This window comes from Podarcis filfolensis (assembly GCF_964270895.1).
Source record: "Podarcis filfolensis genome assembly, chromosome: 12".
Lineage (NCBI taxonomy): Eukaryota > Metazoa > Chordata > Lepidosauria > Squamata > Lacertidae > Podarcis > Podarcis filfolensis.
In genome coordinates, this window is record NC_139614.1 from 10,039,180 (window position 1) to 10,517,646 (window position 478,467).

At 42.5% G+C, this 478,467-nt stretch overlaps 10 protein-coding genes and 3 long non-coding RNA genes across 31 annotated transcripts; 7 read left to right on the plus strand and 6 right to left on the minus strand.

Annotated features, from left to right (window-relative positions):
* Positions 1-398: 398 nt before the first annotated feature.
* Positions 399-24,070, minus strand: CRTAP (cartilage associated protein). Of its 3 annotated transcripts, none has more exons than XR_014540131.1 (8): positions 23,360-24,045; positions 21,666-21,815; positions 19,592-19,763; positions 17,053-17,181; positions 16,394-16,539; positions 11,213-11,296; positions 4,286-4,928; positions 399-4,147 (listed from the first exon to the last, which is right to left on the minus strand). XR_014540131.1 is itself a non-coding variant. In XM_083578165.1 (7 exons), exons 1-7 carry the CDS (start codon positions 23,876-23,878, stop codon positions 4,872-4,874), a joined length of 1,257 nt encoding a protein of 418 aa, XP_083434291.1. In that variant the 5' UTR covers positions 23,879-24,070; the 3' UTR covers positions 399-4,871. The 3 variants fall into 3 exon arrangements, 1 of the variants encoding a protein (XP_083434291.1); XR_014540132.1 differs by having other exon boundaries at positions 399-2,173; positions 2,996-4,928; XM_083578165.1 differs by having other exon boundaries at positions 399-4,928; positions 23,360-24,070.
* Positions 24,071-26,526: 2,456 nt separating this feature from the next.
* Positions 26,527-32,886, plus strand: TMPPE (transmembrane protein with metallophosphoesterase domain). Its single transcript, XM_083578148.1, has 2 exons — positions 26,527-26,666; positions 30,914-32,886. The coding sequence occupies exon 2, from the start codon at positions 31,049-31,051 to the stop codon at positions 32,384-32,386; it is 1,338 nt and encodes a 445-aa protein (XP_083434274.1). The 5' UTR covers positions 26,527-26,666; positions 30,914-31,048; the 3' UTR covers positions 32,387-32,886.
* On the plus strand, positions 26,530-66,472 carry GLB1 (galactosidase beta 1). Its single transcript, XM_083578013.1, has 16 exons — positions 26,530-26,666; positions 35,195-35,364; positions 37,428-37,578; positions 39,970-40,030; positions 40,641-40,735; positions 43,436-43,616; positions 44,982-45,040; positions 48,568-48,689; positions 48,772-48,812; positions 49,536-49,648; positions 53,452-53,526; positions 54,377-54,466; positions 56,211-56,321; positions 59,730-59,861; positions 63,411-63,635; positions 65,973-66,472. The coding sequence occupies exons 1-16, from the start codon at positions 26,616-26,618 to the stop codon at positions 66,231-66,233; spliced, it is 1,938 nt and encodes a 645-aa protein (XP_083434139.1). The 5' UTR covers positions 26,530-26,615; the 3' UTR covers positions 66,234-66,472.
* A 22,587-nt stretch (positions 66,473-89,059) lies between these two features.
* On the minus strand, positions 89,060-92,860 carry CCR4 (C-C motif chemokine receptor 4). The gene is made up of 2 exons (XM_083578206.1): positions 92,722-92,860; positions 89,060-90,445 (listed from the first exon to the last, which is right to left on the minus strand). Exon 2 carries the CDS (start codon positions 90,429-90,431, stop codon positions 89,355-89,357), a length of 1,077 nt encoding a protein of 358 aa, XP_083434332.1. The 5' UTR covers positions 90,432-90,445; positions 92,722-92,860; the 3' UTR covers positions 89,060-89,354.
* Positions 92,861-109,951: 17,091 nt separating this feature from the next.
* On the minus strand, positions 109,952-128,075 carry LOC310745502 (CX3C chemokine receptor 1-like). Of its 3 annotated transcripts, XM_083578220.1 has the most exons (4): positions 124,570-124,633; positions 123,952-124,177; positions 122,876-122,942; positions 109,952-112,503 (listed from the first exon to the last, which is right to left on the minus strand). In XM_083578220.1, exon 4 carries the CDS (start codon positions 112,488-112,490, stop codon positions 111,438-111,440), a length of 1,053 nt encoding a protein of 350 aa, XP_083434346.1. In that variant the 5' UTR covers positions 112,491-112,503; positions 122,876-122,942; positions 123,952-124,177; positions 124,570-124,633; the 3' UTR covers positions 109,952-111,437. The 3 variants fall into 3 exon arrangements, with proteins under 3 accessions (XP_083434346.1, XP_083434345.1, XP_083434344.1); XM_083578219.1 differs by lacking the exons at positions 122,876-122,942; positions 124,570-124,633 and adding an exon at positions 127,921-128,075; XM_083578218.1 differs by lacking the exon at positions 122,876-122,942.
* SLC25A38 (solute carrier family 25 member 38) lies at positions 127,265-142,860 on the plus strand. 3 transcript variants are annotated; one of them, XM_083578255.1, is made up of 8 exons: positions 127,302-127,584; positions 128,109-128,474; positions 132,972-133,093; positions 133,819-133,903; positions 134,669-134,848; positions 134,993-135,161; positions 136,424-136,590; positions 139,322-142,860. In XM_083578255.1, the coding sequence occupies exons 2-8, from the start codon at positions 128,406-128,408 to the stop codon at positions 139,442-139,444; spliced, it is 915 nt and encodes a 304-aa protein (XP_083434381.1). In that variant the 5' UTR covers positions 127,302-127,584; positions 128,109-128,405; the 3' UTR covers positions 139,445-142,860. The 3 variants fall into 3 exon arrangements, with proteins under 3 accessions (XP_083434380.1, XP_083434381.1, XP_083434382.1); XM_083578254.1 differs by lacking the exon at positions 128,109-128,474 and having other exon boundaries at positions 127,265-127,584; XM_083578256.1 differs by lacking the exons at positions 127,302-127,584; positions 128,109-128,474 and adding an exon at positions 128,581-128,695.
* Positions 142,861-147,075: 4,215 nt separating this feature from the next.
* RPSA (ribosomal protein SA) lies at positions 147,076-153,448 on the plus strand. Its single transcript, XM_083577522.1, has 7 exons — positions 147,076-147,230; positions 149,293-149,459; positions 150,907-151,025; positions 151,260-151,505; positions 152,041-152,169; positions 152,913-153,084; positions 153,299-153,448. The coding sequence occupies exons 2-7, from the start codon at positions 149,327-149,329 to the stop codon at positions 153,391-153,393; spliced, it is 894 nt and encodes a 297-aa protein (XP_083433648.1). The 5' UTR covers positions 147,076-147,230; positions 149,293-149,326; the 3' UTR covers positions 153,394-153,448.
* A 2,180-nt stretch (positions 153,449-155,628) lies between these two features.
* Positions 155,629-201,121, minus strand: TMC2 (transmembrane channel like 2; the record flags this gene model as incomplete). Of its 5 annotated transcripts, XM_083577912.1 has the most annotated exons (18): positions 155,629-156,189; positions 157,700-157,820; positions 159,544-159,622; positions 160,336-160,461; positions 162,932-163,171; positions 166,380-166,447; positions 168,581-168,709; positions 172,975-173,127; positions 175,022-175,201; positions 179,887-180,075; positions 183,113-183,260; positions 188,057-188,202; positions 191,835-191,933; positions 195,166-195,272; positions 197,352-197,433; positions 199,106-199,196; positions 199,285-199,377; positions 200,882-200,922. In XM_083577912.1, 16 exons carry the CDS (start codon positions 199,118-199,120, stop codon positions 155,954-155,956), a joined length of 2,118 nt encoding a protein of 705 aa, XP_083434038.1. In that variant the 3' UTR covers positions 155,629-155,953. The 5 variants fall into 5 exon arrangements, with proteins under 5 accessions (XP_083434038.1, XP_083434035.1, XP_083434037.1 ...); XM_083577909.1 differs by lacking the exons at positions 199,285-199,377; positions 200,882-200,922 and adding an exon at positions 200,931-201,121; XM_083577913.1 differs by lacking the exons at positions 155,629-156,189; positions 199,285-199,377; positions 200,882-200,922 and adding exons at positions 162,348-162,381; positions 200,931-201,121.
* On the plus strand, positions 159,564-166,404 carry LOC310745601. The gene is made up of 5 exons (XR_014540215.1): positions 159,564-159,606; positions 160,310-160,477; positions 164,937-164,985; positions 165,525-165,641; positions 165,981-166,404. It is a non-coding gene; the product is annotated as an uncharacterized lncRNA (long non-coding RNA).
* On the plus strand, positions 175,753-184,044 carry LOC310745610. The gene is made up of 3 exons (XR_014540225.1): positions 175,753-176,162; positions 179,463-179,527; positions 183,899-184,044. It is a non-coding gene; the product is annotated as an uncharacterized lncRNA (long non-coding RNA).
* On the plus strand, positions 201,014-461,278 carry MYRIP (myosin VIIA and Rab interacting protein). Of its 9 annotated transcripts, none has more exons than XM_083577737.1 (18): positions 201,014-201,136; positions 266,126-266,236; positions 332,611-332,761; positions 382,170-382,391; positions 414,816-414,952; positions 418,783-418,866; positions 419,671-419,768; positions 420,904-420,984; positions 423,447-423,599; positions 433,416-433,593; positions 436,388-437,034; positions 439,635-439,868; positions 449,802-449,996; positions 452,115-452,276; positions 452,687-452,791; positions 453,121-453,181; positions 456,163-456,284; positions 457,669-461,278. In XM_083577737.1, exons 3-18 carry the CDS (start codon positions 332,652-332,654, stop codon positions 457,699-457,701), a joined length of 2,622 nt encoding a protein of 873 aa, XP_083433863.1. In that variant the 5' UTR covers positions 201,014-201,136; positions 266,126-266,236; positions 332,611-332,651; the 3' UTR covers positions 457,702-461,278. The 9 variants fall into 9 exon arrangements, 8 of the variants coding, with proteins under 8 accessions (XP_083433863.1, XP_083433858.1, XP_083433862.1 ...); XM_083577732.1 differs by lacking the exons at positions 201,014-201,136; positions 266,126-266,236 and adding exons at positions 311,956-312,569; positions 441,985-442,047; XM_083577735.1 differs by lacking the exons at positions 201,014-201,136; positions 266,126-266,236 and adding exons at positions 316,651-316,672; positions 441,985-442,047.
* Positions 202,902-207,394, minus strand: LOC310745561 (uncharacterized protein). Its single transcript, XM_083578372.1, has 3 exons — positions 206,899-207,394; positions 206,544-206,591; positions 202,902-204,331 (listed from the first exon to the last, which is right to left on the minus strand). Exons 1-3 carry the CDS (start codon positions 206,951-206,953, stop codon positions 204,006-204,008), a joined length of 429 nt encoding a protein of 142 aa, XP_083434498.1. The 5' UTR covers positions 206,954-207,394; the 3' UTR covers positions 202,902-204,005.
* Positions 308,781-311,943, minus strand: LOC310745611. The gene is made up of 3 exons (XR_014540226.1): positions 311,714-311,943; positions 310,902-311,415; positions 308,781-310,782 (listed from the first exon to the last, which is right to left on the minus strand). It is a non-coding gene; the product is annotated as an uncharacterized lncRNA (long non-coding RNA).
* Positions 461,279-478,467: the final 17,189 nt, after the last annotated feature.

The window sequence follows — 478,467 nt, forward strand, 5'->3', positions numbered from 1 at the left end:
CCAAGTGGGCAGCTCGGTTTGGAGGCGGCTTGTGGGCCGGTTAAATGACCCCCGTAGGCTGCTTGTGGCCCATGGGCCTTAGGTTGCTGACCCCTGTGTTAGGTGGTCATTTTTCAAGAGCTCACGGCCTCTATACACACTGCCCAGGCTTGCACCTCAGAGAGGTGACTTCAGTGCTTCTAATGCAGCAAAACAATGCAGGAGGAGCAGTTACAAGTTACCCGTTTCTGCAGCCACAGCTGGCGCTGTGATTCTCCCGCGGTTTGACTTCACACCCAGAGATGCTCTCCACCGTCTCTCAAGACAGACGGATGCCAACGACAGTCACCCAGAATACAAAATGATCAGATAAAACACACACCTAGTCACTCATACATTGTAGAAAAAGGGCTGATAAATAATTCTTTAAGGCACTTTATTGTTTCAGGAAGCGGCACTTGGGTTGCCCGAATCAAAATCGGGCACAAAATACAGCACCAATCTCACAATGAACAGGGACCAAAACTAAAATGAAATGAAACAACATTCCTACTTTAAACAACTCACAGTCTCTAGATAGCAGATGAAATGAAAGAGCAGGATGAGAGAAAGCCGGTTAATAATAAGAAAAAAATAACAGGCATAGTACCGTATCTTCTGAAAAGCCACACACCGAATATTTTGAAAGGTAAACTGAAATTAAGAAGAGTGTAAAAATATTTAGGAATCTCAGTGACTTTTCCGCTAGTGATCAAAGAGTCACAAGATCTTAAACACCCCTCGTTACTAAATTCATTTACAGTGGTACCTCTGGTTAAGTACTTAATTCGTTCCGGAGGTCTGTTCTTAACCTGAAACTGTTCTTAACCTGAAGCATCACTTTAGCTAATGGGGCCTCCCACTGCCGCCATGCCGCTGGAGCACGATTTCTGTTCTTATCCTGAAGCAAAGTTCTTAACCTGAAGCACTATTTCTGGGTTAGCGGAGTCTGAAACCTGAAGCAGAAGAGTTTGGATTTGATATCCCGTTTTATCACTCCCTTTAAGGAGTCTCAAAGCGGCTAACATTCTCCTTTCCCTTCCTCCCCCACAACAAGCACTCTGTGAGGTGAGTGAGGCTGAGAGACTTCACAGAAGTGTGACTGGCCCAAGGTCACCCAGCAGCTGCATGTGGAGGAGCGGAGACACGAACCCGGTTCCCCAGATTACGAGTCTATTGCTCTTAACCACTACACCACACTGGCTCTATGTAAACCGAGGTACCACTGTATATCATGCAGACTACATGCTCTTCCTTTTCATCTTTCTGCAAGCTAGCAGTTAACAAACCAGTTTCCTCCCTGCAAATCTTTCATCTTTAACTGGCATATGAGCAGATATTCAACAGGTGAAGCTTACCCCTCCGTCATTGTATTTACACATCAGGAAATTTTTTGGTTGAATTCTGCAGTAACCTCGGCCAGAATAACTGTTGGAAATTCTAGCGGGAGCCCTCTGCAGATTAAGCAAGATTAATGTGTCTTTGAACAGTAACTAGAAATGATGTTTTACCGGAATGGGAGCTGAGCCCTTAATGCTACAGTGCCACACAGAGGAATGAGAATTACTTCTGCCTAGCTTAACATGTCTGATAGCCTGCATTCAAGGCTATAGTCAATATTAGTTCTACTTACAGCAGACCCACTGAAATCAATAGGTGTAAATGAATCTGTTAATTTCAATGGGTTCACGCTGTGTATTCCTTAGTTTCATTTCATCCTCAATCTCCAGCTCTAGTTGCACTCATCTTGTGGAGTAGTGTTTCAGAACAGGTGCCAACAGTACTGATATTTCATCAGCAGGTAAAAACTTACATTCATTCAGGCCTTCCTGGGCCTTTGATATTGCTTTATTGCTCCTTAGATATGGCAGGCATTTTATACTCTAAATGCCTACGGAAATTTCTTTTAGTGGATTGTCTTACGTTGTTATGCCTTACATCACCTTGGTAACCTCTGTTTGGAATGATTTATTTTAACAAATAATTAAGAAACAGACTCTACCAAAAGCACAGTTGCTGTTTCCTGAACCAGAGAATTCCATAAAGCACAGCAAAGTGATAATTTCACCAGCTGCAATTAAAAATATGTTAAATTGTTGTACTCTAATGCAACTTGTTTGCTGGGTTTTTGGTTTCTTTTTCTTTTCCATTTCCTCTTTAGCACATAAATTTGGGATAGCCAGATGCAATAGAGAACAGAGTTCCTATACCTTTTATCTCAAGATTAGGAGAGGAAATCTATGCAGGTGATATTTGCATGATAAGCTACACCTTTTAATTTTTATTATTATTAAATTTGTTAGTCCTTTTATCTTGCCCAAGGCAACCCAAAGTGACTTACAGCCAATCCACCAATGAACTCCCCCACCACATAGCGACATTAAATCCAGGGGGGGGGGGGAGAAAAATAGCATTAGAAACCTCCCACTTGCTTCCAAAAGGCCACAGATAGTTGAAGGCCAAAGGCCTGGTTATAAAGGAAAAGTCTTGCCTGGCAGCTAAATGATGGCGCCAGGTGAGCAGCCCTGGGGAAAGGATTCCACATATACCTGTTGAAATTCCTCTTCTACACAACTATTAAAGGTGCAGAATCCCAGTCCTCCTTTGTTTCTGACCACCCTACAAGCATTTCAAATATCAAAGCACAAAAAACAAAATGTTGCTTAGGCATGAGAGGTTCTGATGAAAATGTTAATAGCTAAGCAGCTACTGTGGTACCTCTGGTGACGAACTTAATTCGTTATAGAGGTCTGTTCTTAACCTGTAACCATTCTTAACCCTTTAGCTAACGGGGCCTCCCGCTGCCACTGTTGCACGATTTCTGTTCTCATCCTGAGGTAACGTTCTTAACCCGAGGTACTACTTCTGGGTTAGCGGAGTTTGTAACCCGAAGTGTTGGTAACCCGAGGTACCACTGTATAATGGTTGTTCAACTGGCACTAGAAAAATGAGGGGACATGGGCCTAGATATATATACAAAAAAGCTCTGTACGCAGGCTTCCACTAGGAGGCACTGTTAGGTTTGCCAAGCAGCCAGAAAAGAAGACTGGCCTGCTGCTGTGCCTTTTACAGCAGTTTGATCTGCAGAAATCAGTAGGTGATGTTTTCAGAGTTTGGAGATAAACATTATCACCTAAAAACGCCTCTACATCAAGCTGGAGTTAAAGGCAGAGAAATAGGGGCTAGGGTTTTTTTTAAGTTAGCAACCCTGGGTGAATTTCCTACGTAGTTAAAGAAATAAAGTAAATCCACACACAATATTACAATAAATAAATGTTTGCACCATAATAATTACGAGCATAGGTCTGTAACATGTTCCACACTGAAGCATCAATAGGGAGGGGACTTAGATAAATGGCATTGTTTCTGTAGGGAAACCTGCTAGGATAATTACTCCTAAACCTGTTATTTGCTCTGGTGTACCCGAGTACTGAATTTGGTCCCATAGATGTAACTGATTTTCGTTCCTTATTCAACAAGAATCACCATTCAAATAAATGGACAGGTATAATTAAGGTGAACCAGCCGTGCAAGTAAACAATTGTTTGCAGGACTAGATCCTAACGGAAGTTGCTCCTGCCACGATAGAGTCCAAACAACTCTTACCCATAAGGACAGATGTGTTTCTGTGCATTTGATCCATGAAAGACAGCTTGGTTCTAACTATGTTAATCTCCAGCAGCTAAGAAGGGCCAGCATGGGATTTGTTTGTTAGTTCCCAAGCGGGGAGGAGAATGAGTTTTGGTGCTGTATACATCCTGTGAGGGGTGTGTGAGAGAGATGTATACATATGGCAAGTATGTCTACGCATTCTGTCATTCTAGTCACACTCACTGCTCAGGATAAATAAGGTTAGCCACTCCTGGTTTAAACACAGTACGGTCACAATCTTGTTTTCTCCAGGGATCTCGCTAAGTCGATTTTTCTACTTCAAAGTACGTGCTTTCAGCTGAAGGGCGATTTGAGACTTCATAAACCATGGTTAATCTCAATCTCTAGCCGTGGTGCTCTCATGGTTTATCACAAACCATGGTTTATGAAGCTGGGAGTGTGTATCAGGATTCCATAGTACAGTGGTACCTTGGTTTACGAACTCAATCGGTTCCAGAAGTCCGTTCTTAAACCGAAACTGTTCTTAAACCGAGGTGTACTTTCCCTAATGAGGCCTCCTGCTGCTGGTGCCCTTCCACCGTTCAGATTCTATTCTTAGACCAAGGTAAAGTTCTCAAACCAAGACACTATTTCCGGTTTTGTGGAGTTTGTAAACCAAATCGTTCTTAAACCAGACTGTTCTTAAACCGAGGTACCACTGTATGTTCTAATTCAGGCTGAATGTCAATCAACAAACCAGAATAAGCCACCGTGAGATCGAAGCAGTGGAGGGGTGATTGAGGAGGGCCTAGTTTATGGAAAGCCATGGTTTGACTGAGGTTATGAAGTGGCCCACTGTGTCAATTTGTCAGAATAAAAAAATAAAAATGCTACGTGTAAAACAACATAGCATCCTTTCAATGCTACTCCTTTCTCGTATTATTTGATTATATTCTATCAAAATAACGTTTGTGCTTCATCCAAGCTGCAATGAATTTGCTGAGCTAAATGAACAGAAGGGATCTTTGTGATAGCTCAAAAATAGCAACAATTTTTTTTTTTAAATCATGTTAAAGATGAAGGGGATGCAGGTGCACAACATGACGGAAAACTCAAAGGAGGATGCAAGTGGCAGAAGAGCAAGCTTAGGAAATATCTGAGGTATTTTGAAACTCCTGAGTAAAGGTGACACATGGAGATATGAAGGAACAAGGGTGAGCATTCACTTCTTAAATCTCATTTGCCTTTTCAGTTGTTAAGAGTCACTGTGTTCCGCCATCCACGTCCAAGAGTTCATCAAGGTATTCTACTACTTCACCCTAGAAGAGATTACAACAGAGGACAGGTTAATTCTGTGCCATGCAAACCTATAGAGATAATTCCTTTTTTTACAAGTATCAGGTAGAGTTGAAAATGTAGCCAGCTGAGCCTAGTTCAACAGGATAGAAGTTTCTCCTAATGAATAGCTCACTTGCTTCTGATGATGGACCTGAGTGGATAATATTTTCCCAACCTTTAGGAATGAATGAAAAAATAAAATTAATAAAATAACTTTCAAGATGGTGTGACTGACAGCTGGTCTTTGCGATGGATATGCCCTTTTACAATAGCCTACTGCTGAAAACAGAATTGCAGCTAATTCCTGGAAGCCGCAGACACAAAACACAGGATTATCCCGGCTTCCCATTGGAATCACTGGAATGCCAAGAGAGAGCAAAAAGGGCAATATTTGCATCTGTATTATAGACAGATACATAGATATAAGTTTTCACATTTTGGTTTATTTTATACCTGCAATTGCTTTTAATTGTTGCATATCTGGAACTGTTTTAACACTTTTTTTTGTTTTATGGTTGTAGCTTTTTTTGTTTGTTTTATAATTGAATATGCTATAGTTGTAACCCACCCTGGTAAAGGGCAGCTAACAGTCTAATAAATAAAATGTTCATTCATTCATTCAATTTATAGGCCACTTCATATAAAAAGATCTCTAAGCAGTTTATAAAGTAAAAACCATACAATCACATGGCTGAATGAAATACGTATGATCAATATCACAATAAGACGGATGGAATGACATGCTGCTTTCACCACAAGCTTGTTGGCCCTTCGGTAAAAGTGCAAAGTGGTTTCAACAGCTTCTGGAACGACAACTGTTTGCTTTGCGTTCAGCTAACTTGAAACCTTTTAAGAAGTTAGGTCAATAAATATTCTCATCGCCAAATATTACCGTATTTTTCGCTCGATAACACGCACCTGACCATAACACGCACATCGTTTTTAGAGGAGGAAAACAAGGGAAAAAACATTCTGAATGAAACAGTGGATGTATCATTTTTGTGCTTCATGCTGTGGCCACAGACATGTGATCTGATGGTGAATTTGGGGTGACCCAATGCAAAAATCCTGAGAATCCCTGTGGATCCATGCTTTGTAACCACGTTTTTGCACCATTGCAGCCCCAGGCAACAGTGGGTGTGTGATTTTGGGGGGGGGCAGGCTGTAGCCATGGACATGCTATGTGCTCTGATGGTGAATTTGGGGTGACCCAATGCAAAGATCCTGAGGATCCATGTTTTGTAACCACGTTTTTGCACCATTGCAGCCCCAGGCAACAGTGGGTGCGTGATTTGGGGGGGGCAGGCTGTAGCCATGGACATGCTATGTGATCTGATGGTGAATTTGGGGTGACCCAATGCAAAGATCCTGAGGATCCATGTGGATCCATGCTTTTTAACCACATTTTTGCACCATTGCAGCCCCAGGCAACAGTGCGTGTGTGATTTTTGGGGGGCAGGCTGTAGCCATGGACATGCTATGTGATCTGATGGTGAATTTGGGGTGACCCAATGCAAAGATCCTGAGGATCCATGTGGATCCATGCTTTTTAACCACATTTTAAGTGGGGAAGGAAGGAAAAATACAGAATGGACAAGGAGCACGAGAGGGGTGTGCAGAGAAGCAGCTGGCTAAGAATGCAGGAGAGGGGTATAACGGGAGGGAGGAAAGGAAGGCAAAAGTTTTCCCTCACCTACCCACCCAAGCCAGCCAGCTCTCTCTCTCTCTCTCTCTCTCTCTCTCTCTCTCTCTCTCTCTCTCTCTCTCCCTCCCTCCCTCCTGCATGTTTTCAGCAGCACCGGAGCACAGAGACGACACTCTGCTTTCCCCTCTGCTTGCCTGGAGGGGAGGGGCTTTCCCTGCTCTTTGTTCCGTTTGAGCAAACACAGCAAGGAAACAGAGGAGGGTGGGCAGTAAGACCCTGAGGCAGAATGCAGGAAAGCAGCCACTTCCTCTTTTCAGGTTTCCGTTCTCCGAGACGCGCGATTTGATTTTTGCCTGATTTTTTTTGCCATTTGGCTCCAGGGACCACACATTCGCTCAATAACACGCACAGACATTTCCCCTTCCTTTTTAGGAGAAAAAATCTGCGTGTTATAGAGGGAAAAATACGGTATTTACCAAAACTAAGCTGTTTGCCGTAACAGAAGCGGCCTTCCTAACGCTGCAGGCACGCATAAATATTTGTGGAAAGAGAGATTACTGTGAAAATAATGAAGCTTTTTTCAAACTAGTGAAAATAAGCACTCACGTTCTCATTCGGCATGACTTTAGGAATTCTACAGGAATTTCTCATAAGGTGCTCTTGCAATTCTGTACCTGTAATGCAGTTTTTCCTGGTGCGACTGATCAGGGGAACCAGTGTTCCAGTCGAACCAATAACCCGGTCGCTACATTCTTAGCAATGTACCGTATTTTTCGCTCTATAGGACACACTTTTTCCCCTCCAAAAATGAAGGGGAAATGTGTGTGCATCCTATGGAGCGAATGCAGGGTTTCGCTGAAGCCTGGAGAGCGAGAGGGGTCAGTGCGCACCGACCCCTCTCGCTCTCCAGGCTTCAGGAAGCTATCCACAAGCCTTCAGAGCGCGGCGGGAGTTCCCGCCGGGCTCCCAAGGCTTGCGGATAGGAGCCTGCAGCCCAAAGCCTGGGGAGCGCTGCGCTGCGCACCCCGGGCTTCGGGCAGCTATCTGGCTGTCTTGGCTTCTTTGCTCTTTGGAGCTGCGGGGGGGGGGTAATTTCCCCCCCTTTATTTCCCCCCCAAAAAACTAGGTGCGCCCTATGGTCCGGTGTGCCCTATAGAGCGAAAAATACGGTAAGCACTAATGTAAAAAATCAGAGCAGACCAAACCATTCACACTGGGATATCGCTTGTTGTGAGCCGGTCAAATCAGGATGATACAGATAGGAGGGTTTGCTGAGGACCAGAAACGCAGAGCAGCTTGATAGTGAGGATCCTGAGCAGGGGGACCTCTTTTGCCTCACCTGTCTCTGCAACGAGAGCTGCTCACTCCCTAGCTCTGCCACCTAACCTGGCGTCATCAGACATTGGGAATAGCTCTGCCTCTCTGGCCCTGCCAGCTTCTCTGGGGCAGTGACAGCTCCCTTGTCAGCTAAACCCAGGAAGTGCCAAAGGAGAACAGAAGGCTCTGCCTCCTAGGCGTAGTAAGAGACTGCAGAAAGTTGAGGCTACCCCTTTACTATATATAGAATAACAAGGGTGTGTGTCAGTCGGATCCATGTCTAAAGCATTGGTAGTTTGATCACCTGCCTTTGCTGCAGTTGTACTTGGAATGAGCATGTGTATTGCCTGCAGTGCACATGATTTGCATATCTTTCATAGCAATCTAAACATTAAAGCCTTTCGAAAGAATCCTCCTTTGAGTCTTTGTTCTCCAGCAAATGCAAGCACTGCTAGACAACCCTGTTTTTCCTCTTTTCCCTGTAACGTTTAAGTACAGTTACCTGTGTCATTTCCTCATATTTTCTTGACTGCAGCAGCTATTAATATACGGAAGCAGGGAAACACATTATGTGACAATGTAAAAACATAGGCAATTCTGCCAAAACTTTACGGAGAGGAGGTCCTGAATTCAAGGGAAGGCCTGTGTGAAGTGTAAGGTCTAGTCCTGCCTTCAGAAATTAAAAGTTTTCCAACAAAAATACTGTATTTAGTTGGGATCTGTTGCTTTGTAAAACAGTTTCTCTGCTCCATATATTTTCATAGATATACAGGGTGAGTACTTTAAAAGAGGCCCTGTGGATACAGAGTACAGTGGTACCTCAGGTTAAGTACTTAATTTGTTCCGGAGGTCTGTTCTTAACCTGAAACTGTTCTTAACCTGAAGCACCACTTTAGCTAATGGGGCCTCCTACTGCCGCCGCGCCGCCGGAGCACGGTTTCTGTTCTCATCCTGAAGCAAAGTTCTTAACCCGAGGTACTATTTCTGGGTTAGCAGAGTCTGTAACCTGAAGTGTATGTAACCTGAGGTACCACTGTACACATGTTCCACGGGGCCTCTTTTAAAAGACTCACCCTGTATATTCTGGGCCACAGATAGTATCTAGATGAAAATGCTACTTTTGATTCATTGATATGGTAGTAGAATCAATCCCACTCCCTCATTAAAGGATGAGAATTTGCCATCATTTTCCCATTAGCACTTTCATGATGACGCAACAAACACCACCCCTCTCTTGGGAATGCAGAATGGAAACCGAGTAAGTAATTTGCAAGGAGCCAGCAAATACTTCACAAGTATCGACTGCAGAAAAACAGCAAAGCCAAATTTGCTTGGTGCCGATTGGCCAGCCATTTATATCAATCACAAAGTCGTTTCACCCCACTCAGAGTAGCCGCAATGCTACACTGTGCAGGTAACAGTGCAGGAACACAAAGGGAAGAACACACACTACAAACCAAAAGCACACTGGTCAGTTAACCTTCGGCATGGGGTGGTGGACAGCATTGGTTCTGGACACTCTAAGTGTGCCATTACAGGAACAGAAAGTACCCTGGAGCAAAAAATACTAGGCCTGTTCCCAATGTAGATGGCTGATGGGGGGACAACGACGACACAGTAGTCCAGGATGATGTGCAGGTCCCTATTCACAGAGAGTGGATGCACATCACTGATGTGTGTGGTGATGGTGAAGAGAGTGTCTGCTGATAGTAATTCTCTTGCTGGTGGTAGTTGGTGTATGGCCCTGAATTGACAAATTCTGGGAGCAGAAATGGGCCAGCCATCTACGCCCCCCCAGCACCACCGCATCTTCTACCTGGGCAGCAGGGCTTCAACTGCAGTAGCGGCTATGCCACTCCAGGCTGGCCCTGGGGTGGGTTAGAATTGTTCAAACACAACCAGGTGAGTGGTATTTATGAGCCTAGATCACGGGTAGGCAAACTGAGGCCCGGGGGCCAGATCTGGCCCAATTGCCTTTTAAATCCGGCCTGCGGATGATCCGGGAATCAACATGTTTTCACATGAGTAGAATGTATCCTTTTATCTAAAATGCATCTCTGGGTTATTTATGGGGCATAGGAGTATATTCATTATTATTTTTTCAAAATATAATCCGGCCCCCCACAAGATTTGAGGGACAGTGGACCGGCCCCCTGCTGGAAAAGTTTGCTGTCCCCTGGCCTAGACTATGCCTCAGTTCCTCTTCTCACAGGCATTGCTACCAAGCTGGTGAAAAACCCCACACTCCGTTGTCAACCTGAGTGCATGTGGAAACTGCTTTCTTACACCAAACCTGAAACTCTGATTGCTTCCACCTACTCCCCAAAATGCCAAAAATACTATGCAAATCAGGACGAGTGCGCAATTTTAGCTAAATGACAACTGCGCTAGCTTTTTAGTGAAGCGAGTGCTACTGAAACAAAGATGAAAGTCCGTGTCTCACAGGGATCCCTTAGGGTAGGGCCCCCTGGCATGCCAGGAGATGCTGCAAACATGGCCCTATAGGCCAAAACTGCCCTTGCTGATTCATCTCATCGGCAGAGCCACTGAGGAGGCTAATGGAGAGGGAGAATTAGATGACAGGGAGTCTGGTTCCATTGCCATGGCAACAGAGACATTTCCTCCTCTGCTAGGATGCCTGGATAACTCAGGTGGGGAGGGGAGTCTGCCAAGCCTATAACCAGTTGTTCATAAGCCAGCCAGGCACAGGGGAATTTTTCCTTATTTGGAGATATGACAAAAGTGTCACACGCTTAATTTCTGCATGTCAGGCTGCTTTTGTCAGGTCCCAGGTCGCAAGGTGGTTAGATTGGTCTCAACTAGGGCCAGGACCTTTTCAGTACTGGCCCCGACTTGGTGGAACACTCTGTCACAAGAGACAAGGGCCCTGCGGGACCTGACATCTTTCCACAGGGACTGCAAGACAGAGCTGTTCCGCCTGGCCTTTGGTTTGGACTCAGTCTGACCCTTATGTTTCCCTCCCCTTATGGTCTTGATCTATGGGCTACTTTTAAAATGAGACTGCATTTTAAATTGCATTTTAACCTGTATTTTAAATTGGTTTGTTTCCCCCCCCCCCCCCATTATGTTTTTACTGTAATTTTACTGGTGTTAGCCGCCCTGAGCCCGGCTCTGGCCGGGGAGGGTGGGGTATAAATAAAAATTGTTGTTGTTGTTGTTATTTGAAAGCAAAACAAACTAAAAAAAAAGACAACCCTACTATCACATTACAACTGGCCTAAAATATCCTTAAGCCGCCATTAACTTTTACTTAAGAAAATGGTATTGCGCTACTCGACTTACTTCATCATCATCCATCACGTGCTCTTTAGCAAATTCATACATTTCCCTCTGAAGTGTTGTTATGTTGTAATACCGAACAGCTTCCTAGAAAAAGATGGGCGAAATTCCATGTCACATTAACAGCAGAACAGTGCCTAAAAGCTCCTTTTTAGCACAGCCTCATGCATTGCATGGAAGAAACGTTTCTTACAGAGTCATAGAACCGTAAGAGTTGGAAAGGACCACGAGGGTCATCTAGTCCAACCCTCTGCAATGCAGGAATCTTTTTGCCCGACGTGGGGCTTGAACCCGACCCTGGGAATAAGAATTTCATGCTCTACCAACTGAGCTATCTTTTCCCAGCACATATAGTACCCTCAATGACTATCCCAGAGAAGGCTCTACAATTTTGGGGCTAGCCTGGTTTCCCCTCTCCCCGAAGAAGCCTTTACAGTGGACGCTCGGGCTGCGAACGTGATCCGTGTGGGAGGCATGTTCACAACCCGCAGCGCTGCATTAGCACACGTGTGGGTCGCGATTTAGTGCTTCTGCACATGTGTGAGCGCCGAAACCCAGAAGTAACCCGTTCCGGTACAGTGGTACCTCGGGTTAAGAACTTAATTTGTTCCGGAGGTCCGTTCTTAACCTGAAACTGTTCTTAACCTGAGGTACCACTTTAGCTAATGGGGCCTCCCACTGCTGCCGCGCCACCGCCGCGTGATTTCTGTTCTCATCCTGAAACAAAGTTCTTAACCCGAGGTACTATTTCTGGGTTAGCGGAGTCTGTAACCTGAAGCGTCTGTAACCTGAAGTGTTTGTAACCCGAGGTACCACTGTACTTCTGGGTTTGGCGTGGTGCGCAACCCGAAAACGCGCAACCAGAAGTGTCTGTAACCTGAGGTATGACTGTACCTCTTTTCAGCAAGACAGCATTTTGCTGGCCTTTTCTACAGGAAAAGCCAGCAGGGAGCTTGGTGGCTTGGATACTCCAAGGCACCTCAATTTCAAGCAGTCAAGGAAGCTCCTCACCAGCCCCTTCTCTAAGAAAGCTGGCAGGGAGCATGTTGGGCACCCTTGCCTCTTGAGCAGCTACAGAAGCGATTTGATCAACCATGAAGCTGGAAGGCATTCTCACGCAACTATTGGGACAGACCCCACCCACCCGCACAGCTTCAAAGTCGGAAGGAAGGTTGGTTGCTCCTCATAAAGGCAATGGCACAGCTCCCATGGCAAGCGTAAAGACTGAACATGTTGGTGTTACGAAAAAGGAGCAATGCTGAAGAGTGCTCCAGATGGCTGGAAAGCCAAACAGGATGTTGATGTTTTGGGACTGTACCGTGGGAACAAGGGACAGTCCATTATGTGCACTGAGCACCGGATGTTAGCTCAGAGTGTCACATGACCCTGTACTGGAAGTACATGGGAGGAGTTATTCTCTCTCTGCTGTTGGTGTTGAGAGAGTGCAGACACGTTTTCTCTGCACTGCTGGAAAGACAGAAATAAAGGCATGTAAATACATTTCTGTCTGTCTCTCTCCCCTCCCTGGGGATGGCAGGGGGAGTGGTTGTGTTCTTCTCACGTTTGAGAAGGATCGGCCGATAGAGATCTGGCCTTGTCTTGCCGGGAGCCGAGACGGGGGAGATCAACAAGGAATCCAAGCCGGGCACCTGGAGAGTGGCCAATTCCTCTGACTAAGGCTTGAATTCGACAGTTGGGGTAACTAGTGGGATGGCACCAAAGATAAAGAAAGTGGAAATCTGCCCAAAGACTTGCTCTGACCATAATGCTGTAAAGATGGAGATGAACTTAACAACAGCTGGTTCCTTCAGATGGAGGATGAATGACTCTCTATTTAGAGATGAAGAGGTGTACAAAAAGGCCCAGAAAGCGGTGAAAGATTACTTTGAGATAAATCTGAGAACAGAGGTGGAGAAAAGAGTAATTTGGGACGCAAGTAAAGCCGTTATGCGAGGATTTTTAATACAGCAGAACGCTACAAAAAGGAAGAGACAGAATGAGAGGAAGGATAAGATTCTGGAAAGGATAAAAGAAGGAGAAAAAAAACTGAGATCAAAGCCAAAGTCCCATGAAATTTTGAGAGAAATTAAGTTTTATCAGAGGCAGTACATGGAACTGATGAATCAGGAGATAGAATGGAAAATAAAACAAATGAGACAAAAGACATTTGAATCGGCAGACAAATGTGGGAAACTTCTGGCATGGCAATTGAAGAAGAGACAAAAACTGAATATGGTTACAAGCTTAGAAGTTGAAGGAAGGAATATTTATAGACCAAATGAGATTAGAAACTGTTTTCAGAGTTATTTCAGGAGACTTTTTGCACAAGGGCAGGTGAATGAAAAAGAGATAGAAGAATTTCTTAAAAAATATGGATTACAAAAAATTTCTGAACAAAGCAAAGTGACTTTGAACCAGAAGATAACTGAGCAAGAAATAGAGGGAGCCATTCAAAATATGCAATTGGGAAAATCTCCAGGACCAGATGGATTGACTTCCAGATACTACAAAGCTCTGAAAGAATGGCTGGTACAACCGTTGAAGGAAGTCTGTAATGAAATTCTAGAGGGGAAGAAGGCACCCGAATCGTGGAAAGAAGCGTATATTACACTTATACCAAAATCTGAGACTGAGAAGAACCAGATTAAGAACTACCGCCCTATATCATTACTTAATGTGGATTACAAAATTTTTGCAGACATTTTGGCAAAAAGACTGAAGAGAGTTTTGGTGGGAGAGATTCACAAAGACCAGGCGGGCTTTCTTCCAGGAAGACATTTATCTGACAATGTGAGAAACATAATAGATATTATGGAATTATTAGAAGCCAATATTAATACTAAGGCAGTATTAATATTTGTGGACGCGGAGAAAGCCTTTGACAATATCTCTTGGAGTTTTATGAAAAAGAATCTTGAAGGGATGGGGGTAGGCCAAGGTTTTGAGAATGGTATAGGTGCAATTTATTCTGAACAAAAAGCAAAACTAATTGTAAATAATGTGGTTACTGAAGAATTTGCTATTGAAAAAGGGACACGACAGGGGTGCCCAATATCCCCATTACTTTTTATATCTGTCTTGGAGGTTTTATTAAACATGATCAGAGGGGACCAGCTGGTCAAAGGGATTCAGGTCGGAGCTAAACAATATAAACTGAGAGCGTTTGCAGATGACCTGGTATTAACTTTACAAGAGCCAGACACTAGTACGAAAAGAGTTTTAGAGCTAATACAAGTATTTGGTCAAGTAGCAGGTTTTAAGCTGAATAAACAGAAAACGAAAGTACTGGAGAAAAATCTAACAGTTGCTGAAAGAGAGAGGTTTCATAGTGAAACCGGTTTAATGGTAGCAAAGAAAGTGAAATACCTGGGGATTAATTTGACATCTAAGAATGTGAACTTATTTAAAGACAATTATGAGAAATGTTGGACAGAAGTTAAGAAAGATTTAGAAATATGGTCAAATTTGAGACTTTCCTTGTTAGGCCAAATTGCTGTTATTAAGATGAATGTTCTGCCGAGAATGTTGTTTTTGTTTCAAACATTGCAGATTGTGGATAAAATGGACTGTTTCAAGAGGTGGCAGAAAGACATATCCAGATTTGTCTGGCAGGGCAAAAAGCCCAGAATAAAATTCAAGATATTAACTGATGCAAAAGAAAGAGGGGGGTTTGCCCTGCCAGACTTAAAATTGTATTATGAATCAGCGGCTTTTTGCTGGCTGAAAAACTGGCTACTTCTTGAGAACACAGATATTTTGGATCTGGAAGGGTTTAATAACAGGTTTGGTTGGCATGCATATACATGGTATGACAAGGTAAAAATTCACAAAGGTTTCAAAAACCATATTGTTAGGAAAGCATTATATAATGTTTGGATTCGGTATAAAGATCTGTTGGAAAACAAAACCCCTAGGTAGCTGTCACCAATGGAAGCTAAGGAAGTGAAAAAACTTAATATGGAATCTAAATGGCCAAAATACTGGGAAATTATAGAACAAGAGGAGGGAAAAGTGAAACTACAGAGCTATGAGAAATTGAAGTCTAAAGTAAGAGACTGGCTTCATTATTACCAGATAAATGAAGTATTCAAACAGGACAGGAAAATTGGCTTTCAGGTGGAGAGATCAAAATTAGAAACAGAATTGTTGGAACCCAATACTAAGAATTTGTCAAGAATGTATAACTTGCTGTTGAAATGGAATACACAGGATGAGACGGTTAAATCAGCTATGATTAAATGGGCACAAGACATTGGTCATGACATCATGTTTGCTGACTGGGAACAGTTATGGACCACTGGTATAAAGTTTACGGCATGTAATGCCTTAAGAGAGAATATTATGAAAATGATTTATAGGTGGTACATGACCCCAGTCAAGCTTGTAAAAATCTATCATTTGCCCAATAATAAATGCTGGAAATGTAATGAAACTGAAGGTACTTTCTACCACCTTTGGTGGACGTGCCCAAGGATCAAGGTCTTCTGGGAAATGATCTATAATGAAATTAAGAAGGTCCTCAAGTGTACCTTTCATAAGAAACCAGAGGCCTTTCTCCTGGGCATGGTAGGCCAATTGGTGTCAAGGAAAGATAGGGCGTTCTTTATGTATGCTACAACAGCAGCAAGAGTTCTTTTAGCAAAGTATTGGAAGACACAAGAACTACCCACGCTGGAAGAGTGGCAGACGAAGGTGATAGACTATATGGGACTGGCTGAGATGACTGGCAGAATCCGCGACCAAAGAAAAGAGACGGTGGAAGAAGATTGGAAGAAATTTAAAGTTTATCTTAAGAACTGTTGTAAAATCAGTGAGTGCTAAAATGTCATGGGTAACGTAAAACAGAATTGCAGCGATAAATGATTGGGTAAGAGAAAAAGGATCAAAGAAATTGAATCATAAGTAATTGAAATTAGGGGTTGCTGAAAAAGTTTAAAACAGGGATGCAGAAAAGGGAGGTATGGGGAAGTCGTTGAAATAAGACTTAAGGAAAAAAGGTTATGAAATTATACGTGTTTATATGTTTGTTTGTCTATGTATTGTTAGTTGTAAAGTGTCTTAATTCATGTTGGAAAATCAATAAAAATTTATAAAAAAAAAAGACTGAACATGTTGAAGCATATCTATCGAAAAGGCTGCAAGGCTGAATGCACCGACTGTGACCGGTTCAACAACTCAACTTACAGGTCTAGGCTGGAAGTCTTCATCTGTGAGTCCCCATTTGTCTTTATGGTACTGATAATAGACTAGATTCTGTTTCATCACTCCGTCCGTCTGGTCAAAGAGCAGGTAGCTAACAACGCAGGAGGCGGCATTTCTCAGATCGTTCACTGAATGAAGATTAAACAAAAGAGTCAGCTTCTCAGGAGACCGTTAGGAAACAGCTGTTGCTTCTTGCAATCTGAGCATGCAATATTTCTTAATTCATAAAATCTATACACTTGGCGAGCCTCAAAATCAGAATGCAAGGATTTGTCTTCCTTTCCCTTCTTTCTTGAGTATGCAGATAGAGATAGTGGTAAACCATTTTCTCAGAAAGCGTTAATTCCCATTCTTTGTGTAATATGTGTGCCAGAAATGGGAAAAAAGAGCCTTTCTGCTTCCAGTTTTGCAAATCTAAAAATAATTAGCAAAGCCAGGACTTGGTGAGGACTTTCAATGTCCTGTGCAGATGCTGGACACCTATTTTAATTATATTATAACGATGCTAAGAAGCAGCTTTGCTAGCACAGCTTTTCTTCTCCAGTGAAGAGAAACATTTTAAATAAGTGAAATGGGCATATATGTTTTTTAAAAGATAGAACCAAGCCCAATTTCAGGAGAGCGCAAAACCTCTTACTTACGTTTATAATAGGCAAACTGCAAGTAGTGATACATAGTTGCTACAAATTTCTCCACAACATAGCCTCCTATGACTGGCGTGAGATCAATTTCGCACTTCAGTTTGCACTCCAGAACTTCAATGTAGTGATCTGAAGAAGAATGCACACACGTTCTGAGCATTACACAGTTGTTTCTTTAATTCAGTTTAGCAGCCGGCAGTCCTGCTGTAGAAATCTGTGCGCTGAATTTCAAGAGTCTTCTGCTACTTTAGCTCCAGATTCAATGCGTACGTTTTTCAGCATGCAGGAAGAAACCGCCAACAGAGAACTATTTTATAATAAAAAGTTGCATACTGTTCCCAGTAAAAAATTCACTTGACTGTAGTGCCACCTACAGTAATTGCTAATTTATTAGCATCTTGGCGTTCCATGGCTTTGTTTACTAATTGGGGTGGGAGGATAAAATAGGCTATCATTCTGTTTAGCCACAGAGAGTATTCTAAGAAGCAGCTAGGTAAAGGCAAAGGGACCCCTGACCATTAGGTCCAGTTGTGGCCAACTCTGGGGTTGCAGCGCTCATCTCGCTTTATTGGCCGAGGGAACCGGCGTACAGCTTCCAGGTCATGTGGCCAGCATGACGAAGCCGCTACTGGCGTACCAGAGCAGCGCACGGAAATGCTGTTTACCTTCCTGCCGGAGTGGTACCTATTTATCTACTTGCATTTTGACGTGCTTTCGAACTGCTAGGTTGGCAGGAGCTGGGACTGAGCAACGGGAGCTCACCCCGTCATGGGGATTCAAACCCCAACCTTCTGATCGGCAAGTCCTAGGGTCTGTGGTTTAACCCACAGCGCCACTCACGTCCCTAAAAAGCAGCTACATGTTATCTAAAGTGTCAATGCAGGGTTGCTGCTTCTGTTTTTTAAAATAGGAAAGTCATCTCCAGGCAAAGTAGGCAGGGGCTGCTTAAGCCTTTCTCAGTCCATTGATTGACCATCTGTATCAACCCTCATATGGCTCTTCTTCACAAAGGTTAGGCTATGTATTGAACTGCAAGGGAAAAGCCATGGGGGTAGAATATCTTGGGGGAAGGATTAAACCCATCATCACTTTCTCATCCAATCTTCCATCCTCTCTGCAGCGCCTTTCTTTAAAAACAAAACAAAACTTATCTGCATTTGCACATACCACAACAGGGCTGGGAAATTTTGGGCTCCACAGTCTAGATCAGCCTCAGGTGCCAAATCTGACAGGTGGATGTATCCCTCTTCCATTTAAACATGGGACTGAGAAGGCAGGCAGTGGCAGGGTGGAGCAATATTTAAAGGATGGGGTAGGTGGCTTCAAAGAACACCTTGCAGCTTTAAGACAGTACCCATGCTCCCAAGGGGAATCTGGAGACTGTCTTAGAGTGCTTTGCAAAATCACCTTTTGAAGCAGCTTCCCTACCCCTCCTTTAAGCTATCCGGCAGACAGCAGTGAGGGTGGGAGTCTCCCCCATCACTCTGATGTTTAAAGTAGAATGGGTGGCTGCTTCAAATAGCACTTTTGCTGCACTTCTCCTTTAAGTGGGCAAGTGGCAATAGAAATGTGGCAGTCCCCCCCCCCGCCTCCCCCCACTAAAAGGAGAAGGCAAATGGCTTTAACTTTGTTCACCTACTGTTGAACAGAGGGACTAAATTTTTCTGCCTAGGCTGCATGATCCTGTTCCCAAAAGGATGTCAACCTGGGATGTCAGCTTGTGGGTGGGTGGGGTGGTTTGGGGAAAATGGCCTCAGGGGCCAAATCAGACCCTGGATGGGCAAAAATTGCCCCATGGGCCAGAGGTGCACCCCCAGACTAAATAGTTAGCTCTAGGGGCTGTGTAACAAGGCTTTCTTGCTTTAATGTCATTGTGTTTCTCAGTTTGATGTCGATAATTATATATTACAATGCATAATTTCAATTATTATTGGTCAGAAAACAATGAAAGGTTTGCTACTAACTTCAGTCAAGGACTGATTTCCCAGATTAATTTCCTGGGTGAAAAAACTTCCTAAATTCAGATTTACAGACATTAAACCACTTGCTGCATGGTCATCTGCTAGTCTTGCATGACATCACAAAATTTGTTTATCTACAGAATCGTCAGGATGAAGCAAATCAGACACAGAGCAACAGGATATGGATGTGTTAGGGGAACACCTATCAAAGAAAACAAAACATGACGATGCATTGAATATTTATTATGATGTATTATGCAGAAAGGTGATTTAATATAACTCTGAAACACACATTCTATCCATTTTCCCATAGTTTATTATTTCCCATAGTTACCCATCTATATGATCATCTGGAAAACGAGCATGTAGATTTGACACCACCTGCTATGTTATGAATTCTCTCTCTCTCGCTCCCTCCTTCCACAGCAATCTCCTACTGTTTAAACACACACCTCTGACAGCTAGCATTATCAGAAAGGACATCCACAAACAGCACACGTCAAGCAAAATTATTTTAGGAGACCAAGGTATCCTTCAAGAACCCCTTCCCAAATGCTGGAACCCAGCTCAACACCTACCTGCTATGGACAGATAGAACTCTTTAAAATCCGTGATTTCCCGGGAGCCTTCACAGGCAGCTATGCAATCATCATAGGCTTTGTAGAAATCAGGAATTGCCAGCTCCATGTCTGTGATGCAAGTCCTCCAATTTTCTCCATTGTAGGCCTTTACTGCCCTGATAAAGAGATTCTGAGGAGACCGGGGGGGGGGGGGAATGTAAGGAAGTAGCATAGGTTTGATTTGACTTGATTCAAGGCTGCATTGCTGTGTCAAAATGGACAGCAGTCCTGGATGGTTAAGTCCAGTTGAAGGCAACTATAGGGTTGTGGTGCTCATTTCACTTTCAGGCTGAGGGAGCCAGCGTTTGTCCACAGACAACTTTCCGGGTCATGTGGCCAGCATGACTAAACTGCTTCTGGCGCAGCGGGACACTGTAGCGAGTGCCAGCGCGCACGGAAACGCCATTTACCTTCCCACCACAGCGGTATCTATTTTATCTACTTGCACTGGCGTGCTTTTGAACTGCTAGGTTGGCAGGAGCTGGGACAGAGCAATGGGAGCTCACCCCGTCTTGCCGATTTGAACTGTCAACCTTCCAATCAGCAAGCCCAAGAGGCTCTGTGGTTTGGACCACTGCGCCACCTCTTCCTAGTTTCATTGCCACCACCCAGTCAGAGTCCTTTTTTAGCTGCATCCTCGAAGATACATTCTCCAATTCAATGTGACCCAGTTCACACATAATGCTAAGCCAACCATGGATTAGCGTGAACAAGCAAAGCTGCAGGTTCCCAGAGAGAAGACTGGGGCTACCTCTGTGGGGCTAAGCTATGGTTTGGGCTTGATGTTATGTCTGAACCCAGACTCATGGTTTGCCTCACTCCAGACAAACCGCGAGCTGTTGCCACAGTTTCTTCCTGGTTTACCATTCACGCTTTGCCTGGGGGAAACAAACCATGAGTTTGGGTTTGGAGCAACGCTAAGCCAAACCATGGTTTAGCCCTGAATGGCGTGTCAGCAGCAGGACCAGGGTACAGAGCACACCAGCTGTGTGTGGTGGTGCAGAGCAAAGGGAGGAAAGACTTTCTCCTACTCTATTTATTCTCCTCTTCTCTGTGAGTGGCAGCAGGATCTTAGGACTGGCGTGAGTTGTGAAGGGATGAGGCAATATGGGCAAACTGTGTGGGGATGGGGATTGGCAATGGGGTGGCAGAACTGGATAGGCAAGATGTGGGGTTTGAAGGAGCTGTAAGGGGATTGGGGGGTGAGGTGTAGAGGACTGCTGAGTACTGCAAGTAGGGGTGACAGCCCCTCGTCTATATAATAACCCAAACCCTCATTTTCTTCAATCTCCCTATTCACTCTGCCACAACTTTTTTCAGCTGTCACTTCCCAAAAGACTCTCTTGCAACTCCTCCCAAGATTTTAAAAGCGCTTTTGATACTTCAGTTCAAAACTATTACTTTTGCCAAACAGGTACATGATTCTAAGTTATTTTCCCATGAATACAATACTCCCACAAATAAAACGTTAAATATTTGAGCTTCCTCGGTCTGCTCATATGTAGTCATGCACAATAAATGCAAAGATTTCCATGTGCAAATATAGTATCTAAAGCATTTGTCTTTGTGAGATAGCTCAAAAAGTGGCACATTTGTAAACAGGCTGTCTATACTTTATTAAGGAAGGGTGCAATCCAATCTGAAAGTCGTACTGTTCGGTGGGATAGGAGAAATGCCTACATTCTCTTGCATTAGCACAACACTTCAACAGCGGATAAGAAGTGATGTTCTACTAAGAAATTGGGCAGAGAAAGGAATATTGTGCAGAAGGAGCAGAGGAATGGCTAATATGATTGGGACGCTATAAACAATGACAGAATCTAGCCCGCTCCTTACATTGGTACAGTGCTGAGCACTGAATTCTTTAAGATTTATTTCCAGGTAAGCATAGTTAAGACTGAGCTGTAAGAGGCACAGCAATAGAACGGAAAACTATAGGTAAAGTAAAATTAGGAGAACAAACAGACCTCAGCTTCTGGGTTGTTGCTTTTTACAGAGCTCTTCAGGAACATAAATAGGAGGGGGAACATACCTCATATGATTTCATTTCCAAATCTTTAATATGGTCCTCAGCATCAGGCATGCTTTTGTAGTATGCCATATTCCTTTTCATCATCTCATCTTCAGGGTGTTTCAGGAGAAATGTGTGTGCTGCTGCAATGGCTTTTGGGAAGTTGTTTGCCTAGCCAAAAAGGATCAAGAAAGAGAGACTTCTGAAACCATCACTTACATTTTATAATCTTTTCTCCTAGAGCTTTGATTTCATGGCATTGTTCTCAAGAAGACCGATGTCACGAGCCTAGGTGCCAACTCCTAAGGGTCAATGACCCTTCAGTTTTCAATAAATTAAAAGGTGCCATGGGCTTTGAATACACTTGAACTCAGGATGAAAGGCAGAAATGTGCCTAGAGGGAAGGCACACTTGGGTGATCAACTCCCACCCGGAAACCTATGTCCCTACTGTGGAGGGATGTGTGGATCCAGAATTGGCCTCCACAGTCACTTACGGATCCACTGATAAAACCTTGTTTATAGAAGACAATCTTACTCGGCTACGAATGATTGCCAAAGAGAAGAAGTAATTTAAAACTAATAAAAATTATTATCGACATATCTATGATGTCTTGATGATTCTTCTGGAAATGTATTATAGGAAACTTTATGGGAAATTTTGGGAAGCTTTAAAATACTGATAATACTGATGTAACCATTGTTCGGAGCTTCATCTTTGTGGCAGTGGGAAGTCTTGTTGCAACAAGAAAGATCAGGCTTACTGGCCACTGTTTGCTTCTATCTCCTGGCTGAAGTCTCTCCCCCCAACCTGAACCTATGGGATCCAATTGCAGGGTGCTCAAAAATTGGATTTTAAAAAATTTAAATCAGATTTTTAAATTAAAATGCTTTTGGAGGAAAAACCTTTCTAAATATAGTTTTCTACTTAAGTTACATGATAGTCCAAAGGCTATTCATCAGGAAATAAGGATTTGTTTTATGTTTTTCATGTGTGCTAAAACTCAGTCTAAGGTTTTGTTTTTTTAAAAAAACCGTTTGACCACATGAGTTAACAAACATGGATACATATGCTATAATGTTATTGTTTTAGTTAAATAAATCATTTAAATCATTATTAAGGAAATGATTATTTTTCACTTTCCGATAAAGTGCAGCAGAAAAGTTGCCCAAATATAAACTGTTAACTTATGAAACCTCACTATAATTTCATAATTACCTGTCTATGTATTTCTAACTAGTACAGTGGTACCTCGGGTTAAGTACTTAATTCGTTCCGGAGGTCCGTTCTTAACCTGAAACTGTTCTTAACCTGAAGCACCACTTTACCTAATGGGGCCTCCTGCTGCCGCCGGAGCACGATTTCTGTTCTCATCCTGAAGCAAAGTTCTTAACCCGAGGTACTATTTCTGGGTTAACGGAGTCTGTAACCTGAAGCGTATGTAACCTGAGGTACCACTTTATAACCAAATCGGTAATTTTTGATGTGACTGTAAAAACGACTTTGAAAATTTATCATTTCAAAAAGGAAAACGTTCCTCTGGTTGTTGCAAATATTAAGATTATACCAGCAGGAATGCGACTTTCTGTTAAATCGAGTCTTACCGACTAGTGATTTAAATCGTGATTTAAGATCGTGATTTAAATCGGTTTGATTTCAATGGAATCCACCCCTGGTTCCCACCGCCCGGGCCCCTCGCTCCGAGGAGGCGCTACCTTGAAGTAGGCGAACTGCAGGAACTTGTAGGGCTCCCGCTGCTGGAACTCGGCCAGCACCTCCCGGCTGGGCTGCGACTGGCGGAAGGCCGGCAGGCCCTGCTTGCAGCGCTTGAGGCACTGCGCGCGGCGCAGCAGGTCGCCGAAGAAGCGCAGCTCCGCGAAGCCCTCGAAGCGCCCGGGCTCGCCGCCGCCGCCAGCGGCCTCATAGTCCCGGGCTCGGGCCGAGCTGCAGTTGACGTGGCAGAAGGCCTCGCTGTCCCTCAGCAAGCGGTGCAGCCTCAGGCTGACCTCGAGGTAGCTGACGCTCTCGGGCCACTTCTCGGCGCCGTACTGGTCCAGGCCGTAGCGGTAGGCGGACTCCAAGGGCATCAGCTCGTCGCGGGGGAAGCTGCGGAAGCTGTAGCGCTCGAATTGCGCCCGGCAGCCCGGAGCGCGCAAGCAAAGGAGCAGCAGCGCCAGCGCCGGCGCCGTCAGAAGCAGAAGCGGCGGCCGCCGCGCGCAAACGAGGCGCCACATCTCCCTCCTTGAAGCTGGCGGGGAAGGCGCCGGACACCACGTCGCAAAAAGAAGGGGGGAAATTGGCGAAGAGGAGGAGGAGGAGATGGCGACGCCTCTCTCCCACCAATTCGGAGGGACCAGGCGGGGAGAGAGAGGTCTCCTCCTCCTGCCCGGCTGAGGGGCGGCGACGAGGGGCGAAGGGAAGCCGCTTCCTCAGGGAAGGGCAATATATATATATATATTTGTTTATTTGGTTTTTCACATTAAAGTTTCACAATCACACATCCAACCAACATGCAGCATTAAAAACAAGATTCCAAAGAATCTCCTGGACTTCCCTCCTCCCCTTCGTGGGTCTCTTGCACATCATTTCCTCCTGCGTCTTTTATAACACTCCGGATCTTTTACATCTCCGTTATATCCAATATTCACCATTAAACGACAAGGGTTATTCCAATCCTACTAATGGTTTTTGCTGTTTATGATTGTGTTTAAGATAAATGATAAATTCTCCCCCATTCCTTATCATAGCTGTCAACATTTTCCTTTTTTAAAGGAAATTCCGAATAGGATTCCTTGCAAGAAAAGGGAAAAGTTGACAGCTATGTTCCTTATTAAATTTTTGGTCTTCCTGATTTCTGATTCTTCCAGTCATTTTTGCCATTTTGGCATAATCCATCAAGTTAATCTGCCATTCTTCTCCGGTTGGGACTTTATCTTCATTCCATCTCTGGGAAGTGCTGTTAAAGCACAGCCACTTCGGGCTGAACCGACGTTCCCAACTCACTCGACATTTTGACTGCGGACATTAAGAATGCTTAGGTTTCAGTGTAGTAATGTTTAGCTGTCTAAGAGGCATGTAGCCTGGGAGAGCACCTCTGTGGATTTCTGCAGAAGGCCCTGTGAAGTGTTCATCCTGGTGTGCAGAGGGTATGTTTGGTAATCAAGGATTGTTCAGTTACTTCCGGATTTGGAAGGCTTTGAATCAAATCAAGAATACACTATAGCTGAGTTTCTAGACTGGTGACCAGATGTGGCTGCCAGGACCATATAACACCGGTCCTAGAGGATCGTCATTGCCTCTCAGTGCATTTCCAAGCACAATTCAAAGTGTTGGTGCTGACCTTGAAAGCCCTAAATGGCCTCAGCCCAGTATACCTGAAGGAGCGTCTCCACCCATTGTTCAGTCCGGACACTGAGGTCCAGCTCCGAGGGACTTCTGACGGTTCCCTCACTGTGAGAAGTGAGGTTATAGGCAGTGGTGTCCAAACGTTTTTCAAAGAGGGCCAGATTTGATTAAGTGAAGGGCCGTGAGGGCCAACCAAAGATGTTAACCTTTTTTAGGATTGAAGTTGTTGAGGGTTTTTTTTTAGGAAATAAACTGCTACAGGGACCGGATTAAACCAACCGGCGGGCCGGATTAGGCACCCAAAATGGACTTTGGACATGCCTGCCTTCTCGGCAGCGGCACCCTCCCTGTAGAACAACCTCCCATCAGACTTTTAGAATATGGTTACCAGATTTCCTTGTTTCCCGGGGACAGTCTCCAGATTTACAAATCTGTCCCCGGACAAAATCCGTCCCCGGATTTCATTCAATGTCCCCAGACTTATATTTTAAGTGTTGTAGATTTAGTAGTAGGGAATGAATGTTGTGTAATTGGTTCAACAGCACGAGACACATCATATGAGGACTTCCGGCGAAGCAAAATGGCGGGCGCAACGGCAGCAAGCAGCTCCTAAAGCCAGCCAGAGCCAACTGCGCTACCAGGCTGGCTCCGGGCTGCTGAGACTGCCGCTGTTGAGGGGGAACCGGGGATGCCCGGCACGTCATCTGGGGAACCGCTGACACCACCTCGCAACCAAAATCGAGCCAGGAGTGAGAGCACCTGGCCACCCGGCCAACTGCCCAGTGGTGCTCCGGGAGGGCCAAGAAAACCCTGGAGCCAATGCAGGGAGAAGGAGGAGAGGAGGAGAAGGAAGAGAGAGAAAGAGGAAGGAGAAAAAAGAGGGGAGCCCTGACCTTGCTGCACTGCTGCTTCTGCCACTGAGGAGAGGTAGGAGAGCGCCAGGAGGGCAAGGACACATGGCTGAGCCCAGGCCTGGTCTGAGCCTACTTCACGGCACCTAGCGCTCCAAGAGAGCAAGCTGGGGCCCAGAGGAAGGCCACACAACAGAGGAGACCACAGAAGAGAAGATATTACTTCTTAATCTTTTTAAAAAATAAAAAAACGTTTTTCTTTTCAAAAAAAAAGTATCCCCAGATTCTTTGAAAAAAACATGGTAACCTTATTTTAGAAGATATCTGAAGGCAGCCCTTTATCAGGAAATTTTCAACGTCTGATGTTTTACAATTTTACACACACACACATCAGAGCAATGCAGGAATTTTATTGCTTTCAGTTGCAGAATAAAAATGTGTTTTTTCCCCTTAATTGCAATGGTATTTTATTGCAATGCCTTATGGGTGATTTACGTCCTTCAAGAGCAGCATCGACAATAAATAGACGCGATGAAGAAAAATAATGAAGCTGGCAAAGGGTTTGAAAACCGGCGTCACCTTTTTCTGAATTCATTTTCCTCCCTCTCCCCTCCCCATCTCTTCTTTCCTTTTTTTCCCCGCATTGCAATTGGCTGGTTGGGGGAACCCGAGGCGGAAGCTCCAGTCAGCTGACTCCAAAGTCAGGCGGTCTGAGGGCTGAAGCTGAAACGACCTTCCTTTTCCCATCATCTGGGGTTTTTTTTTGGTTGCCGCAATGTTTGCTCTGCTCTTACTGCAGCTTCTGCATGCGGGATTTGGATCGACTGTAAGTTGATATTGCTGCTGCTGTATCCCCCTCCCCATTTCCCCGATCGTAGCCTTGGTGATTTCTTGCGCAGGAGAAAGGCACTCTTTTGCATTTCCGCAGTGGGCTCCCCGGAACAGTGGAGGGTTGTGGGTCTGCTGCGTTATGGTGAGCGCAGTGCAATTCAATTCCACGCACCGCCATCTCTGAATGCAAGTGGGTCTCCTGTACGATGAGGGCTGGGTCGGGTGTGTGAAGAACAGGAGGGAACCGAGCCTTAGCAGAGGGATCTGCGAGGACTGCATAGGGTTTTGAGCAGAATTCTGATTGAGGAAGCGCACAGAAAATAGCCAGAGTTGCAAAAGGGTGTGTTTCGCTTCGGCTGCTTTGCTCTGTGTACATGTAAAGACCCTTATCTTCGCCTAGCCCAGAGATCCACACAAGATTGAGGCCGTGAGCTCCCAAACAGCGTTACAACACGAATTGCTCCTACTGCTTTTCCTCTGTTGCTGAACTCCCAGAGTGCTCTATAAAACGAATTTACTCCCCTGTCTCTAGCAAAGGAAGGGAGTGAGCCACGAGTGGAAAGCAGGTGACAGGTTGAAAGACTTCCTGTTGCATTTTAAATGAAATAAATCAATGCTAGCCAGTATCACATTGTATAAGGGACGGGGTGGCGCTGTGGGTTAAACCACAGAGCCTCGGACTTGCCGATCAGAAGGTCGGCGGTTCAAATCCCTGCGACAGGGTGAGCTCCTGTTTCTCGATCCCTGCTCCTGCCAACCTCGCAGTTCAAAAGCACGTCAAAGTGCAAGTAGATAAATAGGTACCGCTCCGGCGGGAAGGCAAACGGCATTTCCGTGTGCTGCTCTGGTTCGCCAGAAGCGGCTTAGTCATGCTGGCCACATGACCTGGAACAATAAAGCGAGATGAGCGCCGCAACCCCAGAGTCGGTCACGACTGGACCTAATGGTCAGGGATCCCTTTACCTTTTACCTTATCACATTGTATGGTAGTCTGGGAGAGAAGTTCTGGGACCCTTGAGCTTCATGTAATCTCAGGACTTACAAGTGGCTGGGTGGTTTTTTTCCTGGCAAATGTCACGTTTTGCAGCAGGACTGATGGATCAGCAAAACCACGCAGGGGTTGTCAATTCCCCATGTGCTTTACTAATCCAGAGGTCTAGCTAGGTAGTCTCAACAGACTGACCAATGTCGTTCCAAACACCTTGCTAGGAAGTACCCCTTCTTTAAGCTGCTCCCCCCCCCCCAGCTTCCTATATTGGAACTATGGCTGATTGAGAAACTACCTTTTGGAGTTGCATTCTTTCTTAGTTCTTCACCTGTAAAATGATTTTATGGCCCTTTGCACATTCTGTATTTTTTGTGATGTCACATACTTTTAAAAAATTGAGGTAAATTAGGAAACTTTGAGAATACGTTCTACCTAAATTGTAGCTTTTCCTTTCTAGAATTGCATGTCTGCGATAGATTCTGTGATGTTTTTATTTGTTTAATTGTTGGTTAAAATCTAGCTTTTTAAAATACTGAATTTTGTTTTATCCTTCTGTATTTGTGTAGTCCTCCCTGATTCTTTGGTGCAATTTATTTTATTATTTATTGGATTTATCTACAAAGGTCTTTATCGTTCTACTGTGTTGAAATATTTAAATAATAATGCAGCTCATTAGGTAAAGGGACCCCTGACCATTAGGTCCAATCGTGGCCGACTCTGGGGTTGTGGCGCTCATCTCGCTTTACTGGCCAAGGGAGCCGGCGTACAGCTTCCGGGTCATGTGGCCAGCATGACTAAGCCACTTCTGGCGAACCAGAGCAGCGCACGGAAACGCTGTTTACCTTCCTGCCAGAGTGGTATCTATTTATCTACTTGCACTTTTGACATGCTTTCGAACTGCTAGGTTGGCAGGAGCTGGGACCGAGCAATGGGAGCTCACCCTGTCGTGGGGATTTGAACCACCAACCTTCTGATTGGCAAGCCCTAGGCTCTGTGGTTTAGACCACAGTGCCACCTGCGTCTAATGCAGCTCATTAGCAGTAACATAAAAGGAAACAAGATATCTGTTCACCTGCTACTTTACATACAGTATGCATTTTAAAATCCAGTATTATGTAACCTTTTGCTAGAGGCTATTAGGTGTTGCTGACAGTGATTAAAATAAGAAGCAGACAGTGTTGTAGTTTTTAACAGCAACCAACTTTGACTCTTAATAGTATTTGATGTTGCACATTGCTATTTCTAGCCAGTTTACATGGACGCAACCACAGAATAATTTTTTCCTACATTAGTTTTAGGAACAGGAATTGCCGCTTTGTTAGTACAAGTGCATGTTACATTATCTTGCTTTCATGAGCTTTGCTACAATGGAAAGTATAATTTTGGACAATCCAGAAAAACCATTGGCATGTTTGGGTAAAACAGTAACTAACAAACAACGTTAAGGTCCCCAAAGCATTACGCATGGGAAACAATAGCTTAAACAAGGCATCCTTGTTGAGAAGAGTGGAATCACAATGGCTACAACCATGTCAAAGATCTGAACTTGTGAATTACAAGCATACTCTTGTCTGCTATATTGCCTAATTGTAAGGAGCAGTCTTCTTGTTCAGAGCCAGCCCATTCACGACACTAGATGAGGCAGCTGCCTCAGGCGGCAGAAATGGAAGAGGCGGCGCTCACATGAGCACATCGCCCCACTGCCGCTGCAGAAGCAACCCAGGTAAGGGAGGCTTCAGCAGTGGCAAAGGGGCACTGTGTTCTCCTGGAAAGGAACTTAGGAAAGTACTTCTCCTTAAAGAGCAGCGCTTTCTGAAGTTCCCCACCCCTCCCTGGCACAGCCTGTTGGGAAGGCAAGGCTTGAGGAGATGGAGAGGGGCGTGCAGAGCCTCGTGCCCCCTTCCATCATGGGGGCGGCAGGGGAAGTTCTGCCTCAGGCATAGACGTGCCTTGGACCACCCCTGGTCATGTGCCACAAACGAGACCACAAAAAAGTTCACAATTACAAGATTTTGTCAAGATTATACTGGCCAGGGTGGATAACATAACATTTGTGTTTGTGTGACTGATGTGTTCGTGATTTTTTTTTTTTTTTAGTTTTCTGAGTTTGTGCCAGTTAGGATTGTGTTTGCTGATGCTGCAGCTGCTGTGGGACAAAAACATCATGCAGGAACAGGAATTGACTCACCCTGTGTAGCAATCAGCCCTTTCCGTTCTCGCCTCACCTAGTTGTGATGTGTCATTTTGGTGCCACTGCTAACCAGGACCATCTGAACAATATAAGATGCATTCCTAGAGCATCCATTGTATCTGTATCAGTTTGTGGTGCTGAACCCACAAAATGAGACAATATTTCCGAAAGCTGAGTAAACTTTGAGGTTGGGAACACTACTTATGAACTGCTAGCTGTAGTTGAATTGGTTCAGAGAAGGATCGTTTCTGATTCTTGTGGAAACTGGTTATACACCTGATGCCTATAATTTACAAAGTAAGAATACATTGTGGACATAAATGTGCTGCAAAGAGTCGCTGGAGGCCTCTTCTCGGAAGCCGGCTGGTACACGTGAGTACTTCTGAGCCCCAAGGGAGGACCGGGGGAGGAGATGGCTGAACTCCAGGATGTGCCGTTCAGGATGTGGAGTTCAGCCATCTCCTCCCCCAGTCCTCCCTTGGGGCTCAGAAGTACGCACGCGTACCAGCCGGCTTCCGAGAAGAGGCCTCCAAGGGAGGGAACATTCCAGAGCCCTGTGGCCAAAAACCACCCCCTTGCTCTTCTGGACCAGATCTCCCACTTCTGGCCGGTGAGCTTCTCAAACGGCACAATAAATGTGGAGGTTTTTGAATTGGACGGTTACACTTTCTGAAGCTCAAAATTCTGCTGCTGCATATGCAGTGGTACCTCGGTTGTCAAACGTAATCCATTCCTGAAAACTGTTTGACTTCCAAAATGTTCGACAACTGAGGCGCAATGAGCGGTCGGCAAATTCCATTGAGAAAATGGAGAAATGTGCCTCAGAAGTTGTTCGACTTCCAAGGCGCGTTCAAAAATGGACGCATTCACTTCTGGGTTTTCGGCATTCGTGTTCCGAATCGTTCGGCTTCCAAGATGCTCAAAAACCGAGGTTCCACTGTACTTCTAATTCATCGTGTTTTGAAAATATTTTCGAGACAGTAATAGTTTTTTTTTTTATCATAAAATGTAGTGTCGCAATTGCTGTGTATCATTGGTTCCTTTTTCCTGGTTTCTACACTAGGGAATGTTCTTTATTATCCAGAGCTGATGGTATTACTGGATTTCAGACCAAGAAATCCCTCCAGAGCTACGTTGTTGCCTGCTGGAAAATATTGTAGGAGAACAAGGAAGAATCTGGGACCATTCAAGAATAAAGATGATCTTCAAACAGTTGTCCCTTAAAACTAAGGCTGCAGCAGTTGCTGGAATTGTCTTCTTCTCCATGATAGCATCTCGGACATTTTTGGCTGACAGGATTGAGGAGAAGCGTTTGAGGTGGCTGGTCAGACTGCAGATGTTACTATTTGCTAACGCCCTGATGTTCATAGGATCGCTTCACATATGGAGAAGCCTTGTGACTGTGTTCTACAGATCACCAACTCCCATGTTGTCCTGTTTCACCTTATGGAAAACAACTGTGTTAATGTTCCTGATTTTGGCACACTCAAGCTTTTTTACAGTTCTGCTGCTTGTTGCAGAGGAACCATATTTATTTTCTTTAGCTGCTCATACCTGCCTTGGAGGGTACATTCTCCTTATATTCTGCCTCTTCATCCTAGGCTCCTTGGAACAAGTTTATAATCTCTTGCTCCAAAGACAGGCAAAGATGGGCAGTGCCAGTAAAAATGCCAAACTGGCAATAAAGCCAGCTCTAGCGGTTGTGTTGACAGTTGTGTTGACCGTTCTGGGACTCCTCAATGCTTCTCAACCTCCTGCAGTGAAGTCAGTAGCGATTCCTCTTCACAAACTGCCACCATCTATGGACCAGTTGAAGGTGGTCTTGCTTTCAGATATTCACCTGGGGCCAACCATTGGCAAGACCAAACTGGAAATGGTTGTAAAAATGGTTAGGGCCTTGAAACCGGATATCACGGTGATTGTGGGTGACTTGACTGATTCTGACGTGAAAGGCCTTGGGCATGCCGTGAAACCTCTTGGCATGCTTAACTCCCCACTGGGAACTTATTTTGTTACAGGCAATCATGAGTATTATACCTCTGATGTCAACAGTTGGTTTGAAGTGCTGAGATCACTAAACATCCGCCCTCTGCATAATGAGAACATCAAGATTATGTCCCCCAATGGTAGGAGCACCGATTGGTTTTGTCTGGCAGGGGTAGACGATATCGAGGCTACTGCAATGCATTACCCTGGCCATGGGATGGATTTAAATAAGGCTCTTGGAGACTGTGGCACAGATCATGCCATCATTCTTCTTGCCCACCAGCCACTTGCTGCTAAATGGGCTCTCCAAGCTCGGCCAGATATAAATTTGATCTTGTCTGGGCATACTCACGGAGGGCAGATATTTCCTCTGAATATTGCTGCCTATTTCTTGAATCCATTCTTTGTTGGCTTGTACAAGGTCGGACAAAACACTTTTGTGTATGTTAGCCCAGGGACGTTTTATTATGGAATGCCAATGAGATTGGGAAGTAGAGCAGAAATAACTGAGATAATTCTGCGTTCTCACTCATCCATCAGTATAAAATAATTTATTTCATTTGGCTTGTGCAGTGCATCTTCTTGTTCATAAAATGCCACAATTTCTCTGGAATACTGCTGAGCAGGTGCTTAGACCTGCAAGTCATGGAATCTTCTATTACTTCTGTTACCAAGCCCTGTTTTGAAAAAGTGGTGTATAAATTAATAAAGAATAATTATAATGAATAAGATGAAGTACAAAATTTAATAGCTTTTTGGGATGCTACCTTTGAAACTCCCCTGAAACTTTAATGAAAACTCTGAGAATAACCTATGTTTGGGGTGTGTAACATTGCCCCAGGTAAGAAACTGTGAAACAACAAGGTTGTGAGACAAGTTGTCAAAGCAGAATGTTGCGTTTTTGAAAATTCCTATTATTTTCTGCTTTTGTATGGTGGCACTTTCGTATTTATCCAGAGTTCTTGCATTGATTTCTGTATTGGAATGTTATGTTTTGATCTGTGAATTGCTGTTGAAATTGTTGAAATGCATTAAAAATATTAAATTAAATTAAAACATACTCATTGTTGTGGCTTTTGGCGTGTTGTGTATTGCTGCTTCTGCTTTGTGTATTGTGACCTACTCTGAACACAATCTCCTTTTGTGGAAAGTGGTATACAAATTAAAAGAAGACTCAAATCTAGCCCTGACTACAAAGAGGAGTCTCTTCCCCAACGACATACATTCAACTTATTACTAAACTGAAAACTATGGAGAGACCTGGTCTGAATAGAGTTACTGGATATTGGATTCTTGTCTCATGACATATGCTAAAGCTATTTTTGGTCGCCTGCTTACTATCCCTTGCTTTTTCCCCACAGGACTAAGTGTAGTTAACAGTCCAACAGTTTACCATACCCATTGAGTCAATCACCCATCTCCTACTTCTGAGAAAAACCCCACCCCACCCTCCCACTATCTATAAGGGTCTAGTGACTTCTCTTTCAGTGTATCTGAAGAAGTGTGCATGCACACAAAAGCTTATACCCGGAACAAACTTAGTTGGTCTCTAAGGCGCTACTGGACGATTTTTAAATTTTTAAAATTTTTATTTATTCTGTCCCTGCTCATCCCAAGTGGACCTTGCGGTAGGATTGCTATCTTGTCATGCTGTGGAAGAACTAATTCATGCTGTGGAAGAACTTAAATAAGACTGTTTTGGTGGAATTAAAATCTTATTTTAGTACACGACCCAAGGAAAGAACTTGCAACTTCTGCCTGAAATAGAGAAGTACGGTAGAGTGATTAGTAAGTAGATATTTAATTATATAGCACTGTCCGTGTGCATGGTGGTGGATGGAATGCAAGAGGAGGACAGGTCCCTGACTTGAGTTTGCAGTCTAAAAATCAGTACAGGGACCAACAAAGAAAGCAGTTGGGGAAATGGGGAAGCAATCTGTGATTATTTCAGTTATGCTTATGCTTAGCTACCTGTAGGGCATGGGAACTAGGGGATTGTTCCAAAGATTTCATAAAACAGTTGGCTTTTAAACCGTGAGAGGTGGCATCAGCAAGTGTTCTGAGAAATGGGTTCAAGCTAAACTGGGCAGTGAGGGCAGAGCTTTTAAGGCTGGTGGGATGTGAAGAGCAAGAGATCCAAGACAGAAGACGATCAGGGTTGGGAGAGAGAGGACGGCTAATATAGACCTAAAGGCATGCACCTATAGAATAGGGTTATGAACGAAAAATATTAAAATAAGAGGGTTGAAAGAAAAAGCGGAAGGTAGCAATGTACAGTGGTACCTCAGGTTACAGATGCTTCAGGTTACAGACGCTTCATGTTACAGACTCTGCTAACCCAGAAATAGTACCTCAGGTTAAGAACTTTGCTTCAGGATGAGAACAGACATTGTGCGGTGGCAGTGGGAGGCCCCATTAGCTAAAGTACCTCAGGTTAAGAACAATTTCGAGTTAAGAAACGAATCAAGTTACTAACCCGAGGTACCACTGTAATTCTTTTTTTTAAAAAAAGAAAGAAGTGCTGATTTTGTAGAGAGAATTGATTTATAGATGTTTCTTTTAGGATTGAATATTTCAGTGCTGGTACAGATAATCAAAACGAAGTGAATGATTTGGCAGAAATAATAATGCCAGGGCAGGGTTATAATAAATATTCCCTAGCACAGGGGTGACTAACCTGCACCACCTAGATATTATTGGACTCACAACTCCTATTAGCCCCAGCTTGCATGTCCAATGTAACATTCGGAGGGCTGCAGGCTACCCACTTCTGCTGTAAAGGTTAAAATTGTAATTTTGGTAACGTTTGATCAGCACAGCGGTGCGTTTTGGGTCTTGTATGTGTGGTGGTCAGTTCTGTTACTGTTTGCCTGAAACGAATAAATTCTAGACCGGAGGTGGGAAAATGTTGGTTAGAGGAAATTGTGCCTCCCTCTCCTAGCATGGAAGGGCCATGTCTCTGCTTGTGTTAAAAAATAAAATAAAATAATAATTGGTTTAGGATTAAGATATGTTGAATTGTAGAATACTATGGATTGAGATTATGATGAAAAGGAAGGAAGTTAGTAATTTGAATTAGTTAATTGTATTAGAAAATGAGTATTGGAAAATTGCTAAATGAGATTTAATGAAAATCAGTTAGGAAGGATTTGAGGAAGTCACTTAACAATGGAAATTAGCTTGGATTTTGATTGGAAGAAATTGTCTATGTTTGTCTGTTTTCTATGTGTTTTGTTTTTTATGTTATGTTGTATTTGTTAAAAATTTGGAAATTCAATAAAAAAAATTGAAAATAAAATAAAAACTTCTGTTCTTTCCCGAAAGCTAAAGCTCCTGTCCACCTAACATATCTTCACAGGTCACATCCCAGAGAAGCTTTGGGATCGATTATGTCCACAACTGCTTCCTCAAGGATGGGAAACCATTCCGTTACATCTCGGGCAGCTTCCATTACTCCCGCGTTCCCCGGTACTACTGGAAAGACCGCCTCTTGAAGATGAAGATGGCAGGTCTTGATGCCATCCAAACGTAGGTAGCAAGAGTGGTTGTCAGGCAACCATTAAAAGGGGTGAGGCATCCTCTGAAGATACGGCCGGAGTTATGTATTGACTTTATTGGCAAAGAGCCAGAAGGTGTAGCAATACAGGAAACTCATTACAATTGTAGGAGAAAAATTGGCTAGAGTCCAGTTCACGAGATCTGTTGCCCGTTTTCCCAACTAAAAGGTAGCTAGGAACACATTCTAAAAGCGGTGTAATACAGTTGTTTACTCTTGACTTCTGTTTATTCCAGAGCAAGGTACTGCTACCTAAAATGAGCAGATATATATGTGCATCCAGCTTATTGCTTCTGCCTTCCTTGTGCTGCGGCAGTTCAAGAGGTATTGGCGCAGTCATGCATTTCTGCCTGCTTGCTTCTTCAGGGGGGAAAAAAGCAGAACAGTATGCTGTGCTTTAAAGTATGTCAGAATGCTTCTCTGGGGTAAAAGTTGCTTTCTGCAACTTGCATAAACTGCAAATTAAGCAAAGCTGGATGCACTTGATCATTCTGCTTATTATTTTTATTTTTTACTTCTTCTAGTCATGGGGAAAGTCTATGCCATCTATCAAGATTTTACCAAGCTTTGCCCATTTGTTCTCCAGGCTATTTTTGCAGCTTCAACAACTAGAAACTTGCTGCATCAAAAAGAAACAATACAGTGGTACCTTGGGTTACATACGCTTCAGGTTACAGACTCCGCTAACCCAGAAATAGTGCTTCAGGTTAAGAACTTTGCTTCAGGATGAGAACAGAAATTGTGCTCCATTGGTGCGGCGGCAGCGGGCGGCCCCATTAACTAAAGTGGTGCTTCAGGTTAAGAACAGTTTCAGGTTAAGAACGGACCTCCGGAACGAATTAAGTACTTAACCCAAGGTACCACTGTACTGGTGTTTGTGTGAAACTGAATTCTATGTCCCATCACCTTTCCTTGGTGACAGATTTTGTTCTGATACCTTCTCCATGAGTAACGGCATTCTTATTTAGAGCAGATATAATGACAAACCTTTTTCAGTGTTATGCTTTTGTGAAAGCTTTGCTGCTTTTGCATCTCTAAAACTGCAATATCCCTATCAACTTAGCCCTCCCAAAGTGTGATTCTAAGATAGAGCCACCAGAGAGAGCTAGATTCATGTGCTCTGACGTGCTGAAAAGCTTGTCAGAAGTAGCCAGCAGCACAATTGCTTCATCATGCATGAGAAAAGCACAGTCTATACCAGGGGCCAGCAACCTTTTCCAGCCGTGGGCTGGTCCACCATCCCCCAGACCATGTGGGGGCCGGACTATATTTTTTGGGGGGGAAATGAACGATTTCCTATGCCCCACAAATAACCCAGAGATGCATTTAAAATAAAAGCACACATTCTGCTCATGTAAAAACACCAGGCAGGCCCCACACATAACCCAGAGATGCATTTTAAATAAAAGCACACATTCTGCTCATGTAAAAACACCAGGCAGGCCCCACACATAACCCAGAGATGCATTTTAAATAAAAGGACACACTCTTACTTGTGTAAAAACACATTGATTACCGGACCATCCGCCAGCCAGATTGAGAAGGCGATTGGGCTGCATCCGGCCCCCGGGCCTTAGGTTGCCTACCCCTGGTCTATACTGAAAGGTTCTCCTGCGCGAGCCTTGTCAAAGTGAATGGCAACCGTACAAAAGCTTTGCTCATGTTAGAGAACTTTCCCCCAAGTTGTGTTAAAAATCTACGGAAAAACAAATCCTTTAGCTTGGATCCAAAGAGCTGCAAGCAGAGGAAAAAGTATGGTGTGCAGTTCTGTGCACGTAAGCACAAATCAAAACACACCAGATTGGCGCACAATTAAGAGGGAGAGACATGCTTTTCACATGAAGGAGAGTCTTTGCATGATTCCCCACTCAACTCTGAGCCCTCTGGTGCGAAGGCCTGTTCATGCATTCAGAAAAGGAACACCTGCACTTCATATCCCACCTGGCTGTTAGGTGTAATTCCTTTGGGTGCAATTATATTGCTGCTTGTGTCATTTTTGTAATTCTAAAGTAAGAGTCGTATGTGGTATTTGCAGGTATGTCCCGTGGAACTTTCACGAAGCTGAGCCAGGAGTTTACAACTTCGCTGGTGATCGAGACCTTGAGAGTTTCCTGCGGCTTGCCGATGAGATTGGCTTGCTCGTCATCCTGAGAGCTGGGCCATATATATGTGCAGAATGGGACATGGTAAATATTTATCCACATTTGTTGCGGCCAGAGGGCATTGCACGAGAGGACGTGTTATCCCATGCTTTCCAGTGTATTGCAAAAAGTCTGATCTTTTGCAGAAGCAGTTGTGTTGCAGGTTTGCTGCGCAAGCTTTCCCAATCGGCTATAACTGCACAGCCTGAATTTGCCAGGGTGGGATAGAATCCCAATAATAATAATAATAATAATAATAATAATAATAATAATAATAATAAAAAATCTATTTATACCCCGCCCATCTGGCTGGGTTTCCCCAGCCACTCTGGGCAGCTTCCAACAGAATATTAAAACACAATAGTCTATTAAACATTAAAAGCTTCCCTAAACCCAAGAATAGTGACAGTCTGGAAACGCTCTTGGTTTTCACGTTTGACTGACATTCACAAGATACTGGACATGGAATACCGTGATGCCCTAAATGCAGCTTGTCTGCTCATTTCCATCCCAAAACTGGTCCAACCCCACCTGCTCCTTCAACTATAGTCTTGGTTCAATTCCTTGGCCATGCTGGAGTCCAACAAAAAGAAGAGAATCAAGAAAAGCCATTTTAAAATATGGTGGTTTTAAGTCAATATTGGAATCAGTGCTTATATAGTTGCTTATATGAGTTTGGGTGCTAGGATTTTCCTGCATAATGTGATGCTATCATCAATCATGGTATTGAGCAGTAGGGCTGGGCGATATCTGGTTTTCAACATCATGATGTATTACCAGCTAAACATCAGAATACTCCAGTATATATCACAATGCCTGAAATAAGGATAGAGCTATGTAGAGGCATTGGCTGGCTTCACAGTTTTCCCCACATTGTGATTTTTGCATAGTGCGCGCGCGCACACACACACACACACACACACACACAGTATATTGCCAGGTCAAAAATTATATATATAACGATATGGACTTCAAACCAGTTTTGGAAGATAAATTAATATATCACCCAGCTCTAACACCCATCATGATTTGTGATATATTGCCAAGTCAAAAACTGAAACGGATATAATGATATTATATGGTATTATATATGATATTATATCCAGTTTTGGAAGATAAATTAAAATATCTCACCCAGCCCTATTTGGCAGATTTTAAAGGATGTGATCTTGATAATGTCAAAGGGAGCAGAGGCAGGCCGTTCTGCTCCACTTGCCCCTGATAGATTTTTAAGACCCACTTAGTACCAAACATGGAAGGGTCATGTTTGACCAAACATGTTTGACCAAAGCCTTCCTTACATCGGTTGCATGGTAGTGCCCACAAAGTGACAGCAGCAGGTTCCCTGCAAGATCTCACGAGACCTTGCGAGATTTGGGCGACATATTGGTGAAAGCTGGCACCACTTCGCCGGTGGCAGAGGTGCCTCTTAGGCTTCTGCTGCCCAAGGTGGCAGCCTCGGCCTGCTTCGTGTGTGTGCCAGCCCTGATACCACCCCCCCTCAAAGTGTCGTGCTGTGCCACCTCTGAGGGTATGGAGCCATTTGGATGGCCCTCAAAATCCTTTGAAGAGGCCACTGTGGATGAAGGTGGTGCAACACAACTGTGCTGGGGGCAGAGCCATGGCTTCATGTTGATTTTAGGGTTCTTTTACCCAGCTCTGAGCACTAGGTCAGGCCACGCAGCTCATACACCTGCATTGTTGAGTAGTAGATGAGGACTGTGAATTCAGCATAGTAACCCCAAGATTGTGAAACTCCTCCCAACTGAGATTAGAAAGGTTCCTTCCTTCCTGCACTTCAGATGCATGACTAAGACTTCCTTCTTCCCACAGGCATTTTAAAATAATGTTTGTTTTTACGATAATAATAAAAAATTGCCTTGTTGTCCCTCTTTCTGTGGATTGTCTTAATGTACACCACTTAGAGTTAATTTGGATATGCAGAAAATATTAAAAATAAATTTAAGGAATTTAAGGAACCACAGAAATAGAGGGAAGGAAGTCAAGTTTTGAAATGTTAAAATGACTGTAAAATTATTGAAATGTATAAACCTGAAAATCATAAATTATACACACACACACACATATATAAATAAATATAAAATGAACTCTGATGACAAAAAATGTACACCACTAGAAATTTGAATAATTTAATTAAATTATAAATATATAAATATATAATTTATATATAAATTATACACACACACATATAAATAAACATAAAATGAACTCTGATGACAAAAAATGTACACCACTTAGAAATGTGAATAATTAAGGAGTATAAAAATGCCTTAAATGAACAAATACTATTCCTGCTGGCTGGCTATTATAGTAGATGCTTCCAGCGGGTGGAAATCCATCTATTTTCTGAGGCAAGTATCTTTATATGGTTTTGCTTTCCAAGTATATTTTATAGTTTTCTTTTTTCCTTTCTAGGGAGGTCTACCTGCCTGGCTATTAGAAAAAGAAACCATCGTCCTTAGATCTTCTGATGCAGGTAACGAGTTCAAGAAAATGCGCAGTGTTGAATATGATTACTTAAAACGACATTGCTAGAAGTCAAATATCAAGTTCATACCTGTGAGCCGGTTGTTATCCTCCCTCCCCCATGTGCCCATGTGATCTCATGGCTTACCTCAGGTATGTGATTAAGTAGAGAAAGGTAACTTTATAGTTCTCTAGCCTATATCCAGGGATAGTTGGAAATGATGGCATGAAGGGGGGCAAATGGAAGACACACCTTGAATGTGTGAATCAGCCCATAAAATGCTCTTAACACATTTTTGGGGAGCAGTGATGGAAGAGTTTAAGAGACAAGCAAGGGCTACTCCCATTTTTGAGCATATAAACCATGACTGTAACTCAGTTCTGGCCCACACTAAGCAAAACATGGAGGTTTCTGGTTTGGCAGAGAGCCGAAGTAAAGAGAAACATGGCGGCCTTCATGTTAGCAATTCCAGGGATTTGAATGATTATTTATATTTGTGTACATTTAATTATTTTATAGACATGCAAGAACTAAACAACAGGGAAATAAACAAATTTTTCATAAAACAATTAGTGTAATAACTTCCAATGTATGCAATCTCTCTTTTATATTTTTCCAGATTACTTGGCAGCTGTAGAAAGATGGATGGGGGTCTTACTACCAAAGATGAAGGTTCATCTTTACCAGAACGGAGGCCCAATTATTATGGTGCAGGTAAAATTATGAAATTAAAATAAATACATGCATGGAATTTCCTATAATATACATGAAAACAGAAAAAAACCCCAAAACCTGAATGCTGTTAGTGCATTTATTTAGAAATGTATCTTTTAAAAGCATTTTCCCACTTGAAAGGTTGTTCATGGTATACAGTGGTACCTCGGGTTAAGAACTTAATTCGTTCTGGAGGTCCGTTCTTAACCTGAAACTGTTCTTAATCTGAGGTACCACTTTAGCTAATGGGGCCTCCTCCTGCTGCTGCACCGCCACTGCATGATTTCTGTTCTCATCCTGAAGCAAAGTTCTTAACCTGAGGTACTATTTCTGGGTTAGCGGAGTCTGTAACCTGAAGCATCTGTAACCCAAGGTACCACTGTACTAATTTTAGGATAGAATAATACAGCAATGTCCTACTGGTCAACCACGATCAACAGGTAGATTGCTATGGTCCTCCACGTCGATCACGGGACTAAAATAAGAAACACCCCCGTTGCTCCTGAGTGATCATGACACGCCTTGCCCCCATATCCGCCTCACCCCTGAAAAACATCTCAACAACTCTGGTTACTCCCCCCTTTAAAAAGTTCAACAACTATGGGCAATGACAATGGGTGGACCACTGCCAGTTTTATTACACTGGGAGTAAATCGCAGTCTCTGTAGAGTTGGACGTGCCTGGAATAATATATTCAAGTGATGCGGGATTAGGGGGGGTTTTCAGAAACCATATGGTACTTATGAACAATTTCAGAATTGTTCATGTCCAAGAAACGACTTGCTTCAAATCTCAGGCATAAAGGACAAGACTGGTGGTTGTGTAGCATCTGCAGAAGCTTCTTTGACTGACCAGATTGGGGTGGTTGACCAGTGGCTCTTTAGATGGTGCTGGTTTATAACTCCTTATCCATTTACCATGCTTGCTGGGCCTGATGGGAGCTGGAGTCTAGAAGCATCTGGAGAACCACAGGTTAGGCACCCAAGAGATGGAACATTTACACCAGTCCTCCTATGTCCCCAGGACTGGTATTGCTTCATTAGTATAGTCAGGACTTGCCAAGAATTAGGAAAAAAGATCTTATTTATTGACCGTGGCGAGAACGACCATAGCCAGTACATGGAAAACATTACAACTGTTGAGCATGGATAAGTGGTTTGAAGCAGCCTGGCAGACAGCTTTGTTGGAAAAGCTAACATGGAAACTGCAGATAGCAAGAGGCCAAAAGAAAAACGATAACTTCTATACAGTATGGGGCGATTTTATTGAACACACAGGTAGTGGGCCCATAGGGGAGTAGTGTTTGGGGTGGGTAACGCAGTTTGGAATACATGAAGCATATGTTTTAACCTTTCAGATTAAATGTGTTCCTTCCTTTTAATGAGATTGGACCACACGATGTGTTATTTTATGGTTTTTAAGATTATGAGAAATATATGCTACTTCAAAATTTAAAAAACAAGCAAGAAACAGTCCTCTTGAGAATGTGGGCCACACCGCCTCATTCCTACAATTTATTTCATTCATATATGTTTAGATCTCATTGAACAAATGGCTCACTTGCACATAGTGGCATCTAGATGGTTAGGATACTTCGCAGTGTGTTTGAGCCCTAAATTAACATACACCTAATCTAAGACTCTGGTGAGTAAAGAAGACAGAAGAGGGACTATTTCTACCTATCCTCTCAACCTCAAAATGGAGGCCTCAGAATGTGGTTAAGCTGCTTCCAGGCAACCCAGGGAGTTGAAACTTGCTCTAACAGCAGCCTACGTTTCACTGATTACTAGGAAAGCCTTAAAAAATGGAGCGTTTTTTGCGTCTAATAGTCAAAACCTGAGACACGAAGTTTTCCTCACCAGGGGGCCATCACTCCAGCACATATTGAGTCTAGCAGAACCTGGAGTGTTTGGTTATGAGACTCCATTGGTTTTTCACACACTTCAGGCCGACCAAGGCTACAATCCTATATACGCATTTTCTCGAAAGTAAATATCATTGGCATGCATAGGTTTGCAGAGAGGGTTTAAAGAACACACCCAGAGGTAGCTTGGAGCCTTCTTACAAAATGCAAGCTTCATTTACTAGTAGCGAATAAGCTTTTTACTTTTCTTCTAAAATGGCTCCACGTTAATGCAATGCAGTAATATGTATCACAATCAAATACGGCAGCAGCTCTGATAATTCAATATAGGACTTTAAGAAAATAGATCATACTGAAAATTACTCCAGATATAATTGCTACTGCTAGACATCTTCCTGGGTCCACTATTATGTGAGTGGCACAAATTGCTTGCAAGGCAGAAGGCTGATAAGGAGATCACTACAAATTAGTATTAAAAAGCAGTGTTATTGAATCAGTATTTTAAGCTGCTTGCATGGATTTAAGTCAAGATTTTTTGTTTCCTATGAAAAGAGGGTATTTAAAGCAGTTAGCATGTCTTGGGGACATCATAATAAAGACTGCTACTTTGGAAAAATGTTCCCCCAGAATTCCCAAAAAGATCTGCGGGAGAGGTTTTTAATTGTGGAAATATGATCTTATTTTAGTTGTTTTTTTGTGGTTTTTTTTGTATGATTATTTGAACTTCTCTTGTTTTTCTACACATTATAATATTTCTATTTATCGGTTAACTTCCACGCTAGTTGACGGTTGTCAGCTGTTTTTCCTTACTAATTTTATGTATATGTTTGGTTTAGGTTGAAAATGAATACGGGAGCTACTTCGCCTGCGATTTTGATTACCTTCGTTACCTGCAGAGCCTTTTCCGTCAGCACCTGGGGGATGATGTGGTGCTGTTCACCACAGATGGCGCAAGCAAGTTTTTCTTGAGATGTGGGACTCTTCAAGGCCTTTATTCCACTGTGGATTTTGGACCAGGTTGGTTGCTGTCTTGGGCAGCACAACTAACTGGAAGCCAGCTTGTGGGAAATTTACTCGCAAGTACAGTGGAATTTATTCCCAAGTAAAGATGCAGAGATTTGGGCAGATATATATATTTTCATTATTATAGGAACGTAAGAAGCTACTGAGGCTAGTGGGATTCAGTTACTGGTGTGCTGAAAATTTAGATCATGCAGTTATAGTCGATGGGGAATTCATACACAACAAACCTACTTCTCCCAAAGAGTGGTATTTCTATAAGGAAAATAATGGGGAAATGCACATTTGAGCACCATTTAGATGTTCATCTGCTTTTCCTTTATTTGAATTAGACCAAAGTAGTCCACACCTGCACACATTTGAATCGGTGCACATTATTATTATTATTATTATTATTATTATTATTATTATTATTATTATTAAATCCGGCAGGTATGGTGGTTTCTCCATCATGGATCCTCCATTTTAGGATTGCTTTTCCTAAATATTTTTAATATCTCTGACCCCTGCCCCCTTTTATTTATTCAGTTTATCAACTTTGGCAAGATGTGCTGGTCCTGCTGTTTGGGTTTTCTCTAGAGACAGGGGCTGACACTGGGGAATTTTGAAAAGCGTAGCATGCAGAGTTAAATTATTATAATACGCCTTTCTCCAGTATAATCCTATGATGTCATTCTGGGGTGGGTTTCTTTGCATTGAGCTTAACTTTGTGACGGTTGTTTAGGTCCCATGCTTGATAAACCTATGGCTAGATACCCAAACGAATGCCCCTGTTATGAATGAGTGTGCTTTTTGTGTTCTGTTCAACAAACCTCAAATATGTCTCTGTTGTGTTCAATTGTGCAAGTTTTTTTTTTAGGTTAACATATTCCCAGCCTTCTCTTCTTCTTTAATTTGCTTTATGTAGTTATAGCCAGGCTCCCCTCTCATTCTTCTTGCACCTAGATTCTGTCCATAGTTTTCTTTAGAAAGTTTCCTGTCATAATTGATGGACTCTAGTTTCCCTTTTGCAATTCTCTAGTGAGTGTGGAATGTAAAATGCTTCTTTATTGACAGCACATGTGACTTTGTGTAGATATGTTGTGCACAGGGCTTTTCCCCCAGCCGGAACTTGCCAGAACTGAGTTCTGGCACTTCTCAAGTGGGCGCCATTGCTATTGTAAGAGAACGAGGCAGACATTAATGGTGAGTTCTGGCACCTCTTTTTCTAGAAAAATAGCACTGGTTCTGCATTAAGAAAGGCACGCTTTTCCATTTAAACAGGGCCAGCTGCCGGGTGTATTACAGATGAGGCCTGTAGTAGCAAAGAAACGGCAGCATAGGAATCAGTTTTGACATCCTTTTTTCTTCATTTCTTTGCAGGTGCTAATGTCACAGCGTCATTCTTAAATCAGAGACACGCTGAACCTAATGGCCCCTTGGTATGATTTCGCCCCTTCCCCTTATGTTCATACAATACTGCTGATATGAGTGCATAATAATACAAAGGTGGTTGTAGTAAGTTGTTATTAGTAATGGGTTGAACTGAAGTAGGGTATACCAGATGCATAGGCATATTTAAGTGTTTCGTTATTCTTTTAAATGCCCCAAAAGAACTTGTTACGGACAAAATACAAGGCAGCAGGGATAATAAACTGAGGGAGTTCAACATATGTAGATGGGGAAAGTTTATGGTGGATGAGGAAGAACTGCACTTCAAACAAACAAGCAAGCAAACAAACAAACAAACAAACAAACAAACAAACAAACACAAAGCTTAATGCATGGGATTCTTTTGTATCTTCAGCTTGACGTAATCTTGGGTCCCTTTTGTCCAGATGTTGGGCAATTGGGTAACTGGTTTAAGTACAGTGGTACCTCGGGTTACATACGCTTCAGGTTACATACGCTTCAGGTTACAGACTCCGCTAACCCAGAAACAGTACCTCGGGTTAAGAACTTTGCTTCAGGATGAGAACAGAAATCATGCTCCAGAGGTACGGCGGCAGCGGGAGGCCCCATTAGCTAAAGTGGCGCTTCAGGTTAAGAACAGTTTCAGGTTAAGAACGGACCTCCGGAATGAATTAAGTACTTAACCCGAGGTACCACTGTAGTCTGAGAAAGCAGGGGCTTGCTTGATGGGTGGGGGGAATCACCTATGGAAACGGATGAAGCGGCAAGCAGCGATCAGAAGTTGATTTCCTTCATCTCATGACATCAAAGTCCAACGCCTTGTCACAAGAAAGAGCCGACTAATATTCAGATTCTGCACGGTCCAGTGAGATACTGCAGAGATATGCAGGGTGGAATGGAGTGGCCGTTGTCAGAGTTTGGAATCAACAGGGATGACTGCTTCAGGTGGCCATCTAGAGCCAATGTAGTATGTGACTTGGACCAGGGGAAACCAGGTTCAAATGCTTGCTCAGCCATGAAGATCACTAGGTGACCCTAAGTCAAACACAGTTCTGTGCTTAGGCTGCTATTGTTTGGGTCAGGGTTTCCCAAACTTCGATCTCCAGCTGTTTTGGGACTGTAACTCCCATCATCCCTAGCTAGCAGGACCAGTGGTCAGGGATGATGGGAACTGTAGTCCAAAAACAGCTGGAGACCCAAGTTTGGGAAACCCTGGTTTGGATAAAGCAATATATAGGTGTGGACTAGTTTTCAGACTTCGGGAATCTACTTTCTCGTTTACTGTAGCACCAAGGTTCACAATCTCAAGTGAAATGCAAAGTAATGGTCAGGAGGTTGGTGCTGATGCAGAATGGTGATTTGAGTGGGGTGGGGCATCAGTTACATGCGACACCCTATGAGGCATAAAGTTCAAGGACTGCCTCTTCCATATAAACCTACCTGGACCCTCAGACCATCTTCTGAGGCCCTTCTTCGTGTGCCTCCTCCTTGAGAGGTCTTAAAGGTGGCAACACGAGAACGGGCCTTCTCTGCAGTGGCTCCCCATCTGTGGAATGTCCTCCCAGGGAAGTTCGCCTGGTGCCATCATTATACTGGGTACATCTTTAGGTGCCAGGCAAAATTTTTACGTTTTAACTAGGCCTTTGGTTGATCTGATTGACAGCCTATGCCCTTTTATAATGTGGCTCTTTTTGGGGGTGTTATTGGGTTGTTTATTTTGATCATATATAGTGTGGGTTTTATGTTGATCTTTTCTGTGAACCACCCTGAGACCTCCGGGTATAGGGCAGTACTGTGTGTGTGTGTGTGTGTGTGTGTGTATAAAAATAAAGTTAGTGTTGCCTGCATTTGCTAGTAGAAATATACATCTGAAGAAATACAGGTCAGAGAGTCTAACAGCTTGATATAGAGGGGGCAGAGCACTATTTTGCTATTGCTATTTTAAACCATTGGGAACTAGAAACCCATGTCAATCATCCTGTCACGGACCAGTTGATCCTGATCTGCTTACATCTCACTGCCCTTTCCTTTCCCCTTTGGTCTTGTAAGAAAGGCAGGAAACGACTGATAAATGGTGGTGATAAATATGAGCCAAACCACAGGCTATGCCTCAAGCACAAACACATCCTCTTCATATGGTCATTGGTCAGATCTTTAATATTAGCAAGTTTTCTTTGCTCATTACCACTAGTGGTAACATGGCACATTGTGCCGGCGGTGGGCACCTCAGTGTGCATGGCAGCCAACAATGTAAGAAAAGGCACAGCAGTTGTGGAAGAAATGTGAAGGAAACTTAATAATCGTTAGTGTCACCCTAACGAAAAGCATTTTGCGCTTGTGCTAGCAGTACACATGAAAAGGATCTAGGGATCTTAGTAGACCACAAGCTTAACATGAGTCAACAGTGTGATGCAGCAGCAAAAGAAGCTAATGCTATTCTCGGCTGCATCAACAGAAGTATAGTGTCCAGATCAAGGGAATAGTATACAGTGGTACTTCTGGTTACATACACTTCAGGTTACAGACTCCACTAACCCAGAAATAATACCTCAGGTTAAGAACTTTGCTTCAGGATGAGAACAGAAATTGCAGTGGGAGGCCCCATTAGCTAAAGTGGTGCTTCAGGTTAAGAACAGTTTCAGGTTAAGAATGGACCTCCAGAACGAATTAAGTACTTAACCCGAGGTACCACTGTACTCTATTCTGCCTTGGTCAGACCACACCTGGTATACTGTGTCCAGTTCTGGGCGCCACAATTAAAGAAAGATGCTGACAAGCCGGAACAGGTGCAGAGGAGGGCGGCCAATATGATCAGGGGTCTGGAAACCAAGCCATATGAGGAATGGTTGAAGGATCTGGGTATGTTTAGCCTGGAAAAGAGGAAACCAAGAGGAGACGATAGTCACCTTCAAATATGTGAAGGGCTGTCACATGGAAGATGGAGCAGGTTTGTTTTCTCCCGCTCTGGAGGGTAGGATTCGAACCAATGGTTTCAAGTTCCAAGAAAGGAGATTCTGACATCAGGAAGAACTTTCTGACAGTAAGAGCTGCTTGACCGTGGAAGAGACTCCCTCTGGAGGTTGTGAACTCTCCTTCCTTGGAGGTTTTTAAGCAGAGATTGATGCTCATTTGTCATGGATGCTTTTGTTGGGATTTATGAATTGCAGGGGTTGGACTAGATGACCCATGGAGTCCCTTCCACCTACAATTCTATGATTCTAACATGAACTTTATACCTACATTGGCAGAATCTATTTTATGTACCATGGGTTGGGTTCGCTCAAAGATGTTGATGTGGAAAACATGTACAAAAGCTTCTCTTTCTGTTGAGTAGCTTGAACATGGTAAAAAAAAATAGCTTTTATCACTGACACGCTGCTGCTTAGATGTCTTTTTAATTTTTAAAAATTCTTTTTTCCCTCATTCTACAGTGCAATGTAATTTTTAAAAAATTAAATAAGAGCCGGATAGATTTTGTTAGCTGCTTTTTACTGCACAAGCTATATAATTTCCCTTAAATGCAAAACTTCTTCTATTGTTTTATTTCTTCTTTCAGGTCAATTCTGAGTTCTACACTGGCTGGCTGGATCATTGGGGCCACCGTCATTCCGTTATATCATCATCACTTGTAGCTAAGACTCTTAGTGAAATGCTGGCGCATGGAGCGAATGTTAACATGTAAGTTCATCAACATCTATTTAAATGAGAGCTTGGGTTTTTAGTACAGCATCTTTGACTGCCTATTTGCCTTTCTTTTCAGGTATATGTTTATAGGAGGAACTAATTTTGGTTATTGGAATGGTAAGAAGTTTGTGTTGCGTGTGTGCGAGTACTTATTTTTTTTTATAATAACAATAGCTGGTTTTTATTTTATTAAGCTGTTTTGGGTTATCTCAAGTACTGGATTATTTTTTAATCTTTGAAATAAAGGAAAAAGGATTCGAGGAAGGCAAAACGGGACCTACTTTTCTTCCTTCCTTGAAACAGAGGGAGCAAGGAAACATTATATGCTAAAGTGGTAGAAGGAGGTCTTACCATATAGTGGGTCATCATAGCCTCACGGCCTACTTTCAGTAATACAGTATGGGTCAGATAAAACAGAGGAATAGCCAGACAAGTTAGACGGCTGTATTTATTGCCAGCTTAATTTATGATAGTGGCTTGGGAGAAAGAGGTCCTTCAGATTTACATTCAGCCTCTGAATACTTGGGTCATAGTTTAGCCTTTCCATACTGGAAAAGCCAGCACCGTCCACTGTTGGAAGACAAGACAGCGGTGCATATGCACCACCTTTGAAATGCAGGAATGCAGCTGATGTCCCTAAATTTGCACATCTGTTTTATTAGGCAATACAGATGTTTGGGCTTGAGAAAAACAAGCCTGCTTTGGGATAGTTTTGAGAAGAGCAAATGTATTGTTGGGAGCCGCCCAGAGTGGCTGGGGCAACCCAATCAGATGGGCAGCATATAGATAATAATAACATTATTATTATACTTCCTCCTGTGTTCATTTTCCTCCCTGCAGGAGCCAACATGCCTTATGCATCACAGCCTACTAGCTATGATTACGACGCCCCGCTGAGTGAAGCCGGAGATCTCACGGAGAAGTACTTTGCTATTAGGGAAGTCATCGCCATGGTGAGTTTCTCCTAAAGCATCCCCAAAGTATCTTTTCCTGCATTAGCCTTGGGTTCCAAGGACTGAAAATGATGGCTGCTGCTTGATGTTTTTGAACTCTGTGGCGTCCAGATTCAGTGGAGCAGGAATTCCCAGATTTGATTACACATCTGAGAGTTAAGCAAAGTAGAGCCCTTGGAACATAGTCTAATTTTACCAATTAATTTTTATTGGTTTTCCAAATTTTCAGCAAATCCATAACAAATTGAGCAAATTTAATGCAACTTTTTCAAAAAACAACTCCTCGCCCCTTCTTGGATGTGCCCATAATTAACCTTTATTGCTGCTTATATTTCATAGTTATCTTTACTTCACATTCCTTTTTTTTCTTTTGTCCTTATCCATCAACTATCTGTTTGTTAATTCCTGCTCGTACCTTAGTTAACATTTCCAATATTATCAAGTGAGGATTACGCCTCCATTTTTTAATCCACAGTATTTCATTAATATTTATTTCTGAAATAAAACTTTCAATTCCCTCCATCTGTGCATATCCTAATAATCCTAATAATCCCCCCTCTGTAATTGTTTTCCGTTTGATTCTTAGCTGCCCAGATCTTCATTACTGTACAGTCCATGTATCTCTTCACAACTATTGTCATTTGTTGTTGGTTTTATAGTTTTGGGGTTGGGTTTTCAAGGACAACCATCTTGCTCGGCATGCATTCCCACAGGTGGTGTCTTAACAACCAGCCCATAAGATCAGGGAGAGGTATAGATGGAACATAGTCTAACGGCCAACATCCCCCTTTTGTATGGGATTTTGTGTGGGCTGGGTTGAATACCCTTGCCAAACTCAATACAGCCCACAGTCTATAACTTTACCTACTCCTTTGTGGCTTAGTGTGCAAGAGGACCGTACTGAGAAGTCATACGTTATCTAATCCATATAGTTTTTTATGCCATGTAGAGCAAATGTCACTGCCTGAGGCTCGTACAGACAATAAATGCAGTCTACTGTAGAGTTCTTTTGCAGTGCTCCCATTTCTTTCAGTGGCGTTTGTGGTGTTTGCCCATTGTTTTGAAAATGTCTGTACAGGGGGAGAGAAAGGGTTAATAGGTAGACCAATAGAAAAGCCAGAGGCGGAGACTGCCTGTTTATAAAAGGGCTTAGCCCGAGGTTGGTTTTAGTTGGTTGGTTGGGAAAAGGCAGTTGGGAAAGCAGTTGGCAGACAGTTGGAATTAGAGAGACAGTTAGTGCAGTTGGTTCTTGTGTGAGGGGAGGTAGAAGAGTTAGAGACAGAATAAAACAAGACTAAGAGGGTAAAGAGTAACAACGTTTTGAATGCAGTTAAAGTTTATTTGTGTTTGCAATAAACTGCACTCTTATTTGTTAACTTAAGAACCTGACTGAGACTAAGTGATTTACTGGGGAGGACCTGCTTGGTGGTGTACGGGTCAATAGTCCGTGAGACGACCGGGAGCTCTGTACGAACGCCACAGAGTTGTGCAGCACAACTGTAGCCAGTTGTGCTTCTGAAAAACTGCATGTGGGCAACCACCGCTTCTCAGCTGAGGGAACGCTGCTTCCCAGCGATTTGACTTTTCCCACGACGCTGAGCAGGGCAGATTGGCCGCAGCGAACAAAAGCAAATCCTTCTGTTTTGTTTTTTTTTAAATTAATTTTTATTAAAGTTTTACAGAAAAGAAAAATAGAAATTCTCAAAATAAAAAACCATAAGTTACAGAAAAGAAAAACACACAGAGATACAAGAAAAAAAATCACAACTAATTAAGAAAAATTAAATTTAAACAAAGAACAAAAAACAAAAACAAATCCATTTTTCCCAATGACCTCGAATTCATATGCTTATGTTCTTGACCTCCTCACGCCTCCCCCCTTTTGTATTCCCGTTTAGATATTTAATTCAGCAAATTCTTACCCTTTTTCAAATATTTAAACTTTATACCATAACGCATTCTATATCAATATTTTCAGCCAATCATCAATGCCTTTTTTTTTTTGCATATTCTTATTAACTTTTATCACTAATTACCACTTATTACCAATCCAAGCACAGTTTTAGCATTCATTAATTTTATAGTATTTCTGAAGATAGTCTTTAAATTTCTTCCAGTCTTCTTCCACCAACTCTTCTCCCAGGTCTCGGATTCTGCCAGTCATTTCTGCCAATTCCATATAGTCCATCACCTTCATCTGCCACTCTTCCAGGGTGGGTAACTCTTGTGTCTTCCAATACTTTGCGATAAGAATTCTTGCTGCTGTTGTTGCATACATAAAGAAAATTCTGTCCTTCTTTGGCACCAATTGGCCCACCATGCCCAGGAGAAAGGCCTCTGGCTTCTTAAGAAATGTATATTTAAATATTTTTTTCATTTCGTTGTATATCATCTCCCAGAAAGCCTTAATCTTTGGGCATGTCCACCAAAGGTGAAAGAATGTTCCTTCATTTTCTTTACACTTCCAACATTTATTATCGGGCAGATGGTAGATTTTTGCAAGCTTGACTGGGGTCATGTACCACCTGTATATCATTTTCATAATATTCTCTCTTAAGGCATTACATGCCGTAAATTTCATACCTGTGGTCCACAACTGTTCCCAGTCAGCAAACATAATGTTATGACCAACATCTTGTGCCCATTTAATCATAGCAGATTTAACCGTTTCATCCTGCGTATTCCATTTTAGCAGCAAGTTATACATTCTTGAAAGTATTTTAGTTTTGGGTTCTAACAACTCAGTTTCCAATTTTGATTTTTCCACCTGGAAACCTATTTTTTTATCCATGTTATAGGCTTCTCTTATTTGAAAATAGTGCAGCCAATCTCTCACCTTATCTTTTAATTTTTCAAAACTCTGCAATTTCAATTTATCTCCTTCTTGTTCCAATATTTCCCAATATTTCGGCCATTTGGCCTCCATATTGGACTTTTTGAGTGCCTTTGCCTCCATTGGTGACAGCCACCTTGGGGTTTTATTCTCCAATAAGTCTTTGTATCTTAACCAGACGTTGAACAATGCTTTCCTGACAATATGATTTTTAAATGCTTTATGAGCTTTAACCTTGTCATACCACAGATATGCATGCCACCCAAAAACATTATTAAAACCTTCCAAATCCAAAATGTCTGTGTTTTCAAGAAGCAGCCATTCTTTCAGCCAACAAAATGCGGCCGATTCATAATAAAGTTTCAGGTCTGGCAGGGCAAATCCACCTCTTTCTTTAGCATCAGTTAGTATTTTAAATTTTATTCTGGGCTTCTTGCAAAGAAAAAGCAAATCCTTCTGAGTCCTAAAGAAAACTAGAAACCAAGCGAAGCAGAGGAAAACCGCAAAGCAGACAGGCAAAAAGATCCGGCGAGGAGGCGAAAGAGGGAAGCCTCTCAGCTGTGCCGCAGTTTAAATCTCCCGCAGTCACGCCCCCTGCTGGTACTGATTGGCCAATGGGGGGCATGACGCAGCTGGGGCTTAGCGCGAGGGGGGCATCACCACTCCACCCCCTAGCCAGAACACTGGGAGGACCCGGGTGCCCGGCCGCAACACCACCCCCCCCCCGGGAAGGTGAGCAGACTTCCCAAAGGATTGCGCCCCAACCATTTAACTGTGCCAGAAGCAGAAACTGGTGAGAAATTCAAATCGCCAACACCACAAACCAAACAAGCCCCAGGAGCATTAGTGCAGTAGATTCAAAGCAGTGTCTCTTCAATGACATGATGCATGTGCCTGTGGAATGAGGCAGGTGGTTCTTTAAATCACAAAGCTTGCTTTTTTTAATTTTAATTGCTTGTTCCTGTTTCAGTACAAGACAATACCACAGGGCCCTATTCCTCCCTCGACCCCCAAGTTTGCCTATGGAGAAGTTCCGCTGAAAAAGGTAGGTGGATATTGTATATTGTATAGTAGATTAATATGCCTAGGGCGGGCGCTTCTGCCTTGTGTTTATTAAGGACAATTTTTGCAAAAGGCTAAAATACCCATTTATAATATAATAATAATAAATTAGTATTTGTATGTCACCCATCTGACTGGGTGGCTTCCAACAAATTAAAACGCCAAACACAGAAAAACATCAAACATTAAAAACTTCCTCAGCAATTTTGTAAATGTGATGGGGGGTTGGGGTGGGGAAAGTACACCTCTAAGTTGGGGGTTTGATTTTGAGCTCGGAAATGGGTATTTGTAGCTTTGTGACTGAAGCTAAGGGAATTCATTTAAGCTGTTCCTTACGGTGAAATTTGCAACGTATAGTTGAGGAATACTGCTGAATGTTCCATTAGGTGTAGCAATTTCTGGGAAATCCGGTTCTTGGAAGGAAGCATGTCATCAAGTTCGTAGAACCATAAGAAAGTACACCTATGCTATGAGGGTGGCTATAAAGTTGATCGTAAAATTTGGGTTGCTTTTATGATAAGCAGACTTTCTCACCATATGCATAGTTGCTATATTAATGTGGGATGGAACTGGCTGGTGATAGGCAGTTGCGTTGAATCTGCGTGAGAACAAAATGAGGACAGCAGCAATAAGCAAATGGCTTAACTTTCTCTTCTTTCACCTCTCCCACGCAGTGTTAATAGATGGCAGTGTTAATAGTTCTATTTTTGACAATTATTTTTTTAATAAAAACCAACCCCACAATGCTATGTATTTTCCTGTACTGCCTCTTTGAGCCCAGCTTTGGCTGGGGAAGGCAGGATATAAATAAAAATTTATTATTATTATTATAGGTGGGGACCGTAAGGGATCTTCTGAAGGACCTTTCACCATCGGGACCAATTAAAAGCACCTACCCTTTGACATTTGTTCAAGTGAAGCAGGTAAAAGTTGGTCATGAAGGAGTTTTGAGTTAGCATTTTGCACATTGTGTGTAATTGTCACTACCCCCCGCCCTCCCCGGTCAAATAAACTCTCTTATGTCAGTTGTGGATTTTGCCCAGTGTCCTGCTGTAGCTCTTTCAGTGATGTTTGTGAGCATCTTGAGAAGAACCATTCCATTTGTATACGCTCTGCTTTCCATAGTTTGAACCATGAAGTAGAACCTCCAAGCTTTCAGGCGGACTGAACTGAGCAGTTCTAGCTGGGGAGAAAACTGTGAATTGTTTCAGAAGGCTTTGGCGATTAAGGCGGGTGCCTGGGGCACATGTGTGAGGTCCAAGCAGCTAGATGAATAGAAATGAGGATGCAGAGAATAATTGCACCAGAGAGAGGGAAGAACAGATAAGAGGAACTGGCAGATCAGTATAGAAATATCTCATCAGTTAAATGTATAGTTGAAAGAGAGGCAAAAGGACAAATCTATCTGACTTTTAGAAGACATCTGAAGGCACCCCTGTTTAGGGAAATTTTTAGTGTCTGAAGTCTTATTATTTATTTTAGTCCTCTGTTGGGAGTGCTCAGAGTGGCTGGGAAAACCCAGTCAGATGGGCGGGGTATAAACAAAACAACAACAACAACTATTATTATTATTATTATTATTATTTAACATAGCTCAGCATCTGTCAGAAGAACTTTAGTGAAGGGAACAAGAGGATGTGTCATGGAGGACGATTGTTTAGTGGATGGATGAGGGTGCCTCAGACTGTCACTATTTTGCAGAGGAGATTCAAACATATACTGGAGCTTTAGACTTGCACAGTTAACGTGGGTTAAAGGGCTCTATCACCCTAGTGCTAGTCCACCTTTAAAAAGGAATCTGATCTTTTGTGATTTGGAAAGTGACACAGCAGTGCACTGAAAAGCGTGGAATGCACAAACGACTAATGGGAAGAGATGTAACCCCCCTGCAAGCAAATAAGAACGAATGGTCAATAAACAGGATGGTCCCTAAGAAAGTGTTTGGCAACTTGATGTATAGAAATATTAGTCAGCAGGAGGTTTGGGGCATAGGAAGATAGGTTGCAGCTGAATCATGAAAACCTGGTTTATTAAGCCAAGAAATGCCTGAGTGTCAAGCCGCCCCTTTGCCCGCTTGTGTGGTGGGAGTGGGAAATAAACCTGGAAGACACAGTTAACCATGGCTTCCGACATATATATGAACTGGAAACTATGGTTAATGGCTTCCAAACAAACCAGATTTGGAAGCCTGTTTGAACCGTGGCTGGTTTGGAAGCCATTAACCATAATTCCATAATTCCCTGATCAGGTATAGCAAGAAGCTATGGTTAACTGGCTTGTTTCCTTGCTTGCATGAAGGGAGCAGTGAAGCAGGAGCAAAGAGGCTCATTGAAGCAGAAGTTGATCATCCATGTTGGGCCATGGAGTCTTTTCTCTGTAGGTGTCATCTTTTCATTTCACTGGATGAATCTTTGAAATTAAGACCTTTTAACAGCTAGGTAAGCACTAATACAAACTTCGAAAGCGAGTATGACTCACCTAATCTTAACCAAAATAATTGAACTTTCAGTAGCTAATGTATCATTTTTTGATTTTTAAACTTGAATTCTTGAAGCCCTTGCATGAAATACATAGAGATGTTTAAGTTAGAGGTATTTATAATCCGATTCTGACCTTTCAGAAGTAACACTTTCTTCTCACGGCTTTCTCCCCACTTTCTTCTTCAAGTACGTTGGGTATGTATTATACAGAACTAAGCTACCAAGAAACTGTACTGAAGAACCGCTGTATTCAATACTTAATGGAATTCATGATCGTGCTTATGTCGTTGTGGACGGGGTAAGCGAAGAACTTCCAGCTTTCTTGTTTACCTCAGCGACGCTAGATACTGTGGCTCAGGGTCTCCCAAACTTGGATCGCCATCTGTTTTTGGACTACGATTCCCATCATCCTTGGTCACTGGTCCTGCTAGCCAGAGATGATGGGATTTGTAGTCCAAAAACAGCTGGAGACCCAAGTTTGGGAAACTGCTGTAGTTGTTTCTTCGGCTTGAGTTTTGTTTTGTTTTGTTTTGTTTGTATGATCGGGAGTTTGTTTCCCACTGTGAGTATCCTACACCAGCCCATCTTGATGAGCAGGATATGCCGAAAGAACAAGCCTATGTCTCTGTCAGGAGCTCAGCCTACACTCGAGTAGGACCCCGGCAGAGACACATGCCTGACTGGCATGTTCTCTCCCTCCTGGTCAATCGTTCGGGAGCTTCAAAAGTTTTCTTCAACCCGAACATCACAGTGACCAATGCCAACCAACACGGGCACACTTAAGGATCCGCAGAGTCTTTGCAGCTTTGTGTACCAGACCTCAGCAGCTCAACATTTTGGCTAATCTACTTTATTTATATATAAACACACACGAAGCACTGCAACATGGCTCCCTCTCTCTCTAGCATCAGACAGCAAAGAGAAAAGAACAAAGGACAACAGTCCCACTTCATGGAACACAGTAACACAAACATCCCGTCTTCGTCACTTCCCACTCTGTGGAGTCAAAACACATACCGTCATGTGACAGACAACAATCCCATGAATGCAACCATGGAGCAGGAATTCTAAGAGTCTCCCTCTGTGAGTTGAAGCTGCCGAGGTGGCAGAATGTTGCCAGCGCAGCTGTGCTGTGCTTCTGAGGGGCTGTTAGCACCTTGAGAAGCACAGCATGAGAAATACACACCCCAGCTCTCCTCTCAAGCTTGGAGCTAGAGAGGCAGTGTGGGTGGAAGTGAGTTTCCCCCCGCAGTAGAGGTTGTGCTTTGGAGGTGGTTAGTGGGCCTTCAAAGCACCATGCCACTTCAGAGGTACTTCAGAAATGCAGTATTGCAGCATGAATGATCCCCCTGCGCTTCTCTCTAGGTCCAGACTTGTGCTTAAAAGTGCATCACAAGGTCAGGACCAAAACACCATCCCTTGAGAACGAGTTAGGTAGAACGAGTTAGGTTCTTTTGAGCACAATGCCCGCCAACATTTGAAGGCACCTGCGTCTTATGGTCGGCTGGGGCGCTTACCTGGCCCCTTGTCACTGGCATCACTGCAGTGTGTCTGGAAGGTGAGGGACAAGATCAGTGTGTTTCAAACGCACTGTTGGCATTTTCACCACACAGACCTCAATGCCACCTTGTACCTTTTCCTCTTGGTAAGGCGCAGCAATGCTCGTGATAAGAGGTCAGGTACATTGTACATGCACACAGCAGAGCTCTGCCTCTCTCATGTGTACATGAGTATATCTCTTATGAGTATATCTCATCAGCTGGTGGCTTAAATTGCAATTTGTGAACCATCTCCATTGAAAAGTATTGCATGCCAAGTGATGTTAACCTGAGAGTTTTGTCTCCAGTGTTGGAGATGTGAAGTCTGATTCATGCGTACAAATAATTAATCTGATGATGCAGCCACTGAGCGATGTATGAACTCCTTGTCAAATATATTCAAATACCTTTTAGGTTTCAGATGGTTAAACACTAGTGAGGGCAACGTGCTTCAGCCCATTTTGTTCCACATTACCATGTGCACAGTAAAATTAAGAGGCATAAAGACTCACTATGTATCTGTCTGCTTTGACTTGCCTACCACAATTCATAATAAAAACCCATGTGGAATAAGGTTGCCAGAAGAGCCAAAAACATACCAGAATTTTGAGCTAGCATAAACTTAGACTTTGAAAACTTGCATTGTTGAACAGTTCCCAGGCTCTTTGCATAACCATGCAAATCCGTACTATGAGTTGACTGCAAACTATTGACCTCAGAGCAGCAAAAATGTTTTTACTCCATCTCTCCAAAGACTCGAGGTAGCGTATAAGAAATAAAGCCTAAAGTCACACAACCCAAATACCAGTCAATAGCATTGAGCTGAAAATATTTTATCCACACAGTATCACTTCTGTTGTAAGCAGATACCCTCATGAACAGTTAAATTTTGCACCTGCTCCTCAAAACTTGGAGGGGTGCATTTAAAGAATATTTTATCAGAGGTTGTTTCTTCACTGCCATGGGGTAAAGCCGTGCTCTTCAGTGGCAATGTTCTAACGTCACAACTTTCCTGCTTTGCTTCTCCTCCTGAAATGTGGGTGGTTGGGGGGCACACAATCACTGGCTTATAATTGCGTCTGAAACCAGAATCCATGTTTTGGTTGACTCCAGAAAAACCACAATGGTTAGCCAAGGTTTGTTCTTTGCTTACCAGTTGTGATTTGCTTGCGTGAAACAAAGCACAATTCCTGCATTTGACGTAGCAGAAGGACAGGGATCGTGCTTTGCTTCCTTTGGGGAAGAACAGAACAGAACAGCATGAAGCTGTACATTCAGTACAAACCATGGTTTATTGTCACCTGCGAATTGAGCTGATGACAAAGTTGTAGCCTTGCACATCAAAGGCACACAAAGCAGATAATCTGCGGTTTGCCGTCATGGCTAGAAGTGAGTTTTCAAGCTCGTTGAGCCTAGCCATCATTAACGTTGGCATCAGTGCCAATTTAGTGTGGCACCATGGTTGGCTCTGAAAATGGAAATGGAGTTCAGATGGAGGGGAAAGGAAGGCACGTGTATGCCTGGGAAGTGCTCATGCTCCTCATATTCTAAGAATGGTTGAAAAAGTTATGTCTGCACTGGGCCTTGGAAGACCATGTACAGTAGTGGAGTGGGAGAAGATACTGGGGGAATTTAAGCACATAATTACATGATATACACTAGGGATAGTATCTAAAAGGGCTGGGTGAAGCAACTCTCTAGCTTGTGATTCATTTTGATGTGATTCCATCTAAGGGGTTCACTCTCACGCTACATTTCACCTGCGTGTTTAACTTTTTTTGCAGACGGGGAAAAAACACCATCAAGAAAACAATGAATTGTTTCAACACTTACTTGACTACATTACAAATCTTACAAGCTTTAAATCAGCCATTTAGACTTCCTGACCACAGAGGGTGGGGAAATTTTAAACTTCACGGGAACTGGTTGTTCTGTCATCAGGGAGGAAAAAACCCTGAAATGTCTTGAATCACTTTGAATGAGAATTACGAAGTTCAGCTGATTCAAATTATGAGTTAACACGGGGGAAATTGAATTCTTACTAAATCCCCTTGCAAAAATACAGGGAAAAAATCTAAAAATAGGGACTTTGTAAAATGCATTAAAGTTGTTTGTGTTCCGTACCCTGTTTCAGGTTTAGATTTTAAGTATTGATATTATTTGTGCAGATTCCTCAGGGAGTTCTTGAAAGACGCCGTATCGTAGCGCTAAATATAACTGGGAGCGCTGGAGCGCATTTGGATTTGCTGGTGGAAAACATGGGCCGAGTAAATTTTGGAAGATACAACAATGACTTCAAGGTACATCTCCGTCTTCCTTAATTATACAGCAAAATGTAACATAGCCCATGAATCGCTTTTTGAGGGTAGAATAGGTGACTTTGTGCTAATGCAAGCAAAACCTTTACATGCAATGTATTATAATTAATTAATTAGTTCAATTTATATACTGTCCTATACCCACAGGTCTCGGGGTATTGAAATGAAAGATCCTTTTGAAAGGGGCCTCTCTTTAGGAGGTGGGAGTGCTGCTTGGGTAGTTTGGGCTTCTCTGTGGACTTGCTGGGGTGGTGCAAAAGGCTTCCTGTAGAAATATACATTTATCTATATATTGAGATCAGCCACAAGACACAGTATGGACCTTTGCCCTTCTTCTCCACTCTAATGAATGTAAAATGGGAGGCTGTGCTCTTCCCACTGTTGTTACTGACTCGCTGCAGAATAATTTTCTACCTCTGGGCTCCTTAACACCACTCTTTAGGGAACATTATGAACCCATGTTGATTTGAAGACCGCCTAAGAGCGAGCTGCCTCAAGGATTCCTCTTAGCGTCAGCTCACACGATCTCTTCCGCACGCGATCTCTCGCATATGTGACATTGTCTGCTTTGCCACGAGCAAGTAGCCTGCTGGTGCATACTGCTGAATGGTCCTCATTTTGTTCATCCCTGCTTTGAGCCAAGGTCTGATTGGTAAATCATGGCGTATTTGGAAGAAAGGAACCACAAATGCTGGTTGGCTTGCCACATTAAGCCCAGGGTTCATAGTGTGTTGCTTCCAGCTCAGCAATGGGAGCACAGAAGAAGTGCTGCTCATTCATACTGAGGAACAGTTTATGGGTTATTGAGACATGTGAGAGCTGTAAATGTGTGTGAAGGCTGCCTTTGTTTGTTTTGTGGTTTATTACTTACACCTATAGTCCACCCTTCATCCAACGGTTCCAGGGCAGGTTAGAAAAATACCACAATAAAAAACCCAGGTTACATTATAATCAAAACATGAAACCACAAAACCTCTGTGTGGATTGACTGTACATGTATGTAGCCTGCAGCGGCCATTAGCCCAATCTGTAATTGTGGCAGCATTTCCCCCAAAAAAGCAATGACAAACCTAGACAGCATCTTAAAAAGCAGAGACATCACCTTGCCAACAAAGGCCTATATAGTTAAAGCTATGGTTTTCCCAGTAGTGATGTATGGAAATGAGAGCTGGACCATAAAGAAGGCTGATCGCTGAAGAATTGATGCTTTTGAATTATGGTGCTGGAGGAGACTCTTGAGAGTCTCATGGACTGCAAGAAGATCAAACCTATCCATTCTGAAGGAAATCAGCCCTGAGTGCTCACTGGAAGGACAGATCCTGAAGCTGAGGCACCAATACTTTGGCCACCTCATGAGAAAAGAAGACTCCCTGGAAAAGACCCTGATGTTGGGAAAGATGGAGGGCACAAGGAGAAGGAGACGACAGAGGACGAGATGGTGGGACAGTGTTCTCGAAGCTACCAGCATGAGTTTGACCAAACTGCGGGAGGCAGTGGAAGACAGGAGTGCCTGGCGTGCTCTGGTCCATGGGGTCATGAAGAGTCGGACACAACTAAACGACTAAACAACAACAACAACATCACCAGTTTAATTCTATAGAGCAGGGTTTCCCAAACTTGGGTCTCCAGCTGCTTTTGGACCAAAATTCCCATCCTCCCCAAAGACTGGTGCTGCTAGCTAGGAATGATGGGAGTTGCAGTCCAAAAACAGCTGGAGACCCAAGTTTGGGAAACCCTGGTGTAAAGCAGCGATGGGAACCTGTGGCCCTCCAGATGATGTTGCAGTTGAACATCCCCAGCCAGCATTACCGATGGTCCTTTGAAGCCACCACAGATTCCACTTCCCTTGTGGAAGGTAAAAAGGTAGAGGACCCCTGAACGGTCAAGTCCAGCCAAAGGCGACTATGGGGTTGCGGTGCTCATCTCGCTTTCAGGCCAAGGGAGCCAGTGTTTATCCACAGACAGCTTTCCAGTTCATGTGGCCAGCGTGACTAAACCGCTTCTGGTGCAACGGGACACCGTGACGGAAACCAGAGCACACGGAAACACTGTTTACCTTCCCGCCACAGCGATACCTCTTTAACTACTTGCACTGGTGTGCTTTCGAACTGCTAGGTTGGCAGGAGCTGAGACAGAGCAACAGGAGCTCACCCCATCGTGGGGTTTCGAACTGCCAACCTTCTGACCGGCAAGCGCAAGAGGCTCGGTGGTTTAGACCACAGCGTCACCTGCGTCCCTTGTGTAGAGCCTGTCTCGCACTGTGGTTTCTCTTTAAGAACCCATATGCCAGAGGGGTCTGATGCAGAAAATCAAAATATCTGAACTGGTCTTTAGTTCAATGAAGGGGAGTGGGGCAGTCAAATGCAAAAGAGGACAGGTTTCCTGTGCCTGATACATTCCCTCTTCTACACGCCATCAAAGGTGAATTCTTTTGCATCTGGAAGTTACCTTTGGTGCTTCATTTGAGAAACCCCCCTATGATGTTACAGTGTGTTGCAGTGGAAAAACCTTTTCAATCTATTATAGTTTTTTAAAGAGGTTTAAATAGAAGTTCTTTAGTGTCTAAAGCTTGCATACAGGATGTGGAAACTTGTGCATGTGAAGAATTATGTATCATCATGTTTAAAGGTGAGATCAAATCCTAGATAAATTTTATCTTGCAAAACATCTCTAAAAATGGAGCTTCAGAAAGGAAGTTCTCAGGTGCAGAGCTGAGAGCTTTAGAACTTGGTTCTTCTCTTTGTAGATCTTTGAGCAGGTCACTTTCGAATGTTCATCTTGACACCTGTATTTGCTATTCAAATAATGCAGCTTCTGAGTTTGTGATACTGACTTCTGGTTTAATTTGCTCTTAAAAGTGAAATGAAGTTGCTACAAGTTTGAGAAAGGTTGATGAAATATAGCCCTGGTGTTTTGTTGAATGGCAAAAAGAGGTGTTTTGCTGCAATTCTTGTTGAATGGCAGAAAAGAGGAAGATCTGCTTATGTGACAAACCTGTATTAGCATTAGCAAGAGAGTGTTTGGTCTGACACAGCTTTTGGATATACAGTGTTACTTCTTAGATTCTAAATCTATTTCCTGGAGCAAAACCTGGAATTCATTGCTGGGACTAGCTTTTCAGTAAACATGTATAGAATTTCACTGGTTGTGTAGTGCTTTTAGCTGATGACAGCATTCAGACCTGTAAAGTTCTGAAGAATAGCAATAATTAGCTGCAAAATAACTTTGTAAGCACACTGCAAAATTGAAGTAACTTGTAGTTTGTTCTAAAGGTTCCCTAGGATGGTTGTTTCTGCTTTTTAGTGTATAATTTGAGTTCCCAGTTTAGAAACCCCTCATGAAGTACAAAAAAATAAAACAGAAACAGCACAGCGTAAGGCCGATTAAATCAAGACAACCTTTTATTGAATGAAGTAATTTCTCCTTTTTAAATGTTATTTTATAGCCAACACTAACAACAGCGAGAATCTTTTTAAAGGCTCATTTCTGCTTTCCCCTCTCTGATTGTATTTATGACCAATCTGTTTGCAGGGCTTGGTTTCGAATTTAACTCTGGGCAATGAGACACTTGCCGACTGGGAGATATACCCCCTGGACATAGACACAGCCGTGAGCCAGGGTCTTAAGAACGAGAGGTCTGGTGGAAACGGATCGAGCAATGAAGAACCTTCTTTTTATACTGGCAGTTTTTCTATTCCTAGTGGAATCCCTGACTTACCTCAGGATACGTATATTGCATTTCCTGGGTGGACAAAGGTACTTTCCCCTCCCTTTCTTTCACGAACAGTTCAGTAAATATGGTTGCTAACTTCAAGGCCCTGTTACTTAATGAAAAGTTCTTAAAAGATACAGCGAGAGGCTTTGAGTCAGAGTTTGTTGACAGAGTTGATCAGGGCCAGACCTTCCATTGGGCAAACTGGAGTGACTGCTTCAGGTGTGGCAAAGGGGCATCCCTCCCGGCTCTCCAATTGCCTTGTCTGGCTTTCTTTGGCCCTTCTTCCTATCTGCCTTGAAGTGAGGCTCCCCACCTCCTCCCCCCTTGCCGAGGGGGTCCGCAAAGCCAGACATTCAGGGTGGGATAGCTGCGGAAGTGCCTGTGCCACAGTTGCACTTGGCCGCAGCAGCTAATGATGCCTAAAATTGGGCAAAGGGGATTGTTTAAAGTTACAATCATACCTTGGTTTGAGAACGGCTTAGTTGATGAACAAATCAGCTCCCAAACGCTGAAAACCTGGAAGTAAGTGTTCCAGTTTTCAAATGCTTTTCAGAAGCTGAACGTCCGACGCGGCTTCTGCTTGAGTGCAGGAAGCTCCTGCAGCCAATCGGAACCCATGCCTTGGTTTTCGAAAGTCTCAGGAGTTGAACTGACTCCTGGAACAAATTAAGTTTGAGAACCAAGGTACCACTGTATTGTACAGTGGTACCTTGGGTTAAGAACTTAATTCATTCCGGAGGTCTGTTCTTAACCTGAAACTGTTCTTAACCTGAGGTACCACTTTAACTAATGGGGCCTCCCGCTGTCGCCGCGTGATTTCTGTTCTCATCCTGAAGCAAAGTTCTTAACCCGAGATACTATTTCTGGGTTAGCGGAATCTGTAACCTGAAGCGTCTGTAACCCAAGGTACTACTGTAATTCCACACTCCCTGCACCCTAATTTTAGGCGTTGTCATTATTAAAAGCAGTGCCAACCTTCACCCCCCACTCCCTGCAGCTGGATATAAAAGCAACACAAAATGAACATCTAACGCAAGAGGCCTTTCCCTCCAGTTGGGAAAGCTTGTTTTTTTAACCACAACAACAACTTTATTCATATGCTGGACATCTGGCTGGGTTGCCCCAGCCACTCAGGGCAGCTTCCAACAAATTAAAGCACCATAAGACATCAAACATTAAAAACTTCCCTATACAGGGCTGCTTTCACATGTCTTCTAAAACTCAGAGAGTTGTTTATTTCCTTGACATCTGATGGGAGGAAGTTTCTAAGAAGATCCTTTGCTTGGTTCCCTGTAATCTCATTCCCACAATTGATCCCTGTCAGTGTAATTATCTGAAACAATTTACAAAAGGTTCACAGGGCTTAACTTGTTAATTCCTATAAACGAGAACAAATTCTTATTAGAGATGTCCTCCTCCTAAATGTACCTCCCAGGGCCCCTTAGATTTGTGGGAGAGGTCCTGGGCTGCCGCTTTTCCATACACAGGTGAGGGCCACAAAATTTTCGGTCCGCCGTGTAAAATGCTGTACCAACACTATAAAGTGCAGTCCTGACAAGGGATGGCAGCTTCTGTTACTGCCGATCTGGTAAAAAACTTGAGCTTTAAATAATTTTTCTCCTGCAGGTAGATTGGCTTTTAAATGGCTGTGTTGTTTTTCTTTTACAGACAGACTGGCTATTCTTATGACTTGTGTAGCTGTGGTTTTTATTTTTGCTTTTTCAGTAGCGTTGTGTGCCGAATGCATAGCACAGAATGCAGCATACTTTAGCCTTGAATACAGAAATAAAAACTGGCGCTGCTAAATATTTTCCTCAGAAAACCTCTTCCTGCAGAAGAGAGAGTGGTTCATTTTAAGCCTTGGCAAAGCAAACCACAGCCAGAGATGCTTTTGATAAGGATGTTTCTGAGGCTAAAACCCATTCACACCTTGTGGAAAGTAACTGATAATTATCTCAGCCCAGAGCTACACACCTAACAACTCGGGCTCTTAAAATGTACAAATTAAATGTTTGGGCAGAGTGGTTTTGGAAAATAAAAGTGAGTGCATTTTGCAGAGGTAGATGTGTAGCATAAGTTCATCAGTGGGATACATTTTTAGACCATGCCAAGCATGACTCCATATTTCCTCCCCACTTCGCATTTTACCTAATTTTGGCCTGAGGCGGTTATGCTGCAGGCTTGAATACTGATGCCTAAAGATGGAATGGACAAAGCTATTCTGCTAGCATTCATTATAGCAGAGCCCTTTTAATGCCACACTTGTGTCAGTGCAGTGCAAAATGAATTTTTAAAGACAGCACTGAATTCTCAGTTAAGGATGTCAGGTTTGCCAGATTTCCGGAGTCAGTTTCTTCTAATGGTTTGTTTCTTTGCAGGGACAAATCTGGATCAATGGCTTTAACTTAGGGCGCTATTGGCCAACCCGTGGACCTCAACTAACACTGTTTGTTCCAAGCAACATCCTTGTTTCATCCTTTCTAAACAACATTACAGTTCTGGAGTTGGAGAAGTCTCCATGTGGCGCTCAGAAGTGTTTTGTAGAGTTTGTAGACAAACCCGTTCTCAATGCAACTCTTCACTATGAAAGCAGTACCGAGAAACTGTTCACTAAAGATTTATGGCCGAACCATATATGATTGTATTAGAATGCCTCTTTACTTAGTTTATTCTGCAGATCCTTCATTTCCAATGCTATTGGTTGTGGGGGGTGGAAATCAGTGTTTTTAAAATCAGTGGAAAGTGTCAAATTTAATTCATTATTTTGAAATTGAAAATAATGCCTTTTTTATCTGCAACAAAAAAAATCATTCCTATGCATGCCAAAGGGTTTCAACAAACAAACAGGCGATCAGTTTGTTTAATAAATTGTTGAACATGTATCAGAATCAGATCTTTTTTCCTTATGAAATTTGGGGTGCTGCAATTTTACCTATTGCCTTTGCAGTCAGACCACTAATGCTTAGATTCATAACTTAATGGAAGTTGTGAAACGCTGAACGACTTTTACTACATGAAAGTGAACAAAACATTTTAAGGGCTCCTTTGACCACCATTTTGTTTAGGGTCACAATTAATATTTTTACCAATTTTTCCACATTTGAAAGAATATGCATAAGAAACACTTGGCATTTCATAGGAGTCGGGCTTCAACATTTGGGCAGAAGCTGGTTTTAATCACCCAAATTTCAGCATCTTTTTTTTTTTTACTCCTGCCACAAAGTTTGGGCCCCACTTCCAAAATTAAAAATATTATAAATATTTTGGAATATTTATCATATTTGGAATAGCTTTCATAGAACTTGGAATAGCTTTCATTGGCACCCCAGACCCCAAGCTTTTGTTTTTTTAAAAAATTAAGTCTGTAGCCCTCCTAGAACAAAACTCATGAAGCAAAATGTGAAGGTCCCCCTTCTGTGAAATGAGCCTGCCTCACTTCCACTGTGTGAAGTCAGAGCTGTGATAATGAGTTGTTTGGATGTCAGGTTATAGGAATCTCTGGAGTCCTAAAGAGCTGCTGTTTTCTCCTCTGCATTGATGTACTTTTCCTGCTTATGTCTTTATTTTCTCGTGCTTAGCATCTCTGCCATTTCCCCTCCTGTTTTCCTGAGCAACTAGGCTGCATCATTCCTGCGGTGGATTTTTTTCTGACACCAATCCCTAGAAGTTATTTTCTGCAAATATCACCACCGAATAAATGTGGATGTTAAAGCATCCCCCTCACCCCAAAATGTGAATGTGAAAACTTTTTGCGTCACTTGCTATGCAGGAACTAAAGAGCAGGCACTCCTTAGGGATTCACTGTATAGTAAACTTACACTACAGTGGTATCCATGTCTATGCAAAAGTAGCTCAATATTTAATGGGACAGCCTAGGCTTTGGTTTAGGGTTTAACGATAAAGGAACGAACAGGGTGGTGATACAATGACTACTGCAATCAATGCAATATAATATCACCAAGGCAACTATCTGTAAAGAACCAATAAAGGTCCATAAAAATGGTGAAAGTGGTTTCTTTCCCAAATCAGTTTTATCTGAAACAATAGCAATCGCCGTAAATAAAGAGTTCACTTGCAATATGTCAGTGGTTCAGTGCTCATTTCTTCTCTTTCCAAAATAGATTTTATCTTGAACAATTGCAAACACAGTAATAAAGAGTCCATCTACTGTGTTTGCTGTTGTTTAAGAGAAAACTGATTTGGGAAAGAAACTACTTTTGCCATTTTTATGAATGTTTATTGTTTGTTTACAGATAGTTGCCTTGGTGATATTATCTCGTGTCGATTTGGTTTAGGGTTAGCGTTGGGTGAAAACAGAGTTCTTGCGCCTTTAACAGCTGTATGGCAGGCAGAAATTCATCATATACGTCTGGAGGGCAGCAACACGAGGATGGGCCTTTTCTGTGGTGGCTCCCTGCTTGTGGAATGCCCTCCCCAGAGAGGCTCACCTGGCACCTTCGTTACATATCTCTAGGTGCTAGCAAAAGCATTTCTCTTCTCCCAGCCTTTGGCTAATTAAATCTACAGCCTTTTGAACTGCGAGGGGGTTGTTGTTTTTGTTTGTTACAATGGTATGCATTTTTGTGTTTTTACATTGTAAACCGCCCTGCGATCCTCAGGTGTATAACTTTAATAAATAAATAAAGCCAGGCTACACATTTTCCAATATGGAAGTAGAATTATGGGGAAAACTTTGCCATGACTGCTCTGCCTCATGTTGTATTATGTCATGCCTCCCACAGTGGCCATGTTGAGTGGGAGCCATTTTTTGACTGGCGCCCAGAGCGCACTGATCCAAAAAGATTGATGGCCCCTCATCTAGTTTCAGAGTACAATGCTGTGCCAATTTGAAGTTTTGAACTTTGTTTTGAAAGTTTAGTATTCATTAGTATTTAAGTGAGTAGTATATGTGACTGTGCATCCAGTAAGCATATTGGATACAGTCATGTGTAAATTGGGGTTTATTTTAGGTGGTTCCAGACTGCCTTATTGCCTGACTGTGAAATAATACCCTTATCTAGACACCTGTTTCCCTGTTTCCAGAATAAGTCGCTCCATATGTTATCTATCTGTCATGTGCTGCAACTGAGGTATTAGTTACTGTTCCACACAGCAGTGCTCCTCTGTGGCCTTTCAAGTTCAAATTCCCTCCCCCCCAAAAAAGTACACATGAAACCAACTCCAGTATAGGGTCCAGTTCTTGGATCTTATTCTGAAGCTGATTGTGTGCCTCATTTACCATTTAGACAATACATTTTTTTTCTTTTCTTTTTAGACATTAGAGGACTTGGCATAGCATAATCTCCTGTAGTCATAATGTGAACCATGGCCCTTAGCAGACAAGCATTGCATGGCCAACATATTGTTGTTTGTGTAACTACCCAGGTGGATTCATAGGGAAACTTGAGTGGTTGTTATGATAACTGCACATTCCTGGAAGATGCTTTTTCCAATTCATACCAGGATTTCCGAGACAGGGGGACATTCCCTTTCTTGCCAGCCTATACATTTGCTTAGCTCCTTGCTGGACGGTAAAGATGGCTCCATTTTTGCAGTGCCTTAGCAGTGCTAAAGGGCTCTGGTATGGAAACAACCTCTGTTTCTGTCCGGATAATATCAAAGTGCCTAATCATCATTGCTGCAGGAATTTGTATTGTCCATAATCATGGAAACTGTCTATCTTTTGCACTGTTGTTTTTTTAAATTACTGTAACAGCTGTTGGCTTTTCTGGCTTTTATAAGGCGAGTCTTTGCATAATAATAGTAGATCAACACTGCGACAATAAAATATTTTCGTAAGAGTTTCTAGTCTTCTGGTTTGAATTTATCCAAAACGGCAACATAAATTGTGGTGGCTTTCGACGGAATGATTTCCAACCACCCCATAGTAATAATGCTGTGGGTTTTTATATATCTATCTATCTATCTATCTATCTATCTATCTATTAGAACCAGGCTGCGTAAAGTGAGGACACAGGGAATGACCCTCTGCACTTTTAAGAAGCCTAAAGCCATTTCTGTTATTCCTTACTATGCAGAGTTTATTTTCCAATAACAGAGATGGACATACCATGTCCCAGAAAAACGGTCGCTTAAATCAGTTAAGAATGCACATGCACCTTCCCCAACAGCTAGGGTAATGTTATCAACCCTAGACAAGTGCTATAATTGACAAAGGAAACAACTACAGAAGTCTTTTTTCCTCCCTCTTCCCTGGATATACAATGGAAGGAAAACTGAGCATCACTGCTGTCTTTGATTCTTACTGTGTGTCCAGAATCCTGATGGACAGAATCACTTTTAATGAACCGAGCAACTGGCTAGAATATTGCCTACGTGGTCTTTCCAAGCTAAACTAGAGACATAACAGTGTGAACCTAACCCTTTCTACTCAGAAGTAAATCCTTTTTAATTCAGTGTGGTTTACTCCTAGATAAGTGGGGAGTAGGATTGCAAGTCCTAATCAGGTTCCTCGGTTATTGTAGCAGCTGTAGACAAGCTTGTGAGGCTGCCAACTCATGCGTGATGTTGGTTTCTGCTTTCCTTCACTGTGCAGCGAAAGGGCTTGTCACGAGACAGGTGTTTACATTCCACAGTCTGTACTGTTGGAGTTTCTCACGGGAAAGGGAGACTGGATGTGACGTACACTGGTTTCCTGTTTTTCACTGTTCTTTGCAGTTTCACTTTGGTGATTCTCTCCGAGCTGTCGAGGAGAGAGGATGCATCCCTGCTCCGGCAGAGGCAAGATGTCTTTCTGTAATATACTTGCTTTGAACTATAAATAAAGCAATATAGAGTATGCAGCACGTACTCCTCATCCTTCTGCTGTGCACGGGACTCTGCTTTGATCTAACACGTGGTTATGGGCCCAGAAGTCGAATCGGAGTACCGGCAAGGGATCGGAATGCAGAGGGACAGATCGGATCGGAATCTGCTCTGCGTGTCAAGATGATTGATGAGGTATGTGCTACTGCTCCGGGCAGCCTGCCAGCTTCTAGTTAATGGCCTTATGGCTGGACTTTTAACTTTAAAGCCGTTTTGCTGGGAATAGGCAAAAGGCTCCCAGGCACAAGTTACTATGCTGGGGAAATCGAAAGTAACTTTTAAGTGCGCTTTTGGAATAAGGCAGCTGCAGCAGTGACGCAGCAAGATTTAAAGCAGCATATATGACGCTGAAGGCTAATGCCAGAGTCATGATGGCCCTTCAGGATGCTTGTGGGATTCCAAAGCTCAATAAGAAGAATTACGCGGACTGGGTTCTGTATGCAGAGGCAATTCTGCGGAAAGAGGGTTTGTTTGAGGTGATTACAGACAACCCCCCAGCTCCAGTTACAGATGTATGGGCAGCTAAGGATTCCAAAGCAAGGGGAACTCTTACATTGATAGTATCCCCGGAAGAGCTCTGTCTATTGCGTGATAAGACCTCAGCCAGAGAAATTTGGGACGCTTTGAGAGAGGCTCACTTAAGGACAGAAGCTGGATCCACTATGTTTTACTTCAACAAGCTGCATAATATGGCTCTTGCTGAAGGTGGAGATGTGCGTTTACATCTGATGGAGATGCGATATCTGAGACATGAGCTGCAACAGAGAGGACTCAACTTTCCAGAGGCTGTGTATTCTTTCATGATACTACAATCTTTGGGTTCAGGTTGGGAGTCTGTTGCAACCCAGATTGCTGTGCAACCAACAGCTCAGCTAACAGTGGATTATGTTACTGCCGTGATTTTAAATGAAGCAGATCGCCGGGGTGCTAGCTGCATGGGCAAGGGGGAGTCTTCACAGACGTCGTCCCATAGTGCAGTGGAACCACCAGATGGCGCCAAAGCTTTGAAGGCAGTGAAATGCTACTCGTGTGGACGTCTAGGCCATATGAAGAGGGAATGCAGATATCCCAGGGCCAAGACAGAGCAGCGCAGCGAAAGCTCATCGCGCGGAAAAGGCCGAGGCAAAGGCAAAGGTCCGGTGTCAAGGACAACGCAGCACAAGGCTATGGTTTCACGCTTCACTCCAAAGGTTGCAGAGGTCCAGAAGACGTCTAGATCTTTCTTCGTTGTTGATTCAGCGGCGACCCACCACATGTGCAACGATAAGAGACTGTTTGTGTCTTTTACACCGCAGGAAGGTGCGATTCACCAGGCGGATGACCACACAATTCCCAGTAAAGGCTACGGAACTGTTGTTCTTCACAGTTTGGACTTATCGATACAAAATGTGCTTTACGTGCCAGATGCCAAACATAATCTGCTCAGCGTTGGACAGCTGAATGAGCGGAACATTGACGTTTCCTTCAAGAACAGGAAGTGCATCATCACAAAGAAAAATGATTATGTATTGCATGCTGAATATGTTGATCGTTTGTTTGTTTTGTATTATGATGATGTTGTGCAGGATGACACTTGTTGCATTGCAGGTTCTAACAAAAGTTTGCATGCAGAATGTATTCATGATTTTCATAGAAGATTTGGTCATTTGCATTTTGAGGCAGTATCTAAAATGCCTGCCTTGGTTGAAGGTATGACTATTAAACCCTGCAGGTACCACATGAAGTGCAAAGCATGCGCAGCAAACAAGGTAAAAATGGCTGCGAAAGGTAAGGTGTCTAGTAGGCAAGCTACGGAACCATACCAGATTGTTCATGCAGATTTGGTTGGACCACTAGCGCCCTCTTTGGGTGGCAATAGGTACTTCATGGTTCTCATTGATGCATTTTCCAGATATATTTTTGTGTACAATCTCAAGCAGAAATCAGAGGCTTTTCCTAGGTTCAAGGAATTCTGTGCTTGGTTGGAAAATGTGCATGGTAAGAAGATAAAGACTCTTTTCAGTGATCGCGGGGGAGAATTCACTTCTCAGCAGTTTGAAGCTTTTCTGACTGAGAAAGGAATTCAACACGATTTGTCTAGTCCTCGCTCGCCATGGCAGAATGGACTTGCGGAAAGGGCAAATCAGACATTGCTTCAAGGGTTAAAAACCTTGCTGCATGATGCCAATCTTCCAGAGAGTTATTGGGCCGAATCTCTCTCGTGTTTTGTTTACAGTTACAATCGCAGGTTATCTTCAGCGATTGGTTGTACCCCCTATGAGAAGATGTTTGGCAAGAAGCCATACATTAAACACATGAAAATTTTTGGTTCTGACATGTGGGTTCATTCACCACAAAATTCCAAGTTAGACAAGCGTGGATTGCATGGTATCTTTCTAGGTTATCAGAAAGGGTCTTACAGAATAATGATGACTGACTCTAAGGCAATTAAGCTCACGAGAAGTGTTGAGTACAATGCAAAGTGGGGGGAGAATGTGGGAATTTTCCAATGTTATCCTGATGACGGTGATGAGACTGAGGATAGTCAAAAGCAGCCACAACAACCCACACCCACTGATGAAGGTTCTGAGTCTGAATCTGAAACTGAATCGGGTGATTCAGAGGATTTCAAGAGTGCGAAAGCCTCTATGCGACCCTCTGAAAGCTCTGATCAAGAATTGGAGGAACCATTGTTCACAATAGGTCGTTTTTCTCCTAAAAAGGAAGAGGAGAGTGTTGAAGACTTAAGGCTAATTCGTAGGTCACAGAGAGCCACAAAAGGCAGACCTCCAAAGAGATTTGCTGATGAATTTGCTACGGTAGCAGTAACAGCTGTTAAAAGCTCCAAGAAGGTATTTGAACCTTCTAGTTTCCAAGAAATCCAGGGTTTGGATTCAAAGGAAGCTGAGCCATGGTTAAATGCCATGAAAGCTGAACTTGATTCCTTAGAAAGGAACAAAACATGGGAGCTAGTTCCAGTAGTTCCAGGAATGAAACTGCTTGGAAGCAAATGGGTCTTCAAAGCGAAGACAGATCAAAATGGCAAGATAGTCAGACACAAAGCCAGATTGGTAGCCAGAGGTTTTGCACAGGTACCAGGTGAAGACTATCACGAGACCTACTCACCCACAGTGAGGTATGAAAGCATAAGGCTTATGCTCAAGCTAGCTGCAGAGGAAAATCTACACATTAGTCACCATGATATTAATACAGCTTTTCTGTACGGATCTCTAGATGAATCACTTTATATGCTTCCACCTGATGGCGTACAGGTAAAACAGGGATTTGTTTGTGCTCTGAAGAAATCCCTTTATGGTCTCAAACAAAGTGCACGGTGTTGGCACACAAAACTCACTGAAGTATTGTTTTCTCTAGGTTTTCAGCAAGGGAAAGCTGATCCATGTGTATTTGTCAAAGAGGAGGGGCAGAAGAAACTGTACTGTTTGTTTTATGTTGATGATTTATTATTCTTTTGGAAAGATGTCGCAATGTACAATAACGCCCTAGCTCAACTGAAAGAGCACTTTGACATGAAAGATCTTGGTGAGGTAAACAACTACCTATCTCTGGAAATAGAGAGAGATCAAGATGGTAACATTCTAGTACACCAGTCACGGAAAATTGCTGATGTGTTAAGCAAACTAAATCTGATGGATGCTAACCCTGTAGACACACCGATGACAACAGGTTATCAGATAGATGACACTGAAGAAGCATTTTCTGACACTACATTGTACAGAAGTGTGCTAGGCAAGCTAAACTTCATTGCCAGATGTTCAAGACCAGACATTGCTGTTAGCTGTAATTTGCTGAGCAGACAAGTCAACAATCCTAGTATCAAGGATTGGAAAGCTCTGAAACGCATAGCGCGGTATTTGAAAGGCACTATGCATTACAGACTGAGATTTAACAATCGAAAGTCTGGTGGTCTTGAGATATTTGCAGATGCAAGTTTTGGAAGTGACACTACAGACAGGAAAAGTACGTCTGGAGTTTGCTACATGTACAATCAGGGTCTGTTTGATTGGTCATGCAAGAAGCAAACAACAGTTAGCTTAAGTTCTTGTGAAGCCGAACTGAATGCACTGTCTTATTCACTTAAGGATTGTGAATGGTTAATACAATTGTGCAAAGATATGAAAATTCCTGTCAAATGTCCAATCCGGGTTTACCAGGACAACAAAGCATGTTTAGCTTTGCTGAAGTCTGAAGGTTGTAAGCAAAGCACAAAGCACTTGCAATTAAAGTTGCAGCATGCTAGGGAATGTATTCAGAAGGGACTCGTAACGGTGTCCTATATGCCAGGTAATGAAATTCCTGCTGATGTATTGTCCAAGATTGTATCCAGGGATCAACACTGTACCTATGTGCAGAAGTTGGGTTTGTACTGATATTGTACGAACACGCTGCCCAGTGATGTTCACAGAAAGGGGGAGGATGTTGGTTTCTGCTTTCCTTCACTGTGCAGCGAAAGGGCTTGTCACGAGACAGGTGTTTACATTCCACAGTCTGTACTGTTGGAGTTTCTCACGGGAAAGGGAGACTGGATGTGACGTACACTGGTTTCCTGTTTTTCACTGTTCTTTGCAGTTTCACTTTGGTGATTCTCTCCGAGCTGTCGAGGAGAGAGGATGCATCCCTGCTCCGGCAGAGGCAAGATGTCTTTCTGTAATATACTTGCTTTGAACTATAAATAAAGCAATATAGAGTATGCAGCACGTACTCCTCATCCTTCTGCTGTGCACGGGACTCTGCTTTGATCTAACACGTACATCCCCACCCCTGTATTTGAATACTGCACAGGGAAAAGTTCCATTTTCAGTGAAGCTGGGTGGGTTCACAAGAACGCTAGAATAACCTTATTTGTCTGAAGGCAAATTTGCTACAGAAATCCATTCTCTTTGTCAGCATTAGAGTAGTCCTCAGCAGTGGAGCGGTACATGCCATAAATACTCCCATGTGGTACCTTTTTTTTTAAAAAAAAAAAATCTGGCTACAAAGAGTTTCATGTACAACCATTCTGTGTTGCACCTTTAGCTTCTTTGTGGAACTGCAAAAAAGAAAAGAAATCAGTGGGGTAGAGGGACATTAGTTACTTCACCAGTGCTATTTTTCTAGAAAAAGAGGTGCCAGAACTCACCATGAACGAGGCCTCCCTTGTTCTCTTATAATGCCAGTGGCACCTACCTGAGAGGTGCCGGAACTGAGTTCCAGCGAGTTCCAACTGGGGAAGAAAAGCCCAGGGAGATTTCATTTTATGCCGGTTTTACACACTTGATCACAGCTTTATGTGGATCGCAAGAAAATGTAAAAATAAGAAGGGGCGGTAAAGCAGGGAAAACCCACAAGATCTTGTGAGAAACCCTTGTGTGATGTTCCCAGAGCCTGGCAAGCAAAGCAAGGGCCTTTAAAAGCTCTCCACCTTGCATGGGGGGCAAAGCCCGCTAAGCACTGGCTTTGGACAGGTGTGTGTGTGGGGGTCACGTGGGACCTTTCCAAGGGTTATCCAAGCTTTCCACAATTATGCCTATACGCTTGATAGCCAGGAACCTAATGCTAGCATAAGATGAGATCTACCTGTATTGTTACAATAGTTACAGGTCTGTTTAGGTGGCAGGTTCTGGAAGGGAAAGAGAGAGCAGGACTGCTTTAAGATTTAATAGGCGGGGCTTGGATCAGGCAAATTTGAATCTGATAGGCTGGAAGTTCCTATCAGTTGGTCAGTTAACTGTCTGGGAGAGACCTTTGGAGAGCAATAGAGTGAGAGTTAGGAGCTGGTTGGTGAGAGGAGGTGTGGAAGTAAATTGGACAGGGTGGAGTATTAGAGAAATTGGCTTGTGATGTAGGAGGAGTGGAAGGAAGCCATCGATGGAGCGATGATGTGGCATCCTGAGCTGGCAGAGATAGAGTTGAGAGAGAAAGGACTCTGTGTACAATTTGGAGTGAATTTACAGGGGAAAGTTATCAAAACTCTGGCGCTTTTCTCGAAAACAAAGAATGGAAGAAGCGTAAATGGTAGGGATTCCCCCCCCCAAAAAAAAATCAAGATGGAAAGCCACGTCAAATACAACAGGAAATGGGATCAGAAGATACGGAACTAGGGCAAATTAATGAATGCATAACAAGAAAAGAACTGTGGAATAGTGTCTCGACGTATGATCATGACAGAGAGGCTATTCTGTGGACAAAGATGGAAAGATTTGTTGTTCAGTATTGAGAAATGGTTGTCGAAGCTATTGGAGGCAAAGCTGGTATGTTTGATTGGAGAAAAAACAATGCTGACATTTGTTAACAACAACAACAACAATTCCACTCATAGTTGTCATGTACAGTCGATGTTAAACAGCATGGGAGATAAAATAAAACACTGGGGCACCCCGTACTGAAGGCTCTTGAGGGCTGAATAACACTCCTCAGGCGCAGTTTCTCTGAAGACGATCATCCAAGTTGGACTGGAACTATGGCTAAGCTGTACTGTCAACACCCAACTTGGACAGCTACTCCAGAAGAATATAATGGTCAATGGTATTGGAAGCCATTGGGAGAACAAGGAAAATTAATAGGGACACACATCTCCTGGCTCTCTCAAGAAAGCCACCATATAGGCAGTTTCCATGTCAAAGCCAAGCCTAAAGCATGAAATGGATCTAGAAAATCAGTTTCATCCAAGAAAGACACTGACCACGCACTCAAGAACTTTGCCCAAGAACTAGTCACTGAAAACCTTGTTTCTACTACGTTCACGAGACATGTACAAGGAATCCTACTCCTGACACCACCATGAAAATGATTTCTTGGTAAGGTACAAAATGTTGCTTCCTCCCAAACTAGCTATATGTTAATTCAATAACAGGGAGGTTTCTCTGAAAGCTGCTTGTAATGGTTTAGTGTTGCCAATATCTGTTCATCATTGTTAATGATATGAGCATACAGCAAATCCTACAGCAAAACTGGCCCTATGTGTTATTTTAAATAAACAAGCTCTGAATAGCGTTCATTGACTTTCCCCAGTACACAGACATTACAATGAAGTTTTACTGAAAACCAGTATTCGTGGCAACTGAAAGTGCATAGTTTTAATTTAGCTTTCTAGCACAACTGTATCCAAATTTCAAATAATGAAAATCAGGCATAGGCAAACTCCGGCCCTCCAGATTAGGACTACAATTTCCATCATCCCTAGCTAACAGGACCAGTGGACAGGGATGATGGGAATTGTAGTCCCAAACATCTGGAGGGCGGGAGTTTGCCTATGCCTGATGAAAATAAACTCCAGATTGAATAACAAACAAAATGCTTAGATTATAAACGTGTAGCTACGCTCCAAAGAATTAGAGAGCTAGAGCTCTTCTTGGAAGCAACAGAGCACACCGTCTCCACCAAGGAGGAGACAGGGGACTCCCCTGAGAAGGAGGCTAGTTCACCAACACAGGAGCCAGATATATGGAGAAACGTGACTCAAAGAAGTAGGAGGCCCAGGGTTCGCTCTGATTGTTTAGAAATACACAATCGCTTTGAGGTCCTCTCCCCTAGCATGGAAGACGAAGAGCAGACTCCATTTGAGGATCTCTCCCTCATTACAGTCGATCAGGTATATGAAGACGAGCAGCAAAGCCAGTCCTCAGGGAATGTGCAGGTGACCTTGGAACGGACAGCTCACGGAAGAACCCCGACCAAACCTAAGAGGAGGCGTGTAGTGGTGATAGGGGATTCCCTACTGAGGGGAACAGAAGCAGTGATCTGTGGGCCTGACAAGATGTCTCGGGAAGTGTGCTGTCTCCCCGGGGCTAAGATCCAAGATGTAACTGAACGACTGTAACGAATCATAAAACCCACTGACAAATACCCCTTCCTCTTGGTTCATGTGGGAGCCAATGACACTGCAAGCAATAGCCTCCAGAAGATCAAAAGAGACTACGAGGCTCTGGGCAGGAAATTGAAGCAATTAAATGCACAAATTGTCATCTCATCTGTCCTCCCAGTTGAACAACGTGGCCCAGGGAGAGAGGGAAAAATAGTGGAAGTGAACAGCTGGCTTCGCAAATGGTGTAAACAGGAACGGTTTGGATTCTTAGATCACGGAGTGCAGTTTCTTGAAGATGGACTTCTGGCAAGCGATGGGCTGCACCTCACAATGGTTGGGAGAAATGTTTTTGCCAAAAATCTCAGAAACCTCATCAGGAGGGCTTTAAACTGACTAATGTGGGGGAGGGAGACAGTGCTCCTGAAGGTAGGAGTCTATCAATTGATGAAGATGATCATCCAAATGTCATAGACCAAATGGAGCAAACAGCACACAGACCTAGTGGTGGGAGGAAAAAATCCTTAAATAAGAGACACGGGGGAATGATTAATGGACTTCAATGTCTGTACACTAATGCGCAAAGCATGGGGAATAAACAAGATGAGCTTGAGCTCTTGGTACAGCAAACTAAATATGACATAATAGGCATCACTGAAACCTGGTGGGATAAGTCCCACGATTGGAATGTAATAATGGAGGGATACAATCTATTTCAGAGAAACAGACCAGACAAGAAAGGAGGAGGAGTGGCCTTATATGTCAGGGATGTGTATACCTGTGAAGAGATCCAAGATTTAAAACCTCAAAGCCAAAGTGAGAGCATTTGGGTCAAAATTAAGGGAGAGAAGAATAACAGTGACCTCATTGTGGGAGTTTACTATAGATCCCCAAGCCAAACGGAGGACATAGATGATGCCTTCCTGGAACAGATGGCCAAGCATGCAAAAGGAAGGGAGATAGTAGTAATGGGGGACTTCAATTACCCGGATATTTGTTGGATGTCAAACTCAGCCAAGAGCATAAGGTCAAACAGATTCCTCACTGGCCTTGCAGACAACTTCATTGTCCAGAAAGTGGGAGAAGCGACAAGAGGAACAGCCATTTTAGATCTGGTCCTAACCAATGTTGATGACCTGGTTAGTGGGGTAGAAGTGGAAGGAATTTAAGGATCAGACTTGTGCCGGAAAAGGAAGGAGACAACTTGGTGGATTATTTGACAAAAGAATTTTCTGATTTTTGGAAGCAGGAGTTGAAGAAAGAGGACTTTAAGATAGAAAGTGCATTTAGATTGGGAATAAGACAGAAGAAGAATCGACCCAGAGATTGTCTTATTACTTTAAGATCAAAGGAGGAGCGAGATAAAATACAGAACCTGCACTACCAAACAGCCCTTCGAATTGAAGACTTTTTTATTGAGATTTTTAAAGACATCCCTAAGAGTATCTTGGACGCAAGAGGACATTATAAGGACCTGGTGACACTGCTGAAGAAGAACTACATACCATTCAGGTGGGAATTTCCCCAAGGCTTGTCTTTTAAATATAAGGGAAAGAAGAGAAGAATAAAGACTGTAAGTGATAAAGACAAGTTCTTGGGAGAGCACGAAGAAGACCTACAGAGAGAGACATTTCCAGGACAGGGGCATCCATCACTGGACACGAACACGGCACCACCGACGGACGAGGAACAAAAACAGGGAGCTGTAGGAGGAAGGAGTAAATAATCCCATCATGGCTCTGCAACTTCTAACCTGGAATTGTAACGGCTTAAACATTCCCAGGAAGAGAAAAAGTATATTTCATGCCTTAAAGAAAGACCAATTGGACTTGATTTGCTTACAAGAGACCCATGTGACAAGAGCACACAGAAAATTACTAATAAATAAAAGACTGGGACAGGAATTTATATCCTCAGACAGAGTAAAAAAGAGAGGAGTGGTGATTTATGCAAAAGAAAAATTGCAACCGAAACAAATCTTTAAAGATGATCAAGGAAGATATTTGGCAATTGAAATTCAATCCCAAGGAGAGAAGTATTTGATAGTGGGAATCTATGCACCAAACAAAGGGAAAGCTGAATTTTTTAAGAAGTTGCATGAAATCTTGATGGACCATATGGATTACAACTTAATTTTGATGGGAGATATGAATGGAGTAGTTTCAACAAATATGGACAAGGCACAAAGACAGGCAATAACAAAAGATGGAAGACTACCAAAGACTTTTTTTGAAATGACTGACAATATGGACTTGATTGATATTTGGAGAACAAAACACCCATTAGAAAGAGAGGGAACCTTCTTTTCTGAAGCCAAAATGACATGGACAAGGATTGACCAAATCTGGGTGACTAGCAGTATGGCTCCGAACATAAAAAAAGTAGAAATCTGCCCAAAAACTTTCTCCGACCATAATGCTGTAAAGATGGTGATGAGGCAAACAACAACTGGTTCCTTCAGATGGAGAATGAATGACACCCTATTCAGAGATGAGGAGATCTGCAAGAAGGCCCAAAAAACCTTGAAAGACTACTTTGAAATCAACTTAAGGTCTGAAGTAGAAAAAAGAATAGTATGGGACGCAAGCAAAGCCGTGATGAGAGGGTTTTTGATTCAGCAAAATACTTTAAAGAAGAGAAAGCAAAATGAGAAGAAGGAGAGAATTTTGGAAAAGATAAAAGAAGGGGAAAAACAATTAAGATCAAAGCCAAAATCCCAAGAGATTTTAAGAGAAATCAAATTTCATCAAACACAATATATGGAACTGATGAATCAAGAATTAGAGTGGAAAATTAAACAAATGAGACAAAAGACCTTTGAATCTGCTGATAAATGTGGCAAGTTACTGGCTTGGCAAATAAAGAAGAGACAAAAACTCAACACGGTAACAAATATAGAAGTGGAAGGAAAAAACATAAGCAACCCAGCGGAAATTAGGAATTGTTTTCAGAACTACTTTAGACAACTTTACACACAAGGGCCGCAGAAAGAAATGGACATACAACAGTTCCTCGAGGAAAATGGGCTGAAAAAGGTTTCGCAAGAAAGTAAGACAATATTGAATCAGGAGATATCAGCACAAGAAATAGAAGATGCCATTCAAGGCATGACGCTGGGCAAATCCCCCGGACCGGATGGACTGACTTCCAAATATTACAAAGTTTTGAAGGAAGGGTTGATACAACCTTTGAAGGAAGTCTGCAATGAGATTATGAAGGGGAAAAGGGCACCCGATACGTGGAGAGAGGCCTACATTACACTTATACCAAAGACAGAGACTGAAAAGACCCAACTTAAAAACTACCGACCCATCTCGTTATTGAATGTGGATTACAAAATCTTTGCTAATATTTTAGCAAAGAGACTGAAAAGAGTTTTGATGGAGGAGATTCACGGGGACCAAGCGGGCTTTCTCCCAAAAAGGCATTTATCGAACAATGTAAGGAATATAATTGACATTTTGGAAAAGCTGGAAGTGAACATAAACACTAAAGCTGTTTTGATATTTGTGGATGCCGAGAAAGCCTTTGACAACATTTCTTGGAGTTTTATGTTGAAGAACCTCCGGGGGATGGGGGTAGGCCAAGGGTTTGAGAATGGTATAGGTGCAATATACTCTGAACAGAAAGCCAAACTAATTGTAAATAATGTGGTTACAGAAGAGTTCAAGATTGAAAAAGGGACACGTCAGGGGTGCCCTATCTCCCCATTACTTTTTATATCGGTCCTGGAGGTTTTGCTTAATATGATTAGGAGGGACCAGTTGGTTAAAGGGATTCAGGTCGGAGCTAAACAATATAAACTGAGAGCATTTGCAGATGACTTAGTACTTACATTACAAGAGCCAGAAGCTAGCACGAAAAGAGTTTTGGAAATAATTCAAGAGTTTGGTCAAATGGCAGGATTTAAATTGAATAAGTCTAAGACAAAGGTTTTGGAGAAAAATTTGACACAGATAGAAAAGGAAAGGTTCCAGAATGAGACAGGGTTAACTGTGGTTAAAAAAGTGAAATATTTGGGTATAAATATGACAGCTAAAAATGTGAATTTGTTTAAAGATAATTATGAAAAAACTTGGAGAGAAGTGAAAAAAGATTTGGAGATTTGGTCCAACTTAAAGCTTTCCTTGTTAGGCCGTATTGCAGCTATAAAGATGAATGTATTGCCAAGAATGTTGTTTTTGTTCCAAGCATTGCAAATAATTGATAAAATGGATTGTTTCAAGAGGTGGCAAAAAGACATATCTAAATTTGTCTGGCAGGGCAAAAAGCCCAGAATTAAATTTAAGATATTAACGGATTCAAAGGAAAGAGGGGGGTTTGCCCTGCCAGACTTTAAACTTTACTATGAAGCGGCAGCTTTCTGCTGGCTGAAAGAATGGCTACTTCTTGAAAATACAGACATTTTGGATTTGGAAGGTTTTAATAACATTTTTGGGTGGCATGCATATTTGTGGTATGACAAGGTTAAAGCACATAAAAGTTTCAAAAATCATATTGTCAGAAAAGCACTATTAAATGTCTGGGTCAGATATAAAGACTTGCTGGAAAATAAAACTCCAAGGTGGCTGTCGCCAATGGAAGCTAAGGCAGTTAAAAAGTTAAATATGGAGTCCAAGTGGCCAAGATACTGGGAAATTTTGGAAAAGGAAGGGGACAAATTGAGATTGCAGAGTTTTGAGAAATTAAAAGGGAAGGTGAGAGACTGGTTCCACTACCATCAAATAAATGAAGCGTTTAAACTGGACAGTAAAATTGGCTTCCAGGTGGAAAAATCAAAATTGGAGATAGAACTGTTAGAACCCAGTACTAAGAACTTGTCAAAAATGTACAATTTGCTGCTGAAATGGAATACAGAAGATGAAACGGTTAAATCAGCTATGATCAAATGGGCTCAGGACATTGGTCATAATATTTTGTTTGCTGACTGGGAAAAGTTGTGGACCACCGGGATGAAATTTACGGCATGTAATGCCTTAAGAGAAAACATTATGAAAATGATATATAGGTGGTACATAACCCCAGTCAAGCTTGCAAAGATTTACCATGTGCCTGATAATAAATGTTGGAAATGTAAAGAAACTGAAGGTACTTTTTTTCATCTTTGGTGGACTTGCCCGAAGATTAAGGCATTCTGGGAAATGATCTATAATGAACTTAAAAAGGTATTTAAATATACTTTCCCCAAGAAACCAGAGGCCTTTCTCTTGGGTATTGTCGGCCAAGGGGTGTTAAAGACGGATATAACTTTCTTTATGTATGCTACAACAGCAGCTAGAATACTCATTGCGAAGTACTGGAAGACGCGAGAACTACCCACACTGGAAGAATGGCAGATGAAGGTGATAGACTATATGGGCCTGGCAGAAATGACGAGCAGAATCCGAAACCAGGGAAGAGAAGCAGCGCAAGAAGAATGGAAAAAATTCAAGGACTATTTAAAGAAATATTACAAAGTTAATGAAAGTTAGAATGATGTTGGATTGGAAAGTAAATGGTTACTATTAGCGATGGTTATGACAAGGAGAATAAGGAAGAATAGTCTAAATTTAAATTAAAATAAGGGAAGATTTGCTGAACAATCGACAAGAATTTGGAATACAGAAAGGGGAGGCATGAGGAAGTCGGGGAAGATAGGATATGAAATTAGGATATGAAATGATACATGTTTTTTGTTTTGTTTTTGTTTTTGTATGTTTATGTTTGTTGTATTGTGTTTATATGGAAAAATAAAAATATTATAAAAAAAAAAAGAAGTGGAAGGATCATTAGGCACGAGTGATCATGCTCTTCTGAAGTTTACTATACAGCGGAAAGGAGCAGCCAAGGATACTAGGACTCAATTTCTTGACTTTAAGAAAGTCGACTTCATAAAACTTAGGGAAGTGCTGGGTGAGATCCCATGGACAGTAATACTAAAAGGAAAGGGAGTTCATGATGGCTGGGAGTTTGTTAAGAGGGAGATAGTAAAAGCATAACTTCAGGCAATACCAATGAGACGGAAACATGGAAGGTGCCTAAAGAAGCCAGGGTGGCTATCTAAAGAACTTTTAACTGAGTTAAGATTAAAAAAGGATGTGTACAAAAAATGGAAAAGGGGGGAAACCACCAAAGAGGAATTCAAACAAATAGCCAGCACGTGTAGACACAAAGTCAGAAAAGCTAAAGCACAGAATGAACTCAGGCTTGCTAGAGAGGTTAAAAGCAACAAAAAAGGCTTTTATAGGTATGTTCGTAGCAAAAGGAAGAACAAAGAAACAGTGGGGTCACTCAGAGGAGAAGATGGTGAAATGCAAACAGGGGACACAGAAAGGGCTGAACTCCTCAATGCCTTCTTTGCCTCAGTCTTCTCCGATAAAGAAAACAATGCCCGACCTGAAGAATTTGGAGCAAATGATTCAGCAGAGGAAACACAGCCCAGAATAACTAAGGAGATAGTACAAGAATACTTGGCTAGTTTAGATGTATTCAAGTCTCCAGGGCCAGATGAACTGCATCCAAGAGTATTAAAAGAACTAGCAGATGTGATCTCAGAACCACTGGCAGTCATCTTTGAGAATTCCTGGAGAACAGGCGAAGTCCCGGCAGACTGGAGGAGGGCAAATGTCCCTATTTTCAAAAAGGGGGAAAGAGAGGACCCAAATAATTACCGCCCAGTCAGTCTGACATCAATACCAGGGAAGATTCTGGAGCAGATCATTAAGCAAACAGTCTGTGAGCACCTAGAAAGGAATGCTGTGATCACCAATAGTCAGCATGGATTTCTGAAAAATAAGTCATGTCAGACTAACGTGATCTCGTTTTTTCACAGAATTACAAGCCTGGTAGATGAAGGGAACGCAGTGGATGTAGCCTACCTTGATTTCAGCAAGGCATTTGACAAGGTGCCCCATGATATTCTTGTAAAGAAGCTGGTAAAATGCGGTCTTGACTATGCTACCACTCAGTGGATTTGTAACTGGCTGACTGACCGAATCCAAAGGGTGCTCATCAATGGTTCCTCTTCATCCTGGAGAAGAGTGACTAGTGGGGTGCCACAGGGTTCTGTCTTGGGCCCGGTCTTATTCAACATCTTTATCAACGACTTGGATGATGGACTCAAGGGCATCCTGATCAAATTTGCAGATGACACCAAACTGGGAGGGGTGGCTAACACCCCAGAGGACAGGATCACACTTCAAAACGACCTTGACAGATTAGAGAACTGGGCCAAAACAAACAAGATGAATTTTAACAGGGAGAAATATAAAGTATTGCACTTGGGCAAAAAAAATGAGAGGCACAAATACAAGATGGGTGACACCTGGCTTGAGAGCAGTACATGTGAAAAGGATCTAGGAGTCTTGGTTGACCACAAACTTGACATGAGCCAACAGTGTGACGCGGCAGCTAAAAAAGCCAATGCAATTCTGGGCTGCATCAATAGGAGTATAGCATCTAGATCAAGGGAAGTAATAGTGCCACTGTATTCTGCTCTGGTCAGACCTCACCTGGAGTACTGTGTCCAGTTCTGGGCACCACAGTTCAAGAAGGACACTGACAAACTGGAACGTGTCCAGAGGAGGGCAACCAAAATGGTCAAAGGCCTGGAAACGATGCCTTATGAGGAACGGCTAAGGGAGCTGGGCATGTTTAGCCTGGAGAAGCGGAGGTTAAGGGGTGATATGATAGCCATGTTCAAATATATAAAAGGATGTCACATAGAGGAGGGAGAAAGGTTGTTTTCTGCTGCTCCAGAGAAGCAGACACGGAGCAATGGATCCAAACTACAAGAAAGAAGATTCCACCTAAACATTAGGAAGAACTTCCTGACAGTAAGAGCTGTTCGACAGTGGAATTTGCTGCCAAGGAGTGTGGTGGAGTCTCCTTCTTTGGAGGTCTTTAAGCAGAGGCTTGACAACCATATGTCAGGAGTGCTCTGATGGTGTTTCCTGCTTGGCAGGGGGTTGGACTCGATGGCCCTTGTGGTCTCTTCCAACTCTATGATTCTATGATTCTAAACCCAACATTCCAGCAAGATTGAAACACTGTCCCAAAAGGGAATGCCCCACTAGAGAAGTCATTCCTTCTCCCTTCCACTAGTCTAGACAAACCAGACTACCTCCCCTCCTTCCTAAACTGTAACCTGAATTACTCAGCCAGCCTGCTTTTACAGTAAATGTTTGATGGCTGTTGCTTCTCTGACTCAAAACACGTCTTTCACTACCAAGGCGTTGCCTGCTCTCGAAGAAACAAAATAAATGCCACTGGTTGTTAGTATAATTATGCTGATGTATTTCTCGAATAATGTTAGTGTGTCTAGTTCTGTCTATCTTACATGGGTAAGACCACAAGTGATGTCGGTTGAGATACTGTCAGGATGCTGTTGGCGGTTCCTGGCTGGTTGCCCAGGAAAGTATATAGACAAGGAAAAGTTCCTTACCGTTTTTTCTTATTTCAAACTCAGAGAGACTATAGAACCCAGCCTCTTGGATAATAGTGTTGTCCTGAGTGAATTTCCACCCGCTGTCTCTCCCACTTCCTCATTCATCATTCTCATCACCTCCTCTACGGGTACCACTAACTGCCCTCTGTCTTTGAGCTCTTTGCTCTCCTACTTTCAAGGCTCACCAGGTTTTGGGAGATGGAGGGTCTGGAATGATTTCTAATGACAACGTGTCAGCCTGGTGTTTCTGGCTCTCCCATGATTTATTCCCAACTTTTCCCCTCATCTGCCTCTGAGCTGCCACCTCCCTCAAACCCCCCATTGTAAATCCACACTGTCTTCCTCTTCCCTGGAAGGGTCAGGATGGGGAGGTGGTCTCCACCATTCCTCCTCCTCTGTGCAGTCCCTGACATCACCCCCCCTCCAGCCTCCTCCTCAGCCCAGTCCCAGACAGATATTCTTGTTTAAAAGATTTAATACATGGGATAGCACAACTATCATAGCCCTTCATATTTATTTCCTTAACTGATTTTCCTTTGCACTGCATAGTACTAATATAACTAGTACGCGGGTGGCACTGTGGTCCAAATCACTGAGCCTCTTGGGCTTGCTGATCAGAAGGTTTGAATCCCAGTGATGGGGTGAGCTCCCATTCCTCTGTCCCAGCTCCTACCAACCCAGCAGTTCAAAAGCATGCCAGTGCAAGTAGATAAATAGGTACCACTGCCGCAGGAAGGTAAAAGGTGTTTCCATGCACTCTGGTTTCCATCATGGTCCTCCATTGTGCAAGAAGCGGTTTGGCCATGCTGGCCACATGACCCAGAAAGCTGCCTGTGGACAAACACTGGCTCCTTTGGCCTAAAAAGCGAGATGAGCACTGCAATCCCATAGTCGACTTTGACTGGATTCAAAACACCAACCTTCTGATTGGCAAGCCCAAGAGGTTCAGTGGTTTAGACCACAGCGCCACCCACATCCAGGGGCCTGACGCAGTCGAATATATATATATATATATATATATATATATATATATATATATGTCCAGTAGCACCTTAGAGCCCAACTATGTTTGTTCTTGGTATAAGCTTTTGTGTGCATGCACTATGTATGAGAAGTCGCATAAAGAATCATGGCAAGAAAAATTGATGGACTATGCAGAACTGGCAAAACTGACATACAAGCTACGGGACAAGGATAACTGTGACTTTAAAGATGAATGGGAACCCTTTACAAAGTATTTGAAGACGGAACAAAGCGAACTGGACTCTTTGGCTGGCTTTGAATAAACATTCACAAACTTTTTATTGATAATAATCCCTTAAATAGTTTGAGGATCTATACAACTTTGTAACATGCAGAAAACAGCATTCTCTGAGAAACAAAAAGCTGGAACTGAGGGAAGCCAGGGGGTGGGGGTGGGGTTGTGTGGGAGGGTGGGTGGAGGGAGGAAAAATGGGGGGGGGGGGGAATAAGGATGATATGTTTTTGGATAATATGTTTTGTTTTAATTTTGAATATTTTTTTCAAAAAAAGAGAGAAGTTGCAGTCAGTGTTCTTTATTTTTTGTACAAGTTAGTTGAAAGTCAGTACAATTTAGTTTAAAGTTTTAGTACAAGTCAGTTATTTATAATTTTTTTTAAAATGCTTAAACTTGTAGCTTATTTTTACACCAGATATTAGGAACTGTTGGCCCTCCAGATGTTGCTAAACTACACTTCCCATCTGCCCCAGCAAGCATGACAAAGGGCATGAGTTGGTGGGAGTCCAACAACATCTGGAAGACCAAAAGTTCTCCACACATCCTATATGGGGTTCACAGGAGTTTCTTATACAGTGGTGCCTCGCAAGACGAAATTAATTCGTTCCGCGAGTCTTTTCGTCTTGCGATGTTTTTCGTCTTGCGAAGCACAGTCTGTCGCAACTGCGCCTCTTCGAGCGGCTTTAAGAAAAAAGGGAACAAACTCGCAAGACGTTTTCGTCTTGCGAAGCAAGCCCATAGGGAAAATCGTCTTGCGAAGCAACGCAAAAAACGAAAAACCCTTTCGTCTTGCGCGTTTTTTGTCTTGTGAGGCATTCGTCTTGCGAGGTACCACTGTACAAGTGTGCAGCTAGGCTCATAGCTCCATAGCTTCAGCTTTTCATCAACATCAGTTGCTCTCATTCCACTCACCCAATGCCCTTCCTTCTCACGAAACAAAAAACTATGCTAGTCACTTAGTTCAAGGTGTCTGTAATTCATTTCCCATTATTCTTACACAACTCTGGACAAATTCATCCATGAATCTAACTTTTTCAAGGCGTTTACTTAAGAGAGATGGCAATTATAAGTAGGCAGAAGCACAAACATGTGTGAATAGATGTTCATTCAACTTATACTTTTCTTGTGTTATCAGTTCATAGGTTAAAATAAACATTTCTGTTGAACGACAGGAATGCTGGCTATGAGGACTTAAGATAGGAAAAACAATAAACAGATATTGAGAAATTTGCCTATCCCTAATGCTCAGGTGCTTAAGTTGACTGCAGAACTGAAATGGAGTAAAATGAGAATTCTTGTTCCCAAAATGGCTTCCTCCTTTTTCTTTTCCATGTCCAAAGCTTTACGATTAGGCTGTGCTTATTTGTCAACACACAGCCTCTGGTTTCCGGCAAAACAAACTCACAATTGTTCTGATACCTGAGATAGCATCACATTTTGGCCTGATCTCACACGAGACCACCTCAGGCTTTTCAGAGGGGCTCTTCGTCACTTGTGGACTGAGTGTAGATTGAGCCTGATGACTCGGAGGTGAATGTATCGGGGCGTCCACAAGATTTGCAAAATATTTTCGAGAAGACACACTTCTTAAAGAACAATCTGATGTACTTCTTGAACTTCTGTCCCATGAAGAAGTAGATAACAGGATTGAGACAGCAATGGAAAAATGCTAGAGTTTGAGTCACCTGATCTGCGTAGTCCAAGTTTTTGCCGGTCAGGCAGCCTTCCAAAATGCCCACTCCAACCAAACATTGTAGGAATTGTACAATGCTATAAGGGGTCCAAAACACAAAAAACACAATCATAACAGCAAAGATCATCTTTACAGCCTTCTTCTTCTTTTCATTTCTGCAGTGGAGCAAGGTCATGACTATCCTTGTGTAGCAAAATAACATGACAATGAATGGCATCAGAAGGCCTAAAATGTTGATCTCCAAGGAGGTGAAAAGGTTCCAAGTGGTGTCGTTCCTAGGATATTCTGCCGTGCACGTGGTGTAGTTATAGTAGCTCACAGACTTGCTAAATATCAGCTCTGGGACAGACGCCGTGATGGCCACTAGCCACACAACAACACTGGCAAGGCTGCCGTAGCTGACGGTTCTCGCTTTCAAGGCAAACACGACGTGAACAACGGCGAGATACCGGTCGATGCTCATGAGCATGATGAAGAAGATCCCACTGAAAAATCCAATCTTATACACCCAAGAGACAAATTTACACAAGCCGTCTCCAAACACCCACATGTCGGCCACGTAATACGACCAGAAGGGAAGAGCAAAGACGAAAAGGAGGTCAGAGATGGCAAGGTTGAGCAGGTAGATGTCCGTCATGCTTCTGAGCCTCTTGTATTTGAACAGGACCAAGACAACGAGGGCGTTCCCTGCCAAGCCAAGCAGGAACACGAGTGAGAAAAGCGTGGGAAGGAACCAGGACTCAAAATGCCTCACTTCATCTTTGCTGCATGGTTCAGGATCATCCTCGTAGCTATAATAGGTGGTAAATGATGTGTCCCACCCTGTGGCAGCCAATGCTTCGTCAGTAGAGGTCATTTTCTTTTTGGAACCTAAATAGAAGGATGAAGTGAGTCAAAATTGAAAGGTTTTTTCCCCCCTATCCAGGGTAACATACAGCACAATCCTTGTCTGTTCAGAAATATAACCTTATTGAATGCAATGGGGCTTACTGCTAGATAAATGGGGTTATGGCTACAGCCATAAATTGCAATTCTGTGCACACCTATCTAAGAGGTAATCCCATGGAAAGTGGAATTTACTTCTGTATAAACTTCTAAAGATTGCACTATTAATGATTATTTTGAGCAAAGATTTAAAAAACAGAATGAGAATGCAGGAGTGAGAAGCCTATAGCTCCAAAGAGAGCTGATTGCCAGGGATTCTTAAGGATTTCTAAAAAAGAATTTAGATTTTTTAAATGTTTCTTTTAAATAAAACAATAGAAACTTGGCAATAGATAAATGTCTCTTTGCGCAATGGCCAGTTTTTGACCAAAGAAGGGCTAAGAAACTTTTAGCTTATCTTTCTTAATCTTATGCTTCTCGTTGCTTTATAGGTTTGGCAATTATTCTCAGGAACTTTTCACCTCTTTCATAAATATCTAGAGCATAACTATTTCTAGTGCTGAATCTTACTGAGAGATAGAGCGTATGCAATGGCTAACCCACACAGACTGCTTCCAGCTGCTCCTACTTGAGCTTGTTTCAGGGCTCGCAATTTTGTTTTGAAGGGTTCTGCCGGACAGAGAAACAGTCTGATGTCTGTCATTAATTCACCTTGCTGTACTCACAGTTTTTACCACCCAGCAGTATATCCATTCTATGAAATAAAGAAATAAAGCTAAGAACAGACGGAGATAGCCAATGAAACCAGTAAGGGCATGGTCTCAGCAGTGACCTCTTCATATTACCATATGGTAAGGATGTCAACAGGTCAGATAAAGGATTTCTCCAGAGCCTGTAGCAGACGGCTGACATGCAGGACTCTACAGATCAAAACTTTTAATGGCACGGAAATTGACATTGTCACATACTAATATTATAAGCATGTCAACCTGCTACCACAGGTGTAGTTCAGAAACCAGAAGCAGAAGCTGTCCACCCGCTGCATGGGGGAAATCTGTGCCTGATAATCCCCTCCTTGTGAAAAGGACGTCATGTGCATCCACTGCCACATACAGGGTTCGTGGGTGTTTGGAAAACACTGTTTTCTCCAGAAGCTAAAAATCAACTGCTATGCATGACAGTTTATGCACATGACCAGGTGAGTACAAATGGTTCATCAGAGGTTACGGCTACCATGTGCAGATTTTTCCAAATGCTTTTTTTGTGTGGATACTCACAAATCACCCACTTATCAAGTGAGTAGACTTAACTGTCTTTTTCCTTGCATGCACATTTTTATTTTATGAACAAAGAGGACCAATGTACATAGAAATTAAGTAGTTGTTAACCTTGAGGAAGTGGCTCTGTAAAGGAGCTTTGCTATGCTGAACTGAACTGTGTACCTACTTAATTCTCAGGTTTTGTCCACTTAGCCTTGTGCACACTTACATATGAATAAGTCTGCAGTTAGGGATAGAAAGATCTGCCAGTTTTAGTACTCTCAGTTTCTCATTTCTCTACATTTTAAAGCTTTTTTTTTAAATGGCCATGAAAATTCACCCATTTATGGGTTTGAATTTCTCCTAATAAACATTTTTATATGCAGTTTTTACTCATGTGCACATTTTTGCAAGCAGTTTTTGCTAATCTAACACATTTTTATACACACCTGCCCCACATATAGGCATTTTTGTAAGCCTTGTATGCTCCGAAAACTGCATTGCAAAATTCAGATAAGTGTGACTTTCGAGGGATAGCTCTTCTTTCAGTTGGCGTATTGTCTTGGAAAGCGCAGATTTGGCAGATTTGACTTTAAACGCATCCCAAATCAAATTTATATGCTATCCCTAGCTGTATACCTTGACATGCCTACCTGGAGAAATAAGTCTGACTGATCTCAGTAGGATTTATTTCTCAGTCAACATGCATTGGATGGCACTGAAAACCCCCATATTTCCAAAGGAACATGCATAGAGTCAGGCCACAAACAAAAAATAAAGATCCATTTACATACATTTCAGTTAATACAATTACAGCGTAAATATCCCTTACTGTAAGTATATTTGCATTTGCTAGCTTCCCTTGCTCCATCACACATTATTATATACAATTATGTGTGTGTCATTCTTTTAAGTAATTAAATAACGCAGCAGCATAAAAATTGTGCAATCATCTTATGACAGCAATGGTCAAAGTACATATGAGGCATATTTTACACATACCTTTTTGCCTTTCTTAGATGCTAAGAAGTGTCTTGCCTGAGGGTGATGTACCTTCTGTTCTCTAAGGAAGTGGTGTACTTCGTGAGATAAACAGAAGTCAGCGAATGAGGAAGTGTAGTGGCATGGAATGATCCACGTAATTGCTTCTGGTTCTTGTGAAGATTAAATTATAATCTGACCTTTTAAAATTAGTCGTCATAGCAAGCATCACCGCCCACCTCTGAGCCTGCTTCTTCAAGCCCTTTAGCACTGCGGAGGCACTGCTTTTCTGAAATTGGCAGGAGGTGGAATGAAAACAGGGGTTCAATAGGTTGCACCTTTGCCATGAGTCCTGTTGCCTAACATTTTCTTATAGCATATATTCAGAAATAGTTGAATTGAACAAATGAAAATGCCTTATAGTTCACAGCCTTCACCATACTCCTTTGGGTGCCTACTGAAAACATTTTTGTTTAGACAATCCTATCCAGATAAGCATGTTTCAATCCTTTTTTTGTTTATGGATGATTTTATCTTTCAAAGAATTGTTTTTTTAAAAATTGGTAGATTGAGTCGAGCTGGAACTAATTAAGGCTTTCTCTGAGACTTTCCAGGGCTTTCTCTAAATCTTTTAGCTTAAACTTGTGAATATAAGAAAAAGATACCGAGCAATAAAATACTAGAACTGATAAAAGCTAATAAAAAGCTGATAAAACTAGTAAAAACTAATAAAAACCACATAACAGACACAGAGCTCAAATCGATGCTTCCTCTAACGATCCCAATTAATTATGCAACCAATCTGTTTTTAGTTTATGGATGATTTTATCTTTCAAAGAATTGTTTTTTAAAAAAAATTGGGTGTTTTTAAAAAACATTTTTTACTGATGATTTCATTCTTTAATTCTCTCTGAGGGTTGGTTGGTTTGTTGGTTTGTTTGACAAATGAATGACTAGTTAGAGCCGTTAATTTCCATCGGTCACCTTTATGTGCTGTGATCATCAAAATAATAACGATGAAGAGGATGACAAAACATTCATTCAACACCACTGTGCTTTATTGTCCGATGACGATAATGATGGAACAACAAAAGCATTCAGCAAAGCATGCAGACCGCAGTACTACAATGATTATTGATTATGATATTGGTGGCAATTTCTCCAGAGTAAATGGGGAACTGAGAAACACACACACACAGAGGCTGCAATTCTAACCCTACCACTACAATGATGATGATATTGTTAAAGAATCTCTTTCAAACTAAACAGGGAATTGTGCAACTCATATCAGAGAGCAACAGCAGCCCTGAGCAAGGCACAACCACCCTCTCATTTCAGCAGAAGCCTCCAAAATTATCTCTCCTCCCACCACAAGTATTCTGACATAAGTGGGTGGTATTCAGTGCTACTTCTAGATCCTTTGATGTCAACAGTGGTGTAGTGTGGGGGAACCCACAGGTAAGGTTATAGAATCATAGAATCATAGAATCATAGAGTTGGAAGAGACCACAAGGGCCATCAAGTCCAACCCCCTGCCAAGCAGGAAACACCATCAGAGCACTCCTGACATATGGTTGTCAAGCCTCTGCTTAAAGACCTCCAAAGAAGGAGACTCCACCACACTCCTTGGCAGCAAATTCCACTGTCGAACAGCTCTTACTGTCAGGAAGTTCTTCCTAATGTTTAGGTGGAATCTTCTTTCTTGTAAAGAAAGTTGTCCTGGGCGCGAAATTGTTAGGGGCACAAAACTTCAACAGCCGGTGCTACCTCAATACAGCTGAGCGATTCCGTTGCTGGGCTCCATTCAAAACTATTTCAACATATGAACCAGGAAGTGACCTTTCCAGGCAACAGAACAACTCTTCTTTTCTTACCTCTGTAGCTGTGATCTCCTGGGCGACATGGACACCGTTAAGCAGCTGAATATGCATGTGTACTCGGTCCGATACCGTCCCTCATGCACAGCTCTCTATGCAGCCCCGGGAGCTGGCAACACACGCTATATCACTGGACGTTAATAGCCACGAAGTATGGCATCCCGATCAAGGGAAAATATAGTTCCTCTCTGTTCTGCCTTGGTCAGACCACACCTGGAATACTGTGTCCAATTCTGGGCACCACAGTTTAAGAAGGATGTTGGCAAGCTGGAATGTGTGTAGAGGAGGGCAACCAAGGTGATTTAGGGTTTGGAAACCAAGCCTTATGAGGAACGGTTGAAGGATCTGAGTATGTTTAGCCTGGAAAAGAGGAGACCAAGAGGACATATGATAGCCATCTTCAAATATCTGAAGGGCTGCCACATGGAAGATGGAGCAAGCTTGTTTTCTCCTGCTCCGGAGGGTAGGACCTGAACCAATGAATTCAAGTTACAAAAAAGGAGATCCTGATTAACCACCAGGAAGAATTTTATGGCAGTAAGAATGGACTCTCTTGGGACTCTCCTTCATTGGAGGTTTTTAAGCAAAGCTTGGATGGCCATCTATCATGTATGATCTGGTTGAGATTCCTGCATTGCAGGGGTTGGACTAGATGACTAGGGTCCGTTCCAACTCTGCAACTCTATGATTCTCATAGGTTCATTAATTTCAATGGATTTTCCCCAAGGACTTAGTATAATAGTACAGTGGTACCTCGGGTTAAGTACTTAATTCATTCCAGAGGTCCGTACTTAACCTGAAATTGTTCTTAACCTGAAGCACCACTTTAGCTAATGGAGCCTCCTGCTGCTGCTGCGCCGTCGGAACACAATTTCTGTTCTCATCCTCAAGCAAAGTTCTTAACCTGAAGCAATATTTCTGGGTTAGCGGAGTCTGTAACCTGAAGCGTATGTAACCTGAAGCATATGTAACCCAAGGTACCACTGTATAGGAGACCTCGAAATTTCAACAGCATTCCCTTCCTGCCTTCTCCATTTGGAGAACTGTCCATTTATTACTACCCATTGCTTGCTGAAACTTAACCAATTCCTGATCCACAAGAAGACCTCTCCTCTTATTCCTCGGCTGCTAAGCTTACTCAGGAATCTTTGATGAGGTACCAAGTACTATGTGCCAAACCAATCTCTTGTATCTGTATGTTTGCTGATACCCTCAAAGAACGCTAATAGCCCTTGCAGAAGTCAAACTGCCTCTGCCTCATTAAAGGTGGTTCTTCAATATGCATAGTTATTTTACCTTTAATAACCAGGGCCTGCTTACCCATGAGGCAAGACGAGGCAACTGCTTTGGGCAGCAGGAGGCATGGGGACAGCAGATCCAGCCTCCAACGAACACCCTGACCACTACTGCTCCTGCTCCGTGGTAGCCAGATCAGACCCCCTGTTGGTCTTTATTCCACACAAACACACCATGATGGAGATCTTTACTTTCCTCTTCTTTGCTGGAGGGAAACACACTTCTGTGTTTTGCCTCAGGTGCCAAAACGTCTTGGGCTTGCTTTGTTAAGAATATTTTCCACTAGTTTTCCTGGGACAGATGTTCAACCAACTGGCCTGCTAATTCCAGGATCCCCCGATCCCCCCCCCCTTTTAAAAATGGTGTTACATTGGCTGCTTTCCATTCCTCAGGTATAGAGGCTGATCTGAGAGGTGAGTTGTTTTTCTTAGAAGACAAGCAACTTCACACGTACGAAACTATAGAACACTGAAATGCTATGTGAATGGGTTCTTTTAAAAACTCTGCGATGCCTCACTTTTTGGTTTTTGTCTTATTATGTCTGTCAATTTGGCTAAACCAAAAAGTGAAGTAAAAAAAGAATGGGAGTGCCTAAATGAATACCTCAAAAGTCAAGGTTCGAGGACAGAAACCTGGCTGAGATTGGAATAACCTTGTGACGTGAAAGGATAAGAAAGAGGGATTTATATCTACATGTTAGGATAGAGATAATAAGGAAAACAGGAAAACAGGAAGACACAATGAGAGATAAAGGAGGTGCTGTGGGATTGGTGGAAGTCAATGTCTTGTTGTTTTAGTGTTTATAGTATTAACTTGTAAGATATGGATTTTTTGTTTTTTAGTTGTTGCTTTCTTTAGTTTTCGAATGTTGGTTTTTGTGTGTTGTGTATTGGTATTTTTCGATATTTTTCATGTTGCTGTTGTGTGGAAAATACTAATAAAATTTATTTAAAAAATAAAAAAATAAAAACTCTGTGATGCTGGATTAGCTCATGGAATCATACAACTGCTGAGTTGGAAGGGACCATGAGCGTTTTCTAGGATCTTTTGGCTCAAACCCACAACCCTGAGATTAAGTGTCTCATGCTTTACGAGCTGAGCTGCTAGATATTTGCAGATTGTGATGTGTCGAAGAGAGGGTTGAATGTTCTCTCCCTTTGCAGGATCCAGAAGGCCAGCACTGCAGTGGCTTTGGCATCACGCACCATTACCATTCAGACCGAAAATTTGTGCAGCGATGAGAACCAGAGTTGGATTCCTGGAGTACCTCCTTCAACACAAGAGGTGTAAAAGCCAAGAATGTAAGCATCTCTTGCTTTGATTATGCTGGGTAATGTGTGGTATGAACTGAGGTTGGGTAGCAATGGCTCAAGCGTTCAAGCAGTGCGCCTCGGATGTTCGGATAAATTGTACTGCATTTTTAAGAACCACAACAAAAATGATTCAATTGCCACTGCGGGCCATTGAGGACAGGGGCGGAGGAAGGGGGTGCGGTGGGTGCGGTCTGTCCTGGGTGTCACCACTGAGGGGGGTGACAAAATGGTGAGCAGCACTCACTCCAGGGCCTGCAGCGCGCCCGAGCCACGTGTCTCTCCTGGGAGTGACGCGGTGGCTAGGGCGCCCACAGGCTCTGCACTGCCCCAAACGGTCCACCCGCCACCTCCCCCTCAGGTGTAGGGCGGCTGAGTGGGAGAAGGCAGGCAGACTCCTTGGAGGCCCTGCTGAGCGTCCTGTCCTGGCTCACCCCACCCCACAGACGGCTGGCTCCGCCCTTGCAGGTGGCTGGCTCCGCCCCTGGGTGCAGGGCACAGGGCACAGGAGCTGCCCCATGTGCCCAATTGGCTTGCTCCACCGCTGATTTAGGAGGCAATGACTCACCATGGACCATAGCTGGCTCCATTCTCTGCTGTTTGAATGCTTTGGAGGAAAGCATGCATCCAAAAGCAATTGCAGCGGAAATGCACTCATCCCTCGAACGGAACAGAAATTAGAAGCGGTGCTGCAGATTACTTAGTAACATCCCAATTTTCTTTGTGGTTTGCCAATGCAGAAGAAAAAATAAGGAAGCTATAATTATTTGTCCTGTAATTAAGATGTCCATTTTTCCCCTCCTTAAAGAGATCTACCTGTGCATTGTTTGTACATTATACAATTAGATGGCATTTTCTATCCTAATGATGACATTTATTTTACAGGACACATTTCTGTTGTGTTAAAAATCGCCTGCTCATGTGAATGTTTTTAGTACAATTTGCAAGATGAGGTTAGCTTTTCTTTCAACGTTGCCTCAGAATATTTTTTTTAATAGGAAAAAAAATGAAGTGTGGTCACAGGGCAAGGTGCTGTGCAGTAAGTTTGCACTTGTTTTTTTCCGACTTGATCAGGATTTTTTGTTGTTGTAATTTTTATTATTATTTATCCTTACCCCTCAACCACCCCAAACTGAGTGAAACAGCCTGGAATTACAGAAGTCATATCAGCTTCTAATTGGATCCCGGAATGTCCCATTTTTTTGATCCGGCACTCTGGCACAAGTCAACTGGCCAGACCAAAAGACACTATTTTTTTGTCTCACCCTCTGGTGTGCGAGTGCCAGACCAAAAGACACCCTTTTTCTGTCTCGTGCTCTTATGCGAGTCACATGGTTCCCATGAGAGCTAGAGACGAAAAACGAGCATCCCGATTTTGATCAGTGGGATGTTGGAGGGTATGTTTGTCCAGAATTGGGCTTTTAGGACACAACATCCATAGCTGAGCACTGAATGGATGTTAATTGTAACCTAACTCTTTGCATGTACAGTGGTACCTCAGGTTAAGAACTTAATTCGTTCTGGAGGTCCGTTCTTAACCTGAAACTGTTCTTAACCTGAAGCACCACTTTAGCTAATGGGGCCTCCTGCTGCCACCGCGCCGCCGGAGCACGATTTCTGTTCTCATCCTGAAGCAAAGTTCTTAACCTGAAGCACTATTTCTGGGTTAGCAGAGTCTGTAACCTGAAGTGTCTGTAACCTGAAGCATCTGTAACCTGAGGTACCACTGTACTTGCAACCCCATAAGTAATAATGTGTCATCAAATAGTGTTCATCTGCATTGGAGAAATGTAGTTGACAATTCTTTGAAGTTATTTTTATTTATGATTATGATTATTACTTATTAACTGAATTTACATATTGCCCTTCATCCAGAGATCGCAGGGCAGTAGAGAAACACGCAATTCGTAGTGTAACAACAACCCCACCTTTCCTCTAAGGAGCTCAAAGTGAGAAATACTGATCTAATCTGCCAATTCATACCTAGGCTCCAGTATGCCTTCTTCTGCCCCTTTAGCTGGAGGAACTTTGTGAAAAACACGATCCCCGTTCTGCAAAGCTGTACAAATCCCGAGGCCCACAAAAGACCCACAAAACCACAAGGTGTTTTCAAGCAGCAGAAGAGCAGGATGGTGTGCTTCCTGTTATTGCGGCTTCCTCTTAGCAGCAAAAGTCGTAACACAGCAAATGCAGCTCTTTGAGCTGTGTCCACTAGATGGGAGGCTTGCATCACACCTGAAGCTCAAGCTACCCCCAGTTATTTTCTTTCATTTACTTCCAAACCATTACAGTTCTATATTTAGGCCATGTACATATTAGTTGCTTAATACACAGTGAGCTCATTCCCCCCCTGTTGTGTTTTAAGCTGCATTAGCACATTGCTATGCACACCAAGGGACGCGGGTGGCGCTGTGGGTTAAACCAGGGTTAAACTAGGACTTGCCGATCAGAAGATCGGTGGTTCGAATCCCCGCGATGGGGTGAGCTCCCGTTGCTCGGTCCCTGCTCCTGCCAACCTAGCAGTTCGAAAGCACTTCAAAGTGCAAGTAAATAAATAGGTACCGCTCCGGCGGGAAGGTAAACACCGTTTCCGTGCGCTGCTCTGGTTTGCCAGAAGCGGCTTAGTCATGCTGGCCACATGACCCGGAAGCTGTACGCCAGCTCCCTCATCCAATAAAGTGAGATGAGCGCCACAAACCCAGAGTCGGTCACAACTGGACCTAATGGTTCAGGGGTCCCTTTACCTTTATGCACACCAAAGAGAGAGAAGGAATCTCTCTCTCTCTCTCTCTTTTTGCCAAATCTCCTAAAACATTAAAGTTTTTGAGCAACTTTTTAGGAAATTCACCAAAAAAACAGCACTTCCAAAATGAGTTGCCATACGCACAGGTTTTCCCAGGCATTTTTACCAATTTTCTGCCCCGATGCTATTTCTTTTTTCTTTTTTTTAAATTCTTTTTATTGAATTCTTTTAACCAAACAGAAACAAAAAAAGAGAAAATAAAAGAGCGTACAAAAAAATACAAAAAATACAGCACATACAAAAAACACGAAAACAAACACTAATTCATAACATAACACTAATTGACTTCCCTCCATCTCGGTTTTGGACTATATAACAAAATTTTCTTTCTGCAGTTTCATTTTACAACATCTATACATCGCAGGATTTATGTTACGCCTACTGTGATTTTAATATTTCCTAAATTTGTTTCAATGTATGTTATAAATTTGTTCCAATCATTAATAAACTTTGTACCTTTTTGATATCTGATTTTTTGTGTCATCTTTGCTAATTCTATATACTCAAATAATTTAATTTGCCAGTCTTTAACAGTTGGGATATTTGGGGTTTTCCAATTTTGTGCTAACAATATCCTGGCGGCTACCGTTGCGTATTGAAACAATGTTTGGTCTTCTTTCTTAATCTCATCTCCAATCATTCCCAGAAGGAAAGCTTCGGGTTTTGGGGGGAAAGTGTATTTCAATATTTTTTTTAATTCATCATATATGAGTCCCCAAAACCTTTTCATTTCTTCACAGGTCCACCACATGTGATGGAAATTACCCTCTTTAGTTTTGCATTTCCAACATGTTTTGTCTCCGGTCTTATACATTTTTTCCAATTTCACGGGTGTGATGTACCATCGGTACATCATTTTCCCCATATTTTCTCTAAGTCCAACACATGCTGTGAATTTCATACCTTTGTTCCAAAGTTTCACCCAACTGTCGTACTCTAGATTGTATCCAAGATCTATTGCCCATTTAACCATAACTTCTTTTATCTCTTCGTCTTTAGTATCCCATTCTAACAGTTGGTTATACATTTTAGATAAAAGTTTGGAATTACCTTCTAATATTTCCACCTGATATCTAGACTTTTTTTCATTCATCCCTGTCTTTTTATCTTCGTTCCAGATGCTATTTCTGATGGCCGAATTCCGGCTACGTCTGAGAAATTTCAGATGTATGACAACCCTAGGTTCACATACCTGCTGCAACACTGCTCTCAATTCCTATCCATGAAGCTGCCATCTCCACATGTGCACCTCAGGTGAGGTGTGTACATCTAAGACAGGACACAAAGTGATTGTGGTTTACATTTTCAAAGCATATGGAAGCTGATTGGGAGGGGGGAATGCATGTAACAGCAGTATTTCTCTAGAAACTAACAGGGTAGATATAGACTGTGGTCTAAAGTCATGTGTACACAGTTTTAAACACCAGGTGGGAGTGCACAGGAACCAGAGTAAACAGAAATGTGAATATAGCCATGATAAATATATCAGTGCTCTAAGTACATAAAATATATTAAATGTACATTTTAATTACATAATATAGAACGCTGCAGAAATGTCACTGGAATTTTAATGAGATGCAATCTGCCAGTGCATTGTTGCAAGTAAATTACATATTTGAAACATGAAGGATGCCCAAGTTTAGCAATACATTTGATTAGGAAAAACAAAATGGCGAGCAAACTTTTCACTTCTCCAGAATGCAGCTGCGAATATAATGTTTTAAGTGTGTTTTAAGTGCATTATACAAAGGCGACTAGAAGCGATGGTGAGCCCTCTGGGAAGCAGTCGACAGCCGGTGTCATGGACATTTAGTGGTCAGAGAGAAAACAGAGACAAGTTCAGAATCAGAGGCAGAAGTTGAAGCAGGAGAGTGGGAGGAGACAGGCCAAGAGGCAGAGATATGCCGGGCTGGTGAAAAGTTGCAGGTGTCTCCCCCTCCTGCTGTGAACAGCTCCCTTCCCCCGGTCTCTCAGAACCAGAAGAGGTATGAAGAGAGCAGAGAAGTTAACTTCATGCAAGTGTAGTCTCTGATTTCTTGAGGGAAACCCTGGAGACGAGGGGACTTAGGACTCAGCTACATTAGTAAAGAAACTGCAATTTGAATGCTCTATAAACATGCAACACCAGATGGTGCCAGAGAGCAGGAATTTTAAAGTATGGTTTTCCATAGAGATTTTTTTCTTTTGTTAAAATGACCTAATTTCTGACCTATTTATAGTATCCCCGCCCCTGTGCTTAGATCCACCCTTAGACAACTGTGGGGAGGTGGGGACTGTCAGTCTCAGCAACTGATCCATGGGGCAAGACCTGCCGGGGGATGGGATGCTATGCTCCTTAGGCCTGACACTTGGCCACATCTGTGCAGATCATGTTCTTGCTAATAAAGAGTTAACTTGCAGGGTGTGATTTACTGCTGGCTCGCTCCTGTCAGATGGGCTGACTGAGCGAGAAATCACCCAAAGCCTGAGCCAAACCTCATGCTCCTGTAATCAATAAAGTTGTGGCCTGTTTCGATCCAAGAACCTTGTACTGTGTATGCAGGGGTGAGGCACCAGGCAGTGACTTGAGCGTGCAACTGATGCTGTTTTCAAGGCAAACACAGTGTCTGGATCTCACTCCTTCCTTGTGCTCAGCTTAAATGCCTGTAAATAAACAGAATGTAGAAGGATGAAAATTGCTAAGTCTCGTGCACTTGCTGCTTGACAACTTTAATAGCCTCAGTACTTCCTTCTGCCTGGGGAAGTGGAAGCCCTCGAATAAGCTGCATTTTCTGGAAATGTTAGTGGATTCACAACAAAGAAGTTAAAACACACACACACCACACCCATGGCTGACGAGAAGTCTTTGGCTATCACACTTTGCAGAACTCGTTCAGCAAGTCTTGCTTGGGTGGGCCTTCACTGGAAACCTCAAAGCTGAAGCTGGGTTTATAAATAACTACGAGCTGGTGGCACTGGGTGTTGTATGTGTGAAAGCAGTGCCAATATCTGCATCTTGATGTTGACACTTCTGCTTATAAGACTGCTGACAGATCTGCATGAAGAAACAAGGAGAACATTTCTGAAAGTATCAGTAAGCTGTTTCCTAGTTCTGCTGGATCTCTCAGCGGCTTTTGACACCATTGACTCTAACATCCTTCTGGACCATCTAGAGGGTCTGGGGGCACTGTTATACAGTGGTTCCGCTCCTTCCTCCTGGGCCGTGTTCAGAAAGTGGTGGTGGGGGATGAGTGTTCAGACCCCTGCGCTCTCTCTTGTGGGGTGCCTCAGGGTTCTGTCCTCTCCCCCATGCTTTTCAACACCTACATGCAGCCACTGGGAGAGATCATCAGGGGGTTTGGGCTGGGTGTTCATCAGTATGCGGATGATACCCAGCTCTACCTCTCTTTTAAATCAGAACCAGTGAAGGCAGTGAAGGTCCTGTGTGAGTGTCAGGAGATGGTTGGAGGATGGATGGTGGCTAACAGATTGAGGCTGAACCCTGACAAGACAGAAGTACTGTTTTGGGGAGACAGGAGGCAGGCAGGTGTGGAGGACTCCCTGGTCCTGAATGGGGTAACAGTGCCCCTGAAGGACCAGGTGCACAGCCTGGGAGTTATTCTGGACTCACAGCTGTCCATGGAGGCGCAGGTCAATTCTGTGCCCAGGGCACCTGTTTATCAGCTCCATCTGGTACGCAGGCTGAGACCCTACCTGCCCGCAGACTGTCTCGCCAGAGTGGTGCATGCTCTAGTTATCTCTAACTTGGACTACAGCAATGCGCTCTATGTGGGGCTACCTTTGAAGGTGACCTGGAAACTACAACTAATCCAGAATGCAGCAGCTAGACTGGTGACAGGGAGCGGCTGCCGAGACCACATAACACCGGTCTTGAAAAACCTACACTGGCTCCCAATACGTTTCCGAGCACAATTCAAAGTGTTGGTGCTGATCTTTAAAGCCCTAAACGGCCTCGGTCCAGTATACCTGAAGGAGCGTCTCCACCCCCATTGTTCTGCCCGGACACTGAGGTCTAGTGCCGAGGGTCTTCTGGCGGTTCCCTCGCTACGAGAAGCCAAGTTACAGGGAACCAGGCAGAGGGCCTTCTCGGTAGTGGCAGCTGCCCTGTGGAACGCCCTCCCATCAGATGTCAAAGAGAACAACAACTACCAGACTTTTAGAAGACATCTGACGGCAGCCCTGTTTAGGGAAACTTTTAATGTTTAATAGATTATTGTATTTTAATATTCTGTTGGAAGCTGCCCAGAGTGGCTGGGGAAACCCAGCCAGATGGGCGGGGTATAAATAAATAAATAATAATAATAATAATAATAATAATAATAATAATAATAATTAGACACTTGGTCCATATGATTGACTCTACATGCTGTGGTTGTAGTGTTGTAATTCTGGGTAATGTTAATGACCTACCAACACACTTGTCAGCATAGTGGAACCTTGGTTTTTGAACCTAATCCATTCCAGAAGTCCGTTCAACTCCTGAAACGTTTGAAAACCAAGGTGCTACTTCCAATTGGCACAGATGCCCCAGAAACAATAGCTGACAACCACATCGGACCTTCGGCTTCCAAAAAAGTTCAAAAATTGGAACACATACTTCCGGGTTTTTGGCATTTGGGATCCGATTTGTTCGTCAACAAAGCCGTTTGAGAACCAAGGTTCCACTGTAATGCTTAATTGTGGATTGTGCTAACCATTTACACACAGACACAACTTCCTGCCTTCAGTTGCCTTTGAAACAAGAGCCCTCTGATGTGCTAATTTTCTTACATGATACTTTCATGTTGCATTGAATTATACAGGTAGAAGATGAATACTAAGAAACAATGAGCACATAGTAGAATGAGTGACCACTGTTGAAATAACTGGGGTTGCATTAAAGCACCTGTACACTTTTTGTTTTGTTTCTATCTGAGAGCATTACCCTCGGTTCTTGTCCGGGAAAACAGTAGTTTAAATATACCCTCTTCCAGAACCTCCCTTCTGCAAGGAACTCTGCCAGTGCCCTGAAAACCTAGTCTATGCTCAAGCAGGTAACTAACTACTACAATAAGCTTCATTTTAAGTTTGTGTGTATGTGTTCGTGTGTGTGTATGTGTTGCCTTCCCTTTCCCTTCATTTCCCCCAATTCTCCAAATAAGTTTCCTTTTATATTTGGACATTTGGCTTCATTGGTTTCAAAAGGAATTTCTCATTCAGACCTTCCCCATGTGCTAAAACCACACACTAATAGTTAAAGCTGCTCATTGCATCCTAAGGTTGTTTCAAAGGGTCTTGCAAAGGTCTGCCTCATATGGGCCTTGGGAAAAGACATACAGTGGTACCTTGGGTTACATACGCTTCAGGTTACAGACTCCGCTAACCCAGAAATAGTACCCCAGGTTAAGAACTTTGCTTCAGGAAAAGAACAGAAATCGTGCTCTGGCGGTGCAGTGGCAGCAGGAGGCCCCATTAGCTAAAGTGGTGCTTCAGATTAAGAGCAGTTTCGGGTTAAGAACAGACCTCCAGAATGAATTAAGTTCTTAACCCGAGGTACCACTGTACTGTACAAAGCTTCTTTGTTTGTTTTCTCTAGAGGTGGGTGAAACAGAGGAGTACCAGGCAGTTGGGCTCAAAAATTTCAGAAACAGCTGAACAGCTTGGTCCAAGGTTGTAGGTAGATGCTCACCCTGTCTGGTACTAGCCCATGGTAATTCATTTGGGGAGAACTCTTATACAGGGAGTGGTCTGCCAGTAAGCCAAAGCTCTCTGCCTCAGATCCATGCCCCTACAAATGCATTTTCAAAGGGGGAAGAAAGCTACAAAGTGCCCTGTCATGAATACAATGCTTGCTTTGAGCACACCACAGTGAAACTTGAGGCATACCTTTACAGAAGGGGTCAGCAACCTTTTTCAGCAGGGGGCCGGTCCACTCTCCTTCAGGCCTTAAGGGGGACCGGACTATATTTTGAAAAAAATAATGAACGAATTCCTATGCCCCACAAATAACCCAGAGATGCATTTTAAATAAAAGCACACATTCTACTCATGTAAAAACACGCTGATTCCTGGACCGTCCGCGGGCCAGATTTAGAAAGTAATTGGGCCACATCCAGCTCCTGGGCCTTAGGTTGCCTATCCCTTATTTACAGCATAATTTTCTCTTTCAAGAGCTTGACCCCAGTTTGTTGGCGAGGCCAGAAAAGAGGAAAGAGATGAAGAGAGAGAAAGAGAGGTTGGGTGGCCTTATGCAACATATGCTTTCTTCGTTTTCTGAAGCCAGGTTCCTGCGTGCAGCGGTTTCAAAGCGGAAGATCATTATTAGTCTGCTACGGGACAAAACCAGAAGTGGTTGCCTTTTGTCTTGTCTACCCGCTTTGTTCAGCAGTTGCCAAAACCTCACACACATGGTAGGGGCTCAATGCTTGCCTAAGAAGTTTGTTTTGTTTCTCCTTTTGCTGACTTCCTTGGTTGTGGCATGGATGGGACTTCTGCCTTTGTCTTCCTCTTTCATTTTATAAAAGTAACTATGTGTGTGTGTGTGCGCGTGTGTGTGCGTGTGCGCACGTGTGTGTAGGTAGGTAGGTATGTAGATAGATAGATAGATCTAGATAGTTACATGGCACCCTGATCTCTACAGCTGTGTGACATCCCAGGGCTGCCTGTGTCTTACCCATGGGTTGTGTTTCCTTTGGAAATGAGACACAGTGCTGGTTTGGGTTGGTTGTTCATTTGGTCAGTGTCATTTGGCTCTGTGCCCCTTTCTTGAGGTGTAAAATTTTCCACTAGAGTCAGAAGTAGCCCATTTGTTATCGTTAGAAATTTTTTTCATGCTGGAGATGTCCGTGCATATCAAGTGGAACTGGTTCTGAAGATAGCCGTCTCTCTTTCCTCTGTTTGAGTACATTTGGAAGTAACCTGTTGACTTTGAAAGTTTTTTCCAAGCTCAGAAGGTGGCCTCTGGGTCATTATATCAGTTATATTTGCCTTATAGGATTTCTCAGCTAAGGCCAGTTCTTGAGCCAGGCTTGTTGGGTAGTTAATATTTTCGGAATCTTGCCGGAGCCCTTTAAGATGAGTTGACCAGTCCAGAACAGTGGAAGGAGGAGGAATGGCCTCATCTAGAATTAACTCATTCAGCTCCCTCTTACTCTCCTCCTTTTGGAGAAAATAATGTGTGATTTTGCTCTGTCTCCTTTGGGGTTCCGGGGGGCTGATTAACGAATCTGGCATGATTCCCAGATCTTTGCAGTTCTTTCTAGTAAGTACCATAATAATTATGATTATTTGTCAGCAGTTTGCAGAAATCAATTATCTCCAAATGTGGCAGCCTTGAATTTATGAGTCCAGAGCCAGTGCCATCCAGCAGAAGGGAGCGTTTTGGAGACTCTCTGCAGCTGTCACCTGGGCTCGCTCGTTAACAGTTCTGATAATCAAGGTGTTTCTCTTCCTTAATTGATAACTAGTATCATGTATCTGGCTCGACCTTGCATTTGGCACTGCCTAGCAAAGTGCTCAGCCCAGCCCAGCTTCATGCAGCCTCAGAGTTTAGGGGAGTTAGAACAATAAAACAATGAGATAAAACAACAAATTAAAACAACAAAAGGAAGCACTAAAAGGAGTTAAGAAATAAAATGGAAGAGGGGATAAAAACAAATGCTAAGGGTCCGTTATAGAGCAGAAACTTGCCTTAGAGTTGGCCTTAGAGCTCAAAACCCTGCTTCAAGCATTCAGCAGCCATCTTCCTACCCAATGTGGTTTATTTACACACCTGAGCCTACTGTGAAGGGGTTCAAAGCATTGCACCCCCAATGCTCTCGCACTCCTTTCTGCAGCACCAAAGCAGTCTGCCCTCCTCGTGCTGTGACCTCCGCCACTCCCGCTTGCCACTGAGAAGAGACGGAACAGGATTTTTCTTCACCCTACCAGGCAAACTGCAATCCTGCACATCTCCCTCCTGGACTTTTGTCTTGCTTCACTAACTAAATCCAGGACTCAGGGAGGGGCTTCCCCCATTTGGCTGTATGGCAGTTTTGTTAGGTTAATGATTTTGGCCATCATCAGGCTTTCATCCCATTCGGTGAGCTATTTTGAACAGAAGCTGTTTGGCACAGTTTCACTCACCAAACATTGATTAATTCTAACTTTCATCAGACCAAGGAATTTAGGGTGTCTCGCATCGAACAAACCCATCTCTCTCTCTCTCTCTCTCTCTCTCTCTCTCTCTCACACACACACACACACTTGCTGACTTGCTCCTCTTTCTTTCTCTTCCCTTTTGGGCACACCGGTGCAAAGTTTAATACTGTTCTGAGCTGGGTCAGCTTAATGGCTGCTATTTATTTATTTGTACGGCTGTTACGTGGAAGCAGCTCAGGAAATCACTGTGTCCTTTAATTCGCAGGCTTGTGGCCTCTGGTCCTGCCAAAAGGAGAAGGGATGGAAGGAAGGCAAACGCTGCACCTTATCCCTCCGAGGTTTGGGCGATTTGCAGCATGGCCAGGAACTGGTTGACAGGGAGTTACTACAGCTCTGCTGTAGCCGCTGCCTTCCCTCCCTCTGTTTGCGCTGCGGCTACCATTTTGCGATCCTAGAGGTTCAAGGATAGCGTCCAGTTTCCCTTTGAATAAGATATGACTAGAAGAAATTGTCAGACAGGAGATAACTGCTTTAAACAACCTAACATTTATTCGTCGGAAACTACAACTAATCCAGAATGCGGCAGCTAGACTGGTGACTGGGGGCGGCCGCCGAGACCATATAACACCGGTCTTGAAAGACCTACATTGGCTCCCAGTACGTTTCCGAGCACAATTCAAAGTGTTGGTGCTGACCTTTAAAGCCCTAAACGGCCTCGGTCCAGTATACCTGAAGGAGCGTCTCCACCCCCATCATTCTGCCCGGACGCTGAGGTCCAGCGCCGAGGGCCTTCTGGCGGTTCCCTCATTGCGAGAAGCAAAGCTACAGGGAACCAGGCAGAGGGCCTTCTCGGTAGTGGCGCCCGCCCTGTGGAATGCCCTTCCAGCAGATGTCAAAGCGATAAACAACTACGTGACATTCAGAAGACATCTTAAGGCAGCCCTGTTCAGGGAAGTTTTTAACGTGTGATATTTTATTGTATTTTTGGTTTTTATGGAAGCCGCCCAGAGTGGCTGGGGAGGCCCAGCCAGATGGGCGGGGTATAAATAATAAATTATTATTATTATTATTATTATTATTATTATTATTATTATTATTATTATTATTTGCAGTGCCGGATTTACGTATAAGCTAAACAAGCTAAAGCTTAGGGCCCCACTCTCTTGGAGGCCCCCCAAAAAATTAAAGGGAAAAAAAAGGGATGTACATTTCCAAAATATAAGATAAAAAACAAATAAAATAAAACCTACATACAGCAACAGTGTTTTGTGTTGTGCAGGCTCCTATGATGTAAGTAATGGGCTAGCCTGCTCCCTAAAATATAACTGGTTTGCTCATTTCTGGACATATAAAGGACCCCATCACCATTACCTTCAGTAGCTTAGGGCCTTATCAAACCTAAATCTGGCCCTGCATATTTGCTATTTGTTATTCATTGTAAATACATAGTCCCGCACTAGTAAGTAAAGCAGGTATTAGAAAAGTGTTGAATATATTTACAACACGATAATATAAAGACGAAGGATTTATTGACTATTCTTTTAGTGGCTGCTCAGCTATCAGTAGCTCAAACCTTGAAGGCTTTACAATGATTATCCATGGAAAAATTTTATGCAGTATGCTGGCCAATTGGTTGGTTAGCATCTGCCTGTCTTGGGAGACAACAGAGATGTGTGCCATTTATCCAATATACAATATGAAACTATCTGCCGATACGGCTATCTTGAACAGTACGGCTTTCACTATATTCTTTCCTGGTAATGACTGACTATGATGGCTAAAACAAATTTTACAGGAATCCTGCATAGTTCTTTGTTTGTGTGTTTTGAAATAATTTTTATTAAAGATTTTCTTGAATTGCAAAAGAACGTGCAATGTCTCTTTTCTTATGCTGGATAGTTGAATAATTCGTATGGCTTAATAAGAATCCTTTATTTATTTCATAAAATGTATACATCTCTTGATTATAAAAACAACAACCTTCAAAGCAGTTTACTAAAGGATAAAACAATAAAAATGAAGAAGAATTACAACCATACTTCAAAACCTACAAAAGTAAAAATACTGAAATAAATTAAAATTCCCTTAACTTTCTAAGCATTCATGTTAATGCACAATCAGATACCTGTTTGGGGGGGCATGCTATGTGTGTGTGTTGTTTTTGTTGTTGTTAAAGATTTTATTGATTTTCCATTTTCAAAACAAATATCCACTATCAATACTAAACATTAGCTCTTTCACCCCCCCCCCCACATTGACTTCCCTCAGTTTCCATTTCCGGTTTATTACATCAAATTATACGTTCTGCTGTTTATATACAATACTATGTTATCACAGTGTTATATTCCTTGTTTTATGTAAATCAAATTGTAAATGTTTATTTAAATCCTGCCAACGAGTCCATGTTTTTTTGGTGTTTCTGCAAATATATTGTAATAGGTTCCCATTCTTTTTCAAAGTCCCTGCTGTCCTTTTCTCACAGTTTGTCCGTTAACTTTGCTAACTCTGCATAGTTCATCAATTTTTCTTGCCATTCTTCTTTAGATGGTACTTCTCCAGTCTTCCAATTTTGTGCTATTAGAGTTCTTGCTGCTGTTGTAGCATACATAAATAATGTCCGTTTTTCCTTTGGCAGCTCTTGTCCTAAAATACCTAACAAAAATGCTTCTGGTTTTTTAACAAATGTTATTTTAAACATTCTTTTCAGTTCATTGTATATCATTTCCCAAAATATTTTGATAATCTTGCACTCCCACCACATATGATAAAATGTACCTTCCCCTTCTTTACACCTCCAACGGTTCTTTTGTTCTATTTTATACATTTTTGCCAATTTTACTGGCGTGATATACCATCTGTACATCATTTTTATGTAATTCTCCTCCAACAATATACAATTGGTAAATTTCAAATTCACTTTCCACAATCTTATCCAGTCCTCAAATATATATATATATATACATTTCTGGTTCTTAGTGGCAGAACATGAATTTTGAAACCTATGGGATGTATACAAATGAATCCAGAGATCTGTCCCTAAAAGGGGGCAGCTAGAAGTGACATTTCCTGCTCCCTCCCCCCCCCTCTCAGCCTCCCCTCAACTTGCAACGAATGGTTCCCAGAGATCCAGAGCCTCTGGCAAGGAGCAGAAGGGGAAGAAAGCAGAAAATTGGACAGAAGTACTTTTTGCTCCCTTCGCAGGGGAAGCCCATGATGCTTCCCCCATGGGCGGATCTTTGGACCCAACCCTATTCACTCACTCACATCTAGGTCAAATTGTAGGCTAGCATTCAGTATACAAAATATTCTTCTGGGCTGGCCTCTAGGGAGCAATTACAGAAGGATGGAGCCATCTTGGTCACTGGTGTTCTGCGTATGGTTGCTGGTTATGGTGACCTCTGGAACAGGAACGGGAGCTCTATCGCAAGGCACACAGAAAAAAAAGAACGAGAGACATCTGAGAGCCAAGCGAGAAAGCTTCTTTCTGAATTTTTCACCGGCAAAAGCATAGATGATGGGATTAAGGCAGCAGTGGCTGAAAGCCAGCGATTCGGTGATTTGCATGGTGTAATCTAAAAGCCTCCTTGAGCTGCAGCTCTGAAAGAAATCGGAGAGCCTCAATATCTGCAGAAAAAGTGATATGTGGTATGGAGTCCAGAACAGGAAGAACACAAGCACCACTAATAAAATCAGCTTCATGGCTCTTCTTTTCCGGTGATTTTTACAGGACATCAAGGTTTTGACGATCATCAGGTAGCAGAAACTCATGATGCACAGCGGAAGAAGAAAACCAATGATGTTATATTCTATGTAAGTGAAAATGGGCCAGATTTCCTCAAGGTGTTCTGGATACAGAGAAGTGCATTCTCTACCTATATTTCGGATGAACACGAAATGGGGAGCTGCAAACAAAATGGCCAGGGTCCAGACTGCAAGGCTAGTGAGAGATCCATGTCGGATTGTTCTGGCTTTCATGATGCAAGTTGCCCGGACAATAGCAAAGTATCGATCGATGCTTATGACAGTGATGAAAAACATCCCTCCGTACAAGCCCACGGAATAGAAAGAGGAAACGATCCGACACGGAATGTTCCCGAGTGTCCAACCTTTTACGATGTAAGAAGCCCAAAAGGGAAGAGAAATGACAAAAAGGAGATCACAAATGGCCAAGTTCAGGAGAAATATGTCAGTGACACTCTTTTGACGCCCACCTTGCACGATGGTCAAAACCACCAGGCCGTTTCCAACTAGCCCTACGGTGAACACAAGGGCATACAGTATTGGCAGAAAGACTTTGCCAAATGCCTGGATGTCTGTTTTCTCGCACATTATGGCCTGCTCTTCATAGAGATACTCAGTGACCACTTCCAGATGGTCCTCAGCCATGATGAATACTTGCCTGAAAAAGGAAAAGGAGAAGCACAGTTAGCCGTGGAAGAGAGACATGGACTTCTCTCCCATGGTGGCTGGTGTCCATTGGAATTGGCAGGGAGGCCAACAGTAGGTGGCGCTAGAGCCAATGGCAGGCAGAGCTAACTAATTCTAGAGTTCATATAATCATAGAGTTGGAGGTGCCCCTGAGAGTCATCTAGTCCAACCCCCTGCCATGCAGGAATATGCAGGTGGTCTGTATGGGGATTGAAACTGTGACTTTGGTATTACCAGTATCTAACCAACTAAGCTAACTGGAGAAGGCAGGCAAGTGTTGGTGGATCAGCCTCTGGTGCTTATTTCAAATGCAAAGCAGCTGTGAACCTGACATTAAAGTCCTACAGTTGTGTTAAGTCACCTCTTTTTTTATATAAATTTATTTAATCATTTTTTCAATACAAACAACAACCGCAAAAGACACATACAACAAATACCATAATAGCACTAATAACACAATTTGACAATTCAGATTTGAATACGCTGATATACCTATGACTACACCTTTTTTAACAATATTTTCCCACCTCTCTCCCCTCCCCTACTTCCTACCACTTTCCACCTTATCGCTTAAATATTCCTTCCAGATTTCTTCATACTTATCCATTCTTATTTTGAGTCGACATGCAATTTGTTCGTATGTAGCTAATCTGTCCATATTATCAATCCATGTTCTCAATGGAATCTTTTTGTGACTCTTCCAATTAACCCAAACAAGTTTTTTTTTTTTTTTTTGCTTCTAATATACCACAGTACATCCATATTTTTTTACCCCTTGTAATCTCCCACGTTTCCGGAATATAAATTGGAATTAAATTCAATTCCCCTAAATAACAATTTCTTTTTATTACTCTTGCTATAAATATCCTCACCTCGCACCAAAATGATCTTATCATCAGGCAGTTAATCATCAGAAGGGCGAGGTATCAATAATAAATTATTATTAAATTATTATTATCATATGTTAAGTCACCTCTTCACATTTTAAGTAACATTTTTGTTTCTTGAAGAACATTTGCGTATCACCCGCCTTTTCCTTTTTTCCAATCAATTTAATTTTTGCATTTTCTATTTTACATAAACATACATAAACACATAATCCCTTTTGACTTCCTTCCCCCCTCCCATTGTGGATTTCCCCTTCTGCATCTCTTTCATAACTCTATTTTTTTATAAATCCTTTGTCAATCCATAGTTCAATTTTTTACTACAATTTTTCTGTCAATCCTACCAATGTATGTAACTGTTTGCTATAGCTTTTCAGCAAAAGTTTGTGAGTGGATCATAAACTGCACAGTTTACATTTGCTTCTGACTGCACCCCTATGCACCTTTACTTGGGAGTAGGTCCCATTGAACTCAGTGGGACTTACTTTTCAGTAGACATTTAAAAGAGTGCAAGCCCTGCTGGTTTTAGTGTGACTCTGCTGCAACTAATTTTTGCACTAGAACAAGGTTGTAGCTCAGTTTTCTGGCAGCTAAGGCAGTTGGTGCTCTGTGCTATTATGGTTTGGCTGGAAGATACCAGCAAAATTTAAAATTAGTAGTAGATACCTATTTACACAAATGCAGTCCTTTATACTGTAACTGCAATCACCTCAACAACATACATTTAAAGCACATGTCTCCCCCCAAAAAAACAAATATATCATGGGAACTGTAGTTTATCCTTTACAGAGTTACAATTGCCAGCACTCATAACAAACTGCAGTTCCCTGAATTCTTTGGGCAAAACCCTGTGCATTAAACGTTGCAGCATGCCACCATTTTGAGGGCTTTTGTTTTTTAACGTCTGCATTATTGTTTACAGTTAACTTCCTTAAAATTTTGTGCTATTTCTAGATAGACCCAGATTACCGGAACATAAATTAATCTTGTTCCTTTTTCTACATCACAACCCATGTGTTGTGGTACCAATCCAAATTGGGGCTTGTGGTGGCAGCTTTTTACCAAGAAAAAAAAAAGACATGGCAGATCAAATCATGGATATCTTGTTATTTGACATATTCACAGGTATTAAAATGCTTGAGTTTGTTCAGTCTCCAGACTACCATATGTACATTTGTGCCATTTAAGTGGACTCCCAAGGTAACTACCATTTTCTCTGAAGAGGTAAAATTTGATTCTTTACTATGATAAGTCACCCTGGATGGAATCTGTCAAAAGGTGAATCAAGCCAACTTTCCAGTTGACAGCAGAACAGTTTCATCAGCCTAAAGTGGTATTTTAAATTTGTGCAGCATGACCAAGACTTGGCGAGTGTGTGTGTGTGTGTTCCTTTTGCAATTCTAGGGTGATATGGGGCTGCAGTCCTACACACACTGAATTTGAAATAAAGCGGTTTAAATCAGTAAAAGGAACTTTGAGTAAACATTTACAGATGCTTGTCATTTTACAGTGGAAAAACCAAGTACAGCAGAACCCTGGAAGCCAGTGAGACAAAGGAAACGATTGGAAAAACAATGTGCAAGTGGAACGAGGTTTAGTGGAGAAACAGTTTTTGGATAAAGCTAGAAGCTGTTAAGTCTGGAGGCATCCTTAGATGTTACAAGAAGAGAGAAAAGCCTGTCTTGCGTTTCACATGATGCGCAGTTGCAGCCTCAGCTATCAGAAGCCTGGGAAAGCCTTTGGTGCCCTCTTCTCTGAGGTTCACTCATATTCACTGAAAAGCAGCTCCTCTGCCACAATACGGAAACTTCAGCAGTCTCATTTTTATAGTTCCCACTCATGGTGTTAGTTTCAAGCCAGACCTGATAACCAGATATTAGGTCGCTCTAAGCTGGTGGTTCTCAAAGGGTGTGGCAGGCAAGAGTTGATGGCAAGGGTGGCAGGAAGATTCAAGAATAAGAAACAGGCAAACATTTCAGTGTTTTACACACACACACACACACACACAGAGAGAGAGAGAGAGAGAGACAGAGACAGAGAGACAGAGAGTGACACACACACACAGAGAGAGAGAGAGAGAGAGAGAGAATATGGGTTGATAGCTTTTCAAAATGCAGTGGTACCTCGGGTTACAGACACTTCAGGTTACAGACGCTTCAGGTTACAGACTCCACTAACCCAGAAATAGTACCTCGGGTTAAGAACTTTGCTTCAGGATGAGAACAGAAATCGCACGGTGGTGGCAGCGGGAGGCCCCATTAGCTAAAGTGGTGCTTCAGGTTAAGAACAGTTTCAGGTTAAGAACGGACCTCCAGAACGAATTAAGTTCTTAACCCGAGGTACCACTCTAGCTTTTTTGACAAATATGAAAGATCGGGAAAGGCTTCTTTGTGTTGTTGAGGAGATGAGAGTTTGTTTGTCTCAAATGAAACCAAATATAAATGAGATCATCCACACCTCTCATTGAGTTTGTATATAGCCATTTATTGTAATAATTTTATTATTTGTACCCCACCCATCTGACTGGATTGCCCCAGCCACTCTGGGCGGCTTCCAACATGTATAAAAACACAATAAAACATTAAACATTTAAAAAGCTTCCCTATACAGGGCTGTATTTCAGATGTCTTCCAAAGCTTGTATCTCCTTGTCTCAGGAGTCACATAACTCCATACCCTCCAACATTTCTCTGACGAAAATAGGGACGTCCTAAGGAAAAGCGGGACATTCCAGGGTCAAATCAGAAATCAGGATGGCTTCTGTAAATCTGGAACTGTCCCTGGAAAATAGAGGCACTTGGAGGGTCTGGACTTAAGGTACATATGTAAGAGGCTCGTTTATCATTATATTTTGGGAACGATTCCTGTTCTTATGTAGCTGCATTGTTTTATACTACCTGGATGTCCCATGATCATATTATAAAGCAGTTGTGTTCCGTGTTATAAATCAAGCACTGCAAGAAATAGTTTCTTATCATTTTCCAAAGGATATTTTCTCAATAGAAAACTTGGTGTGGCGTGAGCAAATTTTTATTCTGAAAGGGTGACCCAGGGAATCTTTTGTTTTGTTTTGTTTGAGAAGCACTGTTGTAACCTGTTAATCCAGCCTTTCTCAACCTGTGGGTCCCCAGATGGCAAGGCCAGAGCTCGGGGATGATGGGAGTTGTAGTCCAACAACATCTGGGGACCCACAGGTTGAGAACCGCTGCTGGTTAATCCTTAGTTCCCCTCCTTGGCTACTCCCTTTGCACAGAAGCAGCCTGCTGCTATCTTATCTTGCTGGCCCAGGCAAGGATGGTTGCAGAAGCCCAGAGACAACAGGATGAGGCTTCCCAAGCAGATGGGGCAAGAAGACAGGTGGAAGTGGTAATGCTGCAAAAGGCCTGCATCTGCTGACCTTTGTGGGAAGAAGATGCATATTGCGTTGAGCTCGCTTTCGTTGTGCTTCCGTCCCTCTCTCTTCCCACACAGCAAATGCCACCTCTGCCCCTCTCATCCCCTCTTGCCCACAGGGGACAGTCCATGTCTTCTTTTGTATAAATTGGGGTGAGGAGGAAAAAGGAACACAGAGTATTGTAGGGTTGGATGCACAGGAAAACCACACCGTGTTGAAACACCCAAGACTTAAATGTTTCACCATACATTTGAAGCACCGTATTTTTTGCTCCATGAGACCATAAGACGCACCTATTTTTTAGAGGAGGAAAACAAGGAAAAATATATATTCTGAACGAAACAGTGGATGTATGATTTTTGTGGTTCATGCTGTGGCCACAGACATGTGATTTGACGGTGAGTTTGGGGTAGCCCAATGCAAAAATCCTGAGAATCCATGTGGATCCGTGCTTTGTAACCACATTTTTGCGTCCTATTTTTTTAAAAAAAGCATGATCTGCTTTTTGCCCCTGGGCAATTCGGCTCCAGGGACCACGCATTCGCTCCATAAGACGCACAGACATTTCCCCTTACTTTTTAGGAAGAAAAAAGTGCGTCTTATGGAGCGAAAAATACGGTACATTGAAAACACACGACTCTCTCTCAATGCCCCCACCCCACCCCAAAGAATCCTGCGAACTTGGAAAAGCACAGAGCTACTCTTCCCAGTAAACGCCATAACAAATGACAGTTCCAGGATTCCCTGGGGGAAGTCATGTGCTTTGAATGCACTTTAAATGCATGGTGTTTGCAAAAGCTCTTTGCAAAAGCCCTCTTCACACGTGTAGCCGATGCATGAAGGGCATAGCTGGGCCCTGCGGCTGACCCCACACCAAAGGTATGCACACTTTTGAGTCTCACCTTGACCCCACGATGTCTGTTCCGAGAGAGGACCATCTGGAAGAAGAGACTATGCGCATCAACTCCTCTCCCACATGCTCTTCTCAATGTGCGTGGGGTACAAGCATTTTGGGGGCAGGGGAGAATGGGCACTGCCCGGCTCTGCCCTCAATGTGTATAGCATATGTTGGGGTAAGGCCTTTGGGGTACGCAGCTAAGTCACAGAGCACAGGTTTGAGCCCCAGCATCTCCAGATAGGGCTGAGGGAAAACCCTGGAGAGAGACTGCCAACCAGGGTTGCCATATTTCAAAAAGTTAAATTCCTGACACCACCAAACCAGCAAAATTGTTGAAGGGTTTTTTTTAAGAAACCCACCCAAACTGTTGAGCTTAACTGGGGAACAAACCCAAATTGTTGGATGATTTTAAGCATTTGGAGCTGCTTTTTCCAGCACATTGCCATACATCTGGGTTTCCCTGACATTTTGCCAGTTCAGCAAAATTCCTTCCTGACGCCATTTTTACACCCGAAAACCAGGACATGTCATGAATTTTTGTGACACAGGGCAAGCCTATGGAAGTGAGAGCTGGACCATAAAGAAGGCTGATCGCCGAAGAATTGATGCTTTTGAATTATGGTGCTGGAGGAGACTCTTGAGAGTCCCATGGACTGCAAGAAGATCAAACCGATCCATTCTGAAGGAAATCAGCCCTGAGTGCTCACTGGAAGGACAGATCCTGAAGCTGAGGCTCCAATACTTTGGCCACCTCATGAGAAGAGAAGACTCCCTGGAAAAGACCCTGATGTTGGGAAAGATGGAGGGCACAAGGAGAAGGGGACGACAGAGGACAAGATGGTTGGACAGTGTTCTCGAAGCTACCAGCATGAGTTTGACCAAACTGCGGGAGGCAGGGGAAGACAGGAGTGCCTGGCGTGCTCTGGTCCATGGGGTCACAAAGAGTCGGACACGACTAAACGACTAAACAACAACAGGGCAAGCCTACTGCCAACCAGTGTAGATAAGACTGAGCTTGGGCCTGCAAGGCAGCTTACTATGGGTAGAGATCCTATAGGTCAGGCCAACATGGGAACCTGCAGATGTTGTTGGGCTCCCATCAGATCCAACCATCAGGTTCAGGGGTGATGGGAGCTCTGGTCTAACAACAGCAAGGCTACACCTTCTCTAGATTCAGAGAAAAGGCTTCCTTCTTCACCTCCAAGTCAGTCCTTTTATCAGCCTTTTGAGGACAGGGAACCGTGTCACAGCAATCATGCTTTCCCCACTTCACCTATTAAATGCGCAGCTAAGCTAAAGACCGTCTCTCTGACTACAATGGCTGCTGGATCTTTCTTGACAGTAAAAGAAAGGGGCTGGAGGCCCTTTGATGGAACTGATAGATTGCCAGCAACAGCTTAATAATGGCTGCTGTTTGGAAGAGTCAATTGTTACGAGAGATTGAAAGCTTCACTTCCCGTGGTGGGCTCATTTATTGGTTTTTATTAAAATAAGTGATACAAAAAGTGGAAGAGCATACAAACGCCACAAGCCACAATACAATATCCTGTCTCTTTCAAGCTACCTTCAGTTCTCAAAAAGGTACACCCCCATCTCCAGCCTGTCACAAGCATCTACTGTTAAATAGTTATTCGGAGCCAGTCATTATCATGTATGATCCAGCTGAGATTCCTTTACTGCAGGTGGTTGGACCAGATGAGCCTTAGCATTCCTTCCCAAGTCTGCAATTCTATGATTATTTCATTGGCCTGCATCTAAGGATGCTTCCAGATGGGACTTAACACTGAAGACAGATTGCTGGGATTTTGCAAATGGGTAATGCGCACGACAAGACAAGAGAAAAGCTGTCCCAAGTGGTGTTTATTGGAAGGCCGTAATACCAAACAATTTTCAGTCGATGCTAAGGAACTATGATTACCTGGTTATACCTTAACACCAAGAGAATGTAATACTATGATAAATTGTCATGTTAAAGATGATCTGTAGATGGTTCTGATCCATAGGTTCTGATCCTGAGACCACGGAAAAAGGACAGGGTTTATAGGGTTGTTAATTTTGGTGGGCAAAGGTGTGCTGTGATCAACATGGACTTTTGCGTTTGTGGTGACATTGCCCCAAATTTTCAAACAATCAAGGTAATGCATGGAATTCCAGTTCGTAGGGCTGCCATCTGCTACCCACTTGCCTGAAAGGGAGTCCCACTGAACCCAGTTTGAATTACTTCCGAGCAGACATGCACAGGATCACATTGCTAGAAGAGATTTTGCTAAATTTAATTCATATGATTTCCGATTAGGACGATGAAGAATCTCCTAATGGCTGCAAAAATTTGCATCCCAGGAACTGATTGTTAAACACTGTTACAATACAGAAAAAGTTCTTGGAGGAAGCCTAGCAAACTACAGAAATAGGAACACTGCCCTATATTAGAGATGCTTTAGAAAAGGAGATATCCAATGTCAGTCAAACCCACATAGAACCACTAAAATCAGTAGACCAGTTAAGTCCATTGATTTGAATTGGTCTACTCTTAGCATGACTAATGTTGGCTTATCACCCCAGAGTTGTAGCTGTAATAATATAGTTTAGTGCACAACCACAGGTCGTAAAACAAATTATCTTCCACACCTGAACCCTGCAAAAATCAGAATACAACTCCCTTCACATCAGCTGGGATTCCACCCTGCTTGGATATTTCAGTGCAAATCATTCTTGATTCTAGAGACTTTGGGCAAGATAAGGGAGGTTTGAAAAGCATTCTTTCCGATGCTTTTAGGGTATTCAAATACTTTTAGGTCACGACCGTGCCAAAGCATGTTTAAGTTTCAAATGACACATTGTGCTAATTGCATAAAAACAATTACTGTGTGCAGTTTATAAAAATGTCTACAACCACCACAGGGTGGGTTGGGCAGGATTAGAACCACCGCCATCCCACAGTCCCAACAAAAATCTCTCCCTGGAGAGGCTATTAGCCTCAGGAAAGAGGATTCCACTGGCGACATTGGAAAGGTAAGCATAATCTTAATTGTGCAACCGTAAAGGTAAAGGTATAGGTACCCCTGACCATTAGGTCCAGTCGTGACCGACTCGGGGGTTCTGCGCTCATCTCACTCTATAGGCCGAGGGAGCCGGCATTTGTCCGCAGACAGCTTCCGGGTCATGTGGCCAGCATGACAAAGCCGCTTCTGGCGAACCAGAGCAGCGCACCTTCCCGCTGGAGCGGTACCTATTTATCTATTTGCACTGGCGTGCTTTCGAACTGCTAGGTTGGCAGGAGCAGGGACCGAGCAACGAGAGCTCACCCCGTTGCGGGGATTCGAACCGCCGACCTTCTGATCGGCAAGTCCTAGGCTCTGTGGTTTAACCCACAGCGCCACCCGCGTCCCTTGTGCAACCTTACACATGCCTAATCATAAGTAAATAAAATAATATAGAGGTCATTTTAATCTGTTTCAGTATTTTAACTTTTGCATGCTTTAAAGTATGGCTGTAGATTTGTCTCGATTTTATTATCTTTCTGCAAACCACTTTGAGGTGTTTTTTTCTCTTCTTCTTCTTCAATCAAGCGGTGTATAAGTTTCATGAAATAAATGAATCGTGAAATAAGTATGTCCCACATAGCTTGATGGGGCTGGCTCTGAGGAAGCTGCCCAAATGATCACAGCCTGAAGCGGCAAACCTAAATGCACTTGCTAGGGAGTAACTCCAAATTACAACTACTGGGACTTAATTCTGAGTAAACATGCTTATGCTAACACTGCAAAAGAGAACACTGGAACACTGGAACACTGGAAAGAGAAGCTGCTGAATTGCAACTCATTACCAAACTTAAAACCATGGAGAAACCTGGTCTGAACAAAGACATTGGATTCTTATCTCATTATACATGACAAAGCCATTTTTCACCTTCTCACCCCTTGCTTTTTCCTGTAAGACCTATTGCAGTCGTTAAGAGTCGTCAACAGGCTCATCACAGCTATCTGCCAATCACCCATTCCCACCACCCTTCTGAGTAATACCCCTCCCCACCTTCTCACTATATAGAAGGATCTGGCAACTTCTGTTTCAGTGTATCTGAAGAAGTGTGCATGCACACGAAAGCTCATACCAAGAACTAACTTAGTTGGTCTTTAAGGTGCTACTGGAAGAAATTTTTTTTTTTGTTTTGACTATGGCAGACCAACACGGCTACCTATCTGTAACTGGAACTGCAAATCCCGTACACTGAAATGAGTGGAAGTGCTTAGATGTGGCTGAATTGTGGCCATGTTGTTGTCTCTAATTTCATTAATAACCAGGGGACTCTGCCCCCCACTCACTCCACATGTTAACCTCCCCCTCATATTAACTCCTAGAGTTTCTCCTTCCACTCCATGCAATACTAACATCTCTTTTCACCAGCTGCCATCCCGTTATGCAGCCCAGTGCACCCCCTAAGTTCTTTTCTACAGCCTCCCTTTGCACCCCTTATTTTCACCATGTTTCCACTCCTCCCCCCTTTTTTCTCAGCTCCCCCTTGCACACAGATCTCCCCCATTTGCATGCCGCCTGCTGCCTGTTCTGCACACCATTGTATATTTAAGATGAATCGACTCTTAAGAGCAATCTTGTCAGTTAAAGAAGCTGATGGATTTTGTACACGCAACAGGCATTGGCTTGTTAATGAAATATCTGTTTTAAATTGCTACATTCAATCATGCTGAAGACAACACACGGTGTCAGAAGTGAAATACATCGTGTGGAGGTACTATCTCTCTAACATGGGGCAACTGCAGAATGGAGGGGAAGAATTCAGTGATTAGGGAAAGACACTGACAGGGAAATTGTAGTATTAAACAATAATAACATTATTATTATTATTATTATTATTATTATTATTATTATTATTATTATTATATTATTATTATTATATATATATTTAGTTATTTATACCCAACCTTTTCCCCATCAGAGACTCAAGATGCCTTACAGATAAAATAAGAATAGCTAAAAACATAGGAAGAGGTTTTAGTGAAGCAGGAATGGATAGAAATTGAGAGAGGGGAAAGCGACAGTCTTAAACAAAGGTTTGATTGTTTTTGAAATGGTGACTTAGGTTGGTTCACATTTAAGTGTGAACTGAATCAAATTTCTCCCGATTCCAAAATCTGATACATGCTTACCTAAGCTGAGAGTAAGTCCAGTTGAGCTCTTGGGGCGAACTTTTGAGCAGGCATACATAGGATTATGCTGTTAATATAATTTTTTAAAAAAACAACAACACATGATTTCAAGGTTTAGCCTTGGAAGGACTTCTCCTGCAGCTCCTTCCCCACTAACAGCAGTCGATATTTCCATGCCACAAACTGGAAGTGATGTTTCAAGTCCACTATTTTGGCACTGTTGAAATCTCTGCGGCAAAGAATTTGATTTTCTGACTGCTTGTACAATGAGACAACCCCCTCCGCTTTGAAGATTAAAATGGAATATATATATAGTTGATTTTTTAATAAACAAAACAAAGAAAATATATTTCACGCTGCAGCCAAATCTCACATATGATGAATCTAACACATCCTTAATCAGTTGTCAGCCTTCATATTTACTGTCGTAGCTGTTGGTTGAGAAGGAGATCAAAATTACATGAGCTAATATTGTGAACTAGAATGGCCAGGTAAAAAGGACATTGGGCTCTTGCACCTTTAATAGTAGTTTGTCATGCAAAGTAGCCTATTGAAATGCCCTCTCCTATACATTAAAGGTAGTGATGTATAGAAGTGAGAGCTGGACCATAAAGAAGGCTGATCTCCGAAGAATTGATGCTTTTGAATTATGGTGCTGGAGGAGACTCTTGAGAGTCCCATGGACTGCAAGAAGATCAAACCTATCCATTCTGAAGGAAATCAGCCCTGAGTGCTCACTGGAAGGACAGATCCTGAAGCTGAGGCTCCAATACTTTGGCCACCTCATGAGAAGAGAAGACTCCCTGGAAAAGACCCTGATGTTGGGAAAGATGGAGGGCACAAGGAGAAGGGGACGACAGAGGATGAGCTGGTTGGACAGTGTTCTCGAAGCTACCAGCATGAGTTTGACCAAACTGCGGGAGGCAGTGGAAGACAGAAGTGCCTGGCGTGCTCTGGTCCATGGGGTCACAAAGAGTCAGACACGACTAAACCACTAAACAACAACAACAACAATACATTAAAGGTGCAGGAGTGCTATGGCCCTTCAGATATTATATGGTGCTTCTTGTTCTTACCTTAATAGGCTCTGTCTTGCTTTGAATGAAAATGTGCTCAAATCTGATCAGGGTGATTGCTCCCTCTTCTGCCTTAGACTGATGCAGCCAGAGCATAGACTGCAGACGCTGCAACTGTTTCCTCAATTGCAAGCCAGCTCTGCAAGGGAAATGAATTGCTTCTTCCGAGAAGATCTTGCATAGGCTGACCAGGACTGCATGCATGTTTAACTGGGCTCTTGCTGGGCTGGAAAAAAAAAATAGGGTGGGATTATGACATGAACACCCACCAGATTCTGAGATGAATGAATCATGTGACATAAAGAGTGTCCCCTGGAAAGTTAATTTCCCCAGGGTGCCATGGATTTGACTCCCAACAATAATTTCTCATTTGTTTTGTAATGTTTATGTCATGTGTTGTGTTGTGTTGCAAGCATGCCTCTGCTCCGCTCTGAAAGGAAGGGTATAAAAACTTTTAAATAAATAAATGTCATTTTAGATAGATAGATACAGTGGGTTTTTTCCCCTTAAAATGTTCAGGGGTACTCTCATTTTGACTCAAGAAAATTACCATTTTATAGTTCAAATTGGGGGAAATAAATACAGTAAATGGACAAAAGTACAAAGAACATGCATTACCTCATATTACACAGCTGACAGCTGACAGTAACTTCCACATTGGCATGAGGTTGTGTGCACTAACGTTTTCCCGATAATGGCTTGCTGTTGGTGTCTGTTGCCAGCCCCTTAGTGCAGATGTTATAAGAGAAACCATGATCAGAAAGGGGAATTAAAGAATGACACTATATTCGTATTTGCTTTATATTCTTTATTGAGTATATGTATGCTATCAGAGAATGTCGTTTTCTGAGAAATAATGTACCTTTGACTTCAAGAATGACTCTTTTTACTTATACCTCTTCATTTCTATCTTTAAGGTTGTATTTTTTAACTTGTACTTTAAAGAATGTATATTTTAGAACATGGGTAGGCAAACTAAGGCCCGGGGGCCGGATCTGGCCCAGTTGCCTTCTAAATCCAGTCCGCAGATAGTCCGGGAATCAGCATGTTTTTACATGAGTAGAATGTGTGCTTTCATTTAAAATGCATCTCTGGGTTGTTTGTGGGGCATAGGAATTCGTTCATTTTTTTCCTCTTCAAAATATAGTCCGGCCCCCCACAAAGTCTGAGGGACAGTGGACTGGCCCCCTGCTGAAAAAGTTTGCTGACTCCTGTTTTAGAATGCATCTTTTTACTTGTATTTCTTTACCTTGTATCGCTCCTTAAAATGTAACTAAAGAACGTAACTGTTGACTTTGTACTGCTGTATAGTTTAATGCCCTCATATCCTGTATTCCCTGTTTTATGCCTCTGTATTACTACATTAGTGTATAACCAATCTGTGAATATTATTGTCTGCTACTCACAAACTGTCAAACTCACAAACTGTCAAACCTTGTAGCACCACAGCGCCACCTACTGAGTCTACAAATGAACCCAAGAATACACACAAAATGCAAACATAAACCAAGTTTAATTAATAAAAGTATGCAGAACAGAACTTCACAGCACCACTGATAGCCATTTCCCAAAAATCCAGTCAATCATGTAATCTGCATGCTGATCACCCCAGAACCTCCAGTATTCTTTCCTGTAAATAAAGGAAAAACAGAACTATTAGCCAAGATCTGCTGAAAAGGAAAAACAGCTCAACACCTTTTGCTCCCAATCTCAAACAAACGACATCTCCATTAGCACCACTCAAGATCTTACAACAGGGGTCAGCAAACGTTTTCAGCATGGGGCTGGTCCACTGTCCCTCATACCTTGTGGGGGGCCGGACTATATTTTTTTGGGGGGGATGAGCGAATTCCTATGCCCCACAAATAACCCAGAGATGCATTTTAAATAAAAGCACACATTCTACTCATGTAAAAACTCGCTGATTCCCGGACCGTCCGCGGGCCAGATTTAGAAGGTGATTGGGCCAGATCTGGCCCCTGGGCCATAGTTTGCCTACCCATGTTCTTAAAAGATACATTCTTTAAAATACAAAGATACATTCTTTAAAATACTTTCTTAAAGATACATTCTTGAAGGCAGACAGCAGGCTACAGCTTGCAGTTTATTTATTCTTTTATTTCATACCATTTATATTTAGGCGACCACCCATGAACACGTGTTCAATATGTGTGCAACTGTGGACACGCACATAACTCAGAAGTGACTGATAAATGTCAAAAACGTCACCCAGAGGGGCAGAGCGGGGTGGGGGCAGAACAGAGGGTTGGGGGGCTTTCCCAACGGTCTTTCAAATACACACAATTTCATTGATGCACGTGGTGCCTCAAAATGTAATGTTAATGGCGGGTTGCCTGTACTGCTTAATTTTTAAATCCACGTCTTTGTGCTTTGCAAAAAAACACACACAAAAGAATAAAATTATCAGTAAAAGCAGTTTAAAACAACTATTTAATTAAAAGAAATAAGAATTAAGGATTAACCAAAAACAGATTTAAAAACACACAGCAACATTATGGAAGAGGGCAACCAAGATGATCAAGGGTCAGGGTCTGGAAACCAAGCCTTATGAGGAATGGTTGAAGGAGTTGGGTACATGTTTAGCCTAGTTAAAGCTATGGTTTTCCCAGTAGTGATGTATGGAAGTGAGAGCTGGACCATAAAGAAGGCTGATCGCCAAAGAATTGATGCTTTTGAATTATGGTGCTGGAGGAGACTCTTGAGAGTCCCATGGACTGCAAGAAGATCAAACGCATCCATTCTTAAGGAAATTAGCCCTGAGTGCTCACTGGAAGGACAGATCGTGAAGCTGAGGCTCCAATACTTTGACCACCTCATGAGAAGAGAAGACTCCCTGGAAAAGACCCTGATGTTGGGAAAGATGGAGGGCACAAGGAGAAGGGGATGACAGAGGACAAGATGGCTGGACAGTGTTCTCGAAGCTACCAGCATGAGTTTGACCAAACTGTGGGAGGCAGTGGAAGACAGGAGTGCCTGGCGTGCTCTGATCCAGGGGGTCACGAAGAGTCGGACACGACTAAACAACAACAAGTCTGGGAAAGAGGCTAAACTCGTGTGTAGCCTGGGGATTTCTTTTCAGTACCAGAATTAGGCTCCAAGTTCTTTCCCAAATCCAATTGTTTTTCCTAAGCTTTTATAATGTGCTTTCATCTATGAAAACTAGCTGAAATTCAACCTATGGAGATGCGTGACTCTATACTTTTCCCTAGCTCCGCGGTAATGAGCTAACCACCCGCCTTCCTTTCTGTAACCGGGCTCTTTCGTCATCTCCAAGCGACGTGCTGGGGATGATGGGAGTTGCAGTCTGACAAGATCTGGCGACCCAAACCGTATATCGAAGCAGAATTGACAGAGAGGAGCTGAAAACGGCCAAGGTCCTTAGCAATTTTTAGGTTTAATTCCAGATCTTAATAATTTTTAAGTTTAATTCCTGGATCCTCAATCATTTTTAGGTTTAATTCTAGGATCCTTAATAAAGTTTAGGTTCAATTCCTAGATCCTTAGTAATCTTTAGGTTCAATTCCACCAGCATCTGCCGTTAGAGTCTTAAATGAAGCACCTGCCATGTTCCAGGCAAACGCGAAGCAGGAAACAAGGTGGAACTCTTCAGCGGTAAGAAAAGTAGGCAGGTTCCTAAGATCGGGCTGCTCATCACAGGTATTTAAAACACCGTTGTAAATTCCCCACCAAGCCTCGGCTGCGCTGCAAAGGGATTAAAACCCCAAATACATTTTGTCTGCGGAGTTGCGATGTTCATGGAAACCAGCTTGGTACCTAGAAATAAAATTTATTTATATAAAGCACGTGTCAAGAAAATAGACGCCACCAAATACGTTTATTTGAGAGATTACATAGAATGTGCAATTATTATTATTTTTAAAAGGGTGCAGATATACATTTAGAATTAAGAGAAAGTGTGATTATGTATGTATGTGGTTATGTATGCACTCATCAGTCTGGGGATTTGCTTCCAGTGCCAAAATTGGGCTCCCACCAAAGGTTGGGCTCGGTGACCCTCGGGATCCTGTCCAATTCTGCAGTTCCGATTCTAGGATTCTATAAAGTGAGTTTAAAAAAGGCACCAGCGTGCTGCTGGCTGCAAACCCTCCTTCCTTCACCCTCTTTTTCTTTTTCAGGGGGGCTGCCGGTTGCAAACCTCCTTTCTCTGCTTCGAGGCTGGGCGCCCGTGTGCCAGGCGTCGCTTTAGCCGCTTGTCCTGCGCGCGGGGTTGGACTAGATGACCCCGGGGGTTCCCCCTTCCAAGCCTCCGCCGCGGTCACCGCTCTTTGGCGCGCGGTCCTTTGGCCTTGGGGGCGGGGCGTCAGGCGAAGCCCCGCCCCTCCCTTCACGTGGCCAGGCTCCTCCCCTCGCCTCGGATTGGTCGGGCGTCGGAGGCGTCGGCGCGGCTGGGCCCCGGCGGCGAGCTGCGTGGGATGCCCTCGGCTGCGGGACCCGAGGCGGAGCTGAGGAGAAGTTGGCCGGGGGGCCGAGAGGTCATGGCGGTCAGTGGGGGGGGGGGGCACGCCATACTCAAACGGGGTGAGGGGCTGGGTGTGGGGAAAGGGGGGGCCTGGCTTGGGCTGGCCGGCATCCCGCCCCCCGCAAGAAGGGGGCCGGGCGCCTCTGCCGGGTGGTGGTTTGGCTTGCTCCCGAGGAAGCACGGGCAGAGTGGCAGCCCCTCACAGCTTGGGTGGGAGGGGGCCCGCTTCTGGTCTCTGGCTGGGTGAGTGGGACTCGGGACAGGAGCCTTTCTCCATTGTTATTTATTAAACCACATAACACCGGTCCTGAAAGACCTATATTGGCTCCCAGTACGTTTCCGAGCACAATTCAAAGTGTTGGTGCTGACCTTTAAAGCCCTAAACCGCCTCGGTCCACTATATCTGAAGGAGCGTCTCCACCCCCTTCATTCAGCCCGCGAGCGCCTTCTGGCGGTTCCAGTCATTGCGAGAAGTGAGGCTACAGGGAACCAGACCGAGGGCCTTCTCGGTAGTGGCGCCCGCCCTGTGGAACGCCCTCCCATCAGCTGTCAAAGAGATAAACAACCACCTGACATTCAGAAGACATCTTAAGGCAGCCCTGTTCAGGGAAGTTTTTAAGATGTAACGCTGTATTGTTTTTAACACTTGATTGGGAGCTGCCCAGTGTGGCTGGGGAAACCCAGCCAGATGGGCAGGGTATAAATGATAAATAATAATAATAATTAAACTTGTATACCTGGGGGTGTAGGAGGGTAGGGGGTAAAGGGAGTGGGGGTATAGGGGCGTGGGGTAGGGGTTGGAGGGGGGTGGGGTGTATGGGGTGGTGGGGGACCGCTTCTGGTCTCTGGCTGGCTGGGAGGGACTCGGGACAAGAGCGCTTCTTCATCGTTATTTATTAAACTTGTATACCTGGGGAGGGGGGTGTATGGGGGCTGGAGGGGTGTATGGGGGGTGGGGGACCCTTCTGGTCTCTGGCTGGGGGGAGGTGGGACTCGGGACAGGAGCCTTTCTTCGCTTATTTATTAAACCTGTAAACCTGGAGGTAGAGGAGGGTAGCATGTATAGGGGGTGGGGTAGGGGTTGGAAGGGGTTAGGGTGTATGGGATGGTGGGGGCCCGCTTCTGGTCTCTGGGAGGGGAGGTGGGATTTGGGACAGGAGCCTTTCTCCATTGTTATTTATTAAACCACATAACACCGGTCTTGAAAGACCTACACTGGCTCCCAGTACGTTTCCGAGCACAATTCAAAGTGTTGGTGCTGACCTTTAAAGCCCTAAACCGCCTCGGTCCAGTATACCTGAAGGAGCATCTCCACCTCCATCGTTCTGCCCAGAAACTGAGGTCCAGCGCCCAGGGCCTTCTGGCAGTTCCCTTGCTACGAGAAGCCAAGTTACAGGGAACCAGGCAGAGGGCCTTCTCGGTAGTGGCGCCCGCCCTGTGGAACGCCCTCCCACCAGATGTCAAAGAGAACAACAACTACCAGACTTTTAGAAGACATCTGAAGGCAGCCCTGTTTAGGGAAGCTTTTAATGTTTAATAGACGATTGTATTTTAATATTCTGTTGGAAGCTGCCCAGAGTGGCTGAGGAAACCCAGCCAGATGGGCAGGGCATAAATGATAAATAATAATAATTAAACTTGTATACCTGGGGTGTAGGAGGGTAGGGGGTATAGGGAATGGGGGTATAGGGGCGTGGGGTAGGGGTTGGAGGGGGTTGGGTGTATGGGGTGGTGGTGGACCACTTCTGGTCTTTAGCTGGCTGGCTGGAACTATGGAGTGAAGCCTTTCTTCATTTATTTTATTTTATTTTATTTGTATACTGCCCCTCGGTTCAAAGATCTTGAGGCAGTCCACGAAGTAGAGAACGAAACCCATAATTATTATTATTATTATTATTATTATTATTATTATTATTATTTATACCCCGCCCTCCCAAGGCAAGAATGGGCTCAGGGCGGCTAACACCAAATATAAAAACAATTGATTGAAATACAGCTTAAAAAACAAAAGTAAAATACTACATTAAAACATTAAAATTAAAATACAGATGGGAACCACCAAGTAGGTAATTTGCAGCCTTGTGTTGTGCGTTGAGGAAAGGGCATGGAAAAGGAGGTGCTAGGCAAGCGCATGGACGACACAGGCTTTCCGTGGCTCCTCCTTAGGGTAGCGTATAATGGTAGAGTTGGAAGGGACCTCCAAGGGTCATCCATCCCAACCCCCTTGTAAGGCGGGGATCTTTTGCCCAATGAATCTGCCACCCTGAGATTAAGAGCCCCGTGCTCTACTGACTGCTTTATGGAGGGGTTATGTACTACTTTTAGGATCAGCCTCTGAATAATGGTTGCTGGGGAGTGTTGTTATGTTCATATTATTATTTCTATTATTATCATTCTGTTGATTTATACCCTGCCTTTTGCCTTGACAGGGACACAAAGCAGCTTATGAATAAAATAAGAACAGCAAAAAACATGGGGGGGGGGAGAAGAAATCATTAACAAACAATTAAACATTAATAGAATTAAAACTGTGTGTGTATTAAAAACAGATAATAATAAAAACGGCATAGCACCAGCCCTCTCATTGAAAGCAGTCAGTTCCTCAAAGCCTGCTGGAATATGAAGGACAGCAGAAGGACAACAATGAAGGATCCTGCCTAACCTTGCTAGGGAGGGAGCGCCAAAGTCTGGGAGCAACCACCGAGAAGGCCTTGCTTGTGGACTTCTTGTAGGCATGTAGCTGGCCAGGAAGTTTGAAGGGCAGGCTTTAATCTGATCCAGCAGAACACTTCTTATGTTCTTATGCTTTTAAGTCAGCTGGAGAGTCAACTAATAGTCAGTTGCTGGCCTTCAGTTGTTCAGCTGCTGCTTACTTATGGACAAGTGACCTTATTTCAAAGCCAATGCCACTTTATTCTCAGAGATGCTACAGTGGCAATGTTGCCACTGCTGTTGGATGGGTTGGGTCTGGAACGTTCCGTGATCTTCCGTTGACTGATTTCTCAATACTGAGAATGGTCAGCATTTTGTGAGAAGTGCGGCTGAAGATCTGATTGTTTCCAGACATGAAATTGCAGCAGAAATCTTGATTTCCTAGCCATGTTCCTGCCAATGACAAGCACTTCTGAAGTCCCAAAGGACCCCCTTAAATATCTGAAATGGAAATTAATGGGATTTAAGGCACTGAGCCTGTCAAAAGCAGCGTTTCACATGTACCGGTAACTAACAGCACAATTCTACATCCTTTTTGGAAGTGAATTCACTCTCTTCAGTGGAATGATTCCCTAGTAAGGGTATTTGAAGCCACAATAATACCTGGATAAGTCACTGCCATTATCCTAGCGCAGGTTAATTTATAGATCGAAAATCCCATGGGTTTGCGTTCTTAAGTATTTGAGTGGCTAGTTTGTGATGACAACATTAATTCATAATATTGTAATTTAATAATTATGTTCTTCATTGGGATTTTAAGCTGTGCTTATCTAGGAGTAAGCCTCATTGCATGCAGCATAGGATTGCAGTGTCCGTGTACCGAAGACGCAATGTAACAGACTAATGTATTCGGAAGGTACATTATGTGTATGATATTTTGTGAGGTTTTACATGAGATTCCCGAGATGCTCATTTAAGGATGGTGACGTATAACTGAGGACACCCATATAAATATTCTCTTGAGAGATTTACTGCAAAGTAGCACATTCCTCAAGACACGAGGAACAACTTCATGGTAGTATTAGCAGTTTGACAGTGGAAAAGATAGCTTTGGAATGTTGTAGACACTTTTTCGGTGAGATTGATAAGTATTGGCATGAGGGATGCTGTAGCTGTGGATTTTCTGCACTGACGGGGTTGGGCTAGGTTGCCTTTGAGGTCCCTTAAAGGTAAAGGTAATGGGACCCCTGACCATTAGGTCCAGTCGTGACCGACTCTGGGGTTGCGGTGCTCATCTCGCTTTATTGGCCGAGGGAGCTGGCGTACAGCTTCTGGGTCAAGTGGCCAGCATGACTAAGCCGCTTCTGGCGAACCAGAGCAGCGCATGGAAAGGCCGTTTACCTTCCCGTCGGAGCAGTACCTATTTATCTACTTGCACTTTGAGGTGCTTTCAAACTGCTAGGTTGGCAGGAGCAGGGACTGAGCAACGGGAGCTCACCCCGTTGCGGGGATTCGAACCGCCAACCTTCTGATTGGCAAGTCCTATGCTCTGTGGTTTAACCCACAGCGCCACCCCCATCCCCATTGAGCCCCTTTGAGGTCAATTGACTCGCATTGAGGTCCCTTACATTTCTATAACTAGTTGAAATCATGCACAGTTGTCACAAGACTTCCAACGGGCTTAAACATGTGAGAGGCATTGCAGCACATTGGCGTTAAATTGCAACTTGTTGAGCATTTTGACCGATACCATTTATGAAAGCAAATCCTGAATTGAGCATCAAAAATATATATTATGTCTTTGCTGGGGATAATGTGTCTCATTTAAAGGCTTTTTCTTTTAACATTGCACTGTTTTCCTTTGAAGATGCACCCTGTGCTGAAAGCCTTTGTTTGTGGCTCCATCAGTGGGACCTGCTCTACCCTCCTATTCCAGCCTCTAGACCTGCTTAAAACCCGCCTGCAGACCCTACAGCCATCTGTCAATGGGTAAGCATTTGATACTTCAAGAAGAGACGCTTATGCCCTTGGTGTTAGAGGTTTGGAATAGAGACAGAATGAGAACAGAAGAGGGTGAAAAGTGCTTGGCAAATGAAGTAGGAAAGGTCTTCCAAAAGGTGTTGCAAGACCATGAGGGGAAAGAGCATATTTCAGCCTCAGTTTTTAATCCAATAAATGCATTTATATGGTGGTCTCAGTCAGTAGATAGCCAGGATGATTAATAATTAGTAATTTTGATTATGGGCTGTGACTGTGTGCAATCACCTTGAGTTACAATGAGGTTTCCATACTTAAAAAATCATACTGATTGTATGTCTGAGCCAGTCCTGTTTTGAGTGACTGATCTAGCTAGAACTGTCTTAAAAAGCATGGATAATTTTTACTGGAAGCCATTCCCACTGAAACAGCAAGTACTCTAGATACCATGAACTGAAATGCCAAAGTAGTGTATTGGCCTTTTCATGTAGTTTTACCGTAAACTAATATGTTAGTGGTCAATAGAGAAGAATGGCAGGATTCCAACCTCTTTGTGTATTAAATGGACATCGAATAACTTGTTCAGAGAAGCAGGAATGGCTTGGTATACCTGCTCATCTCTGGAGGGCTTTGGCCAACGGAAGGAGGAAAGGATTATTTTGCAATGTGTTTCCTATCAACAGACTGTTGTGATTATGTGTGCCTGCTTTTCACCTCCGATTTGATTTTCCTTGCAGATCAGGCCGTGTTGGCATGGTAACTCTGTTCTTTAAGGTGGTTCGCACAGAAAGTATACTGGGGCTGTGGAAGGGTGTTTCTCCGGTAAGTAGCCTAAATAAAACAGTGTTTTTCTTTTCTTTTGGATTCGTTGGAGTTAACCTCATTTGTCTCCTTGTGAGACGAACACCCTATTAACAAATAAATGAACATGACTAACTTAGTTCCATTAATCTCCATGGCTCTGCTCTGAGTAGGTCTAAGATTGTAGAAAATGTAGCCTCACGTTTATGGTGTCTTGAATTGTGAGCCGGCCACGTAGCTTGAAAAGAAATGCCGTATTTTTCGCCCCATAAGACGCACCTAGTTTTTAGAGGAGGAAAGGGAGAAAGCCCCGGTTTTTTTGAGGATCAGCACAAAGTTGCGCAGCTTCTTTTGCAAAGGGGAAAAGCCCCTTTTTTTGAGGATCAGCTCAAAGTTGTTGAGCTTACTTTGCAAAGGAAAAAAATCCTGTTTTTATGGGGTTCAACTCACAGTTCTGCAGCTTCTTTAGGAAAGGAAAGGGAGCCATTTCTACAGTTTCCAGGCAGATAAACTAATCAGCCAGTCACATGTCACTGTGGAAACAGCCTCCGTCTGCAGAACATTCAACAATGGAGGCCTGGGCAAGGAGGCGGGGCCGGAAAGGGAGCCAGCGATCGACCACTCATTCGCTCCATAAGACGCACAGACATTCCCCCTTACTTTTTAGGAGGAAAAAGTGCATCTTATGCAGTGAAAAATATGGTAAATATGCAATAGAATTTCTGTTGTGGTCTTACCACTAAATATTTTCTCTCTCCCCACTGTTGCCCTTTCATCTCTTCACAGTCCTTTGCAAGATGCATCCCAGGAGTAGGGATTTACTTCAGCACCTTATATATGATAAAGCAGCATTTTCTGCTGGATCGTTCTCCTACAGCCCTGGAGTCTGTTTTGCTGGGTGGAACCTCGCGTACTGTAGCTGTGGTTTGCATGTTGCCTATCACTGTAGTGAAAACACGATACGAGGTGAGTTTTGTAACTTTTTTTTTTTTAATGGCTGTACTAGTCCCTCAACCGGTTCATATAGGTCAAATGCTGCCCTTCAACTATACAGCCCGAGGACACTTTCGTTGTTAGGTGTTCAATTTTACTTTTGTGTTTGGTTTGCAGTGTGGAAGGTACGGCTATGAAAGCATTTATGGAGCCCTGAGGAGCATCTATCGGTCAGAAAGTGTCCAGGGCTTGTTTAGCGGTCTGACTGCAACACTCCTGCGTGATGCACCCTTTTCTGGCATTTACTTGATGTTCTACACGCAAACCAAAAAGATAGCACCGTATGGTAAGGGCGGTTGTAATGTTGTCCTCACAGCTTCCCGTTCCTGGAATTTAATTTGCAGGGTTTAGATATGGTATACCAGGCTTTTCCAACAGGATCAGGATGAGCCACTGAAGTATTTATTCACCTGGTTGACCAGAGCATGAGCTGCATGACTGAATGGTGGGTTGACAGGCCACATTTCAATATTTGTAGCAATGTAATTTTGCTTGGAGAATATTTGCTATTCACCAGTCGTTGTTGGTGTACATAACTGCAGATTGCTACACTCAGAGAGTTGGCAGAGTTTTGGAGACGTGTCATCTTCTTGTCACCTGATAATTGAAGAATATTTCTATGCATGATTGTTTCTGTGACAGTTGTGATGTCACAATTTAGTTGTGATGGATGCTGCTTCTAAAACACTCCTTTTAAACATAGTCCTTTGCCTATAGTCTATTTTATGCCTGGTCTCTTTGCAACCCTGTCTTAAGCATGTTTACTTAAAAGAAAAAAAAGTCTGTTGCATAATAGAATTGTGGCCTTACTCTGCAGGGGGAAAACACCATGATGTAATCTGCTGAGTAATCTGTTTAGACAGCTACCTAGCAGTGCCAGATTAGCACTGAACACTGTAAGGTCCAGGAAGTTACAGCAGAGCACATTTCTGAGTCAGCAATGGGATGATGCCACAATGAAGTTGAATGCCATTGAAGCTGGCTTGGCAGACACTTCTTACTTTATTTATTTGTATGTTTTAATAGGACTGGGACAAACGCTCAACGCCGGTTAGTACTTGTTCGAAATGTCAGAGCCAGTTTGAAAGCATGCTGCAGGGAAATCAAACTAGAAAGTCATAAGGACGGTAGTCAGCTGCATTTAATGAACAGGACTATGTTAGGTTCATTTATTCCAGTGGGTTTGCTTTGAGTAAAAACTTGCTCAGAATAGAGCGAGGCACGTGGCAAAGTTTGGGAGGAATAGGCAAATTTGGGTAAGGGGACTGGCTAGTTTTGGGATAATTTTAAAGATAGGACAAGGAAGATGGAGCAAGCAGCTCTGTATGTAAAATGAGGCTCGATTTAAGTGGGGGAACAGTTAGGCAAATGTGACAAGTTGCTTAAGGAAGCTGAAATCTCCTTTTATCCAAGTATTTTTTGGTTGAATAAGTGGCTGTTACTGAGTTTTTAAGATGATTAAGAAAGATTTGGCGTAAGACTTTGTGATCCTTCTTTTCTCCTGCCGAAAGCTAATTGTGAAATGGTTTTTCGCTCGTTCTTTTCCAGACCAAGTGGACCCAGCACTCTCACCTTTAGTGAACTTTGGCTGTGGGACTGTTGCAGGGATTCTGGCATCGCTGGCAACTCAGCCTGCTGATGTTATTAAAACCCATGTGCAGGTGTCATCCGACAAACACCTCCGGATGCGCCAAGCCATTGCCTTAATCTTCAGGGTAAGGTTGAGTTTGCCCATTAACTAATCACATTTTTATAATGTTATTTTTTTCTAAGGCGTTGAAGGCTTTCCAGCTATGTTTGAGGCAGGAGTAGACTGGCGTCATCGGCTGTTCTTATTTTTATCTGTAAGCCTCCTTGAGTCCATGTTAGGGGGGAAAGGCAGAATAATAACAGATTCTCAGAAACGCAGTTTGAGCTTGGATAGGACTTTGGCCTCTCAGCTTGTTCTTGTCTGTAGCCCCCCAAAACTGCTAGTGAGTGTTCAGCGATGTGAGCAGCTCTCTTTCCAGAAAGGTGCATTATACCACTATATCTGACCATTGGACCTAGAGCTCAGTATCGTTTATGTACTGAAACTGGGAACTTCTACATGCAAACCCTGTTCACACATTGTGACCCATTCTCTAGGCTTGCTATCTCCTCACTCTCCCCTCCAAAACTATACTGAATTTTACAGATATATAGAATCACTGCACGTCAACCTTTTGGACTTAGCATACATTGTTCTGAGTTTACAACTTTGTTTTGGTGTTGCAAAATTGTGAGAGTGTTGTTTTGTGTATGCATAGACCTTCCCTGACATCTTCCTACCTGTAGAGAGATTGCCCATTACAGTTGTACCTTGGAAGTTGAACGTCTTGGCACTCGTACGTTTTGGCTCCCAAATGCCGCAAACCTGGAAAATGGTGTTGCGGTTTGCGAATGTTCTTTGGAACCCGAACATCTGCCACGGCTTCTGATTGGCTGCAGGAGCTTCCTACAGCCAATCGGAAGCCGCACCTTGGTTTCTGAACGTTTTGGAAGTCAAATGAACTTCGGAATGGATTCCGTTTGACTTCCGAAGTACGACTGTACCAGGTCTGAAAGAGTACTTTGGCTCTTAAACTGGCAGAGCGTACTTTGATGACAGATATGATTTCATGAACTAGCTAAATTATAGGATCTGGATGTGCTATTTTCAGGGTTTTTTATCACTCTTGGCTTGCTTTCAGACCGAAGCAATTCTGGGCTAGCTCTGCTCTGGGAACAAATGGTTGTAAACCATATCTTTGTCCTTTGGACACACAATTAAAAAGGAGAAAGATAACACAACCCTTCCCAAGAAATTTATTTAGTTTAGAAATATTTCATTAAGCTAAGGTATCACCGAATGATGCACTTGGGTCTAGATGCACAAGTATATCCTGTTGAATAATTCCTAGCATCGTTCAAAAAGTAGCTATTGAACAGTTTCTTTTGTTAGGTTTATATGCTGATCAGCTGGACCCATCCAAAATGTTTTTGTCTTCGCAAGTGAGAGAATCTGTCAAGTTCCTTCATCAGCATTTGTGCCTAAGCACTGCTGTGTCCATAAGGCAAATGCTTGCCCCTTTTTTTTGGTAAGCATTTGGTATATGTTTTGCTTATCATCCTGCAACATGAGAATACCTTACTTGGGACTCTGATGTTATGGTGCAGACACACTGCTATCTAGGTTAAGGGAACAAGAGCAGGACATAGGGTTGGCTCAAAGGACTACCTGCTTAATGAATGCACACATGAATTTCCTTCCTTCCTTCTCACCTGCCTGGCTAGGGTCATAATTATATTGACCATTCTGGCTGCTTCCTGCTGTTTCTGTGGGGTGGGTGGAAGTCCTGTTGCAACAGTCGTTTGAATAAAGACCAGGCCTACTGGCTGCTGTTTTGCTCCTAATAATAATAATAATAATAATAATATTGACCATTCTTAACCCTGACGAAAATATACACAACTCCGTTTCAGAAACCTGGATTTCCTTTAAACACGCTTCTGAAACAGTTTGAGCACCCCCATATTTCTTTCATCCAGCTTTAGTAAGAAACTCAGGGAAAGGAATGTGGAGCGTTGTTAACACCTAGTACCATGTGATAATTTTCATTACATGATCCTTGCCTAGCTAATGCTAAACCCATAGGTAACAGAGGGAGTGTCTCATTATTATTATTTTTATGATTTTATGATTTTCAATTTTATATAATTCAATAATTTTATAATCATTTTGACATTTCAAAACTTGACTTCCTTCCCCCTCTTTCTGCGGTTCCTTAAACTTATTTTTAATATTTTCTGCATAACCAAATTAATTTAATTTACTCATTTATTCATCTACATACTTTAAATATAAAATTGTAAAGAGAAAAGAACATTGGCAGGATTACTGTAATAACCTGCAGTTTTATAAAACTGCAGGTTATTACAGTAATCCTGCCAATGTTCTTTTCTCTTTACAATTTATTTGTAAATATTCACTAAACCATTTCCATTCTTTTATAAAAACTTTGTTATCTGGATTCTCCTTTTGCTAGGACCACTTCTTCTTTCCATTTTTGGGCAAGTAACATTCTTGCCGCTGTAGTCACATACATTAATAAATTTCTGTACAGTTTAGGTAGTTCTGTCCCTATAATTCCCAAAAGGAAAGCTTCTGGGTTTTTTTTTACAAAGAGGGAGAGTCTCTAGACAGAATAAAAACCCGATGCAGAAGCAGATAGGAGAAATGATAACAACTGTGACAGCTTTGGAAAATGTTGACCATTCATTCAGGTTTGGGTTTTTTTTTCTTAGAAAATCCTTTAACCACCCTAACCTTTAATTTCTAACTGAAAATCAAACTTGGTGAACATTTGCTGCAGCATCAATGTGCCTTGCTGAAGTGTTTGCATGCTTAAGAGTAACAACGACACTTGCTTCTTTCTCCTCCTACAGGATTACGGATTAATAGGCTTTTTCCGAGGTGCCGTCCCAAGAGCTTTGCGACGAACACTGATGGCGGCCATGGCGTGGACTGTCTATGAACAGATGATGTCTAAAATGGGCTTAAAATCCTGAGTGAGTTCTGCCGGAGAACAAAGCGGCCTAATCCAGTTCTTCCACTCGCTGCGGTTGCTTTGTGAAACTGGTGGTCTGAGCCATATGGGAGGTGACTTGCACCCGTTTGTGGGGAAATGCCGTCCAAGCCTGTAGACCAGGCTTTTATAAGTGAGACTGAGGGGAGCAAAATACTGCTCTGGTCACGATGGGAAGAGCATTCCAGGGAGACTTTGCCATACCTGACATACGAGTGCACATCTTGGTGTCGGGTGCATGTGTCAGACGTGCTGCTAAAGCCCACCTTCTTCACAAGAACCCTTTTCCAGAAGTCCTCTTCAGCCTGAGCCGCTTCCAAAGAGAACACAGGAAAGACTCTCAAGAAAGCGGTGTTGGGGTGGCTGAACCTAGCACCCCGAACCGGTGACTCCTAAATTGTGTGCTGACTCTCCTGCCTGCTCTCCTCTTGAGTAATGTGTTCTGCTTGTACACCCAACAAAAACAGGGTAAAGAGGAGAGGCGACAGGAAGCATGTCTGTTTCAGAGCTTGTCTGGTGCAGTTGGTAAGAAAGAACAAACAGTGCCATTGCTGGAAAGCAACAGTGGGACGCAGAATTTTTGCATTCCTTATAATAAGGGCAGGGAGTCTGTAGCCTTCTAGCTGTTTGTTGGACTACAAATCCCATCATCCCTATTACCAGAAAAAACAAACCTGTCTATTTATTACCAGTGTGGGCTGAGGCTGATGGGAGTTGATAGTACTAATGGAAGGATACAGGTTCCCCATCCTTGCCTTGTGGGATTGCTTTAGTGTGCCAAACCCTGTAGTCAGTGAGTTTAAATGGTTGCCATTAAGCACTCCTGTGTCTCTTCAGTCTTCCTCTGTGTGCACGAAACAGTGGAAGAACAAATCTACTTAAGGCACAACTCAGGAGTCAGATGCTGGGACAAATCCCTCTTAAGCTATCTGTTTAAATGTTGCTGTTAGTCCAGCTGCCTTCAGCAAGGGGGACTGTCCTATCTTGCTGTTATTTAGCTTTCTCCTAGCTGAGTATTGCCTGACTTTTCCCCTTCTTTGCACTCCTTGCTCCAGCGATCAGCATCGGAGGCCATGCTGCAGTTGTCTTTTGTGTGAATAAATTAGAGTGGGTGAAAAGCAAACTGGGGACAGAATGGCATTTAAAATATATTTGTGTTGTCATATGTCTGTACTTTCCATGTTCATAAGAAACCTGATCCAAAGATCTGTGGCCTTGGAAGCATGTTGAAAGGACTTGGTGATCTCTTTGGCCTCTGAAAGGACTGTGTTTGACTTTGGAGTGCTTGGAGAAACTTGTTTTGGCCATTTATTTTATTATTGGAAGCACTGAATTTTTAAATTGCTGATTAAAAAGAAAAAGAAAAAAGCTTGCAAGCATAATTTTCTTTCCAACTTAGATTCTTCTAGTTCAGTTTTGGTGGTTCCAATACTTCAGCAGTTAAAAGCTTGACAGTTATAATGCCCTAAACAAATTAATAGTAAACTTGTGAATCACCTGCGAGGCTGAACAATTTTAATTGGGCTTAAGGCTGACTTTCAAAGGCTCATCTGGCCTTCAGCAATGTGCATGCATAAGTCAAAGCCCTAGCAGTCAGAAAATGTATGTACCAGATGTGAAAAATCAAGTGAGTTTTCACAACTAAATATCTCATCAAGGTCCCATGGACTTGAGTTCCAGAACAAAATTATTTATTTTATTCTTTTCAACAATTTATAAATTGTTTAAATACAATAATCTGCATGTGGTATACAACAGTACAAAAAAGGTATAAATCCGTTAAAACTATAAAAATCAAACTACAGTATAAAAGCAAACTATAAAAATCAAACTTCCGTTAAAATTCCTTCTGGAGTTTTTAAAAAATGTCTCCAATAGGCAATGGAGATTCAGCAGGGTCCAGGGTGCCTGTCTGACCTCAACTGAAAGGGAGTTTTAGAAGTTTGGGCCTACAATACTAAATACACGGCTTCCTAGATATGAGCCATGCCTCTGATGACAAGATCTAATCAATCTGGAGTTTATTATATTGGTTGCAGTGAAAGATGCACTCTTGTGTTCTATACGTGCACAATCTTAAGAAGGGAAAGGAAAATGCAAAACTTGGAAAATCTTAAAATGGAAGTCACATCCATAGAAATAGCAACAAAGCCCACATATCAGCTTATCTATTTGTTTTCATGAAATTCATACACTGCTTGCTTGTTAAAAAAACATACCTCGAAGCAGTTTACAAAAAGATAAAACAATAAAATTGAGAAAAATTCACAACCATACTTCAAAACAAGCAAAAGTTGCAATACTAAAACAGATAAAGATTACCTCTTCACAACCTTCCCTCTCTTATACATTGTATAGAGTGGGGTTGTGCTGTGGATTTGAACTCAGGGCCTGCTGCATGTACAGCATGGAGTCGTTCTCTGGGGTTGGGGGAAACAAATGCCCCGTGATGTCTCTGTTATGGGTATGTGGTTAGGGAACTAGGTGCTGGAGGGCTTAGAATCCTAGACGTTCCCTCTTTTGCTTCTGCTGTGTCTGTTTTTGGCTATCCATGCAAAACATGAATGAGGCTATATTGCTGTAACTGCTCTCTACGTTGCTGAAATGAGTCATTGATTTTGCCGGTTCATGTGATTCAATCTTACTTTAAGTGGTGAGAAAATCTGCCTGTGGTTGTCTCATAGATGAAACAATGGATAGCTCAGTTGGTTAAGAGTGTGGTGCTGATAATGCCAAGGTTGCAGGTTCGATCCCTGAATGGGACAACTGCATATTCCTGCACTGCAGGGGGGTGGACTAGATGATCCTCAGGGTCCCCTCCAACTCTGCAATTCTATGACTCCTATAGCGGTTTTACATCGAAACAGCCCTAGTGTAATCAAGAGACCTGTGGTGGTTGACTTTGCAGGTTCTACTTGTGCTTTATGTGTTCATAAATTGCTTAAATGCCAACCACACATTTGAAATGGGAAGGGTTTAACAGATGGTTGTAGAACTGGGTGATCATGGAGCTGAATTTGGTAAGGAAAGCTTCAAACACAATCTGCACTGCAGCTGATGGTTGCTAGCATACTGTTGAGGAAATAGTGCTTGCATGATGGTAATGGTGCATTCAGCTCTTTTCATCCCTGGGATTAAGAGCTTCATGCCATATCCTCCGACATTTCTCCAATGAATATAGGGGCCTTCTAAGGAAAAGTGGGACATTCTGGGATCAAATTAAAAATCCCAACAGAACAGCAACAAGGCAGGCTGGACGCCTTATCTCGACTTAAGTATAGAAGCAGAGGCGGTACATAATATTATTTTTGAGGATCTGATCAAACAGTTTGCAATTAGGAAAAAGTAGGAGGAAGTTTTTCAAATGTAAATAAAGTGGAAGTATACAAAAATAATCATTTTCCATCTTACTAGGTTTTGTTTCATTTAAAAAAAAAAGTTTATTATTTTTTATATTTTGAAGTTGATATATATGGGGGCAACAAAATATTTTTAAGTCCTTAGGGCCTCTAAAGGTCTTAATCCAGCTTTGCTCTGCCTAGGGGCAGCTGCTGAACAGGCTGTCTTATCTGTCTTATCGGAAGGAAGTTGGGTGGAGATGCTTTTTGCTTATCAGCCCCAAACAGCCGCAGACCGCAGGAGAGGCTATAGCAACAAACAGTCAAAACAGCACCTTGCACCTAATGGAATATCCTGTGTTTTTGAGGGGAAGATTGGGGCAAGTGGAGTATATCTGTGGCTATATCTTGAAAGCCATTTGCCCCACCCCAAAGAATGGTGGGCACTTTAGTTTACCCCTCACAGAGTTAAATTTCCCAGCAACCCTTAAGAAACCACAGTACCCAGATTTTTTTGGGGGGGGATGTGTTTTGAATGTGCTTTAAAGATGTAGCCTGTATTGTGTGTCCTTTTTGATTGGCAAACTGCAGTACACATCCTCGTTCCTTACACAGCAGAACTGTTGCAGTTAGCTGACTGCCTCAGCATTTATTTTCACATACCTTTATATGATGATTTGCGTAAGCTGCTTTTGGAGCAGGGGTCAGCAACCTTTCTCAGCTGTCGGCTGGTCCACCGTCCCTCAGACCATGTGGTGGGCCGGACTGTATTTTTTTTGGGGGGGGGGGGAATGAACGAATTCCTATGCCCCACAAATATAATAAAAGCACACGTTCTACTCATGTAAAAACACCAGGCAGGCCCCACAAATAGCCCAGAGATGCATTTTAAATAAGAGGGCACATTCTACTCATGTAAAAACACAATGATTCCCGGACCATCCGGGGGCCAGATTTAGAAGGTGAATGGGCCGCATCCGGTCCCCGGGCCTTAGGTTGCCTACCCCAGTTTTGGAGAGTCATCATTTCTCTGACCAAGGCTGTTTATTTTATTTTATTTTTTCAAAAAAATGTATTCATTTTATAACACAAATAAAAAACACAAACAGAAAAGACAGACAATACAAATTCGTGTCATATCCTTATTTTCCTAAACATTGTTAAGTGGGCTTCCCCAAGTCCCACCTATCTGATTTTCATTTTACTTCATCTTTAGCAGTTTACATATATCATAATTTCTAACCATCTCCCCCCCCACTTACTTTAACCATAAAAACTTCACATTTTATCATTTATAAAATACACTATCTTCTACTTCTAACCCTACCGCCTATATCCACTTCCAAAGCTATTCTAAGATTTAAATATTAACATATTTTTTCAAATATTCCTTAAACTTCTCCCACCGTCTCTTGTCTGTGGTCTCGGAGTGTCCCGGTCAATTCGGCAAGTTCCATATAGTCCATCATCTTGAGAAATGCTGTTTAAGGCCTTTTTTGCTCATCACAGACACGGAAAAGGCTGGAAATGTTTGCCCCTTACTGATGTTGTATGCACAACAACAATGCAAAATTTAGACCGTTTCTGCTGGTCTGCTTCTTAACTTTTGTACAGACAGAGCAATCCTAGCTATAGGAAACTGGCATAATTTACACAGGTTTAAGGTGCCCCTATTCTAAACTCCGTTCAGGAGTCTCTGGGAAAAGCTACCATTGGCTGGCGAGTGTGACATGATCAAAGAATCACCGGATTGTAGAGTTGGAAGAGACCTTGAACTGCCCACAGCAGTTCCTTCTGGTTAACAGCCAGACAAACTGACCCACAGCACCGACTCGTGTTTTGAGGACTGGGCCCTGGGTCACATGACCCAGTGTAAATCTCTCCTTGCCTGTTCTGCCCACGGCCACCACTTTTTGGACTTTGCTGGTGCAAGTTACGGTGGTGTGCGCTCTGCTAGCTGAGCCCTGGCTGAACCCAGGTGATGGACTTCTGCTGGTGTAGCCACAGCACACCTGAGAAAGCCCAAGATCTACTGGATCCAAACACGTTTTTCCCGTTGGCTCTTGGGTTTGGATCTTGTAAGACAGTAACTAACATGAATTCTGGCACCTGCTTTGTTCATAACATGTGCTGAAAGGATGAGGATCATTCACCTTGTAAATATACCTGTGGAATTTCAGGTGGTTGGGAAGATTGCAGTCCTAAACGCAGGAGTGAACAGAGCCTGTGGCCACATCACTCTGAAGTTACCAGGGCCAGATTTAGGTCTGATGAGGCCCCAAGCTACTAAAGGTAATGGGGCCCTTTATATGTCCAGCTTTCCTTTGTCAACAATTGTTGCTGTTTTTTGTCCTGAATATATGCTGTGTGGTAATTTATGGACCTAATAGGTATCTAAAGCCATTGGTACATGTTGCCATGCAACCAGTCCATGCAGAATGTAGGCACCCTATATATAAAGGTAAAGGGACCCCTGACCATTAGGTCTAGTCGTGAGCGACTCTGGGGTTGCGGCGCTCATCTCGCTTTATTGGCCGAGGGAGCCGGCGTACAGCTTCCGGGTCATGTGGCCAGCATGACTAAGCCGCTTTTGGCGAACCAGAGCAGCGCACAGAAACGCCGTTTACCTTCCTGCCGGAGCGGTACCTATTTATCTACTTGCACTTTGAGGTGCTTTCGAACTGCTAGGTTGGCAGGAGCAGGGACCGAGGAACGGGAGCTCACCCCGTCACGGGGGTTCGAACCGCCGACCTTCTGATCGGCAAGCCCTAGGCTCTGTGGTTTAACCCACAGCGCCACTCGCTTCCCTACCCTATATATAGAAATGAGCAAACCAGTGATATTTTAGGGAGCAGGCTAGCAGGCGATGCCCATTCTTTACATCACAGGAGCCTACACAACACAAAACACTGTTGCTGTCTGTAGGTTTTATTTTATTTGTTTTTTTATCTTATATTTTGGAACTGTACATCCAGGTGTTTTTTTTCCTTTAATTTTTTGGGGGCCCCCAAGAAAGTGGGGCCCTAAGCTATAGCTTGTTTGCCTTATTTGTAAATCCGGCACTGGAAGTTACACACACTTGTTTGGGAATAAGCCTTACCAAATGCATGATCTACACAGAATAGGACCCACACACGGCTGCATGGGGATTGGATGAGTGATGGAGCTTCTCAGTAAACAGGATTAAGCTACACAGGTTCAGACGTATGCCCTTTAAAAATATTTATATTTTATTGCAGATATTCCAGTTAAAGTGATTTTTAAAAAAGGGAAACAAAAAGTGCTTTTAAAATACAAAAGCCTTCCACTAAAATTCCTCACATACCTGTCAAATGCAAACGTATATAAGTGAAATTATTATTCTAACAGATATACATTTATTTATTTTTATAAATGCTTTCCAAATGTCATTATATTTGCCCACAGACAATCTATGACTTCAATACGACTTGCTTCCTGTAGGATTGCAGTCTTATCTGCCTACCAAAAAACGCCAGCTACTTTTTATTCAAGGCTGTTCCTTAAATGAGGTGGAAGAAGGGAGAAGCACCACTTGCAAAGGTAAATATTGGGAAGGCGAACAAGTGGCCTCTGCTGCCACTCACAGCCTGGTACTGGTACTCCACGCGCCTCAGTGCTGTTGCTAAACCCTAGAGATACAAAATATGTAAGGGGGACTTGCAACAAAACGTTTCTCATGGATGCTGCTGCTCAGGGTTTGAGCAGCTGCCCATGCCCTCTTCCAGGATACTCCATTCCGCTTCCCGCCCAAGGCAGCATTCTGTGGCCACTGAGCATGCTCAGTCCTCACTGGATTGTTTAGACTCCCCTGCAATTTTTCTTTTTTGTCCTTTTGCAAACTTTGGGATCCTCTGAGGCCTGGTGAGTCTATATGTTCTCGAGTTTTAATAAAATAAATTAAAATTTAATTTAATTTAAAATTTAATTTAATTTAAAATTTAATTTAATTTAAAATTTAATTTAATTTAAAATTTAAAATTAATTTAATTTAAAATAAAATTAAGTTAAATTCAAATTTAATTATAACCCCTCTTCATTCATGCCCCGCCTCCTCTTCCTCCAGCGCGCAAGTGGGGCGTGGATTTGACTGTGCAAAGCGCACCGACGAGGGTGAACAGCTGCGTGGCTCAGCGACGTCTCGCGCCCTTTCCCGCTTTCCCCGCACATGGCGGCGCTCCAACAGAGCCCCGGAAGTGAGAGGCGGCGCCGCCGCGTGCGTGGCCGAACTCTTCCCTCCTGGCGCGTCCCGCTTCCCCCCGCCCCGGCGCCGAGTCCCTGACGTCACCACACCTTTCCCGGCGGAAGCGCCTCGCGATTGGCGGGCCGGCCGACTATATATAGGCGTCACGAGGCGCCGCGGCCTTCTTTCTCTCCGACCCCAGGGAGGCCTCCATACGGCGTTGTAGCCGCGTGAGTTGGCGCGGGGAAGCGGGCCTGGAATTTGGGGGGGGGGAGCGGAAAGGCGTCTTCGGGGGAGGAAGAGGGAGCCGGGGCGGCAGCGTGGGGGGCCCTTGGGGGAGAGGACGGGGCTGGTTCCCCTTCCGCTGGTGGGCCCTTCGCTCGAGGCCTCGCAGCTGCAGCGAAATAACCCGGCCTTGGAGGCGCCCTGAGAGGCCCCCAGCGCAACCCGTGCAGAGGTTTTAACCCAGATCAGGAATATATACATTGCTATCACTGGTTTTCAGTACCGCCCTTCATCCGCAGAGCGCTTTGCAATCTATCTATCTATAGTAACACAAATATAGCACAAATGTATATATACGTGTGTGTGTGTGTGTGTGTATATATATTGTGTGTATATATATATATACACACACACACACGCACACACACACACACATATCACAAATATATAAATATATAACACACAAATTCGTTGCAAGCAAGAGCAATAACACACCCGAACACTGTTTAAATGGCCCTGGACGGTTCAGTTAGCCAAAAGTCATGGAGAATAGGAATAATTTTTCCTTGGTGCCTAAAGGTAATGGATGCCGACGATCGCTCCTTGCTTCACCTCTAGCTGAAGCAATTCTGAATCCTGACGTCGTTACATGGTTAATTTGATGTTCCTTGCCATCCCCCCCCCTTTTGACAAGGACTCGAGGCAGATTACAGATAAAATAGGGACATAGATGCGGGGGGCGATTGTTAGAAAGGACAACACATTAGGTGTATATACATGATATTGAAAAGGACGGTGAAAACGGTGCTGCACCAGCCTTTTCATTGCAGTCAGTTTCCAAAAGCCTGTAAGGTCTCTCTAAAGACTGCAAGGAGAGAGCCGGTTTTAAGTTCTCTAGGAAGGGAGTTCCAGAGTCTCGGAATAACATCTACTGTACAATGTAAATAAAACACAGAGAAAATGTTAATTTGCCTCAAAATATCTGCTTCCATTTTTTTTTAAAAGAGCTCCCAGATGAGTAGTCTTCTTTGGCCTTTCTAAGAAATATTACTCCATTGCAAGCATTGAATGGTTTCCCCTGAATTGGAGACCATAGTTGCTTTTATATGATGGTTGTGTATATTTTGAGCTTGGCAGCAGAATCATGGGCTTTTGTTGCTTAATAGCCTCCCCGGAAGGTCGAAACCCTTTAGAAACATATAAAGAAAACATAATTTTGATACCAATTTAAACTTAATAGTAATAAATTTTATATAATAGGCTTAGCATAAAGGTTGCGATTTTTCATTTTGAATTGCTGCAGTTTGTTGTAAGGTGCCCTATTTATTTAAAGCACTTTTATGATCTTCCAGCCAAAAAAGGTTCCCAGAGCAGGTTGCATAAAACCAATGATAGGATCACCCAAGTTTGCATGCTTCCAAGTTCTTTAAATGACCAGCATAAATGGAAACGGCTGAGAAGAGAAGCCCAACAAAGCTGATGCAGGGATCCTATTTCCAATCTCTGCCTCTGCTGCAGCCTAATGGCTGCTTTTAGATGACGGTTTTAGGCCAGACATGCGATGAGGTTGCCTCTTCAATTGCCACTATATAAGATCTTATATAAGACCTTTTTCCTGCCCACCTAGCAGTTTGACATCACGTCAAAGTGCAAGTAGATAAATAGGTACCGCTCTGGCGGGAAGGTAAACTGTGTTTCCGTGTGCTGCTCTGGTTCACCAGAAGTGGCTTAGTCATGCTGGCCACATGACCCAGAAGCTGTCTGTGGACAAATGCTGGCTCCCTCGGCCAATAGAGCGAGATGAGCGCCGCAACCCCAGTCGTTCACGACAGGACCTAACGGTCAGGGGTACCTTTGCCATTAAGATCTTTCTTAAATCACAAAGTTACTGTAAATCACATGCAGAATCCAAGGTTTTTTATCATTCTTGTATTGAAGAGGACTTTGCAATCATATATTTGCCTCTGCAGTGACAGTAGTTCACTATTGCTCTTATTTTATAGATTGGCATGGAGACCTGACAGTGATGTTCCTATCCCATACTAATATAAGCTGATTCTGTTTTAGGTTTCCTGTCGTTGCTTTAAAAGGAAACTTCACAATGTCCGGAGGTCTTGATGTTCTGCAGATGAAGGAGGAAGATGTCCTCAAATTCCTTGCTGCAGGAACCCACTTGGGAGGCACCAATCTTGACTTTCAGATGGAACAGTACATTTATAAAAGAAAAAGTGATGGTAAGAATCTTGTAGAATGTCAGGGTGATTTTTTTAATAGTCTGTTGTTTGTGGCGATGCTAGACTCAGCAGTGGCTTATGAGTGCAAAGTAGCATTGGATTTTACATTTTTCTGTTTAGTTATTTATATATTCAGTTATATACTACTGCTTAGTGCTTTTCACTTCCTTTAGTCCTATTCCTTGCCAAGAATGCACATGCTGAACTTGCCTATTCAAATAAGTGAATTGCTTTTGTCAATTGTTCTATGTCTAAGCCAGGGCTGGGAATTTCTGGCCCTCCAAATGTTATTAGGCTACAACTACCACCATCCCTGTTTATTAGCCATTTTTGCTAGGGCTGATGGGAGGACTCTTAACAATATGTGGAAAGGGTCACAGGTTCCCTGTTCCTTGTCCTGGCCTATCTTGCAGTACTCTAGGAGTAAACTGACATCTAGGGGTTCTTTACATTTCAGGACAGGTTTTTTGTACTTTGTTTTACTTCGTGTTCTGATGTTTATCATGGAGACATGTCACAAAGAATAGCTTTGGTGGCTTGAGTAAGATTCGATATATTTCAGGCAGCTTGATCTACATGTTTGGTTTTAGCTGCACGCTATTAAAGCTCAGAGGTGAGGTCAGTTTCTGGCCTATGAACTCTTGAGTGTCGGAAGTGTGCTACAGTAAACGCTGGCAGGATTTTCGCTAACGCCAGGAGAGCTATGCTCTATGACTGGAGTTTGATAGTAGTCACTGCCACATCCATGCCAAGCTTGGTAAAGTGAAGGGGCATGTTTAATAATACAGTGGTGCCCCGCAAGACGAATGCCTCGCAAGACGGAAAACCCGCTAGACGAAAGGGTTTTCCGTTTTGGAGGTGCTTCGCAAAACGAATTTCCTATGGGCTTGCTTTGCAAGACGAAAATGTCTTGCGAGTTCCTGCGGGTTTTTTTTCCTCCCCCCCCCTTTTTCCCAAGCCGCTAAGCCGCTAATACCGTTAAGCCACTAACAGCGCTAAGCCGCTAATGGGCTTGCTTCGCAAGACGAAAAAACCGCAAGACGAAGAGACTCGCGGAACGGATTCTTTTCGTCTTGCGAGGCACCACTGTACTTGGTAAGCATGCACCTCTGCATTTACTGTTGAGTCACTATGAGTGGGAAGGAAAGCACCCCCTCCTGCAAAATTGTCCTCTGAAGTGTAACCACGGCAAAGCAGTAAGTGTAGGAACCCTCATGCCACTTGCACATCCCTTTGAATCGTCACTTCCCAGATGAAGGCAAACCAGAGGATGAAATCAGTACTTCCCCATGTCTTTTTGGAGCCATTTTCCATTCTCGTGCACTTGTATCTTTTTAACAAGAGGGAAAGAACGAGTGCAAACAACTGCAGTCTGGAAGCAAGATTCAATACAAGTGCGTCCAGTTGCCAGTTTCTATTATTTAAAACACTGTTACGTTTTATGTAGGTATTTACATTATCAATCTGAAGAGAACGTGGGAAAAGCTGCTTTTGGCTGCTCGTGCCATTGTTGCCATCGAGAACCCGGCTGATGTGAGCGTTATCTCCTCCAGGAATACTGGACAGGTATGGGAGTATGTCTAGGAATGCGAATTGTGTGGCTTCTCGGGAAAATACATAGTATCACGATAGGGTTGGCTCTAGTATTTTTGCAGATCTGTAAATTGAATAAAAGAGGAACCAAATGTGTCAGCACTTGTCTCAAAATAACCATGCAAGCCAGGCCTCTGTTGAAAATGCAACATAAATTGTAGAAGAAATTCAACCATTTCAGCCTTGTTTGTTATCTCCCCACTGTAGCGTGCCGTTCTGAAATTTGCTGCTGCAACTGGAGCTACACCAATTGCTGGCCGTTTCACTCCTGGCACTTTCACCAATCAGATCCAGGCTGCCTTCCGTGAGCCCCGCCTCTTGGTAGTCACTGATCCAAGAGCTGACCATCAGCCACTGACCGAAGCGTCATATGTAAACATCCCTACCATTGCCTTGTGCAATACCGATTCTCCCCTGCGCTATGTGGATATTGCAATTCCATGCAACAACAAGGTAGTGTATTCTCTTTATGTCTATCCGTGGTTTTCTTTTAAAGGCATTTTCTGGGTGTGATTTTCAAAGTTTGCAGTCAAAGCTTACTGCTGTGTTTTGATAGAAGGCAGCAATAAGTTTTGAAGGAGGGAAACTGGTTGTGTGCACATAGTTAGAGCTCAGAGCTGAGGTCAGTTTCTGGCCAATGAACTCCTGAGTGTAGGAACTGTGCTACATCAATCTTGGCAGGATTTTTCGCTAACGCCACAAGGACTTTCACAGTCCAATGAGTGGAGTTTGATAGTGATTCTTGCCACACCTTTATGAGAAATGATAGAGGTAGTTGAGGGACGTACCTACCTCATTTTTAATATATTTTACCCCATTGTTCTGCTTTTGAATTTGCTGAGCAGTCTTACCAAAACTTGATTGCCTGTGTCTTTTAATAAAATACGGGGTTTTTTTTTGCCAATTTACCCTATTATTTCCTGATTCTTTTTATTGTTGTTGTTGAGAATCTTGGTCCTAATGGATAAATATCTAATCTGTGCTCCAGGGGGCTCATTCAGTTGGCCTGATGTGGTGGATGTTGGCTCGTGAGGTCTTGCGTATGCGTGGCACTATTTCCCGTGAGCACCCATGGGAGGTCATGCCTGATCTCTACTTCTACCGGGATCCTGAAGAGGTAAGCTCGGATTGGCACACAGTATTGTGTTGGTATTTTAGGAGGAGGAAGGAAAAGGAGAGAATGGCTTTGGCAAAGCAGCACGACCCACACCCTGTCCTCGCAATCCCTACCCAGAGGATCACAGTGTGAGGAGGCACTTCTGGAGCAAAATGTTTCTTTAACGTTTGCACCATGTGTGATTGACACCTTATGGTTTCTCAATAGGGGGGCACCAAAGTTAGTCACAGACATAAACTCTTCGCAGAGGAACCTTTCAACAGCTCTACTGAACCAAGTCTTTGGTAGACCTTTTCCAGCTATAATGGCTATCAGTGTTCTAACCAGCAACACCCACTCAGCCCCTTCTGGGATTTAATTTCCTCTGATGGGATCAAAGCTGGGTTGCCCTGCCTAGCCATCCCCACTCAGATGCTTCAAACCCCAATTGCTGACACTGACAGCCCGACTCCTACGGGGAGAGTCAAATACCTATCTGCTAGGTCCCTGTCTAACCTGCAGACAATCTGTTGCTGCCCTCTCTGACAGGTGCATGGCCCGGTTGATTAGGGCGTGGTGCTTGATAATGCCAAGATTCTATTGTGACTCTTAAAGCTCTGCATCTAACTTAAATACTGTTTTCTCCTGATTGGCTCTGGGTCTCTCCAGCTCTCATTGGTTGCCGCTTCACCAGTAGGCAGGCCCATAGCTTGTCCATCACAGAAGATATCTGTAACATTAGCTTGCGTTAATCTCTCTCTCAGATTGAAAAGGAGGAGCAGGCTGCAGCTGAGAAGGCGGTTACAAAGGAGGAATTCCAAGGCGAATGGACTGCGCCTGCACCCGAATTCACTGCTCCGCCGCAGCCTGAGGTGGCTGATTGGTCTGAAGGAGTGCAAGTGCCGTCTGTGCCAATACAGACGACATTCCCAGCTGGTAAGTATCTTGAAAGATGAAACTACGTCTCTTGATGACAGCGAACTGTAAAATTATTTGGGCACTTGCGTCAATGGTGTTTCCATCTTCTCCAACAGAGGTTTCCGTGATAAAATCTCGAGATTTATTAGTTCTCAGACGTGACAGGGAGGGTTGGGGGTGTTTGCCTGAGTTTAACATTTCTGATGGTGGTTTTACATATGTTTTTTTCCAGAGGACTGGAGTGCACAGCCTGCGACTGAAGACTGGTCTGCAGCCCCCACTGCTCAGGCAACTGAGTGGGTAGGGACTGCCACGGAATGGTCTTAGTACATCTACAGGAATTCAGGAGTACAGTGAAAAATAAAGATCTTTCTTAATACAAGGCTTGGCTTGCTTTTCTGATATGTAGTGTTGTCCTGGTGTGCTCTGAGATCCATGTGTTACAGAATCTTACAATCTGACATTTGATAAATTTTAGGAGTTTATGCACCAAGGATGTTTTATAGTGATTGTGTATTTTACAGGGCATGTTTGAATAATTTTGGTCACATCCATGCTGTGATGCCTTACCGTGTTTTACACAGGGCAGGGCCCACTGTGGCAGCTGATAAAATTTATCAGCTAGTGGTCATGTTTTTGAATTAAGTAGACTTTTGGGCCAGCACATTAACTTTGAGCAGTATGTAATTTCTGAAAAGACACATCAAAGTGCTTTTTAACCCCTTTCTCCTCTGTGTGAATAGCATTGGGGGCTTTTTTAGAGCTGAAGCTGGTTTGTTCCACAAAACGAAATTTAAAAAATTGTTTCGAGTACGGCAGACCAACACGGCTACCTACCTGTAACGTGTTTCACAAAAGTTTAACGTCATAACCACTCAGAAAAAAAGGACAATACCTTTATTAGGTCAACCAAAATGTTACAAAATAGTGTGTAAGCTTTGCTGTACTTCAGAAATCTTCACCCGCCTGTATGTTAAAAATGGGGAGAAAAGGGCAGCTTATGTGCCTTTGCTGAAAGTCTTGTGAATTTGTGTAGGAGCGGTTAGCAGATAAGCAAAGGAAACCTTTTCAGATACTGTAGGTTTCAAATAGCACCCTGGTCTTATGGGAAGGAGCACTCTAGAGACCAATAAAGACAATGCTGCTCAGAGATCAGTCGGTCAGTCTGGAAAGTGGGATGGCTCCTGCCACTGGAGAGGAGGCAAGAAGCTGGGACCCTGCCTGATCCATACTAGATAAGACCTTTATTAGGCTTTCTCTTGACTTTTTGACAAGTAATGGTATCTAGAGGTTCAGGCAGGGTTGGTCTGGCTAGACGAATGCTTCTTCCCCCTGGTATGGAGGCAAAAGACTTGAGGACCCGACCCAAGCTCTCCAATAAGAAGCATCCCTTTACTGGGAATGTCTTTCATCGATAACTGGCAAAACTTTGAGTTTTTTTAAAGTTAATTATAGCTCTATGCCAGTTCTTTTACACAAACATGCATATAATTCACACATACTTTCACTAATGGGATAATCGGAGTCCGAGCAATAGCTAAATGTCAGTCGTGGTTTGGAAAATAAACGCAAGGACATACTATAATATACAAATTCCAAGGACCTGTTACTACAACAACATTGTTTAATTGCATGCCACCTTTTCATAGTTAAGCCATGCTGAAGGCGGCTTGCGACATGAAAAGATTTACAAAATATAACAAAAGTCATAAGCAATAAAAGTCAAAGGCCACAAAACACACCTGTTCTTAAACCTGCCACAGTGAGGTTTGGAAAAAAAATTCCTATGGGATCCCGCAGGATGCTTTTTTCAAGCCAAAATATGGGACATTTTTGCTGGAGAGGGCTTGAAGTGCACAGGGAGGGGAGAGTTGCATCAATTCACATATTTTGCTAGCATTTGAACCCACCATGAAAGGTAGGTTAGAAGTAATGTTATATTGCAGATTGGTCATGGTGAGAATGCAGGGAGTGGAATCCTTGGAGTAAAGTTTTGAAGCAGTGGCTTTTACGTCACTTATTTTGCTCTTAACAGTTCTTAAAATGTAGCTGCTTTTTATTGGAAAACTTACAACCTTTAAAGAGACATTCAGGGTTTTTCTTTCATGTAAATGCATCTAAAGATAACTTCTTAAAAGCCTGGAAGTGAATGAAAACATAATCATTTGCAACCTTATTTTTCATGCTGCTTGACCTCAGTCCTAGGTCTATATTTTCAAATAATAATAAATAATATTTTTTTATTTATACCCTGCCCTTCCTGGTTCAGAAAACCGGGCTCAGGGTTTAAACAAAGGTTTAAGAGATAAGCAAAGGTTTCCTTTGCTTATCTGCTAACCGCTCCTACACAAATTCAAAATAAACAAAACAAAATAAAACACTTAATTGATGCAACAAAAAAGCATAAAATACAGTATAAAATGTGAATAACAATAAATTCAGAATTCAAAAATCAATTTAGGGGGGAAATCCATCCAATAAACATTATCTAATCACCAGGGCTAGCTGGCGAAATTACTCCTATTTGGGCCAGCAAGGAGACCAGGGGAGAATAAGCTGTGGGATCCCAGAGCGGGTAATCATAAAAAGGGGGAGGGGGAGGGAAGGAAGGGGAATAAAAGAATAAATGGGGGACCTGTTGTCTTAGCATTGCTCATTCTGAACCCACCTCAAAAAAGACATGCTCCTGATGGTTTAAGCACTGCATATGCTCAAAAGGAAAAGGGGGTTTGGAGAAGTGACCACAGAAGGCTGTTTTTATATGATGGACTTTTGACAGTGATGTACTTTAGACCTCAAATGTGGATGTGTAAAATTTCTACTTGCAGGAATTGATGTGCAAGCATACATTTCCAGTACACATAGATGAGTTGTATTTTAATGGTAGTTAATGAGTCTTACCCCTTCCCATTCCAGGGGGTGGTCCCCTAGGCTGTGGCATCTTTGGATTTGGTCTTGGTTGGTTAGGCAGCCCGCCTCTTGGGCTTGGTGGCCGAGTCACTACAACAGGAGGCTGGAGTGTGGCTCCTCTTGCAGGGTTCTCAGGATTACTGTTTCTGGTGGTGCTTGCTTCTTCCTTCATTGCAGGAGTGTTTTTAATGTTGGCAGACTCAGGCTTGTTATCTTGTAAAAGGAAAGGAACATTCAGTGCTTTTTCGCATATTAACTAACCCATCCATGCATCCTTCAGATCTCATTTAGCTGTTATTTTTGTGCACAGCAAAGCCACTGAGGCAAGCAGTTAAATTCCCCTTGATATCTCTATTAGTTGTTGCATTAGCTAAACTTCTATAATAGTTCAACATCAACCTCCAGAGGGACTGCAGTCCACCGTACCAGATGCATGCATTCATCCTCATGAATACACAGGATTTGGCTAAGTGTCTTATCAGTGAGGTCAGAGGGCAATGAAACGCTAACAAGTAAAACCTGAGAATTACATAATTAACAGTGGTATTTTACATAATTAGTAGGTGTAACAGACAGCCTGGCACTGGAAGCTAATACAATGCTAAAAATCCTTTGTTTAGTCCAGAAATGATAGCATTGAAGTTGTCACCTGATGTCACAATGATGTTTAAAATGATCTATGTCAAGTGAGCCAGACTATAAGGTAAAAAGGGTAAAGGACACCTGGACGGTTACGTCCAGTCAAAGGCGACGGGTTGCAGTGCTCATCTTGCTTTTCATGCCGCGGGAGCCAGCGTTGTCCATGGACAGCTTTCTGGGTCATGTGGCCAGCAGCACTAAACCGCTACTGGCACACGGAGGACCGTGACGGAAGTCAGAGCACATGGAAACACCGTTTACCTTCCCACCTCAGTGGTGCCTATTTATCTACTTGCACTGGCGTGATTTTGAACTGCTAGGTCAGCAGGAGCTGGGACAGAGCAATGGAGCTCACTCCATTGCGGGGATTCGAACTGTCAACCTTCTGGTCAGCAAGCCCAAGAGGCTCAGTGGTTTACACCACAGCGTCACCCAAGTCCCATGCAGGTGTATCCTCATGAATACACAGGATTTGGCTAAGTGTCTATCAGTGAGGTCAGAGGGCAATGAAATGCTAACAAGTAAAACCTGAGAATTACATAATTAACAGTGGTATTTTACATAATTAGTAGGTGTAACGGACATCCTGGCACTGGTCAGCTAATTAATACAATGCTAAAAATCCTTTGTCCGTGTTTAGGCCAGAAATGATAGCACTGAAGTTGTCACCTGATGGCATAATGATGTTTAAAATGGTCTTTGTAAAGTGAGCCAGACTATAATCCACTCATTGGTCAAAAAAAGGTTTCTCACCTTTGAGAGAGAGAGAGAAATAGTGTCACCAAGAATGCTGATTATATTTCAAAGGCCTGGGTAAACCTAGTTTTCACCTAGTGCCTAAATGAGAACAACATGGCACTGAGAACACCCTGTCTCATGCAGTCACCTGTCCAACAGAAACTAAAACTGGAATAACAGCCAGGGCATCCTCAGTAAATCTTAGTCCTTTTTTCAGGTTTTTGATTCCCAAGTTGTTTATACCTTTGTATACCAATACCAAAACACTGAACTGAGCCCAGGGATTTACCAAAAGAATTACATTGGCTAGCATTGATTGAAGGCCAGTGTGTTGGCCTGTTTTTACCTTCTGTTGGTTTAGGTCCATCCATGGCCTTTGCACGTGGAACAAGCAAGTCTTCCAAATCTTGCATTGCGGGATTAGTGGAAGCTTTGTTATTCTTCTTGTTTTTCTCATCTTCACGTTGCTACAGAGCATGGCACATAAAAACGTTAGGGTCATATCCTTTGCAATTAATGGACCTCAGCTCGTCCTGCTGATTAATTTCAGTTGGCCTACGCCGAGTAGGACTAGCATCAGACACAGCTCTCAGGCATCATCATCATCATCATTGTTTAAAAAATAATTATGGTAAAAGCTACAAATTAAGGCAGAACTAAAACAGAGGACGAGACTTGAATGTACTCAACATAATCCTGATATTTTGAAAACTGGAAAATTACCTGAAATGCAGCAATTATCTGTTTATAAATAAATAAATAAATAAATACACATACATACATATGAGAATGGAGAAACAGGACAGGATAAATTGTTTAAAACAACAGCACAGGTTTGAGTAAAGCAGGGATGGATAAACATTGAGGGGCGGGAAGTGGGAATTTAAAACAATACCAGGGTAAATAGAATAAGCAGGATGGGACAGTGGCAGTTTAAAACAAGGTTTGGGTATAGCGAGAAGGGTGTTTGAAAAAGCTCTGTTGTGTTAGCTTTTTGGTGTCAGCTTCTGTGTTGTGCTCATCTCTGCTATTTCTCCTCTTAAAAACCAATTTGTTCATTTAAAAAAACGACCTCTCAGTGTCCTGCCATCCCTGCTTTTCAAACCTCTGCCAGTGTTTAAAACTGCCATTTTCCTCTCAGAGTTTCTTTCTCCCCACTTAAACTTCTGCTGTGGTAAAAGAGCTACTGAGAGGGAAATTGTGGTTTAAACAGCAGCAGAGGTTTGAATTAAGCAGGGATGGAGGATCATGGAGAGAGAGAAAAGTGGAATTTTAATAGTAATAATAATAATAATTTATTTATACCCCACCCTTCCTGGTTCAAAAACTGGGCTCAGGGCGGCTAACAACAAATTTAAAACACTTTAAAACACTTAATTATAAAAGCAGCATAAAAAACGGTATAAAGACACGAATAACAATAAAATTCAAAAATCAATTAGATAATCCCCAGGGCTAGCTGGCTGAATTGGTCCTACTTGGGCCAGCGAGGAGGCCAGGGGAGAATTAGCTGTGGGGTCTCAGAGCGGGTAATCTTCATAAAAGGGGAGGGGGAGGGAAGAGAAGAGAAATAGAATATCAGGCTGAATTCAAATTAAAGGCCAGGCGGAATAGCTCTGTCTTACAGGCCCAACAGAAAGAGGTTGAAATATACTCAGAGTTTAGAGTGGATTTCATGCTCTTTATTCAGCTCATAGTGGTGAGGAGGAATGAAAGTTTCCCCAAAGTATCTGCTTTATATACATTATTTACACAATGGGCTGCACGTGATTGGCTAATTCCAGAATTCTCCTGTAGGCCAATCAGGTTGTGGATTCACTTCCATCTGTAACTGAATTGGGTGGCTCCTGCAGACCAATCATACTGCTGCATTGTTCTAGGACCAATCAGACTGCTGCATTTTGGATCCTATTCAACTCAGTACATAACAAAAATATTGCAGCATTTTTTAATATCAGTGTTAAGTGCATCTTAAAAAGTTAGGAATATGAGAATTTATTATGTGGTTTTAATATATAAAGAAGAAGTAGGTAATTCGGGATGAGCTAATATGTACTTAAGGGAATGCTAGGAATGTAGCAATTAGCACATGAACTGGCACATGGATTTTTGAACCATGTGGTTCAACAATGGACCAAAACACCTGTGGTGTTTTCATTTGCAAGTTAATTTGTTAAAATACAAACATACCATTTGCATTTTCTTCTTCAGCTCCGCATTGGCGTGTTGATAAGCTTCAGCCACAGCATTCAGGTAATATATAGCAAGGCTACAAAATCAAATATCAGTTAAATTTCTGTGACACCTTACGATGGCTTAAAAGTAGACAAAAGAGGCAGGTTTAATTATTTGGGAGACCAAAACACATTGCCTCATTCATGCATTCTCTCAATACTGATCTAAGAAATGCAGTATCAGTTAAACACTTTCATGAGTGTTTTGGTTAATATCCACATTTTCCATCAGTTATTAACAAAAAACAAAAACAAAAAAACCTCTTTCTTTTACAACTCTAGCAAAAAATATCAAAGCACTTTAAGAGAATCTATATATAATAAAAACCACAGCAAAATTTAAAATCAGAGACCATCAACTATTAAAGAAATACATTGTCTTAATTGCCTGGATAGGTTTGGCAGCATAGAAAAGTTTTCAGCAGGTGTTTAAAGGTTAGAATATTTATAATATATATATAACCATATCATTAAAAATATCAAAGTGGCTTACAAAAACATATTGTTGTTTTTGCTGCAGTGGAAAAATAATTTGTATTACGGATATAAGGAGTGAAGATGATTTAGGGTGAGAAGACATTTTTGACAAGTTCTGCATAATCCATTAATGGTTGGTTTGATTTCAGGCTACACACACAGCACGACATTTTAAATCCTAGCAAATTTTAAACCAATAACCTAAGGATACCTCTTGCTAAAATAAAACTCTTCTTCGTTCTCAGGTCCCCAGGCTATTGGAACAACTTACATCATAAGTAGAATGGCGGGTATAATTAGTCCTGGATTTGCCACATAACCGAAGATCTTGGCCACAAAGGGTGGGAAATCGTGTTGGATGGTCTCTTGGATTACATCGTACATTTTCTTTTTCCCACTGGAATGGTAAACAGGTACATATAAATGACAGCATGCAGTACTCATTAGAGGCCATTATCAACTTCTTTCAGAAATGCACCATTCGGAGGAATTCCAAGACTGTGTAGTTCTTTTTGAGTATGTCAAGACGCAGGTGCATGCATCCATTTTGTCTTTTTCCCAAACATAATATTTAATTGAAATTTGTTTTCAGTTACATAAAAGGTAGTGAAAATTCCATGTACACAGACTTAGGGATGGGGGGCAGTATTCGATTTTCTTTTCTAAAGGGAACATGACAAGCAATCCTCATCTTTGGAAACTTTTGTACAGTGTGTTGTGTTCAGCAGGAGCTGGATCAAGAATGTCTTTTTATCAACCTAAACCATTTCACAACTATCAAGAGTGTGGTAGGTTATTTACCAGCTGGGATTTAACGCAGGCATCTAGTTACTTCAGGATAGCAGACATTATACAGTACCATATTCTTCATACGTGCAAGGTCAAGTGGACCACAGACCAGTCTGCCGTGATGCAGTCTTAAAGGGTAGAACAGCTACATGCAAAGAGACTTGTCTAAAATAATCTAAAGAAACTTTGTACGTTCCTCCTTCCCTCAAAAGTCTGAGAAGAGATTGCTACTGACACCGCTTATTAACAAAAGAATGGTCCGGACAGTGGAGCAAAAGGAACAATTTGTTCTGAACTGGCTCCACGCTGAGTCAGAGCCAGCAGTGCAGCGAGAAACAGTTACTAAATCAAATTAGGGCTCATTGACATGTTAATCCAGTCTGTGGAGCAATTTGTGTGGAGCTGATGCAGAATGGCAGTAAGAAATGCTTATTAATACAGCGATAGTGGAGAATATTCTGAAGAAGTCAGTTTCTGTTTTTCTTTTACCATCTACAGTCATATTACATTGCAGATTTTGGATGGGGAGGCGATGGGAAAAGTTGCTTTGGAAAGCAGGGCTTTATTTCTGAAGCTTGTGTGACTTCTCTGGTACTTTGAGTTTTAGTCTATGTATTGATCCATTACATTGCCATCTTCCAGGTTAAGTAAGGTAAAGGTAAAGGTACCCCCACCCGTACGGGCCAGTCTTGCCAGACTCTAGGGTTGTGCGCTCATCTCACTCTATAGGCCGGGAGCCAGCGCTGTCCGCAGACACTTCCGGGTAACGTGGCCAGCGTGACAAGCTGCATCTGGCGAGCCAGCGCAGCACACGGAACGCCGTTTACCTTCCCGCTGGTAAGCGGTCCCTATTTATCTACTTGCACTTAGGGGTGCTTTCGAACTGCTAGGTGGGCAGGAGCTGGGACCCAAAAATGGGAGCTCACCCCGCCGCGGGGATTCGAACCGCCGACCATGCGATTGGCAAGTCCTAGGCGCTGAGGTTTTACCCACAGCGCCACCCGCGTCCCTCCAGGTTAAGTGCACAGTCTTATATACAGACCCTCCAAGTGTCCCTATTTTCCAGGGACATCCCTGATTTAGAGAAGCTGGTCCCAGTTTCTGATTTCACCCCGGAATATCCCACTTTCCCATAGGATGTCCCTATTTTCATTGGAAAAAAGTTGGAAGGTTTGTAGATATCCGACTGCTGAGCCATCTGAAGGCAATCCTGTATAGGGAAGTTTTCCTAATGTTTAACATTTAGTTATGTTTCATTTATGTTGGAAGCTGCCCAGAGTGGCTGGGGCAACCCAGTCAGATCTGTGGGGTATAAATAGTAAAATTATCATTATGGAATGGGATGTCCCTATTTTCATTGGAGAAATGTTGGAGGGTATGTTATATAGTTCCCCATAGGGCGGCTCCCTCTGCAACAAGGGAATATCAAGACTCCTAGGGCACACCAGACTGCTCACTGTCCATGGCTTCTCCTTTAATATGTCAGTTGCTCACCCTGGATGCTGTCCTACTCTTCAACAGCTCATCTCTTTTCATAGAGGTAAGGCAGGGAAAGGAAAGAAAGAAAACACTGGTCAGGAAAGTCAGGAGAGACAGCAAGTGTCCAATGTGCTAGCAGTAGTTGGAGTAACAGAGTACACTTAAAACTCTTTAAGGTTACACAACAATTGACGCTCCTCTACCTATTAAATATGTAATTACGGGGCTGATAAGAAAATCTAGGGCAATAGCTAACATTGCACCAGCACATTTGATAGGACTATCCCCTGTAATTCACGCACACACTCAAGGTCTGCTTCAGAGGGTCTGCAAAGGTCTGGAGCAGATTTAGGAGGTAGGCATGCTGCAGGGGAGAGGAGGACAAGGAAAGCCCCATTGTGGAAGCAGCACGGCATTGTTGGCCGTCACCCTGAAGATTAAGAGAAATTCTTTATTATGTATGTTCTTCCATGGAAATAAGGCCCATTAAACACAGCAGTAAATGTGCATAGGATCGGGTCTAGTGTGCATGGTAGGACAAATGAGCAGGAGTCTGGTCTCATGCTAAGGAGGTGTTCTCCACCAGGATCCCCCAATACCTGAATGGTCCACAGTCGAAGGAGGGAGGCAGGGACATTATGGTGTAGGCAACCGGCAATAGGCTTAGGAACAGGATCAACAGCAAGAGCCCCATATAAAAATTATTGGATTTGGAGGCCTTGAACACGCGCTCATGGGGAACATTGCTACTCATAACAGCCCAGCTCTGGTAATACATGGAGGTTAACAGACGTAGCACATTTATGCCAACTAGTCCTGGTGCATAAAAGGATCCCATCCTGTAAGGAAGGAAGAAAAGAGAAATATAGAAAGCTTTTCAGGAAGGCTTTAGCTGCATCCACTTCAGAAACAGTGAACTATAGAAGAGCATAGGAGCCTGGTATTAAGGATGGACTCAGAGCAAGTTCTGCCAGGAAGGAAGTACTTAGCGACAACAATGTGATTGTACTATAAAGCAAACTCTTTAAAAATAGAGCTTTCCCCTGCCTGGCTTGCAAAATGGAACCATAGCTACTTCTTATGACAGTCCCTTCGGTTTCAGCATTAGGGATACATCCAGATGAGCTGTCTCCACCCACTACCCAGATCAGACAGGATAATAATGTGAGATAGCTTGGGTGACTTGAGCAGGCAGAAGAGGCTCCAGCTTAGTTCCTTTGTAGTGCATAAGACAGTAGAAAGGTTGGATGCTGAAGCGAAAAGAAGGTCAGCATACGGATAGCCTCCTCTGAGATAGCATGGCAGAACCAGACATCTTGAGCTCTATCACATCAGCAGCCACCTACTGCAGTGGGACTGGGTGTCTCCTTCATGCTGGACCAGAACTGACTTTCACAGTAAGTAGCCAATGTCCCATTCAATGTCCCAGGATGAGAGAAACATCTAGGTGGAATGTGCACCAATAAAATTGCCTTGGTGGGTGAGATGAAGGAAGGTAGCCATGTGTTTTGGATGGATGGAGGACATGTTGGAACACCAACAGGAGCTTATAGAAGGTGTGGGCATGGAACCAAGCCTGATAAGGTTTCCACACCCCTGTCTGTTTCAAAATGAACTCCCTGGTGTTGGAGTGACAAAGTGGGCTGCAAGTGGCCTTTGAATTGTACCTATGGGACCGCCTCTCCTGGTATGTCCCACGGAAGACCTTACGGTCTTCAACTAAAAACATCTTGGAGATCCCGGGCCACAGGGAGGTTAGGCTGGCCTCAACCAGAGCCAGGGCTTTTTCGGCCGTGGCCCCAATCTGGTGGAGCTCTCTGTCACAAGAGACTAGGGCCCTAAAGGGCTTGACATCCTTCCGCAGGGCCTGCACGACAGAGCTGTTCCACCAGGCCTTTGGCCAAGGCACAGTCTGACCCCCTTCTTCTGTACTCCTCATAGAACTCTAGCCCAATGTTGCCATTAATTTGACTCTGAATTGATTTTAGAATGTATTTCAATTAATTGATTGTGATTTTATGTAAACTGTGTTATTTTTACTGTTGTTAGCCGCTCTGAGCCCGGCTTCGGCTGGGGAGGGCGGGATATAAATAAATTATTATTATTATTATTATTATTATTGTTGTTGTTGTTGTTGTTGTTGTTGCATAACTGTGAGCTGGAAGGACCTCTGGCCTAATAATAACCATAATTTATTATTTGGACCCTCCCCATCTGACTGGGTTGCCCTGCACCTGCCCTTGCCTTGAGAATAAACAGAGACTGGTTCAGGAGGTCCTCCAGCTGTGGAATTTGTCTGGGCTTTAAGGAGAACTTGATGGAGTAGCTGCCCCAGATAGTCTCTTACAAGAGGCAATGTGGTTGTTTAGTGGGCTTACTGGACTTGTAGGATTCCACAGACTTTCACTGGTATATCTGGGGCAGGCACATGGGGGTCTGTGAAACTAAAGCCCTGGGGTCTCTAAAAAAGGGCCTATATGAAGAAAAATAAGGGGCTGTTTATGAGGCTGGCTCCTCTCTTCCTTATTTGAGAAGAAAACATTGCCTTCTTGTCCTTTGCACCAAGCCTGACTTTTGACTTCTTTTTTCTTTTGTAATTCCCAGTCCCATGACTGAGCAGGGGAGAGAGGGAGATTGAACAGCTAAATTCAAGGTATGAGAACTCCTTTTTCATTTCTGAAATAACAGAAAGTAGGACAGAGAGTGGAGCTATCACTTGGGTGAGGCAGGAGAAAAAACAGCGCAGAGCCTGCTCAAGTCACCCAAGCCGTGTCACGTGATCCATCTCTCCCTCCCACTGGACTGAGAAAGAAGAATCTATATCACTTGCTCAATTTCAGGTGCACAGGCTAAAAAATTTTAAGGAGCATACGTGAATGGGGAAAAGAGGGAAGGAGTATTCAGTGAGTATCAAGGAACGTAGGATGATGGAAAGCTGCCTTGTAGACCACTGATCAGTTTAGCTCTCTAGTCACTGGCAGCAGCTCTCGTGGGCTTTAGATGGGGGTCTCTTCCAGCCCTGCCTGTAGATAATGGAGATTGAATCTGGGGTGTTCTGCATGCAAAGCAGATGCTCCATCAATGAGCTATGGACCTTCCCTGGGCTGCAGAATATGGAAAAATGTAGGCTCTTGCTCATCATTCATATATAAAATGAACCCCATGAGAATGGGTTCCACATTTCTGTTTTAGTGACAAACTGAACAGGCAGTTCTTCCTCGCCCCTGTTCTTTGACGGATTCTCAGCTTGCGTAAGTTGACACTACATCCTATGGACCTGTGTGATTATCCTAGAACCTTTTTAAATAGGTAGTTCTAAAACCACCGTTCTGAGTAAAAGTTACCAAAATGTGTCTAACATGCACTTCTGAGTGATTAGAAGAGTCATCATAATAATAATAATAATAATAATAATAATAATAATAATAAAAAACCTTTATTGTCACTACCCCACCTGTGTGCAGTGAAATTAAACGAGCCCCTCCTCCCCCCCACATATACTCAGTCTTGTTCACGCTCTGTGTGCTTGTCGGAAGTCAATTACACCACTATTTTTTTTCCCATTCAGCAGCCCAACAGCCCATGGATAAAAACTCTTCTTTAACCTGTTGGTGTGGCTGACTATACTTCTGTATCTCCTGCCCAAAGGCAGGAGATTAAAGAAGTGCTAGCCAGGATGTGAGTCGTCGCTAAGAATTTTCCTCGCTCTCCTGAGGTAGTGGTCTCCCGCGATGTCATCTAGCGAACTCCGAGGACAACCCATTATGTCACGTGCTGTATTCGCCACCCTCTGTAGGGACTTCCTGTCCGTGGCTGTCAAACCAGCTTGCCACACTGTTATACAGTATGAAAGGACACTTTCTATTGTGGCCCGGTAGAAGGAGATCATCAGTTTTTGTTTGACACTGCTCTTACGCAAGACCGTAAGGAAATGGAGTCTCTGTTGGGCCTTCAAAAATGCACAGCAGACCTCAGTCTGGTGCATTTCTTAAGTTTTAATTTAGCATTTTCTCTAGCAAAGGGCTACAGTAGACAAGAGTATCTCACCAGATCATTCCTTGGTTGAAGATCAAACCGAGCACATTGCCACTAATATCGAACTCAGCATATGAAGGCTGTAATGAAAAAGAGGAAATATGACTGAATGCTAAATTTTGGTATTGGAGGACTACAGAAATATCAAGGGGAAAATAAAGCATTCTCACCTGAAATAAAACATTGGGTTTCCATTCACTTTTACCCTTTGGATTATTTGAATAAATATAAAAGGGGCCTAGAGATCGCTGATATCTCATTTCAAAAAGGAGTACCCTAATTCAACTATTGTTGCATTAGATATAAAATTATCACTGAATGGCTGTAAAAAGCTTTCTGTACATTTATCCTCTTTGAAACTAATACCTGTAGGGTGGTAACGAACACACAGTAGTCATTTTCTATCGCCAACATTATGGTCTGTATAGATATGCACCAGACCATTCCCTTGTCTCTCAGATTCTGCATTTTTGATCATTTTTTTTAAAAGTGGATTAAAAAAAATAATTCCTTCAAATAGTGACCTAGCGAAATGCTGACTGGATGCAGCATATGCTACGTTTGTCGGATCCCTTATTTCTGCATCTCAGGTAAAATGAATTCTACTTGTATTTCTGCAGATAAGTACATAAAGACACACAACCCTCCATTCCCATCTGCTGGTAGGGTTTTATGCATCCTCCTGCTGAACCAAGCCGCCACCTTGTTAGAGAAACTGATGGCAGCGCCAAAACTGGGGAGTGGGTGGAAAGCAGCAAATTGGGAGTACAATAATAGGATTGCTGAAACAATATGCGTGACTCAAGACTGCCTGTCTTCCGCTGGAATGACAAGCGGGAACAATGTGACCCCATAGATGGAGAATTATATAATGTTGGGGTTGTCAGGAAAGAAGAATTACAGATGCTGTGTAAAAATTGGGAGATATAATGAGCTGTCTAATAATGACTCAGTTTTTTCTCTCTAGCCTAATGTGCTAATCAGCTCTCATATATTCCATCTGTGTACTTATTTACAGGAGACAACTTTCATTCTTTGGAAGCTGTTGCTGGCAAATATGTGCTGCTTCTATTAGTTGTTGTCCCAGTTTTTGCCTTGGGGGTGGGAATGCCCAAATGTTGTTAGTGGGATGGGAAAGATGTAATTAGAAGCCACATCAGTGTTTTGTTTTTTAAACAGCAGACGTTGGAAGGCTGAATTTTATTATTTAATATTATTATTATTGTCATATTTACATCCCACTTTTTCATCAGGGAGCTTGGTGGCACACATACACTTATCTTTATAATAACCCAGGGAGGGTAGGTCAGCCTTCATGACGGGCCCAAGATCACTGTGATCCCAATGAAAATCCCCCACCGTGCTGTGGTCATGAGCCTTAGGGGGAAATGTTCCCATTGACAGCACTGGGAGTCGTCCCCCATAAGACTTATAGCAGGAAAAGGGTCCCCCCCCTCTTTAGATCGTGATTGTGGAGGGAAGGGTTAAACTTCTCCATGGGCTGGGCTCCCAGTTAAAATTGCCTCCCCACACTTCTGCCATTAAATTTTAAAAACTGTGGGCATGGTTTATCGTGATGCATTTGACATCAAATCAACTCGGGCAGTTGGTAGAGTTCAGCTTCCTCCGTATCCCTGCAAGTTCCATCTTTGAACGGGGTGGGGTAGGGCGCTGAGAATAATCTTGTCTTTCTTATATATGCGCATTAATGGTTCCACATGACAGTACCATGCACTGCACAGCCTGATGTTCTGGTGAGTCCTGGACTATTGATAATCTGAGATTTTGGGACTTTTAAGTTTTTCTAGCATATCTTTACCTTCCTGGCTTTTAAATCCATGCAGGATAGATTGCTGCAGACTAGACAAAGCCTTTTGCCAACTTCAACTGCTGCTGGACAGACAAGAGCCTGGCTATAGCGATCAATGCATTGGCAATCTCAAGGCTAGGTTACCGTCATTTGTTCTGTATGCCACTGCCCTTAAGGCTAGTTCAGATGCTGCAGTTGTTGCAAAATGGAGTGTCATGACACATTTATAAGTCATAACATGCCCCAGCCTGCCTGAGCAGTTACACTAGCCTTATCTGCAGTGCGGGGATTCTAAATCTACATTTCAGTGGGGGGGAAACCAGAATTAAAATGTGGCTCAAAGCATTGGTTAAACTCTATTATAAGACAAGAACTTTGCTTCATCTACAGTTCATTTACTTACGAATCCAGCCTCCAGGTCCCAGCACCAGCAATAGTTGACAAATCTGACAAAGCAAGCACGGAGGAAATCTCCTACAAGTATGGTTACAAATGTCACAAGTATATCAGACACAGTGAGCCTCACAAATTCCTGGGGGGGGGATGAAAAAAAGTGATAAGTATTTAGCTAGCATGTTCTAAGACTCCACCACCCGCCATATTGTATTCTAAGACTCCACCACCCGCCATATTTATTATTTTAAGAGGAAATAAACATTAAAAACAGAAAATTGCCTTTCAGAAGTCACTAATTCAGTAGCCACAAATTTCCTGTATAATCTTCCTTAGAAAGACTGTGTTGGGAGACTTGTAGGCCAATCTAAGTGTCCAGTCATACCTGGTGCTGAACCAAGCTCACTTTTTACCTCAGAACTCCTTTGCCTCAGTTGCATTTGTCCAAGTTGCAGCCCGGCCAACTGGTTATTCAAGTCCCCAAAGGCCTAGCAACACTCCTCGGGCAGAGTTGAAAAGATATTTTAGGACTATGGCACTGGAGGGTTTTACAGCAGAAGCAAAATTTGGAATTGGAACCACTCTTGCCTTGAGATCTTATGACAAAGGGCACTATATAAATCTAATAAATGAATATAAACACATAAAGAAATAGAGCTGGACCAAGACTGTGCTGGCTTTCCAATGTTCCTCCTGTTTTCCTGGCCAAGGGAGCTGGCCAGCTTTTGTGTTGTTCAAAACATCTGCCTAGTTCTAACTGAGGCAGTAAACCCGTGTGCATGCTGTAGCACAGGGGTCAGCAAACTTTTTCAGCAGGGGGCCGGTCCACTGCCCCTCAGACCTTGTGGGGGGCCGGACTATATTTTTTGGGGGAAATGAACGAATACCTATGCCCCACAAATAACCCAGAGATGCATTTTAAATAAAAGGGCACATTCTACTCATGTAAAAACATGCTGATTCCTGGACCGTCCTCGGGCCTGATTTAGAAGGTGATTGGGCTACCCATGCTGTAGCACTTCAGTCTGTAGGTGAGGGTTCATTTGATTGACTGCTGCAAGTACAGAGTTTTTCTTTCGATGCCATGAGAGACTTCTCCATGACAAGCTCCCTCTCGCTGCCTGAACTGGCACAGCCCAGATGCTTCAGAAAGAGCCTTGAGTCTACTGCTTCCATCTCTTCCTCTTCTCTCGTAGACTCCCATGTCTTTCCTTTAGGTTAAGACACATTTTGTGTTTCTCAAGCAAAGCATCTGTCTGATGGTGACAGGACTATAAAGTAGCAGGACAGTGGTGTGTGTGTCTTTTTGGCGTCTCCCTGAAATACGAGCACCATGAGCAGGGGGGACCCACTTGAATAAAATATTGGGGGGTCGGCAAGCCCCACGCCTCATAATTGATCACATGATGCCGCCATTTGAATGTCCGTCAACGTTTTTTTGGGGAAGGCCCTCAAATATTTTACTGGGCGGAGCCAAAAGGACTTCGGCCCCTAGGAGTTGGCTCCTCTGACCACCATGAGGCAAACAGGAGACTAAGAACCCATGTTTATTTCATAATCCCTTAGCCCTCTTCCTCCTGCTCCTTCTCCCTTCTCCAACTGTCTTTTCAAGTGTTCTTTTCTTTTTCAAATCCCCAAAGTTCTGAACTTCTTCTGCTTCAAACCTGCTCCCTCTTATTGGTCAGGAAAAGAAAGATTCCATTGCAGGAACCTACTTCTCATTTCTGTTGTGACCACTAGATGTCTCCTGTACTTTAGATTCACAAAGCTGCATTGTATCTCCTGCCACTCCTTTGTTCTTATGGAGAAAAAATATATATAATTGAAGGGAAGTAATTTTATAAACATCTTCCTCCCTCCGGCCCCCAAATGAGGAACAAAAACTGATCCAATCAGGGGCACTTTGGCACTAATCTTCCACCTGCACTGTTCCAAGGAAGCAATAAAATGGGTTGAAGCTGCAGGGGGGAAGCTTTTAATTTAAAGGAGGAATTCCTAATGGAGCCTGCAGACTCTGCCTATTGGTGGTTGAAATACAGTGGGAGATGGTGCAAGCTGAAAACAAAAGACACACACACAAAGGTAATAGCTGGGGTGCTATGTTATATTCTTACACATACCCGAACCGCTACATCTCTGTGGTGTTAATTTCTGTGGAAAAGCACATCTGTATCCAATGTCTTTAGTTATGCGACCAGGAGAATGCAAAGGTATCAGCCTTATAAGTTTTTCTGTTTGTCCTCTTTGCTGGCTTCCCCTAGGTCATAGCTGTCAACTTTCCCCCTTTTTTAAGGGAAATTCCCTTATTCCGAATAGGATTCCTTACAAGAAAAGGGAAAAGTTGACAGCTATGCTCTAGGTATTTGGTTGGCCACTGAAAGAAGCGCTCCACCATTGGAGATGGGATTCCAGAACATTCCAGATCTGCTGTTGATATAAAGGTCCGAAGTGGTCAGTTCGTTCAAGAAGAGAATCTCCATTTTTTTGTGCTTCCTAGTGTTCTTTGCATCGGATAAAAGCCGTGGTTGGGATGAAAATGCTTTTTTCAAAAACGTTTTAAAAAATACATTGAATTTGGCATAGCTCACTGTTGCCGTCTACTGCCACATTTGTATATTGCATTTAAAATGTTTTATTTGCAGCTGTATAGCTGAGTCCCAGGTCTACAAAGTGAGGCTGCTACTTTAGGCTGTCTTGAGGGGTTATTTGTTATTATTGTGTTTTATTCCTATGGAGAGGCCTTGTCTGTGGTATTTTCCAAAATAAATTGGCCAGCCTTAGTATATGCACTTTGAGAAGGGTGAGAAGGTTTTATTACTTCTCCTCAGGCACCAAAACAACTTGTGCCAGTCCTGTGGGAGGAGAGTTCTTACTTTAGAGTAGTCATAGGGTTGCTATCTAGAAAACCATGGGCCCTAAATGCCCTATTAAAGAAGGGCTGGATGTTAGGTACCCTGAGGAAAGAGTACCAACAAGGAAGTTACTGTTTTGCTCCTGCAGAAGACCGTGATATAGATTTCATCTGTTGTGAAAGGTGAGTCATGAAGTTTGATTTTTGATTCTTAGACTATTTGAATTATTGATTGTGTTGGACTTAGGTTAGGATAACCTTTGCGCACTGAACACTTGACCCGGTAAATAAAGAGCCTTCGTGCAACTGCTGAGACTACGAGGTCCTTGAAAGAGATAGCTCTGAACAGGAGAAGGAACAGTTTAGATCGGACAGTATTCTAACTTAAGAAGCTGGTGACAGCGGTCTGGTTATTGCTCTTAACTGCAGCCTGTGGTTAGTGAGGAGAGAGCTGAACCATGAGCCTGGGTCCAAATGGTATGCTAACCTTGGTTTAGCTCTGTGTGGCATGGGATTAAATAAAATTGGGAGGAGCAAAGTAACTGTGAGATCTCCTCTAGGACCTCTACATTTGGGTGGTTCCAGTGAGTCACAGTTTGGCTTACCATGTTGTACAAACCTTATGTTTCCTTGTGCATTTCTGTTTTGGAATCGTATAAATAAAGCAGAAAAAAATACTACTGCTGACACTTTTTTTATGTACCGTCAAACCTTGGTTGTCGAACGTATTCAGTTCCGAAATGTTTGACAACCAAGGCGAGGCTTCTGATTGGTTGCAGGAGTTTCCTGCACTCAAGCGAAAGTCGCGTCAGACGTTTGGCTTCTGAGAAACATTTGAAAACCGGAGCATTTACTTCCGGGTTTTCGGTGTTCGGGAGACAAAACGTTCCAGAACGGAGGCATTCGGGAGCCAAGGTTTGACTGTATTTGGAAACCTCCGTCTTTTGAGGAGGTGCACCGGGCTCTATGGCAGAACATTTGGTCCTCAAGATGTTGCTGAACTACAATTCTCATCAGTCCCAACAAACATTTGGGCCAGTGACCAGGGATGATGGGAACTGTTATGTACTAAGCTGAATAGGATCCAAAATGCAGCAGTCTGATTGGTCCTAGAACAATGCAGCAGTATGATTGGTCCGCAGGAGCTACCCAATCCAGCTCCAGGTGGAAGTGAATCCACAACCTGATTGGCCTGCAGGAGAATCCCGTAATTAGCCAATCACGTGGGGCCCATTGTGTAAATAATGTATATAAAGCAGATATTGTGGGGGAACTTCCATTCCTCCTCACCACTATGAGCTGAACAAAGAGCATGAAATCCACTCTCGACTCTGAGTATATTTCAGGAACCTTTGGCCCTGCAGATGCTGCTGAACTATAACTCCCAACACCTACACTATGAGTTCAGGCTACAAAATGGTACAGAAGTCCCATGGGTGCACAACACAATTCAGTTTGACGGATTGTGTAGCTCTGATCTCGGTTAAACAGGGCTCACGCTACCAGGCCCTGTCTGAGGCATGCTAAGATAAGAGTCTCATGGAAGGACTTACTATTCCCACAGTGGTTTCCCAGCAAGGTCCTCGAGGGACATCGGCTGGATCCATGGAAGGTAGAGAAACAGCGCTTCCATTCGCCACAGACGAATTGTGATAATTTAGGAGGGTCCAATGTGTTATGTTCCTGATGCTGACTTCTTCAACCAGCTACAACAGAAGACATATTTATATTAAAATAATCATATTTAATTCTCATAAAATGTATGCTGTGTAAACGTGCATCCTCATAATGGCGACATAAATGATCTAAACTTTAAATGGAAGCAGTTAAACGTTGTTAACAACAACAGAGAAGCTGTACCATCCAGGATAAGCACCTGGGAAGCATTTTCCAAGAACTATTTATTGAAGATATGCCAGAATGGACAAGGCAGTCCAAAGGCACTGGTTGAGAATGAAAATCAGCTATCTACATTACAGTGCACACTTGGACTGTGAGTGTGGCTGAGAAAAGGGGTCAAATGTGGGTGTCAAGATGTGCAAACAAGTATTCAAATTCCAAACATTGCAGCTCTGTAGGGCTTCTTCCCTCCAAAGCCTGGTCTGTTTTGTTTTAAATCCCTTGTTTCATCTCCTATAGCAAGACTGAAGTCATACAACATTTCTCGGTAAGGGTGTATGGAGAATTAACCAGTTTTGAAGGGTGCTAAACCTGACTCACAGCCACGGGGGTCTGAATAATTCACCCTCTTTGGGGTAGATTGTGTAAGAAGCCTAAGAGCTAGACCATGTAGTGAAGCCTTATTGGAGTTCACTGATTGGGTCTGCGTTGCTCTGGGACAGGAGGAAGGAAGTCAAAATGACACCGAGGTTGGTTCAAAGAAAGAGTTTATTCTGCTCTCCGGATAGCAGAAGGCACCTGCGTGGTGAGTCCACAGCAAGTACAAAGAAATGACAAGTTTCATGCAGTATATATATCCTCCAGGCACCCTCTCCCTCCTTCCAACCACGTCAGCTTGTATACGTAGGTTGACATCACATATGTTCCTGCTCCGGCACTCTTAACCATAAAAGGGAGTTCCTTCCTGCACTCCTGACCATAAAAGGATATTCCTGTTCCTACTCCTATCTTGGAGCAAGAGGTCACTACTTCCGAGAACATGCTCTGGCGTTAGTCCCAGACTTGGGTCTCTGCGTCATTTGTGGTCAGGACATAAGATATGTCTGTGTCTGTTCTACTGGTAAAGTCAAGGCCAGTCTTGCCATCAAACTGATAAGGGAGAGAGCTGTGTTCTTGTTTTGCATTTGCTCAACGGCTAAAGTTTATGCATTTTAGCTAAGGAGAAATAGGGATTTTGGTGCAGTTTAAAAACTGCCTGCACAGTCAGTTTTGGGTTTTGGAAACCCATTCCTTCAGTAGAATAGCTGTCAAGAAGTCTCCTTCCTTCTTTCCAACCATTTCTCTGACATGTCATGTTGAACGGGGACAGACAGACCTTCCAGGGAATCTTTTAGTCAAATGCAGTACACTTCCATTTGGGCCTGATGGGCACACTGGCTAATATTTCTACAGAGGAGGAGTCTTGACAAGGCCTTGGTTTTGCTCGAGGGTTTATTTGCCTCTCATACGCCCCCTGCCTTGCTTGATGGACTCTGACTCATGAATAGATCTGATTTTCCAATACGCTCAGTCTTTTCTGTGGCTCAGCCCTGTCAGCCACTTCCAGATGTCATTGACTCCTCTGCAGCTAGACCTCCACACCAGCCTACAATTTTTTGTAATTGCTGATTCAGCAAAGACTCTTTATTTCTAACTGACTGATTTCATCTCCTCCGGTGAGCCTGGCTGCACTTTCTGCTCCAGAGCAGATAGATCTGTCTGGATCTTTTCTCCTCAGGGAATCCAAACCACAGAGTAAGAGTCGATATAATATAGTGGGAAGAGACTGGTTTGAATCTCACCACAACCGTAATAAACTCACTAGCAGGGGCAATATTGGCTTTACTTAGGTGCCACAAGACTCTTCTGTTTTTGCCACAGCAAACTAATGCAGCTACCCCTCTGGGAATTAATGTACGAATATTCTTTTTAGATTCCCACCTTTTCTTTGACATCATCCATTAAGGCCAGCAAGAAAGTATAAAGGTTCCCAAGGAAGAGTGCAAAAATGCGTCCAAGTTGCCATTTCAGTCCAATCCGAGGATGATACTCCTCTAAGTTCGCAATGGTTTCAAACAGAGGAGGGCAAAACATTCCTAGCAAGGACATAACAATTTCAACCTGTCACACCGAAAAGAGAGCTTTGTTATTTTGCAATGTTATTAATGAGCTGACGCCCACCCTTGGCACCAGTTCTGCCCCTCGACACCCATTCCCAGCCTCCAGCATCTCCTGCCTGAGGTGGCTGCCTCCCTTTGCCAAATGGTAGGGCCGGCCCTGTGCATCTCCTTTGGCTGTTCCGATTTGCGGGGATGGAGGCAGGGCAAAGGCTGCCTTTGTCCTTCTGTGGGCAAAGCAGGATAGATCTCTCACACTACCAAGCTGTTATAGGAAAATCCTTGGGCTCACTTGGTTTGCCAAACAAAGACACCAGCCAGGAGTATAAGGAGCAAAACAGCAGCCGGTAGGCCTGATCTTTATTCAAAGACTGTTGCAACAGGACTTCCACCCACCACATGGAAGAAGCAGGAAGAGGCCCTGAATAAAGGGATGCTTCCTCTTTTATAAGTTTCCCCTTTTCCCATAAACAGCTTTGTTGAAGCATCACGCATACATCACAGATACATCATACATATGTCACAAAGAACCAGTTCATCAGGTTTGCCCCCATCTCTCCCTTGCTTTCCACCTCACACCCATCAAGTGATACAAAGGAAATATTTACAAGCTCCTGGGTTTCACACTTCTTTGTCCTGACTGGGAACCCAATCCATTCCTGGATGGTTTGCTATTGTCCATGGGATGACTACCTGTCTGGCACGCATTTGCCAGGATGCTAGTGATTATCTCTTGTGCAAGAGGCTGCTGTGTAGTTATCACACGTTTCAGGGATTATGGCTGCCCTCACTCATGTCCCAAGCTCCCCGCTTCGGTAGTCCTTTGTTCCCTGAGTAAAATGAAGTTGGAATGGTGTCGATCCGGACGTAGGACTGATTTTATATGAATATTTGAAGGTTTTGCTGCGCAAGGGACAGGTGAAGGCTATGTGACCTTGAACAAGACACAACACAGCAAAACTGTGGTGAGTTTTTTTATGGGGATACAGTGGTACCTCGGTTTACGAACTTAATTAGTCCGTTCTTAAACCGAAACCGTTCTTAAACCGAAGCGCGCTTTCCCTAATGAGGCCTCCCTCCGCCAGTGCCCTTCCACCGTTCGGCTTCCTTTCTCAGACTGAGGTAAAGTTCGCAAACCGGGACACTACTTCCGATTCTGCGGCGTTCGTGAACCGAATAGTTCATAAACAGGGCTGTTCTTAAACCGAGGTACCACTGTATTTACAAAATTGAATGGTGTTAGTTTGGGGGATGGACTGGGGGTGCGGTGTCCCATTTAACTGGAAACAAATCATTATAAAAATTCCAGTAACAAAGCTATAGCAAGATGGCCACATTAGGTCAGTGTTTTTGAGTGTTATGGAAGAGTAGAAATTACTAGTTAGAGCAAATTTGTTATTGTTACATTTTTGCTGCCAGAGAGGAGGAGTAACCCTTGCTGGATTTTCTGCCTCAGGTACAGAAAATAACTTAGCAGGCCTTGAGGTGACTAGTATGCACCTTGCCTTGTGTGCTGGTGAAGAGCTATAACCTGCTTCACCTCAGTTAGCAAAATCTTGGGCCTTGTCTCCAGGCCCAAATATTTTCTCTCAAGAGATTCAGGAGGGGAGCAGTTTCACTCCCATGCTGCCGGACATTGACAGAATGGATTGTTCTGCTTCAGCCTTCTCTCCCTCAGGTGAATATAGGGAAAAGGGAAATTGCACCAGAACTTTTTGAATATATTTAAAAATGGTATCTTAGAATAGTATCCAATATCTATATTGTTTTGGATGCTTGCTGAAAACGTTTCTGTTCCGATACGCCCAGGCACCTGATTTACTTATCTACATTTAAAGTTGTGTTGGGTTTTTAACTTGGAGAAAACCACCAGTGTTTGTGGATTTTGCTGTGTTACTTTATTTGTAACCTGCTTGGAGAGCTTTTTAATTTTTTTATCAAGCAGTTTATACAACAAACAAAATGTGCCTCAATACATGGGCTAAGCTTTTCGTGAATACAATGTGGGAGATATTAATAGTTGCAATGCTGCTCTGAAAGCATCTGTATCCCTTTGCAGAAAGGCAAGGTGTAAATTTAATAGGAACAACAAAAAAGTGAACCAACGAAGTAGAATATTATCAGGTTTGAGGGTCTGGTGCCTTCAAAGGAGACCAGTACAGTAGTATGACTTAAATAAAAATACAGAGTAGTATCCAATGTGAGTCCTACTCAAAGCAGGACCACCGAAATTAATGGGCCTGACTAACCTTGTCCTATTAAATTCAGTGGGTCTACTCTGAGTAGGACTAAGTTGGAGACAATCCACATGGTTGAATTGCGCAGGAGCATGTATGCTCCTTAAAATGAAAGTGTGAAGCCTGCTGTAGGAACAATGTGAAATCACTTCTTACGCCAAGTGGATACACGGCTTAATCTTGCTGAGATGGCAAGGGATGAAACCGACAGTAGGGATTTCTGTGTGAGAGCGTAAGAACACAAACGTCACAAATATCTGTATCTTCAAATGAAATTATTGACTCGGGGAATAAAGTTGTATACCTTTTATAAGGCAAGTGGGGCAATCCCTGGCATAGCTCAGTTGGCAGAGCAAGAGACTCTTAATCTCAGGGTTGCAGGTTTGAGCCCCATGTTGAGCAAAAAGATTCCTGCTTTGTAGGGGGTTGGACTAGATGACCCTTGTGGTCTTTTCCAGCTCGACAGTTCTGTTATTCTACCTGTGTACTGAACTCCTATTGTGGCTTGGTCAGTTTGGCGGGTGGCGGCAGGAAAATGGAAAAAAAGTACTTTGGCTTTGCTTAAATACACACAGGACAATTCCCAGTAATTTTTTATTGTTTGACTAGGAGGGTGTGTGTGTGTGTGTGTGTGTGTGTGTGTGTGTGTGTGTGTGTGTGTGATGAGAGCTTTCCCAGGGTTGCTTAGCAACCCTAAACCACAACGTGCTTATTTCCTTCTAGGTCAGATCAGGATATAGGCTGATCATTATCAACAGAACAGAGCTGGAGGAGAGAGCAGAGAACCAGGATGAGCAGATGCTAAACTAGGTTTCTATTCAGAGAACTCTAAATCTTGGGTCTGGCTTGTGATGCACCAATCTTATTTTTAATAGGCCAATAAATTTTGCAGTACAAAAAGCCTAGCCATAAGCTGTGTTAAAGAAAATTAGTTTTTTCCTCTTGAAATGGGCACCTTAAGTCATCATGTGCCTTGACCATGGTGTGGTGTGGTGTCTGAATTGTGGCGATGGCTTCCCAGAAACTAGGGAATCATGAGAGGAATGTGTCTGTAGTGAGGGTCTGGGAGATTTCAAACGGATAAAGGGTGTTACTGAATAATTACAGTACTGGTTGCCCCATACTGACTTGATCCATTACATGAAGCGACAGAGGATATAAATGATAGTTAGCAGGGGAGTACTTTTCCGTTTGTCAGGTTACTACAGACCAGAGTTCTTCAACCTTGGGTCTTCAGGCATTGTGGGACTACAACTCCCACCATCCCTGGTGATTGGCTCAGTTGGCTGGGAATGATGGGAGTTGTAGTCCAACAACATATGGGGCCCAGTGTTGGAAGAAGGCTGCTTATCATAGGCCGTGTGCCCACTATAAAGTACATTCAAAGCACATTCTTTCCCCTCAAATAATTCTTCGCACTGTAGTTTGTTAAGGTTTGCTGGGAATTGCAACTGTGTGAGGGGTAAACTACAATGCCCAGAATTCTTTGTGTTAAGTTGTGGGTGAACATATCAGACAACACAGCGATTCTTCAAACAGCTCTTGTTTATTCACAGGCCAGAACAGGACTGAACTGAAGGGTTCAGCCAGCCTGCTTATATAGAGCTCCACTAGAACGTAACAGTAACCACTTTCTGTAACTATCCAATCACTGAACGTCACTTTCAATCCCTTATTTGCATATGCGGACCTGAGTGAAAACTATCTACCGTATCCCCCTGCTGGCCCAGGGTGAGAACTTCAGTACATAACACTTTGAAGGGGGAAAATGTGTTTCAAATGTGCTTTAAAAGCATAGTGAGCATACAGAGCAAATTGGTCAAAGCTCCCACTATTCTCTTTGTGGTGACCGTGCACTGCTGCTGAATATGTGTTTCTGAAGAATGGGATCGAGAAGGAAGCTTGATAACTTTGCTTTCAGAATGACGCCATGGGCTTTATAGCAGAAAGGTTTTAGGAGCAAAGAAAAATACGTGGTTCTACAACTTTTAAATCCCCACCCCTCATAATTATTTTGCATCATTGCAGGTTGTCCATTTGAGGGTTTCACTAACTGATTTGCCAGATCCAAGAACAATTCTGGGAGAAAGAAGGTAAGCCTATAGACTGCAATCAGCTGTGAGTTGGCCCATGTGTCCATTGTGGCAACAAAGGGCACACAAGAGGCATGTTTTTATCTTTGCGTGTATTGCTATAAATGTAAAAAAAAAAAAAAAAAGGCTGAGCAAATTCATATGTGGTTGGCCACTGGGAGAACAGCATGCTGGACCAGATAGGCCTTTAGCCTGATCCGGATTCTACCCATGTCTGTGAGCCATGATAGCTAAATAGAACCTGCACATTCAGAGTATATTGCTGAATACCAGAGGTGGGGATCAACAACAGGGAAATGCAGCAGAAAATTGACTTTGACTCAGCTGAGGCAGTTTTAAAATGCTTGCACTCTTCTTACCTCATTTCTTTCATACCAGCCAATGTTTTCCATTTTTGAAAAGGCCTGGGAGCGCTTAACGACAAAGTAAATAAGATAGCCACTTCCACATAAGCAACATATAATAAGTACGTTGGCCAGAACCCTCAGGAATCGTCTCAGATGGATGTTCTCATCTTTGTTGCTTTCTTGCTCATCTACAATTGACTCCTTAAGAAATGCAATAAACCACAAGGAGAGATGATTTGCAGCCCCATCATATATATGTGCTTGCTTGGACACAAATCCCCACCCGTTAGTGTGTTTTGGATTGTGGAGCCGCTTGCGGAACAAATGCATTGGTGGTTTCTAAACAAAGCATTCCATATGCCCCAAAGATGCACTGAAGTGTTGGATTTAAGCTTTAAAGTCTGGAATGGTTTGGGTCTTTGTTATTTGAAGGACTGTCCACATCCAAATCAACCAACCCACACTTTGAGATCAGTGATGGAGGCCCTCCTTGGTTGCCTGCTGCAATGACTGGTAAAATTGGTGGGCACAATGGAGAAAGGGACTGTTTCATGGTGGCCCAGTGGCTTTGGAGGCTCCTCAAGACAACCTCTTTATTGAGCATTCATCTTGATTTTTGCACAAATCTGATGTGGACACTGGACAATAACTGGTCCTTAATGAGGATTTGTTCTGCTTTGTTTGTGAAGAAGCTTCCGTTTTCTTTTTTTTTTTTTTTTTTTTTTAAATAATATTTATTGAAGTTTCCAAAATACAGAAAGAGAAGAAAAGAAATTATGAAGATACATTCAGAACCTTATTTTCAAACATCCACTTTCTGGGACTCCCCCCTTCCCCCACCCCTACCGTATTCCCCTTTCATATTGTTGTTTCCACAAGTTCTATTTCTAATTTAAAGCACAATTTATATACCCCATTGTTCAAATTTAAATTTATACAAACCTTATGCAACACCCTTGATAAAAAAAAAAAGCAAAAGATCTCTCCCCATAGCCCACCCCCTTTTCTTTCCACAATGTCCCCCTTTTTTCCCATTAAAGTAAAAGCACACAGAATAAAAGTATAAAAAAATAAAAAATATATTAGAAAAAAGAAAACCAATTCAGAAAATAGTTGCAAGCCTTTGGATTCTAATTCTCCCTCCCCTTCCCCGGTTTAATTTCCCTTATCCTCCAATCTATGTTTCCAGCCTGGAAATCTTAAGTCCATCAATCCCATTTTTCCCCCAACTCCTTGCAGAATTATTTCCCATTTTTAGGATTACTTTTTTTTAAAAATTAATTCCTAAATCTTTAAAAATGTCAAATTATAAAATTCCCCCCATTGTTCTTTCAAGGTTATAGTCCAGCTTCCTCTTGTTCCGCTGCTAAAACTTTCTTATTCAGAAGTTTAGTAACTCTACATGGGTTGTTGTTATTCAGGAACAAAAACTTGCGTTCAGTCCCTTCCTTCTTCAGTAAGGTATTCTGTTGTCTCCTTTTAGTCTAAACACCCTGTAGACGAGATTCAGTTTCAGTTTTGCAGCTTTCCCAGGAGATAACCAGTTCTGTGAAATTCCGAAGTGTTGTATTTTTCCCGGCTTACGCCCATCTTTGTAATGTCCCGAAGCTCCTCTAGGGGGGTTGTTGTAACTTTGTTTCCAAAAATCCGATTGTTCTCCGTATTTTCGCCATTTTGTATTCAAGTCTTAACAAATTATATCAAGTTGTAACAAATTTGACCAGCAAGGTCCTTGTAATAAAATCCTCTTTAAAATTCCGACTTTGACAGCTACTTTGACAGCTGTCAAAATCACCGGCTCTTTTCACCAGGCTCACTCCTCAATCGCCCCGGTTCCCAGGGAGGGGGGTGCATTTTCCTTCTCCTTCAATTCTTCCTCCAGCACAATTCTTGTACTTTCCCATCATGGAATTCTTGATTTTAGCAAAGATACCGTTCTTTTTGGGCCTTGGCTTCCCAATCCTTGTTTTAAAATGTCTACAATAGGGAGGGGGACTGACTTCCTTTTTAGATCCCCCCCCGCTCGTCTCAAATCCCAAAAATTTTTCTTCTTTTAAACCCGATTTCCAATTTACTCACGGGTTGTTGTTAAAAGTCCAAATTCTCAATGGAAGAAGTCAGCGCTCTCCGCCGGATGGCATGCGGCTTCGCTCGGCAGGGATGGCAGAGGACTCAAAGCACCACGCTTCTCCCCGGCACCCGATCCGTAGCCTTTAAAAAGGCTCCTTCACGAGTCGGGAGGGCGCTAGCGGTGCTAGCCGAGTCTCCAAGTCCACGGCCCCCGTGGCCGTGGTTTCTAAGGGTCCCCGCATCGCCGGTGCGGTAAAACCCAGCCCCTGCCGAGCCGGCTCCCTCCGGAGCTCGGAGGGAGTCCGCCATTCGGCGATGGCGCCAACCCGGAAGTCCGAAGAAGCTTCCGTTTTCATCCCGATTTGCTTGCACTGTGGTTATACGCTGTCCCATTAATACATTTTTTTTAATCCCACACTTTTTAGTGCATTTTCCATCACTTTTTTTAAAAAAGCTTCCTCACTCTGGTCTTTCAGGAAGGCTTTGACGATCTATTTGTTTTGGATAACCAATGCATGTGTGAGCGATATTTTCAGCCTGTTATGGCATTCCTTTTAGCTAACATCATATTATATATTCTGGGCAGGTTGTGTGGGTTTTTTTAGTATTGCCGGTTTATTATGTAAGCTACCTTGAGAGAGTTTTACTCTGAAAAGCAGCCCTATAAATATTTAAAAATAAAGTTAAACTTTAGAAAGACTGAAGCTTGTTAAGGAGAAGCTAAAGTTTAGTAGTGTTGGGCATTGTCCCTGAGAAAGCAGGAAATATCTGAATCAACTGCATTATTATATGGGTTGTGTTCAGTTCAAGAATCATAAACTGATTTTTTTTTTTAAACCCACAAAGAATTTAGGATGTTTCTAATGCGTCTTTTGGGTTTTCACCCTCCACTGTACAATGCAACAATACTGTCAAGCTTTCCTTTGTGGAATGGGATAACTAGAAAGTGCAAAAGAAGAGACGGATGGATGATGCCAGTAGCTGGGATGTGAAAAGAAAAAACACCATTAAGCTTTCGATACAATCACAAAAGTGTGTCTAAACGTGACTCCCTAGCTATATAAAATGAGTATTCTTCCGTCATTGAAATTCTGCCAAAGGTGCAATGCAGCAGCATCTCGAGAGACAAGGATCTTGCTGCAGAGAGGAAAGTTAAGGTGGTGATTACCTTGAAACTAGTTGTAATGGATGCAAACTTGTTGTCGGCTGTCTCTGGGTTGCCTATGAGGTAGTCCCAACTAGTGAACATTTTCCAGCTAAAAATGAAGTTCTCATCATCCCCATCGCCCGTGTCTTCATGGGCATTCCGGGCCATTCTGCAGATCAACAAAGTCATATACGGTTGCTTACAATCTGCTATTCAGCCGCTAGATGCCTCTCTTCTGTGAGCAGAGAGGTCTGTGTTTTCCAGGGCAGCACAGCTCTTTGAGACTTCTACGTTGGCATTTCAGGCAGCAAATATATATAATTTTGAATACACATCAGGGTGAGCTGATTCAGGAGTCCTACATGCATGCATTTATGATGCCACAAAACTGTCATTTGGTTTTGCCTCTGAATGTGAAGATTCCATTTTAGGCTGCTACCAGTAAAACAACTTTGGTTAAACTGGATTTTTTTTTAATCACAATTTCATGTTTCATATTCTTAAGAGGGTCTCTTCTCCAGTCTTCAGAGAGCAGCTGGAAGTGGGGAGGCAGAAAAAGGCCCTCCTTTCCTTCCACTCTGCAGTTTTAATCTGAAATCTTAGGCCCAGTACTGCGCCCAGAAACTCAGAAACTGCTCGCGCTAATGAAATCCCCTGTCACAAAATGCGCCTAGAACAATGGGAGTTTCAAATGCTAGGTTTGTGGGATTAAGGATTGGAATGAGAGTTGTAAGATAAAGAATCCATTCCTGGCTTTGTTTATGGCTCATGAAGCTCACTTTAAATGTTTGATGTTCCTTTTTTTAGCTTTCTGATAGCCTTCAATGAACTTGCAAGCCAGGAAAAATGTTCCCATAGTGTGCTGAGGGCATCTTCACATGCTATGTAGAAGCATTAAAAAAGGAAAAAGGATGTGTAAGTGACCCAGGCATGCTTTGTTCAGAATTCCAGTGTGATGGCCAAAGAGAAAATGTGTGCTCCTTTGCCATAATGATAAGCATGAATGTGCATCTTGATTTTCCACTTTGTTGGGACTAAGTTCCCTCATTGCACAAAGAATCCACAGGGGGTGGGCGTAAGTCGCTCAAGGCTAAACTCCCACAGGACATTAAGCGTGTGGTTTCATACTGCACACATCTTTTCAAAAGTTCAAAGAGGGTCAGTCCAAGATGTTTTGCTGCCTGAGGCAACGACAAGAGGGCACCTCCCTGTTTGAACCAGACTGGCCGATGAATTTTATGTCAATGCCAATACTAGGCTAGTACACCTGAAGGCAGCATGCTTGCTTAGGGGGTATAGGGCAGGGTGTGTGACACATCCAGGTCTGTCCTCCAATGCTTTCCTGTTGCTCCCCATCCCCTAGCACCTGCTGTCTGAGGCTACCATTTCATCCCACCTAATAGCAGCCGCTGGAACCCCTAACCAGGACCACAATGGTCAGGGAGCGGGAATTTAAAGATTTCCTGCTGGGGCTTCCACAAAAACTTTCTCCCCCTAGCTGCTATTTGCACATAGAGGGTACTATCTATGCACCATGTTTTGGAGCACCATAGTGACACTTTCTGTTTCCTTGACAAACTTGGAGTTTTCAAACTTGTGTTTGCAGCTTAACTGTAAAGGATGAGGAGGCAGTTGTGGAGGGCCGTGGGGGGATGGGGCAGGAGATGCTTAACTCTTTCCTATAAAGGTAAAGGTAAAGGGACCCCTGACCATTAGGTCCAGTCGTGACCGACTCTGGGGTTGCGGCGCTCATCTCACTTTATTGGCCGAGGGAGCCAGCGTACAGCTTCCGGGTCATGTGGCCAGCATGACTAAGCCGCTTCTGGCGAACCAGAGCAGCACATGGAAACGCCGTTTACCTTCCTGCAGGAGTGGCACCTATTTATCTGCTTGCACTTTGATGTGCTTTCAAACTGCTAGGTTGGCAGGAGCTGGGACCGAGCAACGGGAGCTCACCCCGTCGCGGGGATTCGAACTGCCGACCTTCTGATCGGCAAGTCCTAGGCTCTGTAGTTTAACCCACAGTGCCACCCGCATGTCTGAATCGTTCATTACACGCAAATGCCGCACTTCAATGCACCACAGGCTAACCCATATTATGAAAATAAGTGGTAGCGCTGTCTCAGAGTGCAAAGGCACTCCACACTCCCCAAATCTCTCTCAGAGCTCAAAATCCAATTGAAGAGTTGGAAGGGAACTCAAAGAATGTGCTGGTCTCTTATGACTCTAATTCTAAACTTTAAGTCGTATTAATTCCAAGTGCCTAGCTAGACACAGGGGGATTCTAGAATCCTGATGTTGGCAGTTGCACACAGTTCAGCGGTCAAACTGTGAAGCTGTATTTGAAATGAAACGTCGGGGGGGGGGGGGGCGGGAAGATAGGAAGTCAGAACAGAATACAAAATAAAGGAGAGCATTTTGGCTCTAACACTGGACTAGCCCTAACCCTAGCTGCTACAATATGATAATCCTAGTTGTTAGGCAGCAAGGATAATCAGCTTCCTGGTGATACGGCAATCGCAGTCTGGACCCTGATGATAGGAGGGACCTAGAGGCAAGACAGCTCAGCATTTGAAAGGCTCTCTCCCCTGCCTTTTGAGAGAGTGACCTCTGACCATTGGGGCACCAAAGCCAGTTGGCCAGGTCTTCTTTCAGGTAGGCATCTTAAGTACCCTTTTTGCAGCATTTGTGCAGGACTGTCTTATCAAAATAGTAGGGAGCTGATCAGAGCCTTCCTTCACAACCTTAATGTAGGATTTCTCAGCAGGTCCCAACCAAATGGAAAATCTGGAGGGGAGAGTTCAGGGTTGTGAGTCTGGGGGTCTACCTTGTGTTTTCATCCCTACATCCACTTTTTAAAGCAGCTTGTTCTTAGGAGCGTTTCTTCACGCCGTGTACCTGGTGCGGTTAAAATAGAAGTACATCAGCTTTATAAACTGCTAGGGGTTTCAGTGCACTTTCCTGCTTGCTAAAATGATGCCGTTAAAAAATTATTACATCGAGTGACAATGGAACTGCTTTGTTAGCACTCCAAGAAAAGAACTGAATAGATGAGAGCAGTGACTTGCCCTGTTTCAAGAAGCTTCTCAGGGACAGAATTGGAGAGAATTACGGATAACAATAAGCAAATTGTGCCAGGACAGAAAGCACTGCTTGGAAAGAATGATTCTTTTGTGGGAATTGTAATTAGGGGGCTTTAATGTGGGCCTGTCCTTGCATGCATTTGAAGATGTTGCTTTTAACTAAGGTGCAACCGCATATTTTCATAACATGGGTTACCCAGTGGTGCAATGAAGCGCAACATTTGCGTGTAATGAACAATTCATGGGGTGGGGTGGGTGCCAAGCTGGGTCTTTGAACCTGGTGAAATAAAGCCTAGTTCTGCCCCTGCTCTGCGTAATTTATAAGGGACTGTCTGGGAAACACAGGGTGTGTTGGCCTTAAGAGTTCCTAGGTTTTACGAAGTTTAGAGGAGGGGGTCTGCTATGTAAACGAGCAAACTGCTTTGATCTCAGAGTAGCAGGGGCAGACTTTGTTGCTATGTCACCTGTTAGCTCTCGGATATGGATTATGAAGATCCATTATTGATTAAAACTTATCTTTTTCCCTCTTGGGTTGGCACCCTTAACCCTACTGCATTCCTACCAATCCAAATGGAAAGCTACACCGCACGAAAAGCTAAGAGGCTTGGGGTTTCCCCCACAGGCCCTGACAGCTGTAGGTTATGAGAAAGCTAGAGCAATAATCCGCCAACAAATTTGGGATGTGGAACTGCAATGCCACGTGAGCGAGATGAATAAACACCCAGAAAGAAAAGATAGTGGGAGAGGATTTACCCCAGCAAATTATTTGTCAAAATTACAAATACCTAAATACAGACGGTCATTTACCCTCGCTAGATTCAATGTGCTGCCATCTGCCTTATTGCAGGGCAGATTTGAGGGCAAACCATACGCAGAACGAGTCTGCCCCTGCGGCTTGATGGAGGTAGAAACTGTCTCTCTTGCCTTGTTATGCTGACATTTCTACGGGGATATACGCTTGGTATTGATCACCCCTGCCATGCAAAAATCTCCAAATGAATCTGAACTTCAATGTCTAAAATCCCTGGTAGAGAACAAGGATCCTGAGATCACGTTAAGGGTAGCCAAATTCTGTGCGATTGCCATAAAACTTAGGGAACAAGCTGTGCTATCATAATGATTAAGGTTTTAAATGATAATTTTAGGTTATATGTTAGTGACTAAGTTTTAATTTATATATTTTTTAACTGTTGCTATATCTGTATTGTCCCTGTTATACCCAATTGCAAATTCAAATGTATCCCTATCGTGTTTTATGACTTCCTTGATATTGTATGTGGGCTGGAACTGGTCTGTGACTGAAATAATAAAATTCATTTAGCCTTGTGCGAGGCCAAAATTTGACGCCCTCTGCAGCCCTCATCCTGCCTTCCCAAAGTCAGGTAAGAGATGCCAGGCTTTGGGAAGGAGGAAGGAGGGCTCCAGCACCCTATCAGAGTCCTCATGCCTCCTTCCTGAATCTGGGAAGCACTTAATGGGCTTTAAGAAGGTGCCCTCCCTGACTCCATACCCAATGTGGGCAAACCGCTGGCACTGCCCTAAAACCGCCTCTAGGTGTACGATACGGCAGCTGGAAGTTCTACCTGTGTCCCCTAGTGAGTTGTGGGCCAAGGAGTGTAATGAGCACTGGCTCAGAGCCTTTATTTGTAAAAAAAATAATTGCTTTGGTGCATCCCAGGTTCCCTCCCACCAAGGCTGCAAGATTAGGGGGTGTTGGTGTTGGCAAATACCACAGAAAACTCAACTGGGAGCGTTAGGGCAAGGAAGGTGGGTGACAGGCTTTTCTGAGCATAACCTGTTCACCACACAAGGCAAGAATGCACCACAGGCTAACACTACCAGTTTGTCAGAAAAAGCCATGCTAAGAAAGAGCTGGACTTACGATCTTATGACAACCATTATACTGTATCCGTATACACCGACAACGCCAACCATGAAATATGCCATTGGTAGCCTGTACTTTAGCCAGCCAATTGTCCTTTGGTTGTTGTAGTAGCCATAGAAAACAGCAGAATACTTAATGTAGCCCTAGAAGGGGAACAAAACAGCCTAAATCAGTTTGAGCATATTAAATGTTCATTTTTATGCATATCAGATCTAAACATAACTTCGTAATCAGTATTGGATGCAAGCCTAGTGAGGGCGACAACCTGAATTCAGTTTACTCCTCATTGCAGAATGAGATGCCCATTCAAGACTTTGCTGGTGTGCTGATTGACGCCTACCATTGCGGCAGGCGCTTTTGATTGGGCACAAGAGATCATATAAGCAGAAGCTTTAGTTGCATTTCCTTTTGGGCTGTGCTAAGCAATTTTTCAGCCCATTGCTTATTCAAACTTCCCACTGAGTTCAATGCGTCTTACACCCCAGGAATTGTGCTTAGGGTGGCAGCAGTCCTAGTCTGATGAGCAACTCCTCAGCATTAGGACATGAAATGTATTGCATTGCACCTCCCTCTTGCAGGGATCAATTTTTCACTCCTGCGTACAGCCCCAGTGAAACAGCATCCAGGAAAGGCTGCTAAAATTAATTTTCATTATCCCTTTGCAAGTTATCTGTGTGCTGCTACCTCTGCTGTGTGTGCGAGAAAAGAAGCAAAAATAGAAGTCGAGCAGAGAGGTCTCAGATTGCTATTTCATAGACGTTACTATGTCAGACAGAATTCTCGTACAATCTCCAGATCAGCTCCATTGTCCCCGAGACAGACAGATAGATTTCCTTTCCCAAGTTATGCCTTCATATCTCTATGAGTGTGACATGTCTGTTTTCTGAAACAATATTGGAAGAGACTCTAATCTCCCCCCTACACCTTCAGTCAAAGGATGATACACAGAGTAGACTCACTAAAATCACTGGGCTTAAGTTCAGTGATTTAAATGGGTCTGCTCTGAGTCCAAGGGCGTATCCACATTTATTTTTCCTTCGTTCTTTCCAGGCATGGTCTATGCTTTAAAATTCTGGGTCCGGGTGTTCTTTTTTTTTTTTTTTTGGCCACAGAGCTTTCCCCACAATGCCCACTCTTTAAAGCTCAATTGGAGCAAACATCAATTCATGGAAAACCCAAATTCCCATGAGCTGGCAGGATGCTGGTGAGAAGGAAGAGGAAGAGGATCCCAGCAAGGGATGTTGCCAGGACTGGGACACACTGGGGCAAGCAGGGGACAGGGAAGGAAGTACTCACAGGGTGACAGAGGATGATGAGGAATGGGGGTAAGTGCACAGGAACCAGAGCAGCAGGACCCATCATGGGCCAAAGGGGCCCATGTCTCCATGAATGTGATGGAGCAGGGAGCAGCGGAAGGGGTGCTCCAGGAGGCTGAGCAGACAAGGGCCCACAGACCATCTCCCTAGCTGGCCAGGTAGGGCTTGCTAGCTCTGGGAAGATGGGTGTGATTCCTCAGCTCACAACAGGTGAGGGTCACAGGCCTCATCAAGCCCAGGTGCTGCAATCAGCAAGCAAAGAACAAACTGGAAGTAGAGCTGAGGTCATGTGTCTGCTCAACTGCCCATGCTGATGAACCTTGGCTTGGATGCTCCAAGACTATGTTTTGGGTTTGACTCTGGACTGTGTCCTGACTGCTGGACTTCAGACTTGGCTACTTGGATTGACCCGGATTGCATTTCCTGACTTTGCTCGTGTGACTTGACCCCCGGACGTGCTGCCAGGTAGGCCAGGGATTCAGGACACATATTGGCATTTGCTAAAGAGCAGTTTTTCACAGGGAAAGCTCAGGGGCAAACCCTCCCCCCACCCAAATAAAAGACCCCCAATTGGACACAGAGCATTTAAGCACAGACCTGTGCCTGGAAAAAGTGGGGCAAAAGTGTGGATAAGCCCTAACTTGATATATTTATTTTATTTTATTTATGTATTGAATTTGTATACAACCCTATACCCGGAGGTCTGAGGGCGGTTCACAGAATAAAATCAAAATATAAAACCACAATATATATAGTCAAAATAAAAACAACAACCCAATACCCCCCCCAAAGAACCACATTTTAAAAGGGCGTAGGCTATATCAGCCAAAGCCTCTTTTATTTTTGCGTAAGTTGTTTGGAATATACAGCCATTTCAGTATGATATCTACCAGTGGCTGCATTCAGACCTAACACTGGTCTACGAAGCATTGCTTGTTGAACCATAAGCCGCTTGCTGGTGTATGCTTGAGCTCTCGCACTTTATGATGGAATGGCTGGCTTAGTGTTACATCTGAACCAGCACTTGTGGTCGGTTTCTCCCAATCAAGCAAACCATCACTGGGAAGCAAAAAATAAACCTTGGTTTCAGTTTGTGGTTTGTTCGGAGAGGAAATGAACCATGATAACTGCACATAATACGAAAGTCAGCTGGTCTATGGTTTGTTCTCCCCCCCAACTAAGGGAGGAGCAGAGCAGGAGCTGTGTGGACCATAGTTTGTTGACCTAGCATGATGTCTGAATGTACTCTTGCTGTGTACAAAAGGCTCTTTTTGTTCTTCTCTGCCTCAGCAGAGTCGCTGCTGTGACTGAGGCCGTGGGAAGAAGGCAAATAAGGGGCACCATGCAGCCCTGTGGATAGACGGTCAGAATCTATTGTGTACATTGTTGGGACAGCTAAAGGCAAAAAGCACAACGGAAAGTCAAACACAAACGAGTTCTGTTTCGGTGTTCATTAGAAAGTTTATTTTCAGCTTGGGGTCTCGCTCTGTGCTTACATTTTATTTTGCTGGTTTTCCCCACTGAAAGAATAAAATGAAGATTATAGCCTCCAGAACACTCTGTCAGAAATGGTGTCTTGAGCTCAAATGAAGCCTATTCTTTTTCCTCCTCTGTCCTCTTTTATGTAACCCATTTGTTGAGAAAGTCTTACAGTCTCTCTCCGATACACACTTTCAAAAGCAGGGTCTGCCGGGATCAGCGCTACTGACTGTTCATCTACTTCCATGCTTAAATCTCATCTCAGCGTTTCCCAGATATTATGCTTATGGTGCAGTTCGTGCTGAGCTTCAGTGCCTTTGCAGACAGATTGGCTCTGTGGACCTTTGAGGCAGCAATATGGTGCATGGATCCCTACTAGGGGGAGGGCTAATGTTTAGTCCACCCATACACATGGGGAGGATTCTTGGGACTGGTTCACACATACATCTACATTGCTTGATTTGATTTCAGCCCAGACACTGAGATGCTGCTCCAAAGGTCTTCTGGCGGTTCCCTCACTGAGAAGAGTGAAGTTTCAGGGAACCAGGCAGAGGGGCTTTCTTGGCAGTGATGCCTAAACAGCTTGAGGCCATGAGACTTGAAGGATTGCCTTCTCCCTTAAGTACTTGCCCCAACCTTAAGATCTTCAATTGATCCTCCACACCTAGTATCTAGAGAAATGCCCTCCTAGAGAGAGGTTTGGCTGATGCCCCACACTTTGGTCTTCTTGGACCTTGGTGAAGACATTTTTGTCCTTGGACTTTCAATTATAGTAGGCACATTTATTTTAGTGCTTTCAGATCTTTGCACTACGTTATTCCCCTTTCTGGTTTTATATGCTGGTTTTAAATGGTTTTTGTATCATTTAAGTGTTGCGTTGTATTTTGTATATTTAATGGCCTGCGAATCACCCAGAAAATCAGTTCTATGGGTGGTATACAAATGAAGAAAATAAATGAGACAAATCTGAAGACACCTACCTCAAAATCCCAAAGAACAGAGAAATCCATGGCAGTTTTTTGCTCAGCCCTGGGTACAATTTTTCTTGGTATGCTTCCATATGGTGCTCCCATTAATATCTGGAACAAGTTAATCATAAATTTTTTAAAAGATAATTTCTGAAGCATTGAAAATGTCCTTTCATTTCCTGACCCATCAATAACAACACAGCAACTTGCCTTTCCTGTTGGTAAGGTGTGTTGTTTTTAAAATGTGAGACAAATGGGCTGATTTAGATGAAAAGAAATATCCGTCCCTCTATCCAGAAAATAGTCTGCACTCCAGCTGTAATGGATGAGGAAGGTGGGTTTGGGGCTAGCGATAAGAGGTGGGAGATTGAGAAGGTCTAAAGGTGGAGCTGGCAAGCAATGTGAGCTTGGGGTGGCAGCCCCTAGTCATTTTTTAAAAAGAAAGTCTCTAGCCCTCCTAGAAAGGAAGTTTTGAGGCAAAATGTAGAGAGTCATTCTACGCCAGTGTTATCCTCAATGTTATCACCAATTACTGTTGGTGTGAATAGTCTCTTTACTGAATTGTGAGGGGCTGTGCTTTTTTGCATTTTGTTTTCATTAGACCCTACTTTTTACAGTTTTTCTCTAGACCCACCTATGCCAAAGTAATTGTGTTAGTCCAGTGGTCCTCAAACTTTTTCCCCTCTGGGCCACACTTTCAGAATAAACATTTGCTTGCGCCACACCAACTTTTCTATTGGTAAGAAATACATTGGAAAACAAAGAGGAAACAACTAGCAGTGCTTGATTCATAACACAGAGCGCAACTACTTTATAATATGATCGTGGGACCCCCATAAAATATAAAACAATGCAAATACATAAGAACACGATCCGTTCCCAAAATATAATTATAATGAGCCTCTTGCATATGTATCTTAAGTACCGTATTTTTCGCTCTATAAGACGCACCAGACCACAAGACGCACCTAGTTTTTGGAGGAGGAAAACAAGAAAAAAATATTATGAATCTCAGAAGCCAGAACAGCAAGAGGGATCGCTGCGCAGTGAAAGCAGCAATCCCTCTTGCTGTTCTGGCTTCTGTGATAGCTGCACAGCCTGCATTTGCTCCATAAGACGCACACACATTTCCCCTTACTTTTTAGGAGGGAAAAAGTGAGTCTTATAGAGCGAAAAATAAGGTACGTATATATAACTCAGTGAGAGGTGTGAGCTTGCTTTCGTTGGCTAATCTCATTTATATCAAGTCTAATTTGAGACAAACAAACTCTCATCTCCTCATCAACACAAAGAAGCCGTTCTCTTTTCTAATCTTTCATATTTGTCAGAGTTGAAAATCCCTGTTCACAACAATTTGTCATGGAGAACTGTCAAAGAATACACAAAGCTCTGGGAGTGAGGCATGGATACTGTTTCTTGGTTGTATATCCATTCTACACAGAAATGTTCAAATGTTTCTTTGATAGTTCTTGAATCTTCCTGCCACATTTGCCAATCTCTCTTGCCACACCAGTGCGGCATGCCACATCCTCCTTTGAGAACCACTACTTTGGTGTCACAAGACTGTAGTTTTTGCTGCAACTGACTAACACAGCTGCCTCTTAAATTATGCTTCTTACCCTTCCCCTGTTTTAAGCAGGCTTAGTTGTGAAATATTCACAGTGGCAAAATTATATCTGGGCACTGTAATCCATATAAATATGGAATTTTACTTGAATACATTAAGGGAACTGGTAACCATTATTTTATGAACAGATTTCTTCTGATTTTTTAGCAACAAACCATTTTACAACATCGTTTAAAACCAGTTACACACCAGAATGGTATTGTGATGTTGTATATGGATGCCATGTGCAAATTAACAAAATCTATTAGAATAAGGGTGGGTAAAAATCCAAAGGCTAATTTTTACATGGAGTTCTTTGCAGTATATTAGACTAGGAACCAGAGAATGAGAATGATGTTTCCTATTAGTTAAGAAATCTTGTGATTTTACAATGGTCTCCCATTTCATATAGTTAACACTGATCTGTTGCTTTGCATGGCTTGTATTTGTACTGTCCTTCCGGCTTGGAAATAAAATAAAATATTGAAACTAAGATAATTCAGAATAAAACCCCAGTCACCCATAGACTTAAGCATTCTCCTTTCACAACTAATGTGTGAAGATCATATTTTACATAGCAGTAATCTGAATTCTGCTCATTTTCGGCTGATGGAATTCTTGGGGGATGTCATGGGTTATATTTCCCCTGAATGCCGTAAAAGGATTATGTTTATCTCTCTATGCAGCACACATTCCTCTACAAAAAGCTGGATCAAGTTGGGGGCATTGTTCATGCCTGGAGAGAGGCTTTGTAGTACAACATCCCAAAGATTGTGAAGTAATCTTTGTTTGTGCTGTGCTGTGTGTGTGTGTGTGTGCGTGCATGCGTGCGTGCGTGCGTGCGCGCATGCAAGAATTCAGGATGATGGGGCTGATAGATGATAGCAGCAAGATGCTAGGGTGAATTTGATAGCCCCATGCAGAGAAATGTGCTGTTGCTGCCTGCACATATTAAAATTAGGAAGCAATGTAAGGTGGGGTCCAGGGTCCAGACTAAGGTTTGTAAGGGACCCCTGGACGGTTAAGTCCAGTCAGAGGCGACTATGGAGTTGCAGCACTCATTTCGCTTTCAGGACGAAGGAGCTGGCATTTGTCCATAGACATTTTTCCGGGTCATGTGGCCAGCATGACTAAACCACTTCTGGCGCAATGGAAAACCGTGATGGAAACCAGAGCACACGGAAATGCCATTTACCTTCCTGCCACAGCAGTATCTATTTATCTACTTGCACTGGCATGCTTTCAAACTGCTAGGTTGGCAGGAGCTGGGACAGAGCAACGGGAGCTCACCCCGTCGTGGGGATTCAAACCGTTGATCTTCTGATCGGCAAGCCCAAGAGGCTCAGTGGTTTAGACCACAGCGCCACCCCTGTTTGTATCCAGTGCTGTGAGAGCAGAGTTCAGCTTTCCTCTCCTCTTCCTGGGCACTCCAAAAACCTGCTTTTGAGGGTCCCCATGCACATAAAAAGCTGTGCATATATTGTCTACATGGTGTGGCAACTGTCCCAGCTTTCGGACTGGGGTCTCTCAACATACATGGAGAATGAACCTAGAACCTTCTGAATGCAAAGCAGATGCTTTCTGCCCCTGAGCGACAGCCCTTCCCTAGAGGTCTGCCCCGGCGTTCTATAGGCCATGTATTAAATAGCCCGTGTAGATGGTATGGCTTATTGCAACATGAGCTGATGCAACTCAATGTCTTCTGGGTCCAAATCCAATTATTATTTCCATACTTACCTCTGGAATTATAACTAATCCAAATATCAAGCCAAACAGGACCAAGTTCACTCCATACATCCAACGTAGAAATATGAAATAGGAGGCCACTGAAGAACCAAAATGACCTTTAATAATGAGAAGGCGTCATTAGAAAAGTGTTGAGTTCAGACAGAATTTTCTGTGGTACAGGTACATCGTTCAGCCTGGACACTGAGATCCAGCACCGAGGGCCTTCTGGCGGTTCCCTCATTGCGAGAAGTGAGGTTACAGGGAACCAGACAGAGGGCCTTCTCGGTGGTGGCGCCCTCCCTTCAGATGTGAAGGAAATAAGCAGCTATCTTCTCTTTAAAATACATCTGAAGGCAGCCCTGTTTAGGGAAGTTTTTAATATTTAATGCTGTATTGTTTTTAACACTTGATTGGAAGCCGCCCAGAGTGCCTGGGGAAACTCAGCCAGATGGGCGGGGAATAAATAATAAATTATTATTATTATTATTATTATTATTATTATTACACACAGGGCTGGCCCAGGATGCTTTGCCACTGGAGGCAAAACCTCGCCTCTGCTCCCCACCATAACTGTGTCCCTCTGCCATGTCCTGCTCCTTGCTGCCTTTTCTTCAGCCTGCCACAACAGCATACCAATTTATCTCACAAACCATGCCTGGCTCTGACACACTGAGCAGGTGGCCATCCTCTTATCGCTGGTGAACGTTCGACACTCCCGTGTCAACCTTCATTCTGTCATTCTGCCTTTGGTGCCGGGTAGCTCTCTTCACTGTAAGTAAAGCCCTATAACAACGGAGGCACCTGCCACTTAACGTTCTCCTTGCCTGATGCTTCTCTGCCTAGAGCTGTGCCTATAAGAGAGAAAGAAACTGTGCCCACATGGTTCTACCTGCTTCAGAGGGAAAGGTTGTGCCCACACACTTTCTGCTTCTGCTGCCTGTATCAATGAGAGAAACTGACTGGTCCCTGCTGATGCCTCAAGGGAAACTGACTGGCCATTGTGACTGCATTCAGATGCAGTCCAGATCAGGAGTGCCAACGTGGCCCTGTGACCGAGGGTGCCAGGGGCCATGGGTGTCATGCCCTGGCACCATAATTTATGGGTGCCCAGCCCCTTCATGGGGAATTTTGTGGGTGCTCAGGGCCCCAGGGAGTTGGCACCTATGGTTCAGATGGAGAAGAGACAATGGTGACAATAATGCAAGAAATGAACCATAGAATTGTAGAGTTGGAAGGGACCCCGAGGGTCATCTAGTCTAGGCTTCCTCAACCTCGGCCCTCCAGATGTTTTTGGCCTACAACTCCCATGATCCCTAGGTAGCAGGACCAGTGGTCAAGGATGATGGGAATTGTAGTCTCAAAACATCTGGAGGGCCGAGGTTGAGGAAGCTTGATCTGGTCCAACCCCCTGAAATGCAGGAATTTGCAACTGACCCATACAGGAATCAAACCTGCAATCTTGGTGTTATCAGCACCACAAAACTTCTCAAAACACAAGTTTGGCGTCTCCTCAGGCAAGCACACACCATACTCATGTTTTTGAGCACATGGGACAACTGCCCGTGCTGGCTTCAGTGAATAAATGGAAACCATTGATGAGGAATAAGCAGCCAGCATGTGAAAAACTGGAGAAATATCAGGGAGTCAACCTGAAGAGGGTTGTAGTTATTCCCATAGAACTAAAATTGAAGTGATTTTTTTTTTTATAAAAAAAACACCTTAGGACTAATATTAAAATGTTGTTTCCTGCACATCTTCAATTACCCCTGTTTGTACTGGACAAGCAAAGAAATCAGCATATGCTGAAATCGTTGGTGCATAGTGATTGGACGTAGACAACAAGTTTTTAAGTGGTCAATAAGTAGCATTCTCCTTCCACACTGAGAACGAAATTATTAAGTCTCTTATCTTGAAGTTCTCCAAAATAAAGCATGCAATGTAGCTTTGAGGCTTGCTCTTTTAATGAAATCTTTTTTATCCGTACACTGCTTTGGAAACAGAAGTTGAAAAGCAGTGCTTAAACTTAGTAAACAAAAGAAGTGTTTTGTGAAACAGCGAGCATGGGATGTTTCAAATGAGGGAAAGGTCATTATGTTTGGGTTGTGATGTTAAGGTTGGTCTATGAAGATTCTTTTTAGGGATTCCAGAACAGTATTGACAAACATTCTATTAAATAAGTAGAAATGTTAACTTACTTTCCACTTCTTTTATCTTCATTTCCCATGGTATACATTGTGTCTTAAAATTGTCAAAATCTCTCTTGAACTTGACCCATTTCTGGAAATAAACACAGGAGAAGGTAACGTTGCTCTGGTGCTGCAGGCAGAATTGTGGAATTGTTAAAATTATTTATTGCTGTCCTGAAAAACTAAAGATGAGCCCCTCATCTAAAACTGCTGGATTTCAACTAGACAGTGACATTGAGCTCTTTTGATCGATGACAGGGAGAACAAGTGGACTTTACTTTGACTTTTCTTTCCAGCAGTATACTTTACCATTAGACAGAGTGAGGCAGCTGATTTCTGAGTGCCAAGAAAGGGCAGCAAATTGGTTGATTATTATTACTATTACTCTCAAGGAGAGGTGTATGTGGGTTGTTGTTTTTTTGTCAAAAGTGCCAGAATAACTTAACTGGCCTTGGATACTCTGCACCTTGACCTGAAAGAGGCCATTTGCTTCTTTGCCTTTGGCAACAAAATATGCTGGGAAGTCCTGTTTAAAGTGAGGAGACGCCTAAGTACTGTAAGGAATCATTGTTCATACTGCCTTCCCTATCTTCCCTATTTAGCAGCGGTTTGGTTCTTCCATTTATTTCAACATTGACAGTGCTTGAAATATGTATTTCAAGTAGAGTGGTACCTCGGGTTAAGAACTTAATTTGTTCCGGAGGTCCGTTCTTAACCTGAAACTGTTCTTAACCTGAGGTACCACTTTAGCTAATGGGGCCTCCTGCTGCTGCCACCGCGTGATTTCTGTTCTCATCCTGAAGCAAAGTTCTTAACTCGAGGTACTATTTCTGGGTTAGCGGAGTCTGTAACCTGAAGCGTCTGTAACCCAAGGTACCACTGTATGGCTTTAAAAACTCAACTTCAACATTTTGAATTCCTGTGTTTGCATTTTCTTTCTTTCTTTCTTTTTCTTTCCTTCTTTCTTTAAAACAATACAAACAATACAAGAATACACAAGAATACAAAGGGGGCACAAAACCAAACCAAAACCAAAAAGATAATATAAATAAAATTACATATATAATTCCACCACCCACCCTTGACTCCCTTCCACCACATCCTGATTTCTGTTATCTATTATATTGAATCTTTACATTTAATTCCTTATCTGAATTATCTTTCATATCTCATTTCAAACATCATTCTTCTTGTAAACTCTACAGTCTTAATCTATACATTTCAACATATTGTTCTGTGAACAGTGTTTATCTATATAATCTTCAAAGCATTTCCATTGTAATCTTAACTGTTGATTACAGTAACCTTATGGCTGCTGTAAATTTTGCCAGTTGTATATAATGACTCATTTTACATACGCTTTGGAGGGAATTATTTCACTTTTCCATTTACTGGCTAATACGGCAGCTGCTGTAGCATACAGGAAAAATACTTTCTTTTTTTGTGGAATATCTTTCCCCAAAAGGCCCAGTAGGTAAGCCCCAGGTTTCTTTTCTATGGGGCTCCTAAGCATCTTTTTAAATTTCTTCATGTATAATATTCCAGCAACGTTTTACCTTTTTGCAGCCCCACCAGACATGGTACATCATCCCTTCCAATTCTTGACACTTCCAACATAGGCTGGATTTTAATTTGTAAATTTTAGCTAATTTCGATGGTGTCAAGTACCATCTAAAAACATTTTCATGAAGTGCAGCAGCAAAAATGCACCATACAAATTACGGGAAAACCTTACACTCATCAGAGTTCCTCATGTCGCTTACCTTTGCCATCATCATTTTGTAGGCATACAACTTTTTTCCTTTGCCTTTCCCCAAGGCACCTTCAAACTTTTCAACAAAAGCTTGAGCCTCCCTAATTTAAAGTTTGAAAAGGTGGTTATATTAACGACAACAGCAATAATAATGCATCTCTGGAAGTTGGCAGAAGCTTTAACACTTACCGTTGTGTTGACCACAAATGCAGTACAACCACTGACGTCACAGTGCTTGAGTTCTAAAGCAGTGCCAAGGCCTGAGTTTCATCATGAAGGAATCTGAAGTCATGTCTGCTATCATGTTATATAAAGGGGTTCTTATCCAACATATCTCCTCCGTGATGATATTTACACTATAAATGTAAACTGGTTTAATTGCCATGGTTTCTTCTCTCTCAACATAGTGACTTGGTCATTGTTGCATCATTGTCCATGAACAACTTTCTTAGTAAGATGGCAAGCCACATTATGTTGAGGTAGTCCTCTCTGTGTCTCCCTCCCTAGTTACGTCAACTGTCAAACTCCAAATGTCAGCTGACCAGTTTACTCAGATTTGGAGCTTTCCGAGAGTACTAAAGGATGTATCTTCATCACAAAAGCTACATTTTTTTCATGAGGGGTTACTGATCTACATGGTTCTCTGTGGTGCCTTGAATTGGTGGGGGCATTGAAGTTACTGGACATGACTCACTTAAGTTCACTAATTTCAGTTGGTTTACTCTGAGTAGGGCATAATTAACTACAACCCTAATTCCTTCTGTTGTGTTTCCTTGATACTTTAGCATCTAGTAACTTGCCCTGCTTTCTCTTCTAGCTCTACATGTGGGTCTTTGTATGAAATAATTTGGACATCATTTTGCACTATATTATTATTATTATTATTATTATGAAAAATATACTGCCCATTTTTCAGTTGAAATTGATGGTGAATATAAAATAACTCACAGTTCAACGGAATCATAAATCAAAACATTAGCAGAAAAATCAAGACTATAATAAAACAAAATGATTATCAGATAAAACATAAATATGCCCAAAAGTGAAAATAGTCAGCCAAGGGCCTTCTTAAACAGCCATAATGAACCATTAGGTTTTAAAACAGTTAATGTACACATGAAGCCTTATACTGAACCAGACAATTGGCTCAGTTGTCTGGTCTGAGTGGCAGCAGCTGTCCCAGACAGAATGTTCTTCTCTCACCTGCTGAGATGCCAAGGGCTGAACTTGAGACCTTCAGCAAGCAAGCTGTATGCTGTACCATTGAGCTCTAGCCACTCCCTGATGCTGGCCAGTAAACATTATTAGCTGAGGGCACATTGCGTCATTCGCTGGAAGAGCCTGGCAGCTGTACTCCACAAAGCAGTAATTGGTGCATTATGTTTCTCCTAACTGTTTCCAAATGTCTAACACCTGAAAGCTCTTGGGAAAGGATCACTTTGATTCGTATTTATAGCAAAAAGCATAAATAATCAAAGAAGAGCAGAGAGCTTACTTCAACAAGGTTTCTGAAAGCCAGGCATTTAGGCCTGTGTGTTTTAATTGAAGCAATAAAATGAGCCAAAGCTGGGTATCAGTCGAAGAGATTTCTACTCATCATCTGGCCTTCAGTTACAAAGACCGATAACAGATTCCTGCTTTCAGTGTTCTTCTTGTTAAGGCAACCGATATGGCAAACATTGGTTGCTTTCCCAAAGTGATATAGTGGCTGCAGGGCAGTTTCTGCCGTTTTGAAAGAGAAGCCTAAACACATCATCATTTTGTAGGCATACAACTTTTTTCCTACCTATCCCTTGTGAAAATGGACATCACTGGGGGTGTGTGTTGCAGGTTACCTCAGCACAGCTAATTTCTTTGCCATCCGCCAGGGTTTGTTTCTCATGATCGAAATGAGTTTCTTCTTCTCCTCCACTTGCTCCTTTAGCTTGGCCAGTTCCTCTTCGCATAGAGACTCATCGTCTGAGGAGTTGGGAGATGAGGAAGAACTAGGAGCAAAAAGACAAGACCGGGACCAGGGACAGTTCATTCCTTTGTTCATGTGGTGAGTGCTTTGAAACCTTGCATGTATCAGCTCATCAAATGCGTTCAGCTCACCATGTGCAGTCATTGCTATGCACAGGGTCCATTGTTTTGTGTTCCATTGCAAAAACAGGGGTAACACGTGCAAAAATACCCTGCATTTCATGACAGGTGTTGACCATGGATAGCTTGGTATGTGTCACATACTTCGTGGCTATTGTGTGTTCAGTAAACATGTGATTTGGCTATAAACATGTGATGTGATGGTAGATGTAAGATACTGGGTGACTTGGTCAATATTATCCATTATTGATAAAGGATGGAAATGAGGATGAAAAGTGGACACTGATGCCTGAATACACAATAGACTACAGTGGCACCTTGGTTCTCAAACGCCTTAGTTCCAAAACGCCAAAAACCCAGAAGTGAGTGTTCTGGTTTTTGAATGTTTTTTGGAAGCGGAACGTCCAATGCAGCTGTCAGCTATTGTTTCCGGGGCGCCTGCACCTATCAGAAGCAGCACCTTGGTTTTCGAACATTTTGGAAGTCAAATGGACTTCCAGAATGGATTAAGTTTGGCGCTTTTGCTATTTATTTTTTGTTTTTGAGGCTTTTTTGGTTGTTTTGTTTTTGTGACTGTGTGGAACCCAGTTCAGCTACTGACTGATTGATTTTGTGACTGTGGAAATGCATAAAAGCCCCCCATCCAAACAACGACTATAATCAGTGCAGGTAATAATTTTTTTTTTAATTTTTTTAATCATCTACAATACTGTCTTACTTATTTTATAGTACAGTACATTGATTATTGCTTTCATTTTATGGATCAATGATCTCATTAGATAGCAAAAACCACAACAGACTACAGTGGTGCCTTGGTTCTCGAATGCCTTGGTTCCCAAACACCAAAAACCCAGAAGTAAGTGTTCCAGTTTTTGAATGTTATTTGGAAGCTGAACGTTCAATGCGGTTACAGGTAGGTAGCCATGTTGGTCTGCTGTAATCGAAACAAAATAAAAAAATTCCTTCCAGTAGCACCTTAGAGACCAACTAAGTTTGTCATTGGTATGAGCTTTTGTGTGCATGCACACTTCTTCAGATACACTGAAACAGAAGTCACCAGACCCTTATATATAGTGAGAGGGTGGGGAGGGGTATTACTCAGAAGGGTGGTGGGAATGGGTGGTTGGCTGATAGGTGTGGTAAACCTGTTGACGACTGTTAATGACTGCAGTTGGTCTTACAGGAAAAAGCAAGGGGTGAGACGGCTAAAAATAGCTTTTTAGTGGTTAAGAAAGCCCAACAGACTCCATCTCCTCAGAGTATTGCGAAAGAAAGATGTCAATCAATATTTGATGATCTCCTTCTACCGGTCCACAATAGAAAGTGTCCTTTCATACTGCATCATGGTGTGGTACGCTGGTTTGACATCAACTGATAGGAAGTGCCTACAGAGGGTGGTGAATACAGCACAATATATTATGGGCTGTCCCGTGAATCTGCTGGATGAAATAGCGGAAGAACGTTGCCTCAGGAGAGTGAGGGAAATTCTCAGAGATGAGTCACACCCTGGCCAGCACTTTCTTGATCTCTTGCCCTCAGGCAGAAGATATAGAAGCATGATTAGTCGCACCAACAGGGTAAAGAACAGCTTCTATCCATGGGCTGTTACAACTGCTGAATGAAAAGATAACAACAGGGCAACTGACTTTCGGGTTTGGTGGGTGTGCGTCAGTAAATGAGGGGAATTAAGACTAAGAGAGCTGAGTGGGAGGTGCTCGTGTACAAGTGACAATAAAGTATTTCAGTTTCAACAATGAGATAAGAATCCAATGTCTCTATTCAGACCAGGTCTCTCCATGGTTTTAAGTTTGGTAATAAGTTGCAATCCAGCAACTTCTCTTTCCAGTCTATTTCTGAAATTCTTTTGTAATAAGACAGCTACTTTGAGATCTTGTATAGAATGGCCTGGGGGACTGAAGTGTTCTCCTACTGGTTTCTCTGTCTTGTGATTCCTGATGTCAGATTTATGTCCATTTATCCTTTGACGTAGGGTTTGTCCTGTTTGTCCAATATAGAGAGCTGAAGGGCACCGTCCAATAAAGTTGTCGGCTATTGTTTCAGGGGCCCCAGCACCAATCAGAAGCCGCGCCTTGGTTTTCGAACATTTCAGAAGTCAAACAGACTTCCGGAATGGATTAAGTTTGACACTTTTGTTTTTGCTATTTATTTTGCGTTTTAGTTTTTGAGGCTTTTCCGGTTAATTTGTTTTTGTGATTGTGTGGAACCCAGTTCAGCTACTGATTGATTGATTGATTGATTGGGTGACTGCGGAAATGGATAAAAGCCCCCCATCCAAACAATGACTGTCATCAGTGCAGGTAAGAATTTTTTATTTTTTTAATCATCTACAATACTGTCTTATTTACTTTATTGTACAGTACATTGATTATTGCTTTCATTTTATGGATCAGTGGTCTCGTTAGATAGTAAAATTCATGTTAAATTGCTGTTTTAGGGGTTGTTTTTAAAACTCTGAAACAGATTAATCTGTTTTGCATTACTTTCTATGGGAAAGCAAGCCTTGGTTTTGGAACGCTTTGTTTTTGGAACGAACTTCCAGAATGGATTAAGTTTGAGAACCAATGTACCACTGTATTTGCATTACTCCTGAAAGGCACACATCATTAAATCTCATTTTATCTTCGTGGAGTACACGGAAGTGGTGCTGGGAAAGCAATGGACTCCACAGATGTTTATTTTGCTAAGAAAAGCAGTGATTTAAATGTTTGTGTGCCACTCAGAACCGATAGAAAAGCATAGACTTTTTGTAAATAGTTATCTGTACCCAATGCCCAAATATCAAAGTCCTTAAGCATATTTTATGGTCTTTACCTCTCATCTGCATTTTTCTTTTTCTTCTTCTTCCCTTTTGTTTTCTTGTTTGCAGCATCTTTTTGCTCTTTGCTGGAAACAGTTTTTCCTCCCTTATTCTTGCCTTTTGCTGTTTCTTCCATTTCACTTTCTTCATCTCCAGCAACATCATCCCCCACTTTCTGATTTTTCTTTTTATTTGTTTTCTTCCTCCTGGAACTCTCTCCATCATCCTCTTCACTTTCATCGTCAGCATCCCTCTCATTTTCTTTTTTTGTTGCCTTAGCAGTTTCCTTTGTATTCCTCCTTCTGACTATCGTTTCATCCTCTTCCTCATCTGTATCTAAGGGAGCAATGCTTGTTTTCAATAAAATTCCCTTCAGTTAATAAGAAGTAGCCTACTAGTACAGACAAGTAATTAGATGCATGAATATACATCCTCAATGACTGTCGTGGTTTCTGGATCAGCCTTGTTTTTGTATCACACCACTATAACAGACTTGTGCATCTATCGTAACAGTCAGTCAAGTGCCCTAAAGGCTAATAATACTATTATTTCAAGTATGTTAGGAGAGACTTTTAAGACATTCACACAGTAGGCAATACCATGGGTGATTCCCTTATAGGAAATTTGTGGATTATTTTTTAAAATTGCTAATTACAGTAGCTGAAAACAAACAGAATAGACAACATCAACAAAACAAAACAGAAAAAAACCAGCCACAAATGAAAAAGGAAAAATATCAATCCATAATACAAAAGTCCGAACAAAATTACATATAATCTTGACTTCCCTCCACCCGTATATGACTTCCTTCTCTCATTTTAAGTTTGATTGTTGTGTTATTAATATTATTTTACCTTTATACCTCTTATAACCAATTCCTCCTTATTTTTACCCTGCAAACTTTATTCATTGCATATCGATATATTTATACCAGAACAATATTTTTTCATATCGTATACCCTTGACTGAAGAACGGTACACTCCTTCTATCTGGGATGGTCGTCCTCTTCCACTGAGCGTGCAGCTTCGAGAGGGACGCACATGGAGCGGTGAGGGAGGAAGGGGACACCCACCTAGCCATCCAGATCAGCCGAATCAACCCTGGCAATCAATGGGGTGACAGATGTCACAGCCAGATCGCCCTCACATCCATATTTTTTCATATACTCCTTTACACAATCCCACTCTATCGGTTTTTGGTCTGTTTCTCCTCTTATCACTGCCGTAAGTCTTGCCAAAACTATAAATTTGTGAATTTAGTACTCCACTGCAGCTCCACTCCCATGCTTAGCCCTCCAGTATGGGTTTAGTAGTTCACCAGTGCCACAGCACAAAAGTATCAATGCAGTATTACAAAGAACTCCCCAACTGTAAGTGGAGTTCATTGGAATCAGCTGCCTTTGAGTGGTGATGGAATCTCCTTGCTCTCAGGGTGAACGTGTGGGCATGCATCTGATAGGATGCTTCAGGTCCAGCACACTTTGATTCTTCTTTTGGGATGAAGTACAGTAGACCCTCTACTTACGGCCGCCTCTACTTGGGCCCGATCCAAGTTGTGACCGTGGCAAACCCAAAAGTAAATACCGGATTTGCTGCAATTCGCGCACATGCATAAGTGGCTTCTGCTGTTTGTGCACACGCAGAAGCGGCTGCCGTTGTCTGCACATGCACAGAAGCACGCTGCCGCCGAATGCGCCTGCACACAATGGCGCTTCTACTGGCGACCCGGATCGACTTATGGACAGACCTCCAGAACTGATTATGTCCGTAAGTAGAGGTTCCAATGTAGATGATCTGCTGTACCCCTTCCAAACCATTGACATTGTCAGTTACACAAAGAACGTTTGACTCAGCCCGAGACTGTGTATTAAGGCAGAGGTAGCCCATGGGCTGCATCTGGACCTGCAGTTTATTTTTCTGCTCCTCCAATTTGTCATTTTGATTACGCCTATGGTCCTGAATTGTTATGCCATAATGTCAAAAGGGTGTGTGTTTTTGTAGCCTTCCAAGAGCCTTCCACCCCAGTTTTTAGTTTAAAAACCATTTCCATTTAGACAAAAAACAAAAAAACTTTATGGGTCTTCCATTATCATGCCATGATGCCAAAAAATTGTTTTGTGGGCTCCCAAGGAACTCCCAAATTTGTCCGTATTTTATAATTCTTATTTCCCCCCTAATAATATATATATGTTTATACTGACCACCCCACGAGTTCCCAGCTGCAATTGTGTGACGCCAAAACATTTTCATGGAAGGCGAAAGATTTATATGATCTGAAGAGAAACCAGAGTATTTTTGGACGCACCTCACCGCCACCCCCAGTTCCTTTTGGTCTCTCTTTTGGCCCAAACCATCAGCCTGAAAAGGATTAGCCACCCATTTTAAGGCAAGCACACCCACACCCACCCACACCCCGACATCTGGCAATCACCGAACAATTGCTTATGTCACTGCCTGTATGCATCAGTTTATACACACTGCATGTAATTCTTGGGAAATTAAATTCTTTAACACCATTAAAGGCAGCTGCTATTAATCTATCATTTACCTTCACTTTCTGAGTCACTCTCCAGTTGGCCATCTATCTCCATCCCGACTGCAAAACAGCAAATGGAACGATCATGTTTATTGTTGGTACTTCAGCATAACAGTAGATAACTCATAAAATGGGGTGGGGAAAACATCTCCTAACTTTGGGCTAGAGAAAAGTAAGTTTAAAACCATGCACAATTCGATTTTTTCCTGCTTTGCTATTCTTAACAGTGTGCAAATTACTGATTTGCTTTTTCTTGCAAAGGAATCTCAAATACATATTCATTGAGCATTCGGTAAGAATTTAAAGCCAAGTTATTTCTCACAAGGTCCAAGAAATGGTGACCAAATACAGGTGATTCCATACAAACCATCTTCCATAATGACCTCTAATTCACATTTCTCCTTCTTCTTCTTCTTTGGCATCTTTTTCTCTCTGGCTCGAGGATATTATGGCCACCCGTTATATATATGCAGTTGCGTCCTAGGCTGCCTTCTTCGGCTACCTACTGCTGTTCACAAAGCACTGCCGTCAAGTCAACTTGCCACTACTAGTTCTCCCAGACATTGTTCTTCTGTTACACAGCCGCTTCAGCTTACAGACTGCCGGCTGAGAGGAGATTCGCGGTACCAATCCTATCCAGCCACTTTCAGCTCTGATCTCTTTTCGACACGGAAAGCACCTGTTGGCATTACATTGCACAACATTACTTAAACATGAAGGAAAGCCCTTTGGAGAATGCTCTGCAATGTCTTTGGAGAGCAATGCAAATTCTAGTGTACACAGCACTGTGATGGCTTGAGGATCTCATTTGTGGCAGAAACGTTTGCCAAACCCTTTGCCAAACTTGAGGCGTTCCTAGAGGGGCTGGGCCCATGACGCACAGGCCCCAGATCTTTTTGTCTAAGGGTCTCCAATATTTCTGGGTGAATTATGAAGAAATGGAGCATATGGAGGGTATTAAATGAGCGTAATTGAATTGTTCCAGAGCAGAATCTGTTGGAAAATTGGGAGCAAATGAACAGATTTGGGGTGATCTGGGTGGCATTCAGATTAAAAAAAGAGCTTAGTGGACCACAAGAGTACTTCAACACAGAACCCTTGGCCCACACACTGAATTAAATTTCTGTATCACAAATTAAAGTTTTTGTAATATAGTTAATATTGAATATACACAATATATTTAATTGAATATATATAATTAATTACAAAATATGAAAGCAGGTGAAGACTCAAGTGATGTCATACGTATATGTAGCCATCATAGGAGCCAACTCCTAGCTGCTGAGGTCCCTTTGGCTCCCCCAATAAAATATTTGAGGGGGCTGCCCCCCAAGTTGATGGGCATTGTCATTCAAATGGTGTGCGTGCACCGCATCTTGGGATCAATTATGTGGGGTGGGGCTTACCTGCTCCCCCCATATTTTATTGAAGTTGGCATCCCTGGTAGTCATGCCATGTTTCAGTGCCATCTGTTGGCACTGAAAGCTATTGCTTCTGATACCGTACTCAAGGTATCCAAAGATGATCATACTTACATTTTTTTCTAATAGTTTACGTTGTTGCTGAGGACTGCTAAAGAATAGGCCTTGTGCAGCCCAAAGGCTGTGGGTTGGACCACTCTGTGTTACACCATCCTTGTGTGGCCTCCTGGAAGCAACTGGTTGGCCTCTATTGGAAACATATTGCTGTGTGGTAGATGGATTTTTGAACTGATGGAGCAGGCAGGAATCTTCTTATATCCTTTAAATCAGGGATCAGCAACATTTTTCAGCAGGGGGCCGGTCCACTGTCCCTCAGACCTTGTGGAAGGTATTTTGAAAAAAATAAATAAAATGAACGAATTCCTATGTCCCACAAATAACCCAGAAATGCATTTTAAATAAAAGCACACATTCTACTCATGTAAAAACACCCTGATTCCCGGACCATCTGCAGGCCAGATTTAGAAGGCGATTGGGCCAGATCCGGCCCCCGGGCCTTAGTTTGCCTACCCATTCTTCAAATGATGCATCCTTTGTATGGTAGTCCTTCCTTCACGGCACAGATAGATGGAAATGTAAATATTCTGTAGAATCTGTCCAGGCAAGATAGAAGACATGATGGTGCGTGAGAGCAGGAGAAAGAAAGGGGCATGATTTAGCAGGGGCCACTGAAGCAAAAAATAACCACAGGCAAGACAATAGCATCTGCATTAGAAGATGGGACATACACACTAGGGATTGCTTAATTAGAATTCAATGAACAATTCAAAATAAGATAATTTCTTTCCTATTTTTTCTCCCCCTCATCAAGTACAGACCTTGGGGTCTATGTAGACCCGCATGACAGAGAAGAGGCCATGTCTGCAGTACTGAGGGCTAGTGGTTGTTTGTCAAAGGAGACCTAGAAGATCGATCTCCTAAACCACAGGCGTCCATGAGGTCTCTCACCTTCATTTTTATTGCCTCACACACCGTCCAAAGCCGAACGTGGCTTTGTGAAACGGTTCCCTGTTTATTCGCCTGCTCAAAAGGAGACCCTGCCCGAAACCTTCCACAGATAGTTGGTACAGATTTATGCCTTCAGTGTGGCTCATAATTTTACTCACCCGTTTGTTAAGCGGCGAGCATTTACATCTTCTGTTTTTTCCACTCAGCATATGGGATTAGTTTACCCAGGAGGATAAAATGTCTTGCTGCCTTTCTTTCTTCCTCAGAGTTATGGGCTGATAACTTAACAGATTGCTTTTTTTGCCTCCAGAGCTTGCTCTGTGCAAGATATAAATTAGTAATGTGCAACTGCGAACCTAAACAATTACTTATGTAAATGTCAGACTAGTGCGCAGAGCATGAACAATTTGCAGGGCTGTAGCAAGGCATTGGGGATGACTGGACTGGATTACATGGTGGGTGGATCGGAGGGTGGCAAGAAACCACCTCTCTTTTTTAGTGGACACCAGCACTTTCCAAGTTACCTTATGATTTTTAATAAACTTCAGACATAAGGGTTTTCTGACAACTTTGTACCCCCTCCCCTTTACGTTGTGTTAGCAGAGAAACTGCAACAGGATCCTGAAAGCACACACAACAGACTCCTTAATATTTAACCAGATAGTGTTGCCTTTCTTTCTTCGTTTTTGGTTAACATAAGGCTTTAGCTAATTAATCCTTGGGTTACGTTTATTCAACATTCAGCTTGTCTATAAATAATCCCTAGCTGAGCAGGTTTCCCAGTGCTAATACTTGATTCCTGCATATTCAGAGAAATATGCAGCTCCTTTTTTCCCTTTTGCTCATTAGACTTTCAGTGGTTGATGGTAGCTATATGTTCCAAGTACGCAATCTGAAGTGCAGGCATTTGCCTTGAAAGCCCTACAAGGCTTAAGATCTATGTAACAGATGTTAGAGTGGGAGGTTGTCCTCTAAGTCCCTGAGATAAATTGAGACAGAGAGCCTTCTCAGTGGTGGCGCCTCATTTTTGAATTTCCTCCCTAGAGGCACCTTTGTGGCACCACCATTGCTACCTTTTCAATAAATATTATATATATATATATATATATATATATATATATATATATATATATATACACACACACACACACACACACACACACACATACATATGTATATGTATACACACACACCCCTTGCTTTGATTGATCATTCTGGAAGCATTGCCTGACTGTATATAAATCTTTAAATTGATTGATCAATTAAATACTTTGCTAGGAAAAAAACGAAGACCAGTTTGGAACGAGTCAAATTTTCCAGTGCAGCGCCATCTGTATGTGCTTAATTGGTTTTAAAATGAAAGTGCCATAAATCAAGGAGGCCCCACAAACTCGTTCCCTATCCTGGAAGCCCTGCTGTCATATGTGCGTGGACAAAGGGCTAGTTGTGGTAAAGGCACTTTTCCTGTTCCCAAAGTTCCTCCATATTATTTCTCCTCTTTCAGCCTTGCCTTAGCCACCTTCTGTATAGCTCCCACGAAGCCTTGCACATAGAGAACAATTCCTAAATTTGTCTCATGAAAACCATGGGACAAATTTATTAGATTCTGGCTATGTTCATGCACACAGACTGATGCCTATAAACAAGTGTGATGCTGCTGTCAGTGGCATCCCTGTTCTGAGACCTGTTTTGAGAACTTAAGATGAAAAGTGCTGCTGCATCTGATCAGACTTGATCCGTCCGGTTCAATATTCTTTTTACAGTTATGGCCAACCAGATGCATTTGGGAGCTCACAGGCATCTGGAGATACTATCATGGACTATAGCCAGCGACAGACAGCTACCTAACGGCTTTAATAAGGTCCAAACCACATGTTTACTAGCAGTCCCTTCAAGTGCCCCTATTTTCCAGGGACAGTCCTGGATTTACAGAAGCCGTCCCGGTTTCTGAGTTGATCCCTGAATGTCCCGCTTTTCCTTAGGACGTCCCTATTTTCATCAGAGGGTTGGAGTCATGCTGGAGGGTATGGAGTTTTGCCACCCCTGAGCCAAGGAGATAAGTAACTATACAACCTTTAGAAGACTTCTGAAGGCAGCCCTGTGTGGAGAGTTTTTTTTAATGTTTTATTATTTTTTATATATGTTGGAAGCCACCCATAGTGGCTGGGGCAACCCAGTCAGATAACCAGTGTCAGCCATGAGTTGTGAGTGCTACCGAAGATAAGAGTCCAGGAATCCAGCCATATTTACAGGATTTATTGCTCCTTTGAAGCTATGTACAAGCAGTTCAAAAGTTCGACTCATTCATGGCGGGTCAGTTGTCCCGACTAAACTTCCTTTCGATTTTCCCCAGCATAACCTCCTTCTAAGCCCAGCCCCCCTCCTTCCTCTCTGACGAGAGTGGCTTGTCCCCAGAAGTGCTGCCCCCTCTCAGATTCATTACCTCCTGACAGTTCTTCGTCACCCTCCTCGTCCGAGGAGGAGCAACTACTTATTAAAGGAGCTTTCTCCCGGTAAGTTCCCATTCTCTCCCCCTTCTCTGGCTCCAGTTCCCTGACAACCAGTGTATAAATAATAAAAATATTATGATGATGGAATAGGATGTCCCTATTTTCATCAGAGAAATGTTGGAGGCTATGTGCTGGATATCTAGCATGTATCTTCATAGGTAGCTTTTTCTGACTTAAATACAAAGGCATTCGGGTGCGTGTCTTTTCCCCCCTAGAAAGACAGAATATGGCTATACCATTGTTATAGACCCGTACTTATGTTCAGCTGGAGAAATGAGAGAACACTAGAGTATCCGTTTCTATGTAAAAAACAAAACATTTCCCCTCCTTAACATAGGGAAGGAATGCTTGAAGGCACACCCTGAACATATGCCCACTTCTGTAAAGTGAATTTTGGGTGGTGTCCCCTAACAACAGTCAACAGCTTTAAACTACAGTTCCCAGAATTTCTGGGGCCCTTAGAAAACGTTCCATATGATCTAAATCACCCACACTGGGCAAAAAAATTCCTGCATTGCAGGGGATTGGACTAGATCAGCCTTTCTCAACCTTGGGTCCCCAGATGTTGTTGAACTACAACTCCCATCACCCCTACCTAGCAAGGCCAGTGCTCAGGGATGATGGGAGTTGTAGTCCAACAACATCTGGGGACCCAAGGTTGAGAAACATTGGACTAGGTGGTCCTTGTGGTCCATTCCAGCTCTACACTTCTATGATTCTGTGATTCAGGCACTGGATAGAATGACTTCACCAAGAAAGCAATTAAGAGCTCCCTCTTGTGATGGCAAATTTACATAGCAAAGACCTGCTTGCAAAGAACCCTGTGTTCTGCGATGATAATCCTGGATTTGCCCCCTCTTCTTGCAGAGCAAGGTGTTACTCTCCTATCAGGACACCTACTGGGTGTGTTAGAAAGTTGGTGGGGCTCCTTAGGTGATTGACAGCGGGGCAGCCAGGGGAGAAAGTGTTTTGAGCAGCTGGGAGAATCAGTTAAGCCCTATTCATGCATTGAAAGCTGCTGGCAGAGCTCACCTGCCTCAGTTTCGAACATCCACATGTTGAGCGTTCATGTCTGAGCTAGAAAAGTTTGCATACATAGACCTCTCCATGAATTGGGGCCCTGTACAGTCAGGGGTTCAGCTCACTGGAAACCCGTGTGTAGACAGCCCCCCCCAGTTCAACCGTCCACACCGGACCCATGTAACCTTAAAGGTATGGCCAACTCTTTGACTCCACTGCCCTTTTCACAGTGTGGACCCATTTTATGAATTAACATATTTGAGGTGGGAATCCATGATGGAAGTGAAGTTAGAATCTGGGGGGAGGAGAAAGAAGAAAATAGATGGGGACTTTTCAGTTGTTTATAGTCTCAGAATTTACAGTTAACAGGTTTAAAAATTCTGGATTATGTGTTTGAAGGGAAGAGTTAGGCAAGCTGTCTTATTTTTCTCCCAATATAAATAGAAACTTCAAGAGCTGGGAATTTTGATCACAGACTGAGACAGATGTCACTTCCTGGGCATATATTCAGAATGCCTTCAAGCATTCATTCCCTATCTTAAGGAGAGAGAGAATTCTTTTTTTACATGGAAACTGAGACTCTAGTATTCTCTCATTTCTCCAAGCACAAGTATGGATCTGTAGTAATGCCCATTCTCTCTCTCTCTCTCTCTCTCTCTCTCTCTCTCTCTGTGTGTGTGTGTGTGTGTGATATAACCTCACTTGGAGGTTTTAAATTATATATCTCAAATAACAAATAACGAAAACCTCACAACTTAGGGTCCCACAAGAGTTTTTTCTTCCAATAACTGCTACAAATAGTGTGAGGTCTAAAAATGTCTTATATATTGTCGTCCTGACCATAATACGATGCTTAGCTAGATTCTTAATTCTGTGTGTGGATCATGTTTTTGTGATGCTTAAGTCCAAGGTCATGTAATTTTACCCAGTAGTTTTACTATCCACTCTACACATTAATCACAGGTAAGCTGCCCTAGTCAATTTCTCCTAGCCACTCCAGAGTTAGCATCTTTGCTCAGACACAAATATATATATATATATATAATGCCCAGTATTGCCTGCTTTGACTTGCAGTGGCTCCGCAAAATCTCAAGTAAAGAGCTCTCACATCACTTTCCACCTGGTCTTTCCAACTGGGAATGCTAGAGATGCTTACTGGGGACCACTTTCTGGCAAAGCATGTGGTGTATTACTGAGCCACATCTCTTCATTAGAAGGGGAAATTGCCTATTGTATATAGAAGTCAATTCTTGGATATGTGACTCAAGGTAAAGGTAAAGGGACCCCTGACCATTAGGTCCAGTCGTGGCCGACTCTGGGGTTGCGGCGCTCATCTCACTTTACTGGCCGAGGGAGCCGGCGTACAACTTCTGGGTCATGTGGCCAGCATGACTAAGCCGCTTCTGGTGAACCAGAGCAGCGCACGGAAATGCCGTTTACCTTCCCACCGGAATGGTACCTATTTATCTACTTGAATTTTGACGTGCTTTTGAACTGCTAGGTTGGCAGGAGCAGGGACTGAGCAACGGGAGCTCACCCCATCGCAGGGATTCGAACTGCCGACCTTCTGATCGGCAAGTCCTAGGCTCGGTGGTTTAACCCACAGCGCCACCTGTGTCCCCTATGTAACTCAAAAGGTAGACACAAATTAAACCCTAAATCTGTAATTAAATTGAATCTCGACAAACAAAAATAACTCTGATATTATGAAAAGTTGCAATGAGACTGGTTGAAATGTTTTGTCATGGAGTTCTACCCAGGGTTCATTTCCTCCAAAGCACTTACAACTGGGAATGTTTCTGTTCTTGCATTTCATTCTCCCTCTGCCATTTGTTTATTGCTTTATTGAGTTACGCAGTTCTCAAACTGACCAGCCCATCTGAGTGCTCTTATTGCTAATCTCATTGAGAGAAGCATCAGAATCTCTTGCCCTCTGTAGTTAATCCAATTCACTGAGGGAAATGTTGCTTTCTTTTTACCAGCCAATCAAATATGTATGAAATGACAGGATGAGAAAGCGTTTCTTACCAAGTAAAGCATACTCCCGTTTGGTTTTTTTATTATTTTAAAGAAGACTTTTCATTCTGTGAATATATGAGCCAGAAATGCCTGTGGAGATGTTGTGATATAAGCAGTATGAGTTTTTGCATGGCCTGCAGAGTATCGCCGATGTGACTGGATTATCAAAATCCTCCCCTGTTCTCCACATACAAAACCCAGAATTATCTTAAAATGTGCTCATTGCCCTTCACTCCTTCTTCATATATATATATAATTAGAACACTACAATGTTATTAATAATACCTTGGGATTAACACCTTTTGTGTAGAAACTTCAAAATCATATACAGAGGAAGATTTACCAGGCCTTCTGGGTAGAGAAGAATTTACTAAGCAAATTACCCACAGGTTCCTGTGGAGAGTGACAGAAGAACTGATGAAATAATCAAGGATTCCACTCTCAAAGATCTAGTAAAAAAAAAAGTTATTAGATCACTATGTATTGTAAACGGAGAAACAAACAAATATAAAGATAGATTATTGTCCCTGAATAAGAAAACATTCTCTGCTTTCTAAATGCATTCAGTAGGAGGCATATATATGTATTTAGGAGGCATATATATGTATTTAATTTTGACTAATTGTTATAATTGCGTACCATCTGGCAAGGGATGGGTGATCAGGGGCTTAACAAAGGGGCTTAATTTTTTTATTGATTGGAAATCTTTTCTCAGTCTTCAGCTACTGGGCGGGGCAGAAAAATAGCACTTGAAGTTTGACTGCAGACAGAGTCCAGAAGAAAGAGGAGGAGATAGGAGGGTCTAGTTGGGCTTGGCTTAATTGAATGAAGCATTAGGGGAAAATTATGATGATGATGATGATGATGATGATGATGATGATGATGATGATGTATTATTTGTACCCCATCCACCTGACACAGTTGCCCCAGCAATCTAATGATGATTAGTGGTTATGCTGTTTTCTTTAGGAGTCTGCTTGCTTCCAAAATCATTCATTTTGTGTGTGTGTGTGTGAACAAAAAGATAAAGACGCAGAATTGGATAAGATGATAGGAAGGATTCGAAACCTGCGGTACCAGAGATTCACAGAAGATTGGAATAAATATGCAAACTATTTGAAGAACAATTGTAATCAACAAATTACGCTAGTAGTTTTGTAAGGAGGAATATATGAAATATTGCAAAGAAGATAAAGAAGAGAGACATTAGTTATGATATTTAAAAGTAATAGTGAAGTAAGAAATGTAAATAAAGTGGAAAAATTTGAAAATTTTCAGATGTGACTGATGGAAGTAAAAAAAATTGTATAAGATATAAAAGTATGTTTTACAATGTTGAAAATGATATGCTGGAAAAATATCAAAAAGATAAAAGACGCCATAGTACATTCTCATCAAAAGGAAGATTCCGTAATGAGGCTACCTATGAACCTTCTAACTATAGCCCATTTTTGTATCTATATCAGGAGGCATGAGTTTTGCATATCAAAATCTGCATTACGGTACATTTAAAATCCATAACCATGATCCAGCCTCCACTTAGGCAGAAGAGGAGTAATATAAATTCCCAAAGCTTGGGGCAGATACCCATGCCCATCAATAAGGACTGCTTTGTCACCATCTAATATCAGGTTATTAGAGAGACAGGAGAGGACTTGGGTTAACCAACGGGCATCTTTGCGTCACCAGTCTGACCAGATTTTGTGTTTGGAGGAGTACAGACTCCAATGCATAAATAAAAGTGAACCCTACCCCCAGTAATCACAGCCTTCCTTGCACCCATTCAGAACTTGTGGAAATGGGGGTGACACTGAATTAAAAGATGCAGACTGAAAAAGGAAACCAAGAGGAAAAGGCTTTTTGCCGCAGACAAAAAACAAAATGACATGTTAGCAATCAGATTCGAGTCAATCATCAGACAAAGAAATCAAATTTGATACTCTGCCAAGCTGTACTAGGAGGGGACTTTCAGTATTTCATGTGCAAAAATAGGCATTTCAGCGTCTGCTTATACACAATGGAATGCCGAAAGGAATTGCTTATCGGCTTCACAGTCCCCGTTTATCCCTTTTGTAGACCGCAGCTTTGGCCTATTTTTATCTTACCCTGACATTAGAAACTGCCTTCTTAAAAATGTAATAAATGACGTATCTGAACAAACAGCACCAGGGAAATTTTGCATTTCTACCCAACAAAAATAGTACCTTGATATGAGGAACTTGGGGGAAAAAACCAGCGTTGCAGTGCGTCCTCATCCCCCCAAAGGAAAGCTCCTGTTCAGGGTTCCAGCCAGCCAGCCAAGTCCTCTTTCAGGATATTACAAGCTCTGAGGCAGGTATAGGGAACCTTGGCTTAGCTTAGTGTAGCAAGGAAGTAAATAAGGAATAAAGCATCTCCTGGACATCAGGAAATAGCACTATTTTACATAATAATAATAATAATAATAATAATAATAATAATAATATCCTTGCTACTTGTACTTATGCAAGTGTTCTCTCCACTGCTCTCAACAAATGCAGATAATACTACCTGCTAGTTTCTGGGTTATGATTACAAAGAATAAAATGACGCAATTTCCTTCGGGCTCCATGTTTGGAGTTTGTTATAAATGCAGATGTCGATTTGGAGGCTGAGTAAGGATCATATAGAATTAGTTCATAGTTAGAATTTGGAAGCCTGTCTGAGGTTGGAAGCCTCACCGATCTGCCTTCCATCTTGATTGATATTTCAAATTAATTCCAATATAAGGCAATACTGCTTGGTGCGGATGTTGGTGAAACTTGAAAGCTGGCATATCCTTGGGTCAATGAATGTGATATACATTTCCAACTGCTTTGCATCTCCTACGCTTTGGAACTGATATGGCAACGACTATCTACTGATTCATGGTTTTGCATTAAGAGGCAGCCCAAAAACCTGTTCTGTATTTATCATGAACCAGGGCAACAGGCTCATTACGGACAATTGTAAGGATATAATTTAGAGTTCCTGCAATCATCTGAGAAACAGCAGCAGCAGCAAGCAGCTGTGCTAAGCAAACTTTAGAGAATACTTAGAATTATTCCATGTAATCATTTCCCATTCATAGTCATTCTGATGAATGAGCTACATCCTATTGAAGTCAAATGGTAAATAAAACCTTTCATTGATTTTTATGCATATGGATTGCCCCTCCACTTCAGATTTGGGCTCTTGCATAAGAGCACCAGGTCTATGCAAGCGAATTTATCTGTTGCCCATTCAGAGGCCCAGTAACAGCACAGGGGCGGGGGGAATAATTTTAAAAAATAAGGATAGTTCTTTTATTCTATTGACATATATTTCATCTCTCTCTGTTACCAAAGAAATTTGCTTTTATGTTACCCCATCATCTTGATAAATGTGTGTGGTGGTTTAGATGTATTGGCAAGCCACGTTTTTAATATTTTGCAAATAAACCTTGAAAGACTCGCAGGCACAGACTTCTTCTCTTGTGCACAACAATTCCTCACCATTTCCTGATTTGTGGCACACAAATGTTTGTTGTACAAACTCTGATTTGTACTTGACCTGCACACAGGGACTGGCAACTTGGTTATGCTCACTCACTGTATGAACAAAACTGCAACTTCACAACCAATATAGCACATGTATACAAAATAAATTTTTTTAGAAACCTCCGAACAATACAGGATGAGATCTCCAGGACTGGAACTCATTTTGTACTTCTTCAGCAAAAAGAGAATATGCATGGCTTTGTTTCTGGATTTTGCTTTTTTTCTTCCCAAGTGAACATCATTGCTGTGAGCCCTGTTTCATCCTATTGCATGCCCCTGGGCACCTAAAAGCAACCAAGAAGGTTATAACTGCAAGCACTGTAGTCCAAAATTGAAGTATTTTCATTCATCAAACCAAGGTAAATATATAAAAGCTGCTTATCCAGAAAATTATGCAGAGGCCTTACATACAGAAGCAAAGTGGCCAATTCATGCATTTACAACAGCTGTGATTCTAACAGTTGCCTCCTCCAAAGAGCAGCTTCTTCTGCTTTCTCTTCTTTGTCGATCACTCGTAGCTGAGTAAGATTGTCTTCCATAAACATGGTTTTAACAATGAGTCCGTAAGTGACTGTGGAGGCCAATTCTGGATCCACACGTCATTCCACAGTGGGGACATTGGTTTCTGGGTGGGAGTTGATCATGGTATGGATTTGCCAAGCATGACGTCCTCTTAGCACTTTTCTTCCTTGCGTCCTGAGTTCGAGTGTCTTCAAAGCCCATGACACCTTTGGTAAAGGCTGTTCTCCAATTGGAGTGCTTGCAGGCAAGTGTTTCCCAATTGTTGGTGTTTATACTACATTTTTAAAGATTTTCCTTGAGAGAGTCTTTAAACCTCTTTTTGTTGACCACCAGCATTACGCTTTCCATTTTAAAGTTTGGAATAGAGTAGTTGCTTCGGAAGATGATCATCAGGCATCTGCACAACATGACCAGTCCAGCAAAGTTGATGTTGAAGAATCATTGCTTCGACACCTGTGATCTTTGCTTCTTCCAGTACACTGGTATTAGTTTGCCTGTCTTCCCAAGTGATGTGTAAAATTTTTCGGAGACACCGTTGATGGAATCTTTCGAGGAGTTGGAGATGGTGTTTATAAGTGGTCCATGTTTCACAAGTATACAGTAAGGTTGGTAGTACAATAGCTTTGTAAACAAGCATTTTGGTTTCCCTGCGAATGTCCTGGTCCTCAAACACTCTGCACTTCAGTTGGGAGAAAGCTTCACTTGCAGAGCTCAGGCGATGCTGGATTTCGGCATCAATGTTGGCCCTTGTGGAAAGACATTCTTGGAAATGAGACGTCTTGAGGGCGCAAAGGGATTCTCTGCTATGAGTTTAGAGCATCGACTGGCAAGTCCCTGCATGCATCAGCACTGCTGAGTCAAGGCCATTAGGTGGCAGCAAGTCCAATTACTTTTTCACATAACATACTTCCTATTCTGAGAGCAGATAACCATTCCAGTTTTTAATTTTTTCTCCTCCCCCACCTTCCAGTTGTACTGTTACCAATTTTGATTTAAAAAATCAACAGCTTTCAGACGCAGGAAGCAAAGGAGATACACTAGAAAGGAAATGCACATACTCTTTGAGATTGTGCATTGATGTTCTTCTGGAAAACAGACCCCAGACAGGCCCATACCACAAGAAGGGAGGGTAGCTGGCTGCCATAGAGAGTGAATTATGTGTGTTAGCGATAGGGAAAGGGTAGGCTGTGTATTTAAAAAGATGGACTGGCAAAAGAAATGGGCAGCGCAAGGTGTGGCGGGAAACAATGGGAGGCATTTGGGAAACAGAGGGAGAATTCCTATTGGAATACAATGCCCAAAGTAACCCATCTCCACTTCTCCCATCCCAATCCAAAGATGCAAGTGACAGTGTGGCCTTCCAGGGCCTCAAGCGGCCATAGTAGAAGTGCTGGAATCGAATCCATTTTTAAGGACTTGCCTGCAATTATGTGGGTGACATAAGAGCATATTAACAAGAAACAACATTGTTTTTAACTTCATCCATTGACTGAAGAGTGGTATAGAAATCAGACATGGTATAGAAATGTCTAAAGTTATTAGGAAAGTAAGAACATAAGAAAAGCCTGCTAGATCAGCACCCTGTTTATATATATATATATATATATATATATATATATATATATATATATATATATAATATTAGTTTTTTAACCTACCATTTTCAACAGTAATTAAACATACTTTTACATCTTATTCAATTTTTTTTTACTTCCATCAGTCCTGTCTGAAAATTTTCTAATCTAATCTCTTAGTATGCATTTCTTAGTTTCCCTATTACATTTCAAACTCATAACCAATATCTCTATCTTTTTCTACTTTGTAACACTCTGTATATTTCTCCTTACAAAACTTCTTGTAGTCCTACTAGCGTAATTTGTTGATTACAGTTGCTCTTCAAATAATTCATATACTTCTTCCAATCTTCTGTAAATCTCTGGTTCCTCAGGTTTTGAATCCTTCCTGTCATTTTGTCCAATGCTGCATAGTCAATAGCTTCCATTTCTGGGCTAACAGTACTCTTGCCGCTGTTGTTGCACATAAGAACCATTTAACATTTTGCCTATTAATGTTTTGGCCTATAATACCAAGTAAAAATGCTTCTGGTTTTTTTTTAAGAATGTATATTTCAACATCTTTTTCATCTCATTATATATCATTTCCCAGAAGTTCTTTACTTTCTTACATTCCCACCACATATGATAAAATGTTCCTTCTTTTTCTTTACATTTCCAACATTTATTATTTTATACGTTTTAGCTAATTTCACTGGTGTAATATACCATCTAGACATCATTTTCATTTTATTCTCTTTCAAAGCATTACAGGCTGTAAATTTATTCAGCACCCTGTTTTCACACCCAGACACCTGCGGGAAACTCGTAAGTGGGACCTGAGCATGAGAGCACACTCCCCTCCTGCGGTTTCCAGCAACAGAAATTCAGCAACATTACTGCCTCTGACCATGGAGGCAGAGCATAGCTACCATAGCTAACAGACAGTGTTAGCCTTATCCTCCATGAATTTGTCTTATTCTCTTTTAAAGCCATCCTGATTGGTGGCCATCACTGCCTCTTGTGGCAGTGAGTTCCATAGTTTAACTGTGTGCTAAGTGAAGATGTGCTTTCTTTTATCTGTCCTGAATCTTCATCATTAAGCTTTTTGGCATATCCGTGAATTCTACTGCTATGAGAGAGGGAGAAAAGTTTTTCTATTTCCACTTTCTCCGTGCCATGTATTATTTTGGACTTGGACTTGATATCCCACCTTTCACTCCCCTTAAGGAGTCTCAAAGCGGCTAACAATCTCCTTTCCCTTCCTCCCCCACAACAAACACTCTGTGAGGTGAGTGAGGCTGAGAAACTTCAGAGAAGTGTGACTGGCCCAAGGTCACCCAGCAGCTGCAGGTGGAGGAGCGGGGAAGTGAACCCAGTTCACCAGATTTCAAGTCCAACACTCTTAACCATTACACCACACTGGCTCTTTTTATAAACTTCTATCATGCCACTTCTTTCTTGTTTTCCTCCTCTAAAATAAAAGCTCCCCAATACTGCCATTGTTCCTCACAAGGCACTCCCTTGATTGTTTGGGTTTTCCAACTCCACAATATCCTTTTTGAGTTTAGATGACCAGAGCTGTACATGGTAGTTCAAATATGGCCACACCATAGATTTGTATACAGTGGTACCTCGGGTTACAGACGCTTCAGGTTACAGACTCCGCTAACCCAGAAATAGTACCTCAGGTTAAGAACTTTGCTTCAGGATGAGAACAGAAATCATGCTCTGGTGGCGCGGCGGCAGCAGGAGGCCTCATTAGCTAAAGTGGTACTTCAGGTTAAGAACAGTTTCAGGTTAAGAACGGACCTCCAGAACGAATTAAGTTCTTAACCCGAGGTACCACTGTAATGCCATTAGGATACCAGCAGTTTTATTTTCACTTCTTTTCCTAATTGTCCCTAGCATGGAATTCACCTTTTTCACAGCTGCTGCACACCAGGTTGACATCTTTGTCGAGCTATGTGCTACGACCCCAGGGTCATCAATTAAATAAGCCCACAAATAAATAACATGTTAGCTAAATGGGCATTTTGTCTCCCTCTGCCTTTATTTATTTTTTATAACAACCTCCAGCAACTTCTAGTTAATTTCTTCTACCCATCATTGTGGGGGTTTTACAGTAGCGCAAGATGGATGAATAAGTTAAAGATGTTTCTTGCTTCTCCACTGAGGAAGAAGGAGCAAACTGATGGGCTCTCCAAGCAAGAGAGTTTCCATAGATGATATTGCCTTGTACGTGCTTGCCCATCTGGCCATTGCTTTTATTGCATTTGACTTTTATTCATTGATGAAGTTAAAAATAAAGCTCTCCTCTGAAGCTATTCTTCTGTAAACAATATAGCAATCATATTCCAAGGCAGAGAATTTGTATTAGCCACATGAAAGTTCCTGCATCAAATTTATGACAACATTCTAGCAAGTAGATGTCTTGCACAGCTTTGTTTCCATGACACTAGCCAGCAGAAGGCTGTGTTCTGATTAAGATCCTAAACAGGTTCCCCATCCCCTTTGGCTCAAACACTCTTACTTTATAAATGCATTCCTAGAGAACTATATTAATGGTACATCCATTCCAATTTCAATGAAATAGGTGGTGTTTGAAGAGTTACCAGGGGGTTCAGAGAAGCCAGGAATATGACTTCTTCTCCTTTATAATCAGGTAGGCTCTCCTACCACTAAATACTGTTTTAGGGAAATGCAGAATTTTTTCTCAAACGACAGGACCCAAGGAATTCCTTGCAAAAGCAAAAAAGGCTGTAGCGAGGAGCTTCTATTCCCCCACCTCCAGCTGTGTTGAATTTCACACCCCCAGCCTTTAGGAACAGCTTTGGGAGGCAGGGATGCCGTGGGAATAGGGGAACTGGAAATGTCCATGTGCACATGTGAAAACCACATGTGACTCTCTGGAACCTGATGGATATACTCCATGTAAAACATGCCAGATTACAGCTCATAGACTGCTTTTACATGGGGTGGAATTGCATGCCTGTGGGTTTTGCAGAGCTTCAGAATTACTGAAACGACAGCTGGCTCACACACAGCCCCGGTGTGTGGCATGTGTACATCCAAGAATAAGCCCTGGATTCATGCATCCTGCCCAATGTAGAGGAAACCTTTAAAATGAACTAGAACTCACATGTAAATGCTGTGCGAGTCAGCCCTGCTGGAACAACCTGTGCACTGCATTTTTTAAAAAAAATTGAGTGAACAAATATGAGTGAGGCATAATTCATAGGGTTTAGTTCATAGCAAAGGCTTTAAGAACAGTGAAGCAGAACAGGCAAACTTGAGGATCACTCCCAAACCTGCTCTATGGATGGTAAACAAGCCAAGCCCACGCTACTTTTTAAAACACTCTTTAGAAGGTACAGTACTAAGAGCTAATGACTATTATGTAACCAGGGAGCTGTCCACAGTGCTGAAAAAGTAAGCGAAAACTATAGCACCCCACCCAACACATATCTTGATTTAACCAGAGCTGCCTCTACAAAAGTTCCATGGGGTGAACAAGCAACAGTAAGGATATACAATTGGGGTTTTTGGATCTTGGTTTGTCTGCTGTTCCACGTTTCTTAGTATCAATCTTTTCTTTCGCCTTTTAGGTTTCTTGTTTTGGCTTCTACCCAGCAATAGCTTTGCTGTTTGCTGTTAGCTCGGATTTCATCTGTTAGAACATTTGCCTTGGCTCTCATTATTGAATTTATGACTCCGTTACCTCCACTGACTTCTCGGTTTCTGATCTGAGTTTGTCTATAAATTGCTTTGTCTTCTATATAGCTGTATATTATGCACTTAGAAACCTTCTGCCCATGTAGCAGAGAGAGGGTCCACTTCAGCAGTTTGGGAAGGGAAAACTTTATTGAACAGACAACATTCCAGAAGCCAGAAGTGGATTTTATTGTATAGCACAACACTGTTCATATGTGATCAGGATTTATAATGAAGGTGGACCTTCATTGCATTAAGTTTTAAAGTATACAAGCTTCCATATAGCCAGGGCATTATATCAAAAACCCAAGCAGAGAACAAACATTAATGTTTGGATTCTTTTTCAGATGTGCAACTTGTGAAAGCAATATTATTTTCATAAGTGAACTGATGGGTGACACTTTTTAGCCATAGTTTAGATAAAATTAGACAGAACCACAAGATGGCAAGATAAAATTGCTTCATAGACCTGCTGGTCATCCCTACTCTAGAAACTATCACTATGATGACATTCTTTTTAACTTCTCTTTATCTGAAAATTGGTGAGATTCTGGTAACTTCCCTTTATTTAGAATTTGGTGAGGGTTTTCCAAAGACATCTAGTTCTTATTAAGGGACCAAAATAAACAGAAACATTTGTAAGTATCCATCAGTTCATTAGTATTGATAGATTTTAGGGAACTGCATAATAGTAACTGGAATCAAATGCTTTGAAGCTCTATTCCCTAAAAGCACTGAATAAGCTCACCAACTCTTAGCTTTCCTTCGCATGCTTAACTGCCAAGAATTGTTGCTATATTAAATTCTCTCACAAATACATCTTATGTTGAAAATATCTGTGTTTGTTTCGGGGCCAAAGTTAAGCTCATTTTGGCAAGACCGGTTTTTATCCTTCTTATTTGACTATGAAAATATGTTCGCTTGTCATTTGTTCTGCTGGATCTTTGATCCTCCTACGGCATTATCAGAAGGCTGCTGATACTGCTTATCAACATGTGCACATATCACCACACTGTTCTGTGTGGCCTGTAGCATATCATTTTTGGAACGTCACAGGCCTCTGGGTGGAGATAAAGCTGTATCTCAAATGTAGTGTGTCAGCTGTGATGTGGGTTGTGGCATTCCTTCACAAACGCCGGCAAACCAAATGTGTTGTGCCTTTGAGAGTTGAACATACGTACCCTAGGTGCATCTGGTAATCTCCATGCTAATAAGCATTTGTTTTAATCTCCGCCCTAGGAGTTCCTTAAAAATGTGGCATCAGAATAGTGAAAGGAACATGGAGCTGAAAAACATTGACTCCCCAAATATGTATCTATAGATATATTATCTATCAACAGGAGTAAGAATGGGGAAAGAAAGATAACAACAAGAACTACAACTGTCTCAAAATACTTTCTCTCTGTCACCTCTCCAAAGGTGTTTTCCACAATCCAAGAACAGCGAATCCTTCAATAACAGTCTTGGCTGACCACTGGAATCCAGGGAACCAAGGGTATGGTAAAGATGTCTTCTGTACTTGGTGGTGTAAGAGAAACTGCCACTTTTCAACATGACTGCAACTTTATTGCAGCTAGGTGTTGAAAAGGTGTAGAAAAGAGACACATGTTTCTAATGTTTTTGCCACCAAGGAACCCTGGAAGTAGTGGTTTATAGAAACAAAAATTATAATATTCAAAATTCTTCTTCAGCGATCACTTGTAGCCGAGTAAGATTGTCTTCCATTAATACGGTTTTAACAGTGAGTCCGTAAGTGACTGTGGAGGCCAATTCTGGATCCATACATCCTTCCACAGTGGGGACATAGGTTTCTGGGTGGGAGTTGATCATGGTGAGGGCTTGCCAAGCCTGCCTTCCTCTTAGCACGTTTCTTCCTTTTGTCCTGAGTTTGAGCGTCTTCAAATTCCATGACACCTTTGGTAAAGGCTGTTCTCCAACTGGAGTGCTCGCAAGCCAGTGTTTCCCAGTTGTTGGTGTTTATACTACATTTTTAAAGATTTGCCTTGAGAGAGTCTTTAAACCTTTTTTGTTGACCACCAGCATTACGCTTTCCATTTTTAAGTTTGGAATAGAGTAGTTGCTTTGGAAGACGATAATCAGGCATACATCAAAAGAAAACAAGTATCAAAATATCAGAAAAAATAGGCTATGCAACCCAACATTAACAATGAGGAAATGACTGAGCAAAGAGGTAGGGTTTCAACAGATTTAGGTTTACTAAACTATATTATATTTCAGTGTTTGCCCAGAAGCAGATGAAAAGCCTAGTAAAATAGAATTACTCTGTGATCCTGACCAATTAAGTCCTATTGAATTCAGCAGGACTTATTCTGAGGTAAATAGGGTTAGTAAGTGGGGTAAGTGTTAGGAAAATATAGGAATATTTAGGATTCATTAAATTAATTGTGATGTTAAACAATCAAAGTAAATCTAGAGAAATTTTAAATAGTTGGAGCCCACTAATATACCACATCAGGTTTGGGATGGAATATGTGATGCTGTAGCTTAGAACATTATTTACTGCGTAACTGGTGGAATTGTGGATACAGTATAAACATTCGTGTACAAGAGGGATGGTAGAAAACTGTATTTTGTTATGTCCCTTTAATATTTCCATGTGTTTTGCAATTTAAAAAATGTATTCCAGCTTCCACGGGAGTAGCTGTGATGCATTTAAAACCAATTACATTTAGTACTGTAGTTCTGGTGGCCAGATCTGGTCTGGGTTTGACTCTCAGAAGAGTTCTGCTGCACCAGCTGAGATTAATCTTTTCGTGGCAGGGTTATATAAGAATTACTGAACCAGAATAGAAAACCTCTATGGGTGAGCTGGGAGCCTCCTTGAATTGTGAAAGGAGTTCTCAGATGTCTTCCTCGTCCCATCTTGGCAGCTTGCTAGTGACTTAACCTTTTGTTCTCTGATAGTGACAGCATTTGCTGTATGAAAAGCTGAAAAATTAGAAATAACATATAATCCGAACCAGGAATCTGATGCTCTGTAGCCATTTTCCTTATGGATAAGTTTTGTATGCACAGAGTGAACTTGAAATGCTTTTTAATAAGGGCACAACTTTGTATTAGATGTGTGTGCCGTGTACATCTCTGAACTGGGCTGCGGTCAGTGGGCAGTGAAAGGAACTCACATCCTTTCATTTCTTCATGGCCTTGCTTTGAGAGTGACTGCATATTTCTTCAAAAATGAGGACTAAGCCTTTTAGAGCAAGCAGTGCTGTACATACCGAGTCCTGAGCTAGTTGCTATGGTAACAATCCTTTCTACTTCAATAGCAAAATCAATAATTGCCTAAAACCTGCTAAAAGCTGTTTTAGGTTTTTGAGTTTTAATCTAGTGAGATGCCTCCTATTTTAAATATAGGTTCAAGAGGAAATGAAAGTGCAATAGTAGAGCAATAAATAGTACATTTTTGAAATTTCGGGGCCACATGATTTCCCCTATATTATAACACTTTCCAGATAGAATGGTTAATTGTGCATTTTTATTATTTTTAGATAAAGAAAACGTGATTATGTCTTAGCAGCAGGTTCATAAGTTATAAAAAGACAATGACCCTAAGTTTGCATTATACAATGTAACTTACATTAGCATTTCTGGGAAGTCTGGTTTTATTCATAGATGCAAGGCCACAATTTTAAACCTATTTACCTAAAAGTAAGTAAGAGTGGAAATAAGTCCTGTGGGAGTACATTTTAAATAGAATTAATGAGATCTGGGACTTGGATATCAAATACAATGGTACCTCGGGTTACAAACTTAATTTGTTCCAGAGGTACATTCTTAACCTGAAACAGTTCTTGACCTGAGGCTCGCTTTCGCTAATGGGGCCTCCCACAGCCGCTGTGCCACCGCCGTGCAATTTCCGTTCTCATCCTGGGGCAAAGTTCGCAACTCGAGGTAACTACTTCCAGGTTAGCGGAGTTTGTAATCCAAAGCGTTTGTAACCCAAAGTGTTTGTAACCTGAGGTACCACGGTATCTGGGTAAAGGTAAAGGGACCCCTGACTATTAGGCCCAGTTGTGGCCGACTCTGGGGTTGCGGCGCTCATCTCGCTTTATTGGCTGAGGGAGCCAGCGTACAGCTTCCGGGTCATGTGGCCAGCATGACTAAGCTGCTTCTGGCGAACCAGAGCAGTGTACGGAAATGCCATTTACCTTCCCGCCAGAGCGGTACCTATTTATCTACTTGCACTTTGACATGCTTTCGAACTGCTAGGTTGGCAGGAGTTGGAACCGAGCAACGGGAGAGCTCACCCCGTCGCCGGTATTCGAACCGTTGACCTTCTGATCGGCAAGTCCTAGGCTCTGTGGTTTAACCCACAGCACCACCCACGTCCCCTGTATCTGGAACTATGCTTTTTTAGGAAACTGCAACATTCCAGGGTAGTAAATGTCACAGACTGGTTTGGATGCAGAGGAATTGTGGGAGGAACAAGCTAGGGAGTCCCCAAGAGAAAAGGTCTCAGAGCCAGGAGACTGGTGCTGAGATGACAATGAGCAGTCAGAGTATAGTTTAACTTCTCTCAGGGAGGGAACTACCAGAAACCCCTCGGAGGTGGACCTCAGTGTCCGGACTGAATGATGGGGCTGGGGATGCTCCTTCAGGTATACAGGGTCAAAGCTGTTTAGGACTTTAAAAGTCAATGCGAACAATTTGTATCGTGCTGAGAAACTTACTGGAAGCCAATGCAGATCTTTGAGGACCCGTATCTTATGATTTGGATGACACTTCGCAAAGTGACCTTGAGTTTTGCGCGGCAGGCTAATAAATATGCACATTTTTCATGTTTAAACTATATGATGCATTTGGCAAAAAGGTTTTAATGACGACTACAGGGTATAACTCCTCCATATTTGCCCCATCAGCTGATTTTAAATAAACACTGACCTTTGGGTGGTGTTCCACCTGAGGACCCCAGGGAGAGTCTTAATCATTCTGCCACTTTCAAACTGAATGAGCAGCATGCTAAACAAATGCCATCTCTCACCCCAGTCTTTAATTAGGTTTTAAAACTCTATGGATCATGGCACTGCCTGCGGTTCATCAAAATATATGGCAGTGTCTCATGATTCAAAACTCGGCGACAGCACAGCTGCATAAAATTTGATTTATAACTCTTATTTATCAGTTGTCAAATGGGAAAGTGACTGTACAAAAAAGTTAACTTTTATGATGATAAATGTATGAACCTGTGAGATTGCAAATCCTGGAAATACGGCTTCAGAAACACTCCCCTTGCTGTCTTCGACCCACTGGGAGTTGCTATGGGTGTTGACAACAGCATCTGTATTTATTACAGTTTTATCCACACTTCCTCCAAGGACCTGAGGCTGGTGCACATGGATCACCTTTTCATCATCACATGAAGTAGGTTAGGATGAGACTTGGCAATGGACTTGAGGTTACCCAGTGGCAGGGGCTGAGATTGGTACTATGGCGCCCTGAGCTAAGCCAAAATTTGGCGCACATACACACCCAGAGCTCGTGCCATGTCGGGCCTTGGCAAGGAGGTGTGAGGGCTCTAGCAGGGTCCTAGAGCTATCCCACCTCCTTCCCAAAGCTGGGCATTCTGTAAGTAAGCTTTGGGAAGCAGACAGGAAGACTCTAGGACCCTGTCAGAGCCGTCATACTTTCTTCCCATAGTCGGGCAAGTGCTTACAGCAGGGGTCAGCAAACTTTTTCAGCAGGGGGTTCCTCAGCCTTGTGGGGGGCCCAAACTATATTTTGAAGGGGAAAATAATAATGAATTCCTATGCCCCACAAATAATCCAGAGATGCATTTTAAATAAAAGGACACATTCTACTCATGTAAAAACACACTGATTCCCGGACCGTCCACGGGTGGATTGAGAAGGCGATGGGGCCGCATCCGGCCCCCGGGCCTTAGTTTGCCTACCCATGGCTTGCAGGGTCCCCTGTCAGCTCGGCTCCCAGTGGGGAGAAATCAGTCACACTGCTCAGGTCTTTCAATCATAGTCTAATGCTCGAGCTTCCATCCCCCACTGACTCAAATGCAGAGTGTGCTAAGTAGCATCCAGCAAGTAGGAACACGGGAGAATTTTCATTTGGTTGCGGTTTTAATGCAACCCCCCTCGGATTCACACTTTCTGAAACAGTTCAAAAACTGAAATGTAGCCCATCATTCAAAGTTCACACTTCTCCAAATGTGCAATTTTGCATTATACAAAGGTCACCCACCCACCCTGCATTTAAGGCACCCTTATCATTCATATATATATATATATATATATATATATATATATATATATATATGGTGGTCTAAACCACTGAGCCTCTTGGGCTTGCCAGTTGGAAGCTTGGCGGTTCAAATCCCCATGATGGAGTGAGCTCCTGTTGCTCTGTCCCAGCTCCTGCCAACTTAGCAGTTTGAAAGCATGCCAGTGCAAGTAGATAAGTAGGTACCGCTGTGTCGGGAAGGTAAACGGCGTTTTTGTGCACTCTAGCCTCTGTCATGGTGTCCCATTGTGCCAGAAGCGGTTTAGTCATGCTGGCCACATGACCCGGAAAGCTGTCAATGGACAAACACCGGCTCCCTCGGCCTGAAAGTGAGATGAGCACTGCACCCCATAGTTGCCTTTGACTGGACCAGAGGTCCTTTACCTTTACCTTTTTAATCCTACTTTAGCAGTCACAGAAAAACCTGGGAACAGTAGTTTGCTAAGGGAACTGGAAATTGTAACTCTGCTACAAATTATAGTTTCCAAGATTATTTGAGGGAAGTCATGACTATTAAAGTGCTGTAAGAGTTATTTAAATGTACAATGTGAATGTGAGCAAGGGTTTCCTAGAACATCTGGTTTTGGACAGCAAAGTTGAATAAACCACTAACGGAAGCCAGTACACAATGCTCAGGCCTATCTTGCAGGCAGTTTCCCAATAGAAACCACTATAGCTTGGCGGTTGAGCTCATGTTTAACTTGCAGAAGTTTCCTAGTTCAATTTCCGGCATCTCTTGTTGAAATGATAGGGGAAACCTTTCGTTGCCCGAGACCCCAGGGAACTGCTTCCACCATTCAGAGTAGATAACACTCAGTTAACTGGACAAATGGTTGGACTTGGCGTAAGGCACATTTGCCACACCTACCAGCTGAACTATTTCGCCTTCTGAACATTTCTGATTTTTAAAAAATAAAAAAAAACTGGCTAAGCATTTGCTTCGGTGGCTGGCAAATATTTTACTAAAATGAGCAACTTTCCTGAACACCAAAATCTCATCTTGGACCTGATGCTCTCTACTTCGGTCGTCCATGTCTCCTTTTCATTCTCTCAAGGAATACTGTGTGGATAATGAGCATGGCCTCTAGCCGCAGAATGTGGCTCTCTGTGACAGCTTTGAAAATATATATGTTTTCACTATCCAGCTGTTATAAAATCTGACAAGCCTACTGGAAAACAAACAAACAAACAAACCCTCTGACACATGAGGCATAAAACTGACAAGCGGCGAACTCCAGCCAGTACATAAAAAATGCAGCCCTTGTTGGATGTCTGGATGTAATTGAGGTTTTGATGGATGGAGCGTGTTCTTCTCAGCTCGTCTTCCAGAACTGGTTAGCCTGCTTGAAATTCATAGAATCTCCTATCACTGAAACCATTTACTCAGCAGTGATAGATATAGTTCTGCCTTGCTCTTATGTGTTGTCATGAGCTTCTTAGTTTTGCAAGTTCTGTATACTCTTTTTATTTTATTGTGGGAATGGGCTTTTATTATTTCCAGTGTTCGGGATTGGGATAAGCTTTCTGTTCTTTCCGAGTTGCATCCCAAGGTCCTCTCCACATGTCAACTACATGTCTTCAGCAGTGTCAGTCGCAAGGTTGAGTAATCCTTGCATGATCAACCCTCTAGTGTCTTCAGTGGACAATCTTGCTGTCTACTTGATTGTTACCCAGAAACCGGATAGGCATGAGGAATACTGTTTTCAAAAATAGAAACAAGAAAAAGCCAATATGGGGAAGAAGAATTTCTCATGTGCTCCATTTTACAGGGACCTAATCAGTGCCCTTTCCCCCCTTTTTCTTTTTGGGTGAAAGATTTCATTTCATTTCACTTTTAATCTGTATACCGCCTTTCTATATCACTATGCACAAGGCGGTCTGCAAGCTGAAGAAACAACAAGATCACACTCGCAACAATCTTATCCAATACAAAAAAAGTCACAATAACTTTAAAGTGAACAACTTATATCAAATAGAGCAATATTCAATAACCCATTAGAATATAATGTTAAATGGTAAAATTATATATCAGCAAATAATAATTAAACAGTTTACACCTAACAATTACAATAGTTACTACACTATAATCAATCAAAATAATGCCCAGTCTAATGCATAAAATACCACAAAACATACAGAACCATCTAAAAGGATCAAACTGAGAAACAATAACACACATAAATTATTATAATTTATTGTATTTATTTATTGAAATATCCATGTACTCCTCTTCTCTCTTCCCAGCCACTTCTGTTGTTTTCAAAGTCATGGTCTGGGAAAGGCTCCTAGAGCTGGAGGATGGGGCAAGGCAGGTGGAAAAAGCCATTGCCTGATGGACAACAGTACTCATATATTGACGAAAGTGCTATGGGTGCCAACACAAAATGTCTGCCATGGGTAGCAAAAAGAAAAGAAAAGAGGTGATAGTACTCCATACCAATGAATACTCTCTCTCTCTCTCTCTCTCTCTCTCTTCCCCCCCCCTCTCTCTCTCTCTCACACACACACACACCGGCCTAATATTGCTAAGGGGGTCAACAGTCATTCCTTCTGTCTTGAGAAATCCATTGTAAAGAAATGCCATTTTATTTCAGGACAGGAAGATTTTACAGTAAGCTTAACATTCAATCTACTTAATTCACAGAAGTTCATACAACGAACCATACTGGAAACTTGATGTTTGAGTTGAGCACTCCCATCTATTTTGCCAGTCCTCCGGAGAGGACTTCTTCCTCTTCTTCTTCTTCTTCTTCTTCTTCTTCTTCTTCTTCTTCTTCTTCTTCTTCCACACTTTGGGAAAATGATCGCTAACTACAGGTATTCAGCCGTGTGCAAATATGCGCATTTTAAAAAATTACAACTGACTGCAGCCCCGAAATGTGAAAAACAACCATATAAAGAAGTAGGAAGTAAAGTGAAGTGTCTTATGCCCAGCTTCCTCCCTCGGAGAGTGCTGTTTGTATTCCAGGAAGGCAGAGTGAAAGTCTCTTTATTTCAAGGTACAGCTATTCTCTTTAAGAGCTGCAGGGAACAGTGCAATCAGGCCTGTAGCTCTGAAGCACCAGTATTGCCTTTGAAAAAGGGGGGAAAAGAATGTTTGAAGCACAGCTCTAATGACTAGCAGTGTCAAAGCTCTCTTTGCCGTGGTCTCTGGCATGCCGTCTCTGCCGAGGCATTTTATGGTAAAGAGCAAGCCTGTGTCAAACAAGAAACGCCACGGCGAAAACGGCGATGTCGAGGCTGAAGTGGAGGGCGCAAAGGTTTGTCCTGAAGCCCTTTGAGAAGGAAGCAGATGCCACTTCGTTCTGAAACAGCAGAAGTTAACATTTAATGATCCTTTTTAAATGGATTTCAACTGATTTGAAGCGGCACCCTAGTGTGAGGGAAGTGGGGAGCTTGACCCTTTGCCATGCAGCGGTGCCTTTGCATACCCTCCAACATTTTTCTCTGATGAAAATAGGGACGTCCTATTTCATCATATAGTCTGTATAGTTAAAGCTGTGGTTTTCCCAGTAGTGATGTATGGAAGTGAGAGCTGGACCATAAAGAAGGCTGATCGCTGAAGAATTGATGCCTTTGAATTATGGTGCTGGAGGAGACTCTTGAGAGTCCCATGGACAGCAAGAAGATCAAACCTATCCATTCTTAAGGAAATCAGCCCTGAGTGCTCACTGGAAGGACAGATCCTGAAGCTGAGGCTCCAATACTTTGGCCACCTCATGAGAAGAGAAGACTCTCTGGAAAAGAGAGCACGACATGGTTGGATAGTGTTCTCGAAGCTACCAGCATGAGTTTGACCAAACTGCGGGAGGCAGTGGAAGACAGGAGTGCCTGGCGTGCTCTGGTCCATGGGGTCACGAAGAGTCGGACACGACTAAATGACTAAACAACAACAAAATTCCATCATCATCATCATCTATGGATAATTCTAGATTAGATTTAACCGGCATCAGACCTGCTTACTTTTCGGAGCAATGGATGGCTCAGTTACTGAAACAGTGTTTTTCGATGGGAGAAGGAGAACATTTCTATCACTCTTGCAAGCAGCTCTTTAAATAATGTGCCCATTTAATTTGTCCCCCTCCAGTGTTCCATCTTCTTTCTCTTTGCTGCTCCCTTTTCTCACGTTCCTGAGGCTGGCAGATTGTACGCTTATTAAAATAGCATTCTCCCATTGGCTGTGCCTCTGGTTTGCAACGCATTCTGTAAAACCCCAGAATTTAAAGGGGATTTAAATTGTTCTATCTACTCGGGAATGTCTGTTATCTTGAAAGAGGAGCATGCAGTCTGCAATCTAGATGCCTTTCTTTGATGGCATGGTAAGAATGTGCAGAAATGGAAGCATCCTGATTTGAATTTGCTGTTTTGAGTTTTGCATTTTAATTACACATCCCTGTATCCTTCAGGCTACCCTGAATCACACAGAAAGTATCTGTAAATTGCTCAGTATTCCATGAAATGTTCTACTTGGCACATTAAGCTCCTGTTGTTCCAATATATTTAGAAAGGAGGGGAAAAGGAAGAAAATATGGATCAAGAATATGCAGAATTATTATTTTTTACTGACTTAAGAAAATGCAGGAAATCATGAGTCACATTTGAACTGAACAGGGCTGATCTTCCTCCAATGTCTTCTTCAAGCTAATGGACCTTCTCATTGCTTCATAGAAGGCTGCCATTTTAAGGAGAGCCCATATCCTCAGCAGGCACACTTCACCATTTAAAAATGTTATAAAAATAAAAAAGCATAATACAGCCGTACCTTGGTTCTCAAACGGAATCCATTCCGGAAGTCCATTTGACTTCTGAAAACGTTCAGAAACCAAGGTGCGGCTTCCGGTTGGCTGCAGGAGCTTCCTGCAGCCAATTGGAAGCTATGGAAGCCGCGCCGGATGTTCAGCTTCCAAAAAATGTTCGTAAACCGGAACACTCATTTCTGGGTTTGCGGCATTTGGGAGCCAAAACGTTCGAGTCGCAAGGCGTTCGAGAACCAAGCTACGACTGTATATATATCAGAGCTCCCATGCCCATAAAAAGCAGCCAGTCAGCCAGCACAGAAAACTATTTCAGTCCCTTCCCCAATGCTCGACTCCCAAAATATAACACAATGTTAGCACAACTAAAAATTAAAATAAAATAAAAACTCCTTTTTTCTATTGACGCCACTCTTCACTTTCATTCCCCCCCCCAAATATCTGTGTGATACTACTGTGAGCATAATTTTGCCTCTTTTAGAAAGATGTCAATTCACTTTAGCCAGTATGCTCATGACACCGGAGGATTTGGCCTAAACCAAAAAATCCACCAAAATGCTCAGAAAATGAATATTTTCTTCTGAGCACTTTTTGGCACCTGTTTGGTTTCTACTGCTACCAGGGATAGCCATTGGATTCCTGTTTGCCAGGAAGCTATCGCTGTTTCATAGAATTTGTTGTATCAGCAGAGCTGCTGCCTCCATCCCCCTGACAATTTATATCTAAACATGAAAAAGCCAGGTGTGTGCTGGTCCGAATGCATAAAACAGCAGCTACAGAAACCCATTTCTAATGTCAAGCATGTTTATTTGCATAGTGTCAGCAAGCCACTGCCTTAGCAGAAGGAAGAGGCCTTCTCATTAGGAACAATGAGATGTTGCTAGACAACAACTTCCACCATCCCTGACCATTGGCCATGCTTACTGGGACTGATGGGAGTTGGGGTCCCACAACATCTGGTGGGTACCATATCAGCTACCCCTGAGGCACAAGCTTAGCACAGGGGAGGGCTGGAGAAGAGGGCTTCCTGTGCTCTTTATCCTGAGCGCTCTCCATGTGACAGTTCTACAGATAGCAGGAAGATAAGGCCATTTTTGTTCTTGCCTCCCTAGACTGAATAGTTCAAGAGTGAAGGACAATGCAAGAAGCTCTTATTTTCCAAATCCACAAGGAACTACAGAAGGAAGTATGAAGTCTAAAGCAAAAGGGGACTTTCTCTGAGGTGGGGATTTCCTACCAGATCTTCTCGTGGGTCCCTTGTAATTCGCCTACTTTTATATTACCAAAGTGTTACCAAACTTTTTTTTTTTAGCAGAAATTTTAGACATCTGTAACAAGGTTAATGGGGAACTTTCATCAGATTTCACTTAATGTGTAAGAAAGAGTTGGAGACTTTGTAGGAGGAATACTCCTTTTAACAAACAAAGGGTATAATTTTAATTCAGAGATTGTTCCCCAAATGGGGAGTCATTCCCTCAGGTCTCTTCCCCCCCACCTCCAATTTTTGCACAATAGAAATAGCATATTGCGGAACAAAAGAAACCTTAGATTCTGAGCTATCTCAGACACTATATTGGGGGTACTGTGGGAAATTTAAATACTGAGCATGAGGGAGGGGGGAATCAAAGCAGGTATTAGGAGCCTGGTAGTTGTCTGATCATGCTGTGTGATGACTCCAGGCCTTGCTGTCGGCGTTATCATTTCTTCTTTGACCAAGCTACTATCTCACAGCCTTCTGGACATTCATCTGCAATCATCATCTGAAGCCCTTCTTCATGTGTCTCTTCCATGAGAGGCCTGGAAAGCCGGCAACACGAGAACGGGCCTTTTCTGTGGTGGCTCCCTGCCTGTGCAATGTTCTCCCCAGGCAGTTCGCCAGGTACCTTCATTACATAACTTTAGGCACTGAGCAAAAACATACCTCCTCTCCCAGGCCTTTGGCTAATTATACAGTCTATGGCCTTTTAAACTGTGTGTGTGTTACAGGTGTTGTTTTTTTGTTACTATGTTGTATGTTTTTACATTGTAAACCATCTTGTGATCCTTGGATGAAGGGCGCTAATGAATTTAGTGTGTGTAAATGGATGGATTACCTACTGAGGATCACAGATTAAGAGCAGGGGTCCTCCTCTTAGCATTCATCCTGATTAGCTTGCGCAAAGCTATGCCCAGTTTTTACTTAGGATTTGTTCCAATTTGTTTACGGAGTGGTTATATGGCCACAGCCATTCATCCTACCCTCATCCCATTGTGCTTGTGGGTTGTTTCCATCATGGCTTCACCCCACCCTTTTCAAAACATTGCCATGTGACTTTTCAAACCACAAGAAGCCTGCTTAATTTTTTTTAAATGGATTTTCGTGCTAGAATGCTTTAGTTCATTTAAGTGCGTGAACCTAATGTTTTAGTATGTGCTTGAATGCCTGCCATAGAACACTGTCAGTCTGGAGGCCTCTATAAATAACTTCTTCTTCTTCTGCAAGAGACTCCTGGCCATTCTTGCTACCAGTTGTTTCTCTTCTGGTGTAAAAAAGGTAAAGATAAAGGTAAAGGACCCCTGACAGTTGTTCAGTCACAGATGACTCTGGGGTTGCGGTGCTCATCTCGCTTTACAGGCCGAGGGAGCCGGCGTTTGTCCACAGACAGTTTTTCCAGGTCATGTGGCCAGCACGATTAAGCCGCTTCTGGCGCAATGGAACACCGAAACCAGAGCAGCACACGGAAACGCCGTTTACCTTCCCACCAGAGCGGTACCTATTTATCTACTTGCACTTTTTGGCGTGCTTTCAAACTGCTAGGTTGGCAGGAGCTGGGACTGAGCAATGGGAGCTCACCCCGTCGCAGGGATTCGAACCATCAACCTTCTGATCGGCAAGCCCAAGAGGCTCAGTAGTTTAGACCGCAGCGCCACCCGTGTCCTCTCTTCTGGTGTAGTTCTCATCAATTTTGAACCACGTGGGAGACATTTCAGGTGAATTGCTCCCCTTACAGGTGTGACACTTTCTACAGAATCACAATGGAATCACAATGCTCCTATGAATCCGGTCACCGTTCTACTTATAAATATCAACAAATATTTTCTTACTAGATAGGTTCCTTTCTAAAATAACCATCCTTCTGTACTCTTTCCTGACCATTTCCCTTCAGTCTCTTTAAAAGCATTGCTGATGTTCTCCCCCCCCCCCCACCTTAGTGGGTTTAAAACATCACTATTCTGGGTCACCACTGCATGTTTCTTGGCTGCAACAAATGAAATTTCATTATCTCTGGTCACTGATTTGGCTGTCTCCCAAAGCAATTTTACATCAGTCTCTCCGAATGGCTGCGTTGCCCATAAAAAGTACAAATTTAATGTGTTTGGAAACATTGTATATTCATGGTTACAAAGGAAAAGACAATGGAAATGAGATAGCTCTTAGCTCCCGGGGTGGCTTTAAAAATTTATGTGAATCTAGACCTATCACACGAGCATGGAATAAAAACAACACTAACTGCACCGTTGCATATTTTGGAATGCACTTATCTTTTTTTCAGGCTTTAATGGCCTTTGCAATAAGTAAAAGACAAAAATTAAAGTGGTCAGCCTGAATGTGGAGAGCATTGGGGGAGAAATTTGGGTCAGTTTCCATTTTAGTGCAAACAAACCCAGTTTGCAGTTCCTGAAGTGATAATGAACCAAATCTCCACCATCCTTTGAAAGTCACACATGTCTGGATTGTGTGGTAGAGTTCTCTAACCAACTTGTAAAAATGCATTCATCAGGGGGGAAAAGAAAACTAAAATGCCACTGAATTTTCTGGAATGCTTTTCTTTTTTCATTTTTAATACGAAGTCATGTAGAAATGTGGCAAACTAAAACTTAACATAGGAAAAATGAGAAACAGAAACCAAAATTAAGAGATTTGCGCATCTCTAGGGTGGTAATGGAGAGGCCTACTTGAAAGTCCTATTGTGCAGATAGCAGCCACATGCTACGTGCCTTGGTGTTATCCATGTACTTTGGAGAGCCTTCTCCCAATTTTAGTCAGAATGCCAGCTGCATCGCCTTCTGGGAATAAAAAATGGCCTTCAAGCTTAGTGATATCTAGGCTTAATTTCCATTCTGTGTTATATGTGAGGGGGCCTTGGGGAACATCAGCTGTTACAGAGCCCTTCCAAAGTGGTAGCTGTGTTAATCTGCAGCTGCAGAAACAATAGCGTTCTATAGCAAAGACTAGCTGTCCCGGACCTTGTGCCCTCTGCGAGATCTTGAGAGATTTCAGTGAGATCTCAGCAGGAGCTGGTGCCACTTCCCTGGGTGGTCTGCCCATGGTGATGCTGCCTCTGGCACTTCCGCCACCTGAGGCAGCTGCTTCACTCTGCCTCACGGGTGGGGCAGCCCTGCGCTGGTGCAGAATACACAATGTGACAAAACAGGATTGAGCTGCAAGTTTCCCCACTTGACTCAACTGGCTAACACTTGTGAGGGCAGTGAAACTTGCAGTGCAATGATATCCCAGTACAGTGGTACCTCGGGTTAAGAACTTAATTCGTTCCAGAGATCCGTTCTTAACCTGAAACTGTTCTTAACCTGAGGTACCACTTTAGCTAATGGGGCCTCCCACTGCTGCTGCACCACCACTGTGTGATTTCTGTTCTCATCCTGAAGCAAAGTTCTTAACCTGAGGTACTATTTCTGGGTTAGCAGAGTCTGTAACTTGAAGCGTCTGTAATCCGAGGTACCACTGTATGTGTCTTACACTGTGCAATGCTACTGGGAGAGGGAGGAGCAGGAGGGGTGGGACATTTGCTTTTGTTGACACTTATCACCATTTTGACAGCTCCAAATACCCACACACACTGGTCTTGCATCCAGGCAGCAGTTCCCAGATCTGTGCTCTATAGAGCAGTTGCAGGAACAAGGCCCACTTCTCCCCCACCAGTTTACGTACCTCCCCCCAATGGGCTGTGTGTACACAGCTGGTAAAGGTACAGGACCCCTGCACAGTTAAGCCCAGTCAAAGGCGACTATGGGATTGTGGCGCTCATCTCGCTTTTCAGGCCGAGGGAGCCGGTGTTTGTCCACAGACAGCTTTCTGGGTCATGTGGCCAGCAGGACTAAACCACTACTGGAGCACGGAGGACCATTACGAGTGCCAGAATGCACAAAAACATCATGTACCTTCCCGTCGCAGCGGTACCTATTTATCTGCTTGCACTGGTATGCTTTCAAACAGAGCTGGAGACTACACCTGCGTGGGAGCTGCCTCAGCTCTTCCCTCCTCAATCTCCTCCTGGTTTTGGGAGACAGTATCACGGGGGAGGGCAGGGAAGCTGCTGGCCCTTCGTTTGCCTGCCTGCCTCTTCCTCCTCGTCTTCCGACCAATCCTGGGCACCATCCTCCAGCTCTGAAGCTTACCCTGTGTTACGTACTGAGCTGAATCCTAGAACAATAGGATCCAGAATGCAGCAGTCTGATTGGTCCGCAGGCGCCACCCAATCCAGCTCCAGGTGGAAGTGAATCAGTGACCTGATTGGCCTGCAGGAGTGGACAATCAGGCTTCTGGAGGAGGTGAATCCACAACCTGATTGGCCTATAGGAGCAGCCTGGAATTAGCCATTCACACGGGGCCCATTGTGTATATAATGTATATATAGCTAGATGTTTTGGGGAAAGTTTCATTCATTGCTACTACGAGCTGAATAAAGAGCATGAAATTCATTCCCTGGAATGATGGGAAGAAGGCAGGCAGGTGAGGGCTGGCTGAGAACAGGCTGAGGCTGGTATAATGGGAGAGTGTTCCCCCCCCCCCCGGCTGCAGGCAAATCCTTCTTGACATAATCTGTATTGGATGTCTCATGTTGTTGTTTTGTATTGGGGGGGGGGGGGGGAAACATTTCCAAACATCTCAATACCTTTTAATCCTGTTAAGTGCAACCATGGGAAGTGTATGGCAACACAGTTGGTATAATTGTGCTAATGCCACAAATGGGGGAAATGAATGTCCTGCAGCTCTAATCACAGAGCAGAGGGAATGCTGAAAAGGTGAAATGCACAACTGAAGCAGGAGTGCTGCTTAAAAAAGGAGTATGTTGGGTGTTTTATGCAACTCGTTGATACAGCCTGTGTGGTTAAGCATGCGCGTGCACACACACACGTCATCCTGTTCCTATAACTTTTTGTTCTTCTTCTTGTTGTTGTTGTCATCTGTCTGTCTTGAGAGGCAATGGAGTGTGCCTCTGGGGGTGAAGTCAAACCACTGCATTAGCAGTACCAAAGTGACCTCCCTGGAGCGCAAGCCTGAGAAGTGTGTGTGTAGGTCTTGAGCTGCCCAGAAGATATGACCTTATGATCTCCCCTCTCAGCCTCGCTGATGTGGTCCAAAGGAAAGCAGAGCGATATGTTTGCCACCAGCTGAACCGTGATAACTGTCCCATTGGGATCTCCTAGCTCAATAACTTCCAAGGAACTTGAACCCAATCCCATTCCACTCCACTTCATAATGAGGTCTGCCCATTTTACCAGTTCACTCAGAGTCTAGTAAGCATCCTTGGCTCTCTTGACATCTTTGGCTAAAGAAGATGGGCTTTATTCTGGCTATCCTTTTTGGAAGCCATTTCATTATTCTCTGCCAGAAGTAAACCAAAGCGAGCCATCAATAAATCACACTGATTAAGTGAACTTAGAAGAAACAGGAACTGCACAGCAACTCTTCTTCAATAGATTTAGCCCCTATGAGTTGTGGAGCCTGAAGGTCCCTGTCTTCCCACAGCTGCCTAAGTCTCCTCTTCCCCAGGCTCTTCTTCAAGCAATCTGAGACTATGCCAGTGTGCCTGTCTGCTGCTCCCACTTCATACCTCTCTTGGTCCTAGGAGGCTGGGTTGGGGAGAGGAGCTTGTAAGAAAAGGAGGGGGAGACCTTCTGGCTTCTTCACCAGCCTGCCTCATCTCTGAATCTTGGATCCGCTCCTCTCCAGCCTCTGCTTCTGTCTCTGCTTCTGGGCTGCTCTCTGCCACAGCCTCTTTCTGCTCACCAAACCTTGTTATCTCTTCAGCTTCTGACACCACCTCTTCCCAGTCTTCTCCCTCTGACCACTCACCACTGTCCCACCACCAATCCCCAGGCTCTGAGCCTTCTTCCCTTGGGGGTTCCCCAGCTGCTTCCCCCCAACATTCCTCTGTGTCCAGCTAGTCCATGACATCCTCGCATTGTTCCTGATGGCTGGGGACAAACAAGTTCCAAAGACTGCTTAGAGCAGCTAATAACCCATTAATTATTTTCATTTACCATATCAAGAAGAAAGCAATTTCTCAATTCTCCATGACGGAAAACCAGAGTGTTTCTGGAAAAATCAGGACATGTGTGCAAAAACCAATAAAATGCCAGTTTATAAATTTAATTGGGGGGAGGGACTCTTTAATTGTCTTTTTTTCCTAAGTAATTTTCCCCCCCCGTTCCCTGGGAAACCAGGTCAAGCTGCATATCAACCATTTCCGTTACTTGCTCAATTTAAAAACCAATACGCTTTGCCCTACAATTGCTGGTTTAGCTGCTGGACATGTGTAAATACTACGCTGGCGAATGCATGAGATGAGTCTCGCAGCAGGGTTCATAAACGGCAGTGACAGAGGGACCAATTTGGTGTCTTCTCTTGTATTGAGGTTTTGAGGCTGGCTATTTAGTTCCCATGCTTCCTTTTTAAAAATAAGGATGTTGCTTGTTAGGGGAAAATAACCGGTATGAGAGGCTGTTTATTTCCCAGTATTAAACAGAAGCACATGAGGGGAAGGACAGTACTCAGGTAAGCAAATAATAATGGGAGTTTGATGTGTGATGTGAACAGGATCATACCATGGCCAAAGAAGGTGTGTGAAAGACACTTCAGACACCTGCATTATGCTGAAATGTCAATGACAACCAAATCATTCCCAATAATTTGTGTGAAAGGCAAGTCAATTCATGTAACACTTCTAGCTTATATTGCAGTTTGGCATTCTGCAAATTGAATTTTACGAGGCTATTAAAGAGAAGTGCCATTTCGGAGGTGCAAAGTTATTTCTGTGCAATGCCCGGGGGGAGGGGAGACTTGAAATTGACAATGGTTTGTGAGGCTGCATTGTAGCCCATGGTTTAACTCTAGTCTAGGGCAGTGTCAGGCTTCTGGGAATCAGATCCTTCCCCCAGTGGCAGCAAAGAAGCAGATAAAAAGGGGAAGAGTTCTTACCAATTAGTTTATTCTAATTGGCGAGCACTTAATGCTCCCAACCCCACAGTTATAATTCGTAGGTTGCCATATGATTCTATTTTGCTTTTAACCTAATTTTAAGCTGTGTTTTAATCGATTGTTTGACTTAATGTTTTAGTGTATTATATATTTTGATGTTAGGGACGCGGGTGGCACTGTGGGTTAAACCACAGAGCCTAGGGCTTGCCGATCAGAAGGTCGGTGGTTCGAATCCCCATGACGGGGTGAGCTCCCGTTGCTCAGTCCCTGCTCCTGCCAACCTAGCAGTTAGAAAGCACGAAGTGCAAGTAGATAAATAGGTACCACTCCAGCGGGAAGGTAAACAGCGTTTTCGTGCGCTGCTCTGGTTCGCCAGAAGCGGCTGAGTCATGCTGGCCGCATCACCCGGAAGCTGTACGCCTGCTCCCTTGGCCAATAAAGCGAGATGAGCGCCGCAACCCCAGAGTTGCCTGCAAGTGGACCTAATGGTCAGGGGTCCCTTTAGCTTTACCTTTTATATTTTGATGTTAGCCTCCCTGAGCCCAGCCTCGCTGGGGAGGACAGGATATAAATAAAATTTATTATTATTATTGTTATTCAATAATCACAGCGAGAAACAAAGGAATGCGGTCTCTCTCTAGAAATGGCGTTGCTCCAAGTAAAGCCCCCCCATTCTACATCAGTCCTGTACCAGCTGATCTGAGCTTTCTGTTCTACTGCCCTCAATGCCTGTCTGGTCCTGGGAGAAGCAGAGTCAGGAATGCTTCCCAAGGACACTGAGTCTGTCAGCTGTCTCCCCCCGGCGCTTCTTCTTCTTCCTGCTGTTCCTCTTCCAATATTTCCCAGCTTCTGCCCTCTGTAGCCTCTGAACTATGCCCTTCTGCAAACCACTGATCTAAATCTATACTGTCCTCCTGTTCTTGGGAAGGTTCAGGAGAAGTGGGGCAGCCCCCACTGTTCCTCCTCAGTCCAGCCCCTGACAGGCAAGTATCTCCAACCTTTGTAGAACCAGGGCCCACTTTTAACCCAACCAAACATTTGTGGACCCATTTCTTAATCTGTTCTAAATTTTTACATGGTGGTAGGGCTAGGGTTGTCATGCATCCTCTTTTTCAGCGGTAAAATTTCTGTCCGGGTGGATTTTTTAAATTTGCCAAAATGTCTCTGGCTATACTTTCTGGATGAGACATAGACATAACTGGTGGCTGAAGACCTGCTTTCCTCTTCTCTTCTCCTGCCCCTCTCAGCAATATATCACAGCTTCTATAGCCTACATATTGTAGAGGTATCTAAAATGAGAGTCGTCATAGCACCCTCTTTTTTTGCTCTTCAAAGTATGGCAACCCTAGATAGGGCTCTTGTTGAGAATGCTTAGTGCACAATTTATATTCAAAAACATTACTTGGGGGGGGGCAGGTGGGGAGGAGAGGCTGACTTAGGCAATTAGTTACCATGGTCTCACAAAGCTTTCCATGGTTTCCTAGTTATTTAGCAACTATGCATGACACCTAAATGCATTTTTAATTTTAATTTTTAACCAGATTTCAAACATAATCCTGGGCTTATAGATGCTAAGATCCAACCCAAACTATATGTGAATAAGCCCAATAAACCTGTTGGAGCAAACATAGTAAAGCAACAGGTGGGGAAAAGCAAAACAAAACATTGGCACTCTGAGGCACGAATCTGGCAACCAAGCCACTGTGCAAATGATTTGAAAGCAACTGTGTTGGGCATCTTGGGATATGAGTTAAGGTGAACGCGAGTGTCTGGGCTGAGATCCAGCGTTGGCTCATTAGTATTCCAATATCACATCCAAAAAATGAAGGAGAATAAAAGATGAGACCAGAGTGGGAAGAAGAGTAATGACAATAATAGCATGCTGTTTCTTCAAGTATTGAGCAATTTGTCCTGCTGCCCCCCACCGACCCAAATCCAACCTCAGACTAGTTATGGTAAACAGCCTGTTGTGTTCTTTACATGCCCCCACGCATGGTATCAGAGTAGGAAACAGGAGTGCATTCTAAAGACGGGGATTGCAACCAAAGCGGCCCATTCTCCAGCCGTCTCCTGCCCCAGGTTGTTTTCGCCTGTTTTGGAGGCTAGAACCCGAACCAATGAATTCAAGTTACAGCTAAACACCAGGAAGAACTTTCTGACAGTAAGAGCTATTTGACAGTGGAACAGACTCCCATGAGAGGTGGTGGACTCTATTTCACTGGAGGCTTCTAAGCAGAGGTTGGATAGCCACCTGCCATGGATGCGTTAGTTGAGATTCCTGCATTGCAGAGGGTTGGACTAGATGACCCTCAGGATCCCTTCCATCTCTACAGTTCTACAATTCTTTTCATATATACATACATTTTTATTAATTTTTTAGCATATCATTTCCAACAGTCATTTAACATACATTCTTATCTTATACAGTGGTACCTCTGGATGCGAACGGGATCCGCTCCAGAGCCCCGTTTGCATCATGAGCAGAACGCAACCCACGTCTGCACGTGTGCGGGTCGTGATTTACCGCTTCCGTGCATGCCCGTGACGTCATTCTGAGCATCTGCACATGTGTGAGTGGCGAAACCCGGAAGTAACCCATTCCGTTACTTCCGGGTCACCGCGGGACACAACCTGAAAAGACGTAACCTGAACCAAACATAACAAGAGGTATGACTGTACAATATTTTAGACTTCCGTCAACTACCTCTGAAGATTTTCCGTTCTTTATCACTTAATCTGCATTTCTTAATTTCTCTATTACTTTTAATTGTCCTTAACTAATGATTCTCTTCATAATCTGCCTTGCAATCTTTCACATAATCCTCCTTACAAAACTTTTTGCAGTCCTACTAGCGTAATCTGTTTATTACAATTGCTTTTCAAATAGTTCAATATTTACTCCAGTCCTCTAAGAATCTCTGGTCCCGCAGGTTTTGAATCCTTCCTGTCAGTTTGTCTAATTCTGCATAGTCCATTAATTTCATTTGCCACTCTTCTTTTGTCGGTAATTCTTCTTGTTTCCATTTTTGTGCCAATAATAAGCTCTACGGTTCTACCTCTCTGGTATAATGGTCTGGCACACTGTCTATCTGCATAGACCTAGAGGAGGAAAACAGGGCTGCATTGAGAGAACTGAACTTGTGAGAACTGAACTTATTGAAGGTCTACATCAGGGGGAACCTGCAGCCTTTTAGATGTCCTTAGACTCTCACTCCCATCAGCTCCAACCAGCATAGCCAATGGACAAGGATGATGGGAGTTGTGGCTTAATAACATCTGGAGGGCCACATCTTTCCTACGCTTGGACTAGAGTGTGCTCCTTAGCTTTTGACATGGACTTTAGAGACAACTTCTGCAGATTAATTTATGGTCTCACTGTGTTTTTCTTTTTTCTTTTTTTTTATTGATACAACAAAAAAAGGAAAACACAGATACAGAATTACACACAAGAATAACAATGAACACAAAATTTTCTTAACAAACAATAAAACATAAGTTGGTCTTAACGCTATAGATCTGACCTCCCATCTATTCCTTATTTCAATTTCATATTACTTATTGCCAATACACACTTTTATCATAATTTAACTTTTTCTTAATATATCTTAACTCTTATGCCTAACTTGCAACTATTACTGAAGTTCCTCAAATGCTGCAACAGAGTTTAAACTACTGTAATTATATTTCAAATATTCTTTGAAAACCTCCCATTTTGAAACAAACTCCTGTTTTGGTTTATTCTTTATTTTTTCTGATAGATCAGCTAATCGTGCTTGTGTTTTTCTTTGGTTTCCATTACGTTAAAAAATGCAGATGTGAATGATGCACCCTTCCTGGCACTAATTTAAATATTGTAACTCATTCTCAGAAATGTGTAATGACCTTTCCCATTCAGAAAGGTTTTGCTATTGGTAACAGTTCATTGGGGGGGGGGGATGAGAAAGGGGTGGAAGATACTTCCTTGTTTGCTCAGTTGATACATCTGGCAGATTCAGCCTATCATTTCCCAACCATTTTGTAAAACGTTGTGGTTGCAGACAAAGGTCAGCAGCTATTACTGTTAACCATTATAGTGATGAATGTGTATTTTTATTTGCATCTCATTAAAATGGTGTTCAGAAGCATTTACCCTATACTAGATGACAACGTAGCATGACATGCTTTATTTCAGGGGCATATGTGGAGCCTGGTTTGAATTATAAGTAAGGATGTTATAAATTTTCTGCTGCATCCAGCATTGTTGATTCATCTGCCCCTAGTAAAAAATGGCATTATGGAAATAGCTTGGTCATGACTGGCACAGATTCTGTAAGAGAGGAATTTCCCTTGCTCTTAATAGGTGTGCAGAACAGAGAATCTTGGCTAGGATCCGAAAGCGTGATCAAATTCCAAACCCTAACCATCATTATCATCATAATAATTTATTTATACCCCACCTACCTGGCTGGGTTTCCCCAGCCACTCTGAGTGGCTCCCAACAGAATATTAAAAACACGATTGTCAGGGAATCAGGAGCAGGAGCACTGGGGAGAGAGGATTGGGAGAGCAAAGGGGAAGAATCCGAGGGCAGCGTAGGGGAGTATGACAGTGGCCCGAGAGATTCCATGAGCTTCTCCAGTGAATCAGAAGATTCCCAGAAGGGGGCGCCGATGGTCAGGGCAAGGGGGGTCCCAGGGGGGACGCACCAGAAACAAGGAGCCAGAGGGGAACCCCAAAGCAGCAGTGGAGGATCGGGACCAGTTTCCCCACCAGAGCGTAGTGGGGGGGAAGAGTCACATGTGTCAGGGGCAGTGCCTCCTCCAGAGAGGGAGTCAGGGCTGACCACGCCTCCAACGGAGGGGAGGTCAGTTGCAGCTAGCCCCCCCCCGAAGGGGGAAGCAGTGACAGCAGCAGTGGAACGGTCAGGAGGAAAGCTGCTGGCTGGGCGCGCGCGCCAAGTTCAAATGTGCAGGCGCACGGAACAGCAGGAGACCCGGATGGGGAACCAGCTCCTAAAGCCCGCCGGAGGGAGGGAGAAGGCTCAGGGGAATCAGCGGGAGAAGAGGCTAGAAAGGGCGGAACCCCGGCGGGCAGGCGGACCCAGAGGAGGAAGGAGCAGCGGAGAAGGTGGAGCAAGGCTAGAATCTTAAATTGGTGTCAAGGGGGAGGAGACTCAGACGGAGCATCAGTGGTCTGACACTTAAGACGTGGAGCTGCGCGCTGCGGCTCTGGAAGTGAATCTGAACTTCAATAAAGACTTTTATACTTAACAACGAAGCAGCGTTGGTCCTTTGTGAGCTGGGACCTAGGGTAGCTCTGACAACGATAAAACATCAAACATTAAAAACTTCCCTAATCAGGGCTGCCTTCAGATGTCCTCTAAAAGTCAGATAGTTGTTTATTTCCTTGACATCTGATGGGAGGGCGTTCCACAGAGCAGGCACCACTACCGAGAAGGCCCTCTGCCTGGTTCCCTGTAACCTCGCAGTGAGGGAACCACCAGAAGGCCCTCGGAGCTGGACATCAGTGTCCAGGAATTTGGGGTTCTCCTGCTCAAACAGCAGCTCTCTATCAGACAACCACCTTTGGAAGTGTGGAAATTTCCAAAGCAGTTCACAGTATAGCATGGGGTAGGGTTGGGCGATCCCTGGTTTTCAACATTGTGATATATCGCAATGTCTGAAATAAGGATGGAGCTATGCAGAGACATTGACAAGCTCAATGCTTTTCCCACATCGTGATTTTTGCTGCTGGCTGCTCCTGTGATTTGTTCCTGCGTGAGGCAGGGGAGAGCTAAGCTGGCAGAGTTCACAAGGGCTGCAGGAATTGAGAGAAGCATTGGCCACCTTCACGGTTCTTCCCACATTCTGATTTTTGCATAGCACACACACACCATGACTTGTGATATATTGCCAGGTCAAAAATTATGAAACCGATATCATAATATGGACTTCAAACCGGTTCTGGATGATATATCGATACAGTCAAACCTTGGTTCCTGAACGGCTTAGTTGCCAAACGAATTGGCTCCTGAACGCCGCAAACCCGGAATGAAGTATTCTGGTTTACAAACGTTTTTTCGGAAGCCAAACGTCTGACACGGCTTCCGCTTGAGTGCAGGAAGCTCCTGCAGCCAATCGAAAGCCACACCTTGGTTTCTGAACGGTTTTGGGAGTCAAACGGACACCTGGAATGGATTAAGTTCGAGAACCAAAGTACCACTGTATATCGCCCAGCCCTAGTGGTGCATGAGAAGAAATGCTGTTCAGTTAAAAGAGACAAATCAAGAAATTCACTCGACATACCCAAGCACTCCACAGTTAGCTTTCTGGATCCTGATGCCTGACTGGTTAATTTCATCCATCACAGAGCAACTTCAACTTAGCCAGAGTAGAGCTTCAGTGATATGAAGGGTCACACCAGGCACTAACTTTTCCACAATTATTAAATGCATTATATTGGGTGAATCTAATTATATCTCTATGTCGCCCTTCTCCAACCTTGCGGCCTCTAGATGTTTTAGACCACAATCCCCAACACTCCCTTCCAAAACAGCCAATGACCAGGGATGGTGGAAGTTGTAGTCCAAACATTTTGAGAGGCACCATGGCATGCTTATTCGCCCTCCCCCTGGAAGCATGCCAGGATTAGTGTATATGACAGTAATGCCATGTGTCAAACACCAAATGTACATAATATCTTCTCCTGTCCACTGGGATAGTTTCCTTAAAAATGTGTAGCATTACATATTCTCTCTTAAGTGGCTCATGCAGAGATTATTAAAGCACAAATTAGAAATATACCCTTTGAAAACATCCTCCAGAAATAAATTGTATACATATGTAATGTTATATCTATCATATCAAAGTCATAATTTGGGAGAGGGAGGTGAGGAGGTGGGGGAGCAAGAAGAGATGCATTTAAACTAAATTCCTGCTGTTCCAGATTATCTGAAATGACCTGAGATGTAGTTCAGAAATGGATTGAATAGGATGCTGTGTATTTTGGCTCAGTGCTTAGAAGCAAATGCTTCGATAGTGGTGAAAAGCTAGAAGGGGAGATTAAAAAAAAATTCTGCTCTTTACCAGTTACCCCTGCAGCAGTTTACCATTCAACAGCAGATAAATAGCTCTTCTGAATCCTGCAGGCTAGAGTTCATTAGTTAAACAAACAGATGTGGAAGAATTCAATTCTAGTGTCTGGACTTCTGCTCAACACCCTGAAGACTATATGGAAATAAGTAGGGAAATTATCCTTTAATGTGACACTCAGAAGCGCTACCCGAAGGCATAATTGTCTTACCAGTGATTCTGCTGTTGTCTTTTCAGTGTACAAAGACACCTGGAGATGCATAAATACTCGTCGGTTTGAATCCACAGCTGCCTTTTGATTGTAAACTAGACACTCTTGCTTCAGAGTCACACCATACATTTGAAGCACATGGCTTCCCACAAAGACTCTTGGGAACTGTAGTCTGTGAAGGGTGCTGGGAATTGTAGCTCAGCGAGGAACAAACTACAGTTCCCAGAATTCTTTGTGGGGAAACCATGAATTTTATATGTGCACCATTTGGATGTGATGGTGGACTTGCAAACTCGACTTTCTGAAATTTGAGCTCTTCATTTGATTGTTGATTATTTAAAGGATAACATATTTCATTTCATTTCACTTTTCATTTGTAGGAAGTTGGGTTATTGAACCTCTACTTGACCTGAACAGAAACTCATTGAGTCCCTTTATTTATCTGTTATAGTTGAGTCTGATCTGCACTGGTTAAACTTCCTGTTTAGATGACAGTATGGCTTAAGTGGTAAAGCATTTCCCTACATTGGAACAACTTGTACCAATTTATTTAGGATAAAGTTTGGGTGTTGTTTGTTTGTATTTGTTGGGGGGGGGTTGTTGGTGTTGTTGCAGATGGTTTTTTGTATCTTTATTTTAAATATTGTGATATACAGTGGTACCTCGGGTTAAGTACTTAATTCGTTCCAGAGGTCCATTCTTAACCTGAAACTGTTCTTAACCTGAAGCACCACTTTAGCTAATGGGGCCTCCTGCTGCTGCTGCGCCGCCGGAGCCCGATTTCTGTTCTCATCCTGAAGCAAAGTTCTTAACCTGAAGCACTATATCTGGATTAGCAGAGTCTGTAACCTAAAGCGTATGTAACCTGAGGTACCACTGTATGTGGAAATTATTCAGGTTGGTTGTGTATTTTTCGATGTTGTATTTATTGCTTATTACTACTATGTTGTAGTCAGTGTTTTTTTTCTGGAGGGACGCAAGGGTACGCATACCCCTAAACATTTTATGAATCTAATTTTGGCCTCATTGAGGGGCAGTATTTCAATATGAGTAGGGAGAGTACCCCTAAACACTTTTTTTAGAAAAAAAAGCACTGGTTGTAGTCATGTATTTTTTCATATTGTAAGCTGCCTCGGGCATGCTTTGAACTGTGGAAAGGTTGTATGCATGTATGTATTGAGTCTAGCTGTTTAATTTATTTTTAAGTTATCTAAGGTATCTGGACCAATTTGGCAAGTATTGCCTGTGTTCTATCAGCTATTCATTTTTACTGACAGACCAGCTACTTGCTTCAGGTCTTCCAATACTTTATCATTCTGACCTTTCCAGATGACTTGCATTATAGGAAATTCAGGTGTCTTCCCTCAAGGAAGTAGTTGTATTGCAAAGACGTTATACTGGAAATGTGGCAGAACTGATTCATGTAAAATGCAGCGGTCCTGCTGCGATGGTTTGTGATGTTTGAATTGCAGTGGCATAAATGAACTACTTAAGAGGAATGTAAATTTAGTGGTTAATGTGCATAACAACTGGACAGTATGCACATTCACCAGGCTTAGTCAATGTGCAGAATCTCCAACAGGCCTTGGGGAAATGTGTATCCAGGAAGCGGAGATGTCCCCCCCCCCCAAAAAAAGCTCAGACAACAGCAACAACTTTTGGGAATATGGCAACCCTAGAAATGTGCATATAGTAACTGAACTTTGTAGTAGGAGCTTTGTAGTAGGCAGAGCTAAACTTTCTTGGTTGGTTAAATCTCTCCCCCCCCCCCCGCCACAATTCTGATGACTGACCTCAGGTGGGAAAACAAGTGGAAAAACTAGTGTCTACTCACAGTAAGCCTGTTCTTCCATGCAGCAAAACTACCTAACAATTTTATGAGAATGGGACATTGTGCCATTGTCAGGCCTAAAACTAATACACAGTGAAGAATACCATTTGGTGTGGTTTGAAAAGAAGACTGTCACTTGGAGAGGCCCCTTTCTCATCCCTGAATATTGCTGCTGCTTTCCAAATACTTTTCTTCTTTAAAGATTGCTGGTCTTGACTGGCATGTGTGTCTTCAAACTGCATACAATTCATCCATCCGTTGTGCATGTATATTGTCCTTTTCTGTCTCTGCTATAGCATGTGGGGTGTGTGGGTGGGTGTATAAAAAGGTAAAGGTACCCCTGCCCATACGGGCCAGTCTTGCCAGACTCTAGGGTTGTGCGCTCATCTCACTCTATAGGCCGGGAGCCAGCGCTGTCCACAGACACTTCCGGGTCACGTGGCCAGCGTGACAAGCTGCATCTGGCGAGCCAGCGCAGCACACGGAACGCCGTTTACCTTCCCGCTGGTAAGCGGTCCCTATTTATCTACTTGCACCCGAAGGTGCTTTCGAACTGCTAGGTTGGCAGGCGCTGGGACCGAGCGACGGGAGCGCACCCCGCCGCGGGGATTCGAACCGCTGACCTTTCGATCGGCAAGTCCTAGGTGCTGAGGCTTTTACCCACAGCGCCACGGGTGGGTGTATACACCCCCCCAATAAACCAAATAATAGGTGCAATGGAAATATCTTTCCTGGCCTCAGTATGGTGATTCCAGGTGGCTCCCCCCTCCAATATTCTACTGTTCTTTCGGGCAATTATGCAACTTCTTGCTGCTGCTTTGTGAAGCCTTCAGCTTATCAGTGATGCTCCTGGTGGAGAGCCATAATTAAACATCCCTAAAGGGATTTCTTTCAGATATTCAAAACATTCAGCCTAGGATAGCAGCTCCCATGGAGTTACACTGGGTTGTTTTCATGCTTTCTGTCAAAATGTGCTTTTTGAAAAATATAAAGCAGTTATTTAGCTGTTCCGTACAGAGTCTGGTAGTAGCAATGGCGCTACATTCTTCCAGAGATGATTGCAGCGACTGTGTGATCATATGAAAGACAAGCAGCTCCATAGATAAGGCTGCATGTTTATTTTAACAAAAAATAAAAAATAAAAACCCCAACCCCCAACATGACAGATCTGATTAAAACAAAAGTGGTGGCCTCTGGAGACTCACCCTGACTTTGTTTTCCCTTCAGGAATATGATTGTCACCATTACTGCTATGTGACAAATTGCAGTGTCGATTTATGAAACAGCAAGTTTCTGCTCCCTTCCTTAATTCTAGGTACCTTTGTTCTAGTCACTATTATTAACTAAATCATTTGCTAAACTTAGCCAACTCACTTTCCTTTACTGTGTCCTTGAGTAACCTCAGCAGTAAACTGTGAATTGTAGTCCTTTTCATTTCTCCTTAGATCTGTGCATGAAAAGAATGATAGGAAGAGTTGTGCTCTGTTCCACTTTCAGATTTCAATTTCATAAATGTCTGCCAGCTTTACTCCCTTAACAACCTTTCCTTGACATTTTTTTGGTAGGTGAATTGGGGGCAGATTCCTCCTAAGAAATTTCTGAGATCTAGGAGCCATCTTTTCTCAAATGTTGTTTTGAATAAGAGATGAGGAAAAAATATATTTCTTCTGGCACCTGCACTTTTCCGTGGAAAGGCTAATCTGGAATGAAATTCTGTTGGATTCATCAATATTCATTGGGTATTTACTTCTGCCAAAGGCATTTGTTGGATTTATTGATTTAATAAATGCTGTTAATGACCAAGTGAAGCATGTAGGCTCCTGAGAATCATCCATTTTTATATAGACACCTACTCATGAATGGGTCCAGATATTAGTCCAGTTCAAACAGTTATTGGCTAAACATTCTGTTGTTTCTGTCTTTTAAAGATCCTGTTTATGTAGTGAGACTCTAGGTTTATAATCAGTTTCTCTCTCTCTTCCTCTCTCTCTCTCTCTCTCTCTTATACATCACCATACCCAACATTTCTCCGATGAAAATAGGGATGTCCTATTCTGCTTCACTGACTATGCAAAAGCATTTGACTGTGTCGACCACAGCAAACTATGGCAAGTTCTTAAAGAAATGGGAGTGCCTGATCACCTCATCTGTCTCCTGAGAAATCTCTATATGGGACAAGAAGCTACAGTTAGAACTGGATATGGAACAACTGATTGGTTCAAAATTGGGAAAGGAGTACGACAAGGCTGTATATTGTCTCCGTGCTTATTTAACTTATATGCAGAATTCATCATGCGAAAGGCTGGACTGGATGAATCCCAAGCTGGTATTAAGATTGCCAAAAGAAATATCAACAACCTCAGTTATGCAGCTGACACAACCTTAACGGCAGAAAGTGAGGAGGAATTAAAGAACCTTTAAAGAGGGTAAAAGAGGAGAGCACAAAATATGGTCAGAAGCTCAACATCAAAAAAACTAAGATCATGGCCACTGGTCCCATCAATCTCCTGGCAAACAGAAGGGGAAGGAATGGAGGCAGTGAGAGATTTTACTTTATTGGGTTCCATGATCACTGCAGATGGTGACAGCAGTCACGAAATAAAAAGACGTCCGTATAGTTAAAGCTATGGTTTTCCCAGTAGCGATGTATGGAAGTGAGAGCTGGACCATAAAGAAGGCTGATTGCCGAAGAATTGATGCTTTTGAATTATGGTGCTGGAGAAGACTCTTGAGAGTCCCATGGACTGCAAGAAGATCAAACCTATCCATTCTTAAGGAAATCAGCCCTGAGTGCTCACTGGAAGGATAGATCCTGAAGCTGAGGCTCCAATACTTTGGCCACCTCATGAGAAGAGAAGACTCCCTGGAAAAGACCCTGATGTTGGGAAAGATTGATGGCACAAGGAGAAGGGGACGACAGAGGACGAGATGGCTGGACAGTGTTCTCGAAGTTACCAGCATGAGTTTGACCAAACTGTGGGAGGCAGTGGAAGACAGGAGTGTCTGGCGTGCTCTGGTCCATGGGGTCATGAAGAGTCAGATATGGCTAAACGACTAAACAACAACATTCCATAATAATAACAATTTTATTATTTATACCTCACCCATCTGACTGGGCTGCCCCAGCCACTCTGGGCGGCTTCTGACATATATAGAAACATAATAAAACATTAAACATTAAATAACGTTCCTATATAAGGCTGCCTTTGGATGTCTTCTAAAGGTTGTATAGTTACTTCTCCCCTTGGCTCGGGAGTCACATAACTCCATACCCTCTAACATTTCTCTGCTCAAACTAGGGACGTCCTAAGGAAAAACGGGACATTCTGGGATCAAATCAGAAACTGGGACAGCTTCTATAAATCCAGGACTGTCCTTGGAAAATAGGGGCACTTGGAGGATTGCTGTGTGTGCCAGTCCACTGCCTCGCCCCATGTACTAGATCTGTGGCAAGTGACCCTTGAAATGGTCCTTCATTGTACATAATAATAAGGCTTGATTTTTACGGAATAGCTGTAATGAGATCCTAGGAGTTGTCAAAACCATAATCATTTAATGCACAACTTGTTGCTTGTTACCATCTGCGTAAATGCCTTTCGCTTCCATGAGCCTCACTGCCCATTTTCTCTCGAACATCAGCTTCCGTGTTTAGTAGTGCCTTATTGAAAGTCGGGGAAGCTGGCAGCTTCCTTAGAGCTCTCTGTGTACAGAAACTCATAAAGAGAATGAATTATGGATAGTGACACCCTTGCGGAATACAAAGAGATCAGAGGAGGAAGGGAAAGAACAGGGCCGGAGAAGATGGCAGCAGGAGGCATGTAGACACAGCCTCGAAGAAAGGAAAGGTGATAAACGATGCATGGTTTTAAGGTCTGAGTGACAGCGCTATGCTACGTTCAAGCATATCACAGGAAGAAATGTAGTTGCAGTTGATTTTTGCAGGGAAGTATGTGGAGTATCTTGACGTAAACATTGCTGTGAACCTTGACGCCTATCCTTTCCATTGGTGATATTCGTTGATTGTTTAAACCTTGCTTGACTTTGAAAATGAATATAACATGTGTTGTTGAAGTTTCTGGTGTGTTATTCAGTTACTGGTAGTGCTCACCATAATGAACATTTTATAAAGGCTGCAATATTCAAGTTCCAGTTGCAGCAGTGCAGATGGCTTGTCTGAGGTCTTGTCCTGATCCGTCAGATAAGAAGCTGCTTCCCACGCAGAAATGCTTGAGGTTCAACCCGCCCCTCCCCCCAGAGCCCATGCTTAATGCTAATAGTTTCTTGGGTACGATAATGTGCACACTAATGACCTACAGCAAAAGACTACGGCTTTAAATGGCTGAACAAAAATTTTAGCTCGGCTTTCAGACAGTGTGATTTCGCCGGAGGGTATTTTTCTAATGAACAAGCCAAACAAATTGCTATTCAGACAGAGTAGCAAGAGGTCGCAAAATGCGGTGCTCTTGCTTGAAAATCTGAGAGGAGCTCTGGCAGTAACAGAAACAGCAAAGGTGGCGGCAGAGGTGTTTGTGTGCGTGTCCTGTCACTGCCCAATTGGGCACAGCTTAAAATATGGAAAATATCTGCTGAGTGACCCCATGTGGACTTATAGGCGGGTTGATGTACACAGGCATGTAAAATCAGTGTAGGATGTGGCAAGAATGCAGAATTCAGCCTCCAGAGTATCTCGGTGCGCTCTCTCTCTCTCTCTCTCTTTTTTAAAGCATGCTTCTATGTAGCTTTGAAGATTTCCTCAAAAGGAACCTCAGGTGTTAGTGGCAATATGGTTTCTGGTGGTTTAGGTCCTTCATAGTCACCCTGGGAATTTACTGGAAGCGTGGGTATAAATTCTGAATAATAATCCTGGTGCTCGCTTGCCATCCCCAGGCAGCTGGAACGGAATGCACATGGCCAGCTGGCCACTGGGGGAATTCCCCCTGGCCGCCTGGGTAGCTGGCCCAAGTCCCCCTGTTGCATTACAAATTGGGCAGTGAGTGGCCTCTTCCAGAAGGTGTGCCTCACCAGCTGAAAGGGCATTGGCTCCTCACATGCCCAGGCAGCCAGCAAGGTATAAATTCCTAATGATAATCTCCCTTTAATGTATCTATGCTAGTCCATCATTACATAGCTCCTTTTGGAGGATTTGTAGCACCACGTCGCAATTCCGGATTTGCATAAAGTCAGAGTTCCGGCCCCATCGGAAGGGAAAGGGTGTGAAGGTGAAAATGGAGAACTGCAGTTTTAAAAGAGTATATATTTAAGCAGATGGATAAATGAGTAAATTAAGTTAATTTCGAATATGCGGGGGGGGGGGATAAAAAAAAAAGGAACCGCAGAATGAGGGGGAAGGAAGTCGAGTTTTGAAATGTTCAAATGATTGTAAAATTACTGAAATGTATAAAACTGAAAATCATTAACAACAGCAGCAGCAGCAACAACAACAAACCTTTTAGTCCTAAAAAGAAAGGAAAGGAAAGGAAAGGAAAGGAGAGGAAAGAGGAAAGAGGAAAGAGGAAAAAGGAAAAAGGGAGAAAGAGAGAAAGAAGTGCAAAGAGGGTTGCAAGAAGCAGGGCCTATTTTCAACCAGAACTCACTAGAACGCCATTCCAGCACCTCTCCAATGGGTGCCATTGCCATTATAAGAGAACAAGGGAGGCATTCATGGTGAGTTATGGCACCTTTTTTTCTAGGAAAAAAAATAGCACAGGAGAAGTAACAAGTAGAATTCATGAAAAGAGGTGAAGGAGAAAGTGGGCTTCAGAAGAGAAGGGGATGGTGGCTTCATAACTGGACAGAATGTGAAAAGGGTGCCTAGTAGTTGCTGTGGGGAAGGGGGGAGGAATAGATGCAGGGGGTTACCATGATGGTGTCAGGAGTTCAGCCTACACTCGAGTAGAACCCTGGCATGCCGATTGGCATGTTCTCTCCCTCCTGGTCGATCATTCGGGAGCTTCAAAAGCTTTCTTCTGCCTGAACATCACAGTGACCGATGCCAACAGACACCGGCACACTTAGGGATCCGCAGAGTCTTCGCAGCATTGCATGACAGACCTCAGCAACTCAGCATTTTGGCTAATCTACTTTATTTACATATAAACGGAGCACTGCAACATGGCTTCCTCTCTCTCTAGCATCAGACAGCAAAGAGAAAAAGAACAAAGGACAATAGTCCCATTTCACGGAACATAGTAACACAAACATCCTGTCTCTGTCACTTCCCAGTCTGTGGAGTCAAAACATACACTGTCATGTGATAGACAAAAATCCCACGACTGCAATCACGCCTCAGGAATTCTAACATTTGGTTGTCTGTATGCAAGGGGTGCTGCAGAATAGGAGATGAGAGAAGAGGGCATCAGCATGGGGGTGAAGGTGAAAACGGGTGCAAAATGGTTCTGCAGAACAGGGAAGCTGGGGTGATTTCTTGAAATAGAATGTCTTGTGGCTGGTGCAGTTGGCAAGTTGGTGGCTGACTGAACAGGGGGGCAGAGCCCCACAAGTAATAATAATAATAATAATAATAATAATAATAATAATAGCACTAACATCTTTCATTGCAGCTGGTGATGTGATTTTATCCATTTCTAAGCTTTCTGGTCACTTTGAAGAGCTGCAAGGGCAGAGCAGTGGGGAAAATCCGCATGTGACTTTCAGTTGACACAACCTACCTTTGTCTTTAGATCTGCAGGGAATTAAAATAGACCTTGAGCTAAGGTTCACTGTGTAAGGTTTATACTTCCGTTGTTGTGTATTTCCAAAATGCTTCCAAGATTTATTTAAAAATCAGCAATGAGGAGGGGAGGGCAGTTCCCTGTACAGAGCAAGTGAATGATGGAGAATAAATTAAATTCCTCCTTAAAATAGAGGTGCTGTGATAGCTGCAATGCACCTTGAGTGAAAATCAAGAAGGGTGTTCTCCGGGGACAAATGAAAATAAATCTAGTTTCAGGCAATAAAAATAAAGAAAGGGAAGTCCTAAACTCTTACCCAGGCACACTATGTGGTCTAACACCATCTTGTAAATTGTGCAACGTAGGAAACTCAGCTAAAGCATCCACAAGAGATAGCCATCCAAACTCTGCTTAGAAATCTCCAAGGAAGGGGAGTCAGGAGCCTTCTGAGAGAGGTCCATCTTCCATGTACAGTGGTACCTCGGGTTACAGGACTCTTCAGGTTACAGACGCTTCAGGTTACAGACTTCGCTAACCCAGAAATAGTACCTCAGTTTAAGAACCTTGCTTCAGGATGAGAACAGAAATCGTGCGGCGGCAGCGGGAGGCCCCATTAGTTAAAGTGGTACCTCAGGTTAAGAACAGTTTCAGGTTAAGAACAGACCTCCAGAATGAATTAAGTTCTTAACCCGAGGTACCACTGTACAGTCATACCTCCGCAAATGTCCACCCCCTTGATCGTCCATTTCGGCGGACGTCTGTGGCAAACCCAGAAGTACCGGAACAGGTTACTTCAGGGTTTGCCGCTTTGCGCATGCACAGATGGTTGGACAGTGTTCTCGAAGCTACTAGCATGAGTTTGACCAAACTGCGGGAGGCAGTGGAAGACAGGAGTGCCTGGCGTGCTCTGGTCCATGGGGTCATGAAGAGTCGGACACGACTAAACGACTAAACATAAAAAAGGTACCCCTGACCTTTGGGTCCAATCGTGGATGACTCTGGGGTTGCGGCACTCATCTTGCTTTACTGGCCGAGGGAGCCGACGTTTGTCCGCAGACAGTTTTTCCAGGTCATGTGGCCAGCAGTGCATGGAAACGCTGTTTACCTTCCTGCCGGAGCGGTACCTATTTGTCTACTTGCACTTTGACGTGCTTTCAAACTGCTAGGTGGGCAGGAGCTGGACCGAGCAATGGGAGCTCACCCTGTCACAGGGATTCAAACCGCCGACCTTCTGATCGGCAAGCTCTAGGCTCAGTGGCTTAGACTACAGCGATAAGTCATGTTATTATCCTTTGTTTTGAGAAAAGCAATTTTTACCCATGTTTCGATAAGAACCACACTTCCTTAGATGTAACCTCTTTTTTTCCTGAATGTGAAAACAGATATCTCTCCCCAGATACGTAAGTCTTGGCTTACCCAGTTATATTTCTGTTAGGAAATGCTCAGCACATAAATGTTGAATGCTTTACCATTCCAAAACTTAGCCAACAAATATTTTGAAAACTGGTTTGTTTGTTTATTTTTTTTTAAATCTGACATTCTATTAAATTGCACTGAGATTTCAACAAAGGCTTTAAAACCAATGAATGGGTTGTGTTTTGTGATCCTGCCTATACATCAGCATTTTGTGGTGCAATTTTGATCCATGACTAATTTCCAACATGCTCAGGGAAAATGCCAATTAACTTGCTTAATTGCTTCTATTACACCATAGACATTTGATTCATTCAGCACTTTCTTCTTGGCCTCCAATTTATCAGCGCTGATTTTCAGAGTTAGTACTAATTTGTGGCTGTGCTTATGATGAACCAGAACCTCAGGTCTTCTCTGAAACAGTGCTGTTACACAGCTCAGAAGTTAACACCACAAAACTATAAGAATATGACTTATCTGCTTGAGATTCCAACATCAGACTTGCTGAGAAATAGCTACAGAAAAGCTATTATAATCTGCTGTCCCCGTTATTGCAAAATAAAGTAAACAGAAGAAGACAAGTCAATTGCTATGGAGTAAAGGAACGTAACGATAGCTGATGCATCAAAGTGCAACTTTTATGAATGGACTGAGCTCCTGGTGGCAACTGTACCTTGAAGCCTGAATCTAGGCAGAGTATTCATTTGGGGTCCTTATAAGGAAAGATGTAGGAATGAACCCGTATCCCGTTGCTATGATAAAAGACCTCAACCTCACTCTGCACTGTTTCATTATTCTTTTCAAATACAAACACTCTGTTTCCACTGAAGTGAGAGGATTTATGAACCCATAAACCTCTTGATGAGAAGCAGAGAGAGAAGATTGATTTCTACCAGTAATAGGCCTTACGGGTTACATAACAAAACAACAAAAACAAACCAATAACCAATATTCTTTATTAAATATCTAGCCCATACTGCCTCATAAAGGCACCCAGGGCAGCGAAAAACAAAGCAGCAAAAATAATACAGCAAAAGACCCTTAAACACATTAAGAAAATTTAAAAATGTCTGAAAACATTTAAAAACAAGGACATACATTCACAACTAAGAATGTCAAGGTTGCCGGGAACAACCTTGGTGAACAGGAATGTTTTGAAAATCCTCCTGAATGTCAATAATGAACCCACCTCACCAGTGAGGGCGCTCTGCAGCCATGGAGATGCCACTGAGAAGGCTCTGTCACAGGTCCTGTTCAGCACCTAATAGGCAGCACCCATGTTAATGGGAGATGAACATGGAAATGAACAGGAGGCTTTGAATTAAATTTCGTTGGCAACGTGATTTAATTCCGCATCTTTCAGAGCATTTTTGGTTTTGTTCATAAGCATGATTACTTAATTGGAGACAGACCCCCCCATATAATGACTTGTATACACAAACAGTGCTCATTTCAGCAGCCTAGGACCCATGTATCTACGGGACTGCCTCTCCTGGTATGCCCTGCGGAGGACCTTAAGGTCCACAAATGACAACATTTTGGAGGTCCCAAGTCACAAGGTGGTTAGATTGGTCTCAACTAGGGCCAGGGCTTTTTCAGTACTGGCCTCGACTTGGTAGAACACTCCGTCACAAGAGACTAGGGCCCTGCGGGACTTGACATCTTTCCGCAGGGCCTGCGAGACAGAGCTGTTCCACCTGGCCTTTGGTTTGGACTCAGTCTGAGTCCAATGAGGCTGCATTTTAAATTGCATTTTAACCTGTATTTTAAATTGTTGTTTTTTCCCTTGTTATGTTTTTACTGTAATTTTACTGGTGTTAGCCGCCCTGAGCCTGGCTCTGGCTGGGGAGGGCGGGGTATAAATAATTTTATTATTATTATTATTATTATTATTATTATTATTATTATTATTACAAAACCTCCAAGGAAGGAGAGTCCATCGCTTTCTGAGGGAGTCCGTTCCACTGTCGTTTCGTTTTCTGAGAACAGCAGATATGATGACGTGAATTGGAAATCAGTAATCTTCCTTAGAAGCATGTGCTTGAAAGATAATGGCAACCTGTTTGAACAAGTATCAAAATCCATATGATATCCAAAGTGTTACACACCAAAATTACATTGATTGCAGACTTGCATGATCAAGTGCTCCAAAGCAATGCTGAAAGGATTATATTAGATGAGAAGGGGAGAGAGAGAGAGAGAGAGAGAGCGCAGTGCAAAGGTTTTGATAACCATACAGAATGGAATGTGAAACACTTGCCTGAAGTGTCTGCTTATTTTACTATAAATAACAGCAGCTTCAGTACAGTGCAGCAAAATGCTTAGAGAAAACTGAAAGGATAAGCAAGGGTTGCAGCCGGAAGGCAGGAAACATAATCTCCAGTTTGGAAAAGGTTCAAGGCCATGCATCCACCAGTTCACCACCATCACCCCTCATTTCATTGGCAAAGTTTGTATAGGGCAGGGGTAGTCAACCTTTTTATACCTACCGCCCACTAATGCATCTTTCTTGATGGTAAAATTTCCTTACCGCCCACCAGTGCTCGATGGAAGGAGGATTCAGTTTTTGCTGTAGAACCTCCTACTGCCCACCTAGAATCCTGAAACGCCCACTAGTGGGCGGTAGGGACCAGGTTGACAGCCCCTAGGGAGTCTGTAATTGAATTGGCCTCTATAGAGGTTTGACAAGATGTAGACTCCATTGATGTCCATAGTTCACATAGGGTTACCTTTGAACCTTTAACTGTTAACCAGAGATGATGTCAGTACAGAAGAGATAAATTTGCGCACCTGGGGCTTTCTGCCAGCTGGGTCATTCATGCAAGCTGAGAGATAGACAAATCCCGAGCAAGTCAGCTAGAAGCTGCTTCTGGGGGAAATGCTGAGTGCCTTCTGCTCACATTTGGGCTTCCAGTGGTGGCAGACAACTTTCTGAATGGGTGGGGATACATTTGGGGGGGGGGACCACCTCTCATTTCCCCAAGTAAACATGCACTAGTGGCCTTAAGATAAGCCACTATTTCTCAACCTCACCTGAGGGGTAAAGGAATGATCATACTGATGAAGTAATTTGTAGGATTGTTGTAACTAAAAATATGCTATAATGTATAATTTTTTTAAATTAAATTTGCGATCCCTGAGCCAAGGAGATAAGTAACTGTCAGGGAATCAGGAGCAGGAGCACTGGGGAGAGAGGAATTGGAGAGCGAAGGGGAAGAATCCGAGGGCAGCGTAGGGGACTATGACAGTGGCCCGAGAGATTCTATGAGCTTCTCCAGCGAATCAGAAGATTCCCAGAAGGGGGCTCCGATGGTCAGAGCAAGGGGGGTCCCAGGGGGGACGCACCAGAAACAAGGAGCCAGAGGGGAACCCCAAAGCAGCAGTGGAGGATCGGGACCAGTTTCCCCACCAGAGCGTAGTGGGGGGGAAGAGTCACATGTGTCAGGGCCAGCGTCTCCTCCGGAGGGGAGGGAGAGTGAGTCAGGGCTGACCACGCCTCCAACGGAGAGTGGGGGAATGGAGGGGAGGTCAGTTGCAGCTAGCCCCCCCGAAGGGGGAAGCAGTGACAGCAGCAGTGAAACGGTTAGGAGGAAAACTGCTGGCTGGGCGCGCGCGCCAAGTTCAAATGTACAGGCGCGGGGGACAGCAGGAGACCCGGATGGGGAACCAGCTCCTAAAGCCCGCCGGAGGGAGGGAGAAGGCTCAGGGGAATCAGCGTCAGAAGAGGCTAGGAAGGGCGAGACCCCGGCGGGCAGGTGGACCCAGAGGAGGAAGGAGCAGCGGAAAAGGTGGAGCAAGGCGAGGGTCTTAAATTGGTGTACAGGGGGAGGAGATTCAGAAGGGTCATCAGCGGTCTAAAGCTTGAGACGTGGGGCTGCGCGCTGCGGCTCTGGAAGTGAAACTGAACTTCAATAAAGACTTTTGTATTTAACAACAAAGCAGCATTGGTCCTTTGTGAGCTGGGACCTTGGGCAGCTCCGACAGTAACTATACAACCTTTAGAAGACAACTGAAGGCAGCCTTGTATAGGGAAGTTTTTAAATGTTTAATGTTTTATTATGTTTTTATAAATGTTGGAAGCTACCTCGTCAGACGGGCAGGATATGGTGGTGGTGGTGATGATGATGATGGAATAGGATGTCCCTATTTTCATCAGAGAAATGTTGCCGGGTATGTAACAAAATAGTTGCATGTGTCTTTCCCCCACAAGGATTTGAAGTGAGACATGGCATTTCTCTCAGGGCTGAGATGAAGTGTGGGTCTGGGTCTGAGGGCAGAGCGGCAGCGGTGGTGGGGACTCTTCCAATTTTACTATGAACCAGATCTGAAACTAGAGCTTGGTGTAGATTTTGCAAGATTGGATGGTATGATATAGGCAGCCTGGGGTGGATCTGCGCACAGGGGGCGGGGAAATGCTATAAATAAGTCAGAAATTAGATAGTAATAACAACAGAGGGAAAAAACCCTATGTAAAACTGTGTAGAAAAGTTTTCTGCTCTACAGCACCATCTGGTGTTGCATGTTTATAACCCATTCAAAACACTGTTTGTTTTTACTTATGTAACTGAGTTCCTAGACTGTTTCTCATTCTGTTTTTATTGTGAACAGTTGTTGCACCCATTAGCTACAGGTGGAAACAAACTTGAGATTATCCTACACTCTCTCATGTAGCTATGCACTGGAGCTATTCCCTCCCCACTATTTACCTCTGGATTAGCTCCCCCCCCCATGCAAGATTAAACCTTGTAGAATGTACCTCTGTTCACCACTACCATTTGCAGATTTCCCCTGATTTTATTTAATCACCAACCAAATGATCTTTGTAAAAGTTCACAGAAGCTCAGTCACTAAGAAGATGTTCTGAGGCTTTATTATTCCTTCTGGTTATTGAAGTTTTCCCATTTCTTTTATATATGCATGTAGCGCCTGGGAACTATTGCCAATGGGTCTCCTTAGTAAATAAATTATTGTGATTATTGACTTGCGAGTGAGAAATGCTGGCTGAATTTTTATTGATGGAATATTCATGGTAGGTGGCAATTTTAGCGCAGTTTGTGACTGGAATACAAATCAGAGCATTAGCATCCCATGCTCACTTCTGCCAGAAACCTCCTTCACAAACAAGCCTGGGTTTAAACGGCAGTTTGATGCTTCTAGGCGGGTGGAGGATGATGGTTTTATTATACTGTATAAAGTAATATGTTCATCAACTGCACCTCCCCACCAAATCTCCCTAAACAACCGTTCTTCTAGATTTCTTATGCAGATGGCAGCAAAAGATGATAAGACATGTGGCCATTGTGTGTGTACAGGGGGGTATTTTTCAATTTGCTGTACAAAACAGAATGTGCGCATGCAGCAAACTGGTTCTGAGCACTGACCTGTCACAAACTGAAAGTGTCAGTATTTCTGTGATGAGTATTAGGGATTTTCTCATGGAGATTGTGGGCATGCTAGCTGTTTGTATCAGTTCAGTATACCTGAAGGAGCGTCTCAACCCCCATTATTCTGTCCAGACACTGAGGTCCAGTGCCGAGGGCCTTCTGGTGGTTCCCTCGCTGCGAGAAGCCAAGTTAAGGGAACCAGGCAGAAGGCCATCTCGGTAGTGGCACCCGCCCTGTGGAACGCCCTTCCACCAGATGTCAAAGAGAAAAACAACTACCAGACTTTTAGAAGACATCTGAAGGCAGCGCTGTTTAGGGAAGCTTTTAATTTTAATAGGTCATTGTATTTTAGTGTTTTGTTGGAAACCACCAAGAGTGGCTGGGGAAACCCAGCCAGATGGGTGGGGTATAAATAATAAATTAGTAGTAGTAGTAGTAGTAGTAGTAGTAGTAGTAGCATTCACTGCATACTGATGTGCATGATGCCCTATGTATTTTTCAGGTCATGCATGGGGGATGTCACAGCTGATGGACTGAATAAATCCCGTCCCCTCAACAGTCTTAAGAAGTGGCTGAGAGTGCTTCATCATCCTGGATATTGACCATATTGGAGGTAGGGGTGGGCATTAAAGGCCAAAGAATCTGGAGGGGAAGACCACCTTACAGCTATAACTCATGTATAGCTTAAATTGCGGGAGGCCAACTTTTCAAGTCCGCAGAACCGGATTATCCTTGGCCATGATGCTCAGAAACAAGACACCAGTTCTGATCTCCTTGGCCAGAGCATCTCTAGGCTCATTGGCTTAAGAATCCAGCATCACTGCCAACCATTCTATTGTACTTCTTCAGCACTCCTCCCACTGTTGAAATGGAGAGAGGATAGTGATGATGATGACAACGACAACAACAGCGTATTATTTATATGCCACCAATATGTCTGGGTTGCCCCAGCCACTCTGCTTCTAACAAATTAAAACATCAAACATGGGGTCAGGATGCTGCCAGGGCTCCTGGCTGGTTGCCCAGGAAAGTACAAAGACAAGGGGAAGTTTCTTACCGTCCTTTTTTATTTCAACCTTTACAGAGAGAGGCTATAGAACCCAGCCTCTTGGATAATGGGGTTGTCCCGAGTGAATCCCAACACCCCATCTCTCCCACGTCCTCATTCGTCATCCTCATCACCTCCTCTATGGGTGCTGCTACGTGCCCTCTGTCTTTGAGCTCTTTGCTCACCCACTTTCAAGGCTCGTCGGGTTCTGGGAGATGGAAGGTCTGGAATGCTTTCGAATGACAACGTGTCAGCCTGGTGTTGCTCTGGCTCTCCCGCGATTTCCCAACTTCCCCCCTCATCTGCCTCTGAGCTGCCACGTCCCTCAAATCCCTGTTGTAAATCTATACTATCTTCCTTCTCCTCCTCCCTGGAAGGGTTAGGAAAACATCAAATGTTAGAAAACTTCCCTTCAGATGACCTCTAAAAGTCATATAGTTATTTATCTGTTTGACATCTGCGGGGAGGATGTTCCACAGGGATGACACAATTGCCGAGAAGGCCCTCTGCTTGGTTCCCTGTAACCTCACTTCTCTCAATGAGGGAACTGCCAGAATTTTATTATTTACACCCCGTGCCCGTCTGGCTGGGTTGCCCCAGCCACTCTGGGCAGCTTCCAATATATATATATATAAACATAATAAAACATCAAGCATTAAAAACTTCCCAATACAGGGCTGCCTTCAGCTGCCTTTACCACCTTGGCATCTGATGGGAGGACGTTCCACAGGGCGGGCGCCACCACCAAGAAGGCCCTCTGCCTGGTTCCCTGTGACTTCAGTTCTCGCAGTGAGGGAACTGCCAGAAGGCCCTTGGAGCCATACCCTCCAACATTTCTCCAATGAAAATAGGAACGCCATATTCTCTAATGATAATTTTACTCTTTATACCCCACACATCTTACTGGGTTGCCCCAGCCACTCTGGGCAGCTTCAAATATATATATAAACATAATAAAACATTAAACATTAAAAAAACCTTCCCCTTACAGGATTGTGTTCAGACAGCTGGGGTGTCAGATAACTTTATACCCTCCAACATTTCTCCAATGAAAATAGGGACATCCTAAGGAAAAGTGGGACATTCAGGGATCAAATCAGAAACTGTGATGGCTTCTCTGAATCAAGGACGTCCCTGGAAAATAGGGACACTTGGAGGGTCTGACTTCAATGTCCAGGCTGAACAATGGGGGTTGAGATGCTCCTTTAGGTGTACAGGGTCAACGCCATTTAGGGCTTTAAAGATCAGCACCAACACTTTGAATTGTGCTTGGATTGTGCTCCTTTAGCACCAGTGTTATATGGTCTCGGCGGCCGCTCCCAATCACCAGTCTAGCTGCTGCGTTCTGGATTAGATGTAGTTTCCGAGTCACCTTCAAAGGTAGCCCCACCCAGAGCGCATTGCAGTAGTCCAAGCAGGAGATAACCAGAGCATGTACCACTCATACCAGAGTAAGTACTACTCAGGCGAGACAGTCTGCAGACAAGTAGGGTCTCAGCCAGAGTACCAGATGGAGATGGCAGACAGCTGCCCTGGACACAGCTGCAGAGCCGTCTTTCCCATCAGGCTTAGTGGTGCGTTGTGCCAGGGTGCCGGCCTCTCAGGGATGCCCCAGCAAGTGGGGGAGCTGCTTGGCTTTGCCGGCGGCCTCCCCTTTCCATGCACGCCCGCCAGCTGTGTCCTGCCAACCATATGGCTGGCGGGTGTGCAGCTTGCCTCCCAAGCTTCCGCAGGAGGAGAGAGATCCCTGCAGAGGCTTAGGATGGAAGCTGCGCCCTGCCAACTATATGGCTGGCAGGCACATGGCTTCCTTCCCAAGCCTCTGCGGGGATTGCTCTCCCACAGCGGCATGGGGGAGAGTTGTGCCCCCCCATGGCTGGTAGTGTGTAGCTTCTGTTAGAATTCCTGCTTCGTGATTGCAGTCATGGGATTGTTGTCTTTGACATGACGGTATATGTTTTGACTCCACAGAGTGGGAAGTGACAGAGGCAGGATGTTTGTGTTACTGTGTTCCGTGAAGTGGGACTGTTATCCTTTGTTCTTTTTCTCTTTGCTGTCTGATGCTAGAGAGAGAGAGGGAGCCATGTTGCAGTGCTCCGTGTGTGTTTATATGTAAATAAAGTAGATTAGCCAAAATGCTGAGTTCTGTCACTCGAACTGCGCAGACTCCACAGATCCCTAAGTGTGCCGGTGTCTGTTGGCATCGGTTGCTGTGATATTCGGGCTGAAGAAAGCTTTTGAAGCTCCCGAACAATCGACCAGGAGGGAGAGAACATGCCAGTTGGGCATGTGTCTCTGCCAGGGTCCTACTCGAGTGTAGGCTGAGCTCCTGACAGCTTCGCCCCCCCATCCATGGTTATTTGGGGGCGCTCGGCGGATATTTGCACCCCGGCACCGCATCTGCCAAAGACGGCCCTGCACAGCTGCCTTGGGTAGTCTGCATCTGGATGGGGTACCATTTCTTGTTCCACCTTGGGCATCAACGTGTCATGGGCTGGCCCTGCTTCTCACTCAATATTGTTTTCAATCTCTTTTTCAAATAAAAGCCATTGGGGTGTTGGGGGAAGAATCTCCTTTGAATGGTAATCCAGTGGAACTGCGATAAAGTTCAGAGAATTACAAGTATCTTTAGTTTTATCGCTGAGGATCAAATAAGTTATATCTCTGGGTATACAGAGAGAAATGAGAGCTCAATTTCAAACTCAAAAGATATTAAATCATATTGAGAAGGGAAAAAAATATAAAAAGAAAAGATAATTTATTTGAGCAGAGACATTCTTTTTCCTTCAAATATGCCCTAGTGTAAAAGCTCTTCTTTTGAAGTAATTTAAAGTTAAAATTAGCAGTGACACACACCTTTGTCTTTAATCAGTGTTAAAACCTCAAAAATAAAAAGACAGCCAGATAGACAGGGGAAATAATTGTGTAACTGGAGAAAGACCCATTATCTGAAGTAATAATATGGTATTGGGATTTGACAAAGTTTGCATGACTTTAGGTAGGAATGATATAAAAGTATTGCTGCTTTGCAGTCTGCCTGAATGATGGACATCTGGAGGGCTAATGGGCTGGAGTTTTTCCCTCCCATTCAAAAGGAGCAAGTAAAGGTAAAAGTAAAGGACCCCTAGATGGTTAAGCCCAGTCAAAGGCGAGTGTGGAGTTGTGGCACTCATCTCACTTTCAGGCTAAGGGAGCCGGCGTTTGTCCGCAGACAGCTTTCCAGGTCATGTGGCCAGCATGACTAAACCGCTTCTGGCGCAATGGGAAACCGTGACGGAAAACAGAGCACACGGAAACGCTGTACACCTTCCTGCCACAGTGGTACCTATTTATCTACTTCCACTGGTGTTCTTTCGAACTGCTAGGTTGGCAGGAGCTGGGACAGAGCAATGGGATGCAGGTGGCGCTGTGGTCTCAAAAGGAGTGAACTCAAAAGGAACACAGTGATCAAGGAATCACAAATGCCTCAGGGCGTAATCCTGCACTCATCACCCACCAGCTGAGGGACGGAATCCCTCTCTCAGTGCCAGAAGAACACCAGATACACTGCCACCATAACAGGTACACAGGTGGAACTAAGCTGTGGCCATTGTGGCAGAGAGCTCCTCTCTGACAGCAGCATCGCTGCCACTGTCAGGAGAGTAGTGGCATGGCAGGGCTCTACCACACTGGCTGCTTCTGAGTGAAATGCCTCATTCACACCATCAGAATGGCTGGAAAGGGGTGGACTTATGTCTGGGGCTTGGCCCACACAAGGAAGGAAAACACTTACACTGTAACTCCTTCAAACAATGGCCAGACCCTAGTCAGTGGAGCAATTTCATTCAAGCTTCAGAACTGAGATTCGTTCAACCTTCAAATTCATTCAAGCTTTAGTGAAAGCATTTCCCTCCTCTTGACTTCTGTTTGTGTCTGTACTTCTTCCTGCTTGCCTCAGCCGTGTAAAAAGGTAAAGGGACCCCTGACCATTAGGTCCAGTCGTGGCCGACTCTGGGGTTGCAGCGCTCATCTCGCTTTATTGGCTGAGGGAGCCGGCGTACAGCTTCCGGGTCTTGTGGCCAGCATGACTAAGACGCTTCTGGCAAAACCAGAGCAGCGCACGGAAATGCCGTTTACCTTCCCGCCGGAGCGGTACCTATTTATCTACTTGCACTTTGACGTGCTTTCGAACTGCAAGGTTGGCAGGAGCTGGGACCGAGCAACGGGAGCTCACCCTGTCGCGGGGATTTGAACTGCCGACCTTCTGATTGACAAGTCCTAGGCTCTGTGGTTTAACCCACAGCGCCACCCGCATCCCTCCTCAGCTGTGCATGACCCCTCAAAAAACTTTCCTAGTGTAGGATATACCCTGGGATTCAAATCAGGGACTTTCAGTCTAGCATGTAATATATAAGCTGCCCCTCCAGGCAAGTCCTCCTTGTGTGCGGTTCATGTGCTTCTGGTGCCTAGGACTGGATTTTTGCAGTTGGAAGATGTTGCTTTGCTACATTCACAGCAGTGCAGCCCTGGAGCCCAAGGCACCTCTCCAAGCCAGTCTTCAGCCAGCCTGCCCAAGATGGATCTCTCCTTATTCTCCCCCCAAACCTATAACAGTTCTTTTACCCTCACTAATGATATCACCACCAGCCAGGGAAGGCCTGGTCCCTATAGACCACTTTCTAGATGTTAAGGATAATGGTTTAATTTCCTGAAATGGGAAAGTGTGCTTATGCTGAATTGCTGTGTATTTTTGGCATGGGGTTTTTCCTTTGGTAGTAGCTATCTCATGTGATTGGCTGACTGTGAGTCACATGAGAAAGGCATTCCATTCTGTTGTGACTGTTATTCAAGCAACTGTCGTTTTTAACTACTTTCTGCTCATGTGTGTGTGTGTGAGGGTGAGAGAGTGAGAGAGAGTGTGAGAGAATGGCTACTGAGAGAGGTTTCTCTGGATGCCGCTGAGGCAGTGTGTGTTGGCGTGGTCAGTTTGGGGTGAAGCAGAGGGAGGAAGATCCCTAAATGTTAATAGGGAGAAACCTGTGCTCTCTATAACGAACAAAGTGAATAAGCATGAGATTGTAGATACCCTATGTTCTTCTCAGTTATGTGTTTATGAAAGTAAAGTTGTTTTGAATATAAAGATTCTGGACACTGTATATCATCAAATTTTATTTTTATATATGTACACGACAATGGAAGCATCTCCAGCTAGTACCTTCTGTGTCAACTAGTCACTAGAACGCTTTAGACCTGCAAAGAGACAGTTAACAGACTTGCCTTGAGCTATTAACTTAGTAAAGAGACTGTGTTGACCACTTTAGCAGTCTCTTTTCAAACAAAACCTGTCTCACAGATAAAAACACAGAGGCCACACCTGGGGAAAGCTGTACTTAGGTCTAATGTTCATAGGTGCTGACTGACAATCTGAAGACTGCAAAACTGAGGACCCTTGGATTTTTCTGGCTGGACTCTATGTGCGTACAGTTGTTGGTTAAGAACGGACCTCTGGAACAAAGTACGGTAAGTTCATAACCAGAGGTACCACTGTATTCAGAAGCATATTGCCTCCCACCATAGAGCAGAGTATAGCCATTGTAGCTAGTAGCCCCTCCTAGCCTTAACTTCCATAAATATGTGTTATATTCTTATAAAGCCATCACTTTAAGTTGCTGGTCATCATTGCCTTTTGTGGGAATGGATTCCATAGTTTAACTATGCACTCGGTGATGAAGAATTTTTTTCACAAGGTGTTTGGCCCACACAAATTCCATTTACAAACTATGTAGGCAAAAATGCAAGTCTGTCTTTTATTTTTTGTTTAACAAGATGTCTGTACTGCTTAGTCTGTTCACTGAAGTCTCATTTTGATATAAAAGAATATCTACTAACCTCTCTTTGTAATGCTCTAATTAAGCCAAAGACCTTCATATTGATTGCTGATGGCAGATGAGAATGATTCGCCCCGTGTAGATTGATTTAACTGGATGGCGCTATTTTGAAACGTTTATTATTTAACTAACCACAGGCTCTGAAACCACTGGTTCAAATAATTAGATCAAATCCAACATAACAAAGACGATCTAGAGGGAGAATCATATGTTCCATTTATCCCAGTGGACGGATGGCAAGCCGTTCTTCTGTACTGATCCAATTTCTGTTCCTGAGCTCTTAAATACATTTAACCTTTTCTTATAAGCTCCTGGATTCCAGAATTAGCATTCAGAACTCAGCAGCTGCCACAATGGCTCCTCGCTAACCAGAAGCAGAATGTTTAGACTTGATCTTATAGCTAAAACAAAAATGTGGTTAATTTGGATTTACCCTTCACAGTTGACAGTCCATTGTTGTCTGTTTTTTGCATTCAGCTTCCCACTGTCATGGAACAGGGGTTCAAAATTGTTGGGTCTCAGTGCTTGGAGGATGCTCATCTACAAATGCCTAAAATGGACTCCTGTTCCAGGATAAATACTCAACCTTCTCCAACATTTCATGTATTTTAACTTGCAATATACTTGGACAAACTGTTGAGAACCTTCTGGGTAAAGCAGCTTAATGAATAATGGACAAGTGGAACTCATAACAGGACAGTTTAGTGTGAAAATTTCATGCTCAGGATTCCAGACTGCCTTAAGTCTTCCTGGAAATGTCAGGGGCTGGGCAAAGGAGGAATGATAGAGACCACCTCCCCATCCTGATCCTTCTAGGGAGGAGGAAGAGGAAGACAGTATAGATTTACAACAGGGGTTTAAGGGAGGTGGCAGCTCAGAGGCAGATGAGGGGGAAAGTTGGGCAATCATGGGAGAGCCAGAGCAACACCTGGCTGACACGTTGTCATTCGAAAGCATTCCAGACCCTCCATCTCCCAGAACCTGGCGAGCCTTAAAAGTAGGAGAGTAAAGAGCTCAAAGACAGAGTGCACGTAGCAGCACCCATAGAAGTGACGGATGAGCTACAATGTAGAAATGTGAAAAAGTTCCCTCAAGACAAGAGCGGGTGCAAAAAAATGATTGATTATGCTGAATTAGATAGCCTATCCGAAAAATTAAAGAACAAACCAAGGAAAGAATTCATGTCAAAATGGGAAATATTTAAAATATATTTGAAAATCAATAATAATGGCTTAATATCCATTAATTTGAATAATTCCAGCAATATCATTCACAAGTTATACGATTTAACAAATTTTGAAGTGATTTGAGATGAAAGTAATAACATGTATTGGCAGCAAAGAATGGTAATGTGATTTATGGAGTAGATTGGAAGTCGGGTTTAAAAAGAAGAGACCATTACAGTTTACGGATTATGAAATTTATGTTAATTCTCTATGTAAGGCGCGACTGATGGTATTCTCACTATGGTTTGTTTTGTCCTTTTTGTTATGTGTTGAGCAAATTAAAAAAAGAAAGAAAAAAGGGGAGCGAAGAGCTCAAAAACAGAGGGCACGTAGCAGCACCCGTAGAGGAGGTGATGATGATGATGATGATGATGAATGAGGAAGTGGGAGATTCACTCGGGACAACGGTATTATCCAAGAGGCTGGGTTCTCTGTAAAAACTGAAATAAAAAAGGATGGTAATAAACTTTTCCTTGCCTTCATACTTTCCCAGGCAACCAGCCGGGAGCCACTGAAAACATCCTGGCAGGAAAGAGCATTGGACAAGATGGAAGCCACAACTGGGAAAAAAAGACAAACCTTTGCCTGAGTTGCTCTAGGCAAGCTCATTCAGTGGGATGCGAGAGACCAGCGCGATAGGAAATGGTGACAAGGTTTGCTTCATTTGGCCTTCCTTGCTCCATAGCTGGGAAGAAGGGAACATCCTCTTGCCCCCCAGACCTCTCCCCCTCCTGCCCTCCCTCTATGCAATAGATGAAGAGTGGGCTGTAATAGACTTGGGTTCTTAGCTATCTAGCTGCTTTATTTCCAAATTAAAATAAAATGTAGCTCTCTGGAACAATCAGCACGCCATCTCTTTCGGTCAATGAGTCCTTAAGCTGTTATTTTCCCTTTGGTTAAGCAGATCAAAAGCTCCTTTGCTAAGTGGAATTAAGTGATATACAAGCCTGCAATATTCAGTGCTTTTTTAAAATTGACAGGATTACTCAGTTCCTTAAATCAGAAGTGGGGGAAAAAATTGATATCAAAGGCTGTGTTTCTGCGGGTGAAAGTGTTCAAGGATCACATGGGGGGGGGCAGTGCTGGCAGTGGATGAGGCCAAAGCTAGCCCTCCTCCTCCGCTCTCAATTCATATATATTTGTAAAATCTAGCCCCCTCTCTGTGCTTGATAGGCCTTGCTGTACCTGCACATTTTTCATTCCTATTTGGTAAACTGCAATAAAAATTTAGCAATTTAGCAACTTGTGTGTCTTTCTGTTGGAGTTCCCTGGGAATTTTGTCCTTCCATGTTGGTTTGTACCCTTGGCCAGCACAGGACATTTAGCAAGTGATAGGTGGCAGAAAACTGCTTTGACTTCCGAATTAGTGGATTAGGTGAGAAATTGTTGGAGAAGGGGAAAGGAAGGTAAGGAGGGATGGGGAGGAGTCTTCCTCTTTGTCTTCCTCTGCCCCCCCCAATTAATTCTTTGGGGTTGACATGTAAAAGATACAGTGGAAAGAGCAGACATTATTTGTGAGCCTATCTCTACCTGAATAATAAAATAATATTCAGAATATATTGTCTTTACGGGTTTTTAATGCCATTTTAGCATGATTTTATGATGCGTGCATTGGCTTTGTGTGCATAGTTGCATTGATTTTATTGTTTTGATTTCTTTGTTTATATTTGATTTAAAAAATAAAACCACACAGCTGTGTACCACCCAGATGGCATGGTTAATGGGTGGACTATGAATGTCAAGTAAACAATGTTGTTGTTGATGATGAAATAAATGCATCTCCCTGTTATTATCAAAGAGATCTCCCCTTCCCATCTTTGAACTTCTCTCTCTCTCTCTCTCTCTCTCTCCTTCCAAGTCTGAGAGAAAAGTCAGTAAAGGTCACACATATAAAAATGTGACATTTATAAAATCAGACAAGTTGAAAAGGGATTTGCCATTTAAGCAAAGCCCAATTAGTATTGCCCCCTAGTCTGTGAGAGTTTATGGGCCTCATCGGAGCAGACAGAAAATAACTGAGCTTCCCTTTGACAGAAAACTTAACTGTTATGTGCTCAGAGCTTTTAACAAATGGGGCACCCACAGCCTAGCGTGACGTTGCTTCTATATGCAACCTGTGGCCATTTAGCAGTTCCATTGTGCATGCACAACTCCACAGAACTTCCTTTTTCTGCTCTGGAGGCAAAGGAAGTCTTCTGATTTGAATGAGAACTAAACAACACAATACCAAGTACTGTAACCCTACTGTCAAGGTATATTTTGTGTTCACATTCGCTCTTTGTACTATGTCCTTCGGAAAGGAAATAAAGAAAAGTTTGTTTTTAAAAAGTATTCTGCCTCATAGATGAAAAGCAGAAATCCCTGTTTGCCTCAAGCTGTGTTCACTATGTTTAAGAGAGGCACTGGAATAACTTTACTTCCACTGACCTTTCTCCAGGCTGTGCACATGGTCAGGAGTGTGTTTTAGTGGTTCAGAGTGCTTGGCTAGGACAGAGGAGGAAGCCCAGTTTTAAATCCCCACTCAGCCAAGAGACTTAACAGGTGCATTTGAGCCAGACAGTTGGTTTTTTTTAGACTAACCTACCTCACAGGGTTGTTGTGGAGATGAATTTTTTTTGGTGGGGGGTGGGTGGAGCATGATGTGTCTCACAATGTTTCCTCGTTGGGGGGGAAAGTGGGGCGTCAGTGAAGCAAATAAGAAGATGCATCCTTGCAAGTGGAAGAATATTTTTTTTTTCCCAGCTGGAAGAAAAGGGTAGCAGTTTTTGGAAACCTGCCTTTGCCCAAACGCAACGTTTTCCTTCCCTCCAGAGAGAACAGACAAAAGGCGGCTTGCGAGCCTTTTTGAAATCAAAGGCAGGGATAAGTCTGTGATTCAGCTCGGTGTTTGGGGAAATGGGGAAAGGCGCATGGCTGACATTGGCAGCTGTCATATTGTTTGGAGATTGGGAAGAAGTGTGGCATATTTTCAGAACTGGCAGTGGCTAAAGCCACAAGCTGCCTGTGAAGAAGAGCTCTGGGGAGCCAGTCTCCGCAGCACACGAGCGCTCTAGACATTACTGCACTTTCTGCTGATTAGCTTGCCCTTGCTTGTTCTCTTACACGAATGCTGTGCCGGCACATTATCCCATTTGACAGTTCAGAGGAAGGCTCGGGGTCTGCGGCTGGGGAAGATTTATGCTTCTGGTAGCATCTAGGAACAGAGCACTTCATTAAATATTTACCAAATTGTCTGCTTCTGCACCTCGGTTTCAAATCCAAGGTGCTGCCTTGACATTGGGATGTTCTCTTGTGGAAGGTTGTTTTTCCTTTTCAGTTGTTCCCCATGGGGTCCTACACTATGGTTTAGCAAGCATAAAATGACTCTTGCAGCTTTCTCCCATGTCTGCAGGTGCACTCAGAAAATCTTATTAGGAAGGTGTCAAACAGTGATGGCGGGACAGCTCAGTTGGTAGAGCATGCGACTCCTAATCTCAGGGTCATTGGGGCAAAAGATTCCTGCATCGCAGGGGGTTGGACTAGATGGCCTTTATGGCCCCTTCCAGCTCTAATATTCTATAATTATTCTTGCCCAGAAGAACTAAGCTGGATGTGATGGTGGTGGAGGATGGTCTGTCCTGATGACATAGAAAGTGAGTTGTGGAGCCTCTTTCTGGTTTTGCACAAAAGGAACTGTTTGAGAGAAAGGGTGTAAAGCTAGCTGGTCTCTTCCACTTTCCCCAGCTGTGCTTCATTGCTTCAAGCTATGGCCTCCCTCATTCCCGGTATTAGAAATGGGTTGGATAAACCTTGTTTGAAGCAATATAGAATAAAGAAAGAGGATGCAGTCTCTCCTCTTCCCTGCTCATTCTATTACAGCCAAACCCTGGTTCCCGAACGCCTCCATTTTGGAATGTTTGAGCTCCTGAACACCGAAAACCTGGAAGTGACTGCTCCGGTTTTTGAACAATTTTCGGAAGCCGAACGGTATTCTGTAACATATTAAGTTTGAAAACGGAGGTTCCACTGTACATATAAAAACTAGACCCCTGCCCTACATTTTATGGTTTTTAAATGGTGAAGGTGTGTGAATATGTAAGCATGGCTGCCTTCTTGCATTTTGTTTGGCACAGACTCCACATGAATTACCAACCTTTCTATTATACATAATACCTATGACAGTCATTTGATAAACAAAGAGAATCTTCTTCTTCTTCCAATTAATGTACAGTAGTTGGACTGTTTCTGTGGGGGCCTGACACTGGCCACTGTTGGCAATGCTCTTGTGTCTTCATTTTTCTGCAGTTAGGAGAAGGATCGGTGGACAGTTGCCCCATCTGCTGAGCCACTGAACAGCCTTCTCAGTGAAGTCTTCTCGGTCAGCCCTGGACTGACTCTGCCCACCCAGGTTAGCCATTGGCCCCTCCTAGTTAGGCAGAGGTGTACCTGGACTTTATGTTCCAATGGAGCCTTGCGTGAGCAAAAACATATTCCTTTTTACTGCTGAGTTCTGTATTCTTAGTTGTCTTTGATCCACAGACTCCTGGCTAGCTCCTCAAACACGCCTCCTGCTTTGCTCTTTCATCCCGACTGCAAGACTCCTGCAAGACTCACATCAGACTCCTGCCAATGGCTGAGCCATTGGAAGATACCACCAGCTTATGGATCAAGGGTGGTATTCATCTGCTATCATAATCGTCATGTGCCTCTTCCATGAAAGGTCTGGAGGGTGGCAACATGAGAATGGGCCTTTTCTGTGGTGGCTCCCTGCTCTCCCCAGAGAGGCTCACTTGGCTCCTTCATTACATATCTTAGGTGCCAAGCAAAAACATTCTTCTGCTCCCACGCCTTTGGCTAATTAAACGATCTATGGTCTTTTAAACTGCGGGAGGGATGGTTACTGTTTGTTACTATGGCATTTATTTTTGTGTCTCTATATTGTAAACCACCCTGTGATCCTTAGGTGAAGAGAAGTATAGAAATAATAATTCAACAAAGTTTTACTTAGAGTAAGGTAAAGGGGCCTCTGACCATTAGGTCCAGTCGTGGCCGACTCTGGGTTTCTGAGCTTCCGGGTCATGTGGCCAACATGACTAAGCCGCTTCTGGCGAACAGACCTATGCAAATCAAGAAAGAGGGTATCATTAGGGCCATTAATTTCAATGAGTCTTCTCTGAGTAAAACTCAGTTGAATACCACCCCCTGTATTTACACTTGCGCCATGATCTTGCAAAAACTCTCGACAGACTTGCTTTTGACACCTGCCCACTTCACAGTTTGCAACTATTAAAGGTAGAAGGTAGAATATTTTGCATACCCCCCACCTCCACTCTGACAGTTTCCAGCTGAATGGAACAAGTTTGTTTTTGCATCATTAATGGACGTGTTTGGAAGGAAGAAGAGTGACATGGTCCCATGTTGTCCCTCACTTAAGGCGAGGCAACTTAAGTGTGACAGATTGTTTGATGGGCGATGCACATTGATCACGAGGCGGTGCGCCCTAGCAGCAAAATGACAGCATGTGCAAATTCATTACTGGGAACCTTGCCAAAATGTCATTAGAAATGTTGGTCCAGGAAATTAAAGTTGATATACTGTGATGATGGGTGCAAAAATGAGCCAAAGTGTGGAAAACAAGCATTTAGGTTGCAAAATCTGAAGAGCCCCCAGCCTAGTTATCCTGGAGGGTTATTGATTATTAAGTGTCAAGAATTGACATACCTAAATTGTGTCTGACGGTGGACTGTTTCATCTTATAGATGTGTGCATAGATTTGGCACCTGCGGACCAAAGAGAGGCAAACTATTTGCAAGAAGGGCTTCATTTTCTCAGATGTGAAGATATTGCAACACACGCAAGCACTAAGAGAGCTTTCACAGCTTAGTTGACTGGAGAGAGGATAGCAGAGCAAAGAAAACCTTCTCAGACCCGGAACTTGAAATCACTTGAAATCATGGGATGAACAGAAGTGTGGAAGGGCTCTTAGTTTATCTCCATACGATCCTGGTTTGCAGCAGTTCGGGGTTTTTTTGTGATTTTTGCTCTTGCTCCACTTCGGTTTGCTGTGGCTTCAGAAAGCTTCAGGTTGTTTTCATTTCATATCGTATCGTATTAAGGAGAAATAGGAATGCCTGTTCCGGTACAATTGTCTGCAATTACCCCCCTGCCCTTAGGGTTATTGCTTTGAATGCTTGTCTTGGTTAATGGAAGGGGGTGGGAATCTTCAAATTTGAAGACTATGAATAATTATGCTGCCCACAGAAGCCCTTCTGAATAAAATGGATGTGGCAGAATTTGGCTGATTTCATCTAGAACATTAATGTAGTCTCAACTTTTCCTCTTTCTTTCATTTTTTTTTTAGCAAATCAGGTTAGCAATGTTGACTGCACTCCTGCTGCACTTCTTACATCATATAAATCAATTGAATTTACTTGTGAGTAGGCATGCACAGCCTTGCACTGTTATAAATCTTTTTTTTATGAATGCTTGTTACTTAGTGTCACCAAAGTCGTATTTACACTTTTGGGAATTATTTGACGTCCTGTACCAGGTTATGAGCAGGGGGCAATGACCGAAGGGGTGTGTGTTTGTGTGTGTGTAAAGTTCAAGTAGAAGCACTGTGTTCTTTTCCTTCTACAGTGGTACCTCGGGTTAAGTACCTAATTCGTTCCTGAGGTCCATACTTAAGCTGCAACTGTTCTTAACCCAAAGCACCACTTTAGCTAATGGGGCCTCCTGCTGCCGCTGTGCCGCCAGAGCACGATTTCTGTTCTCAACCTGAAGCAAAGTTCTTAACCTGAAGCACTATTTCTGGGTTAGCGGAGTATGTAACCTGAAGTGTATGTAACCTGAAGCATATGTAACCCGAGGTACCACTGTAGAAGTAAACTAGTGCTTAAAACGCTTGATCCATCTGCACAGTAAGGAACTGTTTGGAGATATAGAAAGATACACAAAGCTGGAAAGATAGATGCTTTTCAGACTGATATGAAAGTAGCATAGCCCTTGTGGAAATAGCCACCAAGTACAAAAGAGTCTTTCAAAATCATCAACAGGAGAAAGGGGTTTGTGAAAGAGCAATTGATTAACTGCTCAAACATTTTTGGAGTCATCTCCTCTCCCTGCTGCCCCAAGGCCCTAATTTATTGATTTTCTATGTTATTCTTGACTTTCTATATTCTCTGTCAGCCATTCCTTGAAACCAGTCATAGCTTCCTTCTATGGTGTGCCTTTCTTTTTAAAAGTTATGTCAGCCTTACTCAACCTGCCCCTCCTCCCATATTTTGGACTACAACTCCCATCAGTCTAGTCAGCATGGTCAGTGGTGAGGGATGCTGGGAATTGTAGTCAAAATATCCAGAGGGCACCAGGCTGGGAAAAGCTGGGCTATATAATTTCATGTAGAGACAAGCAAGCTTTCTCAATAAAAAAAGTGAGAGCTTTTTATTTTTATTTTGCTTTGTAAGGTCCTGTGCCACAATCCACCAGAAAGTTTTTCCGAACAAGCCCCATTGAAATGATTGGTAGTAGTGTAAGAACATAGTGTTATTATTCAGTGAAGACTGCTCTGGATAACTTACCGTTTGCTTCTAGATGTGGAAGAGCCTTGGCCAAGCCACATTGTCTCATAGTTGAGGATTTCAATCTTTTCAAATTCCTAGATGAAACAACCCGATACTGGACCAATCTGTAGACTGGAACTTAGCTATCCTCCTGGTTTCGCACATCTCTCAGTGTTCTTGGCAGTATAAACATATCAAAGCATGCATTTAAACATTGCTTTTAAGAGAAAAATAATACATTTTGAGAGGTGTGGTTTTTAAAAATAAAATTAAAAAATGCACCTATTAATGTGGAGAAAGAATGAGCAAAAATATGTGAAGCTGTAAAGGATCACCGAAAGACAGATTTCCCTCAATTAACCTTGTGCTCAGTGTGGACAGTATTTGATCTGCAACATAGGCATATGTTGCAGGCAATCACAATACAGATAGTAAATGAACTTGAAAATCGAAAGTATTTTATAAAGGATAAACAGAAGCAGCACCACTTTCACTTTATTCATTTAACACATTGATGTCATTTGGAAGAATCTGGCTTTTCAAGATTGGTGATGTTTCATTGTTGTTGTTTTTTCCTCCATCCCTCCCACCCTCACCCCAGTCCTCTGCTACTTCATATTAAATTGGTAAATTTATTGGCTCTGGGGAAGGACTGCTGTTCCAGTAACTCTGAATAACAGACTGATTCTCTCCCCACAGCCACCCCTTCTCCCTTCTCCCCCTACACAAATGTGCCCTGCATTGGGAAGAGGAAGGTTATGGCCAGTACTCACCATGAAGTTGTTACATTAAGTGTCACACTTTCAACACCAACCACAACAAAAGAGGTGCCTTTACTGCGTATCCTTGAGTACCCCCTGAAAAAAAGAGAACTGGTTATGATGAGCCTATCAGAAGCAATGCTACACTACAGTCTCTGAAGATGCTTCTGCACTTTGGCTTCTGAATCCAAGCTCCCCAATACAACCGTGCATGGAGTTAGAGCCAGGAGATTTATACTTCAAGACAAAACGCGGAACAAAAACTCAGCATCAGCAAACTGTTGTGAGCCAGGCAGCAGCCATACCCCCACAGGGGTCTCTTGAAGAGAAACAATGTTCCATCTAAGCTACTGAAGAGCAAAGGCGAAAGGAAGCAAACAATTCGTTGAAGTTCTGGTGTCCAACAGGGATTGCGATGTGAGCCGTACGCTGACAAAAGTTGAAAGGCTTTATTTTATTGTAATCATACCAATGGGCGATGTTCAACAGTATCATTTTATTTTATTTTACTACCAGTTCAAGAGATACTATAGTCAACATTTTAAAAAAAAATCTTACTAGTTTATTAACTGAAACCATTTTGAAGTCCATCTTCTGGGTATGTGCTGAATATACTCTGAATGGTGAATAATCATTTCTGCACGATGGAGGTCTAAATTCTGTGGAAATGGTACTGCAGGGATCACCAGACCACTTGCCTGTGCATGAGTGCGCACACTTTGTTTTTCAATTAAATTGGGTCCTCCTGAATTTGCATGATTTTACACAGGGTCCTTCCACACCCACCCCACCCTCAAACACCACGAAATTAATGCTTGCTTTGGAAGACCGCACAATTAAAATTGTAAATCTGGTGCTTGCCAGCTCCACAAAAATATTGATCTAAGACATGGATCATCATGGAACTTCATGATTTTTACACAGAATGACAACAAAAAAATCAACAAATCACAGAACGCACCTGATGTTTCGAAGGCATCCCTTGTGAAAATTACGAGGATCCATAAGGATCTGTGCCTCAGATCTACGTTTTTGTATCACATCACCACTGGAAAGTGCCAGATCAATGATTTTTTTACAGTTCAGTCAATGGAGACATATGTTATGTGTATTTTGATTGGGGGCAGGGGGAAACCTGTGAAAAAATACACAATTTCAAGAAGTACCATTTTACTGGAACAATGTGCATGCACTTATCTCTCTTTCTCTTTCTTGCACATCATTCCCCACCTCTCCCCTGACACCCACAACTGCCCTTTGTCCACTGTCTTGTTCTCTCTCCCTGCCCCCCAGTCTCCCAGATCACTCCTTTAAACTTCCAGTCTTCTCAATTGCTCTATTCAGCTACTCAGGTGCTTATCAGAGCTTTGAAAAGCATACTGTACAGGGCTGCATACAGAGAAGGCACCATTTTTCCAACTTCCTCATTCAGGTCCCCTTTTCAAGAGAAGAAGAAGAAGAAGGGTTTGGATTTGATATCCCGCTTTATCACTACAGAAAGAGTCTCAAAGCAGCTAACATTCTCCTTTCCCATCCTCCCCCACAACAAACACTCTGTGAGGTGAGTGGGGCTGAGAGACTTTAAAGAAGTGTGACTAGCCCAAGGTCACCCAGCAGCTGCATGTGGAGAAGCAGAGTCACAAATCTGGTTCACCAGATTACGAGTCTACTGCTCTTAACCACCCTCACTACTTCATGACAACGTAGACAGTAAATGAAAAGCTCCAGAGGCTTTTCAGGTGAAGTACTCAAGGACATTACAGCAACCACAGGCACCACCTTGACAATCCCATATGTGATGTTTGCTTGGTTTGGTTTTTCTTTTCTAGTTTTAATGCCTGGCTTTTGCTGAAATAGAACAATTGCGCCATGATAGATATAGCAAGGAAGTTGTCCTGTCTTCTCCTGGATTGGAGTCCCAGTGGAGCCCAACTTGAAGCCAGGATACTCATTGGAGGTGTACCATCTGAAAGAGCAGGACAAGGCATGTCCAGTAGTGTAGTTGAATCTAGTGGTAACATCAAACCCATTCAGGTAGGGTTGCTGTCCTATGCAGGGCAGGTAGCTGCTGTCCTATGCAGGGCAGGGCAAAAGATAGCTTGTTCAGGACCCTGGAGAGCTCCCTAGGGCTAGTGTTGCCTTAGCAGCATGCTGGAGCCTTTTTATAGCTGGCTGGTCATATACTTGGGGGTCCACCCCCTGCAAGGAGCTGTCTGTTCATTTAAAAGGTCTGTTCTGCTCTGCAGCACTGGCTCCTAAGCAAGGGTGCATTGGAGGGGTATCCTCTGAACCAGAGGGGTGTGACTAAACCACATTTTTTGGCTTGGATGGTTTGAGAGAGGGGAGGGTTGATGACTCCACAGGTGATGCCTCCTCTAACTCTGAGGATGCCTTTTAGCCTGATGGAGGATCACGACCAGAAAACATTCCAGAAGTGAGTAATGGTGGCAGTCCAGTGGCAATGGCAACAAGGCCATTAGATGAAAAGGGGCAGGGAGCTGTGCAGGGCGACCTTGATTACTCCTATTTCTTACTCCAGTGCATTCTTAATTTTCTGTGTTCTCAGCAGGCACATTCCAGCAAACTACCAAAGTACACCGATGCCAGAAACTAAAAGGAAGAGTCATGATTTTTCACCAGAATCTATACTGCATAGCGTAAAAACAGAGGACATTCAGTCACAAGTGGATTTTAACCCATTTAATTAAATGGGTAAAAACAGAAGCCAGATTCACGTGTCCTTCATTTCCTTGCTATTTTCAGCATGTAGCCTTAACCCAAGCTATCTACAATTTGGATTTGTTTATTTGCCACAGGACTCTCTGGCTTCTTTTGGAGCTAGCCATCTTTAACCTTGTCTTTATTTTAAGGTACCCCTGCCCGTACGGGCCAGTCGTGTCCGACTCTAGGGTTGTGCGCCCATCTCACTTAAGAGGCCAGGGGCCAGCGCTGTCCGGAGACACTTCCGGGTCACGTGGCCAGCGTGACAAAGCTGCTCTGGTGAGCCAGCACCAGCGCAGCACACGGAAACGCCGTTTACCTTCCCACTATAAAGCGGTACCTATTTATCTACTTGCACTTAAGGGTGCTTTCGAACTGCTAGGTGGGCAGGAGCTGGGACCGAAGATGGGAGCTCACCCCGCCGCGGGGATTCGAACCGCCAACCATGCGATCAGCAAGCCCTAGACACTGAGGTTTTACCCACAGCGCCACCCGCCTCCTAACTGCCATCTGTATCAGTGAGCTATGTAGGTGCAGAAATGGCGAGGCTCTGTTGAACTAGGACTCAAGCAAGGGTAGCCACGTGGTGCCCTCCGGATGTTGTTGAACTATGACTCCCATCACCCCAACTGTTGGCCAGGCTGACCAGGATTGATGGGTCCAACAACATCAGGAGGATACCATGCATTGGTGGACTCCAGTATTTTGTGCTTTGTCAAACTATATAAGGGGCTGGTTGGTTCTTGAGGCATGGTGGCTGGGCACTGATGAGTGGGCACCAGGAGAAGTGGGGTTGGAGACTGACTTGGAAGAAGGGATCAGTGAACTAGGGGAACCTATAACAGCCAAGAGACGAGAGTCAGAGGCTGGAGAACCTGCAGGACTGGACGGTGTCAGGCTTGGGGAATTCTCTCCTTCCCCCGTAGCATCGAGGATCAAGGAAGAAACAAGAAAGTTTATATTTATGGCTTTATTCAGTTCCTGTGTTGCAAGACAAAGAATCCATTCCTAACTCCATAGCGACGTTGCTCAATCTGAGCTCCTCCCCTCCTTTCCCCAGCAATTGCCCTTGATTCTATGGGGGGCCTTGGGAATCAGTTGTCAGTGAGCCCTTTGCTCTTGAATTCTGATTGAGCGACGAGAATGAGGGGATGGTGGTGCTTCTATGCTTTCTTTGCTTTCCAAGGACGTCTCTGCTGGCAGTTCTCCCCTTCTTCTCCTAACAGCTCATAACTTGGCAGCTCTGCGTTCTGCTGTAATTCAATCCTGTTTCTCTCTTCTCCTGAAACTACTGGGGAAGGGGAGGGCGATTCCCCCCACCCCCCCTCCTCTGAGGAAAGCAGAGGAGAGGGAGGGCACGTTCCCCAGCCCTGGCAGAGGGTGAATAATAGGTGGAGGAGAAAGGAGAGAGAGAGGTCAGGCTGGTGTATAGTCATGGGTTCCCACCATGCCTCCTCCTGTCCTCTCCTCTCCTGGGACCAGGCAAGGATTGAAGTGGAGGGAGCAGGAGCAGGTCATGCACAGACAAAGTCTTAGACTGTTTGCACGCAGTTTGGCTTGGGAAATTACACAAGCTGAGGTCAGAGCTTTGTTGTGGCAACCGCCTCATCTGGTGCACACCTAGGAGTAGCTAAGAGACTTTGGTCTGGTGGACAGGCCTTTCTCTAACTTTTAGGTGTACTTTGGCAATAAAAAATCAATTCCTCACTCTGGACATTCCGTGCCTGACAGTCCAGTGAAAAACCACTGGAGAATTCCTGTAACTCTGGTACCTTCAGCCTGGATAAGAAAGAAACCTTGAAAAAAGATGATGTTCCTGAAAGAAGACTACTACTACCATTAGTAAGCAAGGACAACAGCAGAGCTTAGCTCTAATGGAGATAAACTGTTGTTGTTGTTGTTGTTTGTGCTTGACCTTTATTACTCTGTACAACAACTCTTTATACAATAAGTGCATTTATTACTAGAAGAATGCAAACAGTTAGGATTGGATTAATGATTAGGTCTCTTGACACCATGTGGCTAACTTAGTTAAAACCTTGTACAATGGCAGTATATTGAAATGGGATAATGTGGACATGGTTACAGTAGCAAAGACGTCTTTGCGATTTTCTGATGAATTACTGTAGCATGTGATTTAGAAATCCTGCTAAGAATGTGTTCTTGGCAGCATTTGGTGAAATTTGTTTCAGTTATAAATTACAATTTTTAACAGAAAAGGTTTTGTATTGGGTAGAGGGGATGATTTCTCATTCCATTAAGAGTTTAGTAGAGGGTCAAAGTGATCCCGAGATCTATGCTTTATAATATTTAATGCAGTCTTAAGGAAAACATTTTCTGAATAAGAGAATGTGAATATATTTCATTTAATTTCCTTTAATAGTAAAAAAAAATTGATGTCTTTGTTCCTATGCATTAATTATAGTTGAGGTTATATGTAAGAATACTGTTAGGATTCAATTTCTGTTATCAACTGTTTTCTTAAAACCTTTTTCTATCCCTCTACCCCTAGATTACCCAGATCTTTATGAAATGCTTATTTTGATTGTACATCTGTAAATTAGTGTTTTAAATACTTCAATCAACAGCTGTTGATAAAGAGAGTAGTTGCAGTGTATATAAATCCCAACACATGAAACTGACAGTACAATAACCTGTATCAAATATTCAGCAATCAAATAATTTCCTCATTAAATGAATATATGGACCTGTATGGCCTTTAAAAATCAAACAACCCCCCAACCTGAAAAAAAACCAAATAAGTCACTAATAGCAGATCCCCCCAGTCTCAAAATTGTAGTAAATGAATGATTTATGTCACTTTTCTAAAGTGGCATTTTTGGTAGTTAGGTCTCTGCTAATTTTTATTTAATTTGGCTTAGTAAAGGCCACTTATAACTGTGCAATCTTTGTATAATATATTGTCCTATCTTGATCTGTGCTACACTTAGACAGATGGATCATAGTTCCTCTTGTCTTTGTCATTGTCCAAGTCCACTTCTACCACCACATCTTTCAGATCTCTCTCTCTCTGTTTCAGCGTGGTCCATCAGTTTTCACAAACATCATCTCTTTCTGTCTACCTATTATTCTTCAATATCACATGGCTGTCACTTTGAAGTCCCTCAAGGATAAAAATGCCATAGCTGTCACTACACAGAAAAATGCTGTCGTAATCTTGGTGTAGCGGAATGGCTAAAAACGAGGTGGCCGTGCACCTTGCTTTACGGAAGAGAGTCCTCTATTTTGAAGGCATCTACTATTTGAAGAGCTGCGCTGTCCAAGACTGGTACAAAAATAGCAAGGGCCTTGGAAGCTGCCCAACTCCAGTTAGCACCTAGACAGCCAGACTGAGCAGTCGCACAAATCACCTAGTCATTAGATAATGGTTTTGCGTGATCTTAGCAAAAGGCCAAGAAGCAGCACAAATTCTCAAGGAAATTGGCATCGTTATTGACTGTTCACCACTCCTAGACTGCAAATTGTATATTCTTTCTGTTTTCCCAGGAGTTAAGGCTGACTACCCTTTAAAACCTTAGGTGATTTCCCTTTTAGTTGCAGCCAGACTGGTTGTAGCACAGGGATGTTTCTGTTATTAATGTGGACTGTTGGCGTAACCCCCCCCCCAAACCCCCACCTTTCTCAGAAAAATTAACCCATCATTTTCAGATTTCAAAGGGAACTGCTAAAGCCAGGGGTCAGCAACCTTTTTCAGCCATGGGACGGTCCACCGTCCCTCAGACCATGTGGTGGGCCGGACTATATTTTGGAAAAAAATATGAACAAATTCCTATGCCCCACAAATAACCCAGAGATGCATTTTAAATAAAAGGACACATTCTACTCATGTAAAAACACACTGATTCCCGGACCATCCGTGGGCCGGATTGAGAAGGTGATTGGGCTGCATCCGGCCCCTGGGCCTTAGGGTGCTACCCCTGTGACTTTGCTGCCACTTGGAGGGCTTTTGTGATGCATGTGAACAAACACAGGAAGCTACTTATCCCTTTTTAATATATATAAATCTTTATTAGTTTAAAATACAGTCATACAGTAAAGGTAAGTATAACATGATGTTGTATAAATATGTGTTTCTTTTAATTGCCTTTTTTCTTTTTTGTCACTTTTAAACCTTTTTTCGACCTTTTTGAGGTGACAAATCCCTTTTTTTCTCTTTTGTGCTTAATTTTGTTATACTTATAAAGTATATAAAGATTTATATTTAAAAATAAAAAGGAAGCTACTTATCCCATTGAAGTATCTTTATTTGGCAATGCCTATGAAATACAACACTGTTTGACTGATTGGTCCAAATCTTGCCGCTTTCACCCCAGTCTGTTTAATAAGACAACATTCGTCCACTTCATTTATTGCCTCCTTCCCTGTGTTGTACTAACCTTGGCTTTTCCAAAAAGCTATTCCAGTGACAGTTTTGTATTGTGTTTCTATTTAAATTATAATTTCCAAATTACCAAGTTATGCAAATTTTATGCAAATCTGCACCCTTGTCTATCCTCTTCCTTGGTGATGCATTTATTTGTCTTTTTCTTTTTGGTGATGCCTAAGTGTCCTCCCTAGCTGAGAGTATGAAGTAGTATGAGCCAGAAAATCCCTGCTTTGAAACCTCTCAAATGTGGAAAAAAATCACAAGGAAAAAAAATCACTTTGGGAGTTTTTTGTTTTTTCCCCCTCTACCCGCCTCTAGTTTTTGTCTGGATTCTCTCAATTCTATCCGACCTATATTAAGTACTGTACTAATAATTCTGTCCATGTATACTATTATTTTGAGGATTTTTTTTTCTGGGGAGGGGGGTAGACTACATGTCTGCATCTCTTCTGTTTCCTGGGCCCAACAGGATTCAATTGCTGGAAAAGACAGACAAGTTTCTTGGTGGTGGCCCCCTAAGTATAGGTCATTAAGGTAACGAAGTGGCTGTATGGCAGAGAACAAATGGGAAGGCCCTGTGCCCTCAACTGTCTGGTTGAAAGACAAAAACCAGAGCTGAGGTGTGTGAGCTAGAAGCTAGAGGCTAGAAGCAGGCTGGGCAGCTGAGAGACAGAGCCATGCCTGATTTCTGCTGGAAACCAAGGGTGTGGCCCTGGGAGAAACACAACCTTCTTGGGGTGTTAATGCTGTAAGCCCCTCTATCATAGACTCAGATTGTGTATACAGTTAGGGGGGGAAAGTATTTGATTCCCTGCTAAATTTGCCCCTTTGCCCTCTGACGAAGAAATGAGCAGTCCATAATTTTAATGGTAGGTTTGCTGCAGCTGTGAGAGACAGAATAATAACAGGAAAACACCCAGAAGACAAATGTCAGAGATTGATGTGCATTAATAAGTATTTGATCCCTTTGCAAAAGATGACTTAGTACTTGGTGGCAAAACCCTTCTTGGCAATTACAGAGGTCAGACGTTTCTTGTAGGTGGCCACCAGGTTTGCACACATCTCAGGAGGTATTTTGTCCCACTCCTCTTTGCAGATCCTCTCCAAGTCAGTAAGATTTTGTTTTTTTTTATATATAAATATTTATTAGATTTTCCAATTTTATATAAACACAAAAAGAAAAAGAAAAAGAAAAAGAAAAATATTAAAAACAGATCAATTTCAATAGCAGTCTTTCAATAACATATTTCTCTGACTTCCTCATACCTCCCCTTCTTGTTTTCTAGTTCATCCCAATAGTTCAGCAAATCCTACTCTCTTAGATGATAACTTAAACAATCTTAATCCCCATTATCTTTATCATAACAGCTAGAGACCACCAAAACTCAAACCAACATCTTTTCAAAGTTCATTAATTTTATAGTATTTCTGTAAATAGTCCTTAAATTTCTTCCAGTCTTCTTCTGCTGACTTTTCTCCCTGGTCGCGGATTCTGCCGGTCATTTCTGCCAGTCCCATACAGTCAATCAACTTCATCTGCCATTCTTCCAGAGTGGGTAGATCTTGAGTCTTCCAGTGCTTTGCTAAAAGTATTCTTGCTGCCGTTGTAGCATACAAGTCAGTAAGATTTTGAGGCTGATGTGTAGCTACTCAAACCTTCAGCTCCCTCCACAGATTTTCGATGGGATTAAGGTCTGGAGACTGGCTAAGCCACTCCAGGAGCTTAATGTGCTTCTTCTTGAGCCACTCCTTTGTTGCCTTGGCCATGTGTTTTGGGTCATTGTCATGCTGGAATACCCGTCCGTGACCCATTTTCAATGCCCTGGCTGAGGGAAGGAGGTGCTCACCCAAAATTTGACGATACATGGTCCCGTCCATCGTCCCTTCAATGCAATGAAGGTGTCCTGTTCCCTTAGAAGAAAAACACCCCCAAAGCATAATATGTCCCCCTCCATGTTCAACGGTGGGGATGGTATTCTTGGGGTCGTAGGCAGCATTCCTCCTCCTCTAAACACGGCGAGTTGAGTTGATGCCAAAGAGCTCAATTTTGGTCTCATCTGACCACAACACTTTCACCCAGTTCTCCTCTGGATCATTCAGATGTGCATTGGCAAACTGCAGACCGGCCTGTACATGTGCTGTCTTGAGCAAGGGGACCTTGCGGGCTCTGCAAGATCTCAGTCCTTCATGGCGTAGTGTGTTACCAACTGTTTTCATGGTGACTATGGTCCCAGCTGCCCTGAGATCGTTGACAAGTTCCCCCCGTGTAGTTCTGGGCTGCGTCATCACCGTTCTCATGATCATTGCAACTCCACAAGATGAGATCTTGCATGGAGCCCCAGACCGAGGGAGGTTGACAGTTATTTTGTGTTCCTTCCATTTGCGAATGATTGCACCAGCTGTTGTCACCTTCTCACCAAGCTGCTTGGCAATAGTCTTGTAGCCCAGTCCAGCTTTGTGCAGGTCTAGAATCTTGTCTCTGACATCCTTGGACAGCTCTTTGGTCTTGGTCATGGTGGCTAATTTGGAATCTGCTGGATTGATTGCTTCTGTGGACAGGTGTCTTTTGTACAGGTACTGTAACAAGCTGGGATTACAGGTAAGACCTCTCCCTTACAGCAGGTGTTTCTAATCTCAGCTCGTTACATACAGTGAAGATACCAGGTAGCCTGAAATCTGGCTGGTTGATCAAATACTTTCCCCCTCATGGGCCCTGAGCCCGGCCTTGGCTGGGGAGGGCGGGGTATAAATAAAAAATATTATTATTAGTAGTAGTAGTAGTAGTGTAAATAAACCATAGATTTACACAGTCTCTGCTGTCCCTCATGCTGAGGAAAGCAAACTTTTGGTAAGCACCCAGAACCCTTGGAATATCATACTGCTGGGAGATTGGCGTGGCATGGAACAATATTCCTAGTATATACATAACTCAATGCAAATATTAACATAGAATATACTGTACAGTTTTGCAAAACTAGCACAATCCTTGGAGAATTCGAGTTCCTTAAAATGACAAGATTATTTTTTGCATTTGTCGGCAAATGCAATTCTTCATCAAGATAATGCTATTATTGAGTAGGAGGGTTTATGATTCTTATTATTACAACGTAGCTGGTTGAACTGATTATACAAATGTGAAAAGGGAATTGGAGCGGTTTGTGGCATAAGCTCGCAGGGACGGGCAAAATGAATTCGCAAGTGTTTGCATAGTGCCTAGTACAATGGAGGACTGATTCTAATTAAAGCCTTTGGGAGTTGCTCCAGTAGACATTTCCAACAATATTGCCAGAAAACCTAAAGGCATCTCTCTCTCTCTCTCTCTCTCTCTCTCTCTCTCTCTCTCTCTCTCTCTCTCTCTGTCTCTCTCAACATGCTCTGTTATCTGAGCACTATTAAAAGATAAGCAAGAGCGAGAAGTCTTGCTGTGGAACAGTCACAGCTGCCGCTGTTTCACCTGGAAGTTTTTCTCTCCACAGAAGCAAATAGATTTGATGAAGGATTTACTACTTGAGTGATTGTCTAGTGAAATCTAATGCTACCGAAAAAACACTGTGCAATTGCTTCCTTTTTGGTAACAAGCCATCAGATGCTTTCAAAAACCCTTTTAAGGGGGAGAATAGAAAAAATGGCCTATTTGTGAATCAGTTGTATTTGTTACATGCACTTTCATACCCCTCTCTTTAGTCTGAATTATGTTTGAGTGGCTTGCATCAGGCTAAAAACCCAATAAAAAACGATTAATATCTGCTTCTTTCATTTTATAAGCTCACTGCAGTGACTTTGCAATTGGTAGAATATATGTGCGTGTGTGTGTGTTTATTTTTGCTTTCCCCCCTTAACTTTGTTTTTAATTTAATAACGTTTCATTTCCACTGAGTTAGAAATGTAACAACTAAATATTTGTATCTTATCTATTTCTCTTCTCACAATTAATTTAAATTGGTAAGCTCTTCAAGCAAACATAACTTTTTCATAAGCTTACAGAGTTGAAGAAGAATCATTTGGTTTATCTGTTCTACTTTTCTGTTGCTTAAAGCTACACTGATTGCTATGAATGGCTTCCTTTCCCTCTAAATGTTGTCTATTTCCTGTGTTGTTGTTCTTTATTAAATTTCTATTGCACCTTTAATTTCAAGGACTGCTGGGTGGCCAAAAACAAAGAAAAGGAAAAACAAAACACAAACATTTTAAAAATAGGTTCTGCAGCTAAAAATTTAAAGGTAGCCATCAAATGCCTAGGTCAGAGGTTATCAACCTTTTTGAGTCCATGGCTCCCTTGACCAACTACAGTGGTACCTCAGGTTAAGAACTTAATTCGTTCTGGAGGTCCGTTCTTAACCGGAAACTGTTCTTTTTTAATTTTTAATTTTTAATTTATTAAAATAATTCAACATTAATACATACATATTACGAATATGCAAACATACATTTCATACAATCCTTAAAGATATTCATACATACCCACACTCAATCCCACACACACTTCCTTTTCCCACCACCATCCCTCACCCCTCAACCCACCCCTAACATTGGAAGTGTTAGACTTCCATTCTACTCAACTGCAATTTCTTCCCACTTCTATTACTTTCTTTCACACACTTTTAAACCAACTTTCTACTTCTTTTTCTGTTACACATTGTTATCCATCTTATTTAGTACTTCAGTATTTATAACGGAACTTATTTATTCGAATAGGAGTTCTGATTTTTCAATATGATTTTGCAAATACGTTCTCAACCTGAAACTGTTCTTAACCTGAGGTACCACTTTAGCTAATGGGGCCTCCCGCTGCCACCACGTGATTTCTGTTCTCATCCTGAAGCAAAGTTCTTAAACCGAGGTACTATTTCTGGGTTAGCGGAGTCTGTAACCTGAAGCGCCTGTAACCTGAAGCGTCTGTAACCCGAGGTACTACTGTATATGCTTTCTGCGGCAGCCCTGTGGGGCTCAGGAGTCCAGTTAGGTCACCCCTTGCCGCAGCTGCTGCCCCTGGTCTCTGAGCTGCCCCCCCCACCCCAGAGAGAGGTGCCTCCTCACATTGCCCCACAGGGGCCTGGGAAACACCCCCTGGCCAGCCCCAGAGGCACCATTCGCCTGGGGAGCTTGTAGCCAGGGCTGCTGCAACGAACAGCTGTGCAAGCCTTTGGGAGGCAGAGACGCGAGAGGGCATCAGAGGAGTGAGGGGAGGAAAAGGGGACAGAGGCCAGTGTTGCCCACGGCACCCCTGGCCATCATTCAAGGCACCCCAGGGTGTCACGGCACACTGCTTGAAAACCACTGGCCTATGTGAATAGGGATGTTTTAAAATTCAGTCTGAATGTTAACAATGAGGCAGACAGAAGTACATTACCTTCTTGTTTCCTTAAAAATGCAACCCTATGCATGTGCAAGATGATTAATGCTTAGAATTCAATGGGATTTATTGCCAGGTAATGATGTATGTCTACTCTCTATACTCTCTACGCAGGAATGCATCCCTCTAAATTCAGTGTGGTTTACTTCCAGGTAAGAGGGGCTAGAATTGCAGCCTAACATCTTTGCTACATTAGGTTAGAATGCTGCAGAAACTTACCTGGGAGTACACCCAGTTGAACTTAATGGACATTACTTCTGAATAGACACAGATAGGATTGTACTGTTAGCTCTCCCTCCCCCTTTCCCTTTTAGTTAAGGTCTTTACTTCACATGTCTTCTGTTCATTTTAATATTCGTTCACAGAAATAATTTTCGCAATATTGGCAATTCATTTAAACATTTGCTGAGTGTGCACATACCCCATTTGTAACACAGACGTCTGCTTTCTAATAAGCAACACAAGACATAATTGATGTTTGTCATGATTACTGAGCGAAGCTATGTGAACATTGCAACCAAATTGCAAAGTCTTATGTTCATTCTCCAGTGAAAATAAAATATCATTGTAGAGCATGTGCTTGAACCATGAAATTAACAAGTTGTTTTTAATTGACCTGCCTCGTCTGCAAGCAAATAATTTGTTTACTAATCTGGCTTTTTAACTCTCATTTTGTTTGGTTCTTACAGATTAAAATGCATCACACATAGATATTTATTTCAATAATGGCTTTTATAGAGTTGATATATTTGTGGTGTTTTGCACGGTTTTTAAAAACACTCTATGCAAAAAGCAAAGATAGCCATCTTGTCCCATAATGAAAATTCCAAAATCCCCACTAGGGCCAACCAAAATATCACGAAATAATGTGCATGTTTTCATATTCTCCAGAACTCTTCCCTCAGGTGGAATAAAATTTTGGCTTGTGGTGACAAGGCCGTGAGCTCATCCACACTTATATTTTGCCCCCCTCTTTCCAGACAGAGGCCCGTCCTTTAACGCTCCATGTCCCAAGTGTGTTTGGTTGGTTGTTTTCCCCCAACCTTTCCTCGTGAAAATCTGCTCTTTAAAGCAGAATCGGAGTAAACGTCTATTTTGGTTTTCTGTTGATTGACATTTGCTCCAATTGAGCTTTAAAGAGTGGGTTTTTGCGGGGAAAGCTCTGGAGCAAAAAAATAAATAAAGTTGGGTGTGCTCAGACACAGAGCTTTAAATTGGTTTATGCTTGGAAAGAGCAGAGGAAAAGTAAGTGTGGATAAGCCCCACTAGTATGCATCTGGTAAGAGCCTTAAGGCAAAGGTGACAGCAGACATTCAAATGAGGCTCTTAGGTGCTGTGCATAGACCCTCCAAATGTCTCTATTTTCCAGGGACAGTCCCAGACTTACAGAAGCTGTCCAGTTTCTGATTTGATCGCAGAATGTCCTGCTTTTCCTTAGGATGTCCCTATTTTCATCAGATAAATGTTGAAAGGTATGGAGTTATGCGACCCCCAAGGACATAAGTAACTATGCAACCTTTAAAAGACATCTGAAGGCAGCCCTGTATAGGGAAGTTTTACTTAATGTTTAATGTTTTATTAGGTTTTTCAATGTGTTGAGGCAACCCAGTCAGATAGATGGGGTATAAATAATAAAATCATCCTCATCTTCCTCCTCATCATCATTGAATAGGATGTCCCTATTTTCATCAGATAAATGTTGGAGGTAAATATAAGATAAATATCTGTTGGAGATAAATATCTGTGTTGTGTACAGATATCTGGTTGCACCAAGGACTACATAGGGAGGAACAAACATAACAAATGGCTATTTCTACATCTTCTTTATTTAGCAAACGATGGAACCTATGAATGGCCTATTTCTCTTTGAGGTGGTAAATCTGTGTCTTGGCCACTTCTGATTGCAGGTGTGAAGTGATGTTGCCCAGATATATCTTCACTGCCTCTCTGAGAAATAGACCTATACAAATAAGATCCAATGTATATACTGAATTCACATAGACTCAAATAATTACTGAATGGCAGTGGCATGTTTCAAAATTTGGATTTTGTAATGGCATTTTTGTCTACATGTTCTAGCACAGGATAAAGCTAAAAAGGTAAAGGTAAAGGACCCCTGACAGTTAAGTCCAATCGCGAGCGACTCTGGGGTTGCGGCGCTCATCTCGCTTTACTGGCCGACAGTTTTTCCGGATCATGTGGCCAGCATGACTAAGCCGCTTCTGGCGAAACCAGAGCAGTGCACGGAAACGCCGTTTACCTTCCCGCCAGAGCAGTACCTATTTATCTACCGGTACTTGCACTTTGACATGCTTTCGAACTGCTAGGTTGGCAGGAGCAGGGACCGAGCAACAACTCACTTAAATGGGAACTTTATGCCAGAAAACTGTAATGGGACTCAGACTGGAGTAATTCTTATCTACGTGTGGGATGCGATTTGTCATTCAGCAGCATCCTAGTACATCATTTAAAGATTCTGTAGACTCCCAACGGATGTTTCAATGCTTTTCTTTATTTTGCTTTGCTTTGTTTTCATCATTTGCTTTGCTTCTCCCTTCCTTGTATTGAATGTGTTGCGTTGAATGACTGAAAATAGTTACCGTAGTTGCATGGTGAATATGAGTGATTGGATTTTGTATCAACATCTTTTAGTATATCTTGTATATAATAAAAATCATAATTTATTATTTATACCCCGCCCATCTGGCTGGGTTTCCCCAGCCACTCTGGGCGGCTTCCAACCGAATATTAAAAACAATACAGCATCAGACATTAAAAACTTCCCTAAACAGAGCCGCCTTCAGATGTCTTCTAAAAGTAAAATAGTTGTTTATTGCCTTGACATCTGCTGGGAGGGCATTCCACAGGGCAGGCACCACTACCGAGAAGACCTTCTGCCTGGTTCCCTGTAACCCCACTTCACGCAGTGAGGGAACCGCCAGACCCCAGTGTCTGGGCTTGATGATGGGGGTGGAGACGCTCCTTCAGGTATACAGGACCGAGGCCGTTTAGGGCTTTAAAGGTCAGCACCAACACTTTGAATTGTGCTCAGAAACGTACTGTATGTCCAAATTATGCAGTACACCAACTAAACATTCAATATAGCTGGTACCTTTGCAAGTGCATATTTAACAACAACAACAACATATTACGGTATGTTATTGTTTTATTATTTTGTTTTATTGTTTTCTTTAGTTTCCCCAGCCACTCTGGGTGGCTTCCAGCATAAATAAAAACATAACACGTCAAACATCAAAAGCTCCCCAATACAGGGCTGCCTTCAGATGTCTTCTAAAGGTTGTATAGTTCTTTATTTCCTTGACATCTGAAGGGAGGGCCTTTCTACAGGGCGAGTGCCACTGCCGAGAAGGCCCTCTTGCCTGGTTTCCTGTAACTGCAACTGCATTTGAAATCCTGAAAATTATACTATGAATGAGACGTAGCACAATAGCATGTATCACTTTGTTATATTTATGATTTCTTTGAGTGTCAAATAGTTCCCATAAAAATCCTTTTTGATAGTATCTGTCAGCCAGGTTCAATGGAAATGTGTTAAGATTCTTTAGGCTTGGCAATGTTGTCCCGGACTATCTCTTATTTTGAACTTTGACTTAGCATCTTTAACTGAGCATCTTGCACTTGAGACTCTGTTCTATACTTAACACTTTGCTAAGCCAGAGCAACTCTTTGAACATTGGTATGGATGGATCTTTTATATTGCATCTTTTATACCTTAGTAGCGAAACAGAACAATGTTTATACCCCAGGCATGAGCAGAAAGCCCTTGTGTGATGCAGCTCTTTCAGATTTGCAATAATAATATGGCTGTATACAGTTAGCTCTACTGCCCTTTATCCCTAATATCGTTCAGTTCATATGAGATGTTTAATAGGTTCAAAAACTTATTTCTTCCTGAGCAAGAAGAACTAGCTAGAAGTACAAGTTCTTTTGATGACTCTCTGGGAAAGAAACCCCACCCACCGCTTTCAAACAAATTTGAGGATTTTAAAAAAAACAAATGTTGTTCTAATAGAGGCAAATAATTGATTTTTATACTTTGCCTGCGTTGCAGGTTTTCCAGATTCATTTTCTACCGGGCCATGTTTTGTGTGAACAATGCTGCAACTGAGTATGACTAACCTTTTCCCTAAGAAAATGAGAAAAACGAGATGTTTTACATTTTTGAAACAGGGCTACTAATGCATGAAAAATGCCTCCAGAGATTTTTCACAGAGACAATTTAAGAACAATTGTGTGTGTAGGTAAGGTGTTAGCATCCTGCATATGTAACTTCCATTATTCAAATTCATAAAAGGAAATTTTGCTGTATAGCTTTGTGAATACATTATCCCTATTTTCCAAAACAAAAACACCTAGAGTTTAACTTGGAAAGCCAACAAGAAAAATCAATCAGCAACGTATCTTGCTGCAGTTTTCACGGCAGAGAGAAGGAAGCAGTGTGGGTCCCCAAGGATCTGTATTGGGAACGATCTCAGCAGCCAATTCTGCAGATGATACCAACTTGTTCAGGGTGGTAATATTCAAAGCAGACTGTAAAGAACACCAGAAGTCTTTATTTGACCTAGGTGGACAGGTCTGTTGATGAGCATTACCCAAATAGCTAAATGGAACCACCAGATTCAAAGGCAGTATATCTCAGAATACCATTTGCCAGCCACCGTGTAAAACAGGATGGTGTACAGATAGACCCTTGAATCTGATTCAGCAGGGCTCTTACGGTTTCAGGCCAACGCGATATAAAGTAATATGACAAATTTTCAAAAAACTTTTCTGAAAAGGAAGTTACCCTTTTGCAGCAGATTCTGGCTAACGGTTGCATGCTTCGAATTTTGCATGACTCGGAGATAGCTGAAATTACTAACCACACCACAATTTCATTATCAGAGCATGGTGTTCTCAGCACACACATTACGGGAACTTTTGGCAATCTTTCCGAAAAGACTAATCACAATTTCCAATTACTGAATGATGTTTATCCACATGCGTACCAATATTATCGCCAGGAAAAAACCTGAGCAAGCTTTTGTTTGGGCCAGGGAAGCTGGGAAATTAAGGCATTGGAAATTGTGCTTGTGTTCGGTCCTGGAACAAATGAGGATGACATCTCAATATAGTACTTTAAAAGCAAAATGCCTGCAGATGAGGATTAAGGAGTTAAGGGGGGGAACCTACAAGGAAAAAATGATTATTGGCAAGGAATATGGCGGAAGAGAGTGAACTGGCATTGTGTAAAAGCTCTATAGTGTGCCAGGCATAGGAGGAAGCCTAGGAGATTAGGTGGAGTCATTTAAGAGAACAGGACCAGAGCAGCTTGTGACAAAAAGACAAAACCTTTAGATGAATGGTTGTCCCTTTGTACATTTAGTCAGGGATGCCCAGGATTTGGTTCATGATGTGTTTTTTAATCACTTGGGACAGTTCTGTTAAATTCAAGAAATATGAAAACTTGTCCAGAAAGTCTAACACAGTCATATTTAATTTCAGAAGAGAAAACTCTTAAAAATCATGATGGGATTAGTTTGAAGGAAATTGGAAGGGACAGTCAGAAGTCTCAAATATCTTCAGGAAGCTTGGATATTATCAAAGGCTGTGTACACAGTATGTAGGGACACGGGTGGCGCTGTGGTCTAAACCACTGAGCTTCTTGGGCTTGTCAATCAGAAGGTCGGTGGTTTGAATCCCTGTGATGGAGTGAGCTCCCGTCGCTCGGTCCCAGCTCCTGCCAACCTAGCAGTTCAAAAGCACACTGGTGCAAGTAGATAAATAGGTACCACTGTAGTGGGAAGGTAAATGGCGTTTCTGTGCACTCTGGTTTTGGTCACGGTGTTCCGTTGTGCCAGAAGTGGTTTAGTCATGCTGGCCACATAACCCAGAAAGCTATTTGTGGACAAACGCCGGCTCCCTTGGCCTGAAAGCAGAGATGAGCACCGCAATCCCATAGTCGCCTTTCTCTGGACGTAACCGTCCACAGGTCCTTTACCTTTTTTTTTTTTTTAACACAGTATACATTTAAAGCACATGGCTTAGTCCAAAGAATCCTGGGAACTTTAGTTTACACCTCACAGAGCTATAAATGGCAGCGACTTTAACTACAGTTCCCATGATTTTTTTTAGGCGTCACCATGTGTGTTAAGTGTGTACAGAGCCTTAAACTACTATGATAGAAGCAGAATAATGTTTGCGCCGATTCAGTGGTAAAGAATGGGTTTTCATGGGGAAAGCACTAGGCAAAAAAACAACAACACTCCAACACAGTACTTGAAAGCACAGACCTTTTGCCTCTGGCTTTTTAGGCACAGATAAGTGTGGCTCCTCCTAGACTCTTCCTGCCTCACTGGAGCTTTGCTTGAGAAACAAGTTCTATCTGAGCTCTGCTGTGTTTGGTACTTCCAGGTTTGCTCTTCTGGTGTGCCCTCTTCTTCTGATTTCTGTTTGGTTTTCACCTGCTCCAGACTTCAGCTCAGAGCATAGCCATGGGGAAAAGGTACAAACAAGCCGAAGAACAAACAAGGAAATGAGGAAAGGCAAAAAGCTCCTTGTAAAAGGTGGAAGCTTTACCAAAATGAGAAAACTATAAGAGGAGCACAACTCTGTAAAAAGCACAATAATTTGAGGATTATATTGCTTAAAACAAACAGTGCACATTTCTTCAAATGCATTCGAATCAAAAAATTGGCCAGAGAGGCAATTCTTGTGCTAGATGACAAACCTGAGAAAGAATGACTGGGAAATGATAGTGAATCTGCAGAAAAGCTAAATTAATTCCTTGCATCTGTCATCGCTGAAAAGGCTGCTGGAAAGACTATCATGATGGGCCAAGCAATTTTGTACTCCAGTTATGTTGGGTCTGAAGATGCATTACCATTGCTTGAGTGGAAAGGCTGCCATATGTGATAGGCAGCCGGGAGGAGAGAGGAAACAAGTTGTTTGGGAAATCCGAAAATGGAAGAAAAACACTTACAATTGCCAACTGTGGTAGTGGTGATGATGATGCCGACCTATCACACACAGAAGGAACTAATCTGTGGAGATTGAGCTGGAGGTATGTCTGTCAGGTTGCAATGCTCCCTCAATGCGAGAGACAAAGAGAACCAGGCAGAGGCAGCAGCCACCATCAAGAGAACTCTATAATCTGTTTTGTCAAAGCCCCTAGGAGTTGGCTCCTATGTTTGGAAGAATCAGGGCACAGGGTAAGAAGTTAGAAAGGTGTCTTGAATTTTGTATTCTCTGTCCAGAATTTGGAGAGTTCTCCGGACCATTATTCTCACTGTGGTTTGAATAAAAACTGAATAATTTCCGATTGTAAATAATGTGGTTACTGAAGAATTTGCTATTGAAAAAGGGACACGACAGGGGTGCCCAATATCCCCATTACTTTTTATATCTGTCTTGGAGGTTTTATTAAACATGATCAGAGGGGACCAGCTGGTTAAAGGGATTCAGGTCGGAGCTAAACAATACAAATTGAGAGCGTTCACAGATGATCTAGTATTAACTTTACAAGAGCCAGACACTAGTACGAAAAGAGTTTTAGAGCTAATACAAGTATTTGGTCAAGTAGCAGGTTTTAAGTTGAATAAACAGAAAACGAAAGTACTGGATAAAAATCTAACAGTTGCTGAAAGAGAGAAGTTTCATAGTGAAACTGGTTTAATGGTAGCAAAGAAAGTGAAATACCTGGGGATTAATTTGACATCTAAGAATGTGAACTTATTTAAAGACAATTATGAGAAATGTTGGACAGAAGTTAAGAAAGATTTAGAAATATGGTCAAATTTGAGACTTTCCTTGTTAGGCCGAATTGCTGTTATTAAGATGAATGTTTTGCCAAGAATGTTGTTTTTGTTTCAAAAATTGCAGATTGTGGATAAAATGGATTGTTTCAAGAGGTGGCAGAAAGACATATCTAGATTTGTCTGGCAGGGCAAAAAGCCCAGAATAAAATTTAAGATACTAACTGATGCAAAAGAAAGAGGGGGGTTTGCCCTGCCGGACTTAAAATTGTATTATGAATCAGCGGCTTTTTGCTGGCTGAAAAACTGGCTGCTTCTTGAAAACACAGACATTTTGGATCTGGAAGGGTTCAATAACAGGTTTGGCTGGCATGCATATATATGGTATGACAAGGTTAAAATTCATCAAGGTTTCAAAAACCATATTGTCAGGAAAGCACTATATAATGTTTGGATTCGGTATAAAGATTTGTTGGAAAACAAAACCCCTAGGTAGTTGTCACCAATGGAAGCTAAGGAAGTGAAAAAACTTAATATGGAATCTAAATGACCAAAATATTGGGAAATTATAGAATATGAGGAGGGAAAAGTGAAATTGCAGAGCTATGAGAAACTGAAGTCAAAAGTAAGAGACTGGCTTCATTATTACCAGATAAATGAAGTTTTCAAACAGGACAGGAAAATTGGTTTCCAGGTGGAGAGATCAAAACTAGAAACAGAACTGTTGGAACCCAATACTAAGAATTTGTCAAGAATGTATAACTTGCTGTTGAAATGGAATACACAGGATGAGACGGTTAAATCAGCTATGATTAAATGGGCACAAGACATTGGTCATGACATTATGTTTGCTGACTGGGAACAGTTATGGACTACCGGTATAAAGTTTACGGCATGTAATGCCTTAAGAGAGAACATTATGAAAATGATTTATAGGTGGTACATGACCCCAGTCAAGCTTGCAAAAATCTATCATACGCCCAATAATAAATGCTGGAAATGTAATGAAACTGAAGGTACTTTCTACCACCTTTGGTGGACGTGCCCAAGGATCAAGGTCTTCTGGGAAATGATCTATAATGAAATTAAGAAGGTACTTAAGTGTACCTTTCACAAGAAACCAGAGGCCTTTCTCCTGGGCATGGTGGGCCAATTGGTGGCAAGGAAAGATAGGACGTTTTTTATGTATGCTACAACAGCAGCAAGAGTTCTTTTAGCAAAGTATTGGAAGACACAAGAACTACCCATGCTGGAAGAGTGGCAGACGAAGGTGATTGACTATATGGGACTGGCTGAGATGACTGGCAGAATCCGTGACCAAGGGAAAGAGACGGTGGAAGAAGATTGGAAGAAATTTAAAGTTTATCTTAAGAACTGTTGTAAAATTAATGAGTGCTAAAATGTCATGGGTAATGTAAAACAGAATTGCAGTGATAAATAATTGGGTAAGAGGAAAAAGATTAGAAACTGAATTATAAGTATTGAAATTAGGGGTTGCTGGAAAAGTTTAAAACAGGGATGCAGAAAAGGGAGGTATGGGGAAGTCGTTGAAACAAGGTTCAAGAAAAAGAGGTTAAGAAATTATACGTGTTTATATGTTTGTTTGTTTATGCGTTGTTAGTTGTATTGTGTTTTAATATATGTTGGAAAATCAATAAAAATTTATTAAAAAAAAAACTGAATAATTTCCATGCACTGCTGTCTTCTTTTGGCCTGGAGAACCAGTGTGAACTAGCCACCCCCACCCCCCGTAAAGTAACAATACCACGCAGGTGGCGCTGTGATCTAAACCACTGTGCCACTTATGCAAACCAGCCTGGCTGGCCGAGCGAAGAGCAAATCTGTTAATATGACAAAAGGGGTTGGTGGGCCATCAGAGAGGGATCCTTTGGCCTGGGGAGACAGATGGTGTCAGGGTAACTGGGTGTGAGGTGCCACAAAAAGGAGTCTTTTAGCAAGGTGTTATGGGGAGAAGAAATACTAGTATCCATCTTGGGCAGGTTGGCTGCAGGCTGGCTGGGAGAGATGCCTTGGACTCTAGGGCTGCACTGCTGTGGCTTACAAGCCCCTCTTGAAAGGACCATGATGTAAGATCTGGACTCCCTCCATGCAGGTTGAAGGTGTAAATAGGTGAAAAAACCACATTTCGTAAAGCTATTACAATCTCTGTCGTGTCTCAGTTCTCTAAAGGAACACAGACCCTGGGTGAGTGCCTGGAACACTCTGGGATCTTACTATCACTTGGCAGAGAGTGGGGGTGGCACCCAACCTTTGCAACAATACGCTCCTGGCACTGGTGTGGAAGATTTGTGACAAAAGCAAAGGCCACAACTGGAGGAAGTATATGAAGATCACAGTTACCAAGCAGAAGCAGCATTGCCAATGTTAAGAATCCTGCTCCCTAGGTTGGGAAGCCCAGAGGTGAAATGAGTACGCACTCTCTTCCTCAGCTTTTCAGAGGTGTCGTTCTTACGTCTCTTGTGGAAACCCAGAACAAACACCTTCCTCCCCATTTTTGCATAACAGGCTTGACAGCCTTGGTCCTTGGCTGCAGTCCAAGAGCAATTTCCTTGTTTAAAACCACCTACTTGTACAGCAAGTGTTTTTCTTTGCTCTCTTTCAGTTCCTTTTTCATTTCTTGATCCCTGGGTGGGTGGCCTGGCTGGCTTGTTGTCCACACCTTCTGTAGCATGTGGAAGGCTTGTGCAGATGCGCAGCCCAAAGTTCAGGATGAAACTGTAGTCAAAGAGAAAAGGCAGAACCAAGAAGCATGAAAGAGGCAAAGCAAGTTGCAGAGTCAAGAAATGGCCTAACTGCAAAGGGAGTTACCAAGAACAACACCTCTGTCTGGGGAGCTTTACACCTTCTGAGGATTGGAATTCACACAATGGCGGCACCAGGTCCTGGAGGGGACAAGCAACTGGGGAGGGTGTTGGCTTTTGTGCCCAAATTGCAGACTTCCTATAAGTTTTTGGGCTGTCCATCGTCTGCACCCTACTGTAGGCAGGATGCTGGATTCATCCTTGGCCTGATTCTGCATGGTGTCAGGAAGATGAATGCTACTGAAGAATCACATCCATCTATCCATCATGTGATTTACCATCCTAGTCCACATAGTGACCAGAAGCAGCTATTTACAGAAAAACTGAATTAAGTGGAAATTTGACTCTAGGCCTCAAGTGCATAATAAGTCTGTAAATAGCATCTGTATTTTTAGGACTGCACATTAAATATTTTAAGCCCTTTAAATATTTATAGGCACGGCTGTTGTATTACTATGTGCCTAGTGATGCAGCAAATTAGTTTTGACCTTTGTTGTTTACAACACAGTGATGCCGATTGATATTACCATTTGTTACAAACGCGTTTTAGAAATACACATAATAGCACTCCTTGGGTGATCAAAGATCAGGTTGAAGAAGTCCCACTCCCAATGAGCGAACAATATTGCTAATGTTCTCCTTTCAAGATGAATCTGCAGGTCACCACATGGACAAACTGGGGAAGAATTGTGAGGATGCTAAGTCCACTGGGAGGCAATTTATTTTGATAAGATAGGTCCAGTTAGGCCAAAGGAGAGGAAAGTTATGGGATTTATCATATACTTGAAATGAGGTCAAGAAGAAGAAGAAGAAGAATGGTCTTTCCTGCCTAATGAAACAAGAAGCTGTGGATTTTAGAATTAGGTTGAAATTTTGGATAAACTTTAATGGCTTTGAGTTGGATCCTAACTTTCCTTCCCTGAATGGCAATTCGTATTCATGGAACATGACCGTTCCACGTCACACTTACAGGCTCTGAAGCATCCTGGGCCATTAATAATATGACCTTGGAGATCTTTAAGGAATAGTGTAAGGTTTAGTGGCTCCAAGTTGTAGTTTCAGAAAGCAAAATGCTAATAGGTACATAATCCTTGCAGCCACCTTGTCAGCTTATAGGGAGTGGCCCATTAGGCTCTCCTAGGCCTCTGCTACTGTCATGGAACAAAATACATTGCTCACCAGGCCTAATAATAATAATAATAATAATAATAATAATAATTCTTTATACCCCGCCCATCTGGCTGGCTTTCCCCAGCTACACTGGGCGGCTTCCAACCGAATATTAAAAACAACACAGCATCAAACATTAAAAACTTCCCTAATTCTACTGCTGCTCTTCCAACAGTCACCTCTATGACTGACTGAGGGCAGGAAGGAGAGAGCACAAAGTACTTTTCCTCTCCACATATCATTCTGATGGGCATTTTGTTAGTTTTTAATAAAGGCGGTCTGATGGCAGTTGCTATTTGGGAAATATAGCCAATATTGAGGAATGAAAATAGAATGCTTCAGGTTGAAGATAGCATGCTTTCTTCATAAATCAATATCTTGGGTTCTTTTGCAATTACTACAATGAAGCTCCAGAGAATACTGTTCATTTTATCACTATGAGAGAGTTATGGCCGGACTGTTTGTTACAGCAAATGAAACATAAGTATAGGTCATAACATATGATCGGTCCAAATGCCATGGAAAACATGTAGCTGTGAGATTTTAAACAGAACCTTCAACATCTTTAACCTCTTGGCTAGGATTTTCTTTTCTAGAAATATTTGTGGCCGACAGATGCAACTCCCCCCTCCCCCAGTCTGAGGGATTTTCATGGACATTTGACCGATTTCCACCTGGACACTGCTGCAGACTGCAGTATTCCAGATATGTCTGGGAAATTCTGGACATACGCCAACCCAATTTTTTCCTTGGTCTTTCATTTCTCTTTTTATATCTAGTATTCATGGCACAATTTTCCAGTAGATTATTCAACATTTAAAATGTGGATCTTGAAATACAGTACAGTATGCTTTCGCTTTAAAGAAAAATGGTTGCAAACCATGGGACCTTTGTAACTCCATCACACTTAGTGATGTTTTCCCCATCAGATGTTTCTGAAAAATGGTCAGATTATGAAGTGGACAATTCATGACAAATTTAATAACAATAGGACAGATCTTCTTGATTTCATGACGAATAGAATTTTTACCACTGGCCAGAGGTTGCAACAAATAAGAAAGCCTATCAAGATTTTCTTTTTTCTAGGTCTTCTGCTGAGAAATATTACAGAACGTCCTGTCCTAAGGAGATATGTTCTCCTCCTGATTCTGTCCTTTTCCTTCTGTCAAGCACTTGACTTTCTCATAAATCTGCCAGGTGCTTTGTCTTGTTTCTGTTCTCCCTGCTTGCTCGTAATGCAAAGTACGGTAAACATAATAAAGGAGAAGAGAGCTTTGAGATATTAGGGCAGGAGTGCAAACCTCAGTCGTAACTCCAGCTTGCTGTGCAAAGCATTCAGATGCAAGAGCTCCACAGCACAAAATATGGATCTTCGCCTTCTGCTTGTTACCTAATTAGGTACTATCTGTCCAGTGAGGACTCATTATCCAAAGAAACAATGGAGCTTTCAACCAGTTGAAGAAAGAAAATGGAAACTTTGGCTTTTAACTGCTTCCATTAATTTATTGAGTAGCTCAGTTGGTAGAGCATGAGACTTATTAATCTCTCGGTTGTGGGTTTGAGCCCCACATTGGGCAAAATATTCCTGCATTGCAGGAGGTTGGACTAGATGACCCCCAGGGTCCCTTTGAACTCTACAATTCTATGATCCTAAGTTTAAAGACATCTGCATATGAACGCACACAACATGAAGGAGCCTTTCTTAGGATCCTGAAGGAATTGAATTGTAACTGTTGGCATTCTATTTGTGTATCATAACTTGATTAAATTTGATATGGTCCACTAAGGGGGCAGATAAAGCTGTTTGGAGGCCTAGAGGCAATCTGTGAGCTACTGTTCCTGACAACTGCTCAACTGAAATTTGAAACAGCAAACAAACAACACATCTTCAGACTAACCCGGCTACCAGCAATTATACTTTTATGTCCGAGACTTGCCACTTGAGCAGATGCGAATGCAGAAGGATGACCTACATAAAAAAAAACAACCCCAGGAATACTGCAATCTCCACAAAATATTTTCCCCACAGCAGGCTCTCAAGTTTGGCTAGAATCTACAACACAGCAAAATGGTAAATCTAGCCTGCAGAAGAAGGGTGTTGAAGGTTGTCTCCCACTTTACAGTGATAGCAAGAAAGCCCGCGTGAGTCCAATGCACACAGAAGGGAACTTAGGAATTACATTCCTATATACGCTTCCCTAGGAATAAGTCCTGCTGAGCTCAGTGGGGCAAACTTCTAGGTTAAGTGTGTATAGGACTGTATTCGAAATGATGTCCTATGAGGAGCAGTCAAAAGAGCTGGATGTGTTTAGCCTGGAGAACGAAAGAATAAGGGGAGACATGATAACACTCTAAAAATATTTGAAAGCTGTCATGCAGAAGATGGAACAGACTTGTTCTTTGTTTTTTTCAGAATTTTTCAATTTTTCAAAATTGTTTTTTATTGCACATTTATAAAGAAAAGAGAAGAAGGAAAAGGAAGGGAAACAACTCCCCCTTAGCTCACATTAACTCTACAATAAACATCACCAAATCCATCTTAATGTACACATACAAATGAATATGTGCCATTCAAATGTCCGAATAGGTATCTAAACAAAATCAATGTTTATAAAAGTATGTTCTAATGTAGCAAGGGCATTGTCTTCATTGCACAATAGAGGGTGAATATTTATGCTTCCAGGCTTAAAGTGTATATGTCTCTTAGCAACCATTAAGGCTCATAAAGTCCATGTTTGTTGCCCTGTTTTTAATCGTCATATGACAGCGATATAATTCAAAAGTACATGGACAGCCACAAATATCAAGGTTTTTGCTAATACAAAATTAATATGGACAACAAAAGGCGATATCACTGGAAAACCCACATCATGTGCCTCAGTGAGCCACTTCCAGCATTACATCTCCAGAATCTATCTAAATTAAACAATGCCGTCATAAAGAGATGTGGAGTCCAGCACACCCAAAGCAACAATTTTTGCTCAACAAATTTTAAATCTAGAAAAATGTGTCATATGGATCCTACAACCACTTTCCATTTTTTAAGCTTGATTAGTACATTCTAACTCCCTGTTTCACTCTTCCCTAAGGTGATCTGCTTTACGGGCTTCCCATAAACCTTTAGAAACAATAGTGATGGATTTAGTTTTCTGCAAGGATACAGTTATTCTAGCAATTCAGGGAACGCTGAAGCACTCAGCTAAACCTCCTGCTGTAGTTGCAAGATTCCTGCACTGAACAGGGAGCTGGACTAGCTCCAGGGATCATCTCAACTCTAAAAGTATTAAATTATAATAAATACTTTAGAGTATTTGGTAGCCCACCCTTCAGCCAAAAATGCTCCAAGTGTGGTGGCCTACATACACTTAGAACAAGACAGTCCCTGCCCGCAGGCTTACAATCTAAAAAACCACAACACACGAGGAAAATGGGACAGGGAGAGGGGGGGAATTAAACTCAAGAACCAATTATTAAAAGTGATTCTACAGGATTTTTTAAAAGGAGTTTTATTATAATAATAAAAAGGAGATGGGGGAAACACAATACAATGGGAAGAGAAAAAAATGGGGAAACCCTAGAGAGCATAGCATGTGATTTCCACACTTATGATTCTGTGATGGTACTGTTAATCTGAGAGCTGAGTATTCTAGACCCACTTCTACAGATTCATTAAAAAAAAAAAATTTCTATTAAATTTTCTATTTCACAATTTCAAATAAACATTTTATAAACTTTAAAACATCTAGTGACTTCCGTTCTTCTCTTTCCATGATTCATTTTGCAATTCTTACACCCTGCATATTTTACAATAACCATTCCAATCAGTTTTCCGCTATTACATCCATCAAAAATTATTTACTCTGTTGAATTTATCTTAATGCTGCCAGCATTTTCAGCTGTACAGTTATTTTTCATATATTCAACAAACCTTTTCCGATCTTCTTTAAATGTACGTTTTTCTTGCTCTCTGATTCTGTATGTTACATCTGCAAGTTGTGCATAGTCTGTCAACTTAAGTTGCCAGTTCTCATTAGCTGGGACCTCACTCACTTTCCAACTTCTACCGATTCATTTTACGGTTTAGGCAACTGCTTTCTTCCTCGCTCTCTCTTCCCTCCATATTTTGGTATGAAAGCTACACAAAAGCTGTGATGTGCTTTATAAACAAATCATAAGCAGTCCATCCATCCATTGCCCCCTGGCAAAATATGGTGCCAGACTCTCTTATTTTTGGCCGCTGCAGTTTCATCTTCCTTGTCTTCAGCTGAGAATAAAACAAACTTTACAGCACACGATCCATGCCTTTCTTTTTAGCAATCCACAATTCGATTCTAAGCCTTTCAAGAATAAATGTTGCAGGCGCCACCTTCCCCTTCTTTGCAAAGTGTCTCCTTTGCCAACTCTGGTGCTAGGAGTCGGCCCCTAGCCAGCTCCGCTGAATACTAACTTCCCCACAGTCTGCAGTATATTTCGCAAACACTGAAGGTTGAAGATGCAGAAATGATGCTTCTGGAATGATAAACACAAGCCCTTTGAGTTCTAAAATACAAAAATCGACCACCACTTCCCGCCTCTCTCCTTTTCCTTTAATTACTATATGGCATTTGTTTTGGTGTTTTTAAAAATACCTGTTCTTAATGCTGGACTATAAAACGCACTTGAGCTGTGGGGAAAATAATAAACAATGCAATAAACTGACAAGCCACCTCTTCCCATGCATCATCTCAGAAAGGGAAAGATGCAGTTGCAGAGGCCTACATGCATACGAGCGCCTTTGCCGAGGAAACCCCTTTTCCTAGCAGAACGGGCAAAAATAACAGCAAACTCAAGAGAAACTAAGGGTGAGATGCCTTTTTCGGACTACTTAAATAAATATTATGGTATGACAAACTCACACGCAGGATTTGAGCTACGAGAAACGGAAGTAATTAGATTATAATACTGGGGTTATGATTTAACAGGTAGAATAAGATAGGGTGCGGCAGAAGGGGAGAAACGACGACTCCATGGAAAACGGGGAGGCAAGTCGACAAAAATAAGAGTAAAGTCGAAATTGTGCTTGGATCGTGTATGTTAAAAAGGTAGAAACTTAATAAAATGTAATTGGAAACCTTTTCCCTGAACCCACATGGGAGCTGTGTGCTCTCTGCGGTCCCCCAATGCAGTGGCGTAGCGTGGGTTGTCAGAACCCGGGGCAAGGCAAGTAATTTGCACCCCTAACCCGTGGATTTGCGCCCCCTAACCCTAACCCCCAGATGTTGCGCCCAGTGGCGTAGCGTGGGGGGTGCAGGGGGGGCCGGACGCACCGAGCGCAACATCTGGGGTTAGGGCAAATCCATGGGTTAGGGGGCGCAAATTACTTGCCTTGCCCCGGGTGCTGACAACCCACGCTACACCACTGGTTGCGCCCGGTGCGGCCGGCCCCCCCTGCACCCCCCACGCTACGCCACTGCCCCAATGCACTTTGCCCATGCTCAAGAGCCCTCTCCTCTATGTTATAACATTCCTACATTCCAAGACTTTTTTGGGGTGTGTGTGTCCGCCTTGTGCTTTAACTTAAAAGCCCCTCCCTGGCTGCTGCTTTCTCCTGAGGTGCAGCAGCTGCCTCCCTTCCCGCCACTCCTTTGACGAAACTCCCCTCAACTGCTGCAACGTGGGCGCGCGCCACGGCCGGGCATTCGCAGCGCGCGCAAACGGGGAATTTGTGTGCGCGCGCGCGCGCCTTCCAACGCACCCCGCCCCAACAGAGAGGCAAGAACAGCTCGTTGGCGAGATCCGGAAAGCGCGGCTGCGGCGCGCGCTCCCTTAACCGCCCGCCTCAGCCTCTCCTCCTCCTCCCTCAGGAGCCGCCGCTTCCCTCTGATTGGCCGCCTGGCGTCCCGGCCAGGTGTCGGCGGCGGGAGGCAGCGCAGCCGCCCGGAGAGGGCAACGAGGGCGGGAACGGCTTGGCCGGCGTCGTTGCCGTCGCCGCCGCCGCCGTTACGACCCGACGCTTTGGCTCCGCCGCGGCCGCCCCGTCCGCGCTCTCTGAGGAGAAGGAGGAGCCCCTGTCGGGAGAGCGAGCCGGCGAAGGTGGAAAGCCGTCACTCTCCCGTGACAGCCGCCTGGGTAGCGCCGAGGAAGCAGCAGCAGCGGCGGCGGCGGCGGTGCTCTCTTTCTCGACGGACCGGTCTCCTCATGGGACGCCCGCCTCGCGCCCGGGAGACTCGCGCCTCATAGCTGGACACGCCGACGACGGCTTTGCGGGTCCGGGATATCGGGGAGCCGCTCGGCGCGCGCAGCTGCCCAGCCTGAAGGTGGGCTTCCTTCCTTCCTTCCTTCTCCTTCTGGGCGCGAAAAAGGACCGGCGCCTCAAGGTGTCCCGCACCCTGACGACCTATGCATGCAGGGTGGGGTGGGGGGTGTAGTGGGGGGGAGACGCGGTTTGAAGGACTTGTGGACCCGCCTTCGGCTCTGGGGAATGTCGTTTTTTGGGGGGGAATCCTGCCCGAGATGGGGGTGGGGGTCGGTGGGTGGGCAGAATCGATGGGGGAAGTTGCCCGCCAGCTTCCATTTTGGTGCATCTCTCTCTCTCTGGCGTTCTGCGAGGACTGATAATTGTCCACCTCTTTTTTTTTGCCGGTTTCCTTTATCGCAGTGCCTGCTGCTGCAGGGGAAGGGAGAATGTGTCTGGTGCTGCTGCTGCTGATCTCGAGGCTATTGCTCGCTTGGACACACGCTGCTAATATATATGCCCACATTTCCCAGCTGGGTCATGCGGGGAAGGCAGATCCCGGCTGACTTTGACGTTAGGACGGCGCCAGGGTGGCATAGAGGGAAAACTGGGCAGGGATTCCTTGGGTATATATTCTTGAAGATCAGCTCTCTCTCCCCCTTGGCTGCCGGAGTTTGGGCTCTAGTGTGGCGTTTGTGCTGCCCCTTAACTGCCTTTGCAGGTAATTCCAACGCTAGGGGCCGAATGGCACACAACGGGCTTGGCATTAAGTGAAGAGACCGTGTTAAGGGAAAGGGGGAAGGCAGAGGAAGATGGAGCAAGCAGGGATGATGAAATTGGAAAGGCTGCTATTGCTTTAAATGATGTGAAGCCCCAAGCTATGGATGTTCAGTGGGAAGTAAGTCCCATAGAGATAATCAGGGATTGCTCTCTAGGCTTGTACCCTTCAGCTGATCCCTCTCTGCTAGCCTAGAAGTCAGTATGTTGGTACATTGCTTTGAATAAGTTATTGTGTTACTAGCTATTGTACGCGGGTTTTGGGTTTGTTTGAAAAATAATTTATGATGGCCTTTCTTCTATGCTGCTGAATCAACCAAAGGTGTCTGTGTATATGGGTGTGTGTTACGTGCTCTGTGCCAAAGATAAACTTCTCTTGAGGGCGTAGTAAAAGTTGGTTTTATGTCTGTGTTTGACGTCATTAAAAAGGTGAATTTGTAACAGTCTGGAAATCACAGTTCCATCATACCTGAATTCATTTTAAAAAAAATAATACTATGAAAAAAGCCCTGAGCGGTGTCAACTGCTTGAAGTCATTGTCCCTTTCTGCTCATTTAATTTATTTACATTAAAACACTAATCAGATTTATTTAGTTTGGATTGGTGGCCAGCTGCTCAAATAACTTGGCAGATTTATTAAAACATCATTATCTGATCACAAATAATTGCTCCTATTATTTCTTATTAGAAAGCAACGCAATGTTTTGCTCTGCAGTAACTTCCAATAGATTTTGGAAACCGTAGTGCACAATATTATACATGCAATATTGTGACTGCATTGTTTCTGCTAGTATATACAGCAGCACCTTTCAAAATCACAGGAAAGAGCATGTGTTACTATAACATTAACGTGAGGACAGCACATTGCAATTATGCAAGAAAATGCCATCTGGTCAAAGGTTTTTTTTGTTTTGTTTTTTTGTTTTATAAATTTTTATTAAGCTTTTCCTTTACAAATAAATACAACCGTACAACCATGTTTACAAATTTCCTGTTTTTAAACTTCCACCAGCGCATCCCTCAATCATCCATTTTTCTTATCTTCACGCATTTTCTATATGATATTGCCAATTTAATATTATCTTTCCATCTCTATTTCTTTTTTACAATATACCTTATACTATCACAAAGCCTCCTTAAAACCCACTAGCGTTGTCTGTTCATCACAGATAGTTTTCAGATAATCCGTGAACTTTCCCCAGTCCTCGATGAATTTGTGATCTTTCTGATATCTGATTTTTCCAGTCATTTTATCCAATTCTGCATAGTCCATAAGTTTCATTCTCCGCTCATTCAAGGTCGGTAGTTCCTCTTGTTTCCATTTTTGGGCCATTAATATTCTTGCTGCTGTTACTGCATACTGAAAAAGTTTGTGATCACTTCTATTTATCTCTCTTCCTGTTATTCCTAACAAAAAGGCTTCTGGTTTTTTTACAAACGTGTATTTAAACATCTTTTTCAACTCATTATATATCATTTCCCAGAAACCCTTTACCCTCTTACATTCCCACCACATATGAAAAAATGATCCTTCTTTTTCTTTACATTTCCAACACTTGTTACATGTTTTGAACATGTCTGTGTTTGACATCATTAAAAAGGTGAATTTGTAACAGTCTGGAAATCACAGTTCCATCATACCTGAATTCATTAAAAAAAAAAAATTATGAAAAAAGCCCTGAGCAGTGTCAACTGCTTGAAGTCATTGTCCCTTTCTGCTCATTTAATTTATTTACATTAAAACACTAATCAGATTTATTTAGTTTGGATTGGTGGCCAGCTGCTCAAATAACTTGGCAGATTTATTAAAACATCATTATCTGATCACAAATAATTGCTCCTATTATTTCTTATTAGAAAGCAACACAATGTTTTGCTCTGCAGTAACTTCCAATAGATTTTGGAAACCGTAGTGCACAATATTATACATGCAATATTGTGACTGCATTGTTTCTGCTAGTATATACAGCAGCACCTTTCAAAATCACAGGAAAGAGCATGTGTTACTATAACATTAACGTGAGGACAGCACATTGCAATTATGCAAGAAAATGCCATCTGGTCAAAGTTAACTTGTCTTAAGCAAATTAAGTAAAATGATCAATGCTGTTGTGCTGAGCTGTATTTTTAAATTAATGTAACCAAATTGGAACAAAAAATGAAGCAAAATGCTTTAAAATGTGGCTGTGCTGTTAAGTATATCCTAGGGAATACAACCATGCCTAAGGGAATTATATTGATGAAAATGCTGCATGTGCCTTAAAAAGCTTACATATTTTCCTTTTCCAAATTGGCTGTTGGAGCCAAGAACTCTTGATTTCTACAGAAATAGGGGTGCAAGGCTAAAGCTGAGCCCCTTTAACGCCATTAATTATGTGCTTATCTTTAACTAACATTGCAAGGCTTAAAGATGCATATCCTGTCTTGTGTTGGTCAGGCTTCCCATCCCTACTCTTCCTTTGAAAATGCTCTTCCAGATATTGGGAAGAAATTTTGCTTTTTGCACCCAGGAAGATACCTGCTTCTATTAACTGCCAGGAGGTGACTTGTCTAATTATTCCATACTAGGGCCACAGTTCTGTCCATGAGTTCTGCCTGTTGAGGGGCTACAGGGTTTGTCAGGAACTGGTGGAATGAGGGAGATGCCATCACTGTGGTGGCTACACTGACACAACACTGCAAATACGCTGGCAGAATGCCTAAAATGAACAGTGTCATGGGACGGTTGGGGTGGCACAGATTTAGGCTGTAGCGCATGTCATTCTTTCACAGTGTCTCCCTTTGCCACAAGTAGGGGAACCATCTTGCAACCAACTCTATGCATATCATGAGGCACAACCATTGACCAGCACTAGTGGCCAGGATACTTCCTACTCCTCCTGCTCCCTGTAGGCAGGCTACTGTGCCCTGGCACGCTCCATGGTAGTTATACAACACATGAAGGCATTTTTGATGTGGAGCTGGTGTCATACGGGACGCTACACCTCCCACCCTGCAAAGCACCCACTGGAGTGACTGGTTGGCAACCCCAGATGTGTGTCATTTCCTTTCGGGGTCTCCTCCATCCCAGAAGCTATTCAATAAAATATTTCACACTGCCATATGCTTTGTTTTGCTGCTGTTTCTGGGACCTGGCTCCAGCTGACCCCATTGGGATGAAACTCCCGAGATAAGCCTGACTTTTCAGGATCCACAAGTGGGATGGGAGCTAATGCCAGGGTACATGAGGCAGTCATCTGGCATGGTGTGAGGGAAGAACAATGAGGTGTGATGTCATAATAAAGCACTGGTTGGCTCATATAGGGAGTAGCCTACAGGCCCTGTAGTACCCTTCCTGGTTGGCTTAAGTGGAAAGGTGTACAGTCCCACCTTTCCTAGGGCTGTATGGGGGCTGTATACTTCCTGAATGTAAGATCTGAGTTGCTCACCTGGAAAGGGCTTCTGCAGTCCGGTGCTCCTGGTATAGATGACTTGGTGTGTAAGAGAAGAGGCAAATGCCCTGTGATGTATCTGTTTCCTGTGGCTGAGTGGTAGGGAACTGCCCTGTGCCATTTGCAGTGTGAGTTTGAGTCTGAGTTTGAGGCAGAGGGCCTTCTCGGTAGTGGCGCCCACCCTGTGAAATGCCCTCCCATCAGATGTCAAGGAAATAAACAACTATCTGACTTTTAGAAGACATCTGAAGGCAACCCTGTATTGGGAAATTTTTAATGTCTAATGTTTTACAATTTTTTATGTGCTGTAAGCCGCTCAGAGTGGCTGGGGAAACCCAGCCAAATGGGCGGGGTAAAAATTATTATTATTATTATTATTATTAGGAGTTTCCTGACAGTTGCCCCTCTCATGGTTTTTGCTGCTGTTATTGTCAGGCTTGCTAAAAATGAGTGGTGCCAAACTCCCATCTCCTGCTTCCTAACTTTGTCCCCTGTATACAGAGTCACTGGAGGTTGTTGCTGTCAGTTTCGGGTCTCTGCCACTATCCTGTATTATGAATCCTGATCCCTCCCTTCCACTTCTTGAACCCTTGCCTTAGGCAGGGTTTTGGTATGCACTGCAAATATCCTGCTCCAAGGCTGGGGGGGGGGGGAGGGCTGTGTTGTGTGAGCTCTCCTGGTGCATTGTGATGTAAAACAGCAGTTGTGAGCAGTATATGGGGATTTGAGTCCCTACCTGGAGAGATGTTTGGGGACTGGCAGTAATGTGTTCCTGGCTCTGTCACTGCAGCTGTAAATGACTGCTGCTTAGGATTGCCTTGTAAGTGCTGTTGTCTATGTTGTGCTTATGACCTTGGTATCAACATTTATTGATAATTGAATAGGAACATATAATTATAACAGAGAAGAATTATGGAACACACACACACACACACACACACACACACACTCCATTAAAAACAGTTTAGAGTCCAAGAGTAGTTTTTGCTATTATTGTATTGGGCTTTAGCAAAACAGGGTCATTGACCCCTTCTAGGTTGCATGCCTAGAAGTACCTGAAATAATTAGATTTATAGAGGATTGTAACTGATGGTGAGCACATCTAAACATTAAGGAAACAGTTGGGGAGTTTTGTAGCCCTCTTCATGTTTACTAGAAAGCAACTTCTATTGCATTAAAGTGGGCCTTGCTCCCAGGTAAATGTGCATAAGATTGCAACTTTAGCACAATACAGCATTAAACCTTGACCACTTTAGTATACCTAAAATGCTTTTTAAGGCAACAGGCTGGAGTTCTTGATACAGTGGCTTATGCTTCCTGCTGGGTTTCTCAGTTATATGGACAAAGCCATCCACTAGAACACCACAGAAAGAAGATAAAGAAACAAAGCACTTTTCCCTTACTCGTAACCCATTGGCAAACTATTATTATTATTATTTTTACAAATGAGATTTGACTTTGACTTGCATTGACAATAACATGTTGAAAGATCCTGCTTTTGTACACACGCAGCTAGGGTAGCAGTTTCCACACCGTAACAATGTCTGAACAAATAAGGATGTTTAAGAAGGCTATGGGATTTGCAGTAGATGAAAAAGGACAGAACAGGCATTCATTACTGATGCTGAAGAAAAGTGTTATGTGCTCAATATATTTTTGTTAAAATAAATCATCATAGGGGAAACCTTGACTTCAAAAAGCACAATTGATGTATAAGTAAAATATAATCGCAGTCACATGAGTATGTATGCTGGTTATTCAAAGTTTGTAAACTACAAGTGTATTTTTTTCTGATGACTGGAAGAAAGAGAACCTTAAGGGTCAAAATACAGACTTGGAGAATCAAAGGTATACAGATTACACTTAATTAGGTAGCTAGTAGAAATCAAAGATAGTTGTTATGTACTCTTCTTAATCAAATATATCATCTGCTTCTATTGACCAATATGGGATATTTTCTTATTATATTTGGGTATTCTCAGACCCAATTGTCATTGTCATTCAGAAAATTTATGACTAAATAATAGATGTCCATTTCTTTTATCTTTAATATTACAGCAAGTTAAATTTGGCATCCCTCCATTACACCATTCATTAAAATGGTCTAAAGTAATCAATGGAATATTATACAAGATAAGAAATTAATCCAAATTTTAAAGGTTTTTTTCCTTCAAGCTGTATCAATGGAAATTCTGTTTAACAAGCAGAAGCAGCAGTGATTGAAACTTTTCAATGTGTTTTGAGTTTTTGTGTTTGTGTAAAGGTCAACTGTTAATGAAGTATATCTTATGCTACGAGTACCTGCAAACAAGAACTGCTTAGCATATTAGCAACTGTCAGTCTAAATGCTGGTTTCAGGCACTCTTTGCCTGTCTTCCTTTCTTGGTGACTTCATCAAAAGCTTGTTAATTGTTCTGACAGCACCACTTTCCTATTTAATGTGTGCGTTGCTGTTGGGTTTGTTTGTTTGTTTTTTGCTGATTTATTTAGTGGTCTTTTGGTTGACTGTTTGCTTTAATAAATTCAGGAATGGGAAATCGTTGCTTTTTATTTACCTTGTAAAGTGAGCCTGCTCCTAAGCATTTGTGCTGGGTTAACAGCAAGTGACTCTGATGTAATTTCACTGCAGTTCTGGGATAATATGATTTTTATTATGCATACACATTCTAAAAACACAAGCACCGATGCAGACAGTCTTTGGTTGGCATGTGAGAAATGAAAGTCAACCTTATGAAGAAAGTTTGCCTACACTTTAAAGAGCCATGGCACGCTCTTTTGATTTTGGGACATTCTGCTATATTTGATGACAGCACATTTTATCCCTTGCTCTTTACTTGCTATTCTTTAAAAATAATGTTTGTAAACTTGATTAGCAAAAGCATTTTCTTTACTCAATTAGCTCTGCACATGCATTTCCAAGAAATTACAGTTTTAGTGCAACAAAGCAATTGTTCTGCAAGCACCCAGGACCTAGATTCTAGTTGGAGATAGGCTTTTTATACTGAATTAAGAATTAGCTATTCTAGAAGAGTCAGAGGAAAAGCTTTGTGATTTTGAAGAAGAGTAAAAGCCATAGAAAAGTTAGTCTTTTACAGTTATCATAACTGATGTGGACAACTTCATGATACCAAAACATTATATTATTATGAAGACTATCCAGTTACAGTACTAAAGTTTGTATATGTGTTACACACACATATATACACACGTATATATATATATACACACACTATATATAAATCTGTGATTTATTAATAAAACAGACTCTATGCATTATTTGAAAGATATTGCTGGAGTTAAGTCCTACAGAACAGTATCTCAAAGGTTCAACTGCTTCAGCTGCAAGGTGGCATTAAATTAATTGATACTGGTAATCCAACAATTCAGTAATTTTAAACCTATGTAACCTATTGGATTTGTTATTGGATTTTTTTGGGCAGGGCAATAGTGGTCGCTTTGCTTTAAGGCCATACCTGGCCAGAATCTGGGATTTGACATTCAACAGCTGTGAACATTTAAGTGATGTCTCCCAATGGCAGCTAATGGTTTGAAGTTTGCAAAGTAGTCCTACATCAAGAAGCAATGTTCTGAACTTTTTTTAAAAAAATGGAGAAGGGGATATGTGGCTTACCTTCCCCCACACCCCAGCTAAGGATGATGTAATCTATGTCTGTGTGTGAAAAGAAGAAATATATAAACTGCAGTTTTGAGACATGGAGTAAGAGACTAGGAGAGCTATAAGAGAGGGCTGAGCTCAGGCTGTGTAAACGTTTTAGGGTGCTTGCTGCCTTCCTCTGCATACCTGTTGTGGCGCAGTGGTGTTTGCTGTTGGAGCGTTTAAACTGCATGCTTTGCAATCTCAAATTGTTTATTTTAAATAATCTTAAAATATTACAATATGCCATAAGCCTCCAATTGCCTCATTTCAAAAGAAACCACATTCCACTAATATTGTTCCACCTGGAGAAATGGGGTGAGCATATCGATATATTTCCTTTATGACACCTGAACTTTTAATTTATTTATTTAGAAATATACAATTCTTGATTGTAAAAAACAACAACAACCCAAAGTGGTTTACAGTAGTATGGCAATTTGTCAGAGCTAGCAAAACAATACTGGTATGTGTCTCATGATCAAACGAGTGATTCAATATATTTTACTGCCCTGTGTTAGTTCCTTGAAAGCTTTTAAAAATGGATATAGCTTATTACCAAGGCAAGAGGCCAACTTTACCTTAATGTGTTTCCATAAAGAAATACACAAATAAGTTTGCCAGCTTTCCAGTGATGAAGCACAGCTGATTCAGTGGAAGTCAGTTTGGCACTAAATTAAAATAAGCTTGTAGTTGTTTCCTGCAATTAACTCTTAGTAATAAAATGATTTAGAGAAATCGGTGCAAAGAATTATGGCTATTGATGATGTTTCACTTGTAGGCCAGAAGGTCAGGCAGGGAGTGTTTTCTGGGTATATGAGTTAAGTTTTGCTTTTAAAAAACAAACAAACAAACATTTTATGGGACACCAGGGCCTGCAAGCCCCCCCCCACCGCAAGGCAAAAGATTCAAAATGCTTCTTGAACTTGAGAAGTTTATGCAGAAGTATATGTCATTTTGGCATCTTGTCTTTTTTAGGTCTGAGGCAGCATGCTTTGAATGAATAACAATTTATTTGCCTCTGAAGAATGTGGCACACCAAATCACACAAGCATATATTTTCTAATAAATTTATTTATTTTTGAGCATCATTTTGAGGTTTTTGGATTTTTGCTTGTAGTCCTTTTGGTGCTGCCCCTTCCTTTTCCTACCACAAGCAAAGATCAGGTGATGAGCGGGTTGGACTTGCATGCATTGCTTAAGGGTGGCTGGGTAGCTCTTTGGGCATGATCTCAAGTTGTTGCCATATTTTATTTTTGGAAGACACTCTTTCTCTAGATAAGATTAGGTAAATACCCTAGTCTGCTGTTGGGTAAGGTTTGGGTCAGGGATGCCAACTTGAATATTGAGGGAGGGATGTAAGCCCCGCCCCAGATAATTGATCTCATGACACAGTGCACACACACCATTTGAATGGCAATGCCCATCAACTTTGGGGAGGCCCCGGCCCCCTCATATAATTTATGGGGGGGCTGCTTGAAGCCCCCCAAGCTCCTAAGAGTTGGCGCCTATGGACCAGGTAGTGAAGTAATAACCAATAGTAATCGTGGCTCCAAAATTAGGCAGATCTCTCTCCCGCAACCCCAAACTGTGAATGTCTTCCTTTTACAGTAAGGAAAATTGGTTTATTTCTTAGTTGCACTAGCAATTGAAATTTATTGCCTTATTTGCGTGCACTATCATGTTTAGCTGCTTTGGGATGCTGTTTCGAGGCTGCAGCTAGCAGAGCTGTCAGGAGGGAACAGATTATACTGTGTTCTATTGTTTGTGTATATTTTACAGAGTTTTGCTATATGCCACTCTGATTTACATGGGGGGGGGAGTGAGAAATAGTTTTACACATTAAAAATTGTGATATAGCTTAGGCCATGACTATATTCTTCAGTCATCTGGACCACTTGCCCTGCAGCTAGCTTCCCTAGCGTAGCTTTTCTCACCCTGTGCTGTTCTGTATCCTAGACTGCCGCAATTGATCAGATTGGATGGGTCTAGTGAATGCATAGCCTTGCTGTACTTGCAGGTAGCTAAGATAGATGGATTTCTGGAACTCTTTCAGCCCTAGGATGATTATTAGGTAGTGTTGGTAGTGTTTGTATTTTTGGCCCTTTTCCTTCTGCATTTTGGTTGCTGCTTTCTCCATCCCCTCTCTCTGCTTATAACAGTGGACATGCATCTTTATGTGCCAGTCCTGAACTGGAAGTGAGGGACTGGAGCCAATCTAATTTGCCATTAGTCCTTCACACTTTTGTATGAAAAGAAAAGAGAACGAGAGAAAGAAAGGAAAGAGGAAAAAGAAGCCTGCAAAAGCCTGTACCTTCCTTAGCTACTTCTGGCTGAGCACTCCTACATATAAATTCTGCTCATTTGCTATTGCAGACCTTGGCTACCTCCCAAGGTAACCTTTTCACCAGAAAGCTACTCTGCATTGATCTCAGCTTATAAAAATTCTTGTTCCAGCCTGGTTGGTTCTTGACCATGCCTCTCTCTGTGCTGTCCTCAGAAACCTCATCTGGATCTAACTCTTGATTGACTGTCGACTTCTCCCGAACAGTTAGCAGATCATGCTAGAACACTGTCTTGTTCAACCCCCTGCTAAATTAAAGCATGTTTTCTTTTAGACAGTTAAGCAAGAGAATGGATGGGACTGAGATTAATGTTGTGCTACTGCCAGCCTGGTGTTTGTTGCACATGCAGGCACTGCGATGTTGAGCATCACTGTACACCCCACATTCCAAGCGGCATTGTTGCAGTCAATTTCAGGGCCAGCTTTAATATGCAAATCATGAAGAAATATTACCTTTGAATATCTGCAGAGGGATTCATTACTACTTGGAATTTGTTCTTTCCATGTGGGACTTTAAAATGGCCTTTCAAATCCAGACTACTTCTCTACTCTGGGAACTGATTCCTTAGTACTAAACCATAGACCCACCTTCTATTTGTTGGCAAAAGAACTATCTTTAGTATTTGGGGAACCTCTGGAGCAAAGGCAAACACAACAATAAATGTATTAAATTGCTTCAGCAGAATAGCTATTTTTAAAAAAGAATAAATAAAAGATGTGAACCAAAGGAGCTAAAATAGTATATTATGGACTCAGCTATACAGCTGCAAATAAAACCTTTTAAATGTTCTGTACAGTGCATTATACAAATGTGGCACTAGATGATGACAGTGAGCTATTCAAAATTCAATGTCTTTTTCAAAACGCTTTTTAAAAGCATTTTCACAGTGTTTTTTATATGTGTGTAGATTCTACCTATGTCTCAGATTTTATTATTCTTTGAAAATTTCAGCAACAAGAGTAATATTTAGTCTTTATTTGGCACTCTCTCAAGTGCTCAAAGCTTATAATAGCTGGTAAGCAGTCTTTTTACTGCAGGCTGCAGGTGAAGCTGAGAGACAGTAACTTGTCCTGCCCAGAGGTTTATAGCTGAAAACAATATTATAAGAATAATTTATTATTAGGGTATGCGGACTAGGGACTTCTGAGAGCATAGCTGCTGCTCTTAGCTGCTGCATAGCATCACCTGTCTCTAATTCCTATTTTAAAAGGGTCAAATCTGTGCTTATACTTAGGCTGCTGTCCTGTACACATTTACTTGGGCTAAGTATCAGTAAACAAGTGAGGTTTTGCTGCATAAGATCAGGTCACGATTCTGCACACATTTGCCATCATGTGAGTCCTGTTAATGTAAGCGGAGAATACAGATGGGTAATGAATAGTAAATATCATTATTTAACAGGTGGGATATCAACCAAGACACCCTATAATTAGCCATCAGGATCAATTTTAGTTATCAAAAAAGTAATGTTGACAGGGCTTGATCTACTGTCTCTTTTAAGAACGATTTTTTGCCTGTTCCTATGGCACCTGAAAGGTTGTGTTAGAAATATAAAGATGATTTCCCCAAAACCATGAGCAGTCCCAATAAAAATACAACCTGAAGTGTGTTTTCTCCTTAGAAAGAAGCTCTGAAACAATTTTGAGAGTCTCTTTGTTCTGCTAATGTTAACTCTTCTGTGATTCCCCAGACCTGAACAAAGGTATGCACCCTCCTGAGTTGCTCTAGAGATAAGCCAGAATAAATCCAGATTCCAAACTGGTTTGAGGACATGCTCAAAAGGGCAAAGAAACATTGCTTAAACTAAGCAGGTCTAAGTCTGGTTGGGTCGCCTTGTAGTTACACAATGAAATAAAGGCAAGCTATGAATGTCATGGTTCAACAAATAAACTTGCTTGTGTTGACTTCACTTTCATGCCCATGGCCCACTCTTTGCTTGTGGTGAATGGGATGGCTGATTTATCATTGCCAAAAGCAGAAAGTGAAGTTTTGCAAGCTAACTCCAGGTTTATGTGGTTTATGAATTGGATAACTGGTTTCCCTTGAGAAGGCAAATGCTATGAAAACAGTTGTCACGAGTAGTGTAAGGAACTTGTCTGAAATTGACATCAGTTCTAAACTGGTGGTTTTCCAGCATATATTGAAATGCCGTTTCCATGCTGTTTGGTTTGCTTAACAGCCTTTACTGTAGAACTCTTATGTGCTGCAAGAGATCCTGGGCTGCACGTTAAGGTCAGGTAGGATCCTGCTGGTCTTACTAGTTCTCTGTCTGAGCTATGATTTAACCCTAGAACCCAGTCATCCCTCTCCTGTGTCTCTACACTGCTGGAGAAGGTCAGCAAAGTTGGAAAAAATGTGAAGTTTCAATCCAGGTTAATTCTCTGGGTCCATCTTTCTGTACAGAACTACACCAGGGATTTAAAGGGAAGGTACAAATAGTTTTTGATAGCGTCGGCATAATTTTGGAGGAATTCAAAATGCAACTGCTTCTGCAAGTTAAAAAAATATCTTTGTGCAAATAATAGGTTTTTAGAACAGTTGTTTGATAACGTTGTCCAACTGTTAAAAAAAAAAGTGGTATGGTATGGTTAGCTGATCTCTATAATAAAGAAAATGATGTTGTGTTAATAAGGAACAGTATGCTATTTGTTGCTCTCTTTCACAGGCAGTTCTCAGTGAAAGCACTGTCTCGTGTTTATTTCATGTGACCATTTCAACAGGCACTGTTTCATTCATGTGGCTGCTTAGTTAGATACTGCACATTTTTCTGTCTTGACTGCTAACACTATCAGCTTGTTTTCTTGGATAATTATACTCTTTTGAAAGTTCAGGTCTTAAGGAAAGAATTACAACATTTTCCTGAATTTTGTGTGCCACATTTTGCTGATAAAATAATGTGAAGCTATTTACCCAATAATTTTATTCATAGCACTTTTCTTAGACTGCACATAAAGGTATGCAATCTTTGTAATAATAAAACTATATGTTGCTTGCATCTAGCCTCTAAAACAATCCCTGAAATTCGATCAATTGCTAAAATTACTTAGAACTGTTCCTGCCAATCCACTGGTAGTAAATCTAAACAAAGAGTGGCATACGTTTTGGGGGATGGGGAAGCAACAACTGGCATGGATTTCTCAGGACCATCAGTGCTTTTGCAGCATAGTTCATATATCACCAGCAGTTACTTTGCTAGATTGTTTAGAATGAACAGAAATCGTTATGAAGATCACCAAAGCTCCCACCCTATGTGAATTGCAGGTGTTGGCTGCATCCAGTTGAACTCAATTTAGTACACGCCAAATCAATGAATGTCATTTTTTTAAAAAAATACATATGAATGTGTATCAATATTTCAGGGCACTGGGCAGGTGCTCCAAGGATTGCCAAATTGTCAACTGTTTTTGCATTGTGGACATTATATCATTAGGTTCTGGGTTCCAATTCTAGTACAGTGGTACCTCGGGTTACAGACGCTTCAGGTTACAGACTCCAATAACTGAGAAATAGTACCTCGGGTTAAGAACTTTGCTTCAGGATGAGAACAGAAATTGCGCGCTGGCGGCACGGCGGCAGCGGGAGGCCCCATTAGCTAAAGTGGTACCTCAGGTTAAGAACAGTTTCAGGTTAAGAACGGACCTCTGGAACGAATTAAGTTCTTAACCCGAGGTACCACTGTACTGTGAAGCTCTAATTCAACCCTTCATAGATGTAAGGAACAATTACTTGGTATTTCTTAAAGGGCTTATTCATTTAAGGGCTGAACAGGAATGAGAGGAAGTGTGGGTGGCCTCATGGTCAACCTGGCAAGAGCAGATAACAGTACTTCCTTTACAAGATGTCTTAATCTTATTGAAAATACGTTGACTTCCTTCAATTATAAATTTGCTTAGACTGAAATTCAGTAGCAACTGTACTCATCATATTTATGGGGTGTTGACTTAGCTCCAGTAGCTCAGACTTCTGTTCTGTGTCATAGCCATTAATGGCAATCCTGATGATCTGACTTTCCCCAAGTCCATGTATTGATCATCAACTCTTTACTGGCCAAATACTGCACCAGCAGCAGGTTGTTTTGGTAAAGCTTAATGACTATTTGCAGTTGCAAAGTTGTTCCGTGCTGTTCAGAAACCCCTGAGTCAATTACTTGTTTTTAATGTGTCTCTTCCAGTAAATTTGCCATTGCAAAACCTGGGAAACATTCTGCAGAATTAAGTCACAATGGTTTTGAAGCAGAATTAATACCTGTAAACTGTTTTGACATATTGGAATCAAAGGCTAGAAAAGTACATACACCTGTTGTTTTCTGCAAAACTACACTACATTTTATTATGTTGGCAGACCATGATCTTCTGCAGTGTTCCCCAACCTGATGCTCTCCAGATGTTTTGGCCTGAGTCTGAAACATCTGGAGGGCACCAGATAGGGGAAGTCTTGCCTTGTGGGTGGAGTCCAATGTGAGTTATTCAAGTGCAGTAGCAATACTAAAGTGGTAGTATTACGGTAGTAACTGCCTGTTTTCTCTGTGAAGCCATAATGGGCGTATTGGGACAAGTGATTTTTAATTTGGTCAGAAGTGATTCAGAGCTAAGGGTGAGCAGAGAAGATAGTCAGATTTGCAAATGACACTAAATCATTCAGGATAGTAAAAACTAAAAGGGATTCCAGAAAGCTCCAAAAGAATCTCTCTTGCCTGGGTGAATGAGTATTAACATTTACTTCAATCTGTACATGGCATTCCAAGTATGATCATTCAAGAAATGCTCATTCACCCAGGCAAGAGAGATTCTTTTGGAACATTTACTTCAAGTCTTTATCAACGACTTGGATGATGGACTCAAGGGCATCCTGATCAAATTTGCAGATGACACCAAACTGGGAGGAGTGGCTAACACCCCAGAGGACAGGATCACACTTCAAAACGACCTTGACAGATTAGAGAACTGGGCCAAAACAAACGAGATGAATTTTAACAGGGAGAAATGTAAAGTATTGCACTTGGGCAAAAAAAATGAGAGGCACAAATACAAGATGGGTGACACCTGGCTTGAGAGCAGTACATGTGAAAAGGATCTAGGAGTCTTGGTTGACCACAAACTTGACATGAGCCAACAGTGTGACGCGGCAGCTAAAAAAGCCAATGCAATTCTGGGCTGCATCAATAGGAGTATAGCATCTAGATCAAGGGAAGTAATAGTGCCACTGTATTCTGCTCTGGTCAGACCTCACCTGGAGTACTGTGTCCAGTTCTGGGCACCACAGTTCAAGAAGGACACTGACAAACTGGAACGTGTCCAGAGGAGGGCAACCAAAATGGTCAAAGGCCTGGAAACGATGCCTTATGAGGAACGGCTAAGGAAGCTGGGCATGTTTAGCCTGGAGAAGAGGAGGTTAAGGGGTGATATGATAGCCATGTTCAAATATATAAAAGGATGTCACATAGAGGAGGGAGAAAGGTTGTTTTCTGCTGCTCCAGAGAAGCGGACACGGAGCAATGGATCCAAACTACAAGAAAGAAGATTCCACCTAAACATTAGGAAGAACTTCCTGACAGTAAGAGCTGTTGACAGTGGAATTTGCTGCCAAGGAGTGTGGTGGAGTCTCCTTCTTTGGAGGTCTTTAAGCAGAGGCTTGACAACCATATGTCAGGAGTGCTCTGATGGTGTTTCCTGCTTGGCAGGGGGTTGGACTCGATGGCCCTTGTGGTCTCTTCCAACTCTATGATTCTATGATTCAATGTAAGTATGTGCAAAGTCAGGGCATTCCACCACCCCCCAGCTGGAACTCGCTGGGACTCAGTTCCGGCACCTCTCAGGTGGGTGCCATTGCCATTATAAGAGAACAAGGGAGGTGTTCACGGTGAGTTCTGGCACCTCTTTTTCTAGAAAAATAGCACTGTTAAAGTGATGCTTATTGGGGCAAACAATCACATATAGGATGATGAGGGCTGAACTAGTGGCTGACTGACCAGGAAATGGATCTTGTAGTCATAGTGGATCTCAATGAAAACATTAACCCAGTGTGCTGCAGCTGTGAAAAAGATAGATTCTTTTGGGGTTCAGAAATAAAACTGCTAGTAGCATAATGCCTTATGGTGCGGTCATACTTGGAATGCCTTGTACAATTCTGATTACTGCATCCCAATGAGTATATTGTGGAGCTGGAAAAGGTGCCGAAAAGGCCATGTCTAGATTAAAGTTCTGGAGAGTGTTCCTTTAGAGCTTCACTTCAGGAACTGGAGTTGTAGGAGCAAAGCAGCCAGATTAAAAGATTTCAAGAGAATTTAAGGGGCAAAGGAGTTACCCAGATTCCATTTCCTTCAGTTACTGGCAGCTAGCAGTGTTTTATAATATTTGAGTTTATCTGCAAACAAACAATTATTTTACAAATATATAGGTAGAGCATAGGTGGTGGAGGCACAGCTTGGAAGAGCCGGCAGCTGAATTCAGTGTCTCACATCAGATCTCCAGAGAGAGGCAGCTCCCTATTAAAATCTTAACGTCCTCCAAATGCTGAGGTCCTGCTTCTGGGCTCCCAATAGGCATTTTGTTGGTTACTGTGAGAACAGGAAGCTGAATTAGGCATGCCTTTGTTCTGATCCAACTGCGCTCTTCTTATGTTTCCTTTTAAGTCTTTCCTCCCAAGCCATCATTGCCCTTAATTATTATTGACTCTTCCAGTGGCAGAGTTACCAAGATACATATTTCGTTAGGGAAGCTACGCAGACCCTCCCAAGTGTCCCTATTTTCCAGGGACAGTCCTGAATTTACAGAAGCTGTCCCAGTTTCTGATTTGATCCTTTTTCTTAGGACGTCCCTATTTTAATTGGAGGAGTAATATGACACCCTCCCCCCCCCCCCCCGAGCCAAGGAGATAAGTAACTATACAACCTTTAGAAGACATCTGAAGGCAGCCCTGTATGTTGTTGTTGTTTAGTCATGTCCGACTCTTCGTGACCCCATGGACCAGAGCACGCCAGGCACTCCTGTCTTCCACTGCCTCCCGCAGTTTGGTCAAACTCATGCTGGTAGCTTCGAGAACACTGTCTAACCATCTCTTCCTCTGTCATCCCCTTCTCCTTGTGCCCTCCATCTTTCCCAACATCAGGGTCTTTTCCAGGGAGTCTTCTCTTCTCATGAGGTGGCCAAAGTATTGGAGCCTCAGCTTCAGGATCTGTCCTTCCAGTGAGCACTCAGGGCTGATTTCCTTCAGAATGGATAGGTTTTATCTTATTGCAGTCAGTCCATGGGACTCTCAAGAGTCTCCTCCAGCACCATAATTCAAAGGCATCAATTCTTCGGCGATCAGCTTTCTTTATGGTCCAGCTCTCACTTCCATACATCACTACTGGGAAAACTATATACTTCCTGTATAGGGAAGTTTTTTAATGTTTAATTATATTTTTATATATGTTGGAAGCTGCTCAGTGTGGCTGGGGCAACTCAGTCAGATGTGTGGGGTATAAATACACTACTACTACTACTATTATTACTATAAAATAGGGTATGGTTGCGGGTACATGGCCAGTAAGCTAGGAGACTTTTGAAAAAGATGACTCACTTATTCTCCCATATCCTAGCCCAGTGGTTCCCAATTAGCTAAGTACTGCAGACCCCCTGTTTTTCAAAAGCCAAACTTCTGAAAATTTTGATACCACTGTGGTAGTTTTTGTTATGTGAATGGTGCTACAGACCCCCTGGGTGGGTTACACAGACCCCCCAATTGGGAACCCCTGTCTTAGCCTATTAGCCATTTACCTCACATGATTAGCTCTGCATCTCATTATCTTCTGACCCATAAGCAACTGCATCAGTCCTGGTCTGGCCCTGCAAACATGAGCCGAAACTGAATAATGTTCATGGAACTTAAATGATGATGGCTGGCAGAACTGTTGATCTAGGTGGACCAGATTATTTGGTCACTCCCATTTTCACCAGCTAAAGTTAGTGTTTGCTTGATGTGTCTGTTCTTTTGTTTTCATGCTTTTTTGTGTGTAGATCTGATTCACAACAGTGGAACACTGTATTGCCAGTAATATTGAAATCCAACCCCCCCCCCCTTGCTAATTTCACTCATGGTGCCTTCTTCTGTTGGCTATGTACATAAATTAATAGCCAGTACTGTGGGGAAAATAAAAATGGGAACTGGGAATTTGGTTTGGTTTTTTTCCAGAGTAATTAAACAACTCATGTTCATTTCTGTTTGTGTGTGTGTGCATTTTTACTGGAGTTGTGTGTGTTGTTCATTAGTTCTAGCTTTATGGACAGGCTTATTATTGGATTGCCTTGAGGATCAAAGGCTAAGGCAGCACTACTCAAAGTGCTTGAGCAGTCTCCATTTCTTGTTCAGAATTAAGTAGCTTTGATTACTTCTGTCCTCCAAATCTTGCATGTAATAACTTGCATTTGGCATCTAGAATCTGATTGTAAGGAAATTTCAAAGCCACTTTCCAAATGTAGCATTTCCTGTTTACTAACAGCAAACTCATTCTTTTGAGCGTGGATCTCTTCATAGTTGAAACAGGTCCATCCACCTGCAAGGCGGAGGTCTCAGTAGGCTTGGAGGAACCCCCAAATTGTGCATTTGTTACACTTTAAAACTGCCCTTCATCTCAAAGGATTCAAGGTGGTATACAAATATTCAATAAAACACAACATGCGTAAGTATTTAAACCACATGCCCATAACTAAATAATAATTTCCAACAAAGTATATAAGGTTTGCAGCTGGGTGATTTTTTTTTTAAAGGATCCCCCCCCCAATGAAGACTGAGCATGCTTAGTGAATACAGACTGCTGATTGAGTTGGGTGGTAGTACAGTGGTACCTCGGGTTACATACGCTTCAGGTTACAGACTCTGCTAACCCAGAAATAGTACCTCAGCTTAAGAACTTGGCTTCAGGATGAGAACAGAAATCGTGCTCCGGCGGCGTGGCAGCAGCAGGAGGCCCCATTAACTAAAGTGGTGCTTCAGGTTAAGAACAGTTTCAGGTTAAGAACGGACCTCTGGAACGAATTAAGTACTTAACCTGAGGTACCACTGTACAGTATAACTGAATATCTTGGGAAATGGTTGCCTATAATCCTGAACATAATCCTAACATACTTGTTTTCTGTGTGAAGGTTTTTTGTTTTTGTTTTAGAGGGAGAGAGGAGCATTAGACATTTTGAACTATAACATTTCAGAAACAGATTCAGCAGGGCAGTTCTAGACTGTGCCAGAACTCGGTTTCACAGTTAAAGTGGATTGGGAGCTTTTGCACAGCAAACCCTTTAGGCGAAAAGATTGGACTTTTTAGGATAAGCAGAATGGCAGGAAAATGCACTGGAAAGTGACGGATAACACTCAATGCAATGCCATCTAAGCTCTCTGCAAAAAAACAAGATGAATGCTCAATAAACAGGTTGTATGGAAGGGACCTTGGTGAGAACAAAAGAGGTTTAAAAAATATTGTCTTTGCCATACATTTTGCTCCCCACCCCCATGCTGGCACACACTTCAAACTACTTTTTGCTCTTGGTATGAAAAAGGACAGTTATCTGTACCTTTTTACCACACCATGGGGAGAAAAGCAGCTTGAAGGGGTAAGAAAACAAAACTGCAGAGAAAGAGATGAGCATCTACCTGCCATTGTCATGCAAACTTCTCTAAATTGCAGCTCCCTGAAACTGCTTTGGGGTACATTTTGTTTTGTTGATCAATCTGGTGAATATTTTCCTTGAACTGGAAGTTGACATGCAGTTTGTCTCGTAAGAACTGTAGGTCTGAGATGTACATTGATTCTACATATATAAAAAAGATTCACCCTCTTGTGAATTATACCAGTTTTTAAATGAGTATTCTTTTTTAATTTTTAGGAGCTCAACTGAGTTTTTAGTTTTTACATTCTTTATTTTGTTTCCTTTTGTGGTTTAGATTCCTTTCGTTAATTGATTGCACTGAAGATAGAACTAACCATGGGGAGGAAGCTAGACTTGTCTGGCTTGACTGATGATGAAGCGGAGCATGTCCTGCAGGTGGTCCAGCGAGATTTCACCCTCCGCAAGAAAGAAGAAGATAGACTGAGGTAAGACCCATGAAAGTGGAACATGTAAGCATTTGATAAGAAAACTGTTGAGTGGTATACATTTTGCACCATCTGTAATCTGAATTCATTATATTTTGATGTGATTGAATTAAGAATCCAACACTTCTGTTTTACAAAACTTAAGCAAATTTTTCGTGGCAGGCGAGAATTCTACCACTGAACCACCAATGCAATTTTTTAGCGGAAGGTGAGACTGACTTGGGGCACCTTGCTCTAGTTGGGGGAGGGAGGAGGGTAAGGTACTTGCTAGAGAAATCCCTCTGTAACTTTTTGCATAATGTCTCATTAAGAGTATGGAGGTATATACTTGCCTGAGATGTGGCCAAGGCTATGCATTCTGGTCAAGGTGTGGAAGATATTTGGTAGGCACCTGATACTTAGATTGGGCTATTCTGGATTCCTCTGATTCCTAGTAATAGTAGCATTGCTCATTGCCAGAGGCGGAGCTAGTTGCTCCAGCACCCGGAGCGGCGCACAGGCTGTGCACCCGGGGGCAGGGCTAACCCCCCCTCAGGGATGATACCCAGGGCGGACCGCACCCCCTTGCACCCCGCTTCCTCCGCCAGTGCTTATTGCTCAGAGCTGAGACAAAGGGCAAGAGTTCCAGAGAACCGAGGTTACAAATGCCCTGGCCTGTTATAACTGTTTTGCTTCAGATAGTTATGTAAGCATAAAGTAATAAATGAAATGATAGCCGATGAAGAAAAATAAGGCAGGAAACCATAAGTTAAGTGATCTTCTCTATTAGTGGCTGTTAATACTCCTCATTTGCTGTGGATTTCTACCAAGCGCCTAGCCTGCCATTCATGTTAACTAAAAATTAAATTATAGTTACTTAATCAGAATTCATCATTTTTTTGTCCAGGTGTGGAAGTCCACCTGAGAGATGAGAGCACTAAAACCATACCACCTTAATCTAAAACTCAGTAATTGCCATGCCATTGCTACATACTTTATGCAAGACTATTGCAACACTATCCATCTCCGTGTTAGAGATTGGCAATGAGCAACATTTCATGTATTTCATTTGTTCGGTGGTTTAGAGCTGTGTTGAAAGAGCAAAACGTACTGTTGTCGTAACTGAAATTCCTTTGGTTCTTTTCTGCCAGTAGCACGTGAAAATGTAGCTAATAACTCGGTTGAACTCTGTGATAGGGCAATTTTTCTAAAGCTTGTTTCTCAAATACGTTGTAAGGTCAGCTTTGGAGTGTTTTGATGAGCTGTCAACAGATTTGGAATATATTAAAACATGTGTTATGTTAATTAATGCAACATTTGATTTTGGAACTTTAGATGTCACCGATGACATGAATTACTCCCACATGCCTCCTATATAATACTAGTTTATATTCAACCTACAGTAAGAAGCTGAAAGTGTTTCCTTTAAGCACTCCTGCTAGAGAAGGGGTGGGAATATTCCCATGGCTCTGTGTTTACCAAGTGACTCATTTCTGTGTCCATACATAAGACGCTTAATAGACAGAGGTGAGCTCAAAGAGGCTAGGAAAAAATGGACCGGGAACTGTTGTTTTGTACTTCCATTTGATGATAACCTGAAACAACAAGTTAGAATGATGGGCACCTTAACAACTTCACATTGGATGGCAGGATGTGGCAGCTGCTGATTACAATTGAGAGTAATTGCAGTTTTCATCATAATTCAGTGCCTAATCGTATGCCAAAGAATAAGTGATGCACCTAGAAACAAGTCTGACATTATTTCATAGCAGTTCTGGCCCCACTTTTCATCACAACAGTAGTTCTTGGTTCTGGTTCTCACTGAATGGTGAGCTTGTGTCTGGCTTCTCCCACTTCAGACTGGGCAGGGGGAGCTCTCGCAACTGAATTATATATAAAAAAAGGTATGCTAGAAAATTGGCAAGCCAGGAAGAAGCATTCTTTGATTACAGTTGAAAAATTTGAATAGGGTTTCCCAAGGTTGACCTCTAGAGGTTATCAGATGAATGTGTTCACGCTTTGAAGTTTATGGTAAGACTATTTCATTGCTGGTGTTTACTGCAATATAAAATATAAATATTTCAATACTGTTGTTCTCCATCTTGAATACTGTATCAGATGTCCATTAAATATTTCTGGAATTTCGATTTTATTTCCACTACGCACAGCAGAATTCCAGGTATACTGTGGAACATTGATTTATATTGATCATTCAGATTATAGAATCAAAGATATTTTAGAGTTGTAAGAGGGTCATTAGTCCCACCCCTCCCATGCAGGAATCCTACCCACTGCCATTTCTGGGTGGGCTCAAACCACCAACCTTCTGGTTACCAGCTAGATGCACTGACCCGCTGTGCCATCTGCTCCTGTATAGTATCTACATTATAATCTTATATCTGTGTTCCTGGTTCTTGAGAAAGGTGGGTTCCTGACTGCAGGGGAAAATAGTTGAAAAACAGAAAAAAAGGTAAAGAACAGAAAAGGGGTGAATTGGAAGCAGGCAGTAGGTAGCGGGTTACTATTCTATTATTTCACTTATTGGAACATTGTGCATTCAGTACCAGCATAGTATTCTATCAGAAAAAAACAAAAAAAATCCCATAAAGGCTGAATCAAAACCACATGTTTCTACATGCCCAGAACATCAGGTTGTGTAAACTAATACAATGTTTGCACAAAACGTTTTGAAGTTTGTTCTAAGATCTCTTGAGTTAACCTGGTTTAAGTTTGTAGGTCAACACCCTATCCGCTAGACAAATGAATAATTATTGCTTAGCTCACAGGATGTGGCATACTATGAGATAATGAGTAGCTGGGATGTAAAAATCAATATTTAATTATGGATATCTTGTGTATTCAGAAGCTGGGCCTGATAGCCTTATAGGAGGAGTATTATTCACTTTCCTAGGCCGGTAACACAAATGAGATTATGTAAGATAAGTTTTCTTGACTTACGCATTGGAGACCTTTGATATAACATTTTGGAAATAGGATTCCGGGCCAGATGGACCAGGTTCCACTAAAGTCCCTATGTTCCATTTATTTCAATGGGACTTGTTTCCGAAAAACAAGGGAAGAATCATGCCTTGGATTGTAGCCCCTCTCTCTAACATATGGATTTATTTCTGTGTTTTATGAAGGTCAGGGGTATTGTTTGGAGGAGTTTGTTAAGTGCGGTTGTTGCCTTTGTTCTTTTGTATCTTTATTTTAGATTTTGTTGTGATTTATGTGGAAATTTTTCGGTTTGGTTTTTATATATATATATATATATATATATATATATATATATATATATGTGTGTGTGTGTGTGTGTGTGTGTGTGTGTGTGTATGTTTAATTTATTGCTTATGACCACTTTTGTTACGTTGTAGTGATGTATTTTTTCATGTTGCAAGCCGCCTTGCGTGTGCTTTGAACTGTGGAAAGGCAGCATACAAATAAGATTATGTATTCACATGCATCCTTTAAATAAATAAAATAAATGTTATGCATTAGAGGGCTACAACCAAAGGTTTGCATTGCCTTCTTTACCATCACAATTTTTCTTGCCTCCTCAGGCCTCTTCCTTCTGGTGGCCTTTCCCCAACTAATCATCCTGCCATAGCTCTCCCTTGGCTTTCTGCCTTTTAAGGCACAGGCCGCCTCCTCTCATAAACTGGGTTGCAATTTTTTTGTTGCCTACAAGATGTTCCAGATCAGGAAGGGTCAAACCAGATTAGCACAGGACTTAAATATTTTAAGGAAATGTAGGGCTGCATCAAGGGATTGTTTCTGTTTATTATGCACTTTGTGTTCCCATTTAGCATTTTTATGTTGTGAACCTCCCTGTGATCTTTGGATTAAGGGCAATATACAAATTTAATAAATAAGGAGCCTGGAAGACGTGGCACCACAACCTTGTATTACATTTGTTTCTGGTGACTGATGAGAGCCGTCACCTTCCTAGTTTCTATAGCAATAAAGAGCTAATCTCAAAGAGGAAGGAAAACCTTTACGAACAAAAATTATGGAAATTCTCATTAATGCTTTTACAGAGCTTTTATTAACATCGCAATCTCTAGACAGATCTGCATAGGGCAGCTGCAGCTAGGTCTAATTTTGTTTGGATGCTTGTTCTAGTCTATAGTGCTCAATAGCAGGTCTGAACGAAAAGGCTCCAGCAATGGTGCTCTGATTTTTTGAGCTCCAAATCCCATTATATCCTGTATTGATGCTTTACTTTTCCACTCTGGCAAATGCTCTTAGCAGGCCAAATTTATGTCTTTGACATGATGCAGCTACATTTCCTTATGCACTGATGCCTATGCTAACTGGGGTCCACGGACCAGGTATCCAAACAGAAACACTCATCAAATCTGTAAACGAACTTCTGAATTGTTTACATTCTTTATCTTACGAAGAAGCAGAATTATTGAAGACCTATAGCAATCAGCTATATGACATACACTTTTCAGTGAGACAAGCTCCAAAAATTTAAAATGCTGTTTTCCCTTTTTAACTTCCCTCCAAGAATCCTCAGTGTAAAATGTTAAGTATTAGACACATTATTATTGACCCATTTTCTCTGAACCTCCCCTCCTACTGGGGAAGCATGACAAAGATGATCTTATGCAACAAAAATGTGTTCAGCCCATTTTTCACTCCTATACATTATTGATTGTTGTATAATAAAAAATGGACGTTCCACAAAACAGGATGAATATTTGAAAAAAACCAACAACCCAGCATAGTAGAAGACAGCACATCATCATCATCATCATCATCATCATCATCATCATCATCATATTTATTTTTAAAATACATTTTTTATTTCATGAGCTGGGCTGCTGGAACAAGGAAGGTGGAGAGGAGGAAAAACCAGGAGGGAGGATACTATAGGCTTGGCCCTTGAATAAACTGAGCTAGCAAGTGTTCAGAGGCAACCTGCTCCTCTGTTCTAAGTGTAAGATGGAAGAACAGATTATAGGGTATTATCATCTATCTATCTATCTATCTATCTATCTATCTATCTATCATCTATCCTGTCTTGCACATGGCTTAAAGCCCCAGCGCCCCTTTCTCTTTAAATATGTTAAGCACTGATTGCATCTCCATTGTCAGAAAACAGCTACATTTTTAAAACATCCCCTCTGCTTTTCTTCTTACAATGGTTTACATCTGATTTTCGTATCCTCTTTCCTTCCAGAAAATTTTCCACAAATGGCTCGCGCCCCCGCGTTTTTTTGGTCTGTGTAATCTTCCTTCATCCTCCACGCTCTAATTTAGTTAGATCCTTGTGCCAAGGATCACCAGAGTTCGAACCATGACTCCATTTTCAAAAGCAGGATGGAATCCTGGGATGTATCACATAGTAGTGGGTACCTCTGGATATTTGTCTGGTTGAATTCAATAGGACTTACATGTGGGTCGATATGGTTAGGATTGTGCTGTGGGGCCATGAAGGGAGACAAATGGTATGCACAATGAACAAGAGCATATTTTCCATTTCTCTTCCACAGAGTCTATCAGAAATTGTAATCCTTTGTCTGACATCACAATCAGGTGTCCCTTTCTGATAAATGAAGAACTCGGTCTTCTTAATGCAGTTACTTTTGTTGGGGGAGCATTCTGCACATGCTTATAATGATTCTATTATTTATTTCTGCTTAAGAATTATTTTCCATAGATACACTAATTGACCTTAGGCTAGCCGCTGATTGCAATGCCACAGTGCCCCCCCCCAGTTTTAAAATGGGACATATATCCTCAGAATGCATAAACTGGTTCACACATGATGTTATTCCAAACCATGGCTTAGTGGAAATGCATGAGTGTGAGGATTCCAAGGAAGGAGATTGTGGTTTGTGGCATATGGTTTGCCTCACTCCAGACAAACCATGGATTGCAAACCCCCAACCAAACCTTGCTTACGGCTTGTACTCGCAGCTACAGTTGTGCTGGTAGAGATTCTTTGGGCTGTTTACTTTCGTAGAGGTTAAGTTCAGTAAAGCTTAAGTTGTGTAGAACTGATATTTCTCCTTTTCTGCAACAAGTTCCAGTATGAAAGATACATGAAACAGGTTTGAGACAATAGCTGCACCTAGATTTCTTTATACAAACTAAAAAATTTATTGTACTACTGTTTCCTAAGATCCCATGATCAAAGAATTCCAGGGTGTTTCAGCTTCCATGATTTCTCTTTCCTGACCATAGATAATACCACTGCTGTTTATCCTGGGGTGAAATGAAATGAGTCAGGAATTTCTAATCTTGCCAAATAAGGTTGCTTCCCATCTCCTGTGAAAAGTACTTTATGTAAGATGTCTGAAACTGAGAAATAAGATCTCTAAGAGACCCTGCATATTCTGAGAAGAGAAGCTAAGAAAACTGCCAATGGTGAACATATACAACTTCTGTGTGAGCTTGATAATTTCATGAATGTTGTGCTTGGCTGTAATGACCTTTGCCCCATGTTTTAAATGCCTAGTTTTCAGTCTGCAAAGCGTTCTTGATCCGTTATAATTAGTTGTTTTCCCCCAAATCTTTCTTAAATCATAATACCCAAAGCATGAGATATTACTTAGTCTAAGACCTAAAGAAACCAAGTGAATGAGTTTTCTAGTTTACAATATCACATTTGCATAGAATTCTCTGGAATAGTTCTTCTAGCTCCAAAACTCTAGAAAATTGAATGACTGTAGTCTATTCTTTTTTCTTTTTAATCAACTTCACATATAGAAAGGGGCAATACGGAAACGGCATATACTTCATGGGTTTTCTCCCCTGACACAGTTGTTCCTTTTACAGCAAACTTATTAAAAGGAACATAAGGATTCATGCATATCTGTATGTATAGCACATCTCTAAATGCTATTATTTGATATGTTGCACCAAACATGGTGGTGTTCGGAAGCACTGGGTTCTGGAGGTAAATTCTATTTAATTGCACAGCAATGGAACAAAACAAAACAAAACAAAACAGCAGTTAGAACCAGCATGTTTTTGGTTCCAAGAAAACAAAATTATTTCAGTCACTGTCTCTTGAGCCAAATATTATTACATTGCCCTCATATAAACAAACCTACCATTTTGCTCTTTCCTCTTCTGTAATTTTAAATTAGATTAAGCAACATTAGATGAAGAACAACACATTTTACATGTGTGAAATTAATTTATATTTGAGTTAGTGCTGTTAATCAGAATGTTATAAAACACTTAACAGAATAAAGCATTAAATTCTCTCTTCATTGACCATGTCTGGATATTTGTATCTCAGCTTAATATTTACATCCACCTCACTTGGGCAGATCAGTATTTCTCAGCCTATCCTAATTCACAGGGCTCTTATGAGGCAAAATCTGAAAATCATGGAGGAAGGGTAGGAATGGGATAACTTTCAAAGGAGTCTTGAGCAGCTGCTTCAGTACATAATGGGACAATATCTCCCCCACCCCACCCCAATTTCCTTCACCCATTGCTGAGCAGAGTAGAGCAGAAACATTATCACTGCACAACAGCAAGTTGCAATGGGGGAGATTTATTTTTGTTTGTGAGAATGTCTCCCAAGTGATGAATTAAGTTAGCGGAGTCCCAAGGGGAATGTGTGATTGTCACAGACAGCAGCAGACTCATCAGAACGATGCTGTCAAGCCCCCTGGGTAATTTTAATGCAAGAGTTTGGCGAGATTTCGATCTGTGGCCTGTGACTATTGGGAAGAAGAAGAAGAGTTTGGATTTGATATCCTGCTTTATCACTACCCGAAGGAGTCTCAAAGCGGTTAACATTCTCCTTTCCCTTTCTCCCCCACAACAAACACTTTGTGAGGTGAGTGGGGCTGAGAGACTTCAAAGAAGTGTGACTAGCCCAAGGTCACCCAGCAGCTGCATGTGGAGGAGCAGAGACGCGAACCCGGTTCACCAGATTACAAGTCTACCGCTCTTAAACACTACACCACACTGGTTCTCAGGGAAAGAAGGAACTGGCAACAGCAACCAGAACGGAATCTTACTTTTGACTATATATGCAGTGCACAACCTTGTTATTACCAACACACTCTTTCGACAAAATAAATAAATTAAAAACATAATGAAGGCACTGTCAGTTGAACCACTGGCACCTCTTAAAGGTAAAGGTAAAGGGACCCCTGACCATTGGGTCCAGTCGCGGACGACTCTGGGGTTGCAGCGCTCATCTCGCTTTATTGGCCGAGAGAGCCGGCGTACAGCTTCCGGGTCATGTTGCCAGCATGGCGAACCAGAGGAGCGCATGGAAACGCCGTTTACCTTCCCGCCGGAGCAGTACCTATTTATCTGCTTGCACTTCAACGTGCTTTCGAACTGCTAGGCACCTCTTAGACTATGTAATTGTCCTAGCTGAAGATCGCCGTGATGTACTCCTTACCAGAGCTATGACGAGTGCCAATGACTGCTGAACAGATCACCGATTAATATGTTCCACGATGGCTGTCAAGATTATACCTAAACACACGCTTCAAGGAAGGAAACCAAGGCACAAAAGCAACTCTCAAGCCCTTCAAGATCCTATTAAGCAGGATTGCTTCCAAACAACTGTTAAGGACCATCTGCTTTCGGATTTCCCTGATAACATCAAGGAACACTGGACCAAGCTAAAAACATCCATTATTGTAGCCTGTGAACAAACTATTGGGTACCAAACCAAGAAACACCAGGACTGGTTTGATGATAATGATAGTGAGATTCAACACATTATTGACAAGAAAAGGAAGGCCTTTCAGATCTGGCAAAGAGATAGAAACTGCACCACTAAGAAAAAAATGTATGCCAACGCCAAGGATAAGCTTCAAAGAAGAACCAGAGAGCTAAAGAATACCTAGTGGATAAAAAAGCCCAAGAATCAAGGCTTTCTGGGAGATGATATATAATGAAATGAAAAAGGTATTTAAATATACCTTCCTGAAGAAACCAGAGGCCTTCCTTCTGGGCATTGTCGGCCAATTGGTGCCAAAGAAGGACAGAACTTTTTTTATGTACGCTACAACAGCAGCAAGAATACTTGTTGCAAAGTATTGGAAGACACAAGATTTACCCACTTTGGAAGAATGGCAGATGAAGGTGATGGACTATATGGGATTGGCAGAAATGACTGGCAGAATCCGAGACCAGGGAGAAGAGTCGGTGGAAGAAGATTGGAAGAAATTTAAAGATTATCTACAGAAATATTGTAAAATTAACGAATGTTAGAATGATGTTGGATAGAAATTAAGTGGTTTCCAGCTGTAATGCTTTAAGAGAATATGAAAAAAGGGTTATAAATAGGTAAAAACATAATGGCAAGGATTTGCTGAACCAACAATTTGAGGTGGAATACAAAAAAGGGAGGTATGAGGAGGTCTGGGAAACAAGCTAAAGGAAAATAAGCAATGGAAAATGTGTGTGTTTTTAATTATTTTTATTTTGTATTTTTGTTATTTTTTTTCCATTTTATTGTAATACTGTAAAAAATCTTAATAAATATCTTATTAAAAAAAAAAAGGAAGGCCTTTCAGATCTGGCAAAGAGATAGAAACTGCACCACTAAGAAAAAAATGTATGCCAACGCCAAGGATAAGCTTCAAAGAAGAGCCAGAGAACTAAAGAATACCTAGTGGATAAAAAAAGCTCAAGAGATCCAGCACTTAGCCAACACTCATGATGCAAAGAATTTATTTAAAGTCACAGAGACCATCTATGGGCCAATAAATCATGGCATACGCCCCCTATGCCTAAACAGATGGTACCACACTTCTGAAACATAAAGAAGCTATTGCATTGTGCTGGAAAGAACATTACCAGCATCTCCTTAAGCACAACTCCCCCGTAGCTGCTGAGGTCCTCTCATAAATTCTGCAAAATTTGCGGTACCTCCAAATCCGGGACAGTTGTGTACAGGAACTTACAAGAACAAGCAGTAAGAACATATAAGAAAAGAAGAAATGTATTATTATTGGAATTAGCCTCATAGGTTATACACCATACATATGAATTGTATATGTTGCGCATACTGGGCTAGACCTTTACGATAGGAAATAACCAGTAAAATTTTCACAGTTATTATTATTCAGCCTGTTGCGCTTTGTGTATGGTGTACTGAAAGAAGCATAGATCACCAGTGTCGAAGCAATGATTTTTCAACATCAACTTTGTTGGACTGGTCATGTTATTCAGATACCTGATTATCGTCTTCCAAAACAAGTAATCTATTCCAAACTTAAAAATGGAAAGTGTAATGCTGGTGGTCAAGAAAAGAGGTTTAAAGACTCTCTCAAGGCAAATCTAAAAAAAGTAGTATAAACACTGACAATTGGGAAACACTGGCCTGCAAGTGCTCCAGTTGGAGAACAGGCTTTACCAAAGGTGTCATGGGCTTTGAAGATGCTCGAACTGAGGACAAAAGGGAGAAACATGCTAAGAGGAAGGCATGTTTGGCAAACACCATGATCAACTCCTGTCCGGAAACCTATGTTCCCACTGTAGAAGGATGTGTGGATCCAGAATTGGCCTCCACAGTCACCTACAGACACACTGTTAAGACTGTGTTCATGGAAGACAATCTTACTTGGCTACAAGTGATCGCCAAAGAAGAAAAAATCTTGAGCTTGTTTGGAGGTTCTAGCAGGGGAGCGCAGCTATCGTATACCCTTGACCAAAGAACGGTACACTCCTTCTATCTGGGATGGTCGTCCTCTTCCACCGAGCGTGCAGCTTCGGGAGGGACGCACATGGAGCGGTGAGGGAGGAAGGGGACATCCGCTTAGCCAGCCAGATCAGCCGAATCAACCCTGGCGATCAATGGGGTGACCGATGTCGCAGCCAGATCGCTCTCACATCCTTGGGCGATCCTTGGACTTCCGGGTTGGCGCCTCCGGCAATGGCGGAGCTCCTCCGATCGGGAGGAACTTGCTCCGTGAAAAGCAGGGTCTGACCGCCACGGCGAAGGCGGAGACCCATTGAAATCACAAGCGGGGGAAGCTTGTGAACCTGGGATTTGGCTGGCACCTTTTGCGCCTCCCCTACTCGCGGGGAAACCCTGTTTTGGGGATCCGGAGCGACGTGGGGTGAGTGGCGCGGTGCTTCGAATTGACTGCTTCTTTCACGGAGTGAAGCCGCATTGCTGTTACCGGAGAGCGCTGACTTTTTTCTGTGGACAATTGGACTTTAAACAACTACCTGTGAGTAGAACGGAAAATTGGATCCTTAAATACCTTAATTTGGCACCGAAACGGGAAGGTCTTAAACAGGAAGTCCGCCTTCCTCTTTTGTAAATAGATTGAAGCAAAGACGTTACAAGCTAAAGTCTTGGAAAGCCTTTGGCAAAGGATTAAATTTCCATCGGTTAAAATTACAAAAAAAAAACCCTTGGAAGCAGGAGAAGAGGGGGGAAATTTTGGACCTAGCGAGCCTGCAGGAGAGAGTGAAAAATCAAATTACCACTGCTCTGAACCTGGAAAAGGGCTGCCAGAAACAGTGACGTTTTGGGAGAGTTCATTGACTGCGAACAGAACGTATTTGACAGCCAGCTAAATAAGAGAAAGATACTGTTTCCATTGTCCTCTTCTGCGTTTAAAAAGGAGGAAAAGTAACTGAAAATTGAAACTATCTTTATGGCTTGAGTTGTGTTTGAAAGAATTGATACAAGTGGAGATTGTTTCCCTCTAGAGGGAGCTTTTGAAACTGTTACAGGAGTGTAACTGGGGAATCTCCAGCTGCAAGATAAGAAATTGTGAGAACCAGAGATTGACCTTGGACCATTTAAAAATGTTGACAGGAGAAGCCATAGTGACTGTATTATGCAAGATAAGCTATTCGCTGGAACAGCTTCATAAGAAGACGGACGACATGGCATTTAAAATTGACAACTTGGGACAAAAAGCGATTAATATGGGACAAAAAGTGAGCACCAACACAGAAATAATTCAGGACTTGGTACAGGAATCTACTTCGGCAGGACAAATTGTGGAGGAGAAGGAGAAAGGAGAAATCTAGAAAAAGTCAGATTCTGAGGATCGGATCCCGGCCTGGACTGAAGAAGGAAGGTTGGAAAGATCCCTCTATGCAGGGATTAACTGACTTCTGGGACATGGACTTGGGTCTGGAGGAGATTGAAGTTCTGGGAGCCTTTGGATTTGGAGGAATCTTGAAACATGTCCTGAAACACTTTACGGATCTTAGCTTCAACTATGGAAATTTGGCTGACCTGTCCAGAAGGAACAAAAGTATTGTCAGGTTGGAGTCTTCCAGAGATCTGCTCTTTAGAAGTAAAGAATATGAAGAAGACCTGCAGAAGGGACCTGGAAAAGAGTCAAGAGCCTCGGACATAAGATCTCCAGGTTGATGGACTATATGGAATTGACAGAAAGGACTGGCAGAATCTGAAACCAGGGAGAGGAGATGGTGGAAGAAGATCGGAAAATTTAAAGTTTATATATAGAAATACTGTAAAATTAATGAGTGATAGAAAAATGGTGGAATGAAATTTTATGGCCTTAGCAGAAATGTTATAAGGAGTTAAGCATATATAAGTATTTTAGTCTTAATGGAAAATAAGGTTAAAAATATGCTGAGATATTTATAATATGATAGAAAATAGAGAAAGATGGAAAGGATTTGCTGAAACAATTAATAGAAGTGGAATACAAAAAGGGAGGTGAGAGGAGGTCGAGGAAATAAGGGAATGAAAGATAGAGTATGGAAAAGGTGTGATGTATGTTTTAAAATTGTTTTTGTTTTGTTTTATTTAGGGTTAGGGTTAGGATTTTGTTTAGTTTAGTTTAATGTGTTTAGTTTAATGTGTTTAGGTTGTGTTTTGTATTGTTTATATATTGTACTGTTTTGCTTTTTTTTCTTTTTTTTCTTTTTTCTCTTGTCTTCTTTTCTTTTCTTTTCCTTTTCTGTAATCTTTAAAAGTAATAAATATTATTTAAAAAAGAAGAAGAAAAAATCTTGAGGTTTCTTGAAGAAATCTTGAGAAGTAGCTTGAGGTTCTCTTAAAATCCCTGTTCTTTCCTTGCTTCAAACAAAACCAAATGTTTTCATCTCCTTTTGTTTTCAGAGGCCAAAGAAAATGATGAAAGCAGGATGAGTGGAGGCAAGGACAAGTGCAGGGCAGAGAAGGCAGTGCATTAATATGTGAAATAGGGCAGAAGAAATAAAAGAATAGAACTCTGGATGGCCCCTGAAAAAAAAAGGGAACAGCTGGACTATGACAGAAAGAAGGGATGGTGAAAACCAAGGGCAGTGAGGAATGCTGGTCATGTACAGATATAATTCTGGCCAGAAGCAGGTGCACTTATAACTTGAAATACATAGATATGGCACGACACCCTACACAGCACCTCCTGATTCAGATATAGCTGTGTGTCATTAACTTACTGATTATACCATGCTCCAAATCCCAGTGATTTCGTATGGCTGTAGGAAACAGAATGGACTTTTATAGGACCCCGCAGTTCAAAAGCCATGGGATTGAGGAACAGCCCCCTAGTGCTGCTTTCTGGCAATGACCCTGTAGGTAGGAGCAGAGTATTATCTCCCTTCCACCCCAGAGTCCTTCCAGAAGGGCACTATGGCCAGTGCTTAGTGCAGTCAGATATAATTTCCACCTTCGGCCCTTCACCTTGGGCCTATATTTACTTGGACTGGCATTCTGAAACTTGCTTCTCCCGGCTGCACATCACTCCCTGGCTCCCATTCTCTGACTCCAGATTGGAGCCAAGCACAGCTTCATTGGCCTGGAAGATCTGGGCCTGTTAGCATAAATATTTTATCTGTTTATTCCAAGTCATTTGGCAAGACTGCAGCATTCAATTCCTAATATCAGCTGTTTAAAATTGTTTAATGGCAATCAGCAAAACACGCACATGCTGCTCTTCCAGGGGACAGGAGAAGGAAACAACTGTGCACAATTCTGTTTTCTTTAGTTCTGTTCATAAACGAATGCAACTATTGGCCTGATCCAGCAGGCTCTTATGTACTTTTCCATTGCCCTCTGAAGTGAGGCGCCTTCTGCACTCATTTGCCCCCACCTGTGTGATTTTGCACGAGTAGAAAGCCTGAAGGTGGGGTTTTAAAAATCGCTTACTTAACCTAATGTGTAATATGTATCAAGGACATCTGGCAAGACCCCTTTCCGTCTGTGTTACGTGAAAAGCTATCAGCTTGAAATTCCAGAAGCAACCCATGTACCCCTTCCTACCTGTAGCACATCTGCTTCACCATTAAGCTATATCTTATTTGTAAAATAAGTCCAGGAACTCCTGGTATCCCTGAAACGTTTGAATGTTCTATGAGTTGGCTGGTTCCAGTACCCTGTGGTTTTTCCATGGTGTCTTCAGTGTTTCAAATAGTGGACAATATAAGTATAGGTATAAAGAAACCCTGTTCAGATCATTGGCATTATTTCGCTTTTCCCATACTTTTATGCAATAGAGGCGCTGTGGTCTAAACCACTGAGCCTAGGGCTTGCCAATCGGAATGTCGGTGTTTCGAATCCCCACGATGGAGTGAGCTCCTGTTGTTCGGTCCCCACTTCTGCCAACCTAGCAGTTTGAAAGCACGTCAAAGTGCAAGTAGATAAATAGGTACCACTCCGGCAGGAAGGTAGATGGCGTTTCCATGCTCTGCTCTGGTTCGCCAGAAGTGGCTTAGTCATGCTGGCCACATGACCTGGAAGCTGTACGCCGGCTCCCTCGGCCTATAAAGCGAGATGAGCGCGCAACCCCAGAGTCGTCTGCAACTGAACCTAATGGTCAGGTGTACCTTTACCTTTGGTTGTCCTTTTCAGTGTTTCCCTCTCAATTTATCTTTGTTTAGAACTATATTTTTCTAGGGCTGAAAGCATTAATCAGATTAATTTCTAGATTAATCAAACCAGTTTATATCAGATCAAAAATGTTGCTTTTAATTGGATTTTTAATTGGATTTAATGAGCATTGTTTCCCCATGGATGGATGTGTAGCAATGATGGAATTACTATAAATTATCTGTGACAGACACTCCTCCTCACCCCATGGTTGAACCAATTTGAACACCCCTTGGAAAGGGATTTGCATTCCCCCCCCATTTATTTTCAGGGTACAACCCCTGCCCCCCTACAACACTGCCTAGCTGTTTTAATGATACTTTTTATTGCTGTTTTAAAAGTTAGCGTCTGGTTATATAGCTCCATTTCTCACAGTCGGAGAGCAGATGTACCCTTTAAAAAGAAACAGGCTGAACATGTCAAGGTGATACCCACAGTGCAGCTATTGATCTACTGAAAAACTACACTCACATTTGTGCTGGCACAATATATTGTGAGCAGGAGTGAGAAGTGGGAAATTGATTTGCATTTTACTAAGTGATGTCATCAAGGCTCTTTGTTTGCAGGTCCTGTGTTCTTTAACTAGGCAGATTGGTCTTCTTTAGTGCCTTCTATTAAATCTTAAAGTTTTGGAGGCATTTCCTCTGGAATCGCCCTTGGTATTTATAGCTTATCTGGAACTGAAATTAAACTTCTTGGGATATGACAGTATGGTATTGTTTGTCCCAGACGATAACCTCCTAAGATTCCAAGGTAAAGTTAACATTTCCATGGACAACTTCTATCCTCTAGTAGTAAATTAGGAAATGAGTACTGTACAAATGTACATTTTTATTTACCTGCAAGTGAAAAACAGTACTCTGACAAATGCGTTATACAGATAGTGGGCATTTTAAAAATAGTTTGACAAGTGTCAAGCTGTCTGTTGGGATTAGGATCTGCTCCCCTCCCGCTTTGATGCAAGCTAGGAACATATTTTTTAAAATAAAGAAATAAACCCAATGGTTTTGGCGTCAGTCCCATGTTGCAAAGAAAACAAAGAGTAGACTGTGCATTTGATTCCTATATTCAATGAAGTTATAAACTGTTTTATATATAGAGGCTCATCTTGTAAATTCCAGTTCTTTTCTCTGTCTTGAAGTTTAAATATTTTGTAATTTAAACAAACATAAAGAGAATTACTTGGCTGATGCTCGTTGAACCTCAACAACCTCAAAATTCCTGTTAATTTTTAATCTCATTTTCTTTTAGGACAGTAACATTGTTGCCTGCTGTTGATGGTGGTACTTCTGGGTCTTTTGTTGTCGCTTGGGGCTCAGGGGTCTCAGTGGCGTGGAGTGCCTTCCATCAGCTTCCTTCCTTCCTTCCTTCTTTCCTTCCTTCCTTCCTTCCTTCCTTCCTTCCTTCCTTCCTTCCTCTAGCTTCTGTTGTCTGTGCTCTGGTAACCTCTAAATTAGATTACTGCAATGCATTATTCACAGGACTGTCGCTAAAGATGGTTCAGAAACTTCAGCTGGTGCAGAAATCAGTGGCCAGGTTGTTCATCAGGGCAAGAAAATTCAAGCATATTACACCGATCCAGGTCCGACTTCACTGGCTACAATTAGTTTCCAGGCCCATTCAAAGTGCTGGTTTTGACCTATGAAGCCTTAAATGGCTCAGGACCTCAATGCCTCTCTCCATATGAACCTACCCAAATCCTGAAATTATCATCTGAGGCCTTTATTCATGTGCTTCTTTGTACTTTTGTCCTTCCGGGCTCTGGTGCTTTTATGCTTTACATTTTTTATTCTTTATTTTACTTCTTTTTGTCATGTTTGCACCTTTTAACAAAATCAGTAAAATATTAAATGTTAAATATACGTTATCGGATATTATACTGGTTGATCTCCAATAATTCTTCTCTAGCTCACCTCCCTGAGCACCTCCGTAGGATCTTGGCCAAGTCCTGATTGGCACTGCTTTAAGCTACCTCATTGAATATTTGTTTTGAATTTCTTAGAAGCCTGCTGTCACAACCAGCTGTTGCAACCTGTTTTTAAAGTTTTTGTATCTTTAACATACATAGATTTCAACCGTGTCTTACAAACTTGATGCAAACAGAGCAAAACGAAACACCGGAGTGACATGCCCACAAACTGATTTTTTTTTTCAAGTAATGAAGTTCTTGCCCTGTTTTCAGTTCATAAATTCTTTTGTGACTTGGCAACACGTTCCGTCTGTGCCCAGAGGATTTCCTCTTTCCTGACTTGCAGCGCTAAAAGAAAAAGGGCCCTTCCATTGTTTTGTATTTGTTTGTTCTAAAACATAGTAACCAGGCAAAAAAGCTTGCAAGAGTACATATACAGAACACTGATATAATTCAATGTGTATGTGTGTACGTGTGTGCTGTGGCGGATGGGGTGGGGATGTCCAAATTATGGACCTGATCAAGTCTCCTTTCATCTGCCTTTCTCCCCTCTTGCAGCTTTCCATGATCCTTTTTTTTTTTGTAGTTGCCTCAGGGATTTGAGATAGCGCTGGCCCCTTCTCCCTGTATCACTTTTGTCATTGGGAGATCAGTGCCATGGGTATTATTAGTGGGTGTCCCAGAGTGACCAAGGTCTTTTGCTCAGGCGCTTGTTCTTTTGCCTCTTCCCCATTGTATTTTTTGCAGGATGGCTGGGCACACTATAATGCATAGTGCTGGTATCCCAGGTGGACTCTACACACATATTAAAAAATGCTGTGAAAATGCTTTATTTTAAAACGTTTTGAAAAAATACATTGACTTTTGCATAGCTCACTTTTGCCCTCTAATGTCACATTTGTATATTGCACTTTACAACACATGTAAAACATTTTATTTGTATCTGAGTCCCCAGTCACCCAGCATCTTAATTTGCTTTCCATTTTCAACACAGATAGTGCTGACTTGTGGTTGCTCGATATTGTGTGAGGATATCATTGACTGGTGACGGGAGTGATGCATGCAGTCGCTGGGTGAGGAAGATGTATGGGGCGAGGGAGAGAGAGATGGGGGTTACATTAGATGGTGGAGCAAGGCTTGTTTTAGTGTACATAAGCAGCATCTCTTGCCGAAATATTATGGGTGGGGTGGAGGGACCAATCCACATATCCCGAACATCCTCTTGGCAAACCATAGCCCAGAATAAGTCTTAACAGTAAGAGCCAGCACTTGTTTTTCTCCTCTGAAAGTTGACCTAAATATGCATCATGATATATCAATGCAGCACATGCAAATTTATGCCATTGCCCTGTCCCCTAGTCTTTTAAGTACATAGCTTTGGCCCTGGTGAGTGCCTTATGAGAATACATGACAAGTGAGCCATTCTTTTCCATTAGTAATAACAGATATTTTCTAGTAAATAATCAAGCTGATTTAGCTATTGTACTAGTACATAACCTGCAGTCTTCTAGATGATGTTGGACTACACCTCCTATCATTCCTGTATGGGGGTGATGGGAGTTGGAGTCCAACAACATCTGGAAGGCCACAATTTCCCCCCGGGGAAGGGCAAAAGGCAGGCAGGAGGGTCTTTCCTCAGAAACTCACTTCTGTTGTGCTAGCTTCAGCATTGGGGGCGGGGAGAAACAGAAGAAATTGTTTTTGTCCATATGAAAATGGAAATCTGAACCCAAGGTAGCTTTCCCCCCCTTCCCAAGCAGTTCTCTATTGCTACATTCACTTTTATTTCATCTCTCCTGTGGCTTGATGTGCAGCTGAAACTGGTTCAACAGCTCCGTTGACAAAGTGAGCCAGGAAGTACAGTCTATTTGTCTGAGTGCGCTGTTTTTGCCAAACTGACAGAAGTGAATAAAAATCATATTTGTCATTAAGTTAGTAGCTATGAGTCTGAGTACACGTTCACATGGAGCTAAGCTACTATATAGGATTCTTCTTGCAGATGCCCAATTTTTTTAACTGAAAAAGTGGTGCTTTCTGGATGTGTGACATCCTAATATATATTATTCATAAGGACTATATTGGTTTTCTTAAAAGATAATTGTCTTTAGACAGGAAAGTAAGACTCCTCCATTTATCACGGAAGCGTTTTAAGGATTTTGGAAACATCCTTTTTACTATAGACATGAATAAAATACTATTGGTGGCATGACCTCTCAGTTGCTTCAATTATATATTTCCCCCCCTTTTGTGGCACATCATACTCTTGTATCCTGTCGTACAAAAAATGTATTTTGTATTGCAGAGACATAACTACATAAAAGTTCAAGGACAGCAGCCAAACTCAGGATAAAGGCGAGCAGATTAATTACTGTGGTGTGTGTTTGCAATGGCAACAGGTCTCAAAGTCAGATACAAAGTGATTTCTCCACTCTGGGGCCATTACTTGTAATGTCCATAAGCTGTCGTCAGGAACGCCATAAAGTGATGTGGAGCCTCTGCAGCATGTGGTGCTACATATTAAGACCCGTGTGCAGAGTTCACAATACAGATTTTATTTGTAGTGGTCCTCTTGTGGAGACCATTTTCTGTACAGGGGTCTATAGTGTTGAATCAGTTCTTAGCCACCTCATTCTATCTTTAAAACTGCTTAGGTTAACAGTGGGTGCCTCCAGTCTGTATATATTTTGTGGAAGGGATTCAAGCACAGACTGTAAATTTAGGCTTGCTGGAATTGAAGTGGATTAAAGCACTAAGCTGCCCTAGCACAATGAATCTGTTTTTAAAAAGAAACAGACCTGTTGTGTTTTGGAAAATGCATTTAAAAACATGCTATGAACAAATGATTAATGAGAAGACATATACACCTCACCAGTAAGGCAGGATGAATGCTTATTATTGTATAACCACCCCACAAAAGAAATCAGAGCAGATGCTCAGTAAAGACAAGACATAGTCTAACCTCCATGTAAGCTTTGTGCAAGCAAATCAGGATGAATGCTCAATATAAACAGGACATCTGGAGAAGGCGGTGTTTTTCTCTTTGCTTTCCGATAGACATTCTTTTTCTCATTACCAAGTAGCTGGGTACCACAATTATGTGCCATCACATTCCACTGACATTATCTCTTAATTAACCTTGCTAGATCTTATTAATGAGTCTTATTTAATATCAAAAATTGGGGATGTGTGCAAGGGTTGTTTTTCTTTTGCCAGTAATAGGTAAGGTCCCTTGACACTTAATTCAATCTCCTTTAATTAAAGTATTGATTTAGTTGTTTGAATTCTTTAAGGCACTTTGCAACCTTTAGATGACATTGAGCTGCATTTCTAATGAGTTTTATAAGAGAGCTGCTTGATAGTTTAACAGTTCATCACATCATAGATGTACAACCATTGCCAGCTTGATTTAAAGCCCCGTTGGGACATATTCACACAATCAAAAGCTGAATCCTGTGCATAACTGAAGGTGCATGGCTTACCAGAAGCTGAATTGGCTAAGACCAAGAAGGCTTTTCCAGTATCTACCACCATAATCATCCTTTCCTCCCCTTCCAATAGATGCTTCATAACTGCACAAGGGTAAATTTGCAATCTTCCTCTGAAAACTCTGTAACAAAAAAAGACTTCATATTTTGCAAGCGTTCTCAGAGAAGGTTCAGGAAAAGCCAACAAAGTATGAGGAGAGTTGGAGAAATATAAAAGGTATGATATCCCCATGCTGTTAATTCTCAAATTCTTGTGATGATCTGCCTATCTAGTGAATCGTTTTTCACGGTTATTAATGATTTCATCAACTTTATCTAATGTGTTTTAACAGACTGCAAAATAATAATAAATAATAATAATAATTATTATTGTTATTTATTTATACCCCGCCCATCTAGCTGTGTTTCCCCAGCCACTCTGGGCGGCTTCCAACCGAATATTAAAAACACAATACAGCATTAAACATTAAAAACTTCCCTAAACAGAGCTGCCTTCAGATGTATCTTGCAAAAGGAGTATCTTGTAATTTCTGGAGATTACAAATCATAGTTTCTGTAAAGATTATATACAGTTCCTGAACTGAAGGGCAGAAATCAAATATTTGCTTAATTCAAATGGTGCTTGTTACAATAATTAATGGATTGTCTAATATTTAAACAGGTGGCTGACTTGGTTTACTTCTTTCTTACATTCATTATGGCGAGCCTATCCTTTGAATTGTCAGAAGAGGACTGCCTAGCATGCTTGTTTTGCTGAGAGCATGATAAGATATTATGTATGTCTTGCCCTTTGGTAGATCTCAGGTTATGCTTTACAACTCTCCCCTCCCCCACCACATCCCTGGGTTTCTCCTTCTTTGCAGAGATTCGCGTTTTCTGTATCTTACAGCCATCATATGGGATTATATCTAAAAGACTTATGAGGTTGAAATCCTCTACACACTTTCCTGGAAGTAAGTTGTATTGAAGTCAGCAGGACTTACTTCTGAGTAGGCATGCCTAGGAAAGATGCTGCACTTCTTCCCTTTGGCTACAATCCATGCACATAGGATAGAAAACTCTGCACCCAGTAGAGGAACCAAATGCACTTTGGCTTGCCACTTTCTTTTTAAAAAACCTTTCTATGGAGTCACATAAATGCAAGGCAGCAAGTCCTAATCTTTCTGATTATTTTGAAGATGTTTAAGATATCTGGTATGGTCTTCTTCTTTGGCGATCGCTTGTGGCCAAGTAAGATTGTCTTCCATGAACACGGTATCTGGTATGGTAGACTCTGTTCAAGTATTTCTAAGGTCAAATGGAAATTTCCATAGAAAAGGTCATCTGTGAGGGGTGGGAGAAGAGACTTGGCAATTCTGAGTTGAACATATTTCCCACAGGAACAAAATGGCATGACAAAACCTGTGAGATTTCTTGCACATTCACGGTTCGTTTCTTGGGCATTTAATATGTTTACAGAACTGATCAGAAACAAAGCAGATGCTTTCTGGCTTCTCACAAAGAAGGCAACATATGACCATTTCCACACCTCCTAGTAACTGAATTTGATTGAGATTGCAGTCGTTATTAGTAATGGAAAACCCTACTAAAAGGGACATCAAGGAATGTTTGATGCAGGCTTTCTTACTATCACATTTTGTAAGCCCAAATGTAATTAAAAAGCAAAATTACTTAGAAATCCAGTGTTTCCGATGATGATCCCCCCACTTGACTTTTCTCTTAACTTAATTATAAACAGAATACGTTGCTAATATTATTAATTTATGGTGCTGTTCTTAATTTACAAAGTATCCAAAGTAGTGTAAATAAAACTGTGGAGAAATAATTGGCTTAGCATGTCCAAATCAGGGCTCGTGGTTAAGCCCACCATGAACTGTAACCAAGAACAAACCAAGGGAAGAGATAGCTTAACCATGATTCAGTGAGCTCTGGATCAAACAACTTAGCTCAGCATGGAATGGAAGCAGAAAGGACCGAGAAGAAGCAAAGTGACTGCAGGCTTTTCTCTGGGAGCTACATACCATATGTGTTCACACCAAACCAGGGTTTGGCTTAGTGTGACATGCACACAGGGCCAATGGCTGATATACCTCCTTTACTAAATTCAAGTGTTAGTAATATCACTGATTTGTTTACAAGGGTTATGTACATCTCTCTGGAGAGCTCCTAGGCTAGACGTTCTTTTCCACCTTTTGTATCTCGTCCCAAACATTTCAACAGTACTAACTCCCACAGTATTGAATGGGGCTTACTTCCAGATAAATGTTTTTGGGATTTCAGCCTTACATTGTAAGAATTACATTGATTATTAGCTTTTATTTTAAACTGTGCCTTGGGCGCTTTGCAAAAAAAGGCAAAATATAGATGTAGTAAGTAAACAAATGACAACAACGTCAAATAAACATCCTGCTTTTCTTTTATTGTATACTCAGTTTTCATGTCAACCCCTTATATGTAAGACATCACATTATGCTGCGGTCAAGCTACTTCCTGAAATATGATATTAAGTAAAAGTGTTATATAGCAAGTCTGAATTGCTTCTGGCTAGTAGAGAGTTCTGAGGAACTCAATACATTTTGAATTCTCTTTCGTAGTGAGTTCTCATTATCATCATATAAGCCCCAACTTCTTGTTTTCAGTAAAAAAAACCAACATGGTTTTTTTCCTCTCTCTTCTGCCATTGTACCCTAAGAATGTAACTGGTTTAGTAGCCATTCCATCTTGCCTGCCAATGCCAAACTATAGTTTATCCAATTTTGGGGGGGAAAGCATCATGGTTATATGGTTATAAGAAGTACAGGATTACGGCAAAGATGAATGCTGTAATGGTGACATCTGCCAAACCTTGTATAGTCAATTCTGGTTTCAAATATTTTAATTTTTTCTTATTGCTAAAGTCCGCTTCAGACTTTTCATGGTGGCCCAGTTATATGAATAGATGCACAATGGGAAGGTAAACTTGGCAATGGCTCCCTGGACTTTGTCTACTTTTCCTCACACTTTTTATGTTTCAGACACTACAGTACTTATGCTGCCATGTAAAGGGGGGAAAACCATTTTTCAAAAAATAAAATTGATAAATTGTATCTAAAAATCTGGTTATCAATAGGGCTGCTTTTAGCTTTATATATCTAGGAATGCTTTCATTTTCTATGCTAGTAACCTGCCTTTTCTTTTTACAGTTTTGTTCTTTTTGTCTCTAGGCTGTATTTCACCTTCTGACATTTTCGAACCCTTTGACCTTCTTTTGAATGTGTTTTCTTGGCTGACTTCTTTTTGAAAACAACTTGTGATTACTATCCCCCCCCCCCCATGCACTTCCTTCCTGCATTTCTAATACTGCTTTGAAAACTGCAAATGGGAACTTAGGCCCTGCAGATAGCCATAACAGTAGTTAGGCAGAATATACCATGAATGAGATTTAGAGTGGTTGGAGCCTATGGATGATTGTGGTGTCAAATGGTTGTGTGAATCTGGCAGCATGTGTCACTGTAAACATTTAGTGCATTAACATCTAATATTGTACAACCTGATAGTTAACCTAGGAGTTTGGAACCTCTAGTCAACAGGTCAGACTTGGCACACTAGGCCCATTCATTTGGCCCATCAGACCATTTTGAGGCAACCAAACCCACCTGCCCTACACCTGACATCATAAAAAGCTTAGCATGAACCTGTTGTGAGAGAAGGTTACGGTGGGGGTCTGAATGAAATGCTGGCTGGAGTGAGAGCAAGTGTCAGGCAGAAAGGAACAGAAAAGGATGTGGGGGGAGGAGAATAGAGGTATATGAACGTTTAAATATATTATACAGCCCCACTTGTAACCTTATTGATAAGGTGAGTTGGTTGAATCAAATTCTGCCATAATAATGATAATTTTGAAGCAGTAGTAGGTTTTATAGGTTAAAACCTATTTTTTAGAAAAGCAGTGAAAAAAGCTAATGCTATTCTAGGCTCTATCGGCAGAAGTATAGTGTCTAGATCAAGGGAAGTAATAGTACCAATCTATTCTGCCTTAGACAGACCACACTTGGAATACTTTGTCCAGTTTTGGGTGCCACAATTTAAGAAGGATGCTGAGAAGCTGGAACGTGTGCAGAGGGGGGCAACCAAGATGATCAAAGGTCTGGAAACCAAGGCTTATGAGGAATGCTTGAAGGAGCTGGGTATGTTTAGCTTGGAAAAGAGGAGACTGAGAGGAGACATGATAGCCATCTTCAAGTATCTTAAGGGCAGTCACATGGAGGGGGAGAGCATGCTTGTTTTCTCCTGCTCTGGAGGGTAGGACTCGAACCAATGGCTTCAAGTTGCAAGAAAGGAGATTCTGACAGTAAGAGCTGTTCAGCAGTGGAACAGATTCCCACGAGAGGTCTCTCCTTCCTTGGAGGTGTTTAAACAGAGGTTGGTTTTGGTTGGTCATCTGTCATGTATGCTTTAGCTGAGATTCCTATATTGCAGGGGGCTGGACTAGATGCCTTCCATCTCTAAGATTCTGTGATTCTATGATTCTATATAGCTGGAAAATGGCTCAGTGAATTGACTTGAAACTTGGTAGTGTAGAAGGTTTGAGAATGGTTCATGCTAAATGAGGGTAGAAAGGATTAAACAGATTACTTCAGGGACATTAAATGTTTTGACTGGAGACTGGCATATTGACAAGGTATTGTGCATTTTTCTCCCCAAGTTTTTACTGTGGTGGTTTTTCTGGAAAGATTTTTCCATTTGTACTGCATGTTTTGAGAAATGGGCTGCTGTTCTAGGTCAAGGGGAATGTCTAGTGTGTGCTTTTGCCCATGGGTTCTAAAACAAGTTTATAGTCTTTATTTAAAATGCATTTTATTACCAATGTTAGCCAATGGACTAGACCTTCAGATGTTTTGAACTTCAAGTTCCATCAGCCATGAGTAGCTTGGCTGGGCTGACTGGGGCAGATGGAAGTTGCAGTCCAGAATAGCTCCTCAGAAAAAGGACCTCATTTGTATTCCGTTTCCATCAGTGGTACTATTTAAGTTGACAATTAAAAACCTTCCCGCTCTCCCGGCACTCTTTAAGACCACCCAAGAAAAATACCCTGTGCATACAATTTGCTGGAGCCATGTGGCAAGAACATATAAAGAGATGTTCTTGTTGGCTCTACAGAGTTTGTAGGCTCACAAAAATGGAAGGCAAAATATTCCTGCATTGCAGGGGGTTGGACTAGATGACACTTGTGCTCCCTTCCAACTCTGCAGTTCTGTGATTCTATTTGTCCCTCAAAACACTGGAAAAATCACTGGGAAGTCTGCATAGACTTCAGCTGGCTTTGGTGAGTTGGTCTGAGTTGGGATTTAATGTGATATTTTGATACTTCGTAGAGTCAAGTTGTTACAAATTTCTTTTTGCAGCTCTAGTTCTTAAAATGCTGTAACCTTCACTGAGCCTTTTGTATGCTTATGAACAGTGTTCTAGTATATTTTTAGTGTTCACTGCACCAGCACAGCTTTACGCCTATCCCTAGTTGCAAAGTAATGGAGAGCAAATACAGCTGGGAACATTTACATGCTATTAAGTTGATGTGCGATCAATTATGCTCTGGTGGTTATAAGTTCGATGCGTTCCTGTTTTATGATCACAAGACGCTGACAGCTATTGAGTATGTCTATAGATATTAATGTTTTTATGTATTATACTGTAGATTCTAAAAATACCAGTGTATGCTAAATTGAACCTAATTTAGAATCCTAGGTAGACGAAGAGATTCATTAGCCTGCTGCACGCTACCTCAATCTCTGAGCAGTGTGAGATTCCAGGAGTTTCTGGTGCTTTGTCCTTCTAACTAACTGCGAACTGGAGGAGGGGCCTCACCCATTTGCTGTCTCACACATAGCCCATTTCTTGGTTTCCCTTAATGGCCCATCGCCCAGGCTTTCACCTCAACAAAGGAAAATTCTATTTTAACCCTTGATGGAACCAGGAATTAGAAGGATCTTACACACAACTTACTTCCCCCCTCTCCCCCACCAGAACAAGCCATACTAAAGATCATCAGCTGCTGCTGTTGCCTGTATTTTGTGAAATTGAGCATTAATAGGCATTTATAGAAATACTTGTTCGTTAAGAATTAACGTCCTCTGGTTGCATAAATGCCCTCTTTGTCTTATTTATTACTTATTTTATTTACTGAAACAATTTCTATTCTGCTTAACTACAATTGTCTCAAAGCAGTTTACGAAGATGCAATACGGAAAGTAAAAATGAGTTAAACCTATGAAATCAAACTTCAATTAAATGCCTGTTGGAATAAAAAAAAGTTTTCAATAGGCAGCAGAAATTCAATAGGGAGATGACCTATGTGAACTCAACTGGAAGGGGAGTTCCATAAAATTGGGCCCTCAATATTAAATACACAACTCCTGGTAGATATGAGCTATGCATCCAAGCCATGGAGGACCACTAACAGTGACTCCTCCAAAGTCCAGTGTTCAGGCACAGATGCAAGAGATTAGGTGGTCCTTGGGGTACCATAGACACAAATTGTTAAGGGCCTTGTAAATGAATACAAAAACCTTGAATCTAACCCAGCAATGTATGGGCAGTCAGTTCAAGCTTTCGGTTACTCCTTAGGGTAGTGATAAAGCGGGATATCAAATCCAAACTCCTCCTCCTCCTCCTCTTCTTCTTCTTCTTCTTCTTCTTCTTCTTCCAATCTCCTTGCAGAGAAGAGGAGGCAAGGGCGGGGAGGCTGCGCAAAGGCTTGTTGCAGTTTATTCCCACCATGATAAGCCATGGTTTAGTGTGACAGATGGAGCTCACTGCTTAGTAAGTTTTATTTGGATTGCAGCCTAAATCATTTTGCCTGGGAGTTGCCATTCCCTTGCAGTGGTTATACTGGGAAAGGCTTGCAAATTCCAAATCATGAGATCCATCCATTTTGGCTTAATCAGGAAAATTCTAACTCAGCAGATTGCATTGACCCCCCCCCCCTACTCAAAAAACAAGCCTTTGTGTATAATGTACTGCACTTTGAAATGAATCCATCCAATCAAGAGTCCAAAATTTATATTAAACATGGTTTTTCTAGACAGCCACTTACCATCATTTACATCTTTATAAATAATGATGGGGAAAACATAAAAAACATAGTAAGTTTAACATTGGGGGGGGGACACTCTTAAACCTGATTCTGATCATGTGTCTTCCATTAGTTTTCAAACTATAATTGCTTGCAATATCATAAATAATTCACTGGGCAACAATTTTTTACTTTTTGAATGTTGTCTAGATTTCTACAACTGATTTAGGATATTTATGCACTGCTGAATCAGGAAATGGCATCCGTTTCTCTCCATCAGGTCAGGTTTACTGTAAACTGAAAGGTAAGTACACGTAAATTGCATGTTGCTTCACCATTTTTCAAACTTCAGGGCTTGAACTTCTGTTTCTTGGAACTCCTGGAATGCTCAGCAGCAGGGAGGTCTCTCTTCAGAGTCCAACAGTAGTCAGCCATCATGACTGCGTCCCAGTGACCCTGATACCTGATCTCCATCTCTTTCATGTCCTGATGGAATCTCTCCCCCTGCTCGTCACTCATTGAACCCGGGTTCTCAGGAAACCGGTCCATATGTGAAAATAGGTAGTGCATCTTGACGCTCATGTTGCAGCCCAGGTTTCTGAAAGCAGTCAGCATGTTGTTGACAAGTTCTGCGTAGTTCCTGGCCTTATTGTTGCCAAGAAAGTTCTTCACTACCAGAACAAATGCCTTCCACGCTTCCAGTTCCACTTCGTTCATTGACTTTCCGAACTCTGGATCTCTGATGAGCTGACGGATCTGAGGACTGTCAAAGATGCCAGCTTTCAACTTCTCCATGGTCAGTCCTGGAAAAGCCTGGCACAAGTAAGTGAAGCAGTCACCATCCTTGTCCAGAGCCTTGGTGAACTGCTTGATTAAGCCGAGCTTGATGTGCAGCAGTGGGAAGAGTATTCTGTCTCTGTCCACCAGAGAGTCGTTGATGGCGTTCCTTTCTTTGCAAGGCACCAATTCCTCCCGCACAGGCCAGTCCTTCTTCATGTAATGCTGAGCACGGTCCCTACTATCCCACATGCACAGAAAACATGGGTACTTGGTGAAGCCAGACTGTTGTCCCAACAAAAAGTTCACCATCTTCAGGTCAACACAAATAAACCACTTATGCTGATCATAACCAATTTTCTCCAGCACATACTTCACCGCTTCATAGTTCTCCTTCAGTGTACTCGAGTGAGCCAGGGGTGTAGAGGCAAACTGGTTGCCGTTGTGTAGCAGAACACATTTCAGTGATCACTTGCTGCTGTCAATGAACAGTCTCCAATCTTTGGGTTCATACTGTGGCACTCCAAGCTTGAGCAGAAGCTGCGCAATATCTGCACAGTACACCAAGTCCTTCTCTTCCGAGAAAAAACGGAGGTACTCTTGATGCCTGTTGCGGAAGAAGCTGATGCGAGCACTGTCAGAGAGGAGGTTTTTTTCCTTCAATCTGGATGCCAACAGTTCGGCAGAGTCCTTTGACAAGCTGAGGTCGCGAACTAGATCATTCAACTCCTTTTGGGAAAATGGATGTGGAGCATCATCTTCAAGAACCACTTCTTCTTCATGTCCTTCAACACTGGAGGCATCTTCGTCACTAATGTCAGGAAGTTCTCCGAAGATAGGCACTGGAATTTCATCACAATGAGCTACAGGACGACGTGCTGATTGAAGATCAGGATTAACTTAGTTTTGATCCCCCAACTTTATGCTTTGCCGCACCAATTTATGGAAGATTTCGAGGTTTTATGACTTCAAACTGATCCCTTTTCGACATAATCACCCAGAACTATCGGACCTGAATACTTCTTGTCATTAAAATAATCATTTCCAATCAAAACAATTATTCGACATGGCATTTTACCCCCACCAACTTCTTCTAAAATGCTCCACACAAGCGTACATGTGAACAAAAACGTAAAAAAACGACATGTGGCCATAGCTCAAAAACTTGACCTGATTGAGCAAAACCAATGTGATTTTTGGATTCAGCGCATCAGATTCGTCCTAAATCAACTGAAAAAATGCAGACAACAAATTTGTTGTTGACCAGTGCAATGAATGGTGCATTTAGTAATTTTAGTATACATACAATGCTGCCCTCTGGTGGGTGTTCTTTCAAGTGGTATTGCCATACATCTGGCTATTGCCTTTTCAAGTCTTGTTTACGTACTGGATATCAGCATCAAGCGTCCAGCTGTAAATATGATTCGTGCTAGCCTGAATTCTGATCTCATGGTGTCATGGTCTTCCATAGAGCATGGAGAGTGAGTTGCTTTATGACTCTTTCTTAATATAGCTAGCTAATAATACAAAAAAGTAGCTGTCGCCCTTTATTATACTAGATTTGACATCTCATTTGAAAAATCTGTGTAAAATGTTAATCCAACTACAGGAAAATAGCTCAATGCCAGTTTTTTATTTCACTTTTCTTTAAAGAAATGCCATAGCAGAGATTGTCTCCCTAAATGTCTTTCTCATCCTCTCAGTCTCCTTTGGCTTGTTCACGCAAAAATGAAAGCTGACAGTAGAACAGCGTAGCTACTTTACCTTTATCAGTCCCTTTTATCTCTTTTCTGCACAGGTACTGCAGCTTCCCCGTAGCGTGGGAAAGCATGCATGGAACAAGAAAGCCACACTCTTGCATTTTATGAAGCTGCAGGGTCTTCCTGCATCATTTGGTTGAGGGAGGAAATATAGATAGACTCAAGACGAATTTTCATATAAGTGGGTGGAAATTATGTTGGGGTGTTTGCACATGCACACCTCCCTGTCTACCTGTGTGTGTGTGTGTGTGTGTGTGTGCGCGCGCGCCTGCCTATTTACACAGGCATTCCTCTATTCTCTTGACCCGAGTCTCCTTTTTTAGTCACCATTTTAATCAGATAGTGTTATCACATATTTCAGTCATGGATGCTTATATTTTAATATTTAAATGAGATTGTATTATTGCATATTTTAATTATGGTGTATTAAAAACACACATGGTGTTGTGCAGTTTTTGTATGTTGTACAAACCACTTAGATGCCAGCTGCACATTAAGCATTATATAAATGAATGAATATTTTTTTCCTGTGTGTGTGTGTGTGTGTTTGTCTGTGCATGCATACCTATGAATGCAAACTTTAGCCACAGTCATCACTGGCATGTGGCCCCCAGAGAGTTGGCCAACAGCAAATGAGGCCCTTAGGACAAAAAAGTGGCTCAGCCACCTGCCTTATCCAGTAGCTGCTGCAAAGTGCACAAGAAATTTCTCACAAGCAAGGACTGCCTTACAGCTTCACTTCAGTGTCAGTTAGATATATCCCTCTGCAGAGGTGAAGCTGCAATGGAAGTAAATAGGAAAGCCTTGGTCCCTTGTTTGGACTGAACTTTCTAACTAAATTGTCTGGTGCAGCCACAAACTATTTAATACATACCACAGCTAGGCCAGTTTCAGAATTAAGGAGGGCACACAAAAATTTTCTCCACTGTGTAATTTTTGAACAGTGTCCTTAGAGTGGATATTCATTTTCAATAAGCCCACACACCTTATCATTATTGGCCCGGAAGGCAGAAACAAAAACCTGCACCTATCTGAGGCTGATGGAGGAGTTAGCAGCATCCAGACTGCCTTAGCTTTTCCATTCCACTTATGCAGAATAATGGCAGCTATAAGGATTGGTGAGGTAATAGCTTTGACCCATTTTAAACGCTGCTGCTGTGTCCATCTGCATTGGGAGAGAAGGAGGGTTGGATGCACAGAGACAAAATATGTCATTAGAGGGCTAATTTACTACTGTTCTCTTTGTGTGCAACTGTTGCTGCTGATCTGCAGCTTCTCTGAGTGAGACTTAATCGGATACAACCCAGTAAAGTTCTAAAAACAAATACAGAATGTCTAAAGGCAATGTACAAGATGCAATAAAAACAGTGCAGGAAATAAGAGCAGATAAATTTTAAAGCAATACCATGGCGGAGATCTATTCATTCAGCTGGAAAACCTTGTCAGAAGAAAAATATGCTCAGTTGTTGCCAGAAAATGTAGATCAGACATCCTCAACCTGCGGCCCTCCAGATGTTTTGGCCTACAACTCCCATGATCCCTAGCTAACAGGACCAGTGGTCAGGGATGATGGGAATTGTAGTCCAAAACATCTGGAGGGCCAAAGTTTGGGGATGCCTGATGTAGATCATGGGTGCCTGTCGTGTCTTAGCAGGAATGTTCTTTCAGTTATTCCTAATATGACTGAGTTGCACCTCAGGGGTTGTGGGTTCAAGCCCCACATTGGGCAAAAGATTCCTGCATTGCAGGGGGTTGGACTAGATGATCCCTGTGGTCCCTTCCAGCTCTACAACTCTATGATTCTATAAACCTTGTAATGAGCCCATTGACAAAAAGAGGTTTCATGTGGTTTTCTATTGGAGGTGTCTGTTTTGCGGAAATCATGTCTGACAACTGTTTTTGTAAAAACTCACTACAAGCTGACTTAATGGTTAATACACTTTGTTTCTGGAGCCTGCGAGAGCAGTGACAAATGTCTCCAGCCAGGGCTTCCCTGTGAGTCACCTCTCCAGGAGCTGCCCTCCTGGGTGATAGCTTTTTCCCAAAGGGGCCATGTGTCATATATTTAGTTGATAATGCATATGTTTCATTATCTGGGAGGCTTCTCATGCTGCTATGTATTGGGTGTATATCTATGTATCTATCTACAGTGGTACCTCAGTACTTAATTCGTTCTGGAGGTCCGTTCTTAACTTGAAACTGTTCTTCTCTTCTGAACCAGGGAAGAGAAGCAGCGCAAGAAGAATGGAAAAAATTCAAGGACTATTTAAAGAAATATTATAAAGTTAATGAAAGTTAGAATGATGTTGGACTGGAAAGTAATTGGTTACTATTAGTAATGGTTAAGACAAGGAGAATAAGAAAGAATAGTCTAAATTTAAACTAAAATAAGGGAAGATTTGCTGAACAATTGATAAGAATCTGGAATACAGAAAGGGGAGGCATGAGGAAGTCGGGGAAGAAAGGTATATGAAATTAGGATATGAAATGATACATGTTTTTTGTTTTGTTTTTGTTTTTTGTATGTTTATGTTTGTTGTGTTGTGTCTATATGGAAAAATAAAAATATTATAAAAAAAAAAATAACTTGAAACTGTTCTTAACCTGAAGCAGCACTTTAGCTAATGGGGCCTCCAGCTGCTGCCGCGCCACCGGAGCACGATTTCTGTTCTCATCCTGAAGCAAAGTTCTTAACCTGAAGCACTATTTCTGGGTTAGCGGAGTCTGTAACCTGAAGCGTATGTAACCTGAAGCATATGTAACCCGAGGTACCACTGTATATCTATCTATGTCTATGTCTATGTCTATGTCTATGTCTATGTCTATGTATCAGTGTTTCCCAACCTTTTTTTAGCCATGCCCCGCCTAAGCATCTCTAAAAACCTGATGCCCCCCCCCGACATATAATTCTTAGTATTCAAAAAGTGAACTCCTATTCACTTGGAGGAAGCCTAAAAGGCCAATAACTTGGTCTAACTCATTCTTGAATTGCCCTCCTTAAAAATCAAATTGCCCCCCTGTGGGAACCACAGATCTATATAGATATATCACAAATATGCTTAGGACATGCTATTGGGAATGGTGACTATCTGTAAAGATACTTACTTTTCTCTTTGAAATGTATGAATAGTGGTCAATAAATTATCGTCCTACTTAAATACTTTAAAGCAGGGGTTGGCAAGGTTTATCTCGCCTGGGCCAGTTCACTCCAGTGGATATCCTTTTGTGAGCCAGAGCATGTGGCCACGATTTCCTGCATCTGCACGATTTCCGGTGTCTGAGCATGCACAAACGCGATTTCCGGCACCGCGGAAGCGAGTCCTCACGCCATGCTGTACCAGTTTAGTGCAGTGCGCAGGGACTCACTGAGCGGGTGGCTTGGCACGGGGGCGGCTTGTGGGCCAGTTAAACGACCCCCGTGGGCTGCTTGTGGCCCATGGATCTTAGGTTGCCTACTCCTGCTTTAAAGGAATATACCACAAGTTTTGTACATCCCCTTTTCTCAGCTGATATGCTGTGGTGCAGATACGCTGGTATCTGTAAGTTTGGAAGATGGACCCAGAAGAGTATTCAGAAAGGTTTTATTATGATTAATATCAATAATGTCACTTTGAAATGATAGTTTTTATTAAAATAGAGGAAATTCTGCCCAAGCATTCATTATTTTCACTATTTGGTCTGTATGAGATGCAGCTGATTATTTATAATGTGCATCAATAATGTGGCTGGTTCATTTTCAGTAGTATTGATATCACTTGACATTTGTAGAACAATTTCCTGACTGGATTAATGAATCATAAATTAGAGTCTGCTTAATAATTTGGATTCTATGAAATTAGAACACAGGTTTTTTAAAGCAGCTATTGGGGATAATGTTGGGAGCAGGCTAGAAGATTGAAGCAATGGTTATTTATTTACTGTGTTTGATTAAAAAGCAACAACCCCCTTTTGTAATTTTCTACATCAGATCCAGCTATTTAGTTATGATTGCAAATATTTTTAATTTTGTCATTTGAACCAGTGTTTAAAGGGCTCTAGCTTTCTAAATGTTGAAAATTGGAAGATTGAGTACTGCACATTTTGAGCTCAACTCACCACCAGTTACGAAATGAAATAAAAAATAAGCTACATTTTAATGCTGCGTTAATCCACTCTAATTCATAAATCCTTCTCCCACCAAACAGATGATTGGTAGCATGAATTAGTTTTCCCTCTTGAAATGGGAGAAGCAAGCGGAGCTCCGCAAACATAGCAGTGGGGCATGGATATAGCCTTTGATTGTGCTTGGAAATCTTCTAACTAGCAGCACAGGAGAGGGAAGAAATGTCTGGACTGTGTCAAGCAGAGGCAAAAGCAGACTTCCAAGAATATAGCAGTGAGCACACTTCCTGCTGCTATGCTTGCAGATTGCTATTGTGTTCATAGATCTGCCCTCTTTCCAACTGAATGGGAATGCAGAGGAGTGCAGCTCCAGGGCGTTTTTCAGAGCAGGAGCAATCCCACTTTCTGTAATCACGAAACTGGGCCTGAATTTTCTGTTTCCTCCTTCCTTCCTTTTCTTTTTGTGTCCCGTCTTTCAGAGTGTAAGCCTGATGGCTGTCTTATCCATGACCTTTATAAACCTCTCCAGGAGTTTTTTTTAAAGCTGAAGAGCAGGATAAAAATTCATTACATAAAATAAAACTATTTGCCTTAGCACCAGGTTAATGGACAGAGCCTCCTGCCTCTCACAACTCAGTGAGGAGATCCTGAGGCTTTCAAGTTTGGTTGTGACGGATTAGCAAGGAGGAAGCCAGAGAATGGGGAAATAGTCTGGCAAAGGGTAGAGAGTTTTTCTTTTATTTGACCGGGTTCCTACTTCATGCTGGTAACACTTCTTTACAAGAAATATATTTTGTTAAATGTCAAGTTGAACCTACGTGGTCTGAAGTAAGAATCACTAAGTAAGCACAACTGGAAGTCACCCATAGCCAACTGTGCATAGAATCTCAGTCATGCTGATCTTCATAAATTAGGCATGTACCATTATGTACAGTATATGCACTGCTGGCACTTTTTATTCTCCTGCTAGAGGCTGTCCTGATGAGCACCAAACTTCAAATTTCCCCTCAGCTCCACTGCTTTCTTCTCACTGTTCAGCAGATAATAGGAAAGAAGAAAGGGGATACCTGATTTGCCCTCCATTGTGGGTGGGCAGAGCATGGAAGGAACCCATTAATGCAGCAGTAAACACCCAGCCTGTAAGGCACTTGCCAATTTCCAGATCAGTGTCCTCTCTGCATATGCAACCCTAGCCAGTGGAAGATTTCTCCAATCCCACGCAGCCAGAGTCCTGCACACTCACTCAGGTTGTGAGATTACGGGAAGAGCTGAGAAATTGCTGCTTCAAAGAATATGTGAATAAGCTGTGTGACGATGTGAAGACATAATATGCTGTCTAGGGCTTTGAATAGCAGTTTACGTCTATCAACGTACATGTACCTTGGAAAGCCGAGCAGTGAAAAAATGTGATAATAAAAGGCTAAGCACAGGTCTCAATTCTACTTTGGTTGCACAGAACATTTTCTAAAAGCAGTTGCATAATCTGATGAAGTTTCTTTACTAAATTTGTAGAAGATAGGTAATTCTTGTAGGTTACTCCTTTGCAACATTATTTCTGAGAGGCCTGTAAGTAACCTTGGCAGAGTTAGGTGCAGAATTAAAATGGAGTGGAACAAGAACTATAGAAAGGTATGACTTGGAATGAAAATTCCAAGGCTACCTTAATGGTTTGCAGTGGGAAAAGAGCATGTGGGTGTTTCCTGAACACCATTAGCTTATCTGCAGCACTTACTGATTGCAAATGCCGTGGTAATCTATTTAGTTTTCCAGCATCTACCATCTGGATAGAAAGCCACTGCCAGCAGTTCTTCTACAGGGGAATAACCTACAGATAGTCCCAAAATGGGCATTTTAGGGTAGCACTGGGGCTCCAGCAGCTTCAGATCTACAGGATCCTTTGGATCTTCAGCCAAAAGATGAAAACAACACTAATGTCTATATGCTTAAACATAGCAATAATCTTTTGTGTAAAGGTCTTGAGTACAAAATGCCTCCCCTCCACTAAAGACAAATGCTGAAGCTACTGAGTCAATTGAGTTCTATGCATGTCTACTTGAAGGAGTGGACCTTGGTAATATAGTGCCCTGTGTGAGAGCAAAATTTGACTCTCCCCAACCATAATGGTGCCTTCCCAAAGCTGGTTAAGGGAGGGAAGGAGCCTGAGGTTCCCAATTCTTGATGCATGTGATGATCAACATATCTGCACAGGAAGTCTCTGCATGTGTGCACCACAGCTACCAGATGGAAGCTACCAGAATCCAGTCTGTGGAAAGGAAAAGTGGATTTCAGATGGCATCCCAAATGTTTGTTGGTATCTGGATGAAGGTTCCGCTGAGCCATTTTCATAATGGCACTGGATAAGCTCTGCACCTCTAGCTAATAAAAGTTAATAGAATTAATAATTGGAAGCAAATTAAAAAGTAACTTGGACGGGCAACAGTAGCATCTGTGCTTAGAATGTGTGAAAGATCCATGAAAAGCTTCATTTAAATGGTTCTCCACAGAAGGAAGGTTAGCACATATATATTCAGTTTCATAATAGTGCTTGGATATTTATGCATTTATACTTTGGATACCTGCATTTCTAGAAGAAATTTTTGGGATCGCTCATAAGGGAATGGTGCTGCAGAAACTGAGATAGTACCACAGATTAATTGCTCCACTGCATGGGATTGTAATCCCTTGACCCAATAGAACTGGTAATGGTTTTCAAGGGAGAAACCTTGATTTGCCTTAGTCAATTGTTTCTAATTGAGTATTACTGTGGCAAAAAAATTGCTTTGGTTCCTAATGCCTGTCATTGGCAATTCCGTACTGATCATGACATCCAATGGAGTCCAAGAAGAGAGAACTGAGTCCCTGTTTACCATAACAGTTGATGAAGACTCGTCCCCTTTGCACCCTCTGTGTGTACGTAGGCATAGAGCATTTGGCAGAATGGCAGGTCTCTTTCCACCTTCCAAATCTCCACCCAGCACTTCCCCGCTGCCTGATGTAAGTTACTTTTGCTCCGGAGCAAAAACAGCTTGTATCTAGACATGCATTTTTATTTATTCTCTGTTAAATTTTGCAGACATTTATTATCATTGATTACATTTGCAGATGTCGCCCACATAACTAATACCAGGGCAGACAATATAGAATATTCAAAGGATTAAAACAGAACAATGACAAGACAGAAATCAAGCCATAGCCTATTAAAACCACAACAGCCCACAGTCTTATCTAAAGCATCACTCATACAAAGACAACCAATACCAAATGCCCATCAGAATTAATAGTCAAACCATCATACCATTACCATTACCATTACAGTATGTAGAACAGGTCACCTTCCTACCTTAAGTATTTTGAGTTTCTCTTGCTCTGAGGACTCTGAACTTCTCAGGACCCAGGAACTAAGAACTAGGACAGTGGTGGCAAACCTTTTCAAGTCCGAGTGCCCAAACCGCAGCCCAAAACCCCTTTATTTATCGCAAAGTGCCAACACAATATGCCCAGAGTTGTTGAGCTTTGGGGGGGGGTTGGATTGCCCGGATTTGCTGAGCTTTTTGGGGAGTTGTTGTTTTGGGGAGGGGGTTTTGGGGAAGACTTCTCGTAGGAGCAGCCACCAGCTGCGTCCCCGCCAGCGGAGCTGAAGACCCGCCCCAGCCAGGGACCCCACTCCAAGCATGCTGCCCAAAGTTCTGCCGCGTGGGCCGGCTGGGCTTTTGAGGTATCCCACTTCCCGGGAGGAGGCCCTGGACCCTGTATAGGCTCCGCTGTTTCGCTGCAGTGGCAAGACGTGGCTCAGGCAAGGGGCTGGGTGGTGCTCCTGTGGGGCCCCGGAACCTGGATGGGAGCCACGTCTTTGCAGCACCCTGAAGGATGGGTTGTGCTCCAGGCAGGTTCCTGGGCATGGTGCAGCCCCACTCTCTGGCTTGCTGCCTCTCAGTAAAGATGGTGCACAGCGGTCAGTGGCGCTTCCCGAGTTGGCACAACAGCTGGGGCTGGGGCTGCCAGGGGCCAGCTGTGCGCGGCCTGCTTGGGGAGCTGCCCCATGAGCGCCCGGCTGGTGGAGGAGTGGTCGTGCCAGCAGGAAACAGTGGCGGAGGGGGCAGGGCTCTTCTTCGGCAGTGGCTGCCTCCACTCAGATGTGTCAGTAGTGCGTGTGCCACCAGAGAGGGCTCTGTGTGCCCACCCTGGCACATGTGCCATAGGTTCACCACCACTGAACTAGGATAATCAGGTTCCTTGGGCAAATAACTCCTGGCTAACTACCTTGCAGTGGAATTCTATACATGCCTTCTCAGAAGTAAGCCTCACTGGGGTTAGTGGGGCTAAGTGCCTGAATTGAATTGGCCCTATATTGATATGAATGGGATTGTGTTGTTAACAGTCTCTATATCACCATGGAGGTGTTCATTTGTGGAGAAACTCTTGACACCCCCCAGCACCTCTGCATAACTAAGCTGTTAGCATTTCCTGAGTTTCCTTCCTCTAAGCAGATGTTCAGAATATGAAACAACAGAAGGTACCTAAAAAGCACAGAGCCTTCTGGAAAATAAACTGCAATTAAGAAGCAGCTTTACCGTTTGTTTTGTTTTATGTTACTTGCTTGGGGCAGTAAAAGGTAGAAGTGTGCAAATCAGTTGCTGTGCTGGTAGAACTCACTTGTGCTTGCACCCAGCTTTTTAAACAGCAGTGGTTTGCTTCCATATTAACTGGCAGTAAAGCCACTGGTGACTTATGTGAAGCAATAGTCACCCCAATTCTCAATAGTGAGATTTCACAGGTTCCAGTGCATACCCAGAGTTCAATTTCCTAGGAATGAATGGCAGTGGAGACTGTGGTGTCTTTAGAATATGTGGTTTTATTTACACATATATACAACCTGAGCATTTTCTATTGTCACATTCCAAAGCACTTTAGATTCAACCAAAGGCTTACACATGCCAATTAAATTGGTTTTTTTAATTGAACATCAGCCCCATCCTCTCTGTGCTGCATAGCAAACTTATTTTGAAACTTTAGGAAGACTTAAAAAACAAAACAAAAAAACATTTGCTATGCAGATTTTGATTTGAGAAATTAAAGTGTAAAGTACCTTTGGGCAAGAAACTAGCGCAATGTGATTATTTGCATCCTGGTCTACATCTTTTATTTATGTATTTATTTACTTCTTCACCCTTCGAATCATTTCCCGCAGCGACTTTTAATGCACTTCAGAGCGGAATTTACAGCAGTATTGATGGCAACTATCATTATCCTGCCTTCTTAACTATGTCATTTATATAACTTTGTACTTCTATAATCTGGTGTAATTTATAAAGTCAAAAAGGCCTGCATATGGTGATGGTCACATATGCTCCAACTGTCCCTGTTAGATTACAGGTCATTCTATCCCATTATTGTCTACACTAACTGTAGAGAATATTTTAAGGTGTTGAGACCATGACAATCTTGACATGTTTAAAGATACTGTTTTCTTTATAAATGTTGGCCAATCTTTGTTTGGGGAAGGGAGAGAAGTATTGTTGTTGTTTATTTTTATTTTTTTAAAAAAACAATCCTACACATTAAAAAAGTCACCGACTGGCAGTGGCTCTGCAGAGAATATCGCCAGCCCTACCTACAGATGCTGTGGATTAAACCTAGCCAACTACATCAACGAAACTCCACTTGTTAATAAAATGTGATGATAGTATTGCAGCTTATACAAAGCAGAGTGGGACAGGTCTATGCAGCACAATGATAAGAGGTTTGCTGTGTATACTTAGCTGTTACTGTATCTTTTGCAATATGGTCTGCCACCATCACCTCTGCGAGAATAATGATTTGGTAGAGCAAGGTCTTTTTGGTTGTGGCTCTGACCGTGTGAAATGTACTTCCTAATGAAGCTCATGACTGCCTTTCCTGGAATAATTTGGAAAGGCATTCTAGATGAGCAACCACTTCAGAACGTTTTATGGAGGAGTTCTGCTGCAATCCTGTTCTCATTTACTTGGGAGTGAGTTTCATGGTATTCGATGGGTCTTACTACTGGGTAGACATTGTTAAGCTTGCAGCCTTAATCTATTTTATTCCTTCTTGTTATTCAGTACGTTTCCAGTATACTAAATGTGTGAGCTGCTTTCAATGCGGAGAGAAGGCAGGGGTGATTTTTTTTAAAGAGGTCATTATCATCACAACTGACCATTTAAATGTTGCTGTTTTCCTGCATTCATTATTAAGTTCTGCATAATGCCCATTCTTTGTATGGTGATTTCTTTGGTGAGGATGACCACTGGTACCTGTCTTCTAGCCTTGCTTGCATGATGTATAATGTAACTTTCTTGGCATTTCTTGGATGACCTAATTTGTTCGGAGGCTGACCAAGCAGGAAAGCTGGGTTTTTACCTTATTTAGTTCTTATCATGTGCCTGTTAATCCCTTTCTGCAGTTCACTTTTTTGTTTTGTTTTGTCACAAGCCCAGCATTGAGTTTTGAAAGGAAAAATAGTATTGTATACACTGTCATAATTCAGTGAAAAGTCTTAGTCATTAATCCAGGCTTTATATGCTAGTTACTTTGTCTTGCTCAAGTGGTGTTTTGTGTAAGGGGTCCAAATGGAAAACTATCCTATATGTTTAGTGGTTCTGCTGTTGGATTTTCAGCATCTAACAATGTATATCATTTATCCCCAAAAACTGCTGAAACCTATCCTGCAATGTATTTTTGTTTGTTTCTGTGTCAAGGCACATCTTCAGCCATAAATTGCCAAAGGCCAGGTGAGATCTGAGCTGAAAGGCAGCTGAATGTAAACTGAAATGTCCACTCTTGCATTTGATTGTAGAAGAAATCTCTAAGGCAATTGATGAAAAAGCTTAGCTGAGAATTCCCATAGAACATTTCCACCTCCCCTCAACATTAAGTCATTAGGGTTGCTCATATGGGAATAGCAGTATGGAATCTGAGAGTGATCTCAAACTTTGATTCCTTGGTAATGTATCTTAGGAGGAAAAGGGTGTCTGCCCATGGTTCCCAAATTGCACCTAGCCCCCCTTCTCTCACTCTGCACTAATGGCAGTGGGGCTGCTAATAGAGAGGCATAAAATTGTATTTCTCAAACAGTTAACACAAGATAATCCAGCACAGGAAATACATCTAATCATTCACAGCAGAGATGAATATTCCATTAAATACATCACCCTGAGAACTAGTTTGACATTGCTCAAACCATATGATTAATGTACAGATGTTATTTTCCTTAATTACTCTACAACCAGCTTTGTCTTAGAAGTAGAATATAAACTTTCCAATAAGGATAGTATTAGAGGCCAGAATGTAGCACTCAGAAGAAGTAGATGGTTCTATTCTGGAGAGTGGAGTTGACTTCAAAAAGAAAACACTTTTTTAGCAGGTATCTTTGCCTGGACTAACATTAATATCAGCTTGGCATATCCAAGCCCCTACAGAATGCATTTTGAACATTAGTGTTACCATACTGGGTATCTGTGCTGCATGCCATATACCCTAGTTTAAAGGTTTCTATGGAGCCGTTTGTGGATTAGCTATATACCTCACTAATGTTTCTGGATCAAATACCATAAACCTAGAGATGTCCACCCAAAAGTTGGGGACAGGTTTAAGTCGCCCTACCCTCTTTCTCTACACTTCTTATCAGTAGTAGAACTGTGATAAACACTGCAGAAGCCTGCAGCCGCTGGGCATAATAGTGACCATTATAGGATCACCTACTTCTGGACTATTTGATTAAGCATTTATCAGGAAGGTATATAATGGTTGCACCGAAAAAATAATAACTTGGCTTCTTGGAAATCAGTTCTGTGATGAACCTTGGGATTGTAAATCTTGCAGAGGCTCTGATTAGAAATAAGTTACTTGACTTCTGTGCATCAAGAAGAAACTGAATATTTTTATTCTCTTTTCTGGAGGCTGCATTAAAGTTTATCTCTCTCGGTACTGAGCCATATGGAATCTGTAAGGCTTGGCACCTGCCCAGCCAATTTGCTGGTATATTGCACTCAGACTATCAGAGTAGCTCTGGAAATATCTGTTCCTTTCTATTTGCAAGAAACATGCCAAACCCGAAAGCTATATTTGACAGTGGTTGCTCTCATGTTTACCCTTCATTTATTTTCGGTTTTAAAGGATGCTTTAATCATTACTCAAATCATGAGATTCACATAATGTCTGTACATTACATAATAAATGCTTTTAGTCTACCACATCGCTTGAAATGTTAAACCACTGCTGCAGGACAATTTTATGCTATGAAAGGATACAAAAATTCTTGTGTGGCACATCCACTGTGACTCACTATTGTACCATTGCAAATTATTGGACAAACCTGAACAATTATTGTCCCACCAAATTCACTTATTAATATTTATAGAAATGAATGCTGCTAGTGGTACTAAGTGTGGCAGCAGCAAAACCTGACTGCAACAGAGGGTGGGTTCTTATCAAATTTTGCACAAGTTGGAAACCCAGGAAAGTTTTGAAAAGCAGTCTTCCCCATTTGCAATATTGGCTGTATTCGCCCAGAGCATTCAGCCTGATTAGTTTGCAGAAGCTTTGTTGGGAGATTACCGTATTTTTCACCCTATAGGACGCACCGGCCCATAGGACGCACCTAGATTTTTTTTTGGGGGGGGGAGGAAATAAAGGGGAAAAAAATTATTTCCCCCCAGCCCCCAGAACGGGCGCAGCTTCGGCATCGCTCTGGGAGCTTGTGCAACCTTCGGGAGCCCGGCGCGGCTTTGCGCCGGGCTCCGGAGGGTTGCGCAGAGCTGCGCCAAGCCCGGGAGTGCAGGCAGCTCTGCGCAACCTTCGCGCCGGGCTCCAGAGGGTTGCGCGGAGCTTCCTGAAGCCTGGAGAGCGAGAGGGGTCGGTGCGCACCGACCCCTCTCGCTCTCCAGGCTTCAGCGAAAGCCTGTATTCGCCTCATAGGACGCACACACATTTCCCCTTCATTTTTGGAGGGGAAAAAGTGCGTCCTATAGGGCGAAAAATACGGTATATGATGTCCACTGTCTACTGAGCATTCATTCTGATTTGTTTCTGAGGGGAGGTTGTACAACATCATGTCAAGCAATTGTTATTCCATACTTCCCAGTGCATTCCCAATCACTTTCCTTAATACAAATAGTCAGATTTTTTTATTTTGGAAATAATAATAATAGTTGTTGTTAAATTTATTACAGTAGTCTTCTTCCCAGTGTGCTTCTTGTGGGTAGCATGTTGGTGACTAAGACCCCTGCAGCCACCAATATTGTACCCTCTGCTCATTAGCTGAAAGTCTTCAGCCCAAGCCTGGATCTACCCAAATCTGCCCAATTTGGTTCAGAAGTAAGGCTTTATCTGAATATGGTACACAACCCTATTAGATTACTGTCAAATTTGATTAAAATCAGCACAGTTTTGAAAGGTTCAGCCCACAATCTTGATTCAAAATGGCATCCAGTGCTATCTCAATCCTTCTCCATCTTTGGAAATTGGCTTATTGGTGCCAAATTGGGTGACAATATCTTCAGAGACGTCCAAATAATTAGAGTTTGGAACTGTTTGGTTCGTCATCTTGATTCAAAGTGGTCTCCAACCATTGTCACGTTTCCAAATGTAGATGAAAAATGGCTGCTCCACCTCTGGAACCCTTGTGACAGATTGGATGGCAATATTGTGAAAGGCATTTGAATATCTACATATGGGGAGGCAGATGGGTGGGAATATGGACCAACAGACAAACCCCTTTCCAAAACAGAGTAGATCATGCATTCAGCATACAAAGGGAGAGGCCTAAGGGCTATCATACACATTATTTCCTAACAATATCCTCTACTTCAATGGAAAAGCACCAGCCAAAGGAAAAAGGAAAAAATGATGGGGAAAGGAACCTTTTGCATATTGAATTCTTCATAGCCCTATCTATCATTGAACAAAGAGATCCTCAAATCAATATTTCAAACCATAAACTAGAAGTAAGGAGCAAAGAAAAGGGAGCGAAGGAGAAAGAGGAAAAGGAGACAAAGAGGAGGAAGAAATCAAAATTCTATAACTTTAATCCAATGATATGTTGGAGGCCACTTAGCACAAATTAACTTCCCATGTGAACTGCACTCCTTCCATGAACCATGTAACATTTGAGCAGCACACTTGGCTCCATACATGATGACTGAAAAATCTTTTAACAGAATGAGAGCCGCAGTCTTGTGTGAGATTGAGGCTAGTCTGTAGCCCAGGCATATTGCTGGAAGCCACACTTGGACCATGAGATATTTTAGCCATGGGCATTCAAATAAAACTATAAATCTAAATAAATACTTGTACTTGATTCCATACTAGGTGCTCATGATAAATACCAACATTTTCTAGCAAATGAAGTTGCTGAAGATGTGCGGCTATGGCTTTATTACTTTTTTGAAACTTTTTATTGTATGATAGCAATCTCATTTTCAGCTTTGTATGCTGCCCCACTGCCAGAGGGTTCCACAAGGCAATGGAAAGCAAACTCCAGTTTTGACAGTAAATCATAATGAAATGTTGAGGCTCAAGGGAAAATGCATTAAGAGCTATTTGCTTTTAAAATTGTACATCTAATGGAGCATTTTAAACCAGTTTCTACCCCATATAAGAAATAGCCCAAAGATTAGATATATTTATTTTCTCTTGCATTTGTCAGAGTGTGTACTCTGTGCATATATACAGTGCCAGCAAATACTACTATTAGGTTCTGTGTGTTAAGGTGAATTGAACCACCCTGTATTTTGCTTATTCCTAACTCTGGGTTCAAGCCCCACTTTGGGGAAACAATTCCTGCATTGCAGAGGGTTGATCTAGATGATCCTAGTGGTCCTAGACCTCATAGGCTATATGATTAGTTTTAACTCTTACTAGTTGCAAACCCTTTTAAATTTAGCCTATTGTTAGTGTGTAGCTTATGAACTCTGTGTTTATTGATCCCATGTTACATCTTTTAATAAGTATGGTATTTCCCTTTTGATAGGATAAAATTACTTTTGATTTATCTTGGTTGTCACCCTTGAGGTGCCACATTCCGGAGGTTCAAGGTCAAAAGATCTGAAATTGGGTGTCAGGGTTGCATGTGTGAATTACCCACTTTATGAGAACAGGAAATATTTCTCCTGGGAAAGCATTCAATCATGCAATTTCCCATCTCCCTTTGAAGTGGAGTCATCCAGGCACAGTTTTAACACCTCATCTGTTGTTTATGTGAACTAGACTTCAGTGTGAATTAATCTCACATGCTATCTCAACATGCAATAAATTACATTAATTTTTGCCCCTGTTGATTTTAAAGGTGAGCTTAATTTAGCAATGTGAAATTAAAAAGCAAACTTTGATTCAGTTCATGAAACCAGATGAGACAAATATAAAATCAATATTCTTGGGTGGGGGGGCATTTTTATTTGTGCAGTCTTTTTAAAACTGAGTAGCGGCAATCACAGTGCGTAATTTGAAATGTTTGTCCAATTTGCATAACTTACCACTTTCCTTGATGCATCTGTTATTCTTTGAACTTTAACAAATATCCCCTCTGTTCTGCTGATTAAATAATAAATCTGGGGAGTTTTAGAAGTAGAGGAATTAAATATTTTATCATTTCAAATGTTGAAGACTTATCTTCTGTTTTATTCCTACAATTCCAACTCTGCACTGTCTAGGGATGTTTTCTAGAAAGTGAGTTTCCACTGTTCATTATTCATTAGAATGCAAGTTGTGTTCTTCTGTTAGAATAAATCCAAATTATGAATAGTGTCATAATGTAACCATAAAACAGCATTGTTCTTTCCTTACATTTATTTCCCACCTTTCTTCAGTAGGGAGACCCAAGCACCATACATGTGATTCCATGGCAGTCATCCAAGCACTGAACACAACTACTTAACTTCTGTTCAGGTGGTAGCTTCTCACTCAGGTGCCTTCAGACTATATTACCTGGGACCATGAATTCTATTGCTGCTATACTCAGTGCATTACCCATGCCAGATTTCCTTCCATGTTTTTCTTAGTGCAATTAGTGCCAGAGACAGATGCAAATAACTTCCGGCTTTTATATTCTCAAAGGGTGCATTGTGTTTTTTTCTCAATTAGCTGGCAACGGAATTAGAACATGGGTTCCTCAGAGTATTTAATACACTGAATTAACAACTAGCAGTGCCCTTGCCAGTTGCCACGATATTTCTGTAAAGCCTACTCACAGATAAGTTCTATTCAGTAAACATTTCTGGCACGTTTAATTAAAGTGTATTTCTCTTAGTCTATTTATCCTAAAAGTTTTTTTTAGTTTTTTTTAAGTGTAGTGCTTTCAGAATCAGCCAATTCCAAAATCCATATTGGAGCAATAGTTTCATTAAGCCAACCAAAATGACACAAAATAATGTGCAAGCTTTTGAGTTATTAAGAACTCTTCATCGGGCTAGATGGTAACCAAAGTGGTGGTAAGGTGGGAGCTGGCTGGACTCTACATCTTGTAAAAGACTTAAGTAGGAATGTGGAAGGAGTTAGCAGACATTCAAATGAGACCATGTAGGTGTTATGCAGCTTCCAGACTACACCAAATCTGCTTGGGAAGAAGAAACAGACAAAATGGCTGATTCCCCATGTCTGGAAACACCAGCCGCAGCTGTTACCCTGGTTTGTATCCTTAGGCAAAAGACACAGGTTCCTTGGTGGGGGCAGAGGGGAGGCTTGCTTAAGTCATGCGGTCTAAGCTTGGAGCATTCATCTTAGACCTCCTTACTGGTAAGGTTCACATGGGTAGAACAAAGGCTTGATAACCCATCCACCCAAGGTGAGGGAGAGAGACATAACTATGCTGGGCACACCAACTTACTCTATGGTCTTAACCCCTTCATACGTTAATTAGAACTTAGCATGTTGGTTATAATGCGGATGGTTTATCTCATATCGATTTGTTATCACCTCCTGTTTTATGGTATTGTTATGCCATAAATGTGTTTGTATCCTGCTCTGGGATCTGGCAAACTGTAGACAGACAGACAGATAGCATTAAACGTTTAGGTAAAGATTTGGCAGGATAGCAGGTAGCATTCTCAGACTAGCTCTCTCCCGTTGTTTGTTGACCTAATGCAGCAAATGGTTGAAATGTTCTGAGAAGGAAAGAGCAGAGGTGTGAATAGATTCTGAGGCTATGAAGATGAAATCAATAATGTCATCAAGGTCATTAAAAAAGAGTGGCTGGGCCATCAGCCAGATGGGCGGGGTATAAATAATAAGTTATGATGATGATTACTACTACTACTACTACTACTACTACTACTACTACTACTGCTACTGCTACTACATTAGAGAATCCAGTTGCTACTTTGTCCCCTTACTGCATTACTTTTCTCAGGGCTTCAGGATGCTTGCTTTGGCAGAGAAGACAGTCCTTTGTTAACCAGCAAGGAGGAAAGTGACTGCCATGTGTAACACAGTCTGATAGTGTGGTTTATTACACTAGTACTGTGGGAAATATAAAATACAAGTTTTGGAAATTATAAAAGCAGGGGCCACTCAAATGGAAATGAAGGACACCACTCAACAGGTTCTAGTGAGCATTAAACAGAAGAGCAATAATATATGACATTATATAAACATTACATAAACTGGCATTAAACCTTTATAACTTCTTTAGAGAATGTAGTTAGGCTGTTTAAAGTTTAATGGCTCACTGCTCCTAGGCTTCTGGAATCTTCAAAGCACATTGCAGTAGACCTCATTTATCCCTCCTCAAGGCATGGGGTGGGGGAGTATTGACTAAAAATAACTATACCTCACAGATTTGTGATTCTAAAACAACATTCCAGTATAGTTTTTAAGAGTTTCTCATTAAATCTAATCCAGGAATAAGGGAGCAATTCAGTTCTGTTTACATTTTAATGCAAAGAAACCTAACTCACACTTCCCCAAGCGAGAAGTGAAGTGAAACACAGTTATCCTTCAAAATTCACACTTCTCCAAATTTTTGCAATTCAGTACTCCAACCAAATAATGTGTAGAAAAATGAGTATATTGGGGGGAAATGTGCATAGAAAGGCATATGTTAGTGAAAATAGCATTCCAAGATGCATTGTACATGTGTGTGTGTGTGTGCGTGTGCGCTATCCAAAAATCATGTTGCGGGAAAAGCCACAAATGCTTGCCTCGACTCCTGCAGCCCCTGTTAACTCTGTCGGCTCTGCCCTCCCTTGCCTCGTGCACGGGGCAGAAAATCACAAGAGCCGGCGCTGGCAAAAATCACAATGCAGTGAAAACCATGAAGGCAGCCTCTTGCAATGCCTCCTTATTTCAGACATTGTGATATATCAGTATATTGTGATGTTTAGCTGGTGATATACCATGACGATGAAAACCTGATATTGCCCACCTACACACACAGCATGTGGGGTGGGTGGGAGGTGCCACAGGGTGTGGTTTTTTTTAAGAGATCATCAGCACCAGCTGCCAATTTGAAAATGGATCTCAGAGGAAATGGGAAGGCAACAATGCTATGTAATCATATAGAGTAGTTCCCTTTGCACATCCTCTGGGTGCCATTTTCAGATGGGCAGCGGACAGCCAGCCTGTTGCCTAGATGGGTAAGCCAACAAGCTTGGGTTGATGAATACTTGGACTAGAACATTCAGGTGAGACAACAACAACAAGCCTGTGACAGGAAGGGTGATCCTGCCCTTGGGTGGATGGCAGTGCAGTGCAGGAGTGTGGGGCTGCCAAGCAAGCAAAGGAGCAGACATGGCATTGGCAGGGTAGAGAATCTGGGAATGGTCACCAGGGCAGCATGAACTGGAGAGCCCCGTCAATGAGAGCTTGCCCCAGGGTCCCTCAAACCTGCAGTACTCACAGGGCTGTCTTAACCATAGGCGCCAGGGGTGCCGGGCTCTCAAGGGTGCCAGGCCAAGAGTCCGGGGCCCGAGAGTTGGAGTCCAGGGAAGAGCCCGTCCATCAATCAGAGCACCATGTCAGGCTCTTCTGCTATGGGCGGCTCTGCGCCGTGAGTTCAGGGGTGAGTGAATGAGCAAGCAAGCAAGGCGCTGAGGTGGCCGGCTGGTTGCGACCTCCTGCGTGCCTGGGATTGGCGTAGAGCCATGGAGAGGCCTATCAGCGCACGCTGCTTACACCACGAGGTGCCCAGCTTCGCTCAGTCACCGACGCTGATGCCTCAGGCTGGTTTGTTGCGCTGGGCTCCTTATGTTTCCTGTTTTCTTTTCCTGAGCAGAGATAAGCGTGGTGTCAGCTCTCTAAAAAAAGTTTGACGACTCTGGGCAACCTGGGGGAGCGTTGGGCGGATCTTGGCACCCCGGCGGTGCATATGCTTAAGATGGCCCTGAGTACTCATGCCATCCCCTCTGATGAAAATAGGGACATCCTAAGGAAAAGCGGGACTTTCCGGGATCAAATCAGAAATCAGGATGGCTTCTGTTAATCTGAGGAAGTAGGGACACTTGGAGGGTCTGTCCCTGTGCTATTGAAGACTGGTCCGATTGCTGAATGGAAACGGTATTATTTTGATTCTCTCGTTTCTTTCTTCTTGGGTTCCAGTGAAATGAAGCAGAAGCTCGATGAAGAGGGTAACAAGTGCAGCATTCTCTCCAAGCAGCAGAGGTTTAACGAGCGCTGCTGCATGCGTTGCTGCTCCCCTTTTACGTTTCTCATCAATACCAAGCGGCAGTGCCAGGATTGCAAATACAACATCTGCAAGAACTGCAGCTCCTATCAAAGGAAGGAGAAAGGTTGGCTCTGCAGTGTTTGCCAGCAAGCTAGGTGAGTGCATTTTGTGATACTAATAAATAACAGGGTTGGTGCCTTCTTCTGACCTTTTTTATTTTTTTATTTTAAATTGCAAGCCGTTGACACAGATGAGACACACATTTTACTCCATTAAAACGACATTTTGCTGTGTGACTTGTTAGTTCATTGCTTCTCTGGAGATTCCTACTCATTCTTCTATTAATCTTGCTTCATTCATGAAACATATGGCTCATCTCCTTTCTTTTCTTTTTGCCAAGCTTTGTTTTCTAGTTGCTTTGACCAAATGTCAAATCAGCATAATAGGGTTTTAGAGAGACACCTGAAACCTCTGTATTGGCAACTGTGATAAAACAATATATATATAAAAAATCCTTCCAGTAGCACCTTAGAGACCAACTAAGTTTGTTATTGGTATGAGCTTTCGTGTGCATGCACACTTCTTCAGATACTTCTTTCGTGCAAAGTTCGATACAAGTTCTACAAAGTGTGATGACCTATGTGCATAACGAACAGGTAGCATAATTTGAATACCTGAAGGAACCGCCTTGTCCCATGCTAGCCTGCCTTTGCCATAAGATCTTTGGGAAAGGCCATGTTCCAACACCCTCTTTAGCAGATGTTCACTATATGACTGCATCCACAATCCGAATCAATACTATTTCACTCTGCCATTCTGGGAACTGGAAGCAGCAAACCACAAGGGTTTGGTGTGTGAAGCAAGTTCATAGTTTGTTTCTCTCCTAGCAAACCATGGTCTGAAGCCAAACTTCGGTACTGGCTTCCTGATCATGGTTTAAGCGAATCAAACCATAAGTATTGTGATTCCCTTCTCCTGGCTTCAGGGTGAAGTGAAACAGGAGCAGTTCAGCAGTGTGTAATAGTATAGTGCTTGTTCACAGTAAAATGTGGTTTTCTGGCTTGCTGTGACATGTGAACTGGGCTTTTACTTTAACAAAGGAAAGAAGTTTTTCACTGTCGCTGCCGCAATTTTGGAATTCTCTCCCTAAGAAATCATGCCTGATACCAACATTACAAGTTTTTTAGTACCAATTGAAATCCTTCCTGTTTGCCCAGACATTTTAAATTTTTGATTTTTTAAAGGGAAATGGTATTATTTCCTGCTTTTAGCTTTGGGTTTTTTGGGGGGGTTGGGGTTTTTTTGGTCTTCTTGTATTTTGTTAAGTATATTTGTTGGTTTTAAATTAGACTTCTGTGTGAATTTTACCTGTGCTTTCGTATACCACCCTGAAATATTTTGATGAAGGGCATTTAAGAAATACTTTAAATACATTCAAATGAATACAATAATGCTATTTCATCTTTTAGCAGCTTCCCAGTGTCATTCTAAAGCATCCCCACAATCGTACAAATACTTGGAGACCTGTGCTCTGTTAATAGTCACATCTTCCATCATTCCATTCTGACTTGACCTTTCCCTTTTTAAGAGCTGATTCTCACAATCATTTAAAGCATTATTTCTGTGATGTGCTATGATTGAAGGGAGCCATGAGTGGGTCATTCTGCCATGGCATGCACAGAACGCTGTATGTCTATTATCCCTGCAGCACCCCTAACATTGTGGTTTGAAGGGTAGTGGTCTCCCTAAGGATGGGGGAAGAGAGAAAAATACAATTAAATATAACTGCATCATTGTGCTTATTGATTTTGGTTATCCAAGCTAATCTTCAGTGCTAACTCAAATCGGCAGAGGCATTGGTGAGGTGAGACTGTCACTGATGCCTTGTTTCTCTTTGGAACGTAGGACTGAACCACACCATTGGAAATAGTGGAAAGCGCTAAGGCGCTCAGGCCCATATTAAACTCCTACATTTGTGCGTCTGAAAGATATATTTTTTCAGTTTTAGCGAAGATGTAATTTGGGTTTATATGTTGATTTTAATTTTTTTTAAAAACCAGATTGCATGCAACTAGAAGCAAACATTCCCTGATGTTTCAAAAACTTTGATGTATTTCTTGCTTTATTTGTCATGACAATGCATCCACATTCCCTTAAAATGCATGGATTCAATGGGAGGTGCTGGAACTTTGACTGGAAGTCAAGCTTACCTTACTCTCTTGCATGGGATGCCTTCCTTTTGTCCATGTGTGTGTAGAGAGAATGGCTGATATTTCTCAGTGGGGTGAACCATCGCATGGTTAAAGTTACATTTTCTTTCGTAAGTGCTTTAAAAGCAGGGATGCAGCACGTGACGGCAACCACTTCAGGTGCTGTTGGTGGGGAAATGGTCTCTCAGTGGTACAGGAAGACTTTTAAAAGCGTTTGACCCTTGCATTTGGGTGCTGCACTGGGCTGAAATGTTCTGTGGTTGGAAAGGGAGGCAGCCTCACCTACTCAAAAGATGACATGCTGTCACTGGTGCAGAGGACTGTCTCTTTGCACAGCTGGCACTCAGCATAAAAATGGGTCTTAAAACACGAACTACCAGCCTCGGGCAAAACACTTTATTCAGTATACCTTCTCACAGCGCCAAGTGCGTTGTCATATGCAGGCATACGTTTTTGTACAGTTGAGTCAAGATTTTTCCATGAAGGATCAACTCTTTGTTATTTTGTGATTTAAAAACAGTTAATTTTTATCTGTTTACTCAAGACAACATTAATAGAACAAGATAATTTAAATTTCATGAATAAATTCAAGTAATTGTTCCCCTTACAGAATGTTCCATTGCTTCTGACATTTTAGCTGCTTCTTATTACACACAAACCAGAAGGAACCAAGTACTTTAAATACTGGGTACACTGTTCTTCACACACTGGGCAGAATCTTGGGTAGATGCTTTCTCAGCTCCATCTCTTTTGTCTTTCTTGATTTGTTTTGCTTGTTCTTTTATACACTTCTCTCAGTGTTGGCTTAAATGGTGTGAGCTGCCCTATCAAAAATGATCAAAAGTTTAGAATGCATTAGAATTGAAACATGACAGCCACATTCAGTTGATGAATCTGAGAAGAAGCGATTAATCTCTAGACAAATGACATTTGGATGGGTGTTATCCCCCCTCCCATTTAAAAAATATATACTGGGATTAAGTCAGTTACAGTTTGCTGTAATAGAAGCTTCCAGTAAGAAGAGGCACTGCTATTTACTACTGGTTTATTTTGATATAAAACACAACTGAGACCTGGAGACAGTCAGCCTGCCTTATCAATAACACAAAGTCTATCAGTTCTTCTTCCCAGGCTGCCTGTGGAAAGCTTTGTCTTCAGTTATTCACTCTTCGCTCTCCCAGGGACTGTTGTGCACTTAGCACAAAGTCGTATGGGGGGAAAAACAATAGGAAAAAGTTGGCCTCTTGGTGCTTTAGAAAACCTTGTAAATGTACTGCTTGCAGTATTCTCTGCTGAAACTGCACAGTCATTATCCACCTTTATTGTGCCTTGCAAAGGTCTGGAAAAAAATGTTTGAACATATGCAGAATCTGTGTTTAAATTATGCATGTTGCACTGTTACGGTCTTGCAATGGAAGATACATTCATAGACGTTTTGTGATAAGCAGATTGTTTTCTTTCAGATAAGATAATTGTTATTCTCCTTAGCTGCACTCAGTATGTTGTGATCCAGAGTGGTTTTGTTTGCTTGTTTTTGCATTGGAGTTGTATCGATTAAGGACTTATCTATGTAAAATAGTTACCTTTCCTTGACTGCCTTTTTCAAATGTTACTTTAATTGCTTAATCCATTAGGTAATCATCTAGATTTGGCTTCAATAATGGAAATTTAAAATGCTTTTCTCGGCTTTCCTCTCAGGCCTTTTCTCCTGCATTGTAGAGGGTTGTAGTCGGGGTCCCTTCCAGCTATAAAATTCTATGATTCTATGATTCGGGGTCATGGCAAATGACCTTTTATTCAAGAGCACCCCTAACATACTTCAATAAAAAAAGAAACCCCGATTTACACTAAAACAGCATGTAAGATTGAAGTGGGAGAAGCAAAAAGGAGACATTAAAACCAATTTAAAATTGGACTGAAGAAAGCTACTTTTATTAGTTACCTATGTTGCAATGCAAGTCCACCGATGTCTACTTAGTTCAATGAGACTTACTCTCAAGTTTTAGGAATTGCAGTCTAAGTGGACTTAGTGCCCTCTTGTCTGTAATGTCATCTACTTCAAATCATCAACGTATTTGTATTATTAGTTCTGAAGCCCTGCTCCTAAGTGAAAACAGGAGCTCTTCAAAAATTAGTTGGGGAACTCACTTTGCCTGCTCTAAAAAGAATAAAAAATTAGGAGAAACACACATTCCACTCCTGAAAAGGTGAAAGATTAGTCTCTGGGGACTGAGGCACAATTAAATGGTGACAGAATAAAGCAGAAAGTCTACCTACTGACAGAGGGTTGTTGTTAGATATGGGGAGGGCAGGGAGAGAAGGTAGCAGAGGCGTATTTAGGGCAGTGCAACGAGTTCCACCACACTGGACTTTGAGCCTCAGAGGTGCTGCAGGTTGTTGCAACTATGACATAGTGAATTGAACAGAACGGAAAGCGGGAGGCAGGGGTGGTGGTGCCAATTTTTTGCCTCGTAAAGGGCAAGAAGAGTCCAAAGTTCGCCCTTGAAGGTAGCCTTCTGTTACATAATTATTCTGGCACATCAGGAGGACAGTAGGAGAATGTTCTGTGTGCCGGTTAAAATAAAAGGTCAGAAATAGCACACAAGGCTATCACTAATGGTTTCAGAAGTCACCAGTACAAAGATGTGTCACTGTATCCTCTTGTACTTCAGTTTCTCTTCAGATGCTTAAATGATGTATGAAATGTCCTTACACGTAACATTTATAGACAATTCCACTGTATGTCTAAAAGCAGTAGATGAGAGTATGCCTTATATGGGATTTTTTTTAGGGTTCCTAGCGATACTTTGCTGCTAACTGAATAAGCATGTTCTCCATATGGCGAAACCATACACTTAAAATAATTAGTATTCCATTAGGTAGCAGGAAGCAATATTTCCATAACTTCTTTAGACCAAATATTGAGGGCTCGTGTACACTGAATGGATGAAACGTTGAGACTGTGTTAAATTACTTCCCATGGGGCCTGTGTCTACATGATGAGCTGTTTATGTGCAACAGCTCGCTAAGTAGATGGAGTGGCTTTTCTCCATGGTCCTGCCTTGAAGCAGCGTGGAGAAAATAGGCCATTCGATGTGAGGCACAGCAGTTGCTGGTCACATGCAAACAGCCACCATGGGCAGAGTAATTTCAAACAGGGTTGGCGCATCCTTGTGCCCTGGTACTGTGCAGTGTGCAGAGAATATTCTTCTGAAAATGGAAATCATAGGCAGGGAATATTGCACTCTGATTTCAGAGGGAGCGGGTCAAAACCCACACCTTTTTAATATACAAAGCTCGAGTAGTAGTAGAATGCAAAATTAAAACGGCAAAGGATGTTTAGCTTTTAAAATGCAGGTTTAAATGAGGTAGTTTAAAGTAACCTCTAAAATAAGGGGGCTTATCGCTTCCCTCCCACCGCTCTCTCTGATATATCCCTCTTGACCGATTCAAATAACTTCTCTGTGTGTTGCAGCAGTTAGAAATCCACATGGCTGTACTAATTGGCTTCCTGCCCGTGGTGATCTGGGCTTAATCAGGAGCTCCTATAAAGAGAACTTGCCACTGAGAACTGAAAACATAGGTTAGCACTTAGCAGTGATGTGCCAGAAATGTTATTCTGTCCCTTGGTTGTCAAGCAAACTTTGTAGTTCAGCTTTGTGGACAAATGGAATGGCCTCTTGTTCCTCAACACACGGCCATCAGACCACAAAGGATGACTTACCGGTATATCAATTAGTTGCAAAAGACGCACTGCACATGCTCTTGAGCACCTACTGTAAATTTCAATAGGTATGTGGAGGAGGATATTCAAAGGTTTGTGCTTTTATTTTCATATTTTATTATCTGTGGCTGAATGTTGGCATTATAAATATATCCTGGAGTTATGGCTTGGTGAATTGTGATCCAGACTAAGGGCTACTTTTACCAATCATAGATTCTTACACAGCCCTTTCTCATAAAGGAGTTTTTTTTAAATCTGTGTCTTCTAAGGTGGTGAATGAAAATGTTCTGTTGTGCTCATTTTCTTGCAAGCTTCATTGCATCATTTCTTGCAAGCTTCCTATAAACATCTGGTTGGAAACTGTGAGAACTAGATGCTACACCGGGTGGCTTTTGGTCTGCTCCAACAGTCCCTTGTTATGCTTTTACGTTTCCTTTCAAGTCTTTTGTCCAAAACTATATTTATCCTTCTTTAGAAATAAACTGAAATGTTATGACTGGCATTGGTATCTTATTAATGGAGATAATTAACACTGGAAATATTCCAGACTTGGAGACATTGCTGGCTGTGAATAGCAACAGTAAACGAACACCTCCTTTGTTATTAATGTGCTTTAGCAATTAGGGGCAGCAGCATCAATTAAAAACTCCTGTTTTTTCCACAGGAAGCAAAATGGGCATTTCATATTGTAATTTTGGAGAGTTTAACCACAAACCTCGCTATTTCTTCCAAACCATTCCTTGTATTTCAGTATATAATGCAGCACAAATGGATTGTGTAACTTGGATGAAAAACAGTGAATCTGTGATTGGTACTCTTGGCATGAAACTCTGCATAGGCGCTGGCTAAAATAGAAAATCATTCCCTTTTCCTCCAGCGTCAAGGAAACAAGATCTATGAAGCAACTCAGCTTGCCTTCCTGCCAGGCTTGGTTTTATTTCAGATGAAATAAACTGAGCATATCAGCATATATGTTTCTGTTGGGAGCTGTCTATCTCAGGAGACAATGGAGGAGTGTGCCTTTGGGGGTGAAGTCAAACAGAGAGTTACAGAGCCTGCTGTGGCTGCAGAGACCAATATAGGAGACATGTTTTGTTGCCAGTGGAGCAGATTAAGGCATCCGGTTGTGCTGCTACAGGTGCACCATGGCATTTCATCGCTCTACAGTCCTCCTGGTGGTCATTCCTCTCTGGTCACCACTGTGGATACACAATCTGTCTGTCTCCAGGCACTGCAGTCGTCAGCAAGGGAATACTTAGTACATTTACACCAATGTACTTTCTTTTATAGGGACGTGGGTGGCGCTGTGGGTAAAACCTCAGCGCCTAGGACTTGCCAATCGTCAGGTCGGCGGTTCGAATCCCCACGGCGGGGTGCGCTCCCGTTGCTCGGTCCCAGCGCCTGCCAACCTAGCAGTTCGAAAGCTCCCCCGGGTGCAAGTAGATAAATAGGGACCGCTTACTAGCGGGAAGGTAAACGGCGTTTCCGTGTGCCTCGCTGGCTCGCCAGATGCAGCTTCGTCACACTGGCCACGTGACCCGGAAGTGTCTTCGGACAGCACTGGCCCCCGGCCTCTTAAGTGAGATGGGGGCACAACCCTAGAGTCGGACACGACTGGCCCGTACGGGCAGGGGTACCTTTACCTTTACCCTTTACTTTCTTTTATAACTGAACATTGCAGAACATTGATGCAGTTTCTTGAAAAACCAGAGGGGGTGTATCTTGAGACAGCATCATGCAGTATTTATGAATTGTGTATATAACCAGGATTAGATTTTGGTAAAAAATATATTATTAGAGCAATGTTTCTTGAGTAAATGGGTAAACAGGAGCAATGGTGCAAATTCTCCAATAACAAAATTGAGAAAAGATTCTAATACTTAGGGGCTACTGCCCCTACTTGTTTCTCTTGCCACCCTTCGAAAGCCCCCACTCCTTGCCAAAGGACTTCACTTCTGCGCACCCCCGACCCTTACAGCTTTCCACCCCCATTCCCTTTTTAGCTTACCAAACTCCTCCGGCTTAGATCAGAGGTTGGGAAACATTTATATCTGGAGAGCCAGCTCTTTATCTTTCTCCCACCCGAGGCAGGCCAAAGTTGACCTGACAATCACCAGATGCCGTAGTGATGTTCTATAGGGCCTGCACCCCCTGCTTTGGATATAATGCCAAACTGCGGTCAATTGAAAATGGAAGCAAAAGCTTTCAGTCCCCTGCTGTGAGAAATGTCAAAGTCCCACAGCTCATGCATAGCAGTGGCCCTGTTTGATTGAATTTTTTAATGGAATTTTAAGTAGTAAAAAATAAATAAATGAAGCTCTGTTTATTTTTCAAATAATTCAAAATTATTTATGAGCGTTAATAGCACATAAATAATATCATGAGCTCCAAGATGGGGGGAGGGGAGGGAAGGAAATCAAAAGAGTGAAGGTATAAATGGGGAAAAAGGCTGCTGACATTACTACATTCTTATATGCATTGTTATCACACATATTATTTGCTACTCTTTTTCTTCAGCAAGGTGCCCACACTTAAAGGAAAGATACTAGACTGTATTTCATTTAATGCACTGATATGATATATGCATGCTCTCTCACATGCACTTGCTCACACCCCCACAAAATTTGGTAGCGTTATAATAGAGAATGTCCAGTTGCATATACAGTGGTACCTCAGGTTAAGTACTTAATTCGTTCCGGAGGTCTGTTCTTAACTTGAAACTGTTCTTAACCTGAAGCACCACTTTAGCTAATGGGACCTCCTGCTGCCGCTGCGCCGCCGGAGCACAATTCCTGTTCTATTTCTGGGTTAGTGGAGTCTGTAACCTGAAGCGTATGTAACCTGAGGTACCACTGTACATTCTAATATGAACTTTTGTGAGAGATTTGACTGAAGAGGAACAGTTATACATTTATACTTCAGCATTAATGAATGAATTCAGGCCTAATTCTTTAATGCTGAAGTAAAAGTGATACCCTTGAATGCATGTTGAGGTATCACATGTTTTAACGTCTTCCCACATATTGAAAATCTTTTGCATGTGCAGTGTTATAACCTAATGCTCTAATAAACACAATAAACACAGGAAGAGTTTGATGTCAGGTTGCTTTCAAGCAAGCAATCTCACCTGTGCACCTCTCGAGCAGAGATGGCTCAAGGTATTTTGATGCCTGAGATGCAAAACCAAAACCATGTTCTCCCCCGGTACAGTCGTACCTTGGACTCCGAACGCCTTGCAAGTCAAACATTGTGGCTCCTGAATGCTGCAAACCCAGAAGTGATTGTTCCAGTTTGTGAACGTTCTTTGGAACCTGAACGTCTGACTTCCTGCAGCCAACCAGAAGCCGTGCTTTGGTTTCTGAACGTTTTGGGAGTCAAACGGACTCCCGGAACGCATTCTGTTCAACTTCCAAGGTACGACTGTATAACCTAAATAATTGACAATTTTATGCTCTTTAATTGTATTTTAAAATCTGGTGCCCCACCCTACCTAATGATGGAACCAGGCTTACTCTGAGGTGGCATTGTATGCCATGGCTTGCTGAACATTTGGATCAGTTCATCGTGAACATGTGTTATGGGCTACATAAAATGTTTTAGTGGCTTCAGAAACATATTGTGCAATTCCCACCTACCTTTAAGTCTAGTTTCATACGCAGAAGTTGACATATCCTTTCAAACATGTTTAGCATAGAGATACCTTGGCCATGGGGAGTTAAGTTGTTGTGATATTCCTAACACCTACGTTTTGGTTGTAAAGTGTCAACGTAGGAACAAAGAAGCCTTGCACTGTAGAGAAGGTTCAATTTTAAGCATTCTTCATAGAGATTTCCTATGATCTGACAGGTTTAATGTTTAGAGCATTCATAGCGGTAATTTTAGAGCATTTGTGGCAGTGAATAGTAAAATATTTCAGATGTTTTTCCTAGATATACAGGACAGCTGCTTGGCATAAACATGGCATGTGAAAGCACCCCAGTGTCCCAGTTTGCCATTCAATGATTAGACAAGAGGAGGAAAACACAGCTTATATTCTATAAAATCTGCAGGGTTCATGCAGGTTGAAAGAATATACATTTTTCAGGAATCATATTAGTAGCATCTCCTACAGTTTGATTCTGTACCTTACTTGTAAGCACTCAAATAACGTGTTTTTTTTCCCTTTCCCCTTGATGTCCTTTCCATCCTTTACTCGAGAGAATGACATGCAGTTGAGAATGTGCAAACTTGCTCCTTTATTTCTGCAGCACTTTTACACAAAAAGCCTAAATATTATTGTTTTTCAAACAGCTTTTGTACAACTGGGTTCCCTCCGCCCCGTTCTGAAGCAGTTGCACAAACTAATGTGTATTATATTGTGAACCAAGAGATGCCTGCTGACATTTTGCATTAGGGGTGGAGAAACCCATGGCCCTGGACTTACAGCTCCCCTCATGCCTGAACGCTGGTCATGCCAGCTGGGCTAATGGGACTTAAGGTCCAACACAGGTTCCTTATCCCTGCTTTACATTATCATATTCACTATCTTAATATGTGCTATTACTGGTTGTGTTGCAATTCCCATTCCATTTTGCTGTCTGATAAACAAGTGATAAACAAGGAGGAAAGCAGAATTAGTTGCATACCCAGGTGCTGAGTCCCTGCCCCTGGGAGCCCAGCCAGCTAACGGAATGGAAGGACACAACAACAATCTGGGATTTAAAATGGCCACAGCTTTTATTTGTTTCAGATGTAGGTAAGCCTTGGCATAGGCATTGGGCATGTATCTCTCTCAGCCCACCGCCGGGGGTCTGAGGCATGATAGGGTCAATATTGGGTTCATCACAACACGCAGGTCTACGCAGATGGACCCCCCCACACACCTGCAAGCAGGGGCGGAGGAAGGGGGTGCAGTGGGGGCGGGTTGCCCCAGGTGTCATCACTGAGGGAGGTGACATTCGGCGCACTGCCCACCTGCGACTCCCAAGCCTACCCCGAGCCATCGGGAGAAGGGGCAGAGCTGTGCCGCCTTGCAGTGGCCTTCCCCCCTTCCCCCTTCATTTTGACAGCTCGGGGGAGTTTTGGGAGTCACGGGTGGGTGGTGTGCCGTTGCCCCCCACTCCCGGGCTGCTTCTTGGCTGGGGGGAGGCTCCCCCGAGCTGTCAGAAGGAAGAGGGAAGGGAGGAAGGCTGCTGGCAAAGTGGCGCGGCTCCCTCCCCCACCACCCAGGAAGCAGCCTGCCATGAGTGGCTCACCCTGCCCCCCATGGGATGCTTGCCCCGCCCCCATGGGACGCTCGCCCCACCACACAGTATGTGCGCCACTCCAGGTGCCGGAGCAGCTAGCTTCGCCTCTGCCTCCCAGGTGCCAAGTGAAGCTCTGTGGTCTGCTAGCCACATGCTTTGACTCTTTGGACAGAGACTTCCCTCCAGACCCCTCTGATGGAGTACAGTGGTACCTTGGGTTACATACACAACCCTATAATATAGGGTGGGACAGGTGGGTGGCACTCCTGGGCCGACCAAGCTGCAGCATGCAGCGTTGGCCGGCTTTTATGGCCAGGGAGTGGATCGGAATGAAGACTGCAGACTCCAGGTCTGCTCCTGATGCCCTCCCCCCACCCCCAGACCACTGCGGATTGGCTTAGAATTCAAAAACGGGTCTGGGGGTAACCCGTGATGCTCTGCAGCAGCTGGGGGAGCAGCAAATGGCCTCAAGCAACATAGTGGGGCTCTGGAGGGTGCCAGAGTAGCTGTGCCGGGTCACAAAGGCCACTCACCCTTCGGACCAGGTAAGCAGCCATTTTGCTCGTGTTTCAATTTCCACACACTAAATAGGAGAATTAGGCTATGTAAGTGTGCATGTGTGTATATAAATGAGTGGAAAAGAAAACTGAGAAAACCCTTTTGAGGAGGAAAAAGCCTTCTATTTTTTTATGGGTGCCCTCTTGTGTATTGAAATTCCCAAAGGAATTTTATGTTGAAATATGCACTATTTCAAAGAGGTACGCGCACTCTCTCTCTCTCTCTCTGTTGCTCTTTAAAAAACCCTCTCTCTACCTTAATAGCACTGTTTTAATATAACTACTCAAAGCATTTCAAAGGACTGAGCTGAAGTAGCTTTTGCAGTCTTTGCACCTACATTTCATGACCTCATTTATTTCACCTATTCATTTTCAACACTGCATTGCCCCTTTAATTTGGTATTGACTCAGTCAGTTGAGGTGGTTTATTGAACAGTCCTCAGACGTAAAAGAGAGAGGCTTCAGCAGAGTCACTTTACTACCTCCCTTCAATGCTGCCACCTATTTTCTGATTAGCACTTCAGAAATCCTGCAGGATATTCTACAATATCCACAAACTCACCCATGCCATGGTCCTCTTCTAGTGACAATACTTTGCAGGACTGGGGTCATGAAGGAGCACAGTTCAGCCTTAGTGAGTAGCAGTGTAATCTTAATCATGTCTCTTCAGAAATAAGTCCTATTGAATTCAAGGAAGCTTCCAGGTAAGAGGGATGAGGACTGCAGCCTTAATCAGTAGGACAATGGAAAGCAAACCAATACAGGGGCAGGTTGATTACAGATGTTAATTAATTTAGTAATCCCTGGGTATTCAATTTAAACTTTAATATAATCACAACAATCTGCATTTTTGTTTGCATTTCACATTTCCCTCTCTGGCTCTTTTTCTTTCCATGTAAGCAAATATATGAGTGGTTAAGATGAGCATGCTATCTCTGTCCCCGTCACCACTGCAGGGTACTAAACAGTACTGGGAGCTTCCACAAGTATAGGAAACTCCCTACTTCACAAGCCTTCAGACATGCGGAGGTCAACAGATGGAACTGGTGCATTCATCTCCATGCCTCCCACCCCATACATGCTTACTTACATGCAAAGAAGTGTTGGGGTATGTGTACACACACACAAGCACACACATGGCTTTTAGACCCTTTAAAATATGCCCTGAGTTCTAAAATTTCACTCTTCCTACAGTGTAGTAAAAGTAACCACATGCTGGGTAAGTTAAAAAAAGAATGGTTTGCTTACAAACTCTTCAAAGGTCAGATTCATGCGCTTCAGAAAAGTTGCACAGCCAGTAAAACTTACCGTAATTTTCCATGTATAAGACTAGGTTTTCCCCCTAAAAAATAATGTCCAACATTCAGGAGCTTCTTATATATGGGGGCCATCTCCCCCCATTTTCTTAAATCGGAGTTCCCCCAAAAAGGGGATGTCTTATACATGGGGGCATCTTATAGACGAAAAAATACGGTACCTCAGTGACTGTGGATATAGAGTTCCCTTTAAGCAGGCTTCTTCAAACTCGGCCCTTCAGATGTTTTTGGCCTACAACTCCCATGATCCCTAGCTAGCAGGACCAGTGGTCAGGGATGATGGGAACTGTAGTCTCAAAACATCTGGAGGGCCGATTTTGAGGAAGCCTGCCTTTAAGGCTAGCTTGTGGGTTTGTGTGGGAGGCTGTTAAAGATTCTAGAATGATGAGCTCAAACGCAGATGTTCCTCATTAAGGTCTCAAGGCCAGCCTAGGGAAAACAATAGGCTTGATTACCTATTTCTTCCCAAGGTAAGGGAAGAAAGCTAAGAAAGTTAAGATAGCTAAGCCTTGCAGGACAGCTTACTCTATGGTATTAACCCCTTCATGCATTAATTAAACTTAAGCATATTGGTTATATGAGGCTAGTTGTCCCACTCCTTTGAAGAGATTGCAAATATTCTGCAACATCGCACCCGTTCACCTAATCTACACCAGAACATCTGCTTCCTGAGACACAGTACAGTATAGGCCAGCCTTTTAAGGCACTGAGAAACAGTATGGTGGACAGCTTTCAAATATTTTCATTGCAGAACACCCAAAATCATCTTGCTGAATGCTATAGTGCTGCAAAATACAGATGTAATGTATTTCAGTGAACTGCAGGATTCATTGAATTTAATACAGCTAAATATATTCAATTTAGAAGATGTTTCCATGTGGACATTTTTGCTCCAAATGAGCATTTGCTTTATTTAAACAGAGTGTGAATGAAATGGAGAGGTTTCCAAGGCAATAATAATAGGCTTTAGGTTGGGTTTTAAAGTTGTTGGTTTTTTTTTTTTTTTTTGCATTTGATAAATTTTTAAAACCAAGCTTAAACATTTTGGGGCAGTATTGAACTCCCAAACAATACCATATTATGCTTTTAGTACCTGGAGCAATCTTGAAAACATGTGAAAACATAAAACCTGCAGTTGCTATATCATTTTGCCTAATGAAATATCCAAAGCAGGCATAAATGAACAAATAAACGAATGGCATTGCTGGCTTTAGGGTCTGTGTTTACTGAAATATTACTAGCAACAGCAATTACAGTGTTCCATGGTATCCGTTTGTTTCTACAGAGGGTCTTCTCTTCATCTGCTGTAAGCATAGTGCAAACCATGGGCATAGCAGAGGGGGCAGCTGCCCCCCATCAAGTAAATAAATAAAAATACTTAACTAACAGACCAATTGCATTGCAGATAACTCAGTTCTGACCCCCCCCCCAACATAAAGCCTGCCCCACCAATAAATCCTGGCTATACTCATGGTGCAAAACCTATTACTTCCTATTTTTGAATGTGACTTGTTTCCACAGTGTGGTGAATATTATGGCTAGGAGCCTGAGCAATAGTTATAAGATGGGGAATTAGGAATGAGAAGGGGACTGCCTTTTAATTGGCCTTTGAATAGCATCCCTTAGTGCCCCAGTGCCATTTTCTGTTCCTGTGCGTGGGGCTTGAATATCTGGTTTCTTATCTTCATTTGTTCTTCTTTTTAGTTTTCCACCAGGCAGCCACCTTTTGCTATTAATGAACTGAAAAATTTCAACCTCAAGAGATCAACAGCAGGGGGGGAAGGAAAAAATTTAAATTGTCCATACATTGGATCCTGTAGCCTAGCTGCTGATCTTCCATAAAATGGTATAGCCAAGTTCCTTTAAACTAGATTTCCCCAGCCTAAATAAATAAACCTAAAATAAACCTTACTCCTCGCCTCCCCGGCAAGATGTTTTGGACTCCAACGCTCATCACTCCCAGCCAGCATGACCAATGATCTGGAATGATGGGGTCTGTAGTCCAAAACCTAGTGATGGCCCCAGGTTGAGGAAGCCTGCTTTCAAAAATTTGTGTTTTTCTATTTAATTTGTAAGACACACAGTTTAAAACTAACTATATACAACCGTATAATTAAACGAAGACAACATAACAAGTATGTAATGCCGCAATCCTAATTACATGTAGATGAGGGTGAATTCCACCGTACCTTCTGCTGGGTAGAGTAGACACATACATGCCTCAATTCACAGAGGTAGTAGGGTCTGTGAGCAGGAGCATCAAGTCATCCTGCATCCCTTGCCTGCCTTCCCAGCGCTTTTCTCTCCAGTAGACAAGAAACAAAGTAGAGGGGATTGAACATGTACTGTACTTTTACTCCACACTGGAGCTATCAAATACTTTGTGTACTTCCCAAAAGATTGGTCACAATGAATATAAGCATGGTCCTTATTATTCAACACCCCCCCTCTACTAACTCTTACTTTGAGTAATTTAAAAATGGCAAGTTTAGTGTAGCTGCATTTGCCTCCGCCCCCACCTCGCCCAGCACAAAGTATGACAAGGTTTTATAGCCGGGGGAATGTTTATTTCCACAATATGTACAAGTGCTTACCTAAGGATTATGTAATGTCTGAATATTTATTCTGCTGGAGGATAAGATCCATTACTGTCCACTTGATGGATTAATTTATATGAAATGTTGATAATCTTATGGATCTCTCCCAAGGCTGGGAGTGAGCTTTTGCTTTTGACTACTGGCTTTTTGCAATGATAAGCTCTAGTTAAGCACTTTGCAGCTGGTTTTCTCAACTACTCATGTATAGAGCTTGAATGAATAATAACGGAGCATAGAATCAATGGGATGCTGACAAAACATTAGCTATCAGATTTGAATTTAATGCTTTCTTTTTTTCCTAGTGTAGGGAAGTAAAAGCAGAGGATAGCAACTTTTAACTTACTTGGTTACAGAACCTCTTTATTTCTGATTTTCTTCCATTCCCTTTCATGGAACTCATACTCTAGTTTGTATAGTTTCTTTTCTGCTTGTCTTGTGATTTGTTTATGGTAAGCCATTTTGGCAAATATGGAACTGCCAAATACAGTTTTGGTTATATATTGCCAACCACAGAATTTGGGATGTTTAGGTTTTGAAATTCCCTCTCCCATGTTAGAGATTTTTTTAAAAAGAATGGTGCGTAATGTAGTGTTACCTAAATTATTATATCATTTGACGGGGGGCAAGGGCTTGTAAAACCTGTTCTCTGCTTCAAAGAAGAAAAATCAGAAGCGCTGTTCTTACACGTTCTGTTCTTCAGTCTTGCATCTGAAGCATGGAGTAAGGGGCTAAGATGTGGAAGCAAATGACCACACAAAGGCTGCCATGATGTTAAATGGTCACGACTTTTATTGGTTACAGCTTACAGAGTGTGGCATGGCATATGGCAGGTACCCAGTCATTAGGCAGCCTAGTGGTCAATGCCACCATCCCAGTCTTGAATGCTGGGATACCATGCACAGAAGTTGCATGAATCACAGGCCCACCCAAGTGCAAGTCAACTCCACAGGCCTATTGTGCAAGAAGAAGAAGAAGAAGAGTTTGGATTTGATATCCCGCTTTATCACTACCTTAGGGAGTCTCAAAGCGGCTAACATTCTCCTTTCCCTTCCTCCCCCACAACAAACACTCTGTGAGGTGAGTGGGGCTGAGAGACTTCAGAGAATTGTGACTGGCCCAAGGTCACCCAGCAGCTGCTTGTGGAGGAGCGGAGACGCGAACCCAGTTCCCCAGATCACGAATCTATCGCTCTTAACCACTACACCACACTGGCTCTCCAACCTGGGAGTGTGGTGGCTGTGTGCTAGTCTTATGGGCTGGCTCTGAGGAAATGCTGCCAAGTCCTCTTAAGGGAACCCTGCAGTGGGGAGCTGGGAGTGGTCAGGCCTCCTATCTATGGCCTAGAAAGGGACACGGGTGGTGCTGTGGTCTAAACCATTGAGCCACTTGGGCTTGCCGATCAGAAGGTTGGCGGTTCAAATCCCCGCAATGGAGTGAGCTCCTTTTGCTCTGTCCTAGCTACTGCCAATCTAGCCATTCGGAAGCATGCCAGTGCAAGTACATATATAGGTACTTCTGTGACGGGAAGGTAAATGGCGTTTCCGTGTGCTCTGGCTTCTGTCACGATGTTCCGTTGTGCCAGAAGCGGTTTAGTCATGCTGGCCACATGACCTGGAAAGATGTCTGTGAACGAACGCTGGCTCCCTCAGCCTGAAAGTGAGATGAGCACCACAACCCCACAGTTGCCTTTGACTGGACTTAACCATCCCAGGGTCCTTTGCCTTTACCTTTACCTATGGCCTAGAAGCAGATCATAAGGAGAAAGTCTGATCCCAGGCCCTGTCTCCAAGAACCATTAGCAGAGCTGCATGTTTCTTAGATGGGGCCTAGGTCACAGCATGGCCAAGAGGCCCCACAGGTAGTAAGTAAGCTGCCAGCCTTATACCAGGCTTATGATATTTACTCCCTGCCTTTGTCCCTCTCTCACCCACGCACCCAAGGCGGCTGATTAAAATAGCACGTTTGGTAAGCAGCTACCCAGGGCCTGTAAATCGAATTCCTGGTGTCTATTTTCACAACACTTACCCCTAGAACATTGAAAGCAATAATAAAGACTGAAAGAGATTCTCAGAATATGCAGAGTAGCTCATCTTCTATCACAGAACTCACGAAAACATGGTGATCACAGGTGCACAGCATGCACTCACATAATGGGATGCAGTTCGATACCCACAACAGTTTCTAGAGTTTGTGAATGTGCCCGCAGGCCCCAAAAGTTTGCCAACCCCTTCCATACTAAATAGCCACAGCCAGACCAGACATCAAAGAGAAGAGGTTGCAGATTGGAGACCATGGCGTGTGGGGAGATGCCAAGCCCACAGCCTCTTTCGTCAGGGAGATTCACCTCTGCAATGAAGTAGGACTTCATTTGCAAGTGACATTCTAAATTCCTTCCATGCTGCTTTGTAATCTGTCACATATGTAATAGTTTCCCCTTTCAGGAAAGGCAAAGTAACTCCTTAGGAATATAAGTATCCATAAAGCATAGGAAAATGCAAGAAGCTGACACAGAGCAGAAATATTTGCCCAGGAGCACATCGCAAATATCAGAAGCCCCTTCACATAAACTTTAAGCTGGACAGATGTTGAAAAATGGAAACTAGGAGGTGACGAAATCCACATTAAAACTTTAAATACGTTTATAAATTGAACACAGTCTTCTTGTTTTATTGTCAACTCTAAACTCCACATTTACAGATTTTTGGAAGACTAGTACTGAAGTAAACCTATGTATATTAGTTTTGGTACTAGTTGTTCCGCTTATTGTACTGTGCATGAGACAAGGACACTTCAAAAGAGAGAATGTTGCTACTTATTAGGAATGCGTATTGATCACAGGTTTGGGATCAAAATCTAATCTGTTGCTTCACAAAGCAGCCGGCCCTGATCCAAGGCACTTCATAGTCTGCCCAGTTTGGTCCGGTTCAGGCCATACCTGCTTTGTTCCTAACCCCCCACCCCTGCTAATTCGGTATTGAGAAACTTTAAAAGGCAATAACTAATTTCCTTTTGACAAAAATACAGTGGTACCTCTGGATACGCACACCTCTGGTTGCGTATCCTTCGGGTTACACACACACAGCAAACCCGGAAGTATTTTTCCGGGTTTCGCTGCATGCGCAGAAGCACTCTACTGCGCCGCACGCATGTGCAGAACAGGCACCTCCGGTTGTGGATTCCTTGGGATCCGACCAGAGCTCCAGAACAGATCCCGTGCACAACCAGAGGTACCACTGTAGATGAAATTTGTAGGCATTATAACTACACAATTGTTGCTACAGCCTGCCAGATTACAGGCAAATAGGTATAGGGGTTTTTGTGATGGGTGCCTTTAAAGTTTGATAATCTTTTTTCTTTTTCTTTTTTTAAGGAAACATTCATAACCTTTCATTTTGGGGCAGAATTTGATAAAGTTCACAGGGAAGGTGTTCCCTGCTGAGAGCATTGACCCTGCTCAATTTCAGAGTTGCAGTGGTTATGGAAAATTGGTTTGAAAATTTCAGACATGAGAGAGTACTCCTTAATAAGAAACCTACCAAATTGCACACAAATAGAATCAGGGGCTTTTATACTAGGCAGCCTTAAAGTTGAATTTTAGGACAGGGGGGAGGAACTAAAAGAAATTAAACTAGCCTCCTGCCTTCAAACAAGACTTCAACAGCTAATCAGGTTCACTTGCGTATGTGGAATTGGGGTGCTTGTGCTTCCTCATCCTTTGCCTCAGGCAACAAATGACTTGAGCCAGTCCTGAGGAAAGCAGTTTGTGTTCTTGTCACAAAAGAAAGCCAGAAGTTTGGAATACAATCCGTAGTATTTTCCCCACCCCCTGTAAGTGTCTCTTTGTAGAACACACAGAAAAACACTGCACCCTCTCTGAGGGCCTTTTTGCAAGCCCACACATCCCATCATAAAAATGAACACTTAGGTGCTCTAATATAAAACCTCCCCACCTTACATTAAGCAAGACTTCCTCTGTGAATGTTGCTTTCTGTGCTTGCATTCTTTACTGCGTTTGAGCTTCAAGTTATCCCAGGCTTAGATGTGAATATTGCAGTTCTGTTTATAAAATCTGAGATTTAAGCTAAAAGCTTCAAGCTGGTCACACAACCTAGCCTTCATTGGCCACATGAAGGTATTTTTGATCACATTAGCCAAAAGCATTTTTAAAAAATAAAAATGCAGCCTTAGCAGTAAGAGGACAAACAACAATCTGTGCAGCATCTGTGTGTTTCTGAAAAATAAAAAAAAGGATAAAATCCTAGCTAGGGAACAAGCAGGTGTTGCCCAACAGCTCTTTATCTTTTCATAAAAGCAGCAGTCATTAAAAAAAAAATCAGCCACACTCCCAGTGTTTTGGCTAGAAGAGTCTAGCTTTTGTACAAAGGGAAAGGATTGCATGAGTAATGTACAATGTTGTACTTGTGAACAGCTGGTGGTAGAGTAAGGATTTATTGTTTGCCCTACCACTGTTTCAGCTGAATTCAATTTAGCTGAATTAATCGGAATGAATACTAAGTATACTTAATGCAGATTATCACTATATTATATCAAACAGTTCAGCTCTCCTCGTATAGTCAGCTATTTAGAATGCTTGCCTTCATGGCTAACCAAAATATACAAAATCCTTGGATGCGAGTTGTTTACAAGCCTAAACAGATAACATCTCAAATAGATGTATCGCCCAGACCAAGAGGATTCCAGTGTGGTTAACAAGGAGAACCAAGAAACCTATTATTTATTAAAGCTGTACCCCCACCCTTCCTCTTCAAGAGCTCCAATGTGAAAATGCTGATCTTCTAACATAAATGTGTGGCTCTCCCTTAAGATTAGCTTCCTTATCTGAGGCTTCAAAAGGCATTTAGACCAATTCACAGAGGACAACGCTATCATTGGCTTCTTGCTATGATGTCTGTGTATTACCACCAATGTTGGGAGCAGTACGCTTCTGTATATATCAGTTGCTGGGGCAACCCAGTCAGATGAATAACAAATTATTATTATTATTATCATCATCACTATTATCACAAGTGGGGAAAGTGCTGTAGCACTCAACTCTTGCTTGCAGGCTTCCCTTATATGCATGCTGGTCACTGTGGATGCTTGACTAGATAGCCCTTTGGGCTGACCCAAGAGGGCTTTTCCTAATGTTTTTTTAATTTCTTACGTTAGATTTAAGTGGAGATTAAATATTGGCATAATAATTTACTCTGTTGCTTAATTTCACAGAATTGAACATTAGGGATGTGTTTCCTGCCCCCACTTTGGGGCCTTTAACAACAGCATGACACACCAAAACGTAGCAGATGAAGCAAGGAAATAACAAGCATATAACAGAAGTATATGATACATGGGGCTGGTACCCCTGCTTGCTTTGCTCACCAACCCCCCTACCCCAACCGACCTTGCTCAAAGCCCCCTTTCCCTTACTCTTTGTACAAGCCCCTTGCACCTCCCCAGCTCACCTGTGCTGCTGCCCCTCCCCCTCCCTTAAGTTATCTCACTGGTGCAAGCTCAACATGCCCCCTTCGCCCCATGATCATGCTACTCTCAACCTCCCCACCACCACCAGCCCAGTTTGCTTACCCAGTTCTCTTCCCAGTTGTTCAGATGCTCAACAACGGTCTGAGGTTTGATCATGGCTGATCTGAAATATCTATTTTGCCCGTTCTACTGACCCCTGAGCATTAGGGGACCCCTGAGCATTAGGTCCAGTTGCGAACGACTCTGGGGTTGCGGCGCTCATCTCGCTTTACTGTCCGAGAGAGCCGGCATACAGCTTCCGGGTCATGTGGCCAGCATGACTAAGCCGCTTCTGGTGAACCAGAGCAGCACACGGAAACGCCGTTTACCTTCCCACCAGAGTGGTACTTATTTATCTACTTGCACTTTGACGTGCTTTCGAACTGCTAGGTTGGCAGGAGCAGGGACCGAGCAACGGGAGCTCACCCCGTCGTGGGGATTCAAACCGCCGACCTTCTGATCGGCAAGCCCTAGGCCCTGTGATTTGACCCACAGCGCCACCCACGTCCTTCCTACTGACCTTTAGGACCTGCTTAATTTAGGGGAGAGTGTTCTTGACTGAGTATTTGGCCAAGTTTATACGTATGATAATTGTAAAAGCTTTGTGGTGTGAAATATCTGAAGCGGGCACGTCTCTCTTTTTTTGCAAGAATGCAGTGCCATCATTAGGCAAAGCAGCTCGTAATGTCATGAGCTTATTATGTGTGGACTATTTGCTTAAATTTCCTTGCTGATGTTTTAACTTTGCCATTTATTGTTTTATTGATTGATGATGGGTTGATATTGTATTTTAACATTTGGCGCTGTTCTTCAGCAGCACACATGTACCTTAAATAAAGTCAGCACCTTTCAAAAACTGATGGCAGTAGGAAAGATTTGAGAGTCAGGAAGAGAGTAAAGGGCATGACAAGATGCCACCACACTTTTTTGTAAACCGGTTGCTTCTTCTGCATTTTGCTGTGACCGTGTGAGGTCTCTGGACCTCACCCATAATTAAAACATAAAGGGATTTAACAGGTGTTGCAAGGGGAATTAGTTCTCTGAGCCAAGAAAAAGGTTTCAGCCAAACAGGGCTTTGGAATATTTGGTCTCAAGAAGACTCGTATGGAAGTTTTTGTTGGTTTCACTTGGTGGCCAGCCTGGAAATTATGTGAAACATGCTAGATTTGACTGCCAGACCTATGCATTGAAACTGAATTATTGTCCATTTCCCATAAAAGTGTGTGTTGAGGGACAAATTAAATTATCCAGGGAGGGTGCTGTCCACATTGCCCCCCTAAGTACTGCTTATCCCCTGTTGCTCTCACTATACTGATCTCTGAAAACAGCTGCTGGGAAGAACCTGGCTTGGTTGGTTTGCTTGTTCTTTGGGAGAGGAGAAGTGTGAGTAGGGTAACAGTCTAGTGCCCATCTCCTCCTCAGCCATGCCACACTTTTAATCCTCTCCCTTTATAGCAGGGATGGGGAACACTCCTATCACTTGATGTCACAGTCCACTCAGGCAACCTATTTTCCTTTATCTGTGTGGTTTGAAATCAAACCACATGAGCAAAGGCACAGGGCCTGCAATCCTTGCTTTCGGCAGGCAGCTGCATCCTTACATTACATCAGGTGCAGGAAAGATGGACGTGGCGTGGCTTGGCCAAAATGGCCTCCCAGGCCCAATGCCTGCATTCTGACACATGCCGAATGTCAAGTTTGCCCAAAATTTTCAAGGAAAAACAGTGTCATGGTCCGGTTTACAGGCTGTCAAAGTCCTGGCAGAGGACGTTGGGACCGGGGGCAAGATGGTGGGGTGGGAGCAGGAACGGGAGTCCGGAAGCCAGGAGTCCGGAAGCCAAGGGTCAAGAAGCCAAACACAGGAAGCGTGTTGCTGTGGCAAAGAGCCAAAGGGAAATGCTGACCTTATATCCCTTCCCAGCTCTTGCCACCAGGTGCTTTGAGTTACCAATCGCTCTCACCTGTGCCTTGCCTCTTCAGAACAAACTTAGGAAAGCCCCAGTCCTGCGAAGCCCTACCAGTCACAGGGCCTGGCTCCTGCACGCACTCCTGACAAACAGACTCGAAATTAATGCTGTGCCGGGTAGCTGATAGACACTTGTTTGCTTTACAATGTGGTCAGAAGAGCCAGGGAGTGAATTGCAAGTGGCAACGGAATAGACTTTGTTTTTCCAAGTTCTCCAGTTTTTCAGATAAGTGCCTATGGGCATCCAAAACTCATTGGCATTTGTGCTCAGATTTCTAACCCCTTTTGGCTAGGTAAACTTGGATTAAAAATCTCATTTGTATAATGTGTAGATTCTGTTTTTAGAGCGGGGAGTGGTTTCTTCTAATCTCCTAAACTGGCCTCTACCTTTTGGTAGGCTGCTGGACAGCTGGCAAAATTAACATTTCTAGCATCTGGTTCCTGGCTGAACATACTGTATGAACACAGCAGCACTTCTGGAAAAAGATGTGCATTTAAATGCATCACTTTTCCAATTAGTGGCTCATAGGAGGGAAAATAAATAAAGAAGCAAAAGTAACTGTTCCCAGGTGGTTTCAAATCATATTCCGCTTGCAAAGTGCATAAAACATTGAAGGCATTACTTTGCTGTGTTTCCTGGGAGCAAAACCAGAATTACTCTGGCTGCACAGAATGCTTAGATGTTTATTTGCATATAAAATGCATACCATAAAAAGTATAGCAGAATATATAGGCCACATGCAGTAGGAACTCTCTTCACTCCATTTAAACTACCGTTAGCATTCCCTGGAGAAAGTATGAGGAGACCCATGTTGCTTCTTTAACCAGTCAAGCAAGGCTAGAAGTGGCTTCTGGTGTGTTAAGCAAGTCACATTTCTGCAGCTGTGGCCAGCTCAGATGATAGTATATTATCATATTATACTATGTTATAGTATATTATATAGTACATATATAGTATAAAGTATACTTTCCCATATCCTGGGAATCTTGCCCCAACAAGGCACCTTAGAGGTACCCAAATTCTCTTAAGAACTGCAGTGTAACTGAGGGCTGAGACTTGTTTATCTGATACCTCCTCTGTCCACACGTATGCAGTATGCTGCCTTGAACAGTTTGCACATCTCCAAATATCCACAGCTTCTCCGAGTGGGAGGATGAAATATGACGTACGTGCTTTCTATAAGCAGACTTCACATCTCTATTTTTTGCAAAGGCTAGACTTCCAGAGTGAAGGATTAACCATTTAGAGATAAAAGTTGAATCTGAGCAGATGCAGTATAAGAAATTCAGGGGGGAGGGGTAATAATGTGGTTTGTTAAGAGAGCTTCAAATGAATTTCAATTGCGTTTTTTGTTAATAGCGGTGAGTGCTTTCTTCCTCTCTGTAGCTGGGGTTTTCCAGCTGTTTGTTTGCAACGTGTTCTTGAAGTGAGGAGCAGATCTCGGATCAGGTTGTTGACTTTTTGCTGTTTGTATTGTAAATAGAAAGCTGTGCACATTTTTAATAATCAGGATTACAGAATTAATTTGCATGGTTCATCCTGTGCTATTTGTTTTTTCAAATAGAGATGACCTTGTATCTCTTTTGCAAATATTTTTTATGCTTCAGCAACTGCAGATTTTTGTTCTGCTATTTTTCGAGAATCCTTGGACAGATGTGAAGCTTGCAGAAACAGAAACCTCCTCTTAGGTAATTTTAAATAACTAATTTATGATTTATGCATTGCTTTGTTTGATATCTGCTAGGTATCATAGAATGTTAGGTTTGTCTGTTAAACTGGAATCTTCTGAATGGCATGCAAGTCATTCCAGTTTGACAAAGCAGGATAGAAACACACAGTAACCACATTTCCTTATATTAGGTTTTGTGTACAGGTTATATTAGGACAAGTGGTATTTATCAATAATCTGCTTTGAAATGCAGCAGTGCATGCCATTATTTAATGAAATATTTAATACTGCACAACTCAATTCATGTGCTATTGTACTTCTGTCATTTTTAACAGAAAATTGTTGTCATTTAAAATGTCTCCTGAAACAGATCAATTCAAAAGTTATTATACAGAAAGTCTGTTGTGTTTCAGCTGCAGATTTCATATGCTGATACACTCATCAAAGGAACAGCTGCAGAAGTTATCTTGGTATTATGATTACAGTATTTTTATTTGGAATGTAAATGAACACAAATGGCCAGAAATGCACTGTTTCGATACTTTAACTGTCTATAACTGGTTCCGAGATTGCTATGAGAACATGCTGCATTACTCACATCTCAAGAAACATTAAATGTGTCCCCAAGATCTCATACATAGCTACTGACTCTTCGAACATAACACATGTCCTGCCTACCTGTTGAGCTAACTGTAAAATTTCCCGACTCTGATAGAGATTCCTTTCCTGCCTCATTTGCAATTTAGTCATTAACGGAACACCTACAAGGGCCATAAACAAAACTAGCTTCCTTCTTGGCTGGTCCCAGACTTGCAAATCACAATTCTCGTTCCTGGTTGGCCAAAGGTTGCAAAGCAAAAGTCTGTTTCCAAAAGTTTCCATTTAAAAGAGAGAGGGGGGGTGAGGGAGGGAGAGAGAGGTTTTCCCTTTGGAATGTCACCCATTCTAGGGAAGCAACATGGTTTATGACAACATAAGATTATGCTAAATCTTAGATAGTTGCTAAGCTAAGTTTTAGAGCTAGTGAGTTATCAAACTTCCAAATAATGCATAGAATATGCATGAATAGATGTTAGAACATTTATCTTTCGGTTTCTTTTCTAAATAATAATAATGTCTTGCAAACAGGAATGTATTAAGTAGATCCTTAGACACTGGGGTTTGCCTGGGGTAAGCCTTCTGGGAGCTACCACTGAAAAAGTTCACATCTGCCAGAGGAGACACACAGAGAAGAACCTCTGGTAACCTCAGGCTGGAGAGGCAGTCCCTGAGGTGCTGGGTTCCTGAGCTGCATAAGGCTTTATAGATCCAAACCAGCAATGTGAGTTGAGCCTGGAAACTAATCAGTAGTCAGTGGAGCTAGGCCAGAACTGGTGTGACACGGTCAGGCCTTTCCCAAAGCGTGGCGGAGGCGGCCTGACGCAGTGCCTCCCTCGGCCCGCTCCACTGCGGCGCGCCATGTTTTGACAGTGCCAGCACCCCTGGCCACCGCAGAGGCTCACAGGTTCCTGCCAAACTGGGCAATTCAAATGGGCCAATCCGCAGCAGCCTGGGGGTGTGGCTTGGGGAACAGACCCAAAGGAAGCAGGCTTCACTCAGGTCTGCCCACCGGCTATTTATCCCGGCCGACACTGCTGACTGTCACCTACCCTGCCCCCTCCCTTCATTAATAGTTGCTTATTGCTTTAACTGTTTCCTTTTCAGCCAGGAGGCTCTTTTCACGGCTGTCGTATTTGGGGCTGGGAAGGAATTTTCCTTGCGTTGCAGGTTTCGCCTTCCCCATAGTCACAACTTTGGCGGTTTAGGCCTTGGGCAGAATCCTGTATTCTTTCATCCATTCGAGTGGGGGGTTTGAAGTGGTGACTCAATTCCCCCTTTTTTCCTGCGGTGGCAATAATAGGGTCCCCCGTTAGAGGGGTCTGGAGGGAAGTCTCTGTCCAAAGAGCCAGCTGCTTAGGGCTAGTGGGCCATAGAGCTTCCTTCAGCTTTTGGGGGGCCATCTGCGTAAACCTGTGTTTTGCAATGGACCCACCTCCCAAATAGACCCTGTCCTGCCTCAGACCTCCAGGAAGGGGCTGAGAGGGATACATGCCCAACGCCTTTGGCTTCCTACATCTGAAATCAACACAAGTCGTCGTCAATGTAAATCTCAGACAGTTGTCGTGTGGGGCTCTGCGGCTGGGCATGCGACTGGCGTTACACGGTCAGACCTTCTGGTCCCAGTCAGCAGCCTGGCCACTGAATTCTGCACTGGCTGCAATTTCTGAACCATCTTCAAAGGCAGCCACACATATCATGCATTGCAGTCATCTAACTTAGAGGCTACCATAGGATAGACAACAGAAGCTGGATTATCCCTGTCTGGATAGTATCACTGCTGGGCCACCAGCTGAAGCTGATATAAGGCACTCTGCCTTATATCTCCAGTGAGAGCAGTGGAGCCAGATGTGTATCTGCTCCTTTAGGGTGTGTGCAATCCCATCAAGAACAGGTTAAACCCCACTTATCCAGTCTAGGGAACTACTCACTAATAGTGCCTCAGTCTTATCTGCGTTGAGCTTGACTGTATTTGTTTATCCTTTTACTACTGTATGATTGCCAACAAATACGCCCCTGGGTTTAATTGCTCTAAATGAGTGTTATTGAGCAAGATCAGAAATAATTCCATGTGCCTAGAACTCAAGTGCTAGCCAGAAGAAGGACAGGCCCTAGGTGAGATTCAAAAGACAGTTCATAAAAAGGTGTGTGTGCGTGTATGCGTGTGTGATAGACCTGTTCCTAGGTTTTTACTCTTCTGTGTAATCCCTGTTTTGGAAGTGGAATAGCCATAGATGTCTAGTGGGAGCAAACTCAGGGCTTACCCACAACTTACCTTTTGCCCCACTCTTTCCAGGCACAGGTCCGCACTTTAAAACTCTGTGTCCAAAGACCCTCCCCCCACCATTCTTTTTGCTCCAGAGCTTTCCCTGCAGAAACCCGCTCTCTAAAGTTGAATCGGAGCAAACTGCTATCTGTGTTTTCTGTGGACTGCCATTTGCTCCAATTCAGCATTTTAGAGTGGGGTTTTTGGGGGGCGGGGGGGGGGGAGCTCTGCAGCAAAAACAAAAGGGGGCACTCAGACACAGAGCTTTAAAAAGCTGGCCATGCCTGGAAAGTGTGGAGGAAAGGTAAGTGTGGCTAAGCCCTCCCTGCAATAAATCCCAGAGCTGTTTTAGTTACATTTCATAACACTCTGTGTAAAAGTCAGTAGTCAAAATTCTTCAGGTGAGTTGGTTTTAAGTCATACATATAATTGTAGCAATTGGGGGAGCTGCATATTTTTAGTTTAAAGTGTTTGTGCTAACTAACTAAACAAATATGTGGAAACAGAGATCTGGTAATATTTAATAGTTATTGTGGACAGGTATCCTGAAAGCAGTGTTCTCCTTTATTTATTCATGTCTAGTTAATTTGGGGCTGGTGGGGGCGGGTCAAGCATGCAGAACATATGCCAGCTTGATGTTCCAAATAATCTGTCAACTTCCAGATTTTAAATATAGCTGTTTTTATGGTGTATACTTGCTACAAAGATGTGCTACAAAGGTCCCTTAATCAACTGCCCTGCACAGCAAAACAGAACATATGAGATAGGGCCGGTATATATTGTCTGCTCACTAAAGCACCATGACAGAGGGGTGTCTCGTTTGGGGGGGGGGTATGTCTCCTGACTGTGTGACATCAAGCATTGAAATGGGAATGGAAGAAAAGTCCTTGGGGGTGTACCCCAAGAGCATTGGGGACCATGGATTAAGTCAAGACGGCATGATACGAATGATTATTGAGGACCATTCTGAAAGAGTAGCTGGCAACATCAGTGAAGAGAGGTTTTCACAGGGTTTTATAAGCAAGACGAGGAAAAACTGAACTTGGGAGACTGAAAACCATATATATTTAATTTTCCATTTGAAACCCATTTACTCATTTTGTCTAGAAAGCTGTTCCTTCACAGGTGAGAAAACCGTAATGGGCAGATGTGTCTATTTTATGAAACTAATGAAACTGAGGTCTTTTAGCCCCTGGGACAAGACATCTTCCTTCCATCTGGTATCAGCATCTAGTACTGCACCAGCCAGAGTGGAAAGACTGCAGCTACAATACTGGTTTTCTGGCTTGCTCTTGACAGGTTTTTGCAGTGTTTCCAAAATCAGATGAATTATTGGATCATGGCTAGTGAAATGAATAGGGCTGTATCTTTGTCCTAGAACCTGAATATTCTCAGAATAATAAACTTGTCTTTAAAATGATGAGCTGGGGGAATTAAACTTGTTTTATATTTCGCTATATTTACAAATACGCTTCTGATATAGGAGCATTTAAGGTTGATTCCACTCACCCCTGTTCTCCAGGTTTGCAGGTATGAGAGCTTAAAGGTTTTAAAAAAGAAACCTGGAATTCTTCAGAGTTTCTAAAGGGTTAGTCCTTGAGTGCTAGCTGCATGCATTCCAAGTGTTTAGCTAGCTTACGTGGTCCAGTCCTTGTTTTCAGTTCTATGATAAATCACTGCCCTCATTTTCTCCCCTATTTTTGCTTTCTGAGGATGCTTCATTAAAGTAGTGTTAGTAAGCCATTTCCCATTCCCAGAGAGATGATGTTGCGGGCTGGGAGCAAGTCCTCCTCACGTGCGCAGGGTGGGATCGCCCCTGTGCTATTGGATGGTCCTCGGCTACATCATCCTTAGGCCATCCTCGCCCCTGTTTTTCTCCCTGCTCAGCCAGTTTTCCCACCCTCCCTCCCTTAGGTTAGGCTCTTTTATTTCTTGACCTTGCTATGAACCTCGGTTGGTCACCTTGGTTGTCCAAGGGGCCTGGTAGGAATTTTTCCACTTGGCAAATTGGCACCGGCCATTTGGTTTTTTCTCCTACCTCATAGCAAATCATCACCACTTTGTAAGACTAGGCGGTTAGGCATTGGAGTATTAGGTTGAAGGGGAGGGGAGGTAGTGGCCATCACCTACCCTTCCTAATTCAAGGGTAGTCCATTAAAGGAATCCGGGGACGTGGTCTCCGTCCGAAGCCCCAGACAGGGGGGGCTAGGGCCATGGCACCACCCCTAGCGGTGACCCTAGGGGAGTTCCTAGTTGATGTCCATTGGCAGGGCTCCCCTACTGGTGGTTAACCCTTCCAAGACTCCTGCAGATGGGTAGGAGTCAGATATAGTTGTGTGGTTTCCAATGCCTAAGCCAATACCACTCACATTCTGTAACCAATAAAGTTGTGGCCCTTTTCGCCCATTAACCTAAAATACTGTTTCATGTGTCCTTATTCCACTTCTCGGGAGGGTTTGGGACCTTGCCACACAATGAGCTGCTAGCATTGTCACTCTTCAGAGTTCCACTCCTTTCTCAGAATCTCTAGATATTACGGTACATTATTGATTGGATGGGTAGATGGATGCATTAAATCTCTAACACACATGCATGCGTATTTGTACACTGAGGAATCACAGTCTGACATTTCACACGCTGCAGATGCTGAGATCTGTTTTTGACTGCTGATATAGCCTGGTGTAGGACAAGTATGTGATGGTAGATTTTTTTTTAAAAAATGCACTACTGTGTTGGGATTTTTCAGTGAGTGGGAAATAGTGGAAGATATCAAAGGGCAAATGAATATAGCAGATGGAACAGAGCACTGAACAATGTCTGATGCAGGCGATGGTGCCTGAGCAGTGGTTTTTGAGGGGTGGCAAAGGTGCTATAAGCATATCATCTATTTTAATCTGTGAAATGTTAGAAGCTTGCAAGGAATGTTGCCAATATCTTCAGATTCTCATGAATATCTTTGTCTGTGGAGGCTGGTCCACTAGGGCAGTTGGGGCACAGCACTTCCAAGGAGAATGTCAAGCAACTATCACACAAACAAACACACACCGCAAATCTCAAAGCCACACATTCTTTCCTGTCCCGCACACGTATTTTATACTTCTTGCCTGGAATTGCCATCACTCACTTTTTAAGGAGAATCCAGACAATGTTATTGCCAACACATGTTGCACTCCAGTCTGCCTGTGCCGTCCTATGGTCTTTTCCGGAGAAGATTCGGGGCCATTATTAAAATGCAACTGTGGCATCCATTGTGGTGCTGGCAAAGCGCTAAGAAGTCTTTTAAAGGTTTTCATACCTTAAATTAGTTCTTTCTGCATTGCAGCTTCTGCCTCTTTTACTGCTCAGTTTCAAGTGCATGGCTGATGAGTAGCTTCATCAGCCTGTAGGGACCCAGCCTCATATAACCAGCATGCATGAGTCTAATTCAAGCATGAAGGGGTTAATGCCATAAAGTAAGCTGTCCTGCCAGGCTTAGCCTATGTCACTTCCTCTCACCTTGGAGGGAAATGGGCACCAGGTTTGACACCACTTCAGTTTTGCACCAGGTCCTGCGCACCACTCAAGATTTAAGGACAGGCTTGCTACCTACTGTTCTCATTTCAGAATGAAGAGCTTGTGTGTAAGCAACTTTCTTTCTTTCTTTCTTTCTTTCTTTCTTTCTTTCTTTCTTCCCTTCTTCCCTTACTTTTCTTGCCTCTACGCTCTCCCTTTGTGTGATCTCATCAGTTCATGGTTTGTAGTAACACTTTTACATTGGGTTCGTTCATTGAACCAGTCAGTTTTTCAGTACTTGAATATTGACTGAATCATCACATGACACATAATCCTGATACTCAGTCACAATATTGCTTCTGTGGATTTTTTTTTAAACCACCTGTTAATAGGATTTGACTTTACATAACACAATCTATGGCCTTGGGATTTCAGGCTGCGAACAATTAATATGGCTGTCCTTGTAGCACGGAAACTAGAAGAAAATAGCTATAGCCATTTTCCCCTTTAAAATGAGAGTAACAGTGTTCTTTAAATGAGTGTTTGTATTTCATGGAGAATCGGCATGCACTGCAATATAGGTAAGTGAAAGAAAATAATTCTATATATAGATCTGGAGGTAGAGTTTATTCAGTTTTCTACATACATTTAAAGGCTGCATTTGCAGAACACGGTTACTTGTGGTTTCCAAAATGCAGGTCAACATTAAAGGATTCTGAAACAAGCAGACTGTGTCCTTATTTCTCTTTTGATTGGGCCCTTTATTGTAATACCTTCTAACAGGGATAGCTCCTTCCCTTCCAGATCCTTTCTGTACAGTAGGAATCAGGAGGGACGTTTGTGACTTAACATAACGCTAAGAGGCTGAAAAGCTTTAGAAGATTCATCACAATCTGTTAGGGAATTCATGCAGAAAAGATACACAGATTTAGACTTCATGGTAGAAATTAATATATCGGACAAATGTCAGATTAAAAACTCACCAGAAGCATAGCAAAGTGAATTTCAAAATAGTTTCTGATCGCCAGAGGAAGGGAGGAGGGGCAGAGGAAGATGTGATCAACATACCATGAATCCAATTGTTTGGTGGGTTCCATTGTTATGAAAAGACTGTTTTTTCAAAACCTCTGCGAAACAGAGAGAAAAGAAGAATTCAAAACACCTGAACAATGACTATAATTATTTGCTTGTGCAAACCTAAAACCATAATGTTATCTGTTGTAAGAGCATCAAAATGTGTTCAGTTTGCAGATTAGACAAATTACAACAAACATCGTGATAGAGAGCTAGGCTAAAACCAGGGGTGGTGATTAGAATTTATATATTTTACTTATTTTTACCCCAGCCCAGCCTTCCTAAACCTATTGAGAAATTGTTTTAAAAGAAACCCCAGCTTGGTTCTAAATTTTCTGAAATCTGTCTTTCTTCCTTGCTTCCAGACTTTTACGAGCTCAGTCGCTGGAATGGTACTACAATAATGTGAAAAGCCGCTTCAAGCGTTTTGGAAGTGCTAAAGTCCTGAAGAATTTATACAGAAAACATCGGCTGGAGACCGGAGCTTGTTCTGATATACTAGGTATAGAGGCAATGTCTTGTGGCACCTTAAAGGCTAACAGATTTATTGTAGCATAAATGTTCATGGGCACAAGTCCACTTTATCACATCTGTGCATACATGGGTATGGAGGGCAGGAATGCAAAGCATAAATCTGTGAGAATTCTGTGTAAAGCTTATGAATATTTATTTTGCTTTTCTTAACAGCAATAACCGGTTGCGTTATCCTCATTTTCTTACGCTAGTTGCTACCTGTAGTGAGATTGTAAACTATTGTCTGCATTCAAGATTAAAGCGAATAGAATAAAAGTTGTTGATTAGGTCTGATTTATAAATTTCAAACTGGTGTTTCCATTTGAAATTCCTCTGCTGGAGAATGACAACTTTCAGGTCAGGAATTGGGGTATTCCGGGAGACTGAAATGTTCTTCCGCTGTTGCAGTTTCTGATGTCAGATTTGTGTCCGTTTACAGGCAACTCTTAATTTGCGCTTGTTTGATGCATGCACAACTGTGCGCGTCGTGTTTGACACCGGAAAAGGGTGGGACGAGGCAGAGTAGGCTTATGCCCATGATCACCCGGAACATAAACCCCACATAAATTGGGTGTAGGTGTGTTGCTTGTACTCATATGTGTAGAGACCAGCCTGCTCGGTCTATGCAGAAGAGCTTTGCTTGCAGGTGAGAGCATGTATCACATTGGAAGATGGGTGGAAACCTGGTATTGCAGCTGACTTTAGAACCTGTAATAGTGTTGCCTGAGTGTATACAGGGACAGATAGATGCATCTAGGCTTGTTGCAGGATCTAGCCCAGGGGTTGGCAACGTTTTTTGAGGCTGGGCTGGTCCACTCCCTGGCAGGCCTCTCAGTGGACGGGAGCGTGCGCACCTGTGCGTGCGCTGAAGCTATTTCCGGCGCTCTTCTGGGTCGGAAGAGCACCAGAAATAGCGTGTGCACATGCGCACACCGGAAGTGTGCCGGAAATAGCATATACGCCAGAAGTTGGTCCCCGCGGTGAGAAAAAATTGGCGCTGCGGGGGAAAAGAAGCACAGAATCCCCACGCCGATTCACAGAACGGCTGTGGGCCTGTTCCAGGAAGTCATGGGCTGGATCCGGCCCATGGGCCTTAGGTTGCCGACCTCTGATCTAGCCTCTGTGTTTATCTCTCTCTTATGTGTCCTGTTGCTGGTCATCAGCTGTTTTAAATTAGTGGGCTATCTCTAGGCAAAGGTCGGTTTGCTATCCAAGGCCTGTGGGAGAAAAGTGTTATTATCCAGGAAAATTGAAAATGCATTGGAGTGATTTTAGCTGTGAGCAGTATGGGACATGATATAGTATCCTGTCACTTTCTCTTCTGGATCTGTCTTGTAGTAAGTTATTACTGGCTCTTGATCTGTAATGTCTCATGTATATCAAGGCATGAATCTGTGTCCTAACAAAGCTGGGAGAAATGTATCATAAGACTTGGCAATAAACAATGGGCTTTGTGGTGTGTTCTGGGTGGAAGCTAGAATTGTGCAAATATGTGTCAGTGGTTTCTGGTCTAAGCAGTGCTTATATATGTCCATTGTGTAGCTGCACAGTAGTGTCCAGAAGATGAATGTGCAGAATGAACTAGTTGGGGTGGAAACTTAGAGAAGCCTCCTTGCAATTCCTCAAGGATTTACTGCCCATGGGTGCTGATGATGAAGATGTCATTAGTGTGTTTCAGGAAGGGGAGAGGCATTTGAAAGCAGAGTTAAGGAAGAAGTGTGCATAATGTGAAGCCATGCGGGTGGTACCCATTGCCCCTAATTAGCACATACAGAAAAATTGCTATCAGTTCTTAAGGGTGCCTCTATTTTAGCTTTGTTCTAATCCAATTAAAATCCTTACATCTAATTTTTAACCGGCAATTATTATTATTTTTTGCTTTTTGCAAGTACCATTCTTTATATGTTAGGTCATCTTAGCGAACTTCTGCTGGAACATTTTCCTCCTCTTGTATTAATTCCCATCAGGGAATGTCTTTATGAGATGGAAAACATTATGTTGGTTAAAAAAAACAAAAAAGCATGGAAAGATCTCTGAGCCGAAGGTGGCAGAAACCTTGCAGTAAGAGGCTACTCATCATCTGTGCTTTCATACTATAGACTGCCAACATAATGCAGCCCAGAGGTACCCTTGCTTCCAAGCAACTCCAAGCAGCAGAGAACAGATAGAAATCAATCTGCCATCCACCATATTTATTAGTACAATTACAACAGAAACAAGGACCTCAGTCTATTGTTTGTCTTTACATGAGCTTCCTCTGTAGCCTAGGGGAAACCAACAGGGAGCCCTACAGAGGTTGTTGCAGTACAACTCCCATAACCCTTGATCTCCTGATCCAAAACTTATGGGTACCATGTTGGCTACCCCTGATGTAACCCAATTGGCTGCAGGGGGATCTTACAGGGTCCCAGAGCTTATAATCGCCAACATTCACGTCTGAAGCCTTGGCTGCTGGAAATGAGAACGCTAGCATGTCTAGAGCCCCCTTTTGCTGCTTCCAAAGCACATTCCAGAATAAGCCTGAGCTGTCATTGCTGAGGAAGTTCTGTCCTCTGACCGCACTGAACTGCCAAGTATCCTTTGTGTCTGGATAGAGCCCCTTCCAGGAAAGTGATGAACAGAAAAGGGGCACTCAAACAGAAATAAAACATGAAAGTTTGAAATGATTTGGGGTGGTGGATGAGTATTCCTCTTTGGTCAGAGTAATTCAGAAACATCTAAATTGTACCAGCCTTCCTGTGTCCCAGTCTCACCCACCCCTACCACCACCCCATCACCTCCCCAAAACTTCCTTTCAGTATCCTGCTCACAAATCACTCTGAAAAATCCATGTGGATTTCAATCTCTGTGCCGCAGTACCTGCGCTGTATTCCTCCATGGAACTTGTATAGCAATAAACTACGGTTATTTCTCTCTCTTGAGTCTGCTGGCTGCCTAACCACTCCTGCTTCAAGCCACTGCCTGCAACAACAGTTTAGGTAGGGAGCTGCAGTTTGGGAAGAAGGGCTTGCAGGGGAAGAGCTACCTTCTCATCCCAGGAACCAAGCCTGAGAGAGGAGGAGGAAGGAAATGACAAATGAGCCAAGAGCTGTGCAAGGCTGCCTCTTAGCTGCTTAGCATACTCTCCTCCTCTCCCATCAGGCATGATGGAAACGTTGCTACTAATTCTATTATAATGTCCGTGGCAGAAAACTGGCTTATTAACCATGCTGATAAAACATCATTTTACCCCTCAGGGTTTGTGAGAGCTTATATCGGTTTCAGAGAAACAACTCCTCTCTTTTTCCATCACTGGCAACTGATGTTTGTCTCTTTCCACTGTGACTGTGAGATAGTCCTCTTGTTCCATTTAATACAGAAGCAGGATTAATTTTCCTTTTCTTATACGAAATGATGCCCTTTGGAATCTGTGATCTATTTCAAGCCCAAAATGTCACATTCAAAGCAAGTCCTCTGCACTGGCATTCTGCGTGCAATCTCTGCTTATTGTTAACTTCATAGTTCTCTCTCTTACTCCAGCAGCCATTGTCTGAATCCAGGGATTAGCCAGGTGTGATAAATTTTTCTCCTCTGGAAAGAAATATTTTTGAAAAACGAAGCACAATAACTTCTTTTTTAAAAGGATTTATTTTTCAGCCACATGTCTTTTGTGTTAAGGATATTTCACTTCCCCCCTCCCCCGTTTGCTTGTTTTTGTAATGGTGGTGCATTTAGAAATAACGGCCACATTCTAGAGGAAACCCTTTTCTTCTGAAGTTATATATGGCATTAGTGAATGGCAGTGATGGTGACGATGACAATGATGTTCTTTTTGAGTAGAAGCAGGAAGCTTCTGTGAGGGAACGATAGAAAATGAAGGAAGCATTTGTGGCAGTGACTCTACTTTCTACAGACAGACAGAAGGTAATTACGTTCAAAAGTGCATGTGTTTTACTATAACTAAATTGTTGCAAATTGAGTTACTGGATGAAATGACCTGGACCATAGATGGATCTCCTCCATATGATAATAGTGCCTAAAGATGAAAAAACTTAGGGCTCCTCCACGCACCCTGTCTGTTGTGCATTCATCCTGATATGCTTTCAGAATATTTATACATCTTCACACCAATCATTTGTTCATCCCCCACTTTTCACCCCACACCTTTCCCTGTCACTTTCCTAACTTTATGTATCTTTAAGTATACTTGCTGCTCTAGGGCAGGTGTGGGGAACCTCTGGCCCTCCAGCTGTTGCTGACCTGCAGCTCGCATCAGTCCCAGCAAACATGACCAATGGCCAGGGATGATGGGAGTTATAGCTCAACAACAGTGTCCTACTGGGGTATTTGTGGTATTCTATCCTCATATCTGTCTGTCATGACTGTAACGGGTTTTGCCATATCCAATAGCCCCGCAGCTGGAATAGCTCAGACATGGGATTGCTCTTGTTATATATCAAATGTAAAGTATTTATTTGCCTTCCTTTGTAGTCAATTGGAGTTATTTGCTCTGCAAGCAAATTCTGCTTCCTACCTGAAACACAGTGCAGTCTTATCTGCACAGACTGATAATTTTTGGAAGGGAAATGGTGAATGGATGTATTTTTCCTAGAAAGAGAGGGGTTCTGGAAAACAGGCATTTCTCGCTGCCGCCGCCCCCCCCCCCCACTTCACGGCTCTCCTCTGTTCCATAAATGCTAAACATGCTTTAATGCATTCTTTGCTTAGGACACAGCATGATGGACACCCTTGCTGTGGCCTTGCGTGTTGCAGAAGAAGCAATAGAAGAAGCTATTTCTAAGGCAGAGATGTACGGAGACAGCTTGGTAAGAATATTGTAATTACATTCATTATTTTGATAATGATATTTCCACCCTCTCCCCCCCCCCCAAAAGATAGCTCCTGCTTAATTAGCAGGAGCAGTATAGTCAGAGAAGACTCTGATCTTCACCATCATAGGATATTTTATTGCATTATTTAAAAGCTCTGCAGTGTAGTTATATCCTCATTATTGCACCAAGAAGGGGACACAAGTAGCATTGTGGGCTAAACCACTGAGCCTCTGGGACTTGCCAATTCGAAGGTTGGTGGTTCGAATCCCTGCAATGGGGTGAGCTGTTGCTCTGTCCCAGCTTCTGCCAATGTAGCAGTTTGAAAGCACACCAGTGCAAGTAGATAAATAGGTACTGCTGTGGTGGGAAGGTAAATGGCGTTTCTGTGCACTCTGGCACTCGTCGTGGTCCTCTATGTGCCAGAAGCAGTTTAGTCATGCTGTTCACATGATCTGGAAAGCTGTCTGTGGACAAACGCCGGCTCCCTCGACCTGAAAAGCAAGATGAGCGACACACCCCATAGTCGCCTTTGACTGGATTTATCCGTCCAGGGGTCCTTTACCTTTACCTTTTATTGTACCAGGAATGATGATAATAACTTACTTTTAAGTCTACCCCCCAACCTGCCCCCCAAGCAACAAATTACCATCTACTGACAACTCTCCCAGCCAACACACCTCTTCAAGTGCCACCATAGGCAGCTTGGCTTGGCATGCCCTAGGCTTGCCTGAGTTCAGGAGATGGCAAAGGTGCTGGAGACTTTCCGCTGGCAACATTTCCTATTGCTTGTTTGGAGGGTTTGTGACTGGTTTGCCAAGTGATAGCATCATCTTCGATCAAACCAAAGGCTGATCTAGTCCGTTGTCATCTTTCCTGCGACACCTAGCCAGAAACATTTGGGAAGACCAGAGTATGAAAGCGGTCGGTCCACTCCCTGTAACCTTTCCAGAGGCTATTAAAATTAGTCCTCCTAAGTTCTAACCACACAGAAATTAATGAAAGGAGCAAAGTAGAAGGGCCATGGTGTTTCTGAGCTTTGTCAACAGCTGTCAGTTTTTTCTTCATTGGCATTCTGTGCATTTTTAGAGTTGCTTTATGCAGTCCTTACCCGTGCATGCCTTTTGTGCAGGACAAACAGAATGAAGCTTGTTACTTACGGGACCATAAGGAGGAGCTGATAGAAGAGCTTGCTACCACCATTGTCCAGAAGGTATGACTCAAGACTTCGCTACTAGGTGATTTGACTACTAGGAATGATAACGTATAGAAACTTTTGAACAGTTATCGGTATGTTTGTAGAATTTTCTAGCCCTCGTGCCAGCATTTTTTTTTTTTTAATGTAATCCTAGGCATGGAGGGTGGAAGTTTTCATCAGGGCAACAATGCATGGGGAAGTGAGTTTGACACTTGCCTCTTTAGCCATGATCCCAACAAAAAAGCACCCCACCTGTCTAAAGTTAGCTTAGGGGGGCTCCCATTGGCCCTAACTCTAGCTTCGTGGCAACTTTCATTAGGATCACAGCTTCAGAAAGAATGGTTAAGCTACACTTCCCACACGCTGGTGTCCCAGTGAAAATTGCCCCCACCCAATAGGTTGGATTACATTTCTAAAAACCCCTAACGTGGCTCCTAGCCATGCAATTAATGTAACTCATAATTTGATCCACAGTGGCAGAATACTTGGGACAAGTCTGCCTGAACACAGGCTGGAGCCTACTTGAAGACCTACTCTGTGGCAGTGCAGGCAGCAAAAACAAAAAACTCAACATTTTTCTCTGCCTCCGTTGCATCAGCAAGCAGCCATCCAGCAGAGCTGTTTTGAGTGGTCAGGGGTCTTTTATACTCTGGATGAGAAATGTGACTACTCGACAGCCCACTTTGAACAATTTGCTCAGCACTTTGCTGACAAAATCGCTCGGATCCATTCCGACTTGGATGTGATACTTGACGCTGGTCAAGTGGATGTAACTTTGGCCCCTGCTTGTCCCATGATAATGGATGGGTCTTTTTCCCCAATTTGCACAGCCCAAGGATGTGGACCAGATCCCTGGAAATATGAGAGCTACCAAAGGCATGCTAGATCTTTGTCCTTCCTGGCTCATTAAAAAGGCCAGTGGGGGACTGGCTGAGTGGGTTAAGGGGTGGTCCATGCCTCCTTACAGCAAGGTTCGGTTCCAGCAAGCCATGTGGTGGTTCTAGGGGTTGCTTTCCCTGTCGTAAGCCTGACTACTTACAACTGCAGTAGTCAGAATAAATAGAATTCTGTAGCAACTCCATAGCTCTCTCTCCTCTAATGGAAATCCCCTTTACATAGTAAACTACAGTGTAAAGAATAGCTTTTGCTCAGAACTTTACACGACTCAGAAGGAGGGGGTACATTGTGTTATTTGTTGGGCAAACAAGGGTTTTCCCCACCTCACCCCATTAGTCTGCCCAATGGTTTGGTGGTGGTGCTTGTGGGTTGTTTTTTTGCACATTGGTGTATCCTTTTGATTACTTTCACCCCCGTGTTCTGATAGTAAAAAAACTATTTCCCTCTCTTGTCGTTTACACTGGGGACAACCAGTTTATTTCATACTGTAGGATCCCTCTGTTTGCTAGAACGTATTATTAGTTCAGAGTGTATTTTGCTGTGTTTCCCTAACCTCTTCATGGGCTGTTTGGTTCTATATATGAAATCAGTGCTGCATTGCAGTAAGGGCTTATAGCTGTGTAGATCAACATGCACTTGGATTTAGTAAGGCAGTATAAATGAAACCCAGTGAGAAATGTACCACTCAGCAGAGGGATATGCCTCTTTGTTGCATGTGAAAACAAGTCTTCTCTTAACAAGAGAAAGCATGGGGGAAATACCAGTTTCTTAAACTGCTTCTTCGTTCTCCAGGTAAAATGTAATATGTCATAGAACAGCATGATCTCTATTAAACTGAAGTGCTGTAGGTCTGCTAAGCTAGGGCCAGAGAAAAGCACTGAACATGCTGTGCTAATAGCCCTCCCTTATTTATATCATTCACGTAACTTCAGTACCTTTAATACTTCTTTAAAATGCCTCTACTAGATCTGCTTTAGTGGCTAAGGGCTTGTCCACACTTCTGCTTGTCCCTCTGCTTTCCCCCAGGGAAAACCCTCTCTTTCCTGCTGAATTGGAGCAAATGTCAATTGGGTTTCCCATGGATTGATGTTTGCTCCAATTCAGCAGTAAAGAGCAGGTTTTCCTGGGGAAAGCGGTTGGGCAAACAGAACCCAGACTTTCTAGGCATGGGACAGGTGTGGAAAAGCTCTAAGACTGCACAGACATTGCACATAATGAGCACATAATGTCTTAGCCCACTTCCTATGTTTTGCTAATTCTCTATATGCACTGTGAGGTTAATTTCTAGAAGGATAAGATTTTTCAATGCAAATAGAAGTACTCGTGTATGTGTCTGTGTGTACACACACCTTGTTGTTATGATTCACTCTTGGGCTTTTTATAAGTACAGTGAATTCAGATAACAGAACTGCACACAACCTGCCCAAACATCAACCTTTCAGGAGCTAGAGGAAAAGAAGAAGCCATGTTAAGGCTTCTGTCTCACATCTTGATGACTCAGTCCCAAATCAGTTTGGTATGGCTCCCGTGGCAATGCTCTGCACTGAACCCTTCCTTGTTTCCTTTTCGACGTGCTGCAGATCATAAGGAAGCAGAAAACCAAACGTGAGCAGGTGGAAGCTGGTTTCGAATGGCCGCAGTCCAGGAGCAGCAGCGGCCTCACATCTGCTACTGTGTCAGATCAGAGCATGCTGACTTTCCCGGGGAGTCGCAGGGGATCGTACACATTATGGGTGAGCTACCAGATCTGACCCATCACACTTTCTTCAGCTGCTTGAAAACTGATACATAGGAACAAGGAAGGTACATGGATGCTGGGATGTCAAGTAATAGGAAGCTGGCATCCGAACTTAAGAGCTGTTTCGTACAAAGGGTAGTGAACTGGGTCCTGATTTTGCTCATAAACCAAGAGTCAAACCACTGGAAACAACAGAATTGGACAGGAGTACTTAATGGCAAGGAAAGTCGGGCAGCATTGGGAGCCTTTGTGTTCGTAGCTGAGGATATAGATTTTTACTGGCATCAAGCCTCAATTTGGCTTTGAGAACAGTGAGGCTTAGTGTAAAGCACTTCCACTTTGCGAGCTGATGTGTTGTTGCAGTCCCTTTTCTCAGAACTTAAGGTGTCAGTTCAACATTCAATTTAAAATGCTGGCTTTTAAAATTGCTTCTTTGCTGTCTTTCCCCAGGTAAATTTAACAGCCACTTATATATCATGTTATATTTAAGACTGTTCCCACATCCCCTGGGTTCTTTTCTCAGCATAAAGCCTTTATAGCCTGCTAGACTGTTGCAGAAAATCTGACAAACAGCAGTAAAGTGTGATGTGATGCAGGATTGGCAAGGGAAAAGCAAAATAAAAGGAAGTCTTTTGTGGTGTATTTTACGTTGACAAAAATAATAATAATAATGACTGAATACTTTCACAGTTCCTCATGTTTATTTATAAATGACAAAATGTATAACCCATGTTTCCTTCTCCAAACTGAGAATGCAATTGACCCTTTCTTCAGCAGAGCACAAGTTTGTCTTATAAACTGGTTATACCACAGCAATGCCACAGAACATGGTGCGCTATGTGGAGATTTCAGTAACGTTATTATCTCTAGCAGATACAGTGGTACCTCTGGTTACGTACTTAATTTGTTCCAGAGGTCCGTTCTTAACCTGAAACTGTTCTTAACCTGAAGCACCACTTTAGCTAATGGGGCCTCCACCTGCTGCCACGCCGCCGCAGGATTTCTGTTCTCATCCTGAAACAAAGTTCTTAACCCGAGGTACTATTTCTGGGTTAGCGGAGTCTGTAACCTGAAGCGTATGTAACCCAAAGTACCACTATAATTGTATAGACTCCTTTGAACATAGCAAGACCAAAGTACAGCTGTTCTGATAACTTCTGCCTCTTTCAGCCATTCATGGCAGGGAGGGGTGAAAAGCAATCTTTCCGCAGAACGGGGAGACTGGTGGAAGAATTTTGGTAAAATGTTCAGAGGGTGGCTCAGAGGGCACTGAAGGCTTATCTTAAGAATAAATGTTAGGGGTGTGGATGTTCTTTCTTTTCACTTTTTATAAAACTAGCATAGGAACATGAAAAGTGCTCTGCTGGCCCAAAGTCCATCTAGTCCAGTATCTTGTTCTCACAGTGTCTAAGCAAGTGCTCGCGGGAAGCCCACAAACAGCATAGGGGTACGACAAAAGTCTCCCCACTTGTGATTTCAAGCAAAAGATCCTAAGCATTTGCTTTTTCTCATGTAAATGGGACTTGCTGCCACATAGTTCTACAGAACTTTGTTCCGTGCATGTGGATTTGCACGTTCGATGGAGACCGTTTATTCCTTCTGTCTAGAACCCTCTTGTTAAGTAGCCCATGGTATAAATGTTATGTGGGATAGCTCAGTTGGTTGGACATCTGGAGCTCAGGGTTGAGGGTTCGAGCCCCACGTTGGGCAAAACAATCCCTGCATTGCAAGTCATTGGACTAGATGACCGCCATAGTCCCTGCCACCTGTACAATTCCATAAGGAGAGAAATAAAAAGAGCCAGTGTAATATAGTGGTAAAATGTCAGACTAGGACCTGAGAAATCAGGGTTTAAATCCCCACTCAGTCATGAAGTTCACTGGGTGACCTTGGGCCTGTCAGTGCCTCTCAGCATAACCTACCTTACAGGGCTGTTGTAGGGATTAAATGAAGAGTGAGAGAATGATGTACACCACCTTGAGCTCCCACCCCCTCTTTCCTGTTTTTGCTTCATTGCTTTCCTCAGGAAAACTTGCTCTTTAACTCTGAATCAGAACAAATGGCAATTTGGATTTCCTGTGGATTGCTGTTTGCTCCGATTCAGCAGTATAGAACAGGTTTTCACAGGGAAAGTGTCATGTGGGGTGGGGGAAAGTATGCATCTGTGTCTAGGAGTGTGGCACAAAAGGAAGTCTGGATGAGCCCTTAAACCAGGGTTTCCCAAACTTGGGTCTCCAGTTTTGGACTACAGTTCCCATCATCCCTGACCACTGGGCCTATTAGCTAGGGATGATGAGAGTTGTAGTCCAAAAACAGCTGGAGACCCAAGTTTGAGAAATACTGCCTTAGACGCAACAGCTAATGGAAAGCCAGAAGGTTGTGAAATGGTAGGAACATGGCAGAGAAAAATCAGTGATCTGCAGGGAAAGCCTTGATCTTCATAGGCCAAAAGAAGAAACAAGGCATGTTGTCAGTTTCTCCTACTCAAGCTTCAGTGTGTATTTATTTATTTCCGTGAAACAGCATGTTATCTCCACTCATTGTCAGAGATCTTAAAACTTTTAAGGCTTAATTAAAAATCTGTGATAACTGGAGCCTGCTGTACTGAAGTATTTAGCAAGGTATTTTTAGTTTGGTGCATTTGTGCGGTTGTTCACATAAAAGCATTTTTTATTTTTAAAAAAGGAAGCCTATAGGCTTTTTCTGTCAAAGAAGCAGGGAATATGCTCTGATTAGCTGTGATGGGTGCTGTTCTGAGTGCAACACATCAGGAAGGAGCAAGAATGGAAACTGAAGGACTTTTAAAAGCACAACCGAGGACAGCAAGTGAGGAAACAAAAGCAAACCTAGTATTGTTAATAAGGGAAGTTCTGATTTGAAGGATGTGCCAAACTGGTGTGTGATATTTAGTTTCACTGGAGCATAAGGTCAAGTTTTGGCCTGCTTATGAAGGTGGTACTCCAGTGAACACCTGGTGACAACTTCTTTCTGTGAATATGGTATACTTTTATGACTGAGATCAAGTGATCTTAACATCTGTCTTGCCAACCGTGGAGCATCCAATTTTTCTGGATTTCACCAGTTCAGTCATTATTCCAAATTTTAATTGCCCCATTTACCACTGCAAAATAATTTCAATAACACAATTCCTCGGTGTTTTGCAAAGCATAACTAATCATCATTAAGAAGCACTTAGCAGTCTTCTGTTGAGAGAGGTTATGTACATAGGTATAAAATGCTACACACTATTCGCACTGAGAAGTCGGTCCTCTTCAAAACGCTCTGCCAATTAAAGCGTCAAATGTGCTGTTCAGAAATGGAAAACTCCCCAATAAGCCTGCGTTTAATTCTGCCCTTGCATCACAATCCACAAATGAGTTCAGCCGAACTACTTGGTTGTAAGCTGATTAATGTCAACAGAGAAGTAGGCTTAAATATCATCTTAGTTTAATTGCAGGGTGCTCAGATACATTATAGTACATGGGTTTATTGGGGGGCAGGATTTAAAATTAAGCAAATAAGCATTTTCAGATTTGAGTTGTAATACCATATGCATGAGATAATATTATGCAGAAGAACACCTGTCCACCTGCATTTAAAAGCAGAGACCAGACCTGAAGCAGATGCTTGTCCATAAACAATGTATTTGTTCCACACATTTATTTTCAATTGGGAACATACCATTAGATTTTTTCCATGAATAATTATTAGCTTACAAATAAGTACATGCTGAGTTCATTACCAGAACTTTATTAGCATTTGATGTTCAAGCTATATTCATTAGCTGTGACTTCACACATAGGCTCCAGTGCTTCTAACCCTGACATCGCACACTTACTTAGCATGAAAAATTCTGTTGAGTAATAGGTTCATTTACATTAATGGCTATTTTAGTGCCATTGACTATGGAACAGAAACAAATATTCACAGCAAAGCCTGAATTCACAATGTGCATGCTGTGCATTCAGATGTGAATATTTGTAAATAGAAAGTAATATTTCAGTTATATATGCACATTTTAAAAGCATTATTAGTTTCAGCCTTGCTTGGTTTCCATGGAATTAGAATTTTAACCGATAAGATTAAAAGTGGATAAAATGCGGCAAATATGTTGCTATTAAAATGTATGAAAATAAAATGTTTGTGCCACGTTGAGCTCCTTGGAGGAAACCTGTGATATAAATGCAATATTTTAGTACAGCATTCCAGGCTATTAATTTTTTAACTGATCTATTTACACTAATGCTAAACATTGCTGCTTCAGAGTTTATAGATAAAGAAAAAGTTTTTTTAAAAAAAAGAGTATTCTCTAGAAAGGAGTGCTAAACTGCTGCCTGGGAAATTGTTCTTCAGATCTCTTCTCTTCAATGGAGTCTTCTTCTATAACATTTTCTGTGTCAGAATAGAATGTATTTTGAAATACTTGAAATCAATATCATTTGGGCTGCAAAGACATAGATCATGAAGAAATGGAATGTATCGTCCGCCTCATCCATGCAGTGTGCATTTCATCATTGCCCCAACTCATGCTTTTATTAACAGGGAGATTAATGTGTCTGGGGGCGGTGCTAGTTTCTCCTAAACCACTGAGCCTCTTGGGCTTGCCAATCAGAAGGTTGGCAGTTTGAATACCCACAATGGAGTGAGCTCCCGTTGCTCTGTCCCAGCTCCTGCCAACCTAGCAGTTCGAAAGCACGCCAGTGCATGTAGATAAATAGGTACCACTGAGTGCTGCATAGTCACCTCTGACTGGACTTAACCGTCCAGGGGTCCTTTACCTTTACCTTTTTACCTAGTCTCTCCTGCTTTCCTCATAGAAAAAGTGATGATTACATGGGGCTGGATCCAGACTAAGTTGAGTTTAAGTCTCATCACAATCAAATATTTGAAGTCCAATGTATTTCAGTGGAAGCTAAGTTGAACTATCAGTCTGTGCCAAAGTGTTTACTCAAAGCTAGGAGGGTTCTACGTTCTTGCATTTAAGAGGAATTGCTCATGTTTAACAGTAAAACAGGAAACATATTGCTAAATTTTACCAAAAGAAAAGTACTGATAATAATACATTAGATGTGCAAAACGAATTTCGCTCTAATAGCATCAGGTTATGCATGTGCCACTTTGTAATTATATGCATTTGGAGTATCTTGTACCTGTTTAATGAGCTAAAAATATATTGCCTGATTGCCTTGTTGGAAGTCAGATTGAAGTACTGAGATGAGAAACATTTATTGCAAAGGTAGTTAAAGTGATATCCTCAATATTTACTATCATTATTATTATAGATGTTGTTAGACTGCAGCTGCCATCAGCCCCTGCCAGCTTTTAGGTACAATGATTCATATTAAAATATGTTACAAGTGCCTGGAAGTATCCTTCAACGTTCATTTTCAGTACCCATAATTTTTGCAGTCATTTGGACCTAGGGTAGTCCTTCTCTTTCTGAAGCCCTCAGTTCTCCTTAGGGGGCAGTGGTGCTATTGATGATTCTCTAATGGAGCTGTGTCATGGTCTAGGACAAAGTTCTAGCCACTTCTCAGTCACTAGAGCACGAGACTCTTAGTCTCAGGGTCGTGGGTTTGAGCCCCATGTTGGGCAAAAGAAGAGACTGGGCTGAATGACCCTCAGGTTCCCTTCCAAGGCTATGATTCTATGTACTGGTGTACTGATGAATTTTCAGGAGGACTGAATGCAAGATTGGAGAAATGAGAATGAGAGCGAAACCAGAATAGATATTCCATTCCTAAAAGGTAAAGGTAAAGGGAACCCTGACCATTAGGTCCAGAAGGCGGACGACTCTGGGGTTGCGGTGCTCATCTCGCTTTACTGGCCGAGGGAGCCGGCGTTTGTCCGCAGACAGCTTCTGGGTCATGTGGCCAGCATGACTAAGCTGCTTCTGGCGAACCAGAGCAGTGCATGGAAATGCCGTTTACCTTCCTGCTGCAGTGGTACCTATTTATCTACTTGCACTTTGACGTGTTTTCAAACTGCTAGGTTGGCAGGACCAGGGACTGAGCAACGGGAGCTCACTCTGTCGCAGGGATTCGAACCGCTGGCCTTCCGATCGGCAAGCCCTAGGCTCTGTGGTTTAGACCACAGCGCCACCCGCGTCCCATTCCATTCCTAGCAGTAGTCAAATGCACAAATGGTTGCCTAATAATGTTTGTCTACTTGTTTCACCTTATTTTCGTCTAGCAATACTCAAAGTATTTTTACTTTCTTTTTCTTTTTTGTCTTGGGCAGGTCCACTGTGACACGGCTGGCATAGATTATAAATAGCTTGCATGGCTGGGTGGGGAGGAAAGTAATTTATTTGCTTCTGCTGCCACCTGCTGAGGTAGCTTTTCACTGCAATGAACACTGAATAAATGAATTGAGAGGAAATTGTTTGCAGAGTAGTTTGTGGGTAGATAATACGGTACTTTAGTTTCCTTACAAATTTAGAAAATATTTCCTGCAGATATATAAGTAATGTACTTCCTGACTTAAAAAATATCTTAAATTGTAATTCTGCCAAGAATAGCAGTACTGCAGATATAGCAGTAGTTCTTTTTTTGTTGTTGTTGCTGAAACAGACAAACATACTGCATCTTACAGTTTGTTATATAAACTATAAAGAGGCTGTGGTTTAGACTGATCTTCAGATAATCTGTTTTTGCTAGATCTTTATTGCACTATGTAGACTTTTATTTGCTTGAAACAATTTTCAAACAATGGGCAAGTAGAACAAGCAAGGAATGTGCCCCTCCCCTCTAGCAGCCCCCCATCACCCCCTTAAAGACTGTTCCGAAACGTTGAGGAATAACATGGCAGATCGTGCAGGAAGCTTGTGGGGAGGGGCTGAATTGGCAAAAATAGCCTCCGTCCCCATACCACCTATGGGAGTCTCCGCTAGATCGAAGACTCTTCGGCCAGCAGAGGGACACCATTGGATAAAATCCATGATATATACTCAAAACTGGTCAAAAATGAAGTGAAGCAGGCACACTGGAACCTTAAAATAAATGCTTAATTGTTTTCCCCTGTTGCCAGCTGACGGAGGCCTAATTTTAGCATTAGCTTTTCAGCGCCAGCCATCCTAATACCTTACATTTTCAAGCTTAAAGTTTCCTGGGGGTTACGTATTCTGTGAGGGCACAGAGAAATGCACCTTGAAGGCTACTTGCACTGAAAATCCCTGGCGGGTTTAGCTGGCTTAAGTTGCAACCTTCTCTGGGGGGCTGCAGAATGAGGTGCGGCAGAGATAATGTTAACTGGCATTTCCCAAATGCAGCATTTAATTGCACAAGAGCAGCTTCAATTGGCCTGCGCTTTACATTAGGTCACCTGGAGGCAGTTTGCTCATGATTGTGTGGCCTCTGGCTATCCAGGGTGTCAGAACTAATAGAAATGTATCTCGGTTACCCTCCGACAATCGTTAACCTCCGTTTCTTTCACGTTCACCTACTGTCACTATTCACCAACTGCATTTCTGCAGATGTCTTGTAACTGCCCCAAGCAATCAGGTATCTCTGCAGGGCCCATAGCCACTGAGGTGGGTGTGTGGTGTCATTGGAGAATCAGTCTCTCCCAATAATACCCTATGCTGCTTTCAAAAGTGTTCAATTTTAATTAAACAGTGTCTCTGTTCTTTTACAGAGGCATTGTTATGGGGAAATGTTATTCAGTAGCTCAGCAAGAACTAACTTGCTTCAATGTCAAATGTAACTTTATGCTACCAAAATTGCTTAACTTTATTACAGTGCTTTATTGGGTTTAGATATTATATTTATTACTGGTTGTTTTGTTGTTGTTGTTGTTGACTTAACCAAAGCCCACCATTGCCACTACCACCAAAATGTAGCTTTATCACTTTCCTCGCCTTTTTTCACAAACTTATCCTGTGATCCTGTGCATGGTTACTCAGAAGTAATTGTCACTAAGTTCAATGAAACTTGCTCACAGCTGTGCACACATAACATTTCAGGCATACTTATGGGATAAGTTTGACCTACCACAAAATGTTGCAGTGGAGGGGTGTCTCCTGTTCAGAGTTCTAGCCACTCCAGTCCATTAAACCCCTCTCCCCCCCCCCCACACCAAGTCGTCTGATACAGTAAGCCTGCAACATACACATGGGTTAAGTTTCAGGGAATCATGCTTAAAGCCAAAATTGTGTATGGTCAAAACCCACTTGGTTCAATGGCCAGTGGGATTGGCAACAACATTCCCCTACCCCCAAGATAAAATTTGAAAATTTGCGTAGGTTCCTCAATGAGCAAACCACCCATTGAATGAGAGCTTCAGATAGTCTTCTGGGCAGAATGAAAGTAATTAGCAGTTAACTGCCTCACATTAAATGATTGTCTGAATAAGACTTCGAAATAACCAACCCCCCCTGCGCTGACAGCAAAAGAGCACTCTCAGAAGTCAAATGTTGTAGCTAAATGCCTACCTTTTAAGAGGTCTGAATGCCTCACGCTGTAATGCCTCTCTAGCAAATTCAGCCCTTTCCCCTCCTTCTATTTTCTTCCTACAGTATATTGAACATGATTGATTGCTTTCCTTTATGTCTACTGCTTTCTCACTTACTAGTGCTTGCACCAGTGATTCTGACTTTTAACAATTTCAATTACCCTGTGGGTTATCAGAATAAAACACAATCTGATTATCTGGCCTAAACCCCCAAGCAAAACTGACATCAGCAGTGAGAAATAGCCTTACAAGGGCTTTTTGAGGATGCAATCAGCACCATCTCGTCTAAATCTCTCCAGGAACATGGAGTAAATGGAATTGTGGAGAGATTGTGGCGGGGGTGGGGGTGGGGAGCGATGCGGGTTGATTTGGCAGGAAAATAATATTCAGCTGCTTCTGACAATTTCTTTGCATTCAAATGCTGACATAATCATTTTGAGCATGGCAAATATAATTGCTTTCCTTTCAGTTTTGTATAGCTTCCTTCTTTCTTTAAGAACTTTTACCTACCACGGGGGGGGGGGGGGAGTGCTCTTGTGCTGAAATCCAGACCCTCCAATTGTCCCTAGGGACAGTTTCAGATTTACAGAACCCATCCTGGTTTCTGATTTGATCCCAGAATGTCCCGCTTTTCCTTAGGACGTCCCTATTTTCATTGGGAAAATGTTGGAGGGTATGGAGTTATGTGACCCCCCTCCCCCAAGCCATGGAGATAAGTAACTCTACAACTTTTCGAAGACATCTGAAGGCAGCCCCATATACAGAATTTTTTTTAATACTTAATGTTTTATTATGTTTTAATATGTGTTGGAAGATTTCCAGAGTGGCTGGGGCAACCCAGTCAGATGGATGGGGTGTAAATAATAATATAGTTGTTGTTGTTATGGAATAGGAAGTCTCAATTTTATTCACCTTATGGGGATGAAAGGGAAGATAGGAAAAGGTTGTGTATGCTGATTATGATCAGAATGAACAACTACTTCATTAGAAAATACTGAAATAGAAAGCAGCAACACAGAGGCCATGTCAAGGGGAGGGATGTCTTCTATCTGTTTGGGAAAGCATAAAGCAGTACAGTCCTGAAATAAGTTTAGTTATCTTGTCGGTTTGTTTTCTGTTAATTACTATTCCATATATAATGACATGACTTTAGTAATTAACTCACATGCATTTCTGAAAAGGAATTAGCAATGGAAGGATTAAAGAGTTTACCTCTTGATACGGAAGTAACGAAATTCTGTTCTCTTTCCCTTCAGTGATTTGCACTTTTCTCAGTGCTGCTCTTGCAAGTAACTAACATTTAACATCTCCATAGCTGCCTTCTGCTAAATATACCGTTCTCCATATTTCCCCCTAACAGCGGTCTCAGTCTGCATTCTCTCTGACCAACGAAGACGCATCATGCAGAGACAGGGACCGTGCATCTTCTGTGCCCGAATCTCTCTGGAGACAACCCAAAGGCCCGAGCGGAAAGCAGAAAGAGGACAGGCTTTCTGCATTGCCCAGCTGGAAGAGCGCGGACCAACTAAACGAACCAAGTAAAGGACTGGGATGCCTGCATAACATTTCTGTGTTCTGTGTGAAAGTAGCTACTTCTCCCTAAGGTTTTAGGCTGAAACCAAAAGAATAACTTCTTAAAGGGGTACAATAAAGGAACAGTCACCCACAAACTGACTGAATAGGCTGTTGCTCTTGAAACTTCTGCTCATAATAACCACCTATCTTTGTTTAGGAAGAAAAAATATAGTAATTTGGCTAAAGATTCTGACTCACTGGCCTATTTCACACGACACAGGAAGCCAAACTTTGGCATAGCAAAGACTGTGCAAACATGCAACCACGTGCCAAGGCAAAACCTTAGCTTGGTGTAACAGTAAAAAGAGCTGTAAAAGATGTAAAAGAGAAAAAAGATGGCCGAGAGCTTTTCTCTGGGAACCTGCACATTTACAAAGCCTTACCAAGGTGTAGCTTGGCCTACCATGTTATATGAACCAATTTTGGACAATCAGAACCTGTAGTCTATATAAGAAGAGGTATCTGACCTCTTGCCATAGACGCAAACATATGATTCTAATAAAAATTTAAAAAATGGTGGTGAATAGCATAACAAAAAAATCAACAGTAAAATTACATTTCTAAGTACAAAATATATCACAATTCAGTGGATCAGCTTTATACCCCACAAAGCTGGTATGCCCCACAAAGAAACCTACGGTCTGCAAATAAAAACATCCTGAAAGTCCCAGGCCTCAGAGAGGTTAGGCTGGCCTCAACTAGAGCCAGGGCCTTCTCGGCTGCGGCTCCAATCTGGTGGAACGGTCTGTCACAAGAGACTAGGGCCCTGCGGGACCTGACATCTTTCCGCAGGGCCTGCAAGACAGAGTTGTTCCACCAGGCCTTTGGTCAGGGCGCAGCCTGACTCCCTCCTCTGGCAACCTGCACAGAATTTTGCTTAATGGTTGCCATCAACTTGATTTTAATTAATTTTTATAATGAAATACTTTTAGAATGTTGGTTTATTTGATTGTTTGATTATTTGATTGTTGTTAGCCGCCCTGAGCCCGGCTTCGGCTGGGGAGGGCGGGATATAAATAAAATTTATTATTATTATTATTATTATTATTATTATTATTATTATTATTATACATAAACATAGATGGATCACCCCTCAGCAAAAGACTGAGTGAAGAGATCAGTTTAAATGTTAATATTATAGGCGCCTGCCTTATGTTTTACACACTTAGCTCCTTATCCAGCTAAAGATAAATCCATGAAAGGCAGTTTCCAAGCATGCATGACCCTGGCTGAATCAGGACAGCTGTAGCTAATGATAGTTTTTCTTAACTGGCTACCTAATGCACTGGTGACAGAAGCCACCAGGCAGCTTTTCCAGAAACCCAAGAAGGTAATTTGTGCACACATTTTGTGTGAGGTCGCTTGAATAAGCACTGGCAGATGATGCTTATGTGAACTTCACTAGTCAAGCACTGAATACTTCAAAAGACTCAGTCTTGGGAAAGACCTTGACCTCTTTAGCATGAAGGAATTATCTCCCAAGGCGTTTCACGGTGTCTTTGACATAAGCAGCAATTTGCAAGCATAAATAGGCTGTGGTAATTTAAATAAGAACTTGACAGTTCTGCTTATTCACATTTTGTGCTTTCCCTGATTTTAGCCGTGTTTTGCTCCAGCCTTCCCACAATCCTTGTCGCTACTATATTGTAGATTTTATCTATTAATATGCTGTGCTGAACAGATAATGCTGCAAGTGAAATTATCTCAAGTTTCAGGAACTTATTTATGGTCATTAAACTACTGGGGGCCCATGCTTTCACCCAACAAAACATAAAATCGCTACATTTAGCTGAATATGCACATAATAAGGCTATTTAAGGCTTGGACAGATAAAGCTTCTAGCTTTAGTATTTTCAAGGCCATCTAATCTGTCCACTTGGAAAGTCATTTATGGCAATATGAAACTGCAGCCCAGATGGTTGGTTCTTATAAAGTGACACTATACAACAGATTTTCTTACAGTGTGCTAGAAAGTGTGTGTATTTTCAGCATATTGCTTTTTGTACAATTGCAATAATGAATATCACCTGATCAAGCAATGGTCCTCCATGCCTGAAATTAATTTTCTGCATACATAATGCAAATCAGTGGTGCATCCTTTTATGAATGGGCACCTTGCATAGAGTCAGCACTGTCAGCAGGAACAGCTGGGCAAAAAGAAGTGTGAGTGCCAATCACAAACATTTGTGATACTTCACGCACACATTCCAGGAAGCCTTTTTTAAATCACAGATCCCAGCACATGTGCAGTGCTTATATGCACTGAAATATGTTTGCTGTCAGCACTAATATAACTTAAAACTTAAATATGCCACTAACTATATTGATAGATGGGATTTGATCTGCTTATGTCCCTTGCCCTCTAAACCAGGCACCCCCCAAACATGGCCCTCCAGATGTTTTGGGACTACAATTTCCATCATCCCTGACCACTGGTCCTGTTAGCTAGGGGTGATGGGAGCTGTAGTCCCAAAACATCTGGAGGGCCATGTTTGGGGGGTGCCTGCCCTAAACAATTTCTAACAAATTCAGATGCATTGGGTCAAACCCTGATTGGTCCACTCCTCATTACCTTATCATGAGACCGTGGATTCAAGCCTCTTGCAAGTGTCTGTTATTCCCACCCAAGATCTGTGACATGAAATACTGTGCAAATCTTTTATTGTGGTGACACAGCAGACCCAGGTATGGTAGAATGTCTTAGGGTAATGCAACACAATAATGATGGAATTGTATTTTCCTCTTGTGTTTCCTTAGCTTTCCCCCCTGTTTTGGAAAGCACAGATGGAAACTGGGTGGCCCTGCAAAACGTCAACTTGCCTCGCCCGCGAATGCTTGCCAAACCAAAGAGCCAAGTGTTCAAAGCCTTGGAGAGTGAATCCAGCGTTGTATCTGCTTATGATGAGATGGGCTCCGATAGCGAAGACGACTATGACTGGAACGTGGCTTTGAACAAGCTGCGACAGAGACCCAAGCAGCTGTCAAATTACGCTGGCTCTCAGTGCAATGCTGAATGGGAGTGTGGCAATGAACTGTACCAGCCTGTGGCCTCCCCATCATCTGGGCTGTTTACCAACGCTGAGGCAGTGTACTCTGATTCTGAAACATCCTCAGTCAGTTCTTCAAGGGAGGCTAGGGAGCCTAGCTGTCTTCCTTGGATGCAGAGGAGAACTTGTAACAGTAAACCCAGAGAGGAAAAAGCACAATTCCAGGAGGAACTAGATGTGAACTTTAACCCACAAGCTACCAGTTTAGACTATTCAGATAGCAGTGAGAGCGAAGAAGCCTATCATGACTTGGAAAAGAGGTCCAGGAGGTGGAAAAAAGGCAAGACTCAATCAGAGGATTTATGCAAAGGCAAAAACCGCACAAAATCGCACATGAAGAAATTGAGCACAAGTCAGGTAATTAGGCTTCAATTAATGCAATGTATTGCCTGCAAGTATCAAATCTATCTCTGTTGTTCAGAGTCACAAGAACACGGTATTAATCCTCATTGCTCATGTTTTATGTCATGGTCAGGATTGCGCCAAGGACAATTGCAGTAAATAAACTAAGTTAATCTGGTACTTTTCCGTACAGGAGGGTTTGGAACCATATGATACATAAACTTCAAGGATTGCCTCCCTAGTAATGAGTACAGTATTTGTAGTCGTGCTACATACAATGAATACCGTATTTGCAGCCATGCTGTGTAACAATGCCCATTTTGGCTTGCATACTTACAGTGATTCTGACCTTCATTCTCATTCCCCAAATGCCACTCATAGGCTGTGGAAACTACTCTGAAAACAGGAGGCACCCCCTGGTTTTGGTAACCTTGATCACAAAGAAGTGACCCATGTTGTCATATATAACTGACTATGTGGCATATCGTAAAATTTAATGGCTTGAAGAGTGGGAATGTGGGGGTGGGTTGGTGTGGCACTGCCTTTAGTTTGGTGAATGGCCAAGCTGATATGCCAATCTTGATATGATTTTCAAAGTCTTTGTATTTTGCATGCAGGTTTTGTTTAATGCAGACAGCATGAACTGTGTGTGTTTGTGGGTGACACTTATCAGAATAGCAGCTAATAGGAGGGGGATTTAACCCTTTTGCCCCGCGCTGTGGTCCTATGGAAAATCCCTGAATCTGGTATTAGCATACCTACCTGCAGTGATCCTGATAATTTTCAGCCACTCCCACTGATGAAATGTGGAATTTAAAAGCCTGCCCATTAAATTCAATGGCACATTTAGTTCAGCACTTTGTAGCCCCTTGAGGCTAAACGAGACAGAGGGGAGAGCATTACCCATAGAGCCATCGTTGCTCTTGAGTGTTCGGCTGGGGGTAAGAACAAGGCTGCTTTAAGTTATTTAAATGTATACTAATTTAAAATAGTCTGCTGCTAACAGTGGAGCAGGGCCAACATATTCCAATGAGCCACCCAGCCACAGGCAAGCATAGTATGGAAATCGGATGTCATTAATACTTCACAATATTACACCCATTCTGCATTTTATTTTACTACAAAGCACAGTTTCGGTCCATTCTACTATTATTCATAAAAGGCTTGTTATGTTTAAAGAGAGAGAGGAGGGAGCGGGCACACATATTTTAATAAAGCTTTTCCTTAGTAAGTAACAATATTGAGCTAATGGCCTCATCAGTTATTTTACACGTTAGACTATTAGCAAGATTGCTACAATTAGGACACTCAATTTTTTTTATTCCCCAGCTTCCACTAGATGGTGCTTTTAGCTAATATACTGCGGGGAAATCAAATTTTAAACTGCAAGCCAATTCAGAGCTTTTTTCACTTTGTGCTTAGGATGTTGCTATGCTCAAGGCTAAGAGAGCTGCTGGCATCTCATATCACATACAAGATGGTTGTTCATGTAGCATCTAACGGGCAAGAGCCATTTAGTAAATCAAATGTGTATTTTGTCAAAGTTCAGATTACATTTCAAGAGGTGGTTTTTTAAGAAAAAAATTAACTTTTCATGTGACGATAACTTTAGCTGGTCCAGCTGGGAACAGGTGTAACTTTTCACTTACTAGAGTTAAATGAAAGAGAGTGAAATTAGATGATGTACTTTTGAAAAGTTTTATATGTAGATAAAAACCTCACATTAATAGTCATAGGTACCATGAACAGATGCCATTATTGGGTGACTTGATTCTGTCTTGGGGTTTTCCTTTGTGTCCCTCACTACTCAGATCACAACTTTTTATTTCTCTGACTTGTTATTTTTCCTATGAAAGTGCAACTCAGAAGGACTTGAAGCCATGCATGTGGGCCAAATTTTGTGGGATTTCCTTCCACTTGAGGTCAGATAGCCCCTCTCCCTCTTGAACTTCGTTCCGGTGTTTGCTGAATATTTTTTTATTCCAACAGGCATTTTAATTTAATTCTGATTTTATAGTTTCAACTCATTTTTAGTCTTACTGTATTGGATCTCCCATACACTGCTTAGAGATGGCTGTGATTAAGCAGCATGCAATTTTAAAGAAATAATTAATTAGATATATTCCCTTTGGGAAGTCAAGGAGAATAGATTGTTTTTAATGTTCATATCCCTTCAAACTCTACAATTCTATGATTCTATGAAATGCACCATTCTATCTCTGGAGGAAAGACGTTCACAGTTTTACAAAGACAAAAATTGTTCGGGGTGTGTGTGAAAGAGTTTTCTGAAAGAACAGAACATTCAAAACAGCACTGACACAGACAGGTGACATTCCTTGCACTGATGTCAAAAGGTGCTATATAAAAAGCATTTCTGACACTAGCACAGCTACAGTCCACAGGACAATACTTTCCTTTTTCAGAGTAATTTGATTTAGTGCTTGAGCAGAGATTTCCCTAGCAGTCTGAACAAACCATGTCTTGCCTCTGTCTGCACAGTTAACTTGTTGAAAGCTGCTTTAAATTTTTTTTGTGTGTGTATATAAGTTTGATTTTCTTCTCTTTGAGATGCATTTGCTTTGTCCCTCTTTTTTTTAAAAAAATAAATCTTTAAGGCATCTGATGATTTATCAGAAACTGACATAAGCAGTGAAGACCATCAAACCAAGGCAGACCCTATGGAAGAAAAGCTGAAGTCAAGGTTATATGAACTGGCTGCAAAAATGAGTGACAATAGGGAAACCTCTTCAGAGGAACAGGTATCAGAGCCAAGAACAGAATCTGAGAACCAGAAATCGTGCTTATCTTCAGAAGACAGTGGCAAATGCATTCAGGAGGAGCTAAAGAAGGTAGGTAGTGCCTGGTGGTTGAACGGTTTGCAAACACGGGTGAATATGCTACTGGGGCAGGAGACATGCTGTGTGTGCCTAGAAGCGGCGGTTGCCATGAGTACAAGTTGTGATTTGCCAGCATCCACATCCTAGCCAATGTATATGCAGTCACCATGTGGCTGGCGGCATTACATTGTTAAGTGTCCGCCTCATTTCCTTGTAGCTGCTATGAGTAGCATGTTATGACTGGGTGAGTGGTTGCCAGTGTTTTGGGTGATGTCCCCATTTGATGGCAACATTATTCTTCAACTCAAGAAGGCGATTGGGAACATTTGTGTTCAGATTTGTGCTCTTTGTTCATTCTTTTGGATAGAAGCCTTTCCCAAAGATTTCTTTTTAAAAGATAGATAGATGATAGGTAGATGATAGATAGATAGATAGATAGATAGATAGATAGATAGATAGATAGATGAAAACAAATACATTTCTGGTTCATTTCAACGATCTGGGCAGTACAGTGCTTCAAAGGTATGTATACAAAAGCACAAGAATGAAATAAGACATAGAACTCCCATTAGTATATTGTTCCAATCTCCATTCCTGCAGAACATAGAGATATTTTAAGTGGTAAATGGTGGTGGTTTTAGAAGTGGCAGCTTCATTCAGTTAGATGACAGGAGTAAACTCTATGATCTGTAGAAATTCAAGCTTTGATAAATCATTTGGTGTGATTAAGCAAATAGCATTCAATTGGCTATTAAAGTTTAGTCACTAATTAGTTACCAAGACTGATAACAAGTAACAACTCTGGAACAGATGACTCATAAAGTTCCTGTCATCATGCAGTCCGCACAGATGGATCTGTTTCCTCTTTCCTGCTCCAGAGTTTATGAAACATGAAAATTCTGTTTTTATTCCTGGCTTGTTTGCAAAACTAGCACATGGTTTGCATAGAGGTTGGAACGACTCTGGCTTTAAGATACTAATGCTAATCATTTAATTTTTATTATTATTAAAATGTGTAACTCACCTTGCTAGGCTAAATACCAACTCAATGTGACTTTAAATATCTATCTATCTATCTATCTATCTATCTATCATCTATCTATCTAATCAAACAAAAAGGCAGCAATCAACAGAGGCGAAACGGAAAAGCAAAACCAAGGATTTACCTTTTTTCCTTGAAAATGCTTGCGAAAATAATAAGCTTGTTAGTGCCTGCTTAAAAGTGAGCAATGAGACACCAACCAAACCATTCTGAGGAGGTTGTTTCATAAACTGGGTGCAACAGTGGAAAATCCAGTTACCTCACCCAGCAACTGAAATTCTGACACGTGACAAAAAGGGTCTTAATGACAATCAGACAACTGAAGCAAGCAGTGCTCATTTGAAATCGTGATCTTTTAGGCCTAGTTGTGCTGCTACACTACTTAACCTTGAGCTTATTTATTTGAAAAACCATTTTGGTGTGATGTTGTGATGGAAAGTACTTCACTTTATAAAATTTGATTAACTGCAAAGTATTCAAGTTAGGTGTTTCATCCTCACCATGAATGAGCTTTTGCCTATTACATTTTACGCTTAAGAGAGAAAGTCCTCTTTTGCTGTAGAAACTTCAAAAAACTGCCTTCATAGATACTGGTTTTTTAATCCAACATAGTCTAGTGATAAATTGTTCAGTTGGTTGAGAGCATTTCATCCACTATAAAAGTTGATTTGCTGTGTTAATGAGCGAACAAGTATTTCAAACAACAGCAGGCGAACCCTTTAAATGATCTTCCATTTTAATTACTTTTATTACTGTAATGGGGCAGCAAGTGACAATGAGAGGGGGGGGGTAACAAGCAGATGGAGAAGACCCACAAAACTACTCTACTTCCTGCCCACGATATACCTACAACTGTGTGGGATAGCTCCATGGTGGAACAGCTCCCATTTCCCTTCTGGGTATGCAAACCATGTTCAGCTGAGGGCAGGATAATAACCTTTAATGGTAGGTTCAAACTAGTACACATTTTTAAAATCTTTTTATTCTGTCTTCCCTTCACTCCATAGCTCTTGCCCAGTGAATTGTGTCTATCACTATCTAATTCCTCTCTCCTCTTCTTTTCTAAACTGCTTTCCAACTACCTAGGAAAAACAAAAGGCTTTTGATCTCCATCTTAAACTCCAGTTTTTAACCTCAGCACTTCAGCAGGTGAGACTGGACGATTTTATGTGTGCTAGTGAGCATCATCTGAAATAATCACTCTTCCATGCATTTACTCGTATTCTGAGGTTTGCAGAGTTTGAATATGATAAAAAGCAATTCTAATAATGCATTTCTAAGTTGCTTCTTAACTGTTCTGCTCACCATTCAGATAAAACCTATTGTAGCAAAAGAAAACAATAACAAAGTAGTCAAACTTTTGCTTTGTATGCTGCTGATAGTCAACCTGTTCATTTTTCCTAATCATAAAACATGAGCCAGACTTCTGGGCTTGAGGGCAGTCAAGGTCCTGTGTGAGTGTCTTGGGCCAGTTGGTGGATGGATGGTGGCTAACAGATTGAGGTTGAATCCTGACAAGACAGAAGTACTGTTTGGCGGGGAGGGACAGGGTGTGTGTGGGTGTGGGGGACTCCCTGGTCCTGAATGGGGTAACCTTGCCCCTGAAAGACCAGGTGCGTAACCTGGGAGTCTTTTTGGACTCATAGCTGTCCATGGAGGCGCAGGTCAATTCTGTGTCCAGGGCAGCTGTCTACCAGCTCCATCTGGTATGCAGGCTGAGACCCTACCTGCCTGCGGACTGTTTCACCAGAGTGGTGCATGCTCTAGTTATCTTCCGCTTGGACTACTGCAATGTGCTCTACGCGGGGCTACAACTAATCCAGAATGCGGCAGCTAGACTGGTGACTGGGAGTGGCTGCTGGGACCATATAACACCAGTCCTAAATGATCGTCACTGGCTCCCAGTATGTTTCTGAGCACAATTCAAAGTGTTGGTGCTGACCTTTAAAGCCCTAAATGGCCTCGGCCCAGTACACCTGAAGGAGCGTCTCCACCCCTATTGCTCAGCCCAGACACTGAGGTCCTCCCTTTGAGGGTCTTCTGCTGGTTCCTTCACTGCGAGAAGTGAAGTTACAGGGAACCAAGCAGAGAGCCTTCTCAGCAGTGGCACCCTCCCTGTGGAACGCCCTCCCTTTAGATGTCAAGGAGATAAAGAATTACACAAATTTTAGAAGACATCTGAAGGCAGCCCTGTATCGGGAGGTTTTTAATGCTTGATGTTTTATGTTTTTAGATATGCTGTAAACCACCCAGAGTGGCTGGGGAAACCCAGCCAGGTGGGCGGGGTATAAATAATAGAATTACTATTATTATTATTTTATTATTTTATAATAATAATAATAACTATTATTATTATTATTCTCCCCCTTCCCAAATATACTGGAATGCCAACTTGTCCTTTGCTTGCAGCTAAATGTCTTAGGTCAGCCTGACTTCTGACCTAAGACAGTGACAGTGACAAGGCTGGACTCTTCTGGGGGCACTTATTCTTGCTACTACATAGTAAAAATAATATATATATTTCTGGCTGGAGAAGAGAAGTGTGACTCCAATTTTAATTTGGAAAAATTGTGCCTTGCAGTCAGAAATGTAGAGAAAACTGCTTAGAAATACAACAATATAGATGTAGGAGGTTGCTTTATCCAAGGGCAGACTATTTGGGGTTCCTTAAAGCCTGTTGATGCCTCCTTGTTGTGTTTAGATGGTACAATTTTGGCAGTATAATCAGTGCTATTTTTCTAGAAAATACCTCCTTAAACACCACCTTTGTTCTCTTAGAATGGCAATGGCACCCACCTGAGAGGTGCCAGAACAGGGGTCTAGTGAGTTCCGGCTGAAAAAATGCCCCAGAGTATTGGGCTCAGCACTCAGAAAGTTTGCTATTAGTTCTAAGAAACTAGTTGGCACAGACATTTTTACTGTGAGACTTAAAAGGAATGCAAATTGAAGGAATGAAAGAGAGTCAAAGGCATGGTATGAAGTACATTTCAATCCCCCCCCCAATATTTTTGTGAAGTCTGAAGTGAATTGCGTAATTCCAAGAATGATGAATCAATGTACAACCTGTTACCACCCCTTAGATGAAGACAACAGATATTGACTGAAGAACAGCCACACTGCTGTGAACATGATAAAGCACCTCAATAATGGAGCTTGTAATGTGTGCATGGTGATTTAAGGATGTGGTCAATACTGCCAAGAACCATTAGAGATGGAAAAGATTTTTATGCACTCATTCTGTGTGCCTCATGTTGATTTGATGTTTCCTCAGAGATAGCGTAAGTCACTGCATAAATCACCGTTGAATTCAGAGTCCAAGGTTCCTACTATCGCACTCAGCTATGACCAAAACTTTAGGAGTAATGGCCCAGTCAAAGTTAAGCACTTTTCTGTCCAGTTTATTTAAATGGGTTAAATTTAAGCGCATTGAAATCTCTCCCATTGAAATCAATCAGACTTAAAAGTGACAGCATCACTGACAGGTGCAAAGAAAACCAAAAGTCTGTCCTTAGTTTAAATTGGTTTAAGGAGGGGAGAGAGGCCATCAGTTTTCAGGAGGGTAGGGTGTTGAGGCCGCCATACTGGGGTGCCCACTATATTGCCATGAGACCTTTGCTTAGCAGTGCAGTGTGTCTAGAGAGGGGGCATCCTGGATGTGAGTACAAAATAGTGCACATCTGAATGCAGATGCTGCTTACTCACATTGAATTGGTTTTCAATGAGAGTCACATAAAAATGCACAGCCCTACCGACATTCTGATACAACTGCATCCTAATTGGAGCTCAAGAACAGCAGCCCAACTGCTTTGGCAACAAAGATCCTCTTCCTCTTGTTCCCTTTTTGAGCCTCATCTAAAAACAAAACAAAAACAAAAAAAACCTGCTTAAAAGTGGGATATTTGGAGTGGAGCATGGAAATATTCATAGAGTTCAAATACCCTTTAAAATCAGGTTCCAGTGCAATAATGTATGATGGAACTTCAATATCAGGCATGCAAATACAATATACCAGTACCACAACCACTTAAATATTGGTAACTATATAAATGAGGAAGTTAACAAGAACTTTCTGTAGTACAGAAAGCAAAAGTGCTGGTTTTCCCTGAAACTACCTCTCATACTCTACTGCTGTCCCATTCTTTGCTGGATCTCCTCCTGAATTTACTGGTTTCCATTCACAAATGTTATCACCCCGTAGTTTCAGTGGAACCAATTTTAAGGGATCTCAGGGTTCAAATTGGCACCATTAACCTTTCAGCTGGCAAGTAACAAGAACAGACGGGGGGAAAGGATGTATGGGAAAGATCTCAGCCTAATGCTATTTGCTACATTCCTGTATTCATGAGCAGCCTCTTTGTCATTAATGGAATTACCAGTAGGTAGGAACAAATGAATCGGTTTCTGCCTTCCCCAGGTCAGTTTCTCAATCATAGGGCCAGTCCCTTTTAAGCATTAAAAAACCCATCATTTAAATTGTCTGTGATCAGCAAATTAGGTTAGTTCACTTCAAAATGTCTCCTCCATCCCTACTGGCAGGTCATCAACAGTCGCTGAAGGTCTCTGAGTCAAAGCTAGTTCCAGAGGGGGGAAGGGTCTAGCTCAATGGAAAAGAGAAGGTTATAGGTTCAATCCCTAACTTTTCCAGGAGGGGCTGGAAAATCCCCTGCCTGAAACCCTGGATAGCCTTCCAGTCAATGTTGACAATACTGAGCTAAATAGACCAATGATGCAAAGACACATTCCCATGTTCCTATCTCTGCAATGACAGCCAGTTGCTAGGACGCCCTCTGCATGGGTTTTAGAAAGATACCTGCTGCCAACCAATCCCCCGTCCTGCGTTCCACCGTGCTTGATGCTCACAGGGTGCCACAGCTGCCACTTGGATAGGTTGCCGAGCTATTGGCTCTTCGTTCCAGCCTATCAGTGGGCGATGCCAAGAATACTTGCCTTGCCCCGGACACTGGCAACCTATGCTATGCTACTGCAGTTAAATGTTAGCAATTGCCATTTGCTTACAGTTAATGCTGGTACAGCTGATGCAGAAGCTTTAGCTAATATTTTGGATTTCGGTACTCTTTAGCTGTGCTGTTGCAGTTACAGATTGCCTAAATGTCTGTCACTTCCCTAATAGTTGCTTAGCTGAGAAACAGAGCAGATGTGACAGCTATCTTTGAGAATTGCCTATTGTAGGTAAGGATGAGTTTTCAGCAATATGAAGAGTCAGATACAGTAAATGCCAGTCGAAAGGGCTTTCCCCACAGTACCAGTTGTCCACCTGTTTACTTGACCTTTCTCTGCACATTCTTATGACTATAAGGGAACGCCTATTCCACCTAAACATTTCAACATTATTCTGATGGCTAGACCTACTTTATTTATAGTAGGAAAATCAGAGCCAGCCTCCTGATTCAGGGTTCTTCCATTACCTTCAAAAACCCACTTTCTCCTGGTGAGTCAAATCATCCAGGTGATTGAAATTATAGACTGGGCAGTTAGAGGCTGAATATAGGCCATGATTTAAAACAGCAACTCAGAGATATGATAGCACAGAGATCTGTTTGTAAAAGCGCCACAGCTTGGAGAAATGGTGGTTTGTGGTTCTTGGTTCTTATGGCCATGTGCCCAATTATTTCTCTTATTCCCTTTATCCCTGCTTTCTGCACAGGGGGTGGGGGGAGGGGGGGAGAGAGAGTTTGTGTCACTGCTTCCAAAATAGGTCTATCAGATAGAGCTGTTCTTCTGGATAACCCTCACTAATGCGTCTCTTCTAATCCACTTTAATGCAATGGATTCTTTTTACAGTAGTTCTAATACTTGCCGCAACTGGTGTTCTCATGATAGGAAGCAGTAGTAATTCATGGGAAATCAAATGTAATATTTCTGGTTAAGGAATGAGAGCATCCATGTCGGTAGTTGCCATTGAAGTTTTGCCACTGACCAATGATCCATTGTGGGATGCCTGTGATAGTCATCTTTTTTCTTGAGTCAGGCACTGGTACAGTCGTACTTTGGTATTTGAAGTGCTTAGTTCACGAGCAACTCGGAACTCAAACATCACAAACCCAGAAGTAGGTGTTCCGGTTTGCGAACTTTGCTTCAGAAGCCGAACGTCCGGCATGGCTTCCACCGTTTCCGATTGGCTGTAGAATCATAGAATCATAGAATCATAGAGTTGGAAGAGACCACAAGGGCCATCGAGTCCAACCCCCTGCCAAGCAGGAAACACCATCAGAACACTCCTGACATATGGTTGTCAAGCCTCTGCTTAAAGACCTCCAAAGAAGGAGACTCCACCACACTCCTTGGCAGCAAATTCCACTGTCGAACAGCTCTTACTGTCAGGACGCTCCTGCAGCCAATCGGAAGCCGCGCCTTGGTTTCTGAACGTTTCGGAAGTCGAACGGACTTCTGGAACGCATTCTGTTTGAAAACCAAGGTACGATTGTACATATTTTTGGAAGTGTTTACACAGTCAATAAAATAAAACCATCATCACTACTACTACTCCATGTAACAACTGGTGATATTCGGGTTGTGTGCATAAGCTCTGAATGTTTCGCATCATTTGTGACCTGTTTATAAAGGATTGCAGCAAGACATAAAGATCTAAGACTTAATAAATATTTTTCAAGTGCTGTCTGGATTATGAAGAAGGAAGAACTCCAGGCACATTTCTTTGAAGACTGAAACATTTGTCAATATGTAGATACTTTGAAGAAAATGTAATAGCTCTGGCAGCTTTTTTTTTTTTAATAAAAAAAATATATAATTAATGGAATAATGGGGCATGGAAAAGAGGCCAGTGAAAGCAAAATACCTAAAATAACCCCTCTACAGCATTGATTTCTCCCTAAATATTATTGATTTCCTTCAAACTAATTGGCACCTGCAAGAGTAAATGGGAAACTTGGAAACATCATGAGAGGTTGAGCAGCTCTTCATGATTCAAGTATCTCCCAGTCTGTGAAGACAGGAAACATTTGGCTGCTTTAATTATCGCTGTTATTCTTGCCAGACAGGCCAAAGACCTGATTCTATCTAACCTGCTGCCTGAGTGTCTCTTTAATCACGGGGCTTCAACCATATGTTGGAAGATCAATGTATGAAGGCATTGAAAGAGCATTTATTCAGTAAACATCTTACTGACGAACTGGCATGTGAAGAATGTGAACGTACAACTCTGCCTTGCACTGAGTCCGATCACTGGCCTATCTTGCCAGGGCTAATTACTCTGAATGGCAGGAGCTGTCCAAGATATCGAACTGAGATCTTTTCTAGACCTGCTACCTACACATCTTCTGAGATGAAACCGGAAGCCCTCTGTGGACGCAGCAAATGCAGTACCACGGAATTATGTCTACTTCCCAAATATCTAATGTACAACACTGCTTGTTCTGTGCATAGGAAACCATAACCTGCTAGGAAAGCAATTACAGCATGGTCAGAGCCAGCAGAGCTTCCTCTTATCTGTACCCTGTTATAGTCTGCAAATAACCAAACTTGAAGCCGACTGTCTCAGGCGACATGACAAAAGGCTTACTTATTGTTGTCCTCGACAATAAGCAAACATTCTGTCATGTCAGTTCTCTTGCAGGAGAGCCAACTCGTTCCCTGTGCAGCTCAAAATACAATGGGATCTGATTCGTTGTAAAAGAATAAACCATTCTTGAAACTATTGGTTTTTATTATTATTTACATCAGATTTTTGTTTGTGAGTGCTGAATAACATTGCCAGTACAGTGGTGCCTTGGGTTACATATGCTTCAGGTTACAGACTCCGCTAACCCAGAAATAGTGCTTCAGGTTAAGAACTTTGCTTCAGGATGAGAACAGAAATTGTGCTCTGGCGGCACGGCGGCAGCAGGAGGCCCCATTAGCTAAAGTGGTGCTTCAGGTTAAGAACAGTTTCAGGTTAACTACAGACCTCCGGAACGAATTAAGTACTTAACCCGAGGTACCACTGTATAAACTATGAAGCTCATGCATGAGTAGATAAGGAGAATGGCAACATGTTCAAAAGCGCATTGTAGACCATGACCTGGATTTGGTGTTTTATACCAACTGGACTGATGGGAGATACAGATCACTGGTGAGAGTAGATTTCACCATGGCTTTGCCAATCTCCCTGTCTATTCTTCAAACCCCAATCAACTCCAAGACTAGGGAGATGGTGGGTATGATTCAGAATAGATAGATTATTCTATTTCAGTCAATTTCACATGTGGGACGCGGGTGGCGCTGTGGGTTAAACCACCACAGAGGCTAGGACTTGCCGATCAGAAGGTCGGCAGTTCGAATCCCCGCAACAGGGTGAGCTCCCGTTGCTCGGTCCCTGCTCCTGCCAACCTAGCAGTTCAAAAGCACGTCAAAGTGCAAGTAGATAAATAGGTACCGCTCCAGCAGGAAGGTAAACGGCGTTTCCGTGTGCTGCTCTGGTTCGCTAGAAGCGTCTTAGTCATGCTGGCCATATGACCCGGAAGCTGTACGCCGGCTCCCTCGGCCAGTAAAACGAGATGAGCGCCGCAACCCCAGAGTCGGTCACGACTGGACCTAATGGTCAGGGGTCCTTTTACCTTTACCTTTTTGATTCATAAGCCCATTATCTTTAGTCGTAATCTGCTTTTTTGGAAAAATCTCTGCAACATTCAGCTTCATTATGTAGATAGAGGGTGACTTGAAAGAGCAAGAGACCCAAACAGTTTTTTGTTTAGCTAGGCAAAGTGCAGGTTGAGAAATTATTTATTATTATTATTATTAAGGTTTACCTGCTGTAAGCAGATTATGTGGCTAAATGGGAGCTTATAAAAAAAGGAAAGCGGGAGCATTTGTGTATTCATGAAGGAAAAAAATTTCACTACATTTGCCTCTTCCTTCTAACAAGAAACTTTCCTGTTTTACAACAGAAATATTCTGCAGTGTCTCTCTGCAACATATCTACTGAGGTCCTAAAAGTCATCAATGCAACAGAGGAGCTCATAGCAGAATCTACAGGTCCTTGTGATTTTGCAGCAGATGTGTCTGACAAAGGCAAAGGAGAGTTCCCCCTGGGTGCAGACCCTATCAGACTTGATGAGCAGCTCACCACACTGGAAGAAAATGTAAGAGTGGCAGAAGACTTCATGTTATATCTGTGTGTGCTATGGGTAGTCCTGCTTAGATTACTCTTGTGGGAAAAGAGAGCCGCTGGTTTTGAATGGCAATTGTGTATACCAAAAACCCAAGCAAACTAAAAGACAAAAGCCCTGTTTAGGTATTCTGAATCAGAGCAAAGCCCCCCATTCTTATTGTTATCCCTGTGAGATTTAGAATCAGGGTTCTAAAATGCACCTGGCATAATAATAATAATAATAATAATAATAATTTTTATTTATACCCCGCCCTCCCCAGCCAAGGCTGGGCTCAGGGCGGCTAACAGGCAATAATAAAAACAAGTTGAATGAATACAACTTAAAAACAATATTAAAATACAACAATTAAAATATCAAAACATTAAAATATTAAAATGCAGCCTCATCACAGGAGAAGAAAGGAAAAAGGAAAAAGGAAGAGGGAGAGGGAATCAAATTGGCTCCAAGCCAAAGGCCAGGCGGAACAACTCTTTGTCTTACAGGCCCTGCGGAAAGAAATCAGATCCCGCAGGGCCCTGGTCTCATGAGGCAGAGCGTTCCACCAGGCCGGAGCCAGTGTTGAAAAGGCCCTGGCTCTGGTTGATCTAACTTCCTTAGGGCCCGGGACCACTAGGGTGTTGCTATTTGCAGCAGATGTGTCTGACAAAGGCAAAGGAGATATAAGAATGGGATAGCAACAGACACAGAGCAACAGGGACAGAGTTGCGGGTATAAGGCAGCATAATAATAATAATAATAATAATAATATCTGTCCCTCTGTGTGAATCACTTCTTTCATGTTTACTTATCTCTGATTCAGGAAAACACATTTATGCAGTAGTAGTAGTAAAGTTGAAGTCAGGTTTGGATGAGCTGTTGGGGCATTTTCCATAGTCGGAGAGATGAATGAGGTCTCCAACCAAAGCACAGAACAAGTAGATTAGCGAAGAAAATCAAGCACACTCGTACGCTCTCTAAGGTTAACTTACAAACAGAGCACGTCTGTGAATTTTCACTAGTCCTCATTAATATTCCGAAATCAATCCAAGCATATTGTTTGTTAAATCGAAATGTTCATCTTTTATTCATCCATTTCTGTCTTAAGCTCCTCTGGGGACAAAATGAATGTAAAATCACTGGGGGGGGGAGCATTTTTTAAAGGGCTGTATCCTTGCCAACCTCCTGCCAACCTAGCAGTTCGAAAGCACGTCAAAGTGCAAGTAGATAAATAGGTACCGCTCCGGCGGGAAGGTAAACGGCGTTTCCATGCGCTGCTCTGGTTCGCTAGAGGTGGCTTAGTCATGCTGGCCACATGACCCGGAAGCTGTACGCCAGCTCCCTCGGCCAATAAAGCAAGATGAGTGCCGCAACCGCAGTGCCACGACTGGACCTAATGGTCAGGGGTCCCTTTACCTTTACCTTTATCCTTTGAGCTGAGACTTGTCATGTTGAAGATGGTCTCATGATCACACACAGACTCACCACTGTAGTTACATGAATGTAAACAAATTTGGAGTCATGAGCTTGGATCCAAATATCCCACTGTGCAAGTGAGGAGCACACCTGCTTCTTGGGGGGGGGGCGCGACTCACAATTGCGGCCCCCCCCCACATCAATAGTCCTCTTGTATTCCCCTGAAATACTGGCTCTGGAACCACTTTTGGTATTGCAGGAGAGGAAAATGACTTCTCCCTTTCCCCACCTGCATGAGCAAAAGTGCCTCTTGCTTGTGCAGTATGTTCTTTGGCCAAAGCAATGTTTTGCAGACACTGGCACCCCAAATTGCAATGTTTCTACTTACGCATTTGTCTCTAAAGCACCTCTGCCAGACTGTCAGTGTTTTGCAGATGGGAGGAAATTTAGGTTTGATTAATTAAAGTGGCTTAAAGCGTGCCCTAGCACAACAAATCCACTTTAAACAAAAGAAAAAAAGAAACTGCCTTTTGCACTTCCAAATGTGATGGGGAAATGCATTAAAATGTGGAATGAATGAATGATTAATGCTGTGTTGGTCAGTGGGGTGGCAGTAGGAACCTCAGGCCCTAGTACGTAAAGAGGCCCCAAAGCTGTAGACTTACCTAACTGGATTCTGGCACATGTACTGCTTAGGTCTACCTAACAGCCGGCAGTGTGTATGGCTTGGAGAGTCAGCTGAATGACCTTGAGGATGCAGCACGCAGAATTAACAGCATTAGTTCAGAATCAGAGTTGGCTGACCTGGAAGACCAAGTGGCAACAGCAGCAGCACAGGTTCATCATGCAGAACTTCAGGTGAGATGAACAGCTAGCTCCCCTGTTCGTATCTGCCAGATAATTTCGTATTCTTTCATTGTGTTAAACAACCACCCGTGAGATGGACTCAGCTACATTCATCACAATTCTGTATATAAAGCCCTTAGCAACTTGCAAGCATTTTGCCTGCAAGATCTTCTTTCCCCATACATTCCCGCTTGACCGTTTCAGTCTGTGGAACTGGTATTGCTTCAAATGTTGCATAATACTCATTCCGTATTTGTAAGAAATCAATCCTTTAGTGTGGCAGCATGGGACTCCCTGCTTTTTGACACCAGGCAGGCACCTTCCTACTAAAAACATTTCTGTTTGAACAAGTCTACCCGGATATGTGTTTTCATCTGTTTTCATTGCTGATTTGAATTATTGTTTGAATGTTTCTTTTAAAGATTTCAGATATAGAGAGCAGAATTTCAGCACTAACAGTGGCAGGCTTGAATGTAGCTCCTTGTGTTCATCTGACAAGGAAACGTGACCAACAGCAAACAAACCAGGTGAGAAAAATTAAACCAGCAGCCACCCCACCGATCCAACCAGACCTGTGTAGTGAAGCAGACACACATCTGTATGGCCAAAGCTGGTATAGATGCCCACTGAAATGTGTGTCAACATCTGCAGCATAATGCTCACCTAGTCCTCATTAAGCTGGCCATGTGTCTGTAAGGCAGGTGGGGATGGATGTCCCTGGTCCACTGTGGTCCAGACCACTAGCCTTTGCATTTGACCAGCTGTATGTAGCCAGAGTTGGACTGGAGCCAGTATTGGTTCCCTGTTATGTGCTAATTATTTACTAATAAACTGTGGGGCATTTTTCATCCCATAGATGCACACGATAGACACATCAAGACAGCAGAGACGAAAGCTTCCAGCTCCACCAGTGACAGGTAAGGAAAAACAGTGGAAAATAATAGTATGCTTATTTTGATTCTGTAGTACATATTGACTTGCCCTGCACTCGAACTCAGGCTTTGGCAGATTGGGCGGATAAGAGCAAGAATGGGTCCAAACAGTCAAGAAGGCGGTTTCTGCACATGCTGTCAGAGGGAAGTGAGGGGCAGATGGGGCCTGTCAACCTGGGAAGGTAGCCCATTGAGAGAAGGAAAACTCTGATCCTAAGCCTCTGCTGCCTTGTGGGGTATCCTCAGGAGAAGAAAAGGCAAAACCCTACACAAATCCAGAGTGGAGTCCCTAAGACGGTTGGATGGCACCTTTGTATGCCTCCTTCCTGCAACTCCTGCAGCCAAGCTGGTGCCAAACACATTGCTCTGCTTTCCTTTGGTCCACATCAGTGAGGCTGAGAGGGGGATCTTGCCTGGGCAGCCCAGGACCTCCAGACACTCTCCCCAGGCTGGCGCCCCAGGGAGATCACATCAGTGCTGCTAACACAGTGGTTTGACTTCACCCCCAGGGGTGCACTCCATTGTCTCTCAAGAAAGATGGGTGCCAACATCAACAGCCAATATGACCAATTTAGGAACAATGGAAAATTATACTATGAGTAGTGATGTTAAATTCTCGAAAAAAATCTTTTGGAGAATATTCTCAAGAATATTCTCGATTAATGTGAATATTAGAGAATTTTCATTTGAAATAGGAGAATATTCATTTTAATGCATTGAAAATGATATTATTTTAATGCATTGAAAATGATATAGTTAGTTAATATACATGTTTATTCATGGGTAAACTTGTTCAGATGGCAACCAAAAACTGTACAGATACTTTTATGCAATGGGGCAATGCAGTGAATTCACATTTGTTGATTTTTTGCACCAAACCATTCTAAGGTGATGACACCAGTGATTGTCATGTTAAGGTTTGGTATAAGGAAACTCAGTAGTTAAATCATATTTTATTCTTCCATTAGAACATGTACATATAGGACAAGTCAAAAAATACAATTGGCATGTTAAGGTTTTATACAAGTAAATTCAGTAATAGGCTAGCTTGTGTTTCTAATAGTTCTAACACTTAATAACTGTTTTGGTGACTAAAACACAGATTGATAAAGAAAGCTATATGCATACATATAATAAAGAAGCCATTAACATTAAATATATTATCATTATATGATAATATATTTCAGTGTGTCAATCTCTGGTAAATGGCACTGCAAAAACCAGCAACTGGCACTAAATAAAAATATAGAAACGTCAACTGTTTAAATCAAGGCCACCTCACATGCTGTTACACATAATTGTATAGGCCTAGGTACTTTAAGTGTATAAAGCATTAAACGTGATTTTTGTAAAAATAAAATTAAAAAAATCACACTGGCCAAGGGTATAGAATTGCAAAGAATAAGGTCACACCAAAATAGAAAAAAGGCTATTACGTATAGTTGAAATACATACAAATACAAATGTTCATCAAATTAAATGAGTAGCATTTTTAAAACTAAAAATTAAAAAAAAATGTTTTCTGTAGCTCACATTTCAGAACTGCCAATGGCGAATGACACAATGCCCGTTAATGTAACTGGATCAAAAAATAATTATTCATTACTTACACTGCCAGTATCATAACTTGACTTATTATTTACAGTGATACCTCAGGTTAAGTACTTAATTTGTTCCGGAGGTCCGTACTTAACCTGAAACTGTTCTTAACCTGAAGCACCACTTTAGCTAATGGGGCCTCCTGCTGCCGCCGCACCTCCAGAGCACGATTTCTGTTCTCATCCTGGAGCAAAGTTCTTAACCTGAAGCACTATTTCTGGGTTAGCGGAGTGTGTAATCTGAAGCGTATGTAACCTGAAGCGTATGTAACCTGAGGTACCACTGTACTAGATTTCTTTAAAATGTGGGTTGTAAAACTAGTTCTTACATTAGAATTTACAGTTTGTGAAGAATATTCTTTGGAGAATTCTCAAGAGTATTCTCACCTCACATCACTATGAGTTTATTATACATGTTAAAATTTTGGATATTTCAAAGCCTGATTAAAACAAACAATCATAAAATTGCTGCCTTAAAATATTTTCTGTGTACACTTACCTGGGAGTGTCTCATGGAATTCACTGACCCTTCCATCTGAGAATATACAGCACTGCAAATGAATGGAAGTTGGCAGGAACAGTTTTATTTTAGAAAAGCATTTTAGAAACAATTTTGAGAGGGTGGGTTGCCAGCTACATTCCCCACCCTAATCTTCCCATTTTTTCCCATATCTGGGTGGAGCTGGGACAGGATTTTTTTCTGGGCTTTTTTGTCATTAAAGCTGAATGAAATTGATATTAACTATCTTTTGCCATTTCTTCTTGAGGGTCATATAACAAGCATGTCATTTGTATTAATTATTTGCTTATGCACTGTAACTGTATAGCACATTCTAAGCATATCTGCCCCTCCTCTAATAATTCTGGGCACAGTACATTATCCCTTGCAGAGTTACAGTTCCTAGCAACCTGTAACAAACTACAGTGCTCAGAATTCTTTGAGGGGAAAAACCTTCTTTGAATGTGCTTCAGATGTACACAGCCTGAGAAATACTTGGTTGAAAGTCTCTTTCTACCACCGCCAAAGGGAAGCCTGGGAAATTACGCGGTGTACTTTCAGCAAGAGATAACTCCACAGGAAAGAGGTAGTGTTGTCTCCTGATTGGAAGACATACTGCAACCTTCGCAAATGGCTGCGTACCAGATGTGATGGACTACAACTCCCACCATCCATCATCATTGACTACCACTGGATGGAGCTCTGATAGGCACTGCAGTCTGGAGGCCACCAGGTTGAGAATGGCTCACACTGCACCTGCCAGATTTGAACCTTGCCCCCCTTCTTTTGTAGGAGCTTAGCTACACATGTTGCCTCCTCCATCATTCTCTTGAATTTATGCAGAACGCTGGTGACGACTCTTTTTTCAGGTGAAGACATGGACGCATCTCCGGTTACACCCGTTAGAACTTTCAACAGGAATTTCATACTCCAAGGATCTCTTACGCAGAGAACCAAAAAGGAGAGGAAAAGCACTGCCAAGGATAAGAAGGTAAGGACTAAGCAGAAGCTTACAGAGCAACCTGAAGAATAGGAAGCCGGCACAAGTTGATGCTGGTTTAAGTTACCCCAGTTCCAAACTCTGTTCAGGAGTGAGGTTATTGCTAGCTGATCCAGAACGAGCTTGGCAGGAGGAAAACAAGCCTTTAAAATACAGTCTGACTTACACCACCCCATTTGCTAGTATAACTTCTGCTGGGTTGCCAGGCCTTGTGACCGAGTGAAAAGAAGTTTGGAGTAGATGTAATACTCTACTCACCCTCCACAACACCCCTTTGGGGGCTTATGCCAACATAGATAGATAGATAGATAATTTATTACAGTTGGAGACCAGCTTATAAAACACACTTGGGGGTACAGTCACAGAAGGAAAACAAACAATTAAAACAATGTACAACAATAAATTTAAAAACAATGTACAACAATAAACTTCCGCAGGGAGCTGACCCAGAGTCACCCATAAAACCAAGTTTGGGGATTTTCTTAACGCACTAGTTTGAGTTGGGAGATGGTCTGCACCTACAGATCTGTACACAGAATCAGGCGACCATCCAGGTCATCTTCTGATCTTTGCCTAACAGGAAAAGGTTGAATTTTTGCTTTTCTGGGAGGTGAGCGAGCCTCACCAGTAGGGGATCAATGGTCTTACTATGTGCCTCTTCATAAAAAGGACATCTAAAGAACAAGTGCTCTGGGCTTCCTATATCCCCCAATGAACAGGCGCAAAATCTCTGAGCATATGGGACTTTTTTAAAGGCTCCTTCCAGGACCGGCGAGGGCAGAGCCGACCTTCCAACATAAGTTGCTTGAGGGGGGCCAGCGTAGACCTGAGATAGCCCAAGGTCCACCTCTCCCAAACTCACTCATCCCATTGGTTCTTGGGTTTGCTGTTTCTCTCCCAGAACCCAGATATTAAGAGGAAAAACCTCCAAAACATTCAAACTTCATTGCAAGTTTTGAATTCTAAAATTTTACCAATAAAATGTATTGAATGAAGCAGGAACTTCATGCTGTGACGTGTGTATTTTTAACGCCATCATTTTTGTGATACATCATCCCGGTTATAAAATGACTTCAAAATCTCAGTTTCTAAATTAAAAATTTTCGAACTTCAATGCCAAAATTGAGTTTTAGAAATGAGTAACATGTTAAGCCTAAATTACAATTTTTCTTCAGCTGTGGGAAGAACAGCGAGGTCTAACTGACCAAGAGACCTTTGGAATAACCCTTTCGCCATTGTGGACTTTGGATCATTGAGCCTGTAAATAGTCTGATCCCATGAGTTAAATAATTGCCTTTTAGAACTTTTGCTGTCTATTTATATTATTTCGTTATCAAATTTAATGTTTCTTTAATTCTGTATTTTCCCTTTTTAGGAACCAACAATAGGGTCTGCTGTAATGTACTAGAATTCTATAATTCTACTGCCATTAACACACTGCCTGAGGCTACACACTTGAGTGCCTTTATATAACAGCCATTGTATACATCCAATAAAAAAATGGACCCTCAAGAACCCACAATGCCTCCGTAATAGGGCTTTGCTTGGATACCTCACTGAGAAAGCTGTTCAAGTCTTCAGCATTGTGGTCTGCTGTTGGAAGCTCTGCCTTAAAGTTCTCATGAGACTCCAAAAAGGACGTCGAGTTTCATATAAGCAAGGCTCCATGTTTTAAGATGCACTCCCCCCCTCCCCACATTGTCAACTGTTCTAAAAAACGTTGTCTTTAAAATACAGTATGTTTTGTATTCCTAATTCATCCGTTAACGTCAGCCAATATCCCACGTGTAGATCAAGGAAACACTCAAGCCATCCACCCCGTCATCCAGATTTGCTGGGACCTTACTGTTCACACAGTCATAGTCATGTATGTATTGTTGAGCAATAAGAGGAACTCCAAAAGTAACTGGGTAAATCATAAAGCAAATGCTGGAAAGGGATGGCCACTGGGGAGCTTAAATGGGAGGGAATGCATTTTTCCGTTTGTGATCTGTGCTTGCCTTCCATGAGTGTTGTAAGTGGAAGATATGGGTGCTTCCAGATACGAGCTTTATAAATCTAAAAGGTAGCTCAGATTCGGTTTTTTATGTGCACACTATTGTCAAATTAGCTTCCATTTCCCCCCAGTTATGGACATCTGTTGCTATTCAATTATTAGCCATGCACAGAGCTTGAAATAATGTATCTGTGCTGAGCCTTTTATGTCCCTGCCATCAAACTCCCTCCCCCACTACAGTTCCATTCTAAGCATATGTGCAGGTACTTTTGTGCATTCATTGAAAAAAGAAATCACCAGAAGTGCTATTACCAGCCTTTATTTATCTTAATTCACAACAGGAAACAGAGGTTTGTACTTTCTTTTTCGGGGTGGGTGGGCTTGGGGGGCAGGAATAAATTTCCATTTGTTTTTTTCACTAATGATAATAATAATACTGAGGTCTTTTGCAAGAGTGATACTTAGCTAAATCAATCCGCTGTTTGATTTGGATGCGGCAGTATCCAAAACAATTAATACTGTAATACTTTGCAGACCCCTGTAACCATCAGCGGCATAAACAAACAGTCCCCCATCTAAAAGAACAGCAGCACATCAGCAACGAAGAACTGAAATACTCATCTGAAGACCTCTGTATTAAAATTGTGTGTTGAGTCAGTAATTCCCTGCATGTACTGTTTGAGGATCTTGAGAGAGCAGCTCCTCCAAACTGGGCTGTTGAAATTCGGGCATGCCTTCCGCATGTGGCAATCTGCAGAAACAGGCACACTCATATTGTTTGGGCCATGACCACCAGAAACGAAATGGCTAGGTTGTGCTCATGTGAGGAGCACACTCAGAGGTAGGAGTGTGGTGGTAGAAGCTGTTTACCAATATACCAACTCATACCTAACAAACCACTGGGCTAAAGAACTTTCACACCAGCAATGGCTGTGCATGTTCAATGAGGTATTTTACCTTCCATGTTAAGGAAATCGGGGTGCGTGTGTAGAAAAGGGTATGGACTGGCATTTTGATGACAACCGTGTCAGGCAGATGCTGGGCAAACCTTGTGTTCATGAGCAGTCCTGATTCCACAATAAATTCCTATCTCGAAGCACCCAATATTTGCTTGTTAAATGAACTTCCCCCTGGATGAATTATAAATCTCTCCCATTCTCAACAAAAGGCACATGCAGCTGAAATCAGTCCTAGTCTTTCCACTGCTAGAACTGGTCTCCGAGTCTGTAACTTCAGAGCCTTTCCTAGAATATAAGATTCAGATTAATGCACATTCGCTTCACCTTCAGTTACAAAAGTGAGCTAGCCATAAAGTGTAGGTGATCACCCTAATATGGGACTATATATATAGGTACTTTTAGAAGTGTGTGTTTGCAGTTTAATGATCAGATTTTGATAGTCCCTCGATTGAGAGTCTATTATTGATTCCTTTGTTCCCACCAAAGTGTGCGGAAGGGGCTTTTGGAATCACTGGTCCTTTTCAGAAAGTCATAATTTCGATGGATGGTTCTGTTTCAGGGCTCTCAACCCCCACAATCTAGACAAGTGAGGTCCATCAATCAGTCTGTACTGCTTACTATGTGCTCATTATGGCTGACTGGTGCTGGGCCAGAATCATTTAGTGGCTTTAACAGTTGATTTGGTTGAGTATGTGAGCTAAAATCCAGGCAGCAACACTGGGCACATTAGAATGCGTCTGACCAGCAAATATGTTTGTTGCTGCAAGCCCTACTGTGGTCAGGACACTGTGTACAAGATTGCAGCCTCGTGCTCTTTCTCTGATAATCTTCGTACAACTAGCAACCCAGGTTCTATGCGACAAATGCTAACACATTAGAACCCCCACTTCACTCATAAGCATGCATTAAAAGGCTAGACTTAATGCCTTTACCACTCTTTAATTGTAAGAATAGAAGATTGGTTAAAACAGATTCTGGCTGCAATCCCAGGGAGTAAATCCTACTGAGCTTAATGTCACTTACTGCTGAGTAAACAGGCTTAGGATTGCACTACAATGGAATTGCGTACCTGCAACAATGTTAGTTTCATTACTTTCGTTTGGGTTTGTGTATTCCTAGGCCCCTATCTAAAATCCCTATCCACATTCACTCCCTTTTTTAAAATGCTGCAGACAAAATGATGCTATTATATACATGCATGAAATTCTTACTAAGTTTTTTAAAACTTGACTATTCAGATGGCAGGGTTTTTTTCTGCAGTATATAAAAAACATCCATATAGTATATGATCAAATAAACTAAGCTACTTAACTAAAGTAGGGGTCTAATACAATTGTGTCGGTTTCCATTCACACCACTCTTTCTGTACTTGTCCAAGATACATTCCTAGATTCTTGTTTCTGCAGGTCTGTGTGTGTTAACGAAATGTCAATAATGATGGCTGGTCTACATAATTGTCCAATGATATTATTAGCTACTATTGTGTATGTAATATTCAATCCAACATGACTAATTTTAATAGATAACTCTTTGACTTTTGTTCTGTTGGTGTGATATAAAACAAAACTGAGTTTGGAATAGAATGTTTTCCATAAGAGGCATGAGAAGCAACTACTATGTTCAAATGTTAAACTATTCAGTCATCTTTGACAAAAATGTGTACTTGTAGACATTGCAAAAAAAAAAAAAAGTCAAATCCCTGCCTGCTGTATGGCATTTCAATTTTTACAAAGGTTTACCTGTGCCAAATGTGCAAAGATTTAATTTACCGTTTTAAAGAAAACCATAAAATGTATATGTTATAGCACACAAATAATTATTTTGTCATCCAGTGAGTTCAATCCTTAGTGTCAATATTTATATTTAGATTTTTTATATATATATAAATGAAGAATATTTTAATGGTTAAGATAATATGATTCAGTCTGAGTGGAACTTAATGCTTGCCTTGTTGTTGTTATCTGCATTTTTGCCAGGAATTATTGTGAAGAGAAATGATATGAGAGTAAAACAAATGATTTACGGAAAAATACGTGGTTTTTAGGGGCCCTGATTGATACAGAAAACATGTAATGTACTCAGTATGTTTGGATTTGTATATATATATCTATATTGCTGACCAGATGTATGTATGGGATTTAAGGCCAGCTATTACAATACAGTATACGCTCTAGTAGTAGATGAACCTGCTGCTCATACATTCCTATTGTATGTTGGAGGACTGCATTAACTTGAAAATGCTTCCAGCCATGCCCTAAGGAGACGTCCATCTCAAAGAGAACTAGGCCACAGCCCAGTATACTCAGAACTAGTAGAGATTTATACAACGTGCTTCCCATCTGCATATTTTTGTTATGTCCCCTCCATTAATCCCAGGCTAGGATCTGAGTTTGACAGAACCCCAAATCTCAAGTGGCTCTCCGTATGGGTCATTCCATCAAGTGACCCAACTTTTTTTAACTTCATGTCATCCAATTTTCTTAACATTTTGTACACTTGTTGAATGACCGGCTCCAGTGCATGAGGTATCGCCTTGCTTTGCAGGTGCGGATGAGAGCTGCAGGCCACCAGGCTGCTGTATTGGTAACAGCCTAAAATCAGACAAGAGTTCAGATTTCACATCTTTCTTTCTTTTTAATAGTGACCATTACATAATGCTTTTATCAATGTTGTTTTCATTCATTATAACACACTGTGAAATATTGCAGGACAGGATGCAGCCGATAACTTTTTATACAACTTATTTCAAACGCATATCTTTTTGGTCGAACTATCACAGAATTGTAGAGTTGGAGGGTCCAGTGCCCTGCAATGAAGGCATCTTTTGCCCAGTGTAATAGTAAAGTTATCCCAGTTTAGCAAGAGTGACCACTGCGTCCTGTGCATACAAATGGGTGCCCCATTGAGTAAAGTCCCCTTGCATCCAGTTTCTGGTAATGTGCGCATTATGGCACATGCTGTATGGACCATCATAAACAGCTCTCATGGTCAGCTCTGAGACTGTTGGTCTCCTGACTAAGGTAATGGGGTGGAAGAAGGGACTGAATTTGTGCTCACTACACAAATTGGACGTGAATTGGATTCAAGATTTTGAATCTTAAGTACATGCCATTTGCACACAAATTAAGTACAGGGCAGCAAATCTAGACCAGGCAAATGAACATGGGTGCGTAGAAAGGAGATGGCACTTAAAGTGGAAAAAAGAAAAGAAAGTTTGTTTCTGTTAAGTATAATGAGCAGAAAGAAAGTCACCAGCCATCATCATCTGCTTCTAGTGCTGCTGCTTTTTGTAAAGCAGTCAAGATAAGTTCCAAGTTTCTGCTTCTAGACCGCAGATTATTCCGACCGAACTTCAGCTGCCTTTTCCCAAACCGGCCAATGGGTCGAACTCCACGCCCCACATACCAAAATGGATCGATCTCAGGACCTGGAATTCAAAGCAATTGGTGAACATAGACCTATCGACCCATTTATCAGTTAGCAATGCATGGCTTAGCAATGTAAATCCCCTGGTCTCTTGCAAAACACTCAAAGGTTTGTCACTGTTGACAGGAGGTATATAAAACAAACCCAAGGGAAGAACATGCCTTTAATATTTTTTTTACCAATAATGCATATCATAAAAGGGATTGTATCGACAAGCATGGCTGGAGTCAAAGGACAGGTGAGATATTCACTATGCAACTTGAAATGGAAATCAAGACTACGCATCACCACCACAACCCCCTTTCAGTTTGGGGCCTCATGTGGCACTTTGGAATGGCTCCAACACAACCCGGGATGATCCGTGGCTGTCTGAGCCCAGACCTGGGCCCCAAACTGAATCAAGGTGTTGCACATTGTATAATTTATTTAATTTAATTAAGCCCTGCCCGTGTCTCCTCCCTGTGTCATCCAGCCTCCGCCCGCTTTGACAGCCCCAGATTACTCCAGGTGAACTCAGTGTGACTTGGGGCTGGCTCAACTCACTCCAGCCCAATCCTAAAGCAACCCACATTGGCCTAATTGGATTCAGGATCTGGAATTCAGCCAGAGTGGTTCCACAATCCTGTTGCTGATAAATGCATTGTGGTGAGGCTAAACAACTTACAGCCTGGACAAGACCACTCTCACCTGATTTCAACACAGTTCCCTTGCCTAGCCTACTTGCAGTGCCCATGAGGTGTGTATATTAGTAGTAGTGGCTGAAACAGATCTTCGGTGGGGCAGAGAAGGAGGTGAAGAGTCCCACTGTCCTCCATAGGACTTTGCCCCTTCCTCTTACTTGCAAGACCAGAATAAGCAATGCACAAATTGCAAAGCAAATACAGAAAAAAATGGTACAAAATGAGAGAGGAATTTGCCCAATTTGCAGCGCAACTACAGCACTCAGCATTGCTTGAAGATGAAATACATATAGGTCTGGGTATTTTAGGGCTCCTGTATTTTCTTGTTTGTTTTGTTATTTAAGGGCTTTGCATTTTCGGGGCCAATACAGAAGAATCTATAGCAGCTTGCTTATTACTTTCTCTGTAAAATACCTAGGTTTAGGGACAGGTGAATCTATTTTATGTCCATCTCTCTCACACAGACTTTACTCATAAGTCAATTACATGTCCACACTAATTGGCAATGCTTACCCCCCCCCAAAAAAAAACTTACTCAAATACTTAAGCTGCCAAGAACTATATCACAATATTTGGTATTTGGAGAGTTGCAACATCGTAAGTCCCAATGCAGATATTCTGAAAAAGGCAGTTCAGGACATCTGATACAGAAACTCGCAAAGATGAAATTTCTTGTGCATCTCAACCACAAATTTACATAACATTTAATGGAATGAGTCTTTATGCTCTGCAGAAGTTAGTTTTGTCCCTCATGATCTTCACCTCAATTGCCAGAAGACTCCCTGTTCCCCACAGACTGTTCATTGAGAACAAAATAACAACAACCCAAACTGGCTTAAGGTAGGCTTATTTCATGGTTCCAGAGTTTATGTTTCACTCATTCAGTTCCTTGTTATCATTTCCCTCTATAATAACCAACTTTTCATTAGTAGCAAAACTGGGCTATCTAAAAGTAAATTTGTTTGGCTATTTTAAAACTCCTCAAAATGGCTCTGTGAGCTTCCAAAACATAAGGAATCTTGAGAGCAGTTGAGCCACAGACTGCTGAGAGCATTGGCTGCGAGAAGATGGGATGAAAAATGAGAAGGAGCTGTTGACCTGGCTCAGACCCTTTTAACAGCTTACGGTAAGTACCCTGGAGGTGGAATTATAGTTGGGCAAAATGCAAGACAGGAAGTTTAAAACTTACTCTTCCTATACTTCTAATTTAGTCCTGCTAGCATCATTCTGACATTTCACACAGACCTAACATGACCTTTGAAATTTGATTTTCTTGATTTATTTTTTTAGAAAAAGTAAAAACAAAAGAATAAGAATATGAAAAGCAGAGAAGTTGCTACTCACTTCGGTTGTCAATCTGGTGTTTAAAGTAGCTTCTTTGGCCGGAAGTGAAACTGACTGATAGAATCAGCACCAAGATGTAGACTGTAATCAGTTTTGATGATTTGGGCCGAGGAGAAAACTGATACGGAGGAAACCCCAATGCAAGACCACACATGATGAGTCGGCTCTAGAAACCTGAGGCATAAACATGGAAAAGAAAGAATAAGGAGAAATATACCAGCTTTCAACAAATTATAATGCATCATTGAGAAGGAGGAAAGTCACCAACTGGCAATTGAGAGCTGCACACAAAGCTTAAAAGGTTTAAACAGAACCAAACAGTTCATATTTGTGAACTAATTCACTCATCAATACATAACATACGTGATACAACATTATTAAGGGCCAGCTCTGCTCTCTCAGCAGAGTCTTTGCCAACTGTTGTGGTCCTGTGTTACTGACACTTCTCCTGTGTTACTGACACTTCTCCTGTGTTACTGACACTTCTCCTGTGTTACTGACACTTCTCCTGGAACTACTATCCAGCTGAAGAATTCGACATATAAATGCCTTCTCCTTCAGTTTATTTGCCCTAATCCCACTCTCAACATGGTTTACTAGACCCTCTGGGTTCAACCACGCACAGGTCTAAGCAAGGTTTCTGCGCTTTCTAGGCATGGGTCTGAGTGGTTCTGCCATCCCCCACCACTTTCCCAAGGGAAATGCACTCTTTAGTGCTAAATTGGAACAAACGGCAACCCGCGGGAAACCTGATTGCTGTTTGCTCTGATTCAGCACTAAAGAGGAGGTATTCCCAGAGCAAAGCAGTGGAACAAATGGAGGTGTGGCTAAGCCCATAGTAGCTGGTGGCATCCCTATGGACAACAAAAGATGTACCCAGTCAGTGCAATGGGGCCCAGAGGAGCATTGCCATGTGGATTGATTTATTTATGCTGGTCACACCATACATTGAAAGTCCTCTTTTACATTGTAAAATTGTGGCTTTCCACAAAGAATCGCAGGAACTGTGGTTTGTTAAGGGTGCTGAGAATTGTGGTGCCGTGAGGGGTCTCCAAACAACTCCCAGCAGCCTTAGCAAACAGAAACACAGTTTGAAAGTTTCCATGTGGAATCCATTATTTGCTTTGTTTATGTCTCTGAGAAAAGCGGGGCGTGAAGAAATAAAAATGTACACTTTTTAAAAGTTAAATCATGAATGTGTTATTTCTTCAACTGCTGGCTAAATAGAGATACTTCTTTTAAAAAAGAAAAACAATTCAGGGTTCATCTACTGCTGAATCAGACCAAGACTATCTAGGATGTCAAGAATTCTGTTTCCAAACAGTCAGATGCCTTCAAGAGTGTACAAGCAGTGGATTTAAGGCAACCATTTCCGTTGCCTGAGGCAAAGGAGAAGACAACTCTCTCCCCTCCTTTCATCGTCAGAACACCTCATGCCCGCCAATATTTCTCTGATGAAAATAGGGACTTCCTATTCCATAATAATAATAATTTTATTATTTACACCCCATCCGCCTGACTGTGTTGCCCCAGCTACTCTGGGCAGCTTCCAACATATAAAACAAAAAATATTAAACATTTAAAAAACTTGCTCTATCCATATAACCTGTGCCTGCCAATCTCAGTTCATAAAATCATAGAGTTGGAAGTTACTGTGGGGTCACCTAGTCGAACCCCCTGTAATTGAGGAATCTCAACATACAGTTTACCATCCAATTTGAAACCATAACAGACCCTGCTTAGCATTGCAAATGTGCTGGCAGTTTTATTGCTGTGCAAGGCCTGAGGGGATGAACACCTGTTCTACATATGCTCAGAGGCACTCTCTTTATTTTCCCTCATTTCTAGTTGGGTTTTTGGTTGGGGGGAAAGGGGGGAAAGGAAAGAAAAAGGTATTCATATCTTGGTACAAGTGCCATGGGTGCCAGCACAAGATGGCTGCTGTGGACAGCAAATAAACAAACAAATAAAAATGGTGGCAATTCTGTATAGTTGGTGAGTACCCTGGGGGAGGGGAAACCTCGCTGCTTATTACCATATTTCACACTTTCTCCTAATAAAACAGCTCTATGGCTGCCTTCAGATGTCTTCTAAAGGTTGAAGAGTTACTTATCTCCTTGGCTCGGGGGTCACATAGTTCCATACACTCCAACATTTCTCTAATGAAAATAGGGACGTCCTAAGGAAAAGCAGGACTTTATGGGATCAAATCAGAAACCAGGACAGCTTCTGTAAATCTGGGGCTATACCTGGAAAATAGGAACACTTGGGGGTTCTGACACCTCATTCCTCTACGATATGCATTAGCTTCAGGACTCTGCATGCAAGCCTCCCCTCGGTCCCTTACCCCACAATCCTGTGCATGTTTACTCAGAAGTAATTCCTTGCTGCAAGAAATATCAACAACCTCAGATATGCAGCTAACAGAACCTTGATGGCAGAAAGTGAGGAGGAATTAAAGAACCTTTAATTGAGGGTGAAAGAGGAGAGCGCAAAATATGGTCTGAAGCTCAACATCAAAAAAACGAAGATCATGGCCACTGGTCCCATCACCTCCTGGCAAATAGAAGGGGAAGAAATGGAGGCAGTAAGAGATTTTACTTTCTTGGGCTCCATGATCACTGCAGATGGTGACAGCAGCCATGAAATTAAAAGACGCCTGCTTCTTGGGAGGAAAGCAATGACAAACCTAGACAGCATCTTAAAAAGCAGAGACATCACTTTGCCAACAAAGGTCTGTATAGTAAAAGCTATGTTTTTCCCAGTAGTGATGTATGGAAGTGAAAGCTGGACCATAAAGAAGGCTGATCGCCGAAGAATTGATGCTTTTGAATTATGGTGCTGGAGGAGACTCTTGAGAGTCCCATGGACTGCAAGAAGATCAAACCTCTCCATTCTTAAGGAAATCAGCCCTGAGTGCTCACTGGAAGGACAGATCCTGAAGCTGAGGCTCCAATACTTTGGCCACCTCATGAGAAGAGAAGACTCCCTGGAAAAGACCCTGATGTTGGGAAAGATGGAGGGCACAAGGAGAAGGGGACGACAGAGGACGAGATGGCTGGACAGTGTTCTCGAAGCTACCAGCGAAGTGACCAAACTGTGGGAGGCAGTGGAAGACAGAAGTGCCTGGCGTGCTCTGGTCCATGGGGTCACGAAGAATCGGACACGACTAAATGACTAAACAACAATAACAACAATTCCTTGCTGCAACCAGTGGGTATTTACTCCTTAGTAAGTGTGCACAGCATTCCAGTTACTGAAGGACATCAGAAGGGCAATCCTCCATACTCAAGGATTAGCCAGTGGAATGCCAATGTTCTCACTTCTCAAATCCTTCCCGCTTATTTGAGGTGGTGAATTTGCTGGGACTGTTGCCACCAAGAGAACAGGGCGCTATCACAAGATCAGAAGGCCTCAACTATGAATACTGATCTTTTAAGGGGGGTGTGAATCTACTGCTACACATGATTACCATGAGGCACAGACAAATGCCACAGAAAATCAAGTGTGCAAAAACCACCTCCCTATTTCCAATGTGGGTAAGGTAAAGGACCCCTGGATGGTTAAGTCCAGTCAAAGGCGACTAGGGGGTTGCAGCGCTCTTCTTGCTTTCAGGTCAAAGGAGCCGGCGTTTGTCCACAGACAGCTTTCCGGGTCATGCAGCCAGCAGGACTAAACTGCTTCTGGTACAACAGGACACTGTGACAGAAACCAGAGCACATGGAAATGCCGTTTACCTTCCTGCCACAGCGGTACCTATTTATCTACTTGCACTGGCGTGCTTTCAAACTGCTCGGTTGGCAGGAGCAGGGACAGAGCAACAGGAGCTCACCCCAGCATGCAGATTCAAACCACCGATCTCCCGATCGGCAAGCCCCAGAGGCTCAGTGGTTTAGACCACAGTGCCACCCGCTGTGGCTTTTTCCTTATCTGTGAAATTTAGGAATAAGCCATTCAGTGAGGAGGGATGACATTTTAGGGATGGGATCCTATACACACTTACTCAAAAGTAAATGCTATTGAACTAGCTGCCTGAAGAGCTTCGTTAAGATTGAACAGGTGGGGTAAAATGATGAATAAGGCTGCTATCCTAAACACACTTATTAGCAAATAAAGTTCACTGCTTGCAGTGAGATGCATGGTACTGCACAACGCATAAACCTTAGAGCTGCTTGGGCTATAAAAAATAATATACACTCACAAAATCAAATAACTGGGAAGCAGATCTTTGTTTATACAGGTAGACCTGCAGGAAAGGGAGATCACCACAAAAAGGAGGAAAGGAGTAAAATGAGAAAAAAGGTCTAACTTGGCTGCCTTCATACCTGCACACAACAAATAACATGGTTTAGACTTCTTTCTTTCTATTCAGTCCGTCTCAAAGGAGAGAAGCCTTTCTGCTGCTTTTTCTCTCCCTCCCAGGAACCCAGAGAAGAGGAATGGGCAAAGCGAGAGCATCCCACTTACCTGCTTCCTCAGGGGCTGCTCAACAGGTGACCAATGCTTCAAGCCAACCATAGCTAGACTCTTTATAGATCTGGTCGTGGGGAGGGGAAGAGGGGAAATGGATGAGGACACGTCAGCTGCATCGATGAGCAACATTTAAATACAGGGACATGCATTCTAGTAGTGCTGTTTTAAAAGCAGATCAAGAGGCTAGCTGGAAGTGGTGTTGACAAAGTACGTGTTGGGAGCACTTTATTAGCAAGGAACAGTCAACTTTGGCAAAGTCCTCAGCCACCACCACCCAGAAAGGGGCAGCAAGATTCTAGAGGATGACTTATCTTTCTGCTCCATTGATCTTTTTCAGAGCAAGAATGCTGTCCATTGCTCCCAGCTAATGTCCAGTAGTGTGGATTTTTTTTTACATAGTTTATTTGTTCAAGAAATGTATTAGCTTTCAGCCAAAGCTCCTGGTTCAGAGCAGCTTGTTAAAACAAATATTTGTATTTTCTTTAGGGTTACACTTATATCTTCCAAGGAACTTGAGGTGGTGTACATGGTTCTCCCCCTCCCCATTTCATTCTCACAACAACCCTGCAAGGTAGGGTAGGCTGAGAGGCAAGATGCCTGGCAGGAGATACTCCCAGTTCTTCCCAGAGATGCCAAGTCCTGAACCTGGGACCTTCTGGAGACAAAGCAGATGTCCTGACATTGATGTATTCCCCTTCCCTCTTTCTCAACCCACCTGTGACAACTGCTCACAGCTCACCCTTAGCAGTGGGGCAGCAACTGGCTATGTTCCACTTCCCTAACCTAAGAAAAGAATCATTCTCGAGTTGTGGAGTGTGTGCTTTAAGGAAGCCATCACCCAACACGGCGAGTTTGCCTAATTGATGAGCCATCATCTCCCTTCAAAGACCGAGAGTCACAATGCTGCTTTCTGAAGATGACCGCGTCAATAATGCACATCAGCCCCGTCTTCTCCATTTCTTACCTTCAGAACATTTTCTTTTGTACTTCAGGAACAAAAGGGTGAACATTTGCGACTCAATATTTAGACACAGCAGCCTTGTTAATTGCATACCCAGGCACACATGAAGGGCGAAGCCACGTATTGCTCAGCAACTGTCTAAAGTAGCTGCAAAGCTCCCCTCTCTCAGAAGAGGACAGGTTGTGTCAAAGAAGGAACTGCTTAAACCTCTCCTTCCTGGCACTGTCCCCCAAAGAGACTTTGTCACATACAGTGCCTCCTGTACCACTCTCAAAAAAGTTTCAGTAAATATCCCCTCAAAAATCCACAGCAAAGTAAAGTGGGGATGTATAGACTCTTAGGCCTTTAAAATGTGCCTTTGTGCATCCCAAAACTTCTCTCTTGCCCCAGCACAGGAAAAGACCCCATGTTTGGTAAGTTAAAATTAGGTTTACTTACAAACTCTTCAAAGACCAGGTTCATGTGCCTTTTCTTACATCAGTCAGAAAGGTGGCACAGGCAGTAAGTTCAGGCATAGGCAACGTCAGTCCTCCAGATGTTTTGAGACTACAATCCCCATCATCCCTGACCACTGGTCCTGTTAGCTATGGATCATGGGAGTTGGAGGCCAAAAACACCTGGAGGGCCAAGGTTGCCTATGCCTGGTTTAGTTCCAAAGTGTGAAAGTTCCTAAGTTATTGGTATAGGAATACAAGAATGGCTTGTGAGAGCCATGCGGCTGAGCTGGAGCAACCAGCTTAGCCTCTTCACACGCTGAGTTCATCAGGTAGACTGAAGGGAGCAAAGGCATGGTTACCTTCTTCCCAAGGTGAGCTAAGCCTGGCAGGACAACTTACTCCATGCTATTAACCCCTTCATGCATTAATTAGACTTCAGCATGTTAGTTATATGAGGATGGCTATCCCACAGATTGGGCACCCACCTCCTCTTCCGTACTGAACAGAGGAGAGGGGCAAAGTGCTTTTCTATGTGAGCAAGTGTGGCGGTAGCTGATACAGGAACCTTCCCCCCCCCCCACTGATGGGGCAGCCATTTTGTGTTACTCCATACACTCTACAGGAGCCATTTTGTGGCAGGCACCAACAGCACTTTCTCAAAATCCCAAATGTGGTCACTGGCAACTCAATATTTGAGTTGGCATAATGTGTGGCTTGCTGCTGAGCAAAGTCTTTCACATTACTGGAAATGTTACATATATACTTTTAAAATAGGCTTCCTTGGCTCCAGTTCATCTTGCACCCATTCTGCTCCCCACTAAATTACTTGTGAACTTTCCTTACCAACTTATTTGTAGCCTATTCTTACTCCAGCCCAATGAGCCCAGAGGAATCAGCTTCAGGAGAAAGTGAGAAAGCAGAGAACATAGGAGAGAGTTGGAAGCGGTGGCAAAGGGGAGGAAGAGAAGAGAAGATTCCTCAGTAGGAACTAGAGTCTAGTTACTAGACGCCAGAAACACTCCTTTGCTTATTCCAAGGAAGTAAAGCTGACACAGATACCTTGGTTTATTCATGTTCACATTTCCCTGCTCCATGCACTTCATTCAGTGGGTACCATAAAAAACACACAGGGCTAAAATAGGCAAGCTTTTTGTCTCCATTGACGTACTGTGTTGTACTGAGACGCACAAAGTGGGATTTTTTCCCTAAGGCACTACTTCAGCTTGGAGGCTGTGACTTTTATAGCTTTCTCTTCGTGATTGGAATGCTAACACTGCGTTCTCATCACTGTCAGGCTGAACGGACAAAATGACCGGCCTGATGCATGGGGGGTGATGCCATCGATTACTATTTTTTTCCTAAAAGAGAGAAAGCAGACTGGTCACCAGCAAGTTGCTCTTCCTTGCTAGAGCTCTCAAAATTAGCAAACTTTTTATTTCCATTTTTTTTAATTGATTTTCCACATTTATAACAAATATAACATATAAAACACATAAAACAAAACACATTACAATACTAAGAAAGAAAAATAAAATAAAAACAAAAACATATATTCCTTCTCATATTCATAGAATCATAGAATCATAGAGTTGGAAGAGACCACAAGGACCATCAAGTCCAACCCCCTGCCAAGCAGGAAACCCCATCAGAGCACTCCTGACATATGGTTGTCAAGCCTCTGCTTAAAGACCTCCAAAGAAGGAGACTCCACCACTCCTTGGCAGCAAATTCCACTGTCGAACAGCTCTTACTGTCAGGAAGTTCTTCCTAATGTTTAGGTGGAATCTTCTTTCTTGTAGTTTGGAACCATTGCTCCGTGTCCGCTTCTCTGGAGCAGCAGAAAACAACCTTTCTCCCTCCTCTATGTGACATCCTTTTATATATTTGAACATGGCTATCATATCACCCCTTAACCTCCTCTTCTCCAGGCTAAACATGCCCAGCTCCCTTAGCCGTTCCTCATAAGGCATCGTTTCCAGGCCTTTGACCATTTTGTTTGCCCTCCTCTGGACACGTTCCAGTTTGTCAGTGTCCTTCTTGAACTGTGGTGCCCAGAACTGGACACAGTACTCCAGGTGAGGTCTGACCAGAGCAGAATACAGTGGCACTATTACTTCCCTTGATCTAGATGCTATACTCCTATTGATGCAGCCCAGAATTGCATTGGCTTTTTTAGCTGCCGCATTCATTTTAAATTCCATTGTTAAGTGACTTTCTCAAATTCCCCCCTAACTGAATTTTGTTATATCACCTTGTAACAGTTCTCCCAAACATCTTTCTATATAATTAGTTCCTTCAATTTACTATATTCAACTCTGTTCTTATTGTCTTAAATCCATATTACTATACCACATTCTTATTGTAATCCTAGGCCTGTTTAGTACTTTCAAGACAGAATTAGCAAACTTGATAACTGTTTGAAGCCTTTCCTAGGTTTCCCGCCACAACTGCCGAGCTCTTGCCAATCTGGATATTATGCATCTCTGGAAGAAATAGGGATGGTCCATTTGATAAAGCCAAATGGTAGTGTCTTCTTTGCACATACATGATATGAAATTCTTTAGATAATAACTCAACCAACCAACCAACTCATCATTCATCGGCCTGATCATAGTACAGTGGTACCTTTGGTTACATACGCTTCAGGTTACAGATGCTTCAGGTTACAGACTCTGCTAACCCAGAAATAGTGCTTCAGGTTAAGAACTTTGCTTCAGGATGAGAACAGAAATCGTGCTCCGGCGGCGCGGCGGCATCAGGAGGCCCCATTAGCTAAAGTGGTGCTTCAGGTTAAGAACAGTTTCAAGTTAAGTACAGACCTCCGGAACGAATTAAGTACTTAACCTGAGGTACCACTGTACTTAACAAAGCGCAAACAAAGGCCTACACTACAGTCTTCAGTTGTCCTCAAAAGATGAGTAAAATAAAATCATCCATAAAAGAAAACACACAATGGGTGGTATTCATCTAAATTATTGCAGAAGCAGAATGAGTTCCAATTGTGAAAGGGCACTTGCCCCCCCATCATGCCCCCCATCCCCATATTAGTTTCAGAGGGGGGGGACCCAGAACAGTTTTAGGGGGCGTGGAGGAGAAGAGGAGAGACGGAAAAGTTGAATTATGCAGTCGTGCTGATGTAACGCTCCCCTTAGCACTACTTTGAATACAACCCAAAGAAACGGTCAGCTGTCTTTATAACAACGTCATATGTGTGCATAAAGCAAAACCTACATAGTTTCTCCACCACAAAGTAATACCATTTTCCCCCTGTAGTTACCCTACCAGCTGACCTCAAGGTTACAACATCCAACCTATTCTATATTTTTTTAAAAATTAAAAATTCCTCATCTCACCAATGCCTGCTTTTTGTATCATCTTGACCGATGAAGAGTTCTGGAGAACGTGAAAGTTTGACACAATTTTGTGACTCTCCAATAAATAAACATTCCTCTGCCAAATGCGAAGAACAAAGAGGAAAGCTACTCTTCCTTGGAGGAAAAGGAACTGTGTTGCTAAAGGAGGACAGCTGGATCTGCAGCAGATTCATAATCCAACACTTTCCCAAGAGATGCTTGTCTCATCATTTTATATATTCAGTTGCCTTACTTTTTACAACATTGTTTGCAAGACGTATTTTCACACTGGGAGCCCTAGAATCGTAGAGGTGGAAAACATCTCAAAGGTCATCTGGTCCAATTCCCTGCCGATGCAGAAAATTCACTATTGTGATGTCTCTTCCAGTCTCTGCTTTAAAATTTGCTCATTCTACCATAATTTGCTGTTTAGAAAAGAAAGCAACTGCTTGGATTGTCAACTAGTTTTGGGGAACGAAGCAGTAAATTATTACTATTTACATTAAACTGCCCCCCAGTTTACTGTTTAGTTATGAGGGATAGGCAAATCATCACATAAATGCAGCAGAGCATAATTAACAGTTTTTTGCATGTGAACTGGGGGACTCAGGCACACACACAAACACAAATTATCCGGGTTCAGAGGAAGCACATTTAAAGATTTTTAAAAATAATGTTTTTTGATAGATGAGCACCATCTAGTGTACAGACTCAGCAGTATAACCTTCAGAGCATTATCATGGACTGGGAGTCAAACATGTATAGAAGATAGGGAAAGTTTATACCCTCCAATATTTCTCCAATGAAAATAGGGATGGTCTGTTTAATAATAATAATAATAATAATAATAATAATAATAATAATAATAATTTTTACTATTTATACTCTGCCTATTAAACTTTGAAAAACTTCCCTATACAGGGCTGCTTCCAGATAGCTCGGGGGTCAGATAACTCCATACCCTCCAACATTTCTCCAATGAAAATAGGAACGTCCTAAGGAAAAGCAGGAAGTTCCAGGATCCAACCAGAAACCAGACAGCTTCTGTAAATCCAGGACTGTCCCTGGAAAATAGGGATACTTGGAGGGTCTGAAAGATCAGTTGTTAATTCTCAAAGTACAAACTGCTCTGTCCTCTCTCGAGATGGGCAGTTTCTCAGCTTTCCCAAGATGGGCTGCCAAAGTCAAGAAACAGAAGGAAATGTTTTGAGATTTGCATCATAACTTAGTTTCAATGTTATAAGCCACTGTGAAGCCCCAGTACCTTATTAAATCAGGGTTCTGGATCTTCAGAAGAGGCAAATAATTTAAGAGAGAATGTGCAGAGTGCCTGGTGCTCACAAATCGATCACTTCAATCAAACCCCTGTTCCTCAGGGAAGAATTAAAGGTTCCCAAGTCAAAACTCATGATTTCCAGGAAGCTTTGAACTCCATCCTCTGTACTTTCTTAGAAATGAAGCACTTCTTTGAAGAAATCAAGCCTGTTCTGGACCAATATAACCTTTCCCATGATTATCAGAGCATCTTGGACAAAGCAGGAAATGCCGGAAGCAAAGATCCTTGACTAATCGTTGGAAGGAGGCGTACAGAATAGCAGTCTTAACATCTTATGCCAGCCCCTTATTTGTGAAAACGGCAGTGTATTTTTCCTCAACGTCTTTCCAGTCCAGAAGACCCTGGGAAGGGTCTTTCATCTCTGGAGTAGCTCAAGACAGCTTCATTTAGACTGCAAGCTTATTAAGACTGGGGCTGGGGGGAGCTACTCCATCTTACTGAATGATAGCAGCCTGTAGCTCTCTCATTGATATAAGGTGCCTATGAGCACATAAGAATAACAGCAGACACTGAGCTGTGGGCTGTTAAGGCTAATGGGCAGAATAGTCTTCTTTCTTTCTTTCCTTCTTTCTTTGGCGATCACTTGTAAGATTGTCTTCCATGAACACGGTCTTAACAGTGAGTCCGTGAGTGACTGTGGAGGCCAATTTTGGATCCACACGTTCTCCCACAGTGGGGACATTGGTTTCCGGGCGGGAGTTGATCACCCAAGCGTGCCTTCCTCTTAGCACGTTTCTTCCTTTTGTCCTGAGTTTGAGCGTCTTCAAATTCCATGACACCTTTGGTAAAGGCTGTTCACCAACTGGAGCACTTGCAGGCCAGTGTTTCCCAGTTGTCAGTGTTTATACTCCATTTTTTTAGATTTGCCTTGAGAGAGTCTTTAAACCTCTTTTGTTGACCACCAGCATGACGCTTTCCATTTTGAAGTTCGGAATATAGTTGCTTTGGAAGACAATAATGAGGCATCCGAACATGACCAGTCCAACAAAGCTGAAGTTGAAGAATCATTGCTTCGACACTGGTGATCTTTGCTTCTTCGAGTACACTGGCATTAGTTCACCTGTCTTCCCAAATGAAGTGACACACAGAACAGTAGACCAGATTGGGCCAGCTCAGCCAGTAGCCAGAGTGACACAGCTGCTGCTGCTGCAGGCCCTCCAAGTGTCCCTATTTTCCAGGGACAGTCCCGGATTTACAGAAGCCGTCCCAGTTTCCAATTTGATCCCGGAATGTCCCGCTTTTCCTTAGGACATCCCTATTTTCATCAGAGAAATGTTGTTGGGTATAGTAGGATGTCCCTATTTTCATTAGAGAAATGTTGAAGGGTATGAAGTTATGTGACACACACCCCCGAGCCAAGGAGATAAGTAACCCTACATTAAACCTTTAGAAGACATCTGAAGGAAGTCATAGAGCTATTTTATTAGCTGAAAGTGTGAAATACAGTAATAAGCAGTGGTTCCCGCCCCCCCCCCGAGGGTCCTCACCACTATACAGCATTGCCACAATTTTTATTTGTTTGTTTATTTGCCATCCACAGCAGCCATCTTGTGCTGGCACCCACGGCACTTGTACCAAGATATGAATACTGACACCTCTCTCCCCCCCCCCCTTTTAAAAACCCAAAACCCAACTAGAAATGAGGGGGAATGAAGAGAGACATATGTAGATAGAATGGGTTTTCATCCCCGCAGGCCTGGTGTAGCAATAAAACTGCTAGCACATTTGCAAAGCTAAGCAGGGTCTGGTATGGTTTCAAATGCGTTGAGATTCCTGCATTGCAGGGGGTTGGACGAGATGACCCCCCATGATACCTTCCAATTCTATTCTATTTTATTTTATTTTGTGAACTGAGATCGGTAGGCGCAGGTAATATGGACTGAGCGTGTTTTCCATGCTCAGGATTCCTAGTTAGGCAATGCAGCACCAGAAAGTTTAGACCTATTCCTGTTCTTTCCACAAGTTCGCTGGCCACCTACTATGAGCCACACACAAACAATCTCCAGTGAGAATGCCCAGGACAAAGTGATATTTGGCAATGCCTAGGACCCTGTATAGGGGACACGGGTGATGCTGTGGTCTAAACCACAGAGCCTAGGACTTGCTGATCAGAAGGTTGGCAGTTCAAATCCCCACGACGGGGTGACCTCCCATTGCTCAGTCCCTGCTCCTGCCAACCTAGCAGTTCGAAAGCACGTCAAAGTGCAAGTAGATAAATAGGCACCGCTCCAGCGGGAAGGTAAATGGTGTTTCCGTGCGCTGCTCTGGTTTGCCAGAAGCGGCTTAGTCATGCTGGCCACATGACCCGGAAGCTGTCTGCGGAAAAACAGCGGCTCCCTTGGCTAGTAAAGCGAGATGAGTGCGCAACCCCAGCGTCGTCCGCGACTGGACCTAACGGTCAGGTGTACCTTTACCTTTACAACCCTGTATACCATGCACTACGAAGTATCCCTGACTGTCGGGGTAATGAGAGGCTTATGCAATCCATTGTCCTGAGGGATCAGGATGGAGCAAGCACAAAGTAATGTGATGCTATTGCGAGGGGTGTGCCTGGCCTGTAACGTTTGCAAAACGGGGATTCGCTCGCTGCCTTGTGCGCATCTTTCTGCCCATTAGTTTCCAGGCCCCATGGCAAGTGCCGGTTTTGACCAATAAAGCCTTAACCTCACACACAATAACTCAAGGACTGCCTCTCCCTATATGAACCCACCTGGACCTTTCTGCAGTGGCCCCTGTGTGTGGAATGCTTTCCCCAGGGTGGTTCGCCTGGTGCCTTCACTATATATTTTTAGGCTCCAGGTGAAAACATTCCTCTTCGACCAGGCCTTGGGTTGGTTAACATCTTATACCCCTTTTTAATGTGTTTGGGGGAGTGGGAAAATTGTGTTGTTTTTGTTTTTATTATGTATTTTGTGTTTCCATCTTGTGAACTGCCCCTGAGATCTACGGATGGAGGGCAGTATGATGATGATGATAATTTATTATTATTGTTAATAATAATAACGACAACAATAAATAATACTAATATCTATAATTTTTCATAAATGAAAATATAATTTATAATATGCATAATTTATATATTAAATAATTTATAAAATAATTTTTATATAATTTAATTTATAATATATATAATTTAATTTATAATATATATAATTTAATTTATAATTTATATATAATATATAATATATAACACATCAATTTATCATCAT

Excerpts from the sequence above, each read along its gene's own strand:
- CCR4 (XM_083578206.1), bottom strand. The coding sequence starts at position 90,431 with ATGACCTCTACTGACGAAGCATTGGCTGCCACAGGGTGGGACACATCA.
- TMPPE (XM_083578148.1), top strand. The coding sequence starts at position 31,049 with ATGATCTTCAAACAGTTGTCCCTTAAAACTAAGGCTGCAGCAGTTGCT.
- SLC25A38 (XM_083578255.1), top strand. The coding sequence starts at position 128,406 with ATGCCCTCGGCTGCGGGACCCGAGGCGGAGCTGAGGAGAAGTTGGCCG. Across the intron at positions 133,904-134,668 it reads TGTGGAAGGGTGTTTCTCCG|TCCTTTGCAAGATGCATCCC; the intron begins GTAAGTAGCCTA and ends ATCTCTTCACAG. Across the intron at positions 134,849-134,992 it reads TAGTGAAAACACGATACGAG|TGTGGAAGGTACGGCTATGA; the intron begins GTGAGTTTTGTA and ends TTTGGTTTGCAG.
- RPSA (XM_083577522.1), top strand. The coding sequence starts at position 149,327 with ATGTCCGGAGGTCTTGATGTTCTGCAGATGAAGGAGGAAGATGTCCTC. Across the intron at positions 149,460-150,906 it reads TTATAAAAGAAAAAGTGATG|GTATTTACATTATCAATCTG; the intron begins GTAAGAATCTTG and ends CGTTTTATGTAG. Across the intron at positions 152,170-152,912 it reads TCTACCGGGATCCTGAAGAG|ATTGAAAAGGAGGAGCAGGC; the intron begins GTAAGCTCGGAT and ends TCTCTCTCTCAG.
- CRTAP (XM_083578165.1), bottom strand. The coding sequence starts at position 23,878 with ATGTGGCGCCTCGTTTGCGCGCGGCGGCCGCCGCTTCTGCTTCTGACG. Across the intron at positions 19,764-21,665 it reads TGGAAATGAAATCATATGAG|AATCTCTTTATCAGGGCAGT; the intron begins GTATGTTCCCCC and ends CGGTCTCCTCAG. Across the intron at positions 11,297-16,393 it reads AAGACTTCCAGCCTAGACCT|GAAGCTGTTCGGTATTACAA; the intron begins GTAAGTTGAGTT and ends ATCTTTTTCTAG.
- MYRIP (XM_083577732.1), top strand. The coding sequence starts at position 332,652 with ATGGGGAGGAAGCTAGACTTGTCTGGCTTGACTGATGATGAAGCGGAG. Across the intron at positions 437,035-439,634 it reads AGAAATTGAGCACAAGTCAG|GCATCTGATGATTTATCAGA; the intron begins GTAATTAGGCTT and ends TAAATCTTTAAG. Across the intron at positions 452,277-452,686 it reads TTCATCATGCAGAACTTCAG|ATTTCAGATATAGAGAGCAG; the intron begins GTGAGATGAACA and ends TTTCTTTTAAAG.
- LOC310745502 (XM_083578219.1), bottom strand. The coding sequence starts at position 112,490 with ATGGCTGAGGACCATCTGGAAGTGGTCACTGAGTATCTCTATGAAGAG.
- GLB1 (XM_083578013.1), top strand. The coding sequence starts at position 26,616 with ATGTTTGCTCTGCTCTTACTGCAGCTTCTGCATGCGGGATTTGGATCG. Across the intron at positions 40,736-43,435 it reads GCCCAATTATTATGGTGCAG|GTTGAAAATGAATACGGGAG; the intron begins GTAAAATTATGA and ends TGTTTGGTTTAG. Across the intron at positions 43,617-44,981 it reads CACTGTGGATTTTGGACCAG|GTGCTAATGTCACAGCGTCA; the intron begins GTTGGTTGCTGT and ends ATTTCTTTGCAG.
- LOC310745561 (XM_083578372.1), bottom strand. The coding sequence starts at position 206,953 with ATGCCAAAGAAGAAGAAGAAGGAGAAATGTGAATTAGAGGTCATTATG. Across the intron at positions 206,592-206,898 it reads AGAGGTCATTATGGAAGATG|TCGGGATGGAGATAGATGGC; the intron begins GTTTGTATGGAA and ends GCTGTTTTGCAG. Across the intron at positions 204,332-206,543 it reads GAGTGACTCAGAAAGTGAAG|ATACAGATGAGGAAGAGGAT; the intron begins GTAAATGATAGA and ends TTGCTCCCTTAG.